We start from the raw sequence: 576716 nt of genomic DNA on the forward strand, positions 1-576716 counted from the left end.
TAAGTGATCAGGGGCTGGACTTTGAGAATTTGTAAGGAGGTACTATTGGTGTGAGGTTTGATATTGTAAGCAAGTATTGTTATGTTGCCAGAGTGTTGTGCTTTTGATGTGATGTTGGTTGGAACCCAAGCTGGAGGAGTGACATTGGATCAGACTTCATGGTTGTAACTCTTCCTTCTACTTAATAAATTTGTTTGCAGCTTTTCCCATTTTCTTGTCTTTATGTATGATGATTATATGTGTAAATGCTTTCGACTACATTTGCTTATAGTAGATAGATCTCTTGCTTTGATTGGTTTTGGTCCTCTCTTTATGATTGTAGGTACTTGTCGAGTAGATTAAGTTCGAGAAGGAACGATGAGAACCATACAAAGAAGACAAAGGGAAAGGGAAAGATAACAAGTAGGTCCCTTGTCTTATTTATCTTCTATAGAAAAAGGTTAAGCACTTTAATTCTATTGTTCTAGGTGTAGCTACCCACCTAGGGAAATTATGCTTATCCATAAATGCAAAATTCCACATAACAAGTAGTATCTTAAGTGCATTTTGGTCAAGTCTCTGGTCGATGTTGGATACCAAACTCACTAACTCCACATATTTCCATTCCCAAACTAATGGCCAAACAGAAGTCGTCAACAGGATGATCATAGACATTATGTGCATGTACAACTCAAAGCATCCATGCACATGGGATAAAATCCTCCCCTATGTCCAGCATAGCATGTTCAACAAAGCTCTCGACAGCTCAACGGGCCACAAGGCCTTTTAGGTAGGATTGGGATTTCAGCCATTATGTCACATTGATGTGGCCATACCATTTGCAGTTACTCAGGAAGATTTGGCTCATGTCCAATCCAAAGTGAACAAGGCTAACAGCTTCATTGAGCACATTCAACCCATCCGCCTGCAGGTCCATTATACATTGGACAGAGAAAATGCTAAGTACAAGTAGCACCATGATCAACATCGAATGTCACATAAGTTCCATGTGCGCAACAAATTTTGGCTACATTTGGAGAAGGAGCGCCTCGCTGGACCCCATCGCAAGCTACAACTGCTCCTATATGAGCCATACACCCTCACCAAGGATGTAGGGGACAATGCCTTCAGGCTCAGCATTCCACCATTCCTTGGTCTTCACCCAATGTTCAATGTAGACAGCCTTCTGCCATACTTTCCACCATTGCTAGACACATCCGACAATGCAAAACAACTCACACCAATAGACTTAAACCTAGACTACATGGAAATGGCCACAACTGATCATATCATGGACACACGGATCAAGAATACACGCCAGCAGAAGATCAAACTATATCGGGTTGTCAAAGTTTGCCAACTCCTACACCAAGGCAAGTGGCTCACAAGGGACCAAGGTCAGTAGAAGTTTTCCCTTCTCATGGAGGCACTCAATGCAATGGGGACCATTGCTTCCTAAGGGGGGAGGCTTGAACCAAGTGGATATCGGTGGAAACCCTCCTATTCCACTTTGAGCCCCAACATTGTCTCTTTAATTTTTTCAATTTTCTTAATTGTAGCACAGTTAACTATTTTTGGTAATTTTTTGGGTCTTGAACTTCCAAAGCCGTTTTGAGGCCCTAAAGGATGTTTTTTGGGAAAACAGAGAAACCAAAATATTTTGCAATAGGTAAGCTTAAATATTTTTGGCCTCTTCTTCAAGATCTTCAAAACGAGGTATTATGATAGCCAAACGGATATCGTATGCCAAAGATATGACCTCAGGAAATTAATGTACCAATTTACGCAAACATGGCCCGCACTTTTGGCGCTTCATCTCATAGGGTTAGGTTTCTAGATGTTTAGGGTTTCCGATTGTTTCTCAACAATAAATAGGTCTTGTAACCTCATTGTAAAATAGTTCAAAGGCATGTAGCTGCCACATCTCTTCTCAGAGATAAGCTACCATCACCCAAGCTAGTTTATTTCCATTCTGTTTGAAAACACATTTTCGTATTTTGATATTAATGAATTGAAGTGTTATTTCTGTTTCATTTCTATATTTATGGTTATATCTGTAATTTGTTGAATTTATTTTTAAGTTTGGATTAGTGGTATCAGGGCAGTCTTCTCTTTCTCTGTTTTTCTTTGCATGAACCCAACGAGGTCAGGGTATAAAGAGTTAGGGCTTGATCTAGTTGAACCTTTGCAATACCAACCTCGCAAACACTAAAGGCCTCCCATGGCGGAAGAAAAGAAAGATGAGGGGCCAAGAAATCCTTTAAAAATATTCCTCGAAGAAGCCCTCGAGCGACAGAGGAATGCAATGACGGAAAACTTTTCCCAGATCCTTCAATGGCTACCCACACATGACGCATCTTCATCTAGCAACCACTCTGGAGGCACCACTCCTTTTAACGTACAATTTAACTTCGATATTCCCATATTTGAGAGCCAAATACATGCAGAAGCCATAGATAAATAATTGAATCTTTTGGGAGGATATTTTTCAGTTTATGACTTTTCCAATCAGGAAAACATTAATTTTGCACTTTTCAAAGTCACCCCACACATCAAGGACTGGTGGGAAACCTACTGTGAACAAAAGGACGAGATGGAATCCTCACTGTTTTCAGTCGCGCCCACTTGGGATTCTTTCTGAGACGCCATCAAGAAACAATATTACCCTGTCATGAGCTATGAAGATAAATACATAAAGTGGACCATGCTACGGTAGGGAAGGACCAAGATGTGTCTCATTTCACAAATATTTTCCATACCCTTCGCACTAAGTTCAGTATGAATGATTCTGAGTGTCGTTTGGTAATCAAGTACCATGGCTGTCTACACAAGTACATCCAAGATGAGATGGAGTTCTAGGACATCTCCTTGCTCGGCACAACATATCGATACGCTGTCAAGATTGAGCAGAATTTTAAATAGAAGAAGTGAGACTTTGGATCTGTGAATCCAAAGTAAGGAAAAGGCACCCCCAAACCACATATCAAAGGCCAAAGCCAAGGAGGGGAAGCCCAGGACAATCAACTAAAGTGCAAGCGAAGAACAACACCTGAAGACAAAGAAGGACATGGGAAAATGGTGTGAGTTCCATAAGAACTCCACTCACAACATGAGTTTCGGGCCAAGCAGTCACTGGTGGTCGAGTTGAAGGCTTTTGAATCAGATGCATGTTCTGAATTTGAGTCAGAACCAGACAAAGGGAATGACAAGGGGAAGCATATCATTGACGTGGAGCCCAATGCCACTGTACCCACCACTAAAAGCCAAAAGAATGAACCTGAAGATCCAAAGGAGAGGTAACACCTCTTCCACTCACAGATGTGGGTGAAACGTTCTCCACTTCAGCTCATTGTCGACAGTGGGAGCCAAAAGAACTTAATTTTAGTAGAGGTCATGATGCAGTTGGGCATACCGACGACAGCGCATCCGTAGTCATACACCACTGGGTGGTTTAGCCAAGGACGAGATCTTCATGTCATCCATTAGTGTCGTCTTCGCTATAGCATCAAGCCCTTCACAGATGAGGTATTGTGTGATGTTCCTCCTATTGAAGTTTTTGATGTATTATTAGGACAACCATTCTCGTAGAAGAGGCATGTTGTATATGATTCTAGACCTCGCTCTTTGATTATTACTTTGGGTAATAAATTTTACAGCATACCGGAGGTAGCCCCACCTAACGTCATCTCTTTGATCATTGCAAAGAAATGCAGTAAGATCATTTCCAAAAGAAGGAAATTTGTTTTCCTTATGATTCTCCCTTAGGGAAAGAAGAAGGTTGTGGTCACAACTTCTAGACAAGGCTCCTGCACATAGCAGTAGCAGATGGACAAGGTCGTGGAGGAGTATAGGGACATTTTCTGCTCGCCTATAGGGGTACCTATGCACTGTCGGGTCAAGTACTCCATCAATCTGACCCCGATCATGCCACGGCCCAATGGACTGATCTATCGAAGATCTTTTCTAGAGAATGATGATATCAAGAGGCAAATTCAGGAGTTATTGTATAAAGAGCACATCAGTCCAAGCTCATCACCCTCTGGGAGCTCAATTATATTGGTACAGAAGAAGGACAGGACCTGGAGACTCTATATTGACTATCAGGTGGTGAATAAGATCGTTGTCCAAAATAGGTACCCAATCCCATAGATTGATGACCTTCTTGACGAGCTCAAGGGGGGGAATATTTCAGCAAGATTGACTTGAATTTCGGTTATCACTAGGTGCCTATCGAACCCTTCGATGCGTGGAACACTACCTTCAAATCTAAGGAGGGCCTTTTCAAATGGTTGCTCATGCTTTTTGGGTTGACAAATTCCCCCACAACCTTCATGAGATTGATGGACGACATCTTTCAACCCTTCACCTATGCATTCATGGTGGTGTATTTAGATGACGTCTTTCTCTTCAACCAGAGTTGGGAAGAGCACCTCCACCATATTCAACCAGTCCTTCAAACCCTGTGATAATACAAGCTATGTGCATATTTCGAGAAATGCGATTTTTGCATGACACAGGTTCAATAACTTGGGTACATCATTGACGAGAACGGTGTGCACGTGGACCCAGCCAACATACAAGTCATTCTAGATTTGCCAACCCCAACAACTCTAACATAGCTCCGCAGCTTTCTGGGTCTTGCCAATTTTTGCCATAGGTTCATGTTGGGGTTCTCTCATATCACATGCCCTTTAATTCAAGTCACCAAGAGTAGAGCGAAATAAAATATTTTTTCATCTGAAACCCAACAGAAGGTGTTTACCGAGTTAAAGCATTGCCTTTGCTCTACACCAACACAACCATTTGAGATTAAGATAATTGCTTATGACTATGCTATTGGTGTAGTTCTTACTTAGGAGGGGCATCCAATGGATTACCACGGCGATACACTTTTAGAAATAGTCCAAAAGTATCCCCCTTATGATAAAGAAATGTATTTCATGGTGCAGGCATGTCGCCAATTGAAGCATTACATTTTGGGGAAGGAAACGGTTATCCACATAGACCACCAACCCAAGCAGTTCATACAGACACAAGGGAAGTTTCAGAATGGTCCCCATCTTAAATGGTCCACATACCTGCAACCATTCCATTTGAACATTAAGTACAAGAAGGGAAGCACCAACAATGTTGCAGACTGCCTCAGTTGACCACCAGTCATGGCACTGATCACCATGCAGGACTCCTGTGGGCATGAGACTTTGGGGTAGCCGCATCTTTACGAGAGTGATCAAGAATTTGGCAGCACACACCAGACCTTCCTTAAAGGTAAGCAAGTTCCTTTTCACCTCCAGGATGCACTGTTATGCCACTTGGGACACATCTATTTTCCTTCAACCGAGCGTGTCAAGACGATTTGGGAGGTGCACTATAGTCGAGTTGCACAACATTTCGAAGTAAAGAAAACAGTGGAAGTACTACAGAAGTATTTTTAATCGTCGAACCTTTGTCGGGATGTTAGGAGGTACATTAAATTCTACACTATTTTCACCATTTCCAAATCAACCATCAAGAAGCAAATCCTATATACTCATGTTCCTACTCCTAGTCAACCTTGGGAATCCATTTCCATGGATTACATGTTGGGCCTTCCTTCTACTAAGCACAGAAACGACTGCGTTTTCATGGTAATTGATAGATTCTCTAAGACAGCCATTATGGCTGCCTGCTATTGTCTCTAATCGAGACAGCAAATTCCTAAGTGAATTTTGGTCAAGTTTCTCATCGATGTTGGATAGTAAACTCACTAAGTCCATGGCTTTCCATCCCAAAAAATATTGCCAATGTGAATTCGTCAACAACTCAAAGCATCCATGCACATGGGATGAAATCCTCCCCTTGGTCCATCATAGCTACAATAGAGCTCTCCATACCTCAATGGGCCACAACCCCTTGTAGGTAGGGTTGGGATTTCATCCATTATGTCCCATTGATGTGGCCATACCATTTGCATCTACTCAGGAAGATTCGGCTCATGTCCACTCTGAAGCCAACAGGGTTAACATATTCATTGATCACATTCAACATATCTTCCATTAGGTCCATGATATATTGGACAGAGCCAATGCTAAGTACAAGCAGTGCCATGATCAGCATCAAGTGTTGCACAAGTTCCAGGTGGATGACATAGTTTGGCTAATTTGCAGAAGGAGCGCCTCGCTGGACCCCATTGCTAGCTTCATTTGCTTTGATATGAGAAATACACCATCACCGAGGCTATAGGAAATAATTCCTTTGAACTTAGCATTCCACCATTCCTTGGTTTGCACCCAGTGTTCAATGTAGACTGCCTTCGTCCATACTTTCCACCATTTCTTGACACATCCAAAATTGAAGAACAACTTACACCAACATAGCTAAACCCATATTGCATGGAACAGGCCACAACTAATCAAATCACGGACACATAGATCAAGAACACTCTCCAAGAGAAGATCCAACTATATCAAGTTGTCAAAGCTGGCCAACTCCTAAACCAAAGAAAATGGCTCACCAGGGACTAAGTTCAGTAGAAGCTTCCCCATCTCATGGAAGCACTCAACGCATTGGGGGCCATTGCTTCCTAAGGAGGAGGACTGATCCATATGGATATTGGTAGCCATTCTTATTTTCCACTTAGACCCCCAACACAGTATCTTTTAGTTTTTCAATTCCTTTAATTCTAGCACAATTTACTATTTTTGGCAGTTTTTCAGGTCTTGAACTTTTGGAGCCATTTGAGGCCCTAAATGACGCTTTTAGACAAAACTTAGAGACTGGAAAAGTCCCAAACACTTATCTTTTAAATTTTTTATGGCCAACTCATTGATATCTTCGAAACGATGTATTATGATAGCCAAACGGAGATTGTCTGCCAAAGTTACGACCTCGGGAAATTTATGTACTAATTTACCCAAACGGGGCCCACAGTTTTGGCGCTTCAACTCCTATGGTTAGGTTTTTAGATTCTTAGGGTTTTCCATTATTTCTCAATAATAAATATGCCTTAGAGCCTCATTGTAACACAGTTCAGAGGCATGTAGGTTGCCACATCTCTTCTTAGAGATAAGCTACCATCACCTGAGATGCTTTATTTCTATTCTATTTGTAAGCATATTTCAGTATTCTGATATTAATGAAATGAAGTGTTATTTCTGTTGCATATCTGTATTTATGGTTATATCTATTATTTGTTGTGTTCCTGTTTCTCTTTCTCTATTTTTCTTTGCATGTCCCCAATGAGGTCAACGTATAAAGAGTTAGGGCTCGATCTGGTTGAACCTTTGCAAGGCCAGCCTCACAAAGCATGACAGCCTCCCATGGAGAAAGAAACAAAAGATGAATGGGCATGATATCCTTTCAAAATATCACTCGAGGAAGCCCTCAAGTGACAGAGGAAGTTGATGATGAATAAATTTTTCTAGATTCTTCAATGGCTACCCACACGCGACGCATCTTCATCCAGCAGCCACTCTGGAGGTGCCACTCCTTTTAAGGTACAAGTTAACTTTGATATTCCCATATTTGAGTGCCAAATAGATGCAATCATAGATAAATGGTTGAATCTATTGGAAGGATGTTTTTCAGTTCATGACTTTTCAAATCGGGAAAAGATTACTTTTTCACTTCTCAAAGACACCCCGCATGTCAAGGACTGGTGGGAAACTTACTGTGAACAAAAGGGAATCCTCACTATTTTCAGTTGCACCCACTTGAGATCCTTTCTGAGACACCATCAAGGAACAATATTACCCTATCGGGAGCTATGAAGATAAATACATAAATTGGACCATGCTATAGCAAGGAAGGGACCAAGATGTGCCAGAGTTCACAAATATTTTCCATACCATCCGCACTAAGTTGGGTATCAAGGATTCTAAGCAGCACTTGGTACTCATGTACTGTGGTTTTCTACACAAGTACATCCAGGATGAGATGGAGTTCCTGCACATCTCCTCTCTTGGCATGGCATACCGATACATTGTCAAGATTGAGTAGAAATTTAAACAGAAGAAGTGATACTTTGGATATGCGAATTTGAAGCAAGGAAAAGGTGCCCCCAAACCATAGAGCAAAGGCCAAAGCTAAGGCGGGGCAGCCCAAGACAATCCACCAAAGCTGCAAGAAAATAACAACATCACAAAGGCAAACAAGGACATGGGAAAATGGTGTGAGTTCCCTAAGAGCTCCACTCACAACACAAGTGAGTCTCAGGCCAAGTAGCATTGGTGGCCAAGCTGAAGGCTTCTGAATCAGACACATGTTCTAATTCTGACTCAGAACTCAACAAGGTAAATGAAAAAGGGAAGCATATCATTGACGTAGAGCCCAATTACACCGTGGTCACAACCAAAATCCATAAGAATGCACCTGAAGATCCAAAGGAGGGGGAACTCCTCTTCCACTCACAAATGTCGGTGAAAGTTTCTCCATTGCAAATCATTATTAACAGTGGGATCGAAAAGAACCTCATTTCAGCAAAGGTCATGAAGTGGTTGGGCTTGTCGATGACAACACATCCATAGTCGTACACCATCAAGTGGCTTCACCAAGGACAAGATCTTTGCGTCATCCAGTAGTTTCGCCTTTCTACAGCATCAATCCCTTCACAAATGAGGTACTATGTGATGTTTCTCCTCTTGATTTTGTGATTTATTATTAGGAAAATCATCCTTTTGGAAGTGACATGTTGTATATGATCCTAGACCTCACTCTGTGATTATTACTTTGGGAAATAAGTTGTAAAGGATATCAGAGGTAGCCCCGCCTAACGTCATCTATTTGATCACTACAAAGCAATGTAATAAGATCATTTCGCATACAAAAAAACAAAATTCCTTATGATTCACCCTTAGGGCAAGAATAAGGTTGTGGCCATGGCTTCTAGAGAGAGCTCCTACACATAGCAGAAGCAGATGAAAAAGGTCATGGAGGAGTCTAGGGACATTTTCACCTCACCTACAAGGGTACCTATGCATTGTCAGGTCAAGAAATCCATTGACCTGACCACGGGCACATCGCTACCCAATGGACTGATCTATCGACGCTTTGTTATGTAGAACAATGACATCAAGAGGTAGATTCAGGATCTGTTGTATAAATGGCACACCAGTCCAAGCTCGTCACCTTGTAGGATCCCGATTGTATTACTGCAAAAGAAGGACAGGTCCTGGAGACTTTGTATTAACTATCGGGTGTTGAACAAGATCACTGTCCGGAATAGGTACCCAATCCCATGGATTGATGACCTTTTGGACCAGCTCAAGGGGACCAAATATTTGAGCAAGATTGACTTGAAGTCTGGTTATCACTGGGTGCTTATTGAACCCTTCGATGTGTGGAAGACTGCCTTCAAATCAAAAGAGGGCCTTTTCAAATGATTGGTCATGCATTTTGGGTTAACAAATTCCCCTATAACCTTCATGAGATTGATGGACGACATCTTGCGACACTTCACCAATGCATTTTTGGTGGAGTATTTAGATGACATCTTGATCTTTAGCCAGAGTTGGGAAGAGCACCTCCACCATATTCGATAGGTCCTTCAGACCCTGCGACAACACAAGTTGTGTGCCAATTTGGATAAATGCATTTTCGGCGTGACCCAAGTTCAATATCTTGGGTACATAATTGATGAGAATGGTGTGCATGTTAACCCAACCAAGATACAAGTCATTCGTGATTAGCCAACCCCAACAACTCTAACAGAACTCCACATCTTTCTGGGTCTTTCCAATTTCTACCACAGGTTCATGTTGGGGTTCTCTCATATCACCTCACCTTTAATTGAAGTCACCAAGGACAGAGCAAAAGAAATTTTTTTTTGGCCTGAAACCCAACAGAAGGCATTTTCTGAGTTGAAGCATTTCCTCTGCTCTACACCAATGCTCACATTACCAAACCTGCAGCAATCATTTGAGATTGAGACAGACGCCTCCGAGTATGCTATTGGTGTAGTTCTTACTCAGCAAGGGCATCTAGTGGCTTACCACAATGAGACATTTTTAGACACATTTCGAAAGTATCCCACTTATGACAAAAAAATGTATTCCATTGTGCAGGATTTTTTTCAATGGAAGCATTACATTCTAGGGAAGGAAACGGTCATCCACATAGACCACCAACCCCTGCAGTTCATACGGACACAAGGGAAGGTACATAATGATTGCCATAAAAAATAGTCCACATACCTACAACAATTCCATTTGAACATTAATTACAAGAAGGACAGCACCAATAATGTTGCAGAATGCCTTAGCCGACCACGATTCATGGCGCTTATCACTATGCTCGACTCTTGTGGGCATGAGACTTTGGGGTGGCCGTATCTTTATGAGAGCAATCCAAAATTCGGAAACACATACCATACACTCCTGGAAAGTAAGAAAGTTCCAAATTTTCACCTCCAGGATGCACTATTATGCTAGTTAGGACACATCTTTGTTCCTACAAGATATCATGCCAAGATGATTTGGGAGGCTCATTACAGTCAGGTCGCTGGACATTTCGGAGAAGAGAAAACAGTGGCAATATTGAATTATTTTTATTGGCTGAACCTTTGTTGGGATGTTGGGAGGTACATTAAATCATGCACTTCCTACGCCATTGCAAAACCAACCATCAAGAGTCAAGGCCTATATACTCCTCTACCTACTCCTAGTTGACCTTGGGCATCCATCTCCATGGATTACATGTCATGCCTTCCTTCTACTAAGCACAGCAACAGCTGTGTTTTCCTGGTCATTGACAGATTCTCTAAGATGGCCATTATAGTGGCCTTCAAGAACAGTATCACAACATAGGCAATTGCTAAGCTCTTCTTTGAGCGAGTGTGGGTACACTTTTGGATCCCACAGTCCATTGTCTCTGATCAGGGAAACAGATTTCTAAGTGCATTTTGGTTAAGTCTTTTGTCGATGTTGGATACCAAACTCACTAAGTCCATGACTTTCCATCCCCAAACAAAATTCATCAATAGGATGATCATACACATTCTTCCCATGTACAACTTGAAGCATCCACGCACATGGGATGAAAGTCTCACCTATTTCTAGCACAGCTGCAACAGATCTCTCCATAGATCAACGGGCCACAGCCCCTTTCAGGTAAGGCTAGGACTTCAGCCATTATGCCCCATTGATGTGGTCATACCATTTGTAGCTACTCAGGTAGATTCAACTCATGTCCATTCCGAAGTCGACAGGGATAACAGCTTCATTGAGCACATTCAACACATTCTCTAGCAAGTCCATGATATATTGGACAAATCTAATGCTAAGTACAAACAACGTCATGATTAGCATCGGGTATCGCACAAGTTCTAGGTGGGTGACAAAGATTGGCTACATTTGCAGAAGGAGTGCCTTGTTGGACCCCATCGCAAGCTTCGCCCACTCTAATATGGGCCATACACCATCACCAAGGTTGTAGGGGACAATGCCTTCGAGCTCAACATTCCATCGTTCCTTGTTCTGCACCCGGTGTTCAATGTAGACCTCCTTCGACCATACTTTCCACCATTGCTGGACACATCCAACATTGCAAAACAACTCACATCAACAGAGCTAAACTCAGACTGCATGGAACAGGACACAAGTGATCAAATCATGGACATGCAGATCAAGAACACTCACTAGGAGAAGATCCAACTATATCAGGTTGTCAAAGCTGGCCAACATTTGCACCAAGGTAAGTGGCTCACAGGGACCAAGTTTAGCAGAAGTTTCCCCATCTCGTAGAGGCACTCAACGCAATGGGGACCATTGCTTCCTAAGGGGGGAGGACTGATCCAAGTGGATATTGGTGGAAACCCTCCTATTCCACTTATAACCCCAACATTGTTGCTTCCATTTCTTCAGTTTCCTTAATTTTAGCATAGTTTATTATTTTTGGCATTTTTTTGCATCCTAAACTTCTGGAGCTGTTTTGAGGTCCTAAACGACATTTTTATAGAAATTGCAAAGATCAAAAGACTCCTAAATGGACCACGATATTTTTTTTTGGCCTACTATTTGATATCTTTGAAAAGATGTATTATGATAGCCAAACAGAGATCGTATTCCAAAGTTATGACCCCAGGAAATTGATGTACCAATTTACCTAAACGGGGCCCACAATTTTGGCGCTTCATCTCCTAGGGCTAGTTTTATGGATGTTTAGGATTTTCCATTGTTTTTCAATAATAAATAGGCCTTGGAGCCTCATTGTAACACATTTCATAGGCATGTAGCTGCCACATCTCTTCTCATAGATAAGCTACTATCGCTTGAGCTAGTTTATTTCCATTATGTTTGTAAGCATATTTTAGTATTCTGATATTAATGAGATGAAGTGTTATTTATGCCACATTTCTATATTTATGGTTATATCTATAATTTGTTTCTTTCTTGTTTAAGTTCGGATCATTGAAAATATCTCAATCTATGGTCTACAACGATTAATGGCCTCATATCTATTTTTGGTTATAAACTATGCAAGCCTTAGTGAGTTCGCCCAATTATCGTACAAGAAGGAGAAATTGACTAGTGAGTGTGATTGTTGAAATAGAGCACAAAATATCCTAACTATAAATACCCTACAAAATTAGCGGGGTTCCAAATTGGGTCAAGGTGGTGATGAGTGCCAGTATTGCAGCAAGGATGCTGCAACTCCTAGGCTACCAGCTTTACTTATCAACCCGGGGTTCGTACAAACTTTGAGGTGACAGTGCTATATGTGCAAGTAGAAGTGAAGGTCATGCCTATTGTCACTGTTCATCTGGAAAGAGACCCCAGGGGTTCCAAGCCAGACTTCTATAGAGTTAGAAGAAGCTTGATTCTTTGATGGAAGAAGAGCAAATCTATTCTAAGAGAGCTACTCTACTGCAGTAATGAAGAAAACAACATGTAATGCTAAATCACACCATATCCTAATTAACCATTTAAACAGTTATTCTAAGAAGAATTTCTAAATCAACGTTATCATAATGCTGCTATCTAAGTTATAGAAGTAAAGAGCATCAAACCAAAGTAATGTGTAAGTAAGGAAACTAAACTAAATCTATTTTCACTCTTTTTTGTTTTTCTTGGGTAAAATCAAGCATGCAATTTAAGTGTTCTTGTAGACGTGACAGGTGGATGGAAGGTGGTTGAGGATGGCTAGAAGGTCTATGGAGTGGTAGCATTTAAATGATACGCAGAACAAAGTTCAGGAAGGAGTCAAGCGGAAGATAAATCAAAGATCGAAATCAACGAAAGGAAGACGTAATGAAGCAGCAGTGCACAAGAATTGTTGGATCAGTCGGGAGTAGTATTAACAAGAGATTAGCAGTGGAGATCTTATCACAGGAGATTACGTGAATAGATGGATGAACAGGATTAACGGGAGATGAATGGCGGAGATCTTATCACAGGGGATTAAGTGAATAGATGGATGGATCGATCAATGAATAGGGTTAACAGAAGATGAATGGTGGAGATCTTATCGCATGGGATTAAGTGAATATATGGATGGATCGATCAACGAACAGGATTAATGAAACATGAGCGGCAAAGATCTTATCGCAGAGATTAAGTGAATAGATGGATGGACCACATCAAGTCACGTGTCGGCAGAAGGGGGGAAATGTGTGAAATGATGGAGCGGTCTTCGTAGGTGGTAAGCAGTTTCTCACATGCCCTCAAAGTTGTAAGTGAAATTCCTATATTTTACGCGATTAACCTAAGTGAATGACACATAGCACGAGAAAACCACTTTTCTTGCATGCTCTCGATCGGATATCGGTCGTGCAAGAATTCGCATGAGATTGTGCGATAGCCGTTGGATCATGTGGGATTAATCAACGGTGGAGATCGGCCAAGCTAGTTGGTGAGCGGGTGACGAGATGGAGTGGTCTTCATAGGTGATAAGCAGTATCTCACGCGCCCTAAGAGCTGTAAGCTTTATTTCTAAATTTCACGTGGTTAGCCTAAGTGAGTGACACGTAGCACGGAAAACCACTTTTCTCGCGTGCTCTCGGTCGAATATCGGTTTTGCAGGAGTTCACACGAGATTGCGTGATAGTCGTTGGATCATACGGGATTAATCAACAATGGAGATCGGCCAAGCCAGTTGGCGAGAGGGTGATGCTATAGCCGTTGGATCAAGCAAAACATATCGACAATGGAGATTTGGAGCGCCTAAAGTCAAATGTTGAAATGAATATACGACACGCGGTTGACGGCGATTAGTCAAGTTTGTTGTGGATCGGACGGTAAGGAAATCTACGGGTATAACCTGATTAAGACAAGATTTATTAACTTCCACATATATTATGCATGAAGAAAGTGCTGAAGGAAATGAGAATATGAGTGAGATCTTATTACAGAAAGAGAATGATGGAAAAATATGACGATAAAATGAACCAATTACTAAATCAAGACGAAAAACTCCCAAAGCTCATGCAAGAACTAGAAATCTGTGTTTTTGGGGTTGCTGAAGAGTCTCTCCCTCAAGTCATGGTCCCATAGGGAGGAGGTGAGGCCGAGACACTTGCTGACAACCTTATGGTGATCTTTTTCTCCTTGCTAACCTGCTAATTGAAAGAAGGCACAATATAAGCAAACTAAAACATAACCAATCTATGTTACACTGTTGTAATGGAAATGCAACTACTTAAGCAAATGAACGTTTAAACCATGAATCTATGCGCTACACTGTTGTAATGGAAATGCAGCTATTTAAGAAAATGAATTATTAAATCATGAATCTATGCTAGCATACATGTATAATAAAGAGGAGCCTTAGCTGCTAGGGTTGGGCCCTAACCCAAGAGCTTCAGCCCTCTGAGTTAACTCAGTGTTGGCTCAAAACAAAACTCATTCTTATTATCAAAACAATGGATTACATCAAAAACTGTCACAAGTCTTGTAGCTCGAAAATAGAGTAAAGTTTTACAATCAAAAATACGAATCCTACTAAGGTCCTAGGCCTCTCTACTTATATGGCTGAAGTCTCCAACAAATTCCTTAAAATTAGGGAGGTTCGGCTCCCAAACTCGAGATAAACTAGTGCTTTGACTTTCACTTGCTCGGTTGCCTTCTAGTCCTCATGATTTGGTTGTTTACACTCTGAGCTGATGGAAGAATATTCGAATGGGGGGGTAGTAAGTGAGGAGGATTTACCTCCTATAACTACTCTCCCTTGTCCCATTCAAGTTTTGACCAAGGTCTTTGCCAAAATTCCTTACTTTTATCATTTAATCCTGCATTAAATGCACATTAGACCACAAAGCAAAATATCCAACTCTAACTCATCTCATAAACTTAATATAATAAAAAGTATGCAATAAGTTGTGAGAATAGTTGGTTTGACTAAGGTAGGAGGTGAATTAAGGCCCATATAATTACCCAATGATGAAGCCCATCAGGTAGAACAGAATATTGTGCTGGTATAACTCACACGGTAGGTTATTTTCTTCATTGGTACATGCATAGTAGGATTTCAGGAATAAACTCAAGGGGGGATTTCATCCTGTTTTTAGGGAATAATGGCATTCATTTGAAACATGAGGTATTTCCCCTATAAATACATGTTGTACATAGGAAAAGGAGATTTGTAGCTAAGCACAAATTCTACTAATATCCCAAGCTAGATCTTATTTACTTGTCCACCTATTTGTAGTAGGGTATTCCTCAAATGTAGCTTTAGAATTTGTAGGAATTTCATCCTCTTAAGTTGCAACATGGCTTTCTTCAAGTGGAATTGCAAAATTTTCATCATTAAGTAGAGTTGCAACAACTTCTACTTCAGTTGGTGCCCTCACTACAACACTCCAAACATGGCCTATCCTATGCAATGCATGTTTGAACAAGATTTATGAGGCCATGGTGTGAAAGGCATATATAGGGTGGTTGGACTTTTGAAAAAGGTTTTTCATCGTTTGAATCATTATCTATAGAAAGAAATACATGTTGATCAACTTTTCATGCCTTAGGTGATCCAACAACCTCAAATTTTTCAAGTAAACTACCTCATGGTGACCATCGCATGTAAAATTTCTTGGTACTACCATGGTTACATATCTTCGAGGTGTTGAAAGTGAATTTTAATCAAACACAATTCATTTTCTAACTAAACCTTCTCATAGCTCAAGAAATCATTCCACAATATTTGGTTTTTTCCTCCTCCTACAGTAACATCACTACCCAATTTGTGGTAGTTATGGTTACTTTTTCCATGATGTTTTCATCCACCTTCACCACTATCCCTCCTACCAAAAACCTGTTATCTTAGAAATTTAAAGTGAATTCCAATGCTACATTATCATCATACCCCTGTAGCTAGTGGACATACTCAATCTATATTCCATCCTATAAAATAGCCCAAATGTGGTCATATTCCTATAACAACAAAGTCTTTATGGGCTCCCTTCGATTCAATGAGCCTCCCATATTTTCTCTCTGATTTGACTTCAAACATTCGACAGCTACAAGGTGGAATGAATTGTTCACTAGGGAGTTGGCAATTTCCAATTATGGAAAGGGAATGATTATCCTATGGTGCAATTATTTCATAGGTCAATGGCAGTGATATTCAATGTATGTGATCAAATCAATGGTCAAGTCAAGTTATGCCAATTGAATTCCTTTCATCATCAATCAAGAAACATACCATTCTAACTTGTTGTGAGTGGTCAGTTCCCTCTATGTTGGCAGAAAATTTGTTATGTATCATACCTTTATTGTGTTTTCATGTTAGAAGCACAATGATATCTAAAATCCTCGCTATCGCGAGAGTTGTAGCATGTTTCTAGAGGTGAAAGACTCCAATGTTGCAGCACTTCAATGGTCAAGCTAGAGTTGTAACTTCATCTTATCATGGTGTCATAGTTGGTGTTATTGCTACCAAAATCAATTAGAGAAATTTCATGAGTAGAGTTGCAACATCAATCGAATCACATCAATGGAGTTGCAACAACCAAGTTGTAGCAGTTGCAACATCCTCCTTTGCATATCATGTAAAACAATTTATTAGTAATTTAGAAAATATAAATAGTCAATGAGTTTCACGAGTAGAAGGATCATGACATAACCATCATGAAATCGTGAATTTCCTTTCTATTCACGATTCATTATTTGATTTCACTTTATTTTCTCTCTCTCTCTCTCTTTTGTTTTAAACACTCATGTACTAGCCTAGGATGGTTTTCACATAACATGCAGGTTATGTCCCTAAGGGTTTTCATACATGGGATTTATTATATTTTTTCTTCCTTTAAAAAAAATAATAATAATAGTCATGGGATGGAATAATGAATCATCCAGTAGGGGTTTCTCATGTATGTACAATCTTTAAGTCATTTTTAGGCCATTGATCACTGATTCTCCTCAAGAATGCTTCCCTTGATAGCGGTGTATGATATAATCAAAGCTTGTGGATATTTTCCATTAAAGGAACTATGCCTTCATCGATGGTACAAATTTTGATGGCCCCATTATTATACATAGTGTCAATATCATAAGGTTTAAGCCATATAATGTAGAACTTCCCTCTGAAATCCTTAAACTTGGAATTAAATAAAAAGGCCTAGTCTCCACCTTTGAATTTTTTTCTTCTTGATGAACTTGTCATGCCACTGAGATGTATGATGTTGTATCACTATTGTCTAGTGTAATGAATCCTAGCAAAGTTCATCCAACTTGTTAACCTGTAGGATTCTATCTTTTTAAGCTTCACACAAGTACATTCAAGGTTGTATTATTGTTCTAAGTGTTTGGATTTTTTTCTCTATCGATGAAATAACTCTCTTTCCATATACCAATTCATACAAAGTACAACTAGTAGGTGTTCTTCATGTTGTCTTGTAGGCCCATAGGGCTTCAGGGAATTGGTATTCCCAATACTTGAGGTGTAATCTAAAAATATTTGTTATAATGGCCTCAAGGATCTTGTTTGTCATTTATACCTACCCATTGGCCTATAGATGGTATGGTATTGTAACCTTGTGCTTGATATTGTAAGTATACATAATATACTTGATGAGATTTAAAGTAAAAAATAAATATCCCATCAGTGATGATCTCCCTTGGTATCTCAAATCTTGTGAACATCTCTTCATGAAGAAAATATGCCACTACTTTCTTAATTGCATCTAATATTTCCTTCGTTTCCATCCATTTCGTAACATAGTCTATACATACTAGGATGTAAGAGTTACAATGATAAGAAGGATTCATTGGTCCAAAAAATTCAAGGGTTGATTGTCAAATGGTTATAGTACTAGTTTTGGTTGTAACAACATCTCATTTGATTGTACCAATCTCTCCATGTGCTAACAATTGTCACATCTCTTTACATATTTATTGGCATTGTAGAATATGGTGGGTCAGTATTACCCTTGGTAAAGTACTTTGTATCCAAACCTTTTATTTTCATATTGACCTCCACATGGGCCACCATGGAATGCTTTTAATATTTTGTATATCTCATCCTCTTGTACACACCATTAGATGATAAGAATTAGACTTGTGTAGAAGAGGCATATGTTGATCAAGGAGAATCTCTAGCTTTGTATGATGATACTTTGTCACTCTTTTGGAGATAGGTGATGTGGAAGTTTATTTACAACCAAGTGGTTAGAAATATCTACAAACCATGGTGAGTTAGTAGATACTGCAATGACAAGCTCATCAAGAAAGAATATTCTATAGCTGGCTCATTCTCATTTTTTATATGTTTAGAAAGAAAGTCTACCACTACATATCCAGCTATTGGTTCACATCTTACAAACTTTCCATTTCATCATTCTTCTCTTGTATCTCACTCCCTAAATCTTCCAACTTCTTGATGTGATATGGATTACTGCAGTCTCTCACTTCTTCATATATTTTCCTTTTGTTGACGAGATGAGAGGGATATTGCTCCTAGATTATGTCTTAGATATTCAAATGCCTCTCTAGGAAGTGGTTTGGTAAATATATTTGCAATATGTTATTTAGATGCAATGTATTCCAAATTAAATTATATTCATCTACCTATTCTCTGAGGGAATGGTATTTGATAGGAATATATTTTGTCTTTGAATGCATAATAAGGTTCTTTGAGATATTAATTTCACTTGTATTATCATAGATAATTGATATTGTTTGGTCATAGTCTATCATGATGTCTTTTAGAGTCTTCTTCATCTAGAACCCTGAATGAAACATGCTACTACTACAATGCATTCGAATCCAAGTGTGTATAGAGAGATTGAAGTTTGTTTCTTGCTCAACCATGAAACTAGACAATTTGCCATAAAAAATTATCCTCTACTAGTGATTTTATTGCCATCAACGCTTCCTGTCCAATCTAAATTTGTATATGTTATCAAGGTTAATTTTTCGTTTCCTGAGAACCATAGGCCAAATTCCATAGTCTCCTTCAAATGTCTAAAAATTATTTTTACTTCTTACATATGTATCTCCTTTGGTGCAGATTGAAATATTGCAACCAATCCGACAACTTGCATGATATTAGGTCTTGATGTTGTGAAATATAATAATATTCTAATCAATGCCCTATATAAAATTTTATTTTCATATGGAAATTCATCATATTTTCTTAATTTTCATCTTGTGAGCATGGGAGTGTTGACAAGTGCATAGTATTCCATTCCAAATCTCTTCAACATTTCCCTAACATATTTGGTTGGGAAGATGAATATACCTCTACTTTATTGAATAACCTACAATATTAGGAAGAATGACAATTCTTCCATCATGGAAATTTCAAAATATTTTTTCATTTCTGTTGCAAACCTTAGATTCATTGTGTTAGCGCCACTTCAAAAAATGATATCATCCACATAGACAACAATGATGAAATCATTTTCATTATAAAATTTCATGGAAAGGTTTTTATTTATAGTTCCCCTTTTGAATCCTTGTTGTAAATATTTGTCATTTCTATATTACCTAGCCTTGGGAGATTACATTATTCCACATAGAGATTTCTTCAATATGCATACAAAATTTTCATTTTTTTATATCCATTTAGGAAGGGTGAAATGACAACCATTTGATAGAATTTGAACTTTATAAAACATGCAAATGCTAATAACACTATGATTGCTTCAAGTTTCGCAATTGGTCCATTTTTTTCAAATTCAACACCTTCCACTTCTGCATATCCCTTGCAAACCAATCTAGTGGGTAATTTCTCGCTAGCTATCCATCCTCATCTATTTTTTCCCTAAAGACCCACTTGATACCAATTACATTCTTATGTTTTAGTCTAGGCATAAGTTCCCATGACTCAATTTTCTCAATTTTATTTAGCTCTTCCTCCATAGCATTGATTCAATTCCCATCTTCAATGGCTTATGCAAAATTCTTGGGTTATATTTTGGATATAACAAGGAAAAGTTTGCATGCTTTGGTGTGCTTGTCAATCTCCTTATAGTCTGAACCCATAAGTATTTATTTCCAAATATTTTATTTTATGGATGATTCTTTTGAACATATCTGGATGGATTCTTTGGATGTTGAAGTTTTATCTCCTCTCCCTCTTCCTCTTGTTCTTTCATTTCATCATCTTCTTCTTCTTCTTCTTCCTTTACACGCTCTCTATTGATTATTTCTTGAATCTTCATTTTCTTGTTTGTTTCCTTTTTGGGGTAATTCTTTATCTATTATTACATCAATTTTTTAATACCTTGCATATTATTTTTTGTAACATTTGTAGCCCTTTATTCTAGATGAACAACCAAGAAATATTCCTTCATTTGCTCCAGAATCGGACTTCCTTAAATTACCTTCAATTATCTTCATGTATCACTTGCTTCCAAATACTTTGAAATGTTTGATTGAGGCAAGTATACCTTACCATAATTTATAAGGAGAGTTCTTGTTCTTTACTCTAATGTGAGCTCTATTTAGGATGTAAACTATTATTAATTTCTTCTCCACACAAAAAATTCTGAAAGGTTTGCTTCATTAAGCATTGTCCTTTCCATCTCTTGCACAATGTTTTTCTTTCTTCCAACAATACCATTGTGCTAAGGAGTCCTTGTTATTGAAAATTTTCTTCTAGTCCCATGTTTTTCACAAAATTCATTAAATTCATCAAAGGAAAACTCTTCTCTGCTATTATATATCAAACATTCTCAACTAGGGATTTGAAATTTTTGAACTTGTAAAATGCTTCAAAATTCTTTTTAAGGAAAGTAGCCTATGTCATTCTTGTATATTCATCAATTATAAGCATAAAGTATCTCTCACTACTTAGTGTTTGTGTTCTTGCAAACCCGCAAAGGTTTGTATGAACAAGTTGCAATGGATTTTTTGATGAATACTCTTTTATCTTGAAGTTGGCTTTGGTATGCTTCTCATGCTGACAAGGTTTGCAAGTAATATCACTTGGCTTTCAAAAATATTTGGCATGTCTCTTACTGCTTCTATTTTTTTGAGTTTTAATAGATGGTGAAAATTGATATGACCCATCCTTCTATGCCATAACCAACTTTCATCTAGTTTCCCCATACAACATTCTTCTTTAGCTTCATCTAGGATGTATACATTGTTTGAGGTCCTAGTTTCATTTTCCACAACTCGCCTTAATCCCACTTTCCTTATTTCACATCCTTTAGAATGAAATTTTAGATCATATCCTTGATCATAAATTTGAGTAACACTCAAAATATTGTATTTTATACCCTCAACATACAGAACATTTTGAGTTTTAATATTCAATTATCAAAGCTAATTGTCCCATTTCCCATTATTATGGTTGGTGCTTTATTTCCAAAAGTGACACTTCCTCCTTTGTCTTCCTTTATAGAGAGAAATTTTCTCTTACTTCCTATCATATGTCTTGAACACCCACTATCAATATACCATTGACTTCCTTGGTTTTGAGCATATAGAGTAATTTATCCACATTCTTCTTCTTTTTTTGTTTCCTTTTCGAAAGTTTTGTGAATTCTTATTTCTTGTTTTTCTTAGGAATCCTTATTGAGCTACTTCTATAATCAAAAGTTGTGTGCCCATATTTATTTCACTTAAAATCAATATGATCCAATAGGGGATCAAATGAGTTGTATCTTATAATACCACCTTCATAAGGAATTCTATATTTGTAGTTTACATAGCCATTCATTGAGGTCTTTTAATATCATTTGCTTATATTTCTCGCATAGTCATTTTTTCTACAATTTATTGCCTTATGGCCAAAGTTATTACATGCAAATCAATACACAAAGAATAAATTTTGATGCTTGGATGTGAAAGGCCTTGTTGAAGAAATAGTTCTTCTTAACACTTTTTGACTATCTTTGTGAGAAAACTAAAATCTTTGTTGATCGTTTACTCTATTTCTGGTGTTGCTTGTATTATTTATAGGGTCATGTATCTATTTCTCCTTAACTTAATTTCTAATTAATTTTGTATTGTTGATAGATAATTTTGAGAATTCATGTCTTTGTTGATCCTCACCTTCTTCCTTGGTGTTTTTCTTTCATTGTTTATAGAACGTTTGAGCACATCAACATAGCTTTTAGGTTATTATTTACTTTCTTTGTGCTCTATTCTCCCTTGAAAGCTTCATGATTTTATTTATAGCGAAGACTTGTTTTTATAAAAGGATACATTTGAAAGTGGATAATGTTATCTAATGTTTCAAAAATTTTACAAAAGTTAAATTTTTATTCAAATGAGAATCTGCTTTCTCTAGTTCCTTTATCAAGGAACAACCTCTACTTCTAGCTTCTCTTAGTTTCCCTCCTTATCTTTCAGTTTACTTATCAAGATTTCTTATATTCTCTTTGCCTTTTCTAGTTGTGTGTTTAGGAGGATGATTGTTGCTTCATCAGAGTCATGGTATTTATTTTCAAATTTCTGCAATAGTTCCTTCTTCTTTTTAATCATTCTTCTGAATCTATCTATTTCTTCTAAGGCACCAACAAATCATGCTTCAAGATTTACTTCCCCCTCAATATATTCTTCCTCTCAATCTATTTTCTCTTTGTGGTTGACTTTATTTCATTGATTAACATTATGATCATCCATGGACATGAATATTAATTCTTCTTTCTCATTATCAAATGCATGTCCATCACTCTCTTTTGATGAGCTACTATCTTCTTTGGAAATAATTTTTTTCTTCTTGAGAGATATTCTATTTTTATATTTATCAGATTTTCTTCTATTTTTATGTTTTTTCTCATCATCATTGTCCTCCAATTTTGCATATGAAAAGTTTAGTAGAAAAATTATCTATTCTACCACAATTAAAACATTTGAATGGTGATTTCATGGGATATCGAAGAAATTATTGAAATATTTTAACACTAAAATCACTTGAAAAAATAACACTTTGAGATCCTTTAGATTCATGTGCTACAACTTAATCACCTTGCAACCAAGGAATTTATTAAAATTGTCAATATCTTTAGGGGACTTAGCCATCAAGCACTAGAAATAAACACTAATAACCAAGTGTTATGACTCAAGGTTTACTGGGTAATAGGATATCAAAATTATTGTGAAATTTTGAAGTGTGATGATATGTTGATATGCCAATGAGTTCTTAGCCCTTAGGTGCTACTCCTTAGAACTCTCCTAAACAATGTTATGACTAGAGGCTTCCATTTCTCAAAAAATCAAAAAATCCATGCTCCCACACCTCTTTATAAAAATCCAATATGGCGATAATCTTTAAGCCCTTAGAGTAGAAACTAAGCATCCTGAGACTAGGTGTTGTGACCAAGAGAAATTTATGCTAGAATAATATAAATTCCTCATGCTTTCACTTTTTTATATGATGTGTTATGGAAATATGTGAAGGGAACTTAGCCCTCAGGTGCTACACCTTAGCACCCATATGACTTGGGGATGTGACTAGAGGCTTCTACATATTAGAATATTAGAAAAACCAAGAATTTGTGCCTTTTGATAAAGTGTCGATATGGTGATATACCAAGGGCACTTATCCCTTGGATGTTATACCTTAGCACCTCCATAACTAGGGGAATGAATGAAGGTTTATCTATATTGGGATATTAGTGAATCTTTAGAACACAACCTTTGTAAAGGTCTCAATATGTCGACGGTCTAGTAGATAGAACAACAAATGACAAGAACTTCTATATTTTTTAACTAACGAAGGAAGTCCAAAAATTTTGGATTTGTGATGCTTTCATGCTATAACGAAATTTGGAGGTTCTTCAATTATTTGTAAATACTTCGCCTCATATTTATTTATGCACTTCAAAAATTTTATCATACCTTAGAATCCTTAGTCCTTGCTTTTGATAGTTCCTTCACATCGCACTATCCTTTATTATAATCAACATCTTATCCTTACCTTATATTTCCTCACCACCATTCCTTATTCATTCTTCCCTTCATTTTCTAGTATAACTAGTAATATTGATAGAGTTGTTACATAGTATTTTGTCACACTTCTCGTCCTGTATCCTGAAGCGTCAAAATGAAGAAATTTTTCAGTGGATTAAACATGAAACATGTACAAAATCATCCCTCAAGAAGAGAATAAAAGTTTCCCTAAGAGAGTTCTGAAGAATCTTACCTAAAAACCTAGTTTTCAGGATCAGCGCTTGTTGCACCACTGGTGACCCGTGTTGGTGGTTTGTTGCAACATACTAACCTAGTGCTGCCAGTGCAAATTATTATAGGAAAACCTGCATTGAAACTCTTCTGGCAGTTTTTCCTAAAGTGGAGGATAAGCTTCTCTTACTAGAACCCTCGAGAATGGCGAGCTGGTTATAGGTGAATAAGGATATGGTTGAGTTCTCCCATTTTGAGTCATTGATCATACCTTTATGGATCTTCCCCTTAATATGTGAAACATCTCCCTCCTTTTATGGATCCTTAACTCCCTCTCCTTCACTATAAATTAAATCCCTTCTATCCACAACTGGTTGGTCATTTCTTGGTTGCATTCCTATGTTGAAACTATGCCTAAATGATGCCCATCTTACTAAGGAGGAGTGCTTGAAGGTCTTGGCTTGGACTTGGAAACTCATCCAAAGGAGGCTTCCAACATCAAGGCTCATATGGTTGTATGCTTCCCTCATTTTATATTAATAAATACATCATGTGTTTACTTTCCATAAGTGTATAAATCATTATTCATTTAGTATGATTCCTTGATACATCATATAGTTTATGTTAGAATGAATTATGTTATGCATGCTCTTTTCTCTTTTGTTTGATATTCCTTGCAAGTACTCATCCACAAGGGCGTAAAGAGGATTGAACTTCAAAGCAAGAAGATTGAGGATGACATCAACGGGTGTTTAGCATCAGAGTGAGGTAGGTCTTCTATCTTATTTTTTGTTTTCTTATATAAACTGGGAAAGCATGCACATGTTTGTCTAGTTTCTTGCTAAATTCTCTTATAGGACTAGAGAGATCACTTATGTCCACAGAAGGGATTTTCTGCACAATAAAATGGTGACTCCACTGGGAATTCTATAGCCCTTTAAACCTCCTTTTTGTGTTTGGTATATTGTATCAGTTTGGCCAACCGCTTAGTGATTTGTCATTTAGATTTTTGTATGGTTCCCCATTTTGAGTAGTCAGTCTTTTAAAGTGTTAGGTCTAGACTTCTCTTTGAAATTATTTGTATTTTTCGAAGAATTTCTCGTCCAACGAGTTTTATCTCGGAATAGTCACGCTGCCAGCACAAGTTTTTCAATAATAGTAGCATGGAAAGCCATGTCATCATGGGTTTTGATTATCACACTCACGTTGATCCTTGAAACTTGAGAAATTTTAGGGTTCCTGTTGGGAAGTTCTAGTGTGTCTTGACCTCTGAGGTATTCTCCTGCTCTGTGTGCTTTGGATTTTTCAGTGTTTTCACTGATTTTCTTATTGACTTGTAAAATTCATCCTATTGCTTTGAAGTAGTAAAAGTGAAGTCCGATTGAGTCCTTAAGATTTTAATTCAATTGGATTTATTAATTATTGCTTGTTTGTGTAAAAGGGATATTTATTTTTTTGTTGATTAAGCATTGTTTCTTCTTTTGGAAATCATAAATAAACAACATTTTCTTGTTGTTTGTTGTTTTAGCTTTTATCTCAAGATTTACTATTCAAGATTGCATTAGGTTAATTTGCATTGAAAAGTCATTTTTTGGTTTATAATTGGGAATATATCATATTTCTTGATTCTGAAAGCTGAAAGAAGTGCATTATCATTCATTCAAAAATAAAAGTGAAAAGATTCATGTAGGTGCATTTGAATTGAATTTCATTTTACTTTGTTGATTGCATTGAAGTAGTAAAGGTGAAAGCTCTAGTTAGGAGAATTTTTTTGTTGCATACTTGATTATTTCATTAGTATGCGAACCTATTCCTTAAGTTAGATAGCTTTCACTAAAATGAAAAGAATCATTTTTTCATGCTATTTGCATCATAGGTGTTCAGGTGACATCAATCTTTGAGCCTTAAAACTAAAAATCAATTGAATATCAACTTAAAATTTACCTCAATTAAACTAAGGATCATTTTTAATTAACGAAAAACATTTAGAGTTCTAGCCTAGAGACGTGTTTCGGCATCGTTAAATGTAGGATTTGTCGTTATTTTCCAGTGTTGTATCTCGTGAGTGAAATATTGTTCCACGTACGGAAGTATATAGGATCGTTCTCCAATGCTTTTGGGTATATCAGAGGTGCTCCATGCATGGTAAGCATATGGGAATTCTCTCATCGAATGATTATGCATTAGATAACACTACTGCGAAATGAACTCCCACATACCGTCGTGTATATTTTAGGAGCCCCCTATAGATTGCTATCCAGCCACAGGTAACCTAGTTTGTCGCCTTGTATACCATGATACACCGAACACAGCATTCAGGGAGATTGGTTGCCATACGTTAAGTCCTTGGTTTCGCCAAGGTGTATATTGCAGTTCATGGTTTCTTTGTAAACCCTCATGCCTAGTTTTACCCCTTTTTTATTTATTTCTTTTTTGATAATAAAATCAATCGACCACAGAATCACCAATTACCTGTGAAACGAAAACCTCCTTTTGTCCTCAAACATTAATGTTTAATTGTAAAATTGGATTTAAGCCCAAATAATTCACCAACACACATTTTTGATTCATTTTCTGAAAAGACATCATGGCAAAACCACCAAGAGTCCCAAACGAGACCCTGGATATCTATGGAAATACTAATGCACCCAATTCACCTAGAGTTGTAAGTTCCAATATTGTTGAGCCTAAATCCCTTGAAAACCAAGGAGTTGAACTTGGTCTTGTCCTAAGCATCCAACCCCTTGCTTCCCAACCACCTCCAGAGTTGGTAGGCTCATCCCAGGACTCTCCTCTGGCTAGTCCTCAACCTATTTCAGATTTCTTGCTTTTTCCTCCTAATCCACTCTTTGAATCAGATTCTTTTGTGTATTTATCACCTCCACATTCATATAGTCCATTTGATACTCCCAACATACCTTTGAGTCCTTCTCCTAGAACGAATTGGGTTCCCAAACAAGAGTTTTTTTCCAATCATAGCAACAGAAGGTGATACAACACCTCAAGGTATTCCAGTGGAAACTTCTGGAACTCACATTCCCAGTATGGAGATTGATACTTTTTTCACATTTTCCTCCTAAAGGATTTCCTTATGTTTTCGCTCCCTACATGACAATGGGGCCAAGTAAACCTCCTACTTATAGTATGCCCTTGGTTCCGTCGGGTTATAACTCTCTCGGTGATGCTTTTTCAAATAATTTTGGTGCAAGTTCACTATTTCACAATCCCATTTGGTCCTCTGGTGTCACTCCTAATACTAGCTCGTTTGTCCCAAACATGTCGGTAACTATACATACCCCTACCCAACCTAAAATGTCAGTAAGTGAAACACATGTTCCTCTTAATATTTATACTCTTCTTACTATAACGACAGTAACTACAGTCCCCAATGTGAGTGGACAGAATACAAATTCATTTGTCCCAATGTCTCGGGGGCAATTCCCTCCACCCTACATGCCTCCTACTTTTAGTGGAAGTTATACACCCCCTCTGGGGGTGAGACAACCCATTGGTTTTGTTTCTAACCCAGATGGAACTTCAATTCCATCTGTATCAGGAAACATCATAGGGACCCCTTTACAAGGTCATCAAGTTTCGTTGACTCAACCTTCCTACCAGCAGCCTTATACTTGTACAGGCTCTCAACAGTTCCAAACTCCTTATCATCAGGCAGGTCCTTAAATGTAGTATTTCCTTAAATGTAGTATTGCAGTATGCTTATGGGACTAGTAATCCTCCTCTACAGCCACATATTCCTATTCAACCACAAAAGCGACCCTACCCGCAGCCACAGCCATGGGTTTCCTACACGCTGTTGTAGTGTCCTATCTAGGGTGCTAGATTAGGCTATATTTATTATCGACCAGGATCAATAAACTTCGAGGCATGCGTCTACAATCTATAGACATAAAGGATTCCTAACTAAGTGTTTGTGATGATAAGTTACAGAACTTCTTTACGGAAGGTTGAGGTATGCTCCCTATCACCTGGACACTCAGGTCACTCAATTCATCTACCTATTCTAAAAACACTGTGTATTACTTAAACCAAGATTTCAATCCCCTTACGAGGATACTGTGCATAAAACCCCTGTTCAGTGAACACTCAGCATTCAATGTTTATCATTCATGAAAGATTGAAATATACTAGAATCACAAGCACACTAAAAATTCAAATATATGAGAAACAAGGTTCATGAAGATGCTCTTAAAAATACCGAAAGACCAGATCCCTTACAGGATACAATTCAACGATCTCTGCGATGAATCCTTCAAGCTACCATCATAAACATTACTCATACGAATTTCTAATTAAATCAATGAAAGCATAAACTGAATTCTAATCACTGTGCATGCTATTGAATATTCAGAAGTTGCAAATGAAATAAAATGACAGTATACCCGTTCCACACAGGGCCCGTCCATGTTTCAAAGGTATACTGGATTTTGCTCAAGCAACTATAGAATCAACGCAACGATGAAATCGTGACTGCAACCGTGTTTTTGGTATTAAGTTCAAAAGCTCTGTTTTCAAAACGATACAATGATAACCACACTGACCACACATAACTGTGTTTACATATGTTTTTACAATGTTTACATTTCGGAATGAATGTACATCCGTGATGTGGCTGTTGCCGCTTTTGCTATGGCATAGTTTTTAAGTTGTTTCTATTCTGAACCAATTTCAAAAAAAGGAATAAAACTAAATCGGTTTAGAACCCTATGTTGTTGCTGCTTTTGTCGCCAACATGCTATGCTTTTACCGTCATTGACCGTGCCTCCAGGAGCGTTGGCTCTGTTGTAGGATAGGTGTTCGTCCATGCTTGTACATTCTACTTTTCATCCCTACCCTTTGCTTTAGCCTAGCTGTCATGCCATATGTCAAACAATAAACCAATTACAGGATGTTGCAACTTCCTGTAGTCTTTTTATCAAAAATCCTTAATTCTTTAACATAAAACTCATAAATCAATTCTAATGTATTTAACAACTACAATACTGTTAACTAATCAATTTCAAGGGGTCTAAGAGATGTATGAAGGAAAAAGGTAGGCAAACGATGTGTTTGAAGAGGAAAAAGGAGGTGAAGGAATGGTACCAACATCTCTCCCCGACTTAATGAATTAGCATGACCTCATGCTAACCCTGATGTGCTTCCTCTGAACTTTGTCCCTACCTGTACCTCTGTTGCCCTCAACAATGTATCGACATTCTTCTTCACCTGGGAATCTTTCTGACCATGGAGCTCATGCTTTAAACTTTTGTACTTTTCCTTGAGGATCTTCTTTTGATTGTACCATTTAGTGGCCCATTTACAAATATCTGTTTGTTCAGCTTCAAGTTCCTTAATTTGTTCCCTTAACTTTTCATTCTTCTGTTGAGTCTCTTTACTCTGTGCTCTGAGCATTTCATTTTCTTTCTTGATAACTTTTTCCAGCATATTAGCCTCCATTAGTTCTTCCTTTAACTTCTCAATTTGCTTCTCCAGTTTCTTCCGTTTCTTTATGGCAGGCGGTGAATCTTTTTCTTGCCTGTTATTGCTTTCAACCTCCATCTCAGCTCCTGGTCCAGGTTGTGAGTGGGCACTACTTTCAATATCCATCGGCATAGGTGCATTTGATTCAGGTTGGTCTTCTTGTAGCTGGGCCTTTGATGTTCTCCTGGTTCTTCTTGAATAGGTGGTAAAAATTTTATCTTGTTCTGCTTTCCGAGCATCCTCTTTTCTCATTTTCCTCGTCCTTATACTGCTAACAGGTGGAGGTACCTTGCTTGCTTTGTGTATAGGAATCTCTTCATCGATATCATTCATGAATCCTGAGTTTTCCTGTGGTTCTTCCTTGTCCTCTTCGTCTTTAATTTGGTTAGCAGCCAAGAACTCCTTCCACGATTTCCCTCTTCTCTGCAATTCATACTCAATAAGAATTTTAATTAACCCAAAGTGATATAAGCTCTTGTCTTTGTTACCTTTCTGCTTTTGGATGGTCTTTGACATTTTGGTAAGGCTTTGCAAGAGGAAGTATGGCAGACTGATAACACACTGCCCTTTCAAATGTAACAGTAACTTGATATGGTACAAGTAAACAATATTGTAGCGGCCTTCACAAGTTACAAACTTTTGGATGATATAGACCATCTCGTCCCAGGGATGCACCAGCCAACTTCTTGGGACGCCTTTCTTCCAATTAACGGACGAAACCCTGGATCTGGACATAAATTGAGTCCATGATTTCTCTTTAAATTGCTTTGTCTTGAAGTACTTCTCCCCTTCTGGGCTGATCCCTAGGGCTTGAGCTATGGTCTCTTCCAAAACTCTGAATGAAAAATTACCTATCAGAGCTTTCTCTCCGTTGAATGTAAAAGTGAACTGTTTGGTGACCTCTTCATTACTTCCACGAAATTTCTCTAAAAAGGGCAGCCACTGTATTTCTTTAAGAATTGAAATGCAATCTTCGTGATATTGGGAACTATCGAATACGCTTGATTCGACCCTATTGGTCATTGTGGCCGAGAGTTGTGCTCTAACTCTTCTTTGTTTATGTTTTACAACTTCAACAAAGAAGTTTTGATTTGTTACCTTTTATCTTCCGCCCCAATGCTGCTGACCTGGTGGCGTCCTCGACTCTTTAACACTAGCTCCTTTAGTAACCCAACGATGCTCGATTGACTATCTTGTAATAGAGGTCGAACCCAATTAACTACATTTTCCTTTCGTGGCGCTTGCTACTTTCAGTCTTTATTGTTGAAGTCACAGGAGTCGAATGCTAACATAGAACAACTGAAAACGATAATGAAATAACCGGCTTAACTCAATTCATAACATATTCATCTTTTGAAACAAAGGAATGGCTGTACTGGTCGTATGGATGCCATCATAGAAACGCTAGAAGCATATATATGAAGTACTGGGATATAATTCCGGGTAGTCGTCTGCATCATTTGGCTTTGTCGGGTGTTTAAATCATAATTCGGTCGTTTCAAACATAATGAACAAGCCCGCATGACATTTGGTTTCCAAACAATTCACCACGTGTCCTGCTTCTGTTGGTACCCGACCAAATAGAAATGTTGGGATGGTTGTAGGGTCTAATTGATTGGTAACAGAGATTGAAAAGGGTGATATGAGAGGGGATTAACAAAATCGTATAAGTATGAGAGGGGTTGGAGTATTGGAAGATGATAGGGATTAACAATAGGATAACGAGTGATAGGTATGGAGGTGTCTCTGAAATTGATCGTAGCAGTCACAGTTATTAAATTTAACATTAAAAATTAATCTAAGAATTTAAATGTTAAGAATAAGGAATACATTACACTTTTGTTGGTTGTTCAAGCATTGGATTGGCATGCTGGGTAGGACTAGTCTCTTTTGACTATTCTTTGTTGTTCATAACAGGTCCCCTGAGATAGATTCGAATACAACAAGTCCCTCTCAGATCTTGAAGATGTTCATGTAGCTTCTTTGAAATCCGGAGAGAGAATTATATGTATACAGGTTCCTTGATCTTTGGTATTTGATGAAGTCTTATTGCCCAGCAACCTGTGGATCCTTGTAGAAATTTGATGAAGCTTTGTTGAAGTAATCCTGAAGTAACAGTCTCTTAACAGGTCCCTTTTATGTGTCTTAAATAGGTCCCATTACTGCTGGTGTTGGTAACATGGTCTTCTGGACAGAGCAGGTCCCCCTGCATAATGTTTATAACCAGGTCCCTCTGAGATAAAACAATGAAAAAACAACTTCTTTGTTGAAATCTAGAATGCTGAAACAAACTTCTTTGGAAATTTACAATGAGGAGATGAGATAATAAATCTTTAAGAATTTACAATGGAGAGATAAGAGAACAAAATGCTGATGCTTCTCTCCCCCACTAAAGTGTTGACTTGTCCTCAAGTCATTATTCAGTTGATAAATGAAACAAGGAACAAAAGAAAAGGAATTCTTACCCGCCAACGAATTGGTTTTCAAGTAAGAATTCGGGGTTAGAGTGTGCCAGAGTCTGGTTTTCACATCTAACCCATTGTTATTATTTTTTGTTGTGTTTGTTTTTTTTTTTTTTTTTAGATTTTGTTTTTTTTTTTTTTTTTTTTTTTTTTTTTTGAATTTCTAAATTGAAATGAAATGAACTAAGGCAGGGATACTGCAGCTGAAGGCTGCAGTATCTCAACCTCTCTTTGTTGAGATACTGTTTGGAGAAAGTTTTGCTTGTTGATGGGCTTAGTGTAAAGTTTCAGGCGATGACCGTTGACAGTAAAGGAATGACCTTGTCCATCAATAGTTTTGAGCTTGACTGAACCATTGTTGTAAGCCTGAATAATTTGGTATGGGCCCATCCAATGGGTGGTAAACTTGGCTTTATGATCTCTGAATTTAGAGTCAAAAAGTAAAGCCCAGTCGCCTTCCTTGAACTGCTTCTTCTTGATATGTACGTCATGCCACTACTTCCTTTGTTTTTGCATGAGGATTGTGGTTTCCTCTGCTTGCTGCCTCATCTCATCCAGCTGGTTCAATTGCTGAATTCTTTCTTGTTGTGCTTGGTCCAGGTCAATTTGCAAATCTGCAGCCAGTTTAGAAGTATGTATTTGAAACTCAATAGGAAGCATTACCTCTTTGCCATACACCAATTGATATGGTGTAAATCTTGTAGTATTCTTCCACGTAATTCTGTAAGCCCAGAGTGCATCTTTGAGCTTCTCTTCCCAATTCTTTCTGTTCATTGCCACAGTTTTAGTGATGATCCCTTCCAAAGTTTTGTTTGTGGATTCCACCTGCCCATTGGCCTGTGGATGGTAAGGTGTACTTCTTCTGTGCTTGATTTGGTATTTGTTTGTGATGTCCTTCACTAACTTTGAAGTAAATTGAGTACCCTGATCAGTCACTATTTCCCTTGGTACTCCATACCTTACAAAAATCTCTTCAAAAAGGAAATTTAACACTGTTTGTTCGGTGGCTCTAACTAGTGCTTTTTCTTCAGCCCACTTTGTGATGTAATCAGTACATATTAAGATGTACTTTTTACCATTGGAGGTTGGGTTAATGGGTCCTATGAAGTCTAGAGCCCATTTTTCAAATGGCTCTAGGTGAACTTGGGGCTGAAGGGGCATCTCGTATGTAGCTGTTGGCCTGCCCATTCGTTGGCAGTTGTCACAACTCTTCACGTACTTCTTGGAATCCTTAAAAATGGATGGCCAGTAGTATCCAAGACTAAGAACTTTGAATGTTGTTCGCTTAGCTGCAAAATGCCCACCACACGGTTCATCATGGCAAGATTTTAAAATATCAATTATCTCATCATTTCTTACACATCTTCTAATAATCATATCATAACCAGTGTAAAATAAATCGCCATTAATCCATGAGTATCGAGCACTTTGTTTGACTAGTCTCTTCTTTTCCTTTGGAGTAAAGTATGGAGGTGTCCTTCCTGTAGACAAATAATTGGCCAAGTCGGCATACCAAGGATTCACTATGGAAATTGCAAATAAATTTTCATCTGGGAAAGAATCTTCGACCGGAACAACCTCACCTGGATTTTGCAGTCTAGAAAGAAAATCTGCCACCTGATTCTCTTTACTTGGTCTATCTAACACTGTGATGTTAAATTCCTGTAACAATAATAACCATCTGGTAACTCTGCCACTAGTTATTGGTTTATTCATTAAATGTCTAATGGCAGAATGATCAGTATGTACAAAGACTTCATAACCAGTTATATAATGTCGGAATTTATTCACAGCATATATGATGGCAAGTGTTTCCTTTTTTGTGACTGTGTAGTTTGACTCTGCAGGTGTTAGATTTTTTCTAATGAAATAAATGGAATAATTACAAGATTCATCTTTTTGGCCTAATGAGGCACCCACTGCAGTGTCAGATGCATCTGTAAAGATATGAAATGGTAGGCTCCAGTTAGGCCCTCTTAAGACTGGTGTGGTTGATAACTTCTTTTTGAGTGCTTCAAATGCTTGTTGGCAGTTCTTATTCCAGTTGAAAAGTACATCTTTTGTTAGAAGCTTAAACAAAGGTAAATCTATTTTACTAAAATGTTCAATAAACCTCCTGTAATAGCTTGCATACCCAAGGAAACTTCTTACCTCTCTTTGATTCTTTGGAATTGGTAAATCAACAATGATCTGGATTTTTGCTGGTCAACTTTGATGCCTTGAAAAGAAATATAGTGGCCTAATACTATCCCTTCGTTTAACATCATAAAGCACTTTTCATTGCTCAGGGACAGATTAGCTTCAATACATCTTTTCAAAACTCTTTCAAGGTTCTCTAATGCATGTTCAAATGAATTGTCGTACACTGAAAAATCATCCATGTAAACTTCAACACAATCATGAACTAAATCAGCGAAAATAGCTAAGACAGCTCTCTGAAATGTAGCTGGAGCATTGCAAAGTCCAAATGGCAAAACATTATAAGCATAAGTGCCCCAAGGACAGGTGAATGTGGTTTTGTCCTGATCTTCTGAGGCTATCCTGATCTGGTTGTAGCCACTGAAACCATCAAGAAAAGAAAATGATGATTTCCCAGCTAAGGTGTCTAACACTTGGTCAATAAATGGTAGTGGAAAATAATCTTTGAGCATTGCTTTGTTCAATTGTCTGTAATCAACACGAATGCGCCACTTACCATTTTTCTTGGGCACTATAACCAATGGGGATACCCACTGACTGTCAGAAATAGGATATATAAAATTGACTCTCAACAGTTTTTGCAATTCTTCTCTGACAATATCCTGGAGCATGGGGTTCATTCTTCTTTGCGGTTGCCTCACTGGTTTGATAGTACTATCTGTATAAATATGGTGAGTGGATGTGTCAGGGTGAATCCCATGCATATCGATGTAGTCCCAAGCAAATGCTTTCTGGTATTTTCTCAATAGTCGAATCAATTTTTCTTGCTGAGATGAGTCTAGGTGATTGCCTATGTTCAGAGTTTTCCCTGGACTAATCTCTGTGATCTAACTCTGTGTGTTTGTGATGGATTGAACTGGAAAAATATCATGAAATGTGGTTTGCAAAGATTGAATGGTGCATGTTTCTTGAAAATTTTGGGCTAAAAGTACATCTGCAGCATGATATTGGTCGTTTCTCAAATTTTCGGAAATATCAGGTTGAGAAAGGAACAATTCTACCAAATCATTATTATTTTGTTCTTGGAAATCATAGATTTGGTCAATGCTAAAAACAGATTGTACTTCTTCTTTATCATTGTATTTATCATCAAGCCATAAATTGTGTGTTACTGTTGGTGATTGTGCCGATGGATAAAGAGTGAGTTGTTTCCTTTCAGTCCCTCTTGAAATGATCATGTTGCCCGATCGGCATCCTATGAATGCATCAGCAGTCGCTAACCATGGTCTACCAAGGATGATAGGGTGCCCTCCTAGATTTTATTTGGGTTGAAGAACTAAGAAGTCCACTGGGTACTCCCAAGAGTCTAGTGAAACAATTATGTCCTCCAAAATCCCTTCAGGAATCACTTTAGACCTATCAACTAGTTCTAGAACAATCGTTGTGTGTTGAAAATTTATGAGCTGGAGTGTTCTCATGGTTTCAAGAGTCATGACATTTATTGCGGCCCCAAGATCTATTAAAGTGTTTGGAATCTGTATGTTGTTAATGATTGTAGTAACTCTGGGGATACCAGGATCAACATACTTATCCATTGAGATGGTATTTGTCATAAGGCCAGCTAAATGTCCTATAACATGAATAGTTTGTGGATCAATCCTTTTCCTAGTGGGCTTCTTAAGACACATTTCTTTGATTGCTTTAGTGTATATGGGAATGTCTTTTATGGCTTGGAGTAGCGGAATTTTTATATAGACATTCTTGAGCTCATCTAAAACATCAAAATGTGGTATAGACATTGGAAGTTTCATTTGGACCAATCGGTCTGGAAAAGGTGGATGCAATGGTTGCATCTGCTTATCTTTGGTATCATCGTTTGGTTTTCTTTGATTTGTCATTTCATTTTCATTTTCTGTGTTTTCTTCTTGTTTATCTGTTATTGGAGAATCTTTGTGGAGTACCCTACCAGACCTCAAGTTGATATTTTGCAAGGGTAGTGTGGGATATGAGGTTCCCTCTTCTACATTGTAGGCTGGCCTCTCTGCTCTGTTATTTGGATTTGGGACAGTTTGAGCAGGAATTTGAGTAGGTCTGGGAGGTTGTGAGTTAGATGGAAATTGCATTTGTGGTGGATTTATTGGTGGAGGAGCAGGCAGTGCTTTTTGAGTAGGTTGAGGTTGCTAAACAACTTGCTGCTGAGGATACTGCTGATATGGTTGAGGATGTGATGAATATGGTTGATGATATTGTTGATATGGCTGTGAATATGGTTGGTATGATTGAGGATATGTATGATAGGATTGAGAGTATTGTTGAGATGGTCTCCATTGTTGCTGTGGGTGATTTTGATGCTGCCATGGCATGGGTACATTCCATGAATTCTGAGCATACATTTGATCATTTACAGGAAATTGCAAATTTTGATTTGGAAACATACCTTGAGGTGCTGGCCTTGGCTGCCATGGTCTCTTTGTGCCCATGTAATACACGTTTTCCATCTCTGCATTAGCTTCCATATTATAGTTCTGCAAAACCTTAACTTTAGGACAATTAAATATATCATGATGTTCAGTACAGAAGGCACAAACTTGGATGTTTTCTAATGGGCAGTCTTTTAAGGCATGTTTCTTCCGGCATTTTGGGCAGAAGATAGCCATTATCTGATCTTCATATTCTTGTTTCTTCTTAGCCTTTAGAGTGTCAATTTGGTTCCCTAAGGTGCTTAACAGATCTGTTTTAAATTCTTCTAACAGATTCCCTATTTCATCCCTTGTGACACTTGCTGAAGCAGATTTTGTGGCTTTGGATGACAGGGTTCTTTTTCCAATTTTAGCTTTGCTCCTTGAATACTTTTCGCATAACTCAGCGATTTCTTCAAAATGTAAGGTAGAAATGTCACCTTTGCCCATCAAATTAAGATCATCCATGTATTCCTCTCGGATGCCTTTCAAAAATATTGTGCGGATCAGATCAAGAGGCATAGTTCGGTGTTTGGATTTTTGTAAGTTGTAGACAAACCATTCTAAGTATTCCTCTAAGGTTTCATCCTCTTGTTGGCTCATTCTAAAGATATCATCTTTGGAATCTTTGGATCTACAATAAGGTTGATATTTCCTTAGAAATATTCTTCTCATTCCATCCCAATCAATTATCGCATGCTCACCAAGCCTCATGAACCATCTCAAGGTTGATTCCTTTAATGTCGCTGGGAAGAGTCTAAGCATATGGGCATCATCTGTGTAACCATATGTTCGATATACAATGTCAAACTCGAACAAGAATGAGTCTGGGTCTTCCGAAGCCATACCATAAAAGTTGGGTAGCACGGATGGAGGTATGTTTTTCATTTTGATCTCATCATCTTCTTGTGGTTCATGTATAGGAAACTTAAAGGTTGACTCTTCTTCATCTCTTTGTCCTTGATTTGGTACTGATCCATCTCCTTCCTCAACCATTCTAATAGGTTTCTCTGTGTCAGTGTCACTTGTTTTAAAGAGGAGATTAAAGACAGATTGTTCGGTCACTGTGCTACTTTCTCCTTGTGTGGAGGATCTAAGAAAGTGTTTCTTCTATGATTTATGTGCTAATAAAGTTTGCCTTTCGATGAGAGTAAGTCTTTTTCCTGACTTTTGTTTATCCTCTAATGCTTGTATGGTGACTTCCTCAGCTGGTGTTGTATTTCCTAAAGATTCTGCTCCTGATGATGGGTTAGTTTTTGGATGGGGGGTTTTTATGAATCTACCTTGATTGTCTCTAAATCTAGGCATAAATGAACATGATTTCTAAATCTATGTTTTTTCTCGCTTTTGTTTATTGAATTTTTTTCTTTTTAAATCCTTTAAGTATGCCTCCTCAGCAACGGCGCCAAAATGTAGTGTCCTATCTAGGGTGCTAGATTAGGCTATATTTATTATCGACCAGGATTAGTAAACTTCGAGGCATGCGTCTACAATCTATAGACATAAAGGATTCCTAACTAAGTGTTTGTGATGATAAGTTACAGAACTTCTTTACGGAAGGTTGAGGTATGCTCCCTATCACCTGGACACTCAGGTCACTCAATTCATCTACCTATTCTAAAAACACTGTGTATTACTTAAACCAAGATTTCAATCCCCTTACGAGGATACTGTGCATAAAACCCCTGTTCAGTGAACACTCAGCATTCAATGTTTATCATTCATGAAAGATTGAAATATACTAGAATCACAAGCACACTTAAAATTCAAATATATGAGAAACAGGGTTCATGAAGATGCTCTTAAAAATACCGAAAGACCAGATCCCTTACAGGATACAATTCAACGATATCTGCGATGAATCCTTCAAGCTACCATCATAAACATTACTCATACGAATTTCTAATTAAATCAATGAAAGCATAAACTGAATTCTAATCACTGTGCATGCTATTGAATATTCAGAAGTTGCAAATGAAATAAAATGACAGTATACCCGTTCCACGCAGGGCCCGTCCGCGTTTCAAAGGTATACTGGACTGTGCTCAAGCAACTATAGAATCAACGCAACGATGAAATCGTGACTGCAACCGTGTTTTTGGTATTAAGTTCAAAAGCTCTGTTTTCAAAACGATACAATGATAACCACACTGACCACACATAACTGTGTTTACATATGTTTTTACAATGTTTACATTTCGGAATGAATGTACATCCGTGATGCGGCTGTTGCCGCTTTTGCTATGGCATAGTTTTTAAGTTGTTTCTATTCTGAACCAATTTCAAAAAAGGAATAAAACTAAATCGGTTTAGAACCCTATGCTGTTGCTGCTTTTGTCGCCAACATGCTATGCTTTGACCGTCATTGACCGTGCCTCCAGGAGCGTTGGTTCTGCTGTAGGATAGGTGTTCGTCCATGCTCGTACATTCTACTATTCAACCCTACCCTTTGCTTTAGCCTAGCTATCATGCCATATGTCAAACAATAAACCAATTACAGGATGTTGCAACTTCCTGTAGTCTTTTTATCAAAAATCCTTAATTCTTTAACATAAAACTCATAAATCAATTCTAATGTATTTAACAACTATAATACTATTAACTAATCAATTTCAAGGGGTCTAAGAGATGTATGAAGGAAAAAGGTAGGCAAACGATGTGTTTGAAGAGGAAAAAGAAGGTCAAGGAATGGTACCAACAGCAGCCACAGCCGCAAGTTTCCTACCTACAAACACAGCCACAGGTATCTTACCCATAGCCACAGCCACAGGGTTCTTACCAATCCCAACAGAGACCTTACCAGCAACCATGGAAACAAGTTCCTATTCAACCACAGTAAGGACCTTACTCACATTCGCAGCAACAAATTCCCTACCAATTCCAATAGGGATCTTACAAACAATCATTGCCACAGTCACAACAAATGCAATAGGGACCTTACCAATAGCAGTATGGTCAATTTTCTTTGCAAAATCCATACGTCCAATATGGTCACCAGACTCAGTACTCTTTATGGTCAACCTCCTTATGGTCAACCTCCATATAGCCAAATTCCATATGGTCAACCTCCATATGGTCAACCCCCATATGGTTGACCACCTTATGGACAAACTCCACCGCAGTGGGGGCAGATCCAAACTCAAAAAGGTTGGAATACTCAGTTTGGTAAATACCAGAGACCCTATACTCCATACAACCCACAACTGCCATTTTTGGCAACGTTAGAATTGTCAGATGTGTTAAGGCTTACGAATGACCCAATACTTCACTCACTGTATTGGCCTCCGGTACTAACCAAAATACCTAGTGATTTCCCAAAATTCGAAGGTAAATCTAGAGAATACCCCTAAGCACATGTTATGACTTATCACCTTTGGTGTTCCTCTAACTCTTGGGTTGATGATTCTATCTGATTACATATTTTCCAGTGCACTCTAATGGGCATTGCTGCCAAATGGTACATAGAGCTACCTCGTGGTGCTTTCCAATATTTCAATACTTTGGCCATGGATTTCCTCACTCATTTCCAATTGTCTTTCTGGTATGAGACTGGAACTCATCTCTTAACGTCTTTTCAACAGACGACTTCTACTCACATCTTTGATCATATCCATGAATGGAGGCACGGGTGTTACCTCATCAAATTCGATATCCCAGATCATCTTTTGACTGAATGGTTTACTAAATCATCCATCCCTCCTATTTCTAAATACATAGACATAGGTGGTTGTGTGATTGAGGAACAAGCCATCGCCCATGCCCAGTATTTGAATTTGGTTTATTCACAATCTAGCACATTATATGAACTCTTACCTAGTGCCCAGCGATCTTCGACTGGCCCTGCATCTTCCAAACCTGCATATTCACCACCTATTGATGGTGTCATTATATTTGTGGCTTAGCGGTCTAGTAGTACTTTGGCTACTCCTTCCAAACCTAAATCTACTCTGGGCACTGCAATTTCCAATATTGTTGATAATCCTAAGAATCCTCGTGAAACCTCTAAGGTAAATGTTTTCCAGTCTACCATAACAGATAAATCTTCGAAATGCAAGAAGAAGGGTAAAATAAAACCTAAACAATATACCCCTAACCAGGATTCCCAGGAAATCCTAAATATCATTTCCTTGTTTCTGATTGAGATCATTACACTAAGGATTTCCCCTGACATGCCGAAGCAAGTCATATTTTGAAAGGCACTACAGGGATGTTAGTTGTGCTAAAGGAACATTTCCCGTCTCAGTAGACATAATTGGAAAACCAAACCCATGCTCAAACCATTGAAAGCTCTCAAGTGTTCATGTGTAGCTCATAACAGATTTTCATAGCCACAAGATCAAAAGATTATTCACCTCCTGAGAAACTTGTGGTGGAGAAAGATACCAATGATGTACCCTCTTCCTCCACTTTACCCAATTCTAGTCCTCTCCATATTGAGAAACCTCTCACTGATTCAATAATCCAACCACTCCCTAAAGGTGTTCTTTGTAAATATTCTTATAATCTGAATGCACGAGCTGCCCAACACTACAGTATTGTAGAAGATTTGGCTCAAGCACCCTCGGTGATGTTGGCCTTGGAAGTCCTTCACACGTGTCCATCACAATGGAAGGCTTTACTATCCGTTGTTGGAGGAATTGATCCCACAGATTCCAGTTTGATTACTTTTGATCTTGAAAACCATGTTCCTCACTTGCCACCTCAACTTGATTTTCTCATACAAGTTGTTGTTATGGGAAAGACTATCCACCAGACTGTTGTTGATGAAGGATCCTCCACATGCATCATGTCCATATCATGTTGGAAATCCATTAGTTCCCCCCCTCTCAACCATTTTCCGAACACTTTATAATATTTCAATGGTCAATGTTTCCGCCCATATGGTATTCTCAAATCCTTACCCATTCAATTGGAGGGAAATATGGTCAATTTAGAAGTTGAGGTTGTTGACACTAATCTCAATTACAACCTTTTACTTGGTCAGAGTTAGACTCATGCAATGTTTTCTATGGTCTCATCTCTTTTCCGTGTAATTTGTTTTCCCCACCAAGGGAAAATTGTCACTGTTGATCAATTGGATTTATTTTCTTTTGATTCTTCAAAAGATAATGTGCCTTATGTTGGGAAAGCCAACATTCCTTACGAAAGTGTCGAAGAAGGTATTTTCAAAGACCTTACCTTAATGGGAACTTTTTCCCTTCCTCCTCCCTCCAATGTTCCCTCAATTAACATGATCTCATCTAATTATGACCCATGGATCATCCCTAGTCTTAAATAGATCGATAATTTTGGCGACGCCATGTTGCTTAGCCCAATTGAGAATCCTTATCAAACTATCCTTTTGGCTTCCAAAGCTGCATCTACAACTCATGATCGATTGAGATTTTCCCTAGACTTATATCTACAAACTCCTTGGCTTGGTTCTTCTGATTTCGAAGATCCTTTGAATGAGATGTTCCTTACTAACAAAAGCATCGTTGAAGTCATGTCTCTTGAAGAAACCCCTTGGAATGATATTCATCATCGTTCCTTTTTTCTTCCTAGCCCTAGATCAATTCCTACTTGTCTAGGTAATTTACTTTCCCCTGAAATGACTACTCCATTTCAAACACCTATATTGGTTCATGAGGTGTTGCCTTAAGGAAATTTAGGGAAATTTTAGGCAACTGTGCCCATCGACATCTCGGTTAAACCTGGGATTTTTGATAACATTCACATAGGTGCTTCTTGTTCTCCTTATGAGATTAAGAGCTACACAACCCTTTTCAAATAATTTCATGATGTCTTCATCTGGTCATACGAAGAGATGTCTGGCATTGATCCTAGTATTGTGGTACATGAGATTCCCACCTATCTGAATGCAAAACCTGTGTAACAATGTCTTCATTTGGTGCACCCAAGGAAGGCAGATACCATTAAGGGTGAAGTTGAAAAACTTCTCAAAGCTGGCTTTATTTATCCTATCCCATTGACAGATTGGGTTTCCAACATCGTTCTATTAACTAAGAAATAGAGAACCATACAAGTCTTTGTTGATTATCGAGATATCAATCGAGTATGTCCTAAATATAATTACCCTACTCCCTTTATCGACAATACTATCAATGAATTTGCTGGGACTGAAATTTTCTCCTTCATGGATGGATTCTATGGATATAATTAGATTAATATCCTTCCTACCGATCAACACAAGACTGCCTTTATCTATCCTTGGGGGACTTTCTCCTACAAAAAACTTCCTTTTGGCCTGAAAAATGTTGGTGCAACCTTCCAATGGGCCATGTCTTATGCCTTACATGATATTAAAAATATCGTTCATAGATATCTTGACGATTTACCCGCACACTCGCTTAAACGTCAAGACCATCCGCACCTTCGGGTGATTTTTCTTCACTATCGACACTCTAATATCTGGTTGAATCCTCATAAGTGTTTATTTTGCATTGAATCTAGTCGTCCATTAGGTTTTGTAGTCTCCAAAGAAGGCATCTGCATTGATCCTCTCAATTTTGAGGCCATTGTCAATTTTCCACCTCCATCTTCCTTACATCAACTTCATATTTTGCAGGGAAAGGAAATCTTTCTTCGTCGTTTCATCCCAAATTATGTTGAGCTTTCCAAGGGTTTTACTCACCTTTTGAAAAAAGGAGACCCATTCATTTTGGATGACATTTCTCAGAAGTCATTTGATGCTTTAATGTATGCACACATTAGCGCACCTTTGTTGCATCCTACGAATTACCATTGCGATTATCTCTTGTACTTGGCCTCCACGGACAATACCATTGGTATGGTGTTAGTTCAGGATGATTATGACTTAAATGAGCATGTTATATACTACTTGATTCATAACCTTTTTGATGTTGAGACTCGATATTCTCATGTAGAAAATATGGCATTGGCAGCAGTTCATGTTGTCCAACGTTTTCATCACTATATTCTCTTACGCAAAATTGTAGTGATTTTTTATTGCAACCCCATGACCTATATTCTGTCTCGTCAGTTTCTTGGGGGAAAATACTCCAAATGGATTTTCATCCTACAAGAGTTTGACTTAGAATTCACCAAAGCTAAGTTGAAGGATTCACTTGTTTTTGCTGAATTAATTTGTGACCTTCCCTCTACAAACACAACTATTGTATATGATGAGCTAATTCCTGATGAATCTCTCATCCTTATTAACACCCACGATCCATGGTATGGATATATCATCATATTTGTCCAAACTCATACCATTCGATCAGAATTATCTCGCTATGAGCAGCGCCGAATCCGGTACCAGTCCCAACCCTATCACATTATTGGGGACACCTTATACCGCCTTGGCGTGGATTCAGTCCATCAACTATGTCTGACACATGAGGAAGCTGAGAAATATTTGAATGACTACCACTCTAGAGCCTGTGGCGGTCATATGTCAAGATATGCTACCTCTCAAAAGATCATTCTTGCTAGTTATGTTTGGCCCTCTATCTTCAAAGATTGCATCCTTGTAGTCCAAAAATGTCATGCTTGTCGGATTTACAATTGGAAATAGTGAACCCCAGCTGCTCCTTTACACCCAGTTATCATTGTTGGCCCATTTTCTAAATGGAGCATTGATTTTATGATTTTAACCCTCTCTCCGCTAGGGGGCATGGATACATCATCATTTTTGTTTATTATTTCACAAAATGGGTCGAGGCGATGCCTACCTACAATTATAACGGTGAAAATGCGGCTTTGTTTTTATTCACCCATGTCATAGATTGGTCTAGTGTACCGCAAGCCATAGTCACCGACCATGGCTCCCATTTCTAAAATCACATGATGACAAAACTCACTACTCAGTTGGGCTTACATCACGATAGCTCAACTCTGTATTATCCACATGTCAATGGCCAAGTTGAAGTTGTTAACAAATTTTTGGTCGCAATGGTTCAATGAACCATTGGGATGCACAAAAAGAACTAGAATCTCATGCTTTCTTTGGCATTATGGGCATATCAAAGCGCTATAAAAATGACAACTGAATTCACACCTTTTTAGTTCGCTTATGGTATGGAAGCCACCCTACCTATCGAATGTGAAATCTCATCTTTAAAAATAGTTGTTGAATTACTCCCTTGTACTTAACCTGAGGAAGAATAGTTACTTTATTTAGAACGTATTGATGAGACTCGTTGAATTGCTGCATTGATAATTGAATCTCATAAAAAACAAGTTAAAACTCAGTATGACAAAATTGTGACCCCTTGTGCATATGCATAAGGTGACTTAGTCATGTTATATGATCAAGCTAATGACAAATTAAGAGCCGGGAAATTCGAACCTATGTGGGATGGACCCTATATAGTTAAACGTGTACTACAAAAGGGTGCATATGAGTTTGTTGACTATAATGGAAATCATTTGTTTGAGCCCCGTAATGGGCTCTACCTCAAAAAATATTGTGCCTAGATTTTGCATAGATACCTTGTACATTAGTGTGTGTTTCATTAGTGCGTAGTTTTTGGTGTGAATGTTTGCAATTTTGCGAACATGTTTTCCCTACTTACTGTGTGTTCCACTTGGTTTGCACATGTCGATGAACCTGCTTCCTCATATCATTTTCGCTGATGGAACTTGTCATAGTACATGGAATCTCTCTTTCGCTGCGTGGGCACTCTATGCTCCCAATGATGAGTTAGTGAGTTTACAGGACATATATCTAGGTTGTACAACTAACAATATTGCCGAATATAGTGTGGTTGTTGAACTATTGTCGGAAGCTATTTCTCTTGGTATTAGGGCGTTAGTTGTTAAACTAGACTCAAAACTCATTGTATTATAGTTAAACGGGCATTATTCGTTAGAAACCCTAATATTTTAAGGATGCACTTACATGTTCATCTCTTGGAAAGAAATTTTTATTACATTATCTATCAACATATTCCAAGACATCTAAATGCATTAACAAACACATTGGCAAATCATGTTTTAGATATACATCTGCGACGCATGTAAAAAGAAAACCATCGCATAGTAGGAAGAGTAGATAAAACAGGTAAAACATGTATGTATATGTGTGTGTGTGTGTGTGTGTGTGTATTTATATATATATATATATATATATATATATATATATATATATATATATATAGAGAGAGAGAGAGAGAGAGAGAGAGAGTTTTCAAAATGTACGTTACATCAAAATATCAAAATCATTGTTCTTAGACACATGGCTTCTCGAGCCTACGTAAGTGCAAAAAATGAAAAATAGAGATATGGCTATCCACCGACATGGTGCTCATTGTAGCATGAAATATATCTAATAACTTGGTTCAATAACCAATGCGGTCTGATTGACACTCCTACGGTATGCCTCTGATACCACAATGGCACCTCATCAATAGACGCATACTTTGGAATCCCTCTTGTCAAGGCTTCCAGGTTGCGTTCCACCTCTACTATCGTATCAGCACCCTCCTCATAGGGTGCATCCTTGATCTGCCAAGCCACCCTCCTGGCTATCAAAGAAACCCCTAGAGGTCTCTCTGGTCCAACATCTACAAAAATCATAAGTCTAAAATCTCAGTTCACATAAAACAAAAACATCAAAAAACTTGGAAAAACTTAAAAAATAGTTTTTTTACCTTATTCAGTCCACTATGTGCAAGGTGGAAGTGGGAGGCCGAGATCTCCCCAGAAATATGTACCTGCATAAGCCCAAATCATCTAGCATGATGTGTTTTTGTTGCATTCATCCAAAGAACATTGGGGGAAAAGACATCTGTTGACCATCTCCATGGCAAGGCATCAACTCACCCCAACTTAGGAGTCGTGGATCCCTCGGGCCTAGAGCCTCCTCCTCTTTCCATTGATAGATAAATAATGGTACATGTTCTAGGAAGAACATCACCAAGATCATTCCATAGCCGAATTTTTTCAATCTCCATATCTTGAATTTTGTGAGTTGGTCTTTCATATTGAACAACAACCCTTCGCACCAGTTAAATACTATGGGAGTAACATAGTCTATTTCATATGGGAAGTGAGAAATAGTTGCTTCATGCAGGGCCTGTGCTCCAACTATTTGAGCCATAGTATGAAGAATCATTCTCTGCGGGAGGTTTGTGATAGTTTTTATATCTATTTTCCCAATCTCTATTTTTTGAGAGCCTAGGAAATGTCTCACTATCAACATATTCCTACTGTCTCCCCTAGTATGAGAACCAGACAACTGAATTCGTTTTCCCCTTCTACACAAACCTATAATAAAATAGATGTCTGCAATATCTATCTCGAGTTCTTGGTCTCGTATGATAAATAGTTAGTGGTCTACATCCCACCATCCAACCAGATGTTGCAGTAATTCCAATTGGGTCCTAATCCCAAGGATACAGAAGAATTTCAGTAGTCCACATGTCCGAAGCGCTGCTATGCAATTTGGATATTGGGTTGCTTCATGGTCTTTTGCTTCATGACATATTTCCTTCCATTCAATAACCATTTTTTCAGTGAATAACCTATGAAACATCCATCCACAGAGATTTTATTAGCTTCTATGTAAGAAAACTTGAAAATAAATCATTAATCTTGGAGGTTTTTGAAAAACATTTATACCACGATGTCAACGCGTCTATTTCAATTTTTTTTGCGCTTGCAGCATGATGGCATCATGGGTCTGATGGGTAAAACCTGTGCTAATCTCCCTCGACATATAAAAAAAAAATGAGCCCTCCTTACCACTTACTCTATGGATGAAATCATTTAAAAACACAATCAAAATGCAAAGGAAGTACATATCTCTTACCTGCAACAAACGGATCATTGAACAATGTCCTGGATTTGTCACACTGCTCGCCTGAAGATCGGGAATTTGGGTAAAAAGTTCTCTCCAAATTACCAAATGACCATTGGTAAAAAAAAAATTACTTTCTAAGTTTATATAAGAAATTAAAATATTTTTACCATTTGGGTCACATTTTTACTTATATTTTAATATTTTTCTCAAAACCGGTAATGTGTGTTTACTTGTGTAGCGATAGGTCATGGATAAATGGTGATGATGATTGATTTTGACTGAACTAGCTAGTTTTATTTTATCATTTTTTCGGACTGGTAAAAAAGAAACAAAAAAGGAACCCCCTTGGAGTCATCTTTCAGCTCTTTTATGACTCTCGAAATCTAAAAAGATAGTTGAGTACTTGTTGTTTCAAACTCGTTAAAGTAAATGAAATGACATATACTCAGTATAAGTTTAACCCTTTTCCAAACTGAGTAGACTATTGTACAAAAAGGGAATACCTTGGTCACACGTGGCTAAGAGGTTCTCTTGAATATTTTTTCTACCTTTTCAGATTCTAGAGACTATCTACGAAAAAGGACCTCTAGAGTTTCCTTGTTTCCTCCTTTTTAAACCCTCTAAACATGAAAAATATGTCGAGTTACCCTTCTGTCAGACTCATAAAACTTAAATGACGTAGGACTTGTCACCATGACGAGACCGAGTTACTCCTTCTAAGGGCTCGTTAAACTTAATAGGATGGATTCTTCCAAAGTATGAACTTATATGACAAGCATATGCTACCCTCTTCAGTCGTGTGATAAAAAATAATGAGGTACTCACTAGAAATAGTGGGGAAAATTGGAAATAAACATGTCTTGTATTTTGTATAATGGAAGCATGTCGCTCTTGAACATGGCACTTATTTGTCTGTCGTGTCGGGTCTAGGTTATCCTCACTTCATCACTTGCCTTCTTGGGTTTTGGGAATCCATTTTCCTCTCATCTGATTATATCCTCTTGTCATCATGACCTCTGATCCTATGATGAGTCAAATGCTTCCAAACTCCAGATTCATGTCTCTAATATGTTCAAGAGAAGTTCCACCTAAAATTTTAACCGCTTGTACACTGTTTGACCTTTTTGCAACAATATTGAATCACTCTTACCTACTCTACCACATCCTTTGTTTTTTGTTGATGATATGGAAAACATTATGGCCCTCCTTCGACGGATCACTTCCTATCGACTCCAACTCATTATCCAGGAGGATGATCTAGAAAATCCCTTTTAGTACCTTGGAGCTTGCATGTTCAATGGAAAGTTCTTTGTATTCAACGATAGGTTCACATCACTGGCCTTCGATCAAATGATTCTACAGGTGTTCAACTTCAACTTCATTGTTAACACTTGTGGATTGTGTTGGTGTACCTTGAGAACCATTGTCATTATTGGTCATTTCTCTTGTTCCTGTTAACGGTTCACATCATTGACTAGTAATTAGGTGGTTTTCTATCATGTTCGACTCTGACATGTCTATTCACATGGTAGGATCCATACTTTAGTTAGATCGAGAGAGAGATGAAGACCCTGGAATTAGGGGAATTTTGAGGTCTAAAATGGACCTCCTAAGGATATTATAAAATAATAGTGGAATTAATAAAATAAGATTACATTACATCATCAAATTTTAGAGGGAAAAAAGAAAAAAAAATTTTTTTAACTCGTATTTTCAACTTATCTCCCCATGGGTTTACTCAAATTTCGAGTGGCAACACTCGTTGGATGCATAATTTGATTCATCATCCAAGGAATACCCATGTTGCATACTTTCAATAGACCCTACTACATGAAAAATGAGAAAAACGTGAAAAACATAATTGCAAGCATGTTTTTTCATGTATTTCTCATTTTTTGTGTAGTAGGGTCCATCAAAACTATGCAAAATGGGTACTCATTGGATGAGGAATTAAATTTTTCACCCAATGAGTACTCCTGCTCAAAATTTTAGTAAAACCTTAAGGCAATAAGTTGAAAATACGAGCTGAAAAATTTATTTTATTATTTTATTATTTTTTAATCTTTTTACTTTTTTACTCCAAAAATGGTTAATCATCCCCCATGGTTGACATCATCATATTGAATCCTATTGGTTCTTATAAAGTCTATTTTGGTTGTACATTTTTCTTAGGAGGCCCATTTTAGACCTCAAAATTCCCCTGTTGGTTTCGTCTAATAAATCCAAGTTGCATGGAGTTATTATCTATTCATGATTGTACACATGATTCCTTATATACGGATGGTTTCATCCGTGCCATGGGTCCATACATACAATCCCTTCTATTCGGATGGATGCATCCACGTCATGGATCCATACATATGACCTCTTCTATTCGTATGGTTGCATCCATGTCGTGGATTCATGTATTGTTAGATGCATATTCATATATGTATTATCACGCGTATTTACATCAAATATGTCAAATATATTGTATCATGCATGATTTTTAGGTCTCCTAAAAGTTTTTCTTTGGGTCCTTGCCTTGACTTGTAAAGAATTTCAACCATCACTCCTTGTTCTACCTTCATGCTTTAGGGGGCATCTGTTACACAGTATTTTGTCACACTTCTTATCCTATATCCCGAAGCATCAAAATGATGAAAGGTTTTAATGGATTCACCATGAAACATATATAGATGCATCCCTAAAGAAGAGAAGAAAAGTTGCCCTGAGAGAGTTCTGAAGAAGCTTGCCTAAAAACCTAGTTTTTAGGATCAGTGCTTGTTGCACCACTGGTGACCCGTGCTGGTGGTTTGTTGCAGCATATTGACCTCGCACTTCCTGTGCATATTTTTATAGGAAAACCTGTGTTGAACCTCTTCTAATAGCTTTTCCTAAAGTGGAGGAGAAGCTTCTCTTACTAGAAGCCTCAAGAACGACGAGTTGGTTACAGGTCAATAAGGATATGGTCGATTTGTCCCATTTTGAGTCTTTGATCCTACCTCTAGGATCTTCCCCTTAATATGGGGAACCTATCCCTCCTTTTATGGATCCTTAACTCCCTCTCCTTCCCTGTAAATGAAATCCCTTCTATCCACAATTGGTTGGTCATTTCTTGGTTGCATTCCTATGTTGAAACTATGCCTAAATGATGCCCATCTTACTAAGGAGGAGGAATGCTTGAAGTTCTTGGCTTGGACTTGGAAACTCATCCAAAGGAGGCTTCCAACATCAACACTCATATGGTTGTATGCTTCCCTCGTTTTATATTAATAAATACATCATGTGTTTACTTTCCATAAGTGTATAAATCATTATTCATTTAGGATGATATTCCTTGATCTGTCATATAGTTTATGTTTGAATGAATTATGTTATGTATGCTCTTGTCTCTTTTGTTTGATCTTACTTGCAGGTACTCATCCACAATGGCATAAAGAGGATTGAATTTGGAAGCGAGAAGATTGAGGACGAAATCAATAGGCGTTTAACATCAGAGTGAGATAGATCATCTATCTTATTTTTTATTTTCTGATATAGACTAGGAAAGTTTGCACATGTTTGTCTCATTTGTTGCTAGATCCTCTTATAGGACTAGAGAGGTCACTTTTTTCCATAGAAGGGATTGTCTACACAACAGGAGTTGACATATAGAAAGGGTCTTCCCTGATTTTAACATCAATGAAAACACATTATTCAACAAATTATTGGAGAGAGAAAGTAGAAATTATAGTTGAATCTATGTAGTGTTAGAGCGCGTTATATGAATTGTGAAGAATTGGATGTCAAGGTGTCTTTCAGAGCTTATAATTTGTCTATTTATGTAAACATTATCGTATTTTTCTATGATTTTCTCCATCTATATTTTTATCTTTAAGGAAATGGATTATGGAGATTAATCAATAATGTCAAAAGAGATAAAAATAAAAAATAAAGGATGCCCATATCGGGAAGAAAAATTTCAAAGGATGTTCATATAAAACCTATGGATGACACCCTATTAGCAAGTGAATTCACACATCCCGAATAATAAAGATAAAATTATCCCATACTATTCTAATTAGATGATTTTTAGGGTGAGATTAATGAAGGTAAAGAAAAATTATCCTTCAATGCAACCATTTGGATTCAAGTATATATCAATAGGGTACTCCACTCCAATATGACATCCCTCCCTTCAAAATACTTTGGGGTAACTATATCCAAAGGATCCTTCGTGCATATAAAGTGGGAAGAAGTCCTCAAAATCCAAATGAGATTGGAGAACCATACCTTCAAAAACCTTTCCATACGAGGAAGAGAAATGTCAGTCTTATAAATGCAGTCCTCTAATAAATTCTTATGTATTTCTTTTTATCATTTAAGGCTCATGTCAAAATTCTTATGGAATTGGAATAGCTTTAAAGAAACATTTTGATTAATGGTGTTGTAAAACGTAAAAATACACCCTATTAGCATGAAATAACATTTGTGAATGTTCGATGTTTCTATGCACAAGGTTTACCAAAAAGATTTTCCCTACAAGTTGCAAGTAGTCCAAAAGGAAATAATGAGGAATTTGATAAAAACCCTATGAGTGACACATATTGATATAGTTTTTCATAAGATCTATATAAAATACCATAATAGAAACCATAAAAGAGAAACAAAAGATATGGAACTATATAACGCATGCAATAATCAAATAACTCAAAGGAGACTTTTATTACTTAGTCAATTAGTGAGAATATCTACTTGAGTGTGGCTCAAAGGACCTCCTCCTTGGGAGGGTTCGTAGATAGTCCTTACTGCAACATTGTGTTTCCCTCTCTGCAAAGGGTAGAATGATCCAAAATCAAATAGAAGAAAAGAATGGAGAGCTTCTAATGGAGAAGGATTGAGAGTTATAGGATTATAGGTTCGACGATGAAAGTGCATCATGAGAAATGAGGAGGAAAACCTCTCTATTTATAATAAAATGATAGCTAGATTTGGTGAGGCCAAATATAATAAAATATTTGTTGCATTAAATGAAAATCTAACTAATTTGGTATTTTATTATTACTTGTGAGAGGAAAAGGTTAAAAGTAATGGTCAATGACCTTTATTTATGTAACTAACTAAAAAATAATGATTTATTGAGTTAATAAATGAAGACTAGGTAAAATAGTTACAAATAATTAATAAATAATAAGTTAATTAAATTAATTCTAGGCGCGATGGTTAAATAAACTAGAAACAATTTTTTTTCAAGGAAATATCTAGGAATATGCACCAAAAGGGATCACATCCCTCCAGCTTATTAGCAGAGCCTAACGCCGAGGGCATCGAGGAGAATTGACCCCATGACCTCCCATTAGCAACATTCTTTAGCGACGGGAACTCAACCAATTGAGCTAACCCTTTGGGCTAACAATATTTCTTATCAAAAATTGAACCTCGATGGGGGATATAACAACCATTTTTCCCAACCACCCAAGATAACCCTAATTGAAAATTGGAAACAATTTATAAATAATGATTCAATAAATTATTTCTATGAGAATGTTTACAAGATTAAGGATAATCAATAAATAAATGATTTATTGAAATATTCTTATGAAAATGAATATGTGAGTGAAAAAATATATTAAATTATTTTCACCAAAGTGGGTAACATTATGAGAATAACTTAAAATTAGTGAATTTATGGGTTATTCTCACGTAAGTAGGTTAATCAATGTAAATGACTTAGGAAAAGTGGTTCCTTAGGTGAAAGTGGGTTTTAATGTGTAAAAACCATGCTAACACGTTGTATTTCTATCCACCTAATGATTTTGGCTAGGTGATCTATTTTTGTGTGATAATAGATTGCCACCTAATGTATGAATGTTAGGAGCACATCATATGGTCACAATACAGTGTAGTTTTCTTTCACTAGACACGGGAGGTGGTCATGGAGAGAGAGAGAGGTAGAGTCATTGCTACAATGATCTAAACCACAATAGGAGGAGGTGGTTACCATTCATCGAACAAGAGTCTCCAAGTGGGTGTACATAATCTCAATGAGGCAGGGGAGGCATACCCATACCCATCAAGATAAATTAGAATAAATAATAATTATGTGACAACAAAGTAGGTATGAGAAAAAGAAAATATAATACATCAATGTGTTGGCATCAATGGGATAGAAAGTGCTACCATGAAATAATAATACCTTATACATGTGCCTAGGACAAGAGGGTCAAGATGGGTACAATAATTATTGCTTATTTTGGTATATAGGACCAATGGGAGGGGGTGATCTCAACAAGAGAAGAACTATTGAATAGGAAGGGGATTTGAAGATTTAAACAAGACAACTGAAGGGAGAGATTCATGTTATTGCCTTTGAAAATGGTTGAAATTGAGCTCGTAAAATCTACTACATTGCATCTAAGGTTGGATAATGAATTGTTGGAGGTTGGGTATGTTGGGGACTACCTGAAGGAAGGACCCTTGATGAGGTTTGAGAACATCTCACATATGCCCGATGAATGTTGGTATAATCTACTGAAGCACTAGACCATCAAGTGTATGATTCTCAACTATGCAATAATGAGTTGAAGTAAAGCATGCAAGAAAAAACCAAGTCAAAGGGAATTGAGGTCTCCCTCTACTTGATTCAAAGAACCCACCAATAAGGAAAATGGATCCAAGGTATGTAATCCTCTTTGTAACTCCCCTGGAAAACATGTGTTGAAGCCAACAAAGGAAGTCCCACCAAAGTTGAGGCAATGAGGATTCCTAAACAAAGGAACAAGGTACATAGTATAATGTGGTTGGCAGAGACTGACATTGATATGGGGAAAGAATGGTCTGATGGGTCAATTTATGACTCCCCTTATTAGAGAATAACAAGAAAGGTTGACCTAGCAACGACTGAAAAAAATCCATAGGGAATGATCAATTACTCTAATAGAGGATTTTCAAAGACATATCAATAAACGAAGGGGAAATATTGAAGTCAAATATCCGTAATGCAAGACAATTAAGACACATAAATGGGATCAAATATTGTGACTGTTGGGAATCATGATTTTCGTTAAACCAAAACCCACAGGTGTTAATTGGAAATCGCATCACCAGAGATAAGGATCCATGAGAGGCGGTTAGTCCATGTCACAAAACACACTGAGAGTGTTGTTTTATCCAATGTCTGACAACCCCCCCCCCAACACGAGCTGTGTGTGTATTGAACTTGTGACATACACTCTGATACCAGTTGTTGGGAATCATGATTGTCGTTAAACCGAGAGCCACATGTTTTAGTCAACGATTTCATCGCCAGAGATAAGGATCCATGAGAGGCAGTTAGTCCATGTCACAAAACACACGAGGAGCATTGGTTTATCCAATTTCCAACAGTAGCAAGACTCAAATTGGTTCTAAACAGACTCCATAAGACATAATGATGACTCACCTCTAATGCTTTGAACAAGGGTGACTCATTGATGTTGTCATTGACCGAACCAAGTACAAGTGGTACAATTCCCTATTGGAGTAAAGTAAGAGGCTATAAAAAAGGGGAGTTTGGATGGACATGGGTTTTCATCATGAAAATGAGAAATTAAAGTTGTGTTGGCTTTGGTATGAAGATAAACCAAACTCCCAATCCAAAGGGGATTGAATGGAATGGGCACCAAAATACAAAAGGCGAAATGGTGCTGGAATTCTCATGTGGGGAAGGATATAACAGCTGATAATGGAAAATTCAATATGGATGGGATGATCCACTTGTCAAATATTATGGGTACCTAAGGTATTTCCATTGAATGTGAAATGCAATGAACGGAGTGATGTTGATAATATGCAAAATTCCACAGGGTAATGGGTCCAAAGGAGACCACATGAACATGGATAAAATTGGTTTAATCATGATGAACTTCCACGCATGAGTCAATAGGTACAAATATAAGGTGATGTCAAAGTAAGAGAGACAAATGTGAAGAAATTTGATTTGAAAATAAGGGGACTTGATACCTCATGGAAAAAATGGCTTTTGGGCGAAGTTTCGAATCAGAGAAAACTAAGGAAGACACATTTGAGGGCTCGAAAAGAGATTTCCAATAGTTTTGATAATTTTTCAAAAGGATCTAGGATGAGATCATAATTCCCAAGTGAAAATTTGTGGATTTTTCTATTTAAGGGTTTTCCCCTCCAATTTCAAGTCATTTTTACATTGGCTTGTGCCTTGGAGAATAAGATGAGGCCATAAATATTAGCGAGCTTGTTGCAAAAAACTTTACTAGTGGATTTTGGAACTAGAACTTTCAAGTAAGTCTCCTTACCCTACTTGTCAAAGGATGATTCGTAAAAGGCCAAAGTGGTGAAAGGAAATTATCATCATGCTTCTTGAAAGTATGCTTCCTAGTGAAAAATCAAGGCAATAAAGGATGGGGGGTTGAACTATTAGAGAATGGCTAGAGTCATCCCATCCCACCCACCCATCAAGTCAAACATGGGGACCAGAGGGGAAATGGGGCATCACATAGAGTAGAATAGGTCAATATATGTTATTAATCATCTATTATATCTAATTTTTTGTAAATGGATCACCAAAGACAGTAGTAGGATAGAAAACCAAATTAAAGAGAGGATAATCAACCTTACCAAGACCTTTGGGGCCCATGCCAAGAGTGGATAATGATCAAATGAAAAACTAGCTAGAGGGGCCATCATGCTTGTAAGCATGAGATGTTTCCCCCTTGCAAATGATGATGGAGGTAAATTGATTGAGTATGTAAAGGTGGGAATGATGCCCCCTGATGGATGTGTATGTAGCATTCTAAGGGCATGCCCAAAATGGTGGGTATAAATATGCACTAGGGGTGAAAATTTGGAAATAAGGTGGTATTTTTGGCATGGGATCCTCTTCATTTGAGGAGGATTAAATAGGGGGGCAAGTGTGCCCCTAGGTTTTATCATGTTATGGACATGCAAAATATAGCTATAGTAGTGTAATCCAAACACTTTCTTGATGACAATGCTACATGATGGTATAAATAATCTGATTAGTCATATTTATACATTTTGTGTTGTCATCGTCTTATTTATGTTGGTTATCTTCTACTGGAAAGAAGGGATAGATGTAGTGGTATAATGTCAATGATGGAGTTCCAATTTATCTTGGTATTGCATGTATGAGTCAAAGGGACCAAATTTATGGGTTCGCAGAGTGTTATAATCATACCATGTAGTGGCTTAGGATAGAGTGAACAAATGCTCATCTAGACAAGGTAGGGGTTGACAACAAAAGTGTCCAAGGTATAGGGTTGTTGAGATAAGAAGAAGGAATGATTAATGGATCATCCCCAAGGTGATCTAGGGTGATATGGGACTCTAGAAGTTCTTATATATGGGGAAGAATGATGGTACAAGATTCAACACAACAAGAATAAATATGAGGGTGTGGGAGAATTTCTCCTTTTGGATCCTAAAAAAAATTTGTCCCCTTACCCAAGCATTTTTCAACGATGTAAATGCCACAAGGTGGATGTGGTCCAAATTTTTATGTTCAAAGTAAGGGGTTATTAAACTTATATACTTGGCCATGAAAGAATTATTTTGATTCTATAACATATTGGTCTGAGGGAACTATTTTCTAGGGTAATATATAGGAGTGATGATGCATTTCATCCCATGGATAGTGTGGTGTGGTCAGGGACTCAATAATTTCCTCATTGGGTTGGAAGATTGGGATGTGAGATCGCAAAGGACCACATGACATAAATGATAAAGAATGATCTTTTATAGGGTAATAAATATGAGTGATTATGCATTTCATCACATGGATAGTGTGGTGTGGTTAAGGACTCAACAATCTCCTCATTGGAGTGGAAGACTGGGATGTGAGATTGCAAAGGACCACATGACATAGATGATGAATAATGATCCAAATCATCATCATGGGAGACATGGTTCACATGTTCGACATATAACTACATAGACTAAGACTAGTGGACTGAAGTTCCACCAATATTGAGACTGAAGTGACATCGAACATAGAGGTGTTCAAATGTACACTATCAGATGCTCCCAGGGGGTCTAAAAATGTTGATCCCAGGGATGATGATAAGTATAGGATATGTAGAGTAGTATTTTCTATCTCCACATTAGGGGGACCAATCTCTATAATTGGTGGATTGTTTCCCTGCCCTAGCATAAAAGAGGAGTCAAGGGTCACAAGTAGTGGAGTAGAGATTCCATTATGAGTAGCATGAATTCGCGAAGGAAAATGACAGTATCATGAAAATGGTGAAGATGAGGAAAGTGATGTGAGTAATTTCTATACATTTTACACAAAGCACATGAGTGGTTTGTGAATAAGGTATTTTTCTTCATAGATGACTCAGTGAGAGCAACTTGCACTTCAATGACCATTGCGTCTGGATAAAGTTCATCCAAGTTTATGAAACCTTTTAACTCAAGGATTAAGGCATAGTTATTTATGGCATGGTCGTGAATATCACGTAAAGAGAAAGGAGGTAGAGGTTTTGGTGCAAAATTTTGGGTGGCCACAGTTGAAGTTTCCTTCTTAGAACCCCCATTCTTATTTCCCTTCCCCCCTTTCTAGTTGCTTACATAGCAAGAACATACATCAGCTGAGGTTGTTGTGGAATTGAAGCATTGAAAGGGGTCGTCGAAATAGGTTGGATGGGGGTTAAACCTATAGAAGGTTTTAGGTGGATTGGAGGGGTTGGCAATGGAGGATCTAGCTACTAATGTAATTAACATATAATATATGGGTGCCAACATTGATGCTATAATGTCAAACTATATTATATGATGTAAAGTTTATTTTTATTAATAAAAATTCTAGATCCAAAGAAAGGGGATAACCAATAAATTATGATACCTTGGGAGGTGAAAACTTGACTTAAGAGAAAAAAAATATAACTTGTTGAATAGTTCCCTTTGATGTGATGTTTAGTCTTCCCAAGAATCTAAATGGTTGGCAAGATGAAGGGCCAAGGTGTGATTATAAAAATAAGAGGGAGGAGCAATCAAGGGGATTCTTATTCTTGGTTCTTAAGCTTCTAAATTTTTCTCTCTTCTATTACTTTTCCACACATCTCTCTCTCTCTCACTCGTAAATTCGAATTGGCATGCGAATTGGTGATAAATTATGTAACAGAAAATGAATGTGTTGCAATGCTTTTTCTTTGGACTAAATGGCTTTGAGAACTATGAATGGCCTTGGTTGTGTGTGGCACATAGAACACTGAAAAGGGGAGGGCTGAGGGACTACAAATATTAGAGAAGGACCCCCTTGTGTTGTGCATGCATGCATGGTATTTTTGTGAATGTGAGACTGTTCAAAGATGGAAAGGTTGATCACTGAGTTTTCCTATGTGTGTTTGAAGGAGAATGGCCTTCACTTCTAGTGTTAAAATTTGGTCTGAATCTGAGTGTGTGAAATACCCCTAAGTTAAGTTCTCCTCAAGGCATCAATATATGGCACGAGGGTGGATAGTTGTGAGAAAAATTGCAACACAATTGAGCCTATGGTGGGGTGGAAAATGGATCCCCAACTTCAATTTCTAGTATTTTTTTTGTTGCAATAAATAAATATATATTTCTATGTTAATGATATTTATGGCATAGAAGGTTTAGTTCACGGTTATTTAATTTCTCTTCTCAACAGGTTTATATGTACATGCATTCACCCTTCAAAAAATTTATCATGGTCGTAGTTGTTATACTATTTGGTTGTAGATTTTTATATGTATTAAATTTTGTAACAGCATTGGTTGAGGAAGATAGGCTTCCTAAATTCTTCTTTAAACAGGTCATGTTGGAATTTATGCTATAAATTTTATTATGGGAGGTTACAAAAGCTAAAACTTGGAACATAGCGAGGGGAAATCCCACTGATCATCTAATCCAAATTTCAAATGTTGGGTCAAACTATTACAGGAAATATGATCATAGGAATGCAAGATTTCTGGATGCTCCTAAATGTTGAAGAATGTAACTAGGTTCGGTCTTCATAATTGTACTTGAATTCAAATTGTAATATATTTGTAAAAAGAAAGCAAAAGAATTTTATTATTAAATTGAATTGACTTGTTAAAGAATGGCTTTCATGCTTGGGTCAAATGTATCGGTTAAGCCTCCATTTTGGGCTTTGGGTTATTGTTAAAGTCAATTTGTGAATACTCCTCCATCCATCAAAGTATCCTTGTTGTTGAAAGAATCCTCATCAAGTCAGTTACCCTCAAAATATCACATGTAGGCTCAATATAAAGACACAACTCTTCATATATTCATGTCGGCTCATTTCAAGATGGCAACATCTATATATACAAGGATGAGGACTTCGCATAACCTACAAAGAAAGAAACTCACATAAAATCTCAGAGATATGTAAGTATTACTATTATATGAGCTCGAGTTAATACAGAGATGATCTTGCTCGACAGATTCAGTGAACAGTTTCTATGCTACCATATTTTCAGTGATATTATAGTGACCAACATCTCAGTGATTTATCTCGGTGATATTACAGTGACCACATCACATGAATTTATCTCGGTGCTACCACAGAGAATGGCTTGATGTTATCATAGTGATGAAGATTTGATTCTCCAGTATATCAATGTTATCACAATCTCAATGCTAGTGCTATCATAGTGGTATGGTTTTTATGCTAAAGGATAAACTTCGATGTGGACATATTTCAATGAGTAAGTTCAGAGATCATTGCTATCACAATGATACAAGTTCGGTGCCATTACAAGGATCAAAATGTGAAGAAGAATGACTGCTACATGAACTATTGAACTGAAGAATGACAAGTTTGACTTGATGGATGGAGGGTGTCTTGAGTCTGAGTTGAAAGGGTCTTGGTCATCTCATCTTGAATCTATTGAAGGAAGTACTTTGACCGGGTTTTCCACTAGAGTGGGGTTTTGCACTGGCAGCATGCCTACATCCTGTGTTCTCTTATATTTTTTGCTTGGAATTAATCTTGATGATAAAAAAATATAATTAAAAAAGATATAATAATAATAATGAAAACATCAAAAGTTAATTTAATAATAAGAGAAATCATTTAACTGCCACTCTTTGGAATTCTCAACACTAAAATCATGCATCAAACAAACCATGTTTGAATTTCTACTAGAACTATTCCTCTGAAAGGTTCAAAAAGTGGAAACTTGGACCATAGTGAGAGGAAATTCCATTGATCATTTGGTCCAACTTTCAGATCTTGGGTCGTGATATTTTAGGAGGTATGATCATAAGAATTCAATCTTCCTAGATGCTACTAAAATCATGCATCAAATAGGTCGTGTCAGCATTACTACTATAACTTTTCATCTAGGAGGTTCCAGAAGCTAAAACTTTGACCACACTGAGGGGAATTGCCACTAATCATCTAGTTCAATTTTAAGAACTTGGACTGATATAATTTAGGAGATATGCCCTGAGGAATTTTCTATATTAGTTTGCATGCAAACTGTTTGGAGAAGTGCCTAAATGGTTTGTTGAATCATTGCATACAAACTATTTGATGGAATGCCCCAATGAAAATTTTATTTTGTGGATGGTGATAGTATTGTTGTATGATAATAATATTGTAGATGATTGATGTTTATTGGCATACAAAACATTTAAGAAATGTCTTAAAGGTGTTTTATTACAATTTGCATACAAACTATTTGATTAAACACCTCAAATACATAAATAAAAAGTTGCATGGTTGAGTGGTATATTACAAGTGGAATCAGAGTAATGTTTCTTATTTGATTTCATACAAAATGTTTGACAAAATTTCTACAAGGAAATCACTACTTAATTGTTTTTATACAAAGTATTTGAAGAAATGTTTACATGTTACTAAAGTGTTTGGAAAAATGTACGAGAGATGAAAATCAATTTTTCGCAAGGGTGATTAGGATAAATTTAGTAGGGGTATGTAACGTAGTGGTATCAAAGCTTATTGTCAAGCTAGTAAAAAGGGAAAAAAAATGGTACCCTATAAGCTATGAAATTCATTGAGGGAATTGGGTATGTAGCAAAGTGGTTTTAGAATTGATTATTAAGCTCATGAAGAACACAAAATTTGATACCCAGTATTCTTAATTGATCATTACAGAACAAAGTATGTTACAAAGTGGTATTAGAGCATGGTTTAACATTAGACCCAAGTTCTCAAGAATAGATGAAATGGGACCTCTAATACTATGTTACAAAGTGGTATTAAAGCTAAGGTTCAACATTGAACCTAGATGGGCTCAAGTATAGGAAAGAATTTAAGTTTAAATTAATATCTACGCATGCATGTGTATTTATTTGAATGTATTTTGTTGTATATACGAATACATTGATGTTACTTGAAAACTAACTTGAGTTTGATGTAGCAAGATAAAAACGCAAAATGTTGACTAGATTACCTAGAGTAGCCCAACATAATTGCAAAAGTTTATGGCCAACTGATGCAACCATAAATATGAGGAGGAATCTCTTAACTTATCTCTTGCTAGTTTTAATACTTTTATTTAATGTTTTGAGAAGTTTTCATATGATCAAGAATGATAGCATATAAATGATAAAAATGAAAGAGATGAAATAGTTCAAAGATGCAGATCCATTGAATAGATATTAAATAATGATATGTTAAATGCATGAAGATATTCTAGGTGCATACATTAATCGATTTTCATGCATAAATACCTTAAGTAGTTTGTCGTCATAACATGATTAGATGAATAATAATGATTAAAGGTGAACATGTAACCAGGAACAAGTTGGCAGCATGATTGTGAAGCCAATGAAGATGCTGCATGTATGCATGTATAATAAACGCCATGGAAGATAAGGTGTTTATGAGAAAATGGTACAAGTGGAACCTATGCATGTTGATATGGATATTGTGACATTGTTTTGAGTGCACTCCTTAGGTTTCTTTATGTAAGGTTGAAGCCCTAGAGAGAGGAGAGTAGGGAAACTTGTTTATGTGTGAGGCCACTAAATTGTGTTGTCTAAGCTTGTGTGGTCAGTGGAAGGCTCAATGGAAGATTGAATCACTTTGGTGCTTGTTTTATAGTTGATAAACTACTCGGAAAGGGAATTCTTGGTCATTTTGGTGCTTGCTAACTAGTTGATAAACCACCTAGGCAATGGAAATCATACCCCTATGGTGCTTGCTATGAAATATAGTTGATAAACCACCTAGATAGTGGGCTCCATATTCTGAGTTTTTAACCAATCGTTTGGTGTGAATTCCTAATGAGCTTGGAAGCCTGCCTTACAGAGTTGCATTAGAGGGAATATGTGGATAAAGGATTGTAATGATAAAACTCTAAGTCGTTGTGCTTTAAATGTTAAAATACACAAATGTATTAAAATACTATTTTATTGATACGATGAATAGTACAAGAATATGAATGTTATAATGAGGGCATGCTTAATATACCTAGGCAGGTGTCCCTTCATCACTGGGCATGTCTTTTAAACATGCCTTTTCATTTAACTAATGACTATTAAAATAATCATTATTTTGATTATTTATTATTTACATTTATTTGTATTTTTTTATTTTATATAAATTATATTCATAACATTTCCCCTCTCTTCAAGAGCTTTGTCCTCAAAGCTTAATTGCTAAAAAATTCTTCACTTGCCCACGTCATTTCGGCATGTGTAAATCATCAACAATACTATCTTGGAATCAGGGTTTTTCTTTTTACTCTTCAATTTTTCTAAAACTAATTAATATTTTTTAATTAATTAATTAATTTTAATATAATAATAATTAATTAATTAATTATAATATAATAATAATTAATTAGTTATTTGATAAAATATATAGTTATAATTACATAATTTTAAATTTTATATAATTATTAAACTTTATAGTTATGAATTATATAACTACAACACAACCAACAAATGAGAGAGAGAAGGGATGTCCACAAACATGGGACAGGATGACTGGTCGTGATGGTTGAGTAGGAAGAAAGAACAGTGATGGTGGTGAGGGATCAAACCATGATGGACGGCGAGGGGACTTGTAGGCATTGCGAATCGGAGGATGTCGAGGAGTATGGCGATGGGAATGTTGACCAACGAAACAAGGAGAATATGGAAGGGAAATTGTAGTTGTCGATGAATTTGGACTAGAACAGGGACACGAATGGAGCAAGAAAAGGGAATAAGGAGAGAATAGTGAAGGGATGGAGTGGATGGATATCAAAGGTCAATGGTCATGGGGAAATCAAAACAAGCGACAAGAGGTAGGTCACAAGAGTTCATTCCTTTGCCATTGAATGAAATGAACAATGCAGGACCCATATTGCAAAGATCCTCGATTCAGTGGATACAAATGAAGGTGGTGTCGTGGTCGATCTTATTGACTACATTTTCCACTAACTCAATGATGGCTCCAAACGTTTATTTATGGCCAGTAGCATTAGTGTTGGTCAATTGAGGATGTATGTACACATGTTTTGCCTCTAACTTTAGTGTACTTGCTCGCTGATTTTTGTGGACCCTCTTTTCTACCTCCATTCTAAAAGATGATGTTGTAAGCTTGGTTGTATGGCCAGCACTATAAATCTACTATTGAAAGTCGACTTCGTTCCAACTTAGTATTATTGATCCCTTAACATTACTTATTATATTTGTATCATGTTTGTTAGAACTTTTTTTAGCCTGATGGCTCTGATTGTGTGAATTGAGTCTTAGCTCCATCCAATGTTCATTAGCTTCACAAGCAATCTTTGATGTGACGCTAAATCCCTATGGCCTGTAGATTGCCTTTATGTCCTCAATATCTGACATAACATTCGAATATGAAGAATTTCCTTGGAATTTTTATGTGGCATGAGATGAATTAATATAAGATAACCTAATGGTTGGTCAGGGAATGTTCTGGGGGTTTTCATTGTAGTAGATGTATAGTTTGAAGTAAATGCATAGTTTGCACCTATAACATTAGATGTAGTTGCATTTGTTGAGGAATTTCCGTAAGACAATTGAACATTATCAATAGCACTATTCTTTGGCTTATTAACAGTAAATAAATTGTTCACTTGTTTGTCTTGAATCATTTCACAGCTTGAAGGAATAGTTTTACCTTAGCCCTCAGTGATAAATATCTATACTTTTGTACACAATAACTTTCTTCGGACAAGAATGACAATTCACAACTCCTAGCTTCAAAATTATAATCAACTACCTCAATATTATTAGCCAACATATGACTTGAGTGATTGAAAGTATCTGCGGATGGTTCAACATGTTAGAAAATTATATATTACGGAGCAATGGAACACACAAAATATTGTAGAAATATAAACGCAGAAAACACATAAAACAAGAGAGACACAGATATACATGGTTCACCCAGTTTGGGCTACGTCCATGGAGAAACAATCAGTCCTTCTTTTATTATATTATCCAGCAAACTAAAGAGATACAACCTACAGCAGATCCACTGTAACACCCTCTTCGCTCTCAATCTCCTCTCTCTTCTTCACTCAGAATACAGATATACATAGACACAATACAATTCCCTCATATATAGTGAGGGGTTGCCTTCTAGGGCAAAAAACCCTAAATTAAACATAACTTCTACCGTCAGATCATCCACCTAATGAATGGCCCAGATTGATTAGAAATTACTAGACTTTTACAAGGCAATTTTACATCTATTTTTAGCTTCGGGGGCGCTGCCCCCGAACCCCCACCGGGGGATCGCTGGCCCCCACACCACCCCCCCCCCCCGCGTGGAGGGGTGTACAGTCTTCCTAGGGTATACATCCGACTGAAACCTTTGAATACAGAAGATAATCAAGCTCCACACCCAACAATCTCCCACTTGGAGACTGATTATAGCAACTCCACCACTGCTTCATTTGTTAGACAATGACTCCACTTTGAACCTGGTTGTTTCTCATCTTCTTCATCATACTTGAAGACCAATTGAAAATGATCAGATTCTCAGTTTCTCCCTATTTACAACTTTTGTTAACATATCTGCAGGATTTTGGCTAGTGTGTATCTTTTCCAGCTTCAACTGTCCATCTTACAATGCTAACTGTATGAAATGGTACTTGAGTTGTACATGTTTAGTCTTCGAATGGAATGCAGAGTTCTTTGTAAGATGTATGGCACTCTGGCTGTCACTGTATAACCTGCCCAACTCCTGCTACTTACCCAATTCATTTAGAAACCTTTGTAACAAAATCATTTCTTTACTAGCCTCTGTAGCAGCAACATACTCTACTTTTGTTGTTGAAAGTGCAACAACACTTTGGATTTTTGAAACCCAGCTGACAGTTGTTCCACCTACAGTAAATACATATCCTATAGTGCTCCTCCTGTTATCTCTGTCACCTGTCATATCTGCATCAACATATCCCTGTAGAGCAATGTTTGAACCACCAAAGAATAATGCTTGATTTGTGGTACCTCTCAAATACCTGAGAATCCACTTCACTGCCATCCAATGTTCTTTTACTGGATTGTTCATGTACCTGCTTACAACTCCCACTGCATGTCCAATATCAGGCCTTGTGTAGACCATTGCATACATTAAGCTTCCAACTGCTGATGCATATGGAACTTTAGACATATGAGCCATTTCTTCCTAAGTCTTGGGACACGCCTCCTTACTTAATTTGAAATGGCTAGCCAAAGGTATACCAACTAGTTTTGCATTCTGCATATTAAACCTTTTCAACACCTTTTCTATGTACTCACTTTGAGACAATGTTAATTTGCGATTCCTCCTGTCTCTAGTTATTCTCATACCAAGGATTTGTTTTGCAGCACCCAAATCCTTCATTGCAAATGAGTTTTCCAATTTTCTTTTGAGCACATTTATCTCCTTCATGTTAGAACCTACAACAAGCATGTCATCTACATACAATAACAATATAATATAACTACCACCAAAGCCTTCTGAGATAAACACAATGATCAGAGTGACACCTAGTATAACTTTGTTCAGACATAAACCTGTCAAATTTTAGATACCACTACCTTGGAGCCTGTTTTAAGCCATACAAGCTCTTCTTCAACCTACACACTAGTTTCTCCTTCCCTTTTACCTCATATCCTTGTGGCTACTGCATATATATCTCTTCCTCCAAATCCCCATGGAGAAAGTTTGTCTTTACATCTAACTGCTCAAGATGCAAATCTTCAGCTGCTACTAGACTTAAAATAGTTCTAATTGAAGTCATTTTAACAACAGGAGAAAATGTTTCATCAAAATCAATACCTTTCTTCTATGCAAACCCCTTCACCACAAGTCTAGCTTTGTACCTCTGTTTTCCTCCATCTTCTTCCTTCAGCCTGTAAACCCATTTATTCTGCAATGTTGTTTTACCTGCAGGCAACCTGACTAAGTCCCAAGTCTGGTTATGTGCTAAGGAGTCCATCTCTTCTTTCATGGCTTGCTCCCACTTCTTCCTGGTTTCTACCTGCACTACTTCTTCATAACATTTTGGTTCACCAGAATCAGTCAACAATACATAATATAATGAAGGAGAGTATCGTTCAGGGGGTCTACTTATCCTAGTAGATCTTCTAACACCACGTTCAGGTGTTTGAAGTGCTTGTTGTTGTTGTGGTTTTTGTTCTGGGTGTTTATCATTATGATTTTCAGGCACCATCACTTTTCCTATGATATCGTCAAGCACTGTGTATTCTTTGTTTTCTTTTTCTTATTTATTTTCCTGCAACTGATTCTTATACAAGACCTTTTCATTGAATATTACATCTCTGCTCCTAATGATATTGTGATTTTCATAATCATATATGCAATAACCAAAATCATTAACACCATATCCAATAAAGGTACATTTCTTTGATTTTGCCTCAAGCTTTGTTCTATTTTCTTTGTTAATGTGGACAAAAGCTTCACAACCAAAAGTCTTTAAAAAAGAGTAGTTTACCTTTTTACCTGTCCATGCCTCCTCTGGAATACCACCATCCAAGGAACTTGAAGGCCCTCTGTTTATTAGATAAACAGCAGTGTCTACAGCATCTGCCCAAAATTGTAAAGGCAATCCTGCATGCAATCTCATGCACCTTGCACGCTCCATGATTGTCCTATTCATCCTTTCTGACACACCATTTTCTTGTGGTGTTCCTGGAACTGTCTTCTCTCTTCTAATTCCATTCTCTAAACAGTACCTATCAAACTCTTTGCTACAGTATTCACCTCCATTATCTGATCTGAGACACTTCAACCTTTTCCCTATCTCATTTTCAACCAAAGCTTTCCATTTCTTGAAAGTATCAAATACATCAGATTTATTTCGAATATAATAAATCCAGGTTTTTCTAGTTGCATCATCAATAAAAGTAACATAATAATGAGAGCCACCAAGAGATGATACATGAGTAGGTCCCCATACATCTGTATGCACAAGCTCTAATTTTTCGATCTTCTTTTCTTTCCCAACTCTAAGGAATCTGACTCTCTTCTGTTTTTCATAAACACAATTCTCACAGAATTTTAAATCAACATGCTTCAAACCTGGCAACAAATTTCTTGAGTGAAGAATCTACATCCCCTTCTCACTCATGTGCCCGAGCCTATGATGCCACAATGTCGTATCTTCTCTTATAGAGGTTAAAGAATTAACAGAATTAGAAATACCATTGCATAAATACAATGTACCAACCTTTTCTCCTTTCGCTATTACCAAGGATCCTTTAGTGACCTTCCAGGTTTTATCTGTGAAGGTAGTTATGCAACCTTCACCTCCCAACTGCCCTGTTGAAATCAGATTTTTCTTCAGATCTGGAACATGCCTTACCTTCTTCAATAGCCATTGATTTCCATTTTGTTGTTTTATGAAAACTGTACCCATTCCAACGATTTTACAGGGTTTATCATCACCCAATCGAACTTGTCCAAAATCTCCTTGAACATAACCATGAAAATGTTTCATATCAGATGTGGCATGGAATGAGGCCCCTGAATCTACCACCCAAGCATCAATAATATTTTCTAATGAAAGAATCAAAGCATCTTGCAACACATCACCTGTTACATTCGCTTCATGATTAGTTTCTTGTTGCACATCTCCTTCTTTTCCCTTCTGAGACTTGCAGTCTTTCTTCAGGTGTCCTTTCTTCCTGCATTTCCAGCACACCATCCCCAATCTAGACTTGGATCTGCCTCTTCTTGACTTACTGCGATATCCTAGGCTCTTTCCTCTTTCCATTTTTCTTCCCCTAGTCTCTGCAGTCAAAGGATTACCTGATGTCTCACTGGAGCTTTTCCGTCGCATTTCCTCGCTAAGGAGTGCACCGACAACATCATCAAACTTTAAAGTACTAGATCCAAAGACAGAGCTACTAATGGCCATAACTAAACCATTCCAACTTTCTGGCAATGAGCACATAAATAACAGAGCCCTAACTTCATCATCAAAATTTACCCCTACAGAACTTAACTGACTTGTAACTGTATTAAAATCATTTAAATGATCTGCAACAGATCCACCTTTTGACATCTTCATATTAAATAAACGCTTCATAAGAAATACCTTATTTGAGGCCGAGGGTTTTTCATATAGTTTGGCCAATGTCGACATTAAACCTTGTGTTGTTGTTTCCTTAGAAATAATAATGCTACCAACGCCACTAGGCACAGTCGTATTGTTCCAAGTGCCTTTCTGTCCAGAATATCCCATTCTGTGTCTGTCATACTCGTCAGCTTCTTTGTCTTTCCGCTCAATGGTAGGTACAGATCTCTCTGATATAGATAATCTTCCATCTGCATCTTCCATAGCCGGTAGCTTTGGCCGTTGAATTTTTCAACCCTAAACCTACCATCTTCTGCCATTGCTCCGACTCGAACCAGGAACCCTTCTCTCCTGCGAGTTTATCAGCCAAATAGACCTTTGGCTCTGATACTAGTTGTTAGAAAATTATATATTATGGAGCAGTAGAACACATAAAATATTGCAAAAATATAAACACAAAAAATGCATAAAACAAGAGAGACACAGATATACGTGGTTCACCCAGTTTGGGCTACGTCCACGGAGAAACAGCCAGTCCTTATTTTATTATATTATCCAACAAACTGAAGAGATACAACCTACAGCAGATCTGTTGTAACACCCTCTTCGCTCTCAATCTCCTCTCTCTTCCTCACTCAGAATACAGATATACATAGACACAATACAATTCCCTCATATATAGTGAGGGGTTTCCTTCTAGGGAAAAAAACCCTAAATTAAACATAACTTCTACCGTCAGACCGTCCGCCTAATGAACGGCCCAAATTGACTAGAAATTACTAGACTTTTACAAGGCAATTTTACATCTATTTTTAGGTTTGGGGGTGCTGACCCCAAACCCCCGCCAGGGTACCACTAGCCCCCGGACCCCCCAGTCGGGGGGGATTAGCCCCCACGGAACCCCATGGGGGGGACAAGTCCCCCTCACACCCCCCGTGTGGATGGGTGTACAGTCTTCCTGGGGTATACATCCGGCTGAAACCTTTGAATACAAAAGATAATCAAGCTCCACACCCAACACGACACCAACTAGAATTTGCACCTTTTGTATATCGTGTTTATTAGACACATTTCCTACGTGATGTCTTTTGTTTGGAGATGTATCTAACTCCATCATTTCCTGGTTTACAATATTAATTTTATCATCTTTGACAATTTCCCAACTAGTAGACTCATCTTTATCATCTTCTTCAACAATTTCCTTGTTAGTAATCTCATCTTTATTTGACATATATTCACTTTGATTATCGGCCTTATTTAAGTCACCTTGAGGAGATCCTACTTCAAAATTTTCAACATCATTTTCTCAGTTAAAGCATTCTTTATTGTCAGTCTCTTTCATGTCAATGTCCTCTTCCATTATAGATGTTGCATATGCTTTAAAATGTTTTATTGATTTTTTGAGTATTTCTTTCATTTCCAGTAATAATTCTCTAGTCATAAGTTCTTATGTTCCCATGATTTCAGGATCTCTGAATTAATAGATAGATTGTGCGTTGGTTAATGTCCAGAGGATTGGATGGCTCGGATACCACTATAGTGACAAAACTCTGAGTTGTTGTGCTTTAACTGTTAAAATACACAAATTTATTAAAATAATATTTTATTGATAATATTAATAGTACAAGGATATGAATGTTACAGTGAGGGTCTGGTTAATATACCTAGGCAAGTGTCCCTTCATCACTGAGCATGTCTTTTAGACATGCCTTTTTATTTAACTTATGACTATTAAAATAATCATTATTTTGATTATTTATTATTTACATTTATTTGTATTTAATTTATTTTATATAAATTATATTCATAACAAGAATCAGTCAAGAGGGCTTGACTAGGTCAATATGAACTAGATGGACATTGAAATCACAACTATGAAAATGACTTAAGAAAGTATTTTTCCATTAACTAAAAATTGTGCTTGGTTGATATATTTTGTTTATGAAAATAATATGAATGTGTGAATGGTAAGAAAATAGAAACTGGTACTTGTGATGTTTTGGGTAATATAGTAAGGTTACCTAATGAATTCCATGTCACATGGAATGTTCATATGGAAAGTGTGCAAGAGTGATCTCTTGTTGTTAACTACCACATGAAAAAAGTAGTTTTCTTATGAGACTTGTCATGTGAATGATTGAAAACAAGAGAGTCTGAAAATTAAATTTAAAAATAAATGTGTATGAATAACATATAATATGTGAAAGTATAGAAAAGACATGACAATATGTATATGCACATATTTGGGTGCATGATTCAAGCCATTGTTTGAATGTGAAAATTGGATACATAGTGCAAATTCTCTTTATGAATATTTATTGAAACTTGTGTGTAAGCAGATGAAATGATAGAGTTGTTACTAATGTGCAAGGTTGAAATTATTTTAGGAGTTGTTGAATGTTTCAACATCAAGTATGCTAAGAAGTCAGTTGAACTCCTTGAAAAGATCTTAACTAAGAATGCATGTGATGGTAGTCAAGTAGGGGAAGTAGCAATAAAAGGAAAAAAGGTAAAGGAATTGGGTAAGAATTCCTTTCAGCTAAAATCTGATATCATTTATTTTTCAAATTAATGCATGTGTTACATGCATACCCAAGAAGGGGTATGGCTAATGCAGAAAATTGTCAACACAAAAATAATTAGTAAAATATTAATAATGTGTGCATGCATTGAGTTGCCATGTTGAGCAAAGATTAAATGATTGAATAATACCCTCATTATATAAAATATGTTTGGTAATGCATTGATGGAATGCATGAAAATGTGGGATGTATGAAGCAAATGTAGGGAATAATTGTGTTCATGATTCCATTAATATTGGCCCCGACAATTTCTAAGCTTGAGACAAGTGATTCTATCATATAATGTTGAGTTTGTTGGATGTAATTGAAGGATTGGTTTTTCCTAGTTAATGTGAAAATTGTATGGAATTGAGATATATGAAAGAAATTTTGTCATTAATACCTGGTGGGTTATGACAAAGGCAAGAAGCCTTTAATGTGTAAATATTGCTAGGATATTTGTGATGCATCCATGAGTTACTATGGCACAATTTGATCATGACACTTATATTACGAATCATTATGATACATATGCTTGGTGCATTGATTGCATGCATGTTTGTGTGAGACAATTGTTGAGCCTCGCAATTTCTTCTTTTTGACACTCTTTTTTGTTGAAAATAGCAACAAGAAATGCTAAAAATAGCACTGCTATAAATAGCATTTCGGGATACATTCCATTTTTATTTAGTCCCTAAACTAAAATTGAGAATTAAAATTCGAATTTGATCTTAGCAGTTGTTTGTAAAATAATTAATTAATTCATCTTGAGTTAATTAGTTGTAGAAAATCAAACATGAAGTCTATGTGAGGATATGCAACAGTTTCCCCTTTGATTGAGGAAGTTATCCCTTGATTAAAGGAGATCAGGATGAGTTGTACTTTGAGTTGTAATAAGTTAGCTCAGTTAACTAAGTTAAGTCCAGTTAGATTAGTTCCAACAATTTTTGGAACTGATTGTGAGTTTAGTTAGTTAATACATGCATGCATGTAACTGCTGCACTTCAGATAACTGAATATTCTCTCATAAATAACTCATGCATGTCAGTTCAGTCAGAGACCTAGTTGAGATCAGATGATGGGACAGTGTACTATCAGTTGCAGGAATATTCCATTGAGGATATCTCTTGCATGCAGAAGGAATTCATTACTTGGAGATTGTGCAGTTACTTCTGAGTTTGATGAGTGTGTAATGAGGCCAATTCACATAGGTGGTAGCATTGGAACCCAGGAGAAATTATGCAAGGAAATAGGAGGCTTCGAGGATTGGAGGAAGGCATATCTTGTGTCTATTCAGTCTGTGAGCTGCATTGAGGGATTGTACTGAGAGCTGGATAGCTTCTGAGCTAAATCTTTGTGTACTCCGGATTATTTTCCACTTGTATGATAATACAGATATCGGGGTTTTTAGCTGAGGCTTTCCCCGGAGTATTCTTCTGTGTTCATGTGTGATTGATTTCTCATTCTCTGTTATATGTGTTCTATTTGATCTTGCTCAAAATCGATTAAGCTTCTGCAAGTTTGTTTGTAGAAGTAGATCAAGTATTTTTATTTAGCATGTTGCATTATCAAGTGATCTACAATGGGAATTTCTGCATGGTATCAGAGAAAAGGTGATCAAAGCGAAGAACAGTATACAAAGAAGGGAGAAGTTCCAAGTTTGAAGTTCCTGATTATAGAATTCGAAGTCTTATCACATGTCGAATTTCACCAATGGTGTTCAACAGTTTAAGACTCGAGTATGCCCTTGATGGCAGCTCGAATTATATAACCTGGAAGGATCGCATGGAAGTGGTATTAGAGGACAATGATTTGAAGGACTTCATTGATCAAGAAGTCCCCAAGCCAGCAGCAGCTAATGCTACAGAATTGGCGGAATGGAAGAAATGTGTGGCTAGAGCAAGGAGAATCCTCCTGGAGGGAGTTTAAGACCACATTGTCTCAAACCTCCATGGGAAGGAGACATCATTTTCAATGTGGAAAACGTTGAAGGATCTATATCAGAACAACAACGATCAGAGGAAGCTAGCGCTGAAAGACAAGCTTCGAAAAATCAAGTGTGAAAAGGGCGACACGATCTCTACATATTTGAACAAGTTCACCACCTGTAGGGATAAGCTTGGAAGTGTAGGGATCACAACAGTCGATGATGACATGGTGAGTCTTGCTCTCCTCGGTCTTCCTAAGAGCTGGCATAGCTACCAAGACTCGGTAAATGGAAGAGAGAAACTGCCAGATTGGGAACGACTTTGGTCGAATCTGATGCAGGAGAAGATAAGAAGAAGCACCAGAGATGGATCTTCATCAAAGCAAGATGATGAAGAAAATCTAGCCTTAGCAAGTAAGGTGAGGAAAGGGAAAGGGAAGGTGTCCCATTCCAAATCCAGTTCTTCCCATGGTGGGAAGAAGTTTGACAAATCGAAATTGTGATGCTTTCATTATCATGAGGTGGGCCATTATGCTACGAATTGTCCACGGAATAAATCCAAGAAGGGATCCTTGAAGGGATTATATGGTGAGGCACTGGCCTCACAGTTAAAATTGGATTTATCTCTCATCGCATGCATGGTTTCATCCATGGTGGGATGTGTTTGGTACCTAGACAGTGGAGCCTCTTTCCGCATGTCCAGCGACAAGAATATTTTCAGTACCCTGGATGAGAAGGATCTCCAGATGCGAATCGAGATGGGCGATGATGGAAAGTACCATGATTCAGGTGAAGGTACGGTTGTGTTTCAGAGAGAGCATTGGGCTCCTCTCACCCTCACTGATGTAAAGTATGTACCAAGTCTGAAGAAGAATCTTGTGTCTGTCGCTATGCTAGAAGACAAAGGCTATGATGTAGTCTTTAGTAAAGGAAAGGTATTCCTGAGGCATATCGGCACAGGACAGACCAAGAGGATTTGGATTCGAGTTAAGAATCTCTACAAGCTAGAGGTAGATGACTGTGCCGCATTAAGTTCCAAAGCAGAGTTGGTGCAGAGCCAAGATGTTGGCAAGCTATGGCATAGAAGATTGGGCCACTTGCACCATGGGGCCTTGAAGATCATGCAGTAGATTTCTACCAAACTTCCCAAGGGAAAACTGGAGCAGACAGATACATGCAAAGGTTGTACCTTGGGTAAGTATGTGAAATCTTCCTTTCAGGATCAAGACAGTAGAGCTGGAGCAATCCTAGAGTGAGTTCACACAGATGTGTGTGGACCATTCTCTACAGCGTCCACCGCTAAACAAAGGTGCTATGTTATTTTTATTGATGATTTTTCTCGTAGATGTTGGATCTAATTTACGCAAAAGAAGGATCAATCCTTCTTAAGGTTTTGTGAGTTTAAAGCCATGGCAGAGAAAGAATCTGGAAAGAAAATAAAAGCCTTGTGTAGCGACAATGGTGGAGATTATGTCTCCCAATAGTTTAAGGAATTCTGTGCAGTAGAAGGAATTAAATGGGATTTGACAGAACCCCATAAACCATAGCAGAATGGGGTGGCCGAAAGGAAGAACAGATTGATTGTGGGAGCAGCTCGAGCGATGTTGCATGACCAAAACCTACCACTTCATTTGTGGGTTGAGGCATGCAATACAGCAGTATACTTGTAGAACAGAATCATGCACTGTACACTGGGGATGAAGACACCAGTGGAAGCCTTTTCATGGAAGCCACCAGATGTGAGTCACTTCAGGATCTTTGGATCACTGGTTTATTTCCATGTGACAAAAGATGCCTGGAAGAAGCTAGATCCAACAACTGAGTTGGGGATACTTGTGGGGTACATTGATACACCCCACAACTATCGGGTGTTCCTGCCTACCAGTCAGAGGACAGTGGTACGCAGAGATCTGAAGTTCGACGAGTAGAAAGCCATGCAAGTATCACTTGAGAGGGAGCTCAAGTTGCATGCAAAGGAGGAACTTTTAGTTCCTAAGGAGGAGAAGCCTCATACTGATGCAGAGCAGCCGCATGCGCAGGATCCCAGAGTGGAGACATCCACTCATGCTGCGTCTTCCAGAGATGGGTGGAAACGCTCAAGGGAAGCTGACAGGTTGATGTTGGATGCGCGAGAGAATGTGTGACAGCCATCTTCTCAGCGCAAATAGAGGAGGTCACCCGAGCGGTACACTGGTTACATGCCCCTGGTTAGGGAGTGTGTAGAGACCGAACCTTCTTCTTTCAAGGAAGCAGTGTAGCAACTAGTATGGGTTGATGCTATGGTAGAGGAATATGACTCTATCATTCAGAACAATGTGTGGGATGTTGTGCCAAGACCTCAGGACAAGTCAGTGGTGAGTTCCCGATGGCTTTACAAGGTAAAGTAGGCAGTTGATGGTAGTGTTGAGAAACATAAGGCAAGGTTTGTTGCCCGTGGTTTCTCACATGTTGAGGGGATCGAGTACGATGAGACCTTTACTCCTGTAGCAAGGTACTCATCTATCAAATTGATGTTGGCACTATCAGCTATCAGCTCAGATGGGTTGGAAGATCCATCAAATGGATGTGAAGACTGCATTCCTCAATGGGAAGATTGAGGAAGAGGTGTACATTGAGCAGCTGGAAGGTTTTGAGACCTTCGATCGTGATTCGAATGTGTGACAACTCTATGGGCTGAAGAAAGCACCTCATGCTTGATACACCAGGATCGACAGCTATTTCACCGGGTTGGGCTTCACCAAGAGTGAAGCAGATGCGAACCTTTACCACATCTTGGTAGAAGGCAAGCCATTGATCATTGTTCTTTATGTGGATGATCTGATTTTGACAGGTGATGGTCAGTTGATCAAGTCTTACAAGGAGGACCTTGCAAGAGAGTTCGAGATGAAAGACATGGGTCTTATGCACTACTTTCTAGGCTTGAAATTGTGGAAGAAATATGGGGAAGTATTTGTGTCTCAAGGCAAGTATGCCAATGAGATACTCAGGCAATTCCACATGGAGAAGTGCAAGCCCATGCAGACTCCTCTAGCTGGTAACTGGAGGAAGGAGGATGCTACTTCAGGTGAGGTAGTAGCTGCTATTGTTTATCGGCAACTTGTGTGATCATTGATGTATCTAGTGAACACATGACCAGACTTATGCTTTGCGGTGAACCATCTGAGTCAAGCTATGGTTCATCCTACCAAGTTGTTTTGGAAGGCAGCGAAGCATGTGCTGAGATACCTCAAAGGCACATCTCAGTATGGATTGTGGTATAGACGAACAAAGGGAGTGAAGCTTCAGGGCTTCACAGATGCAGATTAGGTAGGGATTCCATCAGACTGGAAGAGAACTTCTGGAGGAATCTTCAACCTTGGTTCAGCTGCAGGTTCCAGGTACAACAGGAAATAGAGGTCAGTTGTACTTAACTTAGCAAAGGTTGAATACATGGTTGCCAGTCAAGCAGCATGCAAGGCCATCTGGATGTGGAAGATTCTAGTGGGATTGTTTGGTTAGAGGATGGATCCAACTGTGATTTATTGTGATAATCAGAGTTGTATCAAACTCTCTGAGAATTCAGTATTTCATGATAGGTCCAAGCACATAGATATCTGATATCATCATCTTCGAGACTGTGTGGTGAAGAGGATCATGTTGTTGTTGTATGCTTCAACTGAGGAACGGGATGTAGATATTTTGACTAAGGCATTGTCAAAATGCAAGTTCGAGTTCCACAGAGACAGGATTTGGGTGACTGATAATCCCTTTCTTGTTGAGAGGGAGTGTTGAAAATAGCAACAAGAAATGCTAAAAATAGCACTGCTATAAATAGAATTTTGGGATACATTCCAATTTTAGTTAGTCCCTAAACTAAAATTGAGAATTAAAATTTGAATTTGATCTTAGCAAATTTTTGTAAAATAATTAATTGATTCATATTGAGTTAATTAGTTGTAGAAAATCAAACATGAAGTCGATGTGAGGACATGCAACTTGAGGGCATGCAACATGAAGTCGATGTTTTGTTGATAAGGATTAGGCGTATAGCTCTGAACAATTTATTGCTATGAACTCTATAAATATGCCTCTCGACAGAAATGAGAGGTGGGGAAGTAAGGACGCAATAGTGAGATTTAAAACTCTATTTCTAATTCTCTGTTTATAAAAGAATTGCTTCATTTCCTCAATGCATAGTTAAAGTGCTTGATCAATAACATATGACTGCCTGCTTCTTGTGGAGGGCCCCCTCGAGACAGTAAGGATTCTTGCTTTGTTTTTAACAGTTAGTTATTAGCCTTATATTCTTGTAGATTTATGTTTATTCAATCAAGTATTCATGTTTTCAATTTTCTTTCAGAGTTAAGTTAAAATCATTATGTTAATCATTCTTACTGTTTATATTTTGAATGCACATGGATAAAGCTTAACAGCAGAGATCTAGTTTCACAGAGAGTTTCATCTTAGACAGTAGATTAATTTGCATAATTAGTTGTTAAATTCAAGCATGTGTGATCTTTAATTCAAGTAAGTGTGAGTGTGTTTTAAGAAGTTCGTTTCATTTCATTTTTCATGCAAGTGTTATTTTCATGCATGCATATGTGTGATTTTATTTACAGATGAGATTTATTAAGTAAGAGAATATTTCATTTATGCAACAGAGTGTGAATTTCGTTTAAGCAAAGTTTGGATTGATTTTCATTTATGTAAGTGTCACATTGATTTCTATTTTAAAGTAAAGTGTGGAATCTTATAAGTAGAAATAGTTTTGTTTTAAAGCAGAGAGTGTGATCATCATTGTAGAGATAATCTTATTTTCTAGGAATAACTAATTTTCTCATGTTCATTTCAATAACTTAATTTAATGTAGAATTTATATTTCGGTAACTCAATTTAATTTAGAACTTGTGTGAATAACCAAAGACTTCTAGCACACATAGTGCATTTACACTTCATTGATTTATTAGCCCTGGTTGATAATTCTTGTAAGTAATTTAAGATCAATTAAATCGCTAAACAACAATCCATTGCATGATTGAATGTCATGAAAAGAAATAACTTCTATAATTTTGAGGAATTGTTTAGTGGAATGAGTGGCATAAATCCCTCATCTTGCAAAGCAATGTGGAAGCTAATTATTCATGAATTTAGAGATATGTATCTTTCAATTTTAACCCTTTGGTTGTTAGAATAAATGTTTGAATGCATTATGGAATGCCTGAAATGATTGTGATGAAAATAAATAACACAATGATAACTTCGTTTCTATTTATTTTTAAATCAATTTAAAGTGATTGAATTGTTATGTGTATATTAAATCTAAAATCACTTCAAGGTATCTTATAAATCTTGCAATGAAATCATTTTATGTATAAACACTTACAATTGTTTGGCTTATTGAAAGTAATGGTTGCAATTGAAATGGCCTTGGTTATGATAATGAAGGTTGAGTACTACCATATGTAAGAGCCAAACATCATGAGCAGAATCTCATATTTATGAAATATGATTACTATAAGAAGAAAGTTTGGAAAAGAAAAGAAATAGGAAGAATATTATTATGATTAATCTTGTGGAAATTGTTTGTTTGTGATCTAGGTGAGATGATGATCTATCCAGGACAGATAGATGATGGTTGTGAAGTTGAAAATCCTAAAGACAAGACCATTGTGGTGACACCAGAACCCTATGGAATATATTGGTCACCATTATTTATGTTATGAAAAATGTGTTGTGTTATTTAGAGCAGGCCAAAGGGATGCATTAGTTGAAGACTCGATCAGCATTGAGACTATTCTTGTGTGAGGAAACCTTTCCAAGGAATGGAACGCCCAAGGGACTAGGGACAAAGAGAAGGGAATGCCTGAATTTGGAAGGTGTGTGACTACAAGGAAGGGTAGATTTAAATGAATTTGTTTTCAAAGTTTCATGTACATACTCATTGAGATCATGAATGCAATGGGTGTTTCCAATAAAACAATGAACTGAAATTATTCCCCGTCGAAGCCTTGTGAAGCAACGTACAACCATGTGGGAATGTGCTAGAACGCTAAGATTTCTATAGGTTTCTTGAGTGTGAAAAATGAATGACAATGTTCAAAGTGGCAATTAAGGACATGGGAAATGTTGTTGATATGAAAGTGGCATATCCCTTCTGCATAGAATGGTTCTACAGATAGTAAAACACTAAGGATGGTGTTCCTTAAAGGAGGAGGGGATTTTGACACCCCTTTCATTACGCCAAATTTTGTAATGTAATTAACAACATATATTTTTTTCCATCATGGATGTTATGATGTCAAACTTCATTAATTAATAAAAATGTCAAAGCTGAAGAAAAGGGAAAATCAATAGATTATGATGCCTTGGGGAGGGGGGGAACTTGACTTAAGAGGGAAAAAATACCTTAGGTGAATATTTCCCTTTTATATAATGTTTATTCTTCCCAAGATGATGAAAGGTTGGGAAGATGAAGGGTCAAGATGTGATTATAAAAATAAGAGGGAGGAGTAACCAAAGGGGTTCTTCTTCCTGGTTCTTAAGCTTCTAGTTTTTCTCTCTTCTATTAGTCTCTCTTACATCTTTCTCTCCCACTCATAAATCTGAATTTGCATGAGAATTGGTGACAACTTGTGTAATAGGAAATGAATGTGATGCAGTGATTTTTCATTGGACTAGATGGCTCTAAGGACTGGGAATGGTCTAGTTGTGTGTGGCATATAGAGCATTGAAGAGGGAAGGGCCCAAGGACTACGGAGATCAAAGAGGGACCCCCTTGTGTTGTGCAGACCTACATGGTCTTTTTGCGAATGTGAATCTGGTCAAAGATGGAAAGGATTTTTATTGAGTTTTCATGTGTGTGTGAAGGAGAATGGCCTTCACTTCTGGTGTTAAAATATGGATTCAAAATATGTGTGTATGAAATATCTTTGAGTTAAGTTCTCCTCTCAAGGCATCAAGAACTGGCACAAGGGTGCCCAGTTGTGAGAAATTTTGCAGCACAATTGAGCCTGTGGTGGGGTGAAATGTGTCTCAACCTAGTTTAGTTTCCAGTATTTTTCTAGTTGCAATAGATAAATATTTATATTTGTGTGAATAATATCTCTACCATGATTGTTTAGTAACATGCATGATTATTTAATTTATCTTTTTAGCAAGTTTGTGTGTACATGCAATTACCCTTCAATGCATTTATCATGGCTATAATTTTTATACAATTTGGTTGTAGAATTTTATATGTATGAAATTTTGTAACAATACTAGTTGAGGAAGAAAGGCTCTTTAATTTCTTCTTTAAACCGGTTATGTTGGAATTTATGCTATAACTTTTCTTCTAGGAGATTCCAAAAGCTTAAAAATGGAACATAGTGAGGGGAAACATCATTGATCATCGAGCCCAAATTTTAGATCTCAGTCGCAACATTATAGGAAATATGATAAGAGGAAGTTGGGCTTCCTAGATGCTCCTAAAATCATGCACCAAATAGGTCATGTTGGTATTTCTACTATAAATTTTCTTCGGGGAGGTTCCAGAAGTTGAAACTTGGACCATAATGAGGGTAAATCCCACTAATCATCTGGTCCAAATTTTAAATCTTGGGCTACAATATTTTAGGATATATTATCGGAGGAATTCGAGCTTCTTAGATGCTCCTAAAATCATGCATCAAATAGGTCATGTTGGCATTTGTTCTATAAATTTTCATTTGGTAGATTTCAGAAGCTAAAACTTGGATCAGAGTGAGGAGAAATATCATTAGCCATCTGGTTCAGTTTTCAGAACTTGGACTACTATAATTTAGAAGATATGCCCTGAGGAAGTTCCTATCTTCGTTTGCATGCAAAGTGTTTGATGAAATGCCCCAATGAAAATTTTGTTATGCGGATGAGGATAGTATTGTTGTATGATAGTACTAGCATGGTTGATTTATGTCTATTTGTATGTAAACCATTTGAATAAATGTGTTAAAGGTGTTTTATTACAATTTGCATACAAACTAATTGAGAAAATACCACAAAGACAAATCAAAAGCTGCATGATTGAGTGGCATATTTCAATTAGTATGTTACAATTGGAATTAGAGCAACGTTTGTTATTTGATTTCATACAAAATGTTTAACAAAATGCCTACAAGAAAAGGACCACTTAATTTTGTGTATACAAAGTATTTGAAGAAATGTTTACTTGTAAAGTGTTTGATAAAATGTATGAGATGAAAATCAAATTTTTGCAAGTGTGATTAGGATAGATTTTGTAGGGGTATGTGACAAAGTGGTATCAGAACTTATTGTCAATCTAGTAAAAAGAAAAATAATTTGCTTGTAACCTGTCACCCTAGTAAGTCATTGAAGAAATTGGGTATGTGATAAAGTGGTATCAAAGGTTATTGTTAAGCTGATAAAGAAGAAAAAAAATTGATACCCCATATCCTTAATCGAGCATTATGGCATCAGGTATGTTACAACATCATTTCAACAAAGGGGGGGTGATTATATTGGTGAGTTTAAAGAAAATTCTAGTAATGATTTTGGGTGGATTCCCCTTACCACATATTACTTCACAAGGTAGGTGGAGGTAATTTCCACCTAAAGGGGCATTGATAGAATAGTCATGAACTTTTATTGAGGAGAGGATTATCACTAATAATGGTGTAAAAGCTTTCGTTTCTATAGAGTTGTCCAACTTTTGTTTTAGGTATGGGATTGTGATATCCCAAGCTTCCAACTACTACGAACAAGGTAGTGGTTTGGTAGAGTAAAACAACACAAATATCATTCCAAACTTGGGATGTTAAGTAGAAGTATGTTCTATGGGCTTCATAGGATTACAAGTACAAGCTACAGGAAAAAAAAACCATTTCAATTGGTATATGGGATGGAGGAAACATTGCCCATTCACTTGAAAATCACAAAATAGTAATTGTTGCAACACTTGACTTAAAATGAGGTAGTACAAGACATAGCGAACTAGTTGATGGAGCTTGATGAGAAGAGGAGGGATTTTCAACACATTGTACAACGCTGGGAGAGAGTAAAGGGAGCATTTTATAGGGATGTTCATCCAAGGGAATTTAAGAAAATAGATTTGGTTCTCACGTGGAACAAGAGAGATGAGAACCTATAAAACATGGGAAATTTGACGGTTTATGATTGGGACCTTACATAATTGAAGACATCATTGGTTTGAACTCATACCTAAATCATCTTGATGGAGAAAAGATTTATTTGATCATAAATGGCAAGTTTTCAAATTGTGCTTCTCAAATGTTGTAGTGTCATATAAGTACATTAAGGGATGAATAAACTCTCAAGAGCAAGTAGAGTAAGATTGTATCTTCATTTCATATTAGGAAATTTTATAATATTGGCTTGTGCATTTCTTTTTAGCCTTACATTTAATGATAGTTAGCTCAAACCTTGTTTTCAACCTTTCATTTCATATAGGTTATGATAGTTCGTCTAATGCTTCATATAAATAGATTAAAAAAACATTATAATATCTTTGAATTTCAATTTCCTATTATATGATCCTTGCATTTAGGGTGATCGTGGATATCAAATTGGTATCATGTAGTGCCAAGGTGAGATTCTCACCTTGTCACTTGATCTTATCACCTTCATGTTGAGTTTAATTAAGATTTTTAGGTCCGTGTGTACTCTCAAGAAGAATGCATGTCCCCATGTTGGAGCCTATTGTGATTCCATATACTCTAAAGCATCCAAGGACCTTTTAATGACACCTTTTAAGATGACACCCATGGACTTCTTATACAATATTGATAGATATTGGGACATTGTCATATTGTACATGTTACTTTGGTGATATCCTTAAGGTTTATGTGACCCTCGGCCGACCAAGGGGAAAGGTGGCATTCTTAGAGGATGAGTTGGTAGTGTCTTGCATCATACTCTTTTACTCATTTCAGATTATTGAATTCAGGGGTAATCTTGTATGATTGGTGGAGGTTTTTTTAGCAACATATTTGTTGGGAATCACGATTGTCGTTAGACCAAAATCCACAGGGGTTAGTCAACAATCGCACCCCCAGAGATAAGGATCCACAAGAGGTGGTTAGTCCATATCGCGAATCACACAGGGACTATTGGTTTATCCAATGTCCAACAATCTCCACCCCAACGCAAGTCAAGTGTGTATCAAACTCGTGACTTACGCTCTAATACCACTTGTTGAGAATCATGATTGTCGTTAGACCAAAACCACAGGTGTTAGTCAACGATCGCATCGCCAGAGATAAGGATCCACAAGAGGCAGTTAGTCCATGTCGTGAAACACACGGGGAGCGTTGGTTTATCCAATGTCCAACAATATCATGTATATTTATCTTATGATAGGTGTTACTCCATGGTTAATTATTGTTGGAGAAATATATTATTATCTTTCTCTTGTGCCCATGATATTCTAGTGATTACTCTCACAAGCTCATTGCATCACAGTTCAAATTGTATTCATATTTGTTGTGTCTTTTAGCTTGGTAGGGTAATTTCCTAGTAGTTTACCTAGACATCACTCCTCTTTCATTATCCATCCATCATTTTTCCTAGGTACCAATCATTATTTCATTACCTTTTCATTTTACATAGATATCATTCATATTCATCTATATTCCATCATTTTCCTAAAGGGTACACGGTTCATTTCATCCATTTCATATATTTGTCCTTCAAAACTAACCTCTCATTTATCATATTTCATTATTTCACATTTTTCATATATGAACAGGCCAAAGTGGTTTGGGGTATATTAAACAAACCCAAACTCAAGGTTGAAGTGTCATATTATTGGCCTATTTTATTATTAGGGTTTAAACCTTACATGAGATCCCATTTCCCATATCGTAATTTAAAACAAAAAACAAAAAAAAAACTAGAGAATGTAACTTAATGTCCATGGGGAAAATAACTTAAGGTTAGCACTCTCCTTCAACACACATGTTGAGACAATTTAACATTAAAAAATGGCATTTGTTAGCAGTTTTCCTCATGGGAAATTCATTGGGATTATTTATTCATGTTTAGACTCATAGATGTCATTTTTATTAAATATTTCATTAAATTGGCACATATGTCAATGAGGTGGTTGAGCTTGCATAGTTTTTTAGGGTTAGTTATACATGTGCCCTATCCACTTGTCCAGTTTCATAATCATCTTAACCACATTTCCACTTACCATCTTCTTGGAACTCTCTACTACGCAGTGCATTCCACTAGAAGGTCCACCTATGACTTGGATCAACTGCACCCTTGTTATTTTTGCGAAATTTTCACATGGTTTGTGATTTGCATGGGGGAGTGCCATTTGAATATTATTATTTGTTCCATTAACATTGTCTTACTATTTACAGAGTGCCACACCTCTTGGTGGACAATGTCCATTATTTGGACACTTTCATTATGATTTGATAGTTCTTGGAGGGTACACTTGTTGGAGATTATTACACACTATTTTTCAAGAATGGTTGCAATTACCTTGCACAATTCCCTAGGATGCACCTCTCTTAAATATTGTTTTATTATTGCTTGCTAAAGAGATTCCTAATCATATGTGTTAGCATCATATTACTCATGGAAGGAATAATATATTATTTGATTCCCAATTCAAGAGCATTTAAACTTCATCTAATTACTTGTTTGACTCATGAAGAATAATCACTAGGAGATTTTTAGAGGCTCCCCTCATTTGTGATGGTTGTTATTGAGTGGGCTAATGTAAAGCATCTCTTTCTATTTGAGCAAAAATTGTAGGCATTATTTTTTCTTTATTTCTTTTTTTATTGTGAGATGTTGCATTGTGGATGTATCTAGTTACAATTAAAGTTTTTGTATGCAAGTCAAATGAACTAAGATCAAGGTTATCTAAGAAAGAAGCTAGGTGTAAATTTCCTTCACACATATTATTTGATTTCATTTATAGTAGGTATTTATATTTTTGTTGCTTCAAAGAATAGTAAAGGTTATTGATACTTGGCCAAATAAATTACTTGGTTCAATTTTGAAATTAATACTTCTTAAGGCTATTTCCTTGCTTAGATTAAGATTAGATTTGCAAGCTATACAAACTTAATGATGCACTAGGGGGCGGCCCTTGAATCCTTGAATTTAAATAAAGTTAAGCTCTCCATATAAATTTAAACAGCCATATTAGTCGAAGGATTAATTAGGCACGAGTCCTCATGTCTCACCCATCTACATAACTTTCAATATTGCTATGTTTGAGTTATTTTCCTATAAATTGGTTACATAAAACCTCATGTTTTCCATCATAAGCTAGGTCAAATTAATTTTACATGCTATAGAAATTATTTTAAAATTATGTTTTATATCAAACGCATTTCCAACATTTAATATAATTTACAAATTATCTTTTCTAAATTGTATTAGAACATTAGATTTCACATTTTAGATTATGCATGAAGCTCATGTTAAAATTTCACGTTGAACTTATGCATTTGCTTCCATATTAAATGTAGAACTTTATTTTCCAAATTGCATTATTGAGCATTTGAATCTTCATTTCTAACTTTATTCGTTCAAATTTTGTATTATTAGCAAATTTAAAAAGCAAACCTTCACATATAAGGACTCAACACAAACTACCATATATTAGACTTAAAACTTAAAAATCTTAATACACGTAACTTCATTAGAAACACTTAAAACCAAACTCACAACCAAAACATGTCCATAAACACTTCATTGATACAACAAAACCATTGAACTTAGACTTGTCATATGAATACCTCTCGAGTTGGAGAAGAGTCAACCTAAAGCAAGAGGTAGAGCTACTAAGATGATAGTATCACCATATGCTCAATTCTTTATACTTTCCGGGTACTACATTTTTTTGTAACAAAGGTGAGTGATGCCAACAATGCTATGTGGGCCTATGTTGGTGTATGGGCAACCATGAAGAAACATTTAAACATAAAGATTACATAAGAACAAAATATTCTAAAGATCACATTTTATTAATTACAATAATAATGTAGCACATCCTCACTTACATAGATACAATACATGAGGCCATGTAATATAGCATTGAGATGCTCATAACAAGATTTCAAATGTTGCTAATGGACTAGACCATCTCCATATCAATTTCCATAATATCTCCATAAATCTCTTAGCTAATTTTAAGTGATCTCCATCCCTAACTTCTCCCATAGTCCTCATATGTAGACTTGTACAGTAAGTCTATTTTCATTAATATATTATAATGATTTCATTATATTATAAGTAAGAATTATTCCTTCATACTCCACGCTTAATGAATACTTATGATTCAATCTGGATGTCTTGTGTTGTGTTCATCTTTAGTCTTATGTGTTTGGCATCATCTTCAATCTTTTGTATCTTCATCTATATCTTCAATTGGCATTCTCTTTCTATCTCAATATGCAGTGTACCTTTCTTTTATAACTCTAAATCTAGAGTTAATCACACTGCAAAATCTTCATATCAAGGATTCCTTTAGCTTACCGTTCACCTTCCCTTTTTTTCTATGGACTACCCTTCAACCATTACATCATGATTAGGGTTTTCCTTGGCTTACCCTTAACCATTACAATTTCAAAGTGGTTTCGACTTATCACCAACCATCAAGTGGTTTCGACTTACCACAAACTATTCATTACATCAAGTGGTTTTGTATGACCACGAACTATCATGTGGTTTATGGCTAACCATGAACCTTCCTCTACATATTGGATTTTGGATCACCACAAACCATTACAAGAAGAATACCCGTGCTTCATTTGACTCAAGAAATGACTTAATAAACTAGCAACTTTTCCCATATACGTTTGAATTTTGAGGACTAACTCATGAACTTTTTATGGGAGATATTGTTGTACATTTGAAGACTTGACACTCTAAAATCATTTCACATAAAACTAACTTTTCACCATCCATTCACATCTATCAAAACACAATGTACTTGTATGTGACGCTTTGATATTTCTCTATTCCAAAACTTGTGATGACCATGATTTGTAAGACCACAAGCATTACAAGGATGTAGATTCTCACATTTAGCTTGTACATGTATTTTTGTACCATAATGATTGGATAGTTGTTCTTGCTTCTGGGCTTGAATTATTGATGGCTCACCTATTGTCAATGTCTCTATTTTCGCAAACTTGATAGTTACATTGCTTGTTTAATCTCCATAACCTAGACCTTTGATTTTTGGCCTCACACAATTTGTATGAGTTCTAAATAACTTGACCACTTATGCCTAAACCCTTACCATCAAAACCCATTTTAATCAAAAGTTTGGAACCAATTCCTTTTGTGTGCTTCTCAAAATAGCATAGTTCATCATCTTGAGTAAGAGATTCATCATCATTGATACAATATTCATCTTTAGAAATACACCAAGTTCATTATTTGACGCCTCAAAACAACAAAGAGATGTACATCCTCAACCAAATAACAAGTATTAGTAGAACTATCAATCTTCTTAATGAGGTCACTAATATCACAAATTGCATCACACTTTGATTTCTCTTTATTTAATTATTTCACTTTGTTTTCAAGTGCCAACATATTTTCTTTGGCCAGCTACAATGGTTCTATCAATTTGTCCTTTTGATCTAGAATTTTGAAAAAATCATATACCCATTCATTCATTAATGTTAATATTTTCTCTAATTTGTTGACGTTTTGTGTAGTGAAGCCAACAAATTGATGATAGATTTCATCATCTCATGATTTAAGTCATCTTACAGTCCAATGCTATACTTTAGTTCAAATTCAATAAGCTATCCTCATAACCTCACTAACAAACTATAAACTTTATATTAAATGCTTAACTCTAACTTATGAATTTTGATTTATCAAAACATTAAGATGGGTTTTTTTTACTTTGAACCAAGATAACTAGATACAACACTTGGTCATTAAGACCTTTGCAAACCCTTTCTTATATGATAACTAAATACTACACTTGGTCATTAAGCTATTGTTGACACCTAATCATAGGGATTGGGTGAACAACTATAATTAATGTAAATAAATAATAGAAAAAATGGAGAGTCACCAAGAGATGAACTGAACAGTCACTCCCTCTTGATTATAATAATGAACAACTTGAATGAATAACATGATTTGATCTGAGGAGTTACCTCCTGGTCTGACATGGTATCAGAGCTAGCACCATTTTTGTAAGTCCCTTCTGTCATTTCTTCATAAATTTGTCCTGCATTTTCCTGCCATTTTCCTGGTGGTCTGACCCTATCGCTTTGCCTCCACACTGGATTGAACACTGCCCAGAGTAATAACTTGTAAAGGAAATGAAGCATTTTGAAGCATTTTTCATACGTTGCTCCGGTGGTTTGCAGGTTGCGCCGAAGGATGCAATTGGTATGCGCTAATTCACTCTTGTAATGCATTGAACCCCTGAGTCCTTTGTATTGAACAGTGGTCGTCGTGTATGAGGGAAGCAATGTGAACCATCTCCAGCGCACAAGCTGTCGGTAGAGCAGCGTATTGGGCAACAGTTTTGAGACTGGCCCTCTCCTTACACTCGACACCAGGGGTAACCATGCTCGGTGGTATCACGTTGTTCTCTGCCAGGTAGAAGAACACCTCTGGTATTCTTCAAACAAATCTGTTTATATATATTTTTTATGAAATATGGTGAATGCCGTGAGCGTGGATGCATATGTTGCAACGCTAACCTCCAACAAGATATTTTGATATGGGTGATCTTCTTGAATTTCGTGATAGAACATATTTTAAGGAATTGGGTTTTGCACTTCTCAATGGATTAAGTAACAAAGGTTACACAATAGCACTCCTGGATGCCTGTGGTTCTTCTGTTGAACTCTGATGTATGCTTTAAGTTGCCACAATCACTACGGTCAGCCTTCTCCCACAGCCACACATACCTTGGGCTCTCATACATAGTCGTATTAAATTCTCTCCCATTTTTTTATGGTGGCTCCCACAAGTTAACTCTCTTCTAACATAGTATATTAGGTGATTTTAATAGGTAACAGTCCCACCATACATTGACGTCTATGTGTTTTAATACACCACTCCCACTCTTGTTTTAATACCCTACTGTGTTTTTTTTAATACATCACTTTTAATACATGCACTGGCCTCCATATAACTTAGTTCACCTCTCCTCTATATATACCTCTCCCATATATACCTCTGATATTTACATATCAGAATAATATTTTTACATTTTTATCTACACAGCAAGTGCAAATTTTTGCCAGCGAAAGTATTTTTTTTCCACAGTACACAGATTTTACAATGCATTCAATAATATATATTGTGGGAGTGGTTCTTAATGGGAAGGAGAATTATCCTGAATGGTCGCGGAAAATCAAACACACTTTCATTTTTAATGCACTGTGGAAAGGAGTGTGTGTTGGAGACGAAGACAAAGACCCAGAACAGCCTACCTCAAACAAGGAATTCGCCATTTGGGAAAATAAGAACAGCAAGGCCTATGCATTGATTGCAGCATTAGTGAGTGAAGAGGTGATTCGACATATTTCGTCATTTTCAAATGTTTTCTAAGCCTTACAAAGACTGAAGGAACTCTATGGCTCACACTCTGCACTTGAAGTTGTTCAACTCATGATTAAACTCTTCACCCTTGAATTACAAAATAATGATCCTCTTGCTCTTGCATCAGAAGTAAAATCTATAATGCATGATATCAAAGTCACTAATGTTGAACTAGATATTTCTCTGATAGCTTTTCTCAAGGCACTTTATCCCACTTGCTCAAATTATCTTGAGTCATTGCAAGCAAATGGAAACTTCAAAGATTACCTTTGACTCCCTTGTGAAAAAATTTGTTGAAAGAGAAAAAGCTTTTGGGGAGAAGACAGCCCCTGAGTCTTCTGAAGAGGTTGTGTGCCTTGCTCATAGAGAAATGAATATTGCTCAAGATTCTTCCAGAGGAAGAGGTGGTCGAAGAGGAAGAGGAAGAAATTTCAGAGGCAGGGGGGGCAGACACTCAAAAGGAGAAAAGTCAGATTTGCACTACATACGCTGCAAAAGAGATGGATCACATGATGCATCCACATGCAAGTTACCTTGGAACAGAATTGAGCAGGAAAGAAATCAACCCAAATGTAAAACTAATGATAAAGACAAAGGTAAAGCACCTAAATCCACTCACTATGTTGTGGCACACTGTAATATTGGAGTAAATGAAGGCTTTATTTAATGCTTCACTTGCTTCTTGGAAAAATGATTGGTTGCTTGATTCAGGAGCAACTTGCTACATGACTTTTAGAAGAGATTTTTTTGAAGAATTTACTGACAATGTTGATGGAGCAGTATACATTGCAGAGAAATCAAAACTCAATCCATCAGGGCTTGGCACAATCAGGCTTAAATTGCCTATTCTTCCAGACTTTCTTCTGCATCATGTTCTATATCTCCCACCGCTGAGGAGAAACTTGTTGTCTTTGGTCCACATCCGCCAGCAAGGACACTCCATTCATATGTTTGATGGCAAGCTTGAGGTGAGAAAAGCATCAGACCACTCACTTGTCATGACGAGGATAGAAGAAGAAAGGCTTCTCAAGCTGCAGGGTACCTCTGCTCGTGCACAAAATTTCTCATACAATTCTCATTATGAAGAAGGTACATTTCCATCAAGTTTATTATGGCATGCTAGATTTGGACACTTGAACTATGACAGCCTCCGCTTGTTAAAAAAAATGGTGATACTGGTTTGCCTACAATTCCTAGGAAACTTGAGCAATGTGATGCTTGCATTCTAGGAAAGCATAGCAAACAGTGTTTTCATGATTCACATTCAAGAGCACATAGAAAACGTGAACTCATTCATTCAGATTTATGTGGTCCAATACTTGTTCCTTCTGCAAATGGAAATAAATATATGATAACATTTATTGATGACTACACCAGAATGTGTTGGGTTTATTTATTGAAGAACAAATCTGATGCTTTTCAAACATTCAAGAACTTTCATACATGGATTGAAAATGATGCACAATCTCATATTGGCTCTATTCGCACTGATAATGGAAAAGAATACACTTCAGATGAATTTGAAAACTATCTTCACCAACATGGGATCAAACATCAAACCACTATGCCTTATAATCCCCGACAGAACGAAGTAGCTAAAAGAATGAATAGGACAATCTTAAATATGGTACGCTCCATGATGTTTTTCAAAAATGTAAAATTGATGTTTCGGGCTGATGCAGTTCTATGTGTTGTATATGCAAAGAATAGATGTCCATCTAATGCTATTAGAAACAAGACTCCTTATGAAATGTGGTATGGGCACATACCTTCGGTAAAGCATCTCAGGGTCTTTGGTTCCACCTGTTCTACCTTGATACCAAAGGTACATAGAAACAAACTTGGTGCAAGAAGTCGTAAGTGTATCTTCCTAGGGTATTCAAACACCTCCAAAGCATACTGTCTCTATAATGAAGTCAATAAATAGTTTGTTGTATCTAGAGATGTAATCTTTCTTGAATCATCCAAAACTGACAATGTTGTTGAGCAGCAACTTGATCGCTTGGATAGATTCGCAAATGCAAAATCATTTCAAAAATTTGATAATTAGATTACACATTTTGAAGGGGGGATTCCTATACTAGATGAACCTGTGGAATCTTCTTCTGAAGCACTCTCTCACCCACATGAAACTCCAACAACGGATGATACTTTGAGTGATGTGATTGAGAAAATTGGGAGACTCAATCTTGATTCAGTCCCAACTCAATCAACGGAGCAGCCTGGACCATCTGATAAAGGTCCCCCAAAGTGGCTGACAAAGACACTTGAAAGTGTTCATCCTGATGAGGTTGGAAAGACAGGAACTAGAAATTCAAACCGACAAAATGGAGGTGATGTAGATGACTCTGATTCACTTATTGATATGAATATTTCTTATGATTGTGAATTGAATTTGTCTGCAGATTTTGAACCAACTTCCTTCAAAAAAGTTGCTTCTCATGATGAATGGAAAAAAGCGATGCAAAAGGAGTATGATGCCCTGATAAAGAATGGCACGTGGAAGCTGGTTGATCCTCCATTGGGAACCAAACCAATTCGCTGCAAGTGGGTCTACAAGAACAAGTATAACGTTGATGGCTCACTTGACAAGCACAAAGTTAGGCTTGTGGCAAAAGGTTTTGCACAAAAGGAAGGGGTCAATTATAAGAAGACTTTTGCCCCCATAGCAAAATGGACTACCATCTGGACACTCTTTGCCCTAGCAACGCAGTAACGTTTGGAAAGTCCATCAAATGGATGTAAAAACTGTTTTCTTCAATGGAGATCTAAAAGAGAATGTTTTTATGTCCCAGTCTGAAGGATTTGCTGTGAAATGACATGAACATAAAGTATGCAAACTTGTGAAATCCTTGTATGGCCTCAAACAAGCACCGTGAGCCTGGTATGAAAAACTCACTGAGCATCTTCTGAAACTCAATTTCAAACATTATGATTTTGATGATGCAACTTTGTTTGTCAAGAAGGTTGGCAAAACAGTTGTATATCTTGTGGTATATGTAGATGATCTTTTGATGACAGGGAACAATGAAAGCTACATTGCATCCATAAAGAAGGAATTGAGAAAAGGTTTTGAAATCACTAATTTGGGCTATGTTCATTACTATCTTGGTATTGAAGTAACTCAACAGCCGAAGTCCATATTCATTTCTCAAAAGAAGTACATTGGAGATCTGTTGAACAGGTTTGGCATGACTAAATGCAATCCTCTGACTACTCCAATGGAACAAAACTTAAAGCTCACATACATTGACGGAAAAGAATTTGAGGATGCAACAAAGTATAAACAGCTTGTAGGAAGTCTCAACTACCTAACTACTACCACACCAGACATTTCGTTTGTTGTTGGAATTCTCTCCAGGTTTATGCAAAAGCCTTGTGAGGGACATTGGTCTGCTGCAAAAAGAGTTCTAAAGTACTTGAGGGGAACTCAAGACTTTGGAATCAAATATACACAGGTGGGCGACTTCAACTTGATTGGATACTCTAATTCAGACTTCGATGGAGATAAAGAAACTAAGGTATCTACTTCAGGTTATGATATGAGTCTTGGATCAGGAGTTGTCTCTTGGAGATCACGCAAACAATCAGTTCCAGCAGATTCCACAATAGAGGCAAAATATGTGGCAGCAGCTGAGGCAACAAAAGAAATTGTGTGGCTCAGGAAAATTCTTGAAGATTTGCAGGTAAAACAAGTACAATCGACTCCACTCATGATTGACAATACCTCAGCAATAAAGTTGGCCAAGAACCCAAAATTCCATGATCGAACGAAGCACATCAATACTAAATATCATCTGATTCGACATCATGTTGAGGCCAAAACAATCCATCTCCACCATTGTTCCCCTAATGAGCAAATTGCAGACATCTTCACCAGAGCGCTTGGAAGAGAAAAGCGTGAAAGATTCAAAATGATGCTTGGACTCACCAACATCCTTTTTAGATTAAGGGGGGCAATGTTGACACCTAATCATAGGGATTGGGTGAACAATTGTAATTAATGTAAATAAATAATAGAAAAGATGGAGAGTCACCGGGAGATGAACAGAACAATCACTCCCTCTTGTATATAATAATGAACAACCTAAATGAATAACGTGATTTGATTTGAGGAGTTACCTCCTGATCTGACAGCGATCCTCGTAACTTCTCTAACAAACTATAAACTTTATATTAAATGCTTAACTCTAACTTATGAATTTTGATTTATCAAAACATTAAGTTGGGTTTTCTTACTTTGAACCAAGATAATTGGATACAACACTTGGTCATTAAAACATTTGCAAACCCTTTCTTATATGATAACTAAATATCACACTTGGTCATTAAGCTATCCTCATAACCTCTCTAACAAACTATAAACTTTATATTAAATTCTTAACTCTAACTTATGAATTTTGATTTATCAAAACATTAAGATAGATTTTTTTACTTCGAACCAAGATAACTAGATACAACACTTGGTCATTAAGAACTTTGCAAACCCTTTCTTATATGATAACTAGATACTACACTTTCTTATATGATAACTAGATACTACACTTGGTCATTAGGACCTTTACAAACCCTTTCTTATGTGTGTGAGAACTTAAAACCCAAGCTTTAATAGATTTTTTTTAAAGAAAATATGAAACTTAGATATCTGGACTCCACGTATATCACAATTAAAATAATTTTAATTTTTAAATACCCAATAATCTCATCCACTCACTGTTGCATTTCTTATCCAGTATGGAGAAATTTCACTAATTCTTCCTCCTAAACCTTATACAGGCACTTAGACCAAAACCAGCCATATCATCTGCCGGTATTCCGTAAGCTTCCATGACCAATCGATTAGACATCGAATGACAAAGTTTTCCAATACAAAAAGGTACAAGATACTTAATTCACTCCATGTGGCCATAAAACTAGTGAACTGTTAACAAGCTTAAATAATTCAAGCCATGGCCATAAAACTTCCAAATTAAGGCTTCAACATGTGTTTAATCTGCATTCCTTTTACAGCACACTAGCTAAACATGAAATCCTCAACAGCGAGATGAAATGATAGACATCTCAAGCGACGGAATTGACAGTCATGTGCACTAAGCTTAAGGAAAAGACTTCGAACCGTGGATTCCAAACTTCCAGTCCACCATCCACAAAACATCTACTGAGCAGTCCCAAATTAGCCGGCTACTAAAGAAAACCCATTCAAGCCATTGCTAAAAAGCTTCACATCTGACAAGAACTTCCAAAAGCATTAAAAAGGCAACATAGGGAAACTGAAAATGAAGAAGTATGCCGCAGATATTTTGCTAATCTAGGCTATCGAGGATCTGTAGCTCCTAAAGATGGTCATTCTGTTAACAGAAAAAATTGATGCTGCTCCGATCAACTCAGGATTTCTTGTCTATGCTGGCAGGCTCTTCAAATTCCACAAGGCTCAACATATGCCTACACAACTCCACGAAGCTACATGGCTCTGATTTGCTCCGCTCGCAGAACCTCGGCTCTAATTAGGTCAAAGAGACAGCAAATATGCTGTTAACTAGCAGAACGGGCAGAGGTCTTCCAGAGAAATTGCAGAGGCCATACGCTGTAATTCGTACTAGAGTTGTACACAGCCAAGCACAACAGAAATTGATCCGTACGATGTTGTGACTAAGAGTAAGAGCGTAACTGCAAACTGAGCATCTCAACTAAACAAGGCAGAAGTAAGTTTCGCTCTGTCAACTTTAATCTGATACGGAATGTTGGTATATGGGCATTAACGAAGAAACATTTACACTCAGAAAGATCACATACGAACAGCAAAATACTGTAAAGATTACATTTTATTAATTACGATAATACAATACATGAGACCTCGTAATATAGCATTGAGGTGCTCATAACAAGATTTCCAATAAGGTTAATTGATTTAACCATCTCCATAACAGTCTCCATAATATCTCCATGAATAGCTTCATAATCTCTTATTTCCATGAATATCTCCATAATCTCTTAGCTGATGTTATAGGATCTCCATCCCTAACTTCTATAGTCCTTTTCTGAAGAGTTCCAGAGTAAATCTACTTTCATTAATATATTATAATGATTTCATTATATCATAAGTATGACTTATTCCTTCCGTCTACTTTCATTAATATATTATAATGATTTCATTATATCGTAAGTATGAACTATTCCTTCCGCCTAAGCCTTTACATGAGCCTACATAAGCCACAGAAGTGAGACGTCCACTCTAGAGTACAAGTGTCATGCTCCAATGGCAATGCCATGCACAACAGTGACTCCAAGGTGATGACACTACACTAGACAAGTCCACATCATTACAAACCTCCATAAACTACATCTATCCTCCAAAGCAGTGTACTCCAGAAGGTCCACTACCACCTGCAAGAACCCCTAAGCGTCCCCGAGCCATCTTCGATTCTCCAAACAAGAAACCAAGCTACCACATACAAACTAGGACTTGAAACCCTCTTTGATGCACAATGCTTCACATCCCTTGCAGGGGGCTCTCCAAACAAGTGGCTCCTCCACGAGGCCTCAATGAAAGGCATCCACTAAAATTGCCAAGAGATCTCCAATGCCCAAGGGAATAACACCAAGTCTGCAATCCACTAAGGTCAAGCATCGACTACACAAGCTATCTTAACTATGCATATTTATCATGGATCATCTCTCATGCTACAATCCATCTCCAACCATTCAGGTGCTAAACATACACCATGTATCCCAAATCTCATGAAGTACCTCCAAACACAGTGTAATCACTTACACAAAAATCTAACATCACTGACTCTAGATAAACAAAAGCAGATTTTTTGTCCAAGATAGTTGTTAAACTGAGGACATGTAGCTTAGCCTAGAACTTTGAAGGTCATCTGAAACTCATTAAAGGTCAGAATCGCGAATCTACCTGTAACACAATATAATTTGACTAGGAGTTCATAGACCTCTTTGTAAAAGCTATACCTTCTACGTACATTAGTGTAGTTCATGTGCAACCTAAGATAGGGAATTCCTACAAATGTTTTATCGGTATCACAAAAAAATGTGTGGAGTTTCAGACTCACTGAACCAAGTTATCCACTCATTACATACATTTATATAATCCCTGTGCAACTGAGAATAAGGGAATTCTTCAATGAGATTGATAATAAAAAATTGGTCCCTCTACTCCAAGAAGCAATTTGGAGAAGCTTTCTACACCTTTTGAGGCAAGTAGCTTTCTGTTATGCACACAATTCTATTTAAATATACTATCAATAACTTGTGTAACATGTGAATGAACACAAGGCATTGTATTTAAAATAATCAAAACTAAACGTCAGATACAAAGACTTCATAATCATCAAAAGGGACTGCCAGATAACACTCTCACCATTGTTTTGCTATTGCTGATACCTCTCTATGCCTTCTAAAAAAATGTGTTACAGTTGTAAACGACTTAACTAATGAAATCATTGACAAGACCATATATTTCACATAGTCATAAATTTACGATCGACAAACTCACAGCCTAATCATTGGCAAACAATGAAATGGATAACAATGCAGCCAAACAACTTGCTCAAGAAAGCCTCGCTATTTCCTATCATTTTTATGCATGCCAAATTAAATGGTGTTGACGAAAAACTCAACCACTATAATGCTGGGGCTGATCACCACAAGATACTGAAATTTTCTTCCACTATAACATGGATCAAATATGTTTATCTGTATAAACTACAAAAAAGCACAAACAAATTCACTATAATAGAGAGATGAGAAGCCATCTGGAGAAGTCAGTATAACAGTGAAATAAACCTTCTTTTCATATACTTCCACCAGAAATCAATGAAAAGTTGAAAACCATTTCAGTGCACTTTGACTCCTCACAGTTGCAATCAATTAATGACACTTTGTTGATACATGCATTTAGCAAAGGAACATTCCAGTTTGTTAATCACAGGAATCTCCCCAATGACACTCATTTTTTTGTTAGAGTAATGCTTGCTCTTGATAGCATACATCCCAAATACAGAATATTTACAGTTTCTTTCTCATATTTCTACATTTCTATTACTAGGTCTTCAATATTAAATATATTATGGCAGCTTTAGGTTCTGTTTGTATTATCCTCGTCCTTGAGTTCAACTGACAACCCTCCTGTTTCACTCAGACACAGTAGTCTGCCCTCTAACTTTTTGGGGTCATCCTCGTCAGTTGGGTCTAGTTTAATCTCTTGCATTTCCTCAAAACAATTCCCAAGCATGTCACTCTTCCCTACATGTTCCAAAGCAGACTTTTCTACAAGTCCATGTGATGTCACAGATACGTTTTCTGAATTGTCAGGTAGGCCAAAAGCCCCATGTTCAGTATCACCAACTGTATAACGAAATTGAGCTACTTTTAAGCCATTCTGCTCAAGTTGTCTCTTATTAGCAATAAGATGCACTGCAGCTCCCATACCATCTTGAGCATCCTTGCAATTTGGCTGTGAATAAGCAAAGCCACGATATAACAGACATTTAAACATTGGAATTCCAATACATTTATAACCCAAGAAAACACTAGAGGTCTGGAAAAGAAGTCAATATTACCTGCAACTCTAAAGCCTTCTTAGCACTTTGAACAGAAAGTTCTGGCTCTCCAAAATTCAGCTGTGCCCTTGAAAGAGTCACCCATGCCTGCAAAAGAGTTTCCTATCATATCAGCAAATCATTTTCAAACACACCTGCAAATACAAGTAGCAGCTAACGCCATCAAAACAAGTTTATGCTTACAATAGGACTCTGCCAGCTCTAAATTATACAAAATATAGTAGGAGTTGCAAAATTGTTTAGATGGCATCTAAGAGTGGCCACACAGTAAACAATCAGGAAAAGAAGGTTGCCCTTCCAAGAATATATGGACCACTTGTGGTTCGAACATAGACTACATAATGACACCTTTTGGGATGCCATCAAATGCCATACAACCACTTCATTTAATTGAATAGCGTATTTTCATTATAATCCAATGAATTGACCAATAAACAATTCACTGGCTCTAACAGCATTACGATTCCTTTTCAGTTTTAGATGGCACATTAGAATGGCCTTCAATGCTCCAGTTAATTGACCAATAAACAATTTGAATTTAGTAATTTACTGCCTCTAATAGCATTACGATTCCTTTTCAATTTTAGTTGGGACATCAGAATGGCCTTTAAACCAAGATCTGTTGATTTTTCAAGCATCCTCTAAACTGATAACTACTTATAATTTCTTTTAGGTTAATCTTTTCTTGCATACATATTCATCATAAACCAATTACAGAAGATCTCAACAGTAAAACAAAATGCCAGTAGGATCATAAAGAGATAGACAAACAAGAACACAAAACATTTACCCTGGGAAAACCCACATGGGGGAAAAACCAAGTACCTTTCCTTAGAGAAATTCTTCAATTCAACAAGAGACACAACTAGATCGTCATTCACAAGGTCAAACTGCCCAACAAAGAGACTTGGTCAAACCTGGTCCAACAGCCTCCTAGTCAAGTAATAAGTCTGCCCACTGAACTTGATCTGGTTAGGTCTGCTATTGCCTTGATATGTCTCAGAAAATTTGATCTGTCACAGATAATAATCTTGGTCTACCTCACCTCGGTTTGCCTCAGAATCATCTTCTTCACTTGTCTCAAATTTAACTTCTTCTCTGCCACAGATCCGACTTCTTCTTGGCCTCAGATTCAACTTCGTCTTTTGCCTCAGAAAGTCTGAGTTGATTGCTTGAGAGGAGGATGAAATGACTGTATATATAGTCACCTTGTGATGCCAAGTGGGTGCCTCTCCACTAGGGGCAAATTGACTAGGAGGACAACCAACTTGGTTTCTTTTGGAACCAAATAATTCATTTTTCAAAACTTCAAACTTTTCTCTTTTAAAACAGACATGAAGAACATGTCGTATTTTTTCTCTTTTGACAATAGCATGAAGAACATGCTTTATAAGTTTATATTGATTACAAATACATCAAGGGCCAAAATATTAATTATAAAGACCAACCATAGCTACAAAAATCAACTCTCCCTCTTAGGTAGGGAGGTATTCATAATGACTATCTAGATTTTCTCATGTTGACAAAATTCTCTAAGAAAAAGTTACAACAATTCATCATCAGCATCATTCAATTACCATAATCTTGGTCAACAACTGTAACACATGGTAAATCATCAGCATCAAGAAGTTACCATAATTCCAATCAGTACCTCTAACCTAAGGTGTATCCTTACCATAATTCTGGTCAGTACTCCTTGTTATCTGCTAGGTTGTACCAAGCAGAATTTGAAGACCCCATGGCCCAATGTACAAGGCACTCATCAAAATTTTCAGAATTCCAGAAGTTAACAGGGAACCTGTTGACCCTTTCCCTCTCCTCTCTCTACTTTCTCGCTCTCAAATTCTACAACCCTGCAAGGAATTGTATTAAATGTCGCTAGTATGATGAACTGTTGTCACAGGGTTAGGCGACTTGGGACACGATCATCAAGTCCACTCTAGTGTGTTTTTTTCGCTTAACTAATTAATTGACCATCTCTCTCTCTCCCCCCCTCTCTCTCTCTCTCTCTAATTCCGCAACCCTGCAGGGAATTGTATTAAATGTTGCTAGTATGATGAACTTTTGTAACAGGCTTAGGCAACTTGGGACATGATCATCAAGTGAATCCACTCTAGAGTGTTTTTTTTCACTTAGTGAATTATTCTCGCTTTTCAGTAATGAATAACTAGATGAGTTTTTTCACTCACATGCCTCCAAAGCTAGAGTGTGACTTGATGATTAGGCCTCAGGTCCATCATAATGCCTAGAGTCGATATATATTACCATACTAGGACATATTCAAAGTGTCACAAAATTTGACTAGATTTTTATAGGATTTTTAAATTATTAAAAATTCCTGCAAAACGAGATTTTTAATTAATTTCTATATAAAATTGTAAATAAGTGGTCCTAGGAAATGTTTGGTGCATGTGAGTACTCGAAATTCATCCTCAGAGCCCCAGAATTATCATAAGACCCACTTTCGGGGTCAAAAAATGAATATTCCCCAAGAAAATCCACTTTATCTAATAAAAGTGGCAAAAAGGACAAAGAAATTCAAAAGTTAATAATATGAAACATATTAAAAAATATGTTTCAAAGTCAAAAGTCAAGTGGAGTGACATGGAGTTTAAAGGGCGACAAGGTGAATAACATGGCATCCCCATTGGAAAGTTTGTGGGCCAAGTTAACAGTCAGTCAATGGTGGCCCATATTGCCAAGAAAGCAGGTTGTATCTTTCTTTGAGTGCTCATCGAGGTGCTAGCAGTTAGTGGGGGCCAGCTCTAACACATGGGGCAGATCTTGTCCCCCACCTTTGCCTACATGTGATCCGTTCCAATGCAAACAGAAATACACTATCAGTTAGAGGCTCGAATTGCCTTGTCAGCAGATTGATGTGGCAAGTGAAGTTACATGCAGATTTGGGAATAAAAGATAAGGTTTGATACTTCAGTTAAAGTGTAGTGTATCTCCAGACTCCACTATATATTCCTCTTGTCTACATGAGAAGGCCTCCAGCTACACACAAGTTTACCTGAGATCACAGTGACCTACACTCAGCACTCATGCTGGCAGCCTTCTAGATCCTACGCAGAGACAAAGTTACACCTGTTGGGAGGACTGTTTGCGCATGGAACAGACTTGGAGAGTAGTACGAATTCAAGTCGGGATCTGTTCACCTTCAGCTCCACACAATTAGACATATGTATTGCTCACACTCATACGCTGCCACTGAAAAGAGGGATACGCAGGTCATCTACAGCAATCTTGTGCCACATGAAACTCATCTTCTTTGGGATCTTCACCAGCAATGCAACTTGGAAAATCAGTTCACATTGTGATTGTCATCATTTCACATTGGGATTTGCTCACATTCTTGTATAAAGAGACCCATTGGGCTCTATCATTTTCATGGTTGAAAGCTTATTATGTAATATCCAGAGGGAAGGTATTACATTCCAAAACTATCAAGGATTACCTCATTAAATGGAAAAAACTTCCAGAAGAATATTTTTCATGGGAAACTTTCATGGGAAACAGAAAAATTCTGACAACAATACCCATCATTACCCCTGCTTGAGGACAAAGCATCTTTAAACGAGGGTCAATGTTGTGAATAAATAAATGAATAAAAATAATAATTAAATAAATAATAAAATAATTCATTAATTCATTAATAAGCATTAATAAACAATTATTAGTTATGAAGGAAAAAAAGTTAAATGACATGACCATTCACCTTTGTGACCAGTCAATGCCTATTTAGGCAATCGTTACGAAGGCATGTAATCATCAACCATGCATTCTTCAATAATATATATATATATATATATATATATATTGCACTACTGTGTCTTCTGCAAATGTGTTCTTCTGTCACAGAGGGTGGCTGAGGGTCTGCTGATCTGGTTAGGTCTGACCGAGGGCACATGAAGCCCTGGTTTGGGTCAAAGTGAGCTACACAAAAGGACCGCAGTGCTAGAAGGTAAGGCCATGAAGTTGTTGACTGTAGGAAGAAGGGGCTCAGGTATTAAAATTTGGTCCGAGCCCTAACAGAGGGCTGGACTAAGGTTGGAAGGTAGGTCGAGGCCTACACCGAGTTAGCAATAGGAGGTCGAGGCTTGGGCAGATTTAAAAGTGAGATCAAGGGTTTGGTCATATAGTGTTAATTTTAGGTATGTTCTATGCTTAGAGCAATTTATTTCAATTTTCATAGTTAGCTCAATATCTTTTTATGATTAGCAATCACATCAGCGTTAAAGTAAACTGCAGATAGAATATAAACATAAATCGCAAAAGACAAGCCAAGACAAGAGGACACAAGATGTGGCGCTAGCTAGGGATTAACCCCAATGTGGGGAAACCCTTGATCAATTCTTCTTCTATGTTCTTCAATAGTTCAGCAGAGAGAGAGAGAGATAGTACATTTACATCAGAAATCAACAGTTTGACTTTCTAGATAAGAGAATAGATCATCTCTATATGAGATCAGTTGAAGACATGCTACTTCAACTGATTCTCCAAGGTGACTTCTTCACCTATCATTATGTTGCATCTCCTCCATGTGTTGCACCCATCATTACTATGCTGCATCTCATCATGCTTTACCAATCATGACTGTACCCATCATTTTACTACATCATGTACCTTTGTTGTCCTAATGTGCCTGCTGCACCATGCTTGCCACCATGTGCTTGTTGCACCTTGCTTAACATATTGTCCCTAGCATGCTTGGTGTTGCATGCTAGCTATCCCTTGCATGCTAGTTGTAACATTGCATGCTTGGTGTATTTGCCGCTAAGTACCATACAATCGTCCCAATGTTAGTTAGTTGTCCCTTGCACGCTGCTCTCCTTCGGAGACAGATGCTTTGGCTATTCCGGCAGTTCCCGGCAGTTCCGGCAATTCCGGCCGTTCTCGATAGTTCCGACAGTTCCTGGCGGTTCCGTTAGTTCCGACTGTTCCCGACAGTTCCAGCTTCTGCCCTCTGCGTCAGCTTTCCTGGCAGTTTTGGCTTCTGCCCTCTGCGTCATCTTTCCTGGCAATGCCAGCAATTCCCGGCAGTTTCAACAATTCTGCCTTCTCCCGGCAGTTCCGGCAGTTCCAACTTTTCCCGCCAGTTCTGGCAATTCCAGCAGTTCCCGATAGTTCCGACTTTTGCCCTCTGGATTAGGGCAGCGTTATCCCTTAGGATTTCTCCTCCTACTAAAACCCAGAGACAAGTAGAGAGGAAGAGATTCCAAGTGTGTTGAAATGACTTGAAGGCCACCTCTATTTATGCTAAAACGTTGAGCACAAGTGGGGTTTATTTGGTTGTTGGCCGACCTTGACGAATTGTCCCATAACACAAATAAATTCATATCTCCATGAATACTTATCGAAATCGGATGATCTTTAGATCAATCTTACACCTCTCGATGAGAGGGATCCAAGAAAAATATCAGCTTCCATTAATAAGATGACCCACATGGAGTTTGACCCTAGTTGCCAATTTTAACACTCCCTCCAACTAGGGATAACTCCATTCGTTGATCCATATGTCCGACTGTACTATCTCTGCCATCAATGCCCTGCACTGCTCTGCTTCGCTGAGCTATACTCTGCTTTGCTCTTCTCTACTATGCTCTGCTTTGCTCTGCTCTGCTATGCTCTACTGAACCATGAAGAAGAAGAATTGATCAAGAATGTCTCATACCATTCTCTACTAACCCGAAGTCAGTTTCATCTGAAGAGAGTGTGTCACATCACTCTTACTGGCCCAAAGTCAATTTTATTGATCCCAGATCAATATCACAAGAGAGTGTCTCAAACCACTCATACTAATCCCAGATCAGTTTCATTGATCCCCGATCAATGGAGGTCATCCTAGCATAGGGAGTACGATAGATACATCGATGCGTCCATTGATAGTACTACTATGGTCCCTAACCCCATTTCCCTGCTCATTGATCAGATGAGAGGTACTTCCCATGAGTCACAGATTACATGGGTAGGATGCCTCGACAGGAGAACTAATCATCCTGTCCACAAGAGAACGAATCATCCTGCCCCATAGTGGCCACGGGAGAACTAATCATCCTGTCCACAGGAGAACGAATCATCCTGCCCCATAGTGGCCACGGGAGAACTAATCATCCTGGCCCACAGGAGAACTAATCATCATGTTTCACAGTTGCCACGGGAGAACTAATCATCCCGGCCCACATGAGAACTAATCATCCTGTTCCACAGTTGCCATGGGAGAACTAATCATCCCAACCCACAAGAGAACTAATCATCATGTTCCACAGTTGTCACGGGGTATCACAGGGGAAAGTTGAACCTATCATCTTGTACATAGCGCACCACCAGGGGAGGGTGAGTCGCCCTGTGGTCGTATGTTGCTCCAGTAAGTACCCCAAGCCCCCCAGAGCTCCCAGAGCTCAATGCATGGAACATGTAGGACCCTTATAAGAAGGTCTCTCAATGACCCCAAGTCGTTCAGGAAAGTTACAGACTTGACCTTTCCTTGGGGCTTTGACAAAATGTCTGCGACCTGTACATCACTCTCAATGCGATGGCGCCTCCTCGCTCATCGACTTACCATATCCCAGATAAGGCAGTATCTGATGTCTATCTGCTGGAGCAATCATCGAATACAGGATTCCTCAATAATCGAATCCCCCCTCTAGTTGTCACAGAGAATCACAGTGGTATTCATCATGTGTACAAACAGCTCACTTAAGAGCTTCTGCAACCATGCAACTTCACACAAGATCATACTCGTAGCTATGTATTCAATCTTGGCGATGCTTATAGCAACCGACTTCTGCTTCCTGCCCATCCATGATATCGAAGCAGAATCCAAAGAAAACCAGCACTGAGAAGTGCTCTAATGATCCTCCACACTGCTTGCCCAATCAGCATTCGAATAATCATGCAGTTTCATATTTCCGACAGTGTATCTCAATCCATGAGAGATTGTGCCTCGAAGATATCTCAGAAGATTCTTGGCACCAATCCAGTGAGGCTCAACCAAATATGAGCTCACCATGCTAACTACAAAACATATGTCCGAACGGAAGTTCACCAAGAACATCAACGCGAATGAGTTTATGAAACTCAGAGGCATTTCCCAAATCTGGTCCAACAACACTACCATATAACTTCTTAAAGTTAAGATCCTCGAGGTAGTCACAGGCTTGCAGTTTATCATTCCACATCCGGAATCCAACTCTCTCTTACTTCTGCAAATGAGAGGGTCTGCACCTGTCAGAAATAGGTCGTCCTGATAAGGCGCTGGTATGAGAGGTTTATCATCCACAACCTTCAAACAATGGTTTGGAACGACAATCAATCCTCTCATACTACGCCCGAGGAGTTTTGCTCCAAGCCATAGAGGGCTTTCTTCCACCTGCATACGTGAGATTCCTGATCATCAATCTCAAACCCCTCGAGTTGTTCCAAACCTGTGGACCTGCTACATGAGGGGAATGGTCCCCTTGTAAGATTTTCCTTCGGTACATCTCAGACATGTACTTTCATGTTCTTTTTGAATTCAAGCATCCCTGTCACCATCTGACTCATAGACCTGTGGTGTTATGTGTCAATGAACATGGTCCCCAGTGGACTTCCTGCAACTTGATACAACCCTGAACTCAAAAACATCTTTGAAAATTCTATTTTCAAACACATACCTTTCCATCAATGAGTGCCACCTCGTAACCTTTGACTTCCATTGCTGAAATGGACACCAGGTTCTTCTTGCGATCGGGTACATAAAAGAGATTCTGTAAATAAATCGAGTTACCCTCATTCAATTGAGGGGTAACATTCCCCACACCCTTTCTGGGATAGGTGGCATCGGCTCTAAGTATAATCCCACGATATTTTCCATCTCTACCAACTTCGAGAGTGCACCCTTCTATCCGATGAAGTGCCTTGGAGCGCTACAATCAATAAGCCAGATTACCAAAGAATCTGAAGGAGAGGGTCAATACAAGATAACACTTCTTTATCTTATCAAAGAAAACATTTGATTCTCCATACCAGGGGTTCCTTGCTTTCTTTGAAGAGTCGTCCATTTCCTTGATGACCTGCATTACCTGTCATTCCTTTGATCATTGAAGATGTCCCTGGAATGATTGCTATCTTCATCAAGAGATGTGTCTCTGCCATTCGGACACTCCTTCGCATAATGGCCGAACTTATTGCAACCAAGGCATCTGCCTTTCCTTCCACCCTTAGATCCGGACTTCCAAATGAAGTGATCTTTAGGTAGGCCATTAGAAACTTCTGTTGTGCCATTCTGATAATATTCTCTAATTTGACTTCACCCTCAGTGAATTTGAAGAGGGATGAGGAATCCACTGACCCTTTTGTCCTTTCCCAACTGTCTTCGGTGATTGCTCTTTCACTCTTGCTTGGGCATTGCCTTCACCTTAGCTCTGATACCATGTTAATTTTAGGTATAGAATTAGAGCAATTTATTTCAATTTTCACAGTTAGCTCAATATCTTTTTATGATTAGCAATCACATCAGCATTAAAGTAAATTACAGATAGAACATAAACATAAATCGTAGAAGACAAGCCAAGACAAGAGGACACAAGATGTGGTGCTAGCCAGGGACAAACCCCAATGTGGGGAAACCCTTCATCAATTCTTCTATGTTCTTCAATAGTTCAGCACAGAGAGAGAGAGTGATAGTACATCTACATCAGAAGTCAACAGTTTGACTTTCTAGATAAGAGAATAGATCATCTCTACATGAGATCAGTTGAAGACATGCTACTTCAATTGATTCTCCAAGGTGACTCCTTCACCTATCATTGTGTTGCATCTCGTCCATCCGTTGCACCTCGCCATGTTGCACCATGCTGCACCCATCATTACTATGTTGCATCTCATCATGCTTTACCAATCATGATTGTACCCATCACTGTGCTGCATCATGTACCTTTTTTGTCCCAATGTGCTTGCTGCACCATGCTTGCCACAATGCGCTTGTTGCACCTTGGTTAACATACTGTCCCTAGCATGCTTGTTGTCCCTTGCATGCTAGCTATAACATTGCATTCTTGGTGTATTTGTTGCTAAGTACCATACAGTTGTCCCAATGTTAGTTAGTTGTCCCTTGCATGCTGCTCTCCTTCGGAGACAGATGCTTCGGCTGTTCCGGCAGTTCTCGACAGTTCCGGCAGTTCCAGCAGTTCCCACTGTTCCCAGCGGTTCCCGCAGTTCCGACTGTTCCCGGCAGTTCCGGCTTCTGCCCTCTGCGTCAGCTTTCCCGACAGTTCTGGCAATTCCAGCTTCTTCCCTCTGCATCACCTTTCCTGGTTGTTCTGGTAGTTCCGGCTTTTGCCGGCAATTCCAGCTGTTTCGACTTCTGTCGGCTGTTCCGGCTTCTGCCGACAATTCCCAGCAGTTTCGGCTTTTCCCGGCATTCTCGGCAGTTTCGGCTATTCCCAGCAATTCCAGCTTCTGCCCTCTGGATTAGGGTAGCGTTATCCCTTAGGATTTCTCCTTCTACTAAAACCCAAAGACAAGTAGAGAGGAAGAGATCCCAAGTGTGTTGAAATGACTTGAAGGCCACCTCTATTTATACTAAAACGTTGAGCACAAGTGGGGTTTATTTGGTTGTTTGCCGACCTTGACGAATTGTCCCATAACACAAATAAATTCATATCTCCATGAACACTTATTGGAATCGAATGATCTTTAGATCAATCCTACACCTCTCGATGAGAAGGATCCAAGAAAAATATCAGCTTCCATTAATAAGATGACCCACATGGAGTTTGGCCCTAGTTGCCAATTTTAACATATAGGGGTAAAGGAGGCCTAGGAGAGGTTGTAACCCAGCACAACCTGGCTGAGGGCATGATCAAGGTCTCAAGGGCGCAGGCAGAGCTTGGCAAAGGAAGGTCGAAGGCTGTATCAGGCCTAGCCATGAGCTGATCAGCGGCTAATGAAGGGAAAATAAGCCTACCAAAGGACTCGCAGGCCTGAACAGTAAGAACAGCAGTTGGACATTGTCTAAAGGAATGAAAAATGTGCAAGAAGAACACTGTAGCAGCGAAAGAATGGGGCTACAAAAAGGACAGCAAGGCTTGTATGAGGACTATGGGCTAAAGGGACTAGTGCAAGTGAGTCAAGCTCTTGCTAGTTGAATTTTGTATTATACTTGTATGGTGGGCAGATGAGGCCTTGATGGACTAGGCCTTGTTGAGTTTTATAGAGGCAGGCTTCTATACTGATAATTACTTCAAATGGTTTAAATATTTTTCACATTCTTATCCATTATTCCATCATTAAGCAATTACACAAAAGACATCAACAACATAATATTTATGACAATAGGATCATGAATGTTGATTTTTAATGTACCTTGGACAAGTGGTTTCCAATGGGTTAGTCTCTACCTAGGCAAAAGTGTCCAAAATAATTATTTTCCTAAGTGTGACTTTATAAAGTGAAAGTGACTTTATAAGTGGTAAAGTCAATGTTAAATTATAAAGTGAAAAATGACTTTAAACATAAAGTACAATGTGGGTATTTTATTTAATGGGTGAGTTAAAAAATAGAAAGTGAGAATTAAATGCACATTTATTCTCATCCCTTGATCTAAATGAATCTGAGCCATTCGATCTTAGGGTTGCCCAAAAGTCATTTAGAGAAACAAAAGGGGGAAAAGAAAAGAGAGACTGCATTCATTCTTCATGAGCAGATTGGAGAAAGGAGGCTGAGAACTGGAGAAAAGTTCTAAAGGAGAAATTTGTTGCAGCAAGCTGAAGGAGTGATTTATGGGCAAAGATGGGCATAGAAGACAGCAGAAGGTACAGTACGAACAGCATTGAATGTTGTGAGCTGCACGCCGTTCGAGAGAATTTTTTGAAAAAAAATCCATACAGTGGTACAAAAGTCTGTATAGTCGTATCCGTACAGTACATATTTTTAGCTTCAAGTGGGCACAGAAATCGAGGCAAAGTGGGCATGGTTTTCAAGGAGTTTTGCGCTAAAGAGATGAGTTGTATTTTGTTGTTTTGTTTTTTCTGCAAATGTATTTTTCCTGAGATTGAAGGCTAAATAAATTTGAAGAGCTCTCTAACAGGTTTTCCCCGAAGAAAATTGAAGCGGTTTTGCCTGGGTCTAAGTTGAACAAAAATCTGTATAATTTTATGTGTGTTGCTAGGGTGGTTATGTCCATATTTATTTTCAGCATGTGTTGACAGTCCCATGTGTTTTAATCTGAAAATTTTCATTTCCAGAATTCTATATGTTGAATGTATGTTTATGCGAATGGGCATTTAACTGAATGGGAGTGATAAGGTGAAATTAAAACCGGTTTTGGGATTGCAGGAAACTTTTTTTTAGTCATCAAATTTCAACATGGTATCAAAGCTACACGCTGAAAATTGCAGTTTGAACAGCAGACAGTAGTTTGGGACAGCAAACAGTGGTTTGGACAACGAACTGAATTTTTTGACAACAAACTGATATTTTGGGACAGCAAAGTGAAATTTCACACAGACTGAACTTTTGTAACAACAAGATGTGCTAGAAAGTTCATTTCTCCATTTCTTGGTTTTGTAAATTTTGGACAGCAATCATGGCCATGTTCTTAAGGATAGAGGACAGACTGGATAGGATATCCAACTATGTTGTTTGGAATGACAGTGTTCAGACAGTGTTTGAGGAGGCAGCAGTTTGGGACATAATGCGGCAAGTGGTTGTACCTCCTACTGCTGCAGATGACCCTGCTGAATTCACAAAAAATAATGCAAAGGCAAAAAGGATTTTGATGGACAGTCTGAAGGATCATGTGGTTCCTCAAGTGAGAGGAAACACATATGCATATCAAATGTGGACAGCTCTAACCACTCCCTATCAGAGTACCAATGAGAGCAAGAAGATGGTACTCAAAGAACAATTGAAGAACATTAGGATGACAAAGGTTGAAAGTGTAGTTCATTATCTTGGCAGGGTCAAATAGGTAAGTGATGATTTGACTTCTATTGGTGAGGCAATTGAACCCACAGAATTAGTCATAATAGTTATAGCGAAACTTCCTAAGTCTTGGGAGGTCTTTCGAGATGTTGTTACCTCTAGGGAGAATCTTCCCAATTGGGACAAATTCTGAGATGATTGTGTGCAGCATGAGATATGAAAGACTGACAATGGTGGGGTGAAAATAGCAGATGAGGAGGATATAGCCTTGATAGCCAAGGGGAAGAACAAAGGGAAGGCCAAGAAAGGGGCCTCATCAAATGGGGCTACGTGAAAGGAGAAGAAGAAGAAGAAAGATACAAACATATCCAAAGTCAAATGTTGGGCATGTCAAAATATGGGGCACTATGTTGCTATGTGTCCTGAGAGGAAGAACAAGGGGAAGAAGGGTACTGCAACTTCAACAGGGGTGGAGCAGCTTGCTTCACAGTTTGACCAAGACTTTTCATTTATTACTTCCACATTTAGTAGGAGTACATCATCCGATGTGTGGTACATAGACAGCGGGGCTTACCACCATATGACAGGTTGTTAATTTTAGGTATGTTTTATGCTAGAGCAATTTATTTCAATTTTCACAATTAGCTCAATATCTTTTCCAGATTAGTAATCACATCAGCATTAAATTAAACTGCAGATAGAACATAAACATAAATCGCAAAAGACAAGCCAAGACAAGAGGACACAAGATGTGGCACTAGCCAGAGACAAACCCTAATGTGGGGAAACCCTTGATCAATTCTTCTTATATGTTCTTCAATAGTTCAGCAGCGAGAGAGATAGTACATTTACAACAGAAGTCAACTCTCTGACTTATCTAGATAAGAGCATAAAACATCTCTAAGAAGATAATACGTGAGATTAGTTGAAGACATGCTACTTCAACTGATTCTCCAAGGTGACTCCTTCACCTATCATTGCGCTGCATCTCGTCATCATGTTGCACCTCACCGTGCTGCACCATGCTGCACCCCCATCATCACAACGTTGGACCTTATGACCATGTTGTACACATCATACTGCTACACCTTATGTTGTATTGTTGTCCCAATGTTTGGCACTATTGTACCTTGTGCCACTGTTGCACCATGTTGTCACCCATGTGCTTGTTGCACCATAGTTGCTTTGTGTACTTGCTGCACCAAGTACCATACAATTGTCCCAATGTTAGCTTGTTGTCCCTTTCATGCTTTGTGTACTCGCTGCTAAGTACCATACAATTGTCCCAATGTGCTATCTAATTGCACCATCATGAACTTGTGGATCGTGTTGCTACAATATATCATACTACTGTAATATATCATACTGCTGCAATATATCTTATTGTTGTAATGTATCAAATTGTTGTAATATATCATACTACTAAACCTCACCATTGTACTATGATACACTTCATCTTTATACCCATCATCATGCTACAACATTCACCACAATGTTGTCACATTATATCATATCATGCAGCTGTTTGCGACATTGCTAGACAGCACTTAGGATAGTCTTCACAATGTGGTCATGGACTGGTTAGGGCAACTGACAGTCTTACCAGCCTTCACACATCCACTGCAACATCCCTACCAAGGCTACAGTTACCCTTCTTCAGCACTCCTACATCCCACGTTGGCTTTGTCATACCCCAGCATGCCTTATGCCCTCCTAACTTAGACCTGTAGGTGTGATAGGGACTGCGGCTTGCTGTGAATAGAACCCTTCTTTCTCTGCGGCTAGGAGCCTCATTTAGGGCAACGAAGGTGCTTCTCTTTGATGAGATAATTCTCCTCTAGGACAGCATCCATAGGGTTGGCTTCATTGACTGTAATAGGGCAGCGTAGGTGCCTCCTAGAAGACCTTTTTCCTTCTCCACGTCTAGGGCTCTTTATGGCAGCGTTAGGGCATCATTAGGGCAGCGTTGAACCCTATACTTGTTACAATATAAGAGCCTCCCTTTTTGGGCAGCAAAGATTCTTCTCCATGAATGTAGATGAGGGCAGTGTATAGATCTCTTTGTCTAGGGCTAGGGAAAACCTCCTAGATCAGCGTATTCTCTTAGGGATTCTTCCTTCCATTAAAACACAAATGAATGGAGAGGAAGAGATCACAAGATAGTTGTGAATGTATCCAAATGACTTTCAAGGCACCTCTACTTATACTAAAACGTTCAGCGCATGTGGGGTTTATTTGGTTATTGGCCGAGCTTGACGAATTGTCCCATAACACAAATAAATTCATATCTCCATGAATACTTATCGAAATCGGATGATCTTTAGATCAATCCAACACCTCTCGATGAGCGGGATCCAAGAAAAATATTAGTTTCTATTAATAAGATGACCCACATGGAGTTTGGCCCTAGTTGCCAATTTTAACACTCCCTCTCAACTAGGGAGAACTCCTTCCGCTAATTCATATGTCTAACTGTACTATCTCTGCCATTAGTGCCCTGCATTGCTCTGCTCTGTTGAACCATGAAGAAGAAGAAGAATTGATCGAGAATGTCTCATACCATTCTCTATTGACCTGAAGTCAATTTCAATGATTCCAGATCAATGGAGGTCATCCTAGCATACGGAGTATGATAGATACAACGATGCGTCCATCGACAGTACTACTATGGTCCCTAACCCCATTTCCCTACTAATTGATCAGATGAGAGGTACTTCCCATGAGTCCCAGACTGCATGGGTAGGATGCCTCGACAAGAGAACTAATCATCTTGTCCCTGAGTCACCTCGGGGTATCACAGGGGAAGGCTGAGCCATTCACCCTGGACACAGCACACCATTAGGGGAGGGTGAGTCGCCCTATGGTCGCGTGTTGCTCCAGTAATACCCCAAGCCCCCCAGAGCTCAATGCATGCAACATGCAGGACCCTTATAAGGTCACTCAACGACTCCAAGTCGTTCGAGAAAGTCACAAATTTGACCTTTCCCTAGGGCTTTCACAGAATGTCTGCGCCCTGTACATCAGTGTCAATGCGATGGAGCCTCCTCGCTCATCAACGTACCATATCCCAAATAAGGTAGTATCAGATGTCTATCTATTGGAGCAATCATCAAATACGGGATTCCTCAACAATCAAATCCCCCCTGGTTGACACAGAAGATCATGGTGGTATCCATCATGTGTACAAGCAGCTCACTGAAGAGCTTCCACAACCAGGCAGCTTCATATGAGATCATACTCGTAGCTATGTATTCGGTCTCGACGGGGCTTATAGCAACCAACTTCTGCTTCCTACTCATCCATGATATTTAAGCAAAACTCGACACTGAGAAGTGCTCTGGTGATCCTCCACACTGCTTGCCCAGTCAGCATTCGAATAATCATGCAGCTTTATATTTCTAGCAATGTATCTCAATCCATGAGAGATTGTGCCCCGAAGATATCTCAGAAGATTCTTGGCAACAATCCAGTGGGGCTCAATCATATATGAGCTCACCATGGTAACATATATCTGCACAAAAGTCCACCAAGAATCATTAATGCAAATGAGTTTATGAAACTCAGAGGCATTTCCCAAATCTGGTTCGGCATCACTACCATATAACTTCTGAAAGTTAAGATCCTCAAGGCAGTCATGGGCTTGCAGTTTACCATTCCACATCCGGAATCCAACTCCCTCTTACTTCTGCAAATGAGTGGGTCTGCACCTGTCAGAAATAGGTCGTCGTCAAATGGTGCCGATATCAGAGGTCTATCATCCACAACCTTAAAATAATGGTTTGGATTGACTTCACTCTTCATGAATCTCAGCTTCATCTGACAGTTATCAATCCTCTCATATCAAACCCGGGGTGTTTTGCTTCAAGCCATAAAGGGCTTTCTTCCACCTGCACACATGAGATTCCCGGTCATGAATCTCAAATCCCTCGGGTTGTTCCAAACTTGTGGACCTGCTACATGAGGGGAATGGTCCCCTTGTAAGATTTTCCTTCGGTACACCTCAGACGTGTACCTTTGTGCTTTTCTTGAATTCAGGCATCCCAGACACCATTTGACTCACATCAAGTATGTCCCCATAAGCAGACATCCGGTGTTATAGATGAGATATGTCAATTGAAATGATCCCCAATGGACCATCCTGCAACTTGATACAAATTTCCAACCATGAACCCATGAGAAAAAACATCTTTGAAAATTTCATTTTCAAACACATACCTTTCAATCAATGAATGCCACCCTGTATAGCCTTTGACTTCCATTGTCGAAATGGACACCAGGTTCTTCTTGTGATCAGGTACATAAAAGAGATTCTATAAATGAATCGACTTATCCTCGTTCAATTAAGGGGTAACATTCCCTACACCCTTTCCGAGATATGTGCCATCGGCTCCAAGTATAATCCCATGATTGTTTCCATCTCTTACCAAATTCGAGAGAGCACCCTTCTATCCGATGAAGTGCCTTGAAGCACTATAATCAATAAGTGAGATTCCCACAGAGTTTGACGGAGAGGGCCAATACAAGATAATGCTTCTTTATCTTATCAGAAACAACATTTGATTCTTCATACCTAGGGTTCCTTGCTTTCCTTGAAGAGTCAGTCGTTCCCTTGATGACCTGCATTACCTGTCATTCCTCCGATCATTCAAGATGTCCCTGGAATGATTGTTATCTTCATCAAGAGATGTGTCCCTGTCATTCGGACACTCCTTCGCATAATGGCTGAACTTATTGTAAGCAAGGCATCTGCTTATCCTTTCACCCTGAGATCCGGACTTCCCATTGACGTGATCTGCAGGTAGGCCATCAGAAGCTTCTGCTGTGCCATTCTGATAATATACTCTACTTCAACTTCACCCTTGGTGAATTTGAAGAGGGATGAGGAATCCATTGATCCTTTTGTCCTTTCCCAACTGTCTTCGGTGATTTCTCTTTCACTCTTGCTTGGGCTTTGTCTTCACCTCACCTATGATACCATGTTAATTTTAGGTATGTTCTATGCTAGAGCAATTTATTTCAATTTTCACAGTTAGTTCAATATCTTTTCCAGACTAGTAATCACATCATCATTAAAGTAAACTGCAAATAGAACATAAACATAAATCGCAACAGACAAGCCAAGACAAGAGGACACGAGATGTGGCACTAGCCAGGGACAAACCCCAATGTGGGGAAATCCTTGATCAATTATTCTTATATGTTCTTCAATAGTTCAGCAGAGAGAGAGAGATAGTACATTTACAATAGAAGTCAACACTTTAACTTATCTAGATAAGAGCATAGATCATCTCTAAGAAGATGATACGTGAGATCAGTTGAAGACATGTTGCTTCAACTAATTCTCCAAGGTGACTCATTCACCTATCATTGTGCTACATCTCGTCATCATGCTGCACCTCACCGTGCTACACCCATCATCACAATGCTGGACCTTTTGACCATGCTGCACACATCATATTGTTGCATTGATGTCCCAATCTTTGGCACTGTTGTACCTTGTGCCACTACTGCACCATGTTGCCACCCATGTGCTTGCTACACCATAGCTGCTTTGTGTACTTGCTGCACCAAGTACCATACAATTGTCCCACTGTTAGCTTGTTGTCCCTTTCATCCTTTGTGTACTTGCTGCTAAGTACCATACAGCTGTCCCAATGTGCTATCCTATTGCACCATCATGAACTTGCAGATCATGCTGCTACAATATATCATGCTGCTACAATATATCATACTGCCGTAATATATCATACTGCTACAATATATCTTACTGTTGTAATGTATCAAACTGCTGCTGTAACATATCATACTACTGTACCTCACCATTGTACTGTGATACACTTTCATCTTTATACCCATCATCATGCTACAGCATTCACCACAATGTTGTCACATTATATCATATCATGCAGCTGTTTGGGACATCACTGGACAGCATTTAGGACAGCCTTCACAATGTGGTCATGGATTGGTTAGGGCAACTGACAGTCCTACCAGCCTTCACACATCGGCTGCAACATCCCTACCAAGGCTACGGTTACCCTTCTTCAACACTCCTACATCCCACGTTGGCTTTGTCATACCCCAACATGCCTTACGCCCTCCTAACGTAGACTTATAGGTGTGATAGGGACTGCAGCTTGCTGTGAATAGAACCCTTCTTTCTCTGCGGCTAGGAGCCTACTTTAGGGCAGCAAAGCTGCTTCTATTTGATGAGATAATTCTCCTCTAGGACAGCGTCCATAGGGTTGGCTTCATTGACTGTAATAGGACAGCGTAGGTGCTTCTTAGAAGACCTTTTCCTTCTCCACGTCTAGGGCTCTTTATAGCAGCGTTAGGGCATCATTAGGGCAGCGTTGAACCCTATCCTTGCTGCAATATAAGAGCCTCCCTTTTTGGACAGGGAAGATTCTTCTCCATGAATGTAGATGAGGGCAGCATATAGATCTCTTTGTCTAGGGCTAGGGCAAACCTCCTAGATCAGCATATTCTCTTAGGGATTCTTCCTTCCATTAAAACCCAAACGAATGGAGAGGAAGAGATCACAAGAGAGTTGTGAGTGTGTCCAAATGACTTTCAAGGCACCTCTATTTATACTAAAACATTGAGCACATGTGGGGTTTATTTGGTTGCTAGCTGACCTTGACGAATTGTCCCATAACACAAATAAATTCATATCTCCATGAATACTTATCGGAATCAGATGATCTTTAGATCAATCTTACACCTCTCAATGAGAGGGATCCAAGAAAAATATCAGTTGTCATTAATAAGATGACCCACATGGAGTTTGGTCCTAGTTGCCAATTTTAACACAGGTGCACGGGAGTTCTTTTGAGAGCTTGCAGAGAAGGCACTTGTTATTGAGAATGTACTAGGAGATGACCGCACTGTGAGAGTTGTTGGTGTGGGGACTGTGACCTTTGAGAGGGAGTCTTTGCTTCCTTTGAAGGTCATGGATGTTTTTTATGTTTCGGGAATGAAGAAGAACTTGATTTAAGTGTCTGCTACATAGGAGAAGGGGTTTGACGTCACTTTCTCAGGAGGGCAGGTATTGATGCATCCCAAGGGAGCTTCCATCACTTCGACCAAAGTGATTAGAGTCCACTCTGGAAAACTATAAAGGTTCAATTTTCAGTCGACGGGAGCATTGGTGGGTAGCACATCTGGTAGCACTCACACTACTACCACCAGCAGTAGAGACTTGTGCGAGTTATGGCACCGGAGGATGGCGCATATGCATCATGGAGCTTCGAGAGTACTAAGGCAGATCACTACTGGAGTTCCTGATTTCAGTGTAGAGCATTATGAGGTCTGCAAAGGGTGTGCTTTGGGCAAGTACACCAAGTTCCCATTCCTGGCGAGCGACAACAGATCTACAGGTATACTAGACTTGATTCATACTGATGTTAGTGGTCGTATGTCTCATGTGTCTTTGGGTGGTTATGAGTATTATGTTATATTTATTGATGACTACTCTAGGAGGACTTGGATATATTTCCTGAAGACCAAGCGTGAGGTCTTCAGTGGCTTTAAAGATTTCAAAGCTCTTGTGGAAAAGTAGACAAGTAGGAAGATTCGAGTCTTGAGGTCAGACATTGGTGGTGAGTACACCGATGGTGGGTTTTCTGACTTCTGTGCACAGGATAGGAGGTAGTTCACGGTTCCTTACAACCCCCAGCAAAATGGGATGTCTGAAAGGAAGAACAGAGCTATTGTTGGGGCTGTTAGAGCGATGATTCATGATCAGGGGTTGCCTTTTTTTTTGTGGGTTGAGGCCTGCAATACTGTTGTTTATCTTCAGAACAAAAGTCCTCACAGAGTATTGGGGAATATGACTCCGGCGGAGGCTTTCACTGGAGAGAAGCCCCATGTGGCACATCTTCGTATCTTTAGATGTCTCACATATTCTTATAACCCCAAGGAGCAAAGGACGAAGTTAGAACCCATGGCAGAGAAGGGTATCTTTAAGCGTTACAATGAGACTTCGAAGGCCTATCAGATCTTCATTCCTTCTAAACAGAGAGTGGTGATTAGGAGGGATGTGAAGTTCGAGGAGAGGGCCTATCAAAGATCACGGGAGTATGATGAGAGAGAGTCACAGACTTTTCCTCAGCAGGGAGGTCAAGTACAGGGAGCAGGACCTCAAGGTTCTAGATCGACTGCTATAGGAGGTACTTCAGTGTCAGTGACATCTGGGGCACCAGTGGCGAGTTCACCCAACACTTATTTAGGGAATCTATTGGTACAGAGTTCACATGGCACTTCAGTTGACACAGGCACAAGTGCCAGCATAGGTTCTTCGAGGACAGGTGTTGGTACAGGCACACCAAGGTCAGTTGGCAGACCTTTGGGTTCACTAGACTAGAGGGCAGAGGATGAGGTTCCCTATGGGGAAGCTTCTTTAGGGAAGAAGAGGCCTAAGTGGCTTCAAGAGACCTTGAAGGAAGCGAAGTCCATTGGTCCTCCGAAGAGGGTGAACAGGGAGAGTGTGCCACCTGAGCGGTTTTGCAGTTATGTAGCCAAGGCTACCAACATTGTTGACTCTGAGCCTACTAGCTATGACGAGGCTGCCAGCCAGGAGGTATGGAGAGATGCTATGGTGAAGGAGTATGCCTCTATCATTAAGAACAATGTCTAGGAATTGGTGCCTAGGGTTGAGGGCAAGTCAGTTGTGATGGCAACATTAAGAAGTTCAAGGCGACGTTTATGGCTAGAGGGTTCTCACAGATAGAGGGAGTTGACTATGATGAGACCTTCGCTCCCGTAGCTCGGTACACTTCTATCTGGTCCCTTATTTCTATTGTTGCAAAAATGGGTTGGCAGATCCATCAGATGGATGTGAAGACCGCATTTCTGAATGGAGTTATAGAGGAGGAGGTGTATGTTGAGCAGCCACAGGGCTTTGAGGTACTTGGGTGGGAGACCCATGTATGCCAGTTGAGGCGAGCACTCTACGGACTTAAGCAAGCTCCGAGAGCTTGGTATTCGAGGATTGATACTTACTTGCAATAGATGAGTTTCACGAAGAGTGATGCAAATCCAAACCTATACTACATTGTTGTAGGGGATGATGCGCTCATTCTTGTGTTGTACGTTGATGACTTGTTCATCACTGGGGTAGAGAGACTGATTAGTGGTTGCAAGGAGGATCTTGCTATGGAGTTCGAGATGAAGGACATTGGGTTGATGCATTACATTTTGGGGCTTGAGGTGTGGCAGGAGGAGGGTCATATCTTTCTGGGGCAAGAGCAATATGATGTGGATGTGTTGAGCAGATTTCACATGGCAAACTGTAGACCCGTGTCTACACCTATGATCACCAACTGGAAGAAGCTTCATGCTTCAGATTCTAGTTTGGTAGATCCCACATTGTATAGGCAGCTTATTGGGTCCTTGATGTATCTGGTCAACACTAGGCCAGAGATATGATTTGCAGTGAACACAATTAGCCAATTCATGGTTGAGCCCAGGAAGGTGCACTGGGTAGTTGCAAAGCACATTCTTCACTCCATGCAGGGGACTGTTGATTATGGTCTGGACTATAGGAGGGGGGATGGAGTGAGGTTGGCAGGTTACATAGATTCAGATTGGGCAGGTTGTGCTTCTGACAGGAAAAGCACTTCAGAAGTTGCTTCGAATTGGGTTCAATAGTTGTGTCGTGGTTCAGTCGAAAGAAAAAGTCAGTTGTTTTGAGCTCTTCTAAGGCTGAGTATATCGCTGATAGTCAGGGTAGTTGTGAGGTCATTTGGCTTCGCAAGTTCTTGTATGGCCTATTTGATCAAGAGTTGAGATTGATAGTTATTCACTGTGATAATCAGAGTTGCATTAAACTCACAGAGAATCCAGTGTTTCATGAGAGGTCAAAACACATTGACATCAAATATCATTTCATCAGGGACTATGTTCAGAAGGGGGCAATGAAGCTAGAGTATATATCAACAGATGAGCAGGTGGCCGATGTTCTCACGAAGTCCTTTACAAGAGGCAAGCACGTCCATTTCAGGGAAAAAATGGGTGTGGTGAGAAACACTTTCCTCGGTAAAAGGGAGTGTTGATTTTTAATGTACCTTGGACAAGTGGTTTCCAATGGGTTAGTCTCTACCTAGGGAAAATTGTCCAAAATAATTATTTTCCTAAGTGTGACTTTATAAAGTGAAAGTGACTTTATGAATGGTAAAGTCAATGTTAAATTATAAAGTGAAAAGTGACTTTAGACATAAAATACAATGTGGGTAGTTTATTTAATGGGTGAGTTAAAAAATAGAAAGTGAGAATTAAATGTGCATTTCTTCTCATCCCTTGATCTAAATGAATCTGAACCATTAGATCTTAGGGTTGCCCAAAAGTCATTTAGAGAAACAAAAGGGGGAAAATAAAAGAGAGACTGCATTCATTCTTCATGAGGAGATTGGAGAAAGGAGGCTGAGAACTGGAGAAAAGTTCTAAAGGAGATATTTGTTGTAGCAAGCTGAAGGAGTGATTTCTGGGCAAAGTTGGGCATGGAAATCAAGGCATAGAAAACAGCAGAAGGTAACGTAAGAACAGCATTGAATGCTGTGAGCTGCACACCATTCGAGAGAAGTTTTTTGAAAAAAAATTGGGAAAAAAAAATCCATACAGTACATATTTTCAGCTTCAAGTGGGCACAGAGATCAAGGCAAAGTGGGCGTGGTTTTCAAGGAGGTTTGGGCTGAAAAGATAAGTTGTATTTTGCTGTTTTGTTTTGTTTGAAAACGTATTTTCCTTGAACTTGAAAGATAAATAAATTTGAAGAGCTCTCTAACAGGTTTTCCCTAGAGAAGATTGAAGGGGTTTTGCCTGGGTCTAAGTTAACCAAAAATCTGTGTATTTTTATGTGTGTTGCTGGTCTAGTTATGTCCATATTTATTTTCAGCATGTTCTGACAGTCCCATGTGTTTTAATCTGAAAAATTGATTTCCATAATTCTATATGTTGAATGTATGTTTATGGAAAGGGCATTTAACTGAATGGGAGTGGTAAGGTGAAATTAAAACAGGGTTGGGATTGCAAGAAACCTTTTTTTAGTCATCAAATTTCAACAATGAAGAGACAGCCACACAAAGAACACAAAAGTTTACCCCGAGAAAACCCACATGGGGGAAAACCCAACAACCTTTTCCTTAGAGAAATGATCCGAATTGGAACCATAAAGAACTGTCAAAGAACCATGTCTGTATCAGGTCGGGACAAACTGCTAAGAATTCAAAACAGCGATCAAAAACACCCCTGAACCAGTGGCAATGGCAGCCAGCATGGAACAACGAGGACCTCGGTCAAAACGCGCTGACCGAGGCCCATGGAGACTGCGTGGGAGGCCAAATTAGCCCCTAGGAGGCCCAGATTGGGAAACGAAGGTGGATTTTGATCGCGCATCGCTTGGCGAACAGGCTCGAAATGGAGTAGCCCCGAGCACTCGGTCGCGTGGGCAGCCGGAGAACCACGGGACAAAAGTTGAAAAGGCTAAAGGACAAGGCGAAACCCGCGCTCCGGAAACCAGCGGTATTGATCGGGGCGCCCTCAAACGGTAAGCGGTTTTGGATGGAAGCGGTGCGATCCCACTCAGCGATTGAAGCGTGGCAAGCGGAGGAGAGAGAAAACCACCGCTCATCGCGCGCTAACAGTCGAGCAAGTCAACCGCGCGAAATGAGCAGATGGCGTTGGATCTGGGGGGTCCAAATCTGACGGTTGATATTGCGCCCAATGACCAGATCGGATTTAACGAGGGAATGAGCCGCGATTTCGAAAGATTTGAGGTCCGTTTGACCGCCACGGTGGAGGAAGACTCATTCCACGACAAAACTGAAGAATCGAACCGACGAGGCAGGCTGGCGCGAGTTATAGGAGGACATGTGGCCACTCCCTGCGAGTTGATGATGATGCCGAGCCAGGGAACTCCAAGCGCAGCTGCAGAAGGTGATTCGACGAAGGCGGAAGAGGAACTGAACAGACATGGGAACGTATGGCCTTAAAGCCATGAGAAGAAGACAGAAAACACATAGAATGAGAGATAGAGAGACCAGAATCCCGAGAGGAGGACAAAAAACAGAGCAAAGAAGACAGTAAAGCAAAAGCAGAAGAAGGCAGAGGGTCGAGCTGACCAAAGGCAGCGTCGAGCACCAGAGAGCTTGAGAGATTCAAGCCATCCCAGAGAGGATCTGTCCGGACTGAGCACCGCATTGGGCTCTCTCCATTGTAGACCAGAAGGTCACAGAGCTGGTAGGCAAACAAAGTCTGTGCACTCCAGTGGCTTGGGAAATCCAAGAACCACCCTGCCAAGCAAATCTACTTCAGGTGACTCATATTGAGCTCCTGCATTGTAATTCTCTGCTTAAGACACAATAAAATAAGGCCACCACTGAAAGTTGGACCAGAGATGTAGCCCTGGAGAATAGGGTGAACTCCTTATTAATTTCTTGTGTTCTTGTGTTTGCTTACTGTGTTTCTCTGTTGTCCTTCCATTTAAGTGCTTGTGTGTTTGCAATCTGATCGTCCGTTGCTTAAATAACATAGACACACACACATCAGCACATGAGTCTATAATACCTTTAATCAATAAATCTTTAACTGATGTCACTCATAGGGTGATTATCAAATCAAGTGGTATCAAAGCTTTAGGCTGTAAGGTTAGACAAGCTTGTGTTGGTTTAGCTGTTGAATGCTCACTAGATCAAAGCTCAAATTAGAAGAAGCAGAGTTGGTGGAAACTAATCCTGATGTCAGAGGAAGGTTCTGTGGGGCTAGACCCTCAATTCATAGAAAGTTTCCTAGCTATGAAGTCTATGGTAGAAGAAATGTATAGGGACTTTAAAAAGCATAAGGATGAAGACTCCTCAGGTTCTAAACAAGATAAAGAATAAGATACTTCCATGACCACTCCAAAGGAAAAGGGAAAGAGGAAAGCTTTCTCACACCTCCTAATAGCCCTGTGCATAATAAGAAAGCATCTTTGATCAAGCTAGATGTTAAATTTGACTTGCCTATATATGATGGAGAGCTAAATGTTGAAAAGTCGGACAATTGGATTAGACAAATTGATGTGTATTGCAGGGTACAAAACATAGACTCAAACAAGAGTAAGATTCAGCTGGCAAGCCCATGCTTAGGAGGCACTACCTTAGTTTGGTGGAAAGGCAGAACCCAAGCTGATATGAAAAGACAAGGTAAGACTATCTCTATCTGGAGTGAATTTGTTTCTGCAATCAAAAAGCAGTTCTATCCATTGGCCTACATGCAACAAGCCATGATGAGTTGGCAAACTCTTCGACAGTTGAAAGGGCAAAGTGTGCAAGGGTATACTCAAGAATTTAGAAAGAGAGCATTGATGTTGGGTATCTCATTAGACTCACCAGAGACTCTTTTGAAGTATATTGGTGGTCTACACAGCTACACGAGACATACCATCCTCATGTTTAATCCCACTAGTATAGATGAGGTATCTGTACAAGCTACTCATCTAGAAGCTAGAGGAAAGAATGGAAATCCAGAAGTTGGGGGACCATCCCAACCCACTGTAAGCAAGAGCAAGGAGAAAAGAAAGCAGAAGTGGAAAGCAAGGAAGGCTAACACTGCACAGAAAAGCAAAGCTTCATGCACTCACTGTAAAAAGGATGGGCATGATGATGAGCATTATTGGATTCTGCATCCACAGCTGAGACCTAAGAAGTCCGAGGGCAAGAAGAAAAAGACTATTGCAGCTATTCAAAAAGATTTGGGGTCAGACTCAGGAGATGAAACAACTATTGCAGCGACAGGTATAAAAGGTGAGAATTCTGAAGCATCTACTAGTAATTCTGCTCAATCTGTTATTGATGAAGAAAATGAGAGAAAAAGACATGAGTTTTTCCATATTCGAGCTGTTTCCAAAAATCAAAAGATTGATACTTTGTTTGATAGTGGCTCACAAGTAAATCTAATTTCTGAAGCAAGTGTAAAGAAATTGGGATTAGCAACTACACCACATAAGAAACCATACCCATTAGGATGGTTGAATGATAAAGCACAACTACAAGTGACTAGACAGTGTAAACTCAAGTTTTCTTTTGGGTCAGCATTTGTAGATGAGGTTGAGTTAGACATAATTCCTTTGGATATATGTGGAATTGTTTTAGGAAGTCCTTACTTGTATGATAGAAAGGCTATTTTCTATAGAGTCGAAAACAAGTATCTACTTGTTAAAGATGGAATCGAATACTTTGTAAGAGCTCATAAGCTCAAGAATAATTATACTCTCATAAACTCAGGGCAGATGAAAATAATGATAAATTCATGCAAACAATTCTTATTGATGGTTGTAAAGGAAAAGAAACTTGATAAAACCAATGTATTTGAGGGCTGTAATGCTGAACAGCAAGCTGATATAGAAAAAGTTGTTTCAAAATATGATGTCTTATTTCAAGAACCTAAAGGTCTGCCACCCAAAAAGGGAATAGTACATGATATTATTTTGCAGCGAGATGTTCCATTGCCTAACATTGGAATGTATAGGTTGTCTGCTTTAGAGAATGCTGAAATCAAGAAGCAGGTGCAGGAGTTGCTCGAGAAAGGGTTCATCAGGCCTAGCACATCACCATGTGGGTCACCAATCATTTTAATGAGAAAGAAAGATGGCTCGTGGAGAATGTGCATAGACTATCGAGCACTGAATAAGATAACAATCAAAAACCATTATCCCCTTCCTCGCATAGATGATCTTTTAGATCAATTGAAGAAAGCTATTTATTTCACCAAGCTGGATTTGCACAGTGGATACCATCAGGTCAGGGTTGCAGAGCAAGATGCATGGAAGACTACTTTCAAAACAAAGCAGGGATGTATGAATGGCTGGTTATGCCTTTGCTTGACCAATGCTCCTGCTACTTTCATGAAATTAATGAATGATGTACTCAAACCTTTTCTTGATGATTTTGTTATTGTGTACCTGGATGACGTTTTGATTTTAGTAAAACGTGGGAAGAACATTTAAAAGCACGTTAAGCAGACATTAAATGTTTTGAAAAGAGAAAAACTTTATGTAAAACTCTCAAAATGTGAATTTGGCAAAACATCTCTAAACTACTTGGGTCAAATAGTAGGGGGAGGTGAATTGAAAATAGATCCCTCTAAAGTGGCAGTCATTGTGAACTGGCCTAAACCTAGGTCTGCTACAGAAGTGAGAAGCTTCTTAGGAACAGCACAATATTGGAGGAAGTTCATTTCTAACTTTTCCTCAATTGCAGCTCCCTTACATGCTTTAACAAGGTTGAATAAGGTGTTTTAGTGGGGAGGCAAACATCAGAAAGTCTTCGACACCTTGAAAGAAAAGATTAGTACAGCACTTGTACTAGCACTGCCCGATCTACAAAGACCATTTGAAATCCAAACTGATGCCAGTGACTATGCCATGGGAGCAGTGTTGACACAGCACGGTTAACCCATATGTTATCATTCTGAGACTTTTAATCCTGCAGTAGTTAACTATCCTACATATGATAAAGAATTGTATGCATTAGTTCAGAGTGTGAAAAAATGGAAACATTACTTAATGGGCAAAGAGACAGTAATACATATTGATCATCAACCACTTCAATATCTACAGATGAATAGGTTTTCTACAACAGTTTCATTTAGTCATCAGATATAAAAAGGGCACACATAACAAGGTTGCAAACATGTTATCTAGACCCATTATAAATGCATCTACCATACTTAAGCATAATTCTGTAGTACATGAAAGCTACATTGAACAATATGCTCAGGATATGGACTTTAAAGATGTATATGCAACTTTGAGTCAAAGCAAAAGAGTAGAAGAATTGGACTATCATATGAAGGACCGACTCTTATATCATTGTGGGAAACTCTGCATTCCACAAACTGAGAGAGTAAAGATAATTAGGGAAGCACACACTTCTCTAATATCAAGTCACTTTGGGGTAAGTAAAACAGTTGCACAGCTGCAAAGGTTTTGTTATTGGCCAAAAATGAATGAGACAGTTTCTAGATATGTAAGAGGGTGTGCTATGTGTGCTAAAAGCAAGCCCAGCAATAGAAAACTAGGCTTGTACACTCCATTGCCAGTTCCTTCTCACCCTTGGGAAAGTATTTCCATGGATTTTGTTGGAGCACTGCCTAAATCTAGGAAGGGTCATGATTATTAATATGTTATTGTGGATAGGTTCAGCAAAATGTGTATTTTGATACCTTGTAATAAACAGATTACAGCTGAACAGACTGCAAAATTGTTCTTTGAACATGTATGGGTTCATTTTGGATTACCCACTTCCATTGTATTTGATCGAGACACTCGATTTGTGGGGAAGTTTTGGTCGAGTCTGTGGGAACTGATGGACACCAAACTAAAGAAAAACACAGCTTTTCATCCACAAACAAATGGCCAAACAGAAGTAGTTAACCGGACAATGACCCAGTTACTGAGAGGATTGCGAAGTGGATTGAAATTGGACAAGTGAGAAAGCAATACCCTCACTTAGTCGATGCTTGAAAACCAACTTTTGGTGGTCCAAAAGCTTTTTCAGTGGGAAGGCCGTGATCCGAATTGGATCCATAAAGAACTGTCAAAGAACCATGATTGTATCAGGTCGGGACAAACTGCTAAGAATTCAAAACAGTGATCAAAAACACCCCTAAACCAGTGGCAATGGCAGCCAGCGTGGAACGACGAAGACCTCGGTCAAAGCGCGCTGACAGAGGCCCATGGAGACTGCGCAGGAGGCCGAATTAGCCCCTGAGAGGCCCAAATCGGGAAACGGAGATGGATTTTGATGCGCGATAGCGCTAATCACACATCGTTGGGCGAACAGGCTCGAAATGGAGTAGCCCCGAGCACTCGATCGCATGGGGAGCCAGAGAACCGTGGGACAAAAGGCAAAAAGGCTAAAGGACAAGGCGGGACCCACGCTCCGGAAACTGGTGATATTGATCGGGGCGCCCTCAAACGGTAAGCAATTTTGGATGGAAGCGAAGCAATCCCACTCAGCAATCGATGCGTGGCGAGCGGAGGAGAGAGAAAATCGCCACTCATCACGTGCTAACAGTCGAGCAAGTCAACCGCGTGAAATGAGTGGATGGCGTTGGATCTGGGGGGTCCAGATCTGACGGTTGATATTGCGCCCGATGACCAGACCAGATTTAATGAGGGAATGAGCCGCAATTTCGAAAGATTTGAGGTCCGTTTGACCGCCACGGTGGAGGAAGACTCGTTCCACGATGAAACTGAAGAATCGAACTAACGAGACAGGTTGGCGCGAGTTATAGGAGGACATGTGGCCACTCCCTGCGAGCTGATGATGACGTTGAGCCAAGGAACTCCAAGTGCAGCTGTAGAAGGTGATTCGACAGAGGCGGAAGAGGAACCGAACAGACACGGGAACATATGGCCTTAAAGCCATGAGAAGAAGACAGAAAACACATAGAACGAGAGACAAAGAGACCAGAATCCCGAGAGGAGGACAGAAAACAGAGCAAAGAAGACAGTAAAGAAAAAGCAGAAGAAGACAGAGGGCCGAGCTGACTAAAGGCAACGTCGAGCACCAGAGAGCTTGAGAGATTCAAGCCATCCCAGAGAGGATCTGTCCGGACTGAGCATCACATTGGGCTCTCTCCATTATAGACCAGAAGGTCACAGAGCTGGTAGGCAAACAGAGTCTGTGCACTCCTATGGCTTGGGGAATCCCAATAACCACCCTACCAAGCAAATTTGCTTCAGGTGACTCATATTGAGCTCCTGCATTGTAATTCTCTGCTTAAGACACAGTAAAATAAGGCCATCACTGAAAGCTGGACTGGAGATGTAGCCCTGGAGAATAGGGTGAACTCCTTATTAATTTCTTGTGTTCTTGTGTTTGCTTACTGTATTTCTCTGTTGTTTTTCCATTTAAGTGTCTGTGTGTTTGCAATCTGATCGATCTGTTGCTTAAATAACATAGATACACACACACCAGCACGAGTCTGTAATACCTTTAATCAATAAATCTTTAACTGATGTCACTCATAGGGTGATTATCAGATCAAGAAATCAGCAAGTTCAACAGAGATGCATCAATCAAATACAAGGTCAAATAGACCAACAATTTAGCTAGGTCAAACCTAGTCCAACCCTCCTAGTCAAGTCAAACAACTTGCCCAAGAAACTTGCTTTGTTATGCTCAGCTAGGGCAGAATTTCATCCTCCATCCATAGAACTTGGTCCTACAACTCTTGTGGTACTTCTTTTAGTACAAATTCATCCAGCACTTCTTCGTCTCCTCAGAGATTTGTTCCTCATAGTTTCGACCTTTCCACAGCGTATTTTCAGTCCTCCCATACAAACTGCTACCACAGAGAATTTGTCCTTCAACCCAAAAATTTGTCCACTATTTTGCCTCCTTCACATGGCTTGCCTTAGACCAGAGCTTTTCTTTCTTGCCTTAGACCAGACCTTCGCTTGCCTCAAACCAGACCTTCGCTTGCCTTAGATAGATCGAGATTCTTACTTGATGAGTGGTTGAATTGCCTCATATATATAGTCATCTTGAAGGTCCAATGGGTGCCTTTCTCTGACTGAGCCAACTTGACTAGGAGGGTCGACTTGGCCCCTTTTGGAGCCACTAAATTCAACTTTAAAAATTTGTTTTTTCATCTTTTTCAAAGGACATGAAGAAAATGTCTTTTTACATTTTTCTTTTGACAAAGATAGCATGGAGAACATGATTTATATAATACATCAATGATTACAATATTAAATATGATGATCAACCATAGCTACAAAATTCAACAGGGCTCAACGCCAAGTTATTGGTCAAAGGACTGACTATGTATATGAGCATTGTATCAGGGTTTGTATAAGGCCATGATCTCTGGTACAATAGCCCTAATGTTTTCTTATTGAAGAACTAATAAGGAACATGTTTTACGCCATAAAATATTGTGTATTATTATTGATTTCATCGCTACTATATTTTGTTATGCAAAATTGTTTTTGGTTAGGCATCTCTAGTGTGTTTGTGTTCTTAGTTAGGGCATAAACTAGATCTAGTTGCATAAAAATTCCAACACTCATAAGAAAATTTATTAGGTTTTAACTTTTCTCCCAAGGTTGGGTTCCCTAGGGTAAAAATTGTTGTCTCTATTGTGCGTGGTTGTCTTTATATGATATTTATTATTGCCACTACATTTACTATTGAGATTTTCTGAAGTGTAATTATTCAAAGATAGTAATGGAATAAACATTGGTTGGAAATCATTAGGAAGTAATTATCATATCAAAAAATCATATTCTACTATTCATCTTGTAGAAAATTCAACACCATATGGTGAAACCACCTACCAATAAAGGAGCAGTTATCAACCCTTTATATTCTTCCCGTCAAACCTAAATCAATGAGTCATTTTCAGACTTAAAGCCGCCATCTAGTTGATAAACCATTAAGCCATTAAGCCCCTAAAGAGCCCACACTCGCTTATGTTCAAAAGAAGAATAATATGAAATACATAGGTACATAAAGTTGGTTGCTAGGAGTATGAGAAGGCTATGATGTGACAAGAGGAAACATAAGGGATTTCCCTTGGGATAGAATAATCCCATGCCATGTGCCAAGTTATATCTCATCCAAATAGAGTGTACCCTAAGAATATTTCATGTAAGCCATAGTATATATTCACTGACTTCAGATTTCAGAAGGTTCATTAAACTTGTTCCTTCCATTCCATTCCTGCAAATTGTTCCATCTTCCTCATGTTTGCACCTAACTACCTCAAAATGTTCATGGAGCAACAGCAAACCATGGCAGTTTATGATTGTTATAATGTAGTTTTCAGGCTGGTTTTGAGGGGATTATAATGGTCATAGTGAACATAGAGGCTAATGAATGTTAAATCTTCCATTATTAGATAGTTGTGCTAGGGCTTGACTCTTCTAGCCCAATAGATTGCCTGAAGTTGCCATTGGTTGTCTTGGCAATGGAATTCTATTATTCTAGAGACTCCACTACTCTATCAGATCTTACAGAAGAATGGATGCATCCCAGACATTTATAGACAGAATAATAACCTAGCAAATGAAGAATCATGTGACAACATATCAACAGAAGCGATTGCCTGAGCCTGGTGGTTGATGAAAAAGGGATTCAGGGTTTGTTTAAGTGTTGACTGACGAACCTAAATGAGTTTGCCACATAGGGACTCATGGTAGATGTTTTTTCTTGGCTGAGTCATACATGAATATGTTGAAATTATGATGTTCTATGACGTTACAATCACTTAAATCCGAAACTTCTTTACGCTGCAGAATAAGTTAAGTAATTGTAGATAGAACATAAACCATATGCACAATGGAAGACAGCCAAGAATTCTATGAGACACAAAGAAGTCAGGTCAATGACCAGGGCAAACCCCACAAGGGGAAAACCCAACCAAATTCTTCTTCTATTAGAAATCAATTGTTCAGCAGAGATACAAAGTACAATGAGAGAATGAAGAAGTTCACCCAAATCTGAAGAAGATCTCTAATAGCAGTAGCTAATGCAAACACTGAATCACTTTGGCTCTCCAAGATCTACTCTTTCTCTTCGAGACTCGCTCTCTCACACAATCTTCCTCTAGACTCTCCAACTCTCTCTTTCTCATGTTAGAAATCTCCTTTCACAAACACAAGTAAGTGTATCAAGCAAGGATGAGAGGCACAAATATATAAGAAGAGCAAGGAGGTTGAATTCATGAGGGAGTAAATCATATGCCTTAAGGAGGAGTTACATACGCCAAAATACGAGTGTAACTTATGCCATAAAGGAGAGGAGTGTAACTTATGCATTTAGGAGAGTAGTGTAACTTATGCATTAAATGTTAAAATGTGTAACCAGGTTCGGTCTACATAATGTCTAATGTAATTGATGTAAAGAGAAAAAGGAATTTTATTATTATTTTGAAGCATGGGTTTCATGCTCAAGGTTATTTTATTTGTAGGTCAAGCACACATTGAGTGCTTCTAGGTTTTGTCATTGAGTCAAGAAATCAAAGATATCATGGTCATATGTAAAAGACCCTATTAAGGCATATTGTATCATGTCAAGAAATTTATGTGACTCATAAAAGCGTCAAAGTCCCTCCAAGACAAGTCAGCCTACAAGTCAAGGATAAGTCAGCCTACAAAGTGACAAGTCGGCCTCATGAAAGAGTTGTTCGACCTATATATAAGAGTGCGATCGACCTCATTTGGAAGGAAAAATACAAAAGTTCATTGAAGCAAGAAAGAAGTTCGATCACAAGGGAAAAGGAAGCCTTATAGTCAGTGAAGAAGAGGAGAAAAACTTAATTTTTAAGGATTGTTTTTGGGCTGAATTTTTCAGACGTGTGAGGAGACTAGGGCATCACTTGTTGCAGAGAATCACAGTCATACAAGGAGCCGAATCACAATCATACCAAGCGAAGGAGAAAGGAGGAAAGATTCACCATTATTTTGTCACATGTGCCAACTAGGGTTTTTGCAGTGGAAGACGAAAATTGCAGTCTAGAAGCAACAAGCCGAAATCTGAAGCATTGAAACAAGTTTGACTAGCATTGAATTTGTGGAAGAGAAGTTGATCAAAGAAGAGGTTTGACTTGGTCTTGGAGGGGTCTTGGTCTTGGGTCATAGGTCTTGCAATTCGTCATCCGAACATTTTATAAGAGAAGAACTCTTGTGGGTTTTCCTCTTAAGAGGAGAGGTTTTGGCACTAGTTAGTAGCCTACATTTTGTTTCCTCTTGTGTATTTGATCTTCATAGTTTGGTAGTTGTTTGATGATAAGAACATAATAATAATCAAGTGAAAGAAGCTAATAACAAATACATCAAGTTAAGTAAAAGAACATCACAAGAAATTATCAAAATAAGAGAAATCACCTAATCTAGTTGCCCCTAGATTTCTCAACATGGTATTAGAGCTAAGGTGACAACAACAACAACAAGAGGCAGCTGAAGATCACTCCAAATTGAAAAAGGATACACACGGGTCAAGCATCAAGGACATCAAATCATCAAGGATTACATCAAGCGTCAAGGAAGACCATTTATCACATCACAAGGATCACATCATCACAACTCTTGAAAGAAGGAAGAAGACCTCAAAGATCCCTATCTCCATTCAAAGAAGGATTCTACACTTGAAGCATTCTTGGGAAGCTTACACATTCTACAATCATCATCAAGAAAGCAATCATCATCTAGAAGGCATCTTCAATTATCATCATTATCAAGAAGGTATCTTCATTTGTCAGCATCAAAGTAGTAGCGGAAGTCATCATCATCAAGGAGGCCTCAAGTTAAGATATCATGATCAATGGAGGTATCCTCACTTGACAAGTGAGTATTCTACATTTTTATGTCTTAATCTACAATCCAAATGACTTCATTCTGCAAGGAGAACAATAAATTGGTTGGGAACTCGAACTACCTTACATGGAAGAAGAGAATTGATTTAATTCTCATGGAGAGTGAATTTATTGAATATGTAAAGGGCTCTATCACCAAACCATCTCAAGAGTAATCTCAAGCACTATCTACGTACATGAAAGGAGTAATAAGGGCATGAAGGATCCTAATAGAGTCACTTAAGGATTCTCTCATCCCTTATGTTGCAAAGTTAAAGACAACGAAGGAAATCTATGTCAAATTGGTAGAGTTGTTTTTTGTGAGCACTGCAGGAGAAATCATATCTTTGAAAACCGAACTATACAAGATGAAAATCTCAAAGGTAGAAGGGATAACCTCGTATTTCATGAAGGTATCTGAAATTAGAGACCAACTACAAGAACTTGGAGAAGTTACGTTTGATCGAGAGATGACCACCATTGTGCTCAATGCACTACCTGATGAATGGGGGGATTTTGAATCAAGCATCTATGGGAAGAAGTAAACCACTCCATTCAGCTATTTGTGGTCATTATGCAAAATTGAAGAATCTAGATTAAAAGCGAAGAACGATATTTGGTCAAACAAACAAACACAAGCATACACTACATTGACAAGCATAGGCCCAAATTATTGGAAAATGTAACTAGGTTCAGTCTTCATAATTGTATTTGAGTCATAATGAAATGTACTTATGAAAAAAGAATTTTATTATTATTATTTAGTTATTAAAGCATGGGTTTCATGCTTGGGTCATCATGTTTTAGGTCAAAGTCCCCATTGAGGACTTCTAGGATGTATTCTGAGTCATTAGAGTCATTGTCCATTTAAAGAGACCCTTCTTGGGCTTTTGAATCATGTAAAAAGAATTAATATTGAGTCAAATAAGCTATTTATCACCTCCACACCAAGTCAACCTCAAGGAGATCAAGTCGGCCTCAAACTAGGTAATTCGACCTCACCAGAAACCTATATAATGGAGCAGTGCCATTTCATTTGGAGCATTCACTCACTCTCACACAAGTTCAATATCCAAAAGAAAGAGATGGAAAAGTGCGAAGTAAGAAAGGAAGGCTAAAGGAATGTGAAGTTGAAGAAAGAAGAAGAAAAAGAGCAAATAGAAATTTTAGGCTATCTATCTCTCTCTTGTGTGGATTCTTCTAGGAGATCGAAGTCTTTCTTGTCAAGTCAAAGTTGTTGATGCTGCTGTTGCTTCTAGTTGTTGGGTCGAAGCTGCTACCGCAAGTTGTTGCTGCTAGGTCAAAGTTGCTATTGAAGAGTTATCATCTGCAAGAAGGAAGAAAGGGTTGACTTGGTGTGGAGGAATTCTGAGTCCAGGTCAAGAGTCTTGGATTATTTCAAGAAGTTATAAAGGAAGAGTTGTTGACTAGGTTTTCCCCTAGATAGGGGTTTTCCCCTAGTTGTCTGCATATATCTGATGTCTGTAATCTTTGTGCTATTGTTTTGGCAATTGCTTGATGAACTAAAAGATAAAAGAATCACAAGTAATTATCTATATAAGAAAATATTTCTGCCTTTCTGATTTTCTAACATGGTATCAAAGCTAAAGGTGAAGAAGGAAAAAGGTAGTTTGAGGATCTACTTAAAGGAGTCTAAGAAACATCAAAATATTGAGCAAGGGATCGTATAAGGAGATCTTATAAGGAAAGAAGCTTACTACGTTCAAGGACAATGACTAACACAATAAAGGGGGAGAACAAATTAGAAGGAGCATCAAATTACAGATCATGGAAGAAGAGAATTGACCTCATTCTTGAAAAGAACAAAGTCTTGGATTTGGTCAAAGGAAAAGTGAAGAAACCTATCGAAGGATCTAGTGATGTAGATAAAGTGAAGTTTAGAGAGTCAAAAATATTGGCTACACTAATGGTAGAAAGTATAAAGGACAATCTTCTCCCATACATTTCCAACATAGACTGTTGAAGACTCTAGGGCACATGTAGTTAATGAAATTCTTCTTGACATGATAAGTATTTGTGATGCATTTTTTAATTTTCTTATTAGCACAATCTTCTCTTTGATATTATTAGAGTGTGTGTTTCTTACGTCATCAAATATCTACCAAAAACAAAGAGACGAGAACACAAGATGTTGGCATTCTGCCAGGGCCAAAACCTCTCCCTCTTGGAGAGGAAAACCCGCACATAATTCTTCTTATAGATTCCAATTGACGAACACCAAGACCATGACACTTGACTTACTAGGCCACTCCAAGACCAAGACATCAATCCTCTTCTAATTGTTGAGATCATCATCATCATTGTTGTACCATGATTGCTTCTTCAGCTAGATCACTACTGCACCATGACTGCACCTTCTTCATCATTGTCTTGACTTTGTCTTCATTAGGAACGAGATCATGACTATGATATGACAACACCTTGATGAGATCCTTCACATCATACTTGAGCCAAGACTATGACTGTGTTAGATATGCTAAGACAGAGGTCTTCAAGACTTCAGGAAGGCCGAGATTTCATCTGAGATACTCATCTGAAAACCAGAGATATCCTCCTCCATACGAAATATTGAATTGTTGCCTTTATCTTGTACCATTGTACCTTGTTCGAGATCTTCCTGCACCCATCCGAGATAACAGAGACTTGTCCGAGTTTTTTTGTCCTTGTTGTGCCATCTGAAGTTGCAGAGGCTTGTGAACAGACCTCCGAAAATGTCATCTGAAACTGTGCTTCTGCAATTCATGTACCCATCCGAAATTCAGAGAGAAATCCGAGTTTTTGTCCCTGCACTTTTGCGCTAACCCTAACTGGGTATATATAGTGGTTATGTTTCCATATTAAGCCGACTTGACCAAGTGAATCGTTGTGTCTCTTATATGAGACAACATGACATTTATATATATATATATATAGATTTTTCGGCCAACTTGACTATTCTCTTCATCGTTTTGCAGGCAGACTTCTTCAAGAGGATTGTGCTTGTCTTGGAGAGTTGTTTTGGACACTAGGTTGACTCATATACATTACATATATGCTCAAGAAGAGCTCTTTACACATGTCTTTGACTTTCCTAGACCTATGGAATGAACAAGAAACTTATTCTTATAATTTACAAAAATTTATATTTCTTTTTCTTGACAAGTACAAAGATCAAAATTACATTTGTAAATACCGAACCTAGTTACACTTTCTTCAACATAGACCATGCTCAAGAAATGTATGAATCATTAGCAAAAATGTTCACTATCAAGAACATCGGTCAAGTAGAAAGTCTTAAGAATGAACTAAGGACCACAAAAATGACAAAAGATGACACTGTGACTTCCTTCTTTGTAAGGTTAGATAGAATTAGAGATGACCTTCAAGCCATAGATGAGATTGTACTAGAAAAAGAGCTAGTGATTACTGCATTATTGGGATTGCCACCTACATGGAGTGCTTTTGCTTTAGGACTCAACAGCTGGAAAGAAACTCCATCATTTGAACAATTATGGAATGCCTGCAGCCAAGAAGAGATGAGAATCTCTTTAGTAACCAACAATGAAGAAGAGAAAGTTTCAAATGCATACTCCACTTATCACAAGAAAGGAAACTTCAAGAAGTCAAAAGGGCCAAGAAGGAAGGTAGACATGTCCAAAATAGAATGCTACCAATGTCATAAAATGGGTCACTATAAAAGTGATTGTCCTGACAATCCGAAGAATAAGAAAAGGAACAAGGACCAAGCTAATGTTGTTGAAGAAGGATCTCCAAAGAAGAATAAAGCTGAAGAACTAGATATAAGGGACTTACACTACTAAGTCCTTTGCTCTAAGCTTTAGTTGTTTCACTTTTGATTTCTAGTATTTGTAGGTTTAACATATTTTGGAAAAACATTTTTGAATTGTTTTATAACATTACAAGTATCCCTCAAGCTTGGAGGGAGCCCTCACTAGCTTCCAAAGATAAGTATCTTATTCCTTGTATTACCTGTTCATTTTTTGTTTTCCTTACTTATCTAAGTTTGTTTGCATTAAATACTAATCACATTTATATTCATATTTTTCCTTGTTTAGGAAAGGCTTGTTGAATACTCAAGAATTATGGAAGAAGGCCTCACAAGACAAAGCATTGAAATTGCAAGGTTTGTTAATAAACAAAAGGTATTTCTTCGACTAGAAGTTTTAGTCTCTTCATGATAAAGGTATAATCATTCTTGATAAACTATTCTACATTACTAACATTATTGTGTCTAGCTCTCTTGAATCATAAAGATTCTTGATTGGGTGATTCATCATTAGATAAATCTACCCCCCTCATATCTTTGATTATTCTTGTGGAACCCTAAAAAGGTTCTTTGTAAAGCCCTAACTTAAGGGTATGTCGATGATAATGTGTGAAACCCTAGCCTACTTAGGGTTATTGATATAGTCTAAAGAAAATGTTTGATGCTTTAATGATGTCATGTTTGGGGCTTTGGTATGGTTATGAAAACCCTAACTTGTTAGGGTTGAATGGTGATGTCTGAAATCCCAAACCTTTGATGTATTGGTAAATTAGGCTTTGTGTTAGGTATTAAAACCCTAGATCGTTAGGGTTTGGTAGAGTGTATAAGAAAGACCCTTATTTTAGATAATATCATAAGAATGAAATCCTAGGTATATGTGTGTTTGTCTGATCGAAATCCTAGTCTGATCAAGTTTGTTATATGCCTAACTTTAATATATTGATATTTGTGTCTTTGGGTTTGATTAACACATGTTATGATATGTTAGTGCATGACGATGAAATCCTAGAGATGTGTGTTGACCTAATTGTTGATGGTCATAAGTCCTAGGGTTTGGAACTAAGCCCTAGTCGATGTTTGATACTCTGGGATGATAGTATTTGTGAATTCCAAGGTTTTGTAACTAAAACTTAGTAGAAACTCAGTTTTCTAATATATGATGACAGTGTGATAATCTGAGATTTATAAAAGATTGTTGAAATATAAAACTGAGTTGTGATTGGTTTTGATTGTTGAAGCTTAATGGCTCATATATGAAATCTAGGATCTTGCACTAAATCCTAGTGAAAGTCTAACATATGAGTGCTAAAGTTGTTAAATGCATTTGTTTGAAATGCTTCTAGGGTTTGCAATATATTGTAGTAAGGTATGTCATGCCTCTGGAAGAAATATTGAAGCCCTAGATATAATGAAGGTTGTTATCTTGATTGAGGTACTCAAAATCTTGATGATGAAATCTAGAGTTTATGACAAAACCCTAGCATGTAGTTGAAGTATAAAAGTATGTGTTTCTTGTTGTTTGTGAACCTAACTAAGTTTAGGTATTTGATGTATAAAGTCTAATGCTTCCATTATTTTATGATTCTAAAATAGTTAACTTCATGCTTCTATAGATTTGGTTGTACTTGCTATCTAAGTTATGCAGGTACATAATCTTCAAGATGGTGAAGATGTTCGTAAGTAAAGTTGATATGATAAGCATGATGAAGAACATTATATGAATGATGATGGTCATAAGAAAAATGGAAGTCATGAAAGATTCTTTGATGTCGTAGAAAAGAAATTGCGCTCCCTAAGTTAAGAGGGAGCTTGAATGAAAGGAATCTCCCTAGTTGAGAGGGAGGGCATATCATAGTCATGATGGACACCTTGAAAGAAGAAATTGGAGAATGCATTTTGAGGGGTTGTTGAGATAAGAAAAGTAGGATCTGAGTGTAGAATATGTTGTTGCATGTGACGTAAGAAAGGAAGATGTATGATTGAGAAATCTTCTGTCAAGATTCGTTTGAAAGTCTTACTGTGATAAATTGAGAAGCAACATCTAGTTGTTTGAAAGACCCTGAAGGTTTGTGTTTACTTATGTACATTTGAAAGTTTGTTACTAATTGGGGTTGTGTTTGTACAAGTAAATCTCTCTAGAAGTTTGATATCATGTTAGTTACACAAGAGAGATTTGTTACCGATCTATTTGATCAGGAAGGATTTGCTACCGATTGGAATAATCGGGAGAGTTAAGGCTTTGTGTGTAAGACACATTGCCTGGGAAGACATTTGGCCAGCACTTTGTGTTGATGTCTGGATCCCAAAGTAGGGAGGGTGGCATTGGTCGTAGAGCTCTATAAACGGATACGCACCTAGATACCTAGGTTGATGGTTAGCAAGTAAGCCTGACGGTACCTACAAGCATTGAAAACTTTAGTCCATCTTAGTCCTACTTGGATAGGTTGCCCTAGTCAAGAATCTAGTCTATGGCACGGTAAGTGCCTAAACTGTTGGAGGACCTTGGATAGATTGCCCTGGTCAAGAATCTAGTCCATGGAATTGTGGTGCCTAAACTCTTCATAGTTCATATGTTTTGAGATCTTCCATGTACTTGTACATGTAAGTATGAATACCTCCCTAGTTAAGAGGGGGTGTTGAAAAATGTAACTAGGTTCAGTGTCCATAATTGTATTTGAGTCACAATGAAATGTACTTATGAAAAAGAATTTTATTATTATTATTAAGGCTTATTAAAGCATGGGTTTCATGCTTGGGTCATCATGTTTTAGGTCAAAGTCCCCATTGAGGACTTTTAGGATTTATTTTGAGTCATTAGAGTCATTATCCATTTAAAGAGACCCTTCTTAAGCTTTTGAATCATGTAAAAAGAATTAATATTGAGTCAAATAAGCTATTTGTCACCTCCAAACCAAGTTGGCCTCAAGGAGATCAAGTCTGCCTCAAACTCGGTAATTTGACCTCACCAGAAACCTATATAATGGAGCAGTTCGATTTCATTTCAAGCATTCACTCATTCTCACACAAGTTCGATATCCAGAAGAAAGAGCTAGAAAATTGTGAAGTAAGAAAGGAAAGCTAAAGGAGTGCGAAGTTTAAGAAAGAAGAAGAAAAAGAGAAATTCGAAATTTTGGGCTATCTATCTCTCTCTCGTGTGTATTTATCTAGGATATTGAAGTCTTTCTTGTCAAGTCGAAGTTGTTGTTGTTGCTGTTGCTGTTGGGTCGAAGCTGCTACTGCAAGTTGTTGCTACTCGGTCGAAGTTGTTGTTGAAGGGTTATCATCTGCAAGAAGGAAGAACTGACTTGGTGTGGAGGAATTCTAAGTCTAGGTCAAGAGTCTTGGATTATCTCAAGAAGTTATAAAGGAAGAGTTGTTGACTGGGTTTTCCCCTAGATAAGGGTTTTCCCCTAGTTAGGGGTTTTGCCCTAGCTGCCCGCCTATATCTGGTGTATGTGATCTTTGTGCTATTGTTTTGGTAATTGCTTGATGAACTAAAAGATAAAAGAAGAACATAAAGATTAAAGAATCAAAAGTAATTATCTATATAAGAAAATATTTCTACCTTTCTGATTTTCTAACACAAATTTGGGAAATTTGAGCCTCGAAAGAAGTTTCACAAGAAAATTGATATGTCAAAGATCCAATGTTATGAGTATAACGAATATGGGCATTTCAAAAGGAATTGTCCTAAACTCAAGAAGGACTACAAGAAGACAAAGGAAAGAAATGAAGCTCGTGTCATCGAAGAAGTAGAAGAACCAGAAAAGAAGAAATCAAAGGAGGAGGAAGTAAAAGATCTTTATTATGACTGAGATAACCTCCTTCACTTAGTTCATTTCAGCATATAGAAGTTAGCAGTCATGATGGAAAGAATCACAAATATGATGGGTTGCACTATAGCATAGATAGAGATGACATCATCATAGAAGCATGGAAGGATAGCTGAAGTAAAAGTTTACATGGTTGAAGCAATCATCATGATAGAAAAGAAGTAGCTCATGGCATCTTCATTAGAAGCATATAAGGAAGTAGCAGTATATATGATTGGAAAAAGTCATCTAGCAAGATAAAAGATAAAGAAATCATCATACATCATCATCATTAGAAAGAAGCATTTGTGGAATGAGGATCATCAAGTTCCTCCATTGGAATCCTCATTAGAAGGTTCACCTTTACTTAGAAGAAGTGTCTCACAAAAAGTCTACATTCTGCTTTGTGTGGCATCCACTGGTTAGAAGGATGAAGGTATGGTGACAAAGATGTGCAACATGTCAAATTGAAGTATTTTCATCTTCAAGCAAGGAAAGGAAGTTGTTGGAATGAAGTCCAGATGACCACATGAAGTAAGAGGTATGTATATATTTGGTAATAAATAGATAAAGTCATGTCATCATATAATTGCAAATTGAATAGTTGAATGCTCTATCTCATGAGCATGATGAAAGAAGAAGAAAATCTTCCATTAGAATAATGCATAAAGGCATGTAGACAATGTGCATTGAACTCTTCTACACATTGACAAGATGAAATCAACATAATATGACCTCATGGAGAATATGAGGTAGTTGGCAAACTGTGGTTCCTATTGTTAGAAAATCGGGAAGGCAAAAAGATTTTCCCTTGTTGATAATTACTTATGATTTATTTGAATTATTATTATCTTTCTTATGTTCTTCTTTTATCTTACTTCATCAAGCAATTACCAAAACCAAAACATGAAGATCAAGAACACCAGATGTATGTACACAGCCAAGGCAGAACCCCTATATAGGGGAAAACCCAGTCAAAAACTCTTCCTTTAGTAGTTCAAAATAAGATAGACCAAGACCCTAGACCAATAGACCTTCCTCCTCCACCAAGTCAGCCCTCAAACTGTTCCTCCAACCTTTAAAGATCAACTACATCGACACTGCTTCAATATTGCATCAAAGATAGATTTTCGACCTACTGCATCAGAATTTTGGCCCAACTTCAAGATTGGAATTTCGGTCCTCCTGCAATGTCAGTTCCTTCGCACGTGTGAGACAAGAGAAAGCGAATTTCGATTTCCTTAGCAAGATAATGACCTCCTTCTCCTTCGCTGCCCTTTCCTTCTTCTTCCTTGGAGTTCGTATGTTTTACTTCTTCGAGCTACTTCTATTCGAACTTATTGAGTGATGTCTCCCAAATGAGTCAGGTTGCTTCTTATATATAGTCCTTCTAGGTGATCGAATTCTTACTTTGAGGCCGCTTGTCCTTCCTTGAGGCCAACTTGGTGGGGGAGCCCTAATTAGACCTATTTTACGTTAAAATAATTTTCTTTCTTAACAAACAATTCTCAAGAAGGGTTCTTTACATTGTGACATGGACAAGGACACTTGACATAAACCCAAGAAGTTTTCAATGGAGACTTTGACCTAAAAACAATTGACACAAGCATGAAACCCATGCTTGAATAAGTCAATTTATTTAATAATAAAAAATAAAAATAAAAATCTTTCTTTCGACAAATACATTTTAAATATAATTATGAAGGCCAACACCAGTTACATTTTTCAACACTCCCTCTTAACTAGGGAGGTATTCATAATTGCCTATATCTAAAGGTACATGGAAGATCTACAAAATGAACTACGAAGAGTTCTAGCACACGCAGTGCTGCGGACTAAATTCCTAACCAGGGTAATCTATCCGGGTGGAACTAAGATGGACTAAATCTTTCAGCCAATCTAGCTACCATTAGGTTTACTAACTAACCCCCAGCCCAGGGATCTAGGTGTGTATCCAAGGTCATAGCTCCAAGACCAATGCCACCCTCCCTCTTTGAGATCTAGACATCAAACACACATAGGCTGGCCAGATGTCCTCCCAAGCATCCGCCATTAGATGCTTCATCTCTCCCTAATAAACTAGATATATCCATTTGTCCAAGCATGCTTCCCAAGTGTTCATCCTTCTTCATGGAGAGATTTACCTGTTCAAACACAAACCCCAATCAACAATAAACTTTCAAATAAACATATACAAAAAAACTCAGACCTTCAAGATCCTCATTCATTCAGATGTTGCTTGTATCATCAAGTTATCCATATACAATTTTGTTGGAAGATTTTCTTCTTCTTCTTTTATTTCTCCAACAATACCAAATACATCCTCAGTACTTCTCAAGTCTTTTTCACGAACATTTACCTATAGTTCTTTTGCTTAATTCAAAGTATTCACTATCATAATGTGCCCTCCCTCTCAACTGGGGAGATATACCCTTTCTTCGATCCAAGCTCCCTCTTAACTTAGGGAGATCAACAGCTTCATAGTATCGGAGAAATTTCATTCTTTCTTACGTCATCATCATCATCTTGATAATAATCATTCATATAACTTAGTTTATCGAACATCTTCATCATCTTGAAGATTATATACCTGCAAAACTTTAATAGCAAGTACAACCAAATACATACATAGAGATGCATGAAGTTAACCATATCAAAATTATGTCAATACAATGGAAGTATCAAAACATTCAAACTTTAGACATCAAATGCCTAAACCTAGTTAGGGTCATGATTAGAAAGAGAGACATACTTCTTGCTAGGGTTATTGCCATAAACCCTTTGACTATAATATAAAGCAACTCAATCAACAAATTAGTCTCATTCTAACTAGAACCTCAATATTACTTTCAGAGATATGACAGGCTCTACTATGATTTACTACAAACCCTAGATTCCAACTTTGAGACTCAAAGCCTTAGATATCAGCAGTTAATAACAATCCTACCATGCATCTAAGGTTTCAACAATGTTAGACACTACCAGGGTTTGTTTGAAAACCCTAGATTTTATCATCAAAACTAAATCATATCATAAAACAATATTATCATATCCTAGAATATCAATTACTAGGGCTTTGTTACAAACCCTAGAATTCACAATTTATGAGCACCAATAATTAGGTCAGTATACTTGCAGATACATAACTAGGATTTCATGCACTAGCATTTCATATTCATACGTACTAGGTAAATCTAGGATACAAACATTAGTACATCAAAGTTAGATATACAACAATTTCATTCAGACTAGGGTTTCAGTCATACAAACGAATATACACCTAGGGTTTCAATCTTATGACCTTACTATAGTTATTACAAGGGTTTTGCTCATAAACCCTAATTCAGCAAACCTTAAAGATCTAGGGTTTCAATACATAACATAGACATTAACAACAAACCCTAAAGGGTTAGGGTTTTTATCATAACAATACCAAAACATCAAAAGAATAGGAATTCTAGATTTCATCAACAACCCTAAGTAGACTAGGGTTTCATAATCAATATTCGCACACCATTAGGTTAGGGTTTTACAGTGAACCCTTTTTAGGGTTCCACAAGAATAATAATATAATGAGGGTAGATTCAATCTAATGATTAATCACCCTAACAAGAATCTTTGTGATTCAAAACCCTAGACATAACAATGTCAGTAATGTAGAGCAAATTTAAAAAGAAGAATGACAGTAGCTTTTGCATGAAGAGAACTTTATAACAAAGCTTATAGTTTAAGACAGACCTTGAGTTGTTCCTTAACAAACCTTGTATGATTCTTGAAGGGCTTCCTTTGCAACATAACTTATCCTCTGAAGTCTCCTTCATAACTTTTGTGTATTTTGCAAGCTTTCCTATCCAAGGAAAATATAAGGAAAAGGTTATTAGCATACAATATAAACACATCTTGATAAGAGAGGGAAACCAAACATAAAAGATAAGACAAGGAGTAAAATACTTATCTTTGGTAAAATGGTGAGGGCTCCCTCCAATCTTGAGGGATACCTACAACTTTATCAAAATGAAAAATGATCTAACAAGACATGTTAGACCTATAAACTCTAGAAATCAAAACATAAAGGAAAATAATTCAAAACAAAAATTAAAGACTAAGAGGGTTATGTGAGAGAGAGAGAATGGACTTAGTAGTATAAGTCCTTGATTTCTAATTCTTCAGTCTTGTTCTTCTTAGGTGGATGTTCATCAGCAACATTCGCATGCCCCCTCTCTCTCTTCTTCATTCTTGAATTATCTAGACAATGGCTTTTGCAATGACCCATCTTGTGACAGTTGTAATATTCAATGATCCACTTTCTTCTTTAGTCCTTTGAACTTATTGAAGGTTCCCTTCTTCTTGTGACGAGCAGAATAGGCATTCAAGGTGTTTTCTTCTTCCTCCTTGTTTACTAAGGATATTTTGGCTTCTTCTTGACTACATGCATTCGACATTTGTTCAAATGTTGGAGTATCCTTGCAAGCTTTAAGTCCTAATGCAAAGGCACTCCAAGATTTTGGTAGTCTTAGAAGGGCAGCAATTACGAGCTCCTTTTTTGGGACAACTTCATCTATTGCTTGGAGTTCATCTCTGATTCTAGATATTCTTATAAAATATGATGTGTATCATCATTTGTCATCTTACCAGTTCTTAGTTCATTCTTGAGGCTTGCTAACTTGGAGAGAGCCTCATACACTTCTTGAGCAGAATTTATGTTGGATATGTATGGAATTAGGTTATCCTTAACTCCATCCACTATTAGGTTCATATCCACGATTTTGATTTCTCTAAACTTTGCTTTCTTTGCATCGCATGATTCATCATTAGGCTTCTTGACTTTTCCTTTAACATGATCCAAAACTTTGTTCTTTTCGAGAATGAGGTCTATCCTCTTCTTCCAAGCACTATAGTTGGAGGCTTCTTTTAGTTTGTTTTCTCCCTTCATTAAGTTTGTCATAGTTCCTGTAGATAGTAGGCTTGTCTCTTTATCCTTTTCCTTAATGACATTTGACCTGCCTTTTTCCTTCTTCTTCACCTTAGCTCTGATACCATGTTAGAAAAACAGAAAGGCAGAAATATTTTCCCTTGTTGATAATCACTTGTCATTTCTTGAATTATTATTATCTTTCTTATGTTCTTCTTTTATCTTAGTTCATAAAGCAATTACCAAAACCAAAAAACGAAGATCAAGGACACAAGATGTAGGCGCATAGCCAGGGAAAACCCTCGATATAAAGGAAAACCCAGTCAAGAACTCTTCCTTCAGTAAGTCAAAATGAGATAGACCAAGACCCTAGACCAATAGGCCTTCCACCTTCCTCCTCCACCAAGTCAACCCTCAAATTATTCTTCCAACCTTTAAAGATCAACTGCAACAATATTGCATCAACATTGCTTCAATACTGCATAAATATTGCGTCAAAGACAAATTTTTGACCTACTACATCAGAGTTTCGGCCTAGCTTTAAGACTACAATTTTGGTCCTCCTGTAGCTTCAGTTCCTTCGCACGTGTGAGACAAGAGAGAGAGAATTTTGATTTCCTTAGCAAGATAATGACCTTCTCCTTCACTAGCACTTTCCTTCTTCCTTGGAATTCCTAACTTTTATTGCTTCCACCTACTGTTATTCGAACTTGTCGAATGATGTCTCCCAAATGAGTCGAATTGTTGCTTATATATAGTCATTCTAGGTGATCGAAATCTTCCTTTGAGGCCAACTTGTCCTTCCTTGAGGCTGACTTGGTGGAGGAGGCCTAATTGACCTATTTTACATTAAAAATAATTTTCTTTCTTGACAAATAATTCTCAGGGAGGGTTCTTTACATTGTGACATGGGCAAGGACACTTGACATAAACCCTAGAAGTCTTCATTGGAGACTTTGACCTAAAACAATTGACCCAAGCATGAAACCCATGCTTTAATAAGTCAATTTATTTAATAATAAAATTTATTTTTCTTTCTTTTGACAAATACATTTTAAATATAATTATGAAGACTAGCACTAGCTACATTCTTCAACACCTGTGATAAAGGAACTATGAAAGATCCTGAAAAAGCAATATACAAAGAAAGGTGAAATAAGAGTTCGTGAGAAGATGCATCTGTTGTCAAAGATAAGTGAGAAGATGCATCTAATAACTAGACGGTTTAGCTATGACATCTCCATGGAGAAAGATATGAAGACCTTGATATGTTGGAAGAAGAAAAACTTGGTAATGTATATCTTGGAGATGGATTCATACAATATGTGAAAGGATGTTGATGTAGGAAGCGGATGGCATGACGAAAGGCCATCATAAAATGGTAATTTTGATTTGATGTTCATTTGATGTTTGAAAACATCTGGTTGAGTTGAAACGGGGCTACTAGAAGAAGGTTGTAGCGGATGTCATGACGAAAGGCCATCATAAAATGGTAATTTTGATTTGATGTTCATTTGATTTTTGAAAACATCTGGTTGAGTTGAAACGGGGCTATTGGAAGAAGGTTGTAGAAGTCACCTGCAACTAGTACTCATGAGATTGGATGGAAGATCCAGAAAGAAACATAACTTGGAAGAGGTAATTGCATGAAGAGAGCCAGATGATGACTAGAAGATCACTTTCCAATGAAGAGAAGGATGACATGACTATTGGTTCTAAACAATGTTTCGTTGAAGGGAAATAATGAAGAAGATAGTCGATGCCCTATAAAGAAGAAGAATGCTCCATGATGAAGAAGTTGAAGTTCATCAATGACATGATGCAAAAAGAAGGAGCCATACAAGCAGCTGATGGTATATCCACCGAAGAGATTTGTTGTTGATAACAAGTCCCTTGTTAAGAGGGAGCTTGGATATATTGATTTTATAGGAATGAGTAGATCCTCCATGGTTAAGAGGGAGAGATAGACACATCATTCTTGTCTTCATGTTATGAAGAAAGAATGGAGGATTGGATACGGATCTGAGATTGATTCTAACACTCTTTGAGGATGAGGTAGGGCATCCAATAGGCAAGAGTAGTCGAAGAGAAAATTCCATTAGGATGTGTTAATCCAAGATGGGAATGGCCCTAGAAGGACATACATTGTGAACATCTGAATGGGTATGTGCCTTGAGAGACAATGATGAAGGTGTCTATTTGTCAGTATCTCTCTAGCATTGTGCTCTATTCATGTGGAGAGATAGAGTTGTTAGTCAACGCCTTGCTATATGACAATGCTGGTTGATATGATAAGATGCATTGCTATAACCTGAATAAATAGATTATGAGATGGCTTACCAATCTGACTCTTCTTATGAGAATTCTTCAGTATGAGAATGTCCAAGTACCTTGTATGGATTATGAATACCTCCCTAGTTAAGAGGGAGTGTTGAAATGTGTAACTAGGTTCGATCTTTATAACGTTTAATGTAATCATGATTTTATCTAATTGATGTAAAGAGAAAAAGGAATTTTATTATTATTTTGAAGCATGGGATTCATGCTCAAGGTTATTTTATTTGTAGGTCAAGCACACATTGAGGGATGCTAGGCTTTGTCATTGAATCAAGAAATCAAGATGTCATGGTCATATGTAAAAGACCCTATTAGGGCATATTGTATCATGTCAAGAAATTTATTTAAGTCATAAAAACGTCAAAGTCCCTCCAAGACAAGTCAACCTAAGCTAAAGACAAGTCAGCCTACAAGTCAAGGATAAGTCGGCCTACGAAGTGACAAGTCAACCTCATGAAAGGGTTGTTTGACCTTGTTAAGATTAGGTATGTTCTATGCTAGAGCAATTTATTTAAATTTTCACAGTTAGCAATCACATCAGCATTATGATAAACTGCAGATAGAACATAAATATAAAACGCAGAAGACAAGCCAAGGCAAGAGGACACAAGATGTGGCGCAAGCCAAGGACAAACCCCACAATGTGTGGGGAAACCCTTTGATCAAATCTTCTTTTATCTTCAAAGTTCAGCAGAGAAGGAGAGAGAGAGAGAGAGTAATTTACAACAGAAGTCAATACTTTGACTTATCTAGATCTAGCATAGATCATATCGTATCATGATGAGATCAGTTGAAGACATTCTGCTTCAACTGATTCTCAAGGTGACTGCTCCACCTATCATCATGCTGCATCTCGTCCATTTGTTGCACCTTACTGTGTAGCACCATCATGCTGCCCATGATCATCATGTTGCTCACGCTGCCCATGATCTCATCATGCTTCATGCTACCCACACTGCCCATGATCTTGATCTCATTTATCATGATGTTGTCCGTTGCATCATTTATCACAGTTGCACCATTAAAATCAACACACACATATATACTTCACCATTTATGTCTGCGTATATCATGTATAGTATCCAAGCTACTGATGCGTATATCAGTACGTTACACATGACAACATATTGTTACCCTTACCTGCAGCTCCAGGAATTGACAACGGCTCCATGCCTTGACAACAGTTATCTCTGTGCATATGGACAGCGTATATATATTTCATTATTATGAAAATCGTTGAACAACGTGTATATATATATATGAACTGCGTCTATATGACAACGGATGGCATCACGTTGGCTATCTTCATGATGATTACGTATTCTCCATGCTGTGCGTATATACGATTGTCCCATTACAGTGTATGATGCATGTTCCCATTACAGCGAACTGTGGCTAAGTATCTATATTACACAAACTGCGTTTAGGGTTTCTCAACGTTTCACCATGAACAGCATATCAGATATTTCCATGAAAATGCATTGAGCTGTTTGTAGAGTATATGTACAGTGTGTAATATATATTGCCATGCTGCATATATATGTATCTATTGCTGCGTTATGTCATTGCCCGTGAATGCGTGTTATGATTGCGGCTCTTTAGGAGGAGATTCTCCTGTTGACTGCAGCTTAGGGCAATGTATCACAACAGCTTCCATTTACTGTGGCTCCCTTCTACTGCGGCTTCCATCTACCATGGCCGCAGAAATTTCTTCGGAAGTGCAGTTTATCTTAAGCTGTCCAATTAATTCGGATTCGACAGAATTTAAATGTCCGTCGATCGTTTCCAAGCGGCGCCGCGTAATTTCAATGCTGCTGTTGCTGCTGTCCATTCTCTCTGCAGGAACCGCGCAATACCAAACAATAGCCTGTAATTATAAGTGACTGAATCCCAGGATTTCTTCTATACAGCGTCGATTGCACCCCAATAAATGAATTATTGCGCCTTATCTGAAGAAACCAGCAAGGGTCGCCGGATCGAGTCCAGCGTCCTCCCTAAAAACCCTCAAAGAACTTGACTAAGAATATTATTTGAGTAAACCAACTTTGCAAGTCCGAATGCGAAAGTCTCTAAGTGTATCAGACAAGGCTGCTAACAACAGAAGGTTACCAGAACTACAAGGGCCCTATCCTTCCCCATTTTCTCGCTGGCCTGCAGTTGCACGTTTGCCGAAGAGTGATATTCTCTTGCCGTTGCATCACTGTTTATTCCTCGCTAAGTACGCAACGATAATGTACTTATTAGGCGTAAGTCATCCATCCATGGTATGTGACTTGCTCAGATAGTTGTAGCCAGTGGGATGTCCAGGAGAAAAGTGGTGTGTTTGGCTAATGCGTACATTTTTGTGGTGTCTCTCTCTTGCTCCAAAAACCCAAGACATGGAGAGGAGGAGATCACCTCAATAATGTATCTCTGCCAAATGACATCAAATCCTCTTTTATTTATACTAAAAATGTATAAGTGAATAGACATGACGTTTGGGCTTCTAGAGCCTACATAAGAGCTGGTCGGCTTGATAATAATTACATAAACAAAATAAATTCATATCTCCATAAATACTTATCGGAATCAGATGATCTTTGGATCAATCCTACACCTCTCGACGAGAGGGATCCAATAAAAATATCAGCTGCCATAAATAAGCCGACCCACATGGAGTTTGGCCCTAGTTGCCAATTTAACAGACCTATATATAAGAGTGCCATCGACCTCATTTAGAAGGACAAATACACAAATTCGTTGAAGCAAGAAAGAAGTTCGATCACAAGGGGCAAGGAAGCCTTATAGCCAATGAAGAAGAGGAGAACACAAAAGGGAGAAAAACCAAATTTTTAAGGACTTTATTTGGGCTGAATTTCTCACACGTGCGAGAAGACTAGGGCATCACTTGTTGCAGAAAATCACAGGCATACAAGGAGTTGAATCTAGTGTCAAAAGAAGTCATGATTGCAGGCCGAATTGTCAAGGGAGAAAAGGTTGACCAAGCGAAGGAGAAAGGAGGCAAGATTCACCATTATTTTGTCACATGTTCCAACTAGGGTTTCTACAATAGAAGCCGAAAATAGCAGTCTAGAAGTAGCAAGCCAAAACTCTGAAGAAAGGTTGCAATATGAAGCATTGAAACAAGTCTGACTAGCGTTGACTTTGTGGAAGAGAAGTTGATCAAAGCAAAGGTTTGACTTGGTCTTGGAGGGGTCTTAGTCTTGGGTCATAGGTCTTGGATTTCGTCATCTAAACATTCTATAAGAAGAGAAGAATTCTTGTGTTTCCTCTCAAGAGGAGAGGTTTTGGCCCTGGCTAGCAGATGACATTTTGTGTCATCTTGTCTCTTTGATCTTCATAGTTTGGTAGTTGTTTGATGATAAGAACATAATAATAATCAAGTGAAAGAAGAAGCTAATAACAAACACATCAAGTTAAGTAAAAAAACATCACAAGTAGTTATCAAAATAAGAGAAATCACCTAATCTAGTTGCCCCTAGATTTTTCAACATTAAAGAGGTGTAAGTGGAGTCCTTTTATGACGAGTCATTAAAGTGTGTAAGAGAGTGTAAAAGGTGCGTAAGAGCATTAAACAGAGAGAAGAATGAATCTATTAAGAGAGATAGAGAGTAGTATATGCATTAATTGAGGGGAGTTACATATGACATGATTGGGCCTCAAAATTGAGAGACTTGAATTTCTTTTTAATAATAATATCATAGAGGATAATGGTGATAATAATAATATTGATGATTAAGTTAAAAATTAAACAATTGAGATTGACTAAAGACAAGTTAAGTGATTTTTCCATCATATATATATGATTACGAATTGATGGAAGATGATTTACTATTTTTTCGAAAGTCATGGTTACAAAGATAGACATTACTTTCTATTTTTAAGAAGTCACTTTAGAAAGGTCAGAAATGAAATTTTATTCAAGGAAATTCATCCCATAGCTGTCAATTTTCAACAGAATATGTATTGGGTTGTGTTGAGATTAAAACTTGTTGAGAAAAAGGGTACCAAGGAAGTGTTTCCTAGTGCTTTTCGCCTTTGGCATAGGAAAACACGTGAGAAACCTTTTTAGTAAGTGACTTTATGAGTTATTAAAGTCACTTTATAAGGTTCAAAAGTAGAAAGTACTTTATTATATTAAAGTCACTTTATGAGGTTTAAAAGTACAAAGTACTTTATTATATTAAAGTCACTTTATGTTTTTAAAGTGGACTTTATGAGAAAAAAATACATGGCACTTTATATTATTAAAGTTACTTTATGTTTATAGAGTGACTTTATGTGGAAAAAGGTACAAGGTACAAAAACAACATTAAAGTGACTAGGGAGGCTCTTAATGAAGGGGGGAAATGAAAAGGGGGTCAATGGGAGATTAGATCTCCACCCTTGATCAAGGAGAGATGAGATATAATCTCAACCCTAGATCATAGAGTTAGTGTTGAAATTATGATGTTCTATGTTGTAACAATTACTAATTCCAAAAGCTTCTTTCTACAAACAATATTAGTTAAGAAATGGGAGATTAGATCTCCACCCTTGATCAAGGAGAGATAAGATCTAATCTCAACCCTAGATCATAGAGTTAGTGTTGAAATTATGATGTTCTATGTTGTAACAATTACTAATTCCAAAAGCTTCTTTCTGCAACAATATTAGTTAAGCAATTGGAGATAGAATGTAAACCAAATGCACAATTGAAGACAACCAAGAACAAAATGAGACGCAAAGAATTTAGGTCCAATGACCAAGGCAAAACCCACAAAGGGAAAACCCAACCAAATTCTTCCTCTATTAGATATCAATTGTTTAGCAGAGATACAGAGTACAATGAGAGATCAAGAGAATGAGTAAGTTCACCCAAATTTGAAAAATTTGTAGCATGACAATCATTGGTAGAAGCAGATGCAAACACTAAATCAACCTTCCCTTCAACTGAATTAACCTTAGCTGACCAAGTTCTGCTCTTACTCTCCAAGTCTTTCTCTCTCACAATCTTCTTCAAGTCTCTCCAACTCTCTCTCTCTCTCAAGATCAAATTCTTCTTTCACAATGCACAAGTGGTAAGAAGATGAGATGATATGAGATACATATATAGGAGGAGCAACGAATTCTTGTCATAGAAGAGGAGCAACACGCATGCGTTGAGGAAGTGTAACACATGCCATTTAGGGGAGTGTAACTCATGCCATTAAGGAGAGAAATGCATGCCTTAGTAACATGCCATTAAGGAGAGGTACGCATGTCGTAGTAACTTATGCCATTGAAGAGAGCACAAGAGGAATCTTTCCTCACATTCCTTTAATAAGTGTAAGAGAAATATGTCATGTCTTTAACGAGTGTGTAAGAGAGAGTGTAACGTATCATTAAGAAAGAGAGAGAGAGTTACATCGTGTTATGTGAGACATCAAGGAGAGGTGTGAAGTGATTGAGGTGATAAATGTAAGGTGACTCATAACTCCTTTTAATAATAATATCATAATATCGTATATTGTAAAAGATAATAACAATAATATTGACGATTAAGTCGAAATTGAACTATTAAGATTGATTAATGATAAGTTAAGTGATTTTCCATCAACCATACTTGATTCCCAATTGATGCAAGGTGATTTACTATTTTTGGAAAGTCATACTTGAGATGCTAGACATGACTTTATATTTTTTGAAAGTCACTCCAAAATTGTCAGAAATGAAATTTTATTTAAGGAAATTCATCCATGAGCTGCCAATTTTCTATTGAAGAATGTAGCTAGGTTCGGTCTTCATAAATGTATACAAGTCCCAATATAATGTATTTGCCAAAAGAAAGAAAATGAAATTTTATTATTATTAAAATTGAATTATTAAAGCATGGGTTTCATGCTTGGGTCAATTATTTTTAGGTCAAAGCCTCCATTGCAGGCTTCTAGGGTTTGTGTCAAGTGTCCTTATCCATGTCATAATGTAAAGAACCCTTCTTGGGAATTATTTGTCAAGAAAGAAATTTATTTTATATTAAAATTAGTCTTCTAGGCCTCCTCCACCAAGTCGGCCTCAAAACTAGACAAGTTGGCCTAAAACTGGGCAGCAGAATCACTATATAAAGGCAGCAACTCGACCTCATTTGTCACTCACACAACAAGTTTGATCTGCAGTTTTTGGGCTTAGAAAAAGTGTGAATTTCAAGAAAGAAGGAGAAGAAGGATAGCAAAGAAGAAGGTCTCTCTCAAGCATAAAAGGTCGAAATTTTCTCTCTCTTTCCCACACGTGTGAAGTTGTGCAACTGTTGAAAGAGGGTTGATATTCTGCAATAACTGGGAAGCTGAAATTCTACTGTTGGGGGTCAAAATTATGCAACCACGAAGTCTAATTACTGGATTGAAGTTGTTGGATAAGAAGAAACTACTATATCATCTTAGAAGGCTGACTTGGTGGAGGAGGAAAGGTCTATTGGTCTAGGGTCTTGGTCCATCTCAATTTGAAACACTGAAGGAAGAGTTATTTATTAGGTTTTCTGTTAAAATTTGGCAACTAGGGCCAAATTCCACTTTGGGCAGCTTCTTTGAAGAAGATAATTATTGCATCAAATTCCTCTTCTTGAGAGGATGAAAATCGACCTAAAGATCACCAAATTTGGGTAAGCAAACATATTTATTTGTTCAAAAGAAATTCTATAAGTCATAACCTTATCAAGGGGGGAAAATTAAAAATTTGAAATTTTTAAATTGCCTCCAAGTGTTAAGATCAACTTCACCTTCATAAGGACAAATCATCATGTCAAATTATATATAAAGGTCTCATTTCACATATCCAAAAAGATCTCCAATATACATCTGAGGCAGTGGTCCTCAAGGAGGACGACGGTTAGTTCTGTTTTGGGTTCATCTTCTGCAGCTAGGCTGAGATGCTTCACTTAGGGCAGCCGCAAGAGAAGGGAAGATAAGGTGTGGGCAATTTCTGGATTTTGGAGTGTTTTCTTGCTTCTTATAGGTTTGAGTTTGGAGCTGAGGCTACCACCTTGCATAAGGGTTGATCTAATTATAGTTTGGGCATGATCCCCATGGTGAATCTCTCTTAGAAGTTGGTCGCAATCTCTCTTGGTATTATTATTGTAATACCAATAATAATAATGATGGTGATTCCAATTTTAAAAATAATATTAACCGTCCTAATAATAAAGTAGTTAATTTATCCAGTTTTTCTTTCCCTCCTTCAGTCTTCGATCTTTTGGAGAGAGGATTAAATTCCGCCCTTGCTCCCAAAAAGATTCTGGTGGCTGATATTATGTGTGATGTTGAATTTGGGATTAAAGGCTTACCGGATAATATTAAAGATATTATCCGGCAAGACTGCGCTATTATTCTTAGAAAAGCAAAACCCCCTAAGAATAACATCAGCAAAGGTGAGTTCGAAGCCTTGAAATCCCTGAATAGGAACCAAGACATCGTCATTTTGAAAGTTGACAAAGGTGGGGCCGTTGTTATCCTTGATAAGGAATATTATCGGAAGAAGATGTTGGATCATCTGATCAACAGTGGAAGCTACAGAAAGCTTGACAAGAATCCCTTGAAAAAGATTTCTAAGACGGTCACTCTTGCTATTAAATCCAGCAGCACTGTTGGCTCCTTTAGCCATAAGCTGATTGAGAGTAGCCCTATCACTCCTAGGATCTATGGGCTTCCCAAAATCCATAAAGAAGGAGTCCCCCTTAGACCCATTGTCAACACCATTGGTGGGCCAACCTTCCTTTTAGCTAAGTATTTAGCCATGAAGCTGAAGCCCCTGGTGGGGCAGACAGAGTCCTTTGTCAAAGACTCCTCTTCTTTTGTTAAAGAGTTAAAGGATATGAAATTTGAACCAGGTGACAATCTTGTCAGTTTTGATGTTGTTTCCCTGTACACTAGCATCCCCATTAAGGAAGCCCTTGATGTCATCTTTTGTCTTACTGATCCCGACACGGCTAAATTGGTTGAGATCTGTCGCACTTCTACTTTTTCTGTTTTGAAGGTGTGTTCTATGAACAAACCTGTGGGGTGGCCATGGGTTCCCCCCCATCCCCTATCGTTGCTAACCTATTCATGGAAGATTTTGAATCCAAGGCTTTATCCTCAGCTCTATTTAAACCTAAGCTTTGGAAACCTGCACCATATCGCAGCATGGGCCCGATAAATTAGATCTCTTTTTCCAGCATCTCAATAATCAGTCAAATTCCATTAAGTTTACGATGGAGCATGAATTTGATGGTTGCCTTCCTTTTCTTGACGTCCTCATTTCTAGGAAAGTTGATAGATCTTTCTCCCATGAGGTGTATCGAAAAAAGACTCATACTGAGCAGTATCTTCATGCCAATTCCCACCATTTCCCTGCTCAGAAAATAGGTGTTCTCAGCACGTTAGCCACTCATGCTCTAAGAATTTCTGATGATGACCACTTTTGTAAACAAAAGTCCCATCTCCTTAATGTCTTTGTCCAGAATGGTTATAGTAGGTAGCAGGGTGTCAAAGCTTTCCTCAAAGCGAGTAAGGGTCCCAAGGTCAAGAAAGAACCCATTGATCGCAGTTCAGGAGTCCACCTCCCCTTCATCCAGGGGACCATAGAGAGAATTGCGAGAATCGTGAAAAAGCATAATATTCCCTCAACCTTTAGACCCCTCAGCACCATCAGAAGCTCCCTAAAATATGTCAAAGACAAGGTGAACCCTATGGACATGAAAGGTGTTTATATCATCCCTTGTTCCTGTGGAACCTCATACATTGGTGAAACTGGTCGTTCTATTAACCAGAGGATTAAGGAACACACTGCTGATATCAAGCACGGGAGGACCAAATCCTCGACTTTGGCCGAACATGCAGAGAAGACCAAGCATCATATATGCATTGAGGAGGCTAGGGTTATCGCTAAGATTCCTCACTTTCATCATTGTAAGTTTAGGGAAGCCATTGAAATTGAGAGGCCTTCCAGTAATATTAATAGGGATGATGGCTGGAAAATTAGTAGCTGCTGGATTCCCGCCCTTTTTTTCTTTTTTTCTCTTTTTTTTTTCTTTTTCTTTTTTTTCATCTAGGCCCTTTGTCCACTTTTTTCAGTATGATTTTTTAGGATAATATGAAATATGAATATTAACATTATGAGTATAATTAATATTATTATTAGTATTTAGTATTATTAAAATTTAATATCTACTATTAGTTTATAAAAAATAACATATTTATATATAATAATAATAGTAGTTTTATAAATTAAATAAAAATTATTATTAAGTAAACCCTAGCCAAATATAACCTTTGGGATAAATTAATAGAATAATATATTAATATATATTTAAATAAGATTAAAACCTTTTAGAAGTAAATTAAACAATATTATAACCGTAGTCTAATATAGCCGTTGAGGAATAGGTTGATATTAAAAAAAAATGTTTAAATAAAATAAATAAACGATTAATTAAATTTAGATATTAAACCATTAACAAATTAATTAAATTTATTTAAATAATATTAAACTTGTCCCTTTTCCTCCGTTGGTCAAATATAGCCGTTTTCTCCTAGCTGTTAGGTTGACCTGTCTTCCTATTTAACCTTCTTCCTTGATCTGTTTCTTCATCATGTCCTAAAGATGAACCACACTTGCTGGTTCGAAATGCATCGACCAAAATCTTCAATGTGGCTTCTTCCGAAAAATATTTTATACAGCTTGAGTCACCTTCAGTCAGGTCACTGGCCTTGAACACTCTACTCTGAAGACCCAGAAGCTACAGCTAGGATGTCGCAGTCTAGAATGCATGATCTGAAGGTTGTGTGGTTCGTATTTGCAGCCTAGATGAAGGTTAATGGGCAGCGTATAGTTGGAAGGTCTGGTTGATGGAAGTTGCAGTCAATAGAAGGGTGTTGTAGCAGACCGCACTTGTGCCCTAACCTGTGATCCGAATTACAGTGATGAAGCATGCAGAGGGTGCCAGAATTACAGTTTTGATCAAGCCCTTCTTTTTGTCTAAGGGTCATAAATTGGCAAGTCATTCTGACTTTAAATTATTGTACTCTCTAAACATTTGATATTGATAATAAGAAGAATTGTTCAAGGGTTTTCCTCATCTTGGGGTTTTTCCCTGGCTTGAGCCATATCCTTGTGTTCTCCTGTCTTGGCTTGTCTTCTGTATTTATGTTGAATGTTGTTTCATCAGTTACTGTCATAAGTTAATGATTAATGTGATTGTTAATGGATTAATGGAGTTAATTATGGGCTAATGAAGCAACTGTCCTAAGCAAAGAACATGTTAACTAAAAATTAACATGGGATCAGAGCTAAGGTGAGGACAAGCCCAAGCTGGAATAAAAGAGAAAGCAATCACCAAGGGAAGTTCAATGACAAGTTCTCATGATTTCTGCAATGGCATATGGGAAATTTCTGAAGTCTCATGTTTCTGGGCAAAGAGACTGAAGTTGAAGATTTGGGAACAAGTTTCTTTTAATTTATTTCCTTATGAGTTCTTGTTGGGCATTTATTGCCCTTTGTAGGTGACAGAAATATTTTTTTTGTGAATACTCCAAGTTATATGATATATCTGGCTGGTCATGATCTTTAACAATTCTTTATCAGAGTATTTTGGGTTACGGTTAGCATTACTGGGCACTCACACATGTCTAGAGTTATTGGTTTCTGTGCTGTGGCTCGGCCCTTTTGTTAGGGCACATTTCTGTGCATAAATTGAGCAAGTTTGACCTTATCTAAGGCATGTTTTAAGTTACAAGCAACATGACTCCATTTGTGGATGAAACCATGTAGCTCTATGGTGATTAAAGGATCGAACTCCCTTCTACCTAAGGTTCAGACCTTCTTATGATTTCTTCAATACCTGTGGCTTGGGATTCTGAGCATTCCGTACACATCCAAGACTCCATTGGACAGTTCGAAAATTTTCTTGTTACAGGTCTGAAGTATTTTTGATGATTGAAGTTGTTTTACTCCTTCCAAAGCGCATTAGAATTCTTGACCATCTGAAGTTGTGTGAAAGGATATTGTTCCAGCAAGATTCAGCCCCATCTTTAATAACTTCATTGTGTAATGCTCACAAAATGTATCTCCTTGCAAAGAAATTTGACATTAAAAATTCTTGACACTAAACTCTATAACAGACCTTTGCAGGGGAACTTCAACTGGTCAACAAATCTTTGGATGACTTTCTCAGGACAGAGCTTTAAGTGTCAAACCATTGGATGCCTTACATCAGAATTTCAGATCTCTTGTAGAATGATATTCACAGAAACTTGGTTGACTGTCCTTAGAACAGAACTGCGATCCTTCTTTATAACAGAACTTGGATGCCTTCTTTAAACAGAACTTTCGATGCCTTGGATGCCTTCTTTAAACAGAAATTTCAATGCCTTGGCTTGACGTGATAGTAATACAAGTTTCTGAGTGATGTGTCCAAGGCAAGGGACCGCTCTGTAATGACTCAAGTCTCCTATCTTTATCCAAAGAACAAAGTTCATAGGTTCTAAGATACTATTAAAAGGTATACTTCATGTTGCCAGATGTTACAGTGAGTATGTTGCTGTGAGATCCAAGTTGTTCTAAGGTGACAAATGCTACAATTGCTTGATCCACGCGTTACACAGTTTATATGATCCAGTGTCAAAGTTTTGTTATATGAAGTGCTCAAATTGCATAGAGTATATAGCATGTACAGCATAATATGTATGTGATGCAAGTGGTATGCATTTAATCCAAGCCATCTCCTAAGGTACGACAGTATATGATGTGAAGTATGTTGGAGTATGTATGTGAGTATGTTGTAGCATTATCCAAAGTTTCTATTGTATGGTTGATTTATATAACTATTGATGAGAATTTGTGTACACCCTTATAGTATGTATGCCATTAACAATGACATATTACATGGCAGACAGGATCCTTATATGGATATGGTACATTATATTACATGGCTGACAGGATCCTTATATGGATATGGCACATTATATTATATGACAGACAAGATCCTCAAATGGATATGACATATTATATGGCAGACAGGATTCTCATATGAATATGGCACATTATATTAACGTACACAAAATCCTCATATGACATATTATATTAATCGTATGGCAGACAGAATGTTCATATGATCTCATATTTCATAATGGCAGACTTACTATTCGCTTGGCATGGCAGACATGATACTCTTGTGTTAAAAGAATAGGCTAGTCATAGAAGGGCTAGGACTAAGAGGAAGTTGTCCAGATTTCAAAAGATAAGTATTATACATCTCTTTTATTGTCTTTTATCATCACTAATGTTTCTTGATGATGATGTGAAGTCCTTAATGATGATGGTGATGATATGAACCCATAGAATGATAAATGATACGTACTCCTTGTTGATAAGTACTCTTTTGATGTCATGAATAATGTGATTGGACTCTTTGATGGTACTTGATACTTACTCTTTGATGATGATAATCTGGACAATGATGAAGTAGATGATATAGTTGATCTATATACTCTATTCCTTGGATTTCTTGATTATATAAATGATGTGGATCTCCTGATGCTAACATAATCTCTTAATGTTGATATGAACTCGTGGATGATGATGAACTCTTTGATGTTATGGACTCCTTGATGTAAGCTTCTTGATGATGATATGAACGAAGTTAACTCCTTAATGATTTGGGTAAGGTCACTTTCCCAATATTTAGAGGGAGTAATGATCGAAAATGATGTTTTTTGATATCAATATAAGATTTTCAAAGCCAAGATGGAAATCATTGAAAGTCTGACAAGAAGGAGAAGTTGTTGATCCCTAGTTTTCTTGATAAACACCTATCACATGCCTCTAAGTCAAGTTATGGATGTGCTGCTCGTTGAGATATCAGTGTGATGCTACTATTTATGGTCAGAAATTCACTACCAGAATACAAGATTTCATGGATATTTTGATACTGGCTCGGTTGGCAGTTTGATGAGTAAAAGGAGTACATCTAGTGCTATATTTCTTGATTTTGTTGCTCTGGGAGCACTATTGAAGCTGAATGCATGGCTTATTATGAAGCCAGTTGGTTGTTGAAGCTCTTCAGTGAGCCATTTGAGCACGCGCTGGTAACCATCATTGTATATTGCGATATTTTTGAGAGGGATTCATTTTTCAGAGAATCCATGTTCCACGACAGCTCTAAGTATTGGGTACCGCTTTATTTTGATATGATACATTGGAGAGCTACCAAGCTCCATCATTATTGGTTGGATGAGCATATTACTGTCATCCATACAGAGCCTCTTGGTAAATTCTTCAAGGAGAGGTTGGGAGTCGTGGATAGACCCTACTATGAGGGTCTTTGTTGATCATTGAGCTCTAGGAGCTCCTGGGAGCTTGGGGTACTTCTTGAGCTATGAGTGACCATAGGGTGAGTGGTTCACCTTCCCCTATAGGTGCGCTATATACAGGGTGAGTGGTTCACCTTCCCTTGTGATACTCCATGATGATATATGAGAGCATAGGGTGAGTGGTTCACCTTCCCCTATAGTTGATGATATATGCATAGGATGAGTGGTTCACCTTCTCCTATGGCATGTGAGCAGGATGAGTGGTTCACCTTCTCCTGTGGACACCCTAGTCAGAGATGCTAATAGACATATGTTGGTTGTCACATGTGGACATGTCAGTGGGACGTGGTTCATCCTTTCCCCACATGTAGGATGCTCATTCCCTACGATCGATGGTTGACATGTCGGTGGGACGTGGCTCATCCTTTCCCCACGTGTAGGATCCTTCCTACCATTGATGATTGGCATGCATGTAGGACGTGGTTCATCCTTTCCCTACGTGTGATTGTGACATGTGTTTGTAGGATGTGGTTCATCCTTTCCCTACGTGTGGTTATGACATGTGTTTGTAGGATGTGGTTTCTCCTTTCCCTACGTGTGGTTGTGAGCAAGATGTGATATATTCTTTCCCTGCTGATGTTTTTGCATCATCCTACCCATGTAGTCAGGGACACATGGGAAGTACCTCTCATCTGGCCAATGAGTTGGGAAAAGTGGTTAGGACCATATCACTACCGATGGACGCATCGTGTACTACCGTACTCCCTATGACTAGGATGCATGGTGTTTCTTCAACTTGATCACTTGGGATCAAGTCCAAATGGAGTTCACCCCTTGACTATGTGGAATGACTTTTGTCAATGGAGAGCGGCTAGGTCTTGTGACTCACTCTCGATCGATTCTTCTTTATTATTCATATCAGTGTTCAGCAGAGATGAGATGAGACTCCGAGATGATTCATGGCATCAGGATGGCAAGTTGATCAATGATGATGGATGGATTGGCAGGTGGAATTCTCCCTAGTTGAGAGGGAGTGTTAAAATTTGGCAACTAGGGCCAAATTCCACTTTGGGTAGCTTCTTTGAAGAAGATAATTATTGCATTAAATTCCTCTTCTCGAGAGGATGAAAATCGACCTAAAGATCACCAAATTTGGATAAGAAAAAATATTTATTTGTTCAAAAGAAATTCTATAAGTCATAACCTTATCAAGGCGAGAAAAATTAAAATTTGAAATTTTGAATTTGCCTCCAAGTGTCAAGGTCGGCTTCACCTTCATAAGGACAAATCATCATGTCAAATTATATATAAAGGCATCCTCCATCCTCATTTCACATATCCAAAAAGATATCCAATGTATATCTGAGGTAGCCGTGCTCAAGGAGGACAAAGGTTAGTTCTATTTTGGGTTCATCTTCTGCAGCTAGGCTGAGATGCTTCACTTAAGGCAGTCGCAAGAGAAGGCAAGATAAGGTGTGGGCCATTTCTGGATTTTGGAGTGTTTTCTTGCTTCTTATAGGTCCGAGTTTGGAGCTGAGGCTGCCACCTTGCATAAGGGTTTATCTAATTATAGTTTGGGCATGATCCCCATGGTGAATCAAGCCCTTCTTTTGTCTAAGGGTCGTAAATTGGCAAGTCATTCTGACTTTAAATTATTGTACTCTCTGAACATTTGATATTGATAATAAGAAGAATTGTTCAAGGGTTTTCCCCATCTTAGGGGTTTTCCCCATCTTGGGGTTTTTCCCTGGCTTGAGCCATATCCTTGTGTTCTCATGTCTTGGCTTGTCTTCTGTATTTATGTTGAATGTTCTTTCATCAGTTACTATCATAAGTTAATGATTAATGTGATTGTTAATGGATTAATGGAGTTAATTATGGGCTAATGAAGCAACTTTCCTAAGCAAAGAACATGTTAACTAAAAATTAACATTTTCCCTATATAGGGGTTTTAGCCCTGGCTAAGTGCCTATATCTAGTGTCCCTGATCTTTGTGTTTTGGTTTTGGTAATTGCTTGATGAACTAAGATAAAAAGGAACATAAGAAAAATAACAACATTTCAAAATATCATAAGTTATTATCAACTAAAGAAAATCTTTCTGCCTTTCTAATTTTCTAACATGGTTTCAGAGCTAAGGTGAAGAAGGAAGAAAAAGGCAAATTAAAGGATCTAGTGAGGAAAAAGGAGATCAAGAAAAGGGACATTAAAAAGGGGATCACATAAGAAGACAAACCTACTATTTACAAGAACAATGACAAACTCAATGAAGAAAGAAAACAAATTAGAAGGGGCCTCCAACTACAGGGCCTAGAAAAAGACAATAGATCCCATTCTCGAAGTTGATGTCTAGCATATGACAGAACCCTAGTAAGAAGTTGATTTCTAGCATATGTGTCTCGTATCTAGGTTCAAGTATTTGATGTCAAAAGTTTGAATGTTTTGATGCTTCCATTATATTGACATAATTAACTTCATGCTTCTATATATTTGTATTTGGTTGTACTTGCTATGAAAAGTTTTGCGAGTACATAATCTTCAAGATGATGAATATGATCAGATGATATTAATTAGCGTGATGAAGGAAGTTATATAAATAATGATGATCAAGATAACCTTAATGTCGTAATAAAGGATGGAGGCATGAAAGGTTCTCTGATTTTATAGAAGAAGGAAGCAATTGATCTCCCTAAGTTGAGGGGGAGCTAGGATAGAAGAAAAGGTATATCTCCCTAGTTAGGAGTAAGGGCATTTTATGACAATGAATACCTTGAAGTAAGCAAAACTCCTATTGATGAATATCAAGTTGCAAACAAAAGACTTGAAAATATTTGAGAATGTATTTGGTGTTGCTGAAGCAATGAAAGAAGAAGAAAGCTTCCGACAAATTATATATGAATAACTTGATGATGAAAGGAGGATAAGGATTATTGAGGACCCCGAAGGTTTGTGTTTACTTGTATATATATTTGAAAGTTTATTGTTGATTGGGGTTTGTACAGGTAAATCTCTCCATGAAGAAGGATGAACACTTGAGAAGCATGCTTGGACAAATGGATATATCTAGTTTATTAGGGAGAGTTGAAGCATCTAATGGCGGAAGTTTGGGAAGACATTTGGTCGACATGTGCGTTGATGTCTAGATCCCGAAGAGGGAGGGTGGAGTTGGTCTTGGAGCTCTGACCTTAGATACGCACCTAGATCCTTGGGTTGATGGTTAGTTAGTAAACCTGATGGTACCTAGACTGGCTGAAAGCTTTAGTCCATCTTAGTCCCACTCAGATAGATAACCCTAGTCAGGTATCTAGTCTGTGGCACTGAGTGTGCCTGAACTCTTCGTAGTTCATTTTGGAGATCTTCCATGTACCTCTATATAGTTGTAATTATGAATACCTCCCTAGTTAAGAGGGAGTGTTGAAGAATGTAACTAGGTTCGGTCTTCATAAATGTATTTAAGTCACAATATAATGTATTTGTCAAAAGAAAGAAAATGAAATTTTATTATTATTAAAATTGACTTATTAAAGCATGGGTTTCATGCTTGGGTCAATTATTTTTAGGTCAAAACCTCCATTGCAAGCTTCTAGGGTTTGTGTCAAGTGTCCTTGTCCATGTCATAATGTAAAAAACCCTTCTTGGAAATCATTTATCAAGAAAGAAATTTATTTTATATCAAAATTAGTCTTCTAGGCCTCCTCCACCAAGTCAGCCTCAAAACTAGACAAGTGGGGCTAACACTGGGCCGCAAAATCACTATATAAAGGCAACAACTCAACCTAATTTGTCACTCACGCAACAAGTTTGATTTGCAATTTCAAGGCTTAGAAAAAGTGTGAATTTCAAGAAAGAAGGAGAAGAAGGATAACGAAGACAAAGAAGAGCTCTCTCAAGCATGAAAGGTCGAAATTTTCTCCCTCTTTCCCACACATGTGAAGTTGTGCAGCTGCTAAAAGAGGGTCGAAATTCTGCAGTCACTGGGAAGTTGAAATTATGTTGCTGGGGGTCGAAATTCTGCAACTAGTAAGTCAAATTAGTGGATTGAAGTTGTTGGATAAGAAGAAACTACTATATCATCATAGAAGGCTGACTTGGTGGAGGAGAAGAGGTCTACTGGTCTAGGCTCTTGGTCCATCTCAATTTGAATTACTAAAGGACGAGTTCTTGATTGGGTTTTCCCCAATATAGGGGTTTTAGCCCTGGCTAAGTGCCTATATATGGTGTCCCTGATCTTTGTGTTTTGGTTTGGTAATTGCTTGATGAACTAAGATAAAAAGGAACATAAGAAAAATAATAAGAATTCAAAGATATCACAAGTAATTATCAACTAGAGAAAATCTTTTTGCCTTTCTGATTTTCTAACATTTTCAACAGTTAGGGCATCACTTCATTGGAGAATACTAGAAAGGGAGAAAATGTGAAGGAGAACATTCATATTCTTCAAGTGTAGAGTTGGAGAAGGAGAGGAGGAGGTTGAGATAGCTTCAAGGAGAGGTTGAGATAGCTTCAAGAGATGGCTGAGATAGAAGGGAGGTTGAGATAGCTTCTACAAAAGGAGGTTCTTATATTCTTCATGTGCATTTGTTGAAGAAGTGAAGAGAGGAGGAAAAAAACAAGGAGGTTGAGACACATTTTCTCAAGGAGATAACGCATAGCAAGGAGATTAAAGTTGAGATAGTTGAGTATTGCAGGAAGGAGACCATTAGCGAGCACACATCCCAATGCTGGAACAGAGGCATGAATTCTAAGACGGTTAAAGCAAAGATTTCCAGAATGATTCTTTGAGGAGCACCAACATATTTGTTGTTGTAGCAGAGGCCTGAAAATCTAGGAGATCAATCATGCACTACACTCGAACTGAGGCTCATATACCAAGAAGGTACAGGTAGGAATCCTAGTGCGAGTTTCAAGGAGGTTCAACTCAGACAACGTGTTTTTCAAGGTTGTTACAATGGGATTTTCGAAGTAAGTTCTAGCTCAAAAATCAAGGAGTTTACAGTGGTCTGACAACATAGCTTTTGAGGTAGAAAAGGGGTTGCCAGTGGCACAAAACACAAGGGTTATCAGTGATTCTAAAGACACAAAATTTGAGGCTGAGTTTCTAAGTTTGTGGCCCGAGTTTCAAGGAAGAAATTCAAGGCAGAGAGGCAAAGTTTGAGGAACTGATAGGCTGAACAGTGGCATGCAATTCTGAAGCAATGATTGTTGAATTGTGCACAAATTCCAAGAAATTTTAGGATAACAATCGTATGTTCTATGTTTAGAGCACTTTTACTTCAATTTTCTTTATTAGCCCAATATCATATCCAGTATAGCAATCACATCAACATGATAGTAAAATGCAGATAGAACATAAACAATAACAATAGAAGACAAGCCAACACAAGAGGACACAAGATATGGCACCAACCAGGGAGAAACCCCAATGTGGGGAAACCCTTGATCAATTCTTCTTATAATTCTTCAAAAGTTCAGCAAAGAGAGAGAGTACAATATACAATATTCACTTGCCCAAACTGATTAGTCAAAACATAAGAAACATAAAGCCCTAACTAGAAAGTCAACGTTGGTCAACAGGGCTGAAATTGACCTCCAAAACATCTCGGTCAACCTTGGTCAACTCGACCTCCAACAGAAAGATAATGCAGCGCAAATAGTCTGAAAATATCCAATCAAAGCAGTGCGAAAATATCCAATCAAATCTGGTCAACAAAATTCAATGCAGCAACTTGAATTAGGGCAGTCAATGGAGGGGTCAAACTGCCTTGGTTTTTTTGTGCCCAGAATAGCAGCCTGCCCAAACAGAAGTCTCCCTCACAAAACTGAAGTCAAATAGGGTCAACGCTGGTCAAAGTCAGCCTCTTGAAATTTCGGCCCCTTGAAATATTGACCTCCTGAAATTTCGGTCTCCTGAAATTTCAGCCTCCTGAAATTTCAGTCAAATCTAGTCAACACAATAGCTAGAAAAGACAATGTTCCTTTCGCACGTGTGGAGAGAGAGACGCCCAGAAATCCATACCCAATCAAGATGAATGAGATGAGATGCCAAAATGAGGAGGATGCACCTTGTCTTTATATGCAACGTTGAAGGTTGGAGGAGGCTAATTTGATGGCTAGCCGACCTTGACAATTTGTCCATAATCAAAATATATTCATAACTTCATCTGTACACGTCAAAATGGGATGATCTTTAGATCAATCCGACACCTCCCGGAAAGAGGAATCTAAGAAAACATCATCTGCCTCATAAGAGTTGTCCAAAGTGATGTTTGGCCCTAGTTGCCAAATTTAACACTCCCTCTCAACTAAGGAGAACATCACCTACCAAACTTTCTGACAATCTGTACCATCCCTATCACTCCATTGCTCTGCTCTGTTGAACCATGAAGAAAGAAGAATTGATCGAGAATGTATCATACCATTCTCCACTAACCCAAAGTTAGTCTCCAACAACAAAGAGTGCATCGTACCACTCTTAACTGACCCGTAGTCAGTTTCCATTGATCCCAGATCAATATCAACATCCTAGCATAGGAAGTACGGTAGTACACAATGCATCCATCAGTAGTACTAAGGTCCCTATCCTCATTTCCCTACTCATTGGCCAGATGAGAGGTATTTCCCATGAGTCTCGGACTGCATGGGTAGTATGTGTCGGCAGGAGAAAGTGAACCATTCATCCTGCTCATATGCCATGGGGGAGGGTGAACCACTCAGCCTATGCATATGCCACCATGGGGTATCATAGGGGAAGGTGAACCATTCACCCTGTACACAGCGCACCACTAGGGTAGGGTGAGTCACCCCATGGTCACTCATCGGTCCCAATATGATGGAGCCTTATTGCTCACCGTTGCACCATATCCTAGATAAAGTGGTACCTGATATCAATATGCTTGGAGTGATCATGAAACATAGGATTCTCAAAAAGACAAATACCACTCTGGTTGTCACAGAAGATCACAGTGGTATCCAACACATGTCCAAACAGCTCACTAAAAAGCTTCCTCAATCAAAAAGCTTCACAGGAGGCCAAACTAGCAGCGATGTATTCAGCCTCAGCGGTGCTTAAAGCAACCGACTTCTGCATCCTGCTCATCCATGATATTGAAGTAGAACCTAGAGAGAAGCAACATCCTAATGTGCTTTTGTGATCCACCACACTGCCAGCTCAATCTACATCAGAGTAACCATGGAGCCTCACATTCCCGGCAGTGTATCTCAGTCCATAAGTGATTGTTGCCTCGGAGATATCTCAAGGGGTTCTTGGCAGCGATCCAATGTATATGATGAGGCTCGACCATAAACTGACCCAATGTGTTCACTGCACAAAACATATGTCGGGACAGGAGTTCACCAAGGATATCAGGGCCCCTATGAGTTGACGATAGTCAAAAGGATTTCCCAAATCGGGCTCGACAACACTTCCACATAACTTCTTGAAGTTAAGTTTCATCGGAGTAGTCACGGACTTGCAGTCCACCATCCCAAATCTTTCAAGTAGCTTCACAACATATTTTCCTTGAGAAAGGAAAATATCCCCTAGCTTTTGCCAGACCTCCAACCCTAGGAAGTAATGCATTAGTCCTAGGTCCTTCATATCAAATTTGGAAGCCAACTCTCTCTTACATTGATGAATAAGAGGGTTTGCACCTGTCAGAAAGAGATCATCCACGTAGAGTACCGCGATGAGAGGTTTATCATTCTCAACCTTAAAGTAAAGGTTCGGATCAGCTTCACTTCTTGTAAATCCCAGCTTCATCAGATAGTTATCGATCCTCTCATACCAAGCCCGGGGTGCTTGCTTCAACCCATAGAGGGCTTTCTTCAACCTACATACATGTGTCTAACGATCTTGAACTTCAAACCCCTCAGGTTGTTCCACATAGACTTCCTCCTTAAGTGAACCATGCAAGAAGGCAGTCTTGACATCCATTTGGTGTAGATTCCATCCTTGCGAGGTAGCAAGGGCTATAATCGAACAAATGGTGGTGTAGCGAGCAACAGGTGCAAATATCTCATCATAATCTACACCTTCCTTTTGAGAGAAGCCTCGAGCAACAAATTTGGCCTTGAACTTCTCAACACTTCCATCAGCACCATGCTTGATCTTGTAGAGCCATTTAGAGGTGACAACATATTTGTCCTAGGGTCTAGGGACCACATCCCAAATATCAGTCTTCATAATTGGCTTGTACTCTTCATTCATAGCATCCTTCCATACTTGTTGCTTCATAGCTTCTTCGAATGAGCAAGGTTCAGATTGAATAATGGTGCTAATAGCAGTTAATTACCCTTGGTACCTATTAGGCTTCTTGCTTTCACGAAATGTCCCCGTCGATGCAACATGTCTCTCGGCATCTTCGAGAGCTTCCCTCAGTCATGAGGGTCTCCTTTTGGAGGAGGATCAATGGGATCCATCGGTTCTTCAACATCAGGGATCGGCTAATCCTGCGAATCTCCCTAATTTCCTGCATCTGCTTCTTTGTCCTTCCTTGGAATAGGAAGGTTGCTAATCTTCCTTAGGGCAGCATCCTCATCAAAGGTGACATCATGACTCAACTCTACTTCTCTTTGACTAGGCACATAGATTCTATATGCCTTAGAAGTTTCACTGTGGCCCACAAAAGTTCCTTTCTTCCCAGATGCCTCCAATTTACTTCTCTTTTCTTTCAGGGCAGGAAAGTATACGGGACTACCAAGAATTCTAAAATGAGAAACATCGGGTTTCTTACCGGTGAAACTTCTTCGGGAGTTTTGGAGTCCAATGCTTGATGAGGGCATCGATTTTGAACATACATAGCAGTGTTGGCAGCTTCTCCCCATAGGAACTTTATAAGTCCTTGATAATGAAGCATGGCATGAGTGGCTCCTATAATGGAACAACTCTTCCTTTCAACGACACCATTTTGCTCAAGAGTATATGCAGTAGTAGTCTCCCTTTTAATGCCAGCTTCCTTGCAATAGTCATTGAATTCATTTGAATCATACTCGGTTCCATTATCGGTCCTCAATATCTTGATCTTCTTCCTTGTTTGATTTTCCACCAAGGCTTTGAAGGCACAGAACCATGAGAATATTTTGTCCTTCTTCTTCGAGAAATATATCCAAGTTTTGCGAGAGAAGTCATCCACAAAGACAGCATAATATAAATATCCTCCAAATGATGTCACAGGCAACATACCTGACAGATCAGAATGAACCAATTGCAAAATCTCTGTGGTCTTGCTATCACTTGAGGGGAATGGTCCCCTTGTATGTTTTCCCTCGACACGTCCCTGACATACACCTCCATGCTCTATTTTGAATTCAGGCATACCTGTAACCATCTTCCTTGCATCGGGTAGAGCCTTATGGTGAAGATGAGCAAACCTCTGGTGCCATAATTCGGATTGAAGAGATGTGTCGCAAGACATGGCTCCCAGTGGACTTCCTCCAACTTGATATAAACTATCAACTCTGAATCCAAGAGTAAATGCTTCTTTGAAATTTCTTTTCCACACACGTACCTTTCCATCGATGAATGCCACATTGAATCCTTTGTCTTCCATCGCCAAGACAGACACTAGATTCTTCCTTAGATCAGGTACACATAATACTTCTTGAAGATGAACGGTGTTACCTTGATTCAATTGAAGGGTAACATTCCCAACTCCCTTCATGGGATAGGTGGCATTGTCTCCAAGGATAATTTCCAAATTTGTATCCTTCTCGATCAAATTTGAAAGAGCTTCCTTGTACCTGGTGAAGTGCCTTGAGGCACCACTATCAATCAACCAATTTCCCAAAGTATCCAGAGGAGAGGCAGTGGAGAAGACAAATATAAGATAAAATACATTTTGCCTAGTATTTACAACATTAGACTCATCATAGCTAGAGTTTCTTTTTCTTTTAGAAGCCCAATCATTTCCAAGTTGAGTAGTGGAAGCATTCCTTTTCCCTTTGTTGTTGAACCTGCCATTCCTTTGATTGTTGTTGTTGCCCCTGGAATGATTGTGATCATCATCATGAGATGTGTCCCTTCTATTTGGACACTCCCTAGCATAGTGACCAAACTTGTTGCAAACGAAGCATCTTCCCTTCCTTCCATTTTTGAATCTCGGTCTTCCTTGACTTTGCTTCTTTGAACCTGCATTGTTCTTCCTCTTGGCATGAGCGGAGAATGCGGTAGGATTATTCCTATTCGAAGGCATCTCCAATTCCATCATCCTTGTTTCTTCTTGAGAACATCTAGTCAGCAATTCTTCAAAACCTGGAATTTTGTCGTTATTGAGAATAGTAGTGTTGAACACATGCCATTGAGGAGGAAGACCTCCAAGGGAAATGAGAGTGAGCTCCCTGTCAACAATAGCTTCACCAATCGAAAGAAGATCATTTTTTATCCCGATAATCCACATGAAGTAGGATTGAAAGATCATTCTTTATATCCTTCAACTTCTTCTTGAGGAAAAGAATTTGATTTGCATTGCTAGATTTGAACATGCCAACCAAGCTGTCATATATCTCCTTTGATGTATTTAAATCGAAGATGTAAGCAACTAAGTGCTTATGAATAGAATCCCTGATGATCTTCTTGGCTTTGACTTCACCCTTCTTGTACTTTGACTTAACAGCAACCAGTGCATTTGAAGGAGGTTCCGAAATCTTTCCCTGCACATAATCCATGACATTTTGCTCTTCTAAGGTCAAATCAAGAGACATCTTACATGCATGATAATCGGACTTATCATGAAGCTCATCATCAGACTTGAAGTAGGATGTGGAGGCCGTTGAGACTTGTTCTTGAATAGTGATTGCTCTTCACTCTTGCTTGGGCTTTGTCTTCACCTCAGCTCTGATTCCATGTTAATTTTAGGATAACAATGGTATGTTCTATGCTTAGAGCAATTTTACTTCAATTTTCTTTATTAGCCCAATATCATATCCAGTATAGCAATCATGTCAACATGATAGTAAAATGCAAATAGAACATAAACAATAACAGTAGAAGACAAGCCAACATAAGAGGACACAAGATATGGCACCAGCCAAGGACAAACCCCAATGTGGAGAAACCCTTGATCAATTATTCTTATAATTCTTCAAAAGTTCAGCAGAGAGAAAGAGTACAACTTACAATATTCACTTGCCCAAACTGATCAGTCAAAGCAGCAGAAACAGAAAGCCTTAACTAGAAAGTCAACGCTGGTCAACAGGGCTAAAATTGACCTCCAAAACAACTTGGTCAACTCGGCCTCCAACAGCAAGATAATGCAACCCAAAACAGTGCGAAAATAACCAATCAAATCTGGTCAACAAACATCAACGTAACAACCTAAATTAGGGTAGTCAACGCTAGTCAACGCTGGGATCAAAATGCCTCGGTTTTTTTTGTGCCAAGAACAACGGCCTGCCCAAACAGAAGTCTCTCTCACAAAACTGAAGTCAAACAGGGTCAACGCTGGTCAAAATAAGCCGCCTCCTGAAATTTTGTCAAATTTGGTCAACGCAACAGCTAGAAAAGACAGTGTTCGTTTCACATGTGTGGAGAGAGAGACACCTAGAAATTCGTACCCAATCAAGATGAGAGAGAGAAAGATGAATGAGATGAGATGCCAAAATGAGGAGGAGGCACCTTGTATTTATATGCAACATTGAAGGTTGGGGCAAGATAATTTGATGGTTGGCCGACCTTGACAATTGTCCACAATCAAAATAAATTCATAACTTCATTTGTACATGTCAGAATGGGATGATCTTTAGATCAATCCTACACCTCTCAGAAAGAGGAATCCAAGAAAAACATCAGTTGCTTCATAAGAGCTGTCCAAAGTGATGTTTGGCCCTAGTTGCCAAATTTAACATAGTGGCATGATTTCCTAGACATCAGCAATGAGAGATAAGTAACATGTGTAATTAATGATGTGTAACTCTGTGAAAAGAAAATAGTAAAAACTTCTTCTAGACTGGTTTTCCCTTGTGGGTTTTCCCAAGGTCAGAGATTGACCAAAAATAAGTGTCTCATTTAATGTGTGAATGCTTTCCTTAATCTTTTATCAGTGGTAAAGAGAAGCAAAACAAAAGTAGAGGTAGTCATGTTATGTTTCTTTTGAAATTTGCATTAAGTTTTATAAATCAGCTTGAAATGTGGGGTTGTGGGCATTAAACCATAAGCAAAGTAAACTGAAACTGGGAAGGGCTACATAAAACCAAAAATTTCTACATGGTATCAGAGCTGCTAGTGAACTTCGGTTCATAAACAGTGAAACTACAGCAAGCATACCTTCAATTAAAACAATGAACAACAAACCAAAACTTACCTTATATACCAAGGAATGGTGGTTGAGAGGGAGGTTGTTTTTACCTTTATGTTTTCACAGATTGAGAAGCAGCATTGGTTGAGAGGGTCATGACTACTGGACTGACTATGGAGGATAGGCTGAGTAGCGCTGAGAATTTTGGCCCGTGGAAGGAGAGAATGATGTTACTACTTCAGGAAGTTGAGGTGTGGGATATTGTAGAGAGTGCAGTGCAACCTCCCACTGATCCAATTCAGTTGGCAAACTTCAACAAGTGAAATGTGAAGGCAAGGAGAACCATTCTTGATTCTATTAAAACCACCTATTCCCTCATGTGATAAGGAAGAAGTTTAATAATGAGATGTGGGATTCCCTAATAACACTTCACCAGAGCTCCAATGAGAATAGGAAGACGGTGTTGCATCAGAAGTTAAGAAACACCAAGATGATCAAGATTAACATTGTGACCTCATACCTCACCAAGATCACATAGGTGAGAGATGAGTTGGCTGCAGTGGGAGAGATTATCCCTAAGGACCAGTTGGTTACGACGACATTGGATGGTTTTCCCAAGCAATGAGATGGATTCATAGATGGCATTGTTGCCAGAGAGCATTTTCCTTATTGGAGGAGGATGTGGGGTGATTTTATCCAAGAGGAGACCAGGAGGAATGCCAAGAATGACAATCAGCATGGTGAGATAGATGAGGAGGAGAATGTTTCCTTTGCAGCCAAGGGCAAGAAGAAGGCCAGGAAGGGGTCATCTAGTGGGGCCAAGCACCAGAAGGGAGAATAAGAGTCTGAGGAGGACATGAGCAAAGTGAGATGCTTTGCATGTAAGAAAATGGGTCACTGTGCCTTTCAATGTCCCGCCAAGAAGGAGAACAAGAAGGGCATTACAACATCAGCCGAGGTGGATGAGTTTTCCACTAAGTTCGATAGATTTTGCTTTAGTGGCCAGTCCAGCCACTAGTGATATAGAGCAGCAGGCTCCTGAGCAGGGAAGCACACCATACCTCACCAAGATCACATAGGTGAGAAATGAGTTGACTACAGTGAGAGAGATTATCCCTAAGGACCAATTGGTTAGGACGGCATTGGATAGTTTTCTGAAGCAGTGGGATGGCTTCATAGATGGCATTGTTGCCAGAGAGCATTTTCTTAATTGGAGGATGATGTGGGATGATTTTATCCAAGAGGAGACCAAGAGGAATGCCAAGAATGACAGTCAGCGTGGTGAGATAAATGACGGGGAGAATGTTTCCCTTTCAGCCAAGGGCAAGAAGAGGGCCAGGAAGAGGTCTTCTAGTGGGACCAAGCAGCAAAAGGGACAATAAAAGTCCGAGAAGGACATGAGCAAAGTGAGATGCTTTGCATGTAAGAAAATGGGTCACTATGCCTTTCAATGTCCCAACAAGGAGAAGAAGAAGGGCATTACGACATCAGTTGAGGTGGATGAGTTTTCCACCAAGTTTCATAGAGTATGCTTTAGTGGTCAGTCTAGCTACTAGTGATATAGAGCAGCAAGTTTCTGAGCAGGGGAGCACACCATAGGTATCAAGATATTCAGGAGTTGCACAAGGACCGAGAGGATCACCGACTTCTTGAGCGGTGAGAAACACCTTCCTCAGTAAGAGAGAGTGTTGAGAAAAGGGGTGCCGGGGAAGTGTTTCCTAGTGCTTTTTGCCTTTAGCCTAGAAAACACATGAGAAACCTTTTTAGTAAGTGACTTTATGAGTTACTAAAGTCATGTGACTTAAAATCACTTTATGAGGTTCAAAAGTACAAAGTACTTTGTTATATTAAAGTCATTTTATGTTTTTAAAGTGACTTTATGAGAAAAATTACATGGTACTTTATATTATTAAAGTTACTTATGTTTACAAAGTGACTATGTGGAAAAAGGTACAAGGTACAAAAACAACATTAAAGTGATTATGGAGGCTCTTAATGAAGGGGGGACATGAAAGGGGACCAATGGGAGATTAGATCTCCACCCTTGATCAAAAAGAGCTGAGATCTAATCTCAGCCCTAGATCATAGGGTTAGGGCTTCATTTCATTAGAGAAGGCTAAAAAGGGAGAAAACGCAAAGAAGAGCATCGATATTCTTCAAGTGTAGAGTTGGAGGAGAAGAGGAGAAGAAGAGGCTGAAGAAGAGGCTGAGATAGCTTCAAGGGAGACTGAGATAGCTTCAAGGAGTGGCTGAGATAGCTTCTACAAAAGGAGGCACTCATATACTTCATGTGCATTTGTTGAAGAAGAGAAGAGAGGAGGAAGAAAACAAGGAGGCTGAGACACATTTGCTCAAGGAGAGAATGCAAAACAAGGAGATTAAAGCTGAGATAGCTGAGTATTGCAGCAAGGAGACCAACAGCTGGCACACATCCCAAAGCTGGAACAGAGACATGAATTCTGAGAAGGTTCAGGCAGACATTTCCAGCATAATTCTTTGAGGAGCACCAGCGTGTTTGTTGCTGTAGCAGAGGCCCAAAAACCTAGGAGATCAAGCATACACTAGGCTGGGACTGAGGCACAGATACAAAGAAGGTACAGGTAGGATCCCAGTGCGAGTGTGAAGGACGTTCATCTCAGACAGCACGTTATTCAAGGCTGTTACAGTGGGAGAAGAGGAGGCGGAGATAGCTTCAAGATAGGATGAGATAGCTTCAAGAGATGGCTGAGATAGCTTCTACAAAAGGAGGCGCTCATATTCTTCATGTGCATTTGTTGAAGAAGTCAAGGGAGGAGGAAGAAAACGAGGATGAGACACATTTGCTCAAGGAGAGAATGCACAGCAAGGAGACTAAAGCTGAGATAGCTGAGTATTGCAGCAAGGATACCATCAGCTGGCACACATCCCAAAGCTGGAACAGAGGCATGAATTCTGAGAAAGTTCACGCAGACATTTCCAGCATGATTCTTTGAGGAGCACCAGCGTATTTGCTGCTGTAGCAGAGGCCCGAAAATCCAGGAGATCAAGTATGCACCAGGCTGGGACTGAGGCACAGATACCGAGAAGGTACAGGTAGGAATCTCAGTGCGAGTTTCAAGGAGCTTCTGCTCAGACAGCACATTTTTCAAGGCTGTTGCAGTGGGATTTTCAAGGCAAGTTCTGTCCCGAAAATCAAGCAGTTTAAAGTGGTCTGACAGTGCAGTTTTTGAGGCATAAAAGGGGCTGTCAGTGGCACAAAAAACAAGGGCTGTCAGTCAGTCTGCAAACACGAAATTCGAGGCTGAGTTTCTGGGTCTGTGGCCCGAGTTTCAAGGAAGAACTTCAAGGCAGAGAGGCAAAGTTTGAGGGCCTGATAGGCTGAACAGTGGCATGCATTTATGGAGCAATGATTGCTGAACAGTGGCACGATTTCCTAGACATCAGCAGGGAGAAATAATTGCCCTGTGTAATTAATGCTGTGTAATTAATTTCTCTGTGAAAAGCAAATAACAAAAACTCCTTCTATATTGGTTTTCCCCTTGTGGGATTTTCTAAGGTCAGAGATTGACCAAAAATAAGTGTCTCATTTAATCTGTGAATGTGTGCCTTAATATTTTATCAGCTGTAAAGAGAAAAGTGAAACAAAAGTAGAGGTAGTCCTGTTATATTTCTTTTGAAATTTGCATTAAGTTTTACATATCAGCTTGAAATATGGGGCTGTGGGCATTAAACCATATGCAAATTAAACTGAAACTAGGGAGGGCTACAGGAAACCAAAAATTCTACAAAACCCATTAGGCAGTCCTTTGCACTTCTCGCCTCATAGTTTGGCCAGAAAATGGTATCCATTGTGGATTCATATGGCTGGAAAGAAAATTGCTCCTCTGCAGCCAGTTAACACGGACAGCTTTTGAAAAAGCAAGTACCTTCATCTCTGTTTTTGTGTCACTGTTATTTAATTCTTGATTCTGTTTATAATGATTTTTTTGTGGAGGTGGTGAAATACTGTAGTTATATCTTACGTATATATAATCTGTTAGGTTTAAATGGAGAAAAGAATCCTAGCATGTTGTTCATGCTATTGAGAATTAGCTTAACTATTGCTCATGAAGAAAGGTATATACTGTTACAAATTAAATGTGATTGCAGATATATGAATGAATTGTGAAGATACTGCAGATAAATTTCAGACTTCTGTTTATAAATTACATTCTACATAGTTGCATAATGCATTACAAATTTTCTGGGGACTGTTGCAAGCCCCAGTGAGAATTACAGTCAAGAAGTTGGGCAGGGAATTAAGAAGTTCATTACCCCACTGGCCAAGTAAAGCTATCACTATGTTGAGACCTAGCCAAACAAGAGAAATCTAAACATGTGAAGTACCCCAGACAAAAGTTAAAACCATATTGGGATGTCAAAACCCTATCATTGAAAATTCCCTCCACGTGACTGATTTTCAAGGGTATGCACTTTAGGATCATTTAACATTACTCCTAAGCATTCATAATCTTCATAAAATGAGATGGGGTTGAAAACAACAATTAATGCAGTGCCCTCAAACATGCAACCTAAACAATGGGAACATTTCTATACATCATAAAGGAAGATAAACACTATCTCATTCTTGACAATAACATTAGAAAATGCCAAAAACTTTGAGAAAAGGAAGCTGCCAAATCTGTACAGATTTGCTTAAATCAAGCATATATCAGCAGAAAACATCCTAAAAGCAAGTCTACTCCCTCCAATATTCTTCCTTTCTCTAGTTTAATATTTATACCTCATAATTGGAGTGTGAAAAGATTATTTCAATTATCCTGATCTCACATATTTAAATCAAAAGAACCAGATTCCGAAAAATAAAAATCATAATAAATTTGCACTCTATCAAGATGGGTAACAAAATCTACACAGCTACTCACCTCTGGCCAAGAAGGTTGTAACTCTGTGGCACCTGTAAACAAGGAGAAATGGCCTTGTCAAAAATTTCAAGCAGCTGCAAAACACAAATGCCACATGACAGAGGACAAATTAGCACAGCCCAGTTACAACATGAAAACTGAAGTTACCACACCCCACCGACAAGAAAACTTTAAGAACATTACCACAAATGGGTGCAACATGGAAAGGAAAGAACTATGATACCTACAATTCAGTGTATAAGATATTACAGACAAAAGTTTTCTTGTAATCTTTTTGAAGAAACGTCATATGTAAACAGAAAATATTCATATCAGCAAAACAAAAGGCAGAAAGGGTATATATTAATATAATGGATCTTTATCCTCTCCCTCTGTGCTAAAGCAAAAATAAAATCAAAATGTGCTACTGCATCTAAAGACTTGGCACATCTGTAATAAGCACAGAAAATTTAGCTAACAACTGCCTATGTTCATCCCTCCACATGCTTCCAACCATTCTTTACAAACGGACAATCCCTTACTGTGCTATGACAAAACGAGGGAACCCAAAGACCGATCACCTTCATTGAAGATTGAATGGTTCTTAACAATTATTGAAGAATTGAATCCTTACAAAGAAGTGAAGACCAGAATGCTTTAAAGACAAAAGTATGCAGTCTTTGAGGTGTGTATACTTTTTTTAAGGGTCTGAATAGTTGTTAGGGTTCTTGCAAGCATATGACAAAATTCTAGGGTTCATGAATCTTACATTTTGATATCTAGGGTTTGTAAACCCTAGATGGCATTTGGATTAGAAAATCTTAGAAAAGATGAAAAACCCTAACCCTATTTTGGTTATTCCCTCTATAGAAAAACCCTAGCTCTTGACATCTAGGGTTTACAGTTAATCCAGGGCATATGGTAAACCCTAGCAAGAGTGGAATTGGATTTGACATCAAAAACCTAGGGCTGATATCTCCACTGAATGTAAAAACCTTGTCCACGGTAACGTCAAGGAATTTAGGCTTTGTATTTAAAAACCCTAGAAATTCACCCTCTTAGAAGGAAACCCTAGATTGACAGAATTGAAATCATGCTCTTGTTTTTGTATATTTTGCTTGGTTGTATTTGTCGGTGAATATTGCAAGTACATAATGAAGCAAGCAAGATGGAAAGATGGCTAAGCTAAAAGCAATTTTTGTGCTTGTTAATGCCTTCTTGAAATTAATGAACATGATGGAAGGAGGGAACTGTGAACACTGTTGATAATATCGGCGATATTCGAAAATATCGCGATATTTTCGGCAAAACGATATATCGCCGAGAAAATATCGCGATATTTTCTGTTTGAAAATATCGCGATATTTTCAAAATATCGGCAAATATCGGAAAATATCGACAAAATATCGCGATATTTTGAAAATATCGGCTATATTTAAAAATTTGAAAAAATTATTTTTTATGCTTGCCGATATTTGCCGATATTTTGCCGATATTGCCGATAAGATATTTTTTGGACCCTTGCCGATATTTTGCCGATACCGATATTTTCAACACTGACTGTGAAGACCCTGAAGGAATTAATGCTAACAAGTTCAATGATGATTAAATGAGTAAGCATGCATCGTTTCAGAGTCTTTGTTATTATAAAGCATGGCATCACAGATAGAAGCACATGATAGTAGAAAAACTTAGAATATACTTATTTGATTTGCTTTGTGAAAGATCATCTAGTTTAAAGAATGAGAAAATTGGAACCATATTGCACATTATTGTTCATCGAAGCATTTTCTAACATCATGTTAGGAGTCATTTTGTAAAAAGGGATCATAAAGATCCTATAAGAATCATCATTTTGGAAGATTCTTGGCAGTAGCATTATGACTAGTATATATTCCATCCAGTATGGAAACAATACTCTTGAAGGATGAAGGAATGCAGATGGTCAAAATTCTGTGGTACAAGAAGCAAGCTCATTCAAAAAGGATGGCTAGATGATTGTATGAAAAGCAAAGGTATGCATATTGTAGGTAACTCTTCAAAGAAAGGTTCATATCTATAAGAATCTTGCAGAAAAAGTTGAATAAAAAAAAGTGCTCGATAAAGTTTTTCCTATGGATGATGTCTGAAAGAAGAAATGTGACATGCTTTGGTATAGAGATCAAGACTCTCCCACAAGATTACATGGCATAAATATAACAATGTTGATCAACATCTAGTATATCCTCTAGAAGAAAAATGTAACTTGGTAATCAAGTTCGATCCTTGGGCACTCTGATGCATGAAGGAATATTTGTGTGGAGATGGACCATGAAGATGTTGATGCTTTAATAAGAAGGTCATCATGATGAGGTACGTCTAATATTAACAATTGTTATTGGTTATCTGTTTAACACATTGTTTTACTACCTAGAAGAATATTGCAGGATTATATGATGAAAATTGAGGCAAGCTCAACATATGATTTTGGCAATTATGAACCCAAGATGTGTTCATCTTGGGATTAAAAGGTAGCAGTGCAGGAAGATAACCTAAAGGTCAAGTTCGTACAACAACAAAGAAGATCACTTTCATGAGAAAATTATGGCAAGGCTCCATCTAATGCCTTCATTGATGATGACAAGATGAAAGTGATGTGCAAGATTGATGACCTGAACCCTGTCACAGGATCGAAGGAAGAAGATGGCTCCATGATACTCGGAAAGGAAGCAAGCTCAATACAATGAGATACGAAGGAAAGATGGAGCCATGCAGTTATGAAGAATTGGTAGCTGATACTATTATCGAAACAAGCTAGAGAACTAGTGGTTATGACTTCTCAAGTAGAAAAGGAAGTCGAGAAATCCCTCTATATTTGAGAGGGAGTAAAAGAGTCTCCTTGAATAGGAGCAAGGAACTATTCCCCAATCGAAAGGGAATAGAGATATCTTTTCTAGCTGAGAGGAAGTGATTTTGAACATCACATGTGCATTCTCTTCTTCATGTGTCATTTGACCAGTACTAACAGTTGTAAGTCTAAGTGAAAGCCTTGGAGAGAGAATGGTCGAGGATTGGATAAGCATATGTGAGGATAAAGCATCCAAGAAAGGAAAGGGACCGACACTCTTTGATGATGGAAGAGGTGTCCAAGATAGGAGTGGTCGAAGAGGACCATTATTCTTTGAGGATTTAGGTTTGGAAATCCAAGATAAGAATAGTCCTAAAAGGACACACCTTGTGAAAATCCGAATGGGGTATGTGCCTTGTAAGGGTAGTGCGGTATCACACGTAAGGCCTCCCAGCTTAATGCTCTTGAATGAAGTAGAGCTTGTCTAGTTATGCCTCAAAAGACAATGTTGGAATGAAGTAGAGCTTGTCTAGTTATGCCTCAAAAGACAATGTTGGTTATAATGTTGATGCTTACAAATGGCTTATCAATCCAACTCTTCTTATGAGAATATTTCAATTTGAAAATATCCTTGTACCAGGTGTACAATTATGAATACCTCCCTAGTTAAGACGAAGTGTTGGAAAATGTAACTAGTTTCAGTCTTCATAATTTGTACTATTATATGTAAAAAGAAAAAGAAAAGAAAATTATTATTATTTCTTTTTAGATAAGCATGTTCTGCGTGCTTCTAGGTTTTTGAGTCAAAGAGTCAAAGTCCTATTTTGCACCTATTGTAAAAGAAAAAGAAAAAGAAATTTTAGATGTAGTTTTTGGGACAGAAACCCCTCTAGATGCCAAGTCAGCCTACATGTCAAGTCGGCCTTGCCCCAATGGACATGTATGTTCGAACACTCGTGAATTGTATAAATAGAGGATGGATGGAGGTCAACTAGACACACACACTTGATGGTTTTGGTCTAAAATATCACAGAGAAGATGGAGAAAATAAAGAAGGTCGAAGTTTGGAAGAAGATCCGACTCGATACATCTTTTGTCTCCAGTTTCTTGTTGGTGAATCTGCTAGAAGGAAGAAAGTTTTGGCTTGGCATCTAGAGTCGGATTTTCTATGGTTATGGGTCTTGGATTTCTCATTTGATCTGATTCTATAAGAAGAGATTTTTCTGGGTTTTCCCCTTAAGGGGTTTTTCCTTGGCTTGGAGACTATATCTTGTGTTCTGTTGTCTTCTGTGATCTTCATGTATTATTGTAATTGCTTGATGAAAAAAGAAAACATAACAATATTAATTCTATCAAATTCAAAAGTAATTATCATGTAATGGAAATATGATAATATGATTAAAAACCTTTGAATTTCCAGCAAGGCTTAACACCATTCTTCCTGGCTTGTAATGTTTTTGCATATCTCTCTATTCTTGGAGTTGTCATCTTTGATGACATGAGACGATAAGAACTTCTTAGTGCTAAGCAAAATTTTCAAACCCAAAAATGATATAACCATCCTAACCCAATCAGTTGCAGAGCGTTGCACTTCCATGATGAATTGTCATCAAGAGACTTAATTGCGTAGATAACAATATTTTTCAAAGTATAAGTCAATTGCTTTTGTCCTCAATGATATTGTTGGGTCTCCAAAATGTCATCCACTTTCACCTTCATTTCCATCATTTTACCCTCATTCTGTAACTTTGTAACTCCATAACCGTACATTTAGTAACCATTTTCATAATCATATGGGTTTATTATTATTATTTTCCAAGTCATTGATTTTAAGTATTTTAAGTGAATTTGTGATTAATTATTAGGAAATTAACATATTTTCATATATATATATATATATATATAAGTGTTATGAGTTGTATGATATGGTAGGCCTACTTGAAGATTCTAGAAGGGTCCTACTTGGCATCCTAACTACAAATTCGAATTTCAAATACCAACTCATGAAGATCTGTAGAATATTTGAGGAAGATATGGATCATTAAGCTAAGCACATTCATACAAATTCGAATTTCAAATACCAACTCATAAGGATTTGTAGAATATTTGAGGAAGATATGGATCATTAAGCTAAGCACATTCAAAGGAGAAGCATCATGGAGGCTTTGATGTGTGTCCTTATCAAAACTATGAGATAATTTGGAGAGGATTTGTATCTTGTAATTTTAGGAGATTGGTATTTGTATCTCCAAGATGTGATAGTTGTTCAGTGTGCATAATGAGGCATGGAGAGCCCCCATCAACCACACTTTGCATATCTTTGTATATATTGGTAACATAGTATAGCTTTGTCATTTCATTTCCTTTCAGCAAGTGTGCTTTCAATTATGCAAGTGTGAGTGTGATTTCCTTCCAACAAGTGTGCTTTCAATCATGTAAGTGTGAATATGATTTCCTTTCACAAGTGTGATTTCAATTATGCAAGTGTAGTGTAATTTTCAATTCTGCAAGCATGGTGTGATTTCATTTATGCAAGTGTGATTTTCATTTATGCAAGCATGGTGTGATTTCCCTTATGCAAGTGTGATTTCAATTTCATTGGTTTGGGTTTAATTTTATTTATTTTTTTAGTTTCAATTGCATTAGATTAATCTAATCTGAAAGATAAACACCTAGTACATATAGTACAGGTATACCTCATCAGTTTACAAAACCTCGGGTTGACATATTAAATGACAGGGATTTAACTCACAATTAAATCACCCAACAAATATCAATACGTTGATTGGTTAAGATATTTGCTCTTACAATGTGGATGTCGATAAGGACTTGTTGTAATATGATTTTCCTTTATCATGCTTAAAGTGTTTTCTTGGTTTATTTCAAGTATATGATTTTATTCACACATTGATGATGTTTTTTTGGTTGTTGGATCTTCACTTGGAATTTCTATTGTTTGTACAGTAACATCCAGGGGTTGGATTTGTGTTTGTTCCCTTTTCTTCAATTTCGACATTTTTACCTAAAGATTTCAATGTTTCCTTCTAGATAAGTTGTCCTATTATGTTTTCCAATGACTACTTATCATTATTATGCTTCTTAATTTCCATAAGTAGATTTTGATTTTGGTTCCTAAGATGTGAAAGTACTTCAGCTTCATATTCATCGATTTTATCTTGAATGTTTTGATACTCAAGTTTCTCATTTTTTAATGTTCTAATTTCTTCTATCAACTTTTGATTAAGGATTTTCAAGCAAGAATTTTCTTCATCTTATTCTGATCAGTGTTGTTAAAATCGCGATAAAATCGCGATTTTTTCAAAAAATCGCGCTTTTTTCGGAAGACCGCATAAAACGCGCGTTTTATCCCAAAAAATCGCCGGATTTTTTTTTTAACGCTTTTTTCCGAAAAAATCGCCGAGGGCGCGGGCAGCGGGCTTTTAATAAGAAAAAATGAAATTTTTTAAGTCATTTCTGACTGTCGCCGCGCGGAGGAGGAGGAGAAGAGCTGAAGGGTTTGGGTCGACTTTGGGAGCGAATCCAAGTGTTTTTAGGAGAAATCCAAGACAAGATCACCAATTTGTCCATAAAAACGGTATGTAGATTAATTTTTTTTTGTTTTGCTTCTTTAAAAACTTTGTTTTTCATTGTTTTTAAAGAATTTTTTGTAATTTTTCATTGATTTGGGATGGGTAATTTGTTATGACTATGAGAACCAATTTTTTATTTTTATTTTTTTCATTTTTTTTAAACATTGTTTATGTTTTTTGAATTTTCATTGTTTTTTGGCATTTGCCATTGGCATTTGGTTGGGTAACTTGGGTTTGGAAATTGGGATTTTGGAAAAATTAACTTGTAATTTTGTAAATGCTAAATTGTAATTTGTATTATGTAATCCTAAATTCCTATTTCCTAATCCTTATTTTTCCATAGGTTTGCAAATTCAAAATTCAAAAACAAACATGCCAAGGAAATTGGATCCTTTCTGGGAATATGGTGAACCTAAAGCTCCGAATGATAGACAAAACTTGAATTGCAAGTTGTGTGGAAAGGAGATAAGCGGGGGGGTGTACAGGTTGAAGTACCACCTTGCAGGCTTGCACAAATCCCTGGACGTGATGTGGGGCCCTGTATAAATACAAATCCTGAACTTATCCAAAGAGCCATGAGAGCATTGGGAGAATTAGAGCAAACTAGAGAGGCCAAAGAAGAACTCAAAAGGCAACTAAGAAGGTCAGCTGAAGGAAGTGGACCAAGTGGCACTGGTTCTACTGCAGCGTCAGTCAATCCGGTAGCTGCATCATCATTTTTTGTTCCTCGAACCACACCTGGTTCACAACCAACTATCGGTTCAATGCTAAAAAGAACTGAAAAAGAACAAGTTGATAGGTTGATGGCAAAATTTCTCCTCTGGAGTGATATTCCTTTCAGCATTGTAAGGAATAATCCATTTTTCCAATCTGTTGTTGATGCTATTGCCAGTGTTGGCCCGGGGTACAAAATCCCTTCTCTTCATGATTTCAGAGGTCAGATTCTTCAAGAGGAAAAGCGTGACTGCACCCAAAGACTGGAGGATTTTAGGGCATCATGGGCACAAACAGGATGCACTGTTATGTCAGATGGTTGGACTGGTCACTGACCAAAAGGGGAGAACCCTTATAAACTTCTTGGTTAGTTGTCCCAAGGGGACTATGTTTATCAAATCTATTGATGCAACTCATCAAATCAAAGATGCAAGAACTTTATGTGATTTGCTGGATGTGTTTATTTTGGAGGTGGGTGCAGAAAATGTTGTCCAAGTCATAACGGACAATGCTGCAAATTATGTTGCTGCTGGTAGAATGCTTATGGACAGGCATCCTACTTTATTTTGGACACCTTGTGCTGCCCATTGTATTGATTTGATGTTAGAGGACATAGGGAAAATTCCCTTTGTCAAAGATATTGTTGACTCATCAAAAAGCATCACAAAATTTATATATAATCATACATCTGTGCTTAGCTTGATGAGAAGATTCACCAACAACAAAGAGTTGGTGCGCCCCGCCATTACACGGTTTGCGACGAGTTTCATATCTCTTCAATCCCTTTTGAATTCTGTTAAATTTGGACAACTAGGTCCAAACTCCATGTTCTGATGCTCAGATTAAGAGGCTAATATTTTTGTTGGATTCCTCTTTCTGAGAGGTGTAAAATCCATATAAAAATAGTCTTAATCCGATGAGCAGAACTTATATTGTGAATTTATTATTCTTAATAAATTATATGTGCAAGGTCAGCCAGTTTTGTAATGTAGGCTCACATGCCCAACAGATGTGTCACACACCCTCATTGATGGATATATATACAGGAAAAGTTGGAGAGAATTTTAACACAACTCAACTCACATCTTCCTCTCTCATCTTAGAGGGTACGCTACCTGGAGGACGAATTTCAGCCACACGTGGGAAGGACGAAGAGGACAGACCGTACGGATTTTCTGCTACCAGGGTTTCTGCTGCTAGGGTTTCGCAGAAAGTTTGACCAGCGTTGACTTTGGTCAACGCTTGGTCCAATCAAGCTGAAAATTGGTGGAAAGTTCGATTTTTGAAGGCCGTACTATCTGGCACAAAAATCGAGGTCAAAGGGTTGACCGTTTTGCTGCTGCGTTGACTTTTAGCTTGCTGCCCCTGCGTTGACTTTTCAGGACAGCGTTGACTTTTTGTAGAATTGACTTGGGTTGACTCATCTACTAGTTGGAGGGATCTTGTGACACATCTGGGCTGGCTGACCAAAGGAGACTTTGCTGGTTGAAGCATCCTGTTGACCACCGAAACGAACACACACATTTTTCTTGTTTCTGATTTGTCTTCTGTAAGATCTGCTTATATGTTCTATCTGCATTTTGCTTAACTACTAGTATGATTCCTGTGAGAAAAGTGAAATTGCTCTTAGCATAGAACATCTACAAAACTTTACATGGTATCAGAGCTGAGGTGAAAACAAACTCTATCTATAGCAATCATCATCGAAATAATCATGCCCTAATCGAAGTCAATGGATGCCTTTGTGTCGCTGTACATAGAGGATTATATACGCTATCAATGATATACGTTGTAACGGAAAGATATACAGCGCAGCTGTAGAGGATATGTTTAGGCAGTAAAGGAAGCCGCAGTCATAAGGACATGAGGCTGCAATCATGAAGAGTCAAGTCGTAGTGATGAAGAGGTATCTGCAGGCTTAAGGCTCTGGCCAAAGTGCGAAGAGGAGTATTTCTGTGTCTTTTGTTTATGATCTGATTGGCCAAGTAAGGAAGGAGGCTAGCTGAGCTTGTAAAGAGGAGTTCTGAGCATAAATGCAAGGGTTATTCTCTATGCACAGGCCGTTGAGTGATTTTGAGTTTTACAATGGGACAAAAGTCTGTTTTGAGAGGGCCGAGAGGCCCTGCAAGGAGTAGGAAGAAGGCCGCAGTACCCTTGACCATCAACGTAGGAATTAAAGAGGTTTGAAGGTTGTATAGTGGGCTGTAGTAGAAGCCACAGAAAGCCCTAACCAGGGCCGAAATTTCAGGGTCCTGTGCATTGGTCAAAATGTAGTTGTGGACAGAAATATGACGTCTATCACAGGTATGTGCTTGTCTTTTATAATGATGAATTTTCCAGATACTATGGTCCAGATTAGACAGTTTGCAATTCCGGTATAATGGGCTGTAAGAAGATGCTTGGTAAAGCTCCAAGTATAGTCCCTTGAGAAGGACAACAAGGGCTGTTAGAAGGTAGATGATTTGGAGTCTTAAAAATGGATATATGGAAGAGCTTAAGGGTAGTCAAGTGGGCTTATTATCAGACCCCATCTTCTGTACGTATGACAGTGAAATACGACAATATGACAGAGTTTTTGACAGTGATCTTCTGCACTCATTGTAGTGTCACTTACTCTTACAACAGTTATGCATAGCAGTGATATTGTTCTCTTGACAAATGGAGATGATATATGGAAGAGATATTTGTTCCTATGACAATAATGTTTGGACAGCGACTTTAGTGATATTTGGACAATGTTTCTTGATGTATGGAAGTGATTCTTGTATGACAGTGATTTATATGGCTGTGATGTGACAATGATATATAGGACAGCATGATGATGATGCATAGGCAGCATTATAAGATCATGAACATGAAGGGCTGCCTGATTTTGGAAATAATCATAAAGGTGTATGTAAGGGCTGAAGGAAAACATACAAGGGGACCTTTCCCCTCAAGTGTCACAAAGACATCTGAGATATTGCAACTGGTCCATTCTGATCTTTCTGGTATGTTGCCTGTAACATCCCTGGGGGGATGTTCTTACTATATGACATTTACTGATGACTTCTCTCGCAAAACCTGGATATACTTCTTGAAAAAGAAGGATGAGGCTTTCATGTGGTTCCGTACCTTCAAAGCCTTGGTGGAAAATATGACCGGAAAGAAGATCAAGATTTTGAGGACTGACAATGGCACTGAATATGAGTCAAATGAGTTCAAAGACTTCTGCAGAGAAGCTGGCATTAAGAGGGAGACTACCACTGCACTCTCTCCACGTGTTTGGGTTTTGTGGACAGAGAGATCTAGAGGAGAATCCGCAGTTCTAAAGAGCCCTCATACGCTGTCCCAAGAGGCCCTTACACGCTAAGAATAGGAGCCCTAAATCTGCAGTATATTGGGCCCTAAATCTCTGTTTTATTGGGTGCAGGTAAGGGCATTTCCAGTGAAGGAAGAGGGGACGTTTAGGTCACTCCTATGACTGTTTTGGAGTGAAAATTAACCAGCAGAAAGGCCTCAATAAAGGAGACAAAATTCTGGGTTGATTTGAATATTATGTGCGGGCTGGAAACTCTGTTTCAGTAGGCCGTGGGTACAGGAAGCCACCTGTGGTAGGCCGCAGGCCCTTACCCCACTGAAAAGGCATTGCGTGGGACTGTTTTGGGGCTAGATTGAGCCCTAATCAATAGCGTGGATGCAGAGGACTTATACAAGGGTAGCACGTAGTTTTTGAAGACTGTTTGGTGACTTGGTTAAGGGCTGTTGCAGCATATGGATGCCCTAACCAGTCACAATTAGGAGCAGCATCGAAAACAGATTGGAACAACAATTTATGCCTTGTGTTGGGTCAAGGAATTTGATCAGTTTTGGATCAGATGGTTGGGCAACCTGTGGGAGCAAATTTGGAGGCTTGATTGGGTGATCGTAAGCCTCAATTAGTGCAGATCTGACTGTGTTGTAGTGTTGCAACGTGATGATGCAAAGGCAGCATGGGTAGCATGCAGCGTGATGATGCATAGACAGCAAAGAAGATATGAATCTCCACTAGGAGTATATTACAATGAAAAGACCAGATCTGTCATTCTTGTTGATTTGGGGTAGCAATGTGATGCTGTATAATGAGAGCAACATTACAGTCATTGAGGTGCAGATCCATGATGATTGAGAATTGACTATGACGATATATTTGCACCTGTGGCTCGATATACCACCATCCGATCCATCATAACCCTTGCTGTTACGCAAGGATGGAGTCTTCATCAGATGGATGTCAAGACCGCTTTTCTGCTTGGTGCTATAAAGGAAGAGGTGTATGTAGAACAACCTCTGGGATTTGAAGTTCAAGATCGAGACACTTATGTCTGCAGGTTAAAGAAAGCCCTCTATGGGTTAAAGCAAGCACCCAGAGCTTGGTATGAGAGGATGGATGTTAGGATATTCCGACACATAGGATATAGTTAAGTTCAACTTGGTCTAGTTTAGAGTTAGGTATAGAGTTAGGTAAAGTGTGTTTCTTTACCGTTGTACATATTGTAACTTACAATCCGACGGTCACGATATGTAGTGATCCGACGGTTCACTCTCACCTCGGTATTATCGACACTTGATCCGTGGCTTGACACCCGATTGGTCCATGAGTTCTATTTAAAGCGCATGGAGGGTCATTGTTCGGGTAATCCGTGCATGAGAGAAGCTTATGTAAATTTTCATTCTTTGATTAATAAATTGTCTGTACCCACGTTGGGACAGGCCGTGGACTGTTTCCCTCCTTGCACTCTGAGGGTTTTAACCACGTCAAAAATACTGGTGTATTGATTTGAGATCTGGTTGTGAGCGGTGTCCTTTTGGTATTCTTTCTGAGGAACTTACCCTGTAAATTCCTACATGGTATCAGAGCTATTTGAGGGCCGCGTCCGTTGGTGATCCAAATCTGAAGCCGGTAGAACTGCATGCGGCTGTCGTTTCCTAGATCTGCGGTTTCTGACTGCTTTCGGGCCGAGAGGACTGCTCTGTTGCGTTCGGAGCATCTGTTTCAGTGAGGAACCCCTTTCGTTTCACGCGAAAAGGTTTCCGGTAGCCCTAGCTGCGTCATTTTTCAGATCGGGAGGTATACAGTGTTTTTTTTTGCAGTTTACTGTCATTTTCTCTCTGCTTATTTCGGTTTCGGTTTATTTAGCCTTTTTTTTTCCCGGATCTATACCTTTCATTTCTGCGTATGCTCTTTGCCCTGCGACTCTGTGCGATCTGGGCAAATCAGAAACAGAAAGAAAGGATTTTTCTCATGCGTATGCTCTTTTCCCTGCACCTTAGTGTGATCTTGGAAAATCAGAAACATTGAGAAAAATATTTAGTTTTTCGGTTAAAAGCTAACTTTGAGATTTTTTTTTAAAAAATTCTAGTTTTTTGGCTAAAGCTAACTTCGAGCCGTAAGGTTCGTTTTTCTTTGCATATTCGTGTTGGGTTTTGTGTTTTGTGTTTTGTAGGGGAAAAGAGCCTTCCCAAGGCAAGCACGCAAATCGAGGCCCCCCCCCTCTCTCTCTCTCTCTCTCTCTCTCTCAAATATTTTGTATAGATCAATTGGTTCAAAGACTTTTTAAGAGAGTAGAGGTCTTGGGTTCAAGTCTCCATTTTGTGGGGGCGGATTTTTTCATTCCCGCACATTCGCGCACTTTGCCGGCAACGTCAACAATTTTTTTTCAAAAAGCCATAACTTCTTCATCCGGAAGCCTTTTTCAGAGCCGTTTTTTTTAAAACCGCCTATTTTTTCGAGATCTATCCATTGGACCACTTACTTTCAGCATCTTCAGCTTCAGTTTTTTTTTCAAAAAATGGAAAGTCCATGCCAAGTCATTCTTGACAGCACTAACTACTTCCAATGGGTAGCCTACATGGGAGATTTACTTAGAAGTAAAGGTCTCTTCAGAATAGCCACAGACCAAGAGAAGAAACCCAAAGATGAAGACAAGGCCGAAAAATGGGAAAATAGACAAGATCAAGCACGTGGTTTGATAGGAATGTCTGTTTCTCCTGATCTTAGATTCCACATTGCAGAAATTGAAACTCCTCATGAAGCATTAGAAAAACTTGCTAAAGTTTTTGGGATTAAAAATGAAATTAGAGCCCATCAACTTGAGAATGAGTTGCTTACTTTGGATCCTAATAATTTTTCTTGCATTGAAGATTTCTTGTCCAAATTCAAGACCCTTAGATATCTCTTGGAAGGTGTTAAAGTTAAGAAAGAAGATGGTAACCTTATTTATTCCATCCTTACTAAGTTGGGACCAGCCTACTCTGTATTTGTTTCCACTTTCCATTCTACAAGGGAAGCTTTCATTTGTCAAGGCAAAGACTACAAACCCCCTTCCTTTGACTCCTTTTGTGATTCCTTAATAAGAGAACAAGAAAAACTCTTACACCTTGGTCTTCTTAATCTTGGAAACTCTTCCTCGAAAGCGTTAGCCGCCCAGCAGCAACCAAATTCAAAGAATCCTAAGAAGTCTTATCCTCAAAGGAATGGTCCTAAACCAACTCAGCCTCAAGATGAAAGATCATTTCAGCAAAATGACAAGACCAATAAAAACAAATGGAAGAAGACTGACAGACATTGTAACTTTTGTAATCGAGATGGCCACTTAGAATCTAAATGCTTTAAGAAGATGGAAGCCTTGGAAGCCGCAATGAAGAAACATAACATCCATCTGGAGCCTACTTCAACTTCAACTTCCGGAACGGCACTTTCTGCATGTCATCGTCAATCATCTCAGTCTGGTTATGCATTAAATGTATCTTCTTCTTCTTCTCATTCTCATGAGTGGCTCATTGATTCTGGAGCCTCTTGTCACATGGCCAAAAACCAAGCCATGTTTTCTTCTTTAAATGATTGTAACACCAAAAATATATATGTTGGTGATGATAGATCTCTTAATGTTGTAGGGACTGGAACTGTTCATCTAGACAATGGTCAGTTCAATGATGTATTATGTGTTCCAAACTTATCCTGCAACCTTCTATCTGTCTATCAGATAACTCATTCAGGTGAAGGTAAAATTGTTGAATTTTCACCTCATGATGTTGTAATCAAGGATCTAAAAGATCCTAAACAGATTCTAGCTACTGGTCTTGCTGATGATTCCAAAAGGTTGTATAAGTTTCACAACTTTGGGTCATCCCATCTTCCCTCAGTATTTGTTGCTCATAATGATGAAGTGAGCAAACTTTGGCATGAGCGGTTTGGTCACTTAAACTATCGCTCCCTTCAGCATCTATGTAAAGAAAATATGGTGACAGGTCTTCCTATGGTATCTTGCAAAGATGGTGTTTGTTCCGGATGTGTACTCGGAAAACATCATCGGGACAGTTTTGACAAACGTGCCTCTTGGCACGCCTCAGCCCCTTTACAGCTTGTGCACAGTGATTTATGTGGTCCTCTTCCTGTTGCTTCATTCTCTGGCTGCAAGTACTTCTTAACTTTCATTGATGATTTCTCTAGACGCACTTGGGTATACTTCTTAAAACTCAAGAGCGAAGTATTTAGCACTTTTTTGGCCTTCAAAGCATTTGTTGAAAAACAATCTGGACATCAAATTCTTAAGCTAAGAACTGATAATGGTGGAGAATATGTTAAAAACGCATTCATCAACTTTTGCACCGAAAATGGAATTCAAATGCAACATACTGTTCCATACACTCCACAACAAAATGGTGTAGCTGAAAGGAAAAATCGCACCTTAAAGGAAATGGCTAATTGTATGCTGCAATCTAAAGGACTCAGTCTTAGTTTTTGGGCCGAAGCAATTAATTGTGCAAATTATATAATCAATCGCACTCCTACTAAGGTTCTAGAGAATATCACTCCAGAAGAAGCTTGGAGTTCCATTAAACCAGATGTAAGTCACTTTCGTGTGTTTGGAAGTGAAGCATGGGCCCATATTCCAGATGAAAAGCATAAAGCTTTAGAACCTAAGAGTGAGAAATGTACTTTTGTTGGATATTCTGAAGATGTAAAAGGTTATAGACTTATTCCATTTAAGTCCAAAAATGTTATCATTAGAAGAGATGTAAAATTTGATGAAAATAAATCGGCCTGCGAGCCTAGTCCGGCGGATGTGCCACCTCTTCCTATCTCTTCTATCTTTGAAAACATTTCTTCTTCTGATGATGAAAGCGAGGATGATAATCCTCCCCCACCTTCTCAGGATCCTCAACTTCCAAGATGGGTCCGTGCTACTCGGGATGCAGCAGGTGATCTTGCCGGTGATCCTACAGATCAGCGACGTACACGTTCTCAGTTTGAAAGAGCCTCTTCTTTACTGGCTCAAGCTCCAGTAAATCATGATCCTGACACTTTTGCAGAAGCTTCAGGCCATCCACATTGGGAAGCAGCTATGAATGAAGAATATCATTCATTGATGACAAATGATACATGGGATCTTGTTCCTCTACCAAAGGGACGCAAACTTGTTAGATGCAAATGGGTTTACAGAACCAAGTATGGACCAGATGGGAAAGTTGATAAACATAAAGCTCGTCTAGTTGCTAAGGGCTTTTCACAGGTTGAAGGCATTGACTACACTGAAACCTTCTCCCCTGTTGCCAAAATGAACTCTATCCGCCTTGTTCTTTCCCTTGCTGCCTCTTTAAAATGGGAAGTCCATCAGATGGATGTTAAATCTGCCTTCTTGCATGGGGACTTGCAGGAAGAAATCTATATGGAACAACCCATTGGCTTCATACAAACAGACTCCAGCCTTGTTTGTCGACTTAAGAAATCCCTTTATGGTCTCAAGCAAGCTCCTCGGGCTTGGTATGCCAAAATGGATAGCTTTCTTTTAGAATCTGGCTTTTCTAGGTGTCATTCTGACAATACTGTCTACACCAAGAAAGTGGGCAACTCTCTTATCATCCTTGTTCTTTATGTTGATGATCTTATCCTTACTGGTAGTGATCCCAACCTTATAAACCATGTGAAGTCTAGCCTTAAAAAGAAATTTGAAATGACAGACTTAGGACACTTACACTATTTTCTCGGTCTTCAAGTCTTGCAATCCAAGGAGGGTATTTCCCTTTCCCAGTCCAAGTATGCTTGTGATATTCTTCGTCATTTTCACATGGAAGACTGTAAGCCAGCCCCTTCTCCCTTTCAGTCTGGAGTCAAACTTTCAGTCTCTTGTACTTCTCCTGAAGTTGATGCTACCTTATACCGTCAACTTGTAGGAAAACTCTTGTATTTAACCCATACTCGTCCTGATCTTTCCTTTGCTGTTGGCCTTGTTGCTCGTTTTATGCAAAACCCCCGTGAAAGTCATTGGAAAGCAGCTAAAAGAATACTTCGTTATGTTCGAGGTACAGTACAGTTTGGGATTCATTACAGTGCCAAAGCAGCTCCTCTGTTAGTTGGTTTCACTGATTCTGATTGGGCTGGTGACCCTGATGATCGGAAGTCTACTGCCGGTTATGTCTTCACTCTTGGTTCAGGACCTATTACATGGGCTTGTAAGAAACAGGCTGCCATTTCTCTTTCGTCAGCAGAAGCAGAGTATCGTGGTGCCGTGGAAGCTAGTAAGGAAGCCTTGTGGCTTCGTCAGATCCTATCAGAGTTTGGCTTTGAGCAGCAGCATCCAACCACACTTTGGTGTGATAATCAAAGTGCCATTCAGCTATGCAAAGATCCAGTCCAGCATCAGCGCAGCAAACACATTGAACTACACATGCACTTCATCAGAAAGCTCATTCATGACCATGTTCTTGAAGTGCAATATTGTCCAACAGATGATCAGGTTGCAGACATCTTCACAAAGGCTCTCACAGAGGCGAAGTTCACTAAACTTCGATATATGCTTGGAGTTCAGGAAGTTGTCACTAAGGGGGGATAGGCTCTAGTGCCTCCTTCCTTCTCCTATTGTGTCATATTTGTAAATCCTTCAATCCTATCCCAAGTTGTTCTTAAGGGGGGATGTTAGGATATTCCGACACATAGGATATAGTTAAGTTCAACTTGGTCTAGTTTAGAGTTAGGTATAGAGTTAGGTAAAGTGTGTTTCTTTACCGTTGTACATTTTGTAACTTACAATCCGACGGTCACGATATGTAGTGATCCGACGGTTCACTCTCACCTCGGTATTACCGACACTTGATCCGTGGCTTGACACCCGATTGGTCCATGAGTTCTATTTAAAGCGCATGGAGGGTCATTGTTCGGGTAATCCGTGCATGAGAGAAGCTTATGTAAATTTTCATTCTTTGATTAATAAATTGTCTGTACCCACGTTGGGACAGGCCGTGGACTGTTTCCCTCCTTGCACTCTGAGGGTTTTAACCACGTCAAAAATACTGGTGTATTGATTTGAGATCTGGTTGTGAGCGGTGTCCTTTTGGTATTCTTTCTGAGGAACTTACCCTGTAAATTCCTACAATGGATAGTTACTTGATGAAGCTGGGCTTCACTCGAAGCAATGCTGATCCAAACCTTTACTTTAAGGTTGTGGAAGGAAAGCCTCTCATTCTAGTGCTGTATGTGGACGACCTCTTCCTGACAGGTGGTGACCCTCTCATTCATCAATGTAAGAGGGAGCTTGCTGCTGAGTTCGAGATGAAAGACCTAGGACTGATGCACTATTTCCTAGGCCTAGAGGTCTGGCAGAGACCTGGAGAGATTTTCCTTTCTCAAGGAAAGTATATTGTGAAGCTTCTGGAAAGATTTGGGATGGTGGACTGTAAGTCCGTGTCGACACCAATGGAACTCAACTTTAAGAAGTTGAGTGGCAGCACTGCAGGGCCTATCTTGGCCAATCCTACTGAGTATCGTCAACTCATAGGAGCTTTGATGTTCTTAGTGAACACCCGTCCGGACATATGTTTTGCAGTGAATACTTTGAGCCAACAGATGGTTGAGCCTCATCATTTTCACTGGGTTGGTGCCAAGAATCTTTTGAGATATCTTCAGGGCACGATAAACCATGGGCTAAGATACACTGCCGGGAGTGTGATACTCCGGGATATACTGATGTCGATTGGGCTGGCAGTGTGGTGGATCGTAAGAGCACATCTAGATGCTGTTTCAATCTTGGTTCTGCTTCGATCTCATGGATGAGCAGGAAGCAGAAGTCGGTGGCTTTGAGCACCGCGGAGGCCGAATACATTGCTGCTAGTATGGCCTGTTGTGAAGCAGTTTGGTTGAGGAAGCTCTTTAGTGAGCTGTTCCAACATGTGCTAGATACCACTGTAATACTCTGTGATAATCAGAGTGGGATTCGTATGACTGAGAATCCTGTGTTCCACGACCGATCCAAGCATATTGATATCAGGTACCACTTTATCCGGGATATGGTACAGCGAGGCGCCGTAAGGCTCGATCATATAGGAACTGATGAGCAGGTCGCGGATATTCTCACTAAGCCCCTGGGGAAGGTCAAGTTCCTAACCTTCCGTGAGAGTCTTGGTGTCGTGGAAAGACCCTATGATGTGGGTCCTGTTGGACGATGAGCTCTGGGAGCTCTGGGGGGCTTTGGGGATAGCTTCTCGAAGCTATAAGCACTCATAATGCTTCTGCCCCACCCTTGTGATTATTGAGTTGGTTCGCCACTCATTTAATCTGTGCCCCGTATGCATCCTACCCATTAAGTTCAGGGCTCATGGGAAGTACCTCTCATTTGGCCAATGAGGTGTGGAAAAGCTAGAGACTATTAGCAAAGACTGATGGACGCATCAGAGATTGTCGTACTCTCTATCTAGGATGGCATGGTCCAACCTCTTGATCTGGGATCAAGATTTGTGAGGTCTGGGACCTCTGGACTGATTATGTCAGTCGGGGAATGATGTCTTTGTGACTGACCCACTTCTGTTCTGAAATAAAGAAGCCAGCAAAGCAAGTTTCGGCGGGATGACTCACGATGTTGATTGCACTAATAAATGGAGTTCTCCCTAGTTGAGAGGGAGTGTTAAATTTGGACAACTAGGTCCAAACTCCATGTTCTGATGCTCAGATTAAGAGGCTAATATTTTTGTTGGATTCCTCTTTCTGAGAGGTGTAAAATCCATATAAAAATAGTCTTAATCCGATGAGCAGAACTTATATTGTGAATTTATTATTCTTAATAAATTATATGTGCAAGGTCAGCCAGTTTTGTAATGTAGGCTCACATGCCCAACAGATGTGTCACACACCCTCATTGATGGATATATATACAGGAAAAGTTGGAGAGAATTTTAACACAACTCAACTCACATCTTCCTCTCTCATCTTAGAGGGTACGCTACCTGGAGGACGAATTTCAGCCACACGTGGGAAGGACGAAGAGGACAGACCGTACGGATTTTCTGCTGCTAGGGTTTCTGCTACTAGGGTTTCGCAGAAAGTTTGACCAGCGTTGACTTTGGTCAACGCTTGGTCCAATCAAGCTGAAAATTGGTGGAAAGTTCGATTTTTGAAGGCCGTACTATCTGGCACAAAAATCGAGGTCAAAGGGTTGACCGTTTTGCTGCTGCGTTGACTTTTAGCTTGCTGCCCCTGCGTTGACTTTTCAGGACAGCGTTGACTTTTTGTAGAATTGACTTGGGTTGACTCATCTACTAGTTGGAGGGATCTTGTGACACATCTGGGCTGGCTGACCAAAGGAGACTTTGCTGGTTGAAGCATCCTGTTGACCGCCGAAACGAACACACACATTTTTCTTGTTTCTGATTTGTCTTTTGTAAGATCTGCTTATATGTTCTATCTGCATTTTGCTTAACTACTTGTATGATTCCTGTGAGAAAAGTGAAATTGCTCTTAGCATAGAACATCTACAAAACTTTACAAATTCTATGTGGGATTTGAAGAGAATGTTTCTTTCAGAGGAGTGGCGTGCTTCGTCAATGAGCCGCAAACCAGAAGGAGAGGCGGTATGCAAACTAGTTTCATACCAGGAAGACTTCTGGGCGGGAGTGCAGGAGGTGTGCGCCGTTACTGAACCTTTGGTAAAGGTTCTTCAGTTGGTTGATGGTGAGAAGCCCGCAATGGGCTATTTGTATGAAGCCATGGACAGAGCCAAAGAAGCCATTCGGTCCTACTATGATGATAAGGGAGATGATGGGTTTCAGAAACAACTCCTTCTATGGGAAGTGATTGATGAGCGATGGAACAACACACTCCATCGTCCCATTCATGCTGCTGGGCTTTTCCTGAACCCTACATTTTCTTATGCATGTGGGTTTGATTTTGATGCTGAGGTCGTGGAAGGATTATTAACCTGTGTCGAGAAGATGGTGAGATCTCCAGAACAACGTATAGAGATCTCTAGACAAATTGAGACATATAAGATGTCAGGTGGCACATTTGGCTTTGAGATGGTTGTCACTGATAGGACGATTAAAATGCCAGGTATTTTTTAGTTTGTACTTTGTAACTTTGTTTCAAATTTCATTGTCTCTTCAAATTCCATTTTTTTCTTATGTTTATTTAAAATTTTATTTGTAATTTTGTTGTAGACGCATGGTGGAAGATGTATGGTGGCAGAGTACCCCTTTTGCAAAAGCTTGCCGTACGCATCCTCAGCCAAACATGCAGCTCCTCAGGATGTGAGCGCAATTGGAGTGTATTTGAAAAAATACACAACAAGAAGTGCAATAGGTTAACACTTAAACATTTAAAATATTGCAAATTTCCAAATAAATTTTTGAATTCATTAAAGTTTTAAACAATATTTTTTTTATAATATTAATTATTAATTATTATTTCATGAACTTTGTACAGGTTGGAGTCCCATAGACTTAATGACATGGTCTATGTCTACTACAATCTTCGATTGTGGGTGAGACAACTAGAGAGGACACCTGATACGGAAGCCATCTCATTGGATGGGATTGACACCACTGCTGAATGGAGGGTTGAGACCGAGAGGCCTCTCATGGATCCCACTGATGATTGGTTAGTGCAGGATGAGGGGGAGGAGGAGGGGGAGGAGGAGGAGCAGGAGGAGCAGGAGGAGGAGCAGGTGGAGGAGGAGGAGCAGGAGGAGGAGGTGACACCGCCTACCCGGGCTACCACTACCACCAGTAGAGGACGTGGTCTCCGTCTACCTCAGCCTCCTGTAGCTGCTACTACTAGTTCTTCAGCTTCTAGAGCACGTCAGACTCCACTGCCATTTCCACCAGCACAGGCACCAGCTTCTACATCTAGAGGGAAAGAGAAAGTTGTGCCATTTTCTCGCAAGAGGGGCAGAGGAAATCAATAGGATTAGACTTTCATTTTATTGTATATGACATTATGACATGATGAGATACATTATCATATTTTTTGTTGATATTTTGAGGCTGAGTTGGGACTCAGGACTTACTATTCAGGACATGATTCAATGTTATGTGTGATTTTAGCGCTAGAAATGATATTAAACATCTTATATATTAGTTTTTTTATCATATTTATGTGTCAATGTATTTATTTTATGTTGTAGATGGTTTAGATATTAAAAAAATTGAAAAAAAATGAAAAAAAATGAATATTTTTGTGCCAAACGCTTTTTTCCCGCTTTTTTCCGCTTTTTTCCCGCTTTTGCCGATTTTTTCCGCTTTATTCCCGGCGCCGATTTAATCCCGATCGCGCTTTTAACAACATTGATTCTGATAGACCTTTATTTAGTTCCTTTTTGAGATTTTCCCTTTCTCATTCGAAATTTTTTCTTTTACTACTTTGTAACCTTTATCTTCTTGAGTTGTGCAAGTACTTTTTGAGTATGGACCTTTAACCGGGAAATTTCCTCCTTTTTACTCCTGATAACTTCGTCAAATTCCTTTTGCATCCTTGATATTGAATTTTGATTTCCTTGAAGGACTACATTTGAGATATATTTTGTAATGTAGAAAGGGAATTTTGCCTTGTAATTTCTTCAGGAGTTAGGGTTTTAAATAAAGATTCTCCCTTGCATAAGTAATTTAATTCAACAAATAACCCAATAGTTTAATCCAGCAATTCAGCCAACCAACATAGTAGATTCATAATTCAAAATTCAGTTTAGTTACAAATTAATATTCACCAACGAACAGTGCTAAGTTTCTCAGCAGTGATCTAAATAGCACAATGTGACATTCACTTTATAAACAGAATAATGCAAATTTATTGTTTCAAACCTTCGTTCATCAATACACAATGGACTGCACAGCGGATCCCAACAATATTATGACACCAAAATATCAACCAAAGCTACCCGATTCAAAAAACCATGTTCTAACAGCTGCAGGAAGGGTGACCTCATTTGCCTCAAATCCAATCATGAATGATCCCGACCCTCACTAATTCGTTTGTTACAGGATCTGTAATCTCTCTAGATTCCACTATCCTACATATGTCCCAATTGGCTCCAATATCACTCTACGTTATGCTCTGATTGCTCACTGCGAAAACCAGACTGCTCCATGAATATTCTCGAGTGCCACAGGAAAGCGGGGACCTCAAGTAAACCTTTGATTGACCCTCACTTGAGGTTAGGACATCAGAACATGACTTTCATAGAAACACTTCAGGAATGTTTTGAACTTCGGTCTGCTCTCTCCATCACAGGATCTGAATTACAAAGTTGTGGCTGCAAGACTATACAAAAAGACGTTCTTCCACACATGTATTCGGATTACCTAGAATTGCTAGAAACTATCTTGCGGATCTCTCCTAGACTCAAGATTCAGGTTACCTTTGCCACCAAATTGTGCTTTGGCCTTCAAGAAGTATTCGGCCTTCCACTTATGTTATAGAAATATAATTAAAGAAACAAACAAACAAAAAAACCTTGTGGAGTTTCTTCAGATCTCAAAACTTTTGCTCTATCCAGAAGATGGAGTCTAACCCTAGATGCTCTCCACAAGACTATGATTCTGATCATACACTAATCTTAGAAGATTTCATCCAGATTTTAAAACTTTAGCTTGCTTTGCGACTAGACTATGTTGCTCCTTCGATGAGAGATACCTTGTGCCGAAACAAAAGAGACATAGGAAAAATAAAGAGAAATTAAGTTTATCAACAAGGGTGGAATCTTCACCACTAAAATTGATAGGAGGAAAGGGGTCTTAAAACCCTTAGAGCCTCAAGCTCAAAGAAAATTAGAGACAGTTGTTCCAATCCCATCATGATCTAAATGAACTCAACCCTCTTGTATTTATAGATTTCCTTGAGGGGATTCTCTCCTTAATTGTTCGAATAAAATGCACTCCAAACCCCAACTTTGGGTTTCTTTGCCGAGCTGCCCCAAAACTCGCCCACATATTGGGTATTTTGAGGTTTTTCCCTTTATCAAGGACTATAGCCTACAGGGATCGATAGGTTGCTTCGTCTCTTGAGCGATTAATTAACATTACATAATTAAGGTTTTCTAGTGTTACTGAATTTGACTCCAATGTAATGCCTCACAGTGTTATTTTCTTCTTTTTGTAGGAGAATGTCAAAAAACTTCTTCATATTTAAAATGAAGAATGCTAGTGTTTCCATCCAAAGTGAACCCAAAATTATGTCACCATCATCACTCCATAAAGATCTAACAAATAATTGAGATATAAATGTATAATCCGCAATGTTTAGTTGTAAATCAGTTATGTCATATTGTTTTGCATCCCAAAAGTCCAATATTTCATTTATATTTGACTCGAGAATCATTAACTGGTTAGCAAATTCAAGACTAACATAATTAATATTTCCATGGAAGCAATGGAAATAGTAATATCCTTCCCTGCTAGTGTTCCCTTGATTCTAAATAGCGTTGAAGCATAGTTTTTTGAAATTTTAGGAAATCTCAATTTTGCTTCATCAAAATGTTGTATAATTTCACTTAAACTTGATTCTTTATATTATTTTTATAATACCTTTTTTTCTATAACTTGGTATTTTAATGAGAATAATTTAATAATGCTTTCACTGGCCCTCTTTTATAACTAAATTGGAACTTGAAAACTTCTAAAAGTACATTTGTATATCTTTGTTATATATATAAACCCATGAATGACATCATATTAGACCATGTGCCCATACTTGGATGATATTAGAAAACCATTGGTTGTTGAAAATTGGCAGCTATGGGATAATTTCATTTCTGACCTTTCCGAAGTGACTTTCTAAAAATAGAAAGTCATGTCTATCTTTGCGACCATGACTTTCCAAAAATAGTAAATCACCTTGCATCAATTGGTAATCAAGTATGTTAATGGAAAATCCCTATTGATCATCAATCAACCCTAATAGTTCAATTTCAACTTAGCTATCAATATTATCATTATTATTATTATTATTATTAAAAAGAAATTCAAGTCTCTCAATCATGAGACTCAATCATGTCATATGTAACTCCCCTCAATTAATGCATGTGTTACTCTCTCTCTCTCTCTTAATGGATTCATTCCTCTCTCTCTCTTACGCACCTCTTACACTCTTTTACACACTTTAATGGCTCGTCACAAAAGATTCTTCTTACACCTCTTTAATGAATATGTTACTCTCTCGTAAAAGCATAAGTTACAAAAGCATGTGTACCTCCTTAATGGCATGAGTTACATTTCCTAAATGGGCATATGTTACTCTCCCTCTTGGCATGCGAGTTACTCCTCCTTTATGGCATGCACTCGTTGCTCCTCCTACATATATGTGCCTCATTCTATCTCCCCTTACTACTTGTGCATTGTGAAAGAAGAATTCGAACTTGAGAGGGAGTTGGAGAGAGTAGAAGAAGATTGTCAGGCATAGACTTGGAGAGTAAGAGCAAAACTTGTTAAGCCAAGGTTGATTCAGTGCTTCAGTGTTTTAGTGTTGATTCAGTGCTTCAGTGTTTTAGTGTGTGCATCTGTTGTTGCTACCAGTGATCTTCATGCTATAACTTGTTCAAATTTGGGTGAACTTACTGATTCTTTTGATCTCTCATTATACTCGGTATCTTTGTTGAATATTTGATTTCTAATAGAAGAAGAATTTGGTTGGGTTTTCCCCTTGTGGGTTTTGCCCTGGTTATTGGACCTAAATTCTCTGTGCCTACTTGTGTTCTTGGTTGTCTTCTATTTTGCATATGGTTTATATGGAGTATGTTCTATCTACAATTGCTTAATTAATACTGCAAAAGAAAGAAGTTTTGTAATAAGTGATTGTTACAACATAGAACATTAGAATTTCAACATGGTATTAGAGCTTTGGTGAAGACAAGCTCCATTTGCAGTTCTCTTTTTGCTGGAATATATCTTGTTTTCCGCTCCATTTGCAGCGCTCTTTTTGCTTAAATATCTCTTGTTGTTCCTTCTACTTATTGCTCATTTTCTATTGAAATTTTTTCTTCCCTTTTGCTGCTGAAATATCTCTTGTTGTCACTTTCTATTTGCTACTGAAATTTTGAGTAGATCAAGATGTCATCCTCCTAGATTAAGAATGAAGAGAAGTTGGTTGATGTTTTAAACCTCTTCCCTTGAAAGGTCAGATTGGATATTACCCTTGAGGAACATGATGTTCTAAAGTATGTTGAAGGAAAGGTAGCAGAACCAGCTAATAACTCCAATGCTTCTATCAAAGCCAGATACAAGAAAGGGGATGTCCAAGGCTAAAAAAATTATCCTTGACTCTCTTGGGGACCACCTCATCACATATGTCTCTAATTTGAAGAAAGCCAAAGAAATGTATGACAAGTTGATTAGAATGTATCAAGTGAACAACTCGAGTCAAATTCTTGTTTTGAAGAATCAAATAAAGGATGTTAAGATGAACAGAGGAGAAACCATTCAAGCATACTTCATGAGGATATCAAATATCAAAGATCAGTTGTCAACTTCTGGTGAAGTTGTTTCCGATAAAGAAATGGTACTAATTACACTTGGAGGTCTTCCTTCTTCTTGTGAAACTTTTGTTACTACCTGTTGAAGAAAGTGTAACTAGGTTCGGTCTTCATAATGACATGATCTTTGTATTTGATGTAATAAAAGGAAATAAATTATTTTTGTAATCTTGCTACATGGGTTTCATGAGCAAGAAGTGTCACTAGGTGAAAGACTTCTTCTTGATGTCTTTAGGATTTATTTAAATATCAAAGAGTCATGTCATGTGTATAGAAACTCTTCATGAGTTTATGTAAATATGTACAAGTCTTCAAAGTTGTCTAACAGCCCTCCAAGACCAAGATCAATGCCTCAAAACAAGCCTTCCGAAGTCTGCAAGCAAAGCAAGAGAGAAATGATCATGTCGGCTCAAAATAAATGAATTAAATACATAAATAAGTCATGTCGGCTTGGAACTATAGTCACAACGGTTCGTGGTTCACGTCGACTCAAATATATGATGCAAACTACTATAAATACCCTGTTAGGGTATCCGCAAATAGCAAGGACAGAACTCGCATAGAGGTGAAGCCGCAATCAAGGTATGGAGCCGCAGTCATGAGAAGGTGAAGCCGCAGTCATGAGGACATGAAGTCGCAGTCAAAGCATGGAGCCGCAGTCATGAAGAAGAGGAGTCGCAGTCATGAAGAGGGAAGCCGCAGTCATGGAGAGAGAAGTCGCAGTCAGATCCGCATTGAGGTAAGGTATGTCTAAGGGATCAAGCTGCCTCCTCGGATGGGTTAAGGAGCAGCAGGATCAAGGCTTGTCACCCTCTCGGCATACCTGTAGATTGAAGGAGCAGTCCTAACATCAGATCTAGGTGGCTCTCTTGCAGCAGTCTAGGTGTATGGGACAACAGTGGTAAATCTCCAAGTGATGTTGCAGCCTTGGCATGATGAGAACAGTAATCAAGAGTGACAAGAGTTACATTCTTGACCTAGTATACGGATCTGTCTATGTCACAGCAAGAATAGCGAATGCAATGATCTTGATGACATTATAATAATGATGAAATAAATCTTTGTAAGGACAGTGGTGCTAGATACACTTGTGAAAGTCAATGTACAGTCACAATGATATCACAGTACTTAGATCTGCCTTCTAGTGATCTCAATGTGAGCATATATCTCAGATGCAGTCTCAAATCTGAACAGAACTATGATCACTACAGTAAAGAGAATTGGTCTAGTCAAAGGTAAGAGATGAAGATCTTGATCTTACAGTGCAGTGAAGTGCAGTCAAGATCTCAAGGAAAGTGCAGCAAATCATATCAAGGTGCAGTCATTATGCATAATGCTCTCAACAATCTTGCAGCAGCAATGAAGATCTTGGAAGAGCAATAATGATGACATCAGCAATAAGGATGATCTTGACAGCGACAGAAAGGAGGATTGATATCTTGGTCTTGGAGAGGCAAAGTGTGTGTCAAGGTTCACGGTCTTAGTATTCGTCAATGGAATCTCTATAAGAAGAATTTACGCATGAGTTTTCCTCTCCAAGAGGGAGAGGTTTTGGCCCTGGCAGAAAGCCAAACATTTTTGTTCTTGTCTCTTTTGTTTTGATAGCAGTTTGATGAAGTTAACATTCACATGCTAATAATGAAGTAAACATCAAGCTAAGATAAAATTGTTTAAATACTTCACAAATTGTTATCATGTAACGAAGAATCAATGTAATTATGTGTGCCCTAGATTCTTCAACACTGCCATCAGTAATAATGACAAGTTTCCTACATTTGATGAGCTCTTGGGAAAGTGTAGTCAAGAAGAAACCAGAATGATTTCCAGGGGATAATTCCCAAGCATGAGAAGATAGAACCTACTGCATTTGTTGTACAAAGCAAGAAGAAGAAAGGAAGAAGAGGAATGCGTTGAGGAATGCATTATTCGAGAAAGTCTGCTCCCAATAGCTCTTCTCAATGGACCAAAGACTTATCAAAAGTCCAATGCTACAAGTGTTGCAAGCATGTCCACTATTCCCATGACTGTTCAGAAAAAAAAGGGCATCAAAATCCAACTTCAACAATCGTTCCAACAAATTTGATTACAGAAGAAGAAGAGAAGCTCCTTCTGCTCGCAGAGGAAACTATCGTTCCTCAAGGAACCAAAGGTATGATACTAATGCAAGTGAGACTCAATCCGAGTATTTTCTTATTTTTGCTCTTTCTAGTTAATCTCTTACAGATTCTTGTGATAGTTGGCTGGTTGATAGTGGTGCTTCAAGGCTCTTTACTGGTTACAAAGAAGTACTTTGTAATCTAGTTGAGAGGGAGATTGATTTGAAGACCATTCTTGGAGATAACTCTACATATCCCATAAAGGGATCTGGTTCCATTTCTTTCCATCTGGATCAAGGTAAAACTTTGACTCTTCAAGAAGTTGTATACGTACTTGGTTTAAAGAAGAATCTTGTGTCCATACCATCTTTAGAAGATAAAGGAATGAAAGTTGTTTTCACAAATGATAAATTTTTCACTTGGCCATCGAGATCCAACATTAGAGATGCCCTCACTCTGGGATCTAGATGTGAACGTGTTAATTTTAGATAACAATGGTATGTTCTATGCTTAAGAAAATTTACTCCAATGTTCATTTAGCAGTCCAATGACAAATTCCAATTATATCCGATAGCAATCACATTAACTTATAAACATTGACAGTAAATGCAGATAGAACATAAAATCATATGCATAAGACAAGCCAAGATAGGAGGACATAAGATGTGGCGCATGCCAAGAACAAACCCCAATGTGGGGAAACCCTTTGATCAAATGTTCTTATTATTCTTCAATAGTTCAACAGAGAGAGAGAGAGAGAGTACAAATATAAGCCCAAAACAGATCTGCTAAAATCAGCAAACAAATCAGCCCTAACCAGAAAGTCAACGATGGTCAAAGCTGCCCCAAAACATCCTCCAAACAGCAGTCCAACTCGGCCTTCAAATCAGCTCGAATTCTTCGGTCAAACCCAACCAAAGGAGAGAGAAAGTCTGCTGTAATTTTCTGTGGTCAAAACAAAAGTCAAACCTAAAGTCAACATTGGTCAAACCACTCCAAATGCCTCTATTTCTGTGCCAATAAATGCGGCCTAGGAAAAGTGAAATTATGGCCCAAAAACCGAGGTCAACGCAAGTCAAATACTCCACGGCCAACACTGGTCAACGCCCTTAAGTCAACAGTTTGTTCTGCCTAGAAACTCGACCTCCTGCCACACGTGCAAAGTGAAAGAAGAGTTGCCCAGCCACACGTGCGAAGAAGAGAGAGAGAAGCCTCCAATGATGTTTGACCCAATCAAGAGAAAGAGGAAGATGTGATGAGATGATGGTGTCCAAATGAGGAAAAGGTCTCTCTTGTTTATACACAATGTTGAGGGTGAAAAGACACATATGTTGGGCTTCATGAGCCTACATTTGACTGGAACCAACCTTGACAATTTGTCCATAGGAGAAATTAATTCATAATTCCATTTCTGCTTGTCAGAATGAGATGATCATTATATCAAAATTGTACCTATCTGAAAGAGGAATCTAATGCAATAACCATCTCCATCATATGAATTGTCCTAAGATGGAATTTGGCCCTAGTTTCCAATTTTAATAGAAGGTCTATACAAAATCAATGGAAGACCTATTTATGAATTAATACATGTCATCAATCATCAAAGTGAACTTTGGCACCGAAGGTTCGCTCACTTGCACTACAAAGCATTACCTCATGTGAGAAAGATGGTTTCCGGAATGTCAAAAATCATATTTGATCATGATGGTGTTTGCCAAGGATGCGCAAGCGGAAAGCAAGTGAAGGGACCATTCCCTTCAAGCAAAAGTAGAACCAATCAGGTATTGCATCTTGTACATTCTGATTTATGTGGACCAATGCCTATAACTTCTCTTGGTGGTTACTTGTATTATATTATCTTTGTGGATGATTTTTCTCGCAAAACATGGATTTATTTTCTGAAAAATAAAAGTCAAGTTTTTAACATGTTCAAAGATTACAAAGCTCTAGTAGAAAAACAAACTAGAAAGCAAATCAAAATTTTCAGATCTGACAATGGAGAGTTCACTTCTCGTGATTTCATTGACTTCTACAAAGAAGCTGGAATCAGAAAAGAGACCATTGTACCATATAAGCCATAACAAAATGGTGTGGTTGAGAGAAAGAATAGAACTATCATGGAAGCGGTCAAAGTTATGTTGCATGAATAGAAATTGCCAAATTTAGCATATGGCTCCTTGGAGAACATCACCCGTATGCAAACAGGCCGATCCAAATGTTGGTACACCGGTGTGACAGAGCTTCTGGAGGCTTCAGGAATCCAGATTCACCATCTCCCTCCTTTTCAGTACTCCTGGAATGCTCCAGGCCACCTCCTTCCAAATCAGCAAGAACTGAATAAAATCATTAAGGAGGATATTTACAGACGATACATTCAGACTACATGGACCAATCCTCCCAATAGGTTGCATCCAAAAATGGCGTTCTACATGGAGCATTGCCTAGAGATCAGGGATGGGCTCATCATCAGACCCCAATACACGTTCCAACATTGTATGCATGCCCTTAGAATCCCCCTCGAGCAGCGCAGAGTTGGGTCTCACAAACTCGAGTGGAGACAGATCACCACACCGATAAGGCAGATAGGATTTGCCAGCTCTGTCACTTACAGGAGATAGAGACAGAGACACTTCATCTTCGGATGCTCTGCTTACTACGAGATTCGAGGTCGTTTCCATTGTCTCTTCAGGTCTTCTCAGACTTTGACCAGCTTCCTCAGATATGTTGATCAGAGATGCCTTGCACTTTATCTCCAAGAGGCCTTCAGACTTCGAGCCTGTTTTCTTCAGCCCCCCACCAGATCGAACACCACGCAAAAGATCACGGACTTCTTTAGGGCACTACCATCAGCGCAGGGCACCAAAAGAACCATTGACCGACCCACAGACACTGAGACTAGATCAATGCGGTCCCGGGGGGCCGACCCACCAGACTGCACCAGCACTCCAAGATTGGATCCACCCCTGGGAGGCGCCCTAGAACCTCCAGGCGACAACAGCGACAACCCAGTATGCCCACAAGACAACAGAATTTAACAAGATTCTCTTAGTTTTCTTCTCTCGACCTCGGATGTTAGGAGTAGGAACTGGGCAAGAGACTCCCTCCCCCCTTTTTCCTTCTTCTTCTTCTCCTTCTCTGCTTCATCACAGTGCTTTGTTTCGAAGCTGAGAGCTTCTAGCTTCTACATTTACATTTACTTAGATTATAGATTTCTGCTTTTTAAAAGAGATGTTAAAGGGGGTCGTTTGGTCCACCGGCTTGGCATGATGTAATCATTGTAACCGACAGTCCCGTTGATTTATTATGGTCATTTGTTGGACATTAATAAAATTATCTTATCTTATCTTATGGGGAGAAGTTGTGAACACAATTGTCTATGTCCAAAATAGATCTCCTCATCGTGCCCTAAACAACAAGACTCCCAGAGCAATCTTCACTGACGAGAAGCCTGAAGTTTGGCACTTGAGAATCTTTGTTTGTCTTGTCTATTTCCATGTCCCAAAAGAGAAAAGGAACAAGTTGGAAGCTTTAGGTAAGAAGGGTACATTTGTTGGTTATTGCAAGAATTCTAAAACTTACAAAATATATGTACTTGGTCAAAGAGATATAGAATTTAGTAGGGATGTAACATTTGATGAAGATGCAACTCTTAGATAAGAAAGAGACACTCCTCTTCCTCCTTTTAATGTTGATACTAGATAGTCAAGATGATGTATTTGAAATACAAGATCCTGAAGCTAAAACTGATCTTGTTGATGAACCCATGGAGCCCATGGATCCTTTGGATCCTCCTCCATGTGATCCTCCTTCTAAAAGGAGACATTTATGGCTTCATGACACTCTTCAACATGGATAAAGAAGTTGTCCCCAAAGGAACCTTCAGAGAAAGCAAGAAAGTTTGTCGGTTCCAAGGATATGTTGTATCCATGAGCAAAATTATTCAAGTTGAATCGTACACTTTTGAAGAAGTTGTAAAGGCCCAAGTGTGGAAAGATGCAATGGCTGAAGAATATGAATCCATCATTCATAATGATGTATGGGAAGTGGTTCCAAGACCCCCAGGTAAATTTGTTGTCTCTTCTAAATGGTTGTATAAAATTAAACATGGTGTTGATGACAATATTGAATTTGTGGCTAGAGGTTTCTCTCGGAAAGAGGGAATAGACTATGATGAAATTTTTGCATCCTTTGCCCGCTACACCACCATCCGATCTATTGTAGCTCTAGCTGCTAGCCAAGGATGGTCTCTTCACCAAATGGATGTGAAAACTGCTTTTTTGCATGGCTTCCTTAAAGAAGAAGTATTTGTGGAGCAACCACAAGGCTTTGAAGTACATGATCCAAAAACTCATGTGTGTAAGCTGAAGAAAGCCCTCTATGGTTTGAAGCAAGCTCCAAGAGCTTGGTATGCTCACATAGATAGCTTCTTGATGAAGCTTGGTTTTACCAGAAGCAATGCAGATCCAAATCTTTACTTTAAGATAGTCCAAGGTATGCCTTTGATTTTGGTATTGTATGTTGATGATTTATTTTTGACCAATAGTGAACCTCTTACTCTACAGTGTAAGTGGGAGTTAGCTTTTGAATTTGAAATGAAAGATCTTCGTTTAATGCACTACTTTCTGGGCCTGGAGGTATGGCAGAAATCTGGTGAGATTTTCCTTTCTCAAGGAAAATATGTTGTTAAACTACTAGAAATATTTGGCATGACTGAGTGTAAATCCATGAATACTCCAATGGAGATGAACTTCAAGAGGCTATGTGGTGAAGCTACAGGTCCTAATTTGGAAAATCCTTTTGAGTATCATCAACTAATTTAGTAATTGGGGTACTAATGTTCTTAGTCAACACTAGAGCAGATATATGCTTTGGCATCATTCTTTGGAGTTGAAACGTTCTTCTTTGGTTCAGTTTTCTTTTCAATCTAACTTTGCGAAGATGTGCTGTTTGTACCTTCATCAATTTGAACCTTACTTGCTCTTTTTGTCAATTCTCTATTTGCCCTGTCCATAACCTGTAAATGATCTTTTTGCATATCCTTGAGCTTGCTAATCTCATTAAGTGATGCATCGAGTTCTTCTTGCTTTTGAGCAACTTCAATTTCATGCCTCTGACTAGATTCCTTTAATTGGCTCGGCGGGTCTTTCTTTTCAACTTTTGCTATGTCAATTTCCTGTTTCTTTTGATCGACTTCTTTCTTGAGTGTGTGATTTCCTGTCTCTATATTCTTCCATTTTAACTTTTCGACCTTTATGGTTTCTTCCAACTATACTCTAAGACTGCTAATGATTTTCTCAGATTCTTCATTCTTCTTATTGAGTCTTCCAGCACATCCTTTTACTATTTCCAATTTTTCTTCCAAAAATTTTTCCCTTTCCCTTTCACTCTTATGTTCCTTTATAACTCTAACCACTTCATTTTGAAATTCGATCTCGCTCATTTCCTCAACTTCTTCACTATCGTCATGGTTTGATTCCTTAATATCAGGATCTGCATGATTATCAACATCTATATCTTGACCTGCATGCTTCTTTGAGTAGAGGCTATGAAATCTTTCCCAAACAATTTTGGTCATTGAGCATTGACCAGCTTTTGCTTTTACGGGAACTGGAAAAACATTAAAAATGGCATTCATGGCTTTCGTATTGTTCCTTTTAGCTTCGTTGGTAATGTGTCTCCAGACACAACAGATTGCCATACATCATGAGCTTCCGAATGGACTACCATTCTAGATTCCCAAATCCAGTAATTGTCTTCATCAAATTTGGGAGTTGGTGCACAATACTGATTTTTTTCAGATGTTATAGTACCTGAAACTTCCTTTGAATGCTTGGCGGCTTTCTTCTTTGATTTTCCCATCTTTGTAATCTCTGATATGCCTTCCAGCAGTTAAGTTGTTACTAAAGGAACCAAGCTCTGATACTAATTGTTGGAAATACTGAGAGGGGGGTGAATCAATCAAGCGTTAGATAATCTTTAGTTACTATTATTGTTCTTCTTCAAATAATCATAAACAATAATCAACAATAAACAACACCATACAACAATGCAGAAAGATAAAATAGTGGACGCAGAGATTTTTAGGTGGAAAACCCCCTCCGGGTCAAAAACCATTGAACGCTTCTTAGTAATTGTCTTCTTCTCTCCTTTTAAAAAAATATAATTACATCAAGATTTTAGCTACAACTGAGGGAGGCGTCAACCCCCTAATTCACAAGCTACAACCTGTAGGATGCTACTACACCCTAATAACCTATTGCAACTAGAAGGATGCCCCAACGCCTTGTGAGTCAGGCCACAACCTGACGAGTGCCCCAACACTCTGTTTACCTACTGTTGTCGAAAGGATGCTTCACTGCCCTATAATTTATCATCCACAACTAAAAGGATGCCACAACACCTTGTGCGGGTTACGACCTGCCCTAGCACCACCCTGTCGTCCTGTTATTTATCAGCAACAACTGAATGGATGCCACAATGCCCTGTGCAGGCTACAACCTATCCAGAACCACCTTGCCACCCTGAAGTGTTCTTAGACCACAACCTGAAGGTGACTCCAATCACCTGCCTTGCACCACCCTACCACCCTAATCAATAGGCAGACCATGTTTCACAATTTTTAGACTGGATCCCCCTGTGCTTTGATTCAGTATAAGAAGATAGTAGAAAAGAGAATGTTGCTCTGCTCAAGTTGAATATCGTGTCAAAGTCCTGCAATTGTATTGTTGATCAATGCACAATACTAATCACACTGCACAATCCTGCTCAAACTGCACAACCCTGCTCAATCTGACCACTGCATTGTCCAACCACTGATCATTGCATAATGTTGTTCAAATGATCATTACCCGAGCTGTACCAAACCAATCAACCTACAATAGTCATTTTACCACACTGCTCATAATGTTGCAAATATCTGGCACTACTATCAAATAATGGCACAAACCCAGGTGCCTCAAGTCATCCCTATGACCTACCTTCAAAGCTCTCAAGCTAAGCCCAAGGAGGGCTGCCAGCATATGTGTAAACACTGCTGCTCAGATAGTCAATGCCCGGGAGCCATCATCACCCATTGTAGTCATGTATATCACTGTCCAATGAGGTTGTCATAAACCAACTGCAATACTGTTACATAATTGTTGTCATATCAATGCATCACATCAACTAGGCATGCTACAACATGCTTGACCAGACCCAATACTACTAGTTTACTAAGTCAAAGTCAAGACTAATTGTCAACTCTAAGTGTAAACTCACTGTTCCAATATATGAGTCAAGTCAATAGGTCATGTCAAAGTCATGTAATTGTCTCACTAATATGTCAAGTCAAAGTCAAGATATTATATCAATGTCAATGTGTCACTTGTTGTCCCATCACATGTGACTAACACCAAGAGATATAGTCACATCAATTGTTAACACTATATCTCATGTCACTATCAATTCATTAGATATATAATGATTGTCATAGGCATAGTTCTACTGCTTAAATGTTCAATGATTCAAATATTGTAGCTAACATGAGGTCACATGTTATGTGCACATCTACACTCAAGGAACTACTTTACTTCACTGTTGCACTTGTCTTACAAGGTCACTATGTCAAGTCAACTATTGTCACAACTTCCGATACATCAAGTCACCGTGTCAAGTCAATGTCAATATGTCAAGTTGTCATATACAGTTAATGTACATGTTACCATAGTCAATACAATCAGGTTACTATATTATTGTTACAATCCTTAATTCATCATAGTGAATGGCATAGTTCCACTACTAAATCATATGAACAATAGCATTGTTGCCATCACATCAAGTCAAGTCAAAGAGTTATGTCAAGTCATGTCAATGTTTTCACTATTACACTAGGACTGTCACAAAGATGTCTATATGTCAACAAAGTCTAGTCATCAAAAGTCATTATCATCATTACAGTCTCACTGTTTTGTATTGTTGCAGGGTCACATGAGGTAAGTGTTATGGCATAATGATTATTTGTTACTGTACTTTGGTTCAGAATTGCAATGAGAGGTTTGTCAACAAGATGCTAAATCAATCATTAGCTTAGTGCATTTGATTCATGAGGTTACTCACTGATATACAAAGATATTACTGCCACTGTCTTGAGGTGAAATTCAATGGCATATATTGATAATGGCACCTCTAACAAAGATGTCTTTACAAATGTCACTTTCAAATCTATATGTTTATAAGGTCACTTAAGCCACTTCTGTCTTTTTCTACAAGTGAGGGAAAATGATTTAACTGTTCCTAAATCAGGTCCTAAGATTGTCTTCAATCCCTTGCAACATGTCACATTACCAAGTGTTATCTTATTGAACGAATTAAACAGGTTGGCTTGGTCTCAAATATAAGATATTTTGTTTATGGGTTTCCATGGCACTATGATACCAACACTTGTTAATTTTGAACCTCTGAAATAATAACCTTGAGACTACAAGGATAACAGACTAAGTCGCAAAACATTTGAATGAAAGGAAACTGCCCACGGATCCAAGCCTTTCTCCAATGTATAAGTCCGAAAGGATCAAGAGCTTAGACTTCTTAAGAGTGCAGAGTGCCTTAGAAGACCAAATTTAATGTGTATCTAGTTACCTTATGCCATCATGGTCTTGAGAGTCATTCCACCACATAATATGGCATTAATTTCAGTTGGAATGATACCCTAAGAGGTTTGCAATCCTTGATTAGATTTCACCTAAAAGAGTTAATCCAAAGCCCAAAAACAAAAATAATTAAACCCAAAAGCCAACACAATTATAGTACCTTCGTTCTCCTATAATAGATCAATCCAAAGAAAACAAGATATATGTCCAACAATTTGATGGTTTACAAAGATGAGCCTTGAATGAGAGGTTGAATTCTTGAATAAGACCTAACAAAATTCCAAATGGATCCCTAGCCAGAACCAAACCCTTCCTTAGGTGCGTCCGTTGTCCCTTTCTTCACTGTTTTCCACAGAGACAAATATTTCAAAGAGAATTTCATAGAACGGATGAGTTAAGAATGTTATGGCATGATGGTTAGATTAGGTCTTATTTTATAGTGTTAGGTTAGGCTAATTAGGGGTTTTTTGAAGATAGACATTGGAGTAGATTAGGGAGTTAAACACCTTTCCTTTTATTTTAATAATTGTTATCTTATTTAATAACATTACTAATTAGTTACTTTTATCCCTAGGTTAACTTAATTGAGGAATTTTAGTCTTCGGAGTTATGATGAATGCTTCATATGGTACACTCGTGATGATGCCTACAAGGAACCCTTATGCCTAGTTTTTGGATGCCCACAACCAATGAAATTATGCCATGTCACCACCTCTTGGGGTTTTAGCCCAGAAATTGGGGTCACCAACTTCAAAAGTGAATATCTCTCAAACCAGGAGGCCTCTCGAGGCGTACCACATACCAACGCAAACATATTTCCAAGGAGAATCCAATGACATGGATCTCCAAGTCAAATTCAATATTTTGATCCTTCAAATACACCTTGACAAAGTCGGGATACACCCTTAGTCCAGGGAACCCAAACCCTAGGACTCGGGTTTTCAACCATCCATCAGTGTCGCTGCCAACTTGATGTAATCCAACAATTACTAAGAAGTGTTCATTAACCATTTGACATCAATGACTGGTGTTTTTAGTCAAAGACAAACCTAGTCAACTTCATGGGTTGACATCAAAGACAATGCCATCTAAAAGAGATAGCAGAGATCCTTGTATCAAAAAGAAATTCCTCCCTAGCTAAGAGGGAGAGTAGAAAATGTTGAGAATCCTAGGGCAAGCAGTTAGGGTGTTTATTAAATTGATTTCTCTACAATTCTTAACATTTTTTTGTGAGCCATATTAGAGCATTAGCGTTATTATTTAATTAAGTTCATCATCAAGACAAATGCCAATAAGAAGATCACAATGCAAACACAAAAACACCAAATGTAGGCTACTAGATAGGGCCAAAATCTCCCATAGAGAGGAAAACCCACAATAATCTCTTCTTATAGAATTTCAATGAAGACTTCCAAGACCTTGACCTTGACCCAAGACCAAACCTTCCAAGAGATGAGCCAGCCAAACCCCAAAACAAAACCTCTGCAAAATCTGGACTGAGGAAACCCTAGTTCCTCCAAGGAACTCGCACATGTGAGCAAGCAGAGACAGAAATCAACTTATTTTCCTCCTTTGATGTCCTCCACAGAAATTCGCTTCTCTTTCTCTTCTTCAGTGGATCAAATCACCTTATTTTCTTCACTTGGATCAGATATATATCTTAGTGGATGTGTGTATCAAATGAGAGGAGGCTTCTCTTTATATAGGCTTCCTTGAGGGAAGATTAGGCCTCTTTAGGCCAACTTGAGGAAGGTTGGTCGACCCATCTCTTCGAGGCTTCTAGACACAATGAACTACAATAATTATTTTTCTTTCTTGATACATGAGCACTCCAAGGGCTAGTACATCATGACCTTCACCTTTTGACTTGTGGGCAAGAAACCCATTTTAATAAAAATATTTTTCTTTTACAAAAATAATTTTCTTTTCTTTTCTTTTGACAAGAACATCATCAAGTCATGACTTAAGTACAATTATGAAGACTAACACTAGTTACATTTCAACACTCCCTCTTAATAGGGAGGTATTCATAATTGACCATAGATACAAGGACAGTACTTCCATTGAATCATTCTCATAACAAGAGTCGGATTGATAAGCCATCTTTAAGCATCAACATTATAATCAATATACAACCAGCATTATCAACATAGCAAGGCCTTGACTAACAAGCTCTATTTCTCAATGAATCAGAGCGCAATTTTGGGAGGTTTTACATGGGACACCACATTACCTCTCAAGGCACACACCCCATCCAGATGTTCACAAGATACGTCCTTCTAGGACCATTCCTGTCTTGGATTTACACATCCTCAAGGAATTTCCTCTTTGACCACTCTTACCTATTGGATGCCCTGTCAGATGCTTAAAGAGTGTCAGTCACCAAACTACTTCCTATATTGGATTCCACATCCTCAAGGAGTATCTGTCTCAGATGCTTACCCAATCCTCTAGACGCCATTCTCTCCTCATGGCCTTCACTAAGACTTATAGTTGTTAGTCCTAGTCTAGTGCATGACACATGAAGTAGAGAACCATATTCGTCACTCCCTCTCAACCAGGGAGGAGCTCCCTCTCAACTAGGGAGAAGTGTCCATCGTCAACTACTATGATAGTAGCTTTCAGGGCTCTATCATCATTATCACACGTGCAATCTTTCCTTGATCCTCACATAGCCTTCTATGTACGACATCATCATCACGACAAGGTTCACCATCACTCTCCACATCATCAGTCTACATCCATTGCATCTTCACGAACCAATCATCATAGAGCTCGAACATGGCTCCCTCTGAACATTCATTAAGTGATCTACTAGGACATGATCATCGCACCATCTGCGACCTGCTATCACATATGACATTGTGGTGTACATCAACTCCTCAGACCAAGTACCAAGGCAGCAACCCAATGGAGTTAGCATATCCTTCCTAAAGCGAATCTTCTTCATATAGCAGGATCATTCAAAATCTAACAGTATATCATATCTTCATCAACATCATGGTCTTCCTTCAATCTTGATTAGAGTCATCAACAAGTCTCAGACAATGATCTAGCCATGTTCCTTATTTTCCAAAATGAGGTCCATTGACCTACAATTGAATTAGCAAACTTCTAAGAACCCTGCTCTAAAACAGAGATTAGTGATACCATCGTGGTCTTTCTTCCTAAGATGAAAAAATAACTCCATGATGTCACAAAGGAGGATCCATAAATGATCCTTGTCATCGGCTTATAGCAAGATCTTGTTCTATCGGCTAGCTAATTGTTGTCTCAGGTTCATGACTCCTTCCATATGCAGCTACTAATTCTTATCTTCCAAGCATTCACAGTCCCACGATTAAATTACGCTTTAGAGTGTCCAAGGATCTTTATAGTTCCCTCCTATCATCATGCTTGTCAAAACAAAGGATCTGCTCATCCTTCTTCCTTTACTTCCTATACCTGCAACATTCATTGACAAGTACACCCAAGCAAAGTATATAATAACAAAAGCATGATATCAATCTAAGGTTACCATGAAGCTTAGAGGTTGTACTCCTAGGGTTTTCAAGTGCCAACCCTACACCAAAGGTTCCATATATAAAGTTTCAACCTTATCCATGCCTATTTGACATGAGCCCTAGATTGTACACAAACCCTAAAGACCAAGGTTTAGGGTTTCTATATGACTAGGGTTTTATCGATATCAACAAATTTAACAACAAACCCTAAAACCATACAATCGATCAACCCTGCAATATTTCATGTTAGACCCTTAATATATGAAGATGTCATACATACCTCAGAGTTACATACCTTTGTCATAGTGACCTGTTATTCCGAATGCCATGGTTGCTTCATCATTTTTCCTAAAGGTGTGCATTAACTCAAGATATTCTTTACAGCATTTATCTACTAATCTTTTCTTGCTTCAGGATCAGTATACTACAGTTCTTCTGCTTGTTCATTAGAGAATTCGTTTGCAATGATGTATCATTTATCCAAGAATTTCTTGAAGTTGACACTGGTTGTCAACAAAACTTATCTTGTTGTCAACTATTGATGTAACAATACTCCTTTCCCATCATGGAACAGACTTCTTTCCTTCACAATATTGTGGCCCTGCTTACAGCTTCTTGGACTGCTATTTTCTTCAATGCCAATACACTGCTATTCCTTTGTATCCACCTTAAAAAGCAAAGGTCCCACAAAACTGCTTGCAACAGGTGTGACAGTAATTCTTATACCCAAAAGTTGACTTACAATAACTGTCAACAAACACAATTATTTTGCACTAATCACTATCACAATGATGTGACATTACTACTGCAGCACTACTACTATAAATTATGAAATCAAACAAATGTACTTTTCCAATGTGATTCGGCTTCACTGACTTCTGTAGACTTCGGACCGTATATATAAATATATGCCAACTTTGTAATGGTATTATGTACAAGTCCTTCATAATTTTGAGGGTCTCATATCTCAGGGTTTTATACTATTTCCACAGGTCAGTAAATTAGCAAATTCTATCTTGATCAGTGGCTACAGTAGCTAAAATAGATGCATCTTCAGGATAGGCCTATGGCCTCTGCACAATTAGGTCTTGCAAATTTCAAAGACAGATGCACATGTCCCTTTTGATGAATAGAAGAGTATGCTTGTACCCAAGTCTAAAGGAGGTCTCGGCTCCTTCCTTCTAGCCTTCAGATTGGATCTGCATTAAGACTATACAAGTTGCAAGATGACCCTTCAAACAAGAAGCATGTCTAGGACTACTTTGAATGCACAGAAGTAGGGTATGGGTTTCGTTTTCAATGATACTTTGCGTCAGAACTTCAGTACTAGGACCTTTGCTCACAATAGTCCTTTAACGAATTCAACAATACCCTTAATCAATTTTGTCTCGGATCTCCTTATGAAGTGAGAATTTTGATTCCTTTATTGAATGTCTACAGTTATTAATATGACATATATGCCTAGAACAATACTCCAGAATTTCGCACTTTTAATAGAAGGCAAGGTGCCTTTCTAGAGTAATTGGAGTTGATAATAAAAAGGCCTTGAATGCCTTGCAGAATTCTAACGAATTTACTGGTCTATAGTGACTGTAATATACATACCAGAGATGCAAAGATGCTTAGATATTTTGGAGGTTTTGCAGACCTTGTGATGCCACGTTTGACCTTCGCTCTTATACCAGTGAGTGCGGCCTCCTTAGGGCTGCTTGACAAGCCTTTCACTCCTTTAGAAATAGCCTCCTTATGCCTTCAATATCATAGGATGGATCTCCGACCTAGTTATAGAGAATAGAGCTAATAAGTATGCCCAAAAATCTTCAATCTGCTTGTCAGAAGGTGGCGATAAGGGAGGACTATTATATTAGCCTTTAAGTTCTTATGATCAGGGCTAATAAATGCTCCAAATCAATTCACTCTTGCACTAAATACTGTGATCTTGTCTCTGCAGTTAGGGCTAGAATATGTGCCTAGAAATTTGCTCTAGTTGCCTCCATAAATTTGGTCTAGGATTATAGCCTTCCTTGAGAAGTGTTGAAGCCAAACTGATCTTCTTTCTGCCCACTGTTCAAAGCCCTAGCTCTGATTCCATGTTGAGAAATCCAAGGCAGACAATTAAGGTGTTTATTAAATTGATTTCTCTGCAATTCTTGACATTTTCTTGTGAGCTATATTAGAGCATTAGCATTATTATTTAATTATGTTCATCATCAAGACAAATGCCAATAAGAAGATCACAATGCAAACACAAAAACACCAGATGTAGGTTGTTAGCCAGGGCCAAATCCTCTCATAGAGAACCCACTAAAATTTCTTCTTATAGAATTTCAATGAAGACTTCCAAGACCCCGACCTTGACCCAAGACCAAACATTCCAAGAGATGAGCCAGCGAAACCCCAAACAAAACCTCTGCAAAATTTGGATTAAGGAAACCCTAGTTCGTTCAAGGAACTCGCACGTGTGAGTGCAGAGACAGAAATCAACTTCTTTTCCTCCTTCGCTGTCCTCCACGGAAATTCGCTTCTCTTTCTCTTCTTTGCTGGATCAGATCACCTTATTTTCTTCGCTTGGATCAGAGATATATCTTGATAGACGAGTGTATCAAATGAGAGGAGGCTTCTCTTTATATAGGCTTCCTTGAGGGTGGATTAGGCCTCTTTAGGCTGACTTAAGGAATGTCGTCGACCCATCTCTTGGAGGCTTCTAGACACGACGAATTACAGTAATTATTTTTCTTTCTTGATACATGAGCCCTTCTAGGGCTTGTACATCATGACCTTCACCTTTTGACTTGTCAACAAGACTCCTAGAGCACTCAATGGGTGATTTGACCTAGGACCACAACATGATAGGCAAGAAACCCACTTTAATAAAAATATTTTTCTTTTGCAAAAATAATTTTTTCTTCCTTTTCTTTTGACAAGTACATCAATAATTACATTTCCTTTTGACAAGTACATCATCAAGTCATGACTTAAGTCCAATTATGAACACCAACACTAGTTACATTTTAACAGAAAATTGGAAGCTATGGGATGAATTTCCATGAAAAAAAATCATTTCTGGCCTTTCTAAAGTCACTTTCTAAAAATAGAAAGTTGTGTCTATCCTTAACACCATGACTTTCCAAAAATAGTAAATCACCTTGCATCAATTGGTAATCAAGTATTGTTAATGGAAATTCCCTTTTAATCATCAATCAGTCCTAAGAGTTCAATTTCAACTTAATCATCAATATTATCATTAATATTAATATTATTATTGTTATGAATCATGATACTATTATATTATTATTAAAAAAAATTCAAGTTTCTCAATCATAAGACTAAATCATGTCATATGTAACTCCCCTCAATTAATGCATATGTTATTCTCTCTCTCTTAATGGATTCATTCCTCTCTCTCTTTAATGCTCTTACACACCTCTTACACTCTCTTACACACATTAATGACTCGTCATAAAAAGATTCCTCTTACACCTCTTTAATGCATATGTTACACTCTCTCTTAAAAGCATAAGTTACAAAGGCATGCATACCTCCTTAATGGCATGAGTTACATTTCCTAAATGGGCACATGTTACTCTCCCTCTTGGCATGCAAGTTACTCCTTTATGGCATGGATTTATTGCTCCTCCTATATATGTGTGCCTCATTCTTTCTCCCTTACTTGTGCATTGTGAAAGAAGAATTCAAACTTGAGAGAGAGTTGGAGAGAGTTGAAGAAAATTGTCAGAGAGAGACTTGGAGAGTAAGAGAAGAACTTGGGGAGCCAAGGTTGGTTCAGTGCTTCAGGTTTTATTTTAGTGTTGATTCAGTTGAAGGGAAGGTTGATTCAGTGTGTGCTGTTGTTGCTACCAATGATCTTCATGCTACAGCTTGTTCAAATTTGGGTGAACTTACTCATTCTTTTGATCCCTCATTGTTCTTTGTATCTCTGCTGAACATTTGATTTCTAATAGAAGAAGAATCTGGTTGGGTTTTCCCCTTATGGCTTTTGCCCTGGTCATTGGACCTAAATTCTCTATGCCTACTTGTGTTCTTGGTTGTCTTCTGTTTTGCATATGGTTTATATGGTGTAAGTTCTATCTACAATTGCTTAATTAATATTGCAAAAGAAAGAAGAATTGTAATAAGTGATTGTTACAGCATAGAACATCAGAATTTCAACAGTTGTTGGAAGATATTTGAAGGCTAGACATTGCTTACAGAATTGGCAACCCCTTGAAGGTTGGGCAGTCCAATGGAACCTTGCCTTTGCGCTTGCATGATGACTTGGAGTTGAAGCACTTTGGAGCCCACTTTCTCACATTTGAGAGAGCTTAGGAGTTGGTGCATGATAAGTTTGAAGGTTGCTTGAAGATTGTACATGGTTGGGAAGACCTTTGGAGACTGGATGTTATGCCAAAAGCCCCTTGTACCCCTTCATCTTTGGAAACGATCACCTTTTGATGTCTTTATGCCCCTAGATTTTGTACATGTGGCATTAAAATCCCATATTGTATTACTTTAGGATAACTAATTGTTGAAGAGGGCATTTTTGTCCCTCCATGGGCCAATTTAGGGGATTTTAGCTTAGAAAGTAATATTTTATTGTGAGGAAGTTAAGCATCTCCTCTATAGATAGACGTCCACTTCCTCTCATTTTGGCATGGAGTTTTGGGCGAGAAATCCCATAGATAGTCTGAATTTTCTGCAATTTTAATCTTGTAAATTGGTTATGGATATGTAAACTTCTTGGAGCAGAGTTTTGAATGTGGAATGTTCTCTTTTTGTGATGAATGGTGCTAGGGTTTTGATAGAATGTTTGGTTCATGAAGTAAGTTATCATACGTTAATGTTTATGCTATGAAGGATGAATGGTATCTTGGTTTTCGTGGTCAAAAGATTGAATTAGCAAGAGACCTTGGATTGGCTCTCCGTCTTTTCATTTATCTAAAGAATTGAGTATCCAAGGTTAACAAGGGTAGGAGAGCTTGATTAGCTCTCTTATTTTTTGCCTTAGATTCCTGGTAAACAAGGTGAAAGACATTGGTTCAGCTCACTCACCATTGTCTTGTGAATCTCGTACATGATCTCTCTTGGAAACTTTGCTCCTTGACTAACTCCATATGCCTAGAAATTCATTGATAAGCTAAGACATTGATCCTTCATTCTCCATCTCCGTATACCTTTTGTAAATCATTCAAACTATTTTGTTAAGGTTTCCTCTCCGAGACCATCCAGTAATCCCTTGATTGTGTGTTCAGGGAACCTATTTGACCCTCTATTGGTTGAGCCTAACCTTTAGATTGAAACATAGGAACCTTTAAACTCAAATCTTGGAACTACCATACCCTAACAATCCTATCCTAGGGAACAATCCTATCCTAGGGAGAACCGCCCTTAGGCCGAAGGAGAGCTGGTTAGAAGCAAGAAGAGGGTTGGTGAGGTGACAGTGGCCCTTCTAAGGTGCAAATGGTATCACACTTGAGCTTTTGGACTTCATCTTGAGAAGTGTGATATTTTGTTGTAATATGACCTAAAGTAAGGCATGCTTGAACGAAATTAAGTTGGTATATTGACATTCACAATCTCCTAGCTTCTCTAGATCTTGATGTTGTAGTTAATTTCTGCTTGCTTCATTAAAATTGAGTTCTTATATTCTAATTCAGCTTTCAAGTTTTATTGTAATTGATTGCAAGGTAAATTATTGTCTAGGATAAGATTATGTAATCATTCTCCATAAGAATTCCTCAAATTGGTTATCAAATAATTCAAATCTCAATGATAGTTATGAAGAACAAATCTCTATATAAAAATGATAAAATGTGGTATAAGGAGATCATAAAGGCATACGTGTGGCTGCCTGCAAGGCTTTCCATGTTTCACTGATCTCAAGCAAGACTTGTGCCTTTTGCTCATGTAATACTGCCCTTTCAGGAGTCAATGCAAGTGCTGCTTCCCATTTTCCAAGTGCTGCCACATATTTTCCTTCCTGAACAATAAAGAGATTGTATAAGTTGAATTTAAAAAGATTCCCAAAAAATGCAATACAAGAGTGAAGAAAAATGAAAATGGAAATCATAGACTGAACTACCATTCAATGCATTGCTCAACACCATGAAGCCAAAGTAATAAATTTTCTTCAGTTTTTCCTCAAAATCATACACTTATCACCCCATTCATTCTATAGGAAGTTGTCTTGGAGTTGGAACATACAAAATTAAAAAGCAGCAAATCAAATTGCAACATTTTGTGTTCCTTATACAAACAATGTTGTACCATGAACATATGAACGTATTTTTTCTAAAAGGCAGGCACTCTATTACATTGGCCATAGCATTTAAATGTGGATTCCTTGTCCAATTTAGTCGCATAACTACAATCAATTCACCATTTCAGACCAACATAACCCAACTCACTAGAACACAAACTAATATCAAATTCATTTAGGTAATTGCCTGTGTTTCCTAGTGTAAAAGAACTAGATTCAAACTGAAAATTCTAAAAATTGCTAGTGCCTAATGGACCACACCATTAAAACAAACCAAACAAACATATAATGTATATAACACATTGAACAAATAAGAATCCCTATTTCAGCTGGGATGCCCTAAACTTATCCTGAACTTAATAAGAGGAAGATTTCCAGGAACAAAGTACCAACCAAAAATGCTACAGGTCTGCCTCAACTACCTTATACATGCACTACTACTGTAATACATAAGTCATCAATGTGGTTGACTTGAATTATATAGTCGCAAGTAAACCTGTACGCATAAATTAATATTTTGTAACTGCTTGCACCATTACCTCCAATCTTAAATGACCCCAAGTGTAATTGCTCATTTGTTAACTTTGTCGTAAAACCATGCAATTTCTTAAGTCAATGTTAGTTTTCCGAACCCAGCACTTGGCATAAAACTTACTGAATAAACACACAGCTAGATTCCTAACAAAATATTCAGCAGAAGCACAATTACACAACCAATCTCAATCACATATGACACAGATTTCTTCCGAATTAAATCAGTTCATCATTAAAATGACTCAGAACCTACTTGGGCTCTCATCCTGAGATAATTGCCCAACTGAGGAATTACATATACAGAAATAAACCTGGAGTTATCCACCTAATCAAGCCCTAGATGTCCTTCGATCTTCCTCGGCTGATCTGGATCTGCCTCCCTTGCTGCTCCTTGCATGTTCCTCTGACTTAGCACATTGGAGTATATCACACTCTTCCTCCTCCCAAGGCTAGTTGCACTATATGGTGTGTTTATCTCTCTCTCCCTAGCCTTACATTATAACTTTACATTGAGCTAAGACCCTGATCTCAAAGTGATTGACAGCCGAGATTAAATCTCGCCTCACTTGAGATCAATGGCTAAGATTAGAACTTACTCAGTAAAGTAAATTACCTTATTTTTCCTAAGTTTCTATTAGCTCAATAAGCCAACATATTAATATGTGTTTTTTTCTAAGTTAAACTTAGGCTAGGTTACATTAGCAACTTGCTCACACTTGAGCAAGTGTTCGAAGGAGAATGTGGGCGACTTTTGCGTGCCTAGACACAAGGCCTGTGCAAATGTACCTGCCCAAGCTACAAACTTCAGCATTCAGTTCCTCTAGATTCTAGTTCTTCTGTGTAGATGGTTTTAATGACATCATCTTGAACAAGAGGACTCGTATCAACAATTTTAGAGTTTATTTCTTTTTTAGATTATATTATATTCAAACAAACCTTCTATAGCATTCAGAAGAGCATCAAGAAAAGTTAAAACCTAATCAACAACTTAGCAGTATCGTAAGACAATTTTTTTGGTATTCATTGAGAAGTTCTTATCTACAAGAATGTCAAATCTTCATCTGAAAATTATTGGTCATTTGTTTTGCGCAAACTAGTCCCAAAGTTAAATGTGTTCCCATTATAGGTATTCAATAAAGCACGTTGAATTTATAGGGTGGTACCTTCCTTGAATATCTTTACAACCATCATTCATAAAGCTTTGCCCCCAAGGGTTGCACATCATTACAAATGCTAGGAATTTGCAATAAGTAAATATTTTTTTCATCAAATGACGCTATTCAGCATTTATATTATGTCTTCATAGAGGGCATAACATTTCAGTTGATTCGCAATAATTTTCTTCCCCTTTACCACCTTGTGATATCAATAATAATATCTCATATTTGCAGTAGACTTCCTTTCAGCATTTTGTGGTTGAACCTCACAGAAGCATTGTATTGTGGTAACATATTAACTAAGTTCATGTTTAAAGCGTCAAAGCACTGGAAATCCTATACATTGAAATAAGAGAGACACTAGACAGACTGATGTTGAATTAACATTAAATGATATATAAAATTAACTTTAAGAACCATGACAGAAAACAAATTGCACAGATGACAAATGGAGAAATCAGATGGTCAAACAAAGGACCGACAACGAAGTGAATGAAATATAAGAAGAAAGGACAATAAAAGAGCAAGGAATGAGCTTACACCAAATGGGAGATGTGGATTGATGAACTAAAGAACAGGATTTACAATTAAATAATCCAAAAATAAAACTTAATAGCATTGGAATAAAGATAACTTTATTTATGTCCAACAAGTGACCACAAACAGGTCAAAGAATCTGCTAAGTAGCAGAAGTGTGAGTGTGACTCCTATAAAAGCATGTCTATCTACTTAGGCCAAAGACCTAGAATCGAAAATCTATCACCAAAAAACAAAACGAAACACAGTTGGGAGTCCCAAATAAGGGAGATCCTTCTCAAGAATCTGAGAGAAATGCCACGATTTGAGGCGCTTGGAGAATGTGACCAAGGCCTAGAGGAGCCATCATCTATTGATAAGGGAAGCTACTAACATCTAAATCTGTACTGACAATAGGTGGGTCTCTCCTAACATTCAAGGCCAAGTGCAGAAACCCCTAATCAGGTTCTGTCATGATGAATTAAAAGACCTAGAAGCACTGGAAGATTTGGGTACAACATGTGGCCTGAAAGAGGTCACTCTTTGCTAAGATCTCAAGGATCACTTCGAGATCTCACAAATCTAGAAACTAAGGTGTAACTGCTCTCTTCTTAACTCTTGGTGCCTTTGTCTATGAGAACCGGAAAGGAGGAGGTGGTCATCCTATTGTTGGAAAATTCAAAGTGGCAGCTTATTATAACAATTTTCCTTAACTTTAATATTTGCTTGTGAACTTAGTTAATCTTCTTTTGTTCTTTAGTTAGATCTTTTCATCAAACAAATATCAAGAACGAAACAATGATAATAGAGGACACAGAAATTAGGCTCTTAGCTAGGGCAAAACCCCTCCAAGGGGAAAACCCGAAAAACTCTTCTTTCTTATAGAATCTGCTTCAAATGAGACACAAAGACCCAATCCTATACCAAGTCAGCCCTTCCGACAAGCTTTTCCTTGATCTAGCACCAACCAGCTTCAAAATTGCAACTTCAACCACTGTTGCTACTGCAGAAACCCTAGTTTAGCTTCCTCTTAAGACCTTCCTGGAGCAAGACACTCCTCCCAAGATCGATGAGGTCAATATAGAGTATTCTTCCTCCCAGCAACAAGATACTGTACTTTGTCTTACTGCAACACAGTCCCGCAATTTCGGCCCTTCTTGGAAGCTGCAGAAACCCTAATCCTTCGCACATGTGAGAGTGGTTGAGCTCAAAAACAAGATTTCCATCCTTTCTTTCTTCTTCTAGACTTTTGCTCTCTTTTTCGTCTGGATCAAACTTGTTGGTGAGTGAGTGCCAAATGAGGTCAAATTGCTCCTTTATATAGCCTTTCCAAGGGGTCGAAAGCCCTCCTTTAGGTAACTTGAAGCTGCCAAAGCCGACTTGTGCTTTTGGAGTTTCCAGGACTTTCTAAACTCAAAATAAATTTGTTTTCCGATTACAATTTTCCTAAAAGGATCTTATAAGCATGATGTTGACTCCTTTGACTCATGATAATAAATCCTAAGACCTAACAAACCCTAGAAGCATGAAGACCTAGAATACCATTAAATAGAAGCATTAAACCCATGCTTTAATAATAATAACTTTTTCTTTTCTTCTTTTGTTTGTTACATAGGATACACATTGAAATGAATACAACAATTATGAAGATCAAAACTAGTTACATTTTCAACACCTATTACTGTTCAATGATGTGGGTCGTTTGAGAATAGATAATCAAAAGCCTAAAAGCCCACCTCGTGTATAAACCCAAACAATGGTATTGGCCTTGAATCTCTTAATAGATGGGGCAACGGAAAATGAAATTCTCCTTTATCTCAATATCCTACAAGTGGCAAAACCAACAAGCATCCTCCACTTTTACGATATGGTGATTGGCTTCCACCCAAAGTTAATGAGAACCAACTCAAAATTGGTCGAGAGGGATCCTAAGTGCATGTAGCCAGTGGCTAAGTGTATAGACTGGTGTGACAATGAAGCCATCTCTCATCTCCATGAAATGCTCTACATAGAAGGTCACTTTCGGTTTCAACTCACAAGATGGATCCACTCAAGTGACCTGAATGTCTTGTACGTAAATGTCCTCTCTAATGATTTGTTCAAATCCTACTTCTTCAGTAGGAGATGGCCATGGGCATTTGGAAGTACCTAAACAGGGAGCCTATCCATCAAGATGCCTATAGACAATAATAGGCATGTAAGGTTAGCAAGCCAACAATGGACTCCTCACGAGGACCAATAGAAGGAACGGAAATGGCCTCCAACGAACGATATGCAATATAAGGGTATCAATCACTACCGCAGCCAAACCAGTCAAGTTCTATGACTCAATAAAGTAGTCAAATCAATCCAAAAATGGCCATGACTCAGACACAATGAATTGTAAACTTGGGATGGATGATGTTATGAGGGGCAATCCTCCTGCAACAAATGATGCAACGAAACAAGAGAACCTAAACAATCTCTGTCTTGACCCAATCCTCCTCTAACAAAAACTAGTACCTGTTAACCCCAGTAGCGTCAATTCCTACTAAAGGGTTAAGATCCAGTGAGACTCAGCCACAATGGTTTATTACAAAATGCTTCATGGCACAATCATCGATCAGAGGACCTTTCATATTCAGTTTTATCAGCTTCCAAAAAACAGTAAACTACTATTTTGGACAGTTCTGCTCTCTGATATTCAGACCATCAGGGACCCACACATCAAACTTGACTAAATATTTTTTAATCCTGGTGAAAAATTGAGTCCAATGGGACAGTTTTCACTCAAATTGAGAATGACACATTTTCCTCTGCTTTTTTGCTTTTTTCTTTTTTGTCATTATGGGGTAGTATGTCAAATCACCAAAATGTGTATTTACATGATTTTTTGTTTTTTTGGGAAGACTACGTTTATTAGGCATGACTATAATTAGTAATTGTATGTGTATTTGGCAGGTGCAAGTACTAGCCGTGATTCCTAACTACTAACTAAACGGTAGTCTGAGTTCCTTTGCATGGAAAACTGAAGAGTTGAGTAGAATCTTTGTCATGGGTTTGTGTCTTACGCCGACATTTGGTGTGGATTTGAATCTTGTCTCCGGGAAAATTTTCATGGATTATGACTTTAAAGTAGTAAGTTGTAAAGTGATTAATTTATTATACCCTCATTTAATTATTTTAATCACACGAAAAGGTATCAAATTTTTAAAATGAGAGAGAAGGAGCTTTTACTAAATATCTTCATAAGTAAAGCTAGAGAAAAGCAAGATTTTTCCAATTCATGGAGACAGGAAAAACAGCAAGTTGTTAATGTTTCCATTCAATGAATGTGTTAAAAAAGCAAATTTACTGCTCTTGCCAAAACAATTGATCTAAGATGCCCATTTGACCTCATTCCTTGAGGATGTCATTATCCTTTGGGCAATATAATTCTTGTGAGTGGAGGAGATAAGCACACAGCTGAAAGAGGACACAGGTACAGGACATGGTTTTAATCAGTATTATCCACAGAAAATCTGTGCTAGAATACAAACATGTGTCAATTCATGGGGTTAGAAACTCTGTTATTCAAACTCTCTTCCAATCTTTTAACAGGTACAGACTGATATCATGTTAAAATTGGCAACTAGGGCCAATCTCCATGTGGGTCATCTTATTTATGGCAGCTGATATTTTTCTTGAATCCCTTTCATCGAGAGGTGTAGGATCGATCTAAAGATCATCCAATTCCGATAAGTATTCATGGAGCTATGAATTTATTTGCTTTATAAGACAATTCATCAAGGTCGGCCAACAACCAAATAAACCCCACATGTGCTCAAACGTTTTAGTATAAATAGAGATGGCCTTCAAGTCATTTCAACACACTTGGGATCTCTTCCTCTCTCTACTTGTCTTTGGGTTTTAGTAGGAGGAGAGATCCTAAGGAATAACGTTGCCCTGATCCAGAGGGCGGAAAGCCGAAAATGCCGGAACTGCCGAAACTGTTGGAAAATTCGGAACTGCCAAAAAAGCCTGAAAAGCTGGAACTACCGAAAAAGTCAGAACTGCCAAAAAAGACAAAAATGTCGGAAAAGCTAGAACTGCTAGAAAAGCCAGAAAAGCCGAAAAAGCCAGAACTGCCGAGACTGCCAGGAACAACAGGAACTACCGAGAACAGCGGGAACTGCCGAAACAGCCGGAGCATCTATCTCCGAAGGAGAGCAGCATGCAAGGGACAGCTAACTAACATTGGGACAGTTGTATGGTACTTAGCAACAAATACACCAAGCATGCAATGTTACAGCTAGCATGCTAGGGACAACTAGCATGCTAGCATGCAACAACAAGCATGCTAACAACAAGCAAGCAAGATGCAGTCAGCAAATAGGTCAGTATGGCAACATGGTGCAGCAATGGCACATAATGCAGTACAGTGATGGGTACAGTCATGATTAATGAAGCATGATGAGATGCAACATAGTGATGATGGGTGCAACATGGTGCAGCACGGTGAGGTGCAGCATGATGACGAAATGCAGCACAATGATAGGTGAAGGAGTCACCTTGGAGAATCAGTTGAAGCAGCATGTCTTCAACTGATCTCATGTATCATCTTTTTAGAGATGATCTATGCTCTTATCTAGATAAGTCAAAGTGTTGACTTCTATTGAAAACGTACCATCTCTCTCTCTCTCTGTTGAACTGTTGAAGAACATATAAGAAGAATTGATCAAGGGTTTCCCCACATCGGGGTTTGTCCCTGGCTAGCGCCACATCTTGTATCCTCTTGTCTTGGCTTGTCTTCTGCCATTTATTTTATGTTCTATCTGCAATTTACTTTAATGTTGATGTGATTGCTAATCTGGAAAAGATATGGAGCTAACTGTGAAAATTGAAATAAATTGCTCTAAGCATAGAACATACCTAAAATTAACATGGTCCGAAGTTGAGGTGAAGACAATGCCCAAGCAAGAGTGAAAGAGCAATCACCGAAGACAGTTGGGAAAGGACAAAAGGATTAGTGGATTCCTCATCCCTCTTCAAATTCACCAAGGGTGAAATCGAAGCAGAGAATATTATCAGAATGGCGCAGCAGAATATGGCCTACCTAAAGATCACTTCATTGGAAGACCAAATATCAGGGTGGAAGGAAAGGCAGATAACTAGTTCGGCCATTATGCGAAGGAGTGTTCGAATGGCAAGGACACATCACTTGATGATGATAACAATCATTCTAGGGACATCTTCAATGATCAAAGGAATGATAGGTAATGCAAGTCATCAAGGAAATGGTCGACTCTTCATAGAAAGCAAGGAACCCCAGGTATGAAGAATCAAATGTTGTTTTTGATAAGATAAAGAAGCATTATCTTGTATTGGCCCTCTCCTTCACATTCTTTGGGAATATGGCTTATAGATTGTAGAGCTTCAAGGCACTTCATCGGATAGATGGGTGCACTCTCTAATTTGGTAGAGATGGAAACAATCGTGGGATTATACTTGGAGCCGATGCCACCTATCCCGGAAAGGGTGTAGGGAATGTTAACTCTCAATTGAATAAGGGTAACTCGATTCATTTACAAAATCTCTTTTATGTACCTGATCGCAAGAAGAACCTGGTGTCCATCTCAGAAATGGAAGTCAAAGGTTTCAGGGTGGCATTCATCGATGGAAAGGTACGTGTTAAAAAATATAATTTTCAAAGATGCTTTTTCTCATGGGTTCAGGGTTGGCAATTTATATCAAGTTGCAAGATGGTCCATTGGGGATCATGTCAATTGACATATCGCATCTATAACACTGGAGGTCTACCTATGGGGCCCTCCCTGATGGGAGTCAAATGGTGATATGGATGTTTGAAATCAAGTAGAGCATGAAGGTTCATGTCTGAGATGTACCAAAGCAAAATCCTATAAGGGGACCATTCCCCTCATGCAACAGGTCCACAGATTTGGAACAACCCGAGGAGTTTGAGATTCATGATCGGGAATCTCATGTATACAGGTGGAAGAAAGTCCTCTATGGCTTGAAGCAAAACACCCCGGGCATAGTATGAGAGGATTGATAGTTGTCTGATGAAGTTGATATTCACTAGGAGTGAAACCGATCCAAACCATTACCCGAAGGTTGTGGATGATAGACCTCTCATACCGACACCTTATGAGGACGACCTATTTCTGACAGGTGCAGACCCTCTCATTTGCAGAAGTAAGAGGGAGTTGGATTTTGGATGTGGAATGATAAACTACAAGAATGTTACTACCTCGAGGATCTTAACTTTTAGAAGTTATATGGTAGTGATGTCGGACCAGATTTGGGAAATGCCTCTAAGTTTCATAAACTCATTCGCGTTGATGTTCTTGGTGAACTTCTGTTTGGACATATGTTTTGCAGTTAACATGGTGAGCTCATATTTGGTTGAGACTCACTGGATTGGTGCCAAGAATCTTCTGAGATATCTTCGGGGCACAATCTCTCATGGATTGAGATACACTGCCGGAAATATGAAACTGCATGATTATTCGAATGCTGACTGGGCAGCCAGTGTGGAGGATCATTAGAGCACTTCTCAGTGGTGGTTCTCTTTGTATTCTGCTTCGATACCATGGATAAGCAGGAAGCAGAAGTCAGTTGCTATAAGCACCGCCGAGACCAAATACATAGCCACGAGTATGATCTCGTGTGAACGTGCATGGTTGTAAAAGCTCTTAAGTGAGCTATTTGTACACGTGATGAATATCACTGTGATTCTCTATGACAACCAGAGGGGGGATTCGATTATTGAGGAATCTCGTATTCGATGATTGCTCCAGCAGATAGACATCAGATACTGCCTTATCTACAATATGGTAAGTCGATGAGCGAGAAGTCTCCATCGCATTGAGACTGATGTACAGGTCACAAACATTTTGTTAAAGCCCCAGGAAAAGGTCAAATCTGTGACTTTCCCGAACGACTTGGAATCGTTGAGAGATCTTCTTATAAGGGTCCTACATGTTGCATGCATTGAGCTCTGGGACCTCTGGGGGGCTTGGGGTACTTACTGGAGCAACATACGACCACAGGGCGACTCACCCTCCCCTGGTGGTGCGCTATGAACAGGATGATTAGTTCTCCCGTGGCAACTGTGGAACAGAATGATTAGTTCTCCTGTGGGCCGGGATGATTAGTTCTCTCATGGCAACTGTGGAACACGATGATTAGTTATCCTGTGGGCCAGGATGATTTGTTCTCCATGGCGACTATGGAACAGGATGATTAGTTCTCCTGTGGGTCAGGATGATTTGTTCTCCGTGGCGACTGTGTAACAGGATGATTAGTTCTCCTGTGGGTCGGGATGATTAGTTCTCCGTGGCATCCACTGACAGGATGATTCGTTCTCCTCTGGACAAGATGATTAGTTCTCCTGTCGAGGCATCATACCCATGCAGTGTGGGACTCATGGGAAGTACCTCTCATCTGATCAATGAGCAGGGAAATGAGGATAGGGACCATAGTAGTACTATCAATGGATGCATCGTTGTATCTACCGTACTCCCTATGCTAGGATGACCTCCATTGATCTAGGATCAGTGAAACTGATCTGGGATCAGTATGAGTGGGTTGAGACACTCTCTTGTGACATTGATCTGGGATCAGTATGTGTGGTTTAAGACACTCTCTTGTGACATTGATATGGGATCAATGAAACTGATCTAGGATCAATATGAGTGGTTTGAGACACTCTCTTGTGACATTGATCTGGGATCAATGAAATTGACCTGGTCAGTAAGAGTGATGTGACACACTCTCTTCAGATGAAACTGACTTCGGGTCAGTAGAGAATGGTATGAGACATTCTCAATCAATTCTTCTTCTTCATGGTTCAGCAAAGCAGAGCCAAGCAAGGCTCAGCGGATCAAAGCAGAACAGAGCAGTGCAGGGCACTAATGGCAGAGATAGTACAGTCGGACATATGGATCAACGGATGGAGTTCTCCCTAGTTGAGAGGGAGTGTTAAAATTGGCAACTAGGGCCAAACTCCATGTGGGTCATCTTATTTATGGCAGCTGATATTTTTCTTCGATCCCTCTCATCGAGAGGTGTAGGATTGATCTAAAGATCATCCGATTCCGATAAGTATTCATGGAGTTATGAATTTATTTGTGTTATAAGACAATTCGTCAAGGTCGTCCAGCAACGAAATAAACCCCACATGTGCTCAACGTTTTAGTATAAATATAGGTGGCCTTCAAGTCATTTCAACACACACTTGAGATCTCTTCCTCTCTCTACTTGTATTTGGGTTTTAGTAGGAGGAGAGATCCTAAGGAATAACGTTGCCCTGATCTAGAGGGCAAAAAGTTGAAACTGTCGGAAAAGCCGAAACTGCCGGAAAAGCCAGAACTACTGGAACTGCCGGAAAAGTTGGAAAAGCCGAACTGTCGGAACTACCAGAAAAGCCGAAACTACCAGAAAAGTTGAAAACGCTGGAAAAGCCAAAACTACCAGAAAAGCTGAAAAAGCCAAAAATATTGGAACTGCTGGAAAATCTGGAATTGCCAGAAAAGTCGGAACTGCCAGGACTACCGAGAACAACCAAAACTGTCGGAACTACCGGGAAGAGCCGGAACTGCCAAAACTGTCGAAACAGCGGGAGCATCTGTCTCCAAAGGAGAGCAGCATGCAAGGGGCAACTAACTAACATTGGGCCAATTGTATGGTACTTAGCAGCAAATACACCAAGCATGCAATGTTATAGCTAGCATGCAAGGGACAACTAGCATGCTAGGGACAACAAGCATGCTAGGGACAACAAGCAAGCAAGATTCAACCAGCAAATAGGTCATTATGGCAACATGGTGCAGCAATGGCACATAATGCAGTACAATGATGGGTACAGTTATGATTAATGAAGCATGATGAGATGCAACATAGTGATGATGTGTGCAACATGGTGCAGCACAACAAGCATGCTAGGGACAACAAGCAAGCAAGATTCAGCCAGCACATAGGTCAGTATGGCAACATGGTGCAGCAATGGCACATAATGCAGTACAGTGATGGGTACAGTTATGATTAATGAAGCATGATGAGATGCAACATATTGATGATGTGTGCAACATGGTGCAGCACGGTGAGGTGCAGCATAATGACGAAATGCAGCACAACGATAGGTGAAGGAGTCACCTTGGAGAATCAGTTGAAGCAGCATGTCTTCAACTGATCTCATGTATCATCTTTTTAGAGATGATCTATGCTCTTATCCAGATAAGTCAAAGTGTTGACTTCTTTTGTAAACGTACTATCTCCCTCTGTCTGCTGAACTATTGAAGAACATATAAGAAGAATTGATCAAGGGTTTCCCCACATTGGGGTTTGTCCCTGGCTAGCACCACATCTTGTATCCTCTTGTCTTGGCTTGTCTTCTGCGATTTATGTTTATGTTCTATCTGCAGTTTACTTTAATGCTGATGTGATTGCTAATCTGGAAAAGATATGGAGCTAACTGTGAAAATTGAAATAAATTGCTCTAAGCATAGAACATACCTAAAATTAACATATCATCATTGATTAAGCAAAACATCATCATAATCATTGTTCTCCCCTACTGAGCAGTGCATTGGATATGAAGAAAAATGATCTTGCAGGTCTACAACTGTTGCATACTGTGTTAAGAAATGAAAAGGATTGTGAATTCTATCATCACCTGGTTCAATCCATTAATATTAACATCCACCATTCAAAGGATCTCATGAGAATCTATATTTTGTTTTGAAGGCAATGAGTCCTATTATTTTCCTTGCTGCTGATACTCAGAAATTGAGGAAGATGTCTTTTTTCTTAGCCACTTTCCTCCTTGATGTTCAGACATATTTGCCAATTCAGCTCATCTGACGAAAGATAAGGAGTTGGCCAATAAAAATGCACAGCACAGCCTGATTGGGTATTTCTTGTTATCTGATGTATGCTAATGAAGTTATCAGATACTATGGATCACTGGTATTGACATGTCAATGACGGTAAAGGAAATCTAGTGCTTTCGCTCTATAAGGATGAATGCATACTTTTGCATAAAGGATAACTACCATATGTCTTGCCCAAATGTTGAAATCCCCAAATTGACTAAAACTAGACGTGAAAAGGAAAAGGAAAGGTTGAGTTTAACATTACAAAACAGGCAGACATGTGGATGGAGTCATTCCAAACCATCAATTGCTTTGTTGACCATGAGGAACATAAGTGATCCTATTCTAGAGACTTTGTAGTTGATATATACGAGGACACATCAGCAAAAAATCTGAACTGTTAGATGTTGGCTTGGTAATGCATAAGCACTGGGTTAGCCAGTTGGCCATGGCTTCCTAAGACAAATGATTTAAATCAAATTCCATACAAGACAATGGAGTGAATTGCCTATGAGAAAAATGGAGATAAGGCACTGATTGCTTGGTTGAAACTCAATATTTATTAATTGCTCCAAGACCACCTATTCTTGCCTAATAAACCTAAAAGTATGTAACTTTTTTTTAACTGAATAAATCGTGCCTGGAGCAGCACTCAGGCGTACATAATCCTGCCCAGGATTGGACCACGGAACCTGTGGGGAGCAAACCTCCCCACCCAACTGTTGGACCATAGCCATGGGACTTAAAAGTGTGTAACTTACTAATTTGAACGAGGTCGAGCTACACGATGATTTTATGATTTGAAGAAACAGCAAAAAAACTCATTTCCTTGGATGGAAAAGGCCATAAAACAGCAGAATGACACCTTAATCTAAATCTGCAGATTGAATTGGTCAAAACTGGGCAAAGCAAAGAACAGAGATATTTTTTTCATGATGAAAAAGGGGGCATGAAGAGGTAATTTGACCCATAAAGGCAAGAAACCAGCAGTTGAGTCAAGCATGAAATATAAAATACAAGAGAAGATATCTTGGATGAGGAAAACGCTAATTAAAATGTGAGAAAGATCTTCAGGCCAGCAGTTATAATGAAAACTTCAATTCAGCTAAAGACAAAGCATTTCTAAGTGGTGATGAAAAATGTAACTAGGTTCGGTCTTCATAAAATGTATTTGTCAAAAGAATTTTTATTATTGTTACAATGATTTATTAAAGCATGGGTTTCATGCTTGGGTCGTCATTTTATTACTCAAGTCCCCATTGTGGACTCCTAGGATTAATAAAGAGTCAATAGAGTCATTGTATATTTTATGAGACCCTTCTTGCGCTTCTGAACAATGTAAAAAGGTTTATTACTGAGTTAAATATGATTTATGTAACCTCCACACCAAGTCGGCCTAAAGAAGATCAAGTCAGCCTAAGGGACACCAATTCGACCTCACCTAGAGCCTATAAATAGAAGGAGATAGAATCATCTCATCTCAAGCAAGTTCAATATCTCTAGTGAAGCTAGAAAAAGTGCGAAGTGGATCAAGGTCAAAGAGAAAAGGAAAATCAAAGTTTTGGTGGTATTCTCTCTCTCTTTCGTGCCCTAGTTTGGGATATTGAAGTCTTTTTGTTGCTTCTGCGAGTTGCTGCATGTTGCTTCTACAAGTTGCTACATAGTCAAAGTTGTTGGGGTCAAGCTGCCACTGCAAGAGGGTCGAAGATCTGGAAGGGTTGACTTGGTGTGGAGGAAAGGTTTGGTCTATGTTGAAGAGTCTCAAACAAAACTATTGAAGGAAGAGAATTTTTTACTGGGTTTTCCCCTAGAGAGGGGTTTTACCCGAGCATAGTGCCTACATCTTGTGTCTTGTGTTTTTGTGATCTTCATACACTCATAATTTGGTAATTGTTTGATGAAAGATAAGATAATAAAGAAGTAAAAGAAGCCAACATAACTCACAAGTAATTATCAAGAAAAAGAAATCAAACCTTAACCTACTTGCATTGATTTCTCATCATGGTATCAGAGCTAAGGTCGAAGAGGATTGAAGATCACCTCATTGGCTTAAAGGAAATGATTTCTCCCTCTATGATAAGAATGGGACTCACATCTCCAGGAAGATGGATCAAGGAGATTGTCTACTACTTATTCAACAAGGTCATAAGTCAAGGGTTCTTAGTTGCACTTACAAGATCTCTCAATGATGATAATGCATGGATCATTGACAGTGGAGCATCAAGGCATATGACAAGGGGAAGTAAGCAACTTCAACTCTATCAAAAGGAACCATCCTCTCATGTTGTGGAATTGGGAGACAACAAAAGCTATGTTGTTAGAGGCTTGGGATCATCATCTTTGAAGTTGAAGAATGGTGCAAAACTACATCTCAACAACATACTATATGTTTCAAGTTTGAAAAAGGATTTGCTTTCAATTTCTTGCTTAGAAGATAAAGGGGATAGAGTTGCTTTTGTTGTTAGAAAGGTCTTGGTCTGGGGAAAAGATTCTAGCATTGATAAAGCTAGGGTCATTGGAGTTCGTGAAGGAAGTTTGTATAGAGTCATTTCACCACCTTCTCAAGCCCTAGTTCATATGGAAATATCTCCTATTGAGCTATGGCATCGAAGATATGGTCATCTTTGTTGGAATTTTTAAGTCTAACACGTTAGAAACCCTTCATGCACTTTACTGATTTATTCCTACCTACTTGTTCTGTTAATTAACAAGTTATTTACCATGTAAATATTGGAAATAAATACAAGTACATGCTCAACACATTACAGATCATCAACTGAAGGAAATAGAAACAAGCACACAAGTGACACCGTTGTTTTTGGACTAATGTCCCCGGAAAAACGCAATGCAGGAAAATCGGTGCAGCTATCTAAGGGTTTGATTTATTAAGCAGTTTCAGAATACAATTCGGGTGCCAAATCCGACTCACCCAACAGAGAAAAATCTCGGCAGTAGTACCTCTCTACTCGGAAGTAGATATTCCGACTAAAACTCCGGATAAACAATCTGGCAGCCCCACAGCTCCAATCTGCCCCACGAAACCCCAGTGTCAGCCTCTAGGGACTGCATCAGCCTCTCTCTGGCCCAGCGTCACTTTGTCTTGGCTTGCGTCAGCCCTCTAGCCCTCTGCGTCAGCCCTCTAGCCCTTTGCGTCACCCACGCTGGCCCTCTAAGGCACTACACAGCTCCTAGTTGCCTCTACTTGAGCCGTAGCTGGCTCTGCGTGAACCCTTGGCTTCTTCTGCGTCCCTCTCTCCAGCTACTATGTTGATCCTCCCTCTGTTATCTCTGCCTCTCTGCTTTTGTATTCACTACCCCTAAGCTACAAATCTGATCACTCTCTCAACTTTCTCAGCAAACCCAGCCCTAGAAAGTCGAAAACTTGATCTCTTGGTGTTCTCCAAGTGACCCTCAAGCCTCCTCTTATACTTTTCTCGTTGACAAATCAACGGCCGAAATTAAGTCCCTAATCAATGACTAAGATTAGATCTGGCTTGATCCATGACTTTTGGACCATTCTAACACAGTTTTATATTAATTCACATTAATATTTTATTTTCCCTAAGTTTAGACTTAGGAACTCCATTAAAAATATTAATTATTTTAATATCTCCCACACTGTTTAGAATCTGCCCAAACCCTTTCTGGGTATTGATGATCTCATGTGTCTTAGCCTCTCCACCAATTTTCGTGGCTAGAGCACATCCGAAGCTACCCCAAATCAACACTCCCTCTTAGCGAGAACTGTGCTCTAGCAATACTCCTCACTAAGTATCACTGTGATCATCAGGCATCGGTCCCTATGCTGATGCTAGGCCTGCTGCCCATCATCTGCATTATTGCATCCTATACTGCTACCCATGGCCCTGCCACTACCACTGTTGCATCTGTACTGCAACTCCCTCTGCATCTGTGCTGCTGCCCATGGCCCTGCCACTGCCACTGCTACATCTGCACTGCAACCCCTCTCATCATGTTGCATCGGGCTGCCCATAGCACTACCACTACTAAGTGTTGCACTGCAACTCAGTTACTGAGAAGTAAGTAACTGATCTTCCAACTCTGACATCTCCATCAGGCTAGAAACACTCTTGATGTTGAAGCTCCCTATGTCACTGACAACTGCTCCCTCTCTGACCTCTGCGTTGCTGCAACAACTCCATGCATCTCGCACCGTTGCACACCTCTCTGTGCCATCCTGCACGGTGCAACACTCTCGTGCCTCTCGCATTGTTGCAACCTGCTAGCCTCGCACTGTCCTGGGAATTCTACACTGTAGCTCCCTATGTCGCTCTATCAACATCCGTCTCTTCTGACATCACCAGTACTACTACTCCTCTTCGAGGCTCTCGTAGCAAGGTCTAATCCAAGAGGCTGGGTACCTCGAGATTCCTGCCCCTCATCGCCTGTAGTTCGCTTGACTACAGCTCGATGTCTCCCCACTTCTTCTGAAGTGGAACATGAGCACTCATGGCACAATCATCATCTATCTCCACTTCCTTCTCTGTCCTTGTTGGCGCTGCCTTGGTCTCGGAGGCCTCTCCCTTACTCTTCTTCCTTGGACACTGGGTCGCATAATGACCCCACTCCCCATAGTCGAAGCATTTGACCTTTGGAGAGGTCCTTCTTCCGTTTTTCCTGTTTTCCCTCAGATGTTAGGGCAACATCCTCCTCCTCCTCCTCCATCTTGATTCCGATCCCCTTGTTGTTGCTTCCCGCCTTGCTCAACCTTTTGATCTCTTCTTGGCGAAGAGCAGCCCACATTTCCTCCCAATCTGGAAGGGTCGCTCTGCCCGGTATGCTCTGGACAAACACCTCTCAGTCTTCTGAGACTGCGTTCAGGGTTATTCTCACCATCAATTTTGGATCCAGCGTTGCCCCTATGGAAGTCAGTTGATCACGAATCTCCTTCAAACGAACGAGGAATCGGTGGATCTATTCTCCCTTCTGCATCTGGTATGATAGCAGTTGATTTTCTAGTAGCATCTTCCTCTGCACAGAAGTATGTTGATACAACTTGGTCAGGGCCTCCCACATCTCCTGTGCCGTGTTCTTCTCGACAATATGTGGTACTATATGATCCTTGACCCCGTCAAGGATGATACTCTTAGCCCTTGCCATTGCATCCTTGTACCTGTCGTTATCAGCCAGATCAACTAAGATAACTATCGTCCTCAAGGCGAAGTGCTTGACACGATTCCTATCTAGTACGAAAAAAGATTCTGGCCTTCCAGACTACGAAGTTTGAGGCTCCGTTCAGTCTGCCCTAGTCTCTTACTCCGTGTAGTGCCATTTCACTGCTCCTCTACTTCCCTCCTGGAAGTTCTCGATATGACTCCTCTGAGCCTCGATTTCCCTCCTAGAAACCCTTCTGCCAATGTCGAGATGCCCCTCTCCAATCGTCTGTGCAACTGCAACACTGATCTAGATTCCTTGGCTAGAAATCCACCTCGGCAGCAACTCCCTCTACCTTGGCCTTGCCCTGTTAGGTATTGTTCTGACTACAGTACCCCACCAGCTCCACTCTACAACTTACCCACAGCCTCCTAAACCCCAACAAACTGAAGGTTAGAGCTCCTAGGCTCTGCGCAATCCTGGCACCAGCAAATCAACTTCCTCAGCCAACTGCGTCAACCCTCCTAGCCTTTGTGTGAGCCTGTCTTTGCCTCCCTCAGCCTCTACGCAGCCTCTTCTTGGCTCGATCTTGATGACGCAAACACTGTCACCCCTTCCTTGCTGCTACTCTGCTAGGAACAGCTTCTGTCACTCGGGACAGCTGTTTTCTGCTGTTGCTGATGCTGCTCTGCTCGGCCGATGTCCTCAGTTCTCCTGTGATCTGCAACCACACTCTGAAACCATGTTGGAATTTCTAACTCTGACACATTCGAAACCCTTCATGCACTTTACTGATTTATCCTACCTACTTGTTCTGTTAATTAACAAGTTATTTACCATGTAAATACTAGAAATAAATACAAGTACATGCTCAACACATTACAGATCATCAACTGAAGGAAATAGAAACAAGCACACAAGTGACATCGTTGTTTTTGTACTAATGTCCTCGGAAAAACCCAATGCAGGAAAACCGGTGCAGCTATCAGAGGGTTTGATTTATTAAGCAGTTTCAGAATAAAATCTGGGTGCCAAATCCGACTCAGCCAACAGAGAAAAAACTCGGCAGTAGTACCTCTCTACTCGGAAGCAGATATTTCGGCTGAAATTCCGGATAAACACTATGGCAGCTCCACAGCTCTAATCTGCCCCATGAAACCCCAGCGCCAGCCTCTAAGGACTGTGTCAGCCTCTCTCTGGCCCAACGTTAGCCCAGCGTCACTCTGGCTTGGCCTGCGTCAGCCTCTGGAGGCACTGTGTCAGTCAGCCTCTGGAGGAACTGCATCAGCCCTCTCGCCCTCTGCATCACCCACGCTAGCCCTCTGAGGCACTACGCAGCTCCTGGCTAGCTCTGCATGAACCCTTGGCTGCTTCTGCGTCCCTCTCTCCGGCTAGTGCATTGATCCTCCTGGTGTTATCTCTGCCTCTCTGCTTCTGTATTCACTGCCCTTAGCTGCAACTTTGATCACTCTCTCAACTTTCTCAGCAAACCCAGCCCCAAAAAGCCGAAATCTTGATCTCTTGGTGTGTTCTCCAAGTGACCCATAAGCCTCCTCTTATACTTTTCTCGTTGACAAATCAACGGCCAAAATTAAGTCCCTAATCAACAGCTAAGATTAGATCTGGCTTGATCCATGACTTTTGGACCATTCTAACACAGTTTTATATTAATTCACATTAATATTTTATTTTCCCTAAGTTTAGACTTAGAGACTCCATTAAAATATTAATTATTTTAATATCTCCCAAACTGTTTAGAATCTGCCAACCCTTTCTGCGTATTGGAGATCTCATGTGCCTTAGCCTCTCCACCAATTTTCGTGGCTAGAGCACATCCGATGCTACCCCAAATCAACAATCTTCACTACAAAATCATTCCTACTCTTAAACATCTAGTTCATGGCATCCCCAATATCAAAGAAGATCGTGAAGGAGTTTGCAAGGGATGCTCTTTGGGAAAATATACAAGAAAACCATTTTCAAATAGTGAAACATGGTCTAAAGAAATATTAGACCTCGTACATTTTGATGTGTGTGGGCCCATGTCTGACAAATCACTTGGAGGTCATCTTTACTATGTAACATTTATTGATGATCACTCTAGAAAGACATGGCTCTATCTTCTCAAGAAAAAGGATGAAGTATTTGAGAAATTCAAGGAGTTTAGATGTGAAGTGGAAACCCTAACTGAAAGAAAGATAAAAACTTTGAGATCTAACAATGGTGGGGAATACACTTCTAAAGAATTAATTGCATATTGTAAAGAAGCAGGAATTAAGAGGGAGCTTATTGTTCCCTACTATCCCAAAAAAAATGGAGTGGTCGAAAGAAAGAATAGGACAATTGAAGAAGGTGTACGAACAATGCTACTTGATCAAGATTTGCCAAAGTTTCTATGGGGAGAAGCAACAATGACAACCATATATATTCAAAATAGAAGTCCTCATAGAATTCTCGATAATATGACACTCGAGGAAGCATTCACAGGAAAGAAGCCAAGTGTGGACCATCTTTGAATCTTTGGGAGTCCTGCATATATCCATGTTCCAAAGGACAAACGAAAGAAGTTGGATTCTACAAGCATCAAAGGGATCTTTGTTGGCTATAGTCTCTCCTCAAAGGCATATAGAATCTACATCAAGGAAGGGAGACGCATTGAAGTAAGCAGGGATGTTATATTTGATGAGAATCAAGCCTACGAAAAGTCTAAGGATATAACTATTGATTCCAATGACGAATATCTACCCATATTTGAAGAAGAAGAAGTACGACCCAACAACCCTTCTACTATTCAAGGGGAAGAAGAAGGACCAAGTGACCCTATTTAAGGTGTGGTCATACCGAGCACAAGGAAGAGGCCAAATTGATTAAAAGTCACACTTGAAGATATTGTGAAGGGCATGGAGCTGCGAAAGGAACCTTCAAGGAAAGCGAAAGGCCGAAGAGATATTCTAGATATGTTGCATATATGACAAAACTAATTGAAGCAAAACCATCTAAATTTGAAGAAGTATGGAAGAAAGCTATGCAATAAGAATATCAATCCATCATGAAGAATGAGGTTTGGGAAATTGTCCCTAGACCTAGTGACAAATCGGTTGTTACCACGAAATGGATTTACAAGATCAAACATGTTGTTGATGGAAGCATAGCTAAATACAATGTCAGATCTGTTGCAAGGGGTTTCTCTCAAAAGGAAGGCATAGATTATGAAGAAACCTTTGCACCCACTGCAAGGTATACCACCATTAGATATTTGGTTTCATTGGCTGCTACAATGGGATGGAACATCCAATCAAATGGACATGAAGACATATTTCTGAATGGGACCATCGATGGGGAAGTATACATTGAGCAACCGAAGGCTTTGAAGAAAATAGCAGGGACACTTATGTCTATAGACTCAAGAAGGCCCTATATGGTTTGAAGCAAGCTCCTAGGGCATAGTATGCAAGAATAGATGCATACCTTCTTAGAATTGAATTCATGAAGAGTTTCATTGATCCAAATCACTACATCAAGGTTGTGAATAATGAGCCAGTCATTATTCTATTGTATGTGGATGATCTATTCATCACAGGTGTGGAGAGAAGAATGCAACAAGATGTTGGCAGCTGAATTTGAGACGAAGGATCTAGGACTGATGCACTATTACCTAGGTCTGGAAGTATGGCAAAATCTTGGGGAGATATATTTGGGGCAAGGAAAGTACATCATCAAGTTGTTGCAGAAATTTGGAATGATGGATTCCAAGCCCATGTCTACTCCTATGATCACCAATCTCAAGAAGTTGAGGAGCTCTTACTCAAGTCTCGTGGACCCTAACTCCTATTGTTAGTTGGCAAGTTCTCTAATGTATCCGATAAATACTAGGCCCGATATATGCTTTGTTGAGAACATCCTTAGTCAATTTCAGTTGGAGCCTCGTCATGATCACTGGATAGTTGCTAAAGCATATATTGAGATATCTTCATGGTACGATACATCACTGCCTAAAGTACAATAGCACGGAAGTCAAGTTGATTGGCTTCACATATTCTGATTGGGGTGGCAGTGAGACCGATGGAAGAAGCACTACCGGAGGATGCTTTAGTTTGGGATCGACCATGATCTCATGGATGAGTAGAAAGCAAGATTGTTGCTTTGAGTAGTGCTAAAGCAAAGTACGTGACTGCATGTGAAGTAGGAAAGGATGTTGTGGGTTTGAGGAAGCTTCAGACATATTTGTTCGAGAAGCCTCTAGATCCTACTATGATTATTGTGATAATCAAAGCTATATCAAGATGTTTGGAGATCCCGTGTTTCATTCTAGGACGAAGCATATAAACAATAAGTTCCACTATATTAGGAACTTGGTGCAGGATGGGATCATGAAGCTACAGTATGTCCCGACAGATAATCAGGTAGTTGATATACTAACCAAGTCTCTTCCTAATAAGAAGTTTGAGTATCTTAGAAGCATGCTTGGTTTAGTTGATATTGATGATTTGGTTAATAATGATAAAAGTTTGGAAGAGATTTGTTGAAGCCTTGTGTGTAAGACACATTCCCTGGAAGGACATATGGTCGGCACTGTGAGTTGATGTCTAGTTCCCGAAGTAGGAAGGGTGGCATTGGTCTTGGAGCTCTGACCTCGGATACGCACCTAGATCCCTAGGTTGATGGTTAGCAAGTAAACCTGATGGTACCTAGAAAGGTTGAAAGCTTTAGTCCATCTTAGTCCCACTTGGATAGATTGCCCTGGTCAAGAATCTAGTATGTGGCATTGTGGTGCCTAAATTGTTGAGATACCGTTGGATAGAGTTCCCTGGTCAGGAATCTAGTCCATGGTATTGCAGTGCCTAAACTCTTCATAGTTCATATAGTTTGAGATCTTCTGTATGAATACCTCCCTAGTTAAGAGGGAGTGTTGAAAAATGTAACTAGGTTCGGTCTTCATAAAATGTATTTGTTAAAAGAATTTGGGTTTCATGCTTAGGTCATCATTTTATTAGTCAAAGTCCCCATTGTGGACTTTTAGGTTTAATAAAGAGTCAATAGAGTCATTGTATATTTTATGAGACGCTTCTTGGGCTTTCGAACAATGTAGAAAGGTTTATTATTGAGTCAAATATGATTTATGTAACCTCTACACAAAGTTGGCCTAAAAGAGATCAAGTCGGCCTAAGGGACACCAATTCGACCTCACCTGGGGCCTATAAATAGAAGGAGATCGAATTCATTTGGAGCATCTTATCGCAAGCAAGTTTGATATCTTTAGTGAAGCTGGAAAAAGTGCGAAGTGGGTCAAGGAAGGCAAAAGAAGTGCGAGTTGGGTCAAGTCAAAGAGAAAAGGAAAATCAATGTTTTGGTGGTATTCTCTCTCTCTTTCGTGCCCTAGTTTGGGAGACCGAAGTTTTTTTGTTGCTAATGCCAGTTATCGCATGGTCGAAGTCGTTGGGGTGAAGTTGTTGCTGCAAGAGAGTCGAAGATCTAGAAGGATTGACTTGGTGTGGTGGAAAGGTTTGGTATATGTTGAAGAGTCTCAAAGAAAACTATTGAAGGAAGAGAATTTTTTACTGGGTTTTCCCCTAGAGAGGGGTTTTGCTCTGGCATAGTGCCTACATCTTGTGTCTTGTGTTTTTGTGATCTTCATACACACATAATTAGGTAATTGCTTGATGAAAGATGAGATAATAAAGAAGTAAAAGAAGCCAACACAACTCACAAGTAATTATCAAGAAAGAGAAATCAAACCCTAATCTACTTGCATTGATTTCTCAACAAGTGGAAGGGGGACAAAGGCTAGTTGTGCCTACAAATCTTTAGGCCTTTTCAATCTCTCCTTGCTTTGAGCCATTTGATCAACCAATTTGAGGGAGGAAATGTTTCTTCCATATATGCCTATTGAAACATGACAAAAGGTTGGAAAATTCATCTTTTCTAGATGCTTTAGTAGCAGTAAATATCTCACTTTTTCATAATCTAGTTTCTCAAACCACTACGTCCACCACAAACGAAAGAACTCATGGTAGCCTGTCACCTTGGACTCATTATCACACAACCAACTTCTTGGATAATTTGTGATTTTATTAAATTATGTTTGATTCAAACTCTTTGAATATATTGGAGTCCACTAAATAATATTTTATGAAATGCACTAGTGCATTTGTTTTAATTTTATTTCACTTGAAGAACGCATCGTTTTTTGCTTCATCTTTAATTTCATTATTGCTATTATATTTAGCAATGTCGCTGAAATCAGCATTAGGATAAAATTGGCAAGGGTCTGAAAAAACGACAAATTTGGGAAAATCGAGAAAATATCAATAATCATTGGCAAAATAAAAAAAAAAAAAAACAAAACAAAATTATTCATTTTTTTTAGCATCTAAAACATCCATAACATCAAAATAATGCAATGCCACATAAATATGAAGAGAAAACTAATATAGGAGATGTATAAGATTAAGATGTCTAGTGCTATATCACACATCAACACTAAATCATGTCCTAAATCCTACGTCTTGACTCAGCGTCAAAATATCAACAAAAAATATAATAAATATATCTCATCGTCCCGAGTCATCTATAATGAAACTAAAACATAAACTAGTGATTTCCTCTGCCCCTTTTACGCGCAAAGGTAATGGATTTTTCTCTAGAGGAAGAAAGCCCTAGGGCTGGCAATGGACTCTAATATCCCCCTTTGCTCTCCAAACCCTTCTCACTATTTGCAAAATGAGAGAAAAAAATTTAAAAAAAAAATTATTTAAATACAATGTTATCAAAACTGAATCATTCATCGAACCGGTAGAGCCCAAAAATGTGAATCAGATTGAAACCAAAAAAAAACTAGACCAAAAAGTTGGTCGACTAAAGATAACATACATATACAAATTTTGAAAAGAAAAACATATACATCCATGTGCATGAATCCAAACCATGCACATATATGCAAAGTTTCTCATATATATAGCAAGGGTGCATATAACCAAAATAGCACCAACTGCAATGCATCTAAACCAAACATACATCAACAGAGAGGCTCTAGACAGCCTCTAGAGTCCTAAATATATCACGCTACAACAAATACCTACATATCATCAAAATCATTGCCTTTTTTGGGATCTGCATCATCAATATCACCCACTAAGTATTAAAATAAGATTAAAAAAGCTTAACACGTTAAATTATAAACCGATATTTTGTTTAAGTGATGGGTACATTTTTACTAGGGCCATGATAGAGGAATTCAACAATCAACGCCACCAACATCGAGGTACACAGATGGCTTGGTACTCCTCATTGAATGTTAATTCCATAACCTCATACATGACAGGCTCCAATGGAAACGTTACAATCACCCCAATCCTAAAACACTGAAATTGTAACTCTGTTGGACTTTGAGTGGGATAAAAAATTCTACTTTCTCCATATGAAATCTGGAACCACTCTCAAACATCCTAAAACAATTAATGGTAATGTTAAATGTAACTAAAAGGCATCCTTCTACTTTAAGAATTTAACATTACCATTCATTACATAGCATTAGGAGGGCCCTATGCTTGAATATTAGGCTGCCTCACTCATAAATTATTGCTTTTAAGAAATGGCTTAAATCACACCTTGTTTGTGACCCGTCAATTTGTTCTATCGGCCCTCATTTTTTTCGTATGGTTTACAATAAAATCATGATTTTTTCACCCTTGAAAAAATTGCCAATTCCAAAAAAATCGTGATTCCCTGATCTTTTTTCGCCATAAAATCACAATGTTTGCAACACCGATATTTAGAAAACCGTTATCAACCATTCTAAATTTATTTCACAACTAACTCACTCACTTTTGATTGCTCATTCGCAAATCAAAAGTGAAATTGTATTGTTTGCTAATAAAATTGAAGTTTTACATGGGAACATTAAGTTGATAACAGAGCGCATTATCAACAGACACCCCCCAAGACCTGAAAACACTAGTCTGAATAGAAAGACTTTCAATCGTGATAGGGTTGACTGTCCAAAAGTGTCATGCAGGTTTGTGGAAGCAGATTTGTGTTATAATGGTCCCCAAGCCTCAAAACCATATAAAACAACAAGCATGATAATGTTGCATAAAAGCTCCATATCTTCGACTAAATGTCCTAAAAGTGGTGCTAAAAACATTATCACTCCAAAAGGGCTAGGGAACCATATCCCTTGTTGATACGAGGCTAGAGAGCTAATCTTCTTGAAAATATGTAGCTGCAGTCGATATTTGAAGCCTACAAGTCAAAGGAAAAATAGTTATTATTCTTGTTGTTCAAGTTGGCCCCAGTTTGACAGGTTGGCCCCACCTCATGAAGGGGTTGACCGTTTGGTAAAAACCCACTTGATCGGACATGTATATATTGACATTTGACCCTACTCATTTGGACATCACATCAACAATTCAGATCAGTTCAAGGAGTCATTTGTTCACACATGCGAAGGAGGAGAGAAAGATAAGTTTGACCAGCTTTGGATATGTTTGACCAGCATTGACTTGGAGTTTTTGGGGCTACTTTGACCAAATCTTTGACTGGCTGATTGGACTGAACCTGAAGGAATATTTGACTGAAGTTTGACCGATTTTCTGGCAGAAATTCCTGTGTCGACCTAACTATTTTGACCAAGTTGACCACAAGTCAACTAAGGCAGATTGACCTCAATTACAGGGACAAAATTCGGCCTCTTTGACCACAGTTGACCAGGAGCAGCAGAGGCCGAAATTCGGCATGTTGACCAGATTTGGCTTGATGATCTGAAGTTTGGCTTTCTCTCTCCTTTGACCAAATTTGACTTGGAAAAGTGGTGTGGTTATTTTGACTATGTTTGACTGGAAATTCAGGTGTACAAATTGATTGAATTGGACAATTTCTCCTAAGAAAAGGTTGTTGGATTTTCCCCTAGTTTGGGGTTTTCCCAGGGTAAATTTTGTGTCTCTTGTGCATCCTTATTTCACTGTGACCTCTGCTACCCTATTGTATTTATGGTTGAAATTTTCTAAAGTGTAATTGCTTGATGATCTGAAATACGCTAAGATAAATTGTATCAATGGAAGTAATTATCCGGCAGAAAATTGTGTGTCTTAATTGCACTTAAAAATCATCATGGAATCAGAGCTTTGGTGGATGAAATGGCATTGAGATCACTCTTAAGAGGCCTACTTCTGCAATCTGATTATTGTCCAGATCTATGACCATGGGTTCCTAAGACGGATAACAAGTTGGAAGGTGCTACAAACTTCAGGGCTTGGAAGACAAGGATTGATCTTATTCTTGCAGAAAATGATGTCTTGGATTATGTGAAGGGCAAAGTGACTGAACCTCAAGACAATGAAGGAAAGGCAAGATTCAAGAAGAATGAGATCACAGCCATGAGGATCATTGTTGAGTCCATCAGAGATCACTTGATCCCATATGTTTCACATTTGGAAACTCCAAAGGCTATGTATGATGCTCTAGTAGGATTGTACTCCATCAATAACATTGGTCAGAAAATGAGTTTGAAGAATCAACTTCGTGATGTTCAAATGACAAAGGATGATATTGTGGCTTCTTATTTCATTAGGATCGCCCAACTAAGATATCAACTTAAAGCAATTGATGAACCAATTTCTGATAGAGAGTTTGTAACTACGGGACTCAATGGTTTGCCTTTTTCATGGGATTCATTGCAGCAAGCATTTGTGGAAGAAAGGATGTTCTAAGTTTTGATGAATTATGGACCTCTTACACTCAAGAGGAATCAAGACTAGTCTCAAGAGGGAGGATTCAAAGACCTCAAGATGTTGATCAAGCATTTGCATCTCAATCTATGAATGGCAGAGAAAGAAGGAATTTTGGAAGGTTTCAAAGGAATGCAGAAAGAAGACCTCCTCCCTCTCAAGGAAGGAAGGATATGTCAAAAGTTCAATGTTTTCGTTGTCAAAAGTGCAGCCACTATCATGACAAATGTCTTAAAAGGAACAATAATAGGAAGAAAAGGGGCAAGCAACATGCCTCAACTGCAGATCTTAACGATGGCCTAGCATATATGAAGAAGCCAAAGAATGATGATGATAACTTTTTCATTTATTTTGCTCTTACAGGTTAACAATGATGTTTGGTTGGTAGATAGAGGTGCTTCCAAGCATATGACAGGAAATCGTGAAAGCCTCACGGAGTTGGTCGAAAGGAAGACTACACAAAAGGTCGAGCTTGGTCACGATGGCAAATATGCAGTCAAAGGCATTGGTTCAACATCATTTTAGTTGGAATCAGGAGGTAACATTTTCTTAAATGTACATTATGTGTACCTGGTTTGAAAAAGAATTTGGTCTCTACTTCATGCTTGGAAGATAAAGGATATAGACTCTAGAGTTACTTTTGTTGATGGTCAAGTTCTAGTATGGAAGAAAGGCTCTAGCATATATTTTGTGAAACTAATTGGTGTTTGAGAAGGAGGCTTGTATAGACTCCTGAGACAATCAGTGATACATAACGACATTGATCATTGTGAATTATGGCACCGAAGATATGCTCACATTCACTATAAAGCCTTGCCTAGAATGAAAGAAATTGTTACAGGTTTGCCAGAAATCAAGGTTGAACATGAAGGAGTTTGCAAAGGATGTGCACTTGGGAAGAATACCAAAGGACCATTTCCAAGCAATGATAGTAGGTCCAAAGGACTTTTAGATCTTATACATTCTGATGTGTGTGGACCCATGTCTGTGAAATCCTTGGGTGGTTTTCTGTACTATGTAACTTTCATTGATGATTTCTCCCGAAAGACATGGATTTATTTCTTGAAGACCAAGGATGAAGTCTTCGACAAGTTTCAAGAATTCAAGGCTCTGGTGGAAAATTTTACAAGGAGGATCAAAATTCTGAGGTCTGATAATGGTGGAGAATATACCTCCAAGGAACTTATTGCCTTTCGCAGGGATGCTGGAATTAAGAGGGAGTTGATAGTCCCCTACAACCCTCAACAGAATGGGATTGTTGAGAGGAAGAACAGAACCATTATGGAAGTTGTTAAAGCTATGATTCATGATCAAGACCTACCTATGTTTTTATGGGGAGAAGCCTCCAGGGCAATTTTTTATGCCCAAGGGCCAAAACAGAGGTCCTCACCAGGTATTGGGGAATAAGACTCTTGAAGAAGTCTTCAAAGGTGAGAAGCCAAAAGTTGTACATTTGAGGATTCAAAGGTGAGAAGCCAAAAGTTGTACATTTGAGGATTCAAAGGTGAGAAGCCAAAAGTTGGACATTTGAGGATCTTTGGTTGTCTTATCTACATTCAAGTGCCCAAGGAGACGAGGACCAAGATGGAACCTTTTGGGAAGAAGGGAACATTTGTTGGATACATCGAGACAATGAAGGCTTACAGAATTTATGTTCCAGGACAACGAACAATTGAGATTAGCAGGGATGTTACTTTTGATGAAGATCACACTTGGATATTGATGATGAGGGGCAAGAAGCTCCCAAGAATGTGGGTTTAGGACCTATGGATCATCCTCAAGATCAACAAGAAGAGCCTAAAGGACCAAATGAACTTGTGGACCCACCAAGGGTCATTGTACTAGAAACCAGGAAGAGTCTAGCATGGGTTGAAAGAAAATTGCGAGAAACAGAGGCACATGCAACTCCCCGTGGGACTTTTAAGGAATCCAAACGTGTTAAGAAATTCTCAGGATATGCAGCATTGATGAGTAAGATAATTGAGTCTGAGCCATCCAACTATGAAGAAGCAACAGGTTAGCAAGTTTGGAAAGATGTTATGTTAGAAGAGTACCAGTCTATTATGAAGAATGATGTATGGGAAATCGTGTTGAAGCCTAAAGGAAAGTCAGTTGGTGACTTCCAAGTGGATATACAAGATCAAGCATGCAGTTGATGGCAGCATAGACAAGTACAAAGCAAGATTCGTGGCTAGAGGATTCTCCCAGAAAGAGGGAGAGGATTATGAAGACACATTTGCTCCAGTTGCCAAGTACACTTCCATTAGATCTATTATTGCTATTGCTTCTATTGCAGGTTGGAAATTACATCAAATGGATGTCAAAACCGCTTTCCTCAATGGAGTGATTGAGGAGGAAGTGTACATAGAACAACCTCAAGGGTTTGAGGTTCATGAGAGGGAGACTCATGTTTGCAAATTGAAGAAAGCTTTGTACAGACTCAAGTAAGCACCTCGGGCTTGGTACTCTCAGATTGATGGATATTTGATGAGTCTTGGTTTTAAAAGTGATGTTGATCCAAACCTATACTTCAAAATTGTTAAAGATGAGCTTGTGATTTTGCTACTATATGTTGATGACTTGTTTCTGACAGGAGCAAAGGACCTCATTGTCCAGTGTAAGAGGGAGCTGATTTCTAAATTCGAAATGAAGGATCTTGGTTTAATGCATTATTACTTAGGATTAGAAGTGTGGCAAAAGCCAGGTGAAATTTTCCTTGGTCAAGGAAATTATAGTGTTAAGATCCTTCAAAGATTTGGGATGATGGACCAAATAATAAAATATCCATGGATACTCCCACGGTGACTATTTTGAAGAAGCTGCGAGACTCTGATTCTAACTTGGTTAACCCCTCTATGTATCGTCAGCTGATTGGCTCATTAGACAATATGATTAACACCAAACTTGATATTTTCTATGTAGTGAACACTCCGAGACAGTTCTTGCTGGAACCCAAGGATGTACATTGGATTGCAGCGAAACATATATTGAGATATATGCGTGGCACTATTGGCTATGGATTAAGATATGTATCAAATGGTGAACTATAGCTATATGGATTCACTAACTCAGATTGGGCTGGAAATACTGAAGATTGAAAGAACGCTTTAGGATGTTGTTTCAGATTGGGTTCTGATATGATATCTTGGATGAGCAGGAAGCAAACGTTTATTGCACTTAGTACTGTTGAAGCTGTGTATATGGTTGCTTGTTTGGCGAGTTGTGAAGCGGTGTGGCTTCGGAAGTTTGATCTTGTGCTAAAACCAACTGTGATATATTGTGACAATCAAAGTTGTATGAAGCTTCCTGAGAACCCAATTTTCCATGACAGGTCGAAGCACATCGAGATCAAGTACCACTACATCCGGAGCATTATTCAAAAAGGAGCGGTGAGGCTCCAACACATCTCTACTAATGAGCAAGTTGTTGATATTCTTACAAATCCTTTGCCCCGAATGAAGTTCATTTACTTCAAGGATAGGCTTGGAGTGGTTGAGAATCTCTCCCTTGGTGAAAGGGAGTGTTGATGTTGTAGCATCTATGGGCTTGGATTGCTCCCTTAGGTCATGGGGTTTGACTAGGAAACCATGGTTTATGGTTGGGGAGATTGGCCCTATAAGCATCAAAGCCTGGATTGCTCCCTTGGTCATCGAGTTTGACCTAGAAGCCGAGTTTGATTTGGGAGATTGGCTCAGTAAACATCAGAGCCTAGATTGCTCCCTTGGCCATGGGGTTTGACCAGGAAACCATGGAGTTTGGTTCGAGAGATTGGCTCAGTAAACATCAAGGCCTGGATTCTTCCCCTAGTCATGGAATTTTTCACCATATTTCCATGGGGTTTGGCAAGTGGGTTGAGCTTGTGCCTCATAGCATCAGGCAGGAATTTATCATTCATGACATGTGATGACATGTGGGAATGGTAAATGGGCCCAAGTTCACCTTGAGTCAGGTGGGGTTCCTGACATGTCTCCAAGTGACGACTTGTTGAGTTGGTGACCCTAGGACTAGTGGGTAACTAGTTCCTCTATTGGATGTTGATGCAAGGATACTTTCAATCTTTCAATATTTTCTTGGAATGGAGAAATTTTATTCATCATATGTACATCTGTGGAAGTCAAGGAGAAATACCTCCCTGGCTAGGAGGAATTGTTGAAAATATGTAGTTGTAGTCAGTGTTTGAAGCCTACAAGACAAAGGAAAAATAATTGTAATTCTTGCTATTCAAGACAGCCCCACCTCATGAAGGGGTTTGACCCTTTGGTCAAAACCCACTTGATTGGACATGAATATATTGACATTTGACCCTCCTCATTTGGACATCATGTCAACAATTCAGATTAGTTCAAGGAGTCTTATGTTCACATGTGCAAAGGAGGAGAGAAAGAGAAGTTTGACCAACATTGACTTGGAGTTTTCTAGGATACTTAGACCAAATCTTTGACTAGATAATTGGATCGAATCTGAAGGAATCTTTGACTAATGTTTAATCGAATTTCTGGGCATAAATTCCTACGTTGACTGAACTATTTTGACCAGCGTTGACCATAGGTCAATTGAGGCAGATTGATTGAAGTCGCAGAGCCAAAATTCAACCTCTTTGACCGCACTTGACCAGAAGCAGTAGAGGCCAAAATTCAGCATGTTGAACATATTTGACTTGATGATCTAATGTTTGACTTTCTCTCTCCTTTGACCAGATTTGACTTGGAAAAGTTGTATGGTTATTTTGACTATGTTTGACTGAAAATTCAAATGCACAAATTGATTGAATTGGATAATTTCTCTTAAGAAAGGTTGTTGGTTTTTTCCCCTGGTTTGGGGTTTTCCCAAGGCAAATTTTGTGTCCCTTGTGCATCTTTATTTTACTCTGATCTCTACTGCCCTATTGTATTTATGGTTGAAATTTTCTGAACTGTAATTTCTTAATGATCTGAAATGTGCTAAGAAGATAAATTGCATCATTGGAATTAATTATCTGGAAGAAAAATTGTGCTTGTCTTAATTGCATTTAAAAATCAACAAGTTTCAAACTAAATCAAGACCCAAAAGCCTAAAAACCCAAGTGTAAGTAGTGATTATCTTAATCTCCTCACCGTAAAAGTAGAAATAAAAGTCTCACTGGATGTTCTTCAAGCCATTGAAGATAACAACCTTGGTTGTACCAAGGTTGATTGTCAATTGTCGAAGATCACAAAACCTGGATAAGGCATCTAGCTATCTCCAAAGACCCTCCAAAGGAGAAGTCAGGAGTGTCGAATTTTTGTAGCTATTGTCGGTCTTCATAATTAATATTTTACCCTTGATGTATTTGTAATAAATATAAAGCATGTTCTTCATGCTATTGTCAAAAGAAGAAAATGTATGACATGTTCTTCATGTTAGTTTTTGAAAAGAGAAAAATTGAATTTTTGAAAATTAAATTTTTGGCTCCAAAATAGCCAAGTTGGCCCCAATATAGACGCACCCATTCGAATAGCCAATCTAGAATCTACTATATATACGAGGCATTCGACCTCCCTCCATGTGCACAATTTGGATCTTTTGTTCAAGCAAGTAATTTGGACCTCTTGAGGCAGCAAGATGAGACGAGTCTGAGGCGAACATAAAGGATTTCTCTTAGGCGAAGAAGGAGTTGATCTAAGGTAGAAAAGAAGTCAATCTGAGGCAGAGAAGGAGTTACCTCTGAAGCGGAGTTTGGTTTATCTCAAGGATGAATCTAAGGACAAATTTCTGAGATGATGAAGGCCGAATTTCTGAAATGATGCAGACCGAATCTCAAAGGCATGTTGCAAGACCGAATTTTAGAGGCATGTTGCAAGGTTGAATTTTCAAAGGAAAGTACAAGACCGGATTTTTGAATGGGAAAACTTATGACTTGAGGAAGAGGCAGTGGGTCAGGTTTGACCAAGCATTCTTCATGACTAGATGATCTAGGTATGTCTCTTGTTGAACTAAAGAATTTCTCTAAGGAAAAGGATGTTGGGTTTTCCCCCATGTGGGTTTTCCTAGGGTAAATACTTATGTACTTGTGTGGTTGTCTCTTTATGATCTTATTGGCATTTTGTTCTATTGTTGATATCTTCTATGTAATTGCTTTATGATAAATAAGAATGCATAAAAGAATTAACCTAAGTAGAAATCATAAGAAGTAATTATCAATTTAGAGGATACTTTGAAAAATCAACAAGGAGGACCACATTATCAATGTAAGAGTGGGATGGAGATGAAGACATGGTAAAGAAGGCAGCCATCCTCAAGCCAAGTATGCTCCTTTAGAAATGACTCCAACTCACCTATGTATAATGCCAAACAAAGTGGGTGAGAGAGGGCATCCTTACTTCACCCACATGATATTCTTGATAAAATTTGACAAACCATGCGTTGTGTGGAGGAAAACCAATACAAACTTATAGAGACGCATAATAGCAGAGTGAGGAGAGTCTCCAAGATGCCAATGTCTTTGGGTCTATGGAACAAGGCCACCCTCAAAACAATCACACATAAGCATTGATCTAAATGTAATTTATAAAACCTAAGGCATTGCCAAAGAAATAAAACATATTGAGTGGGTAGAAGCAATGATAGGGGTTCAAACGTAGATAACAAGGCAAGCTAAACTTAGTTCAACATTAATGTTCATAATGCAACTACACAACAACTAGGTCAATGTTGCTTGTTGGATCAAGAATATCATTCAACAAGTAAATATGTGGATTGCATTCTTGGTTCAACAAGCTAATAGGTGGAAAGAGAATTCAAGTTGGGTGAAACAAGCTCTATGGGAATATACATATGTTCACCTTCACTAACTAATAAGATAAGCAAAGGTACAAGTTGTTGTGATTGGGTCATATTATTTTCCCATTATGTTTCTCTAGTGATGATGACATTCAAGTCAAGAATCTTATCCCCTGCCCATTCAATGATACAACCTCAACTATTTGGTAGGAAGCAACAAGATAAAGAGTCACTAAGTGTTGAAAATGTAGTGAGTAAAGGTCTTATGGCTTGTGCCTTAGCCAATGAAGACCTCAATTTGTCTTTCTCTCAGTATGAGTGTGAGCCCATGAGCTAGACTTCAATTAGGATGAGTTTATTTCCAATTTACTGGAACAATCATCAAGATGACATGTGTAGAGTCGAAGCTTCTCTTAAGTGGAGTCTTCATTAGTTTGACTACAAAACGAGGTGGCAGTTACAAGTTCAATTAGAGAGAGTTAGTATTCAGTCTTGATTGAAGGGAGAACGAGTTAATACTCCAAAGTGTTGATTGGAGAGAGAATCAATTGGACTCTCAGTTACCTCGTCAATCAAAACTCGAGTTTCTAAGTTGAGATAGGCCCCTTGCATGCTTGAATTAGGTCTATAGAGAGGAGGACAAAGGCACAGGAAATCATAAGTTTTGTACACAAGGTTTGTAAGACAAGACAATTCACGAGTTTGTGACATCATCCTTGATGGTGGAGAGCGCAGGCAGCTTGTGTCCTAAGAGATAGGAGATCACAAGTGCGCAAAGATTAGGAGATTGATTATGTGCAGATTTGAGGATGCTTGCATAATAAGAAATAGGATCCACAAGTGCACTAAAAAATGAGGGACTTGTGGAGATATGTAAAAGAGAATAGGAGCCACAAGTGCACTAGGAAACAGGAGCTCCTTTTGCTCAAGGAAATAGGAGAAGTGCAAAAGGGAATAGGGGTTCCAATGCACAAGGAAGGAGGTGCACGATCAAGCAAGAGGTAGGGTAATTCAAGGAAGCAACAGGGATATAGTTACTTGCTATAGGGTCGAGATCAACCAATGATCAAGGCAAGTCAATATCAATTGTATCAGCTGATATTAGTGAAAAGAAGCAAAATGCTTTCTCAAAGACAGATTGCTTTGTAATAGATCTAATTGCTCAAGAACAATCAATAAAATACCACAACAAAGAAGGTAGGTTTTCCCTTTCGGGTTTCCTAGGTAAACAAGCATGTCAATTCGTGTGATTGTGTTTTTTTTATCTCTAGTGTTTATTTCGTTGCTTATAAATTGTTAAGAAACTTTGTATCTTGGTGAAAGTAAATTCGGTTTTAGTTTTCAGTAATTCATCTAAGTAGTTGTAGAGTTTCAAGAGAAAATTAACATGGTATCAAAGCAAAGTTTAGCATAAATACCAACACAAAATTGTTCAATAAGTGAAAAGCGCAGTTTAAGCAATAGGCTTGAGCTAGAATTTTGAAGAGTAGTCTTTGGATTGCAGGATGTTGTTCCAAGGACTAAGGGCAAATCACTATTTAGAGGGAGCCTCTAAGTTCTGCGCATGGAGAGAGTGGATCTCAATGGTGTTGGAAGATAATGGGGTGCTAGAATTTGCGAAGAATCAAATAGTCCCACCTCAAGATGCCCAACAGTTGATCCAGCATAACAAGAATGACACCAAGGCCTAGAGGATCATTCTTGAGGGGGTCAAAGACCATATTATCCCTCATCTCCATGGGAAGAAGACAACATACAAGACGTGGAAAGTCATCTTAGATTTGTATCAGGGATCCAGTGATGCCAGGAAACTTGCTATGAAGGACAAGCTAAGAAATATTTGGATGAGCAAAGGAGAGCACATCATTATGTAACTTTCCAAGTTCACCAAGGTTCCAGATGAGCTAGCTGGAGTGGGTGAGACTGTAGCAGGCATTGACCTTGTGAGTCTTTTGCTACTAGGACTTCATAAGTTTTGGGAGAATTTCTAGGATGTAGTCAGTGGCAGAGAGAATATTCCAAGCTAGGAAAGGCTATGGAGTGACTGCGTCCAAGAAGAAATCTGGAGAATGACGAGAGTTGGAAGATCAGTGAAGATAGAGGACAAAGAGAAGTTTGCCTTGGTAGGCAAAGGTAGCAAAGCGAAGGGCAACAAGGGCCAAGGAAAGGCCTAGTCCAGTCAAAAGGGCGAGTAGAAGAAGAAAGATTTGAGCAAGATCAAATTCTTCCATTGCCACCAGTTCGGACACTATGCCACTAAGTGTCCTAATCGGAAGAAGGGGTCCAGTAAGGACCATGCGGCTGCATCAACTGAGGTAGATGCATTTTCTTCTCAGTTCTAGAAAGACTTCTCACTGATAGCTTGCATGGCAAGCTCAGTAGGCAGTGGCGCCTAGTATATTTATTTTGGAGCATCCTTCCACATGACCGAGAACAAGGAGTATTTCAACTAGCTGAAGGAGAAGAACATGCAGTTTCAAATTGAGCTAGGGGATGATGGCAAGTACTTGACTAGGGGAGTAGATACTGTTAGTTTTGAGAGGGAGTCTAGTAGCTATCTCCATATCACGGATGTCCTCTATGTTCCAGGCCTTAAGAAGAATCTTGTTTATGTTGCTACCCTAGAGGACAAGGGTTATAATGTCATTTACAATAGAGGTAAGGCCTGCCTCAAGCACTTAACATCTGGAGTAGTGAAGCAAATTGGTGTGAGGATGAAGAATCTCTACAAGTTGCAGGTTGAGACATGTACAGCCTTGAGCAGCAAGGCAGGATGTGTGTAGAGCAGAGACGTGGGTGAACTTTGGCACAAACGCCTGGGGCATTTACATAATGGTGTGTTGAAGATCCTTCATTAGATAGTCACATGACTACCACAGTGCGCATTTGACCAGCATGATGTGTGCAAGGGATGCACAATTGGCGCTGGTACATTTAAACGTATGTGGTCCCTTCTCTTCTCCATCTCTCATGAGACACAGGTACTATGTAACTTTCATAGATAATTACTCTCGGAAAACATGGATCTTCTTTATGAAGAAGAAGGAGGAGGTCTTATCCAAGTTCATGGAGTTTAAGGCCTTGGTAGAAAACCAGACCGGGAAGAAGATCAAACATTGAGGAGTGACAATGGTGGGGAATATGTCTCCAATGCCTTCAAGGACGTGTGTGACAAGGAGGGCAAGGAGAGAACCACCTAACCCTCAACCGAATGGGATGGCTGAGAGGAAGAACCTGTTGAAAAATGTGAAACTAGGTTCGCTCTTCATAAATATGAAATGTACTTTTGATTCTTACATATTGTAAAATGAAAGAAAATTATTATTATTATTTTGGAGCATGGGTTTCATGCTCAAGGTCTTTTATTTTATAGGTCAAGAACCCATTGAGTGCTTTTAGGGTTTTGTCCTAGGTCAAGAAGTCAAAAGAGTCGTTGTCATAAGTTGAGGACCCCATCAGGCACATTGTAACTTGAAAAGAAAAAAAATTGTCATTAAAAGTGTCAAAATACCCTTCAAGGCCTAATCGGCCTATTTGAGGAGCCATGTCCACATTGAAAAGCCTATATAAAGGAGGGAACTCGACCTCCTTGAGACATATACATCACTCACTCATTCAAGCAAAGGCAAAGAGCAAGAAGGCAAGCGAAGAAGGAAGAGGACGAAGAAAGATTGTTTTTGGGCTAATTCTCTCTCACACGTGCAAAGAAAAAAAGCTAGGGTTTGCAGCTTCAAGGTTGAAATTCTCTATCTGCTGGAACAGGATCAAATCTGTTGGAAGAAGGGTTTACTACGTCACCTACGAGCCCTAGACAAGGAAGCAAGGAAAGCGAAGTTGTTGGGAGGCCTTGGAAGGATAATTTCTCTCACACGTGTGGATGCAGTTGCAGTTGCAAGGGGCCAAAAATTTCATAGCTGCAGTAGAGGTCAAAATTCTGAAGCTGGGGGTCGAAGTAGTGTTGCTAGAAGAGATTTGACTGGGTTTGACTTGGACAATGGAAGCACATCATACAAAAAGGTTGGACTTGGTCTTGTAGGGTTTTGGTCTTGGTCTAGAGATCTTGGAATTCGTCAATTGAAGAATATCTAAGAAGAGAAGATATTTTGCGGGTTTTCCTCTCAAGTGGAGAGGTTTTGGCCCTGGCTTGCAGCCTATATTTTGTGTTCTTAAGTACTATTGTTCTTCTTGTTTTGGTAGTTGTTTGATGATACTCGAACATAATAATAAGTGAAGAAGCTAATAAGTAAAAAAAGATAAAAAGTCATCACAAGCAATTATCATAAAAAGAAAAATCATCTTAACTATTGCCCTTTAGATTTCTCAACATGGTATCAGAGCTAAGGTTGGCAAAGGGCATTATGAAGATCTCTACTACATTGAAGAAGTTTCTAAAGAAGTGTTCAAAGGTGGCAAGTCATCTCAAGAAAGGAATCAAAGAAGTATGGAATCTCCTATTTACTCCAAAGAAGGAAGTGACCAAGACAAAGGACGAAGGACTCTTCTCAACACTCACTGGCACACTTCAAGATAAGAGTATTTGGGTGATCAATAGTAGCACGTAAACACACGTGACCAGTCATCACAAGCAACTAAAATCAATGTCAAAAGGAAAGTCTTCTTACTCCGTAGGGCTTGGTGATAATAAGAGCTATCATGTGAGAAGAATTGGATCAACCTCAATAGAGCCGGAGAATGGAGGCAATATTCATCTCAACAACATTCTCTTTGTTCCAGGTTTGCATAAGAACTTACTCTCCATATCAAGTCTAGAAGATAAGGGTGATAGAGTGGCTTTCATTGATGGAAAGGTTGTAGTATGGGGTTAAAACCAATGTTCCACCAAGGTTCTAGGACGAGGGGGCGAGGATACGCGGGAGCGGCCTATGCAAAAGCTCCCCACCAATTTTTATGAAACGTGGGGGGACGTCAGGGCCTTAAAAACTTATAAATATAAAATATAATTTATAAATTGAGTCCACTATGACAATTGGGTTTGAATTGAAAACCTGCAAAGCATGATGATTGATATGACTATCATTATCTAATATCATATAAATTTAAAATTCTAATTTATAATCATACATCATACATTATGATTAAAGTTTAAACCATATTGATATTTCACTTCCTACTATGAACATTGAATATTGAACTATGAATATTGACATAAAATTATAAAAGTCAAGTCTGATACATCAAGAGTCAAAATTTTATAGAATTATAAAAGACTAAAGTCAAGTTTGATACATCAAGTGTCAAAATTTTAGAGTCAGAATAACATAAGAACATCAACATATCAAAAGATAAACGAGCATAATTTTGCTGAAGCCTCAAGGTAATGCCCCGCTAGTCTCTACATCCCGCTGCTGCATGAATAAATCAGGATCAACCATATCACCATCTGAATCTGAATCACTAGCATTCTCAAACATGCTAAGTGGCACACCAACCAACCCCATTTGTCTCTCATCAAGTCTCTCCTCCATATCTACCTGTGCATCATCCTCTGGATCAACATCCCATCGTGTTGCTGGTCCCTTCAAATACTCAGGTGTCTTCCTATGCTCAAGACGTAGGGCACTGTGCACAACAACTAACTTCTTCGCTCTTTTAGAGGTAAGCTTGTTCCTCTTGAAAGAGTGGATAAAGCTATATGTGGACCAATTCCTCTCTGTTGCAGAGGAACTAGCAATTTGAGACAACAAACGCATAGCTAGATCTTTGGGCTCTAGAGCACCATCCCCATACATCCTCCACCAACCAATCAGGTCATCTTGGGCTAGATCTATGCGATTTGCCCGAGCACCACATGTGTTGAAGGGGCCACTAATAGATGCAAACTGAACAAACAGTCTTCGAAATCTTGCCCCCTCCTCCTCATTGTACATCATTGCAATTGCATCTAGGAAGCCATTCTTTACCTCGGGATCATTAAGAGGAACTCATTCTTTACCCCAAAGTTATAAAACGAATGTTAAATTTTAATTTATGATTATAAACAAAAATTCATTTAAAAAAATCGGACCCCTCGACCCCCCACGACCCCTTTTTCGTAAACGACCCCTCAGCGAAAGGAAACAACCCCCTACACGTCCCCCTGCATACCCTGTTTTTTGGGAGCGTGGGGAAACGACCCCTTCTCGTCGCCAAGTCCCTGGAGTGCGGGGGAGCTAGGAAACTAGACCCCTCGGGGGTGGGGGGGGGGTCCCCGTGGAACACTGGTAAAAGCTCATGCATAGAAAATGCTAGAGTGATTGGGATTCGTGAAGGAAGACTTTACAGGTTGTTATCTCCTCTTGCTCAAGCTTTAGTTCACATTGAAATCAGCCCATGTGAACTTTGGCATAGAAGATTCGATCATCTCCATTTCAAAATCCTTCCAACTCTAAATTCAATAGTAGATGGAATCCCTGAACTGAAAGAAGATCACGAATTAGAATGCAAGGGATGTGCATTAGCTAAGAACACCAAGAGACCATTTGGAAGCAGTGTTTTAGGGTCAAAATAATCTTGGATCTTATTCATTCCGATGTTTGTGGTCCTATGACTCCTAAATCACTTGGAGGTCATCTATATTATGTCACATTTATAGATGATCATTCAAGGAAAACTTGGGTTTACCTAATGAAATCCAAGGATGAAGTATTTACCAAATTTCAAGAATTCAAAGCTAAAGTAGAGAACCTTACAGAAAGAAGAATCAAGATATTAAGATCTGATAATGGAGGAGAATACACATCTAAGAAAATCATAGCTTTTTGTAAGGAGTATAGGATTAAGAGGGAGTTGATAGTCCCATATAATCCTGAACAAAATGGAGTTGCAAAACGAAAGAATCAATCCATTGAAGAAAGTGTAAAAGCAATGCTACATGATCAAGATTTACCGAAATTTTTGTGGGGTGAAGCTACAAAGACAGTTGTATACATACAAAATCGAAGTCCCCACGGGTCACTAGATAATAAGACTCCCAAAGAAGTGTTCACTAGAAAGAAACCAACCGTAGATCATCTCTGAATTTTTTGGTTGTCCTATCTATATTCATATACCTAAGGACAAAAGGAAGAATTTGGATCCATCTGGCATGAAGGGAACGTTTGTGGGCTACAATAACTCTTCTAAGGCCTATAGGATCTACATAAAGGAAGGACACCGAATAGAAGTTAGTCGAGATGTGATATTTGACAAAAGTATTGCATTCAAGAAATCAAAGGATCTCCCTATGGGCTCTGATGAAGAAGAACTTCCGGTATTTGAAGAAGAAGTTACTAAAGAAGAAGAATCAAACCATGAAGATGAAGGTTCCTGTGAACCTATACAACCTACAATAATCCTGAAACTAGAAAAAGAACTAACTGGTTGAAGTCTACACTTCTAGATGCAGAAGGTCATGGAGCAGCTCAAGGTACATTCTAGGAAAGCAAAAAGCCCAAACAATATTCTGGGTATGCAGCATACATGACAAAACTAATAGAAGCGGAGCCATCCACTTTTGAAAAAGCAGTCAATCACCAAGAATGGAAGGGTGCCATGAATGAAGAATATCAATCTATAATGAAGAATGGAGTTTGGGAGATCGTACCTAGGCCTGGAGACAAATATGTGGTAACTTTGTAAATGGCTCTACAAGATCAAACATGCAGCAAATGTAAGTATTGATAAATAAAGGCAAGATTTGTGGCTAGGGGCTTCTCTCAACAGGAAGGCATTGACTATGAAGAGACATTTGCTCCAACAGCAAGATATACAACTATTTATTCATTGGTCTCTTTGGCAGCATCGATGGGATGGAACATCCACCAAATGGATGTCAAGACTGCATTCCTAAATGGAACAATTGATAAAGAAGTTTATATAGAACAACCCTTGGGATTTGAAGTTGAAGACAGAAAAGCATATGTCTGCAGATTGAAGGCATTATATGGCCTCAAGCAAGCACCAAGGGCATGGTATGCTAGGATGGATGCATACCTACAGAGATTAGGCTTCACAAAAAGTTTTGTTGATCCAAACCTTTATATTAAGGTTGTGAAGGGAGAGTCGGTAATCATTCTTCTATATGTGGATGATATTCTCTTGATAGGTGTGGAAGGTCGAATTGAAGAATGTAAAAAGCAACTAGTAGCAAAATTTGACATGAAGGATCTAGGGTTGATGCACTACTATTTGGGACTGGAAGTCTGGCAAGGACCTGATGAGATCTATCTAGGTCAAGGAAAGTACGTGATAAAAATGTTAAAGAGGTTTGACATGACGAATTGTAAACAAATGACAACCTCAATGATCACAAACTTAAAAATACTAAGGAGTTCTAAATCAAGCCATGTGGATCCTTCCAAGTATAGACAATTAATTGGCTCATTGATGTACTTGGTGAATACTCGACCAAAGATATGTTTTGCAGTAAATGTTCTCAGTCAATTCCAAGTGGAGCCGAGGCATGATCATTGGATAAAAGCAAAACATATATTGAGATATCTGCAAGGAACCATCCACTACTACCTGAAATATGATAGAAGGAATGATGTCCACTTGATTGGATATACAGATTCCGACTGGGGAGGCAGTGAGCAAGATGGAAGGAGCACTACAGGAGGATGTTTTAGTTTGGGATCCTCCATGATCTCATGGATGAGCAGAAAGCAAGAAACAATTGCTTTGAGTAGTGTTGAGGCTGAGTATATTGCAGCCTATGAAGTAAGCAGAGAAGTTGTTTGGTTAAGGAAGCTGTTATCCGACCTATTTGAAGGACCAATGGACCCTATAGTGATACATTACGATAACACTAGTTGTATAAGATTGTCTGAAGACCCAATATTCCATGGAAAGGTAAAGCATATCAACAACAGGTATCACTACATTCAGAAGCTAGTACAAGATGGTGTGTTGCAGCTACAATACATCTCCACCGATGAGCATGGAGCTGACATATTGACAAAATCTTTTCCTAATAAGAAGCTTGTGTATTTGAGAGACAAGCTTGGTTTGGTTGATGTATCTTCCCTGGTTGAGGGGGAGAGATAGGCACATCATTCTTGTATTCACTTGGGAAGACAGAATGGAGGATTGGATAAGCATCTAACATCCGATACTCTTTGAGGATGAGGTACGGCATCCAAGATAAGACTAGTCGTGGACCGATATTCTTTGAGAACTAGCTATCCAAGATAAGAATAGTCCAAGGAAGGTCATACTCTATGAACACCCGTGTAGGGTATGTACCTTGAGAGACAATGACGATGGTGTCTATAAATAATTGGTCTCGCCAACATTGTGCTCTGATCTTGTGGAGAGATAGAGTTGCTAGTCAAGGCCTTGTTATATGACAATGTTGGTTGATATGATGCTAAACAGATGGGTTGCCAATCCGACTCTTCATATGAGATCTCTTCAGATTGAGAATGTCCATGTACCATTTATGAATACCTCCCTAGTGTTGAAAAATGTGTAACTAGGTTCAGTCGTCATAAATATGAAATGCAGTTTTGATTCTTATATATTGTAAATGAAAGAAAATTATTATTATTATTTTTTGAGCATGGGTTTCATGCTCAAGGCCTTTTATTTTTAGGTCAAGCACCCATTGAGTGCTTCTAAGGTTTTGTCCTAGGTCAAGAAGTCAAAAGAGTCATTGTCATAAGTTGAAGAGCCCATCGGGGACATTGTAACTTGTAAAGAAAATTATTTTTGTCATTAAAAGTGTCAAAATACCCTTCAATGCCAAGTCGACCTATTTTTAGGAGTCGTGTCCACCTTGAGAAGCCTATATAAAGGAGGGAACACGACCTCCTTGAGACATATACATCACTCACTCATTCAAGCAAAGGAGAAGATCAAGAAGGCAAGCAAAGAAGGAAGAGGACAAAGAAATATTGTTTTTGGGATAATTCTCTCTCACACGTGCGAAGAAGAAAAGCTAGGGTTTGCAGCTTCAAGGTTGAAATTCTATATCTGCTAGAAGAGGATCAAATCTGTTGGAAGAAAGGTCTACTAGGTCGCCTACTGGCCCTAGACAAGGAAGCAAGGCAAGCAATGTTGTTGGGAGGCTTTGGAAGGCTAATTTCACTCACAAGTGTGGATGCAATAGCAATTGCAGGGGGTCGAAAATTTCAGACCTGCAGTAAAGACCGAAATTCTCAAGTGGGGGTCGAAGTAGTGTTGTTGGATGAGATTTGACTAGGTTTGACTTGGAAAAGGGAAGCACATCATTTAGAAAGGTTGGACTTGGTCTTGGAGGGTATTGGTCTTGGTCTAGAGGTCTTGGAATTCGTCAATTGAAGAATCTATAAGAAGAGAAGAGACTTTGCGGGTTTTCCTCTCAAGTGGAGAGGTTTTCGCCTTGGCTTGCAGCCTACATTCTGTGTTCTTGTGTACTATTGTTCTTCTTGTTTTGGTAGTTGTTCGATGATACTCGAACATAATAATAAGGGAAGAAGCTAATAAGAAAAGATAAAAAGTCATCACAAGCAATTATCATAAAAAGAGAAATCATCTTAACTATTGCCCTTTAGATTTCTCAATAGAACCGCAACATAGTTGGAGCAGCCAAGGCCATGTTGCATGACTAGGGGCTACCCATGTTCTTATGGGCAGAGGCGTGCAACACTGCAGTGTTTTTGCAAAACGGGTGTGCACACAAAGTGCTTGGACGAGTTACACTAGAGGAGGCTTTCACAAGCAAGAAGCCTAATGTTTCTCACTTCCGCATCTTTGGGACAAAATTACTACCATGTGTACAAAGAGACTAGGAAGAGGTAGGAGTCCACAGCTAAAAAGAGAATTTTCGTGGGTTACAGTGAGACATCTCAAGCGTATAAGGTGTATATACCATCACTTAAGAAGACAGTTACCAAGCGGGACATGAGGCTTGAGGGGGATAGAGCTCTGAGGGAATCCTTGGAGCGAGAGCATGTTGGAGTACCTGAGAAGGAGCTACTCGCTCTTGAGCAGGAGCCTCAGTCAGTGTCACAAATTAAGCTTAGCCAAGTGGCAAGCGGACCGCATAACAAGATAACTAGGCGCCATTGCAAGATGAGGAGAGACCAAGATGAGTGGAGGCAACCACTCAGTCAGTTACTCCCAGCACAGTGAGGAAGGGAGCCAAGTGGGTCGAGAGGTTGATTCAGGAGACCCAGGAGTGAGTTGAGACTCCTAGCTCTATGTTCAAGCAGAGAAAGAAGCCACAGAGGTACACCAGATATATGGCTTTGATAATTGAGTTATTGGACACAGAACCTTCTTGTTATGAGGAAGCAGCCTCTCAGTAAGTTTGGCAGGATGCCATGGGGGAGGAATATTCCTCCATCATGAAGAACGATGTCTACGAAATTGTGCCACACCCAGAGGGAAAATAAGTAGTAGGCTCACGCTGGGTGAAGAAGGTGAAGCATGGAGCAGATGGGGGTGTGGAGAAGTACAAGGTCAGGTTTGTGGCCAAGGGATTCTCACAGGTTGAGGGCATCTACTATGAGGAGACGTTTGCCCACTGGCTCGTTATTCATCCATCAGGACAATTTTGGCACTAGCAGCTCAGATGGGATGGAAGGTCCACCAGATGGATGTGAAGACAGCATTCCTCAACGGAGTGGTTGAGGAGGAGATTTATATGGAGAAGTCAGAGGGCTTTGAGACTTTCATCGGAGACACTCATGTCTACTTGTTGAAGAGAGCTCTATATGGGCTCAAGCAAGCTCCAAGAGCATGGTACCTTCAGGGATTGGGCTTTACTAAGAGTGAGGTGGATGCCAACCTGTACTACATCACGGTTGCAGCACTTCCACTCATTCTAGTGCTCTATGTTGACAATCTTATATTGACTAGAGCAGACAACTTGATCCAGGATTGCAAGGAAAACCTTGCAAGGGAGTTTGAGATGAAGGATATAGGGCTTGTGCAGCCAAAAATCAATAAAATACCACAACAAAGAAAACAAGTTTTCCCTTTTGGGTTTCCTGGGTAAAGAAGCGTGCAAATTTGCGTGCATGTGTTTTTTTATCTCTGGTGGTTTTTCTATTGCTTGTAAATTGTTAAGAAACTTTGTATGTTGGTGAAAGTAAATTTGGTTCCAATTTTTAATTGACTTGTTTTCAGTAATTCATCTAAGTAGTTGTAGAGTTTCAAGAAAAAATTAGCATATGGTAGCGAATGTTTCTAGTAGTCTGGTATTGAATTGATGGTGGCAACAAGACTGGAATTCCCTCTGTGAGGTAATGAAACAATGAGGGCTCTTTCTCTTGTGGCAGCCGAGGTCGAGGTGTTATTCTAGAGGTTGTTGGTGCATAAACAAGCAAAGGGTTGCGAGGGTTAGGAGGAGTAAAACAAATGCATCTCAGGCAGTCAACAAAACCGAATCTGAGGCGGCTAAGTGACCAAGAGAGCCAGAACTGTAGTTGGCTATAAGGTCAAATCAATAGTATAGGGACAGTAAAGTCTGCTAATGCAATTAGCATTAGATTGTGAAACTAAACCACTGTGAGTTATTGGAAGGATTATGAATTTGTAACCTATTATTGAATTGGCTTCATTTGCATGAGTTGTTGGTGGAATCAATTATTTGTTTACATTGTTTGTGCATTCAATATTATCGTTGTTTGTAAAATTGAAGGAATATTGTAATACTAGTTAGAATAGAAATGTTTTCACGTGCTCTTTTCAACCCAAGGGTAATTTTCCCAACGGGCATAATACAAAATGAAAAATCACTTGACACATAAGCCAACTTAGAATTATATTATAAGATTCTTAAAGTAAAAGGGTGTACCTTTTTACTTAATTTTGTATATTATTATTAGTTGTTCTGAGATGTTTGAGAGGCATTCCAACCTCATAAAACCTCATGAAGAAAATAGAATTTCATGTCCCATACAAAATTCAATAAACGTAACACCTTTTAGGTTTCCAGCATTTCAACATGAGATAAGCATGGAAGACTTGACTAGAAGTCACATTGCAAAAGTAAGACTTGCTCAATGTGCAAGTCAAGCTCTGAAATAAAATAGATTGAATTTTTTGCCAAGAGACATGCATCTGAACTAATGTCTAACTGAAATGAAGAGGAGTGAACTCAACGACGCTATAATGAACTAAAATGAAAGCCTATTGAAGTGAATTAATGATGAATTTAAGTGAAAGTCAACCTCTTAAGTAGGGCACACTCCTCTCCAAGTCAAAAATATATCAAATAAACTCATGAATGGAGAGGAAGTGTCTTTGATGGTGCCACAAATTTTCCAGGAATTTGGTAGCTTCAAGGTCAAGCAACTCCAAAAATAGCATATGCACATGCGTGAATTGAGAGTTAATTGCACTATACTACACTCAAATAAATTGATAAAGACATCTCCAAGAATAGGGATTCTAAGTAGAGAACACTCCTAGAGAAAAATAGATCAAGTGGAACCCACCACAAAAACCCTAACTTCCCCTTCAAAATTCTTAGAATAACTTGAAACTCGATGCCAATGTTGTATCGCATAAAGGGCACTCAAAATATAACAAAATTTTAAAAATATCAAGGCTAAAAATCAATGTTGCACTAATCGTTATTGGGATAATATCAGCGCGAGGAAAAAATCGTTTGGTACAAAAATATTCATTTTTTTAAAAAAAAATTAATATCTAAATCATCTACAACATAAAATAAATACATTGACACATAAATATGATAAAAGAACTAATATATAAGATGTTTAATATCATTTCTAGTGCTAAAATCACACATAACAGTGAATCATGTCCTGAATAGTAAGTCCTAACTCCTGAGTCCCAACTCAGCCTCAAAATATCAACAAAAAATATAATAATGTATCTCATATCATGAGTCATAATGTCATATACAATGAAATGAACCAAATAACTAATACTATTGATTTCCTCTGCCCCTCTTGCGAGAAAATGTTATAGCTTTCCCTTTCCCTCTAGATGTAGATGTTGGTGCTGGTGGAGTTGGTAGTGGAGTTTGTTGTGCTCTAGAAGCTGAAGAACTAGAAGTAGGAGCTATAGGAGGTAGACCACGTCCTCTACTGGTGGCAGGGGTAGCCCAGACAGGTGGTGTCACCTCTTCCTGTTGCTCCAAATCCTCCTCCTCCTCCTCCTCCTCCCCCTCCACTACATCCTGCACTAACCAATCATCAGCAAACTCCATGAGAGGCCTCTCGGCCTCAACCCTCCATGCAGCAGTGGTGTCAATCCCATCCAATGAGATGGCCTCCATATCAGGTGTCCTCTCAAGTTGCCTCACCCACAATCGAAGATTGTAGTAGATGTAGACCATGTCATTAATTCGCTACGACTCCAACCTGTACAAAGATCATGAAAAAATAATTAATAATTATAAAAAAAATATTGTTTAACGAATTCAAAAATTTATTTGGAAATTTGCAATATTTTAAACTTTTAAGTGTTAACCTGTTGCACTTCTTGTTGTGTATTTTTTCAAATACACTCCAGTTGCACTCACATCCTAAGGCGCTACATGTTTGGCTGAGGATTCGAATGGCAAGCTTTTGCAAAAGGGTTACCCTGGCACCATACATTCTCCACCATGCGTCTACAACAAAATTACAAATAAAATTTTAAATAAACATAAGAAAAAAATGGAATTTGAAGAGACAATGAAATTTGAAACAAAGTTACAAACTAAAAAATACCTGGCATTTTAATCGTCCTATCACAGCCATGTCAAAGCCAAATGTGCCACCTGCCATCCTATATGTCTCAATTTCTTTAGAGATCTCTATACGTTCTGCTGGAGATCGCACCATCTTCTGGACACAGGATAAGAATCCATCCATGATCTCAGCATCAAATACAAACCCACATGCGTAAGAAAATGTGGGGTTCAAGAAAACTCCTGCAGCATGAATGGGACGATGGAGTGTGTTGTTCCATCGCTCATCAATCACTCCCCATAGGAGGAGTTGTCTCTGAAACCCCTCATCTCCCTTATCATCATAGTAGGCCCGAATGGCTTCTTTGGCCCTGTCCATGGCCTCATACAAATAGCCCATTGCGGGCTTCTCACCATCAGCTAACCGAAGAACCTTTACGAAAGGTTCAGTAACGGCGCACACCCCCTGCACTCCCGCCTAGAAGTCTTCCTAGTATGAAACTAGTCTGCATACGGCCTCTCCCTCTGGTTTGCGGCTCATTGGCAAAGCACGTCACTCCTCTGAAAGAAACATTCTCTTCACATCCCACATAGAATTCAAGAGGGATTGAAGAGATATGAAACTGGTGGCAAACCGTGTAATGGCGGGGCGCACTAACTCTTTGTTGTTGGTGACTCTTGTCATCAAGCTAAGCACAAATGTATGGTTATATATAAATTTTGTAATGCTTTTGGATGACTCAACAATATCTTTAACAAACGGAATTTTCCCTATGTCCTCCAACATCAAATCAATACAGTGTGCAACACAAGGTGTCTAAAATAAAGTAGGATGCCTGTCCATAAGCATCCTGCCAGCAGCAACATAATTTGCAGCATTGTCCGTTATGACTTGGACCACATTTTCTGCACCCACCTCCAAAATAAACACATCTAACAAATCACATAAAGTTCTTGCATCTTTGATTTGTGCAGATGCATCAACAGATTTGATAAACATAGTCCCTTTGGGATAACTAACCAAGAAGTTTATAAGGGTTCTCCCCTTTTGGTCAGTCCAACCATCTGACATCACAGTGCATCCTATTTGTGCCCATGATGCCCTACAATCCTCCAATCTTTTGGTGCAGTCAAGTTTTTCATTTTGAAGAATTCGGCCTCTCATGTCATGATAAGAAGGGTTTTGTACCCTAGGCCAACAGTTGCAATAGCATCAATAGCAGGTTGGAAAAATGGATTATTCCTTACAATGTTGAAAGGAATATCACTCCAAAGGAGAAATTTTGCCAGCAACTTGTCAGCTTGTTCTTTCTCAGTTTTTTCTAGCATTGCACTGATAAATGGTTGTGAACCAAGTGTGGTTTGAGGAACAAAAAATGATGAGGCAACTATCGGATTGGTTGATGCTGCAGTAGAACCAGTGGCACTTGCTTGTTCAGCTGACTTTTTTAGTTGCCTCTTCATTTCTTCTTTGGCCTCTCTATTGTGGTCTAAAGTTTCCAATGCTTTCATGGCTCTTTGGATGAGTTCAGGATTTGTATTTTTGCAAGGCCCTACATCAAATCCAGGGATTTTTGCAAGGTGATACTTCAATCTGTACACCCCCGGACATATGGTGCCCACACAAGTTGCAAGTCAAGTTTAGTCTATCATTCGGAGCATTAAGTTCACCAAATTCCCAGAAAGGGTCCAATTTCCTTAGCATGTTTGATTTTGAACTTTGAAGTTGAAAACTTGAATGGTGTTTCAGTGAACCTATGGGAAAATAAGGATTACAATTTAGTATTTACAAGTTACAAACTTACAATTTAGTATTTTACTATTTACATTGTACAAAAACTAAAAAAAAAAATTACATACAATTTAAGAAACCCCATTCCAAACCCAACCAAAAAAACTAAAAAAACAATACATTGGACAAATGTCAAAAACCCCATTCCAAACCCAACCAAAAAACTAAAAAAAAAAAATTACATTAGACAAATGTCAAAAACCCCATTCCAAACCCAACCAAAAACATTGACAAAAAACAAAAACAAAGTTACAAAACAATGAAAACAAAAAACATTGGTGCCCATACCGTTATTACGGAGATAATCGGTCTCCTCCTTAGCACACTCTTTGAATTTCTCCTCCACGTAGTTGATTTAGCTCCAAAATGGCAAAATCTCCAAGCCTCCAACACTCCAAGTCTCCAAACCCCACCGCGGGCTCTGCTGTCCAAATGAAATGAAAAAAAAATCGTGTTTTTCCCTTTTAACACGCGTTGCCCGAGCCTCCCACGATTTTTTGGTAAAAATCGCGATTTTTCGAAAAAATCGGGCAAAAAAAAAAATGATTACTAAGCGCGATTTTCTCTTTTCATTGAAATTATCGCGATTATACGATAATATCGCGATTTTAACAACACTGCTAAAAATAGACCAAACTTCCAATGTCTTTGATCACCACTAAATTTTACCCACATGTTGTACTCAATACTAGGTATACTAAAATGTGATATCTCCAAAACTCTAGAAGTTCTATTTTTAGACCAAGGCTTGTCAAGCTTTGACCAAGACATTGACTATATTAGAATGCCACAAACATAGAACCATGTCAACCATCTCTCAAAAAAGGGTATCCAACTCTACAATCAAATTTCAAAAGAGAATTTTTTTTTTTAAATAGAAATTTTAAGATTGCAAATATTGAAAATATGAAAGTGTCATTTCGAGAACCATCAATTAGGTGCCCAAGACTGTCTTCAGCTACTAAAAAGAACAAATTTCTAAATCTAGAATTTTTTTAAAAATAGCCAATTAAAGAATCTATCATCATCCTCATATGCATACTAGAAACATTGGATGTCAATCATATGGATGAGGTGACTTGCCAAAATTAGATGTAGAAGAACTGTTGAAAATAGCATTGCATATGTTGAAAACATGTCCATCTGTGAACTCAAATGAGTATGATATGTCCTCTGAATACACCTACTATGAAAACCACCTACTAAGAAATTGTCCAAGCCTCAACCCTTGAGCAACACAAGATCTATGACCATGTACTATTACTGACTTTAGCACTCATGAACTGACCATGCCGAATGATACGCTGAAAAATGGTAAGTTCATCTCAATCAAGATGTATTCACAAATTGTCGATGTCGATATCTACCAATGTATCCATGAACTATCAATGTCAAATGAAGAACTTTTGACAAGTCCCTCCCATGATGTATCCATGAACCATCAACTAGATTGCCAAGATAAATTTTGTAGAAATGTATTATGAGTGATAACAGGTTTCTCTAACGTCACTCTATTCTTCCTAATCAATTCTAACCCCCGCCCCCAAAGCCCCCCAAACCTTAAGGTGGGTATCTCCTCACCCTTGTGCCCTCTCAAGGCAAGTTATTTTAACTTTGCTAGTTCTTTTAGAATTGTCGCCCTTCTTGCTTGTTTGCCCTTACCCCCTACACCAAAGACAAGTTGTTCTTCTTCCCTTCCTTTTTGTACTCTCCTCAGGGAATGTCCCCCTTGGTGAAAGACACTCATATCATGTTCATTTCTCTCACATTGCATAGATACACATCCAACAAATTTCTTGTTGAATGGTTGCTTGTGGTATGTTGAGATTATGTTAGCCAAAGGAGGCAAGATATTTCAAGTTGTTCTTGTTCCTTTCCTTTCCCTACTCTCCTCGGGGAATGACCTCCTTGGTGAAAGACATTCACATCATGTTCATTCGTCTCACACTGCATAGATCCAACAAATTTCTTGTTGAATGGTTGCTTGTGGTATGTTGAGATTATGTTAGCCAATGGAGGTAGGATGGTTGGTTCAATGACGAGCCAAGCTGAATAAAGCTCCTCAAGAACTGGTTTGGGTCTCTTGTTGCTAGCTTGGATCAAATTGACACCTTTCAAACTGTTGAGAAATCACTAGGGAACCAATTAGGGTTGATTTCTCTTTACTTTGATAATTGCTTGTGATTATGTGTTGGCTTCTTATTACTTTTATTATGTTATGTTCATCAAACAATTACCAAAACCATAAACCATGAAGATCACAAAAGGCAATGAACACAAGATATAGGCTCCAAGCCAAGGCAAAACCCCTCCAAGGGGAAAACCCAGTAAATTTTTCTCTTCTTATAGAATCATATCAAAGTGAGAATTCCAAGACCCAAACACCAAGACCAAGACTTCCCACAAGACCCAAGTCAACCCTCCTTTCAAGCTTCTCCAACAAGTCAAAGTCACATTTAGTCAACGCCTTCAAAACTCAAACAAATTGCAGATTTTTGGCACCTGCAACAGAATTTTGGCACCTGCAACAGAATTTTGGCCCCTGCAACTAGGTCTGCAATTCTGGCCCCTACAACTAGGTCTGCAACTTTGGCCCCTACAACTACTTCATAATTTCAAAAGTGTGAGAGAATTAGGGCATATTTATTCCTCCTATGACCTTCATTCTCTCTCCTTTGACTTTTTCTTTTTCTTCTTGACTTTTTCACTAGTTTTCTCTTTCTTCTTGGCACAGAAATCGAACTTGCTTGTGATGCTCCAAATGAGGGCGAGTTTCATTGTATTTATACACATCCAGGAGGTCGAATGGGTCACTTCCAGGGCCAACTTGGTCTTGTGGGGGCAAAATTGACAATTTTAACTGAAATACAAATACTTTTCCACTTTCTTTTCAAAGTCCAACTAGGACTTGACTCTAGTACAATAATTTGACTCGTGACAAATATTTTTTTGACTCAATAAACCCTAGAAGCATGAAGAACATGCTTTACCTATTTAACAAATCGACATGAGCATGAACCCACGCTTGAAAAATAACTTTATTTTTCTTTCTTTTTGTGTTTACATAAAATATATAATTACATAAGTAACAATTATGAAAACCGAACCTAGTTACAATTTTCAACACTCCCTCTTAACTAGGGAGGTATTCATAATAACACAGCGAGGTACAAGGATACTCTCAAATTGAAATATTCTCATAAGAAGAGTCGGATTGATAAGCCATCATAAGCATTAACATCATGACCAACATTGTCAACATAGCAATATAGCAAAGCCTTGACTAACAAGCTCTATCCCTCCACTAGATTAAAGCGCAATGCTAGGAGGCATACAAATGGACACCACCATAGCCTCTTAAGGCACATAACCCATCAGGATATTCACCAGGGTATGTCCTTTTATATTGGACTTTCAATCCTCAAAGAATATCGGTCCTCTTTGACCACTCCTATCTTGGATACCCCATCTAATCCTCAAAGAGTGTCAATTTGTTGGGTCCCTATAATACTAGTGATTACCCCATTACTATTGTAGTTATACCCCTTATTTATATTGTTGTGCCCCTATTACCCCCATATTGTTATTTCTGTGCCCCATAGAATCCCTCTATTGTTATTTTTGTGGCTTTATATTATTATTGTTAGGTCGGCTGGATTACATGGAGACTCCTTAGACTCCTATATATAGAAAGGAGGTTTTGTCATTTGTATCATCCAAGAATTGTTCATTTATGTAATGTAAAGGAGGTTTCCCCCTCGAAGAGGCTGAATTCTAAGTCGTGGATCTCTCTTTTCTATCTTTTTGTGAGCTGGTTTCATAACATTTGGTATCAGAGCCAGGTTCTAGGGTTTCGCTGCTCCAAATAGGTCATCGTGGAATTTTCGCTATAACTTTTTTTCTGTAACGTTTCAGAAGTCGCAAAAAAAACCCATTTGAGAAGAATTGGCGCTGAACTTTGGGTCCGAATTTCAGAGCTTTTAGCGCGATATTTTCGGAGATATGATCTGAGGAATTTGGCCTTTTTGCAGACTCCTGAATTACATTCAAAACAGGTGACCTGGGGAAAATCGTCATAACTCTCTCTCTGAGGATCGGATTGAAATTTCGTAAAAAGGTGCAGAAAGAGGACGGACTGTAGTTTCTTGTGGGTGAGTTTCAGATTCAAAGGTTGAAACAGTGACTCGTGGCACGTCGTACAAGTTCGCTCTACTGAACCAGTCTAAAAGCAAGTCACTGTGGGAGATTTCACATAACTCTTCCTTGGAGAATCCAATTTGGCTCAGACTTGTGGCATTGGAAAGAGGACGCAGAAGGCTACTACAGATAGCAATTTCAGAACTGGATGATCCGAAATTACAGAGATACATCAGATTCAATATCAGGCTTCTATAAAGTGAAAAAAGGTGTGTAGTTTTTTTTTTTAATTTTTGTGTAAGCTTGGTTTAACGGAATTCAAAGGGCATAGTAAAGCATTATTATCGGTAACTGATGCCCCGAGGAAAGAAAATGCAAACACCTAGTAAGGAACCTGAAAGCTCTAGCATGACTCATGAAGAAGAGGAAGAAATGCTACATGATATATCAAAATTACAAGAACAAGTGCAACAAATGTCACGCTCACAAAAGCTAACAGAAGCTAAGATAAGTGGTGTGGAATCTAAGATAAATGGCGTGGAATCTAAGGTAAATGGCGTGGAATCTAAGATAAAGGGCATGGAAGCTAAGATGGATGGCATGGAAGCTAAGGTGAATGGCATGGACGCTAAAATTGATGGCATGGATGATAAGATGGATGAATTGAAGAAATTGCTACAAGAAAGGGTCACTAATGGTGAAAAGGTAGTAAAGGAAACTCATGATGAGAACAAAAGAAATGTTAATCATGATTCCATAGACTCTAATGTTGGATCGAAGACTCACCATGTTCCAAAAATCGATATGAGGAAGTTTGATGGCAAGGATCCCGCCACATGGATATTACAGATGGAGCAATTCTTCGATCTCAATAATGTGCAAAACCCACAAAAGGTACGTACGGCAACTTTATATTTGGAACCAAATCAGTTTGTATGGTATCAATGGCTTTGTTCTCGTAAACAATTTATCACTTGGGCAATTTTTACGGAAGAATTGATAGCACATTATGAGGATACAAAAAGCAACACTTTTTTTAGCCAATTGATAAGTCTCAAACAAAAGGGTTCAATAATGGAGCACATTGAGGAGTTCCAAAAATTGAACATAAGGGTAAAAGATATTCCAGAGGAGCATAGGATTGATGTGTTCATAGGGTCTTTAAAGGATAATATCCAACATGATGTGCGCCTTTGGGAACCTGATTCATTAGAGAAGGCATTCAGGTTAGCAAGAAAAATGGAAAGCAAAATTATGGCAACTAGGAAGCATACCGTTCACAACTATAAAGACAGAAGTGTTGTTGCCCATAGTCTTCCACAACCTACAAGGTTGACACCACAACAATTGGAAGAAAAAAGAGCAAAAGGGCTTTGTTACAATTGTGATAGCAAATACACAAAAGGTCATAAGTGTGCTGAGAAGAAATTATTCTACATAGATTGTGAAGAGGAAGAAGAAAAGGAGCAAGAAAGGTCAAAAGAAGAGGATATATTCCAGGAACAAAGCCTAGATGAAGAACAAATAAATCCGACCATATCTTGTAATGCATTGGCGGGAATTACCACTCCTCAAACCATCAAGATAGAAGGACAAATCAAGAAAAAAAAGGTAATAGTGTTGATTGATTCAGGAAGCACCCACAATTTTATTCATTGTAGGGTAGCAAAAGAATTGAATTGCTTCCTATATCCAGCACCAGAGTGTCAAGTGATGATTGCAAATGGAGGAACAATAAATTGCTCTGGAAAGTGCCATAATATCAAGCTATCCATGGGAGAATATGTATTGACTAGCCCAATGCTTTCCATTCCAATGGGAGGTGCTGATGTTGTACTAGGAGTCCAATGGCTACAATCCTTGGGTACAATAGCTTTTAATTTTCAAGAACTTTTCATCAAATTTTCTTCGGAAGGAAAGGAAGTTGAATTAAGGGGTATTGCAGGGAAACCAGGAAAGATAATCAGCTCTAATGGTATGACAAAGCTTCTAAAAAAGGAGCAAAGAGGTGTAATTGCACAATTATGTTCGCTAGATGTTTCCACATTGGAATCATCTATTTCTCCAGATCTCCAAAAAGTCTTGGACAATCATTCCAAGGTATTTGAGACTCCCAAAGGTCTCCCACCTATGCGTGATCATGATCATGCTATTCATCTGATTCCAGGAAGTGTTCCTCCAAACATCAGGCCGTACAGATATCCCTATGTCCAAAAAAGTGAAATTGAACGTATGGTTGCAGAAATGCTAGAGGCTGGTATAATTCAACCGAGTCAAAGTTCTTTCTCAGCTCCAGTAGTATTGGTGCACAAGAAGGATGGATCATGGCGCATGTGTCCAGATTATAGGGAGCTCAACAAGCTCACTATTAAAGATAAGTTCCCCATTCCTGTTATTGATGAATTACTGGATGAATTGCATGGATCAATTTACTTCACCAAGTTGGATCTTCGTTCGGGATATCATCAAATCAGAATGAAGATTGAAGACATTCCAAAAACGGCATTTAGAACTCATGAGGGTCATTATGAATTTTTGGTCATGCCTTTTGGCCTTACCAATGCACCTTCAACATTTCAAGGTTTGATGAATTCAATTTTCAAACCATTCCTTAGAAAATTTGTGTTAGTATTTTTTGATGATATACTAATCTACAGCAAGTCTTGGAAGGATCATGTTGAACATGTTGACAGGGTGCTACAACTATTGGAGGAGAAACAATTATATGCAAAAAGATCCAAATGTTTCTTTGGAGTCCAGGAGGTGGAATATTTGGGTCATATTGTATCTCATGAAGGAGTTAAGGTAGACCCTAGCAAAATTAAAGCCATTAAGGAATGGAAAATCCCCACATCCATAAAGCATCTGCGAGGATTTCTTGGGTTGACAGGGTATTATCGCAAGTTTGTTAAGAATTATGGGAGAATAGCAGCACCTCTAACAACATTATTGAAGAAAGATTCATTTTCATGGACTCCGGAAGCAACAAAGGCCTTTGAAAATCTTAAAGAGGCAATGTGCCAAGCACCGGTCTTAGCTACACCGGACTTCACAAAAACCTTTATTGTGGAATGTGATGCTTCAGGAAATGGAATTGGTGCTGTTCTAATGCAAGATGAAAGACCCATTGCTTTTGAAAGTCGTCCAATCAAGGGAAAGTTTTTAAGCAAAGCTATTTATGAGAAGGAAATGTTGGCAATACTCCATGCACTTAAGAAATGGCGACCCTACCTAATGGGAAGACACTTCAAGGTAAAAACGGATCATGATAGCCTTAAATACTTTTTAGAACAAAGATTATCCTCTGAAGAGCAACAAAAGTGGGTCACAAAGATGTTGGGTTATGACTTTGAAATCATCTACAAAAAAGGGAAGCAAAATGTGGTGGCAGATGCACTCTCAAGAAAGGATGAGGATGTGGAAGCATTGTTGTGTGCCATTTCTATTATCCAACCAGATTGGATAAACGAAGCAAGGGAGGAATGGAAGAATGACGAAGAAGTGTGGGCACTTATTCGAAAGCTACAACAAGATTCCAGTACTTCTGATACATTTAGCTGGAAAAATGATTCGTTATGGTACAAAGATCGCTTATACCTCTGTAAGAATTCCCAGCTAAAACAAAAGATTCTTATGGAATTGCACACTTCTCCCTTAGGAGGGCACTCAGGATTTTTAAAAACTTACCACAGGGTTAAGAAGGAATTTTTTTGGGATGGCCTTAAATCAGATATTCAAAAGTTTGTGGCAGAATGTTTGGTTTGCCAGCAAAATAAAGTTGAAACAATTAAGACACCGGGTCTATTACAACCTTTATCCATTCCAAGCCAACGTTGGGAGGAGGTTTCAATGGATTTTATCACAGGTTTACCCAAGTCTGAGGGAAAGAGTGTCATCATGGTGGTAGTTGACAGACTTACCAAGTATGCACACTTTTGTGCATTATCACATCCATTTAAAGCCAGTACAGTTTCTACTGCATTTATGGAAACAGTTCAAAAGCTACATGGAAACCCAAAGATTATTGTAAGTGACAGAGATCCCATTTTCACTGGAAATTTTTGGACAGAATTATTTTCTTGTCTTGGTACTCAGTTAGCTCATAGCTCATCTTATCATCCTCAATCTGATGGGCAAACTGAGATAGTAAACAAATGTTTGGAAGGATATCTTCGTTGCTTTGTATCTGATAAACAGACACAATGGGTCAAATGGTTGCCTCTGGCTGAATGGTGGTATAACACTTCCTTCCATACAGCAACAAAAATGACCCCATTTATGGCACTTTATGGGTATCAACCACCATCCATCACATCATATTTAAGAGAAAATTCTAAGGTTCAGGCAGTGGAACATCACATCGAACATCAACAACAAGTCCTCCAACTCTTAAAGGATAACCTCGTGTTGGCACAAAATAGAATGAAACAACAGGCAGATCAACATCGCAGTGAAAGAAGTTTTGATGTAGGTGATTGGGTATTCCTACGGCTACAACCATATAAGCAAATGTCCCTAAAGCAAGCTAAGAAGGATAATAAATTATCACCAAAGTATTATGGTCCATACAAGGTGTTGCAAAAGATTGGTACTATGGCATACAAATTGGAGCTTCCTGCAGCTTCTCGATTGCACCCAGTTTTCCATGTTTCATGTTTAAAGAAGGTTATAGGTGACAAGCTCCCAATTCAAACAATATTGCCAGAACTTGATGAGGAAGGAAAAATTATATTGGAACCAGAAGCAGTCACAGAAACAAGAACTCGACAGCTACGAAATCGATCAATTTCAGAGTATCTTATCAAGTGGAAGAACTTATCCGCTGAAGATTCCACATGGGAGGATGAGAATTTTATGCAGAAGTATCCAGAACTACTCAAGCGTTGAGGACAACACTTTTTTGAAGGAGAGGGGCATGTTGGGTCCCTATAATACTAGTGATTACCCCATTACTATTGTAGTTATACCCCTTATTTATATTGTTGTGCCCCTATTACCCCCATATTGTTATTTCTGTGCCCCATAGAATCCCTCTATTGTTATTTTTGTGGCTTTATATTATTATTGTTAGGTCGGCTGGATTACATGGAGACTCCTTAGACTCCTATATATAGAAAGGAGGTTTTGTCATTTGTATCATCCAAGAATTGTTCATTTATGTAATGTAAAGGAGGTTGCCCCCTCGAAGAGGCTGAATTCTAAGTCGTGGATCTCTCTTTTCTATCTTTTTGTGAGCTGGTTTCATAACACAATTCACATGACTACTTCCTATCTTCGATCCAAATCCTTAAGGAGTATCAATCCCATATGCTTATTCAATCCTCCATTCTCCCTGCCAATGCCTTCACTAAGACTTACGGCTATTAATCAGGGTCTAGTGCATGACACATGGAGAATACAATGTCCCTCATCACTCCCTCTTAATCAGGGTGGTAATCCTCATTCCCTCTCAACCAGGGAGACTTAACCATAAGCTTCATGTTGTCTTGTTCATCAACTACATGTTCTTGTCGTGGAGATCTTTGTGGTAGTTACAGGGCTCCTTCTTCTTGTATCATCATATCGTTCCTGAGCTTCAACCTTCCTGGATGTTGTGGAGCCAAACTTCTTCATAATCTATCTTCGTGACAAGGTTCTCACCATCAACCTTACTTATCACTTTCCATCAACGATCATTTGTAGTATCTTCGTCATTGTCAAACCAATCGATGTAGAGTTTAATTATAGCTTATTTTCTTCAACTGGGAAAGTGATCTTCTTCTAGATCAACATCGAATCCATCATGACCAACTAGTTATCTCGTATCTGCTACCTTTTTTGCCTTTGTAGTGTACATATTTCTGCCATATATTCTTCTAAGTCATTACCATGTTGTTCATCCAATCCATATGTTCATCAATTTGAGTTAGATCAAACAGTTGTATATACTTCTGCAATATGTTCTTCCAGGTAGCTCAGTCATATCTTTAAACAAAATCTTCAATATTAGAGTTACCAAATCATGATGGCCCTCTTGTCAAGATGTCAAATTTTGCTTTATGATGTCAACATCCCTCTGCATGTCCTATCTTCATATAATACTAGTGTTCTTCTTCACGTTGCTTATCAATCAATGTGTTTCCTGAATGCTTCAATATTGTATCTAGCAGAGTCTTCACAACTCCCTCTGAAATTGTCATTCCTATCTTACGTTCTTCAAGAGACCATATTGGATGTTGATCAATATCATGCTTATCTATCATGTTGCTTCTTCTTTTCATATACCCATCTAGATGACTCCCTTTTGAACAAACTACTTCTTTTTCTTGAAGATAATGTCTATGATGAGACTCCTTTCTTAAGATGAGAGGTGCCTTAATTATACCTTCATGTTGTAACTCGACTATCTTCTAGCTTCTTCGATGCTTGCTTTCTTCTAGTGGAATGTACTTTTGTCATGTCACAATAGTTTTTCATATGATGAAGAACCTTCTTCTAACAACTATTGTCATGGATCTTGGTGATCCCTTCCTGCTAAATGACTGCTTCTATAACATGATGCCAAGTAGTAGTTGCATGAATTGTGAAGTGTTATATAGCCCAAATCCTTTTATCCTTGTTTTGCTAGATGACTACTTCCAATGAGATGCAACTGACTATGTAGACTCTAATCCTTTCAATGCTATATGCTTCTTTCCATGATGCCATAACTCTTCTACAAAAGTAACTATTGCACAAGCTACTCTAACTACCATCTTCTAATAAAAAGAAAAGAACAAACTACTAATAAACCTAGTAGAGTGGAGATCTTCAATAGTAGAGATCTTTATGATCTTCATTCTTTAGCTTCTTTTCTGGTTCTTCATTTTCTTCGGTAATGTGAGCTTCACTCCTTTCCTTCCTTTTATTGTTCTTCTTGTTTTGAGGATCCTTAGGACAATCTCTTTTAAAGTGTCCATATTCATTGCATCCAAAGCATTGTACTTTGGACATATCTTGTCTTCCACATGGTTGATTGTTGTTGTTTCTATTGTGCCTTTGACGAGGTTCAAACCTTCCAAATCTTCCATTCTTCTTCTTCGATCTAGTAATAAAAGCTTGAGACCTTTCATTGGGTTCAGTGTCATCTTTGGCCTTCAATCTTGTTTCTTCTATAACACATAAAGACCACAGCTCATCGAAGCTTGGAGTGTCCTTTCTAGAATATATGCTTGACACAAAACTGCTCCATTCTGAAGGTAAAGCATTGAGTATACAAGTAGTCAATTTAGAATCTGAAACAACTTCTCCAAGTCCTTGTAGTTGATCCCTTAATTGTGAAACCTTCATAAGATATGAAACCAAGTCTTCATCTTTTGATAACCTTGTCTTGTATAGTCGATTTCTTAAAGATATTTTCTAACCTGAGGTACTGACCAAATATAGTTTTACCAACTTGTCATAGATTGCTTTAGATGTACCCAAATCTATAATGAATAGAATAAGATGATGCATGATGGATTCAATGAGAATCCCTTGAGCCCTAACTTCTCTTTTAGTATACTTGGCCCATTCTTGTAACTTTTTCAAGAACATAGTCCATGACTTCATTTTCTACAAGTATCAAGTCTATTCTTCTCTTCCATGCTTGAAAGTTTGATGACCCATCGAGCTTGTTGCCTTCTTTACAAAATGAAGTCATTTGATTTGAAGATTGAGACATAGAGAATAATATAGTACTTACTTGTCAAATGAGTGTCCTTTGATGATGTCTTCAAATATCTTGATGCTCCCAAGACTTTCCAAGAGACTTCAAAGATGTCCTAGAATGATGACTTCTAGGATGGTTGCTTCAAAGATGAGTGATGATGCTTCCAAGAATGTAGATGATGTTCCCAGGATTCTTGATGCTCCTTAAGTGATATCTTCTTATAGAGATGTCTTCCAAAATGAGTGATCATTTAAGAGCTTCCAAGAAAGAGATTGATAAGATAATAATCTTCTTCAAAAGATGATGAGTAACCAAGAGCCTTCAATGTAAGGGAGAGAGATTTATAGTTGATATAGTAGTCTTCCTTCAAGATGAATGATGAGTCTTTCTCCTTCCTTTTGTCCTCCAAAGTAGCTTTGATGAATCTCTTCCACTTATGCCAACAAGAGTGATCTTCAAGATGCCTTTTCCTTACCACAACTCTGATACCATGTTGAGAAATCACTAGGGCAGCAATAAGGGTTGATTTCTCTTTACTTGATAATTGCTTGTGATTATGTGTTGGCTTCAATGTTGCAAGAAGCGGGGACATTTTTTGGAAGTGGGAACATGGAAGCGTCATTTCCCAAAAATCTAGGTAGCGAAGCGTCTCAGAAGTGTCTACTATATATATATATAGTTTCATTTATATTAAAAAAAACAGCAATTGCATAAATAAAGATAGATATGGCATGCATGATTCCATTGTACATCAATGATTAATTATTCGAGCATCAACCATCTAGATTCTAGCAGTGATGCGGGGGAGCGGCCCCCCCCCCTTCGAACCCGCTCCCGAAGCGCGCTCCGGGCGGGAGCGGCTCGGGAGCGGGTCGGGAGCGCGCTCCCCAAATCGCTCCCGGACGGGAGCGATTTTCGGGAGCGCGCTCCCGTAAAAAAATTTGCGCTCCCTGGTCTGTGAGGGAGCGCTTCAGGGAGCGATCGCTCCCGCGCTCCCGGAGCGCTTTTTAATGCCCGGGAGCGATCGGGGAGCGATCGCTCCCTGATCGCTCCCGGGCATTAAAAAACGCTCCGGGAGCGAATTTTAAAATTCCGGGAGCGATTCGGCGGAAAAAATTCCGCGGACCCGAAAAAAAACAAAAAATTAAACTAATTTTTTTGAGTTTATAAGCCCAATGGGCCAAAACAAAATCATTTCAATGAGATTGAGCTTGAGTTTGAGAGCAAAGGAGCAAGGAGCAAGAGCTGAGGAGCAAGGAGCCAGAGCTGAGGAGCGAGGAGCAAGTGCCAAGGAGCGAGGAGCAAGCTTGCAGAGGTAAGTAACTTAATCATTTAGTTAGTTTAGCTGGTTAGGTAGTTAATTTGGTTAGTTTCATTTACCTGTTTGAGTTTAAAGATCATTAATTTAAATTAAATTAATAAATTAAATGAATTAATCCCAATAAACTAAATTAATTTGCAGATTCAAGACTCAAACCCTACAAACATCAAACACGATGGACCTGAGCATTTTTATTGGCATTTTCCTCTTCCTGGTCCCCTTTCTGGTTATTATGGTGGTGGAGAGTAGGAAACGGAGGGGGCCTGAAACTGAAGAGGTGGATGAAGAAGCCGGAGGAAGTCAAATAGGTGAAAACCCCAGTGAGGAGGATGTGGAGGGTGAACATGAGGGTCAAAAAACTAAACAAGACCAAACTCCATTGTGGAAATATGTTCAGAGGCCTGAAACAGGGAGAGGGGGTGGAACCACTAAATTTCATTGCCCCCATTGCAACACTGATTTCACAGGCTCATACACCCGTTTGAGAAGACACCTTTGCGGGAAAAGGGCATGGGATGGAGAGAAACAAATAGGAATCAGAACTTGCGACGCGGTGTCAACAGCAAATAGAGCCAAATACATAAAGGAAGAGGAGGACGCCCAATACAAAGCAAAAAGATCAAGGGGTTTCTTTGAAAGCTCACAAAGAACTCCTTCAGCATCCTCCCAAGGCAGTGGATATGGACATGGAGGCTCAGGGTCATCATCTTTACGCCGTAGAACCATATCAGATTTCCTTGATGAGGGGTGTAGGAATGATGTGGATTCAAAAATTTACAGGTTCCTCTATGCAAATGGTATACCATTCAATGTTCTACGCTCACCTTATTGGCACGAAATGGTTTCTGCCATAAATGATGCCCCTAAAGGATACAAGAGCCCTGGGTATGACAAGGCAAGAACAGTTGGCCTTGATCATGAAAAAGCAAAAATATCACATTCTTTGAATAAAATGACAAGTTCTTGGACTGACAATGGGGTGTCCATTGTATCTGATGGATGGACAAATGTAAAAGGCAAGCCATTGATAAGTGTTCTTGCTGTGTCCCGAAGTGGTCCCATTTTTCTAGCTGCACATGATTACTCAGACAAGTTCAAGACCGCTATCAACATTGCAGAAGCATTGCTTGAAACAATTGAGCGTATTGGCCCATACAATGTCATCCAAGTCATCACTGATAATGCTCCTAATTGTAAGGCAGCGGGAGCAATTATTGAGGATAGATACCCGAACATATTTTGGTCTGGATGTTTGGTTCACACATTGAACCTTCTGTTGCATGATATTGTCAAAAACAAAAATGAACAATACCAATGGATTGGGGATTTGTACAAGAGAGGAAAAAAAATGATAAAATTTATTACAAATCATAGCAATACCCATGGCCTTTTCCGCAGTCACTCGAGATTGGAGTTGCTGAAGATTGCGAGGACTAGATTTGGTAGCTATTACCTCACCTTCAGGCGCCTTTTGAAGGTAAGAGAGGGTTTAGCTAGCATGGTATCAAGTCCAAATTGGCAGGTGTTAAAGGAAAGGGCTACAAATGTAGCTGACATTGCAGGTTTTGAAACGGTGGAGGAGGCCGCTCTTGATGGGCAGTTTTGGACAGCTGTGAGACAGGTATTGGATTTCACCAAGCCAATTTATAACATGATTCGGTTTGCAGATACAGACAAACCAGTGATTGGCGAGGTGTATGAGCAAATGGATACCATGTTGGGGGAAATAAAAGACATTGTTAATAACAGAGATCCCGACTTGTACAATCTGATTCACGATTGTGTGTGTGAACGGTGGAAAAGGCTTAACCTTCCACTACATTGCTTGGCGTATATCCTTACGCCAAAATACTACTCAGATTCTTGGTTGGGCAAACCTGCAGCAGGGGGTGGTGTTAGGACCAAACCCCATTTAGATCGAGAGGTAACTAAAGGATATCTGGATGCATTAGAAAAGTTGGTGCCTGACAGGGAGGAATGTGCAGCTGTGCGCCTTGAAATAGGCAGATACTTCACTGGCAGTGGTTTGTATGGTAACTTCCATGCAATGGACGACAAAGATAAATTTGATTCTCTCACATGGTGGGAAACATATGGCGGCGACGGACTTTTGCGAAAATTGGCATTGAAAGTTCTTGCACAGGTTGTAAATTCTTCTTCTGCAGAGAGGTGTTGGAGCACCTACAGTTATATACATAATGTGAAAAGAAACAGGCTCAACGAAAACCGAGCAGAAAGCTTGGTTTATGTGCACTACAATTTGAGGTTGTTGAGCCATTACTGTGATCGGGCTAATGAAGATCCCACATATAAAATTTGGGACAATCACCCTGAGGACGACAATTTAGAGGATGGCATTGTACATATGGAAGAACTAGAAGATGAGCTTGTACAGGATGAAGCTGAAGCAGCTGCAGCAGCCATGCCACCTCCACCTCCACCATCCAGTAGCAGTTCTCGGGGCCCGAGTCTTGTTCCATTGCTGTCGCCACCTCCATCGACACCCTCGCGTGGAGGCTCTAGTTCTAGTCGTCGGTCTGGGCGGGAGACTCCTAGAAGACCTCCAAGACCTACTTATACTCCTGGAGACTCTCGTGGCAAGGGCCACTTGTAGATTTACATTTTACTTGTCTTTTTTAGTTTCTATTAGACTTGTCACTTTAGTTTTCATAACTGTTCAGTGTTGAGTTTTGAGTCCTTGACTCTTGACTCTTGACTCTTTCATATCATTATGACATTATGATATTTTTTGTAAACATTATATCACTGTGACAATGAAAATTTGAAGTTTGAAGTTGGGCCTTGGCAATTATAACTCATTGGTAATGATTGTGAATTATGAATATGATGCTTTGTGAAAGACTAAAGTTGTTTCATTTCATCTCATTATTCATGTTTCATTTTATAAATTTTTAACATTTCATATCATGTTAACAGTTAGAAGTTAGGACTTAGAAATATCTTCGATATTACTTCTTGTAATGGTTAAACTTGGCTTACAAGTACAACTTGTTACTTTGGTGATCAATGATGATAAATGTTATTGAATTGAATGTTATTTTAATTTATTATTTTACTAAGGTTGATGACGATTATAATTTCTAGATGATTGATGTGATATGGTTCAATGATCAATTTATGTTTTTTTATGTTTTTTATGTCTATTTCATCATTCTACATGTTTTTGTTGACATATATGTATCAAAAATTAAAAAATATAAAAAATATATATATTTTTAAAAAATCGCTCCGGGATTCGCTCCCAAACCGGGAGCTTCTGAAAATGGTCGCTCCCGCTCCCGCTCCCAAGTAACACTGGATTCTAGCAATTACAAACATACATCAAATTTTTAAGCATATCATAAAAACATAAAACATTTAGAAGATAAAATCATCAAACATTCAAGTAACTTATATAGCAAGTGAACAACTATCAACATGAGTCGTGTCCAAAATTCAAATAATAATGTTTACAAAATAGACCACTTGGCCACCACCAAGACTCAAGTACACACTGAACTAGGAAGGGTAAGACAGGAAAGTTCAAATTCACAACAAGACTACAAATCTAATATATGACAAAAGTAGTAAACTATGAATATATCTATTAATCTCTCCTTCCACCACAAACAGTACGTGAGCCTCCACGTGGTGGCAATGAAGAAGATAGTTGCTTTGGAAGTTGTGGCAGTGGAACTGATGAAGATGAATCCCCTATTGTTGGTGTTGAAGCATGGAACCTAGGAACCAAGGGACCGGATGGGGGTGGCATCCCAACTCGATCATCATCATCCTAGATAAGAACATCTTCCAATTGCTTAAATCACAACACTCCATCCTCCAAATTGGACTCCTCTAGATTTTTCTCCCAAACCTTAAGGTCTTTATTAGTCTTTGCATCATCACAATAATGGGACAACAATCGCAAGTTGTAGTGAACATAAACCAAGCTCTCTGCCCGGTTTAAATTTAATGTGTTCCTTTTAACAGTGGATGAAAGAATAAGAGCTCCAACACCTCTCTACAAAAGACATGTTTACCACCAGTGATAGCACCCGCAATGCCAAAGTTTGTAGAAGTGGAGTTGTACCTCCATGCATGTTCCACCACACAAGAGAAGATAAATTCTCCTGATCCCTAATTGCATGCATGCTCCCAACTGGACCAGTGCTAAGCGTATTGTGGCTCAAATGTTTATGTAGCATGGCAGATGTTGTAGCTTTTCTTTCCCTAGGGACCCAGTGAAAAGGCTACAAATTTTCTTTTGAAATTACCAAGTTTGTTTCCCAGATAATACTCGGGAATATGCAAATTGTCATGGGCAAAATGGTTATTATACAAGCTACAGGGTTGTTTTTAATAATAATTATAATTTAAAATTTAAATATAAAATTATAAATTTTATTAAAAAGTTATTGGTTTCATAGCCCGATCTTTATGTTTATTTTAACACCAAAGTTCACCAATGGTCGAAATTCATCGAAAGTCCACATGGGTGTAACCTCAACTCAACATCAAGCATCGAAGCCAAGCGCCAAACCAAGGAAGGACCCACAAAGGGCATAGAATTCACAGCGTGTTGATTAGGTTCATTTGCACCTAGGTGTATAAAGTGGGTTGGACGCTTTTCTGGAAACCATGTGGAAATATAAAATAAAAGTGTTGCAAGACTAGCTCGGTGAATCAAGCCAGCGCATCAGCTGCCGAGACCAAGAGCTTACAAGAGGGGTATTATGTTTGCACCATGCGTCGATTAACTATCGCTTCACTGCCAGGTATCAAACTCCCGCAGCATTGTTACATTTGTAGTAATGATGGTCACATGCGTCATTCAGGTAACACCAGCAAACATCATTAAATCTCATGCATCCAAGGTAAATCAATGGTCACCAAGCAATCTCGGAAATGCAATAACCAGGAGTTTAATTTCTGTTTCATTCTCTGAATCAGAAAAGTCAACAGGTTATTTAGTGTGTATGTTCTAAGAGTTTTGACACCATATAAGTAGATCTACGGTCAACAATAATTACGGACCCCCTGGGACAAAAATTGCTCAACAAAGGAAGAGGGTCCACAATGGGTTGTTTTGTGGAAACCATGTTTTACATGTGGCAGCTCCATATGAATTGCGGCACCCCCCAGTCCAAAACCACTTACTGCTAGTATACCCCCCGCCCTGCAATTCAGCTCATAGTTTTGGTTCCGATTCACTCTTCTGGCATGCAATTTTCATCCCCGTCACCTCAGTATCATCCATTTGGATTTTATCGTTACACTTTCTTTCTATACCTAACCTTGCACATCAGAGGGTTGAACCTGGAACAACCTACGGGAATCTGAGATTATCTCTTGATTGGTATGGGTAATTGGAATAGTCTTTTCTACATGAGCAAGAAAACATACTCTTAACAGAGGTGAATCTGTCAATAGTTGCTCAGGTGCAGTTGGAATGGGATCGGCTACATTCGGCATTGACTTCCTTTTAAAGGAAAACAGAGTTGAAAAGAGAGGAAGACAAGTAGTTTGCACTGCAATTTCCCAAATGATGACAAAATATATGCAGAGATCTTCATTAATAAGCTAGATGAATACAGAGTTCTTTCAAAAGCAACCCTAGTATTCAGTGAGCTCATACCTATTGTATGTCTGGGTTTGATATAACCATGAATTAGATCAAGTGTGCGTTTGCTTCATCGGTGGCATAAAAATCCAAACTGATGGACATTGCTGCGGTACTTTCTCCATTCAAACCAATGGCAATGCAACTTCTTCAGTGTCTGTTTCAACCAGGACTGAGTTTCAATCAAATTACCTCAGTTCTGAAGAGATCGCAGCCAAAGTTTTTCCTGTTTTTGGAAGCTTTGCAGAAACAAATACACAAAATGGCCTTAAAGAGCAATCAATTTTGTTCTACTGCAAGGGACAAACATTGTGCTTACCCTGCAGTGGCAACAGATTTAGCATTCCAGGTTAAGTCAAAGCAAGTCGGACAAGAAAATCTCCAGTGGCTAAATTGAAGGCAGGATTTCACAGTGAAGATGGTAGATTATTGTTAAAATCCACACCACCATCATGTTGATTATCAACTTTCTCCAACCAGCAATGCAGAAAAGGAGTGGTTATTGATGGCTTTGAGAGATCGGAGAATATGTGCTTCCATTGAAGACAAGGTAACATCAAAAATGGTCAGCAAAGGCAAGAAAGAAGACAGGGGAAGGTGTGAATGTAAAATATATATGTTGTTTTGGCCCATGGGTTAAAAAGCACTCAGTGTGGAATTTTGTCAAAGATTTTTGCCCTCAAATTCAGCCTATTGCAAACTTCATCATTGAGATAAAATAATTTTTCTCTGCACATTCTCAGGAATAATGTTGTGTTAACCATGTCAATGATGGGTTGATGATCACTCTGTATGTTGGGATTATGATGCCTCTTGTTTCCTTCGTCTCGACTGAAACATTTCCCAAGAAGCATTTCAATGAAAGCTTGGCTGGAGATTGAGTGCACGCAGCAAAAAAGATGGGATGGGGATCCAAATACACTCAAACTATAATTTTTTTGCCATCTTATATGCGTACCCTGATTTTAGCGATAAGAATGAGAGCATTTTTACAGAATTTAGGGAAATCGATGACTAATGCCAATAGCTAGTATTTAAATCAAAAGAAGATATTAAGGCAGTGAAGGTTCAGTTACTCTTTGATTTGAACAAAATGATGGGTTTCTGCTTAAAAAAGATAATCAACATCAAGAAGGGCATATTTCTTTGTCATCATTTACTGAAATCGCAAACAACAGATTTTTTTGTCATGAACAAATACTAAGTTATGTTCTTGACAAAGTCTTTGTGGAGCAGACTTCTACATTCACATACCCTGATGTATATAATACTAAGCTCAGGTATAATGGAAACTATAAAGTTGCCAGAGATGGAAATTACAAAGTTTGCCATTAAAAAGCATGAAACACCAGTTGAACAATTCAATTCCTGGGGTCAAAGGGAAGTAATTTTTCATAATCTTCATGATCCCCTAATAGTTTATCCTAAATCATGAGGATTATGAGCAGATTTCTCAAGCTGAATGTTAAAGTAGTTCTCCTTTGTGTGATGACTATGGAAAAGGGGATATTACAGATTCCAAGAAATGGACAATTTGGTTTCATTTTGAGCAAAGTAACCAACAGATTGCAGGTTTTTGTATACAGGGTGCAGATTGGAATGATGACTCCATGCCCAAACTATTATGATGACTCCAATTTGTCTTAGTACTGGAGGGAGTTGGTTGAAAATGGACTTATTAGAAAGATCTCAACGTTGTAATAGGAGAGAAACTCAATGGATGGTTCCTGAGGGCGATTTCAAGAATCCAGTGAAGCAGTGATTGAACAAGTGATAGTTTATTTCAAAAGGATAAACTACTTGCTAAAGTGAAAGATGATTATGAGACTATGCGTAAAGGATATCTCAGAATATCTGGCAAATGAAGGATCATATTCCAGATTGCTAGGCAATTAGTTAAAAATCAGCACTTGGCAATAATCAAGTATATCAAGGATTTGAAAGCAAAAGATCAGCTATACCATATCTCAAGCATCTAAACAAGCAGTCAAATGACCAAGTTACTGAGTACTTTCCAGGTTTCCAAAAGAAAGCTAGATATATGAGAAACAAATCCCATTTCTTTAGGCAATCTAAAACAAGTGGTGCATTTGCCAAAGAGCAGAATCAATGGTCAAACTTTGCTGGCCGTTTCTAGATCTGAAGGAGATTTTGAGAGAATTTTCAGGCTTATAGTTATGCAGATAGTTCAAACAGGTAGCAAATCAAGATAGCAGTTCCAGATTTGGTGGCAGAATGTCCAGCAGTTGTTGATTTTGTTAGATTTGAAGGAAACTAAATATGTGGACACAGTTGGCAGTTGGAAGACAAGTGGCAAAGCATCAACAGATTAAAGATTACTCCAAATCCGAAATATTTGACTCGATAAGTCTTCAACATTCGAGGTACTTTGAAGTAATTCCAGCATTTTAAGAATATCTGGCAGCCTTGCATCCAAATTAGATATGTGGTAGGTTAGCTCCACATCCAAATTTTCAGGGATTCAAACAGTGATTGTAGGCAGCATTTGGACATCCACATCAACAAGTGGCAGGTAATTAACAACAGAAGACAAATCCCAGATTCAAAGGGATGAATTAGCAGTCCAAGGGACACATGGGACAGTCAATGACAAATGGCAGTTTTTGAGCACTTTTATTCCAAAGGATTTAATATGTCCAAAGCATTCGAGACACATTGCAATATCAGATTTAGTATCTATTTGATTTTATTTTCAAAAAGTTTATAACCAATTAGATATTATTTTTAAATTTATTATTTGGATTGTATCCCTGAAAGCTTGCAATGGCTTCAGAATTGTAAACTTCTATACATGCTTTCATTTTTATTGTAGAAGGATTGGCTTTTGATGCCAAACCCCTGAGTTTTTTTTGTAAAGTCTCCTGCGACAGAATTTTTAATCAAAGGTTCCTGGCTTGGGCCTCTGACAGAATTTGTCTCATGTATGTCTACTCCTGTGATACATATCTTTTTTCTGCATATATTTAAGGTTGTATAGGACACTGGGCAAGGCTAGGTTGAGTATCAACCTCCCTGACAGCCTACCGTAGTGTTATGTTCTTTACTGAGTAGATCATGGTGACAATGTGTCACTGTTGATCCCTCTAAATCAATAAATTGTTGCTTCTATACAAATTCTTAAATGTACTATTGTTTGTTGTAGAGATCCTTTTACACGATTTTGTTCTTAGTTAGATAATTAGACATCTAGGAAGGATATTTAATTGTTTAATTTCTCCTCCATTCCTCCATCAAAACCTTTCAAGATATGTTTTTCTGTCATAGCTAAAGTTGGCACTTTGATCAGGCCTCTGCAAGAGAGGGCTTTGTTTGTGAGCAGGGATTTGTGACTCATTAGCAACCACCTATACAACAAATCCTAGATCTGGCCATTGTGCTTCATAGGTTGTTGTCCAGTGACAGTGAATAACATTAAAAAGCCTCGTAACACTTGAGGGATCCCCCTCTAATTCGAGGGCCAACTTGAACCTAAAGATTGGTCAAGTTGGTTTCTCGGCGCAGTTTCGCAACCAAGAACTACCTTCAAGAAACAAATACAACAGCAGACTCCTCATGAGGGCCTAATTTATCCAATGATTTCATATAATCAGATAGAACCTCTGGATCTAGGTGTGGTTTTCTCCTGCTCTCCCCCCCCAGGTGTTGGTGTTGAAAGCCATGATGGATGATAGTATTTAGGTGTCAAAACATATGCTAAGGCATGCAATGGAATGTTTAGCATATCCCATCATTTTTCCACCTCTGCACGAATATAATTGTACAAGGTGATATCTCTAGGCTCAACAATGTCTTTAATCTACCCCAACATGTTATCCATTTGCTCATACACCTCCCCAATTATTGGTCGATCTGAATCTGCAAACTTGATCATGTAATAAATTGGTTTGGTGAATTGCAAAACATATTTAATCTGTGACCAAAAGTAACTGTCAAGAATAGTGTCCTTGGCTACATTAGCACCATCTCTATCAGTGTTAATGTCATCCCATGATTCAGAGGTCACCATATTAGTTAAAGTTTGTCTCACCTTCACTAGCCACCTAAAGGTGAGGTAATAACTTGCAAATCTTGTTTTTGTTGGTTTAAGCAACTAGAACTTGGAGTAAGTTCCATAAAAGTAGTTTACCCTTGTATGCCATGTGATAAATTTAATGAGTTGCTTCCCTCTCTTATAAAGCTCATTAATCCATCCACATTCTTTATGCTTCATAATATCATGCATCAAAAGGTTCAATGTGTGCACCAAGCACCTAAACCAAAAAATGTGTGGATGAGTACACTCAATAATTTTTCATGCTACCTTACAATTTGTTGCATTATCAGTGATCACTTGAACCACATTATTAGGACCAACACCTTTGATTGATTGCAATAGAAGATCTAAAATGTTTTTGGAAGTTGCACTGGTGGAGGAGTCATGACATGCAATAAACATTGCACCACTAGCAAAAACACCAAGAACATTTATCAAATGTTGGTTTCTAACATTTGTCCACCCATCTGATACAATGGATACCCCACAATCCACCCACTCATTTGTAAAACGTGTTAAAGCTCTTTGAACCTTTGCTTTTTCTCTTTTTAATAACACAGCTCTAGCTTTCTCATAGTTAGGGCTCTTGTATCCTTTAGGGGCATTATTGATGCCCTTAACCATATCATGTCAATAGGGAGAGTGAAGCACATTGAATGGTACACCGTAAACACAAAGAAATCGGACTATATTTTCATCCACATCATCCCTCCCAGCAACATTAAGGAAATCCCCTATTGTTCTTCTACTTCCAGAGGTTGTAGAAGTACTATGAGGAGATGAGCCACCAAATCTAGAGGTTGCACTTGATTCAGAATGAGTTTTTTGTTTCATATTTTTCAGTTGTGCACCTTCCTCTATTTGGATGTATTTTCTTCTTTGTTCAGTTGAAACCTTAGGGAAAATTGCTATTCCCATGGCACCCTTTTTGTCATCACTTTCCAACACCCCACAAAGATGCCTCCTCACACAGGTATATGAACCACTATATGGTTTTCCTCCATGACAACCATGAGGGCACAAAACCTTGTAGCTTCCACCACCTTTTCCACCTTCAAATTTGGTCACATAATTCCACAAGGGTGTCAATACAGCTTTCCCCTCTTGCATTCAGTGTCCTCTTCATCCCCTTCCTCTTCAAACCCTTCCTCCTCATCATACATTGGGTCACTCATATGGGGACCACTATCCTCTTGTTCTTCTTCCCTTCTATTCTTACCCGCCCTTACCATTATGAAAACCAAAAGTGGAATGATACATAGAAGCCAAAAGAACACCATTTTGGAATATTAATATAGATGGACAACCTCCAATGAAATGAGCAAGAAGAAAGAATGGGAAAGAGTAGGAGTGGGAGGAGAAAAAATACAAACAATAATGACAGAAAAATGAATAAGTTTGGGGTTTGCACTTACCTTTTTAGCTCTTGTAGATGGAAGCCCTTTTTTAATCTTCCAAATGTTGATTTAGGTTAGCATCGGATGTGCTCAAGCCATGAAAATTGGTGGAGAGGCTAAAGCACATGAAATCTCCAAGACCCAGAAATGGTTTGGGGAAATTCTACCCGGTGAGAAAGGTATTAAAATAATTAATATTTTTAATGGGTTCCTAAGCCTAAACTTAGGAAAATAAAAAAATTAATGGGTATTAATATAAGATTGAGTTAGAAGGTTCTAAATAACATGGATCAAGCCAAATCTAATCTTAGCTGTTGATTAGAGATTTAATCTCAGTCGTTGAAGACTCAACAGAAAAAGTATAAGAGGAGGCTTGAGGGTTAATCAGAGATACACCAAATTGATCAGTCAGTTTGATTTTCTAGAGCGGGGTTTCCTAAGAGAAATCGAACCAGTGATCAAAGTCGCAGCAAGGGGCAGTGAGTGCATAGCAACGAGGCAGAGATAGTGTCGGAAGACCAGCACAGAGGCAGCGATAGCATCGGAAGACCAGCGCAGAGGCATAGATAGCGTCGGAAGACCAGCGCAGAGGCAGAGATAGTGTCGGAAGACCAACGCAGAGGCAAAGAGACAGACGCAGAGCCAGCAAGTGTCACGCAGAGGCCAACAGTGACTGTGCAAAGGGCTAGAGGTCATGCGTGAGTGACGCAGAGGACCAAAAAGGCTGCACAGAGCATTAAAGGGTTGACGTAGAGGGTCTCAAGCTGATGCAGTGCCTCAGAGAGGCGTTGGAGAGTTTTCGTGGCGCAGACTTGCCGAATATCTGCTTCGGAAGAGAGGTATTACTGCCAAATTGATTTCTCTGTCAGGTGAGCCAATTTGGCACCTAGTTGTACTCAAGAAACGCTGCTTAATAATAAAATGCTCAGAACTGCTGCACGGGTTTTCCCAAGTTGGGTTTTTCTGAGGAAGATTGTCCAAAAATAATAGTGTCCCTTCTGTGTTTGTATATTTCTTTCAGTTGATGATCTATAGATGGTTGAGACTGTATTGTGTTTATTTCAGTATTTATATGGTTAAATAACTTGTTCAGTAATTAAACAAATAGGTGAAATAAACCAGATAGTGCATGAAAATTTCTAACAGGTTAGACTTAGAAATTTCAACATGTTATCAGAGCATTGCAAATCACAGGAAAGTTGAAGGCACCAGCTGAATCAGAGAATTTGCAACAGAAATAGCTGTCTCGAGAGACAGAAGTTGTTCCTAAGCAGAAAGCAGCAGAGGAGGAGCGGCACAGAAGAGCCTGCATCATCATTTCGAGCCAGAGAGAGGCCAACGCAGAGGCAGAGGAAGGCAGAAGAGGCTCACGAGGAGCCACATCATCATACTCAGCCAGGTAGGAGTGACGCAATTGGCCAGAAGAGCAATTGAACCTTGTCAGGATTGCGCAGAGCCAAGAGGCTTAGTTTCTTCAGTTGTTGGGGCATAAGAAGTTGTGGGCAAATTGTGGAGTGTGAAGTTGTTGGGGTGTTGTTGCTGTCGAGACAAAACAGTACCTAACGGGACAAAACCAAGGTAGAGAGAGTAGCTACCTAGGCAGGTTTCTAGCCAAGAAATCCAGATCAGTGTTGCAGGGGCAAAGGGGATCGGAGAGGTACGACTCGACTATTGGCAGAAGGATTTCCAGGAGGGAAATCAAGACTCAAAGGGAGTCTAGAAGAGAACTTCCAGGAGGGAAGTAGAGACTCAGAGGGAGTCAAAGAGAGAACTTCCAAGAGGGAAGTAAAGACTCACAGGAGTCGAAAAGAAGAGCAGATATGGCCATGACGCACTGAGGGATCAAGACAGGCTGGACGGGGTGTCCAACTTTGTTATCTGAAAGGCCAGGATCCTGTCTGTTCTAGATAGACATTGCATCAAGGCCTTTGCCTTGAGAACCGTGGCTATCCCAGTCGACCCAGCTGATAACAAAAAGTATGAGGATGCGATGGCCAAGGCAAAGTGCATAATCCTTGATGGGGTCAAGGATCATGTAGTTCAGCATATTGCCGAGAAGAATACGGCAAAGGAGATGTGGGACACCTTGACGACATTGTATCAAGGCACTTCCATGCAGAGGAAGATGCTACTAGAGAATCAGTTGTGGTCGTATCAAATGCAGAAGGGGGAGCAGATAGATCACTTCCTCAGCAGGTTGCAGGAGATTCGGGACCAACTGACTTCCATAGGGGCCACGTCGGATCAGGAGTTAATGGTGAGGACTACCCTGAACGCAGTCTCCGAGGAGTGGGAGACATTTGTCCAAAGCATTTTAGGCAGAGTGAATCTTCCAGATTGGGAAGAACTGTGGGCAGTTCTTCGCCAAGAAGAGATCAGACGGCTGACCAAGGCGGGAAGTAGTGGCAAAGGAGCCCCGGTCAAGAAAGAGGAGGAAGAGGATGCGGCTCTGGCATCTACAGGGCAGCAAGGGAAGAGGAAGAAAAAGGACCTCTCCAAGATTAAGTGCTTCAACTGTTGGGAGCTGGGCTATTATGCAACCTAGTGTCCTAAGATGAAGAATAAGGGAGAGGCGTCTGACTCCAAGGCAGCGCCAGCTAAAACAGAAAAGGAGGTAGAGGATGATGAAGATTGTGCCATGAGTGCTCATGTACCTCTAGAAAAGAGGTGGGGTGACATCGAGTTGTAGTCAGGAGGGCTGCATGAGATGTAGTGTAGGATACTTGAAGTACCCAAACTCTTGGATCATATCCGGCTACAACAGCCCCGAAGTGACAGTGGTAGGATGGCGGATGTCGGTAGCAGCGGATGCGGATGAAGCGGCAAAGAGTGCTAGAGTGCGGTAGTCCCTAGCAGCACAAAGAGGGTTGCAGCAATGCAAGAGGCACAGAGGAGGTTGCAGCAGTGCAGGAAGGCACAGAGGTGTTTGCAACAATGCGAGAGGCACAGAATTGTTGCAGCAGCATAGAGGCAACAGAGAGGGCACAGGATAGCAGCAAAGAGAGCTTCAGCATCACGAGGGCTTCTAGCCTAACAAGGATGTCAGTAGTTGAATAGATTAGTTACCATCATCTCGGTAACTGAGTTACAGTGCAGCAGTAGCAGTGGTAGTGCTATGGGCAGCACGATGCAACATAATGAGAGAGGGCTGCAGTGCAGATGAGTGTTGGGAGGAAGGACTAGTAGCAGCGTGGATGCAGAGGGAGCTGTCGTACAAATGTAGCAGTGGCAGTGATAGAGCCATCGGCAACAGTGCTGAGGATGTTGGGCAGGAAGGCCAAGCATCAGCACAGGTACCGGTGCCGGATGATCAGGGTGATGCTCAATGGTGGAGTATTACTACAGCACATTACTCGCTAAGAGGGAGTGTTGATTGGGGTAGCATCGGATGTGCCCAAGCCATAAAAATTGGTGGAGAGGCTAAAGCACATGAGATCTTCAAGACCCAGAAGTGGTTTGGGGGAATTCTACCCGGTGAGAAAGCTATTAAAATAATTAATATTTTTAATGGGTTACTAAACTTACACTTAGGAAAATAAAAATATCAATGGGTATTAATATAAGACTGGGTTAGAAGGTTCTAAATGACATGGATCAAGCCAAATCTAATCTTAGCCGTTGATTAGAAATTTAATCTCGATCGTTGAAGACACAACAGAAAAAGTATAAGAGGAGGCTTGAGGGTCAGTTGGAGATACACCAGATTAATCAGTCAATTCGATTTTCTAGAGCAGGGTTTCCTAAGAGAAATCGAACCAATGATTAGAGTTGCAGCGAGGGGCAGTGAGGGAATAGCAGAGAGGCAGAGATAGTGTCAGAAGACCAGCGCAGAGGCAGAGAGGCAAACGCAGAGTGTTGGCATTATGATTCAAGTGTTGTCCTTGATGGCAACTCACTCAAATGACAGATCACAGTGCAGCAGGTCAATAGCAAAGAATTAATGATCAGACTACAAAGAATGAAGAAAAAGAGGTATACACAGGTTCACCTTGACAAATGTGCGTATACATGCGGTTTAACAGAACCAAAAGAGCATATAACATACACACGCACTTTCACAAGAAGGAAAGCGCATACATGTTGGAAAACTAAGTATTTGGTCCGAGGTATTTGGTCCATGGTATTGGTCCAAGGTATTTGGTCCGAAGTATTGACCCTAAGTATTTGGTCCAAGGTATTGGTCCTAAGTGGTTTTGGTCCATGGTATTGAGAAAGGCCTAAAATTATATAAGGAGGAGAAGATCATTAGGCCAAGTGTGCAAGTATTGAATATCTGATGAAGTGTGAGATCCAGTATGCAGGTTATGGGTTTGTGATGCTTTCACTGATTTGAACTACGGATGCACCTATGTGGATGATGATGGATGATAGATCGGGATCTTAAAGCTTGGAATGTACTATCATTATGTGATTTGATCATGAATAGACTAGATCTGAATATTGACGCATGTTTTATCCTACAAATGTTATGATCTGGGTATGACTGAATTCTAAAATAGCTGTAAAGTTTTAAAGTTAGTATTTGCAGATCTGTACGCGAATTCTCTTTGGTAAAAGCGCGTATACATGTTGGTTCGGTTCATCAGAGTAGCGTATACATTATGAAATATGATATCTAAATTCGCAGATGGTTCTAGTGGTTGTTGCAGAGTTCTGGGTTCTACTATGTGTTCTGGTGACAGGTCTTCAATGATTCAGTAGTAGGTGATTCAAAGATTGATGATTGAGTATTTAATGATTGGTTAATGCAATGGTTGTATTGCAGTGGTGATTGATTTTGAGCTTCAATGTTGTTGATGGGTCCAGTGTGAAAATTGAATGAAACGTGGCATTCATATTATGGTGTTGTGTTCCAAGAGTATCCAATCTGAAAATTTATGAAACGTGATCCCTGGAGGAAGAGAGAAGGTCATAGCCTTCTGTAGGCCAAAGCCTACGTACTGGTAAACATATCGGCCAGTACAAGAGCCAGGGGGTTGGAGCTCCCTTCCAATAGTAGCTGGAAAACGAGTGAAGGTTGGAGCCTTCAGTATGTCGGCGCCTACGTACTAGTAAACAAATCGGCTAGTACAAGAGCTAGGGGGTTGTAGCTCCCTTCCAGTAATAGCTAGAGAACGAGAGAAGGTTGTAGCCTTCTGCAGGAGGATGCCTGCGTACTGGTATGAGTCTGCACCAGTACAAGATTGTAAACAAGGTTTCTTATATTAAAAAGAAGACTGCAGCAGGTGGTTTTTGTCCCGCATTGGGTTTCCACCTTAAATCTTGGTGTTCATGTGTGTTTCTTATGTGTGATGGTCTGTTCTATTTTTACTGCACCTGGTTACTGTTTATATGGTTAATGAAGTACTGATGCACTGATTAAAGATCAACATATGATGAATTAACTGAATCATAAGTTTGTTGGATATACGCTAGTTGCCTTAAATACAGTTGCGTGTACACGCAAGTTCCCTTCACTGAAGTAGCGTATATGAATCTGATTATGGAAATGAAAAAGTTATTGATTTGCTAATACTGATTCACCCCCCCCCCCTCTTAGTATTATTTCCAACAATTGGTATCAGAGCAGGTCCTTTGGTAGAAGCTTGATCGCTTGAAGGAGATCCGTAGAAACAATGGGAAAGAAGCTAAAGAAGAAAGCACCTCAGAAGAAGAACACAGCTCAAAGGAACGGTGACAGCAGGAGAGACAATTGGCCGTTAGATGGAAGCAAGGATTCAGATTCCAAATCACCTCAATGTAACAACCCGTTAATAAAATTTTGGAACTTAAACTTTATAATATATATCTATGTATTAAATTTTATAAAGTATATGGTTAGACCTTATAATATGAATTTATAAAATATATTAATTTATATCATATATAATTTAAATGTTATGAAATATATTAATTAACTTTATATCTTATATAATTTAAATATCAAGAAATATATTAATTGACTTTATACCATATATGAGTTAAAAGTTATAAAGTATATCATATAAAACTTTATAAAGCATTATAATGTTATAACATATAAAAAGGTATTAGTTAGATAATGTTATAACATATAAAAAGGTATTAGTTATAAAAGTTATAACATATAATAGTATTAGTTATAAATGTTATAACACATAAAAGAAATGTCATGAGCGTAACTACCAACCACCCTAAGAAAAGAACCTATATACGTGTACCAGTTCTTTATTAGAGTGGGTGAAACCGGCTAAGAAGTTATTGCAAAGCACCGAGGACAGGAAGAAGATGAGAGAGACATCAATGCGTGGGTGGGGTGGCTGCAAGTGGGAGGGCAGTCACCGCCATGCCCAGGGGTTAAATAGCAGGGTCCGAGCATGAAGAAAGGGGGGAGAAACCAGAGAAGGATAGACTCATCAGAGAAAAACCGGAAGAAGAGATTTTCAGTGGAATAGTTTTGATTGATCTGAGTTCTGGGCACGGAGGGACGGAGAGCCTCGGTGGAGAGCTTCTCTGGATTGAGCAACCAGTTGCTCTGTCTGGTCGGGTGGAATTGGCCGTCTCGAAATTGAATCAAATCAGCCAGCAGTTCAGAATTATCAGTTCTGCAGTGGAATCGGGAGTCTGCCAGCAGCTCAGGTAGGTACAGATTACAATTTATGCATTTCTGTTTTCAAATTCATGTAAGAGTTCATCTGTTTGCTGTAAATTGATAAATAGGGCACTACACATGGTATCAGAGCCCTGTTCAAACCTTCGGACCTCCCAACCCTACGCCCCTGTGCTAGCTACCTCTCTTGCAAGTGCTGGCAGCTCTTCAACCAGCGTTTGTTCGTTTCTGCTCTGACTGCCCATCTCCTGATAAACCAATCTAACTGCTCTCTGGAACTGCCTAATTCCACATTACCCTTGTCAGCAGCAGCAGCAACCTGTTGTTTTGCAGGTTTGTGACCAGCTTTTACAGTCGGTCTTGTTTTATCTTTGTCTTTGAACAACTTATGCTGAGTGGATAGGGTTGCTTCTTCTTCTTCTCCATTTTGAAGTCTCTGAGGCTCGTTTTTCTTGAATTTTTTTTTATTTTTAGAGAATGGATTCGTAGCCTTAGCGGACCTTTTTTTTGAGAATGTTTGCTGTCTTTGCGGACCATCTTCTTCGCCATCGCCAAAAGGCTACGACCTCTATGGACCAGTTTCGCAACCTGCTAATTGTTTCTATGTTTTACCCGCTGCTGAAAGCCTAGTACGCTCATACGCTCATCGTATTCAAAAGTATTTACGCTGCGACAATATTTGCCAGCTGCTGTAAGCCTAGTCCCCTCGTACGCACATCGTATACAAAAGTATTTACGCTGCGACGATGGCTGTTATTTACTGTTAACAAGATTAAAAATTGCAACACAGACAGAAGCAACATTCATATCAAATTTGCAACCTTCTAAAAAATTTGCGTCAGCATAATTTCTCCACGGAAAGGAATAGTAACGTTAGAACCGGAATGCCTCGAATGGCATCTGATTCTTGACATCTGTGTTTGTTATTTTGGGGGTTTACCGCTTATACGCACATGACCATGTGGTGAGTTCAAACACAGGACTTAAGTGGGAGTCAAACCGACAGCGGCGTCTCCTTTTCCGCGTTTTACGTGGCCCTTTGGCTAAGCAACAAGCCGCAGTCGTTTGCCAAATGGCCTTAATGTATAAAACCATGGCCTTTGTGCATTCATTCCAGACCAATATTAGTTTTAATTTTGTCATTTAAAGTGTTTAAGGTCCAAAACGCAGTTAGTCGAACTCGCTACCTCCTTTTTCCAGCGATATCAAACAACCATCAGAGTAGCCGAGTAGCCAGGACCCACCGCTGGGTAATTGTTTTATTTACCGCCTGCTAACCAATCCGCCACCGCACTAAAATATTATGTGTGGATGAGATGAGACATTATGTGTAAAAATATTTGAAAAATTCATTCGCAAAGTATAACAGAAGTGGTCACTTTACTAAAGGGAGGAAAGAGAATTCAGGAGTCTTGAAGCTGTACATTTCGTAAAAAGCTCACAAACATTTGACAATAGTGCTCAGTACAGTTGCGCATTACGGCCTCACGTATGCCAGCAAAAAAAAAATATATATATATAATAAAAATATAAAAATAATAAAGCATTACAAAATATGAGATTAGAATTTGGTATATAAGTGACAGCATGTAATGGCCAACTTAATCTAGTCAAGCGTAAGCTGTGAATTTTTTTGGCTATGCAAGCAGTGAAAATGTTTTTAGTGGTACTATTATTGGCTAAGGGACTGAGGAGCTGGACCCTTGGCGCTATCAGAAGTTTGGATATCACCCTGTTTATGGTTTCTTGTACTTTAGTTTCTTTTAGAAATTGAACATGCCAGGACCACTGAATTTCCTTTTCGAATTTAATAAATTCAAATGAATTCTTGGTTGATGTCAGTTGTCTGTTCAAGGGTTCCCTTGATTAGCAGTTCATGTGCTTATGCGCAAGTTTGCTTTTTACAATCTGTTAACCATGATACAATTCAGGCTTTTCATCCTCTCAAACTGTCATGAAGGTATGCAGGTTATTACATTTGTCTGCATTCTTCTTTTGTACAGGAAACGATGCACCAAGGTGTTAGAAATAGATGAGAAATCCATCTGTTCCTCCTAGCAGGAAATTCTATATCATGCAAGATATAATGTCTCTTTTGCATAGTTATTCTAAAAATTTAAAAACAGTTTGACGGTTGGTCATTTTAGTGCTAAAATGGCACCTTGATAAGGGAAGTGAATGAAACTTTAAATAGAATTTAATAATGAATGGAAAAGTGCACTGATGGAAAAGATCCAACATTTCTATTATATTCTACATCTAGACTTTTTGTCAAAACATCAATCCTATAAAGTAAAAATGAATTGTTAGTTAAAACGGTCAATTCTAAAACTAAACAAAAATCATGTGATAACTGGAATTATTGTTGAAACCAGAAATATTTCATCATGAAACAAGATCAGACATCTAAAAATTTCATTAGCATAGGTGCGGCAGCAGAATTATTTTTATACGTTAACCCAAATCTAGTACAAGCTACCCAAATAGGACTTAGATTTTGTGCGTAGGCTTAAAAAGAAATTCTGTCTCCTTACAAAAATTTGTCAAGTCTTTTAAATATCTTGCAAACAAAAATTAAACCGCCCTTAAAATATTTAAGGAATTGTTAGGCTGCAGTTTGAAAACAATATAATGTTTTGCTGTATGATACTCTGTAACGACTCTTAGAGAATTATTCTGTTTCAACTATTTTGGTCAGAATTACATTTGGAATGTTCATATTATGTTTAATCATATGACTTCATACTTGTATCAGCTATGTTACCAAAAACAAGGTATGCCAACCAGGATAAATCAGTCATATTAAGAGAAATGGAAATTCCCAGGTTTCACACAAAGTTTTATGTATATTCATGAGACATCAAGGTTTGCGGTATTATTAAAACTTGCGAGTAAGGTTGGCAAACCACCTTGCTTTACCTCTTTCAATGAATGTAGTTGTAGCAGATAATCCAGATTCTTGGGGTATACTCTTGTCCAGAAAATGGTCTGCCAAATTTAGGAGGTAATATTCAAATGGACTAGTCTAAATGCCAAAATTCCAGTTCAGTAAGGAGCCTTTGCCACCCTATAAAGGGAGATCGATATAAAGTCCTCAAGTTAAAGATGATTGTGATGCTTGGAATAAATTGGACTATAAAGATATATATATTTATAAATGATGGGTTTTATCCATGACTAAGTAATATATTCAAAAATATAAATATGTATGTCCGTCTTTAAAAATAATAGCTAGATTGAGGGGTGACGGGTATGTTACCAATGTACCTTGTGATCGGGACATCTAAACATTTCATTTTGTAGATGTTGTTAGGTAAATAAACTTTGGATGTCTTACCTTAGCGGCTAATAACCATACACTTCTGCATTATTCATTTTTAGAAAAACCCTGCATTAGGACAAGGAGGTCGCGTGGCCACCCTCCTTGACCTCGGTACCAGTAAGATCCGCCTAGCGGGTAAAAATAGCAAAACTATACCCGTTTTAAATGTGAAGTTGCAAGGAAATTGGTGTGTTAAAATTCGGTTATCCGCCCCATTTTATTTTTATATATATATATATACATTTTATTTTTTTGTTCAGGAACCATTACTATGGTAAAGACGTATGAGCGACGACGACGTGACCAGGCAGCATCATCACCATTAATGCCGCCACCGTCGCCATCGCCGCCGCCACCGTCGCCATCCCCCTCACCCTCGTCACCACCAAGGCAGCAGTCAACATCAAACGCTCAAGCGCCAGAGTTGGCTGTGATAATGAACTCTTTGCAGGCCTTGTTGGAAACATTAAAGGAATCAACTAAGGCTAAAAACAAAGAGGAATCTCAGCATGCAGCCACCAGTTCAGCGGAACCACATAATTTGGAGCCCAGAGGATCGAGAGAAGACATCTCTAGAGAGCTTCAGAAAATTAGACTCCCAGAATTTTCGGGAGGTCGAGCTGGTGAACGCGCTGAGGCATGGCTGGAAGGGATGAACCGGTGCTTTAGGTTAAGAGAATATTCGCCTTCAGCCAAGACAAAAATTGCCGTGTTTCAACTAAAGGAAAGTGCCCTGATTTGGTGGGGAAACCTGGAAAAGCAGCTACACCTTACATCAGACAACGTTCCTTGGGATCTGTTCGAGGAAAGGTTCCGAGCGAAGTATTTACCTCCATATTTTCAACAACAGCAAGCCAGAGCCTTTCATACACTAATTCAGGGAAGTAAAACGGTGGAAGAGTACGAAATAAGGTTTATGGAGCTGGTAAAATACATTCCCTACTTAGACTCTGATGAACGTCAAGCTGAACGTTTCATATTTGGGTTAAACCCCCGCATCAGAGCCTTGGTAAGTATGTGGAAACCGTCATCGGTAGCCGAGGCAGTCGAATGTAGCCGTTATGCAGAAGAGCACCTTGGAATCAAAAAGGATATAGGGCCAGCAGGGCCTTTGCAATCAGGACTCCCAGGGAAGGCTCCCCGGAACTTTTTCAGAGGAGGTAGCTCGAGGCCACCTTACAGTAGCAGGTATACCCCAGGTATGGGGACAAGAGTTCCCATGGCGGTAAACACTATAGCTGCAGAATCGTCCAGCACCAGACCATGGGCACCGCGAGGGACCACCAGTAGAGGAAGGGGTGCGAGAGGAACCAGCATGGGAGGACGCGGCTCGTCCTCTAGAAACTCACACCTTAATTCAAGAGGATCAGCGCAGCTCAATTGTTGGGGATGTGGGGGGCCGCATTTCCAGCGTAACTGCCCAGAAGCGTCATCGGACATATTGCAAAGCACTGGGAGGGAGCCGATATCAGCCAAGCGAAGTAATCATAGGATTCATGCAGTAGTCAACCACGACCAAGCAGCCCATCAATCCACTGTTGTGGAATCTTCAGGTATTATCAATGGTGTAAAACTCAAAATCTTATTTGATACTGGTGCCACAGATAGTTTCATTTCGTCATATGCATTAAACAAATGTGGGTTGGCAGCTCGTAGACAAAATGATTTCCACCAAGTGGAAATGGCCTCAGGAGAACTCCAAACCGTGGGCTTGAGTGTGGATCAATGCAAAATTGACCTGGGGGTCTGCTCGACTAAACTAAAAGTGTACGTTACCGCCCTAGGGACGTATGATCTTATCATAGGTATGGATTGGCTGGAAGCTCACCAAGCGTGGGTAGATTGTTATGGAAAAAGGATTCTGGGCTTAAATGATGAGGGCGAAGTAATCCAAATTCAAGGAGTTAAGAGAGAAATTTCTTTGCGCTACATTTCGGCAATGCAGGTGAAGCGTTGTTTAAGGAAGGGTTGTCAGGCTTATGCAATTCACGAAGTAAGCCAGGAAAAGGGGCCATCCTTAGAACAATATCCGGTGTTAGCCGAGTTCCCGGATGTGTTTCCAAAGGAACTACCAGGATTACCCCCGGTAAGAGAAGTGGATCTCACTATTGATTTAAAGCCAGGTACCCAACCGATCTCTAAAACGCCTTATAGAATGACAGCTCCAGAACTTCAGGAATTACAAATCCAGTTGAAAGAACTACTCGATATAGGGCTTATTCGACCCAGTACCTCACCTTGGGGCGCTCCTGTAATTTTTGTGAAGAAGAAAGATGGATCCTTAAGATTATGCATAGACTATCGGGACTTGAATCGCGCTACAGTAAAGAATCAATACCCTATGCCGCGGATCGATGATCTTTTCGATCAAATGAAAGGAGCCTCTGTCTTCTCAAAAATTGATCTTCGATCAGGATATCATCAGCTAAGGATTTCTGAAAATGATATCTCTAAGACAGCATTCCGGACACGTTTTGGGCACTATGAATTTACTGTGGTACCATTTGGGTTAACAAATGCGCCAGCCGTATTCATGAATCTTATGAACAGTGTTTTCCGTCAGTATCTTGATAAATTTGTACAAGTCTTTTTAGATGATATTCTCATCTATTCCAAGAATGAAGAAGAACATAAGGAGCATTTGCGGCTAGTATTGACCTGCCTTAGAGAACGTCAGTTATATGGAAAACTGTCCAAGTGTTCCTTCTTTCAGGAAAAGATTCATTATTTGGGTCACATCATATCAGGTGAAGGAATCTCAGTAGATCCTGAGAAGGTAAAAGCGATCATGGATTGGCCAATACCGAGAAATGCACATGAGATACGAAGCTTTATGGGCTTAGCTGGTTATTACCGGAGATTTGTGGAAGGGTTCTCCAAAATCGCGAAGCCAATCACAACCCTCCAGCGTAAAGGTGTTAAGTATGAATGGACCGAGGAATGTAATAATGCATTCTCTGAACTCAAAAGACTACTCACCAGCGCACCAATCCTAAGAGTCCCTGATATGGGCAAAGACTTTACAGTATGTACTGATGCATCCAAGCAAGGGCTGGGTGCAGTATTGATGCAGGATAGGGGAGTGATAGCTTATGCTTCCAGAAAGCTAAAACCTCATGAAGAACTCTATGCTACTCACGATCTAGAATTGGCCGCTGTGATGCTAGCTTTAAAGATCTGGAGACACTATTTGGTAGGACGAAAGTTTACACTTAAAAGCGACCATCAAAGTCTACAATATTTGTTCACCCAAAGAGACTTAAATGCCAGGCAAAGGCGATGGAGTGAATTCCTAAGTGAGTATGACTTCGGAATATCATATATTAAAGGAAAGGAAAATGTGGTAGCCGATGCCTTAAGCAGGAGACCCCGGATATTTTCTCTCATACCCATTAAGGTGGACTTAAGACAGCGAGTGCTGGATCGCCTTATAAAAGACAGCTGGTATTTAAAAGTAAGGGCAAGTCTTGAGGGGATTAAGGCGAAAGAATCTAAGTTCGAGGGTTATGAATTAGAAAGCGATGGGATCTTGCGATTCCATGGAAGGATGTACGTTCCTGATGATAAAGATCTCCGAGATACCATCCTCAGGGAAGCTCACAAAGCCGTATATTGTGCTCATCCTGGAGTAGGGAAAATGTATGCGGATACCAAGAAACTCTTCTTTTGGGCAGGCATGAAGCGGGATATCACTCAATTTGTTGCAAAATGTTTGGAATGTCAGCAGGTAAAGGCAGATCATTGTCACCCAGCGGGCCTCTTACAGCCCCACGACATTCCTATGTCTAAATGGGAGACCATTTCTATGGATTTTATCACCGGACTACCTCTTACTTCTCAAAGACACAATGCCATTCTGGTAGTGGTGGATAAATTAACAAAAAGCGCTCATTTTATTCCGGTAAAAGATACTTATGATGTTGCCGACGTGGCTCGAGTATTCATAAACGAAATTATCAGATATCATGGAGTACCTAAGAAGATTATATCCGATAGAGATTCGCGATTCACTTCCAGATTCTGGACGTGCATGCAGACAGCCTTAGGTACTCAGCTAAATTTAAGCACGGCTTACCATCCTGAAACTGATGGGCAGACTGAAAGAGTAAATCAAGTGCTTGAAGACATGTTGCGGATGTATGTAATGGATCAGCAATCCCACTGGGAAAAGTATTTACCCTTGGTTGAATTCGCTTACAACAACAGTTACCACAGTTCGATTGGGATGCCTCCATTTGAAGCTCTATATGGAAGACCGTGCAGAACACCGTTAAGTTGGGACAGGTTAGAAGATCGAGTGATTATAGGACCAGAATTAATCCATGAAATGGAAGCACAGGTCAGACAGATTAGACAGCGATTAAAGGAAGCACAGGATAGACAAAAGAGTTATGCTGATGCTCACCGATCTGATAGGAGGTATGAAGTAGGGGACCAGGTCTTCGTCCGCATCAAACCAAACAAAAGTACTATTCGATTCGGGAAAGGGACAAAGTTATCACCCCGATTTATAGGACCATTTAAAATCGTAGAAAGAGTTGGACCTGTTGCCTATCGTCTTGCCCTGCCATCCCACCTGCATAGAATTCATAATGTATTTCATGTTTCTGTATTAAGACATTATGTAGCTGATCTATCTCATAACATCCAGTGGAAAGAATTGCAGGTTTCGGACGAGGGAGTCATAACGGTCGAACCGTTACGTATACTGGAACGTAGAGTTCGGCAGCTGAGGAACCGTCTGGTGGACCAAGTTAAGGTCCAGTGGGACAAGTATAGTCCTGGGTCAGCGACTTGGGAGGATACAGAGGACATATGTCAGAGATACCCTAGTTTATGTCCATTTTGAAGAACTATACGCTATGTTTAGTATATATATTTACTTCACCTCTGTCAGAGAACCAAAAACATTTGAATGATTAGTGATAAACATGAAACTTTGCGGCATAATATATGTTTAATTCCTGCTAGTACATGGATACCAAAAATAATATAGGTTTAATTCCTGCTGGTACATGGATACCAAAACAATATATGTGATTGTATTACTCAATTATAAATGTTGAAGTAAAGATTAAGACCGTCAAATGAATTTACTTCTGGTAGAAATTGAACAATATAAATCTATTTTATTTTATGCATGTCAAAACGAGCAACTGAAATAAAAGACAGGAAGTGAATACACACTATAGAAAAGTTAGAATACATGTGTAAGAAAATAAACAAAATTCTGTTATATGTAGATAATACATAAGTTATTTCGAATATGCTGATGCACATCTTACAAATGCTGGGTAAGTATAAGATTGCAGGTAAACTTGCAGATAAACTACGGTTGCAGTATAACTGATCTAATTTTCGAGATGACCACGTGATGACAGAACTCAGATCAGTCAAAGCTCAAAGTGATTCTATGATAGGGTAGTAGCCCTGATACTACTGGAGGGGTGGAGGTGTTACCCACCGTTTATCCTCCGAAACCTGGAGTCATGGGAGGACTGTGCGAGTCACGCTCCCCTAGACGTGTGATGATGACTGCCGGATGCCTACTGGGAATCAGGTCGGTATAGTCGACGCTGTTACCTTTGTGTTATGAATGGTTAGGTCAGTAAATTGACGCCATGGCATACTCTAGTAGAGGACGGATAGGATGGGAGCAGAAGAGATTAGGAAGGATAGGATGAGTTTGTATAGCTTGGGGAGCTAGATAGGAAAAGGCATGTCCGTTAAAACCTTGAACCTAAAAGCTCTAACTTCGGGACGAAGTTTTCAGAAGGGGGAATGTATGTAACAACCCGTTAATAAAATTTTGGAACTTAAACTTTATAATATATATCTATGTATTAAATTTTATAAAGTATATGGTTAGACCTTATAATATGAATTTATAAAATATATTAATTTATATCATATATAATTTAAATGTTATGAAATATATTAATTAACTTTATATCTTATATAATTTAAATATCAAGAAATATATTAATTGACTTTATACCATATATGAGTTAAAAGTTATAAAGTATATCATATAAAACTTTATAAAGCATTATAATGTTATAACATATAAAAAGGTATTAGTTAGATAATGTTATAACATATAAAAAGGTATTAGTTATAAAAGTTATAACATATAATAGTATTAGTTATAAATGTTATAACACATAAAAGAAATGTCATGAGCGTAACTACCAACCACCCTAAGAAAAGAACCTATATACGTGTACCATTTCTTTATTAGAGTGGGTGAAACCGGCTAAGAAGTTATTGCAAAGCACCGAGGACAGGAAGAAGATGAGAGAGACATCAATGCGTGGGTGGGGTGGCTGCAAGTGGGAGGGCGGTCACCGCCATGCCCAGGGGTTAAATAGCAGGGTCCGAGCATGAAGAAAGGGGGGAGAAACCAGAGAAGGATAGACTCATCAGAGAAAAACCGGAAGAAGAGATTTTCAGTGGAATAGTTTTGATTGATCTGAGTTCTGGGCACGGAGGGACGGAGAGCCTCGGTGGAGAGCTTCTCTGGATTGAGCAACCAGTTGCTCTGTCTGGTCGGGTGGAATTGGCCGTCTCGAAATTGAATCAAATCAGCCAGCAGTTCAGAATTATCAGTTCTGCAGTGGAATCGGGAGTCTGCCAGCAGCTCAGGTAGGTACAGATTACAATTTATGCATTTCTGTTTTCAAATTCATGTAAGAGTTCATCTGTTTGCTGTAAATTGATAAATAGGGCACTACACTCAAGATGAACAAGAAAATGAAGCATCAGATAAAATCATAGATCAACAAGATCTATTTAACAAAAGGGAGTGTGCCCTCAAAGAAGAAGTTACCAGATTAAAAGCTCAGCTGGAGTGTGCCTTCAAAGTACGTCAAATGCTGCAGGATGAAGTGATATCATTAAAAAATAAGCAGAATGAAGAACTACCTCAAGCAGATAAAGAACAAGAAAATGAGATTCTCAAATTAAGGCAACAAGTGGAAGAAGGAAGAAAGGCTGAAGAAATCTTGAAGAAGCAACATCTGGAAAAGGAAGAACAACATCAGGTTGAGGTAAATATCTTAAAAAGTAAATTAGAAGAAAAAGATAAACTGTTACGATTTCAAGACAGTACTAAGATTTTGGATGATATTCTTAGTAGTCAAAGATCTCCTGCTATCAAAACTGGTCTTGGTTTTTATGAATCTGTTGAAGGTGAATCTAGCTCACAAGGTGAGGCAAGGAACTCTAATGAAAAACCTGAAATGCTCAACAAGGAGATAAGAGATCAACCCCATCAACAACCAAGGAAAGAAATCCTACAGAGAAAATCTTTTACTCCAAACTATGGAAGTGATAGTCGGTTATTTTCTCAGATGAATAATGTAGAGTGTTACGTATGTCATAATCTTGGACATGTTGCAGCGAGATACAAAAGTAGAATGGTTCAAGACCGTCGCACAGAAAGATCATCACGTTCTAGGTACTCTAAGGGATATTCTTTTCTTGCAATATGTTTGGTCACAAAGCCATTGACTGCTAAAGAAGGAATATGAAACATGTAAGATGTTATGCATGTAACAAGCTTGGACATATAGCAAAGGAATGCCATTTTGGGCACCATACCAAAAGGAGAAAACATCATCATAGTCGAAGATATGGAAGAAGAAAGAAGTACAGTCAGAAAGATGTGGTATAGCAGAGTATATAGACATAACAGACTCAGAGGGAGCTGAAAGTATGAAACTTCAATGTTCTAAAACTCATACGCAAGTTTCATGAAGACAAGTCACGTATATACGCGAGTTCGAAGTTGCACAGTCGCGTATATGTTAATTTGAGGAAAAGCAGTGGGACAGACTCAAGAAAAGGGGTCTGATATGGTTCAGTCAATTATCTGCTATGTTTGATGATGGTTACAATCTGCTGATGATGTGTGGAAATGTGTTGGTACCCATAAGATGTTATTTAGAAGTGTTTTTGATCCTCACAAATTAACTTGATATATATCTGATTGATGATGATGCCTTGATACTTCTTGCTGATATATGCATGATCAGATCTGACAGTGAACAGATGGAACAGGTTCAAGGGGAGCATATGCTTTGAATAATGCATTGTTGGCATTATGTTAGAAGATCTTGGTACTTGAAGATGCTTATATTGCTTAATCCACATAATTGTTTTGATTCAGGTGACTCTTTGGATGATGGAAATGTACAGGTTGTTGATCATGATGTTGTTGATGGTGCAGATCATATGGTGTATAATAGTTGCTGATGACTATCATGATCTTGTTTAGATCGGTTGTCTTTGTTATAAATGTCATGTATATCATTTGATGTAAAGGTCATTAAAAGACCTAATTTGTAACCCCACTATGCATGGGAAGGATGATGTAATAATTTCTATTTTCAGCCATGTATAAACATTTGGTATATCCCCACTTGGTTGGTGGACGAGTCAAAATTGGTGTATCCCCACTTGGTTGGGAGATTGATGTATGTATGAGTCATTGGTGATAGGAAAGTCATACTCACTTAGTTGAGTTGTAGAGTCATGTTATTCTTTTTTTCGAAAATCTTTTTGCAGACTTTGCTTGTGCTCAGGGGGAGCATGGACTCAATAATGGGAGCTAAATCAGTACACTTCAGCATATCAGAGAATTCAGCATATACTTAGGGGGAGCATGATCAGAATAATGTATGTCAAAGGGGAAGCATGACCATTTGCCCTTGATGTCAAAGGGGGAGAGTGACTTGGTGTTGTTGTTGCCATCAAGTCCAAAGGGGGAGATTGTTGGCATTATGATACAAGTGTTGTCCTTGATAGCAACTCACTCAGATGACAGATCACAGTGCAGCAAGTCAATAGCAAAGAATTAATGATGAGACTACAAAGAATGAAGAAAAAGAGGTATACGCAAGTTCACCTTGACAAATGTGCGTATACACGGGGTTTAACAAAACCAAAAGAGCGTATAATGTACACATGGACTTTCATAAGAGGGAAAGCGCGTACATGTTGGAAAACTAAGTTTTTGGTCCATTGTATTTTGATCCATGGTATTGGTCCAAGGTATTTGGTCCAAGGTATTGACCTTAGGTATTTGGTTCAAGGTATTGGTCATAAGTGGTTTTGGTCCATGGTATTGAGAAAGGCCTAAAACTATATAAGGAGGAGAAGATCATTAGGCCAAGTGTGCAAGTATTGAATATCTGATGAAGTGTGAGATCCAGTATGTAGGTTATGGGTTTGTGATGCTTTGCCTGATCTGAACTACGGATGCACCTATGTGGATGATGATGGATGATGGATCGAAATATTAAGGCTTGGAATGTACTATCATTATGTGGTTTGATCATGAATAGACTAGATCCGAATACTGACGCATGTTTTATCCTACAAATATTATGATCTGGGTATGACTGAATTATGAAATCGCTGTAAAGTTTTTAAGTTAGTATTTGCATATCTGTACGCGGGTTCTCTTTGGTAAAAGCGCGTATACACGTTGGTTCGGTTCATCAGAGTAGCGTATACATTATGAAATATGATATCTGAATTTGCAGATGGTTCTAGTGGTTGTTGCAGAGTTTTGGGTTCTGCTCTGTGTTCTGGTGACAGGTCTTCAGTGATTCAGTAGTGGGTGATTCAGAGATTGATGATTGAGTATTTAATGATTGGTTAATGCAATGGTTGTATTGCAGTGGTGATTGATTTTGAGCTTCAATGTTGTTGATGGGTCCAGTATGAAAATTGGATGAAACGTGGCCTTCAGATTATGGTGTTGTGTTCCAAAAGTATCCAATCTGAAAATTTATGAAATGTGGTCCGTGGAGGAAGAGAGAAGGTTGTAGCCTTCTGTAGGCCGGCGCCTACGTACTGGTAAACATATCGGCCAGTACAAGAGCCAGGGGGTTAGAGCTCCCTTCCAGTAGTAGCTGGAAAACGAGTGAAGGTTGGAGCCTTCAGTACGCCGGCGCTTACGTACTAGTAAACAGATCAGCTAGTACAAGAGCTAGGGGGTTGTAGCTCCCTTCCAGTAGTAGCTGGAGAACGAGAAAAGGTTGTAGCCTTCTGCAGGTGGGTGCCTGCGCACTGGTATGAGTCTGCACCAGTACAAGATTGTAAACAGGTTTTCTTATATTAAAAGGAAGACAGCAGCAGGTGGTTTTTGTCCCACATTGGGTTTCCACCTTAAATCTTGGTGTTCATGTGTGTTTCTTATGTGTGATGATCTGTTCTGTTTTTACTGCACCTGCTTACTGTTTATATGGTTAATGAAGTATTGATGCACTGATTAAAGATCAACATATGATGAATTAACTGAATAATAAGTTTGTTGGATATACACTAGTTGCCTTAAATACAGTTGCGTGTACACGCAAGTTCCCTTCACTGAAGTAGCGTATATGAATCTGATTATGGAAAAGAAAAAGTTATTGATTTGCTAATACTGATTCACCCCCCCCCTCAGTATTATTTTCAACACAGAGCCAGTAGGATCCACACAGAGGCACGCAGTGACTACACAGAGGGCCTGCGTGAGTGACGTAGAAGGCTAGAAAGGTTGCGCAGAGCATCAGAGGGCTGACGAATAGGGTTTCAGGCTAACGCAGAGATCGAGAGGGTTGACGCAGTGCCTCAAAGAGGCATTGGAGAGTTTTCATGGAGCAAACTTGCCGAATATCTACTTCTGAAGAGAGGTATTACTGCCAGATTGATTTCTTTGTCGGGTGAGCCAGTTTGGCACCTAGTTGTACTCAAGAAAAGTTGCTTAATAATAAAACCCTCAGAACTGATGCACCGGTTTTCCCAAGTTGGGTTTTTTCGGGGACAATTGTCCAAAAATAACGTTCTTCCTTGTGTGTTTGTCTATTTCTTTCAGTTGATGATCTATAATTGGTTGAGGTTGCATTGTGTTTATTTCAGTATTTATATGGTTAAATAACTTGTTCAATAATTAAACAAGTAGGTGAAATAAACCAGATAGTGCAGGAAAATTTCTAATGGGTTAGACATAGAAATTTCAACACCAAACTCCTCCTCCTTCACTGCTCTTAGCTCCTCCTTCACTCCTCTAAGCTCTCCTCAAGCCTCTCTTCTCCTCTCTTCTCCAAGCTCTCCAAAAATACAAGAGTGGGGAAATGAGGGGGAAATGCACTTTATCTCCATCTATTATTTCCCTAACTCACCTTAAAACCACCCCATGGGGGCTTCACTAGGGGACCAATATCATACCACATGCATTCATATTGGGGGATATATATTGAGAAAAAAATGATATAATATATTGAGCATATAATAGGGGGTAAAGGGTTTTTATATTGGTAGGTATAAAAAATGGAGCTCAAAGTTAATTGAAAAAATATAAAGGAGCATAAAAAATGATAAAGAAAAAATGGATACCTACAATATCTAGTGAAAGTGGAGGTTTTTAAATTGGAAAGGTGTATTGGGTTCGCATTGGTAGGGGTTCAATAATGTGATTTTTAGAGGTATTTTCCAATATGTAGTCAAATTAAGGGTATTGTTTAGTATGCCACGAACGCACGTGATATGTCAGAGGTTCATTGAGTGAAGCCCCCGTGACCCACCCCCAACTCAAGTTAAAGAAAAAATAAAAATAAAAATAAAAAAGACTTATGGGTCAGTCGCCGCAGAACCATATGTTGGGCCTCAAAACCACTTGGGATCCGCCTGGATCCATGCCCGATCTGCCGCTAATCCGTCGACAGAACCACGGATTGAGCCAGTGTGATTCTGAATTTCCAGGAACCCGCGCCAGCTCAATCCACGGTTCCAGATTTCTGAACTGCGGTTTCGCCAACGAATCTCCCACCGATTTGTACGAGACGCGGTTCCAGGTTTGGAACCTTTGGGGGGGCGTTTCGTGCAACATTGGTTGGCTTCTTATTACTTTTATTATGTTTTGTTCATCAAACAATTACCAAAACCATAAACCATGAAGATCACAAAAATACAATAATGCAAGATATAGGCTCCACGCCAGGGCAAAACCCCTCCAAGGGGAAACCCAGTTAATTCTTCTCTTCTTATAGAATCAAATCAAAGTGAGAATTCCAAGACCCAAACACCAAGACCAAGACCTCCCACAAGACCCAAGACAGTGCTCCTTTCAAGCTTCTCCAACAAGTCAAAGTCAATGATAGTCAATGCCTTCAAAACTCGGTCAAACTAAAAAATTTCAGCCCCTGCAACTAGATCTGCATTTTCGGCCCCTGCAATAGCTTTAGAAATTCACACGTGTGAGTGAATTAGGGCAGATTTCTTTCTCCTTTGACCTTCGCTCTCTTTCCTTTGACTTTTGCTCTTTCTTCTTGGCACAGAAATCAAACTTGCTTTTGATGCTCCAAATGAGGACGAGTTGCACTGTATTTATACACATCCAGGAGGTTGAATGGGTCACTTCCAGAGGCAAATTGGTCTTCTGGGGGCAAAATTGACATTGTTGACTCAAATAAAAATATTTTTCCACTTTCTTTTGAAAGTCCAAATGGGACTTGACTCTAGTACAATAATTTGACTCATGACAAATATTTTGTTGACTCAATAAACCCTAGAAACATGAAGAACATGTTTGACCTAATTAACAAACTAAGTTGAGAATAAAACCCATGCTTGAAAAATAAATTTAGTTTTCTTTCTTTTTGCTTTTACGTAAAATATATAATTACATAAGTACAATTATGAAGACCGAACCTAGTTACAATTTTCAACACAAACAGCCTTCAGCATGCTCTCTTGCGCTTCCATGTGGTATCATCAACACTCAGGTCCAGATCTCTCTCCTTACTTTGGACAGAGATTTGGGATTGAAGAGTAATCAGTTTCTTATTCTAAACAATCATCACATCAATGTTGTTAAATGTTTACGAGATATGGGGCTTAAGCATATCTATGAACAGGTGGAGGCAGATTGAGAGGGTGCATAAACACATTGCAACCACCTATTGAAGGATAAAACATTCCATCCATACTAAGTTGCAGGAAACGTGGGCAGGGGGTCCGTTTCCCTAGGGGAAACGAAACGAAACTCGTTTCCCCTTACCGTACGGCCTGGAAACGCGTTTCCGGGCGTACGGCCGGAAACGCGTTTCCATGCCGTACGTGCCACGTTTCCCCAAAAAAAACACTTGTTTTTTAATTTTTATTTTTTTTTAATTTGTTTTTAAATTTTTTTAGGGTTTCCAGGTAGTTCTAGAAACCTATTCTAAAGTTATAAAAGAGCAGCTTGGCTCATTCTCTCATCACATCATTCATGCTTTATGATTGCACATATATATAATAATAATTTTTAAATATTTTTAATATATATATATTATTATATATATTCGCGTTTCCCCGTTTCCAAAATTTGGGGAGGTCGCGTTTCGTTTCGCTTCCCGTTTCGGAAACTCGTTTCCGTTTCCCCGTTTCGTGCAACTTAGCATCCATATAAACTTTCCTTGGCCGGAACAGGTATGTACCAACTTGAGCTAAAGTAATTAAGGAGGCTAATTTTATACCAACAGAAAATAACTGAAATGAACAGAAAATAAATACGCAACCAAATCAGCAAAGAATCCTTATATAGAAGAACCATAGAAGTCCCATGCCGAAGTAATCACTAATCAGAGAGATTTTCTAGCTACAAAATGTAATAGGCAGGCCTTTGCTTGTAGAACAAAACATTCTCAACGCTAAAAACCAACCTTTGAGAAAACATTGCTTAAATCCTGTCACGGAAGGGGTGATCAGTATTCTAACACCCAACTAAGTCACCAGAAGGGCTGTGCAAACTATTTAACCTCTGCAAGCAGTACTGTAAAGATAAGATAATAGGATCTCAGGGATCTTGTTATGAGCGCAACATCAGCACCTGAGACAAACTAATTTAAAAAAGGTTTATTCAAACTGTGGCTGAGGCAAATCAATGGATCCGCACTTTGGAGTACACCCAGGTGATGAGTTGATGATCGATGCCTGAGACAAACTCCTTTGGAAACTGTTATTCCTCCTATGGCAGATACAAATCAATTGATCTGACCTTTGGAGTACACTCACTGAGTGGTTTGAATAAGACATTCCAAATTATGATTTTAACTCTTGAGAAGAGCAGCCAGAGACAGCAGCACGCTGCAAAGCACTGGAAGTCGCCATTGAACTTTACATTCTCTCTTAATGGTAACCAGCAGCCTACTCTTAAACATCCCAAGACCTTCAGATCTCTTTCTGAACGCTTCCAGGCTTCGGCTGGCTTGCTGCATATTTTCTATTTTCTGACAAAACACCTGTAGCGCAGATTTCCAGTGTCCTAAAAAGCTATTCTTCACACTGAAAAGGCATTTTGAATTTTCTGGAAGAATATTTGTACTAGAAGACAAAAGCATCTTGTGTTTTATCGATGATCAGTTGTCGAAACAAAACTATACTGCTGTCTTGAATTCCATAGACAAATGTTTTCTGAAGTTTTCTGATATTGTCAACCAGAGCTTAGTTGGTCAGCAAAACAGGGGCGTTGCGATTCCCCACCAAGGTTGAAGTCCCTTATAGACTTGTTCGCCCCTCGCGAGCCGTCTCGCCTTCATAAACAGACCCTATTATGATGTTGGGACTAGGTGCAAATCCTCGGCAGAATTGGTAGAATATATACCGCCCAGTCGGGGGCATCTTAGCTCAAGGGTAGCTTCAGTGAGTTGCGAGCCGTATCTACTTCATTGTAACTTCCCATGTTGGAAGATGCCACTTGTAAAAAATGCTTCCAGATATTGGCAATATTCCAAATTCACTTTTGAGCGCCAACTGCCAAATTTCAATATGAATTTTGAACCTTGCAATTTAGTATGGCTCCTTCTCTGCTGCAAGCCCTAGTATTGGGGTTTCACGGACTTTCAGAACGCATATGGGTATTTATAGCCAGGCAAAGGAGAACTGGCCATGGCCGCAGTGTCAGTAGGCCGAGGTGAAGTAAGAACCCAAAGGTAGACCGACCTTCGACCTCGGGTTTTTGTTTCTGAGAACTGGGAGATATGGTTTTAGTTTGTGTCAAATGGTGCATTTCATTGAATTTGAGGTCTATGAACATCAAATTTAAAATCCATTTACGGTTTCCTTTAGGGTTATCTTTTTCTGTGGGCCTGGAATGCTTCAATTTCATCAAACGATTTCTAAGAACGGAAATAACAAAATAAAAGTTGTATGCGAACCTCGGCTAAGCTGTTTCCTTGGGACTGGAGTAGCTCTGAAAAAGCCAAGCTGTTGCCAGATTCCTCAATTGGGTGTGTTTTAGCAGCAGGTGAGCGGGGTTCATCGTCAGGTTCGGATTGAAAAGGAAGATTTGCTGGGCAGGGCTGGAGAGTACGCGAGCGCTTGTTTTTCTTCCATACCATCCGCATCTTTGATTTTCAAACTATTGAAGAATTGTGAGTCTGTGGTTAGAATTGTGAATTAACCTGTTTTCTTCCTTGATGTGAGGCTCCCAGCTTCCAACAATCAATTCCGCAGCAACGATTCTGTGGAAAATACTCTACGGCTATCAAATATTTAAGGTTAAAGGCAATGTAATAATCAAGATTTATTTACCGCAAATTGTGGGACAGTTTGTTCTTTCAATTTTTATATTTTAAAAAAGTATAAAAGCCCCGTGATCCTAGGTATAGCAGTGTTACGTGGGAGCTAGATACCGAATTAATAGTGTTGTGATTCATTTGTCTTTTTCCTTTTTTTAAATAGGGAAACGGAATTTTGTTGAATAGATAGTTTTTTATTATCATGGGAATTATGTCATATAGGAATCGGTTAGCTAATGGAAAATTAGAAATAAGATTTTTAGAAATTGGAGAATTAGTTTAGAATTTATTGAAAAATAAAAACATTTAGCGTTTTCTCAAAAAATTGGTTAAAATTATAAAAAATTGACAAAATAATGGAGAGTCAACGCACTTTGCCTCGCGAGTGTTATAGACCCCTGGGAGGTAGGGACTACTAAATATATTAATCGGTTTAATGAATTTGTTAAGACTTGCAAAGTGAAAAGAGATATGATGTTCAAGTATAACCTTAATAAGTGAGAAATTATGCCTTTAATATGTTTTGTCACAAAAATTCAACAAGTAAAAATTGTCTCGTTCATGCGACTTCAAGTTGTGCATGTTTTTTCTTTCTTTGTTTGAGATGAATGATATCTATTATGGATCTTTGATGTAACATCATGGATGGACAAGTCATAGTGTGTTTATGTCTCTTTTTTGTTTTTAGGAAAGAAAAAACTAACAACTTTATATTAAATAAAAAGTTGTTTATATATAGCATACATATATCTTATGTAACATAATAGACCCCTTTACCCCTTATCTATATTGTAACCCAATCCCACAAAATGTTCCCACATCTTGTCCATTAAACAAGATATACACTATTTCTACATGATGTCCATGAGCACAAGAAAAAATAAACATAAATCCATACATTTTGTCACCGCTTGATGTCATTCTAGTTACCACAGTTGGTACCCCTCATCACAAAAAGTTCACAAAAAAAGACCATAAAACTAAGCAGAGCCCATATAAGCAATAGAGAGATTATGCCAATATGGATTTTCCCATAACTACATAAATTCATGGCATAAAACATAGTAGAATATCTCTCCAGACATTTGTAGATTCCCTCCTTTAATAATACATCAGCAACAGAAATATGTTCCCTATAAATATGAGAAAAAAGTTAATTCACAAAAACATCCCAACAACAATTTGATTATCTTCATACATTTAATGAACAAAGGAGTTTCGAATGAAGGCTGCATCATAACCCAGTGAATAAACACTTTTGAGACACCATATATAACCAAAGACTCGATGAATAGCCATTGTGCACAAAAAAAAATATCCCCAAAAGGCAATGATCTTCACACAGGTATTTGCGCCCACTCCATTGTTCCAAAGCAAAGTTATTTTATGTCTCTACCAAAATGTTATGTGAATGTTTTATTTCTAAAGCTTATGTGGTATTGAAGTAGATATAAATAACATATATTTAAGGAGGTTAAAGAATATCATGTAAATTAATTTAAAATGATAAATGCTTATTAAACTATTTTTATCAATATATTAAATGAAATCAAATTTTATTTTTAATTAAAAATGTTGTAAAAAGTTACACAAATTTGAGTATAATTAAAGGTATTATGATAATGAAGAAAAACAAGATAGGTTTATCAATCAACTTAATACATGCCTATCAAACAAATTAATGCAAATTATTATTTGAAATGATAGTACTTGTCAATGATTTAAAACAATTTAAAATTATAATCGTTGAAGTTGATATGGCGTTATGTGTTTTGAATGCATTAAGTTCTTATTGACGAGGCAATATGTATTGTCAACAATAAGGGGTATCCTCGATGCGAAGTCTCAATTAAACCTCACATTATTTGGGATAGGAGCCCCATCCAATATGTGGGTTCAGTTGCCACCATGTTCATTTTCCTCTTGGTGTTCAAATAATGAGATGTTAATGTGGGGATAAGAATGAGATGCTTGAAGAATGAGGATGAAAGCAACTTATGATTGATAACTTATGGAACAAGGTACGAGAATGTAACAACAAAACAATAAGAAGAAGCATGTCTCAAGAAAGAATCAGTAAGCTAAAACCACCTAAGACATACACAAATAGGAAAATACCTGAAGTTAATTGCAAATCAATTCAATATAGGTTACCAGCATTAGTGTGGAATGTGAGAACAAAGATTCAAAGCAAACATATGAGCAATAGTTATGAATTAGTTCATCAACATATAACCAATACGATAGCACACATGCACACGCAATAGAAGTAACAAATAGCCATTACAACCACCATGGAAGTGCATGGGAAACAATGCCAAAAGTGGAGAGCTTCTCATTGATTTGTTGCAAATATGAGTACATGTACAAAAAATCCATCAAAATCCAGTAGTGGAAAGTGTGTTGCTCATATCATCTCTAAGATGGACTCCTAGCCTCACCACAACTCAACCTAAAAGCTTCCAGGAGCAAGAGTGTTCAAAACTACCTAAGTACAAACAATAGTCTAAATGCTACCTGAACTCAAGTGCTAAAAGCCCCTCCACTAGAGGCATGAAGCTATATTTATACAAATGGGTGGGTGCCTCTTCACCTTCCCCGTGACTCTTTGACTTCCTAATGACTCTTCATATTTTATAATGACAATTTCAGATTTTACTAACTCTTACATGACCTTTAGCATTTGTTATTTTCATAAAAATGACGAAGAATATTTAGAACGTGCCAAAAGAGAACTTATGAGGGGAAATAGATATTATTGTCATAAACTTTAGTGTACTTGTTGTCAGTGCTATTGCAAAGTCATAAAAACTTGCATGGGGTGATGAATAGGGTCGTGACATCAACTTGTTGCAGTGAAGGTTCATTTGCATGTTGTTGCACTAATTGCTAAGAAGGTTGGTCCTTGACCAATACTAACACTACATCTTTGTCACCGTAAAACTATCATGCATGACCGTTTTTCTTCCCCTACTGTTAATATCAACCTCTTATTCACTGCTCCAATTGTCACACATGTCATCCTTATGATTTTTTCTTTTGTTACTAGTCTTATCTTTGTCCACGGAGAAGTGAATGAGAGGGATACCCCTAAAAAGTGTTGAAGAGATACAAACCCTTGGTGTATATATTGATACCAAATTCTCACAACAAATACAATTTAGGTTCGTATCAGAATCACATACATATGATCAAGGCATTGCAGACCGTGGATCTTGCAATAGCTAACATTTTGTAGCAGCCCTGGAATGGAATTGTAAACTCCTTGAATGGCACTAGGTTTAGCTTTGCAAAATATTTGTAGCACCAATGGACTTAAGAGCAACAACCACAATACCTGGACCTCCCCAAGCCATACACACCACTATAGAAAATATGATGTGCTTAACCAATTTTGGGAAGAAAGGCTTTGATTTAAAGTCTTTGTAATGTTTCTTGTAAGGATAGTGACTCTTTACACCTTTCAAAATTGTTAGCCCTTTATCAAAAATATACAAGTTTGATCTTCCAATGGCAATACCAATACCTTGCATTCCAAGATCTACGAGACCCAATATTCTACTCCTATTGGTAACTACAAACATGCCAGCCTATTTTGTAGGCCAATTGACATCATTCCTCCCTTATCAGTACTGCTATGTCAAAGACCAATTATAAGGTGTTGTTGTTGTACAAGCCTTTCGTAAAAGGCTACAAGAATCTCCCAAATTCTTGGTTGCAATATGCAACAATTGTACAACAAAAAAGAACAAAAAGTATGAAGTATAATTGAGCACTAAATCATCCCATTTATGATGGTGTGCCCAACGGTGAAGAGTAATGTGCATTATACCTTCCCACTCAAATGGAAGATCCACCTCTATTCAAAATGTAAGATGCAAGGAGAAACCATCATTAGTAGATTGATCCACACAACTTGGCCAAGGTTCACTTTCAGTGGATTGAGGAAATGTGTGATGACTACTTTCATTGGTGTAATCTTATTTTGATGAACATAAATTATTTGAGCCATATTTTTTCATCCATGTAGGTGTTTCTAACTATATCATTTGGTTAGGTCTTAGTACTGCAAGAAGATGTATCATAATTATTTCTTTGGGCAATTACTTTCACATTGTAGAAAACACTAACAAATGCACTAGACATTAAAATCATTATGCAGCACAGTATTAACCTCCAAGAAGCCTCTCTAAACAAGCCTTCACTCAAAAATAGCCTGGTTGGGAACTTAATGTCAGATTTGATTCAAGTTTTCCTCCCCATCCATTCTCCTTTTCACTGGGCATTCCTTCAGATGTACCTTGCTTTGTTTTCCTCAAAAGGCATGTCCAAACTTTCTGTGACTTCTCGAATGCTTTCTTTTGTTAGTGCTCAACCATGAGCAAATTCCAATTTTCCATAAGGCTTTGGATTTCCATGCTTGTGCATCACTGCTTGAATTGGCTCTGCAAGAACCACCAAAGATCACCCTAAATCTTCACTAATTTCAAGCTCACTAACCTTTAGTTTAGTGACCCCTCTTAATGTACTTTTGTACGCAAGAAGTAATTATCGAAGTGTTGAACAATGATAGTTGAATCAATCAAGTCACACTATCAATGTGAAATCGATGGCTTTGATCTTAGGTGGTCTAAAATTATAGCAGGTACTCCTAGATTACCCTTACTATTGTCAAAATCAATAGGGTTGTCCTCGTGAGGTATGGTTGAAAGTCTAATTTTACTAGTGTTAGCTCATTGCCTGAAGTAATCAAAATAAAATGTTGTTAAAATGCCCAGTTGCATCAAAAATTCTACAGTATAGTCAAGAGGCATGATCTGTGTTGTATATCCATTGAATCTCATTCCAAGAGAAGTTACAAAATCTTTCTCCACTTTCTACCAAGGGACATATAATTGGTTGTCTCAAATTTCTACCAATATTCGGTGGCTCTTCCCGATTTGTCATGACTTATACCAATTTTTTTTATTGGTAATAACACTTGTATCCATAATTGATATAACAGAGTTTCCCTTTGCCCTTTGACCATTTCATACCATGTAGCTCTATTAATATATATGTTCAAATATATGGTCACGCATTTTGTGAATCAAAAGGAAGGTTTGAACCCTTCTTTCGATCATTATGAGGAAGACGAAAAATCATTGCCCTCTATTGAGTGAATGTGTGATGCAATTAGATATTTGCATATTGAGAATGTAGATTATGATGAGGTTTAGTCGCGGATCGCGATGACATAAGGTAGATGGATTCCACTGTGATCTATGAGAGTGATCTGCAATAAGGGGTGGTCGTGCAATCGTAATTTACAGTGATGGAATGCAATATGGTAATGACAATGATTCGTCAACGTTGAAAAAATTAGTTCCACGAGGGGCAAGGATGTTGCCCTTAATTTCGTCGATGCAGTAAGGCAAGATAATGATGCGATTTGAGACGAAGGGGAGGTTGCAAGTCTCTATTTCAATATGTGATAAGTTGCAGATCATTGTGATTAATCATAATTTAATTTCTTAATTTGCAACTAAGTCGCAATTCATTTTTCATCTTCGCGCAATAACATTCGTTATGGGTGATGTAGCGCTAATCACTTAAGTCTTTGCAACATAGCCCTGTGAAAGGGCTTATTCTTAAAAAAAATCCTCTCAATCCAAGTAATTCCTTCGGCCATGTTTCAAAAACCACCTTGACAATACGCGTAGAATTTCATTTATGTCGTTTCCTTTCATGTGCAGAAGGGTCCTTTACCAACCTTTTAGATTGAATTTTTTTAGGTTTTTTGTCATGACAAGGAACTTGAGACTAAAACTTGTTAATCTTTAAATCAAGCCATTGGCATAGCCATTTTGTAAGGTTTCCAGTCACCTGATAATGTATTTCTCACCCTATTTGTAAACACATAATCATGATCCTCGATAATCGATGCAGGCACATTCTGAGGTTTTGATTGACCCAAACCACATGTTTCCTTATAATCATCATCAATGTTAGTTTCTCCAACATAACTTGAACACTCATTGTCTTGCTCAAAATAATCAAAATTTACATCATCATTAATGCCTCTTATGATGTCAGCCATTGTATCATTTGCTCCTACAATGGGTCCAGATGTATTGTGTAAACCAATATCACCTTTTTGAATATATTTCTAGCAATTCTTGTGTATGACCCAAACTTCTCATGTATGGTGTAAAACACAGAAGATCCAATGGCCTTTCAATTGTGGGAAACTTATTTGTTGCATTGGTTTCAAGTTGTCGAATATTTTTCATTCCAACTGGCTGGATAGATACATTTTTTGGTGAGCCACCACATGTTAATTTTATGTTGCAATTTTGAGTTATTATGGTTCACTTCTAAAATGGCCACATTGCGTAGACCATCAGCCCTAATATCAGGAGCATCTAAATCTTGAGCCATAATTTTCTTATCTATTCTATAGAAGGAACCAATTTTCTCAGACTTCTCTTGCAAATATACATTATCTATGTCAGGCCAAGAGGTGACTCCTCAAATGAGAATATGTTTATTCATTTGGGTTGTTCATAGTTATATACATGAGGGAGTGACTCTTGAGTTTCATCTCCTGATGACTCTTCATTTTCCCTTATTTATTGTTTACACTATTTACAATTGTTCACCCAATCCCTATGATTTGGTGTCAACATTCCCCCCCTTAATCTGAAGGGATGTTGGTGAGTCCAAGCATCGTTCTGAATCTTTCAAGCTTTTCTCTTCCAAGCACTTTGGTAAAGATGTCAACAATCTGCTCATTAGTGGAACAATGGCGAAGATGGATTGTTTTGGCCTCAACATGATGTCAAATCAAATGATATTTTGTATTGATGTGCTTCGTTTGATCATGGAACTTTGGGTACTTGGTCAACTTTATTGCAAAGGTGTTGTCAATCATGAGTGGAGTCGAATGTACTTGTTTTACCTGTAAATCTTCCAGAATTTTTCGGAGCCACACAATTTCTTTTGTTGCCTCAGTTGCTGCCACATATTCTGCCTCTATTGTGGAATCTGTTGGCACTGATTATTTGCGTGATCTCCAGGAGACAACTCCTAATCCAAGACTCATAGCATAACCAGAAGTAGATACCCCAGTTTCTTTGTCTCCATCGAAGTCTGAATCAGAGTATCCAATTAAGCTGAAGTCGCTCAACTATGTATACTTGAGTCCAAAGTCTTGAGTTCCCTTCATGTACTTTAGAACTCTTTTTGCAGCAGACCAATGTCCCTCACAAGGATTTTACATAAACCTGGAGAGGATTCCAACAACAAATGAAATGTATGGTCTGGTAGTATTCAAGTAGTTGAGACTTCCTACAAGCTGTCTATACTTTGTTGCATCCTCAAATTTTTTCCTTCAATGGATGTGAGTTTTAAGTTTTGTTCCATTGGATTAGTTAGAGGATTGCATTCAATCATGCCAAACTTGTTCAACAGATCTCCCATGTACTTCTTTTGAGAAAGGAATATGGACTTTGAATGTTGAGTTACTTCAATACTAAGATAGTAATGAACATAGCCTAAATCAGTCATTTCAAAACCTTTCCTCAATTCCTTCTTTATGGATGCAATGTAGCTCTCATTGTTCCCGATCATCAAAAGATTATCTACATATACCACAAGATATACAACTATTTTGCCAACTTTATTGACAAACAAATTTGCATCATCAAGATCATAATGTTTGAAATTGAGTTTCAGAAGATGCTCAGCTAATTTTTCATACGAGCCTCGTGGTGCTTGCTTGAGGCCATACAAGGATTTCACAAGTTTTTATACTTTATGTTCATGTCCTTTCATAACAAATCCTTCAGGATGGGACATAAAAACACTCTCTTTTAGATCTCCATTCACGAAAGCAGTTTTTACCTCCATTTGATTGACTTTCCAACCGTTCTGAGCTGCTAGGGCAAAGAGTGTCCAGATGGTAGCCCATTTTGCTGTGGGGGCAAAAGTCTCCTCATAATCGACCCCTTCCTTCTGTGCAAAACCTTTTGCCACAAGTTTGGCTTTGTGCTTATCAAGTGAGCCATCATCTTTATACTTGTTCTTATAGACCCACTTGCAGCCAATTGGTTTGGTTCCCAATGGAAGATCAACCAAATTCCAAGTGCCATTCTTTATCAAGGTATTATACTCCTTTTGCATCGCTTCTTTCCATTCATCATGAGAAGCGACTTCTTTGAAGGAAGTTGGTTCAAAATTTGTAGAAAAATTCAATTCAGAATCATAAGAAACATCCATATCAACATGTGAATCAAAGTCATCTACATCACCTCCATTTTACCAAGTTGAATTTCTTGTTCCTGTCTTTCCAACCTCATCAGGATGAACACTTTCAAGTGTCTTTGTCAACCACTTTCGGGGACCTTTCTGAGATAGTCCAGGCTACTTGGTCGATTGAGTTGGGACTAAATCAAGATTGAGTCTCCCAATTATGTCAATCACATCACTCAAAGTATCATTAGTGGTTGGAGCTTCATGCGGGGGAGATAGTGCTTCAGAAGAAGATTCCACAAGTTGATCCAGTATAGGAATCCCCCCTTCAAGATGTGGAATCTGATTATCGAATTCTTGAAATGATTTTTCATTTGTGAATCTATCCAAGTGATCAAGTTGCCGCTCAACAACATTGTTAACTTTGATGATTCAATAAATATTACATCTCTAGATACATCAAACTTTTTATTAACTTCATCATAGAGACAGTATGCTTTGGAGGTGTTTGAATACCCAAGAAGATACACTTACGACTCCTTGCACCAGGTTTGTTTCTATGTACCTTTGGTATCAAGGCATAACAGGTGGAACCAAAGACCCTCAGATGCTTTACCGAAGGAACGTGCCCATACCACATTTCATAAGGAGTCTTGTTTCTAATAGCATTAAATGGACATTTATTCTTTACATATACATCACATAGAACTGCATCAGCCTAAAACATCAATTTTACATTCTTGAAGAACATCATGGAACACGCCATATTTAAGATTGTCCTATTCATTCTTTCAGCTACTCCATTCTGTTGGGGATTATAAGGCACAGTTGTTTGATGTTTGATCCCATGTTGGCGAATATAGTTTTCAAATTCATTTGAAGTGTATTCTTTTCCATTATCAATACGACTAGAGCTAATATGAGATTGTGCATCATTTTCAATCCATGTATGAAAGTTCTTGAATGTTTGAAAAGCATCAGATTTGTCCTTCAATAAATAAACCCCAACACATTATGGTGTAGTCATCAATAAATGTCATCATATATTTATTTCCATTTGCAGAAGGAATAGGCATTGGAACACATAAATATGAATGAATGATTTCAAGTTTTCTATGTGCTCCAGAATGTGAATCATGAAAACATTGTTTTCTATGCTTTCTTAGAATGCAAGCATCACATTGCTTAAGTTTCCTGGGAATTTTAGGCAAACCAGTAACACCATTTTTCTTCAACAAGTAGAGGTTGTCATAGTTAAAGTGTTCAAATCTAGCATGCCATAATAAACTTTATGGAAATGTACCTTCCTCATAATGAGAATTGTATCAAAAATTTTGTGCACGAGCAAAGGTACCTTGCAGCTTGAGAAGCCTTTCTTCTTCTATCCCCATCATGACAAGTGAGTGATCATATGCTTTTCTCACCTCAACCTTTCCATCAAACATATGAATGGAGTGTCCTTACTGGTGGATGTGGACCAAGGACAACAAGTTTCTCCTCAACTGTGGGAGATATAAAACATCACGTAGAAGAAAGTCTGGAAGACCAGGCAATTTGAGCCTGATTGTGCCAAGCCTTGATGGCTTGAGTTTTGATTTGTCTGCAAAGTACACTGCTCCATCAACATTGTCAGTAAATTCTTCAAAAAATTCTCTTCTAAAAGTCACGTGGCAAGTTGCTCATGAATCAAGCAACCAATCATTTTTCCAAGAAGCAAGTGAAGCATTAAATAAGTCTTCATTTACTCCAATATTACAATGTGCCACAACATAGTTAGCGGATTCAAGTGCTTTACCTTTCTCTTAGTCATTAGTTTTACCTTTAGGTTGATTTCTTTCCTGCTCAATTCTATCCCAAGGCAACTTGCATGTGGATGCATCATGTGATCCATCTTTATTGCAACGTATGCAATGCAAATCTGACTTTTCTCCTTGAGAGTGTCTGCCCCCCCTGCCTCTGAAATTTCTTCTTCCTCTTCCTCTTCGACCACCTCTTCCTTTGGAAGAATCTTGAGCAAGATTCTTCTCTCTATGTGCAAGACACACAACCTCTTCAGAAGATTGAGGATCTGTCTTCTTCCCAAAAGATTTCTCTCTTTTAGCAAATTTATTCACAAGGGAGTCAAAGGTAATTTATTTGAGGTTTCCATTTGCTTGCAGTGACTCAAGATAATTTGAGTAAGTGGGATAAAGTGTCTTGATAAAAGCTATCAGAGGAATGTCCAGTTCAACATTAGTGACTTTGATATCATGCATAATAGATTTTATTTATGATGCAAGAGCAAGAGGATCATCATTTTGTAATTCAAGGTTGAACAATTTAATCATGAGTTGAAAAACTTCAAGTGTAGAGTGTGAGTCGTAAAGTTCCTTCAATTTTGTAAGGCTTCGAAAGCATTTGAAAATGGCGAAATATGGCGACTCACCTCTTCATTTACTGATGTTGCAATCAAGGCATAAGCCTTGTTGTTCTTATTTTCCCAAATGGTGAATTCCTTGTCTGAGGTAGGCTGTTGTGATTCTTTGTCTCCTCCAACACACACTCCTTTCCACAACTCATTAAAAATGAGAGTGTGTTTGGTTTTTTGAGACCACTCAGGATAATTCTCCTTCCCATTGAGAACCACTCCCACAATAGATATGAATGAATGCATTGTAAAATCTGTGTACTGTGGAAAAAAATACTTTTGCTGCAAAATTTTAATCCTAATAGTAAAAGAAAAGTTTATTATGATAGATAGAGGTATTATGTGGGGAAGGTGGTATTTGGGGAAGGTGTTATTGGAGGAAGGGTGTATATGGGGTAGGGGGTATATGGGGTGATACCATGCCAGACTGTAATGCGCCACTTAAATCTTATCCTGCAAATTATGTTAATGTTTACATTATTTAAAAATATTGAGAAATATTGGTCTAATATAAAATTCATTATTTCTATTATTCAAATTCCCAACTTACCTTCTCAAATTGAGGTAGGATATGGTCTCCTTCCATTATTTCAAATAATATATATATATATATATATATATATATATATATATATATTCATCTCACATTCCCCAATGTACCCTCACATTTACTAGGGAGAAGACATGGTCCTCTCCAACTCATTATCAATATATATATTCATCTCACATTTCCCAATGTACCCTCACACGTACTTGGGAGAAGACATAGTCCTCTCCATTTAAATGTACTTTCAGATTTACTTGGGAGAAGACATGGTCCTCTCCCATTAATTTCCCAATTTTATATTCATGTCACATTTCCAAATGTACTCCCAGCTTACTTGGGAGAAGAGAAGTCAATTGTAAGGATGGATGAGAAGTTAATGACATTAATGAGGGGTGGTTGAGATGGAGAAGAGAGGGAGGGAAAAAGGGAAGGGGGAAGGGAGAAAAGGGGATGTTGGGTCTTGCTTATGATTTTGGGGGTTGATTGTGATTTTAGGATTGTTGTGATTTTTGGAGACCTTAGGAACCTGTGGAGGTTTCTTGAGTTGTTGAGAGGAGGGAAATATTATTCATCTTGGTCTGGATAATTCATCTTGGTCTGGATAATTCATCTTGGACACACAAACTACATCTGGTTGGACTTGGGCTCGGAGGGCTAGGGAACCCGTGGAGGTTTCTTGGGCTAGGAATTATTTCCTAGTTGGCTGGGAGGTAAATCTAGTTGGGTTCGTCAAAAGGAGCGTTCAGCAAGCGCAACAAGACAAAGGCACCTCCACCAGCCACCAGTACAGGTATTCCTCCATAGATTACTCATTTAAATTTTATTAGAATGTAAATGGTAAAATTTTATTTGTTTAAAAGTCTTGTAAGTAAGTAAACTATTGCCTCTTATTGCATTTAAATTCTTCAAAAATAAATATGTTAGCAGAGCGTAGGATAAGGCTCTTATACATGGTATCAGAGCTTTGGTTCAAAATCTGGACCCAAAGCCCACTAAACCCCAAACACTGCTAGAAGGAGGGCTTGAACCTCCAACCCTACAGCCGTTAAGTTGTTGTGGTTAACAGCCTTTACCCATCAGCATCGCCACCATGGCCTTCTTTTCAACACATACAACACCTACCTGCAAATCCGCTGGATTTCCCACTACGGTAACTACACAGCTAGTGGCTCGTTGGCTTGGGAGCCTGACGTTTATTCTTGGTCTGTTGGTGTTCATTACAGGGATGAATATCAACATGTGGGCGGATTCTGTTCTATTATCTCTGCGCCGTGGGAACGAGCGCTACAAGATTCCCAGAGGAGGGTTGTTTGAATATGAGAGCTGCCCCAATTATTTCGGTGAGATGGTTGAATGGTTTGGATAGGCTCTCATGACTTGGTCCTTCGCAGGTCTTAGTTTTTTTTCTATATGGCTACCAACCTGAACACCCATCAAATGCTCTCTGTCCCTCCCTTCGTAGCTCTCTAGATCTCTATCTGCCAAGGAATCATAAAAGCATGTTGTCGTATTTGCGTTTTAGCTTTACATGGGAAACCAATAACCAGAGTTCAAATCCCAACAGGATTGCACTTGCCCACAAAAATTTGCCATCACTAGCGCCTAGATCATAGGGTGCTTGTTTTTGCAAAGAATTAACAGAATTGTAACATGTTCAAAATGGGCACATGCGTCGACATCTCTTGGAGGAGCTCTGGATTATAGACGTAACAACCCAAGTAGTTTGATTGAAGATTCAAGCATCATGGCCTCTAAGGCTGAACCAGGGGAGCTTTCCACTGATGAATCAGGCGGTATTTCACAAATCTTGCTTCCTTTTCTATATTTTATTTTGCAGGATTGTTGTTTTAAAACACCAAGGTTCTCAAATATTCTGCTTGCGCAGAATTAAATATTTTGGTCTTTTTCATTTGCAAACCTATCAGTTTGTGTTTATGTCCTTCAAAAAAAAAAATTGCGAGGCCCCCATCTTTAAAATATATGAAAAAAAAGTAGAGAGGCAATCACAATTTTAGTATTGATGATCGCTATAATTCTGAAGCACACCAGGGATTAAATGCGCAGATTTTTGAGTTTGTTTATAGCAGCATTGAGGTTGTTATTGAGTTTCCTAAGCACCATCAACTATACAATGACATGGTGCCAGCAATGAGGCCACTGCTAGTTTCGTTTCATTCGTTGTGTTTCTATTCCAATCAAGCGATATCTAAGTCTGGTTTGAACAATTTTAGGAGAAAAATACATCCAAAAAAAATATGCAATTTGGGTTGCTGTTTATTTCATATATTATTTCAGTGACATTTTGATGTTTTACTGTTGTCCTCAGTTGTATCAAAACTTATTCCTATGCTCTTAGCATATGGCATAAATCCCGAGCGTACTGAAACAAACCCATGGCAGAGGGGCAAAATAGTTAATGGAGCATATATCAAAGATGGCCATTGTTTGTGAGTCAGTCCTTTTATAAAGTTGTGTGGTTGATTTATTTCTCCTTTAACAATGTCTTATGCTTCTACCATGAAGAAATGCAACATGAATCATATGACGAAATGTTGCGTCAAGTTTTAATTTGAATCTGATATGCATCTTCACCAGAGAGTATTTTGTAATTTGAAACTCCACTGTCAGTGCAGGAATTGTTGTTGAATGTTCAATTCCCAATAAGCAGATCTGCACTCTTACAAACCTTAGGTAGGTTAAAATTGTTTAACCTATCAAATTTGCATGTAAGAATGCAAGATAACTGAAAACACTGAATGATGAGCTAAGAGCCTGCAGCACTCAACCTCACTCTGTCTGTTAACTGCAAAACAGAAAATTTCATACCACACTTTCTAATCACTGGCAAACTATAAAAAATGACGAATGATGATCATCCATTCTGTCTTCTCTTATAGATGAAGAAGGCAAGGGTTTTACAAAATAAAGCTTCAAAGTTTAGAAGCAAAACTCTAAACCCTAAATTTAACCCAGAGAAGTGTCCCCTTCTAGCATGAGTAAACGTCCTGGATTAGAGTGTCCTGTTCTAATTCTGGAAAATCCTCCGATGCATGGGGCATTTGCTTCAATTGTATCTGGAAAACTTCCTAAGGCTGGAAATGTTTTCATTGAAAGCTACTTCATTGCCTTAAATATAGGGCAAGGAATATCTTTTCACATACTGATTTCATCATCCCCAGACAGAGTGCTGGAAACAATATTTTCTTGGCTGGCTGCTTCTTTGTCACCTTTAGATTCAGGGGCAGCAACAAAATATGTCTCATCTATATTCAACTATGATCTGGACAATAAATTTGGGCCACTTGATGTCTTTTGGGCTAAGATGATAGCTTTTGGCACACTGGAAATTGTTACAGGTTGCTTGGATATGTCCTGCCTGTGTCCATGATGGTGATTGCAGGTGAAAGTTCACCCTTTTCCAAATCCAGGCACTCCTCATAAAAGTTATTGCTTCATCTTCAAACTTGAGCCTACAAATCTCCATATGAGTGCTGGAAACTGTCTCTTTTGGGCTGCTGGTTTTTCCATCTTCAATAGCTGATTTATTACCTTCAAATCTAGGCTTTGACACATCTTCAAAAAAATTGGTATTATCCATGGCTGCTTCTGCAATTTACAAGGGGTTGGATGTGTCAATTTCTTGATTTATAATGGCTTCTTGATCATTTTCAGACTCACGACTCTGCTCACCTTTCAATTCTGGGCTATTTTCTTCATCTTCCATCATAAGACTGCAGATCTTTTCTTCAATCACGACCTCATTGTCTTTAGGAGGACCAGGGTCCTCTTCTATACTGTTCTGGGAAGCATGCAATTCTGCAATTTCCTCAACTATAAGCTGCCATTTCAAGGCCACAGTCCCATTGCATAAAAATCCAACTTATGAGCACCTTTCAACTTAAAAGAATCCAAAAAAAATAAAAAAATAGTGAGACCATCTAGAGAAATGACCAGTGTAACGTGTCATCCACATTCAGATCTGGTTGGATGGACGTGCTGCATTTTGTGAAGTATCATGGCCTAGGCAACGACTTTATCTTGGTTGACAATCGAGATTCCATGGAGCCTAAAATATATTCAGAGCAGGCTATCAAATTGTGTGACCAAAATTTTAGAGTTGGGGCTGATGGGGTCATTTTTGCTATGCCTGGAGTTAATGACACCGACTACTCCATGCAAATATTCAATTCTGATGGCAGTGAGCCTGAGGTTAGTTATTGTTTTTAATATCTCTGAAATTTGTCAACAGAGAGTGTTCCCTGGAAAAGAGTAGTTTTCGTTCGAAATAAAGAAGGATTGATGGCCCTAAAGTTGATTAACATTTAGATGTATAGATTAGAGGTAGCATAGATTGCTACAGATATTGCTTTAGTGAAATCTGTCTGATTTGAAGAGGTCTGGCATGTTTATGCGAGGGTTTCATGTTTTAGTTTTGTTATGCATAACCATAGTATTTGACCGTCAACAACCATGTGGTTAAGATTGTTGAAATCGCTAAAAATTTGTATTCTAGTTCAACTATATTCCTCCCAGAAAGAAGCAGCAATCTATTTTAGTGTTGGTTAATGATAAATCTGAATTTAATTTATAATTATTTTAGTTATTGTGCCATCTGCTATCCCACTTTGACTTGGCAGTTCTTTAATTTTATTCCGGACTTTCAAATTTTACCTGCATTGTTGTCCATCCTTAAAGAGTTCTTAATTAACATCTTACATGGTCTCTTCTAAGTAAGGGCTTGGATCCTACAAGACAATAATGAGAATTGCGTGGTAGCTAGTCACATTAGCTCGGTAGCTTCTATCAGCCTATGTCATGAATATCAGCTTTGCTCAACTTCCAAACTTATTCCTTTGGGTGTTTATAGGATCGATTTTATCTTACCAATTATTCATTCATTAAAACTGATGATAATCACGTAATAGTCCCTTTTTTTTGGTATTCTTGTTATTGTTGATAGAAGCTTCTGATCAACAAAAGCAAGCAGCACTGTCCAGTATTGGATATTACAATGAAGTGGATATATCTCACATGCTATGAAAGCTATCCTTTGACTAAGAAGGTGTGACTGGGGGTATCTATTTTTCCAGAATCACTGAGGACTTGTGTGCAATAACAGCTTGCTGACCCACGAGGGGTGAACACGTACTTGAAGGGATTTGAAACTTGGTGGGGAAATGGCAATGACCCCACTTTACAAACCAATCAAGCCCTTGTTGACAACTTAACAGTCCAATTATGAGCATGAACTTTTTCTTTTATAGAACATGTTTGCATATTCCTCATAAAGCACCTGTTTTTTTCCATGAGAAAAAAAAATCGTTATATTTGCTATTCCAAGAGTGAAATCAAAATATATATCAACAAGCCTCATAGCTCCTTCTAAAGTCTGATAATGTTCTCAAAACCTACCATGTCCACTATTTATTTACACTCTTCCATACATCAAAATAAGTTTGTTAAAAAAAAAAAATTCCGCAAAATTATCATTCTCATCATTTATCCATGTATAATTTTCAATGTTCCTAACTAGCCTGGAGCAACCCTTCCCAATAATCACAGGATAGGCAAAATAATTTTAGTTGAGGCCACTTCTCCCGTGAACTATTGAATGACTAGAGTTCCTTTCTGTAAGGCAAGAACATTCTTTAAGAGAGAATCAACTTTTGTGTTAAAATCTTTGTAGATGTGCGAGATCAAACTGGGATTTTACCTCCATTGCTCTATGCATGATAGGGCCTAGAGCCAAGTTTGTAATATGATACTTTTCATTACACCAGTCCATTAGCAATTCCAAATTCCCCAACACCTGCAATTACCTTATACCTTGATTTGCAGCATTCAACAATATTCAAAGTGCAAAGAATTCAACTCTATTATTAGTGCCTTGCTCTGCACCATATTTGGAGGAAAAGTAATGATGATTGTAAAGAAAAAGTACCCCATCTCTGCACAACCATGATGTTCCTTGGCAGGCCCCATCAAAATAAAGCAAGTGCTTTGTATAATAGTCACATTGGGTTCTGCTGCAATTTGATTTTGGATCATTTGCTTTCATGTGGAGAATCCTCCTCTCCACTTCAAGAGAACCTTTCATAGAGATTGGGCCTTAAAGTTTAAAGCCCAATCTTAATAACTTGAGCTTGTGCTTTATGACATCTGTACCATAAAGTCCAGAGTCTGCATTTTATATTGTCCATTTAAAAATGTTCAGAATGGCAGAAAAGTGCCTAATCTAGATTAAGAAAATGGTCTAATCAAAATCATACTGGTTAAACTCAAAGGCTGTGCAGGGGAAATTAAAGCATATGATCAGACCAAGAAGTGGGCATGCTTCAAGAAGTGAAACAGATGTGAAATAATGAAAGAACTGTTGGTACTATTTTTTTTCTTTTTCTCTCAAAAGGTACATGCAAAATACATGCCTGTCATTCTAAAAATTGTGAGGCCTGCCACGAAGAGCAGAAGCTGAATTCTTCCATTATGGGGAACGTTTAGTTCCCACCTATTGAATTTCCTCAAATCTCATTGCCCAAGAACAACAACGAGTTAACTCATTGAAACCTAAAAGACCCAACAAACCCGAAACATTTGGAAAGCTCAAACGCTAAGGCAAATGAATCAGAAATGGTGACACCAAGCATGACAATCGTCTGGGGAGAAAACCAATCCAATAGGGCATTGGTGTTGACTGGGTTTCTTGGTTGTGGGTACCCTTCTAGCACCTTGGAACCAAAGAGAGTTCACTTTTCAAGGCATTCTAACAGAAGGGCGAACTCATCTGAAAGTAAAAGTCATGGCAACGAGACTAAGAAAGGAATCTTTCAACGAAGTATTTGGGACAAGGATTGATTTAGGATTTAAATCATTTTTTTTAGTGTAAGGTTATATTGCTTTCATGTATTCATATTTATATAAGTATTTGGGACAAGGTTTGATTTAGGATTTAAAATATTTTTTTAGTGTAAGGATATATTGCTTTCATTTATTCACATTTATATAAGTATGGCAGTGTTTGATTTTATATGTAATTTAAGAAATAATAAGTATGGCGGCGTTAGGTTTTATGTATGAGTTGATTTTAGAGGTTATTAAAAAGTAGTAAAGTTATATAAATTAAATGTCTAATACATCTTAATATATGTTGATAGCTATTAAAATATTGATGTGTCATTTAATTTATGTTGAGAATTTGTAAAGTTGTGTTTAATCTATGTTGAGAATTTGTAAGGCTGTGATAGAAGTGGAGGTGTGAAACACACTACATGAGTTTTGAAATAGAAAAATTGTTTAGAAATACTTGATTTCATTATCATCCAATGGTAATTTAAGTCCGCAACAATTTTGCCATCTTGTGGATATTCTTTTTCATATAATTAATTGTATGTAGTAATATGTATTACCTACTCATCATAAGGTCCAATTTTAGCCATTGTTTCCGTTCTTGCATAAGTCAAGGCATTTCCCTTGAACCATGGATCATTTGGAATAACCTACCTATTTTGTTTAATGACCCTCACTGTCTTGACTGAAGCCAATTGAAGACCCCATTAACATTTTTAGGCTTTTGGGATGATTCTTAAAAGCTTACATTGTCAGTTTGGAAAACATGCATTTTCTTCTTGCCGAACTTTGTTTAGGTCTATGGCAATGCCATGCAATGTTTTAACTAGCCTATATGGAAAGCTTTTCTTTTATCGTGGTTGGTAACAAAATGTGAAGTCAGGTAAGAGTTCCATCAGGTAATCTCAAGCCTCATCTAGGGGATACAACATGATAAAGATACAATGAAGAATATACTTGTGTACAAGAAATTCCTTGTGTAGGTTTCATACCTAGCCCTAGTGGTGTGATTCCTATATGATGGATTGTACAATCATGCCTTACGTTCCACATGTCAAGTGCAAGATGTGACCACATTCTTCATAGGATTTTTATTTTTTATTTTTTTTGAAATTGTTTCAAGAAGCATGCCCCAAGGTCAATGTTGCAATGCATAACATAGACTTCCTTTAGCTTAGGTAATAGGTTGCAGAGTTATCTATCAAAAATTTTCCCAAAATTTCACCTGATCTGACCCCTTTTCCTCAATGTGCGCAATAAGGATCATTAGCATCCATGTATAGCTTTACAATGGAGCCATTAATTTATACTCAAAATGTGTCCCAATCTAAAGAATGTAGTCAGTTCTATTCTACATATGAGCGTGGCGTTTAATTCTATTGATAGTAGATTATCATTATCCTTATTAAAAATAAAGTGGATTTTCCATTCAGATAGTAGGATTATCTTTCAGATGGTATATTTGTCATTCTTCATAGAGGAAGTCATAATAAAAAATCTCGAGTTTAAGAAGTAAACAATTATGAAGCATGGGAATTCAGATTAGGATGTGTTGAAATACCCTATATGTCACGTTAATGCTTATTCTATGGGTGGTGGAATCTTCTAGTGAAAACATAGATTGAATACCATGGACATGTGTAAGGCTTATTGTGATAATTGTTTTTAATGATCTTAAATTAAGTGAGAAGATCAATTCGTAGAGAAATTGGGATTTTAGAATGGGAGCTTATTTAGTCAACGAAAGACCAATGAAAATATTAGAATACACTTTTACCCTTATTCTAGTGTTGAATAAAATGACGTGAAAAATAATGTGTCTCTAGTTTTGGGTAAAAGGACCCTCAAATTTCTTCGCAATTTTTGTGGTCACTGGCCACTTGTGAAAGGAGTAGGCATCTTTAAAAATGAGGTGCCATTTAGAAGGGAAATACTAATAGCAGCAAGGCAAAGGCAATTATTCCATTCGTTTAATTATTTCTCATTTGTCTGGTAATATTGTGAGCTGCATTGTATATCATGAAATTGTTTGTACTAGTAAACAATGACTAAATATATAATAATTTTGAACCTTTGACATTTAGGGGACATTTCTCTCAATTTACAAAAAATAAAATATGAAAATCATGCTGGAAACAGTTCTGAAGTTTTGAGTCTTTTATTTTCAAGATTAACTAATTGGTTTGGAAGATGAAAAACCATCAAATTGGAAGAGTGGGACTTTTATATTAACTAAGGTTTTAAAGAAACTATATGCATGAAACTTATACTAAGCACCTTCTAGTGGAATTGATAGTGCACTAATTTGTTGCTTGCCATTATTTTGGTTTTGGTACCACCTTATAGCATATCTAGGTTCAAATGCTATTTTCCATGACAGACAGTTGAATCTATTTCAACTCTAATTGATTCGAGGAGTTCCACAAGGATGTCACATGAGCATTTATGATGCCCATTTTGACGTAGACAACTACCTATGTTAAGGTTTTAGTTTGCAGTTCTATGTTATTTATTTATGAACATTGTGCAATGTTGATGCATTTGGTTGAACATGTGAAACTAATTAGGTTTGATTTTGATAATGGAATTATTTGATGTATGACTTGCTTGGTGATGATTTATCTAGTACATGACTTATCAGAGCTATTTATGTTTCATGTATGGCTTAAGTGGATATGATTTATCTAATGAATGACATAGTGAAGTTATGATTGTTTCCAGTATGAACTACGAAATTGACACGTGGATATTAGACTTAATAATGTGATGATTATACGTCTTGTTGTTATATAAATGCATGAATGAGAGCTAACCCGCAGGGGGAAAGAACTATATGATAGCCGAGAGCTACTCTTCCATTGAGGGAAGGTTGAGACATCTCACGGGGAAGGTATAATGCACATTGTTCTATTACATTTGGTATCTATTGGATATGCACTCTTATGACATGAGTAAAATGCAAATGACAGGTGGCAAAGACTACCTGACTGGATTATTCGATGACAAGTCCAACCAGCTCTGTAGTGTGGTCCGTGTTAGGGTGTGGACCCTAGTTCTGAAGGAGGGGTGGAGGCATTTCCCACCGTGTATCCTCCGAAACCTGGAATCATGGGAGGGCAGTGGTGGACACGCTCCCCTAGACGTGTGATGACGATTTCCAGTTGCCTGCTGGGGAAGTTAGGTTGATGTATTCGACGCTTCCACCATGTCGGTTTTATCAGTGGTTAGTATGGCCATTGCCATTGATAAAGTTAGTATGGCCATTGCCATTGATAAAGAAGTAGAGGACGGATAGGGTGGGAACAGAAGTAGGTCCAGATGGATAGGAGGATATAGATCAATTGAAGACTCTTGATAGGAAGTAATGTCATTGTCTGACTTATCAAATTTTAATGCTATAACTCTCTCTGATTTGTTATGCTTTCAAACTCCTAGTGTCTTTTCATTCTAACTTCGGGACAAAGTTTTCTAAAGGAGGGGTGTATGTAATGCCCCACTTAAATCTTATCCTACAAATAATGTTAATGTTTACATTATCTGAAAATATTGAGAAATATTGGTCTAATATAAAATTCATGATTTCTATTATTCAAATTCCCAACTTACCTTCTCAAATTGAGGTAGGATATGGTCTCCTTCCATTATTTCAAATATATATATATATATATATATATATATATATATATATATATATATATATATATTCATCTCACATTCCCCAATGTACCCTCACATTTACTAGGGAGAAGACATGGTCCTCTCCAACTCATTATCAATATATATATTCATCTCACATTCCCCAATGTACCCTCACACTTACTTGGGAGAAGACATAGTCCTCTCCATTTAAATTATCAATATATATATATATATATATATATATATATATATATATTATTCATCTCACAATCCCAAATGTACTTTCAGATCTACTTGGGAGAAGACATGGTCCTCTCCCATTAATTTCTCAATTTTATATTCATGTCACATTTCCAAATGTACTCCCAGCTTTACTTGGGAGAAGAGAAGTCAACTGTAAGGATGGATGAGAAGTTAATGACATTAATGAGGGGTGGTTGAGATGGAGAAGAGAGGGAGGGTATAAAAAGGGAAGGGGGAAGGGAGAAAAGGGGATGTTGGGTCTTGCTTATGATTTTGGGGGTTGATTGTGATTTTAGGATTGTTGTGATTTTTGAAGACCTTAGAAACCTGTGGAGGTTTCTTGGGTTGTTGAGAGGAGGGAAATATTGTTCATCTTGGTCTGGATCATTCATCTTGGACACACACACTACATCTGGTTGGACTTGTGCTCGGAGGGCTAGGGAACCTGTGGAGGTTTCTTGGGCTAGGAATTATTTCCTAGATGGCTGGGAGGTAAATCTAGTTGGGTTCGTCAAAAGGAGCGTTCAGCAAGCGCAGCAGGACAAAGGCACCTCCACCAGCCACCGATACAGGTATTCCTCCATAGATTACTCATGTAAATTTTATTAGAATGTAAATGGTAAAATTTTATTTGTTTAAAAGTCTTGTAAGTAAGTAAACTATTGCCTCTTATTGCATTTAAATTCTTCAGAAATAAATATGTTAGCAGACCCTAGGATAAGGCTCTTACACAGACAATGTTATTATGATGGAGAGGCACACATGCTATGGGAGGAGGTCGGTATAATGAACTCAGCGAATTATGACAACAACGTATTATGATACCAAAAAGGAAATGCAATTGAAACAATACCAACAGTTGAAGCAGAGACAACATTATAATATAATTCCAAGACAGTGAAATTATGAAACAATATAATGTATATCGACGTTTTATGTATATGAGACTTGTATATGAAAACAGACAATGAAACGCGAAATCTGGACAATGTTATTATATCTCTACCAACTGTGTTAACTCTGTGGTAATGAAGAGGGAGGCCCACGGTTATGAAATAAGTGGTATCCCACGGTGCTATTGGAAGGACAATGTTCAACGTAATAAAAAATGTGTATTAACCGGACAATGTTAATGTATATAACCTGGACAACGTTGTTCCAAACACTAGAAGCTTATGGGGGAGCGGATTCACATATGCCAAGGGTCGAGTGGGAGCAATGTATATTAAAGGCATGTATTAAATAGACACCTCACATGTATTAAACACAAAAACAAAAATCAGGCGTATAGTGTGCGATGGTATGGAGCAGCAGCGTATGGAGGAGCAATACTATATGGCAATGTTCGAAATCGGGAAGGGAGGAGGCGGTGGGAGAAAACCTGTATTGACCGAGTGGTGGTATGCATATTATGAACCAGGATTTTGTTGTTGGAGGAGCGGATGCCGCACAATATGGGAAATCGCACCATGAGCCGACAGTGGTATGGGAGGGAGGTATAGTAACAATATGACCACGAATCGGGAGCTGGTTGGTGTTGTGGGATCACATTCGAGGGACTACATTGTGCATTTGTTGCGCAGTGGGGAGTCAACTTTTTTGGGACAATGTATGATGCTCAGTGGTTGCAACGTATGATGTAAAAAAAACTGGAACTGTATGGAATGTGGAATAAAATAATGTAACAACAGAGATATACCAGACAACACCTCCAGCTTCAATGCACCAGTGTTCAATCCTTCACAACTTTCACGTAGAGATTTGGTACGCTGGGGTTATGGATGGCAGGAAATGGCAGGAAATGAAAGACAAATTTATGAAAAAAATGTCAGAAGGGAGTTAAAGGGCAGACTGGAATGCCAAAAATGGAGCTGGCTCTGATACCATGTCAGGCCAGGAGGTAACTCCTCAAATGAGAATCTGTTGATTCATTTGGGTTGTTATATACATGAGGGAGTGACTCTTGAGTTTCATCTCTCGATGACTCTTCATTTTTCCTTATTTATTATTTACATTATTTACAATTGTTCACCCAATCCTTATGATTAGGTGTCAACAATCTATGTGCAATTTGCAACATTCCACACCATGCAATCCTTTCGATAATAACTCATTGCATCATAACAAACATACTCAAAGTCATCCAAAAATGATTTCTAATATGTGTGGTCTTGAGATTCAATCTTTTTCAAATCATAGAAGAGCGCATATTTTGAACTAGAAGGATCTTGTAGGTGATTAAAAAAAATCCCATATTCGTCAAAGCTTGCTAGTCCTTCCAAAATATCAACCAAAGTAACTGTGTAGTCCGTCTTTTCCACCTTGGAAGTGATTCTAATGGAAGAATACCATAGTACTACACCATCCAACACAAAGTTGTTTTTTCTTTCCTATATTCATATAACTCTCAATGGCACTCAGCACAAACTCTGCATTTCCTTGCTCTACGTTTTTGAAAACATAGTCTAGCAAGACTGCTTCTCTCTCATCACGGGATTGGCCTATCAACCTTGTCCTTCTACTCCATAATTCTCAATATTGGCAATCTCTTCTTGATGTTGTAAATCCTCGAACTTTTCCAGGAGAAGGTGTGAGGAGTTGTCAAATGATGATGAGGAGTTGAACTTGCATGGTTCATTTATATGAAACCCAACATTTCCTACATCACAACCATCAATTTTTAGAGCTTTCAAACATATTGAAATTATTTAAAGTAGATCTCTAAGTATGTACTACAAAACATGAGAGATTCCATTCAAAACCTCAAGGAAACGTAGAACTAAGTGCATCAAGCTATTAGAGTAGGGAGTGATTGCTTTGAGACCAATTGCAACTCCACCCAAACCCTAGACTTATAAGGACTTAGGTAAATTGAGGGTGAATGTGTACTATCAGGACAATGATTTATCGAGCACTAGATTTGGTGGGTTGTGTCAATGCCTCTAATGATCCTGACCATGAGTTTTGTACAAGACGAAGCATTGAAAGATAATGTACATGACTAGGCAGACAAAACCTCAAGGTGCATGATTCATTCATGAATAACATTCAGTGGTAATTAGGTCATTTTGGAAGATATGTCTAAGGCATGCAGCAAAAATATCTATTAAAACATTTAAAAGCAAGGGGGGCCAAAATTTAGGTGTACATGTTAAAAATTTTGGGGGGTGTTGTAGTGGTTACAACAATTGGTGAGTGGCTGGTAGAATCCAACATCTTTGCCTTTGTCCCTTCAAAATATAGAGTCTAAAAAATAATTGCGATGAAGTATTGAACTAATACTGTGGGTATCACTTTAAGTTACATGACCATTTACAAATTTCCCATTCATATATCCCATAATTAGATCATTTTTATCTTCTCACATCAAACTAAAAGTTCATGTGTGTAAGTCTTTTACAACAACACAGATAACATGGCAAAGGCTTTATTATGTTCATAACTTAAAGTGAGTTTCTGGTGTTTCTCTACTGCCAGCGAGCATCCATAGCCTCGACGAAGTCACTCAAGAAATCACAACCATTGCTTCATTACCAATGAGCATCCATAGCCCCAACAAAGTTTCTTGCTTCCCCTCTCTATGCAAGAAGCCTTTCTCATGCATTTACCCTTGTATTTGTTTTTTCTCTTTGCATGCACTTAGCATCATCTATTAAGGCATTCTTTGCGCCAGGGTAGATGAGGGATACTGATTTATTTTACGAGCAAGAGAGGTTGTTTCTTTTTTAACAAAGAATAAAGATTTTCTGACTTGGTTTGTCCTCATGTCATATCTCCACATCACATCTCCAACTGACAGGTGTACAATAGAAGCACAAAATCACATGTTCAAGATCATACTGGAAATGGAGTTGAAGTTATAGATATATGCCTCATGACTTGTCAAACTTCCCCACTGACATCAGCTCGTATTTCCCTCGTTAAAAGGTTAGACTCATGTAAAAGATATTTAGGATGTAGTTCAATGACAGGGTCTACAAGCAATTGACTCATGGAATAACCATCACAACCACATACAATCACTTATGGGATTTTAGCATTAGGGAAAATTGGGTAAAGAAACTCTTCTAGGGTTTTCTTTATGTATAGGCTTGAATGAGGGAAAGTAATGTAAGGAAGCAACACTAAATGGAATACTTAACTCAACAATGCCACGAAAGGAAGCAATGCTAGATGTAATGGGAAGGAAAGAAATGCTAAATGAAAGATATATGCAAAATGCAATGAGGCAACAAAAGCTACATGCAATAAAAGGAAAAGTAATGTGAGGCAAGGCTAAATGAAAACTAGAAGATCCATGCAATGCAATGAAAATAACTACTATATGGAAAGAAACAAAATGTAGTGCATGAAGATGATGCTAAATGCGAGATAAATGCACAATGCAATGAAGTAAACAAAAGCTATGTGTAATAAAAGGAAAAGTAATGTAGGAAAGCAAAGCTAAACGAAAGATAAATGAACAGTGTAATGCAACTATTTATGTACATATAAACTTGAATTACATGTGATGGAAAAAGAAATGCAAGAAATGAAACTAGCTACGAAAGCAAAATGCATGCATAATTATTCTTAAACTAATCCTAAACCTAATCTAACTTAAATAGAGACCGAGATCATGTGAAAATTGACTTCCAATGGAGCCATATCAGTCGTTCCCGACGTGTAAACACAAAGATATCAACAATTAAAACCAGTATGAAATATTGTGCAAAAATAAAGATATTTACCTTTATAACTTGCACAAGAACAAGAAGGTCTCACCTACTCGCATAAGAGTTTTCTAGAAAGGACTTTTCCATCCGACCAACAATTCTATAATGATAAAAATGATTAGCTTTAACACCTTGAAAAACTCTCAACGATGACTACCCATTCAATGTAATAGAGCTATATATAAAATCTTGTGGACAAACCCTAACCAGGTCAGATTCAAAGATTTCATCAAGATCTTTAGGTCCTGACATAACCACCAATGGGAACCAAAGTCCCTCAATCTCCTGACAATTCTCTAAAATAACCACCAATGGGAACCAAAGTCCCTCAATCTCCTGACAAGTCTCTAAACATTCAAATGTTGGAGAATCGAATCTCGGTAGCTTTGTCTGATCAACATATGTATGAAAATAGTCATCATCAAATGTATCAACAAAATCATGGTTAACAAAATGACAATTGTTAGAGCCACTGATTTGATTAGATGTTATCAGTTCGATCATTCAACACACAACATTATTCATTGATCAAGGATGGGGATGAATCAACTTGAGGGTTTACATGAATGGCCTGAATGGTGGAATGGTCTTATTCACATGCCAGGGATTGGAATTCAAAAGGAATATCAACAACATATTCATTATTTTCCTCTTCTAAATGTAGGACATCGCTATCTTGTACCTGATTACAATCTAGCTCAATAGAAAGAGATTCTGGAGAATTCAAAACAATTGTTGGTGTAGAAGATTCAACAAACAAATTAGGGTAAAAAGAATAGTGAGTAGAGGTTGAAAGAAGATGAAAAGGCTCTCGTGAAGACAACTCGATTTCCAGCTAATCTGATTTCAAATATTGATCTTGCACATTCATATTATCTTGAGGAATCAACAAATCAACACACAAGCTATGCTCTATAAAATCATTTGAACATTCACTATCATCCAAGACAATGCCTTGGTCGTGGTATGGAGGCAAAGGTAAGAGCATATCATGGGGAGATTCAACGTTGGTCTCTAATAAAGGACCAATGGGGTCAGCGTGAATTTCCTCAGTGTGAGAACATATAGATGGTTTACCAATTTCAATTTCATCTTGTCTAACTTTGCTCCTTTTGATGCGAAAATTCTTCATTACCTACATCACTAATGACATAAATTTCATTGTCAACACAAGAAATCATTTCATTTAGTAATGAAGGTGAAGGAGGATGAGAGATATAAGAGGTGACAGTTTCCTCCTCCATAGTTTGAGATTCTCCTTGTAGCGTATTTGAAAAAGAGACAAAAAATGGCATAACGAATGCAAGGATAAGATATTGTTGATTTGTAACTTGCAGATCACTAGAATCATTTGATAATCGATTGTCAATATTCATTTCAGATTTAAACTGTTCCACAAAAGGAAAACCAATTGTAAACATTTTACAAGTAAATAATTCAAATCCACATCCCTCTCAGGAAATGTATAACACAAATTATTAAATCTATATATAAAATCGTCCAATGAGTCACTTGGTTTCATTCTAAGCTTATTGGTCTTTTTCAAAAACTTTCTCATGACAATATCCCTCAAAAGCATATACAAACTCATTAATGAATTGTTAAACTGAATGGATAGATGCAGGTGGTAAAGTTTGACACTGGGCTTTGAAATGACCTTCAAATGTAAGAGTACAAAGCTTGCATATGACCACTTCATTAGACACATTATTCAAGATGCAACCTTCAAGGAATTGGCAAATATGTTCTGATGTAGAGGTTTCACTCTTGCCATCAAACTTATTTTTTCTGAAAATAGAAACATTATTTTGATAGGAGTTTCAGAATGTACTTATCCAAAAACACAACTCCAAACAAGAGGATCAGAAGGAGCCATTTTAAAATCGGAATTAAAGATGCAGGCTCCACATGGTCAGCATGTCATCTACCCTCCTTCTACTTCCAAATTTGTGGACGAGGCAAAATGTACCGATAACTGTAAGGGGGCCTCTTAGGTGTGAAGTCTCAGTTAGACCTCACACTGTTTTGGATAGGAGCCCCATGTGGTGTGTGGGCCTGACTGCCACCATATTCATTTTCCTCTTGGCGTTCAAATGACGAGATGTTAATGTGAGGATAGGAATGAGATACTTGAAGAATAAGGACAAAATCAACTCACAGTTTATAATTTGTGGAACAAGGTATGTGAATGAAATGACAAAACAATATGAAGAAGCATGCTTAAAGAAAGAATCAATGAGCTAAAACCATCTAAGACATACACAAATAGAAAAGTACCATAAATTAATTACAAATTAATTCATAATAGGTTACCAACATTAGCATGGAATGAGAGAGCAAAGATTCAAAGCAGATATATGAGTAATAGCCATGAATTAGTTCATCAACATATAACCAATATGAAAGCACACATGCACACACAATAATAGTATCAGATAACCATTACAACCACCATGAAAGTGCATGGGAATTAATGACAAGAGTGAAGAGCTTCTCATTGATTAGCTGCAAATCTGAGTACATGTACAATAAGTCCATCAAAACCCAGTAGTGGAAAGTGGGCTACTTATATCATCTCCAAGATGGACTCCTAGCCTCACCACAACTCAGCCTAACATATGCCAAAAGAAAGAGTGCTCAAAGCTACCTAAGTACAAACAACATTCTAAATGCTATTAGAACTCGAGTGCTAAAAGCCCCTCCACTAGAGGCATGAAGATATATTTATACAAATGGGTAGGTGCCTCTTCACCTTCCCCGTGACTCTTTGACTTCCTAACGACTCTTCATATTTTATAATGACTTTTTAGATTTCACTGACTCTTATATGACCTTTAGCCTTTATTATTTTCATAAATATAACAAAGAATATTTATAACGAGGCAAAAGAGAACTTATGAGGGCAAATAAATATTGATGTCAAAAACCATAGGATACTTGTTGTTGGTGTTGTTGTAAAGTCATAGAAACTTGCTGGGTTGATGAACAGGGTCGTGACATCAACCTATTGTAGTGAAGGTTCATTTGCCTATTGCTACACTAGTTGTTGAGAAGGTTTGTCCTTGCCCAACGCTAACACCACATCTTTGTCATTGTAAAACTATCATGCACAATCGTTTTTCCTCCCCTAGTGTTAAGATCAACCTATGCTTCACTACTCCAATTGTCACACATGCCATCCTTATGCTTTTTTCTTTTGTTTCTAGTTTCATATTTGTCCACGGAGAAGTGAATGAGAGGGATACCCCTGAAAGGTGTTGAAGAGATACAAACCCTTCGTGTATATATTGATACCAAATTCTCACAACAAATACAATTCAGGTTCATATCATAATCACATACATATGATCAAGGCATTGCAAACTCCTTGAATGGCACCAGATTCAGCTTTGCAGAAGATTTTAAGCACCGATGGACTTAAGAGCAATAACTAAAATACCTGGACTTCCCCAAGCAATACACACCACCAGACCAAATGTGATGTGCTTGACCAATTTTGGGAGGAAAGGCTTCGATTTAAAGTCTTTGTAATGTTCCTTGTAAGGATGTTGACTCTTTGAACCTTTAAAAATTGTTAGCCTTTTATAAAAAAATATACAAGTTTGATCTTCCAATGGCAATACCAATACCCTATATTCCAAGATCTGTAAGACCCTATACTCTACTCCTATGGGTTACTATAAACATGCTAGCCTGTTTTGTAGGCTAGTTGACATCATTCCTCCCTTATCAATTATACTATGTCAAAGACCAATTATAAGGTGTTGTTGTTGTAGAAGCCTTTTGTAAAGGGATACAAGAATCTCCCAAATTCTTGGTTGCAAGATGCAGCAAGAAAGAAAAGTGAAAAATTGAACTATAAGTGAGCACTAAATCATCCCATTTTTTATGTTGTGCCTAACCATGAAGAGTAATGTACACCATATCTCCCCACTCAAATGGAAGCCCCACTTCTATTCCAATTGTAAGATGCAAGGAGAAACCATCATTAGTAGATTGATCCACACAGCTTGGCCAATGTTCACTTTCAATGGAACGAGGAAATGTGTGATGACTACTTTCATTGGCTTAATTTGCTTCCAATGAACATAAATTATCATAGCCATATCTTTTCTCACCCATGTTTGTGTTTCTAACTATATAATTTGGTTAGCTCCCACTGCCGCAAGAACATATATCAAAATTCTTTCTTTGTACAATTACTTTCAGATTTTGGAAAACACTGACAAATGCACTAGCCATTAATATCATTATGCAAAACAATATTAACATCCAATAAGCCTCTCTAAACAAGCCTTCACTCAACAATAGCTTTGTTGGGAACTTAATGTCGGATTTGATCAAGGTTTCCTACCCATTCATTTTCCTTTTCAGGGCATTCCTTTAGGTTTACCTTGCTATGTTTTCCTCAAAATCCATGTCCATACTTCCCGTGACCTTCCGAATGCTTTCTTTTATTAGTGCTGGACGACGAGCAAATTCCAATTTTCCATAAGGCTTTGGATTTCCATGCTTGCGCAACACTACTTGAATTGGCTCTGCAAGAACCATCGAAGATCGTGTTAGAAATCTGCAGTTTCTAAATCTTAATGTGACCCGATTAAAGCATTAAAGCGTTAAAAGCGTTAAAAGCATTAAAGCATTAAAGCATTAAAGCGTTGAATTGGTATATGATGGACGTACCAGATTTAGTGTTAAATAATATAAAAAGGATTGGGTCCTCTCTCCCCCTGCCAAGAGTCGCATTCTTCTCCATCAAGAAGCGCATAAAGAAACAGGGCTAGAAAGAGAAACCGAATTCTGAGAAGAAGAATAGGAGTCAGAAGAAAGTAGATGGCAGCCATTACATCTTCCGCTGTTAATCAAGGTATGTCATCTTAAACAATAGATCATATTAAGTTTTGTTTGTGAAATATTCGGTATTGATGATCTTTGGGCTGTTAATTTGAATTGTTCATAATTAATCAGAAAGATTTACAGATCGCCCCAAATCTTGCCCCAGATATTCACCAATTTGAGGCTCAATAACCTTCAGTTTAGTGACCCCTCTTAATATACTTTTGTATGCAAGAAGTAATTATCCAAGTGCTGAACCATGAGAGTTGAATCAGTCAAGTCACATTGCCAGCGTGAAATCGATGGCTTTGAGTTGAGGTGGTCTAAAATTACAGCAGATACTCCTAGGTTACCCCTGCTATTATCAAATCAATAAGGTTGTCCTCGTGAGGTGTGGCTAAATCTGTGTTGTATATAAATCAAATCTCATTCCAAGAGAAGTTACGAAATCTTTTACCACTTTCTATTAAGGGAAACATGACTGATCGTGTCATATTGCTACCAATATTCGTTTGCTCTTTCTAATTTGTCATGACTTATTTGTTTTGACTGATATTAGCACTTGTAGCCATAACTGATATAGTGGAGTTTCCCTTTGCCCCTTGACCATTTCATACTTCGTAGTGTTATTAATATATGTCTAAATATATAGTCACATGTTTTGTGAATCGAAAGGAAGGTTTGAACCTTTCTTTCCATCATTATGAGGAAGATGAATGGTTGTTGTCTTGTATTGAGTGAATGTGCGATGGGATTAGGTTCTTACAGATTGAGAATGCAAATTGTAATGGGGCTTAGTTACAAATTGCAACGATAGGAGGCATATGGATTCCATTGTGATCTATGAGAGTGATCTGCGATTAGGGGTAGTCACACAATCACAATTTGCAGTTGCATAATGTGATATGGTAAGGACAATGATCCATTGATGACAGAAAAATTAGTTGCATGAGGGGCAATGATGTTGCCCTGAATTCTGTTGATGCGATAAGGCAGGACAGGATGTGACTTGTGATGAAGGGAAGTGGCAGGTCGTTATTTCAATATACGATAAGGCATAGATGGCTACGATGGATTGCTATCTACTTCCCTAGTATGCAATTAATCATAATTTAACTTCTTAATATGCGATTTTCGCAATTTGTCTGCCTTCTTCACGCTATAACATTGGCTTAATTGGGTGATGTAGCATTGACTCACTTGAGTCTTCGCGACATAGCCCTATGACAGGGTTTATTCCTAAACCAGGTCTTCTCGATCTAAGAAATGCCTTCAACCATTTTCCAACAACCACCCTCAGAGTGCGTAGAGAATTTCATTTATGTTGTTTCCTTTCATGTGTAGCAGGGTCCTTTGCCAACCTTTTAGATTAAATTTCTTTAAGTTTTTTTGTCATAACAGGAAACCCAAGACTGAAACTCGTTAATGTTTAATCTAAGCAATTGGCATCGCCATTCTGTAAGGTTTCCAGTCATTTGATAATGTATTTCTCACCCAATTTATAGACACATAATCATGATCCTCGATAACTGGTGCAGGCACATTATGAGGTTTTGATTGACCTGAACCACATGTTTCCTTATTATCATCATAAATGTCAATTTCTCCAACATAATTTGAACACTCAGTATCCTACTCAAAAGAATCAAATTTAAAATCGTCCTCAACGCCTCTTATGATGTCAATCATTGTATCACTTCTCCTACATTGGTTCCAGATGTATTGTGTAAACCAATATCACTTTTTCGAACAAATTTCTAGCAATTCTTGTGTATGACCCAAACTTCTCAATGGCCTCTCAACCGTGGGAAACTTAGTTGTTGCATCAGTTTCAAGTTGCTGAACATTTTTCATTCCAATTCGCTGGATAGATACATTTTTTGGTGAATCACTCCAAGTTAATTTTGTGTGGCAATTTTGAGTTATTATGGTTCACTTCCAAAATGACTATATTGCCTACAGAACCAGCCCTAGTATTAGAAGCATCTAAATCTTAAGCCAAAATCTGCTTATATTTTTTGCAAAAGGAACCGATTTTCTCATACTTCCCTTGTGACTATACATTATCTATATACAACATGTTGTTTGCAATATTCCACACCACACAATGCTTTCAATAATAATTAATATTCCACACCACACAATGCTTTCAATAATAACTCATTAGATCATAACAAACATGCTAAAAATCATCCACAAATGATTTCTAAGATGTGCAGTCTTGAGATTCAATCTTTTGAAAATCATAGAAGAGCCAATATTTTGAACTAGAAGGATTTTGCAAGTGATTAAAAAAAAATCCCATATTCATCAAAGCTTGCTAGTCCTCCCAAAATATCAATCAAAGCTTTGTAGTCTATCTTTTCCACCTTGGAAGAAAATTTAGTGGTAGAATAGCATAGTTCTGCACCATCTAGCACATCTTTTATCTTTTTTTTCCTATATTCATATAACTCACAATGGCACTTAGCACAGACTTTGCATTCCCTTGCTCTGCATTTTAGGAAACATAGTCTAGCAAGGCTGCTTCTCTGCCACCAAGGGATTGGCATGTCAACCTTGTCCTTCTGCTGCATAATTCTCAATATTGGTAATCCCCTTGTGATGTTGTAAATCCTTGGACTTTTCAAAGAGAAGGTGTGAGGATTTGTCGAATGATGATGAGACATTGAACTTGCATGGCTCATTTCTATGAAACCCAACGTTCCTACATCACAACCATCAATTTTTAGAGCTTTAAAACATATTGAAATTATTTAAAGTAGATCTTTGAGTATGTACCACAAAAATGTGAGAGGTTTCATTCAAATCCTCAAGGAAACACAGAACTAAGTACATCAAGTTATTAGAGCAGGGATTGCTTGCTTTGAAATCAATTGCAACTTCACCTAAACCCTAAACTTGTAAGGACATAGGTAAATTGAGGGTGAATGTGTATTATCATGACAATGATTTATCGAGGACTGGATTCTATGGGTTGTGTCAATGCCTCTAAACTATTGTGACCATGTGTTTTGTACTAGACAAAGCATAGAAAGATCATGTACATCACTGGGCAGGCATAACCTCATGGTGCATGATTCGTTCGTGAATAGCACTCAGTGGTAATTAGGTAATTTTGGAAGATATGACTATGGCATGCAACAAAAATATCTATTAAAAATTTGAAAAACAAGGGGGGACCCAAAATTTAGGTATATGGGCTAAACATTTTGGGGATGTTTTAGTGACTACAACAGTTCCAATGATTAAAAAAACACGTTTATATATTGACGAGTGAAAAAATTAACATCTTAAGATATTATTACTTGTAAGGTCATATGTATTTATTCTATAAAAAATCTTTAATATTTTGTAATCTTCTTATTAACTTCCAAATATAAAGAAAAAAGTGCATGGCTTTATATTAAATCTCTTAAACACATGTGTTTAGCATTGACTTCTATAAGATTATGTCTAGAATCTGATTTTACTTCTTCTACATACATATGGCTTTTATTATTTGTATTTATTATAAATATAAAATTCATGTTATCATTCCAAATAATGGAAGGCTTTAGAAAATGTTGTTTCTCGAGTTCAAAAAATGTTATTCAAAAATTTTAGAAACAATATTTAGTAATATATTAATAACAAAAGTTATATAGGAATGCTCTTGCTCTCCTTTCTATGTCACCTCGCACTAGGGTTCCAGAAACCTTGAATTCTTCTGTTGCATCCTCATCGTCACCGCCTCTTCTACTGGTGTTGCCTCCACAGAGTGTGCTAAGTTGATTTCCCTACGAATGAGGTTGCTAGGGGAGAGGGATTGACCCCCTTCTTCAAATCGATCCTCATAGGAGCTGCAAGGCCGGCTTTGACACCATCACCCGCAGATCTGGGAAGGAGCGCGCATGTAGAATCGCCAGCCCTAGGGGCATAATGGCAAGCAAGGATGAAAGTTCGTTGCCTGTCGAAAGCTAATAAGAATCCAAATGTGGTTATCCCCCACAATTGCTTGGAACAATCTCGTTAGTTTATGCAGGATCATGTAATTATATGCAAGTTTATGGGCATTTGGCCACGGGAAACGAACATCCTTTGTTAGATCAAGCTAAAATGGCAACCCAAAGCTCCTTTTGACCTGTGCCTTAGGTCCAAGGGATTCTTTACAGTAATATTTGAGGATCTTGAAAACATGAAACAAATTGTGGACAATGGCCCTTATTTCATGAACAACGTTGACCTATTCATGAGGCACTAGGAACCCTGTTACAACCTTGACAAGGAATTATTCCTTACTGCCCCGATCTGGGTTCATCTCTACTCCCTCCAAAGGACTTATGGGAGCTGGACATCCTAGAACTCATAGGTAATTCTATCGGTAACTTTGTTCAAGTCTCTAAAATTACACGGTGTAAACGATTCTCGTTGCATGCCTACATCTGTGTATACATGAATATCTCTCAGCCCCTCCCCGAGTCTGTCGAAATTGAATACCGGGACGAGATATGGTCCCAACCCTTGGACTATAAACATGTGTTGTTCAAATGCCATTTATGCCACGAACATGACAATCTCTTCCGGGATTTTCTGCAACAAGCTTAATTAGTGGCCCCGACACCCAGTCCAGTTGGATTGTAGGAAGTCCAGCATTGTCGACCCCCTCTACGGGGTCGTTAAAGCCCTTGCATGCTTCCACCAACCATCCAGTTGAACCCCAACTTGTGCCTGCAAGGCGTTCAACCTCGACTTCACAGCCCCCTCCATCCAACCCTCATAGCAATCGCTTTTCCACCCTCGCAGAGTCGTCAGCGTCGGAGGAGAACATACACCCTAAAGCCCCAAGAACAACCCGACAGGCGTGCTCAACTATGGAAGTAGAACAAAATATAGAAGCGACAAAGAGTAAACAACTGACCAAAAGGAAATCCCCATAAACCCAATCAAATACCAAGGAAATCCTCCAATTCCTAGCCCAGTTATGCCAAACTCTAAAACAAGATGTGAAATTGGAACAATTTCACTCAGATGAGAGAGTTTTAGTTGCTTTTCTTCGAAGTTGGTGAAGGATGGCACAACATACATACCCCACGATCAGTTGGACCAGTTCCATAAAATCTTCAAAGAATGGGAGAAACACATTGCTACGACAAAACCTCATAATCAACTTGCATTACTACCATGGGTCAAAGATCAACCCTCGCAGCGGCTAGATCTCACCTCGGGCTCTAGGAAAAGAGGTCGAAGATCAACGCGGGAAGTGATTTGAGAAGCAAGGGCAATCTTGGTGAACTTAGGAAAAACCAATGTCCTCACAAAATATTAGCAACCATCTCTCCCTCCCCCTTCCCAATGAAGCTAATCTCGTGGAACATTAGAGGCCTCAAATCCAAAGGGAAGTTGAGGTACCTCAAAAACAAAATTCAAAAAGAAAATTCATATATAATTGTTCTACAGGAAACTAAGGTGACTATGGATAGACTGCAAAAAATTGCTAGCAGGAGCTAGTCTTTGACAAAATGCATGGCATTGGATGCATGAGGTAGTGCGGGAGGACTGGGTATCCTCTAGGACCTCATATTTGTTTCCTTTAGCAAATGGGTAGCAATTCCCCACACTCTCTTAGGTCAGTTTGAATGTGTGGGCTTAGAGGAGAAGGTTTGGCTAACAGGGGTATACGGACCCATGGTGCCTAGTCAAAAAGATTGCTTCCTACAAAGCTTGATAAAAGGATTTAGTGGAGGATCCAAATTCGATAGTGGTTGGGGATTTCAATCTCATCAAAGGGCTTAGTGAGAAAAAGGGAGGCCTAAGAAGACTGGATCAGATGTTAGTGGCCTTTAAGGAAACCGCCCAAGATATGGGGTTGGAAAACATGGAATTCATTAACGGTTGTTTCAATTGGAATAACTGAAGAGGCGGCCCCGTCCAAATTGCCTCAAAACTGCACCGCTTCCTTCTCTCAGAGAATATTCTGCTTCAGGATTTGTTTTTCCAGGTGGAAATCCTTCTGTGCATGGGTTTGGACCACTAGTCAATTTTCATGGAGATAGATCTACGCATGGCCCCCCAGAATCAATCGTTCAGATTCGAGTCCTTTTGGCTAGAGAACCCTGATCTTGTGCCCAAAAAGGAAGAATGGTGGTGAACTTCCAGGGTCATGGGTCGAAAAATGATGGAAACCTTCCAGCTTAAGCTCAAAGATCTTAAAGGGAGACTGAAGGATTGGAACAAAACTAAGTTTGGCAACATCCATCGAGAGAAGCGTCACCTTAAGGAGCAAATGAGCACCCTTCAACAACAAATTATTCTAGATGGACGCTCTAAGGCCTGCATATCCCAGGAGGGGAAACTCCTGACAGAGTTAGAACAAAGAAGGAAGCAGGAGGAAATTCTATGGAAACAAAAGTCGCAGGTCCAATGGCTCAAGGAAGGAGAGCGAAACATGAAATTCTTTCATTGAACGTTGGTGCAACATCGTCACCATATTTACATCTTTTCCATCAATAGCCCTAATGGTCGACGACTGGTGCAACATGAAGAAATTTTAGAGGCCCTGAATGACCATTTTAATTCCCTACTCACAGAGTGAGACGTGGATAGAAGGGAAGCCATCCCTCAAATCTAGCAGCATATTCCATGCCTAATCACAAATGAGCAAAATGAAGCCCTCATGCGTGAAGTCTCCCTAGACGAAATCGAAGAGGTGGTGCGAGCGCTTCCGTCTAACAAGGCCCCCGACCTTGACGACTTTACCTCGGAGTTCTTCAAAGTTGGATGGAAATTTCTCGGGGAGGAGATCCAATAGCTTGTGGAATATTCCCGACGATCTCAATGGCTCTTGGTAGCAACTTTACTCACGCTCATCCCAAAAAATGGTGTTGCCTTAAGCCTAGTGGGTTTAGAACCATAGCTCTTTGTAATGTAATTTATAAAATCATCTCAGGTATCTTGGTCCGTCGGCTCAAACCCCTACTCCATGGTATTATTAACCCAAAGAAGAATGGTTTTGTGATAGGCAAGAAGATAATGGATGGAATTTTTGTCGTAAATGAAATGGTACACTCCCTCACATCCTCCCGAGTGCCAGGTATGATCATCAAACTAGATCTTTCTAAAGCTTTTGACCGTTTAAATTGGGATTTTTTGTTGTCAATTTTGGATGCATTTGGGTTTTCCCTAGCTTGGATCGGATGGATCAAATCCCTTATATCTACTCCATTCTACTCCATCCTTGTAAATGGAGCCTGTCTCGCCCCTTCAGGGGTTCCTTAGGCCTCAGACAGGGTGACCCCATCTCCACATTCTTATTCATTATTTCCACTGAAGGGTTGGGTCAGCTCATCAAGGTTGCTTCAAATTCTTAGGCCCTCTTGGGAATCCGCATCTCACAGGAAACCCCTCCGGCAACCCACCAACAGTTCATAGATGACAATATGTTATTTGGGAAGCCAACACTAAAAGAAGCTAGGCAATTTGGAAAAAATTTAGATACCTTTCAACTACCCTCTGGCACCTTGATAAATGGTGAAAAGTCATACGTCTTCTTCTTCAACAACCATCTTCAAGTTCAATCTCATCTAGCCAGAACAATGGGATTTACAATTGGTAAGCTCCCCAACACCCCTCAATGTTCCTCTAGTACATAACTCTTTGAAGACTTCCATCTAGAAGGAATCTCTCTCTCATATCGACAAGAAACTATCTAGATGGGCCTTTCGTGCTTTGAACTTAGCTGACAGGTTAGTGTTGTTGAAGGCAGTCCTTCAGGCTATCCCACTGTACCAGCTATCGGCTCTCTTGGCCACTAATAGGACTTGCCAAGAGTTGACAACCAAATTCCATCGTTTTTTATGGTCAGGGACCTAGGTTGGCCATAAATGGGCTTTGGTGGCTTGGGAGAAATTATGCAAACCTAAGATCCAGGGTGGACTGGGACTCAAATATCCAAAGGATCCTCAACGCAAAAGTGTGGTGGCAATGGATTCAAGGAGGACAAGAGCTATGGAAAAAGATCTGGGTAGCTAAATATGTAGTCGAGGGTTGGAAAAACCCTCTCCACCTTCATCTCGACCTCCCACCAGGTTCATCGATTTGGAACAAAGCTAAGGCTCAACAAGATTTTATCCGACAACATGGCTTCTAGGAAGTTCGGAATGGAAACACAACTAACTTCTAGGCTAAACGGTGGATGCAGTTCCCCATACTTGATCAAAATCTGGAGTTTTCAGGTCTTCAAGCATTCACCTCCCGGCTTGGTGCGACTAAGGTGCGGGACTTTTGGAGTAACCTTATGCAGGAGTCACAATGGCGTGAGTGGAAACCCCTTGAAAATTGGCCTCCTCATGACCCCTCCTTTGAACTGGAAGGCCCTTCTTTTGATTCTTCACCAGAGACCAACCCTGAACAATGGGGAACCTGACAAAGTAAGATGGGGGTATCAACAACAATGTGGATTTACTCTTAAGGAGGCTTATTCACTAAAATATTCAGCGAACAACCTAGAGCCAGACCCTCTTTGGAAAAGGATTTGGTATTCGTGCCTATGGCCCAAATTTTCCTTCTTCTTATGGCTAATAGGGAATGGTATGCTACTCACATGGGAAAAAATACAAAAGAAGGGCTTTGTTGGTCCATCCTACTGTCCTTTATGTTGTACGAAGGAGGAAATGACTAATCATCTACTGAACTTCTGCCCAAAGACTCTGGAAGTTTGGCAATTTCATGCTGAGGTTTTCGGTCTCTCTGACATATCTATAAAAATTTTGCGAGATTCTTTAGACACGGTTAGATGGATCCTATTTAAAAACCCAATAGTCAATTGTGCCTGGTACCTGTCGCAAGGATTTGTCTTATGGAATATCTGGAAAGGTAGGAACAGGGTAGTCTTCCACTCATAAGAGTTTTACTCAGCCAAGGCCTAGCATACCGCCCTTTGGAACCTTAAGGAAATGATTTCAATCTCGCCATGGTCAGAGGAGGACTGGAAGGCGGAAGGATGAGAGCATGTTATTTTGTTATCTTTCAGCGTCACAAGGGACTCCACATTCTCCCCCACTCATCGGTTGTAACCTTCCTGTGTCTTCTAAGAAAAGTTCACATGTCCGCCATTGGGATTTTCCAAACTCAACTTCGATAGGCTTCAAAGGGGAACCCATGCTTAGTTGGTTGTGGTGGGATCCTTCGTGATGACAAGGGACATGCAAGGAGATTCTATGTTGCCTCCTGTGGCCACACCACTAACAACGTGGCTGAGTATTTAACTGTGGACTGTGGCTTGCAGGTTGCAGTAGACATGTGTATCATGAAGCTCCAGGTCATCGACGATTACCAGATTGCTATATCCATGCTCCAACGCCTCATCAACGGTTCCCCCCTATCAAAGTTCATCAAGAGTTGCATCTGGAGCTTATAGGGGAACACATACTCTTAAGAATTTCCTCCTTCGATTACATAATAACAGAGCATATTGATCGGGAAGGGAATAAAGTAACAGGCAAATTAACAAATTGGGGATGCGAGCTTCAGGGCCAGGACGTCTCCCAAGCGTGGCCTCCCTCCATCCAAAACAAGCTTCTGGAGGACCTACGAGGAATTTTGGCGAAGGATAATTCTTGCCTGATGGGGGTGAGATCAGGGCAGCATGTGGAGGTCTCCTCCCATGTGTGAAAACAAGTGGATACAATGGGAGGGATGAGCCTCCTAGTCCATTCACATCTTTGCATGCACCAAGAGAGGTTCCGTCTTAATGTCAGTAGTTCATGTGAGAAATTATTCAGTGTTTGTGTGTGTGAATGATAGAGTGTTAAGGAAACACGCGATGAATGCACCAGGAATTCGTCTCTGCATTCGGATATGGTGTTGGGAGTTGTGGTGGCTGCCGGGGAGGAGGAGGAAGTGCCAGAGGTTAACGCTCGTTAGAAATAGATTTTGGTTTCTCATTGTCGAAATATACAGGGGTAGTGGGCTCGTTTGGTCCTTGAGGCTGGGAATCTTGGTTATTGGTGGCGGAAGGAAAGACTGGGCGTAGAAGAAAAACTCCTTATGGTCTGGGGGTAACCTGTTTTACCTTGTTCTTACAGGGTGGTGGAGCTCATCGGTAAGGAAACCTTGGAGTCGGAGGAGGAAACCCAAGTGCCCCTACTCTAATAGTGATTTTTGGTGCGACGAGGCCTGGTGGGTTCGCCTATGGTTTCTCGTTGTCGAATTTGTTAGGTGGTGGTTGATTTTGCACTCATCTCGGCACAAAAATAACTCCCCTATCCCTCGGTGGAGCTCCATCATTAGTGGTATTCTGGAAGGTGGAGGTGTCAGGATTATCTGGTGGGGGTGGTCCTTCGTGGGTAGAAGGAGCCATCTTGGTGAATTCATGTTATTCTGGGTGGTGCTGCTTGGGTCTTCTGTTTGCGGGGAGTGTTCTTTCAGGTGGAAAGTCTGGTGTTTGGTGCCTGTTCAAGGTATGCCTCTGCCGTGGGAAGCTATGAAACCGTTGATGTGAATGGGTTGCTCTTCCTCCCCTGTTGCCCTTGCTTCTGAAGGGGTAATAGACCAGGCTCTGGCGACAGTGACGCCTCGTCAGGGTAGCAAAACGAATGGGTGTGTGTGGAAAGGAAATGTAGGTGTTAGAGGAGGTCGCGGAGGTGGCAAGTGGGGGTGAGCAGAGGTGAAGGGTCACACCACTGTGGGCAGACTGCCAGGGGTGGCGACGGGGCGAAGGGTGGGTCTGCAACACTCGAGGCTCAAGAGGAGCAAGGTCTCCAACACTACTTCCTGGAGAACTGTTGCGCTCTCATTTCCAGTTTTATGGACATGGTGGATGTTGCAGAATGAGTTCGACGTGAGGAGCATGCAGTGCAGATGGCCTCTCTGGAGTGGTTGCACTACTTTCAAAGTCAACTTCGGGAAACACTGGTTGTGGTCTGGTGGGGGCAAAACCAACTCACGGAGAAAGTAGAAAAGTTGGAGACATGGATGGTGCACTGTAGAGCTTTAAAATTGCACCTTTCCTACACACTTTCCTAGAACTTTTTCCACTCACCTGGACCTCCTAAGCTATCAAAATAATTGCATATTGATTCTAAAAGAGCGTTTAAAGTGGTTTTCTAACTATGTTTTGTGTTTGCTGTTTGAACTAGATTTTGCTCATTAGCTGCGGAATCCAGCCACTTTCCGCAGCTGTTTTTGTTAAACTCTATGTTGCAAGTGTCACCAGGCAAAACAAGCCACATGGGCAAGTTAGAAATGACCTGGACATGGATTAGGTCCTATTGGTTCAGCCGAATTTGTCAAGGGAAGTTGCGGTCAACGGTGGTCAAATGGTGGTCCTACGCAAGAGTCCTACGGCAACTAGACTTTGTTTTCTAGCACGTGAAGGATTCTGAAGGATGCGTGGCCGTTCCTAACTCTCTGGGGTCTGTTGCCACCTATAGACTGACCCATGACGAGAATCTAACAGCCACAAGTTGGTAGATTTAATATTTTCGACAACCAGTACGCTAAATCCGTGGACACTATCTTTTATGTGTCCCCTATTCACGCAGTCCTACAAGAAAACAGTTGTGTAAACAGTTATGTAAACGTTGCTATAAATAACGCGTTTCTATAACACATAGTTAGTCTTTTTGTGAATGTAATTTTTGCTGTTCAATCCCACTGTGCCGTGACACTAGTTTTATTTCTGTAACCGTGTTATGAAATATATGAGAAGACTTTGTTTCTACATGAGCACGTGAACATAATCTTGGATTGATAGTCTGTTGACTGAGGCTGTGCAGAGGGCCCCTGTACGCTGAGGTTTTGTTTCTCTTGTTGCTGTAAAGTTTCTTACATTGTTTTCTTATTTCCATTTGCATATATTCCACCTGTGTATATTTCAATTGTCATGGTATTAACATTCCACTTCTGTTCATGATTTTACAGCTTTGTATAACACTGATCAGTGCATGTATGTTTCAGGAAAGAGTAGGCAGCCCAGACATCTGCATATAATTTTCACAATGACTAATGACATGGGATTAATTGTCTGTTGACTTTGTTTTTCCTAGTTTTTAATTCCAGTTTTGTTTTGTTGATTTTAGTTTTGTTTCCTTGCTTTATTAGTTAGCTTAGATATTAAATTGCTCATATCATTGTCAATTACCTCCGAAAGCCATAGCTGGACTATTGGCGAGGGATTGAAGTATGAATGTGTAATTTGATTTTAGTTTTCCTTTTCTGCAATTAGATATTAAATTGCTCATATCATTGTCAGTTACCTCCGAAAGCCATAGCTGGACTACTAGCGAGGGATTGAAGTATGAATGTGTAATTTGATTTTAGTTTTACTTTTCTGCAATTAGATATTAAATTGCTCATATCATTGTCAGTTACCTTCGAAAGCCATAGCTGGACTATTGGCGAGGGATTGAAGTACGAATGTGTAATTTGACTTTAGTTTTACTTTCCTGCAATTAGATATCAGATTGCTCATGACATTGTTGATTACGTCCGAAAGCCATAGATGGACTATTGGCGAGGGATTGACTTATGAATGTGTAATTTGATTTTAGTTTTATTTTCCTTGCAATTCTTGATTTCTTTGAGTCATTTTTCTGTATTTAGACATCAGCAGAGATGATAGTTTCATGATCAGTAGTTCATTATTTGCTTGTTTTAGATAGCAGCACATTTTCATTCTTGTCCAAGTAATACTTTCATCACTATTACGTTCTAAAACCTTTTGAAGTGTTAAGTTTGGGAACTATTATAGAGGACACAATCGCCTTAAAATCTATAACCATACTTGCCTTCTAGAGAATTAGGAATAGGAATTCCATTAACATTATAAAAACCCCCAAAACAAAATAAAAACTGAAAAACAACAAAAATATAAGAAATAAGCTATCTTGCACATATAGTGTGCCACACTTCATCAGTTTACGACTCCCGGATTGATAATTAATGTAGCAATTTAGCACACACTAAATTGACCAAACATTTTGGCGCCGTTGCCGGGGAAGTGTAACTAGGTAGCCAATCTCTTAAAAAAAAAGAGGGAAAAATTGATAACTTCTTGAAGTATGCTCTCCTCTTGCACCTAGTGTGATCTGGAGGATCAGAAAAGAGAGTTGTTAGTTTAATAATTTCTTGATTATGCTCTCTTCTTGCACCTAGTGTGACCTGGAAGATCAGAAAGAGAATTATTAGCCCGACTTTGAAAATAAAAAAAAAAAAAAATGACATGCATAGAGCAAGAGATTCTAGGGGAAGGTTTATAGCTAGGGCCAAAAGTTCGATTTTACAATTCCAGCTACTTCAAGGCATAGATAAGATACACCTCCATCATCTCCATCTCACACTCCCAGCCTTAGGATTCCTGGAATTCAAGGGGTAGCAGCTGAATTAGGAGACTCTCCCACACTATCCATCAAATCTGACCTAGGGAAAGAACCTTTCTTCACTTCTATGGGGGAACATATTGTAATTAAAGAAGTAGAATCACCTAAAGAAGAAGAGGGAGAAATTCATTCTCGTTCTCCATTAATAGAAGAACCATAGGACTCTGAAAACTCTGAGGAAACTATCATGATAGAGGAAGTAGTAAACGGATTTGGAGGAGGAGGTAGAGGTAGAGGTAGAGGAGGAGGAAACAATGGAGGAGGTAGAGGTAACAATGGGAGAAATAGGGACAGAGATAACTCATTTTGATTTCCTATAGCCGATGAGGAGACCCATACAACAATGAAAAATATTTCACCATCTGTCCTCCCAAACTTTTATGGGTTGCGAAGTGAGGATCCTGAAACATTTCTATTTGAGTTTGAAGTCTTGTGCCAGACTTATGATTATATGGAAGACTCTCAAAAACTCAAACTGTTTCCTTCAACATTGAAAGGAGTGGCTTTGAAATGGTTCATGGGATTAGTCACTCAATCTATTAGAACTTGGAATGATATGAAACAAACATTTTTGGATAGATACTTGGATTATTGTACGCCCACCAATAATAAGGATGAGGTATTCAAGATGATGCAAAAAGAAGATGAAAACTTGGAGGATTTACTTGAAATATTTCAATACAACTTAAAGAGAGAAAAAATGAGTAATCTAGACGAGGAAACCTTGAAAGCCCTTCTATTGAAAGCCATTAGAGATGAATGGATAGATATTTTAAACATGATTGGGAAGGGAGACATTTCTCAACTTCCACTCCATGATATAGCAGAATTATGTGTCCATCTCTCAAGGGGAAAATATAAAACTGGAAAAGGGCCTAGAGATCCTTCTCTTATTAGAGCAAACAAATCTGCAACTGGATCAGTAAGTAGGGTAGAGATTGGCAATATGCTTGATGAATTCAAAACTGATATTCTAGGGAGCCTTAGTGAACAACTAGACACCCTTAAAATACAAAACAAGCAGAAAGCAGAAGCCGAGGCCTTAGCCATCTTTTGTCCAAAATGTAGAAAGAAACATGCTTTAAGGGAATGTCCCTTGGATGGAAAAGTTGTAGAGACATGTGTGATTTTCTCAGAAAGCCATGAGACCAAGGATTGTCCTTCAATTCTTGGGCTCAAAGCTGTCTTTTAGGAAGATCCAAATTCAGTAGAATCCCTTTGTTTTGTTTCAAGAAGACCACGGTAGGGGCCACAAAAGCAAGGATTTAACAATCCTATGAACTTTCAGCTCCCACCAAATTGGAATTCTTGGCAACAACCTTGGCCCCAATCTCAAAATTCATACCAATCGTGGGCACAAGGTATGCAAAATCCTTCTGGGAGATTTTCTCAATTTTATCAATATCCTCCATCTTTCCAAAATCAACAAAATCTACAAATTCCAAATCAAAACCCACAACTTTCATTACCATTTCCACAACAACAACCTTCTCAACAAAATCCAAATTCTCAACTCTTGCTTCCTTTTCAACAAAAGACAAATCAACTACCAGCTTAGCCATTGCTAAATCCAAATAACAGAAATCCTCAGAATGCTTACATGGTAGAAGGACAACAATTTCCTACCTATATGATTGTTCCACTCAACGATGTACAACTCAGGTCTGGAAGGGTTTTAGAAAAACCTTCTATAGATGTTCAAGAGCAAGACACCTCTGAGGAGGATTCTCTTAAAGCCAATAAAGGTTCTAAAGAAGCATCTCTTCAGAACCCAACCAATCAAAAAGAAAAAGAAAAAGAGTCAACCCCCACAACTCCTATAGTTGAGAAACCTGCATCTTCATCCACACCTCCTTTCCCTGAAAGATTACAAATTGACAAAGGGGTGGAAAAACAAATCTTGTTGCCTGACTATGATTTCCTAGATGAATTAAAGAATGTCTGTATCAAGATTCTCTTGCTACAAGCCATTAGAGAGATTCCTATTATAGCAAAAACAATAAAGGAGTTGAGTCTTAAAAGACCAGGAAGGAAACCAAGAGATACAAGGAGAATTCACTTGGTAGGAAAAATTGTAGATATCATGATGGGAAAAATTACTATGCAGAAATATGTAGATCCAGGAAGTCCAATTGTCAAGACACATATAAATGGGATATAAATTCCAAATACTTTGATTGACTTAGGGGTTGCTATCAACATTATGAGTAGACAGACTATGGAACAGCTAAAACTTCATAATCTTCTTTTTACACCTACCTTACTGCAACTTGCAGATAGATCAATAATCAAACCAGATGGTGTATTAGAAGACATTTCAGTCTCCTTAGATTCTTGGGAATATCCAGTAGATTTCATGATTTTGACTCCCAAGAGTAATCTAGGAGGGCACCCACTCATCTTAGGAAGACCTTGGTTAGCCACAGCTGATGCTTTCATTAGTTGTAGATCTGGAGATATGTACATTTTTGATGGTAGTTCGACAAAGAAATTCAATTTGTATCCTCCAGCAAAAGCAATTATAGAAGTAGGAGACAATGAATGGGTCGATGATGATGATACTATACAACCTGTCTTTACCATTTCTGAAATCAGTGAAGATAGTCAGATTATGAACACATTAGAAAATTTTGAAACATCTTCAGAATATGACCACACACAATTTCATTTAGATTCTGACTTTGAGTATTTATCCTCTAGAAAAATGTCTCTTTACTCTATGGAAGAGTTTGGTAGTTCTACCATTGAGATTTTTCCATGTAAAACATTGAATATCAACAAAAACTTGGGAAAATCACAACAGGGAGAACTAACCAAAATCTTGCAAAAGCATTTTACTGCATTTGCATGGGAGTATACTGATATGAAAGGTATTGACCCTAAAAATTGCATCCGTTATATCTATATCGAGGAAAACAATAGACCAATCAGACAACCTCAAATAAGGATGAATCCAAATCTTAGGGCGATAGTGAAAGAAGAGCTCCAAAAACTACTCAATGTAAACTTCATTTATCCAATTTCAGATAGCCGATGGGTTTCTCATTTGGTTATAGTACCCAAAAAGAATGGTAAATGGAGGGTATGCATTGATTACAGGGAATTGAACAAAGCAACCTTGAAGGATCACTTTCCTTTGCCCTTTATCGATCAAGTATTAGATACATTAGCAGGCAAAAAGTACTTTTCATTTCTGGATGGTTTTAGTGGTTATAATCAAATTCAGGTAGCACCTGAGGATCATGACAAGACCACATTTACCTGTCCATGGGGAACTTTTGCTTACCGAGTGCTTCCTTTTGGATTATGTAATGCACCTGCAACATTCCGAAGAGCAGTACTAGGAATCTTTTATGATCTAATCCATGATTGTATAGAGGTTTATATGGATGATTTTACAGTTTATGGTAATTCGTTTGAAGAGGCATTAGAAAATTTGGAAAAAGTCCTTATAAGATGTAAAGAGACAAACCTTTCATTAAGCCATGAAAAATGTTTTGTGATGTTTATTGAAGGTATTGTTTTAGGACATCATATTTCAGAAGAAGGGATTAAAGTTGATAGATCAAAAGTTGAAGTCATCTCCAAATTGCCTATTCCAAATTGTCAAAAAGATGTTAGAAGTTTTCTAGGATTTACTAGATACTATATAAGACTTATAGAAAACTTCACTAAAATAACATCTCCACTCTTCAAACTGCTTACAAAAGACTGTGAATTCAAATGGGATCTTGATTGTCAATCAACATTTGGAACTTTGAAAACAAGAATATCTGAAGCGCCTATCTTGAGAGGACCAAATTGGAAACTCCCTTTCCATATTTCTACAGATGCTTCAGATACAGCTCTAGGAGCTGTGTTGGGTCAAAAGGATTTAGTTCCTTATTCCATTTACTATACCAGTAAAAATTTGACTCCCACTCAGTTGAAATATACTATAACTGAAAAAGAGTTCTTAGCTGTTGTTCATGCAATCAATAAGTTTAGACATTATATAACAGGCTATGAAACTTTTATTCATACTGATCATTCTGCAATTAGATATCTAACGAACAAACCTGTTACTAATGGCAGAGTTACAATATGGCTCTTACTTTTACAGGAATTCAATATTACTGTGTTGGATAGACCAGGGAAACAAAATACAGTAGCTGATTTCTTGTCTAGGATTTAGAATACTAAAGAGGATTCTCCTGTAGAGGATAAGTTTCCTGATGAATATTTATTTGCAGTAACTACTAAGACTCCTTGGTATGCAGATATAGCTAACTATTTGGTTACAGGGAAACTACCTCCACATTTATTTCCTAGTGAAAGAAGAAAGATTATTCAGGAGAGTTCAAAATATTCATGGATTTCTAACGAATTGTTTAAAACAGGGCCAGATCTTGTGATAAGAAGATGTGTTAGGGAAGATGAAATGCCTGATATCCTCAAAGCATGTCATGATGAACCATGTGGCGGACACTTTGCTGACAAAAGGAGAGCCTATAAAATTCTTTCTTTAGGATATTTTTGGCCATTCCTCTTCAAAGATGCAAAACAATATGTCAAAAGGTGTGACAACTGCCAAAGAGTAGGGAAACCTATCCTTTCAAATGAAATGTCGTTGCAACCACAGGTACTCATCAAACTCTTTGAAAAATGGGCTTTAGATTTCATTGGACCTATTAATCCACCATCTAAACAAAGAAAGTATATATTGGTATGTACTGATTATGTCACTAAATGGGTAGCAGCCAAAGCATTAGTTTCTGCTACCGAAAATTCAGTTGTTAGTTTTCTTTATGAGTATATTTTTACTCACTTTGGTGTTCCAAGAGAAATTGTGATAGATCAGGGAAGTCAATTCACATCCAACCTGGTGGAGAAGCTGATGGAAGAATACAAAATCAAGCACAGAAAATCTACTCCTTACCATCCACAAGCAAATGGCCAAGTGGAGTCTACAAACAAAGTTATTGAAGGCATCATCACCAAAACTGTTCATCTACACAGAAGAGACTGGGCAGAAAGGCTTCCTGAAGCCTTGTGGGCCTACAGAACCACATGGAGGAATACAACAGGACATTCTCCCTATGAACTTGTTTATGGGAAAGAAGTCCTGCTCCCCATTGAGTTCCAAGTCAAAACTTTTAAGATGGCAGTTCAGTTGGGAATGGATCTATCAGAAGCCCAAAAGCACAGAATGGAGCAGTTGAATGAGCTAGATGAGATCAGACAAGAGGCAATCCTAAGAATTGATCTAGTTCAGTATCAAAGAACTAAGTGGCATGACAAATACATCAAACAGAAAAAGTTTCAAGAAGGAGATTGGGCATCGCTATTTGATTCCAAGTTTAAAGATTTTAAAGGAAAATTTCAGACTCATTGGCTTGGGCCATATGAGATTGACAAAATCTTTAGCAATGGAGCGGTAAGAATCAAAACTATTGATGAACATCAAACTCCTCTTATTTTAAATGGCCACAGATTGGTGAAGAAGAATCCTTCTTCTCCACCAGCCTAGCCATTGTTCTTTTCTGTAAAAAAAATAAAATAAAATAAAATAAAAAAAATGTATAAGCCTGAAAACCAATCACTGATTGGCAATCTTATACAGAAAATACAGGGCGAAAATCAGGAACTCCTGACGCCCTATATTTTCCAAAAAAAAATTTCTCCCTCATTTCATAGTTTTGTGATACTCCACTTCATTTCATTACACTTCATTCCACTCCACTTCATTTCATTCCACTCCATTTCATTCCATTCCACCAATAAAAGTTTTTTTTTTTCATGACCATTTTCATTCAGTCAGTTATCATCTATCCATCTCCATTCAGTCATATGATTGTTGTGTCAGTTTCCGCAGCCAGAAGCAGTTTCCGCAGCCAGAAGTAGTTTCCGCAGCCATCACTCTGTTTTTCAAAACTGACAGTCAGATGTTAGTTAAATAATCATGAAATCAAATGCAGCTATGACCAAGAACCTATTTTGAAGATATGTGGCACCTAAAGAGCATCAACAAGGAGCAACTGATCAAAGGTTAATGGACGAAAAGTGGAAAAAATTCCAAGGTATGGGTAAGATTTATTTCAAATAGCATTTAAAAGCACATTTTACATAGTTTTGAAACCACGCCTCCATTATATGCAATGATTAGCGTTGATAGCTCCATAACCGTTCCACGACCTCTATATGATTCCTCCACAAGCCTTGCATTTATTTTTAAACGGCCTAATGATCAAGCCTCCAGTTTTAACTCGTGTTCGGCTGTACCTTGATACTCCACCTATAATTATGAGACGTGGTTGATTTGATCACGAATTTTCTCCGCTGCACAAATTCCGCAGCCATTTCTTGAGCATGTTTACATCTACTTCAGTTTAAAACTCTGCCGGGTTCATTTTACTTCCCTCTTATCCCATTCAAGCCGCGTTTGTATTTCTACCCTGTTCACATAAGCCTCTACTCCGCTGCATAAACTCACTTCCGCTACCTGTTCTCTGTTTTCCATTTACAGTCACTGGTTTTTTTCCATAAATCCTGTCCATCTTCCGCTAACCCATCCGTCTCACCTCCGTTCATCCAATACCACGCAGACGTGTTAAGACAGGAGAAAAAAAATGGGTCCTCTGTTGAGAGCAGAACCGGAAGGACCCAAATTTATGGAAGGATATCCACAAGTGAAAGGCATGTTGAGAAAGGCCTGGTGGTTACAATTTATTCAAAAATTCAAAGGCTACAACGAGGAAGTTACGAATACTTTTGCGAGGTCATTTGACGGCATAGAAGCGGAGATTGGAGACCTTAAATTCACAGTCACGAAGGCATCCATAGCAGCTGCAACCAAACTTCCACAGGAGGGAGAACGATGGTTCAAAAATAAGAGCTTTGATGAAAGAGTATGGAGGGTTATCCTACGAAATCCAGGTATGGATGTAAGCATCTTTAATAAAGGAATCCCTGTCTCTGCTTTACAAGAAAAATGGGCTAGTTTACTATTAATAATCCAGAAATTCACTACTTGTGAGGGAAGATTTGGGTCAATGTACATGTATCACACCCGGTTGCTGATGAATTTTCTAGAGAACCAAACTCTTAATTTGCCCTATTTTCTGCTAAATAGCCTAAAAAAAAATGTCCACCACAGTCCAAAAAAATCTGGGGGATGTAGAACCACACTTGTATCACCATGTCCTTGTGAAAATCTTGATAGAAAAACAATTAAAAGAAAAGAATGACACATGGGAGCAGTTTTTGATCAGAAATTTCTTTAAAGATCCACAAGAAACCCCTGAAAGCAGCACATCAAGGAGAAGCAGAAGAAAGAGAACAAGTGATCAAATTCAAGGTACTCCTACTAACATAGTTGAAGAAACTAGTAGAGAAGAAAGACTATCTGAAAGTAGGAAGGAAAAGACTGAGGGTAAGAAGCCAACAAAATCAAAAGGGAAAAGAAGTATTGAGGCTGTGCATCAAACCCCAGAACCTTTCTCAGAAGAAGACCATCAAGTACTGTCTGAAAGACTAGTTCACCTTAGGGAACAGTCAGCTGCAGCAAAGAAGAAAGGGAAAGAAAAACAGAGTGAAAAGAAAGAGGACACCAGCCCATAAACCTTAAGGAGAAGTTCTAGACTTAAGGGGAAGTTGAGAAAAATACAAACCAAAGGACCCCACTTTATTGATTTAGGAGGGGAAACACCAGAGCAGCCTTCAGCAATCCCCCTGACCGTGTTCCCCACCATACTCCTATCTCTCAGCCAGATTTTGACATGAGTCCTTCTCGGCCAGATTTTGAAATCAGCCCTCCTCAACAGGATTTTGGGGTCAGCCCAAGAAAGACCACACCTGAGATAGACCCAAACTAGCAAGAAATGTATGATTACATAGAGTCCTTGGAGAAAACAGCCGAAGACCCAGACACTTCATCTACCCAGCCTAATACAGCTCAAGAAGCTCAAATCCAATCACTAAAGCAGAAGATTTTTGAGTTGGAGGTCTTAAATAGACACATTAAAAATGAAAATGAAACATTGAAGGAAAAAAACAGATTGGATAAGATCATTCACGAAAACAAAATGTTGCATCTTGGGTTATGGCAGAGGAAAAACGGAAAATTAAAGAAAAAGAACAGAAAGTTGAACAGGGCTCTCATAAACCTCAAGTTCAGGTGCTTAATGAGGAAGCCTAGGATGTTGGCAATACCAAGGAAGAAGAAAAGAAGGCTGGATGTATTGGCAGAGGTCTCAAAACACATGAACTGAAAGGAGGATGAACAAAGTTTTGGTTGCATGGGGCCATGAAACACCTTCACAGTGGGGGTATGTAGAGCTTTGAAATTGCACCTCTCCTACACACTTTCCTAGAACTTTTTCCACTCACCTGGACCTCCTAAGCTATCAAAATCATTGCATATTGATTCTAAAAGAGCATTTAACGTGGTTTTCTAACTATGTTTTGTGTTTGCTGTTTGAACTAGATTTTGCTCATTAGCTGTGGAATCCAGTCACTTTCCGCAACTGATTCAACTTTCCGCAGCTGTTTTTGTTAAACTCTATGTTGCAGGTGTCACCAGGCAAAACAAGCCACATGGGCAAGTTAGAAATGACCTGGACATGGATCAGGTCCTATTGGTTCAACCGAATTCATCAAGGGAAGCTGTGGTCAACGGTGGTCAAACGGTGGTCCTACGCAAGAGTCCTATGGCAGCCAGACTCTATTTTCCAGCACGTGAAGGATTCTGAAGGATGCGTGGCCGTTCCTAACTCTCTGGGGTCTGTTGCCACCTGTAGACTGACCCATGACGAGAATCTAATAGCCACAAGTTGGTAGATTTAATATTTTCGACAACCAGTATGCTAAATCCGTGGACACTATCTTTTACGTGTCCCTTGTTCACGCAGTCCTACAAGAAAACATTTGTGTAAACATTTATGTAAACATTGCTATAAATAACGCGTTTCGATAACGCATAGTTAGTCTTTTTGTGAATATAATTTTTGCTGTTCAAGCCCACTGTGCTGTGACACTAGTTTTATTTTTGTAACCGTGTTATGAAATATATGAGAAGACTCTGTTTCTACATGAGCAGGTGAACATAATATTGGATTGATAGTTTGTTGATTGAGGCTGTGCAGAGGGCCCCAGTACGCTGAGGTTTTGTTTCTCTTGTTGCTGTAAAGTTTCTTACATTGTTTTCTTATTTCCATTAGCATATATTCCACCTGTGTATATTTCAATTGTCATGGTATTAACATTCCACTTCTGTTCATGATTTTACAGCTTTGTATAACACTGATCAGTGCATGTATTTTTCATGATAGAGTAGGCAGCTCGGGCATCTGCATATAATTTTCACAATGACTAATGACATGGGATTAATTCTCTGCTGACTTTTCTTTTCCTAGTTTTTAATTCCAGTTCTGTTTTGTTGATTTCAGTTTTGTTTCCTTGCTTTATTAGTTATCTTAGATATTAAATTGCTCATATCATTGTTAGTTACCTCCGAAAGCCATAGCTGGACTACCAGCGAGGGATTGAAGTATGAATGTGTAATTTGATTTTAGTTTTCCTTTTCTGCAATTAGATATTAAATTGGTCATATCATTGTCAGTTACCTCTGAAAGCCATAACTGGACGACTAGCGAGGGATTGAAGTATGAATGTGTAATTTGATTTTAGTTTTACTTTTCTGCAATTAGATATTAAATTGCTCATACCATTGTCAGTTACCTCCGAAAGCCATAGCTGGACTACTGGCGAGGGATTGAAGTATGAATGTGTAACTTGACTTTAGTTTTAATTTCTTGCAATTAGATATCAGATTGCTCATGACATTGTTGATTACCTCCGAAAGCCATAGCTGGACTACTGGTGAGGGATTGACTTATAAATGTGTAATTTGATTTTAGTTTTATTTTCCTTGCAATTTTTAATTTCTTTGAGTCATTTTTCTGTATTTAGACAGCAACAGAGATGATAGTTTCATGATCAGTAGTTCATTATTTGCTTGTTTTAGATAGCAGCACATTTTCATTCTTGTCCAAGTAATACTTTCATCACTAGTATGTTCTAAAACCTTTTGAAGTGTTAAGTTTGGGAACTATTATAGAGGACACAATCGCCTTAAAATCTATAACCATACTTGCCTTCTAGAGAATTAGGAATAGGAATTCCATTCACATTATAAAAACCCCCAAAACAAAATAAAAACTGAAAAACGACAAAAATATAAGAAATAGGCTATCTTGCACATATAGTGCGCCACACTTCATCAATTTACGACTCCCGGATTGATAATTAATGTAGCAATTTAGCACACGCTAAATTGACCAAACATGCACTACGAGGGACACGTTCAATGTGACTTTTGCTCTCCTCCACCTCCTGGAATGACCCCAGATAACCTTGCATCCATTACGTCAGATGAATATGATTTTTGGTGTTTTTTACGTTTTAGCTATGTTTTGGTTCCTCTGGCCCAACTGTTTATGGACGATGTCCTTAGCTACTTTTTGTATTTTTGTCATCTGGTGAACTTTTTGGTCAACAAGCCTTGTCGGGGTGAGACCACCTGTTTTGGGACGAACTGCATGTACTCCTTTTTCGACATTAATAGAATATTGACTTACAAAAAAAAATATTTAGTGATAATGGTGGTATTACTATATCAAAATAGTTATTAATAATATTAAAATTTCATCGTTAAAAAGGTCTTTGGAGTGATAAACTAATTATGAAGGATTGTTAGTTTTAAGGTTGATTTTTAGGTGTTATTTGCAATAATACTTGTTTTAGGTCACTATTCAAAAATGTTATTATTCTAATCATAGAAAAAATTGTTATGAGTCGCACCGTTTTTTAATTTGGGAGTTGATCTTGAGGTTTTGGTTGCAACAATACAAGACTTTGTTAAGGCTAACCTCAAAAATACAAAATGTAAAATGATCTTATTTGATAGCATTATTTTTTGTTATAGGTTTAATTTTAAGTATTTTTAGCGACTTTATAGTTTTTAAAGCAATGGATGCAAAAATATTATAACTTCAACCCCCTAAAAAGGGTGTCACTACTAGCACCAATCTTTGATTCGAGAACTGCTTTTGAAACTTTGACAAAAACATGGGTTGTTAGACTTGGAGCTCTCATTTTGAGGTCATAGTTTTTGTCATGTTAGTATTGTTTCACATATTTCTATCATAAATAGTGATGTTTTCATTAAATATCCTCAAAGTTGTTAATAACGAATTAAAGCAATAAAATTGTATGCGATGAGAAATTCAATGACATAGTTAGCCAAACACGAAGAATTTTACCTATCTTTCTAGGTCAACTTGTAAGTATAAATTAGGTTCTGTGCAAGGTTTCTAGATGGAAATTCTACTGGAAATTCCACAAAGATGTCAACATGTGTACCCACTATCTCAAAAAAGTTTTAGTTGTGAAGTTCTCTCTCTTGTTGTTAAATCATAACATCTACATGATTATTGTATTTGTATGGATTATGCTTGGGTGGTGAATATTTTAATGCAATGAAATATGTCCATCTTTACATTTTTTTATATTTTCCACGGCATAGTATCATTATATAGATTATGCAAATTAGTCAAATTGTCCACGTGAACCAATCAAATTTAACATAATTTGTAATTAAAAAAATTAGCGTCCCAATCTCGACCCTTGAGTTAATTTGTAATTAATTGTAATTAATTATGTTGATGGCATTGCATTACTTGTGTTAGCATGGATGATCCAGGAGGATCCCTAATGGCCCAAAAATCAAAGTCCTTGAATCTTTACAAAACCATGACCAAGTCGAAGAGCTCGTCACAAGGAATCCAACAATGTAAACGATGCCTCAATCTGAGTTTGTATGCGAATGTTATGCTCAATCAAAATTCCAATCAAACTTGGCAAAAGGACATATTTAGTTGGCGCCAGATAAATTTGGGGCATCACTAAATTAGCAGTTGACAACTAAATTTGGTAGAACTTGGATATGTCTCGCAAAATATTTAGTTGTGTTTAAGTTTGGTGGAACCACCAAATATGGTGACACTGTGTTAAACTTGGAGGCTATTGGTGGTCCAATATCATGGGATCACATGGCCCAATCAAATGATGCCACATGGCAGCCAAATGGGTCGCAACGAACCCCTTGGCTACATACATTAATATTTAATGACGGTTGACGGTAAAAAAGTTTATTTTTTCCGCTAGAAAAATTGTAATCTTTCATTACATGTTGAAAAATTACATATAGTATATGCTTATTAGCATATGCGATTATATCAATATGTCCATAGTATCTACAAACCCATTCCTGTGAATGGCCGTATCAAAAACCAAGAAATCATCACGCAGGATGATGTTGTATAGTGTTCATAAAAACATATTTACACCTCGTAGGGTGTTGAGCATAAATAAAAACTAGATATCTACATCATCATATATGGCCGATAAATCTACAAAAATATTTGGGTGCCATCCACTTGATGGTAGGTCTGATCTATGTAAGGCCTATGATAGTACTGGTACTATGTAGTGCCCCTCTGTTCGTGGATTATCCACTGTCCTCTTGGCAGGTGTGTGGCCTCCTTGGAAAGGCCGTCGGCACAGTAGTTATGTTCCCTATAAATCTGACGAACAAGGATGGTATTAAATAGAGATTTTAAATGCATCACTTCATCCATAATATTTAAAAGTGTGGGTGCATGACATCTAGTGTTCTTGTTGATCCAATTTATAATGATATTTGAGTCACCAAAGATCTGAATATCTCTGCAATCATGATTTAAAGCAAAGTGAATTAGATGTCGAAGAGTGATTAGTTCTACGAAATTGTTCGTTCCTTCGCCCAATCCCAACTTGACTTTGTAGTAATGCTGATCTGAAAGGTAGAGAATGAAGTCCCCCCCACATCCATGTTGTTGGGCTGCTCCATCGAAAAAGGCCCACGGAGAGGAGTAGTCTATAGGATCAGGAGCAGAGGGTCTGCGAGGTCGAGGTGGGGAGTATTCAGGGAGTTCAAGGTAGGAAGCAACGATTTTTGCAGTTATGTTCTGCCATCTGATCGTGCAATCCTCGAAAGTCAATTTATTTCTAGCCATCCATATTGCCCAGCAAATGATCAGGGGTAGGCATGGCAGATTTGACCCTGTGTGTGTGCTGTTCCAAGCTTCCCATGCTACTGTTATATTGTCTCCTTCCCATGCTCCTGTGTATCTGATCTCAGTAGTAATGACTCTCCAGATCTGTTTTGTAGTATTGCAGGTAAGGAACAGGTGCTCGTAGTTTTGGTGCTCTGTTTACATAGTATGCACCAATGTGGTCCATGCATGGATCTGTGAGTAAGCATATCCCCTATTGGTACTTTGTTTCGAAGGATGCACCAAAAAAAGTCTGGTCTGGGGTGGAGATTTTAATTGCCAGATGTGCTTCCACCATTTTTAGATGTTCTCAGGTTGCTTGTCTTGAAGCAGACACAGGTAGCCTTCCTTTGGGGTATAGTTTCCAGATTCTGCCATACACCACATCAGCTCGTCTGGTCCCTCCTTTATACGGATATGAGATTCACTTAGTGCATTTGTATATTCATTCCAGATGTGGTGCCAATGAGGAGGCAGGTTTAGTTGAGTGGCTGATTTCCATGCTTGTGTAAAAACAGAGGTATTCTCTTGATCCGCAATATGAGCAATAACCTTGATGTTATGTTGGTTAAGTAATAGAGTGAGCTCTCTTGGGAGGAAACATCTACCCCCTCCCCCAGTCCATGGGTTGAACCCAATGTGAGCACTGGTTCCTGCGTTTATTCTCCATGCAAGGTGACTTCGAATAAGAGGGAGCGAAGACAGTAAAGCTTTCCAAACCGAGGATATGCCTGTCCTATTCCAACCGGGCAATCTTATCCAATCCATTAATTAGAGGGGCCTGATGTATTTGTGATAGGAGATGGTTGTCTAGATATTATGCTTGGTAAGGAGAGTCCATCCCATTTTTGCAGCCAGAGCTTGAGCAAATGAAGGTAGATCTTTGAGGCCCCATCCTCCCCACTGTTTGGGCAAGGCAATTTTGTTCCAGCTTATCCATGCGAAGACTCTTTTGTCCTAACCTCCATTCCATAGATATCTGCAGCAAATTTGCTTGAGACGAGCCAGGATTCTTCTAGGGATCCATGCTAAAGCCATCCAGAATACCGGAGTAGCTTCCAGGACAGATTTGATAAGCACCAACCTGCCTACTCTGGATAAGAAATGATGGCTCCAGTGGGATATAATTTTCTCTAATTTGGTGATCAACCAAGTCTAGTCAGCTATCTTATGAATCAAGGGCTTGATCCAGAATCCTAAGTATTTGAATCCCTGGTCAAGAGGACGAGGATTATAATAGAAGTGATGCAGGGCAAAGGTGGATTCCTGAGCGGAAGTGAAAGCCTGTGTAATGGTAAATTTTGCATGGTTTGCCATCATACCAGTGGCCCTGTAAAAAGTGGCAAGGATATTTTCAAGGGCAACTGAATCACGAATACTTCCATTCAAGAAAATGAGGACATCATCCACAAACAGGAGATGAGTCAGGAAGCACTGATCATTTATCTTTAATCCAGATAATCTGCCATTCTGTTTTTCATGGTAGATTAGCCTGCTTAGGCATTCAATGACAATCAGGAAGAGGAGGGGGGATAGCGGGCATCCTTTCCTGAGCCCTCTTTCAGCATGGAAGAAAGGAGAGGCAGAGCCATTGATGAGGAGGTTGTAGGTGGGCGTTGATATGCAGGCCATGATCCATGTAGTAAAATGATGGGGGAAGCCCAGGTGAATAAGAAGCATTTTTATGTAAAGCCAACTCACCCAGTCAAAAGCTTTAGCCAAATTGATCTTGAGAATGATACCCTTTAGTTTTTTGGATTGAATGGAATGAATGGCTTCTTGTGTAGTACCGATGGCTTCATGTATCTGTTGGTCTTCGAGAAATGCAAACTGTTCAGGGAGGATATGTTGAGATAGGATAGGCCTGATATGATTTGAAATGATTTTGGTAATAATCTTGTAAAGGCAGTTGCAGAGAGAGATGGGCCAGAAATCATTGAAGGATGCAGCGGAGTCGGATTTGGGAATGAGAGCGATAAAGGTAGAGTTGATAGCATTGTACATTTTGCCAGTAGACCGACATTCCTCCACAACTTGAAGAAGGTCCTGGGTCAGAAAATCATAAAAAGCCAGGTAAAACTCGATAATCCATCCATCTGGGCCTAGGATTTTGTCTTTTTTAAACCACTTTAAGGTCCCTTCAAGTTCCTCCAGGGAAATCAGTGAATTAAGTCCAATAGTTGCCTCCTCCCCCACAAATCTAGGAAATAGACTGACCACTTTTATGATATCAGCCAGATTTGCTTCTTATGGGGATATAAACTGATTCTGAAAGTAAGAGGTGCCTAACCTAGATAGTTTGTTGAAATTGTCAGCTTGCTCTCCATCTGGAAGAGGCATTTTCCAAATAGTATTGGCTATCTTCCTTCCCTTTGCAAAGTTTTGGTAGAACTTTGTATTTTCATCTCCTGCCTGTAACCATATAGCCCTACTCTTCAGTCTCCATGATTCTTCTCTCTCCTTTAGAATCTTATCTTTCTGTTTTTCAAGCTCAATCAACTTTGCTTTCTCTTCTCCTAAGGTAAAGCCAAGATTTCTGTCATCTAATAAATTGATCAGCTAAGCTTCAATAGCTATAATCCACTGATCATCCTTGGCTTTTTTCTCCTTTTCCCATGCTATGGTTAAGTGTTTAAGTTGTGATAGGTTATGGCAGAAACCTTCAACCATCGATCTGTGATTGGATATAGGGTGGGAGGTCCAATAGTCCTTGACTAAAATTGTATATCCCGTGTCTTGTAACCAAACATGGTTAAATTTGAAAGGGGCCTTTGGCTTGGCATTAGGTCCAAGAATCTCCAGAAAGATAGGAGAGTGGTCTGATATTCCCCCAGAGCCAACCCAATGTCTATATTTAGAAAGAATTTGAAGCAGAGGAACTTTGACCAGGAATCGGTCAAGCCTTCTAGCCAGAGCTGCCTCCCCTACTCTTCTGTTTCTCCATGTGGGCAGAGGCTTGATCATGGGGACATCAATAAGATTATGCTGGTCCAGAATATCCTTGAAGAAATCAGACAAGGGGTCAACTTGGGCTTGTGACCCCCAGGATTCCCCATAACCTATGGAGAAGTTTAGATCACCCCCAATGATTACCTGATCCACTGATGTAATATTAGAGTGAAGAAAGAACTGCCAGAATTCTTCTCTCCACTAGCAGGGGCCATAAACATTGATGAATCTGATGGATAATCCAAGCTCAACTGAGAATAGATCCAGTCCAATAAATCCCACTCCTCCCCAAGTGGTAGATAAATTAATGGAGCGAGGGTTATATGCTATGGCTAAACCCTCATATCTACCTATGGCATCCAGAGCATGGAATTGCCAACTAGGTTTGATGGTGGATAGGGTTTGCTCAATAGATTCTGCATTGCCCAAGGTTTCCTGCAGCATTATAATATCAGTAGGCTCATTTTCAAATAACCTCCTCAAGGCTAGTTTTTTGGAGGCACTAGCCAGACCTCTACAGTTGAAGGAGAGGCATTTCATGGTGGAACCCCTCCCGGGGTGTTCAGTGCTCTAAGAACCCCTTCCATAGTGGACTGCTTGCCAGAGGCTACTTCAGCCCCGGCCTTCTGAATGGCTTTGGATAGGTAAGATTTTTTCCTCTAGATGATTGAGTAGTAGGTCTAGGGAAGGAGAGACCTAGTCTAGATTAGATGCAGGGATTCGGTATATTCCGAGAGCGAAGATTGTAAGAATAGGGCAATACTGGATGTGAGATGGCTGAGGCCCTGGGTGAGGATGGGGGCAGGGGCAAGGTAGGGGTGATGGAGGCAATGATGGGCGGAGGTAAGGAAATCTCACATGTGATAGCAGGTGACAGAGGAGTAAAAATATCAATTGATGAACATACAACATGTGACAAAGAAGTAAATTGAGAGGAAAGGGGGGAGAGTGGTGTTGTACCTGCTTTTCTTGCGACCTCTGCAGCAGCAGCAGCTCTTGCCCAAGTCAGTCGGGGCGAGGGCGGACTGTGGAGCTCCTCCACTATCTTTGAGGATTCACCATGATTAAGTTGTTTAGGGACCGGGGTGCTGTTCCGAGATGACGTAGCAGTAGCTTTTCCTTTTTGAGGTGCTGGTGAGCCGAGAGGTTCTGCTGTTTTCGTGAGCAAAGGGCATTCCTTGAATACATGCCCTACCTTGTGGCATCTCCTACAACGGAATGGAACTCCCTCATAATCCAAGATTTGAACTCTGGTATAATGCCTCCACTTGAGGGTGATCTTCTCTTCCAGGCCCTCCCTCGTGTCCAAGTGTACCAGGATTCTTACCAGCACTCGATTCTTTGTCTGCACATACATTTTATCATATTCCAGATAAGTGCCTAGGGCATTTCCGATCCTTATAAACATTGCTTCGGACCATAATTGAAGTGGAAGGCCAGGTAGTCACACCCATAATGGACCTGCTCCTTTCTTCTCCCGTTTCGGATCAAATAATGGAGACCAGCGCTTGAGAAGGATTGGTGCCATCTCAATATGCCAATATTTTGCGAGAATCAATTCAGTGCAGGCCACCTTGGAAAAATGCAACGTCAACCATCCTCTAGCTAGGCTCTGAACCTCTAGTAGTTCCTGAATCAAGCCCCCCCAAATTTCTTTTACCCTGTTGGTGAGCCTGGTCGTTGAGTATGCTCTTCCTCTAACATGCCCGACGAGAACCGTGTTAACCTTGTTCACCACCTCACCCATCGAGATATCTTCGCCGAATGTAATGGGGAGGTCCTTCACTGTAGCTTTCACGCACTTAACCTTTCTTTTTCCTGTTCTCGGCGTCGATGGGTGCTCTTTCAGTGGATCCAATCTTGCATCTGTCTGTGGAGTCGAAACTTTGGCCTTAATGACCGGGGAGTCAAAGTAGCCCGAGGGGAGGGAATTATGGTTTTATGAAGATTGGGGGATAGAACATGAAGGCGACGTAGGGTTGAGGGCTGGTAGTGGATCGAAAGCGGGAGATGGAGGTGAAACAATGGTGAGAAGGTTGAGGGTATCAGGAGATATAGGGGGACAATCGAGGCCCGATGTTTCCAGGGAGAGCGATTCGAAGCGGAGAGGTGATGAGGAAGATCCAGGCAGCGAAACAATCGGTGAGGAAACCATATATGAGAGCCTATTCAGAGCAAGGCATTCAATGTTAGGGTTAGGGCTACGACTATCGAAGATAGACCGACCCTCAAACGGGTCCAGGGAATAATCTAACGCCTCCTCCTCGATATCCATTCTGTCCATAGATAGAAACTGCCACCCAAACCGCCAGAGAGTCAATTGACCGCGAGCGCAGGGATAGGATGTCGATAGGTCAGGAGAATGGTAACAACTATCGCCAAGATCTAAATTACTGTGGTAAAAATATTTAATTCTGTCTTTGTGTAGGTGTAGTGATGCGCGTGCGCCACCTGTGGCCACGTCAGAGCCCAAATCATCATCTTCCACGGTAACAAATATATATATATATATATATAACGATGGTTCGTTAGTAACAATGTTTTAAATATAGCAATGTTAACCAGGAAAATAGTTTTAAAACTAGAATGCATTGTTATTTTATTAAACATGGTTTGCGAGGGCTTTGAACCCACGACCCCCAGTGAGACTGAATAATTTAACAACAACACACCAACCATCCTGACAGCTCTACAAGCTTTGTATAGTGTGGAACCCAACATATATTTAAATTGGCCCTTTTTCTTTGAAATAGAACACTGAGCCAAGAGAGTGTAGAGGAGGGCCATGGAACTGTGACAGAGGGGAAGTGTGAATGACGAAACCAGGAGACGAAACCTTGTGCAGGCGGCATACTGAGAGAATATTCCCTAAAATATTCTCCAAAATATTCCCTTTAGACTCTATTATGGAATCTTGAAGATTATGTGGGGGGTCTAGAGTTGACGATGACAAAATATAATTGAGTTTATACTCATTTTACTTAGAATTTCACAAGGATTTCACTGGTGCAATCAGATTGGGGATTTGAGCAACCCATTTTAAGGTCACTCTTTGAAATGGAGGTGTAATGATGTATTTTTTCATGTACTTTCCTTTCTTGTTTTTGAGATTGTTTCAAGTCATTTTGTCGCATTCACTCAAATAGCATGGAAACTGGATCAATCAATATCCTTGACACCTTGTCATCATCCCTTTGCAAAGCCTCGAGCATTACTTCTCCAAAAAGTTCAAGAATTATGGGTTTATCAGCTTAAACACTCATTTTTGGGCCCATCACACCTTGTCTTATATGCCACCTGCAATGGTTGCATGTTGCATGACTGGGCACTTGCACTAACCAACGCAGGTTGCCTTTACTACAGGTGTGATGTTTAAATAATTTCAGGAAAAATAAAAAATAATTATGAAACTTCTCTTTACAAAAGCTTCCAAAGTGGTTTTAACCATTTACTATTGATTGAGACCTCGAACTCCTATCCTAGAGGTCTTTTCTTTTATCCCCAGGTCTGATCCTCCCTCATATGTGTATCTAATTCCTAGATTTGCAAAACCAAAACTACCTTATTTACCTTATAAATTCACTGCCTCCCATAGAGTCTGGGTTGGATTTTGGAGATTACTAGTACTCTCATGTTGCCACTTCGAGCTTAAGGAATCGTCATCCATTAATGCATTAGGGTTGAGGTTGAAGGTTTGCTTTATGGCGAGGAAGGACGAGATAATTGGGGAGACATCTACAAAGTCAAGCATCTATAAATGGTTGTAACTCTCTCCTTCATTTATTAATACAAAAAGCACCCTATTTTCCTATACTTGTGTCATGTTGATGCTTATGTATTTTAATGCCTTTTGACTCATTGATTAGAGACATTAGTTTATGTCATGTGGATATTGTAGTTCTCTTGCTTATTTTAGTCATTTTGCAGGTTCCATTTATAACACTTAGAATTAGAGTTGGAGCTTACAAGCAAGGAGAAGGGGAGGGATTACTACAAATTCCAGGTAGGTCTTTCTTCCATATTCTAATTTCTTTAATAAAAACATAGATCCTTTTGCCCTCGTTGTTTCTAGATCAGGCCACGAGATCTAGGGAGTTCACTTTTGTCTGCAGAAGAGAATTTTCCACATAACAACTTGGCGACTTCGAGGTCCAAATGCCCAACAATATCAAGGCTACCTAAACTTTCAAAACAATCCTGGGACTGGACATCCTTGTATGGATTATCCTAATTATCAAAATAATCCATATCAAGGTGGGATGCAAATTCCCGTTGCCCAACCTATTCCATCCTATCCCGTATATCCCACACCAACAACTAACATTCCATCACAAGGTTATCAACAACCTCAAACTGACTTCAACAAACAATTTCATTTTATACCAACATTAGAATTACTATATTGGATCACCAATGGTCTGATCCAACATTATCCTTGGTGGCCGATTATTGCAACCAAGTTATCAAGTGACATTTCCAAATTCAATGGAAATCTCGACAAAGATCCGTCAGACCACATTATGACATATTATTTATGATGTTCATCTAACTCCTTAAATGATGACTCTATTCATTTGAGGTTCTTCTAAAGAACTCTTACTGGTTTGACAGCCAAGTGGTACATCGAGCTACCTAGAGCTTCATATAACAACTTTAGTGCATTGCCAACAACCTTTTTAACCCATTTCTAGTTACCCATTCGCTATGAAATGGGTACCGAGCTTTTGACCTCCTTAAAGAAGTCTGACTCTACTCATATTTATGATCATATACATGAGTGGATATGTCGTCGACAATTGGTTAAAACTTATATCCTTGATCATTTATTGGCGGAATGGTTCACTAAATCCTTTTTGCCTCCCATAACTGAAGATGTTTCCAAGGGTGGAGTTGTCACTGAAGAGCAAGTCATTTCCCATGCCCACTATCTTGATTTAATTTATACTTAGTTGGGTACACTCTATGAAAATATACCTAATTCTCTGAGACCATCCAATACTCTTCCACCTGCTCCCACTAAGGAATCACATGTCGTTGATGGTATGATTGGTTCCACTAGTCAATAGACATAGAGTAAACAATTTGGTTCACCTCCTTTTTTGGCTACTCAAAACCCATCCTTTGCTACTCATACGATTTCTTCCGAGATTAATGTCGTTCAATCTACAAAAGGCAATTCTCAACAACCTAGAAATAAGAAGAAAGGCAAAGGGTGGAAGAAGAAGAAGAAGCAAAATAAGCAGGTGGGAACTAAGTAATCATTGATATGAATGCAACTGATGTCAAGAAGCCTTCCAACAAGCCCCGCAAAGTTAAATCCCCTTGCATGCTTTGTAAGGGTGATCACCTTCTTAGAGATTGTCCTAGTATTCCACATGTGTTAGAAGTGTGGTCTGCAGGCTCGTATCATTCCTTGTCATCAGCCTCTGGAGATGATGTTGGTGACCAACCATCGACTAGTGATAATAAGGTCCATAGAAAGAAGGGTAAAGTTAAGTTTCCCTGTAAGTTATGTGAAGGGAATAATCCAATTCACCTTTTCCCTTGTTTGGATGAAGCCTCAAAACTATTGGAAACCCTTGTTGCTTCTCAATAACAGTTTCCAAATGGTTACCAAAATCTTTCCCCAAATCCTCCACTAGTTAATGAAGAGAGTGATCCCAATTAGCCTTTAGTCAATCCCACTCTCTCTTATTATGAATCCCACGAGTTCGTTCCCAACCAACCATTGATTGAGAAAGTGGTTGACCTAATTTGACCTTCAATCAATCATACTTTTCCTATAGAGAGTGATGTTTATATCACTCAGGTTCTTCTTGTTTCTTCTTATTCGATTGAACAAGGGGGCATTTCTCCTGTTGTCACGGAACCCCCTCCAAGTAATGAGGTCATTGCCTTTGTTTGGAATCAATTGATAGAGCATCATCTCTCTTCTTACATTCCCTTTCAAATCATAGTGAAGGCTTGTGATAAGAGCATACATCACACTACTGTTGACGAGGGTGCTTTTGTTAGTATTCTATCCTCAACTTCTTGGAAAGCTTTGGGTTACCCACAGCTTGTGTTCACTGCTCCAAATCTGTTAGCTTTTAACTAAAGAACCAATAAACCTTTAGGGATCCTTCCTCAGTTGCCCATTACCTTGGAAGGGAAAATTGTATGTATTGATGTTATGCTAGTCATGGGCCCCTTGGATTTCAATTTTCTCCTTGGGCGATACTATGTTTATGCCATGAACGTTATTGTGTCCACACTCTTTCGAGTGATGTGTTTCTCGCATGATGGAAAAATAGTGACTATTGATCAACTTTCATTCATCGGTCCTGATTTGACTGCCAACCATAAAAATTTCCTCAATGTACCAAATATGCAAGTGGTATCCCCTCGCCATAGGTCAATTATGTGGCAACCTGTCCCATGCTCACACCTACCAATGAAGAAGATCCTTTCACTATTTTCTTGACTTCTTTTAACTTGGATCCAGTGGATGATATAGTGAATCATTTATTGGGGGCATTGGAATCTGATCTTTTCATTGTATCTCTTGATATGTATCCCTTCTGGAGTGTTGTTCTTCCATTTGATGAGAACCTCTTGGAAGCCATGGACTCTTGGAGGTCATGATCAAATCTCAGAGCAGGGTTCCTTTTCTTGTGTCAAGCTTGTTAAAAAATGAAACAAGGTGTTAGAGCAGAGTTCCTTTTCTTTTGTCAAGCTCGTTAAAAAATGAAACAAGGACCCTTGAGCATAGTTTTTTTGTGTGTCAAGCTCGTTAGAAACGAAACAGATCTCCCTCCAATTCGAGTCTTTGACTAGATCTCATAAATGTTGAGTCGATTCTTTCACTTGATCTCGTAAATGAACCTTCGTTCCATCCTCCTATTAGTAATCAATAGTTTACTTAGGTGAATGAAATGAAGCTTCGGGGGCATGTCCTTAGAATTAAGTCATTATTTCAGGGACATGGAAAATTATCTCAAGCATAGGTTTCCTTTGGTTCAAGCTTGTGTAAAAATGAAACCACTTTCAAGCATAGTTTTTCTTTGTTTCAAGCTTGTGTAAAAATGAAACAACTTTCAAGCACACTTTTCTATGTTTCAAGCTTGTGTAAAAATGAAATCACTCACACATTATCCCTTGTGATTTCCACTTTTTATCAACCTATTTCTGCAAGATGAGCCTTGTTTTTCTCATTCCATCGTCACCATCTGCTTGGCCGATCCTATGGTTTCACTTGGTTTTTTTACCCTTGCCTGGGGAACCACTACAGTGAATGGTATTATTAGCTTACCTGTTAATCTCTACATGTTTTGAGCAATTCCGTCATGACCGAAATCATTTTCTACCCTCTATACCACTCGTTCCTCTAGGAGGAGTTCTCATTCAACTCTTTTCAGACTCCCAAAACATGAAAAGATTGTCAAGCACTTATCTTTTCAAACTTGTTAAAGTAAATGAAAATATGTCTACCTAGTATAAGTTTAACCCTTTTCCAGACTAGGATGGACTATTTACGAAAAAGGAATACTTTAGTCAAACATGACTAAAAGGTTCTCCTGAGTATCGTTTTATGCCTTTTCAGACTAAAGAGACTAAATTTACGAAAAGGGATCCTTTTGGAGTTTTCTTTTTCACCTCTTTTAAAAATCTGTAAATATGAAAAAGGAGTCGAGTTACACCTTCGTTGGACTCGTAAAACTATTAAACGACGATGGACTTGTTAAGCACGACGAGATTGAACCATTCATTCTCAGGGTTCGTTAAAAATACTCATAAGGATTCATCCAAAGGATGAAATTATATATTAAGCATATGTTATCCTCCTCAAGCTTGTCAAAAATAAAGAGGTATTGGCCAGAAATGGTTGGGAAATTGGGAAAATAGGGCATTTTACCTATTAATGGCAGTGAGTCGCTCTTGAACATGATACTCTTTCACTTCATCTTGGTGAGTGTTTTGGGTTGGGGAATCCGCTTGCCTCTCTGTTGATTACACCTTCATAATGAGTCTTTGAGTCAATGTTGGCAACTCCATTCATTGTCGCTAATATGTTCAAGAGAAAGTACACCCTCAGTTGACATTTGCTATAATACCTTAAGCCTTACTTCATGTCTGCCTCTCTTGAACCAGCTTTGCATCATTACATTCTGTCTCAAATATTGATACCCATTTTGTGTCGTTGATGGGGGATACATCAAGGCTCTCCTGCGATGGGTTACTTCATGTCGACATCAACACATTATCTAGGAAGTTGACTTAGAAACTCCCTTCAGTGCCTTGGAACTTGCATACCTCAGTGTCAAGTTTCCTTGCTTTAAGTGACAAGTTTTCATCATTGGCCTTTTACCGAAAGATTCAATGTGGTGTTTGACTTCACTTCATTCATTCACACCACATGGATTGTACTATAGTACGTTGAGAGCCATTATCATTATCGGTGGTTCCTCTCGCATCTATTAACGACTTACATAATTGGACGATAATCAGATGGTGTCTACCATGTTCGAATCCAACTCATTTATTCACATGGCTAGAATCGTATTATCGAGTGACGAGGTAGAAGACCTCAGATCTATTTCTATCCATCCATGCCGTGGTTTCAGGATTCATACAAGATTACAAAGTATGATGGCTATGATCATTCAAACAGTCATCCAAGCATGGGTCCACACTTTTTCGTTAGTGGACAAGACTTTGGTCATTGTACATATAATATTAGCTTATAGGTTGAGTATGGGTGTGCCTACCTCAGCGATGATATCTTACTTTGTACTTCAGGGGGCAATCTATTACATGTCATTTTGTCTCATTCACTCAAATGGCCTGGAAACTGGATCAATCAATATCCTTGACATCTTGTCATCATCCCTTTGCAAAGCCTCAAGCATTACTTCTTCAAAAAGTCCAAGTATTTTGGGTTTATCAACTTAAAAAACTAATTTTTTGGCGCATCGTACCCTGTCTTATATGCCAACTACAATGGTTGCATGTTGCATAACTGGGCACCTGCACTGACCAACGCAGATTACCTTTGTTGCAAGTGCGATGGTTCTAGAATTTCGGGAAAAATAAAAAATAATTACAAAACTTCTCTTTCCAGAAACTTCTAACAATGTAAACTTTGAAACGGGAACTGATACTGTTACCCGTTTCGTAGAGATAGCAAAAAAGTGACCTGATTTTGAAAAGGGGTGATGCAGAACGAACATGTTTTTTTCAGAGCATAGTTTTTGGAAGGAATGTCATGGGAAGGATAGTTTTATGTACATTACGTTTTAGAATGGTAGTGATTTTCATGCTGATTTTGAAAAGTGAGTATTCTGCATCACCACCTTTTTTTAAAAAACCTGTTTTTTGGCTTTAAATTTTCTAATGTATAAAATGTAAATAATTATTTTGTAAATTTGATCATTTTTGAAGTGGTCATTATATTCACATTTTCTTGTTTTTTATTTTAATTCTAACTTTTTTTTTGTGAGGTTTTTATTGTTTTGAATTTTTAAATTAGAAGATCGATATTTAGAATTTTCAATATTCTACATATTTATACATCCTTAATTAATTTTTTAATCCACATGAAATAATTGTTTCTAAAAAACAATATTTTTTAACAATGGACATAAAAATAACAATTTTTAACATAAATATAACTAAAAAAACTACATGTTTTGGTAATTTTTTGCTAGAATTGACATGTCAAAATCACAATTTTTATACGATAATTTTAACAAAAAATGGTTAAATAATAGTTTGTTTTTGTTTTTGTTTTTGTTTTTGTTTTTGTTTTGTTTTTTTTTTTTTTTTATTTATGAATTTCATGTCAAAAAAATAATAATAATCACTTTTTTTTTTCAAAAAATAATGATTAACTTAAAAATCAATGCGAAAATCACATATTACAAATATTGAACGGATAACAACCCTAATAGAGTGTTTATTCTTCTCATAAAATGTCAAATTCAAAACATTGCAAAGCTTGATTTACAAGCATAACTTAAATTTAATCAACAATGTCACGTAATCCAAACTCATCGTCCTCTAGAGTTTCATCATTGTCTTCTTCCACAATATTTTCTGCTTCCTTTTGCTCATTTTCCTCTTCTAATGGATCTTTGATGTCTGCAAATCTCCCAATGTATGTATTTCCAAACATTCCATGTAATGGTGGTTGGGGTTCTTTTGCTTTTTTTGCCACACGTGATTCACTGAAGTCCCCTTTCTTCAACCCAATTTCTTGCATTGCATCTAGAAGAAATTGAAGAGCATTAATTCTTTGCTGAATGAAATTGCACTATAGTGGATCTCTTTCAATTGCAATGCAATTTCTTCCTTTTTGAAGGCAACATGCTAGTGTTGTACCTAATTATCAAGCACAAAAGAAATAATGAACTAAATTTGTACAATGACATATTAATTAAAAAATAACATATTGAAATTCAATTACATATAATAAAACTTACATGAGCCAGAAAATAAATCCAAAACCCAATCTCCTTCATTTGAACAAATGTCTATAAGATAGTTAATCAATAATTGTGGTTTTTGATAGTGTTAACTATCTCTCCTTTTGCTTCTTTGTCTTCATATGTTAGTTTTCTCACAGCAACATCATAAGTCAGTATTTGGCTATGACTCTTTCTGTCTACCTGATTAAAAATCATAGACATATGGCTATCATCTTTTGCCCAACTATCAATATGAATGAACTCACAATCATTTATAAATTGTTGATCTTCATTGTTAAGAAGATTTGACTTTTGCCTGTAACATGAAATAGTAAAAGTTCAATTAACTTGTACATAAATGAATTTTTCAACATTAATCAAATATACATTTTAAACGTCTTACCATGTAAGCTGCATCCTTGAATTTGTTTTCCCCTTGAAGCTTGACAATATCATTGCCAATTGTGTGTCTGAATGAAATGTCACAAATCTCCATAATGGTGATGACGTGACTTCTACAAATCCCACAACCACTTTACTAAGAGCTTGATAAGTATAAGGGTCACTATCATAGTCAATGTTTGGAATATTGAAACCATGGGGAATATCTGCAATGACCACCGCGATCGCCCACGCCCACCCCACCCGCTCATTCGCTCCCTCACCCGCCCTCGCCCACGACCTCGCCCCTCCACCCGCCCTCACCCGCCCTCTCGCCGACCCCCTCACACACGCACCCACCCCCTCACCCGACCTCGTCGTCGCCCTCGCTCACCCCTTCACCGGCTCACCCGCCCTCGCCCATGCCCACACCCGCCCCGCCCCCTCAGCCGCCCTCGCCTGCACCCTCACCCGCCCTCGCCCATGTCCTCGCCTGCGCCACCCCCTCACCTGCCCTCGCTCACATCCTCGCCCACCCCAACCCCTCACCCGCCCTCATCCGCCCTTGCCCATGCCCACGCCCACCCTACCCCCTCACCCGTCCATGCCCACGGCTGGGGCATGCCACCTCAGCGGCCCGCCGGCTTGGCGATTCCAGGAATCACCCAGCCACCATCCGGGTAGGCGGGTGGGCCGCCCGGCTGGTGGCTGGGTGATTCTCGGAATCACCCAGCCACTAGCTGCCCGCCCGACTGGTGGCTTGGTGATTCCGGGAATCACCAAGCCACCAAGCAACTGCCCGGTTGGTGGCTGGGTGATTCTCGGAATCACCCAGCCACCAACTGCCCACCTAGCTGGTGGTTGGGTGATTCCGGGAATCACCCAGCCACTAGCCGGGTGCCCGGCTGGTGTCTGGGTGATTTCGAGAATCACCCAGCCACCAACCGTGCACCCGGCTGGTGGCTGGGTGATTTCGGGAATCACCCAACCACTAGCCGGGAGGCCGCCCGGTGGCTGGGTGATTCTGGGAATCACCCAGCCACCAACCGAGCGGGCGGCTGGGTGATTCCCGGAATCACCCAGCTATCAGGCGGCCGCCTAGCTGGTGGTTGGGTGATTCCCGAATCACCCAGCCACCGCCCGGCTGGTGCTGGGTGATTCCCGAAATCACCCAGCGGGCCGCTTGGTGGAATCACCCAGCCACCGCCCGGGAATCACCCAACCACTAGCCGGGCAGCCGCCTGGTGGCTGGGTGATTCCGGGAATCACCCAGCCACCAACCGAGCAGTGGCTAGGTGATTCCCAGAATCACCCAGCCACCAGCCAGCAAGGCCGTGCCACCACGGCGGCCCACCCGCCCGGCTGGTGGCTGGGTGATTCTTGGAATCACCTAGCCACCAGGCGGCCGCCCGACTGGTGGCTGGGTGATTCTTGGAATCACCCAGCCACCAGGCGGCCGCCCGACTGGTGGCTGGTGGCTGGGTGATTCCCGGAATTACCCAACCATTGCCCGGCTGGTGGCTGGGTGATTCCGGGAATCACCAAGCCACCGCCCGGCTAGTGGGTGGCTGGGTGATTCCCGCCGGGCGGGCGGGTGGTGGTTGGGCGATTCCGAGAATCACCCAGCCACTAGCTGGGCGGCCACCTGCTGGCTGGGTGATTCCCGGAATCACCCAGCCACTAGTCAAGCGGTGGCTGTGTGATTCTGGGATTCACCCAGCCACCAGCTGGGCGGCCGCCTGGTTAGTGGCTAATCACCTAGCCACAGCCACCCGCCCGGCTGGTGGCTAGGTGATTCCAGGAATGATTCCGGGAATCACCCAGTCTGCGGCCACTTAGTGGTTGGGTGATTCCAGGAATCACTAAGCCACCAGCTGGTCAGGCCGCACCACCCCGGCGGCCCGCCCGCTCGCACGACTAGTGGCTGGGTGATTCTCGGAATCACCCAGCCACCAGCCGCCCACTCGGCTGGTGGCTATGTGATTTCGGGAATCACCCAGCCACCATCCAGAATCATGCAGCCACCAGGCAGCTGCCCGGCTGGTGGCTGGGTGATTCCCGCCGGGCGGGCGGCTAGTGGCTAGGTGATTCTCGGAATCACCCAGTAAACAGCCGGGTGGGCGGGCGGGCCACCGGGGTGGCGCCATCCCAAGCCGCGCCACCCTGGCGGCCCGCTCGCCCACCCGGCTGGTTGCTGGGTGATTCCAAGAATCACCCAGCCACCAGTCGCCCGCCCGGCGGGAATCACCCAGCCATTAGCGGGCTGCCCGGCTGGTGGTTAGGCGATTCCGGGAATCGCCTAACCACCAGCCAGGCGGGCGGCTGGTGGCTTGGCGATTCCCGGAATTGTCCAGCCACCTACCGGGCTGGTGGGCGGGCCACCGGGTTGGCGCCATCCCAGGCCGCCCCATCCCGGCAGCCCGCCTGCCCACCCGGCTGGTGGCTAGGTGATTCCGGGAATCACTCAGCCACTAGGCGGCCGCCCCGCTTTTGGCTAGGTGATTCTCGGAATCACTCGGCGGGTGGGTGGCTGTGGCTCAGGAATCACCCAGCCACCAGCCGGGCGGCCACCTGGGTGATTCCGGGAATCACCCAGTCACCAAGCAGCCACTCGGCTAGTGGCTGGGTGATTCCCAGAATCACCCAGCCACCAGCCAGACGAGCGGGCGCGGGCAGCTGGTGGCTGGGCGATTCTCGAAATCGCCCAGCCACCAACCGGGCAGGTAGGCGGGCTGCCAGGGTGGCACGAATCACCTAGCCATCAGTCGGGCCGCCAGGTGGCGCGGCCTGGGCCTGCGCCACCCTGGTGGCCAGCCCGTCCACCCGGCTGGTGGCTGGGCAATTCCGGGAATCGCCCAGCCACCAGCCGCCTGCCTGGCTGGTGGCTGGGCGATTCCGGGAATCACCCAGCCACCACCCATGTGGGTGGGCGGGCCGCCGGGGTGGTGTAGCCTGGGCTGCGCCACCCCTGTGGCCCACCTGCCTGCCCGTCCGGCTGGTGGCTGGGCGATTCAGTGAATTGCCCAGCTACCAGCTGCCCGCCCGTGTGGTGGTTGGGCGATTCCAGGAATCGCCGAGCCACCAGCGGGTCTGCCACCGGGGTGGCGTGGCCTAGGCTGGCGCCACCCCAGCTGCCCGCCTGCCCGCCCGGCTGGTGGTTGGGCGATTCCGGGAATCGCCTAGCCACCAGCCGTGCCACCCCGGTGGCCTACCTGCCTACCCAGCTAGTGGCTAGGCGATTCCCGGAATTGCCCAGCCACCAGCCGGGTGGGTAGGCTGTCCGCCGGGGTGCCATGGCATGGGCTAGCGCCACCCCGACGGCCCGCCCGCCTGGCTGGTGGCTGGGTGATTCCCGGAATCATTTTTCTTTTGTATCTAGCATGTTATGGTTGAAAACATGTTGAATTTATACTTTGGAAAGAAAAATGATATCCTACCAAAAACATTAATGTGTTTTTTTCCTCATAAACAACTTTGTTTGGCACATAAAAATTTGGTTTTACTAGCATTTTTTAAAAAGTTTGAAAATTGACCCTAAATTTTTTTTATTTTTCCAGTATCATCACTTTCGTTTTGAAGCTATATTTTGCACGAAAATTTCGTAGTAAATTTTGTAGTCACTGCCATTTTTAAAACATGTTCAAAATTGACCCCTAAAAAATAAGATCATCGTTCCAGTATACACACTTTTCATTTTTAGCACTGTTTTTGATGTTTTTTCAGGGTTTTTTGGCCAGAGTTCCCGTTTTGAGTTTATAGTTCCCGTTTCAAAGTTTACATTGTTTTCTAAAGTGGTTTTAACCATCTACTATTTATTGAGATCTTGAACTCCTATCCTAGAGGTCTTATCTCTTATACCTAGAGCTTATCCTCCATCATATGTGGATCTAAGTCCTAGATTGGTAAAACCAAAACTATCCTATTTACCCTATAAATTCATTGCCTCCCATAGAGTCTGGGTTGGATTTTGGAGATTACTAGTGCCCTCATGCTACTACTTTGAGCTTAAGGAATCATCATCCATTGATGCATTAGGGTTGAGGTTGAAGGTTTGCTTTGTGGCAAGGAAGGGCAATATAATTTGGGGGACATCTACAAATTAAAGAATTTATAAATGGTTGTAACTCTCTCCTTCATTTATTAATACAAAAAGCACTCTATTTTCCTATACTTGTGTCATGTTGATGCTTATGTATTTCAATGCCTTTTGACTAATTGATTAGAGACATTAGTTTATGCTATGTGGATATTGTAGTTCTCTTGCTTGTTTTAGTCATTTTGCAGGTTCCATTTATAACACTTGGAGCTTACAAGCACGAAGAAGAGGAGGGTTTACTACATATTCTAGGTAGGTATTTCTTTTGTATTCTAATTTCTGTAAGGAAAACATAGACCTTTTTCCCCCTGTTATTTCTAGATTAGGCCACTAGATCTAGAGAGTTCACTTTTTTCCACACAAGAGATTTTTTCACATAACAAAAATGAATGAAGAGACCTCTCCACTTTGAAGCTGGGCCCAAAGACGTAGCCCACATTGGGTGAACTCCGTTATCAAATGTTGGTGCATTATCTTTATGACCCCCAGTGGGACTGAATGGTTTAACAACAACCCACCAACCATCTTGCCAACCCTACTGGATTTGCATAGTCTGCCACGCAACATATATTTAAATTGACCCTTTTTCATTCAAACAACACAGTGAGCAAGAGAGAGAAAAGGAGGGCCATGGAACTGTGATAGAGGAGAAGCATGAATGACAGAACCATGAGGCGGAGCCTTGCATGGGCGCACAAAATGAGAGAATATTCCCTTTAGATTCTACTGTGGAATCTTGAAGATTCTGTGGGGGATCCAGAGTTGATGTGGCAGAATATAGCTGAGTTTATACTCATTTTACTTAGAATTTCGTGTAGTCAGATAAGGGATTTGAGCAGCCCATTTTTAGGTCACTCTCATAAATTGAGGTATAAGGATGTATTTTTCCATGTACTTGCCTTTCTTGTTGTTGAGATGAATGAAGAGGCCTCTCCACTTTGAAGTTGGGCTCAAACACGTATCCCACATCAGGTGAACTTCATTACAAATGTTGGTGCATTGTCCTTATGATCTCTTTTATGCTTTGATTCTTATTTAAGTGTTTGCATTTATGGTTTTACATGCTCTTTTATGCAATTCTTCTAACATCATCGAAGAAAATATTCCGGATCATGTTGGTATCAGAGTGGGATTCTTTTTTATCTCAATTGCGAGTTTGGATGATAACCAGGGTGAAACTCAAAAAGGGTGAAGGAAAATCAAGTCTTTTGACCCTGATATTGGACATGCAACACGAAGAAGGAAAATGGAGAATGATAATGTTCACACGGAGAATTTCCATAAAGCCTTCTACAGGATGCCAGACATGTTAGATAAATTGTTTACAAATTATGAGAAGAGAGTAGCAAAGAAGGAAAAGAAGAAGAAATATAAAGCATAGGACAATGCTTTGGTAAATCAAGGAAATGGAGGAGACCCTCCTAAACCTCCATATCCATCTTCAAGTGAATCTTCTTCTTCTTCTTCATGTCATTCTCATCATTCAAATAGTCATCAAATAAATGCTTCTACAAAACCATTTTTTTAATTTAGATGTGAAGTTTTATTTACCCATGTTTAATGGAGAAGATAATGTAGAAAAGCTAAACAATTGGATTAGACAGATCAAAGTGTATTGTCGTATACAATAGATCGAAGAAGATGAAGCAAAGATCCAATTAGCATCTCTTCGGCTGGAAGGCAAAACTCTTGTATGGTGAGAGAGAAAATTCTAGAAAGGTAGTAAACATAATGGTAAACCTCTTTCTTCATGGTCTAAGTTTGTTTCTGCAGTAAGAGGGGAATTTTATCCATTAGGTCATCAACAAAAAGCCATGATGGAATGGAAAAACCTAAGACAAGGCAAAGGCCAGAATGTTCAAAGTTTTACAAAGGAGTTTAGGAAGCAAGCATTGGCATTAAATATTCGTTTAAACTCACTAGATACTTTTATGAAATATATTGGCACTTTGTATAGTTATCTTCAACATTCATTGTTGTTGTTTGATCCCACTACTCTTGATGAAGCCAGTGTGAAAGTATGGGAAAGCATGAACAAGACAACCATGCAAAGAAGACAATGACAAAAAAGAAAAAGGAAGAAAAGCTCTCTTGTGCTTATTGCAAGAAACAAGGGCGTGATGAGGAGCATTGTTGGAAACTACATCCAAAGTTAAAGCCTAAGAAGTGTGGTAGAAAAGGGAAGCATAAAACTATTGCAATAGTGCAACATGACCTAGGTTCTTATTCAAGTGATGAGATGAAGATCAAAACTATTGGGATTACAACTGTTGGACTAATGATGGGAAAAACATCAAAGAATGCATGGCTCGAATAACTTGAAGAGTTCAACCAGAGCATTCAAGCAGCGAATGTTGAACTGAGAAGACTACTGCAAGAACCAGATGAGGAGAAGCAGGGATTGCAGCTTCAGTTACAAGCCACAAAAGAGGCCTCGGAAAATTTGAAGTGTAGTGAAGGGTTATCAAAGACATCCTCACCCGTTTTAGAATCGACAACTGAAGTAAACAATGTAAGTGATTATTCGATTTCATGTTCTCATTATGATGTTGATTTTGGTGCTTTTGAAAAGCACACTACAACCATTGGTTCAAAGCTAATGAACAAGATGGGATATGAAGGAAAGGGCCTAGGAGTTAATGGCCAAGGCATTGTGAATTCCATCCAAGTGGTGGAACTACGTCAATATGCAGGATTGGGCTATGTCAGATAGGAAGTTGAAATACACTCCAAACCCACGGAAGGAGGAGAGTCTTTAAACAACAAGTCTGAATCAATGCATGATGTTGAGAGCACATCGCAATATTCCAGTGATAGTGAGTAATTCAAAGGAAGAACTAAGTCAAGTTTGCCTTTCCAAAGTCGCACCAAAGACAACCATTCAAGGAAGGTTATGTCGCACAGGAAGGAGACACAAAATAAGGTCAAGAAATTCTGGAGGAAGAAAAACCATTGCATCCATTGCAACAAGGGTGGACATAAGAAATCCACATGTTGAAAGATCTATCCAAAGCTACACCCAAAGAAGGATCGACAACATATGAAAGCATCTGTGAAGGAACCGACCGATGAAGCAGTTCAACGAGGAAGCCAACTACACGAATAAATCCCATTAGCCTAGTTAGGTAAGAGATGTGTAGCATTTTTAAGTAGTTGAGTATGGCCACCATTGTAAATCACATGTTTTTTATTTATTTTAAATATCCCATAGATGGGAAAAAACTTGTAAAAGGGATGAAGTATATAACGTCACTTGAATATGAAACATAGTGATATTCTTCCATTTAGTTGGATAACAAGGGATATGGGTTATGTTGTAAAACTTGACCATGAGTGTTTTATAAACTCTTGGCAAGTAAGGTCTTGCTTGGAATCTTGCAAGTTGTGAGACATGCCTTGGCAGCTACAAATTTGCATATGGATATAGGCGTTAGCTTCATCATTCTAGTTTCAAAGTACAAAGGTGAAGGAAAGGAAAGTCTGGCTTGTCAGAGACATTTGGTATGCAGATCAATAAATGGGGGAGTACATCAACTTGCGGTTCCTCTTTATACTTTTGTAGGACCAAAAGATTCTTTGTGGGGAGCAATGATCCAGGGGGATCCCTAATGGCCCAAGAATCAAAGTCCTCAAATCTCAGTGAAACTATGACTAATTCGAAGAGATCATTGCAAGGAATCCAACGACACAAATGATGCCTCCATCTGAGTTTGTATAAGAAAGTTATGCTCAGTCAAAGTTCCAGTCAAACTTGGCAAAATGACATAATTAGTTGGCACCAAATAAATTTAGGGCATCACCAAATTGGTTGTCTGGCCAAATTGGAAACTAAATTTTGCGGAGCTTGGATAAATATGGCCAAGTGTTTAGTTATGGTTAAGTTTGGTGGAACTGCCAAATATGATGACACCCCGCTCAACTTGGAGGTAGTCAGTGGTCCAATAGCATGGGGCCATGTGGCCTAATAAAATGGTGTCGCATGACACCCAGTTGGCAACCGAATGAGCAACAATCGACCCCTTGGCCACATTAATATTTAATGAAAGTTTGGTGGTAAAAATGTTATATATGTGTGTGTGTGTTAACGACGTAACGATGGTTCATCAGTAACAAAGTTTTAAATATAATAATGTTTATCGGGCAAACAATTTTAAAACTATATTGCATTGTTATTTTATTAAAAATAGTCTGCGGGGGTTTTGAACCTGCGACCCCCGACAGGACTGAACGGCTTAACAACAACGCGCCAACTGTCTCGCCAACTCGGCGAGCTTTGTATACTCTGCCACCCAACATATATTTAAATTGACCCTTTTTCATTCAAACGAAACAATGAGTCGAGAGTGGGTGGAGGAGGGTCGTGTAACCGTGAAGATGGAAACCATGAACGACAAAACCAAGAGGTAGAACCTTGTGTGGGCATGTAGGTTGCTAGAATATTCTCTAGAATATTCCCTTTAGATTATGTTGTGGAATCTTGAAGATTTTGTGGGGGGTCTAGAGTTGACAGTGGCAAAATATAGCTGAGTTTATACTCATTTTACTCAGAATTCCACAATGATTTCATTGGTGCATGGAGACCAAGGATTTGAGCAGCCCATTTTTAGATCACTCTAAAAAATGGAGGTATAATGATGTATTTTTCCATTTACTTACCTTTCTAGCTGTTGAGAAGATTGAAGAGGCTTCTCCACTTTGAAACTGAGCCCAAAGATGTAGTCCACATCGGGTGAAATCCATTATCAAACATTGGTGCATTGTATTTATGATCTGTTTTATGTGTTGCTTCTTCTTTAAGTGTTTGCATTTATAGTTTGACATGATCTCTGCTAATATCACTAAAGAAAAGACCCTGGATCAATGGATATGCCACTTTTACTACAAAAATGAAATGGATGAATCCATGAACAATGTATATGTAATATAAATGCTTGATTAATAAATATGTTGGCACCATTGACTAGGAACCAAGGAGCACTCATATGAGCTATGATATCGTGAGCGGGAAAATGATGAGGGAATTGCAAGGGTTGTCTTACCAAAGCCTTGCCATGAAATTCAAATTTAAACCTTAGCCCTTTCGACTTACCTAGGAACCAACTAATTATGAATGAGTTGGTAGTTTGAGCAGTCACCCTCATAAACATGGAAGTTGGCGTGGTAACTACGATATTGCTTCAAAATTTAATGGAAGGAATGGGATGAGTACATTCCTTGTATTTTGAAGTTGAACCATAGATTACCTTGGAGGCATATACAACAACAAATTATATTTCTTGTGAAAATATATGGAAGGGGGCAAAGACCAAGGAAATAAAAAGAGAGTGGGATATACATTTATGCATGAATTTCATTTATTCACACACAATGAGAGATACCCATAGAAGTTGAGACACGTGGGTGCTTAAGTAGTGAAATTCACAAGTAGAACATTGTGAATCTTGAGTGGAATGATTGCTAAATATTTTTGGGTGGTTACACTTTGTTTTGGGTGCCAAAATATGCCCAAAAAGGTTTCAATTGTGTATTGAAATGACGTTGGTATGTTTTGGGCTCTCTAAAAATGAATTCCACCTTTCAAATACTTGCAAAAGATCTCTAAACCCTAGTTGGGAAGAGTGGGTTCTAATTCAATATGAGTTGGTTGAGAAAACCAAACAAGAGGTGTATAAATCACCAAGTGATTGTAGAGCAGTGAAGGGATTACCTTATTAATTTTGTGAACCAAGTTTAGAGGCAGTTGGAGATCACAAATGCCCAGACTCAATTGGGAATGGAGATCCCTTACTTTAACATATTTGTGAAGGAGAGTTTCCTTCACCTGGCCTAATTACCAATCTATTATCAATTCCCCCCTTGTGGTATAATGCATATTTGATCCCATAGTTGGGTGGAAAAATCTCTTTCCTAGATTGGTTTCCAACTTGAAATTTAAGCAAAGTGTTTCTTCTATTTATTTGTTTATTATCGATTTGTTCTTAAAAAAATTTGTAGTGTTTAATTAAGTGATAATGAAAAATTGGCTATATGATTGTGGCATAGATATACATATTCATGCAAGGATCTAAAGTTATGTTTGAGTTTCATATATTTCAGTATCAATGTATATTATTAGAATTTTACAAGAGCTTTTGGAATCAAATTGATGTCTTATTCTGGTGCATACTTACTTAAATTTTGGCGGTGAGTAACCTTTGGTAAGTCTATGCATTTATTTACCCTTACCTATTTATGTGCTAAGGAATGCATAAATTATGGTGGGCAATAACTCCTAGTAAGTATACTCATTTACACATTAATCCTCTTTAATTTGGTAGAAAAGACTTGCTTAAGTTATGGTGGGTAGTAACTCAAAGTAAATAGTTTATTTGCATGAGTATAAAGAATGTTGAAGTTTCCCTCTTCTCGAGAAACTAATTTTAAACTTTAACTATATAAGTTCTTATATGTGTGAAGCAATGTTTGCATAAATTTTTAGGATTAGTAAATGTTGGTAAGAACCCTATTTTACTTAAGTGATTGTGGTGAGTTCTGTACTAATCCATTCTAGAAGTGAAATTTATTTCTAAGCATAAAGTGTATGAGAATGTTTATATGCATATGGTCACTTATATTCATGAATTTTACATATATAGTGTGGGTTTGATACCTTATTCGAAGTGGGTGAAAAGTTGGAATTTCACCCCATGTGCAATTGGGGAAATATTTTGGGATGTACTATGGGCGACTTGCGGAATTTCATCGATGAAGTTTTTGGTACCTTGGAATTTAGCACATCCATACACGTAAAATGAATTAATTTGAGCTATCCAATGACATGGTGGGATTGGATAGTCTTGGTGACTCAACACCCTACTTGGTGTGACAAGTGGATTGAGGAGCTAGATCATATGCCACGAGGTAGTTGGTTAGTAGTACTAACATGGCACTAAGGGTAAAAATATTGAAATGATCATATCTCAATGATCCAAAATCAAATTTTATTAAAATTATATTGTTTTTTTGTAAGCTTGGTAGGACTACATCTTCGTCATGTCCAACTTTTCACCCTGATTGAGGGGATACCACAAGATTTGAACCCAAGACTTCCAATTAAGTGAGACTTCATTTCCACGGCCATTGCCAATTGAGCTACCCCAAGCAGACATTAAAATTTATATTGTTGAAAATCTCTCAATGAGAATAAAGTGATGGTGATCTCATAAGAGAGTTTTGAGTTGGATAGGAAAAATGAGAATTTTGATACTCCTCAATATGGCATAGAGAGTATTGGGTATGTTAAAAGTGTTTCCAACCCACTAGAGTCTAACCTTAGGAATTGTTTTTAATGTCTCGCCACATTTTGGTGCCTCCCATAAATATACATACCACATTTTATTAATTTAAACCTTTTGTAGGAGCTCCAAAATTGGTACAAAGATAATATACTACATAAAACTTGAAAGCATTGCTCAATAGTAAGCAACTGACATTTCATATATACTCACCATCCCTTTTGGGTTGGATGGTAGAGACCCTTGATAAGCTAGACAATAGACAATAAACCATTCATGTCCTCATCTTCAAATCGAATGAGTCTTGAACCAATATTAACATCTAAGAAGAAAATCGTAGAACAAGCATCATTGATTAAAGTCAAGATTGAACTACATATAATTAAACTTTTGTACTTTGTAAAACCTCTAGATAAACACACAACTAACATTTCCCATAATTCATGTTTGCATAAATACCTTTGAATTAATGAAATAATTCCCCTTATAAAAAAATCAAAACTAAGTTTCATTTCTGATCACATCATCAAAAACACTTTAATGCTGAAAATGCTCTACTAGATGTGGATATTTCTATGCAAATGCATTTCAATGCAAATTTTGAATTTTAACTCAAACATGATATGTCCTAGATCTATTCCCTATACATTTTTAGACTTAGAGAAAATCTAAAATTTCAACTACAACCAAAAATACTTCACTTCATTTCAATTGAATTCAACAAGAAACCCAAGAAAATAAATACAAATCAAATCTACTTCAATTTCTTATGGCTCACTTTTCCAACAGATAACATATTTGGAATATCTTTATTACAACAAATTTTTATAGCAATAAGTGTGTTCCTTTGTCTTCAAGGTGTGTGTTAAATCACTTAACAAATTCACCAATATATGAAGTCAAATCAACTTGAACAAGTGTCAAAATATCCAAATACGAAGATAACACAAGCTAAAAAACAAATATGTAGGTACACAATATTTAGGTAGATGGATTATTTCATTTATATATAATAGATGAAGTACATGTACATACCAACAACTTATCATAAGTTGGTACAGATCAAGTTATCTAAACCCTAGATAAGGAAAACATAGTAAAAGAATAACCACAACCTCCTCTTATCTAGGAAAATATCCTAATCAAAGTTGAATTAATTTTCCAAAAATACTCCTCAACACATATACTTTCATTGCACAAGTGTGCAAGCTATCTCCTTTTTTCTCCAAAATAAGCACAACAAATAACACTAAGGTTTCAAAATGCCACAAAATCCCAATCTCCTTTTTCCACAAGAACTATAAGGAAAAATGCTTATTTTTCCCTTCAAAAGTGTATCACAAACCCTAACCTTTTTTCTTCCAATGGGTAAAATGATAATAGTTGAATATATCTTGAATTTCCTTCAAGAACCTAGCACCCAAGATAAGAGAGAGAAAATATGCATAAAGGAGAGCAATAGGAGAGAAGTTTTCCCTGTACTCATATATCTAACTTGAGTGCATGGGATTAAGAGATGAGAAGTACAAGCGATGAGTACAAGATCAAAATAATGAAAATTATTCTCTCCTCCCTTTATTTACATTAGAAATGATACAATTATAAATTAGATCAAGTCCACAACAAGAAACTTACTAAATTGGCCTACATGTGGAGCACTCTAACTTTAATTGAAACATGTCAGGCTCCAAGGTGAAGATGGCCAACAAACAAGGCTCCAAGGCTAAACATTCCTCAAATTTGTGTACAACACACCACTTCCGTAAGCCTCCAAAGCCTCAATGCTCCTTTCCAAGCCATGTGTACCTCCAGGTCCATGCAACCTACATGGTCAACCCTTAACACAAGTGTGCAACCAAGTGTTCACATGCCATCTGGGGCTCAATGCTCCTCCTTTGAGGTAACTTGTCTTTCAAACAAGTCATTGATGACAACTAAGCTGCTTTGATACAGCAAAGCTGCATCTTTACAAAATTCTCGTGTGTGGACCTGTGGGTTATGGGCTCACGTATATATCAAAGCATTATAATTGGTGGACTTCACAACAAACCCGACCAATCACCGTCGGTCCTTCTTTGAACGCATATGGCCGGAACCCAAATAAAATTAAACCCGTGTTGATAACATATCGGGTCCGCTCGACGCGTTAACCCGTGCGCACATTCGAGCGCGATTACTGTCCAATCAATCAACCAACGAACGGTCACGATTATCGGAACTCAACAAGGTTTTAAGCTCGTTGTATAAAACCTTATCGTGTCCATTTTTGGAATTAACGACCGCGCTTGTTTGCATGCGATATGCATCCGACCGCCTTTAAACGGACGGTACTATCACCTCTGAACCTTAAACTTGTTTTAATGATTTTCTCGGGTCCGTTTTTAGAATTAAACTTCAGTGCTTGTTACCATGCGATGACCGTTAGATCTGTTGGATCTGCTGGGTCTATTCGATCAGACGACTATGATGGTTCCTCCAGGTTCTCACGATTTTTGTCAGGGTTCTCCTGTTCTGCCAATATTATCCGTCGATCTAGATGATTTGACGGTTTTTGTTCTTTGCCGGTTTAACGGATCTCTCATTCGCTTATTGGTGGAATTACGTTACAACACATTTATCTCTACCATACTCATTTAAGGCGAAGTTCATAGGAACTTTGTCCTTTATACTCGCACACGCATATTTATTAACTTACAGTAAAGAACTAAACGTAAACCATACACATACACACAAAACTCAGATAACACAAATATGTCATATATATACAAAACTAGATTATAGGCTAAGGCCTCTCGGCCTTAGTCACAAATTGCCCTACGACTATATTGTGTACTCTCTATCTCTCCCTTTTCACACAACACAGACTCTCTTATATAGGAAATTACAAAAGCGTGGATCATCTAAGATCCACGATTTCCTCCCACAAATCGCTCAATCAAATCCCCTAAATCTCTCTATATGCATACATGGCAGATAATTACATTTAATCAAGTCTTCTAAAGACTTATCAATTCCATCAATTTAGCTCTGTTTTAAACAGAATTTGCCCCGATTTACAATGATTGTCCACGTTTCCTCTTTCACAGCTTTGGATTCTGATTTTAATGAAGGGTGCTCGGATGCTCCTGCATCAGACTCCCGAGGTACAAAAATTTATGACCTCCTGGTCATATGCTTCTCCTTCATCCCTTAGAAATTCTACCCACATCCTCTGTGGAATTTCCTTTATGATCTTTCTGTGAGCTGCAACAAAACCTTTGCAGTAACAAGTCCTCCCTGCTACACGATACCTCACCAAGCTTCTCTCCTCTGAGCTTAGTCTTTCGGCATCTCTCTGGTTCTCTCTTCTTTGGAATCAATTGAGCACTCCAGGCTCTAGGTTGCTGCAATCTTCTCACTTCTTCTGCCGCTTCCTGTTGGACAATATAAGACCATAAACTTTCCAATCTTCTTCATGACTGTACCTCCTTTTGCACCCAAAATATTCTTCTGCTCTGATACCAAAATGACGCAGCTAAGCTGCTTTGATACAACAAAGTTTCATATTTACAAAATTCTTGTGTGTGGACCTGTGGGTTATGGGCCCACGTATATATCAGAAGCATTATAATTGGCGGACTACACAACAAACCCGACCAATCACCGTCGGTCCTTCTTTGAATGCATATGGTCGGAACCCAAATAAAATTAAACCCGCGTTGATAACATATCGGGTCTGCCCAATGCGTTAACCCATGCGCACATTCGAGCGGGATTACCATCTGATAAATCAACCAACAAATGGTCATGATTATTGGAACTCAACGGGGTTTTAAGCCCATTGTATAAAACCTTATTGCGTCCGTTTTTGGAATTAACGATTGCGCTTGTTTGCACGCAATATGCGTCTGATCGCCTTTAAACGGACGATCCGATCACCTCCGAACCTTAAACTTGTTTTAATGATTTTCTTGGGTTCGTTTTTAGAATTAAAATTCAGCGCTTGTTACCACGCGATGACCGTTAGATCTGTTGGATCTACTGGGTCTGTTTGATCAGACGATTATGATGGTTGTTCCAAGTTATCACGATTTTTTTCAGGGTTCTCCCGTTCTGCCAATATTATCCATCAATCTAGATGATCCGATGGTTTCCGTTCTTTGCCGGTTTAACGGATCTCTCATTTGCTTATTGGTGGAATTACGTTACAACACATTTATCTTTGCCATACTCGTTTAAGGCGAAGTTCATGGGAACTTCGTCCTTTATACTCGCACACACATATTTATTAACTGACAGTAAAGAACTAAACGTAAACCATACACAGACACACAAAACTTAGATAACACGTATATGTATAATAACACGAATATTTCATATATATACAAAACTCGATTACAGGCTAAGGCCTCTCAGCCTTAGTCACAAATTGCCTTGCGAATACATTGTGTACTCTCTATCTCTCCCTTTTCACACAATGCAGACTCTCTTATATAGGAAATTATAAAATCGTGGATCATCTCAGATCCATGATTTCCTCCCACAAATCGCTCTATCAAATCCCCTAAATCTCTCTATACGCATACATGGCAGATAATTACATTTAATCAAGTCTTCTGAAGACTTATCAATTCCATCAATTTAGCTCTGTTTTAAACAAAATTTGCCTCAGTTTACAATGGTTGTCCACGTTTATTCTTTCACAGCTTTGGATTCCAATTTTAATGAAGGGTGCTCAGATGCTCCTGCATCAGTCACCCTGCACTCTTCATGTGCACATAATGAATAATGTTAACATGTTATTTAGGTTTCTAACACTCCAAGGGAGAATGCCAAACAAACATCCATAGAAGGTTTAACAAAAAATGAGCAAGCCATATCCCATGTGTATATCCATCACATCACAACTAAGGATCATTTTTACATCATTCACCCCATGTCACAAGAAGCACCACAAAACATGGTGTAAACACATTCATAGTAATTTAAAACCTAACCCTATAAATTCTCCTAAAGTTATCATTTTCCTTATCATTACTATCATATTTTACCACAGGTTGCCCAACACCATTCTTAATGCTAGTGTTATGCACAAGCCTTTTTTATTCATTTTTATCTAAGATTTGTCTCCAAACATTTTCACAAGACGATTAATGTTTGGGTATGATCCACAAGGTTCTTTACCAAGTAATTTAGAGGCATAAGATTTAAACTTAAAATCCAATAGAAAGTCAAAAGACTCAACAACTTCCTCATTACCACCAACAATTATTAGGCATATCTTTGGATAAACTTCCCTCTCTTATTTTAATGAAATATCAAAGATTTAGTTGTACACTTGAACCAACTTCATTCTCCATTTTTCTCATGACCTTCTTAAAGTTTCTTAGAATTTTCTCCAACCATCGTTTGAACTTCTCCATTATTTCCAAATCTCATTTTGGAGGGTTATCATCATCTTTTATTGCATTGTAATCCTCAATTTTTTTTTTTTTTTCACAACCAAAAATGTATATTCAATTTACGAAGTATTAAACCCCTTCCCATTTTAATCCACCATTTTCCCTCAAAATATTCTATTCTAATCCACCATTTTCCCTCAAAATATTCTATTCTCGTATATAATTAATTTAGGATACATTCTCCAAAAATTTTCAATTTTTTAAAAAGGTTTTGTCTAAACCCTTATTATGTTGGATTTTATTACCATATTTTTCCTTAAGTTAAACCTTTATTTTAGCGAGGGTTCAATTCTAAAGATCACATCAACATTTATAATCCAACTACCAAAAACCCTAAGAATATTAAGGAAGAACTTCCACGACATAAAATTGAGAGCCTAAATTTCTATTCATTTAAACTCATTAATGTTTTTCTATTATGTAAATGTCGTTATCAAGTGCCCAAGGAACTTTCCATGAAGTTCTCCCTTATGGGAAATTACTTTTTTTAAGGTTGATTGAACCACAGTCTTTTCCTAAAAGATTAGGAAAATATAAAAGCCTTGCACACAATATTATTTTTATCTTAATTTATTTATTCACACCTAATTATCCTTCAATCTAAGAGATGGTATAAATCAAAAGCATATATAAACATCTAACCTTTTTAATTATTTTTCTTTTCGAAATGCTACCTTCTCTTCAAAGGTCAAAGATAAAAATCTCATTTTAGAGGTTCCAAAGTGGCACATTTATCTAGATTTGTTCTCTCTTTCCGTATTTATATTTCTTTTATTATATGGAAAATTTTGCTAACCACCTACAAACCATGTAATTAATAAATATGAGAATATTTGTGAGGACCTAATCCAAGTCTTTTAACTAAACTAGATTTATCATTTAATTTAAACACAATAAGAAGGGAAATAACCTATTTGTAGTTAACATTTATTTGATTATAATATATAAGTAAAATTTATTTAACAACATAATAAACAAGTAAGAAATTTCATTTGTAACAATTTACATAAGTAATTAACAAATGGAAGAATACATGTTCCAGTGCTTGGTTGGGATGCTCCTCTTGGCAGTCCGACTGAATTGACCTCCCAACCAACTAGGAATGATCTCCTAGCCCAGGGAACCTACACAGATTTTCTAGCACTCCAAGCAGGTTCCCTAGCACTCCAAGCTCAAGTCAAACCAGTTGTAGTGTGTCAAAGTTAAAACCAACACTCTCTAATAGATCCAAATTTGAGTTCTCTCATATTTCTCTCCATTCTCTCCCTTATCATTCTCCACATTCCTCCCCAAAATAAAATCTTCCAATGCCAAAACAAAGAGCAACGATCTCCCCTCTTCTTCTCACCCTCCTCCCCTTTTATGTCTCTTTCTCCAATCCACCTCAACCACCTATTATTAATGTCATGACTACTCTTTCATCCTTTTAGTTTAATATCCTTGACTTTCCTTACCATATCTTATCCAAAGTAGATTTGAGAAGACACTTTGGGAATAGAATATGGATATTTAATTTAGAAATAAATTGGAGAATACCATATCTTATCCAAAATTAGATTTGAGAAGACACCTTGGGAATAGAAATATCATTATTTAATTTAGAAATAAATTGGAGAAGACCATATCTTATCCAAAAGTAGATTTGAGAAGTGTTAGGCCCCTATAATACTAGTGATTCCCACATTATTATTGTCATTGTATCCCTTATTGTTATTATTGTGCCCCTATTGTCCCCATATTTTTATTAGTATGTCCCATAGAAACCCACTATTGTTAATTTTTGTGCCCTTATGTTATTACTGTTATGTCGGCTTGATTATATTGTGACCCCTTAGACTCCTATATATAGAAGGGAGGTTTAGTCATTTGTATCATCCAAGAATTGTTTATTTGTGTAATGTAAAGGATGTTTCCCCCTCAAAGAGGTTGATTTCTAAGGCATTGATCTATCTTTTATATCTTTTTGGGAGCTGGTTTCCTAACATTTGGTATGAGAGCTTTGGATTCTAGGGTTTTGCTGCTTCAAACAGGTCATCGTGGAATTTTCGCTATAAGTTTTTTTCTGCGACGTTTCAAAAGCTAAAAAAAAAACCCTTTTGATCCGAAATCGATCTGAACTTGGGGTCCAAGTTTCAGAGCTTGTCTCGCTATATTTACGGAGATATGATCTGAGGAAGTTAGGGTTTTTGCAGACTCCCGAATTACATTCCAAACAGGTGACCTCGGTAAAATCATCATAACTTTTGTTTTGAGCATCAGATTGAAATTTCGTAAGAAGTTTTAGAAAGAGGACGAACTGTAGTTTTATGTGTATCAGTTTCAGGTACTAATGTCAAAACAGTGACACGTGGCACATCGTACAAGTTCGCTATACTGAAAGTTTATAATCAAGTCACCGTGGGAGATTTGGCATAACTCTTCCATGGAAAATCCAATCTTGATCAGACTTGCGGGGTTAGAAAGAGGACTCAAAGAACTACCACAGGACCAGATTTATATATTCAAGATCCGCAGTTACAGAGATACAACAGATTTAATATCGAGCTCTTACAAAGTGAAAAAAAAGGTGTGTAGTTTGTTTTAAATTTTGCATAAGGTTTGTTTGAAAAATTAGTTTGAAGGAATTCAAAGGGAATAGTGAAGAATTATTAGCATTAATTAATGCCTCGAAGAAAGAAAATGGAAACACCCAGTAAGCAACCTGAAATATCTAGCATGACTCGTGAAGAAGAGGAAGAAATGCAACATGATATATCAAAATTACAATACCAAGTACAACAAATTTCACTGTCACTAAAGGTAAATGAAGCCACGATGAATGGAGTGGAAGCTAATATGAATGGCATGCAAGCTAATATGGAAGCTAAGATGGATGGCGTGGAAGCTCAGATGAATGGCATGGACGATAAGATGGAAGAATTAAAGACAAATTTGAATAAGTTGCTACGAGAAATGGTCACTAATGGTGAAAAGGTAGTAAAGGAAACTCATGATGAGAACAAAAGAAATGTTAATCATGATTTCATAGACTCTAATGTTGGATTGAAGACCCAACATGTTCCAAAAATTGATATGAGGAAGTTTGATGGCAAGGATCCTGGAACATGGATACTACAGATGGAGCAATTTTTCGATCTCCATAATGTGAAAAACACACAAAAGGTACGTATTGCAACTTTATATTTGGAACCAAATCAGTTTGTATGGTATTGATGGCTTTGCTCCCGCAAACAAATTTTCACTTGGGCAATTTTTACGGAAGAAATGATAACACATTATGAGGATACAGAAAGCAACACCTTTTTTAGCCAATTGATAAATCTCAAACAAAAGGGTTCAATGATGGAGCACATTGAGGACTTCCAAAAATTGAACATAAGGGTAAAATATATTCCAGAGGAGCATAGGATTGATGTGTTCATAGGGACTTTAAAGGATAATATCTAACATGAGGTTAGTGTTTGGGAACCTGATTCATTGGAGAAGGCATTCAAGTTAGCAAGAAAAATGAAAAGAAGAATTATGGCAACCAGGAATCCTACCACTCACAACTATAAAGATGGAAGTGTTGTTGCCCCTAGCCTTCCACAACCTACAAGGTTGACACCACAACAATTGGAAGAAAAAAGAGCAAAAGGGCTTTGTTATAGTTGTGATGTCAAATACACTAAAGGTCATAAGTGTGCTGAGAAGAAATTATTCTACATAGATTGTGAAGAGGAGGAATAAAAGGAACAAAAAATGTCAAAAGAAGAGGATATACTCCAGAACAAACCCTAGATAAAGAAGAAATGAATCCGACCATATCTTGTAATGCATTGACTGGAATTACCGCTCCTCAAACTATCAAGATAGAAGGACATATCAAGAAGAAAAGGGTAATAGTGTTGATTGATTCGGGAAGTACCCATAATTTTATTCATTGTAACATAGCAAAGGAATTGAATTGCTTCCTATATCCAGCACCAGAGTGTCAAGTGATGGTTGCAAGTGGAGGAACCATAAATTTCTCTGGAAAGTGCCATAATATCAAGCTATACATGGGAGAATATGTATTGAATAGCCCAGTGCTTTCCATTCCAATGGGTGGTGCTGATGTTGTACTAGGAGTCCAATGGCTATGATCCTTGGGTACAATAGCTTTTAATTTTAAAGAAATTTTCATGAAATTTTGTGCGGAAGGAAAGGAAGTTGAATTAAGGGGTATTGCAGGGAAACTAGGAAAGATAATAAGCTCTAACGGTATGACAAAGATTCTAAAGAAGGAACAACGAGGTGTAATTGCACAATTATGTTTGCTAGAGGTTCCCACATCGAAATCATCTATTTCTCCAGATCTCCAAAAAGTCTTAGACAATCATTCCAAGGTATTTGAGACTCCCAAAGGTCTCCCACCTATTCGTGGTCATGATCATGCTATTCATTTGATCCCAGGAAGTGTTCCTCCAAACATCAGGCCATACATATATCCCTATGCCCAAAAGAGTGAAATTTAACGTATGATTGTGTAAATGCTAGAGGCTGGTATAATTCAACCTAGTCAATGTTCTTTCTCTGCTCCAGCAGTATTGGTGCACAAGAAGGATGGATCATGGCGCATGTGTCCGGATTATAGGGAGCTCAACAAGCTCACTATTAAAGATAAATTTTCCATTCCTGTCATTAATGAATTATTGAATGAATTGCATGGATCAATTTACTTCACCAAATTGGATCTTCGTTCAGGATATCATCAAATCAGAATGAAGGCTGAAGACATTCCGAAAACAACATTTAGAACTCATGAGGGTCATTATGAATTTTTGGTCATGCCTTTTGGCCTTACCAATGCTTCTCCTACATTTCAAGGTTTGATGAATTCCATTTTTAAACCCTTCCTTAGAAAATTTGTGTTAGTATTTTTTGATGATATACTAATCTAGAGCAAGTCTTGGAAGGATTATGTTGAACATGTTGATAGGGTGCTCAAACTATTGGAGGAGAAACAATTATATGCAAAAAGCTCCAAATGTTTCTCTGGAGTACAAGAGGTGGAATATCTGGGTCATATTGTATCTCATGAAGGTGTTAAGGTAGACCCTAGCAAAATTAAAGCCATTAAGGAATGGAAAATCCCCACATCCATAAAGCATTTTCGAGGATTTCTTGGGTTAATAAGGTATTATCGCAAGTTTGTTAAGAATTATGGGAGAATAGCAGCACCTCTAACAACATTATTGAAGGAAGATGCATTTTCATGGATTCCAGAAGCAACAAAGGCCTTCGAACATCTTAAAGAGGCAATGTGCCAAGCACTGGTCTTAACTACGCCGGACTTCACAAAAACCTTTATTGTGGAATGTGATGCTTCAGGAAATGGAATTGGTGCCGTTTTAATGCAAGATGAAAAACCCATTGCTTTCGAAAGTCGTCCAATCAAGGGAAAGTATTTACACAAAGCTATTTATGAGAAGGAAATGTTGGCAATACTACATGCACTTAAGAAATGGCGACCCTACCTAATGGGAAGACCCTTCAAGGTAAAAATGGATCATGATAGTATTAAATACTTTTTAGAACAAAGACTATCCTTTGAAGAGCAACAAAAATGGATCACAAAGATGTTGGGTTATGACTTTGAAATCATCTACAAAAAAAGGAAGCAAAATGTTGTGGCACACACACTCTCAAGAAAGGATGAGGATGTGGAAGCATTGTTGTGCACTATTTCTATTATCCAACTAGATTGGATAAATGAAGCAAGGGAGGAATGGAAGAATGACGAAGAAGTGTGGGCACTCATTCGAAAGATACAACAAGATCCCAGTACATCTGATACATTTAGCTGGACAAATGATTTGTTACGGTACAAAGATTGCTTATACCTATGTAAGAATTCCCAACTCAAACAAAAGATTCTTATGGAATTGCACACTTCTCCCTTAGGATGGCACTCAGGCTTTTTAAAAACTTAGCACAGGGTTAAGAAGGAATTTTTTTGGAATGGCCTTAAATTGGATATTCAAAAGTTTGTGGCGGAATGTTTGGTTTTCCAACAAAATAAAGTTGAAGCAATTAAGACCCCAGGTTTATTATAACCTTTGTCCATTCCAAGCCAACTTTGGGAGGAGGTTTCAATGGATTTTATCACAAGTTTACCCAAGTCCAAGGGAAAGAGTGTCATCATGGTGGTAGTTGGAAAACTTACCAAGTATGCACACTTTTGTGCATTATCACATCCATTTAAAGCCAGTACAGTTTCTACTGCATTTATGGAAATAATTCAAAATCTATATGGAAACCCAAAGATTATTGTAAGCGATAGAGATCCCATTTTCAGTGGAAATTTTTGGACAAAATTATTTTCTTGTCTCGGTGCTCAGTTAGCTCATAGATCATCTTATCATCCTCAATCTGATGGGCAAAGTGAGATAGTAAACAAATGTTTGGAAGGATATCTTCGTTGCTTTGTATCTGATAAATAGACACAATGGGTCAAATGGTTGCCTCTGGCTGAATGGTGGTATAACACTTCCTTCCATATTACAACAAAAATGACCCCATTTGTGGCACTTTATGGATATCATCCACCATTAATCACATCATATTTAAGAGAAAATTCTGAGGTTCAAGCACTGGAACATCACATTGAGCATCAATAACAAGTTCTCCAACTCTTAAAGGATAACCTCACATTGTCGCAGAATAGAATGAAACAACAGACATATCAACATCGCAGTGAAAGAAGTTTTGATGTAGGTGACTGGGTATTCCTACAGCTACAGCCATATAAAGAAATTTCCCTCAAGCAATCTAAGAAGGATAATAAATTATCACCAAAGTATTATGGTCCGTACAAGGTGTTGCAAAAGATTTGTACTATGGCATACAAATTGAAGCTTCCTACAACTTCCCAAGTGCACCTAGTCTTCCATGTTTCATGTTTAAAGAAGGTTATAGGTGACAAGCTCCTAGTTCAAACAATATTGCCAGAACTTGACGAGGAAGGAAAAATCATATTGGAACCAGAAGCAGTCACAGAAACAAGAACTCGACAACTATGAAATCGATCAATTTCAAAGTATCTCATCAAGTGGAAGAAATTATCGCTAAAGATTCCCCATGGGAGGATGAGAATTTTATACAAAAGCAACCAAAACTACTCAAACGTTGAGGCCAACGCTTTTTGGAAGGAGAGGGGCATGTTAGGCCCCTATAATACTAGTGATTCCCCCATTACTATTGTCATTGTGTCCCTTATTGTTAAATTATTGTCCCCCTATTGTCCCCATATTTGATCCAGGTGGATTTTGGTGGCCACCCACCTATCCCACTTGGACCCCCACAACTGTCTCTCTCAGTTTTTTAGTTTCCGTAATTGTAGCACAATTTACTATTTTTAGCAGTTTTTCGGGTCCTGAACTTCTCGAGCTGTTTCGAGGCCCTAAACAACGTTTTTTGGGGAAATTGGAAGAAAAATGGGTCCATGGACCAATGCTGCTCTCCCCAAAGTTGTAGTGCTCGGATAGATCTTTCTAGCGAGCTATTGTGCGCGTCAAACGAAGATAGGGTGCCAAAGTTACGAACCTAGGAAGTTGATGTACCAACTTATCCAAAATGGGGCCCACAATTTGGCGTTTCATCTTCTAGGGTTAGGTTTTGGGGTGTTAAGGGTTTTCCATTGTTTCTAAACAATAAATAGGCCTTCGAGCCTCATTGTAACATAGTTTGGAGACATGCTCATTTTGTAATTTTGTTAGTGTGGTTAGAATGTTAAATTTGGAAACTCTGATGTAGGATTCGCCGCCTTGGCCCTCTGCGCGCAGCCTCCTTTGGCGATCCGGATCCTCCCTTGCCTGATTTGAGTTGCGTTGGCTATGCTCGCTGCTCCAGGTTGAGCTCGATTGATTCGAGCAGATTATTGATCCAATGGAGCCTCCTCCTTTGGCCCCCTCTGAAGCCGAGGCTTTCATCAGCCTTCTGAGTTCTCTGCCCAAAAAGAAATCGACTGAGGCAGCGAAATTTGTCAAATGCCTGGAGGACATTCCTGAGATCTCGCTTCCTCCCGAGAAGCTGATCCAGGTTGCCCTCCCTCTTGCTGAGCGTGCATTAGTAGGACAGTTCACTGGGCTCTGGCCCTCCCCCAAATCCACAGAGAGTTGGGTCGCAAGGAACTGGGCGCCTCTCATCAAGAGCAGAGTTACCTCGTACTTCTTGGGGAAGGGTTTCTTCCTGTTTGAATTCGCCGAAAAAGAAGACAAGGAGCTGATATTCCGCAATGGCCCTTACTTCATGGGCCCTCAAGGGCTGTATCTGAACAAATGGACGCCTGATTTCGACCCAACTGTAGACGTTCCCTCAGCCGTCCCCGTGTGGGTTCGTTTGCCTAATCTGCCAATGCATTGCTGGAACTGGGAATCCCTCATGCACATCGGGAATACCCTAGGCAAATTCATTGACCGCGCCAACAACAAAGATCAATTTGACTGCGCTAGAATTTGTGTTGAAGTAGATCTGGAAATCGGTTTGCCAGAGGCGATAAAGATCAAAGTGGGCAGCTGGTCGCATATCCAAAAACTGGACTATGAGCAGCTCCCGTTTAAGTGCAGGAAATGCCACGTCTACAACCATTTTGCTAGAGATTGTCCGAAGAACAATGATGTAGAGAAGGGTAAGGAGGAAGGATGGACTCAGGTTAAAAGAGCCAAAAACAAACCTCCAAGAACCGGCAATAACAATACCAAAGTCCCTCAGGCCGGCTCAGGACTTCAAACCCCTCACATGGAGGATCAAAGGAACAAATTTAATCAGTTAAGTTCAGCAACAGAAAACTCCCAAGGAACAGAGACACCAAATGAAGGACCATCGCATAATGAGCCCCAACCGGAGTCAAAGCAAGCCGATAAAAATACAGTCATAACGGAAGAGATACCCTCAGAAGAGACTGAGGATGGGCAAAGCTCGGAGGACTCAGAAGAGGAAGGAGAAATAGCAAGCACACAGGCTTCGCCCAGACGGTCAATGAGAGGCCGGAAATCCGCTCGAGAAAAGAGAGAGCAGGAAACATACAAAGACAAAGTGCAAGGAAGTCAGCCCACCCTCGAGAAACTCCTGGCTAAGACTCCGAAGATGACTAGAAACCAGATCCAGAGCTCCAAAGGAGCTCCCCATTCCAAAAGCAAGTAATGAAGATCGTCTCCTGGAACTGCAGGGGTATGGGGAGCAAGATAAAAGAAGAAGCCATGAAAAGTCTGATAAGATCCGATTCTCCTGACATACTCCTCATCCAGGAGACTAAAATGGAGGATAAGGCCTTCCTCCATATAGGCAAAAATCTTTGGAAAAGAAGTGAAGGACAGGCAGTCTCAGCCCGGGGTGCCTCAGGAGGCCTGGGAACTCTATGGAACACAAACAAATTCATGAAGGTACATGAAATCGCCACCGCTCACTGGCTGTTCACAAAGCTGAAGCATGTGGGCTCAGATGAGATCCTTTGTCTTATTAACGTGTATGCTCCAGTCAACGCTGGAGAGAAGAAGGTCTGCTGGGAAACCATTAGAGGACTGGCAGATTCAGAAATTCTGGAAAACATCATTATTGTCGGAGATCTAAACCTTACCTTATCCTTGGCCGAAAAACGCGGAGGAAGCATTGTAAGGGATCCAGCGCGCGAATGGGTGGAGGACTTGCTTCAGGATTGGGACATTATCAACATCAAACCTTCATCAGGCAAATACACCTGGTCCAACAGAAGACTCGGCCCGGGTCACATTGCTGCAAGGTTAGATAGATTTTTTGTTCAAATTTCTTTTCTTCTTCTTGGTTTAGAATCTCGAATGCACATTCTTCCATGTAGTGTGTCTGATCACAGACCCATTAAGCTAGATCTAGTGGCTCATTTGGATCAAGGCCCCATCCCCTTTAAATTCAGCCCCTTGTGGGTCAAGGAACAGACCTTCATGCAGTTAGTAAAAGATACATGGAAGCAGCCTGTCAATGGCTCAACCTTTTACGTTTGGGAAGAAAAGCTCAGAAGAGTGAAGGCTGCTCTGAAAACATGGGCTAAGCTCCTACCCAATCCAGCAACAGAAAGGAAAAAGATCCAAAAATGCCTTGAGATCCATCAGATGAAGGCGGAAAATGAAGTAATCACAAAGGAAGTCTTGGATAAGGAAGCTGAGCTCCAGCAACAGCTTCTAAAAGCAAGCTTGGCCGAGGAAGAGTATTGGAGGGTCAAATCTCGTAGACTATGGCTCAAGGCAGGAGATAGGAATTCTGCTTTCTTTCATAAGCAATCTCAGGCTCGGAAAAACTTTAACTCAATTTCTGAAATTAAGGAAGGGGATAGCACCCACAGAGATGTCCAAAGCATAAAAAATGCCGCCTTCTGTCATTTCAAAAGCTTGTATAGTGAAAAAGAGGACCAGGGTCAGGTTTCATCCTTAATGGATGAGGTTCCGAATCTGATTTCGGCCAGAAAAAATCAATTATTGGAAGCAGAAGTCACTAATGAGGAAATTAAAGCCGCCCTCATTGACATGGAGCCCGACACGGCTCCGGGCCCAGATGGGTTCACCGCCAGATTCTTGCAGACTTGCTAGCAGATAGTGGAAAAAGATTTAGGCAGAATGGTTTGAAAATCCCAAGCCTGCCGGAAAATAGGAGGAGGTACCAACTCGGCTTTCTTAGCCCTTATCCCTAAGGAAAAAGGAGCCAACACTTTCTCAAGATTTCGCCCTATCTCCCTCTGCAATATAGGTTACAAGCTGATAACAAAAGTGATCGCCAACAGGTTGAAACCTATCCTTTCGTCCATCATTCCAGAGAACCAGGGAGGCTTCATCCAAGGCAGACAGATTGTGGACAACTTTATTCTGGTCTAGGAGGCGATACACTCAAGATTGACCCGAAAAGAGAAAGGCATGGTGGTCAAATTAGATCTTGAAAGTGCATTTGATAGAGTAAGGCACAGGTTTCTGTTGGATGTCATGCACAAATTTGGGTTTAGTCCCAAGTTCATCAATTGGATTAAGGCTAGTATAAAGGAACCTTGGATTGCCCCTTTGGTGAATGGAAAGGCTGCAAACTTTTTCAAGGCCTCCAGAGGGCTGAGGCAAGGGTGCCCTCTATCACCCTTGCTCTTCGTGATCCAAGCCTCCGTCCTTAGCTTCCTCTTGAACAAAAAGCAGGAGGATCAAGAAATAATGGGAATAAACATTGCAAGAGGCGTCAAAAGTATAAATCATGCCCTGTTCGCAGATGATACTCTACTCCTGGGCGCTGCCTCCCTGCCCTCAGCAAAAAATTTCAAAGAAGTGTTGGATGTCTTTTGTGAGGACTCAGGAAGTAACCTCAACAAAGGCAAATGTCAAATCTACTGTTGGAATATAAAGGCCAGAACGATTCAAGCTATTTCTAACTGTTTTGGTTTTGCAACCTCATGTGCCTGGTCATCCTTTAAGTACCTGGGGCTCCCTATCTTCCAAAAAAGAGCCCTCAGTAAAGACTGGTTGCCTCTGCTGGATAAAATCAAGTCAAAAATCTGTTCCTGGGGATACAACTGGCTCAATCTAGCAGGTAAAACAGTGCTAATAAAATCTGTTCTAAATAGTCTTCCTATCTATCAGTCTGTAGTGATGATGGCTCCTCTTGGCATTACAAGGAAAATTGAGGAGTATATCAGGAACTTTTTCTGGAAAGGAGGGAAAGCCAATGAAAAGAGAATACCCTTAATAAACTGGGATACAATCTCCCTGCCCAGAATGGAAGGGGGTCTGCAATTCAAGAACATTAACAATCAAAACATTGCCTTGGGTGCAAAGATGCTATGGAGGATAATTGCGACAAAGCCAGGCTGGGCTCAACTTGTATTGTGGAAGAAGTACTTTTGTGGACAGAGAACCCGCTGTCTTGATAATCCATCAACCATTTCTGGAACTATGATCCAAAAACTGTGTGATAGAGCCCTTGATTTAATCAAACAACACTTGCATTGGATCCCGGGGAACGGGAAACGTATCAAAATATGGGAAGACAACATTATGGGCAGCGACCCCATTGTGGAGGACTGCTCTCTGTCCCTGCTAAAAGACTGGATGGACAGCGCTGGAGTCAAAACGCTGTGGGATCTGTCACAGTGGGAAAACAATAATTGGCAGTGCTGGAGAAACATTGAGGTACCTCCGCATCTGACTAAAGACTTCTCCAATCTTCTAAATCATCTTAATGGCAAAGCACCTCTAAATAGCAATAAGGCAGATCAACGAGGTTGGGGATCGACCCCAGGCAAGTATACTGTCGCTCAGGGTTATAAGCAGCTCGTTCAGAAACCATATGCGCTGCCTGATCCAAGACCCTGGCAGGGAATTTGGTCTCACCCTACGATCCCCAAGATCGATGTGTTCTGTTGGCTTCTTGGCCACCATCGGATTCTGACGGAAGACAGACTGCGGAAAAGGGGATTCAGCGGCCCCTCGCGCTGCTCTCTATGTGGGAACAATGAGGAAACAACCGCCCACCTGATGCTGTCATGCAATTTCGCTATGGCTCTCTGGAAAGAAGCGCTAAGTCCTCTGAATGCCGAAGTCATCACGCCCACCCACTGCTCAGATCTCTTTGCTAACTGGGCTTACAGGTACCCTGGAGGCACTCAAAACCAGCAGATAAAAAGAGCCTGGATCGCGCTGCCAAAAATCATCTGTTGGCACATTTGGTTGGAACGAAACAGCAGGATATTTAATGACAAAAAGAGTGATCCTGCAATGATCTGGAGCAAAATCAAAAGTCATCTGAAGGACTGTATGGGAGACCAGTTGGACAGGGAAGGCCTCAACGATCAAGATGCAGCCTGGGGGAATTTGTTGGGCCTTCAATTCATTGACAAAATCAAGTCCCCCCCTCCCCTAAACCAATGGCAAATTTGCCTCAATACTGAAGATCTAGATGAATTATGCAAAATAAAGGCAAGGAAAACTCTGTTCTTTGACGGAGCCGCAAAGGGCAATCCCGACAATTCTGGAGCTGGTGGGGTCATTAAAAATGCAGATGGCAGAATCGAATCTAGATATGCCTGGGGAGTGGGCTTCAACTCCAGCATTCAAGCAGAAGCCTTGGCTCTCCTCCAGGGACTCAAGATGCTCACCTCCCTGGGCATCAAAGACGCAATAATCTTTGGAGACTCTCAGTCCATAATTAAGCTCATGGTGGATAAAACCACTCCTTCAGATGTAAGACTAGCAAGGCTCATCAACAGAATTAGAATTCTGATTAACACTTTCTAGAACCTGGAGTTCTTGCATGTTAAAAGAGAAAACAATAAAGAAGCTGATGCAGAAGCTAACAAAGCGGTGCTTCTCCCTCCTGGAACGCTTCTAAGAGATGGAGAGGAAAGCTAGGATTTCATTCCTTAAACCAGCCTGTTTAATATGTTTTACTGTCTTTTAATGAAGCAGTTTGTATGTATTAGCAGTATAGGAAAGATAGACAAAGTTGTAAGAACTGCATCTAGTAAAAAATGCAAGCTCAGTGGAGGTGAAATCAAATGGAGTCAGATAGAAGAGAAACCTGATCATTATGCATCTCTATGTAAACCGAATTGCGGCATTTCAGCCAAGAATTAATATAACAATCTACTCGTTTCTGTCCAAAAAAAAAAACACAGTTTGGAGACATGTAGCCACCACATCTCTTCTCAGAGATAAGCTACCATCGTTGTTGGCTTATATGGGCCCGACCCAGGTTCAGAAGAGTTATTTAGCCAAACAAATCCCGTAGCTACCGGCCCTTTCGGCAACAGCCTGCGGGGCACGGATTGAGGTCTCACTCGAGGTAGCAGGGGAGGGTGCTGGAACCAGTTTTCCACACCCTTGGGATGTTTTGATGTGGTCTGGAAGTTCCGCGCGCCGTTCTGTGGCCTCATGCCACTCTGCTTCCGCGTAGATCCAGAACAATGCAATTCCTTAATATTTATGATTACTGAGTTTGTTACAGATCAGATCCACTGTTTACAGTCTTTAAGCAAACATTTACTAGAGATAACCAATTCGCGCACCCAAAAAAGATACAGATTTGCATAAACTCAATATGTAAACATAAGCGCACAGATCAAACAAATATATCAACCATAAATGAACTAGATCCGCAATAAGTCAGATTCAACACAGTATTTCAGAACCAACTTATCTTTAATCAATTCTTTCACTAATACACCCAGATCTGCCCTGCGCACTCAGCTGCAGGGGTTTGCGCACACAGCTGCGGACTCAGCATGCCTCTACGCACGCAGCTGCAGAGCCTCTATCTACCCACCAACACCCTCGAATCAGACTTACAGACACTTCAAGACTTCTTTCTTCGAAAACCCATTACATTCCATATCCAAAAGTACATCCCAAAAAAACTGACTCCTAAATCTAGAGCCTTGCTCTATTTATACATTTCCATGGTCGGCGGACCATGGGTAGGCCGAATTATTTTACATTATCTTTGGAAGGACAACCATTTGACTTGACTCATTACAATTCGCACTCTGCACATCTCGCAGAGCCTTTACCATACCTTTCTCCAAAATTTCAAGCTTTAAGCCCCAAAACCATTACGCGGGGCCTCTGCTACCCAACAGTCCCCCAACACAATCATCGTGACTCGTCCCAAGTCACTCGGCTGGTGTGACAATTTTCGCGTGGAGGCTGGTTAGCAACTTCTGTGTTTCGCTTGTACTGGCAAAAAACTCTTCCACCATTCGTTGTACCTGCTCAACGCATGCCACCGACACATCAGTCTTTGTCTTAGCTACTTCCCCGGGTTCATATTCTGCTTGCATGTGTGCCACCTTGTGCTCGATGGCGGTGGAAACCGCGAATGCCTCATCAATCCATGGCTGGAGTCGTTCTTTAATCACTGCTTCCTTTTGTCGGGCAACATCAGCTTGTATTTTCAGGGCCTGGGCCTCCCTCATCTTGGCCAAGCGCTGCGTAATAGCAACTGTCTACGTGGTCCCTCTGGCATTATCGTAGGCTTGCTGGAGCTCCCTTGCCTCTGTTTCCAGTCGCTGTAGGGTTGGATCTTCCTGAAGTGAAGTGAGCGTACTAAGCGACTGAGTCAACAAGTCAGTGCATTCCTTCATAGAACGTGTGATTGTTTCCTGCACAGAGTTAATGATGCTTTTGCACTGCTCGGTGACCTCTGGTGGCATCGAAGGCTGTACCTGCAATTTCAGCTCTGCGATCTACAAATTGAGCTCCAACTGAATCCTCGTGGCCTCCTCCTTTGCGTCATGGAACCCACTAGCCAGCTTGTGGATTCGTATGCCAACAGGTAAGTCGGCCGCAATCTCCAGCTCAGGGGCACACGAACATGCTTCCCCTACAAGTTGCTCCAATTGTTGACTCTGGGCGACGACTTCGTCCCGCTGGAGGCTCAACTGTTCGATATTAATTCTCTGTTTGCTGAGTACCTATTTTGAGTGTCCTTCCCTGGCGTAGAGCTCCATTGCGGCACTGTCCTGGAGCTGGTACAAACTTTCACGCGGGAGGGTAGCCAAATTTAGGCCCAGCCCCGTGAGTCGTCCGACCACAGCTCTGTCCTCCGCATTTTCTGTTATCAATGCTCCTGCTGGAATCACGATAGTATGAGCCATTTGGGCCTTCAGCAGCTGCTCAGTGGCTGACATACCCGTAACCTCATGAGTAGCGGTGGTTCCTGTCTGTGCTGCCCGTATCCCAAGTTCCTGCAGCCACGCGCGAAGCTCCCCCAACACAATCTGTTGCTCCAACATGGCCTCGTCGATTGCGTCTCGAGTGAATTTTTGCATTGTGTCCCCTATGTCACCTAGGTCACCCTTGGTCAAGGTGGTCAGTTCTTTGTCCCATTTAGACACCTTGGCCTTCTTTCGCGGCTTCGCCCATTCTGTCGACGGTGGCCATTTTAAGGGCGCACCCGTGGTGGTTGATGGTGTTCCTTCCGCCCCTGTCTCCATGGCCGTCTCTGTGGGCACCTTCTAACAGCTTTCGTCCTCTACAGCTGCTCCAGCTGGTGCTTTTTCTGTCGAAGTCTACGCTACCTCCCGGGCCGCTCGAACTTCCGCAGCATGCTATTCGTTCCGCTTCTATTGTGTGGCGCACTTAGCTCCAACCTTTTGTTTCTTTATGGCGGCCTCATCGCACCCCACCACATCTGGTCTGTGCCATGCCAGTGGCCAAGTATCTAATACCAAATCGATAACTTCATCAATGACAAGGAAAGGAAGTTTAGTCCATGTCTGGTCGGGGTCCTTGTGCGCCTGGATGTAGACAAAGTGCATCTCGGCTTTGAACTCGACTATGTGCTTCACACTGTCATAGATTTCGTTGGACAACTAGGGTTGCTGGGAGACCCAGTGTCGAACGTCTGCGTCCATCAATATCCAAAAAATCTTTATGCCCACGATTCTTTTAGCATCCAGCGATGCAAATTTGGTGGATTCTGGCCAATCCTAGTCCAAAGAGGGAAACTGACTGTCTGCAAGTAGGTCAGTGGTAACTAGCACAATGGACAATAACAACCATGTATAGTGGAAGGTCTTTCCCTCCTCTTGGACCTCCCTACAGTTGGTGAGGAATTCTTCACACAGGAACTGGGCCCAATTGAACCGTTCTCCAGCTACGCATTCCTCAGCTAACGCAATGACGATCGCTGGAACCTCGGTGTCGTGACATTTTCGCATCACTTTCCCTACCAAAAACCGGGTAGCAACGCAGACTGCTTTGTCCGAGATTCTATCAATAACGTACCCTCGCTTCCCTTTCTCTAGCTTATACTTCTTTTTCAGGGTTTTTGTCATCGCCATATCGCCACTTTTATCGACAATTTCCCTGGGGTCTCTCCCTTTGCAGGGAAGCAGTGATATTCTATGAATGAGTTCGGCCGTGATGGGGATGGGTTTACCGAGCCATAAGTATCCATCATGTACGAGACAGAGCAACTGTATGATGACCAAGATTGTAATAGGGGGCCGGAGAAAGTGGGGAATGGACAGGAGACAAAGCAACCCAACTTTCTCCACCTTTCGCAGCCATTCCTTTGGCTAAAGTGTCGTAACCGTCCCTTGCGCGCTCTGCTCCATTAGTTCACTGGTCACCAAATGGAAATTTTTTTCTATATTTGCGAGGCCCCAGTCTTCAAATTTCATCGTCGAAATCCGGCCAGTCACCGTGCTTTCAACTGGAATCCCTTTCGAAAGAGACAAGGTGATGAGTATATTGTCAACGTCATCCAGATTGGTAGGGACCTTAGCCTTCCCTTTGCTTGGAGGAACATACTTGGGACGTCGCACTGGCTGGATAGTTTCCTCGTCGGGATTTATTTCTTCGATATATGTCAGGGATCCCGCTTCCTCCTCGTCGCTTTCAATTGTAACAATTTTGCCCTTTTCTTCCATGGTGAGCTTGCTAAAGTGCGGATTTCGCAGCGACCGCCTTACTGGTACTGGTATCTGGGGGTCCTTTTGGTTCGTGGCGTCCTAGGTGATTTAGGGAGTTCGGCTACTTGCAGTGTGGGATTTTGTGGAATTTCCATGGTAGGGTTTATTGACCTGAGGAAGGACTCTCAGTATTCCTTTGGCAGTGCCTGAAACCACAGGCTTTCCTCCAATACTTTTTCATTCATCTTGCTCCTCTCGGCTTGAACACAGGGCATGCTAGTCTTCGAATGATCAAACTGTGTGGTGTGCCCCTTTTCTTGCTTGTTATATATGATTTAAAATTCAAAGTCAGCCGGTTGCCCTCTTCGTGGCTCATTAATGTGATTTTGGCGGTTATCCTTACGCCTTAATTGCCTGTTGCCCGCTCCTCTGTGTCTTAAATGGGACATCTTATCATGAAAAATACTTGCAACGGTTGCCTTCCATCCCATCCCAGCGGAAGCGCAACGCTTGGTACGTGGATGCGTCCAATGCCTTTGACTGTCCGTGTGCACCGCGGTCAACTTGCGTAGCTTTCCTGTAGCCTTTTTTATAGTCCGGTGCCCTCTTCCAACTGCGTGGAGCACTGGGAATGGGCCTCCTACGGATAGTCAGGTGGTCGCACTGTCGTGCGAGCCTTCCGCTGCCCTACTAGCCCGGGCTGCGGGCACCCTTCACGCTCCTTTGAGTTTGATAGTGTATCGTGGTCTGTGTTCCCTTGTGCCCTAGGGTGCAGTCGCAACCATGCTAGCAAGGTCGTGGCTTGTCCTAGTAGTGTAGGAGAGTTGGCCGTGTCTAGTCCCTTCAATAGCTCTTGTGCGCGACCCATGTGGTTGACTTCTAATTTTATTTTATCAATTTCTTCATCCAGCCTCGCACTTTGCTTTCGTAGCCGGGCCCCTGTTTCCTCTAACTCGTGAAGTCTCATTTTGCCGTGCCGAATGGCTTCCCATAACTACTGAATCCCATCACGCAGGTCTTCATGTTCAAGTTGGACCGTAGGGGTAATAGCCCATCCGTCCGTGGATAGAGTTCGCTTGGCATACCCCACTCTTTGTATTGTCGTATCGGCCCAACGAACCCTTGCCACGCACAGATTCAGCTGGGTCGAGGGTTGCACAACATGCAATCATACCTTGTGTTGTAGATGGATGACCCCCCCACTCTAGCGTGGCTGCCGCGCACATCTTCCAATCCGTACGTGGACCCGCCGTCTCCGTCTCAGCTTCCTTTGTTCACACCACCTTAGTGTGCGAGACCATGCTGCTTCTAGGCCACGATTAAGGTGCCCGGGTTGATGATCTGCCCTTCACTGGTTGCGCCGTTATCCGCTGGCCATTGCCTTACTTTAGTGTTTACGTGCCGCAGTGATCTAGTTATCATATTACAATTAAGTGTGGTGACTTCTTGCAATCTATTCTTCCATCTCTCAATCTCCTCGTCTGAATTCGATGTGCACGAACTATCGCGCTCCCATGAGAATTTTTCATCAGCTTAGGGATTCACCCGACCTTGGTCTTGCGCTGTTATTTGGTAGATGCAGTCTAGTTCATCGTCACTTTCTTCATCGCGCACCGGCTCGGTGTAGCGCTCCTTCAACTGGGTCCAGCGGGACTGTGACACGAAGTGCCTTTTTCTCGAAGGTCATTTTCCATCTTTTTAAGTTGATAACCCCGTTCATGTCCGTGGCCCAATCTATTCCTAGCAATGCAGGGTATGGATTACTATCATCAACAATTTCGATTACCTCAAAATTGGTCTGTGTACTTACTCCTTCAATGTCCACTGTCACCCCTTGCAGTCGTCCCATTAGTAATATCTTTTGCTGATTGGCCATCCGTAATTGAATAGGAGACCACTGTAGTGCAGGCCTACCCATGCGTTCCCATGTTTGTTTAGGTAATACATTCGCGTCCGACCCTAGATCCAGAATGACCTGGTCCATCTTGTATTTCCTGATTTGCATCATTAGTCGCATCTCCCGCCCGGTAAGCAAAGCATGTTTCCCTAGTTTCCGGATTACACGTGGTTCCCCTGATCCTGCGCATCTAGTAATCAGCTCTTCGAGTCCTTTAACCGCCCGATTATCACGTAACAACTTCATACATGTCTCTAAAAAGGTGGTAAGCATGGAGGGATCCATTCTCGGCTCAATTGGATCCCTATCACCTGGGGTAGAGACCGTCGTGAAGCTCTCCGGAGCTTCTCTAATCATCCCTTTCACTTGTTCAGGTTCCTTTGTCAGAGCACCACGACCCTTCTCATCTTCCCCAGACTGTTTCCTCGCATCTCCTTCGGTAGTTGCGCCGCTTCCTAATACCATGTTTACATTGGGGTACTCTTCACGAGGTTACGATCTCATCATCTAGACATTTTGAGTTGAAGTGGGCTGCAATACCCCTTTTTCGCGCATTTGGGCGATAAGCGTTGGACAATCTACCATTTCATGGTCAAATTGCTCACAGTACGGACAAGATATCCTCATTGGATTCGTGCAGTTGCGAGCGTAGTGCCCTGGTCCTCCGCAGTTATAACAGATCAGCTGTCCACGGCCTCGCCCGGGCCCCATTCCTCTTCCCCGCCCGCATCCTTGAAATCCCCTGCGTGGCCCGACAACTAGGTCGAAACCTCGTGCTTCAGTCTGCACTCGATAGGCCGGGGTTCTTTCCATCATTAAATCGTAACTTTGACAAGTTCGCTCATCGTGACCCACTGATCTACAAAAGTTGCAATACAACTGCTGCGGGGTCTGGGTATACTTCTATAATAGGTGGCAGTTGTCTGTTGCATGCTTTCCTCCCACTTGAAAAATTGCACACCAGAGCGCGGGTGCCGCACTTGGCCCTGCTTGTACCTCCAGCTTCAATGGCATTGGGCCCCCTCCCGCCAGATAGTTCGTGAAGACGGGCAGTGGTCCTTGTCGTGTCCTTGGCTCTTGCACTTAATGCACCCTCCTTCTGTACGCACCTCTGGTCGGGGCGCCCTTTCTTGCTTCAAGCTTTGCATTTCTAAGCACAGGTTTTGTAGTTGCGTGTGGATTTGCTGAACTCCCAACCTTGGATCCTGTATTGGAGTTTCATGCAACCTCATTGCTGTCTCTAGTGCTTCGGCTTGGGTTGAGATCTTTTGCTATGATAGCGTCGTCCTCAGAGGTGGTGTCAAGGATGCCACAAACCATGCGCAATGCTATGCATCTGTCAACATCATGTTAACCTCACGGATTGTGCTTTTCAATCTCTGATCCAAATCCCAAGGGGTTTCACCCGGTAGCATCACGATCTCCTTGAATCCAATGACTAACTACGTCTCTGATTTCGACCGACTAAACTCCCTGGTCAATGCATCCTGGATCGCCATTATTCCTACATTCGGATGATCGCTTGAGTACTTTATATACCACGTCAACGCTCGGTCCTGCAGTGGCTAACCAGAGTAGCCTTTTTGATGTTATCATCCGTTATGCCTTGGGCTTCCCATACAGCCCTTACCACAAACTAGAACTGACCTGGCTCCTCATTTCCTACACCCTTAAATACTGGCAACTTGACTGCGCTCACCATCCCAACCCTCGATGGTGGCGGAGGTGGAGGTGGAGTCGGTGAAGATGGATTTGATGTAGGTGAAGTAGGTGATGGTTTGGTCAGTGGTGGTAATAGCGGAATGTGTTGCCCAATCAACCGGATTGCGCTTCTCGGAGTGAACCCTGCGAGTTCTTCCTCGCTTTCTCGTGAAATGGAAATCAGAGGGTTGTTCTCTAATCCTTCTATTCCTCGGTAACCTCTTCCGCTCCGCACTACGCCAAACATCAATAAACGTGCACTATCTGTTTTTCACACAACAACATCTTAATCCAAGTATTCAATGATTTGATATACTTACCCCGCAGTCCTTGGAGAAAGAACCTTTCTGCTTCATTATAACTCACAGTTGTGTCTAGTGCAAACTCAGTGATAAGCCCTCCTATTACGTGATCCAACCAGTGCTCTACTATGCGTGCGATTTTGTCTTCAGATGCTTCTAACCTCCGCACCAATTCTGGAGTCCACCCAATGGGTCGATCTAATCTGCACCTTCCCACGCTGTCAGCTAACCTCGCGATCCACTCATATAACTCTGTCGAGAATGACACGAAGAATATCTTGTGAATGTCTGTGTATATGTAACGATCCAACCATTATTCTTCTGATATCCACAGATTTCTATTTTCTTGAACCACGAACTCATGAAGCTTCTAATCTAGCCAATCTTCAAGCTCTTTATTCGTAGGGTTCTAGCATTCTGACATAAGACATCCTTTAGGCAGATCCCGGTCCCGGCAACAGAACCATTTGTTTTCTTATATGGGCCTGACCCAGGTTTGGAAGAGTTATTTAGCCAAACAAATCTTGCAGCTATCGGCCCTTTCGGCAATAGCTCGTGGGGCACAGCCTGAGGTCTCACCCGAGGTAGCAGAGGAGGGTTCTGGAACCAGGTTTCCACACCCTTGGGATGTATTGATGTGGTCTGGAAGGTCCGCGCGCCGTTCTGTGGCCTCGCGCCACTCTGCTTTCGCGTAGATCCGGAACAATGCAATTCCTTAATATATATGATTACTGAGTTTGTTACAGATCAAATCTACTATTTACGGTCTTTAAGCAAACATTTACTAGAGATAACCAATTCGCGCACCCAGAAAAGATACAGATTTGTATAAACTCAAACATAAGCGCACAAATCAAACAGATATATCAACCATACATTAACTAGATCCACAATAATTCAAATTCAACATAGTATTTTAGAACCAACTTATCTTTAATCAATTCTTTCGCTAATACACCCAGATTTGCCCTGCGCACTCAGCTGCAGGGGTTTGCGCACACTGCTGCGGACTCTACCAGGCCTATGTGCACCCTTGCTGTTGATGGGACCCCTTGGCAACAAGACGAGCCTTACTCAATGGAGCCATCTGCCTTGCGTTTGGTCTTATAGACCCATTTGCAGCCAACGATATTGAAGCCAGGTCTTGGGTGGAAGCGGGTTAACTATAACTACTACTTTTGTTGGGTCTACCATAAGTATTTCTCCGCATAGTTGCAGAGCCTCTATCTACCCACCAACACCCTCGACTTGGACTTACAGACACTTAAAGACTTCTTTCTTCAAAAACCCATTACATTCCAGATCCAAAAGTACATCTCAAAAAAACTGACTCCTAACTCTGGAGCCTTGCTCTATTTATACATTTCCATGGTTCGCGGACCATGGGCAGGCCGAATTATTTTACATTATCTTTGGGCGGACAACCCTTTGACTTGACTCATTACAATTCGCGCTCTGCGCATCTCGCGGGGCCTTTACCATAACTTTCCCCAAAATTTCGGGCTTTAAGCCCCAAAACCGTTATGCGGGGCCTCTGCTACCCAACAATCGCCCTAGCTGGTTTATTTCCATTGCTGTTTGTAAGCATATTTCAGTATTTTACATTAATGAAATGAAGTATTATTTCCGCTGCATCTCCATGTTTATGGTTATCTTTGTAATTTGTTGTGTTCCTGTTTAAATCCAGATCAATATTTTTATTAGTATGCCCCATAGAAACCCACTATTTTTATTTTAGTGCCCTTATGTTATTACTGTTATGTCAACTTGATTATATTGTGACCCCTTAGACTCCTATATATAGAAGAGAGGTTTAGTCATTTGTATCATCCAAGAATTGTTGATTTGTGTAATGTAAAGGAGGTTGCCCCCTCGATGAGGCTGGTTTCTAAGGCGTTGATCTATCTTTTCTATCTTTTTGTGAGCTGGTTTCCTAACAAGAAGACACATTGGGAATAGAAATATGAATATTTAATTTAGAAATAAACTAGAGAATACCATGTCTTATCCAAAAGTAAATTTGAGAAGACATCTTGGGGATTGAATAATAACAAATAATAAAAGCCATATCAGTAAAATAAAATTACAGTTTCACAAGTGTAGGTATATACCAATATTACTTAACAATTATAAGTTAATATTTTCAGGTTAATTAGACACTAATCAAAATTAACATGATAGGATCAAGTAAGGTATTACAAGGTTATTTCTCCTCTTATAAAATGCTTACCCTAATGTAAATAGATTTTGGAAATGTCTAGTTCTCCGAGAGATGTTTATTCTTCCTCTTTTAAATCCCTTTCCCTAATATGTTTAGGAAAATGTGTAGTTATCTTGGAGAATATTATTCTTCCTCCTTAAAAAGCCTCCTTCTAATTTAAACATGTTTAGAAAACATATAATTTTTTTGGGTTGTACTAATATAAAATTTATAATGTTGTAAGTATTTTATATATGTCATATTTGTGTTAACAATAAAGATATTGATCATTTTAATTAATAAAACTATAAAACTATATCAAATCTTAAAAATAACCTTTCATGTAATATAAGTTTTTAAAATAGGGAACATGTAAACTTCTTGTTGTTAGAAATCCACACACCCCCGGGTTAGGTCTATGATCTATCTAGAAAACACAAAACCAATGAAGGTACCAAACTTCAAACTTTTGCACAATGGAAATTACCCTACCAATAAGATCAATGACAATACACAATAATTATGCCCAAAAAATGTTCCTTATAATTTCATTAGAAAGAAAACTCAAAGAGATCTCTTACTAGCAATAGTGGCCCTTTACAATCCCAATACCATGTCAAATATACAAGTTTGTTCTTTGACCAAATACCTAGGGGAGAGGCCAAATCCCTTAGCTACTCTTCTGCCCAAAATACAACACCTACAACTCACTTAAATAATTTGTTGTAGCAACCTAGGGTATTACCATTGCACTTTAGAATATTGAAACAAAAATCAACTTACCTGGGCATGATCCTTTAGCTCATGGTCTTCTTGTTGTAGCTTTCTTGGGCCCTCTTCCAGCTCATTTAGGCCTTTGGCCCCTTTACTAGCCTATTGTTTGCTCCTTTACCCTTCATCCAACCCTGCTTGCTGCTACAAGAGCCTTAATCAACTATTTTTTTTTCCTTGGACTCCCTGTTTTTACCTTACATAGGCCAGTGGATGCCTCCCTAAGCCCAACGAGCTGCTACAACATCCTTGTGGCCTGCCTCATGTGGCCCTCCTTTTTCACACCAAAACTACGAAAAAATCGACCTTTTCCACATATATATCCTTCTTTAGTTGTGGCTCCTTTTGTAGCATTGGCTAAGTCACTTTAGCGACTCCACAAGAAGGTTGGTCCTTATTCTTCTTGTCCTTTGTATTTCCAAGGGGTGTGCCTCTTGGTCTTGCTGGTCGACCTAAGTCGACTTGACACTTTAATATGCCAATAATTAAATTTAAAAATTAAATTCTTTTCCTTGGGTGCAAAACCCCAACAAACAAACTAGAAAGCCGCAAGGGATTTTCCAATTGGAAATACATTTCGAGTTACCAAAAATCAACACTTGAGATAATCATAACATGGTTAAAATCCAACTAATAATGTGGCATGACTATGTACAAGGAATTTATGAATATGATGACCATACAAGTATTCATATGAAGAAGATCAACATTACTTTAGATAGAAGGTTGATGTTAATTGAAGCACATAACCATATCTTTAGATAAAAGCGTATAATCAAAATAACAATTGATGGTTGATTAGCAATTTTTTAAAGTAATAGAAATTTCCTTCTTTCAAAAATTAGTGCATTAGAAAGTGATCAAAATTTGTATATTATGTCATGTAATAAAAGATAATACTATTAAACTTAATACATAAAAAAACAAAAAAACAAGGGTAATAGCTGCAATGTAGCATAGTCCCTGCCTCTACTGCTAATTAATTGTTTAAAGGTTGTTCGGAGTGCAAAAAAACTATGCACAATGAAATCTCTCCGCACAGTGAAAGCTCTCCACACAATGAAATCTCTTCACACAATGCTCTTCGCACAATGAAAGCTCTCCTTACAATGAAATTTCTCTACACAATGCTCTTCGCATAGTGAAATCTCTCCTCACAATGATCTTCGCACAAGATTCAATGATAGTTTAAATACTCATGAATATATAGCTCCACAAGTTCTCCTTCACATTTCCATTTCGTAAGCATTCTCTACATTAGCCATTTCATAAGCCTCGATAGGAACTGTTCTTTGCATTGCTCTCCACTACAACAACCTGCAATATATAAAATATTAGTATATAGTAGGTAATAAGTTAAGTATGTTGTACTAAATAGTAAATAAATTATAACTTAATTGTTTTTGCAATAAGTTAATTCATGGATCATGTAGCAACTTCACTAGATAGAGGTGATATTTTGAAAAAAAATCATAGTACTCCATAAAATACGCAGCTAGAGAGAAACTGAACCATTGTGCGGAGCTCCGCACTTTGCATTAAATTCTTTTCTCCACAACTATCGCCCATAACATGGCCTTGAGATATTGTACCGACACATCCATTATTGTCCATTGTTTAAGGTCATTACTCCCCTTGAAAGAAAGTTCAAAGTCTAGATCGGTGGCTCTATTCTCGCCTTTCTTAGCATTTTGTAGCAGGTGCGTGGATTTCTTGGTTTCAAAATTCAAACTCAATTCAATTTTGTTTATTTATTTGCCTATGATATCTAACGATATTTGTGTGCTTTCAAATGTGGATAATGAAGGCAAAGTATTAAGAGTTAGGATTGTGATAGTAACCTTGAACAGTATTTCCTATGCCTTTTCCTCTTTGGTAGCTATGTATCAATCTAGTTGGAATGTTGGGTCTACTAAATCAATGGGTGAAGCTGTTAATGCCTCTGCCTTTGTTACTAATTCAAATGGATCTGCTTTAATGGGTACTAGTCCTTGCTTTCAATCAAATGGATCAATTGGTTCAACTAGCATGCTGATAGTATTGCTCCTACCTATGACTATGCTTTTGATGCTACTGAACCTTTAAATACTCCTTATTTGTTGTCATCAACCCCGTATTTTTCGGTACAAATAAGGTAGTGTTATAAGGGTGAGTTGCATATTGTTAAGGGGTAGAGATGGAAGATGGTTAAAAACTTTCTATCTAAATGTAATTAGTAGTCATGTAAGAAAGTAGTTACTTTAGGCATATGATAAGCACTCCTAATCGATGTACGAAGCAGCATGGATGACCTATTGTCACTATATCCATACACTTTTATGGGAAAATGACTATCTCATATACCCAACTAAGTTCCATACTATTCTTATTGTTTCTTGACTTTACGGGTAGGGAAGGAATGAGCGAGATCACAAGAGGGGGAGGGGAGCCTTCTTTACTTTTCTGGTCATTAAGAGTATCCTTGCTTGCTACTTGGTTTTCCCCACACCTTATAACATTTATTAGGAAGTGGCCTCATAGCCGATAATTTACATTTATCTCCTTTCGTCAATAGCTAGGAGGTAAATAAAGTCCCCGGGTTGCACAACATGCGTAAGTGCCCTCGTGATTTGCCAATGCCTGAACCGTAACTTGGCGTTACAAATTTTAAGATGTTTAATGTGCAAAATTATAGCACAGAGAACGATGTCTTCACTGAACCAATATATCACTATGTTTATGTCATGAAACAAAACAAATGTTATATCTAAATATTATGATGAAGCCTCTACTTGATTGTATTTCCTATGAAAATAATTCAAATCACGACATTGACGATCTATCTGATTATGATTTTAGACATAATAATTCCTCAAATTCTTGATTTCTTTCCTCCAACTTTTGTATACACTTCTTTAAATGAATCACATAATCTTTTGTGTGTTCGAGCACTGTAGCTTTGCTCTCATTCTATCTCGCACAACAATTAACAATGATCAATTATACCCACAAACCAGTCTATTAGGGTAACACGATTTCAAGAAGGGAAAAAAGAATTTTGTTACCAAAAAATACATTACCTAGGGATTTAGGGGCACTAAAGCGCGTAAATTAGAGAATACATCACTCACATGTGCTCACCTCTTGTGTTCAACTACAACATGGTGAATAACAAGCTTGTCGTAATTATTACTGGGAATGACCATGCTCCAGTTGCCAGAAGAACTCTTCCTTGTATTTCCTGTTGAAAAAACAGAAAGATGATCCTTCTTCCTCTCTAACTTCGACAAGAATTTGGTGTTCACGGTGGAGACACTCCATCTCTTTGGTAAAGAAGTGGAAGAAATCACTCAGATAGTTGCCAACTCTTTGAGTAAATTATTGGTCCCCTATGACTACATGGTTGAGAGACTTGATCTCAATCCCCAAAACAGTCGACTCGAAATTGATTGTAACAATGGAGGGGCACTTTTCGTTTCTACCATGAGTGAGGTAACATTGGATCAACTATTAATGTTGTTCCCAAGAACGATAATATGCTATACAAAACCTCCGTCAGAATAAGAAAAACCTCAGAGAAGCACTAAACAAACCAAACCAACCATAAACACACCATATAGTTGAAAGAGTTGTGATCACCTAGTATCTATTATAATATAAGTGTAATGAAAATAACTTGCCCCTCCATCAAGTCATAAAACAAATAATAAAAATATCCTGGGGTATGCATGGACGAACATGTGCTTGACTCACCCATGAAATACTTAGGGCCTTATAGGGTTTAATTACTATAACTAATATTCTATATGGGAAACGTAATTGGCATCATTGCTTAACCTAACTAGGCATCTAATGTCATTCACGTCACTTAACATCCTTAACATGCTTAACGAATCCACGTAACTATCTCCTTGAAAATAAAACCTCAATAACTGCTTTAGAACGTAAATAGGCAACTAATGTCGTTTGGAAATGAGAAGAAAGAGAGCACAAGGAAAGCTAGCACAAAAGCCAACGTGAAGGTTAGTGGGGTCCAGAGAAGGAAATCAAATCAGTTAAAGGCAAAGGAAAGAAAACCATCGGGTTAAATGCAACGTGCACTTATCTTCATAGGAAATCAATGAATGGAAAATAGTTTTACCCATATGTTTTTGTCCCTTCCATATATAAGTAACTCTTTTCTATAATAATAAGAAATAGGGTTGCTACTATTACATATATACTCGATTCAAAGCCTATTATTATTCAAGGTATGTCACCTCATTCTAATAGTAGATATTGTTATGCCTTGGTTTGTCGTGTCTGCCGCTTTTGTTACTTGACTTGACCCCCTTGTCTCCACACCAAGATTGACTCTCCTTTCAATCTATTCCAACCATTCATGTACCCTTCCCTAAATAATAATAAGCACCCATTCCCTAAGTTGAAGTTTGTCATGAGGTCTCCCACTTTATAAGTAAGAATGATATAAACTAGGATATGGAGGAAGGTGATATAGATAGCCAAGGCACTTGACTTTTTTGGTATGCAATCGCTGAGTTGAGTGTAACTTGTCGGGGCACATGGATACTGATGAGGGTGGTGCATGAACCATTCCTTGGTGGGTTGTTGTGCTTGGTTATGTTTTAGGGCCTGGTGATGTGAACCAAGTTGTATTTTGTGTCACATCCATTGGTCTTTTCATTGCTAGTGTGGTTTGTCATTAGATGAAGCCATAATTACCCCTTCCTATCTCTAAAGAATGGAAACGTGAACATAAAATTTATTGCATCATCTAGATTGAATGTCAAGAGACGAAGTATCGAGTACTAATCAGAAAAACCCCAATTTCAACCCCAACCACAATTGTCCTTTGAGTTGGCTGCTGTTATTTGATCCCTCGGTGAGGGTTTCTTGAGAATCTAGCAGATGAAGCTAGAAATGCAGAGGGATAATGAATGACTGAGGATGGAGATGGAGATGAAATAGACGAAAATGATTCTTGAATCACAACAACACATGACCAGGGCCTTGTCTTCGAAAAAGAGGGCTCCTTGGTCTTTTGTTATAAGATGGTTTTGTTTGGTAAGTAGCTGAGAGGGTTTCAAAGGAACTAACCATGGCAGCTTTGGGAGGCTTGGCCATAGGGTTAAATGTTGTGTTCGGGGTATTCTCGTTGGTGTTACTTGCTAAAATCAAATATTTATTTTGATGGAAATGTTGAAGCCCTTGGAACATGAGGAGGATCACTAGTGTTGCCACTAAAGTTACAAGAGCTTTCAACTTCTCTCGTGAAGATGGATTGGTGGGTTCTTTTGGTTCTCACTTGATACGAGAAGGAGTAGATCCAGAGTCTTTAGCAAAGTTGTTCCTTATTAGTAACTCATACCTTAGCAACAATGTCCTATTGCTATTAGTAACATATTCCAACAATACACGTGAAATGTGTTGCCCAACTGAAATAGGAATTTAGATTTCGAGTGGAGTCTGTTTAAATAGAAGTATTTTCTTGTAGAAACCATTCCAGATAGCCTCAAAGGAACCTGAATTGATAAAAACCTAAAACAATAAATTAGGAACCATAAAGGATAGCTAGTAAACAAAATATTTTCGTAGTAGAATTATACTCAAATTTTGATATTAGTATCAACATGGAAGGTGGTTAGATGTGCGGAGATGCAGAGAACGGGTATACAAAAAAAGGGTATGCGAAGGTGGTTCTTATGCAACACTTCCACACAATTATAATTAGTTCTTTGACACTTAAGTGATAAAATTGGAACACATTATAAAACTAGCATTTGCATCGAGAGGTGCAAAGAAATGCTGATAGGAGAAGTGGGGAATATGGAAGTAAGTAAAACTGACATTTAAGCAAAATTCCATCAAATAAAGTTAATTTGCATTTCCAACTCCAACATCTAAAAAATGTTGACCAATTTGCTTAAAACTAAGATCCATCTCTTTTCACATTCTACATATGCTTGAAATCCATGAATGTGGTACAAACTTCAAATATCTTTATGAAAGAATGCCAATGACTTCATGTAACCACCAGAGCCATAACTCCATTCCTTGGACCTGGATCAAACAATCTTCATCCACCAAAGCTTGAATAGGTTTCAAATATGCAAAGTATGGCATGCTCTTGCCTAAAAAGACCTAAAAACTATATATAGTTGAAATATTATTAGGTTCAGGCACTTTAAACACAACATTTGGTAAAGTTCAAAGCTTCTCATATAAGAAATTCAGAGATTTGATCCATAAATAGTTCCTGTATACGGAATGGTTTCCCATTAAAATAATCCATATCATAATTTTTTGGTGGAAAGCTTATAGGAAAAGGGTCTACCCTAAAAAATATACTCTGCAACATAGGCAAAGCTATGCCTTTTGAGGAACTGGAATCCATTGAAAGATCAGGATCTCATCAGTAACAAAGCTCAACATTACAACCAAACCATAAAATACCCAACTCAAAGCTTAACGTTATATGCCTCAATACATCCAAAGCATAAAATACTTAACTCAAATCTTAACATTATATGCCTCTTAATGTGAGACATGGGACTCAAAAAATTCCAAAAAGGAGGTTGCATGTTGGGGTGTCTATCTTTTTAGATAACATACCATACCATGTCAATTTGGAGCACAAGAGAAGAAACCAATTGTTTTGGACAATCCATGGAATTGTATGGAATTACAAGGTGAAAAGCAACACCAAAATTGTTTTAGAAGTTCTCCATGGAAGGTTTTCACACAAAAACTGAAGAAATAGCCTAAAAATCATTAATATTATCAACAAAATAAAAATTTCAAGCCTATTGAAAATAATAAACATTTTCCCCTTAGATTTTGTCAAATGTCCATTTAATTTTGTGCATTTTTCTGAAGATTAATGACATGTTCAAAGCCACTGATGATGGAAATACATTCCCAATTAATGGAACTTTCAAACCCATAGGTAGTGAAACACATTCCATGAGAGATTTTTGCAGGAGCATAGAGAAAAAATGACAACATTTTGATATACTATCTAGATTATTTATAAGAAAGTTTATCGAGAAAGTTTACAATGTTATGGGAGGGATTGTTTTTATACTCTTGAACTTAATGTAATGTTTTAAAAGCCATCCTAGGTGGGTTAACCGGGTTTTGAATATGGGCAAGCCTTCATTTTTATTATTATCAATGAACATTTTCAATGTGGGACATCAAAGCTCAACATGGATCCATTATTGATTAACAATTGTTCTCCCATGAGAGACATATGCCATTTGGCCTAACCCAATGGGCTAACCTCTCAATATATTGTATCTGTCTCTTTTTTGTAAAAAGGTAATAGCAAAATCAATTAATAAGTAAATTCTATGACTCTAAGATGTGGATGCATGGTTGATCTTGAGTTATTCACTCATCTTCAAGCGTTTTGTGACATATGACTTAAAATGACAAGGTTAAAGAGATATATTATTTGATTGATAGAGATATCATCAAAATGTTTTGAAATGTTTGTACCTTGAGCTAAGTTATGAATTTATGAGATATCAAATTTGTAAGTTGTTGTATATTTCATAGGCATAATTGTTTTTAATCTCACATTTTTGTCTAAATGGTGGTTTTTGCAATTTTAGGTAAATTTTCAAACTTGTCTTTCATTAGAATTTCAAAACTACAATTCCACTAACCCAAAGTTGCGTTTTCATCTATTCATAACTACATTCTAAGGGGTTTGGGGGGTTATAAATTGACCCAGATGATCAAGAATCACGAAAATATTCACCGAGAGTTAACTGGCATTTAAATTTTGCATTGATAAAATATCCACCCTATTTCAAACACAACCCTATTTAAAATTTATTAAATTGATTTAATGAAACTTTGATATCACTTTGTAACTCACTTGGACATCCTTGTATCCTTGTTTTAATTATAAACTTTTCACTTATTTCCCTTTCATTTCTTAATTTCTTAAAAGGATAAAATTTTAAGAATTTGAAATTAACCTTTTGAATATTTTTCCTTCATTTGCTTCCCATCTCTTTTATATATAGTTAATTTTAATTTTAATTTAAAGTGAAAAACTATATAAAAAGAGAAGAGACTAGATGAAAAAAAATAGGGAATGGATGGGAAATAATGTAGCTTCTCTTTTAATTATTTCCTTAATTTGATTTTAATGAAAGAGAATGATTAGAAAAATAATGTAACACAAAAGCAAAGTGGTTTTAGTTTTTTTTAGTTAGTGTCAAATATTTAATATACGTTTTTTATTTGTTTAAATTAGAATTAGAATTAGTATTGTATTAATCTAGATTAAAATTAGATTAATACAATTCTAATTCTAATTCTAATTTAAACAAATAAAAAACGTATATTAAATATTTGACACTAACTAAAAAATAAAAAATAAAACTAAAACCAATTTGCTTTTGTGTTACGTTATTAAAGGATAAAATATTCAAAAGGTTAATTTCAAATTCTTAAAATTTTGTCCTTTTAAGAAATTAAGAAATGAAAGGGAAATAAGTGAAAAGTTGGCTAAGAGCTCGTCTTCCTCGGACGTAAGGAAACAGGTTAACGGCCCAAGACCCAGAGGCATCTGGCAGGAGTGAAAGCCTGCTCCCTTACGGACCACCAGCGGGTTATTACAGGTGGCGTGGTTTTCCTTGATAACGGTGATGAGTCAAACCAACATTCGCGGATAGCAGCCAGAGATGGCTGTCCTCACTGTTGGTTTGACACCTGAGTTTGATAGGTTTTGCCACCTTCAGAAAAAAAAAGAAGTGAAAAGTTTCTAATTAAAACAAGGATACAAGGATGTTCAAGTGAGTTACAAAGTGATATCAAAGTGTCATTAAATCAATTTAAGAAAATTTAAATAGGGTTATGTTTGAAATAGGGTGGATAATTTATCAATGCAAAATTTAAATGTTAGTTAAATCTCGGTGAATATTTTCGTGATTCTTGATGATCTGGGTCAATTTATAAACCCCACAAACCCCTTAGAATGTGGTTATGAATAGATGAAAACACAACTTTGGGGTAGTGGAATTGTAGTTTTGAAATTCTAATGAAAGATAAGTTTGGAAAATGACCTAAAATTGCAAAAACCACCATTCGGACAAAAATGTGAGATTAAAAACAATTATGCATATGAAATAGACAACAACTTAAAAATTTGATATATCAGAAATTCATAACTTAGCTCAAGGTGTAAACATTTCAAAACATTTTTGACAATATCTCTATCAATCAAATAACATATCTATGTAACCTTGTAATTTTAAGTATTTTAAATACTATTAAATCAATTTTAAACCTTAGTAAATGTTAATTATCATCAACATCAATAATATATGTAGTTTAATACAATTCTAATTCATAACTTAGCTCAAGGTGTAAACATTTCAAAACATTTTGACGATATCTTTATCAATCAAATAACATATCTCTTTAACCTTGTCATTTTAAGTCATATGTCACAAAACACTTGAATATGAGTGAATAACTCAAAATCAACCATGCATCCACGTCTTAGAGTCATAGAATTTACTTATTAATTGATTTTGCTATTACCTTTTTACAATAAAAGAGACAAATGCAATTTATTGAGAGGTTAAAGTCCATTGTACCTATCCCATTGGGTTAGGCCAAATGGTGTATGTCTCTCATCCGAAAGCATTTGTTAATCAATAATGGATCCATGTTGAAGTTCAATGTCCCACATTGAAAAATGTTCATTGATAAAAAAAATGAAGGCTTGACCATATTCAAAACTTGGTTAACCCACCTATCATGGCTTTCAAAATATTGCATTAAGTTCAAAAGTATAAAAATAATCCCTCCCATAACATTGTAAACCTTCTCAATAAAAAAATTATTGAATAAAAAAGGAAAGAAAAAAGAATGGAGTGTTTTTGTTTCTTCTGCATTTCAGAATCTCAATTGAATACACTGTATTTTAGAGCTCATTATTTATTTATTTGGTTCACAAGATATTGTTTTACTATTTAATATGCGGATGTACGGAAGGATTTGTAAGTATTGACTGTGGAGCTAAAACAAACCATACTGACATAAAAAATATAACATGGGTTAGTGACGTTGATCACATAAAGGTCAGTGTGGCAACGAAGAATGCCACTGAAGAATCCTATGATTCTTATTTGACTACTCTACGCTCTTTCAAAGGGCTCTTGTTAAGTCTTGTTGTCAGCCTTGGAAAGAGCGTAGAGTAGTCACATTTGTTGGAATCCACTGAAATTTCCAATAGCAAACCATCGTCTTGTTATAAGCATTACTCTTTTGGAAAACCAACATCATGGGATCAAAAAATCGCCAGATAAAGAGAGCATTCTCCATCAAGCTATGGCCTCTAAGTGAGAGCACTCGCTTGATGCTGGTAGAATGCATGACTGATAATCTCTTTTTAGTTTCATTATTTTCCATAAAATATGGCCTCCTGAGCATAGAAAAAGCTGCGAAAAATGCGAAGAGAATCGAAGAGACAACATTTATTGCTGCAAATGACCATGAAGCCAAGGAACCCAGTTCAGATGATAGTTTCGTAGCGAAATATTATGTAAGAAAAGCTAGTAGACTTGTGCTAGAGGCCCTTAAGTGAGGACCCACAAGCCAGAAACAAGAAAATGAGAAGGAACTAAGGCTCGAAATCTGTTAAAGTGAAGGAGACCATTTTTGACATATCAAGAGGTGATCAAGGGTTTGTTGATGGAACCCTTGTTGAGAAGTTCCCGAGGCCATTAGTAGAAGAAGAGAATAATTATACCAATATATGTTTAAGCAACCAAAGCTTTGGTCTTCATGTTTCTCATGTTGCACAAAGAGTCTTGATTGAATTTAAAAATACGACAATATGTTTCCCTAAAAGTTTGGTCTTTTTATTTTTATTTTTTTATGTTGATAGAGCTGATTCAAATGTTTCAGAGACTACAAACATCTGGAGTGAATAAGGAAAGAAAAAATTAGGATTCCCTGAATTGATGAGGATTTAGCAATACTTTAAACAACATTGATGCCTTTGATCAAATTACAGAATATGCACTTGTCCAATTTCATCCCTTTCTCTATTAATTCTAGATAGTGATGGTTCAACATGTCTTTCAATATCTCTGTGTCATTTACTTAGTGCAAGCTTTGGGTATATATGTTAAAGAAAGTAAACATTCTAATGGCTACTTTTATCTGGAGTGGATGTAAGGAGAAGAAGAAATTTCATCTCACTAAACTGGATAATATAACTTTCCCCAAAAAAATGGGGGGCTGGAGCTTAATGAACCTTCGTATTTTCGGCTTGGCGCTTCTCTGCAAATCATTTTGGAGAGCAGTCTTTGGGGAAAGTTTATGGTGTCAAGCTATCAGAATGAAATATATGGGGAATGAAGATATTCAATTTTGGTACAGGAACAATTTTATGTGGCCCTCCCAAGGATCGACGATCTGGAGAAGTTTTCAAAAGATCCTCCCATTCTTCAAAAGGAACATAATCTGGAAACTGCATACAGGAAACAACATTCTTATTGGATCTAATGCAATCATGGGGGTTGAGATGGAATCCCCGATTCCTCCACCACTTCTCGCGCTCCTCCACCAAAAAGGACTCTTCTACTGGGCACAAGTAATAGAAGAATGGAAGGATGCTATTCCTCTATGGAAATCGAATAGAAAGCTGGGATTGCGGGGAACAATGGCTGCCCAATGGGACAAAATTATCTGGACTATGAAAAACGCCGGGATATACAAAACTGAGGACAGAGACAGGATGTTTGGCAGGTTAAGAGAGGTCAGCCAAATGTGTTAGTCAGAGATATATATCTTTCCTTGATAGAATAGAGTAGAGAAAGCACTAAGAAACTCTTTCCATACTCCTTTTGGAAGACTGTCCGTCCTCTAAAAATAATTTTGTTTTCATGGCTTGTTTATAATAACAAAAATCTCACTTGGACTAATTTACAGAAAAGAAGATGGCAGGGACCTGCCATATGCATAATCTGCCTTTCTAATACTGAAGATAACATGCATATTTTCTTAAGTTGTCCACTATCTCAGATTTTATGGAAGAGGATGGCATTGTATTTTGGTTTTCCTAGAGCTTTCACCCTTTCATAACAGAAGCATACGAATGGTGGGCTACACAGAAAACAGTTTGGCGTCCCATTCCATTAATTGTAAACTGGTTCATATGGAAGTGGAGAAATAAAAAGATATTTCAGAACAAAAAGGAGGACTTTGGGCATATATTTGATAAGATAATCCCCTACTATTATTCGATTCTCCCAAACTTCCCTCAACAGATGATACAACAAAAATCAGCCATTGATTCCCATCAGCTACTTTTTCCACGGGCACACTTCGATGGAGCAGCAAAAGATGGCAAGTGTGCATGTGGAGTTTACATCGGTATATCAAGGGAGCAACAATACTACACGTTTTGGAATGGTGGCAAATGATCAAATAACAAAGCCGAGGCCATGGCCCTACATGGCCTGCTTATCTTCTGCTCTTTTATGGACATCGACCCCATCAACATCTATGGGGATTCCAAAATAATCATAGAACTCGTGAAGGGGAACCAAAATATAAAAAACGACAGCCTTTCTGGATGGCTAGGCAAGATAAAATCCCTATGGAAGCCTTCACAGTTCCCTATCACACATATAAAGCGGGGACAAAATGAGCAAGCGGATAAACTATCTAAAAAGGGCATGCAGTCTCCAGATGATAAGTGGCAACTATGTATCTCTGTAGATCATTCTACATTCGTTATACAACCTTTTTCTATGCCGGGCATTTAAAAGGACAAAATCTGGTATGCTTCTGGTTCCTTTATTATGGAAAAAAGTCTTTAATAGGGTCAGGCAATGCAATTACTTTTATACAGATGTAATTTTCCATGTTTTGATAAGATCTATATACAGATCTCATATTTTCAAAATGGATGTAATACTCTAAATACTTACCGATTTGGATATTATGCCGGGGATATAGCCATCACATATATATATAGATCTTTTTTGGAATATAATGGAAGAACTATTTAGCGTTTTCTTCTTGAAAAAAAATATATGTTAAAGACACTGGTGAAAAACTAATATTCTTACACTCGAGTAAAATAATAATATCCCGGAGGTCCACCTTTAGAAATTGCAATTATACCTATAACAAGCATATTTTATTTTTGGATTGACTACAATAATAATAAGCCAAACAATTGCCATTATTCTGCATATACCTTTTATGGGGAGAAGTTATGTTGGAATAGAAATCTATTGAACAAAGTTTCCTCACCGACTTCATTCTTCAAACCCATCGTAGCGTCTTTTTATTTATATATCCCAGGAATTATACCAGTCAATTGCGTTCAGTAACTCCTCCCTGGAATTTTTCTTTAAAATATTAAATGATTTTAAAAGACTTTAAAATAAATTTACTATTAATTTTAAAAAATATCATATAATTAAAAAAAAACCTTGATCAAAGTCTTATTGTCATTTAATTCTACATTTCTAAGTCTTATTGTCATTTAATTCCACATTTCATGGTTTTTTATGGAAAGCCACGTGGTGGGCATGTGATTTCATGATTTTCCACTGTGCTCAGCCACCTGCTTGACATGCCTCAAGCCGCAAACTCAGAAACAATGACATAATATCACAAAAATGTGGAGATTCATTGTCATGGCTGAGAACTACATATTACAATAAATCAAAATGAACCTGAACACCATGGTTCCCTAGTCCACTAAGACTGGTTGAGAACAACTGCATAATACAATGAAACAATCTCATTCCATGGCACACAAAACCTTGGAGGTAGATACTTGTTACAACGTGGTGCCTGTATTATGGTCTCAACCTCCTTACGATGGAGGAGACCACATTTCTCATAAAATTTGGCATATTATGAGGCAAACACTCGGTAATTAGGTTCTGCCAACAACACTACTCTCAACCTTGTTATTTTGGTAGTTACATCTCTTGTTGTAGATCCTCTATAGTTAGTAGCCGTGGAAGAAGGTAAGGTATAGGAGAAATCAGTAGCATAGAGAGAGGTGTTTTGGAACAATTTGTAATCGATTCATAACCTAACTTTGGTATTAAGTCCTTAGCTTGTAAAGATTCTGATTTTTTTTATCGTGCTTGTGACCTTTATGTTCGAGTTTCTCTATAATAAGCACAAATCGCAAAGACAAGGACAGAGGCACTACCAACAAGTAAAGTTGCAACAGAAGCAAGGGTGGTTAGAGTAGATACAGGGACAAATGCATCTTATAATAAATATCCAGACCCAAAAGAAGCATCCAAGTTGCACCAGATGTACCAAAACCCAACCCTGAGGATTGTAGAAACAATCTCAAAGCAAAAGATAAAGAGTCCCAAGGAAACAACAAACAAACTCATGGCTTCGCCAGCAGATACCTAGCAGTGAAATTTCCTAGAATGGCAAAGATCCACATCAGTGTGCCCTGCTCGCCAATGTTGACATTCATTTCCTCGATGAGCTTCCTGACCATTTGAAGAAGTAAGCATTTATTGATTTCTATTCTCTATATATTTCTGGTTTGTAATGCGGTACCTCGAGTTTTTTGTTTGATATATCTCTATGCTGACGCTATTATGTCTTCTGGGAAGTTGGATTCACCTCTCAATGCCGGCATAGATTGATGGAAACAAAGTTGCAAGCCGACGGTGCCAAGTTTCGATCACTAGTCAATAACTGACATCGCTTCCTTAAATTCAGCAACCACCTTCTCAAACCCATACCAAGATTCCTCTGCTTGGATCTCTAATACCTTCCTCTGGCTCTCTTCATGCTTTAGGGCTTGATTGCACCTCTGCAACACCAATTCAAGATCCTTGGACTGCCTGCAATGGGATTCGAGATTGGTTTGCAGATTTGATATGTCTTTGATCAGACCCACCTTCTCACTCGTCTTTCTGGTCTTGGAACTGGTGCTGCAACTTCTTGTGAGCCTCTTCTAGGAGCCCAAATTGCTCCTTCATTTAAGTTGCTCCTGATCAGTATTATGTTCCTGTTCAACCTTCAACAGATGCCCAGATTTACTCTTGAGCTCTTCTAAAGCACTCTCTATGCAGAAGCCCGCTCTGCGCTCTCCTGCGCAAGACTTCGCTCGCACTTTGTAAACTTCATCTTGAAAACCTCAGAATGGGTTTTGTTGTTAGAAAAAACAGAAATTGTGGCTTCTCGAGATCTTTAAGCCACTGCATTGCCTTCGTCTTCTCTTTAGCCACAACCTTGGCATCGTTGTTGCAGAAATCCCCTTCTCGGCTTCGTATGAATCGCTTGTATTAGAAATCCTCTGCTCGACTTCGTAACATCAACGTGTAACATTGAGTCCACCTTGAACCATCAGATCACACTCAATATTTGACACGTGTTCGAAAATCATATTTGTTTTAGGCCGACGAATGAGGAGGAATCTCACCATAAAAATCTTTAAAGAGTTTAGACTTCTGTGATCCATATTTGATTGTGAGAATGATTTTAGAAAAATCACAGCGCAGAAACCCTCAGGAGGACCTAATTGTGGAACCCAAAGGGTTCGTGCTTGGGTTTTGTGGCAACCGTGGGATTTCTCTCCTAAATTAATAATTTACTCCATATTTGAAGATAATATTATCGTCACAGAGAAAAGCTTTTCCGCTTTTCCCACTAAACAGAGCAATTTGGGCAGCAGTGAGAGCAGCGAGCAGCAAACAGTGAGCAGTATGAGCAGTGAACAGTGAGCAGAGCAATTTGGGCAGCAGTAAGAGCAGCGAGCAGCAAACAGTGAGCAGTGTGAAAGCAGGGAGTTTTTACGCAGCGGAAGTATTGAGCAGCAAGCAAGCAACAACAAATGCATTCAAACATGACAAAGGAACCAGAAATTTCAGAACATGTGGAGACAAATGCTTTAGGACAAGTGAAAATTGCATCATCCGCCAAAGCTGGGAAGTGGGTTTGGGTCAATGCCAAACAATATCGGGGCATTTTAAAACGAAGAATAGCTCGTCTAAAATGGGAGCAAACAAGGAAGAAACTCGCTCGCAAAAAGCACCCAAACAAGTCTCCTCCACAAGCACGTGGCAACAAGAATCCCAAAGGAAAAACCATTGATGATTTTGCCTTATATAGTCCCACATCCACACCTCTCACCTGGTCATCTGATCTTTATGTGAATGAATTGTTAAATGCAAAACAAAGGTTGGAGGTTTTAGAAGCTAAAGGGCAAGAAAGAGATCATAAAATTCATATAATAACGGCTGAGAACAAGGCGTTAGCAGAAAGTAATAAAATTTTAGAAGAACAAGTGGCATTGCTACAGGAAGCTCTCCTGATAGGGAAGACAGAATGGCAACGCATGAAGGCGGATGTGAAAAATGTAAAGAAATCTGTAGTGGAAAGTACAGAGGTGGTGAATGTGAAATCATCCCAGGATAAAGGGAAAATGATTGTCCAAATAAACAACCATGAAGAGAACGCAAGAGAAGAAATGAAAGAAGATTCCACCAAAGTTTCCAAAACTTGGGCTCAAGTTATTAGTAATTCTGCTAATAAGGTTGACAACATGCAAGATAGTGAAGGCAAGGAAAGACAAAATAGGGCAGCAAACATAATTATTAAAGGGGTGAAAGACTATGGAAAAAATGAATGTACTCTTGACCTTGCAAGAGACTTCTTGAAAGACAAGTTGCTATGGCAAGGACAAATATACCAAGCATGGAGGGTGGGTAAGTTTAACAGGGAGAGAGCGAGGCCCATAAAAGTCATTATGCCTAGCTCACGTGATAAATATATTATTCTAAGCAAGAAGCATCTCTTGAGGGGTTCTCATTTTTTCCTAGAAGAAGATTTAACTATAAAACAACAGGAGGAAAGAAGAGAGGAAATTTTAAAGGTTAGGGCAGCAAGAGATGAAGGAAAGAGAGCATGGATTTATAAAGGCAAAGCTGTGATAGCGCAATTTGGACCTCCTTCCAAAACAGAGCAGCAAGATGGTAATAAAGAAGAGGCAACAAACTCTTCAACGGGAAATCAGAAAGCAAGGTCAGTACGGGAAAACAGGGACAAAGACTCAAATGTGAGTCTTGCACGTCAAAATAAATAGCAATCAAGTCATACCCAGGTTTCCTTGAGATTAGTTTGTTGGAACTGCAGAGGTTACCCATGGAGACGAGGACCTGGGTTAGGGCCTATTGCGGAAAATAGAGACATAATTTGCCTCATAGAAACACATGAGCATGAAGGGTGCAAGACACCTTTGTTTGAAGGATACTGGAAGATGGCAGTGTGGAACAAGGCAGCAAGGAATGGCAAAGGGCACGGGGGTATCATGGTTTTAGTAAGGGAGAAAGAAGGTCATCTCATTCAGTTAGAAAAAGAAGACTCAAATAAGCAATTCATTTGGTTCAAAATATCAGAAAATGGAAACTACATCAGAATTGCAGCATGCTATTTTGCGCCACAGGTCTCAAAAATCTACAAAGGTAGAGGGCTTGACCACAAAGATCCATTTGCAGCTTTAAAAGCGGATATTGCAACATATTCTCAGCTAGGTGAAGTCCTTATAGTGGGTGATTTCAGTGCTAGGACTGCAAGTGAGCAAGCTAGCATTCTTTGCTGTAAAGATGATTGTGACCCTATTTGGCTTACAGAAGAAAGCAATCATCAGTGGGAAAGAATTTCAGAGGACAAGGGCTGCAATATCTTTGGTGAACAATTGCTTACTCTATGTGGGGCCTTTGATTTAGTCATTTGTAATGGCTTGACTAGATGGGCAAAGTCCGGTAATTTCACGTGCAATACTTACAATGGAGCAAGTGTGGTAGATTATGTAATTTGCTCGCATGGTTTGTGTGAGAAAATGGACGAAGTTCTGGTTGGAGATCAGCTGTGGGATTTGAAATCAGATCACAAGCCAATTTATTTATGTTTCTCTTGGATTGGAAAGAAACAATTAGAGTCAAAAATTTAGTGTGTCCAACAAAATCTTCCACAGGGCAGAATTCTTTTGACCCCAGAAAATTGTAATACCTTCAAAATGACGTTAGAGAGGCTCTTTGAGAAGGAGAAAATTACAATTCACAGCTTTCATAGTCATGAATTAACACATTTAATTCAATGCGCACTTGCAAAGTGCAAAAGAACAAAAATTAAGAAGTCTGAAACAAATTGCTTTCCGGTTAATGCTTGGTTTGACGAGGAATGCAAAAAGGCAAGGAGAATGTGGAAAGAGTCAAACAAGGACAACATAAAGCTCAAATCTTACAAGCATTTATTAAGCAAGAAAAAGGCTGATTTCATGGTTTCAAGGAGGGAAGAACTAATCTTCCTTGGGAAAAATAATCCCAAATTATTTTGGAAGGAGCTCCAACCGAAAAAAATACAAATTGGAAATAATATTACAGCTTCTAAATGGTTTGACTATGCAAGACAACTCTATGAGCAGGTTCCCAAGGTTGACCCTCCCCCCTTGGTCAACACGGATACTAAACTCTTCACGGTACAAGAGGTAGAGATGGGTATCAAGAAGTTGGGTGTTGGAAAAGCAAAAGACTTAGCTGAACTCCAAGCAGAATATCTAAAGTGGGGCTCAAAGATCCTTGCACCTCACATTACAAAAATCTTCAACAACATCATACAACAAGGGCTCCCCACAGATTGGACAACTAGTCTGGCAATACCTCTTTTCAAGAGCAGTGACATCAATAATCCCTCCAATTATAGGACCATCATGATAAACCCTTTGTTTGCAAAGCTATTTGGAAGCATGCTAGAAAACAAAATTAGCAAGTGGGCAGAAGAAAGAAATAAGCGTGCTAAAGGGCAAGCAGGTTTTAGACCTAAGCATTCAACAGTTGATCATTGCATAACTTTAAGGCACATCATTGAAAAAGTTTGGGAGAATAAGGAAGAAGTCTTTTGTTGCTTTGTTGATTTCAAAAAATCATTTGACTCGGTTCCTAGGGATAAACTTTGGCAAAGAATGGAGGAACTTGGGGTTCCTAAACATTTGAGAGCAGCTGTGCATAGGCTGTATGAAGAGGTGAAAGTCAAAATTAGAACTTCGACAGGCATTTCTGAAAGTTTTAGAAGCGATATCGGGGTCAAGCAAGGTTGCCCACTGTCTCCTACCCTTTTTGGTTTATATATCGACAAGCTTGAGGAGTGGTTAAATTCGCAAGGGGGTGATGGTATCTATTTGTGCAAGTTTGTTATAAGGCTTCTTTTGTATGCAGATGACCTTATTCTGATTGCTAAATCGACGCTTGGTTTGTAAGAGCACTTACTATCCCTTGAGCATTTTTGTAGAAGTGTGGGGATGCAAGTCAATATCAGCAAAACGAAAGTAGTGGTCTTCTCTAAGAAAAGAAAACATAACCAACATAAGTTCTACTTTGAAGGCAACATTCTGGAAGAAGTTGCAGAATACAAATACCTCGGAGTTGACTTCAACAAAAATCTAAGCTAGAATGGTTGTAGAAAGAAAAGAACTTTGGGGGGTTGGAAAGCATTTTATGCTTTTCAAAATAGGTGTAGAGAGGCAGAGTTATGGGACTGGAAGACCACTCAAACTCTTTTTGGGCTTCTAGTGATTCTATATGGTTGTGAACTGTGGGCTAGCAGTACTTCTGACATGCAGTGGAGACAAATTGAGAAAATTCAGAAGCGTTTGATTACAAACAAATTTAAGATTAAAAGTGCAGTGCCTTATGATATCTTGTTAAGTGAAACAGGGGCTGCTCCTATTGAAGCAATTGCTATGGTGCAAGTCATAAGTTATTTAAAAAAAATTGAGCAAATGGAAGATGGTAGATGGCCTAAGGTTGTCTTTAATGATAGATTGTGCAAGAGCAAAAAAACTTGGATGCAACAAAATAACAAATGGTTTAGTAAATGGGATATTTGCTTGAACGCGTGCCCCATAAACATCAAAGAGATAAAAGCTTTTGTTATGGAAAAGTTCCACAAACGTACTTGGGAGAAGGAGCTAGGAAGAAAGAAAAATTACTATATTGAAGTGTTTAATCCCACTCATAATCATCAACCAAAAGCATACATAGAGGCCAATATCTCTTGGAGAGCCAAAATTCTTATTGCTCAGTTAAGGACTAATTCTCATCAACTCCGTTGTGAAACAGGGCGCTGGAAAAGGCCAAAGGAAGTGTGGGAGGAAAGGGTATGCATTTTTTGTTCTTCCGGAAAAGTGGAAACAGAAAAACATTTCATTTTAGAATGCGAGGCCTTCAAAGACAACAGGGAAAGTTATGTAGATACGCTGGCAGCTAACTCTTGGGATAATCTATTTAACGAGGGGTTTGTCGAGAAGACGAGAGCATTTATTGTGAAGCTTCGCAAAAAAAGGGCCGAATACATCAAGCAGATGAAAAAGCAATATGTCCCATAGGTTATCTTTAGCCTCGTGGACGTGAAAATAATTTCTTTCTTTCTTTCTTCTTTCTTTGTTGACGCGTTTCGAACCAACTAGTGTGGTTCATCGTGATCGTATTGGCTTAATTATAGAATAATTTTTTTTAAAAATACAATATGTTTATTAAAAACCTATAAGAAAAATGAAAACTCCATATTAATGGTTAACGTCATGGTTTTCAATGAAGTCCTTATTATACCTATCGGTGTATAATGTATTGAGTTTTACAGTGATTGGCTATTAGTTTCCCTTTGACCAAAAAAATTTAAAGTTCATCTAAAGTTAAAAATTATCAATAAATATTTATTATTTTTTTTCACTTACTGGTTCACGGATACCCGGGTCAGTGGGTAGCCGCTACATCCAGGGTTTTTAAACACTGAGTGGACGCCACCCGAAGGGCATCAACACCCCTCGACCTATTTACTGACCTAACCCCAAGAGCTTTCGGGATTCGACCCTGTGACCTCCCATTGGTGAGGCACTTGATTTGACCGATTGAGTAACTCTTGGGGCTTTTTATTATTTTTAAATAAAATTTAAATTCATTTATCTCAAACACTATTGGTTCAAAGCTTATACCTCTTATTTTGTAATGATGACAGACAAACGCTGATTTCAATGTACTATATCATTAATTTGTATTGTACAACCAAACCAACAAATTCCACTTTGTACCCTCATCTACTACAAAAAAAAATAAAAAAAAATATCCAATAGTTATAATGCAATATGGCAAATATTGATATTATTGTAGTTCAATCTCCATAGTCATAGTTGCAGACATTGATATAGCTCCCGTAATCTCCATACTCATGGTTTCTTAGAAGGATCGTGACAATCAGAAGCCATTCAAATAATCAAGTAACGTGTGGTGGTAGTGGTTATCCATGCTGAGCTAAGGTACTGTGACGTGACAATTGCTTATCGAGAAGGTATTGGAGGAATGGAAAGCCCTATTTCCAACCCTATTGCATAGTAAATGTGGTCTGACATGGGGCCGATATAACACGATATAACAGGCCGCGCCGTGATGAGAGAGAAAAAAATAGCGCGGTGATCGGAGAGAAAAAAAATAGCAGCGTGTTATATCGTGTTATATCGGCCCCATGTTAGACGCATTTACTATGCAATAAGATTGGAAATAAGACTTTCCTCAGAGGAATAATTAACACATAAACCTCATACCATTGTGTAAGTTTTATTGTTATATAACGTGGCTGTTTAATACAATTTAATGTTGCTTTGGGAGAGAGCTAGTGGGCCTCAGCTCATTTAATAATCAACCAAATTAATCCGGTAAATCTACATAAATAGATATGTACTAATTATTTATGGTAAAAGAATACATGTTATAAGTGTTATGTATTTTTTTCCTTATGTAATATTAAATTATTTGTTATGCCCATCAAATCTAAATCTTCAATCTAATTAATGTTGTTACTCATCAAATATATATATATATATAAAATAATATATTATTTATTTTTAAATTTAAAATTACATTTAAATTAATTAAGTTAATAGTTTTTATATTCTTGCATGATATCATTTATATACAAGTGTAAAATAAAACAACTATTAAAGGATCCATTTATTTCTCAGAATTTCCCTTGGCTAAACATCGAATCCCAAGATTTGTCTCGTTAAGTAGCCTTGACTGCTGTCACTGAATTTTATCACTAGCTAAAGTAGGTCCATTGATCGGAGCTCAACCTATATATGATTTGGAATGCTCAATTCGTGAAACAAAGGCCGTTTTTTCCTTCTCTCATGAGTTCGAACGCTGGACCTCTGCCCTAGCCTCTAAAGCATGAGAACACCAAATCCAAAAATATAATTAGTCTTGCGGTTGCATGGGGCCGAGTCTATTTTACATAGCATTGTGTTCCAAGAATAGGTTTGGTTTTTTTGCATTTGGTTAATAATGGTTTTATGTCTAAGGTTTGAGAGTGAATTTTGAATTGTTTTTACTATTATAGAAGCGTTGACAACAACACGAGGGGGCGAGAACTCCGCTATCTGTCATGTGGAACTAGTAACCTCATTGATGATTGTTGGCGCTGCTATCTTAAGTAAGAGTGCAACAGAAAATGCCGAGAAGCCACGAAACACAAAAACACGCCTACTATTCAATTGCCCCATTTACCATAGGCAATTTTGTCCATTGTCTCGAGTACTTTCATAGAAAGGTGCTTTGCAGTGAATCAAATACTCTGTTTTTCCTGGGATTGGAATCCATGAATGTGGCTGAAGGTGGTGACGAATTTAATAGGAAATATATAGATAATGTTGGATGAGATCATAGTAATAATAACAATCTGTATGACCAGACTCTATGAGTTTTTATATAGAGCTTTTAAGGTGCGGGAGAAGTTTTTTTTGCAAAGTGAAAGCATTGTATAAGGAAATTTTGCACAATGAAATATAATAATATTAATTGGAGATTTGTTCGGTCACAGTCATTTTGCAAAATGAAACATAATAATATTAATTGGATTTATCTTAAATAGGGATCTAACATGAGCTTAGAGGGATTCAATTTCTTCAAGTGTAAATTTTTTTATGAGTTGATATTATTTAAATGTTTTGTATAGTTATTTAATTTTTATATTTTTAAATTTTAATTTTAATTTTGGTCTACATGAACAAAATTTCAAGTTTGATGACAAAGAAACAAAATTACACATCATACTGCGCTGTAAATGAGCCTCTCCACTCAATCATGATTCGATAATTTAATTTTAAAACAATAACTAACTATATATATATATATATATATATATATATATATTAATTGCCATTTAATCGCATAATAAAAAATATAGTAAATTTACATGACACACTATCAAAAATAAAAAATATTTTATTAGTTTCATAAAACAATTAAATGTTAATATGTGGAGTAAAGGAGAATAAAGAACATATAAAGGTAAATTTACATGATACACTCTCAAAAATAAAAAAAATATTTTATTAGCTTCATAAAACAATTAAATGTTAATATGTCGAGTAAAGGAGAATAAAGAACATCCAGCAGATCCAGGTGACTACTTGCAAAAAGCACGTTATGCAGCCACCCATGCTAGCACACCATAGTGCATTAATGGCCTGGGCTAGGTGGCAATCCCATTCTGTTTCCCATGCATATAATATTCAATGTGAAGGCAAGGGTGGCGAAAGGACAACTCCTGAGCATTTTCACCTCACTTGAGACAGCCTCGGGTGTTAATTTGCAGGAGAACATTCATTCTTGTATTTGCTACGCTTTGCAAGTTGTTAACCTCAGCCACATTTGCTGGTTTTTGTTGTAGATCTTTGTCGCCCTCACAAACAATGGCCACCTTGCTCTGTTGCTCTGCTGGGCCATTGTTGGCTTCTATTGCATTTTCTCTTGGAATGACATTGCCAATCGCTATCAACGATCATCGTTACACTTGCAGGCCTCTACTGTCAGTCTTCGCTGCACTCGTTGGGCAACGGAAGCAAAGGAAAGCAGAATGGTGGACATAAATTCTACGTCGCGGGCAGCGATGGTTGGAAAAACAGGTCGTGTTAGGCATGGTGGGCATTGATGTGGTCGCGGTCGGCGTCCCCTGACTTGGCATGCTTTTGGAATGGAGCAATATGATGAAGACATGCCTTAACACATTAGGCTTAGGTTCCTGACCGCTACTATGGAAGCTTAAGAATATTGGTAATGGAAATTGGATTGTAAAAATTTGTTGGATAGCTTAAGAATATTGGTAATGGAAATTGGATTGTAAAAATTTGTTGGATGGTTTTTGATGGAGTTGAATTTATTTTTACTATTAAAAATATGATTTAAATATGATTTTTATAATTTTTTTAAGATATTTTTGTCTTGATTCTAGTCACTTTTGATTATCCAAACAATTCCGGTAGACAACTCCAATAGTATTTCCTTAAAAAAGTTAGTAACACTTAGAATAATCTCTGATTTCTATCAGTTTTTGGGAGTCATTTAGAATAAAGTTATAATAAAATAAAATTTGTGAAGTGCTATAAATAATTGAAACAAAATGGTAGCTCAAATGAAATTTAAAGTTATGTATATTATTTAAATCTTCATGGTTTATTAAGCCCTTATGCCTTACAAAATCACAATATTGCATGTACAAAATTCTTTGCTTCTCCTTACATGCAATGTAAGGGAAGACACTTTTCATTTATATTTTTCCATATTTTTTTATTGCTATTTTGAACTGAAAGCATGGAGATTGTCTCTTGAATGTATTATTGTTTTTTAGGTGATAATTGGTTTGGGTCATAAAATTTCAAATTTTGGTCTAGATACTACTATAGCTTCATCCAATAATAAATGTGCAACATAATGTTTGTTTGTTTGTTTGTTTTTTTCAATAATGCCACATTGAAGACATGGAGAAATAAGGCAAGCTACTTCACATTTCTCAGATTTAAGATTTTCTATTGTTATGGAAACATCTAATCTGTAAGAAGAATGAGATTCATTTGGATTTATTTTTATAAATATTTATGTTATATTGCAAATTCTATTTCCCCTCATATTCCTATTTCAATACATACTTATTAAACATAAAAAAAAACATGAGAAACATGAGAAACATAAAAGACATATGAGAAACATCAAAGCAATTAAAAGCTACCCCATTGATGGTCAAGGGATAACAATAACCTTACCCCACCAATATTTTTCATTTTGGCCATTCAGGCAATTCGATTGCAACTTATGCGCAAAATGGGTTTTCTCATATGAGGAATTGGAGGTCTTTCGGAAAATGCAAGAAACAATTGTTTCGAGAAAGGAACCAAGCCGAAGAATGGAGGCGTGGAGGAATGGTGGTACTGAGTAATGGAGGCGGCACTATGACAGGGAGACGAAACTCCAAATCCCATCAGGTCGTGGGAAGCCCGTTAATGGGCAAGTAGGCTGGGATCCGATGGCCATGACAGTCGATCCAGACCGTTGGATCCCATCGATGCAATGGTTGTTCGATTGTATAAGTTACAGTAGTCGATCCATCAAATAAGTCATTTTATTATTAGAAATAGGTGCAAAGAAACTTAAATAGGAATTAAATAGGAATTGTGGAAGGAAGAAACTTAAATGGGAATTGTTGAAGGAAATAATTAAGTGAAATATGTATAATGAAATGAAATGTAATTGGAATTTGAATTTCTATGTATTTTGTAATGAATATATAACGGGATTAAATTTAAGAAGAAATACTGTAGAATAATGACAATTTTTGTAGGCACAAGGTGAATAGTAGAGGAGTTCAATTTTTTTGAAGTTTTTTTAAAATGAGATGAAATAAATTCTAAAAATAGGAATTATAAGGTATCTACCTGCTAAATATATCATTAGCATTAGGGAGAAATAGCTTTTATCAATAAATTATTGTGAAGATGATAAAAAATCAGATTAAGAATAAAATTGTTGTATCAATGAATATTGTGAAAGTACTGGTGAACCACTTTATGATTAGGACAACTATTTTCAATGAAATCAAAGCAAAATATTATACTTTTTGGAAATATGTGTCTATTAAATCATAAAAGAGATGCCACAATTGCTTTTTACTTTGAAGTATATGTTTATGGATTAACTTGATAGTATTTTTTTTTTGTTGTTTTTATTTTTTAATATGAATTTTTTGATATATATATATATATATATATATATATATATTTAATGTAAATATATTTGGAGATAAGATTTAATTTATTTTCATAAGTTAATAATATTATTATTTTTTATCGACTTTTAAATACATAATTATTTTTATTAAATATTTAAAAGAAGTAAAAAAAATAAATTACAAATGATTAGATATTTAAACATCAATGTTAAAATAACTCAGACATGTATGTACACCTTAATTAATGTTTTGTATCTTTTTACTCCTTTTTATTTAAAGACTTCATTTTATTTTCCATTTTGATTACAAAACATGTATGTAACACATTTCATCTATGTATTTTGATTTCTTTAAATGAAATGCAATTACAAATAAGTAATTGACTTTTCATAATCATTATAAACCATGAATATAACAATTATTAACAATTAAAGATGACAACAATCAACAACTTTAAGGATTTAAAACTTTGTTGACCTAACCCTTGATGCAAATTAGAGAAGGAAAATTGTTCTTCCTTTACCAAAAAGATTATAATGCTAGATTATGTGAATCCAAAATTACATCTTCATTGCAAGTCAATAATAAAGATCAAGATTGGAAACACTCATGTGCTAGTTAATTTTTTATTTTATTTTTGGTAGTGTTTGTTCCTTAACTAACTGTTGCAATATCCATCCCTCTATCTTGTTTATTCAGAATAAAATCCAATTGGAAAGTATATTGCATCAACATGTGTAGGGTGTTCCTAAGTTTTTCTTCAAAGAGGAACTCATGAAAGGAAATCAATATTTAAGATAGTCATTCTAAATTTTGTGTACAGAATGGGTCTATTGAGCTTAGGCCAACCAAAACTAAAGATGAACAATCTGTAATTTTTTTTTTGTAAATTCCTGCAAATGATTTCTATTATAATGAAAACAGATTGCATTAATATCTATTACAAACAAGTCTTGGCTTACCAAAATACAACTATTCAGGTGACAAAAGATTGTACAAAATAGAGTTTCACTATCCCTACTTGCCAACAAAAAAAAACCTGTAAACACTTTCTATCACTGTTTAAAACGATTGAGGCCACCTTATATACCATAAAGCGTTAGATGATAGATGTCTAAACTCCAAGAAAGAGAGATAAGGAAACTATGAAATTAATGCAACCAGAGAAAATAGCAGAAAAACCATGTCGTGAACAATCTTTATTTTCATAAAAAGGTTCCAGAGAAAAACATTGTTGATTATTATTTGTTTCAGAATTTACTTTATAAATCAATATGAAGAAGGGTATATATAGAAAAAAATTGAATATTTTTATTTAGTTTTTGGGAGTCATTTAGAATAAAGTTATAATAAAATAAAATTTGTGAGGTGCTATAAATAATTGAAACAAAATGGTAGCTCAAATGAAATTTAAAGTTATGTATATTATTTAAATCTTTATGGTTTATTAAGCCCTTATACCTTACTTATGATATCACAATATTGCATGTACAAAATTCTTTGCTTCTCCTTGCCTGCAATGCAAGCGAAGACACTTTTAATTTATATTTTTCCATATTTTATTTATTTATTTATTGCTAACTTCAACTGAAAGCATGGAGATTGTCTCTCGAAAGTATGGTTGTTTTTTAGGTGATAATTGGTTTGGGCTCATAAAATCTCAATTTTTGGGCTAGATACTACCATAACTTCATCCAATAATAAATGTGCAACAATGTTTGTTTGTTTGTTTGTTTTTTTTCAATAATGCGACATTGTAGACATGGAGAAATAAGGCATGCTACTTCACATTTCTCAGGCTTGAGATTTTCTATTATTATGGAAACATCTAGTCTGTAGGAAGGACAAGATTCATTTGGATTTATTTTCATGAATATTTATGTTATATTGCAAGATCTATTTCCCCTCATAATTATATTTCAATACATACTTATTAAACATAAAAGAAACATGAGAAACATAAAAGACATATGAGAAACATATCAAAGCAATTAAAAGCTACCTCCATTGATGGTCAAGGGATGACAATAACCTTACCCAACCAATATTTTTCATTTTATCATTATATCATGTTAAAAATATTCTCTTTATTTTATCTTGATATCATCATAAAACTGTTTAAAAAAAGAATATAGGGTTTTTAGCTTTTCTCACAACAAAGGTGATTTTGCATAGAATTAAATAAAAAATAATAAATAGCTATATAGAATTTTGGATATCACTAGATAGAACAATTAATCATACCAACAATGCTAAATTTTCATTTTTTGTTCCACTAACCATATAGTTCCATTATTTAAGAGAAATGCATACAATGGGAATTTGCATTATTCAAGAGAAGTAGACATTTACAAAAGGTTTACATTATTTAAGAGATACATATATAGTAAATTTACATTATTCAAGAGAATTATATACATAGGAATATCTAGGATAACTATTAATTTCCCATGGAGGACCTCAAAGTCAGTCATGACTAAGAATAATGCCTAATTTTATACTGTTGACACCTAATCTTCATGATTAGGGAATTTGTAAAATAAATAAATCAGGAATGTGAACAGTCATCGGAAGATGAACTGAACAATCACTCCTAATGTATAAAACAATAACATACCTATGGAATAAACACACCAATCAGTTTTTCTACCCTTGGAGAGTTACTACCTGGCCTGACATGGTATCAGAGCCAACTCCCTATTTACCCTTTATGTCTTTGTAACTCTTTCTATAATTCTATCTGCCTACCTACGTTCTGTCTTTGCGCTGTTCCTGACACTCAGAATCCTAAATCATTCTGTATCCCTGCACCACTGGGCTCTGTCCATTAACGCATCAGTATCTTAACGCATCTGTAGTTTTCTCATCCGAATAGACCGGTGTTTAGATGCTTTCACCTATGTCGGCCACGTGGGTATACCAAAGCCTTATGTTCCAGGAGATTGACCGCAGTTGGTATGAAAACGCATAGAATTTTCCCTATTATGTCCTCTGGCATGTTGCTGTTATTTGCAAATGCAATAGTTATGTACAAGGTACATCTGCCGGGTATGTTTACCAGTCCGTTGGCTATGGTCCAGTAGACCAGTTGGAGTTTACCACAACTGGCCAGGCTCAATTCCCGGTGTGTAAGCTCTTGCACCTGTTTCGCTTTGTAGACCATTTGGTGCGAGGTGCTTCGGTCGTTCATTGTGATATAGACCAAGGAAAGTCTCCGTGCCAAACTTCGCAAAAATTGCAAAGAACAGATCTTCGCTTTGTAGACCATCGGCGTCGAAAGCAGGGTCCGAACCTGCCCAGATCTTCGCTTTGTAAAATAAAGGGTCCGAACCTGCCCACTGTGGAGCACGAACCCACGACCACCTTGTGATAACGCCTGGTCTGACTGTATCTTCAACTATCCAGTCCAGATCCCTGAAATTCGGAGCCTTTCATGACAAGTTGTTGATGATCAGATCCTTATTAGTAATTTTTCAAAGACAAGTTCCATATTAGTAATGTTGTTGTGAAGTAGGGAACGCCATGTATCATGTTTTTGTTTGCAAATAACATCTGGCGCCGTCTGTGGGAAGCCCTTGAGAGTGAACATTGCTGAGGACAGATAACAAAACTGCGTATGGTAACAAAACTGCGTTTGGTAGTCCACAATGTCCGTGGATACGTGTTAAGTTCAAATAGTATTGCGCAGTTTATATATATCATTCAAAGCGTTTATATAGCATTCAAAGTATTGCGCAGTTTTCAAAACGTTTTATATATCAAAGCATTTGTGGTATAGTGTTGCACAGTTGAGTTCATAGTGTTGCGCGGTTGAGTTCATAGTGTTGCGCAGTTTATATAAGCAATTTCTATAAGCAGTTTATATCATTCAAAGGTTTTATATATCATTCAAAACATAGTAGTATTGCACAATTTTTTACCATGAAGAAAATATAGTGCATGAGGCTATAACGTAAGGAAGTTTTCTTTTCAGCAGAAGTATTTTTTTTTTTACAGAATGCATTCAATCATCTCTATGGTAGGAATAGTTCTCACTGGCAAGGAGAACTATCCTGAATGGTCCCGGATGATAAAACACACCCTCATCTTCAATGAGTTGTGGAAGGGAGTGTGTGTCGGAGAAGGAGACAATGACCCAGTACAGCCTACATCAGACAAAGAGCTCGTCATTTGGGATAACAAGAACAACAAAGCATATGCATTAATCGCAGCATCTGTAAATGAAGAAGTAAGTCGCCATATTTCATCATATTCAACTGCCTTTGAAGCTTTACAAAAGCTCAAAGAACTCTATGACTCACATTCTGCACTTGAAGTTGTTCAGCTCATGATTAAACTCTTCACTCTTGAACTGAAAAATAATGATCCTCTTGCTCTTGCATCTGAAGTAAAATCCATAATGCATGATATCAAATCCACTAAGGTTGAGCTGGATATCCCTCTTATTGCTTTTCTCAAGGCACTCTATCCTACCTACTCCAATTATCTTGAGTCTTTACAAGAAAATGGAAATCTTAAAGATATAACCTTTGACTCTCTTGTGAAAAAGTTTGCTAAAAGAGAGAAAGCCTTTGGAAAGAAGATAGTCCCTGAATCTTCTGAAGAGACTGTTTGCCTTTCTCATAAAGAAAAGCATCCTGCTCAAGATTCTACAAGAGGAAGAGGTGGACGAAGAGGAAGAGGAAGATACTTCAGAGGCAGGGGGGGCAGACATTCTCAAGGAGAAAAAGCAGATTTGCATTGCATTCGCTGCAAACGAAATGGATCACATGATGCTTCTACATGCAAGCTACCATGGGACAAAATTGAGCAGAAAAGAAACCAGCAGAAAGGTAAAACTGATGATACAGACAAAGGTAAAGTGCCTGAATCCGCTCACTATATTGAGGCACAATTTAACATTGGAGTAAATGAAGATTTCTTTAATGCTTCACTTGCTTCTTCGAAAAATGATTGGTTGCTTGACTCAGGAGCAACCTGTCATATGACTCATAGGAAAGATTTTTTTGAAGATTTCACTGACAATGTTGATGGAGCAGTATACTTTGCAGATCAGTAAAAAATCAAGCCATCAGGGCTTGGCACAATCAGGCTTAAACTGCCTGGTCTTCCAGACTTTCTTCTGGATCATGTTCTATATCTCCCACAACTCAAGAGAAACTTGCTGTCCTTGGTCCACATCCGCCAGCAAGGTCACTCCATTCATATGTTTGATGGCAAGCTTGAGGTAAGAAAAGCATCTGACCACTCACTTGTCATGAGGGGAATAGAAGAAGAAAGACTTCTCAAACTGCAAGGAACCTCTGCTCATGCACAACATTTCTCATATATTTCTCATCATGAAGAAGGTACACTTCCATCAAGTTTATTATGGCATGCTAGATTTGGACATTTAAACTATGACAGTCTCCGCTTATTGAAGAAAAATGGTCTTGCTGGTTTGCCTACAATTCCTAGCAAACATAAGCAATGTGATGCTTGCATTCTAGGAAAGCATAGCAAACAGTCTTTTCATGATTCACATTCAAGAGCACATAGGAAGCTTGAACTCATTCATTCAGATTTATGTGGTCCAATGCCTGTTCCTTCTGCAAATGGAAATAAATATATCATGACATTTATTGATGATTACACCAGAATGTGTTGGGTTTATTTATTGAAGAACAAATCTGATGCTTTTCAAACATTCAAGAATTTTCATAAATGGATTGAAAATGATGCACAATCTCATATTGGGTCTATTCGCACTGATAATGGAAAAGAATATACATTCAATGAATTTGAAAACTATCTTCGCCAACATGGGATCAAACATCAAACAACTGTACCTTATAATCCCCAACAGAATGGTGTAGCTGAAAGAATGAATAGAACAATCTTGAATATGGTACGATCCATGCTTTTCTTCAAAAATGTAAAGATAATGTTTTGGGCTGATGCTGTTCTATGTGCTACATATATAAAGAATAGATGTCCATCTAATGCTATAAGAAACAAGACTCCTTATGAATTGTGGTATGGACATGTTCCTTTGGTAAAACATCTCAGGATCTTTGGTTCCACCTGTTATGCTTTGATACCAAAGGTACATAGAAACAAACTTGGTGCTAGAAGTCGTAAGTGTATCTTCCTGGGGTATTCAAACACCTCTAAAGCATACCGCCTCTATGATGAAGTAAATAAAAAGTTTGTTGTATCTAGAGATGTCATTTTTCTTGAATCATCCAAATCTGAGAATGTTGTTGAGCGGCAACTTGATCACTTGGATAGATTCGCAAAAACGAAATCATTTCAAGAATTTGATAATCAGATTCCACATCTTGAAGGGGGGATTCCTATACTAGAACAACATGTGGAATCTTCTTCTGAAGAACAATCTCCCCCGCATGAAACTCCAACAATGGATGATGCTTTAAGTGATGTAATTGATAGAATTCGGAGACTCAATCTTGATTCAGTCCCAACTCAATCAACAGAGCAGCCTGGACCATCTCAGAAAGGTCCCCCAAAGTGGCTGACAAAGACACTTGAAAGTGTTCATACTGATGAAATTGGAAAAACAGGAACCAAAAATTCAAACCGACAAAATGGAGGTGATGTAGATGACTCTAATTCACCTGTTGATATGGATGTTACTTATGATTGTGAATTGAACTTGTCTACAGATTTTGAACCAACTTCCTTCAAAGAAGCTGCTTCTCATGATGAATGGAAAGAAGCAATGCAAAAGGAGTATGATGCTCTCATAAAGAATGGCACTTGGAAGCTGGTTGATCCTCCATTTGGAACCAAACCAATTGGCTGCAAGTGGGTCTACAAGAACAAGTACAAAGCTGATGGCTCACTTGACAAGCACAAAGCTAGGCTTGTGGCAAAAGGCTTTGCACAAAAGGAAGGGGTCAATTATGAGGAAACTTTTGCCCCCACAGCAAAATGGGCCACCATCCGGACACTCTTTGCACTAGCTGCTTAGAACGGTTGGAAAGTCCATCAAATGGATGTAAAAACTGCATTCTTGAATGGAGATCTAAAAGAGAATGTTTTTATGTCCCAGCCTGAAGGATTTGCTGTGAAAGGACATGAACATAAAGTATGCAAACTTGTGAAGTCCTTGTATGGCCTCAAACAAGCACTGCGAGCCTGGTATGAAAAACTAACTGAGCATCTTCTGAAACTCAACTTCAATCATTTTGATCTTGATTATGCAACTTTATTTGTCAAGAAAGTTGGCAAAACAGTTGTGTATCTTGTGGTATATGTAGATGATCTTTTAATGACAGGGAACAATGAAAGCTACATTGCATCCATAAAGAAGGAATTAGGGAAAAGTTTTGAAATGACTGATTTGGGCTATGTTCATTACTATCTTGGCATTGAAGTAACCCAACATCCAAAATCCATATTTCTTTCTCAAAAGAAATACATTGGAGATTTGTTAAATAGATTTGGCATGACAGAGTGCAACCCTCTTTCTACTCCAATGGAACAAAAATTAAAGCTCACATATATTGAAGGAAAGGAATTTGAGGATGCAACAAAGTATAGACAGCTTGTAGGAAGTCTCATCTACCTCACTACTACCAGACCAGACATTTCATTTACTGTTGGAATCCTCTCCAGGTTCATGCAAAAGCCTTGTGAGGGACATTGGTCTGTTGCAAAAAGAGTTCTAAGGTACTTGAAGGGAACTCAAGACCTTGGAATCAAGTATACACAAGTGGACGACTTCAGCTTGATTGGATACTCTGATTCAGACTTTGATGGAGACAAAGAAACTGGGGTATCTACTTTAGGATATGCTATGAGTCTTAGATCAGGAGCTGTCTCCTGGAGATCACGCAAACAATCAGTTCCAGAAGATTCCACAACTGAAGCAGAATATGTGGCAGCCGCTGAAGCAACGAAAGAAATTGTGTGGCTCAGGAAAATTCTTGAAGATTTGCAGGTAAAACAAGTACAATCAAATCCACTCATGATTGATAACACCTCTGCAATAAAGTTGGCCAAGAATCCAAAGTTCCATGATCGAACAAAGCATATCAATACTAAATATCATCTGATTCGACATCATGTTGAGGCCAAAACAATCCATCTCCGTCATTGTTCCAAAAATGAGCAAATTGCAGACATCTTCACCAAAGCACTTGGAAAGGAAAAGCTTGAACGATTCAGAATGATGCTTGGACTCACCAACATCCCTTCAGATTAAGGGGGGGAATGTTGACACCTAATCTTCATGATTGGGGAATTTGTAAAATAAATAAATCAGGAATGTGAACAGTCATCGGAAGATGAACTGAACAATCACTCCTAATGTATAAAACAATTACATACCTATGGAATAAACACACCAATCAGTTTTTCTACCCTTGGAGAGTTACTACCTGGCCTGACATATACATCTACACGAGAATGAAAGCCCTCTTAATGATCCCCACATTGTCTGACAAAATTATCAAACTCTTAATGTCTGTCTCAAAGAATTTTTTCCTTTTTGTTAATTTACAAAACAAAACATACATATTGTCTAATTCCTAGGGTGGGTGAAAATACCAAGGAGATCCACCTAACTCAACACAAGCATCCAATAAAGCTCCTTAATCTAATTTTATAGAGGAATCAAACCTTTATGCAAGACCTCAACATATATCTATAGTTGCCTAACTAATTGCCTTACCTCATCCATCTTTCCCGATTTAAGGCAGAGCTAGTATTATTAGCCAACATCTTGTCTAGAAAAATGTACAACTTCTTAATCTTAGAATGCAGACAATCCAGTTCATGGAGAAGTGATCCAGGTGGATGTTGGTGGCCACCCACCTATCCCACTTGGACCCCCACAAATGTCTCTTTCAATTTTTCAATTTCCGTAATTGTAGCACAATTTACTATTTTTAGTAGTTTTTTGGGTCCTGAACTTCTGGAGCTATTTTGAGGCCCTAAACGGCGTTTTTTGGGAAATCTGGGAGCAACATGGGTCCATGGACTGATGTTTCTCTTCCCAAAGTTGTAGTGCTCGGATAGATCTTTCTAACGAGCTATTGTACACGTCAAACAAATATCGGGTGCGAAAGTTACGACCCCAGGAAGTTGATGTACCAACTTACTCAAAACGGGGCCCACAATTTGGTGTTTCGTCTTCTAGGGTTAGGTTTTGGGATGTTAAGGGTTTTCCATTGTTTCTCAACTATAAATAGGCCTTCGAGCCTCATTGTAACACAGTTCAAAGGCATGTAGCCACCACATCTCTTCTCAGAGATAAGCTACCATCATCCTAGCTAGTTTATTTCCATTACTGTTTGTAAGCATATTTCAGTATTTTAAATTAATGAAATGAAGTATTATTTCCGCTGCATATCTGTGTTTATGGTTATCTCTGTAATTTGTTGCGTTCCTGTTTGAATCCGGATCAGTGGTATCACAACGGTCTACTTTTTCTCTATTTTTCTTTGCATGTGCCCAACGAGGTCAGGGTATAAGGAGTTAGGGCTTGAACTGGTCGAACCCTTGCAATACTAGCCTCAAAAATCCCGGCAACCTCCCATGGCGGATGAAAAGAAAGACGAGGGGGCAGGAGATCCTATCAAAATCTTGCTCGAAGAAGCTCTCGAGTGACAAAGGAACGCGATGATGGACAACTTTGCCCAGATCCTTCAGCAGCCACCCAGAGGCGACGCATTGGCTTCCAACAGCTACTCTGGAAATGCCACACCCTTTAAGGTACGAGGTAATTTTGAAATCCCCATCTTCGAGGGTCAAATAGACGCAGATGCCACAGATAAATGGTTAAATATGCTAGAAGGGTATTTTTCTGTTCATGAATTTTCGAGTCGGGAAAAGATTATTTTCGCTCTTCTCAAAGCAGCCCCCCACGTAAAGGACTAGTGAGAAACCTACTATGAGCAGAAGGATGAAAGCACGGGCTCACTATTTTCAACCGCACCCACTTGGAATTCATTCCGGGATGCCATCAAGGAGCAGTACTACCCTGTCAAAAGCTATGAGGACAAATACATAAAGTGGACCACGCTGCAGCAGGGAAGGGACCAAGATGTGTCGAAGTTCACAAACATTTTTCATACCCTTCGCACATAGTTGGGTATCAAGGATTCTGAGCTACATTTGGTACTCAAATACCACGGCTGCCTACACAAGTACATCTAGGAAGAGATGGAGTTCCTGAACATCTCCTCGCTCAACACGATGTATCAATACACTATCAAAATCGAGCAAAAGTTCAAACAGAAGAAGCAAGACTTTGGATCTGCAAATCCGAAGACCAAAGGACAAAGCCAAGGCGGGGTGACCCAAGACAACCCGTTGAAGCCGCAAGAAAAGAACAACACCATGAAGTCAAAGAAGGACACGGGAAAGTGGTGTGAGTTCCATAAGAGCCCCACTCACAACACAAGTGAGTGTCGGACCAAGTAGTTGCTGGTGGCAGAGTTGAAGGCTTCAGAATCAGATGCATGTTCCGACCCTGAGTCAGAACCTGACAAGGGGAATGGCAAAGGGAAGTAGATCATTGATGCGGAGCCCAACGTCACTATTGCCACCGCCAAGATCCAGAAGAATGAGCCCGAAGATCTAGAGGAGGGGGAGCGTCTTTTCCACTCACAGATGTGGGTGAAGGGTTCACCGCTGCAATTCATTGTTGACAGTGGCAGCCAAAAGAACCTCATTTCAGCAGAGGTCGTGAAGTGGTTGGGCCTACCAACTACACCACACCCCTTCACCAAGGACGAGATCTCTGAGTTTGCCAGTAGTGCTGCCTTCCCTACAACATCAAACCCTTCACAGACGAGGTATTGTGTGATGTTGCACCTCTAGATGTTTGTGATGTACTATTTGGCCAACCATACTTGTGGAGGCGACATGTTGTGTATGAGTCAAGGCCTCGCGCTGTTATTATTACTTTGGGTAATTCATTATATAGGATACCGGAGGTAGCCCCACCTACTACCACCTCTTTGATCTTTGCTAAGAAATGCAGCAAGATCGTCTCCCAGACTAGGAAATTCATTTTTTGTCTGGTTCGCTCCCAAAGTAAGGGGAAGATCGTCGCCACATCCATGACCCCCGCGAAGGGTTCCTCCACGCAGCAATAGTAGTAGAGGGATACGATCATGAAAGAACACAGGAACAACTTCTCCTCACCCACAGGGGCACCACACAAGTTTCAGGTGGGCGACAAAGTTTGGTTACATATGCAGAAAGAACGCCTTACAAGAGCCCATCAGAAGCTCAGACCACTCCGACATGGTCCTTACAGCATTACCAAGGCTGTGGGAAACAATGCTTTGGAGCACAACATTCCTCCATTCCTTCGCCTACACCAAGTGTTCAATGTGTATTGCCCTCGACCATGCTTCCCACCATTACTGGACACATCAGAGATTGTAGAACAGCTCACCAGGGACCAAGTTCAGCAGATGGAGGAACTCAACGCAATGGGGACCATTGCTTCCTAAGGGGGGAGGAATGATCTAGGTGGATGTTGGTGGCCACCCACCTATCCCACTTGGACCCCCACAACTATCTCTTTCAGTTTTTCAGTTTCCGTAATTGTAGCACAATTTACTATTTTTAGCAGTTTTTCGGGTCCTGAACTTCCGGAGCCGTTTTGAGGCCCTAAACGACATTTTTTTGGAAATATGGGAGAAACATGGGTCCATGGACTAATTTTTCTCTTCCCAAAGTGGTAGTGCTCGGATAGATATTTCTAATGAGCTATTTTATGCGTCAAATGAAGATCGGGTGCCAAAGTTACAACCCTAGGAAGTTGATGTACCAACTTACCCAAAACGGGGCCCACAATTTGGTGTTTCATCTTCTAGGGTTAGGTTTGGGATGTTAAGGGTTTTCCATTGTTTCTCAACAATAAATAGGCCTTTGAGCCTCATTGTAACACAGTTCAGAGGCATGTAGCCACCACATCTCTTCTTAGAGATAAGCTACCATCACCCTAGCTAGTTTATTTCCATTGCTGTTTCTAAGCATATTTCAGTATTTTACATTAAAGAAATGAAGTATTATTTCCACTGCATCTATGTGTTTATGGTTATCTCTATAATTTGATGCGTTCTTGTTTAAATCTGGATCAAGAAGAGCAAAGGAGGAAGCCCTAGCCTTCTTCTTATCAATTTCTTCCTTCACTTTGCTTTGCTTTTTGAGAATTGAAGATGCCTAAGAAGGGTAACTATTGGTAAGAGGTAGGCTCGGTAGAGGCCTTTTGGGTTAGACCAGTAGGGAAACAACTACTACCCCACAAGAAAAAATAATGGCCATCTTTGCTCCATACATGGCAGGTAACAACGAATTGGCCTTGGACCCATTGAGAGATACTGGTGAGGTTAACTTCTCCTCCATTCTTCTAAGCAAGAGTTGCAATTTTCCAGCTTGGATCTCTGCTTCCCTTATCTATCAAGCTCTTTGTCCTTCTTCTTCATGGCTTCAATGCATTCATCGAGAATGCTTTTTTCCCTCATCAAGTTTTTGCCATCACACTCTCCTTATTATAGAAGCTGTAATACCCCTAATAATAATAATAATAATAATAATAAAATAATATAATATTAAAATATAATAAATAATAAACAATAAACAATAAAGAAAAGATAATAATAGTAAATAATAAAGAACATATAATAATAATAAATAAATAATAAATAATAAAGAAAAGATAATAATAGTAAATAATAAAGATAAAATAATAATTAATAATTAGTGTATATTGAAGAGAAAATAATAATAATAAGCAAATAAAATAGTAAATAAGACACTGGAGTTCTAAATAACTACATATAAAAGTAAACTATTAAAATAGTAAGAGTAAATAAAGTTAACAAAAAGTAAAAAGAATAAAATAAGAAAGAGTTAAATTAAGAGGAATATTAAATTAAGTAAAACTTAAAATAAAGAAATAAAAGTTGCACGTTGACAATGGGCATACAACCTCCAGATGTCCCCAAGGAGAAGAATCAAAGCTCAATAAAGGAAAGAAAACAGCTGTTTATGCTCAGAAGTCCAAGCAAGTCAAGCAAGAACACTCAGGACCTATTTTTTGTCTTAGATGTAAATCCGAGACACATGTTACAGAAAGATATCCAAATATTTCCATCAGAGATACAGCCCAGCAACACCAACTAGAATAATCTTCTCTATATTCTTTTAGTACTACATCAGAAGAAGAATTGCAGGTCTATATGGGACAATACTTTGAATTAGACTCATCAGAATGCCCATGCTCAGATTCAGATGAGTGTGCTTGTCATGTTTTATATGAAGATGATTCTGAATATTATACCAGTTCCAGTGAAGAAGAAAAGCCTAAGCCTCCAAAAGAAAAAGTTCTCATGGCATCTACAGAAGAAGAGGCAGAATTGAAGATTTTATCTCAAATAAGGGCAATGGAGGAAGGAGATATGAAGAATCGCCTCATTGAAGCATTTACTGATCAGCTCGAAACCAAAGCTTCCAAAGAATCAGGTAAGAAGCCTTTATTTATTAATGCATATTACGAAAGAAATACTAAATCATTCCAAATGCATCATCAAAAGCCAGGAAAAGTAAGGTCATTAACTCTGGGAGAAGTAAGTGGTGAAATTCACCATCTTAAAAGAGAGATCTCTGCAATTAAAACTCAAATTGCAGAAATACAAAAAGGAAAACAATCACAGAAAAGAAAGAAGAACAAGATGATTCTTGGAATCCTACTGCATATCATCAAGAAATGCAAGTTGCAGAAGGAATGCAAGATCCACATTTTGGATTTAAAGATATGAGGTTGTTCACAATCACCTATCAGCAACACCATGTTAAGGTAAACATTTGCATCCAGGATTTTTTTTTTCAAATGATTGCATTATTAGATTCTGGTGCAGATATTAATATCCTTAATATCAAGAATATTCCAGCCAAATATTGGGTTGCAGCTGAAAGGGAAGTAGTAGGCCTTGGAAATAAAAAGCTCAAATATGAAATCCCCAGAGCTTCATTATGTTTTAATACTCATTGTGTATATATGAAGTTTGCCATTGCAGACATTCCTGTCGACTGTACATTAAGAAATGTCTTTCTAGCTGGAGTAGAGCCTCATGGCTTAGCCAGGCTAAAAGGAGGAAGAGCCGACTACTTCATCTCCGTTCCTACTTCAAAAGGCAGAAGAAAGAAAATTGAACTCCCTTAGGTTTCAAGTCCAAGGATTTCAACAATGGTCCAAGCCATGCAAAAATTGGATAAGGCAGAATCTCAATTAGCAGATCTCAAAGATATTAAAGGCACACTAAGGGTTGAAGAACAACTAAAAATGCCCCAAATCAAAAGAAAAATCCAAGAGCTGAAAGAAAAATTGGAGGAAACATGCTGCTCAGAAGAGCCAAATGCCTTCTGGCATAGGAAGCATCATACTATCAAGTTGCTGTACAAAGAGGGATACACTGGAAAACCCTGCAAGAGTAGAGATATCCCAATGAGCAAAGAATATAGAGATCTTTGCCAAAAAGAAATCCAACAGTTGCTTGACAGAGGTCTAATTAGAGAATCTAATAGCCCCTAGAATTGCTATGGATTCTATGTGAATAAAAGAGTTGAACAAATTAGAGGGATTCCTAGACTTGTTATAAATTATAAACCTCTAAATTCAGTTCTAGCTGATGACACCTATCCGATTCCGCACAAGGGAGATTTGATCAGAAGGATTGCAGGCGCCAAGGTATTTTCAAAATTTGATCTAGAGGCAGAATTTTGGCAAGTTGCCATTGATGAAGAAGATAAATTCAAGACTGCTTTCAGTATTCCAGCAGGGCATTATGAATGGAACGTAATGCCATTCGGCCTCAAGAATGCTCCTTCAAAGTTCCAGAAAGTAATGGATGATATCTTCAAGCAATACTTTGATTGGCTAATTGTTTATATTGATGATGTTTTAATTTTTCCAAGAATATTGACAACCATTTCAAACATGTAAATATCTTCTTGAAATTAGTTCAAAAGAATGGATTGGTGCTGAGCAAGAAAAAGATAGAAGTGTTCCAGACTTCTATAAAATTCTTAGGACACACAATTTGCAACGGGAAAATTGCCCTGCAACAACATGCCATCGAATTTGCAGATAAGTTCCCAGATGAGCTTAAAGACAAAACACAACTGCAAAGATTTCTAGGTTGCCTAAATTATGTCAGCAATTTCTACCAAGATTGTGCCAGTGACAGGCAGCTGCTCAATAAACGACTTGGAAAGAACCCCCTTGAATGGTCAGATCTCCACACCAGAGCAGTCCGAGAAATCAAAGCCAAGGTAAAATATTTACCTATTTTATATGTAGCCGATGATCAAGCTTTTAAAATAGTGGAATCTGATGCAAGCAATGTTGGATGGGGAGGAATCTTGAAACAAAGAATTGGAAAAGAAGAACAGGTTGTTCAATTTGCTTCGGGAGTCTGGAGTCCAGCGGAGCAAAACTATTCTGTCATTGAAAGAGAGGTAAAAGCAACATGGAATTGTATTAGCAAATTTGAAGTTTATCTGATAAACAAGTCTTTTATTCTTAAAACAGATGCCTCAGCTATGCAGAAAGTTTTATCTAAAGATATCAAGAAAGCTGGAGAAGCAAAGTTTTCCAGATGGCAGGCACTCTTTGCAAATTTTGACTTCACAGTGGAGCATATCAAAGGGAAAGATAACAGCCTTCCTGACTTCCTTAGCCGGGAGTATATTGAACAAAAGGAAGATCATGTTATGATTATTGTCACAAAATGGGACAATAACAAGAGATAAGAAGTTTTGAAAAGTGTGTCAGATGAGTTAGAATGGGAGACATACAAGAGAAACTGGAAACCGACATGGCAGCTCCGTAATACAAAAGTGTTGGATGCTAATCTACAACCTCATACAGATCTCCAGTACTATGTACCAAAAAGAAAAGTATACCCAAAAGGAAGAAAATGGATACATGACATGATCTATGATAAAGCTAGAAGAAATGCCGAAGTGGCCAGAGTAGCATTAGAACAAAGCTTTCATGATATTGCTACTATCTGGTATCATGGAGGAAGAGATACAGGGATATATGAAAGACATGTCTGTATCTATAGGACCAGAGACTTATGGAGGGATCCTGGTCATGGCAAAGTTCACCCAGCAGCCCGATGGCCCAGAAATTATCCTCATATCATGTTTCCTGACACTGTTTATGATCTTGCAAATTACAAGAAACTCTGGTGGCAATTCATAAATATTGATGATCAAACGGAGACTCATTACACCAGAATCAAGTTCAGCACAGTCGGCCACTACCAAGGTTATCAACAATGTGAATGATTTAGAGACTGGTGGAAAGATTATGAGATAAATAGAATAGCCATGGATCCCACTGAACATGAAAAATATTGTAAAAACATGGGTAAAACTTGTATCATGAAATGTAACAAAGATTGTAATCATCCTATGTATCATACTGTAAAAGATATGGCTAGTACTGAATGGACAACTTATCAAACCTCTCCATATAATAATTCTCTTGAAGAATATATGAGAGAGCACATGGAATGGCTCATCCTTAATAAAGTACAACATCAAATCGTGCTGGGGAAGCCCATCATTGTCCAACGAATTTACACCAAAGCATGGGACACAATGCAATACAAAAGAGACCGATTTCCGGATCTCAAGATATTTTGATGAGAACCAGTCACAAGGGCTAAATTGTGACCAGTTTTCCCGTGGGCTTTACTGTTCAAAAGCCTCCACAGTGTAATATTCTCCATTGAATTCTTTTCTCGTGGGCTTTAGTACAAAAGCATCCACTGTGTAGAAGAGTCATGATGTCCATCAGATTTACTTTTAGTACAAGAATCTACTTTACAGATGATATCTTAGCGTTACCTGAAAGCAATTATTCGATCCATCTTTTAGACCCGAATCTTTGTTTGGACGTCGCTTTGGTAAAAGCTGAAAAGCAATGATTCCTTTAGCTTTAAGTCTTTTCTTTAGCCCGACCAGCAATAATGTTTGTCCCCCCTCTCTTCCTATATAAAGAGGGTAAGGCTCATTTGATCGGCATTGGAGTATTGAGAGTCTAAGAGTCTTGAGTCTTGTGAAGTTTTGAGTCGAGTGTATTTCCTGCTCTGCATCTGCGGACCCAAGGGTCTGATCTGCTTGCACCACGAAAGATTCACTCAAGTCCTTACGTGGTTTGGCAGCCTGCGCATCAGTGTGCTCGGCACTGGTGAGAACCTAAAGTGGCTGAACCATTAGTAAGAGTCTTCCAGATTGTAGATGTTGGCCATAGATTTCTGAGGTAGAGTCTGTCTATCGCTAGGTAGCCTCCGGTGTTACTTGTTCTTTATGAACAGTATATAGTCCAGTAAAAGTGACGACAGTTAATCTCTGTAAAGAAATTCTCTCTCTGTAATATTTTAAGTTTTTGAAATAAAATGAGTACACCATATTTCCACAATTGAATATCTCTGTGCTTTCAAAAGTCTGCTGTGATAGTAGTTCTGTTGAGCTTTCGTCCGAAGTTCGCAGGAAGTTCGCCAAAGGATCGAAGGGACACCAAGGCTGTTGTGAGGCGTGGAAGCCGTTGTGTAAGCTGAAAGAGTGTGAAATATTTGAGTAGGTTCACCACTGGTTCACCAGGAGTTGGCCATCAACACTAACGAAGAGGCACAACAAGTTGCAATTCAATGGACGAGGAGGATGATGAAATTCATCCATTCCTTCATCCATGCTCTTGGGAGAAAAGTGTTATGAGACAAAGGATTCCCTGACAACAGTATGTTGATTGAGAGCTCGAGGGTAGACCACTGTAAAAAGAGCTTACAGTTGGGTGGAGAGTTGTACCCAAAACTTTGTTGCGGTTAGCGAAATTCAATAACGTTCAACTCTAAAATCATAAGTAAAGAATATCATCACTACATGTAAGTCGTCTCTACCTATGTTTTCTAAAAAATTCTATGCAAATTAGTTAAATAGTTTGTGAGTTGATTTTTAATCACATAAATTGATGTAATTATTTGTATATTTTAAATCGAGGTTGTTACATATAGTATCTAAGCAAGATTCAATTCTGTGTAACCTCTAGAGAAAAATACATAAATTTATTCATAATTTTGTTTGTTGTGAAATTAAGAGCAACCCAATTTTGAGTTTTGGCAATTACCTATTCATGAAAATAACATTACTAGTTTTATTATTTGTTAATCTTCTTTTCATAACCCAAAGAAAAAATAAAATTGTTTGAGAAAATACTTAATTAGGGTGATCATAAATACTCTAAAAATATTATGTTTTTTATTTAAAAAAATAAAGAGTCTAATCCATACTCCCATATTCATCTAAATATTTGTGGGAATATCGAACTTTATTTATTTAATAAATAAAATAAATTAATTAAAAATTCGAACTAATGCTTATTTGACAATTTGAAAGATTTTAGAGATTCACAAAAATTAGCGCATATACATATTTAAAAAAGGGACACTGCATCGCAGCTAGTCCCTGCCTTGAGGGGGAGTGGGACTTGAAATAACATGCAGGGGAATACATGGATATTTGAAATAGAGAAATTTGAACCCTGCAACAAAAGGAAGAGCATAAAAATCTAACAATTTATGAAGTCAAATAATCCTCAAAGAATAGGACTGATAAAAACAAATCATCTTGAATCTATACAGTGCAAATCACTGAATTTATTTATCAAATCTATGTATAATTGATATCCAGTTCGAAACTCGCAATTATTTATGCCATATGGATTGTGAAAGTTGTTGAGCATGGTAAAGAATGGAACTAGAGCTCCATAACCTCTTATTGATGCCAACACTCGTGAAATTGAATATTTATTGATTAATTGTGTTTCAAAGGGACAAAATAAGCTGCAAGATGTGCAGGCCATTTCTAAACTAGATCACACATCAATTAAAAGCATACACATTTGTAAATGAACACCCTATATCATGTGTGCCAAACACTGTTAGCAAATGGAATAACTGCACAACAAAAGAAGCTAGATTTCAATAAATTATGTACAAATACAAGAATTTGGTCAATGGATTTGGCCTCATAACCTCCTTGGCCATTATGGCTTTGCAATAGCAATCAAACAATCAAACAATTTGAGATAATCCTTGGGGCCCGAGTAATATATATAACAAAGATGGTTATCTTTTGTATAAAAAAGTGGTTGTGGCCATGCCATATAATGAATTTCTCCTGTTGATCTTAAAAAGCATAGGCATAGGTGATAGAAGTAGAGGTTACAGGGGCAGGTGTAGATACGTAGGTAGCAGAATAAAGCCAGTTGATCTAGTTGCTTATTCAGTTGCTCCTATTCCAAAGTTACCACCTTGCCTTAAAGGCCACCTAGCAGCGAAGGTCAAGACAAAAGATTTGAGTGACCGAGTAGTTCCAGATCCAATTGCCTGAATGAAAGCAGCATCTGAGCAAGCATCTCTTCCATCTTGAGAGTTATCATTAGCATACCCATCATCCCATCATCCATAAGTGGAAAATGCGTAGGTCACTAGAGAGGCATCAGTAAAAGGAGAGAAGCCAGTGGCACCCTTTCCAGTTCTAGGTCAAGAGCTAGAAGCACCAGATAGTTTCAATAGTTGTTATCCTGTTGATCAGGTTTAAGCAATTGAAGTTGATCTGCCACCATCAACACTTGAAGCAGATCCACTTCTAGTCCCAAATTGGGATGTAGTTACATATTCATAAGATCTAAAGAGATAAAGCTATTGAATAATAATAAAAGAAAAGCAGAGGCACGATAGTGAAGATTGAAGTTCAGGCATAAGAAATAAACCTCATCCATCCACACACACACACACACACACACACACACATATTTCTTCTTTAGCCGAGTAACCCAGTTAACCAAACAAAATATTTAGGAAGCTACGCTATTGAATGCTCCAACTCTATGATTCAAGCTCCTTGAACTACTCGATAGCTCATTCCCTCAATTGCAGGAACGAACTATGCATCTGAGAAAGCCCTCAGGATAGACTAAAGCTTTCCTACTAATGTAAATGAAATCATCTCCGAGATATCTGGTCTGGATTTTTTCGGGGGAATTACCCTCCTAATATATCCACATTCAATTTCTATTCAAACTACGGGATAATGGACAAAACAACTAACAAAATATTAAGCGAAGCGTTAAGATAAGCTTCTCGGAAGCACCATTCCATTCCTTTCCTTTCCTTGCTTGGGTTGTGCAAAGACGGTAAGGAGTGCTGGTTCTAAATCATGACAATAATAAGGAGCAAATCGAGTAGTTGCATATTCAGATCCAGTTCAATTAGAAATTAATCTAGAGACATATCCCATGAGAAGAGTTTAAGCACCTGTTGGCTAACCTACACTAAAAGCAAGGAAAAAGGCAGGGGAGGCAAAAGAAATTTGTTTCCCAATAAGAGATTCAGATTCATTTGTTCCTGTTCCAAAGACAATAGGTTACGAGATATTTGCTACATAAAATAGTCCCATGCTAAACAGATCTAAGAGAGAGCCACACTTAAGTGGGAGCCATGCATACATAGAGAATTCACCCAAAGCATAGATATAAACAACGATGGATGAAGCACCATTAGCAACAAAGGAAGCAACAGAGGTTATGGTAGCTAAGTCATAAGCATATATAGCAGCAGATCCGATTTCAAATCCAATTATTCTATCATATTTAGTGCTCAAAGCGGATTGACTAGCATCTATTCCAGATCCATAGGCATCATCAAAGGTTGCAGGGAAATAGATGAGAGCATTAATTTAGCTAATTTGAAAGCCATCATTAGGACCGGTTCCAGGTGCTTTCAAAATTATTTCCTATTGGTGGTGCCTATTCTTTCTTTCCTAGAGATATTGCTATATAGAGATATAGCTATATAGCCAATTGGTATAATGCCTACTAACATGTTGAGTTAGCAAAAAAATTGCTTTGCAATAATTAAAAAACTTTAACTTAGATGAATTAATTCCTACTGAGGGCTTCTGTATTACCATTTGAATTTACATATTTACTCATATAAAAATTCTATTCTTTCATGGAATTAGTTTTCTTTTGTGATTCCAAAGTCCTATATAAGTACTTGCTGCTTGATGAAACATGGATTGAGACATAGCAACATTTATTCTCTTTACAACCATAGATAGCGAAATGAGCTGCACTGCAAGCAAACTATAGGTATGGATTGGGGATCTGCTTATTTCTGCAATGTAGTTAAAAATTTATGAAATAGGTTGCATATTCAACTATAAATGAGTGAGTTTGTAGCTTCCTGACAAGGAAGATCTAGACTCTCTTTGACATGTGATAAAGACGATCTAGAGTCTCTCTGACAAGTATCAACACATCGTATAAAAGACAAAAATCACTGTCTCAAATATGATCCAAGAGAAAAGACTCTAGCACACCAATGTGATCCCAACAAAAAGTCAAATAAAGAGGACACCCTTCTATTAACCCCAACAGTGCTTTAGATGAAATCTGAAAAGTTGTTGGTTGTATGGAAGTGACAAATAACCAACTAATAGTCTTGTGATGGTAGTCAAGAGTGATTCCAAAATGTCAATGTCACATAGACTACAAAACAAAGGCTCTGCCAGAACTGTGTCAAACACTTTATGAAAGTCCACCAAGCAACAAAGGACTTTTGAAGAGTGATGAATGTATGGTAAATTGAATTTTTGTTGATTAATCATAGAGAGTTAAAGGTATTTCCAACGTCAACCAATGTATATGAAAAAATAACTTAATGGGAAATTGGTCTAATGATGAGGTGGACGGAGAGTCAACTCAGCTCAGAACTCACTTTGACCTTCCAGTCAAAATTTTCCAATAGACCTCAATAAATATTTTCCAATAGACCTGCCAATGACTCAGCATATATCAAAGTACAACAATGCAAAAAGGCACTATTCATTACCCATAAGTCTCTCCAACGACTAGTATGATTTTAGACCTTAAAGTTTGATTTCCAATGTCAAGATTGAAATTTGAAATCATATCATTAAATATGAATGCATAATGAATAAAATAGCCTGCATTGTTGAAAAACCTTACTACTAGTGCAAAACCCTTCTCAAAATTGCTAAGGGAAAATAGTGAAAAATGATCTCTAGACGACCAAAAACAGAATTTAGAAAGCCCCCAATGACTCAAACTAGTAAATTCAGATAAGTAAAGTTCTCAGTAATCCCCTTTGAATTGTTTACATCAAATGATAAAACTAAATTGAGATATTCTGACAGACAAAATCATTGATGGCATGGTTTGGCATTAGATAGACAAAGGCATTATTACTAATTTAGGTCCATCAGAAACAATTATTTTTCTCGACACTACATTTAACACAGTGAAATCATTATAGAACCTTATCATGATATTCCAGAACTAGTCAGTGCCATATGGACAAGGCCTGATTTCTCTTCAAGGCATGGAAAATTGAGTATGGGTTTTGGATCAATAAGCACCGAGTTTCAAAGCATTTATTGTAACTCTCCAGAGAGTAGCAACGAATTCTCTGTAACTCTTTGCATAATGTTTTTGAAAAAGGGTTGTAATTATTCATTCTTCCCCTTATTTTCTAATAATTTTTTATTAGATCCTTATCAGGAAGGTGATTTGAAAAGTGTGCCAGATTATCTGGATCACTACAAATGAAATCATACATGGATAAACGATAACAATGGAAAAATCACGAGTGGTCGTTATGGACCTCCAATGACAACTAGGGTGCCTAAAAGGCATGAACTTACGCTTATATAAACATAAAAACAACAAAGTTTAACTGTTCAAGTTCAAAATTCAACTACGGGCCTCCAGTGGACAATATGAAAATACTTTGCTAGGTCCAGATTCTAGTATTGATGATCACAGTAATCAGTCTGGCCTGGCAACCCTCGCTACCTTCAATGCACTGAAATCAAGTCGCCTAGTTCAATTTACGTTAAAAAGGAAGAATCATAGATCATACCCGTAAAAACAAGCCTTAATATGATCAATAACAAATGAAAATCAAGCCCTGTACAAATATTGTTTTATCAAAAAAATGAAACCCTGCATGCGTTGAAACTCAACAAGTTACTCTGAATGCATGGGCATTTCAAATTCGCAAAATACCAAACAATAAGTATAAAATTGTAAAGGAATATATCTAAAAGCAAAACGAAAAATCTCTACCTTGAAAGCTTTGGGGTTCTACCATTCCCTCTGGAACATATGATTTTAGCAAACAACAACACAACTAGAAATTTCCCCTTGATCCCCACAGAAAGGAGACGTACCAAGCACAAGAGGTTTTGGATCTTTGGCATGTACAAGCACTTAGATAGGTCGATTAGGTTTACCTTTTGGCCATATGGCTTTGTCTAGTCTCCTGCGAATAGTGATGGCACATTGGTGCAGATTCCATAATTTAAACTTAGATCTTTTGCTCAAGTTTTTTATGATATTTTTTAATCTGATCTATACATTCAATAAACAAATTTTGTCATATGTAAGAATGTTTGAATGTATGAGAATGTTAAAAAATAAAAATAATAAAGTAAATTAAAAATAGAGGTTTCCATGCCAAGGGAATGCTTCCCAGGTGTCGGAGGTATGGATTCACAAGTTCCAATGTGTGTTCATCTGGAAACACCTTCTTCTATCGACAGTTACAAAATTCTGAATTGACAGCTACAAAATTATGAATTGACAGTTACAAAGTTATGAATTGTCTTAGACTTCATGGCAGGTAGAATCTTGAGCACAGTAATAGTTAAAACTGCATCCACACATAATGCAAAAATACATAATGCAGAATTTCCCTCGCCATTGGCACCCTAGGCAATTTGACCTCCTCCTCTGTCCACGAGATTTCTCCTTGAATGTGAATTGGGATTTCTCTCTAATAAGCTTCTGCAACTTCCTTCACATCCTTCCTAACCTGAGCATATGAGATACACCTGCATCCTGCCTAACCTGAGCATATGAGATACACCTGCTCCCTCAATGCCCATGCCTTCCTCTGCTGCCACCAATGATTCTTTCCTTGGATAAATAAAAAAAGAATATGAGATACACCTGATCCCTCAATGCCCATGCCTTCCCCTACCGCTGCCAATGATTCTTTCCTTGGATAAAGAAAAAAAGCTTCTAGAAGCTTCGAAAGGAGATGAACAGACTAGACTAGGACTCAAGGATGAAGCGACCCAACTAGAAATGCTCAGGGACGAAGGGGCCCAACTAGAAATGCAGGGTAAACTAGGAAGACCACGACAACACGTAATCCTTGGGCGTTTCTTTAATGTCCACCTTCGCAGGTTCCACACCCTTGTTTTCCTCATGGAAATAGTCATATGACGCTCGAATGGAAGAGTGATCTTCTCTGGCTCTTCAAGGAAGTGCAATAGCTTGATTGGTGTGGAACAAAAGATTGATTCTTCTCGGCGACCAACGTATGTATGCCAATGTCAAACCGAATGTTAATTCTTCGACTGATTGAACAAGGATAAGGCTTTTATGATTGAGCTAGCGGAAGCGATAAGACCTTAAAATGTGGATTGAACAGAACCAAAATTAGAAACCAAACTAGAGGTTTGCTGCCAGCGCCTCCTTCTCCTTACGTTTTTCCACAATTGAAATGGAGGCGTTAATCACAGAGTGTTGGCGATGGGTAGAAGCATAAGGTCTTTACTCTTAGGTAACTTCTGTATTTTTTCTTCATGATTTATTTTCCCTTGTATGGCTCTCCGATGCTATGAAGCTTTTAATGTTCATGTTCATGTTGCAGATTTCCTTCAGGAATTGTCTTTCTATTCCAGCTCTCTAAAAAAATCTAATCTAGCTCTCGTTTCACCAGTGAATGTGCCAGAAATCCCATTTTATAACCATTTTAGTGCATTGTAGTCCCACTTGAACCCTTCGATAGAATTCTTCCATCTGGGTTTCGAACTGGCATTTCTCTTCCATCTGCGTTTCGAACTGGCATTTCTCTTTAGGCAAGTATATGCCGTATTGATGTAAGAGTGGGTAGGCTGGGAATATGGTTTCGCAAAGTGGTTGGCTGCTCCCACTTGGTTTACGTCCTTTCTCAGGTAGGATAAAATAGAGGGGCATAGGGTACTAGGTAGAATCCACAACAATAGGAAGAGTAGGTGGTCCATCATGACAACACTTACACAAATAAGAGGCAAAGGCAGTTTACCCTACAACGAATGTAGAGGCAAGCCGAGGCAAATTCAGTTTACCCTACAACGAAAGCAGAGGCAAGCCGGCTTCTAGTCCTATAATAAGATTTGTTTCTTCTGTACCTACTTCCAAATGCAATGCGCGATAAATTTTGTCGTTCCCACTAGGTGCCCCGTAGATCGAACGGTCATGCATTCAATGGATACCTGGTTACATGTAAACGCAAAAGAGTGTATAACACCTAGAAGCTGTGGCAGGCAGTGGTGGCAGGCGTACAAGTTGTGGCAAACAACAGTGGCAGGGCTATAAGCAACAATGATGGTTCCTCTATTATACGATGTAATCCATGGAAATATATTTGATTATCATAAAATGTTTGATATTTAATGTTGGCATTAGTTCGAATGTTAGAAACTTATATATTACGAAGCAATGAAACACATAAAATATTGCAGAAATATAAACACAGAAAACACGTAAAACAAGAGAGACACAGATATATGTGGTTCACCCAGTTTGGGCTATGTGCACGGAGAAACAACCAGTCCTTCCTTTTATATTATTCAACAAACTAAAGAGATACAACCTACAACAGATCCGCTGTAACACCCTCTTCGCTCTCAATCTCCTCTCTCTTTCTCACTCAGAAAACAGATCTACATAGACGCAATACAATTCCCTCATATATAGTGAGGGCTTGCCTTCTAGGGCAAAAAACCATAAATTAAACATAACTTCTACCGTCAGATCTCCGCCTAATGAACGGCCTAGATTGACTAGAAATTACTATACTTTTACAAGGCAATTTTACATCTATTCTTAGCTCCGGGGGCGCTGCCCCCGAAACCCCTCGCTAGGGGGGGCCTCCCCAAAGGTCGCAGCCACCCCCCTGGACCCCCCCTGCAACAAATATTTTACGGGCGGCGTTGCCGCCCCATTTCGAACCGGGGTCCAATGCGGCGATACCTTTGAATACAGAAGATAATCAGTCTTCACACCCAACATCGAAGTGAAATTTCCAAATGCAAAATGCGAAGCGAAAAGATGATATAACTTATGCTTTTAGCCTCCCTGCCTTGGGAAGAGGCCAAATAAGATGATCAAACCCATTAACTTGAAAAAGTTTGGCTATTAGGGATTGTAGCAGGTTATTCATAATAGTAATAAGGTTAAATAAATGCTAATAGCCACCATTTCGATTACAATAGTCCCTGCCTTGCATATGACAGGGACTAATAAAGTTTTTCTAATCCGTATTTTCTTGTGCACTTTTGCACCACCCTTCCACCACTCATTTTCTCTTTCTACTTTTTATTTTAATATATAGTTTTTTTTAACCTTTTAATATACCCATTAATAAATATACTTAAAACAAAATCTCCAAACATTACATGCAAAGCGTTTTAATCCAAATACATTTTGTGTTTTTATACATGGAGTAAAATAACTTAAATATCTCCAAAAACTAAAAAAAAACCTTCCAATCACTGTATAAATAACCACCTTAGCTCCTACGCTTTGCATTTAATATGTTATTTATTTATTTTAAGGCTACATAACTTAGGGCTTACAGGTAGCACAAAGCCCATGGGGTTTTGAACCTAGGCCTCTGCCATGTGATTTTTATGTGTGATTGTATTACCGGAATGCCACAACTCGAGTTCCGTCACTTCATATATATATATGATTGTATTGCCAACACCCCATAAGTTTTTCAGATTTTTTAAAATATATAAATAAAATTTCACATACTCCAAAAAAAAGAAAAAAAGAAAAAGAAAAAGCAATCGACTTCAAGTTCTTATTGAAATACGACTTCAAATTTAACTTGAAGTTCATATTTGATTGAAGTACATCAAATTTTATTAAAATGATTATGAAGACCACAATATTGCATGGGTTCTAGGATGAATTTACTATAGATGAACTCTGGTCAATATATTAATTTGGGTTTTTATGTTCGTGCTCATTGATGATTATAAATAAGAATTTATAATATGCTAAAAGGAAATCAATAATATTATGGAAATCAATAATATAACATATATAGCTTTATCATTCATCTATACTTTATTCCCCTGGGTCCATGATATAATTTATGTGGCCTTGATTTACCATTAACTAACTGGTATGGCCTAAGGTATCACATATAATATACATACCACTTCCATTGTTTATTATAACAATTCACATGTTAAATTTTTTTAGGGCTATATTGTTCTTTGCTTTGATAATTGCATTTCTTAATTAACACATTAAGTTCACCCCTTAACATCATGACATTATTCAGATTTACATCATTATTCATCAACATATGCAACTATGTAGAAAGAACAATATCATCATCATCATCAATGCAACGAAACATAAAGGAACAATAGAAGAAAAACATGCACACATAGAGACACCAAGATTGGTCAGAGACTAGGACAAAACCCAATATGGGGAAACCGTTGCAAATTATTCTTCTTATAGATTGTCATCAAATGATTAAGCAAAAGAGAGTACAATGATCCATATCTTCACAACAACTAGAACATCCATGAAATGAACCTAAACATGATTGTATTCAAAACCCTGATTCTGAGGACTGTAATGTATTGTCACTGTCTATAGCCTACTTTTGAACACTGTTGTCACAAAGTGGAATCTTCAGAGCACCGAAGTTTCATATTTTAGTCTTGGATGCATGGACGAGGAGTTGTCCGAGCGACTATGGCAGTTTTGGATGTTCCTTGGTGAACTGTATGAGTGCGATTGGGAAAAATACACTCAGATCTGCCTCAAACCCCTAGACACATCCTTCAGGCTACTGTGTGAGTGTCTGAAGCTTCTTAGACGCACCCTTGACCACTCTGTGTATGCGTTTTGGGACCAGACTTCCCTATCTGCTTCAGAAACCCTAGACGCTCCCTTCAGGCTACTGTGCGAACGTCCAAGGCTTCCCAGATGCACCCTTGACCACTTTGTGTGTGCATTCAGGGCCGAGAATGCTTAGTTACGAGCCAATGACCGAGAAATAGAAACCCTGGATTCTTGCGAGCTTAAACCATGTAGTTTCGGACCCTTGTGCGAACTTTCTCCGTCAAACCTGTGCAAACCAAAAATAGAAGAGAAGAGAAGATGGCTTGATCAATGTGTCCAAATGATATTGAGGTCTCTTCTATTTATAGGCTTCCATGAGGGTCCACTTGATGTTGAGGCTGACCTATCCAATTGTACATATGCATAGGGCCGACCTAATCCAATATACATGAATGGGAACATAAATTCAAAAACCAACTTCTACTTGTCCAAATGAGGTGATCTTTAGGTCGATTTTGGTCCTCTTGAAAATAGGAATTCAATAAAATCATTATCTCCATCATGTGAGTTGTCCAAAGTGGAATTTGATCACAACTGCATAATTTTGACACTCCCTCTCAACTAGGGATAATTCCACCTGCCAATATCTGACCATCAATCAATATGACTTCCTATCATCATAAGTCCCATCTCAAGTATCTCATCATCTTGAATCATCAATGTACATCTCTTGCTTATTCCTGCTTATATATTGATTGTTCCTACTCATATGATGAATATTATCGAATCTAAAAGAAGAAGAATTTGTTACCAGAGGGGAGATTAAGCTACCACCATCTATTCATCGGGCTACAATCCAGAATATTTGTCAGTGGGATATTACCCAAAATATCTGTCAGCGGGATACTACCCAAAATATTTTTCAACAGGCTACTACCCGAAATATTTGTCAACAGGATACTACGCGAAATATCTGTCAACAAGCTACTACACAGAATATCAATCAGCAGGCTACTACCTGAAATTTCTGTCAATGGGCTACTACCTGAAATATTAGTCATCGGGCTACTACCTGGAATATCTATTAGTGGGCTACTACCCAGAATATCAATCAACAAGATACTACCCAGAATATCTGTCGACAGGCTACTACCCATATGATCATAGAAAAGCATATCATCAGGGAACATATATCAACTTGGAACCACATCAGGGAGCTATTACTCAACCCAGAATCTCATGGGGGAGCTACTACTACGATCCCATATCGAGCAATAGGTTATATAGCAGAGCTACTACTCAACCCATATTATTGCCTACCAATCTTCCCAGCAATGAACCTTAATAGTCATGTGGTAGAACACCTACATCGTAATACTAGCATGGGCAAGATACTCGACTTACCAAAGGTAAGGATCTCACGCCCCCAGGCCTCCTCAACCGTTGGCCAGTCGGGGAGGGATAATCCCAACAAGCCCAACTTGTGGGTATGATTCCAACTCGCGTATACTTTGCAAATACAAAGATAAGGTGAGCTACTACTCCAACCCTAAGGGTAACAGATAGGGGTGATACCCTATTTTCCAAAGTTCCCTCAACCCCACGAACCCTCTATCTCAATTCCATACCCTGGGAGATCAAATAGGGGAGGAAAAGCTTGGCTCAGTGTCCTTGATCAATGTTGTTCTCATCATACTCATATAATCGTGCTTGTATCAGGTAATCATCATGTATCAGTAGCAGTTGTATCCTGTTCATACATGACATCAAATCAAATATCATGTTAGAACATAAATAATCATATAAATCACAAAAGGATACCATAATCATCCTCCCTCTCAAGGAGGTGTCAAACAAAAGCCAAGGCTTGTCTCATACAACTACACTGTCTCAATATATGAAAGTATCTCAGTCCAAATTATATATATGGGATTATCTTCCTCTCTATGTCATCATAATGTATCCATGTCATATTTAGAAGTTTCTCAAACATCTCTTCAAACTCTTCTTCATCCTACTTCATAGCTAGCCATGCTAGCAACATTGTACTCAACCTCGGTCGTGCTATGAACCTCTCATCATGGAAAATCTCATACTAAGGCAACACTCATATGTGCTCATTTCATCAATAACGATCCCAATCAACATCAACATATCCATACAGTCATATATCATAGGAAGAATATCTCAGACCAAGAATAGATCATCTCATGCAAATATATCGAAGGATGCTTGGCGGCAACTCAATGTGTATGAAGCAACTCAATCATGAATCGACTCAGGTTATATGCATATCATGTATATACATAGACAAATGTTCAAAATGCTTCAATCAACTGTCATTTTCCAATTTAATCAGAGTGTCCAAATATTTGCATTTCCTCTTTCCAATACTTCTTCAATAACTTCGTAATATAGATTATCTTTTCCCAATTTTAGAAATCGATTAATCATGCCATGATTTATTATTTCGAGCTTCAGAAGCCATCTCCCTCTTACTTAGATCATCAGAGACTCATCACCTTTCAAGAATAGATGATCAACATATAAAACCAAAACCAAAGTCATACCTCGGAACATTTTTGAAGTAGAGGTTTGGATCAACACATCATCCTAGCTTCACGAGATAACTGTTATGTACATAAATTATGTAAAAAAAATAAAAATAGATAATATATAATAATCATAATAATATAAATATAATAATAAGTAATAAGTAAATTAACTAATGGTTCGTTAGTTAATAATGAAAAGGCATGTTTTGAGACATGTTTGTTCGTGAAAGGGTACTTACCTAGCTATATATACAGTACTCTCATTCTCATTTGTAATCATCATATATTCATTCTTTTATACAATATATAATTTACAATTACTATTCTAGGATGAATGTCTTTGTCTACGAAGTATTTTAAATATTTCCGCTGCGTGTACGAATTTTGGTCATTACAATGGTATCAGAGCTACATTTGATCCGACCTTTGGCCATCAACTTTCGTCAACATTGTTGTCGTCAAATTGAAGTGTTTTGCTACCAAGTCTTGGAGATTCTCCATTCCACCGGATTCGCCGTCAGGCCTTTGGCCATTAAAAGAAAAAAGAAGAAAAAGAAAGTCAATATATATAGAAAGTAAAAGAAGTCAAAAATAGATAAAAAAAGAAAGGTATAAAAAAAAGACAAAGCATATCTCAATACAAAATTAATATATATATATATATATATATATATATATATAAAGGCTATAAAAAATCAAATAAAAAGATTTATTTTTTTATTAAAATAAATACATAAAAAAAATTAAAAAAATTACCTAAAAAGAAAATTCAAAAGAATTAAAAAAATAAAAAAAAATTTAAAAAATATTAAAAAGGAAAAAAAAAATAATAAAAATAAATAAATACATAAAAAATTTACTTTACTGCCGTCCCTCCTATACACAAAATCTAGACAACCCTAACACGATGCGTCCAACAATCTATAGTCGTAGTCAGCTTTCTCCACTATTGTAGTTATAATCGACATTCTCCACCACGCAGGTTGCAAATTCCCAAGCAATCCGCCATCAACTCCAGTTCCGCCGTTGTGCTGTGCCACTCCGCTGTCGTGCTGCTGCTATCGTGCCGCTACCATCTCGCCAACCCATGTCCTTGCTGCCCAATAAACCCTCTATACTCGACCACACTCAACAGATATTGTGCCTGTCACCATCCCTGCCAAACCTTGCTCTGTATCCTTCGCATTCTTGTCGTGCCCATACCCATAAACTGCCTGCCATATACTACCACACAATCAGCGATTGACACAAAGTAAATTATCTCAACAACCTGAACATATCGGGTCTCTGAATGTGGTGTCCCAAAGTCAAAAGGCACGACGTCAGAGGGGGCTCAACATTGAAAATACGAATCATAAAAATCACATTGCACAATTTATATCATAGTTACAATATAATTAAATTAATATATATATAGATAGCAGTTGTCTATAATGAGGTTTTTTGGAAGTCTTTCCGGTGGGTTTTTCCGGTCAAAATCCGGCAGTAATTTATTGGAATCACATGTTTGATAGCTAGTTTCTGCACAATCAAAGCGTCCCAGGGGTTTTTCAGGGTGCTGAATCCAAATATGCAGTTGAAAAACCATTTTAACTGCAACAAATCAAGATTTAACCTCAATTTCTTCCGCCGGATTCCGTCACCGGAATCTCCAAAAAATCGCATTATAGACAACTCCATATATATATATATATATATATATATAAATTATTATAATTATTATTTAATTAATTAATAAAATAAAATAAAATAGCTAAGAAAATATTTATATATTAAAAAAAAGAAGCGAGAGATTAGAGAAAACAAATTTATTTTAAAAAAAGGTATATTAAGAGGGACAATCAAAGAAAAAAGGGGTTATCATTAAACCCTAAGCTTTTCGACGAACACAAAAAGAAGTCCATTTTTTGAAGAACATATCAGTGTCACTGACAAAAAATTATCGATAAACACAATGGAGCCTAATTCAAAAATGGAGGAATATAAAGGTTTTTTCAATTACAGATCACAAAGTAATTGCATTAAAAGGAAGTATCCAAGGAAGATAAATTAATATCTCTATCAGCACAAGCAACGATAACAATTACATCAACGTTAAGTTGGAAAATCAACTATTAATTCTAGAGCCAACCATTGGTGTAAGGAAAAATATTTTTGACCAAAAAGAGTATAACATTAGTCATTTATAAGTGATAGTAAGTCATTATGAGTACATATCTCAATTTCATGTTGTAAAGATGGATATTGACATCATACTCGATCAACCTTGGTTTGAGGATTTGGGTACATTCATGTTAAACTTAGAGAAACAAGTTTTGGTGTTTCCTTATAAAGGGAAGATGGTTACGTTTCGAGACATAACAAGTCAATCAAAATCAATGAAATATTCATTAGAAGATGTTAAGTATATCTCATATTTGATGTTTCAAGAGAACGAAAAGACTATATCAAAGAAGCAAAAAGGGCTGGAAGAAGTCATCTACAACAAAGACAAGAAAATTTCGTGCCTAAGAGATCACCAAGAAAAACTACTCGAACAAGTCAGGAAAGCTAAAGCACCAAATAAGGAACTCAAGGAGCATTTATTAGAACAACAAGAAGAAAATTTATGTTTAAAGAGCCTTAACCAAACATTAATAGAACAAATCAAGTGTTTAAAATACGAGAAGCATGAAGGCAAAAATAAATTTGAACCCGAGAATGAGGAATGCTTACGTCTCAAAAATCATAATCAAAATCTACTCAAACAGATTAGAAAACTTAAGGACAAAATAAATCATTGACGAATAGATTCAAAGAACTTGTCATGAAGGAAGCATCAAAATCTCCAGATGTAGGAGTCCAAGTTGTAGAAACAAACATCAATACCACTAAACTCGCAGTTTAGGCAAATCCAAAGCCTATTGAAGTAAAAATGTACTCAGAGGTTGTTGTTCAAACAAAGGACACCCCAAATAAAGATTCAGTAGTTAAGTCAACAAAAACAATGCCTGATGGAAATCAGGAAGCTTCCATAAAAACGTTTAAGAGAGTTCAAACAAGAAAAATTCCTTATCTACATCCGAATCACAAGAGTAGACACCTTAATCAATCTAAAAGTTTGTATCACTTAGAACATAAACAACAAACTTATGTTACGAAGAATACTGAAGTGAGCTCAATTCAATGTACTGATAACAATTCTTTACAAAGTTTCAGTGATCAGAAGATTCCTTAGAAGGTTAATCTAGGATGGTCTAATCCATTCTCAGTACGACAATTTTATATATCACTCTAAGGATCATATCAACTTGTATTGACAAGAATGACTATTCTGAAACGAGAAGACATTCGTAGCAGAAAAAGAGATCAAGCAGAAGACATTTGTAGCAGAAAAAGAGTTCAAGTCCTTTCATTAACAAGCTTTGAGGACAAAGCTTTTTGAAGGAGAAAGCAATGTTATGAACATAAATTATGTAAAAATAAATAAAAATAGATAATAGATAATAATCATAATAATATAAATATAATAATAAATAATAAGTAAATTAACAAATGGTTAGTTAGTTAATAATGAAAATGCATGTCTTAGAGGCATGCTTGTTCGTGAAAGGTTACTTACCTGGCTATATATACATGACCCTCATTCTCATTTGTAATCATCCTATATTCATTCTTTTATACAATATACAATTTACAATTACTATCCTATGATGGATGTCTTTGTATACGAAGTATTTTAAATATTTCCTCTGCGTGTACGAATTTTGGTCTTTACAATAACAGTCAATACAGACATATCTGGATTGGGGAGCTTGCTTCATGCAATTCTCTTTGCAAACATAACACTTTACCAAACAAACTTGCTCAACTTTTCATAAATCAATGTAGATCATAATTAATATCAAAATCATCAATATCACAGTATCAAGTTCTTTAGACTAGGTGACAGGTAGAGCTCATATCAAGTCTTGACTTCATCTATTATCACGCAATATCAAACTTCATTAAGTCATTCTCATGATCATAATATAATTCATTTCTGTTATTAGATGCAAACGCATATACCAAGGATAGATCATGCAGGTTCCAAGCATACAATTGTCAATGCTTCAACCAATGTGCTAAGAATGAGAAGGCCAATAGAAAACCATGATCAAATACCAATGTAAGTCATATCATAATTCCCAACACTGCTCATCTATATCAATCGGCCAAATCATGTCAAACCCTTCTAATAAAAACTTCAAACATAATGACATATCTGTATCCCAGCCACCTACAAACACAAGTTCAATATACATATTCATATTATAGTAAACATTCAAACTTCCCCGCTCTCAGATCTTTCTATTATCTGCTACACATCTGTAGAATTGACATCCTCCAGGTGCACATCTGATTTCATGCACAAAACTTCAATTTTTTGTGATCTGCAGGTATAGTCGCACCCATAGGCCTTCCTCTGTGTGACTAGGACTCACAGTCGCACTCATAAAGATGTTATGCGAGCGATTGTGGTCGGACCATTCCAAAACTTATCTTTAGTGCGTTGGTCGCACCCTTGAGCTGGCATCCGAGCGACTGGGAGGATATAGTCACAACTGTAGCCTTTCTTTGGTGCGACTGAGGATTTGAGTGGGATAAAAAAATCTTACCTTAGTTCAAACCTTTATTGTAGATCAACAATGTCAGATACCCATAAATCATACTTCAATATTACATCATATACATATAATGCAAATGGTAATATGAGTAAGAACCTTGATGAGATATTCTCCCTCTGAATGGGAATCCACTTCATTCATCTTCTTTCATGTCATCAACATGTCTATACTAAAGTCATGCAACAACAAATCTGTTAGATCATAAAATCAAACATATATCCATCATAACATTTCTACACGAGCATATCCAGGACACTGATGGATGCCTTCTTCACTAGGTTCTGATATCTATTCTACTCTTTGCTGACGACGTGGTCCTCTTCTCCTCATCCCCAGAAGGATTACAGAGGCAGTTGGATGCCTTAGCTCTGTTTTGTGACCATCGACAATTGACGGTCAACCTGGATAAAACCAAGGTTATGATCTTCAATGGGGTGAAGAAAACCTCAGACCTTCACTTTCTATTCAGAGGGGAGGAGATTGAGATCACCAGCATGTATACTTACTTGGGGGTGAAATTCTCAGGTCCCCACTTCAGTTTGCGACCAACGCTTCAGCCTCAGATCAACAAAGGATATGGATCCTTAGCCCTTCTCGAGAGACAGTGCTTTCGACATCACTTCCAGGACATCTCGTCCAAGATGAGCCACATGGACACCTTGATTCGTCCGACTGTTCTATATGGCTCAGATATTTTGGGATCGTCTTTACTTGAGTCAGACTAGGCTTCAACTGAGAGAGTCCAAATTCTTCTTCTCCGACGCATCATTAGGTGCAAACTGACAGTGCCACACCACATCATCCTTATAGAGTTTGGAGCTCAGCCCTTTCGTCTCGAGATGGCCTTCAGATTGGTTTCATTCTTACATCGTGTCCAAGGCTTGGCATACTCGATAAAGAGTAGGGACCGTTATCCTTACTTGGCATATTTCTCTTCTGAGACTATTGCCCGTTCTACTCCCTCAGGCTGAGCCAGATGTTGGTTTATAGGAGTTTCAAACCTCTTAGAGTCAGTGGGAATTCAGTTGGATCGTCTCCCTCCTTTATGATATTCCTTAGATGATCTTGGTCACCTTTTATCTACTAGACAATAACTAAACAAGATCATTAGGGAGGACATCTATAGGTAGTTCGTCCAGGTCACCTGGGTCAATCCTACAGGAGGGTTGCGCCCAAAGATGGCCTTCTACACTGAGCACTTCTTGGAGTTGAGAGATGGTCTCATTGTTCGACCCCAGTATACATTTCACCTATGGATGCATGCTCTTCGCATTCCTCTAGGCCAGTTTAGAGTAGGTTCTTATACACTTCGGATAGAGAGAGACCACCAGGTGGATAGACTAAATAGACTCTGCCAGATATGTCATTTACAGGAAGTGGAGACCGAGGTGCACTTCATCCTTGGATGCCCTATCTACTACGATATCAGAGGAAGGTTTCATTGCTTGTTCAGAGATTCTCAGACACTTGCCGACTTTTTCATGTACCTCGATCAGAGATGTTTGGCCCTATATATGCAGGAGGCTCTTAGGTTCCAAGTGCATATTCTTTAGCCTCCCATCAGACCAGACCCCACATAGAGGATCATGACATTTTTCAGGGTACTACCTTCAGATAGGGGCACCAAGAGATCGATTGATACCATTACATATCCAGACTCCAGATTAGTGAGGATCTGTGGGACCTCACCCTGCCACACAAGATCTCAGTAGCAGTTCTGTCTCAGGAGACAGACTAGGTCCTCCAGCATTCAACAACGTGTGAACCCCCCCATGATACGATTTAGTGGACAATCTGCACTTGCCATCGACTCTTCATCAAGCCAACATACTTTGTTGAGTTTCTTCAGTGTTATTCATTCAACATTAGATGTTAGGAGAGATGGGTCTGATCCTCAGACCTATTAGCTCCTCGATCTTCTCTGCTAGGGCTAGATGTTAATTTACTTCATGCATTATATCTTTGATTTACTTCACGCATTATATCTTTTATAGGAGACCGTTTGGTTCTCCCGCTTTGTATATACATCAGTGTACTCAATAATCCCTTTGACCTATTTTGTGGTCATTAGTAGGACAATTAGTTTTACTGTATGCCATAGTTACTCACATATCAAGACATGACCGTAGTTAGTAAAAATATCTAGAGTATCAACCTCATAGTTTTTTTTCCACTGGAAAAATCGTAATTTTATTCATACTGAGTAAAATTACATGTTGTAGATGCTGTATCAAAACTTGTCCCGTTGTTAACAGGATCTAAAAATAATTGACTGTCTATCTATGCTTTCCTACCTTTCTTTTTTTCCACTTTCCGCCAACCTTCATTGTTGGGCGTGGCTGTTACAATAGTCATTTGTGCTTCGTTTGTGGCAGCCAAGATTTCTTTTTCAGAATCTGAGCTTGTTGTAGAGTATGCTCGCTTGCTGCCTCCAATTTCTTGCCCTGGGGTGTGTTTCTCACATTGCTGCTGTGGGTTGGTTGTCTTTGGATCTATTGCGTATTCAATCTGATTTTCATCATTCTGTAAATTGTGTGGAAAGCTTTCTTTGCTGAGTTCTGGATTATTTCCTCCATATTCTGTTTCTTGAAATATATTGGTGGTTTCTGTGTTCTTTCCTTCTTCTATGTCATCTACCCATTTGGCTGAAAACTGCCATCCTTTCAGCTTTGGTGGCTGTCTTCTTTTCCTATCTTTTTTGTTTTGTGGGCACACACTCTGAAGATGACCAGTTTGATGGCATATGCGCCATTGGAAGGCAGTGTTTTCGTAATCAAGTGGTTGTGCCCATTGCTTTTCATTGTGGAGTAAGAGAATGTGATCTAGTAAACCTTGACTGAGATCAACCTCCACACAAATCCTGGCAAAAGTATAGATATCCTTAGATAGACGCTCGTTGTCTGCTTTTAAGAATTTCCCCAAGGCGTTTCCGATGATTTCTAACACTTTGAAGTGCTAAAAGTGCAGAGGTAAGTTATATAATTTTACCCATACTGGCATTTTGGAAACCACCATGGTGTTTGGGTCAAAATCCGGGAACCAAGATGTCATAAAAAGGCCAACATTACCCCAGAACCATGGTCCCTTGTTCAATGCAAATTCCTTGTCCTTTACTGTGTCGAATTTGACAATAAAAAATCCTTTTGAACAGAGATGGAGATCGCAGTTTTCTGTCCATATGGAGTAAATCCATTGACGAAGGGCTTCCGGTTTGGGCCAAAAACCATTAAACCTGCATATCACTGCTTTAGTTAAATAATCAGCATGTATTTCATTTACCTCAGGTATGGCAATTGTTAATGCAGGGTTCTGTGTTGTCTACTCGACAATGTAGGCCCTAGGGGTTGTAGTTTGCTATTCTAGTTTTTGCTTGAGATTCCATCTTCCCTTTTACTACATCATTGAAGGAAGCAAGTCCTTTTGAGCTTGTGCCGGAACAGCCTCTGCGGAGTATTGTGCTAAGATAGATCGTTGAGTCATTGCCTATATCATATTCTTTTAGCTTGCGCTCCTCCTGCAATACTTTCCCTGTGTAGAGCAATAGTTGTTTGCAGGGTGGGATTCTAGTCCTTTCTTGTATCCTCTGTTTGAGTGTTTTTGTCACCTCCCATTTCCCTATCTTGATGCATATTGTGTTCCCTCCCATGGATCTAATAAAGAGAGTACCTTTTCTTCCTTCGAGCATATCAGAAGTAGAAGCTTCAGGTTCCAATGTTGGGATGTTTTCCTGATCTAGCACAATCATCGTGTCTCTCTGTTGCTAGATCCCATCTATGATTTGAGGTTGTGATCCAGAGCTGAGAGGAGACTTTTTGTTATCAGGCATCCAGATCTGGGTTTGGTGTGGAATGATTTGTTTGTTGAGCATCAAATCCATTTGGTCAGTGGCAGATTTGAGGTTTTTAGCTCCATTCTGTTCTTCTTCTGCACATTTGACATGTAGCTCAGGCCAGAGGGGTATCTTGGCAGTTGCATGCCCTCAAATTTCTGTTTCGTGTTGCGATCCATGGCCAAAAGGAGGTTGTTGGTGAATGTGCCTCCCGATCTGGTTTTGGAACCAGCTGTGTGGACTATTGTGTGCCAGATCTGTTGGATCCTTGGCAGATCTATGATTGAAGTGCCCTTTCGTCATGAGAGGGGTCAATCCAAGTCCTTTCAGAAATCATTCAAGATCTGCGTTAGCGAAAGCAGGGTCCCGACGCCACCCTCCAATTTGCTCAGCTCGAGCCAGTGTTAAAGCACTACAGACGAATATAGACTGCCGGCAACCAATGTGGGTTGTTACAGCGCTGGATTCGATTGCCATGATCGCCTTTGTTCTGAACCCTCATTATGGAAATCTAGTGACCGGATACCTCAGATCTGGTGGAAAGAAACTCCATTCCGTCAAGATGCACCCTAGATCCGTCTCCGTTTTCTTTAGCCGTTCTAGATCCAGCTCAGATCTGCTGCTCTTTTGATTTTCGATCGCTTCATCCTGCATTGCAGTGGCTCATGGATCCAAAACCCACTTAGAGCTGTGCCTACGTTTGCCTTCGCTTGATCCATCCGGTGATGCTATACCCCTTCTATCCTCTGCGGTGCCGATCAGGGTAATCTCTGCGGTCTCTGTCACTGCCATTTCCTCTCGGCCCATCTCTTTTTTGTTCCATGATGGCACTGCTGCGTTTCGAACCAACGTTGAACTCGCCGAGATAGAAGCCATTGAAGCAACTCGCAACCACGAATACTTGTAAGTTATATTCAAAGGCGTCTCAATAGGCTATCCATTGCTTCTAAACTTTCATTCTTAATATAAACCATTCAAACTTTCATCTGTATCAACCTCATAGTTATACCTCTATCATCAAGGTTTCCATGCTTATAATTATCAATATGATCAAGTAAGGTAATTAAATAGAACTTTATCAAAACAACAAGAGTTTAAACTCTTTTTTTCCATACTTTCATCATGTTCATTACAAGCATTATAAAGAGTCAATGAGCTATCCTACTATGCGAAATCCATCATGAATTATAATTGAAAAGTATGAAGAGTATCATCTTCAGGGTGCTAACCTTCTTTATGAGATCAAGATATCCAATAGATAGATGTTAGCCAAACATCAAGTATACCATAAAGATCAAAGATCAACATTTCAAGAAGATCAAAAGTTCAATACCAGGTGCACCATTTCATCATAGGAAACATAAATCCAAATCATTTTCATGAGTCATATACATTCTCATCATACCTTAGGGCTTACCTAGCCATTCAATGTAACATGCCATGCATACCTTGTGGTATTCAAATACCTGTGCACCTTCTCATTAGACATAGGAAGATTGTAGCACTTTGTCACATTTTCATATAGTGCCTCTTTACCTTTTCCAACTCTAGCCATCTTTCCTGCATTTCAAATGATCCTCAAGAAGGATCCACTTATCACATCTCATCATGGAGGTTAGAAACATCTATATACTCAAATACACATGCAAGAATCATACAAGTCTAAACAAAAGTAAGAAGCATCATAGGTCAAGAAATACTTATCTTCAATGAGAGGTGATCCTCTCCATCCTTCAAGAGCCATCAATGTCCATTGTCCACATACCAATGTTGCCTTCAATTAACCAACCAGGCCTCCTAGGGACTATCCCATCTAGGGCTTCATCAAATCTTTCACAAGTGCTTGAGCATATTCACATTGACCATGCTAGGTTTCATATCTCATATCTATTCCATAAACTAGGGTTTATCTCAAAACCTTAACCTCATAAAACCCTAATAATCAAGATGCCTAAGGTTTTCTTCAAACCCTAGAATTATTTTAGGTCTCCACCATCCTCTTCTTGCTTTCATCAATGGTGTCATCATCGGGGTGATCTCCATGGATTTTCTTCAATCCAACTCTGATACTATGTTAAATTTTCATAGGGCTATATTGTTCTTTGCTTTGATAATTGCATTTCTTCATTAACACATTAAGTTCACCCCTTAATATTATGACATTATTCAGATTTACATCATTATTTATCAACATATGCAACTATGTAGAAAGAACAATATCATCATCATCATCAATGCAATGGAATATAAAGGAACAATAGAAGAAAAGCATGCACACATAGAGACACTAGGATTGGTCAGAGACCAGGGAAAAACCCACTGTGGGGAAAACCCTTGCAAATTATTCTTCTTATAAATTATCATCAAATGATTCAGCAAAAGAGAGTACAATGATCCACATCTTCATAAGAACTAGAACATCCATGAAATGAACCTAAACATGCTTGTATTCAAAATCCTGATTCTGAGGACTGTAATGTACTATCACTGTCTATAGTCTATTATTCAACACTGTTATCACTGAGCAAAATCTTCGGAGTACTGAAGTTTATCTTTTAGTCCCAGATGCATGGAGGAGGAGCTATGTGAACGACTGTGGCAGTCTTGGATGCTCCTTGGTGAACTGTATGTGTGCGATTGGGGACAAATACACTCGGATATGCCCCAAACCCCAAGACGCATCCTTCAGGCTACTGTGCGAGCGTCTGAGGCTTCTTAGATGCACCCTTGACCACTCTGTGCATGCGTCTGGGGGCCAGTCTACCTGATTTGCTTCAGAAACCCTAGACGCTTCCTTCAGGCTACTGTGCGAGTGTCTGAGGCTTCCCAGACGCACCCTTGACCACTTTGTACATGCGTCTGGGGTTAAGAATGCTTAGTTACGAACCAACAACCGAGAAACATAAACCATAGATTCGTGCAAGCTTCAACCTTGTAGGTTCAAACCCTTGTGCGAACTTTCTTCGTTAGACCTGTGCGAACCAAGACAATAAAAGAGAAGAGAAGATGGATTTATCAATGCATCCAAATGAGCTTGAGGTCTCTTCTGTTTATAGGCTTCCATGAGGGTCCACTTGATGTTGAGGCCGACCTGTACAATTGTACATATGCATAGGGCCGACCTAATACAAGATACATGAGTGGGAACATAAATTCAAAAACCAACTTCTGCTTGTCCAAATGAGGTGATATTTAGGTCGATTTTGGTCCTCTTGAATAGAGGAATTCAATGCAATCATTATCTCCATCATGTGAACTGTCCAAAGTGGAATTTGACTGCAGTTTCATAATTTTAACATCACATAGCCATGCCGTCAATTCTAAATTATCAAGTAATGGTAAAAGGAATGGTTTTTATGTTATAAGCTTTCAATCTTTAATTTACATATTTGTTATTCATAAAAAGAGGATTTCTTGAACCTAAACGTGAATTTTTTTGCAAGTTCGGTATGAATTATGGTTCATTGAGAGTTTCATGAATTGGTGTAAGAACACTGGAACATGAGCTAGTGCATAATAAATTTCGACGGATTTGGTTAGTTTGAAAATACAAAAAAATTTCGATAGATTTGTTTATTGGAAAAGACAAGAAGGTTAGATTAGATATTTTAATAATTAGATAATTTTAAATAAATTATGATTGTTTATTTAAAATTGGATAGATTGTATTTAATTAAGGTAATTTATTTAATTTTGAGTGGGTTATATATATATAATTGGAATGTTGTGGGATGAAAATAAAAATAAAAAAATCCTTCCCTTATTGTCAGGATTAACTGTGTTAAGAAGGGATCAAACTTCGTTAGTTGTCAATTCTCTATCCCTTTCCTTTAAAATTCCCTCCTACGTGTTTGGATGAACATGTCCAAGGAGTGACACCGAAAATAGCATTGTTGTCCAACTGATTTTGTGTTGGATTTAAGGGTTTGGGGTACAATGCGTTATCGAAGAATTAACCAGTCTTGTTTTGAATCTGTGTATTTTTGAGATCCTTAATTCTTTAATATTTGGGGAAAAATCATTTTTTTTGTATAACGATTAGGTTGCCCATTAATTGTTCACAATTTTTTTTTGTCTGGGGAATTGGAGAAGTTCCAAGCAAGAAAGATACTTGAGAAAGATAACTTGTTATACTAAGATCTGATTTAACTTTGAATTTGGTAATTTGGTTGGTTGAGATAAAGGAATTTAAAGAAACATGTAAATTATTGCTCGATATTATGATGATCTCGTAAATCATTTTTGACCTATGATAATAATGTTGAAGGTCCAAATTTCATTCAGAAGGTGCTCCCTTACATATAGTATATTACCCATAAAATCTATTTCCAGGAATTACATCACATCTTAATTTTCTAGGAGAGAATTTCAGAGAATAAGTTTAAATCTCTGAATCTCAATACATTTTCATTCATAAAATTTCTGAAGTCTTTTATCAAAGATCTTATTGAACTATTTTATGTAAAGTATGTTGACAAAGCGGAATTTTTGTATGACATACAACCATTATTTTTTATGACATAGTTCTACAATGCCTTGGTAATGGTAATATGCCCTATAATTGTAGGTAGTAATATGGAAAGGGCTTCTCGTTAGTTATGTAAATTCATTTGGTGTATCAATTAGATGTATGCTTTTTATAATTATGTATTTTATTTTAATATTATAAAATCATATATTTTTATTAGGTTAAGATAGTTTTTAATAACCAATGAATTTTATAGATTTTAAGTTAATAAATAATTAATAATATTGGTAAATAAGAAGGTAAGATATAAATATTATTATTATTGGTAGTTGTTTTGGTTTTTGATAATAAATAAAATAAAATAAAAATTGGAATAAAAAATTAAAATTTGAAAATTTGGATTTATGGTGAATATTGAAAATATGGATAGCTTAGGGTTAAATTTTATTTAAAGATGCAACCTCTTGATGAAAAGAATAATGGTAAAAAGATAAGGCCATTAGATATAGAATAGGATAGAGACATTATATGCTCAACTTGCTGAGACAACTTGAAGGAGTTAAAAGGCTATAGCTACTCCTGCAAGATGTAAAGAAAAAAAATAGGAACAAGCATCTAAGCTATCTTATCCTTTATATACTTTTCTAGTTATAAATATAGCGGTCTAGATTCCACAATTCTTTTTTTTTTTTAAGTTTACTATCCATTCAAATAAATATTAAGAAAACTAAAGGTTGGTGACCTACACATTTTGATTATATACATGTCAAACATATGTTTTGAATATATATGTGGCATTTATCTTTAATGACTTATTTTTATATTTCAAGTAAGATTTTAATGAGTTTAATGTGTAAAATTAAATTAAATGATAATTTTAGAAAATTAGTTTAGGGAAGATAATAAAAATAGATTAATCAATAATTTTAGTGAACTATTATTCTAGGAAGTTGAAGTGTTTATTTAACCTTGTTGAGGGAGTATTTAAACAACAAATATTTAAGGAATTAGATTAAATAGGGATTTTAAAAATTTGTTTTCTCAGTTGAGATGACCCTTTACGCAACACCCTCCTCCCACATCTACCCAAGCAACCGTCCAAGTGGGGTAAACATGTGACAAGAGGCCACTATTATATGATTTGACCTCCTAAGTCTCGTTAAGGAAGTGGAATAGACGGAAACACACCATACAGACCTTGAACATCAGCATTAGAACCCTCATGAACCCTCCCAACCTTTCTGCCAACCAACCCCTGGGTCCCACTGATATTTTGGACCACTTGACCCCCAGACACTCCCATGCTATAGGCCTGCCAGTGTCCAGGAGGCTCTTGAAGCTCCCATGCTATAGGCCTGCTAGTGTCATGTTGTGCTATTCAACAACCCCCCATTTATTTATATATAAATCTCTTAGGAAATTATTATATAAATAATGGTGACCCTTTAAGTTTTTTTTTTAAATCATAGAAAAATAAAACATTTTGGTGTTTTAAAAAGGACAAATTTGAGTTTATTAGAATAAAAATCCAAATTTCATTGGCCTGAACAACTCAAATGAGCCTGCCTTAAACAAGTCCCAAAATTATCGCATTTTGCAAGTCCTAAAGAACACCCCTCATTTTATCCTTTTAAAACAAAGCTATGTGATAAAGAACATTGCATATCGCAAATCCCAATGCATATTATTCCCCGAGAACAAAAAATATACTTAAGCTTTAAAAACCTTAAGTATTGTTAACACAATCGCTCTATATCAGAGCTTACCCGCATCGCAAAACTTATAACAAGTGCCATTTAGAAGCCTCGAGGACCACTCCGATTGCGATATACGATAAACCTTCCGAACCTGATATAACAATGAGATGCAATCTTATAAACATGTCGCGTCTGGATGAATAAAAAATTTGCAAAAGGCATGCCACTCCACTGCCACATCATTTCTCGCGATTTCGCAATCACAAAAGGATTTTGGTAATTTTCATTGTCCTACGCTCCACACCTCCGATTGCAATATTACGATCATCGCATCGTGAACTTCTGATACCCAAACCGCCGATATAATGTTATCGCAATCGCATATCAAGAAAACACATTGAGACATGTTTACGATTACCATTTGAAAGGTCTTTGCAATATGATCTATTAATGGAATAATAAATTATCACGTGAAGCCATGATTTCGGTTATTAAGGACTTGTAACGGTATTTATGATTTAAAGCCCCAAGGTGATTTGATGATCTGTATGTAGATATTTTAGATTTTTTGCATTTAAACTATATTCACCATCATTTCAAACCTTGTATGTTCAACACTCTCGCATTTCAAACCTGTTGTTCTTCATTCCTCCGTGTTTCCAATTGTAGGCTAATCCTGAAAAGCAGCAGTGTAATAGAGTGACAAAATCAAAGAAAGGAAAAAAAACCATGGCAGATTTGCAACCCACACCTCCTGTTTCTGAAGTAACAAAAATTCCCCTGCTTTTCTCGGAAACTACGTGCACAATAGATAGTGGATCATCCTCATGGGAATCTATGTATCAATTACTTGAAAGTGAAGGACCCAAGGTAATTTAGAGAGTGATAACAGTGGATGCTACTTCATCTTCTGAAGCATACAATAATGAAGTCGCCAACTCTTTTCTTCACAAGAACGCTGCTCGACCCAAGATCCTTCCTTATATCGATATGGTGAAATGGATAATTGAGAACATCAATATCGCCGATAGGACATTCTTGACTTCAAGAAAAATAGTCATCGGGTCTTTTACAACTCAATATTTAAAGAAAATGTACCATATACCCGACCCACAAAAGGTATATGGCAAAGCTTTCCTCGAACAATTTGCAAGCGAGAAAAAGGTGGAATCAGATCCAATTAGATGATGGAGATCCAAACCAAACAAACACAAACATGAAAGTTCCGGTATGTACTCTTTATCTTCTCTTACCTCTCCCTATTATTATGTCGCAACTATGATGTGTAGGCTATTCGGGTACCCTAATACAACTAAATTCTCAATTGAATGGGTTCCTCTTATTGAGGCATCATCAAATTCTTATATAATGGATTAGGGCACTATCCTTTCAAATAATATTTCCTCCCAAATATGAAAATACAGACAAAATCCGTATGTTACTACTAGAGTAGTTCCATCATTCTTTATGAGTGTGTATATCATGGATGTAGTCTGTTTCACTTCAGATTTCCCAATCATGGGATGGAAATGGACCATTCAAGACCCACTCCTATCCATGTATATCATAAAATCCAGTGGGACTTTAATTTCCACGTCCATTTTTATAAAATTTTCCACGGAGTCGTTCTGCCAATACACCAAGTCGTTTTTGATAAAAGAGCCCCAAGACTGTTTGAAGAGGCCAAAATTGGTTTCATACCTATAGGCAGGTGGTTTGGTGAAGAACTGTTTACCTATGTTAGAGTCTATGGAAGTCTGGAAGCTCCTCATGTTCTCCCATTATTTTTCCCTAATAAACCACTGGCCAGGGATATTTCCTATCAAACTGTAGGGGTTGAATTGACAAAAGCCCTAAAGGAAGCCAAGAAATGTTTATGGACTTCATTCCATATCCAATGTGGTGTATATGCTCTACATGATTTCAAGCATGCTTCACTTGAAACTGATAACATAAAATGTTTAAATCTTGCTACTGTACTTGACAAAAAGTTTGATCCAAATAAAGTAGCACAAAATGTTATTGCTCAAGTAAAAATTAGGCAATTCAGTCATGAAGATGATGACTATGATGAACTATTTGTGTTTGTCGATATATTTTCACAAGCACAACACTTGGCTACATTGAAACTTAATCCAGAAAAGTTAGCGCAAGTCAAAGAATATAGGGAAAAAAGACTGTAGACATCCCTTTGGATCTATTGAGGATTTCTCCACCGATTTCCCAAGAAGAGCAGAATTTAGAGTAGTATTCAAGACATAATTCATAACAGGACTCAGATAAGGTTTTTAAAGATATTGAAGCGGAAGATAAATCCACAGAAATCCATACTGATTTTAAAGATATTGAAGCGGAAGATAAATCCACAGAAATCCATACTGAGAAAACACCCTTCAATAATGAACTGGATGAAGCCTGGAAACAATTTGATCAGCAGTTAAAAGGACAACAAGGGGTAGAGAATAATGAGTTGGAGAAAACAATCAACACACCCCAGAACACTGGACAAGATCGTTTACTGATAGGGCTTATGATAAATCTGTCGGTATAGATAAAATTGAAATCATCTTGGCATTCCCTTCATCTGAAATTGTCCTTAAAGTGGAAGAAATCCCTCTCGACGTTTTTTTACAGTCCCAAACATCGAGCTGTGGTGAAAAGATAGAGGAAAAGGAGAAGAATGGAGTAATCATCAACAATCATTCCCGGTGATATACCAATGGACATAGTGTGGCAGGATACACAAATTTATCCTTCAGAGAATTTAGCAAATTTGTCATAGTTTGCAGGTGCTTATGCATCTGACATGATTGATAAAGCAGCGAAAGTTCGACAACTAATCAGGGAAAAGGAAGAAAGGACTCAAAAGTTGAAACAACAGTTGGTAGAGGAAAAACAAAGTATTGATCAACAAGTGAAGATACAATTGTCCCAACTCTAGCAGAGCTTTGATCAATTAAAGCTCCAACATTAGGCAGAGACCAGTTCTTAGGATACTCAAATCCGATAGCTTTAGTTTTCACTTGATTAGCTGAAGGACAATCCTAAAGTGGAAGAATTTATAAAGGAAGCATTAGAGCTAAACACCCTGTTATCGCAACGACAAGCGATATTCTGTCAAAAGTTATCAATCATCAATCCACAATGTGTCAAAAGTGATTCACTGATGAATCAATTATCGATCTGAGGGTGACTTTCAATTACATTGATGATAAAATATTAGGATTTATAACATGGAAGGATACACCAGAAGGAAAAGCAGAAGACCTTCCTAGAATATTCCTCTTTACTGATTGGGACATTCAGTTGAAATAGACAGAAAGACCAGTCTCTAGGGAAAACAATGCTGGCAATAAATTCATTGAAACTATCAATGATAACCTGCATAATGCCAACCTGATTCAAGAATTCCCACTTGGTAATCTTCCTGATATTAAAGTTCTGGAAAGGCAATGACAGGAAATTTCAAAAGTAAAGCACGAAGCAATTAAAAAGTTGACAAAACTTGACTAGGATATGTACTCGAAATATCTTGTGAAGCCACACAGTCAGTGGCTAATGCTCCACTGCCTTGTTGAGTCATCCACTCATATGCTTCTTGCGCTTTCAGATGCAGTGTACACAGGACAACTACACATGAGGACAGGTCAACTCCCCGAAGTTAAGTCAACGGTAGATATTTATGAGCTCAAACATCGAATGGAAGGATAGACACATGATCTGATTAAGAATATTAGTTTTGTTGTGCTAAGATCCTCCTCAGATTATAAACAAAATGTTATTCATGTGCTTAAGGATTCATGAGTTTTGCAAGTGAAAAATGAGTTTTTATGTTAATTTTATGAGCAATTTAACATAAAATAGAAATTGAACAACAACATATAAATGTACAAAACATCACCAAAAACACATCACAATAGGAACATGATGAAGGATTTCACCCCTCCTGGGCTACATCTCCTTGGTCCAACTTCCAATGGCTTAGGCCTCTCTATTATGCTCAAATGTGTAAAAATATGTGTTTACAATACTTAAATGCTTCTGAAACCTGCTCCAATGAGTCCAGAATGTCCAAAAATGGCTACCTAGCCTCTTTTTACACCCAATTTGGTTGAAAACTAGAGAAGTTATGACCTCTCCTAGTTTCTCCACTATTTGCTCTACAATTTGCCCAAAATCCCGTACCAAAATTTTCCCCCATTTTCCGCTAACGGGTCACCAAATCCACCGAAATCTGGGTGGATTTGTCGGACGGTTAATTTGTTGGTTGAGGCATAAAAATCGGAAAATAGAGTCATATGGGGGCTAGCCCCTGACGCTGGCCCCTTTTCCTCTGGTGGTCGCATAAAATGTTGGCGGCTTATAGTGACGTTCACGTGGGATACCCTCACGATTTTCCCCAGCAGTCAAGCTCCGACGATGAAATAACTTTTGGCGGCTTGCACATAAGGTGTCATATGGGGCGGTTAAGTCCACCCAACCCCCAAAACTATGCGGCATTAATCTTTAAATTTTTGGTGCGAATTATATGGTTAAGGCCGGTGCTAATTATATGGTTAAGACCCACATGTATGGTGCGATGGTGAACGATTGCGTTGTGTGTTGGGAGGTCGTGGGTTCGACCCCCACTACCTCCACTTGGACTATAACAACATTTTGGTGGCCTCCTAGGCTGACACGTGGCGACCTCCGGCTGGGCCACGTGTCAACCCATGGTTGGTCAACATTCCAACCAATAAAAAACCACAAAATTTTGACCAGTACAACGGTGCCACTTGGCACGATATAATTCACCGATAAATGCTTTGACCAAGTCAACATCCACCTCACCTGCCTAGTTAGCGCCACATCAGCAGTACAGACTGTTGACTGGGCTGTCCTTTTTTTTAAATTCGCTTGTTTGGGAAAGTGAACAGAACTTGTTTTTGGAGTCATACGGATTTCTTTTCGCGCGGAACGAGTTGCACCGATTTAGGATGACGAGCACTACACGGTCATCCAGGTTCAACACTAATCCAACAACTTTGAAATTAGAGCTATTTTTTTGAGCGCTTGATCATTCCTCCCCACTGGAAGCCTTTTGGACCCCAAAATATCACTTTCAGTTGTCCAGAAGGTGAGGGTACAGTTCCCTCACCTTTCCAATCTCTATCCATTTGGCCTTTGAAGGATTTGTTCCTTTGAGCCCCACTCAAAGGTAATCCACATTCCCTCGTTTTGAAGAACTTGTTCTTATGTCAAGAATGGTGTCTTGCTGTAGTTCATCAAGGTATTCAGGAGAAAAATCCTCTATGGAAGGAATTTGGATATTTTCTCCTTGATCTTCAATCAATGGAGGCTCATACAACCTTAAGTTCTCAACATTAACAACAACATAAATTTTCATATATGAAGGCAAATCCAACCTGAAGGCATTGTTACCAATCTTTTCCAAAATTTTGAATGGACCATATCTAATTGGTTTTAGATTTTTACCTTCTCCTTGGAGCCTCTCTTTGCTAATGTGAAGCCAAACTTCATCACCGACTTGGAACTTGTGATCTACACGATGCTTGTTGTGCCTTGCTTTGTACTTGCCTTGGCTCTTTTCAAGTTGTTCTTGAACTCTTTGGTGTACCAATTGGATTTGTTCAATGAACCTTTTTGCTTTGTCTATGTCACTATGACCATCAATAGCAACATCTTTGCCAAAAATGAAATCCAAAGGAGATTTAGGCAAGTATCCCAAACATGCCTCAAATGGCGATGTTTGAATTGAAGAGTGCTTGGCCCGGTTGTAAACATGTTGAATATAGTGCAAATGTTCATCCTGCAACTTAGGATGCTTGCTGCAATACCCACGAAGAAGATGTATCACTGTCCTATTCACCACCTCTGTTTGAGCATCTTTTTGCGGATGAAAATATGTACTCGTTTTCAATTTGGTGTCCATGAATTCCCACAAGCTTGACCAAAAATGCCCAACAAAGCGAGAATCTCGATTACTAACAGTGGATGTGGGAAATCCAAAATGCACCCATACATTCTGAAAAATAACTGAGTTGTTTGTTCAACTGTAAATTTCCTTTTACATGGCATCAAAATAGACATTTTGCTGAACCTATCCACAACTACATACAAATAATAATGACCTCTTTTTGACAATGGAAGACCTCCTACAAAATCCATAGAAACACTCTCCCACGGTCGTGAAGGAACCAAAAGTGGTGTGTACAATCCTAACTTCCTATTGGTAGGCTTAATGACTGTACATAATGGACATGCTTTAATAAAACATGACACACTTTCAAACATACGAGGCCAATAACAATACCTCTGTAGATGTGCCATCGTCTTACTTACAATGCAATGACCAACAATAAGAGAAGTATGTGCCTCTCTTAAGATCTTGACTCTTTCTCCTTATGGAATACAGATCTTGCCAACATGGTACAACAAGTTACCATGCAAATGATAATCCAATTCCTCTACTTGTTTACCTTGACTCAAGCTTGCGTAAACATCTCGAAAGTCATTATCTAATGCATATTTCTCAATATAAATTTCATGAAAAATAGAATTATGCTTGAGTAAAGTAGCTGCACTAACAATAGGCCTAGAAAGCATATCAACAACCTTATTGTAGATACCTTTCATATATCTGATTACTAAGTGGAATTGTTGAAGAAAACCCATCCATCGGAAGTGCCTTGATTGCTGCACTTTGATTAAGATTGCAAGTATTGTAATGGTTGATGATCAGTGTGAATGATTGTTTCCTTACCCATCAAGTAGTTTTTCCACTTTTTCACACTTTACACCAATACAATTCCTTGTCATATGTAGGATATTTAATCATTACACCAATGAAAGTTTTTGAATGAAAACATATAGGCTTACCATGTTGCATGAGGACTGCACCCATGGCGTAGTCACTAGCATCAGTTTGAATCTCAAATGATTGTCTCAAGTCTAGAAGTGCAAGTACTATAGCTGAATTGATCTTTTCCTTTAATGCATCAAAGGCCTTTTGCTTATTGCCTCCACACCGAAAAACCTTTTTTACAGTTGTCAATGCATGCAAAGGAGCTGCTATATAAGAAAAGTTAGCAATTAATGTCCTCCAATATTGGGCTGCTCCCAAAAAACTTCTTACCTCTATAACTATCTTGGGCCTTGGCCAACTCAAAATGACATCAACCTTGGAGGGATCTATTTTCAACTCTCTCCTCCAACAATATGACCCAAGTAAAGTAAAGAAGTTTTTCCAAACTCACACTTTGACATCTTAAGATACGATTGTTCTTTTTTTAAGACATCAAGTACTTTCCTCACATGCATGACATTTTCATGACGAGGTTTATTGAAAATTAATATTTCATCTAAGTAGACTATAAAAAACTCATCAAGAAATGGCCTTAACACATCATTCATCACACACATGAATTTAGCAGGAGCATTACATAAACCAAAAGGCATAACTAGCCATTCAAACAAACCTTGTTTTGTTTTGAATGATGTCTTCCAAATGTCTCCTTAAGTGATTCTAATTTGATGGTAGCCACTCCTTAAGTCCAACTTAGTAAAATACTTTGCATCTTTCAATTGTTCAAGTAAATCATCTATTCTAAGCAGTGGGTAACATTTCTTTACCGTAATTTTGTTCAATGCATAGAAGTCCACACACATGAGCCATGTTCCATCCTTCTTTAGCACCAGGACAATAGGTGAACCACATGGCAAGGAAGATGGCCTGATGATCCCTTTATCCAACAACTCTTGAATTTTCTTTTTAATTTCTGCACTTTCCATCACTGACATCCTATACATGCTAATGTTAGGAAGAGGACAATATTGCTGCAACTGTATCTCATGTTGGATTCCTCTCTTGGGAGGCAATACTTTTGGTTCCTGAAACATCTCATCATATTGGTTAACTACATCAACCAATTCAGATTTCAATTTTGAATCACAACCTTTAAAAGATTCATTATCAACATCATTCTTGGGTTTGATCATTAGAAGCACAAAATTCTTGCTTGAATTCACTAGTCTTTTCATCTGCCCCGCATTAACAAGTGAAAGATTTAGTTTCTTTCTATGAGCTCTCACAACATATTCTACTCCATATTTGAACAAATGGTATTTTTTTCATGTTTGTGGAAGATAGCTTTTCAGTCATAGAGGTACAACTTCCCAAAATTATACCACATATGTCTAATGGCACAACATCAAGCTCCACTTCATCTATGGAATTTGTAGTAATGGCGAATTTCAGTTTACACTTTCTAGTAACCTGCAATTGTGCATTGTCACACACCCATCCAAGTGGATATGGTTTATGATGTGGAATGGTTTCCAATTTTAAACTTTTGACAATGTTTTTAGAGATAAGATTGGCTTGAGAGCCACTGTTGAAAAGTGTATCAATTTTGCTATGTTTTAAGATCACTCTTATGTGAAAACATTCTATCCTCTTCTTTTCATTTGAAGTTTCATTTTGTGAATTTGAAGTAATAGTGCTAGCAATGGATTATTTTCCTGTCATACCCATGACTATAATTTTAGTTTCATCACTAGAATCAGATCCCAAATCCTGTTGAGTGGTTGCACTTGTCTTTTGTTTTCCCTTGTTGTTGAATTTATTTGGTTTCATTTTGGGATGAAGCTTCCAACAATGAGCATCATCGTGACCCTTTTTGGAACAATGTTTGGATGTTAATTTCTCTCCTTCCTTCTTGATAGATGCATTTTTCTTTCCCTTCCCTTTGAAACCATTTTCTTTTCCTTTACCCTTAAATGGATTTTTACTACCTTCTTTTGGAGTGTTTTTCCCTCCTGCCTCAAGATGAGTGGCTTGCACACACACATCATCTAGATTATTGGGATTAAACATTAAGATACTATGCCTAAGGTAATTGTGTAAACCCCCTATGTACTTCAGCAACGTGTCTTGTGATTGTAAATCTACATGTAACATTAGATACCTTTTTCTGAATTCTTGGGTGTAATATTGCACATTTTGACCTTTAAGTTGTCTAAAGTTCTGCCAATTCATGATGGATTTATGCATATAAGCTAGAGGATAGAATTGTCTTTTAATCGTAGCAATGAAACCAGACCAAGAAAATGAGATCTTACCATGTTTTTCTATCTCCTCTCGTGTCTTTGATTTCCACCATACTAGTGTTGCACCCTCCATTCTCAAGGAAGCTAATTGAATCTTTATGTCATCTTCTTGAAGGTTTTTAATTATGCAATAGACCTCCAACTGACGAATCCAATTATCAAGCTTCTCTGCATTCACTTCACCATTATACATGGGCAACTCAAATTTAACATCAAGTTTTAATAAGGGTGATTTACCTGTTCCTTTTGAGGTATGTTGTTGAGTATGAGTAAGGGTTGTGTTAGTGGAAGAGGGTGGAGATGTCCGTGAAGAAGAAGATGGAGAAGATGGTGGAGAGGGTGGAGGTTTACCTCCATTTCCATTACCTCCTCCTGAAGAACCTTCTCCTTTGGGGGGTTTGGAGCTTTCACCCTACAACCTGGTATTCCTCTCTTCATAAAGGACCTTCACCATCTCTGTCATATCAAAGAAAGCCTTCCTGAAGACCTTCTCATCTTCTATCATGTTTGTAGGTTCTCCTTCATGAGACATGCTCATTGGAGTCTCAACTGCAACTTGAGGATGAACTGGTGTTGGAGATTGTGAAAACCTTACCCTCCTTCCCCTTGACCCAACTTCAGGGCTTCCAACCAGCTTCCCTTCTCCTCTTTGAGTTTTAACCTTGTAAGCATGACATAAACTTGTAAATAGTTAAATCCTTCTTACACAAAGAAAATCTAGTGCTGTGATACCAAAATGATCTGATTAAGAATATTAGTTTTGCTGTGCTAAGATCCTCCTCACATTATAAACAAAATTCTATTCATATGCTTAAGGATTCATGTTAAGTTATGGTATGTTCTATGCTTATAACAGTTTACTTATTTTCCTTATTATATTCCACCGATTAGCAATCACATGTACATAAAGTAAAGTGCAGATAGAACATTAAACGATCGACAGAAAACAAGCCAAGACAAGAGACACAAGATGTGGCGGCTAGCCAGGGACAAACCCCACAATGTGTGGGGAAACCCTTTGATCAAATCTTCTTTTATCTTCAATAATTAAGCAGAGAGAAATAGTACAATAAATCTGATTCATATCAACAGTAGCAAACCCTAGATCAGTAGCATCAGCATTAGCGGCTTCATTATCAGACTGGGGAAGACCATATCTCACAAACCGACAGTCGGATTGACTTCATTCCACCACCAAAAGTTTCGGCTTCCAGAGGAGCTTCAGATGAACCTACAGCGCAGTTCAGATGAGAAGATCTTCTATGCCACGCAAGTCAATCTTTACTTCTGCAGTTGCAGCTTCAGTTTCAGCAGTTTCCAGCTTCAAACTAGGGCAGTCGATATCTTGCAAACCGTTCATCGGATTGACTTCATTCCACCACCAAAAGTTGCGGCTTTCAAAGGAGGTTCAGATGAACCTATAGCGCAGTTCCAAAGAGGAGATCTTCTAGGCCACGCAAGTCAATCTTTACTTCTGCAGTTGCAGCTTCAGTTTCAGCGGTTTCCGGCTTCAAACTAGGGCAGTCGATATCTTGCAAACTGTTCGTCGAATTGACTTTATTCCACCACCAAAAGTTGCGGCTTTCAAAGGAGGTTCAGATGAACCTACAACACAATTCCAAAGAGGAGATCTTCTAGGCCACGCAAGTCAATCTTTACTTCTACAGTTGCAGCTTCAAATTCAACAGCTTCCGACTTCACATGTGTGAGAGAGAGAGACCCATTTCAGCGCAGTAGAGAAGAGACTCATATCTGCGCAGTAGAGAGAGAGAGATGTGATGAGATGAGTGAGTCCAAATGAGGAAAAGTCCTCTTATATTTATACACAATGTTGGTGGGTGAATAGATGCGACTGTTGGGCTTCTGAGCCTACATGAGTTGTAGGTCGGCTTGATAATAATTCCATAATCAAAATAAATTCATATCTCCATGAATACTTATCGGAATTGGATGATCTTTATATCAATCCTACACCTCTCGACGAGAGGAATCTAATAAAAATATTATTAGCCATGAATAAGATGACCCACATGAAGTTTTGCCCTGGTTGCCAATTTTAACAATTCATGATTTTTGCAAGTGAAAAATGAGTTTTTATGTTAATTTTATGAGCAATTTAACATAAAATAAAAACTGAACAAAAGCATATAAATGTACAGAAAATCACCAAAAACACATCACAACAGGAACATGATGAAGGTGTTCATCCCTCCTGGGCTACATCTCCTTGGTCCAACTTCCGATGGCTTGGGCCTCTCTATTATGTTCAAATGTGTAAAAATATGTGTTTACAATGCTCAAATGCTTATGAAACCTGCTCCAATGAGTCCAAAATGTCCAAAAATTGCTACCTAGCCTCTTTCTACACCCAATTTGGTGGAAAACTGGAGAAGTTATGATCTCTCCTAGTTTCTCCACCATTCACTCTACAATTTGCCAAAAATCCGGCACCGAACCCCCATTTTCACCGCATTTTCCGTTAACGGGCCACCAAATCTGCTGAAATCTGGCCGGATTTGTTGGACGGTTAATTTGGCTGTTGAGGCCTAAAAATTGGAAAATAGGGTTATATGGGGGCCATGCGCCCAGGGGCTAGCCCTTGGCGCTGGCCCCTTTTCCTTTGGCAGTCGCATAAAATGATGGCGGCTTAGAGTGAAATTCACATGGGATACCTTGGTGGTCAAGCTCTGACGGTGACATAACTTCTGGAGGCTTGCACATAAAGTGTCACATGGGGTGGTTAAGTCATCCCACCCCCCAAAACTATGCGGCATTAGTCTTTAAATATTTGGCACAAATTATATGGTTAAGATCCACATGTATGGTGCGATGGTGAATGGTTATGTTGTGCGTTGGGAGGTCGCAGGTTCAACTCCCGCTGCCTCCACTCGGACTATAGAAACATTTTGGTGGCCCTCGGGTTGCCACGTGGTGGCCTCCAGCTGCGCCATGTGTCAGCCCGTGGTTGGCCATCATTCCAACCAATGAAAAACCACAAAATTTCGACCAATACAAAGTTGCCACTTGGCACGATATAATTCACCAAAAAATTCTTTGACCAATTCAATGTCCACCTCACCTGCCGAGTTAGCGCCACATTAACAATACACACTGCTAACTAGGTTGTCCTTTTTAAAAAAAATTCCCCTGTTTGGGAAAGTGAACAAAACTTGTTTCTGGAATCATACAGACTCTGTTTTGTGCGAAACGAGTTGCGCCAGATTTCGGATAATGAGCACTACATAGTCGTCGAGGTTCCACACCAATCTGACCACTTTGAAATTTGAGCTATTTTTTTGAGCACCTGATCAACAAATTTACATTCTTGAGCTTGTCATTTCAACAACTTCTATTTTTGTCTTATTATCTCTTATTTTAAGGAGAGTTGTTTCAAACTCCTCAACATTTTTTTTATGTATTTTTCTATTTTTACATTTTAGTTTTGTTATATAAACCCTTTCATGTCTACAAAGAAAGGGTCCCCAAATGTTATAAGGAAAGGCTTTGGAAGCTTGCACTTCTGTACTTTCAAGCTTATCTTAGTAGAATGACTAGATTAAGGTCCTAAAGTTTTGTAGAGAAGGTTTGAGATCTTGCACTTTTATATTCTTGAAACCATATTAATGAGAAAGACTAGACCAGAACTATTTCTTTCATGAGCAAAGTAACATAGATCGGGTACTTTTATCATTGTACTTCTATTTTGTTTATGAATTGATAGTCATTCCTCTTTATATTGTTTATTGTGTGTATCTTTTTTAACACAATTATGCATTAATTCATTTCTTAACATGCTATAAGTGTCATCTTTAGTACATATATAAACGATTTGTTAAGTTATTTGATTGCGATACGAGTTTCATCAATTATTTTGATTAACTATTTAAACAAAATAATTATCTTAAATGCTTTTCATTTATGCAAGTGTTTGATTAATCTTTATTATTATGCACTAAGGACAATTATTTTAGAACACATAAACATAAGAAACCCCGGGTAATAGATAGATTAACACATGTATTTCAGTTTATAATCACATCCATTTATCACCTAGATTTAGTTATAAGCACTCTAAATCCATTCTATCACATTTTATTGGGAAACAGGTCCCATTATATCCAGTCAAAGCCACTATTCCAAACAGAAAAGGGACGGTATTCAAGTCCCTGACCGGGTGGTTATACCCAATGTTGTTGCATCGATTTTCAAGGCATCAACATTTTTGGCACTAGAAGCAGGGCCTCCGACTATGAATGGTAAAAATAACTAAATCTAAATTAAAAAGCCATTACAAGAGTCACTCCCCCTCAAGATCAGCCCAAACTTCTAGATCTTAATCCAAAGCTCCTATTTCTAGCTCAGAAGTTGAGCAATCACCTCTTAAATGTCCTAGCACATTTCCTGAAGTAGCCTCTTCAGATTATAATCTAGAATCACCTGAAGTCCAGTCTTTAATAAAGAAATTAGGAGAAATTTCTATTTCGGCAGAAAAGCTTGTGCCATCTGAAGCTTCTGAAGGAAGTGTAACCTCTACTTTACAACCCACTCAGATTTTAACTCGTTCTCAAAGTGAGAAACTTAGGGTTCCTCCATTTGAGTTTCCTCTTCCTTCTTTCTGGAAAGTACTAAGAAATCTGAGTCACAAACATCCACTAGAGAGATTGTGTCAAACTCACCTCAACAAACTCCTTAATTCCCTCCTATCAATCATGTTAATTCCTCTTCTCCTCAGAGTAATGGTGCTAGTTCATCTAGCACCAATACACAACCTACCTCTTCTTCCACACAATCACCCTCAACATTCACCTCTTCCCAAATTCCAATAATGGCAAAATTACAACAAAATCCACCCCAACCACCGTGGGCCAATCCTGGAGCTGTGCAAATGCCAGCACCTCTCCATCCTCTACCTAAACATCCTGAAAGATGGCTACCAAAATTTAATCCTGATGATGGATCACCTACTGAAGATCATCTCCACAATTATATGTTAGCCATTAATCTTAATGGAGTAGTTGAAGAAGACTGTGTAGTAAGATTGTTTCCCTACACTCTTCAAGGATCAGCAGGTTCATGGTATTTTTCGTTACCACCAGGTCCTATTACTAATTGGGACATGTTTGAAGAACAATTCTTAGCTAAATTCGGTGATGAATGCACATATACATCCCTTATTAATGATCTTTCTAATTTAAAAGAAAAATCAGGTGAAAAGATCAAAGATTTTAATTCCATATTTAATAAATTGCTAAACAAAATCCCAGTTACATCAAGCCTTGGTGTTGATGTACAGATCGAATGGTACATTTCCTCTCTTCCTTCCAATATAACGATTTTTGTGGATAGAGCCAATAAGGCTACTTTAGTAGAAAACATGAAAGAAGCCCATCTGTAGAAAAGAGAATAATTGCATTAGAAAAGAAGACTGGCCAGGAAGGAAGAAAGACGAAAAAGGTTACATTTAAGGATGAATCAAAGAAGAAATCCCCCAAGGATCCCTTCGATCTTAAACCATGTCAAATGAGATGGTAGAAATTAAAAAACAGGTAGCCGAGTCCTCTTCCAAAAAACCTTTTATATCCTTCAAGAGAAATCAGACATGTAATCCTCAACCTCCAAATGCAATATCTAACACTTAGTTTGTTTTGGATGAAGATGGTGAAGAAACATCATTATTTGCTGATGAATCTGATGATGAAGAATTGGTTGAAGTGCATGGGATGTGTGATTTTGTCCTACCTACTCCTGATAATGAAGATGGTCAAGAAGCTTTACTTGTTATCACTAGGAGTAAAGGCCCTGCTAATTCTGTACAATCAACCCAAAAGAAAAATCCTTCAAACTTTGTTGCTAGAGATAAAGTTGTTAGTAAAAAGTCTCTTTCCAAATCTCCTCAACGAACCCTCCTCATCTAATCCTCCATCCTCATACAAAACCTTGGTAGTTGCAGATACTATGGAATATAACATAGTGGAGGACATGAAGAAAGCTAGAGAAAATATCTCTCTCCATGAGCTCAGTAAGCTTAAACAACAACAAAAGATTTTACTCAAAGAATTAAATGCAGTTCTTGCTTCTCCTCTTCCTATTGCTATTATATCCAAAGCTTCTAGAGGAATTGGTAAGCCTCCTAAAGATTCATCAAACAAGGTTGATTCCATCGATGCTATCTTAATTGGCGATAGATCTAACTCACACACTCCCCCTTTCCTCTTGACTTATGAAATCTTTAATAAAAATGTGCACAACTGCTTAATAGACTCAGGGGCCTCTTCAAACATAATGCCAAGATCAGTTTGCATGAAATTAAATGTCTCACCCCAAAAGTCTGTGTTTCACATTGTCCAACTAGATAGAAAAAAAGTTGACGTTTTATGGGAAATGAATTCAGCCAACATTAGACTTTCTCCTAATCTAAAAGTTTGTCAAGTAATTGACATACTAGTTGCTGATATTCCCAAATTTTATGGTTTAATTCTTAGCAGGGATTGGTATGAGAAACTTCATGGTTATTTTGCAACATATTGGTCTCATATGTGGCTCCCTTACAATGGAAAGCCAAATCAAATCAGAATTGACCAAGAAAAACATTTGAAGTATTTAGCGATTGATTTTGAAGATGAAAATGAACCAATAACTTTTAACAATGACATCATTGGAAACTACTTTGTTGAGTCATTTTTAGGAAATTTCAATGCACAGAAGTCACCTTTTTTGGATAACATTGTTACTTCTCAGATTGAGAACTTTTCACAAACAGATTCTTCCAAATGTATAAATCTTCTAGATAAACCATTAATTAAATATTTATTTTGGGCATTGTATTTTGATGGATCTAAATACGATGATGGTGTGGGAGCCGATTATTTATTAATTAGTCCAGAAGGAGAAAAAACAATGGTAGCATGTAGGTTGGAGTTTGAATGCACAAATAATACTGCTGAATATGAGGCATTGATCTAGGGTTTATATAAAGAAATAGGTCTTGATATCAAATATCTTCAAGTATTTGGAGATTCTGAAATTGTTATCAAACAAGTGAGAAACACCATTCATTGTCTCTCTGGACATTTAAAACATTATCAATCATTGGTTCAAACCCTTACTTCACATTTTTTAGCATTCAACATTTCTCCTATTCCTAGACTTCAAAATGCAAGTGCTGACCTTCTGGCTAATGTAGCATCCAAGCTTATACCATCAGAAGACTACAATCTAGATAGGTTTTCTATAGAATTAATTTTTCAACCATCAATTCCCGATAATGTCACCAATTGGCGAGTGTTTAATGATGATGAAGATATCCTAAGATTTTTAACATCTGAAGGATCATATGATGATCAGATAATTGATGAAAACAAACATGACAATCAGTTGAAACAAAAATCCAATGAAAATCCCATACCTAAATATGTGGTGAATCTTGAAGATATTTATGATCTAAAAGACATATTTAAGAAGGTTACTAATTCTAAACTCCAAAGTTCAACCTTAAGGTTTGAACTAGTAAACCTTGGAACTGATCTCAAACCCCAAAACATCAATTTAGGACTTGGTCTCTCACTTGATGAGAGATTAGCCTTCATTCATTTATTAAAAATGTATAAGGGTATATTTTCTTGGAGCTACAAAGATCTTAAAACATACGATACCTCCATCATACAACATACTATTCCGATGATATCAAACGACAAACCAGTACAACATAAATGAAGGAAAATTCACCCCAATCTAGAAAGCCAAATCAAGTCTGAGCTGAATAAACTCCTTAAAGCCAAGATTATATTTCCTGTTAGGCATTCAAAATGGATTTCAAACTTAGTACATGTCAGGAATAAAAATGGTGATATTCGTCTTTGCATATATTTTAGGAATCTGAATAAAGCTTGTCAGAAGGACAATTTCCCATTACCAACCATGGAACAAATACTGCAATTAGTAGCTGGTTCCAAACTAATGTCTTTCCTTGATGGTTTTTCAAGGTATAATCAAATCTTGGTCCACCCAGATGATAGGTTAAAGACTACATTCAAGACTAAATGGGGAACCTATGCCTACTAGAAAATGCCTTTTGGTTTAATAAACACAGGGGCAACCTTCCAAAGAGCCATGGACATAGCTTTCAAGGGTCTGATAAACAAAATTGTTGTTGTTTACTTGGATGACATAATTGTTTACTCCAAGAAGAGAAGCAACCATTTGCATGACTTGAAACAGATCTTTGAATGCTGCAAGAAGTATGGAATTTCATTAAATCCAAAGAAATCTTATTTCGCTCTAAATGAAGGAAAGCTTTTAGGGTTTATTGTATCCAAAAAAGGCATATGTATTGATCTTGATAGAATAAAAGAAATTTATGAAATTCCTTTTCCCCACAACAAAAAATCTATGTAGCCCTTTCTAGGACATATACACTTTGTTAAGAGATTTGTCCTTGACTTTTCCCAAATTGTTTTACCATTACAAACCATGATTAAGAAAAATTCAGTCTTTAAGTGGGGACATAACGAAAGGGAAGCTTTTGATTTAATCAAACAAGCCATTATAAATTCTCCCTCTTTAACTACTCCAAATTTTTCTAATCATTTCATTTTGTACACTTTCACTTCTCAAACATCTTATGTTGTTGTTCTAACACAACTTAATGATAAACAAATTGAAGCACCCATCTCTTTCTTTAGTTCTAATTTTCAAGGTGTTGAACTAAATTATTCAGAGGTGGAGAAGAAAGCTTTTCCTATTTTTAAATTTATAAAGAACTTCAGGCCTTTTCTCCTAAAAACACACACTAAAGTAATAGTCCCATTCTCAACAGTGAGACAATTTCTTATGCAAAGGGAATTAGGAGAAAAGAGAGAAAATTGGGTAACAACCCTACAAGAATATGATATTGACATTAAACTAGCTAAAGTTGTCAGAGGGAAAGGTTTTTGTAGATTGTTTACAGGAGCTTCCAATCTACCAGTCGATGAGGACTCAGGTAACAATGCACACATATCTGAGGTAAGCCTAAACGATTCTGAGTCCCAATATGGTGATCATATTTTCTATTTAAAAAATGGATATTCTCCCCTTGAACTCAATCACGAAAGGAAAAGGGATTTAATATTAAAATCCAATCAATATGAGATCATTGATGATATGTTATTCAAAAGAAATTATGATTATGTATTATTAAGATGCCTAGAAAAGGCTGAAGCACAAAAGGTTTTGCAGGAAATCCATGATGGACCCACTGGGACATTTTGGAGGAGATATTAGTGCACATAAAATTCTACATGCTAGGTACTATTGGTGAACTTTTTTCAAGGATGCCCATGAATATGTAAGGAAATGCAAAATATGCCAGATTGCTATTGGAAGACAACGAAAACGAGCCTTACCTCTACAACCGGTCAACATTGAACAACGTTTTGAACAATGGGGATTGCACATCATAGGTGAGATTGTTCCTCATTCTTCTATGTAGCATAAGTATATCCTTACAACTACATACTATTTTAGTAAGTGGGTGGAAGCAATTCCACTAAAGGTAGCCAATTCCGATGTCATCATTGAATTCATTGATCAGTTCATTATTGCTAGGTTTGGCTTACCAACTGCACTTATGTTTGATAATGCATCTTACCTTCTAGGAAATAATATGATTGGATTTTCTCTTAAGAGGGGTTTTAAACTTAAATACGCTGTTAACTACTATCCCCAAGGAAATGGTCTAACAAAATCAACCAATAAAAACCTCATAAGAATTATTAAAAGAACCATTGATCAGAGCCAAAAGAATTGGCACAAATCTTTGATATTTTCTCTATGGGCAGATCGAATAACCCAAAAGCCCTCAATAGGCTCCCTTCAATCTAGTAAATGGGAAAGATCCTATCATTACTTCAAACTTATCCCTTCCCTCATTAGTCCTAGTCCAATTTATAGAAGAAATACCTTCCTCTTCTTTCTAGTTAAGACTATCTCAAATCCTTAAATTATAAGAAGAAAGAGAAAAATTCAATCTTACATATGCTCGCCATCAGCAGATAGTCAAATCTTCTTTTGATGCAAGTTCTGGTACCCCAAAATCTTTTCAAATTGGAGATCTCGTCCTTAAATGAGACAAGGCACATGAGAAAAAATGAAAGCATACTAAATTCCAGAAAATGTGGCTTGGACCATTTCAAATTACTAAAAAAATAGACCCATCAACATTCATATTGCAAGATTTATCAGGAAAGAGAGATTTTTTCCTGCCAATGGGCTTGAAAAAAATCTTTTCTTAGAAGATGATATCTTCTACTGTAACATTATCACATTTACATTTTTAGTTCTATTAGAAAATAATGTTAAATAGCATACTTTTGGCTTTACATTAGAATCTCTTAAAACATTTTATGATCTTTCACCTTACAATTAGGAATTCTTAAGGAAGCAATCACAACATTGAAAATTAGATTAGATAAAGTATCATAAAACTTTGGAATTTTCTTTTTCCATTGAAGTTGTAAATTCTTTGAAACCTCAAACTTCATAAAATCCTTTTACTCTATTATCAGTCAAGAAATGTTATCTTTAACAAAGGAAAGACTATTTACAACTAAGCATTTCTAACTCTAAAATTGTCATCCAAAACTCTTAAGGAGTCAATGATTCTCCCCATCCATTAACTTTACTTGTTTTAGAGTGTAATTCAAAAATATATTAAACTTAAAAGATAAGGGGTTTCATCACGAGTCTGCTTACCATGATCACAGGGAAATGATAGAATGAAATTACCAATACTGAATATCAAACAAGGGTAATGGCTTATGATTATTTTAATCATAAGATAAGGGGTCTCATCACGAGCCAACTTGTGCAATTCAATTACAACCAATGAATGGCATTGTCACTTTCTGGTCACCAAACCAGGACAATGGCTTTTAGAAATTGCTAAATAATTATCAACAAAAAAGTAAACAAATAAAAAATGAAATATACATATACTTTTGAAATTATCTCTAAAGATTGCACTCTTAAATGGATGGGATTTTGAATCATTGATGGTTAAAAGGTAACCCTATCGAGGCTATGAAAGCTTACTGGCATCAGTGGATCTACCTATGACGAGTATATTAAAAGGCTAAGTTGTAGAAGCCCCCTACTTTATCTTTACAACCAATTAAGTATTGATATAGACAAAAAGTATTTTCATCTATAAGAGGATTTAAAAGGAATTATGATTAAGTGAGTTTTTATATTCAGAGTAATTTTACTTATTTAAATATTTCGAAAATAGTTTTCCTTTCCTGAATTATTTTTACTTAGTAAAGTTTTAGAAATTTCATTATTATAAATTAGAGATAATTGGTTCTTCCAGTGAATCACCAATTGTTGTGCTATTCAACATCCCCCATTTATTTATATATAAATATCTTAGGAAATTATTATATAAATAATGGGGACCCTTTAAGTTTTTTTTTTAAATCATAGAAAAATAAAACATTTTAGTGTTTTAAAAAGGAAAAACTTGAGTTTATTAGAATAAAAATCCAAATTTCATTGGCCCGAACAACTCAAATGAGCTTGCCTTTCAAAAATTCCTAAAGAGCACCCCTCATTTTATCCTTTTAAAACAAAGCTATGCGATAAATAACATTGCATATCGCATATCCCAATGCATATTATTCCCCGAAAACAAAAAACATACTTAAGCTTTAAAAACCTTAAGTATTGTTAACATAGCTGCTCTATATCGAAGCTTACCCACATCACAAAACTTATAGCAAGTTCCATTTAGAAGCCTCGAGGACCACTTCGATTGTGATATGTGATAAACCTTCCAGACCCGATATAATAGTGAGACACATCCCTATAAACATGTCGCATCTGGATGAATCACAAATTTGCAAAAGGCATGCCACTCCACTGCCACATCATTCCTCGCGATTTTACAATCACAAAAGTCTTTTGGTAATTTCCATTTTCCTTCATGCCAAACCTTTGATTGCGATATTATGATCAGTGCATTGCAGACTTCCGATACCCAAACCGTCGATATAATGGTATCACAATCGCATATAAGGAAAACACATTGAGACATGTTTACAATTACCGTTTGAAAGGTTTTTGTGATACGATCTATTAATGGAATAATAAATTATCATGTGAAGCCATAATTTTTGTTATTAAGGACTTGTAACGGTATTTATGATTTAAAGCCCCAAGGTGATTTGATGATATATATGTAGATATTTCAAATTTTTCACATTTAAACTATATTCACCATCATTTCAAACTTGCTTTTCTTCATTCCTCTGTGTTTCCAATTGCAGGCTAATCTCGAAAAGCAGCAGTGTAACAGAATGACCAAAGCAAAGAAAAGAAAGAAAACCATGGCAGCTTCACAACCCACACCCCCTGTTTCCAAAGTAACATAAATTCCCTCGCTTTTCTCGGAAACTACATGCACAATAGATAATTGATCATCCTCATGGGAATCTATGTATCAATTGCTTGAAAGTGAAGGACCCAAGGTAATTCAAAGAGTGGTAACAATGGATGCTACTTCATCTTCTGAAGCCTCCAACAATGAAATCGCTAGCTCTTTTCTTCACAGGATCGCTGCTTGACCCAAGATCATTCCTTCCACCGATACGATGAAATGGATAATTGAGAACATCAATATTTTCGATAGGACATTCTTGACTTCAAGAAAAACAATCATTGGGTCTTTTACAACTCAATATTTGAAGAAAATGTACCATATACCTGACCCACAAAAGGTATATGGAAAAGCTTTCCTTGAACAATTTGCAAGTGAGAAAAAAGTGGAATAAGATCCAATTAGATGATGGAGATCCAACCCAAACAAACACAAACATGAAAGTTTGGGTATGTACTCTTTATCTTCTCTTGCCTCTCCCTATTATTATGTCACAACTATGATGTGTAGGCTATTCAGGTACCCTAATACAACTAAATTCTCAGCTGAATGGGTTCTTCTTATTGAGACAACATCAAATTCCTATATAATGGATTGGGGCACTGTCCTTTCAAATAATATTGCCTCCCAAATCCGAGAATATAGACAAAATCAGTATGTTACTACTAGAGTAGTTCCACCATTCTTTATGAGCGCATATATCATGGATGCAGTCTATTTCACTTCAGATTTCCCAATCATGGGATGGAAATGGACCATTCAAGACCCCACTCCTATCCATGTATATCATAAAATCCTGTGGGAGTCTAATTTCCATGCCCATTTTTATAAAATTTTCCACGGAGTCATTCTACCAATACACCAAGCTGTTTTTGATAAAAGAGCCCCAAGATTGTCTGAAGAGGCCAAAATTGATTTCATACCTATAGGCAGGTGGTTTTGTGAAGAACTATTTACCTATGTTAGAGTCTATGGAAGTCTGGAAGCTCCTCATGTTCTCCCATTATATGTCCTTGATAAACTACTGGCCAGGGAGATTTCCTATCAAACTGTAGGGGATGGATTGAAAAAAACCCTAAAGGAAGCCAAGAAATCTTTATGGCCTTCATTCCCTATCCAATGTGGTGTATATTCTATACATGATTTCAAGCATGGTTTGCTTGAAATTGATAACATAAAATGTTTAAATATTGCTACTGTGCCTGTTAGACAGTTTGATCCAAAGAAAGTAGCATAGAATGTTATTGCTCAATTAAAAATCAGGAAATTCGGTCACGAAGATGATGACTATGATGACCGATTTTTTCTTGTTGAGATATTTTCGCAAGCACAACGCCTGGCTACATTGAAACTTAATCTAGAAAAGCTAGCGCAATTCAAAGAATACATGGAAAAAAGACTACAAAACATCCCTTTGGATTTGTCACTGTCCCTGTACTCCTCGTTCCTTGATCCTAGAGGACCTATACAGTGAACCCTACATGATTTCCCTTCATGAAGAAATTTCTATTGTGTCCCTCTTCATGAGCAGAACAATTCTCTTTTGCACCATTTCCACAAAATATTTTGTTTTTCCTAGTTTACAAGACCGACGCTAGTGAATTTTGTCCTCCTCGCGCCGATATGCAGGGATTAACACTGTCCCTAGCACCGACTGGAGTGACTGAGATTTGTTCCAGTCACGCTGATCCTCTTATGAAAAGTTTTTTAAATAAGGAGCTGAAGCTTCTAGCTCTAGAAGCTTCGTAATGGAAGTCTGGTAAATGGTTTGGATGGATGGAGTCAAGGATGTCATTTTGGTCCCCTTTCCCCTATAAGGATGGAACTACCTCAAGAGATAAGACCTTCCCCCATGAGAAGATGATCCATATCCCATCCATTCATGCTATATAAACCTCCATTTTTCCCAAGCACAAGCTAGTGTTGAAGTGTTAAAGTTAGTGTTGAAGTGTTAATGTTGGTGTGTTGGTGCTAATTAAGTTTGGAGTAAACAACAAACTATTCATAGTTGTGGCTCTCTAGATGTGTGAGGGAGAAGTGTGAATTTAGTTTACTGTGAAGCCTAAAGGGAAGAGCCTTAAAACTATCATTGTTGAGGCCATCATGGAATGCTAGCGGAAGTGTGTGGGAACATGGTTCTTTAGGAGGAGAAGAGGAATGTCAAGACAATGGTTGTAATCTCTTCTTGATTAAATATATATGCAACTATCGATTAATTTCCTACATGATGTGTCACATTACATGTTCATGGCTTAATGTTTATTGACTTGTTAAGTAGGCTGAATTACAATTTGTCTATTATCACGGTTGTTGTTTGCTAGTTGTAGTACTGGTTAGTTGTGCGGTTGTGCCTATCAATGCTAGTTGTCAGTTAGGTAGTCACTCCGGTCTCTGAGTTAAGAAAAAAAATCAGAATTTCTCCCATTTTAGTGCCAGTGTGTCTTGACCCTCAGACTCCCTTCTTCCGCCCAGAAGTGACTAGGATGATTTGTTTGCTTCATTTTCAATTGAATGAGTGAAAGAGTCTCGTTTGTTTTCTTATTTAGAGTGTATCTTTTTTCTTTCCAAGCATATATTACATTGCTTGGTTTGTCGAGTGAAGCATTTATGTGTTTGGTTTGTTCGATTTAGGGAAGAAGTTTCTTTTAGTTACATTTATCATGCTTTGGGTTTGATCAATGCTTGATTGTTCGGAAATGGGAAAGTTTTCATTCAAAGTGCTTTATGTGAAAGATTCATTTTTCATTTCATGAAAAGAATAACATCATTCTAGTTTACTTAAGTGAAAATATTGCATTAGTAGCATCATCGAGAAGCTAGAATTGCATCATCATAAGCATTGGAAATGAAATGAAACTTATTTTGTTGTTAAGGGAAGATTAAGTGCATTTAGGACATGTGTTAGTGAAATATTTCATTCTTTGATTGTTGCATTGATTGTGTGCTCTCTATCCCTCAATCACTGTTAAATTTCATAGAAGAAAGATTTATTTTCTCATATAGCTGCATATAGGAGTTTTGTCAGATGGTAGCGGTAGGGCTTTGTAATTGAAACCTAATTCAAGTTCAACTGTTAAGATTTATTGAATTAACCTAAGGAAGCATTGAAACTTAATGCTCACATTTAGTGGTATAGTCTAGAGACGTGTTCTGGCGTCTTTAAACCTAGCAGCTGTCATTCGCTTCTGCACTAGACAACGCTAGTATGGACTTGTGCTTCCTGTACCATCGTGTATATGAAGGGAGACCCCACTAGGTCTACAATCATTCATCCATAGGAAGCCGAGTTTGCCACATTGTAAACGTGATACATCGAACACAACATTCGATGAGATTTCATACCCGTACTTCTCGGTTCGCCGGGAGGTATTCTGCAGTTCACGGTTACCTGGTAATCCTTTTGCCTAGAATACCTTGAGTAGTAATTTTTGATCTTTACTGACTCTTTAAATTTGAAAATATCATCGAGGACTTGTTCTTTCAAGCTCGTTAATTCCGAAAGAGACTAGAGTCACCTTTCGTCCTTTTCTCGACTCTTAAAATATGAAAAGGCAAAGTTTTGTTTCATTGTCTTAAAATTAACCGCCCACAAAATATTCCTGGTTAAAGTTATCTTCCTTAGTGATTCTTTAGAGTCGATTCCAATGGCAACATTCCCAGAGTCTACCAGTCAAGGGTTCCCCTCAGATGGGAATCCTGGTCCTTTTCCTTCTTTTTGAAATGCTGGTGCTCCTTATATGGTAACGTTGTCCATCGCTGGGTTAACCATTGGTTTACCTGTCTGGTTATTTTCGACCTCGCTGGTCCCACGTGTCCTGAATTCTATCCACACGTCTCCTTCATTCGAATCACGTCACGATGATTCTAAGGTTGACCTCTCCCCTTCTTCCCCTATTTCTTCACCCTCCTCTTCTACTTCGCTTGGTGAAAGTTTGAAATCCAGTAACCAGGAGGCTAAGAATAAGAAGAAGAAGAAGGCAAAGAAGAAGAAATCAAATAAGCGAGAGGCCAATTGCGCAGCTATTACTCCAAATGCATCCCCTGTCGACAAACCTTCTGATCCTTCGTGGAAGGTAAAATTCCCTTGCAGGCTGTGTAAGGGTGACCATCTCCTTCGAGATTGTCCTAGCATTCCCAGAGTCTTAGAGGTATGGTCTCAAAACCTAAACCAACCATCCCCGTCGACCTCTGGAGATCATGTCGATGCTACACCTTCAGCTAATGATGGTAAGAAGAAGGGAAAGATTAGATTCCCCTGTAGGTTATGTGAAGGAAAGCATCTTCTTCACCTTTGTCCTCTTATGGATAAAGCTTCCAAAGTTTTGGAAAACCTTGCAGCCCCTCAAACCCAACTTCCTGTTGGTTATCAGAGGCTTTATTCTGACCCTCTCCCGGTTGGTAAATAGATTGACTTGGATTCATATCTTTCCCATCCTACCCTTCCTGAGCATGACTCTCTTATGTCTGTTCCCAACCAACCATTGGTCGAAAAGAGTGCCAACTTGGCTCTGCCTTCAGTTGTTCACTATGTTCCGGAAGAGAGTGGTGATCATACTTCTCATGTTCTTCTCATCTCCTCAGATTCTCATGAATTGAAGAGTGACCCTCCCATCCCAGTTGTTCAGGAGAATCCTTCTCCTATCCCTACGAAGCATGGGAGCAATCATATGATACCCCCACCAAGTAGTTCTGTCGTTTCTTTCGATTGGAGTCACTTGACTGCTTTCCATCTCCCATCTTATGTGCCTTTCCAGATCACAGTACAAGCCTATAATATGGTAGTACCTGGTACTGTATTAGATGAAGGTGCGTCTGTTAGCATCATGTCTTCTACTACTTGACAAGCTTTGGGTTCCCCATAGCTTGTGCTTGTCACCCAAAATTTGTTGGCTTTCAACAGAGAAACCAATCAGCCCTTAGGGATCCTTCCGAAGTTCCGTATTACTTTGGGAGGAAAGACCATCTATATAGACGTGATGGTAGTCCAAGGTCCATTAGATTTCAATCTCCTCCTTGGATGCGACTATGTTTATGTCATGGGAGCTCTTGTTTCTTCGTTTTTCCGTGTGGTTTGTTTTCCGCACGAAGGGATAATTGTGACTCTTGATCAATTATCGTTCATTAGTCACCAGACGCCTCCTTTGCAACCATTGTCCCCTATCGACTCTTGTTTGCAAGCAATACCTTTCCCGCCACAGGTCAATTATGTGGCTACTCATTCCATCTCCACATCTGCTGATAATCACACAGATGGTATTGTACATTATGTACAGGGGGCATTGGAAACTGATCTGTCTTTGGTACCAAATGACATGTATTGCTCCCAGAGCGTTGTTCTTCCATCTAGTGAAGACTTCTTGGGAGCCATGTTTTATTATGGGTCATAAACAAGGGTCATGAGGATAATTCTTTTTCTTGTGTCAATATTGTTAAAAAATGAAACAAGGATCATGAGGTTAGTTCCTAGTCATGTGTCAACCTCGTTAAAAAATGAAACAAAGGGTGTGAGCATAGTTCTTTGTCTTGTGTCAAGCTCATTAAAAAATGAAACAAGGGTCATGAGGATAGTTCCTAGTCTTGTGTCAACCTTGTCAAAAAATGAAACAAAGGGTGTGAGCATAGTTCCTTGTCTTGTGTAAAGCTCATTAAAAAATGAATCAAGGAGTCCGTGGATAGTTTCTTCCTATATCAACCTCGTTAAAAAAAGAAACAGATGTTCGAGGATAGTTCTTTTACTGCGTCAACCTCGTTAAAAAATGAAACAACTCCCTTTTCCAAATCGAGTCTTTTATTAAGATCTCGTAAGATCCCAGTCGAGTCTTTCCTGGATCTCAAAAGTGAACTTTCATTCCATTCACCTAGTTGAATGAAATGAAGCTTGGGGGGCATGTACCTCGAATCGAGTCATTATGTTGGGGGCATGCAAACTTATCTCAAGCATAGCTTTTCATTTCAAGCTTGAGTAAACATGAAACTAAATCTAAGCAGAGTTCTCCATGGTTCAAGCTTGTGTAAAAATAAACTCATGCTTTCACTTGGTTGTTTTTTCCTTTCTTGAGGAACTGCAACAATGAGTGGTTTTATTAGCCAACCTCTTGACTATTACATGTTTTGAGCAGTTCCTTCATAACCAGAACCAGTTTCTACCCCTTTATACCACTCGTTCCTCCAAGACGAGTCACCTTTAAGTTCTTTTCTAACTCGTAAAAAATGAAAATATTGCTGAGTATTTTTCCCTTTTTTGACTCGTAAAAGAGAATAAAATAGGGGGTCTGCTTTCAAGCTCTTTTCCGATTCTTTAAACACGAAAAGATAGTTGATCCCTTGTTGTTTTGAACTCGTAAAAGGCTGTGAAACGTCGTACACCTAGTATACGTTTACCCCTTTTTCGGGCTGGGACGCACTATTTACGAAAAAGGTACTCCTTGACTGAAATGGTCAAGCAGTTCTCTCAAGTATCATTTTCTACCTTTTTTGGGCTCGAGAGACAAAATGTACGAAAAGGGACCATGTGGAGTTTTCTTTTCCGTATCTTTTTCAAACTCTCTAAACATGAAAAAGATACTGAGTTACACCTTTGTCGGGCTCGTTAAAATATTAAACGACATCAGATTTGTCACCATGACGAACATGAGCTTCTCCTTCCTAGGGCTCATTAAACTTACTAGGTCGGATTCGTCTGAAGGATGAACTTACAGTGCAAGCATATGCTATCCCCTTCAATCTTGCAATTAAAAAATAATTGGGGTACTTGCTTGATCCAAGATCTTTTGCTTATAGATGTATTAAAGAATTACATGCATAAATTGTAGCTTAAACATAGAAATTTAATGTGCACGTGAGAGAAGAGGAGAAACACATAAAGCATGAAAGAAGACAAGAAACTTGATAATGAAGTTTGTCCGATTTGGACTACGTCTCCGGGCCCTGCTCGATCAATGGGGAGGCCTTCTTTCATTAAGTGGCATGAGAAAGAAGAGTACAAGCATCTATTACAAAAAAGGAGTCTTATACCTCCATTCTAAAAAATGGCTGAAAAACACAGACCTTTGTTGGAGAAACAAATAGCACCATTGCATTCATGGCGTCGAGAAATGCTGAAACCATATAAAATTTGTCAAAATCTAATAAAGTGAAAGTCTGGCCCCCCTTGGAGAAACTACTTAGATCCTGGTTCTGCCCCTCTCTCTACACTGCTCATGGTTCTACCACCTGCAAAATAACCTACCTCGAACTACATGCACACTCCTCCTCCCCTGGGTGCACTGATGAATTGAGTTTAATATTCCAAGGTGGGTGGACTTTTCCAAAATCCCGTTGGGCGGATTGGTTATAGATTCGTTTGTTGTGGAGGGGGTCGGGCGGTCAAACCCCGCCCCCTCCCATTTTACATAACAAAATCTTATTTTAAAAAGGGAGGTCGGGTTAGGCCCGCCCACCTCACCTGTCGCCTACTCCAAACCTGTTTACGTGGGCGGTTGAAGGTTGGGTCCGTTCCCCAAGGGTTGGCCCTCATTTACTTCGCATGCTCGATGTATCGTTCCGGCCCGCCCAATATTCACGAGGTATGCCAAGTATGGGGGGAGGGGCCGAGGGTAGTGGCCCGCCCCTCCAATATTACATGTGTTGATACAGATTGGGGTGGCAGAGTTGGTGGCTCGCCACCCCCTCTTTTTTAATAATTTTTGTTATAAAAAAAATATGCCCAATTTTGAAAATCCAGAATTTGGATCGAAGGAGACTTTTTAACAAGGTGACAATTTCGCTCGAAATTTGGCCAGAGTTGTCCGGATTCCGTTTGCTGGAAAACTTCCAAATTGTGTCTCCATTAAGCCTACCCTGTCAGCAAAAGTCAACCAAAACTTTCACTGCCTCTATCTTCCTCATCTGAACTCGGATTGGAGTGTCATTTGCACCATTGGAATCAGGGTGACGAGCACTTCAATCTGATGTCAAGTTAATCGACTTTCCGCCACTTTGAATTTTGAGCCTTTTCCATGCCACTGGTGTTTGGAGATCCACCTGGATCAATCCTCTCAATTGAGGAGATTTTGGACCACTAAAAGCTTTATTAGTCAATTGGTAAGTGAGGTAACTGTTCCCTCACAATGTTCTTCATCATCAATGCAGGGAAGAGGGTAACAGTTTTTCATTGTGATTTTGTTTCGTGCTCAGTAATCCATGCACATCCTCCATGTACCATCTTTCTTCGACACTATGACAATCGGTGAACCGCATGGAGAAGTGCTTGGTCTGATGACCCCTTGGTTCAATAGTTCCTGCACCTACTTTTTGATCTACTCCATCTCAATGGTCGGCATCCTGTACATGCCAATATTTGGTAAAGGAGCGTCATGCTACAAATGGATCTCATGTTGGATTTCCCTCTTCGGAGGTAATCCCCTTGGTTCTTGATGTTAGTGTCAGTCTTTGCAGCCTTCCTCCAGTGATCAAACATGCTCTTACAAAGTGATTTTAAGGTGTCAAGATCAAATTTTGTCATTTCAGTGAGTCTTCAAGTAAAATTTGGTCACTAGGTATTAGGTCTAGGGTTTGTTTTTACTCCTGTCAAAGTTGTCCAAATGTCGGTCCATGTCACCATTCAGCTAAGTGTACCATCATTCAGAGGGTTGTCATCATCATGTCAGGTTCCAATGGGTCATTTTACACCTTGTTCATGCTTCAGTTGTGCCTAGGTAAGGTTCATTTCCCTCTCCTAGGGTTTTGAAGGTAATTTCTCTTGGATGGTCAAATCATTAGAAAAACCTGTATCCTGATGTTCATACACCTTCCCCTATCCTTAATGTACCTTATTAAACACTTCCCATCACTGGTATCCCTCAAATTCCTCATTTTCGCTCAAACCCTAGTTTCTTGCTACAACTTGACAATTTTTTAGGCTAGGCCTGTGTTTTGCTCTTTTGGACCCCTTCCCCTCACTCAATATTTGACATTCCACTTTCCCCTACTTCCTAACATCCCTCCCTACTTCCAAAAGTTTTTCTCAAGAATTTAGAAGCCCTTTATCCCCTTCATTTCACTTCATTTCGACAAATCCCCTGTTCCACACATCGGGATAGGTCTTACTCCAATGATGTTTCTGAGCAATAAAAGATGGATTTGGGAAAACAGATAGAGGTTTTTATCAAAAATAGGCTAAGGAAGAAAAACCTCCTTCATTTTTTACACAGGTGTCATGGTTTTAGAGAAATTTCAAAAATACAGTTGCCTTGGGAGAATTGATGCACCTCTGAAGTGACCTTGGGAAAATCAAGTTTTCTCCTAGCTTGGTTGGCCAAATGACTTTCTTGATGAGTCCAATGATAACTAGACACAAATATATTTCCAATGAGCTATCATGAGCTCAATTTGGAGTTGAGGAAGACCTTCAAAAGTTGACTGCAACAGCACTCTGCCTTGAGGCAGCCTCATTTGGCACATTTTGACCAGTCTTGGGAGATTTGATTTTTGATAGGGAAAATGAACTCCAAATTGAAAAATTCCAGTTGGGTTGGAAAGTAGACTCAATAAAATTTCCAACGCACTATCCCGTGCACAATTTTGACACCAGGAAGGCCTCCAAAAGTCTCTTGTAAAAAGCACTACGCATTAGGTTTGGGGCGCGACGCATTGGGTTTGTGGCGTGACACATAGAACTGTAAGCCCAATTTCACCCATAAACTCTCTCAAATTTCCAAATTTTCTCAATCCTAGGGTGTGCAAGTAAGTCAAGCTTTCTTCCCTTACTAGTGAATGAGTTTTTTTTTTAAATTTATGGTGGTTTAGTGAGACAAAACTCAAACCCTACCTCCTTGCAATTTTTGCTCAAAAACAATTGCTTAGGGTTTGCACCTGTGTTTTTTGCTACTAACTCCACAAAATTTCTCACTCCCTCACTTTTTCATTCTCTCATTACATTTTATCAAACCATTCCCCCAATGCCCATATCCTTAAGTCTACTAATTCTAAAACCCTAATTGCTTTCCCACACCCTAGTCAAATATCCCCAAACCCTAATTACTGTCCCAAGAACCTAAGTACTATTCCCTAAACCCCCTATTTCCCAAAAAACTTGTCAACAACATTCCCAAAACCCCTCATACACTTTCCCCTTCACAGTCTCTCATATATTTTTAGCCTTGGTGGCAGAAAATTGAAAACACCATAAAGCTCCTACTACTCATCAAGAAAACTCACCCACTAGCAAACATGGAGTCTGATCCTTCATATGACCGTGATGAAGAGACATACACTGGAGCAAAGAAACAAGCAGCTAGAGGATCAACAAGCGATTATGGAGTTGCAAAACATACGAGAGAACCGCCAAGCTGCCAAAAGGAGGAAGGTGGAGCTCACATCACTGGAGCAAGAAATCAATGCCAACTGGGAATCTTGGCTTGAAAGAGCCAATATCCACTTAGAGAGGTTGTTGGAGAAGGCCAAAAAGGATAAGACATTGTTGAGACATATGGCATATCATTACATGGTGAGAAACAAAGTCTGCAAGGCGAGAATCAGGAGCTTAAAGGAAAAATTGAAAAGGGCATCAAAGAGGCGAAAGGAGCATGATAGACTTCAGATATTGCTGAGGCTTCCTTGGCCCAACACAATGCTTGATGGAGAAGACTCAGCCCAAATTTCAAAAAAATTGGGGCACTTTTTGCATTTTTGGAATTTTTGGCACAAAAAACAGGATTTTCTGCTCTATGCGCCGCGCCACCTGGCGCTCGCTTTTGATAGGAGCCTCCAAATGACAAAAACTCAAAATTTTTGGATTTGGCATGGAAAAATATGCTTTCCTACCAATGGCCAAGAAATTTGGACAGGTTTTGAGCCCTCAAAAAGGTCAAAAACACTCAAAAAATCACTGTACTGCCCCTATTTTGACACACAGGAAGAAGTGTTGGGAGAACTGAATTTTGGAGGGGCAAATGTAGGCCAAATTCAAAAATTCCACTTGGGTTCGAAAGTAGACAGGCAGACCTTTCCAACAAGCATACTTGGAGAAAATTTGGACACCGAGAAGGCCTCCATAAGTGGCTCCAAACAGGCGCTATGTATAGAGAAATCAGGCGCGACGCATAGAGGAAATTTGGCCTAGTTTGACCAAGAATGCTCTGTTTTTTGCCTAGTTTTTGATAGTTTGACTTTTTCTCTTTCTCAATGTTAAACTTGTGATGTAATTTCATGTAAATTGATGGATCTTGATGTAAATAGGTCAAATTTTCACTTATGGAGGTAGATTCATCTATCAAAAAGTTGTTTGAAACTAAATGAATCAGTTCCCTAGTTTCTAGAGGCATGCTGTTCCACTGCCTCATTTCAAGTTCTCAGTTTATAATTAGTTGGAAAAACTCCTAAACTTGTGAGCTCGACTCCTAGAGGCTAGGATGAGTTATGGTTTGTCTATATTATGTGGTTTTTCAGTTATTAGCATGGTTGGACTTTTGAGAAAGTAAGGAGCTTCATTGTACACTCATATCAGCATTTTGGCTAAGGAATTGAGACCAGGGTTTGCAACACTCTTTGGGATCCCTGTGGCATTTTTTTTTGGTACAGTACTTTCTTCTGTATTTTTGAATTTACTTATGTGTTATGTGTGACATTATCTATCTTGTTTCTTCCTAACTAAATCAAATAAGAGTGAAAGTAGAATCCATTGAAATTGCAGTGCTCTACTTGAGGTTTGCTTTAGTTTCTTGATGTTTTCAGTTGTTTGGAGAGGATCCATGGTTTCTCTTGCCCTCTTCAACTCCTCACCTGTCTATCCCTCCACCTCATTCGATTTGAAGTGCCAAAACCAGTTGCCTACCTTTCCCCGTTGAGATCTCTGCAAGACTGAGCCTCATTCACTGCACCCAAAATTTGCCTTTCCATTTGAGCCAACAAAAACATCATTTTATTCAATCAAACTCTTTTGCACACATACCTAGCCTAAGATCAATATTTATATCAGTCATCTCAAGCCCTCGTTGATCATATTTTTGCTGAGATTGACCAGGAGAGAGCCCTCTCCTGACCTGGTAGGGCTAGCTACTAGGTTAAGCGTGGTTTGATGTTGGTCCTGGATCCTACCTTTCTCATCCTGAGGTAGATTTAGGCTCTAACACCTGAAACATCTCATCATAGTTAGAAATTAATTCACATAATTCCTTTTTATGCACATGATCACAACCCTGGAAAGCATCAGATAATTCTGCATCTTTCCCCCTTACAACCATAAGCATGCAACCCTTACTGGAATTCACCAACCTCTTCATTTGTCATGCACTTACAAGGCTGGCATTAACTTTAGTTTGATGAGCCCTTACAATATATTCTACCCCATCTTTTGTGATTTTGTATTTGTTTTCATGACGGAAGAAGATTTATTTTCTATCATATAGATATGGAATCCCTAGCACCTTGCCACAGATATCCAATGGTATCACATCAAGTTCTACCTCATCCACTAACTTAGAAGCGAACAGAAATTTAACCTTGCATTGCTTTTACATTCGATTTTGCTTTATCATGTATCCATCCAAGTGGGTAAGGTTTTGGATGTGGTTGGTTTCTAAGCCTAGCTTCTTTACCAAGGACTCTGAAATTAGATTTGCTTGGGATCCGATATCAAATAAAGTTTCCACTTTTGTATGATTTATGATAATTCTAATATGAAATAGCTCAATTCTATTTCGTTCATTAGGAAGAGACTCATCTATTGAACTAGTGCCTTCATGTGATTCATAATTAACATGAGGTGTAAGAGTACCTTTTGTTCCTGCTGCTGTGACCAATGCTTCATCTCCGAAATCAAATCCAAGGTCTTGCTGCACAATTGCCACTGTCTTTTGCTTGCCTTTTCCTCCATATTTCTTTGGTCTCTTTTCCGGGTACAATTTCCAACAATGATCATCGTCATGTCCTTCCTTTTTGCAGTGAGTGCAATAAGGCCTTTCTCCTTCATCTTTCTTGGTTGATGCCGTCCTCTTATCCTTTCCTTTTCCTTTCACTTTGGGTTTTCCATTGGGAGGATTGAAAGGTGGTTCCTTGAAATGATCATCTCTTTCATTTTTTCCCCTGTTCTCAAGACGGATGGCTTTCACATTGACCAAGTCAATAGTAGTTGGTTCAAACAATAATAATGAATGTCTAAGGTAACTATGTATTGATCCAATATACTTAGTTACTACTTAAGGAGAGTCAAGTGCAATGCCCAAATTAAGTGCTTGTTTTCTAAACTCCTCTGTAAAGCTTTGAACATCCTGACCTCTGCCTTGCCTTAAGTATTGCAGGCTTTTTTCTGATAGCCCAAGGGATAAATTTGTTCCTTTAATGCAGAAATGAAACTAGGCCATGAGGAAAGAAGACTACCCACACTCTTACTGCTTCACAATTTTCTCTCCCAACAGGTGAGAGCTGTGCTACTCAGTCAAAGGGAGTCCAGCTGAATCTTTGCCTCGTCCTCTTCGATCTTCTGAATCCTGCAATAGATTTCAATCTGCCTAATCCAGTTATTAAGCTTTTCTGCATTACTTTCACCGTTAAACATGGGAAGATAAAATTTGACATCTAATTTAAAGAAATGTTTCTTAGATGCATCCCTTGAATTTCTATGATGATGGTGATGAGAGGGAGAAGAACTTTCACTCATGGAAGGAGAAGGAGGGGGTTCTTCTTCACCATTTCCATGCACTGAACCTTGTTCTTTTTCCTTTTTCCCTTCTGCTTTTTCTAGCCTTGAAAGAAACTTATCACCATTTTCTACCATTGCATAGAAGGTTTTGTGGAAATTGAGCTCCTCTTCATAATGAGCCTCTTCATCTACCATGTTTCTACTTCGATGTGCATGCCCCGCTTAGGGATCGAAAGACTTTAGTTTCCCTTTGTCTCTTTGGAGCCTGTTTCTTGTTAGCATACAAACATGCAATTCACATCTACAAAGACCTGCTCTAATACCACTTGATCCAAGATCTTTTCCTTATAGACGTATTAAAGAATTACATGCATAAATTGTAGCTTAAACATAAAAATTTAATGTGCACATGAGAGAAGAGGAGAAACACATAAAGCATGAAATAAGACAAGAAACTTGATAACGGAGTTCATCCGATTTGGACTACGTCTCCGGGCCCTGCTCGATCAATGGGGAGGCCTTCATTCATTAAGTGGCATGAGAAAGAAGACTACAAGCATCAGTTACAAAAAAGGAGTCTTATACCTCCATTCTGAAAAATTGTTGAAAAATGCAGACCTATGTTGGAGAAATGGACAACACCATTGCGTTTGTGGCATCGAGAAATGCTGAAACCATATAAAATTTGTCAAAATCTGACAAAGTGAAAATCTGGCCCCCTGGAGAAATTTCTCAGATCATGGTTCTGCCCCTCTCTCTGCACTGCTCGTGGTTCCACCACCTACAAAATAAACTTCCTTGAACTACGTGCACACTCCTCCTCCCCTCGGTGCACTAATGAACTAAGTTTAAATATTCCAAGCTGGGCAGACTTTTCCAAAATCCCGTTGGGCGGAGTGGTTATAGATCTGTTTGTTGTGGAGGGGGTTGGGTGGTCAAACCCCACCCCCTCCCATTTTACATAACAAAATATTATTTTAAAAAGGGAGGTCAGGCTGGGCCCTCCTTGGGCAGCCCACCCACCTCACCCGTCGCCTGCTCCAAACCTGTTTACGTGGGCGGTTGAAGGTTGGGTGCCCGGTGTATCGATTCTAGCCCGCCCAATATTCATGGGGTTTGCCAAGTATGGGGGGAGGGACCAGGGGTAGTGGCCCGCCCCTCCAATATTACATGTGTTGATATGGATTGGGGTGGCAGGGTTGGTGGCCCACCATCCCCTTTTTTTTAATAATTTTTGTTATAAAAAAACAATATGGCCGATTTTGAAAATCCAGAAATTGGACTGAAGGAGACTTTTTAACGAGGCGACAATTTCGCCCGGAATCTGACCGGAGTTGGCCATATTCTGTCCACCAGAAAACTTCCAAATTGTGTCTCCATTAAGCCTGCTCAGTGAACAAAAGTCAAGCAAAACTTTGATTGCCTCTATCTTCCTCATTTGGACTCGGATTGGAGTGTCGTTTGAATCGTTGGAATTAGGGCGACGAGCACTTCGATATGATGTCAAGTTAATTGACTTTCCACCACTTTGAATTTTAAGCCTTTTCCATGCCACTAGAGTCTGGAGATCCACCTAGATCACTGCTAGAAATGGTGGGGGAAAATTTGGAAATCTAATCAGTTGTGTCGGCATCTCACTCTTGAACATAACACTTTCTGCTTCGTGTCGAGTTGGGATATCCTCCTTTGTATCGTTGACCTCCCTCGGTTGGGCCATTCATTTTTTGCCTTCCATTTTATCTCTGCCACGTCATCATGACTATCGATCCTATGGATCCAAAAGCTGCCAAACTTCTAGTCGTGTCACCGATATGTTCAAGAGTTATCCTTCTACAGTTACACTTGCCTCTGATTCTCTGTATCATCCAAAATAATTTTGCATCCCTTTGTCTCATGTTGATGATGTGGGATACATTATGGCCCTCCTTCGACACGGTCGCTTCCTGTCGAATTCAACTCATTATCCAGGAAGTTGATCAAGAGACTCCCTTCCAGTACCTTAGAGCTTGCATGCCCTAATGGCGAGTTCTTCACACTCGACGACAAGTTCACATCATTGGCTTTCGATCAAGTGATTTCATGGGTGTTCGACTTCAGTTCCTCTATTCACATTCCGTGGATTGTGATGATAGTACCTTGAGGACCATTGTCATTATTGGTGGTTTCTCTCGCGCTTGTTAACAATTTACATCATTGACTGGTAATCAAGTGACTTTCTAGCATGTTTGATGTCAACACATCTATTCACATGTTAGAATTTGTACTTTGATCGGGTTGTGTTGGAGCACAAGACCCTGGGCTCAGATCACAAAAGTCCAGGTTGCGAAGTGATGTGACATGGTTATGTTGATATACATGTCTCTTTCAGATGGATGGCTGTGACCATACCATGAGTTATCATATGTGATCCTTCTCATTGTTGGATGGATACGACCATACCTTGGTTTCGATATGATCCTCTTTATAGGATGGTTGCGCCCATGCCTGGATCCATTTACATGATCATTCTCTGGATGGATGCATCCATACCATGATTCATGTATCATTTGATAGAGTTTTCAGTTATGTATATGTATCTGTACTTGCTTGCAGGTTTTCTGACGACAGACTCCGGTTCCCCGCACTGATTCATAAAGCATTTCATCCCTCACTCTAGTTCGACCTTCATGCTTTAGGGGGCATATGTTACACATCATTTTGTCACTGTCCCTGTACTCCCCATTCCTTGATCCTGGAGGACCTCTACAGTGAACCCTACATGCTTTCCCTTCATGAAGAAACTTCTATTGTGTCCCTCTTCATGAGAAGAACAATTCCCTTTTGCACCATTTCTCCGAAATCTTCTGTTTTTCCCAGTTTACAAGACTGACACTGATGAATTTTGTCCTCCTCGCGTCGAAATGCAGGGGTTAACACTATCCCTAGCACTGACTGGAGCGACTGAGCTTTGTTCTAGTCGCGCTAATCCTCTTATGGAAAGTTTTTTAAATAAGGAGCTGAAGCTTCCAGCTCTAGAAGCTTCGTAACAGAAGTCTAGTAAATGGTTTGGCTGGATGGAGTCGAGGATGTCAGTTTTGGCTCCTTTCCCTATAAAGATGGAACTACATCAAGAGATAAGACCTTCCCCCATGAGAAGAGGATCCATCTCCCATCTATTCATGCTATATAAACCTCCATTTTTCCCAAGCACAAGCTAGTGTTAAAGTGTTAATGTTGGTGTGCTAGTGCTAATTAAGTTTGGAGTAAACAACAAGCTATTCATAGTTGTAGCTCTCTAGTTGTGTGAGGGAGAAGTGTGAATTTGGTTTAGTGTGAATCCTAAAGGGAAGAGCCTTAAAACTATCATTGTTGAGGCCATCATGGAATGCTAGCAGAAGTGTGTGGGAACCTGGTTTTGTCGGAGGAGAACAACAACGTCAAGAAAATGGTTGTAATCTCTTCTTGATTCAATATATATGCAACTATCGATTGATTTCCTACATGATGTGTCATCTTACATGTTCATGGCTTAATGTTTCTTGACTTTTTAAGTAGGTTGAATTACAATTTGTCTATTATCACAGCGGTTGTTTGCTGTTGTTTACTTGTTTCAGGTGTTTGAAGAAGGAAACGAGAGATAGCTGGAGCGAGCAAGCAAGGTCATCACCAAACGGGATAAGTGTACTAAGAGGTAGGCCCTATTAATTGGTTCTAACCTAAGGAAATCTTCCATAGAATGTATCGGTTGTGGCTAGACCCATTATCGGGCTAGAGGAATTGTTTGTGTTCGTACTCATAATTTTACTTCACCACAATACTTAGCTAGAGAAAACAGTCAGCTCACCCCAGAACACTAGACATAGCTCGTTCACTGATAGGGCTTCTGATAAAGCTGTCAATATAGATAAAGTTGAAATCATCCTGACATTACCTTCACTCGAAATTGTCCTTAAAGTGGAAGAAATCTCTCGTCTTGACGTCTTTTACACTCCCAAACATCGGGCTGTGGTGAAAAGATAGCGGAAAAGGAGAAGAATGGAGCAATCATAAGCAATCATTCCTGGTGATATACCAATGGGCCTAGTGTGGAAGGATATACAAACCGATCCTTCAGAGAATCTAACAAAGTTGTCACAGTTTGTAGGTGCTTATGCATTTGCCATGATTGATAAAGCCGCAGAAGTTGGAAAATTGATCAGGGAAAAGGAAGAAAGGATTCAACAACTGGAACAACAGTTGGTAGAGGAAAAACAAAGCATTGATCAACAAGTGAAGATACAATTGTCCCAACTCCAATAGATCTTTGATCAATTAAAGCTCCAACATCAGGTAGAGATCAGTACTAAGGATATTCAAATCCGCCAGCTCCATATTTCACTTGATCAACTTAAGGACAATCCTAAAGTGGAAGACTTTATAAAGGAAGCATTGGAGCTAAACACCCTGTTATCGCAACAATACATGATATTCTTTCAAAATTTATCAATCATAAGTCCACTATGTGTCAAAAGTGATTAACTGATGAATCAATCATGCCAACTGAGGGTGAGTTTCAATGACATTGATGATAAAATCTCAGGATTTATAACATGGCAGGATACACCAAAAGGAAAAGAAGCAGACCTTCCCAGAATAGAGGAGTCTCACAAGGAAATCCTCTTTACTAATTGGGACATTCAGTTGAAACAAGCAGAAAGAGCAGTCTCCAGGGAAAACGATGTTGCCAATAACATCATTGAAACTATCAATGATAACCTGCATAATGCCAACCTGATTCAAGAATGCCCACCTGGTAATCTTCCTGATATTAAAGTTTTGGAAAGGCAATGGCAGGAAATTTCAAAAGAAAAGGAAGAAGCAATTAAAATGTTGACAAAAATTGACTGGGAGATGTACTAGAAATATATTGTGAAGCCACACAGTCAGTGGCTAATGCTCCGCTGCCTTGCTGACTCATCCACTTATATGCTTCATGCGCTTCAGATGTACTGTACACATGACAACTACACATGAGGACAGGTCATCCCCCTGAAGTTAAGCCAATGTTAGATATTTACGAGCTCAAACAACGAATGGAACGATAGACACATATACATTTACGAGCTCGTCATTTCAACAACTTCTATTTATGTCTTATTGTCTCTTACTTCAAAGAAATTTGTTTCAACCTTCTCAACACTTTTTATGTATTTTTCTATTCTACAAAGAAAGAGTCCCCAAATTTTATAAGCAAAGGCTTTGGAATCTTGCACTTCTATACTTTCAAGCTTATCTTAGTAGAATGACTGGATCAGAGTCCTAAAGTTTTGTAGAGAAGACTTTGAATGCTTGCACTTTTGTATTCTTGAAACCATCTTAATGAGAAAGACTGGACCATAACTATTTCTTTCATGAGTAGAGTAACATACATCAGGTACTTTTATCATTGTATTTATGTTTTGTTTATGAATTGATAGTCATTCCTCTTTATATTTCTTATTGTATGCATCTTTTCTAACACGGTTCTGTATTAATTCATTTCTGAACATGTTAGAATTTTCATCTTTAATACATATATAATCAATTTGTTAAGTTATTTGATTGTGATATGAGTTTCATCAATTATTTTGATTAACTATTTAATCAAAATAATTATCTTAAATTCTTTTCATTTCTGCAAGTGTTTGATTAATCTTTATTATCATGCACTAAGGACAATTATTTTAGATCGCATAAACATAAGTAACCCCGGGTAATAGATAGATTAATACATGTATTTCAGTTTATAATCACTTCCATTTATCACCTAGATTCGTTATAAGCACTCTACATCCATTCTATCACATTTTATTGGGAAACTGGTCCCATTATATCCAGTCAGAGCCACTATTCCAAACGAAAAAGGGATGGTATTCAAGTCCCCGACTGGGTGGTTATCCCCAATGTTGTTGCAACGATTTTCGAGGCATGAACACGTCCAAGGACTATTTTTCTCAATGTTGTGCCAGCATCCCTGAGATTTGAGCCACTTTTTCAGACCCAGAGCCTAGGTCACTACTCATAATTGAATGACACCTTCAGAACAGTATGCTAATAGGGCAATGACAGTAAAAATGCAATTACTTGGTTAAGACCTTGACTGGACCCCTACTAGCCATGACATGCATTTCATCAAACTTATCACAAATATGTAACCTACAAGTGTAAATAACAGATCTGAGCATAACAGTCTCATACTTAGCTGAGAAGTGCTAAGAGGCATTGATGCCTCAACACATTAATTGCCATTTCATCCATTAGGTCATAGATACATTGTTAATTCATTTACAAGTAAAAAAATGATGAGAGCCATACATAGCTACTATCATAAAACACATACATAACCAGCATAATAGCAACAAAAATACCAATGAAATCACAACCATATGATCCACATATAAATCAGTGTAATACTCAGAAATACAATGCGAAATAACCTCATATTGATGATGCAAAAAATCCAAACCCGGGATGGGACTTCCACGTTCCACCTGACCATAGAATGGCTGAGCGAAATCTCTCTTCAACCATTCACCCTTGTGCCATATTCCAAGCATGAATGTGGGATCTCATAGAACACATCAATCCAAAACCATCGAGGGCTTCTAGAGGCCCTCCACTTCAACCCATCAAAATAGTGATTCCACCTCACAGTCGAACATCACAAAACCATCATCAGATTGGTCTCTATCCAGGGCTCCAGAGCGTTTGTTCCAACCAAGGCTCCATGACTAGTAACTCAACCCACAACTTTTATCGGGCTCCAAAGCGTTTGTCCAACCAAGGCTCGAGGACAAGTAACTCAACCCACCAAGGGATCTAGAGCATTTGTCCAACCAAGGCTACGAGACCAATAACTCAACCCAAGCTGTTACAAGGCTCCAGAGCATTTGTCCAACCAAGGCTCCATGAACTAGTAACTTAACCCAAGCTATGGAAACATGAGAGCCAACCAAAACATAACAAGGAAATAAACCCAAAATCTCCATGGTTATCTAGGAAATGGCAAGGCTAGGCAATCCACCGTCAATCTCGACCATCCTCCATTCCAATGACAGATCATAACTAACAAACCACATGCATATGCCATGCATGCCAAAACTAGTGAAGAAAACATACATGCAACTTGGTACTTTCAAGAAAAACCCGTTGTAGCTGTTGATCATGATGTCCTCTTGCTCCAAAATCCCAAGTATGCCACACCCTCCAAGAGTGCTCTAAGAAAAATCTAAGTATCTAAGAGTAGGAGAGAGCTCCAAAACTGAACTGAAAAAAGGTTACCAATTGATCCTCAGAAGCCTTTTTATGAATGAGGCCTCTATTTTCTTCATTTTCCATTATTTTCCTTCAATTTTCTGCTCACATGCAACTTGTGACCTTTTACCTTTTTTTTCTCCTAATTTCCATTATTTTCGTGAATAAATGTGCCAAAAATTCCATTTTTTCTTTCCAAAGCCTTAGTCATTGCCTTTGCCAATTTCCTTAACCATTAATAACCAAATGAATACCCAAACTATGATGTCTTGCCCAACATTCAACTTGGAATAAATGTCCCATCAAATGTGGTTATTATTTTGTCTTTATTAACTTGTATTACATGAAATTTTCACCAGGGCTGTTACAGAACCCTCCCCCTTGGGGAAACACCGTCCTCGGTGTTTAACAACACCTATAACCACAAAACTATTGTAAGCAAAAGATATTGCCGATGGAGCTTTATAACTTAGCTCGTTGTAGTATTTACAATGATCATCTTGCTGAGAAGCAAACCAACATGAAAACATAACAAACATATCATCATAATGACATGACACCCATACCGCTTATTGGATACTTATAACATAGCTCATGGCAGTATTGACATCCATATACATATGTAAATATACGAAAATCACCAAAACATGTACCAAAACATATACCAAAACACCACACCAAAACTACTTTGCCTCAACTGGTAAACAAGGAAGGATACATAGCCTACATCTAATCCGCCATTTGCCATGTAGCTTCATTGGGCCTAAAGTGCTTCCATTTCACCTTAACCTGCTCGATTTCTCGGTTTCGGAGCATGAACAACTTTTTCTGCAATATACATTGAGTTTTCGGCTAGAATTCTCCATCTAGTTCCACTTGCAATACAAACCAATCAATCACATGATCAACATATTTAACATACTTCTTAAGCAATGAAACATGGAAAACATCATGAAATTTCACTGTTGGAGGCAGTGTAAGTGGATAGGCTACTGGCCCAATCCTCTCAACAATACTAAAGTGTCCACAAAATTGTGGTGCCATCTTGGCACATGATCCAATCCATAAGAATTAGGGGAATTTTGAGGTCTAAAATGGGCCTCCTAAGAAAAATGTATAACCAAAATAACTTTATAAGAACCAATAGGATTCAAGATGACGATGTCAACCATGGGGGATTATTCACCATTTTTGGAGTAAAAATGTAAAAAGATTAAAAAATAATAAAATAATAAAACTACTTTTCAACTTATCTCCCTAAGGTTTTACTTAAATTTTGAGCGGGAGTACTCGTTGGATGCAAAATTTAATTCCTCATCCAAGGAGTACCCATGTTGCATACTTTTGATGGACTTTGCTACGCCAAAAATGAGAAATACATGAAAAACGTGATTGCAATCATGTTTTTCATGTATTTATCATTTTTCAGGTAGTAGGGTCCATCAAAAGTATGCAACATGGGTACTCCTTGAATGAGGAATCAAATTATACGTCCAATGAGTTTTACCGCTCGAAATTTGAGTAAACCCATAGGGAGATAAATTGAAAATACGAGTTGTAAAAATAGTTTTTCTTTTTCCTCTAAAATTTGATGATGTAATCTAATCTTATTTTATTATTTCCACTATTATTCTATAATTTCCTTAGGAGGCCCATTTTAGACCTCAAAATTCTCCTAATGGAGCCCTTCTTTAGTTTGATGCACAAGTACACTTGTTCCCCAACCTAGAACTCCTTGAACAATCTATTTCGATCTACATAGCTATTATGCCTATCTTGTGTTGCCTTTAGATTCTTATTTATAACCTGCATCTCCTATTCCATGTCTGCCAACATGTCCGGTCCAATAAACACCCTGTTAACCAGATCACTCCAACTGATGGGAGTATTACAACTCCGCCCATACAAGGCCTCAAACAAACTCATCTTCAAAGATTCATGATACTGATTGTTGTAAGCAAACTCTACCAATGGAAGATAATCTTCCCACTTTCGCTACTGATGCATCACATACATCCTCAACATGTCCTCCAATATCCTGTTGACCCTCTTTGTCTACCCATCTGTCTACAGATGATAAGTTGTACTGAAGGCCAACTCTGTGTCCAAACCTCCAAACAACTCCTTCCAAAACTTGGAAGTGAACTTTGCATCCTTGTTTGATATGATCTTCTTCGGAATACCATGTAGTCTGAATACATCTCTTATGAATACCTATGCTACATCACTAGCTAAGAACGTAGAGTTCACTGGAATGAAGTGCGCAACCTTTGTTAACCTGTCCACAATAAACATGATGGAATCATGGTGTTTCACTGTCTTCAACAAACCTGTGATGAAATCCATGGAAATGACCTCCCATTTCCATTTTGGAATCAAAATCAACTATAACAGTCCACCTGAATCCTTACACTCTTCCTTCACACACTGAGAATAAAAACACCTAGCCACAAATTCTGCTACATCCCTCTTTAAGATCGACCAAAAGTAAAATGTCTTCACTGTGGTCAGTGTCTTCTGGTAGCTTGGGTGACCCAAATATGGTTTCACATGAAACTCTCTCGAGATCACCTTCTTGAGCTCAATTCTATCCGACACATATATCCTGTCCATGAATCTAACCAATCCATTTGCTGTAAGGCAATAGTCCACATCTTGTGCACCTGCACCTGTCCTTGTACCTGTACCACTACATGTACATGTACCACCACATGTACCTGTACCTATACTCAGCTACAACCTGTGCATAATCTCCATATACTTGACATCGTGTTGACCTGCCTACAAGATCTTATCCTGTAAGTCTGTCCCATAGGAGCTCATAACTGCTAAGTGATTTACCTGTATCCACCTGCTAAGAGCATCTGCCACCCTATTCTCTTTACTTTTGATATATCTGATCTCAAAATTGAACTCACTAATCATTGCCAACCATCGAGCTTGCCTACCATTCAGATTCGATTAGTCAAATAGGTACCACAAACCACTGTGATCACTCATCAATGTAAACCTCATCCCAGATGATAGTGTCTCCACATCTTCAACACATGTATAATTTCCGCCAAATCAAGATCATGTGTGGGGTAGTTCTGCTCATTCTCATTCAGTTTTCTCGACTCACAGCATAGCACCTGTCCATCCTGCATAAGGACTCCACCAAGTCCTTTCTTGCAAGCATCTATGCACACTACAAACTCTTTGTCCGAATCTGCAATCTTTAACATTGGTGCATGCATCAACAACTATTTAAGTTGCTCAAAACTAGCCTTACACTCCTTTGTCCACTCAAACTTCTTACCCTTTCTCTACAATGATGTGTTAGGATAAACAATCTGTGAGAAGTTCCTGATGAACCTTCTGTAATAACCTGCCAATCCCATGAAGGACCTCACCTCATCTACATTCCTAGGAGCTACCCACTCCATGATGACCCTTATCTTTTATGGATCTATTGCAATGCCCTCCTTGGAGACAACATGCCCCAAGTAATGTACCTCAATCTGAAATAAACTACACTTGTTGAGATTAGAATACAACTGATGTTCTCTCAACAACCTCAACACTGCTGCTAAATGCTTGACATGATCTTCCTCATTTTTAGAATATACCAACATATCATCAATGAACACAATAAAAAACATCCAAATACTGACACAACACACTATTAATCAGACACATAAATGTAGCTGGAGCATTAGTCAAACCGAATGGAACTACGACAAACTCATAATGCCCATACCTGGTCAAGAAAGTTGTCTTGTAAATTTCCTCCTCTTTGATGCATACCTGGTGGTATCCAGATCTCAAACCAATCTTCGAGAACATTGTTTCTCCCTTCAATTGATTGAACAAATCATCAATCCTCAGTAACGGGTACCTGTTCTTGATGGTCACTTTGTTCAACTGCCTGTAATTAATGCACAAAATGATAGTACCATCTTTCTTCTTCATGAACAAAACCGGTGCGCCCAATGGTGATACACTTGGCCTAATGTATCCCTTGTCCAGCATTTCCTTCAACTGTAGATTCAACTCTACCAACTCAGGGGTACTCATCATGTAAGGTGCCTTTGATGTCGAAGTTACCCCTGGCACCAACTAAATAGAAAATTCTACTTCTCTGTGAGGTGGAAACTCTAAAATATCCTCAGGAAATACATCCTGAAACTGCTATAGAAATGAGTACCTTCTCAAGACATATGCATCCTCAACTTCCTTACCCTTGTCACTAGAGATGTGCACTATGAATAACACACACCCCTTCCTATGACTGTGATTTGCCTGCATAGCTGTCACCATCCTAACTGATGTGGTTTTCTTCTTTCCCTACAAGACTCTTGGTTCTCTATTGTCATCCAAGCACTTAATGGCCTTGTCATACAATCCACCTTGGTTCTATGAAGGTACAATCGATCCATGCCAAAAAACATATTGTATGATCCCAACAGTAATACATTCAAATGTGCTACAGTAGGCATACCATTCAAATCAAATGCACAAGCTCTTACCCAATGATGAACTCACTTCTTTGTACCTGTAGGCAACTACACTAACCAAGATTTTTCATGCAATTCCTTACTCAAACCACACTTATCCACCAAATAAGGACTAACATAACTATAATTAGATCCTTGGTTAATAAAAATAGAAATAACTTGATCACAAAGCTTACCATCCATCTCAATGATAGATGCCTGATAGTTTTCTTGTTTGTTATCCAATGCTACATAAATATGAGGAACACTCTAATCAACATCCCCAACAGTTTTTGCCTCCTGCACACTATATATCTGAGGTTTATCACCCTGATACTGTGGGAAATCTCTCCTACGATGATCCCCTCCAAAAGTCCAACAAGACACAAGCTCCTTATTCTACTCCTCAGATCAACATCCTTGTCCTCTGTCAGATGTATTGAACCTCTTAGGTGGTGAAACATTCTCTTTATTACCTGAATCCTGTGGTCTTACTCGCTTCCTGTTTCACTTTCCCTTGTTCTTTGCATTACCTTTCTAGTGTGGCTTTGTCTCACACTTGCGCTTCGATTGTTCGTAGCAATGCTTTAGATTTCGGATAGCTTCCTCCAATGATCTAGGCTTATCGAACTCAATCCTATCTTTTAATGCCATTGGTAACCCACTAGTGAATCTCTGAATCTTGGCCTTCTCCTCCTTGAGGTAAGGCACATACCTCAGTAGCTCCAAGAATTTGCTAGTGTACTCATCATCTGTCATAGATCCCATATTTAGCTCATAGAATTATTTTTCCCTGTCATCAAAGTATCTCTCTGATAGATACTTCCTCTTGAATAGCCACTCAAATTCACTCCAAGTCAAGTCTTCCTCATGTATACCTCTGACATTCTTCACATCTTCCCACCAAATGTTTGCTTTACCTTTGAGACTGAATGTAGCTACTCTGGCTTTCATGTTCTCTGAATAGTCATGCAACCTGAAGAACTTCCTCATACTAAGAAACCATGCCTCTGCACCCTGCGATTTCTTCACCTTTCCATCAAATGTCGATGGCTTTACTTTCTTAAACTCATCTAGAAATATCCCTTATCACTCCTCCTGTATGGATGATAACAATATTGATCATCATGCATGTTAGAACCAAAACTAGAATGGTACATGTGTTTGTGACCTCTCCTATCTGGAGTGTCCAACAATCTTCCATCTCTCACTGAGTCATCTCTATCTGACATGTGACCACCATGCGACCTACTACCATATGACCCATTAGTTTTTTGTCCTGCTCATGGCTTATACGAAGTGGTTCCTGTCGTTGCAAATCTGACAAACTTTGAAGTATCACTGCATTTACCTTTGCTAGCTTCTCCCGTGCTTATATGATTATGTCATTATCCACCTTACAACTCCTTATTTATTACCTTAAGATTCTCAGTGTATTTGCCAAATCGGAAGAATTCCCAATACCATACTGCTCATTTGATTCATAGGGAGAGCCTTTGTAGCCTACCATCTTACTAGCCATTTGATATTCTTCTTGCAAGGTATATCATGTTAGCTAAACCAAATCACAATAGACCAACGTACCTTAATATAGCTTGGGGAGGATACCTTGTCCACAATATCAAAAAATCAGTGTGATACACGTATAACATAATCATGAAAACATATAGAAACATAACACATAAGCATATAACCATGCAACCATCATTCTAACTAGGGTCGATTCATTAATGCATGACCTTGTCAGCAACGTATACCACGACCTCATGCATGACAAAAACTACTACATCACTGTACACTTGATCACATGCAAACATTAACATGCATAAGCAATGCATAACGAACCACACATATGCATAAACACATGTAATAAAGCATAAATGAACAATACTTGTAACCAAACCTATAAGAATGATACATTTAACCAAGCATACAAGAATGTAACCAAACATACGAGAATGTAACCAAGCATACAAAATGATAAATGTAAGCAACATATAACAACATGTAACCAATCATATACTCACGACAATGCACTCCATAATGACAACATCAAATTCCACATGACGACATCACTGCAACCATGATCAACACCATGCAAATGAAACAAGCACATGGAATCCAAGCATAAGAGACACAAATGTAACTGATATGCATGCATGACCAACGCACACATCCCATCCAGTCCGAGGGGTGAACCATGCTTTGATACCAATCTGTGACACCCTCCTCCCACATCTACCCAAGCAACTAGCCAATTAGGGTAAACATGCTACGAGGGGCCACTATGATATGATTCAACCTCCTAAGTCACATTAAGGAAGTGGAATTGATGGAAACACACCATACAGACCTTGAACATCAACATTAGGACCCTTAGGAACCATCCCAACCTTTCTGCCAACCAACCCCTAGGTCCCATTGAGATTTTGGACCACTTGAACCCTGGACGCTCCCACACTATAGGCCCGCCAATGTCCAGGAGGCTCTGGACACTCCCATGCTACAAGCATGCCAGCGTCTAGGGACTATTTTGTTCAGTGTTGTGCTAATTTCCCCGGGATTTGAGCCACTTTTTCAGGCCCAGAGCCCACGTCACTGCCCATAATTGAATGACACCTTCAGAACAATAAGATAACAAGGAAATGATAGTACAAATGCAATTACTTGGCTAAGACTTTAACTAGACCCTACTAGCCATGATAGGAATTTCATTAAACATATCACTAATATGTAATCTACATGTGTAAATAACATATATAAGCATAGGGGTCTCATACTTAGCTGAGAATCACTAAGAGGCATTGATGCTTCAACACATTAACTTGCATTTCATCCATTAGGTCATAGATACATTGTTCGTTCATTTACAAGTAAAAACATGATGAGAGCCATACATAGCTACTATCATAAAACACATAGATAACCAACACAATAGCAGCAAAAATACCAATGAAATCACAACCATATGATCCACATATAAACCAGTATAATACTCATAGAAATACAATGATAAATAACCTCATATTGATGATGCAAAATCCAAACCCAAGATGGGACTTCCACGCTCCACCAAACCATAGAATGACTGAGCCAAATCTCTCTTCAGTCATTCACTCTCATGCCATATTCCAAGCATGAATGTGGGATCTCATAGAACACATCAATCCAAAACCATCCAGGGCTTCCAGAGGTCTTCCATCTCAAGCCATAAAAACAGTGATTCCACCTCACAGTCAGACATCACAAAACCATCATCAAATTGGTATCTATCCAAGCCTTCCACGGTTCCAGAGCGTTTGTTCCAACCAAGGCTCCAGGACTAGTAACTCAAACCATAACTTTTACTGGGCTCTAGAGCGTTTTTCCAACCAAGGATCAGGAACTAGTAAATCAACCCAAGATATGGAAACATGAGAACCAACCAAAACAAAACAAGGAAATAAACCCAGAATCTCCATGACTATCCATGAAATGGAAAGGCTAGGAAATCCATTTTCTGGCCATCCTCCATGCTAGTGACAGATCATAACCAACAAACCACATGCATATGCCATGAATGCCAAAACTAGTGAGGAAAACATACATGCAACTCGGTACTTGCAAGCAAAACCTATTGTAGTTGCTGATCCCAATGTCCTCTTGCGCCTTCTTGCTCTTCCTTTACCTTATTGCCCCAAAAATCCAAGTATGCCACACCATCCAAGAGTTCTCCAAGAAAACACTAAGTATCCAAGAGTATGAGAGAGAGAGAATGATGAGAGAGCTCCAAAACTGAATTGACAAAAGGTTACCAAGTGATCCTCAGAATCCTTTTTATGAATGAGGCCTATATTTTCTTCATTTTCCATTATTTTCCTTCAATTTTCTCCTCACATGCAACCTGTGATATTTCACCTCCCTTTTCTCCTAACTTCCATTATTTTCATAAATAAATGTGCCAAAAATGCCATTTTTCCTTTCCAAAACCTTAGCCATTGCCTTTGTCAATTACCTTAGCCATTAATAACCAAATGAACACCCACACTAGGATCCCTTGTCCAACATTCAACTTTAAATAAGTCATGTCCCATCAACCGTGGTTATTTTTTTGCCTTTATTAAGTTTTATTACATGGAAATTTTACCAGGGCTGTTACAATTTAATTATTTTGTTTAAAACCAATTTCAATTCCTCCAATTTAACATCACTTTCCAGGGGATTTCTTTTGGAATGGTTTTTTTTTTGGAACTTGTAGATACTATAGGGGTGGTAAATTAGTTTTAAGGAGATCATTGACATCCTTAGATTGAGAAAACATGATCTTGAGGCTTTTAACATCTGCTAGATTTTAGAGAAAAATAATTGAATAAATCAAGTTGGTGCGTGGAACAAAATTTGGTCAAATAGTTTGAATAGTGTCAATTGGATGAAGATCTTAGCTCTATTAGTTGGCATGAAAATATAACTTTCCAATCATAACATAAATAAATGAGGCCCTTGGATTAAAAAAAAAACACCAATGAGGCTTGTATGGATGAACATGGTTTCTAATGTGCATTCCTTAATGTAAGATTATATATCACATATTTTGGTCAAGACATCTTAGACTATATTTCACTTTAGAATAAGATGATAAGAAAAGATATATCAATAGACAACAATTCTAAGAAAGGAAGGAAAGTTTCTAAGGTTGATTTACAATATAGTAGGGTATATTTGATAAAGTTACCTTTATAATGAATATAACAAATGGTAGCTCTCGTAATGATGACCAACATAGAATGAAGAGATGAACAAAATGAAGAGGACTAAATAGCTATTTGAAGCAAGTGGAAGTATCACAATAAGGGTAAGAAATCAATAAGAGAACCTATTTTAGAATGTCATAACAAAATATTTTGGAATAGTTATAACTTGGTACTATAAAGGTACTCCCTGAATGAACAACATGGTGGAATATGTTGACACCTAATCCTCAACGGATGGGTGAACTGGAACGTGAACAGTCATCAAGAAGATGAACTGTTCCGTCTCCTTCTTGTATATAAACAATAGTTCTCTTAATGAAAAATCATCTCAGTTTTCTTCTGTTCATTGTGGAGTTACCCTGGCCTGACATGGTATCAGAGCACAGGTCCCAGAAATAGTTGTAACTCCTGCTGTCCTGAGAGCTGCTCAGTCCTGAGCGCTACTCTGACATTGATTCCCTGGCTCTGCCTCTGCCTGGCCTGACTGCACTATAAGCGTTTTCATTCAAGGCGGTATTGCGCTCTCTGACTGCCAGAGACTGCGCATTGTTTTTATGAACGTTTGCCTGAACACCTGGAACGTTTGTCTGACCTCTGCCTGGAACGCCTGGAACGTTTGTTTGACCTCTGCCTGGAACGTTTGTATGCCTGGAACGTTCTACCAATCCGCTCTGCGCCTCGGCTCTGGTCTTAGTGATCTCTGACTGGCTCGCATTCCATAACCCATGCCCACGGCATGGAGGTGAAGGAATTGCATGGTGGATGTTAATGAGCTCCGACTCGCTCGTATTCCAGAAACCATGCCCATGGAACTCCAGGGCTTTATCTCCGGCAAAAATCTCCCCCTCCGCTAATTCCAAATTTGGCTCAACACCATCTCACCCTCCTATCGATCATGCCTATTCCATCTTCAAGGAAGACCTGCACAAATACAAGGATTACGAGCCCGACCACCATTAATGATCGATTTTTCATCCAGGAGGCTATGCGTAGCTCCATCGCTGATTATCATATATGAAATCGAGGCCAAATTACTCTTGGTTCTTTTTTCTCACTAGCGTGAAGAAATCTGTCATTGTTGCAGTCTGTTCGTAGCCATCGGAGCTTTGGGCGACAGAAGAAAGTTTGTGGACGATCCGACTCCCACTACTGCCCGGAAAGGGCTTCAGATCCGCTGTGGGGCTCTCCGAAAGCGGGCCTCTGTTCGGGTTTACGAAAGCGAACGAGCTGTTCGTGGGGAGGTTGGCACAGCTCGGAATCGCCTTCTCCATCATCGGGGAGATCATAATGGGGAAGGGAGCGCTGGCGCAGCTCAACATTGAGACGGGAGTTCCCATAACTGACATCGAACCCCTGGTGTTGTTCAACGTTTTGTTCTTCTTGTTTGCGGCAGTGAATCCCGGAAACGGTAAATTCGTCACAGACATTGCCAGTAACGCTGGGTATTACAAAGACTGCAAGGGCGTTGGTATTATGTAGTAAATTTAAAAAAAAAAACTTCAGTATGGCGGTTTCTATATATCGTTGAGCAGTTTGTTAAATTCATGATATACGCAGTTTATATGATTCAAAGCGTTCAAAATATTGTGGTGTTTCCAGCATTACATATATATTTGATATATATTGAAGTGATCCTTGAGAGTTTTTTTTTTCTCAAAACATAGTAATATTGCAGTGATATAAGAAATGCTGATGCAAACGTTAGAAGAAAATAAAGTGCATAAGGCTGTGGCATAAGGATTTTTTTCTTTCCAGCAGAAGTTTTTTTATCAACAGAAGTTTTTTTTAGCAGAGATATTTTTTTACAGAATGCATTCAATCATTTCTATGGTAGGAATAGTTCTCACTGGCAAGGAGAACTATTCAGAATGGTCTCGGATGGTAAAACACACCCTCATCTACAATGAGTTGTGGAAAGGAGTGTGTGTCGGAGAAGAAGACAAAGACCCTGTGCAGCCTACATCAGACAAAGAACTCGCCATTTGGGAAAACAAGAACATCAAAGCCTATGCATTGATCGCAGCATCTGTAAATGAAGAAGTAAGTCATCATATTTCATCCTATTCCACTACCTTTGAAGCTTTACAAAAGCTGAAAGAACTCTATGATACACATTCTACACTTGAAGTTGTTCAGCTCATGATTAAACTCTTCACTCTTGAACTGAAAAATAATGATCCCCTTGCTCTTGCATCTGAAATAAAGTCTATAATGCATGATATTAAATCCACTAAAGTTGAGCTGAATATCTCTCTTATTGCCTTTCTCAAAGCACTCTATCCTACCTACTCCAATTATCTAGAGTCTTTACAATCAAATGGAAATCTTAAAGACATAACCTTTGAGTCTCTTGTGAAAAAGTTTGCTGAAAGAGAGAAAGCCTTTGGAAAGAAAACAGTCCCTGAATCTTCTGAAGAGACTGTTTGCCTTGCTCATAAAGAAAAGCATCCTGCTCAAGATTCTACAAGAGGAAGAGGTGGACGAAGAGGAAGAGGAAGATACTTCAGAGGCAGGGGGGGCAGACATTCTCAAGCAGAAAAGGCAGATCTGCATTGCATTCGCTGCAAACGAAATGGATCACATGATGCTTCTACATGCAAGCTACCATGGGACAAAATTGAGCAGAGAAGAAATCAGCAGAAAGGTAAAACTGATGACACAGACAAAGGTAAAGCACCTGAATCTGCTCACTATATTGAGGCACAATGTAACATTGGAGTAAATGAAGATTTGTTTAATGCTTCACTTGCTTCTTCGAAAAATGACTGGTTGCTTGATTCAGGAGCAACCTGTCATATGACTCATAGGAAAGATTTTTTTGAAGATTTCACTGACAATGTTGATGGAGCAGTATACTTTGCAGATCAGTCAAAAATCAAGCCATCAGGGCTTGGCACAATCAGGCTTAAACTGCCTGGTCTTCCAGACTTTCTTCTGGATCATGTTCTATATCTCCCACAACTCAAGAGAAACTTGCTGTCCCTGGTCCACATCCTCCAGCAAGGTCACTCCATTCATATGTTTGATGGCAAGCTTGAGGTAAGAAAGGCATCTGACCACTCACTTGTCATGAGGGGTATATAAGAAGAAAGACTTCTTAAACTGCAAGGAACCTCTGCTCATACACAACTCTCATCATGAAGAAGGTACACTTCCGTCAAGTTTATTATGGCATGCTAGATTTGGACATTTAAACTATGATAGTCTCCGCCTGTTGAAGAAAAATGGTGTTGCTGGTTTGCCTACAATTCCTAGAAAACATAAGCAATGTGATGCTTGCATTCTAGGAAAGCATAGCAAACAGTCTTTTCATGATTCACATTCAAGAGCACATAGGAAGCTTGAACTCATTCATTCAGATTTATGTGGTCCAATGCCTGTTCCTTCTGCAAATGGAAATAAATATATCATGACATTTATTGATGATTACACCAGAATGTGTTGGGTTTACTTATTGAAGAACAAATCTGATGCTTTTCATACATTCAAGAATTTTCATAAGTGGATTGAAAATGATGCACAATCTCATATTGGGTCTATTCGCACTGATAATGGAAAAGAATATACATCAAATGAATTTGAACACTATCTTCGCCAACATGGGATTAAACATCAAACAACTGTGCCTTATAATCCTCAACAAAATGGTGTAGCTGAAAGAATGAACAGAACAATTTTGAATATGGTACGATCCATGCTTTTCTTCAAAAATGTAAAGACAATGTTTTGGGCTGATGCTGTTCTATGTGCTGCATATATAAAGAATAGATGTCCATCTAATGCTATAAGAAACAAGACTCCTTATGAATTGTGGTATGGACATGTTCCTTCGGTAAAACATCTCAGGATCTTTGGTTCCACCTGTTATGCTTTAATACCAAAGGTACATAGAAACAAACTTGGTGCTAGAAGTCGTAAGTGTATCTTCCTGGGGTATTCAAACACATCTAAAGCATACCGTCTCTATGATGAAGTAAATAAAAAGTTTGTTTTATCTAGAGATGTCATTTTTCTTGAATCATCCAAATCTGACAGTGTTGTTGAGCGGCAACTTGATCGCTTGGATAGATTCACAAAACCGAAATCATTTCAAGAGTTTGATAATCAGATTCCACATCTTGAAGGGGGGATTCCTATACTAGGTCAACATGTGGAATCTCCTTCTGAAGAACAATCTCCCCTGCATGACACTCCAACAATGGATGATGCTTTAAGTGATGTAATTGATAGAATTGGGAGACTCAATCTTGATTCAGACCCAACTCAATCAACAGAGCAGCCTGGACCATCTCAGAAAGGTCCCCCAAAGTGGCTGACAAAGACACTTGAAAGTGTTCATCCTGATGAAATTGGAAAAACAGGAACCAGAAATACAAACCGACAAGATGGAGGTGATGTAGATAACTCTAATTCACCTGTTGATATGGATGTTACTTATGATTGTGAATTGAACTTGTCTACAGATTTTGAACCAACTTCCTTCAAAGAAGCTGCTTCTCATGATGAATGGAAAGAAGCGATGCAGAAGGAGTATGATGCCCTCATAAAGAATGGCACTTGGAAGCTGGTTGATCCTCCATTTGGAACCAAACCAATTGGCTGCAAGTGGGTCTACAAGAACAAATACAAAGCTGATGGCTCACTTGACAAGCACAAAGCTAGGCTTGTGGCAAAAGGTTTTGCACAGAAGGAAGGGGTCGATTATGAGGAAACTTTTGCCCCCACAGCAAAATGGGCAACCATCCGGACACTCTTTGCACTAGCTGCTCAGAACGGTTGGAAAGTCCATCAAATGGATGTAAAAACTGCATTCTTGAATGGAGATCTAAAAGAGAATGTTTTTATGTCCCAGCCTGAAGGATTTGCTGTGAAAGGACATGAACACAAAGTATGCAAACTTGTGAAGTCCTTGTATGGCCTCAAACAAGCACCACGAGCCTGGTATGAAAAACTAACTGAGCATCTTCTGAAACTCAACTTCAAACATTTTGATCTTGATGATGCAACTTTATTTGTCAAGAAAGTTGGCAAAACAGTTGTATATCTTGTGGTATATGTAGATGATCTTTTAATGACAGGGAAAAATGAAAGCTATATTGCATCCATAAAGAAAGAATTAGGAAAAAGTTTTGAAATGACTGATTTGGGCTATGTTCATTACTATCTTGGCATTGAAGTAACCCAACATCCAAAATCCATATTTCTTTCTCAAAAGAAATACATTGGAGATTTGTTAAACAGATTTGGCATGACAGAGTGCAATCCTCTTTCTACTCCAATGGAACAAAACTTGAAGCTCACATCTATTGAAGGAAAGGAATTTGAGGATGCAACAAAGTATAGACAGCTTATAGGAAGTCTCATCTACCTCACTACTACCAGACCAGACATTTCATTTGCCGTTGGAATCCTCTCCAGGTTTATGCAAAAAACCTTGTGAGGGACATTGGTCTGCTGCAAAAAGAGTTCTAAGGTACTTGAAGGGAACTCAAGACCTTGGAATCAAGTATACACAGGTGGACGACTTCAACTTGATTGGATACTCTGATTCAGACTTCGATGGAGACAAAGAAACTGGGGTATCTACTTCAGGATATGCTATGAGTCTTGGATCAGGAGCTGTCTCCTGGAGATCACGCAAACAATCAGTACCATCAGATTCCACAACAGAAGCAGAATACGTGGCAGCAGCTGAAGCAACGAAAGAAATTGTGTGGCTCAGGAAAATTCTTGAAGACTTGCAGGTAAAACAAACACAATCAACTCCACTCATGATTGATAACACCTCTGCAATAAAGTTGGCCAAGAACCCAAAGTTCCATGATCATACTAAGCACATCAATACTAAATATCATCTGATCCGACATCATGTTGAGGCCAAAACAATCCATCTCCGTCATTGTTCCACAAACGAGCAAATTGCAGACATCTTCACCAAAGCGCTTGGAAGAGAAAAGCTTGAAAGATTCAGAACGATGCTTGGACTCACCAACATCCCTTCAGATTAAGGGGGGGAATGTTGACACCTAATCCTCAACGGATGGGTGAACTGGAACGTGAACAGTCATCAAGAAGATGAACTGTTCCGTCTCCTTCTTGTATATAAACAATAGTTCTCTTAATGAAAAATCATCTCAGTTTTCTTCTGTTCATTGTGGAGTTACCCTGGCCTGACAGAATATGGTTGCGGAATCATAGAATTATTTCCATATAAGAACATGATGAGACTCACTATAAGATTTATTTAAGGATGATGCATATAAGCATGAAAACATTGACATTCAACTATTGAAGTTGAATAACTATGATAACAAAGGTCATTTTCAATGATATTGAAAATATGATGACATGAGCAAATCCATAATAAAATTGATCAATTAGAGGAAGATATGTTATGTGCCACATTGTAATGTTTTCCACATGAGACTAACTATACACATGAATTATGGACATTAAGATGTATGATTAGGCAATTGTGTTCCTTTGATGTCTTCAAATATGAAATGATTATTAATTGGTATTTTGATGAAAACGTGACCCAAAAAACGTTGATGAGATAGCCTAGATCCTAGATGGACACTAAATAATCTTATTTTGTAGTTGATATTAATTGTTTATACAAGAAAATGAAATTGATTTTTCTGATGAAACATGATAATAATGTTTATAGTGTATTATTTCTCTATATTTGATATGTATTGAGATGATTCTCATATTTATGATGTTATGGTATGAGGTTATATTGACATGTGGTTCATTTATTGTGTGATTTCATGATATATCTTCGATGCAAATATGTCAATGTTATGACTTATGATGATATTTCATGATGTGGAACATATGGTAATTGCATGCAAATTTTATGACATACATGAGCATGCAATTCATTATTATTCAGAATGTTGGGATTAACAATGATGTTATGATCCCAGGATGACATGCAAGAGTTGACATGCATATTATTTCATTATGATGTTATAACTAATGTATTGGTTGCATGATGAGATGTGGTGATTGACAAGAACTCCATAAATGGGTCGAGAGGGTCGGTTTATATGATGATCTCATGGGAGCCCATACCTGCAAGGGAGAATATGTAACACCATATGGGCTAGGGACAAACTCAATCAACACTACATATGTCAGTGATTCCTTTTTCTTATATAGCTCTTGATGGATAACTCTTGAGGGGCTATCGGACCATCTTGAGGAGGCCAAGTGCCTAATATTGGATTGGGATGCCAAATTCTGGTGGGGGTGAAAGGACTTCGATGCCTAGGGTTGTGTACCTTAATGAGTGTGGAGGGAGTGGGCCAACCTTGCGAGATGCCCAGAGTCATTGAGTATTGGGACCAGATGCTTGCCTTGGGGCAAATGAGGTCTAAGCCTTGGTGCAAGCCTTAGGGTCAGCCATAGGATATGGTATAGACCGATGAGGCTTATGCCTGACTCCGAAAGTGGGAAAACAACATACATTCCTTGGGATTTCCCAGGTGTTCTAGAGAGTTTCGATGTGTGATGGTTATACTAGTTCAACAGAGGGTGTAGGGCAAACGTGAAGTAATAAATAACTAAATAAAATAAAATGTTAAATGATTTAACTTAATTTTGGGACAAAGTTCCTTAAAGAGGGGGAGTATATAATGCCCCTAATAATAATAAATAAATAAAATAATATAATAAATAATAAACAATAAATAAAAGATAATAATAGTAAATAATAAAGAGAAAATAATAATAATAAATAAATAAAATAGTAAATAATAAATTGGAGTTCTAAATAATTATATATAAAAGTGAACTATAAAAATAGTAAAAATAAGTAAAGTTAACAAAAAGTATAAAGGAATAAAATAAGAAAGTTCTAAAATTAAGAGGAATATTAAATTAAGTAAAACTTAAAATAAAGAAATAAAAGTTGCATGTTGACACATGGAATGTGTGCATGCAAACTACTTTCCATTTTTTGGTCTATTTAATGGACGATGAGGAGGATGAGATTCATTCATTCTCTTGGGAGAAAAGTGTTATGAGACAAAGGATTCCCTAGCAGTAATACATTGATTAAGGATTTGGGGGTGGAAAACTATAAAAAGATAATGTGTAGCTGAGCCCACAATTGGGTGGAGAGTCATCCCCAAAACTTTGTTGCGGTTAGCGAAATTCAATAGCATTCAAATCTGAAATCACCAGTAATGAATATCGTCGCTACAGGTAAGTCATCTCTACCCGTGTTTTCTCGAAAATTCTATGCAAATTAGTTAAATAGTTTGTGTGTTGATTATTAAGCACATAAATTGATGTAATTATTTGCATATTTTAAATTAGGGTTGTTACAAAAGTAATGCAGGGTGAGCTACACCAACATCTAGTATCATTCCATGTTTTCAAAGCTCTCCTTGAGGGTATTACATACGTCTAGAAGCTTAACACTATCATCCATATAGTCAATACGCCCAAGGTATTTTTCATCCATGTTTCCTAGTATTTTGCTCAATTTTTTGAATAACATTAGAAGAAGTGTATATTTGCATCTATATTTGGACATATTCATTCGCTATATATCTTTCTAATCTAGATTGCTATAGAAGTAATGCTAAAGATGACAAGGTATCATTGTTGACAATGCAATGCATATAACCTAGGGGAATATATCTCCTTGGCTCTTTGCTATGGATTGTCTATGTATGCATGAACCATGATTCCAAGAAAGAGGACAAGTACTTATTTGTTGACTTATGTAAACATATTACAAACTTCTCATATCCTTGATTTTCTATTTAATTAAATTATATTAATCTCAATGCTTTATAATAGAATGAGCTACTTGACTCTATGTATCTAATGCCTTATTGATTCCATCAATGTTGTATAATAACTTAAAAAAAAAAATCAACTCCTAGTTTTATAATTAAATGCTTCAGTAAGATGTTAATTTCTTTTTTAAAAAACAATTAATTGACCCAAAAAGTTACATCTTGAAATTTTGTTTGTTCTCGTAATCATTTAGGTCTTATCAAGAAATGTGGAAACCCCTTCACTTTCCCATTTTTGACAAATAAGTATTATTAATTCCAATACAATTTAATAAAATATGCTAGTAATCAAATCCCATACAAATACCACCCATCGCTATTGAATTGATAACATGTCAAAGTAGAGTGATACATGAAATGTTGGCATAAAGGTTCTAGAGAGCAATGAAAGCACAATGTGTATCAAAAAGCGTAGTCAAAAGATTTATCCATTTTAATATTTAGTGTATAAAAAATTGCATAAAGTTTGAAATTTATTACATAATCCATATAGCACATATATGGTTACATATATTTAAAATTCTAAAGATTAATAAAATATTATTAATAATTGAAATTTATTTAAAATTAAACATCATTTATAATTATGTTATAATTTAATAATTAAGAACTTAAATATTATTTTTTTAAATTTATTTTTTAAAATAAAAATAAAACTTCAACTAAAATAATACTTATATTACAATAACAATTCAACCATTTATTAATTGTTAACATAATTTAGTAAAGCTAAAATAATAACATAACATAATAAATGATTATTCATACTCTTCAAAAGTTTAGCATCACATGATTGAACCTTCAACTCATATAGGATTTTATATAAGTAAAAATAGACTCAAACGGTAAATGTAAGGCAAAGTAAAAGTAAAAATATAAATAAAATTAGTCATTTAAACAAATTTGTGAATATGTTCTCATTTGTGTTTTTAATAAACTTTGATTAATAAATGCTTCATGCTACTAGAACTTTTATATGATATCACACGTATTTAACTTATAATTAAATTTATAGCAATTGTCTATAACGCGACTTTTTGAAAGTTTGTTCGGCGGGGTTTTTCCGATCGAAATCCGGCAAGAATTTATTGGAATCGCAAGTTTGATAGCTAATTTCTGCACAATGAAAGCGTCCCAGGGGTTTTCGAGAGTGCTGAATCCAAATATGCAGTTAAAAAACCATTTTAACTGCAACAAATCAAGATTTAACCTCAATGATTTAACCTCAATTTCTTCCGCCGGATTCCGTCACTGGAATCTCCAAAAAGTCGCATTATAGACAACTCCAAATTTATATAGATGATATCATGTTGTTTTATTTGTGTCGTTTGTCTTAAATAGTTAAGGAATTTTTTATTTTTTTTAACATTATGGAATGTGTAATAAATAATGCGGAATACATAGACACCCATAAAGGAAATGTTAAGGGCATATGCTTTTTACTTAAGTGGTGTCTTGAATTTGGCGACCTGCAGAGTAACAAGATTATTTTTCTTCAAAGATGCGGCCATTGGAAACCAGGGTAGCCAGGCATTTCATCTTTGGTTGGGATATGGAGAGTGAGGTGCATATCCATCATAGCCATCATATCCCGGCGGAGGGAAATCAAGAACGAGTCAACAGGCGCAACAAATATTTTAATTCCCTGTATCTATTCAGTGCAAAACATAAATGATGCCGCCTATCTCTTCAATTGAACACGCGAATTTGCCAAAAAAACTAGATTTTAATTGATTGGGAGCTGAGGAGAGGCAATTGTGTGTGGACATAGCATAGAGTTGTAAAGAATCCATAAATAGATGCAACGACAAATCCAACAATAGCTGCTGTTGAGATTCAGGAAGATTTTCCTTTAATCCCATCAAATTTCTTTGTGGAAGCATTTGAGTTAGTATTATTTGAATTGGATCCTGCTCTGTTCCCGTTAGGTGGTGTTGGGAGACCAGATTGCTTGGTGTAGAACCATTTGTAGAGGGAACGGGAGCGCTGGATCCATTTGAAGGTGGTGTTAGCAGAACTAATTGGAACAGGTACAGTTACAACTAGGTGAATTTTGCTACAGGAATGCAGTTATAGTATGTTGCAGGTGACCGTGGTCTCATTTACCATTCGTGTTGAGGTAAGATTTTCTGGGCACTGATCTGGAAATTACATTGTTCAGAAATTACGTTGGGAGGAGGGAAGTTTTCAGTATGTTTCATTCACAACGTTATCCGACGGGGTTTTGGCAATGGAGAACGAAGGTCAAAACAAAATATGCCAGCGGAGACTGTGACAAGCTCGAGTAAGGAGACTGTGTAACCCTGAGTTTCCGACATTCTCTTTCGTAGTTTGAAGCATGCCTTCCGAACCTATTTCTCGATGGAAACAAGGACTGAATGCTTGAATTCGTTGTTTTCATCAATATTTTCTAGACGTTCCCGCAGAAAGTTGCGATCCCTCAAATAATTTATGGGCACCGATTTGTTACTTTTCAGAAGAAAAGACGGTCTTTCTTGCATTTGAAGTGATTTTTCTTTAACTACAGGGGACATAAATTCCCTAAACTCTCCATCTTTGGCTTTAGATTCCTCTACAGCTCTGAAGTTTATTGTCTTGTGTTTTACCTTTTCAATCTTACATTTCCTTCTTCGAGTTCTTGCAAGCTTTCCTCGCTGTTCGAATGCATTTTACTGTTTTCGTACAAGATTAAGTTTTCTTTCAACGATCTCAGAACAAAGTCTTTCTCCTTCAACATAATTTCCAAGTTTGCATTTTTCACCTTCACCAATTATAAACTTCGCACCAGATCCTTGTTCTCTGCCTGCAGTTTCTCTAATTTATTATCCATTGAAAGCAATTTTTGTCGGAAAACCTCCATTCTCTCATATTTAGCCCTCATTTTCCTCTCAAAGGCATCCATTTCCATCAAGTGCCTTTGGTTAACATGGACAACATGTGAAAACTTACTGAGCCCTGGCCAGAATCCAGAGGTCTACTTAGCATCAAATGGTAGAATAAGTTGTAAGCTTTTAACAACGATTCTATATGCGATGCGGAATAAAAACTTAAAGAATTGTAAAACGGGAATGAAGATTTAATGCCCAGTAAAAATAAATTACCTCCAGCTATTGATAACGCTCTTGCTACAGTCAAAACCTTTCTATTATGCTTCCACAGTCCACTTGCGCTCCAGCTTCAATCCAAGCAAAAAGAAAAGAATACAGAAAGTCTGAAGGCACTTCCAAGCTTTGTTGTCTCAGCTAGATGGTGTAAAAACTGAAGGGAATTGAGATACAAGCTTGGGGACCAAATAGATAAATTTATAGCCAAGCTTCCATCAAGCTTCTGATGGCTATGTGTCAGGTGTTCCACAGATCAAGGTAGAGAACTCCAGATGGAGTAATGTACCACTTCAGTAGCTCCCAACAATAAATTTATTAACTGCAGTTGATTTCCTTAATTTAAGGAAATTACTGCATTTGGTTTCCAGAAATTAAGGAAACACTGCAGTTTACTTCCATAATTGTAGGCAACAATTGTTAAAAAAATTAATGGAGCTTAACATTCTCCCACTTGGTCCATACTTCCAAACTTAATGTCTCAACTTAAAACCCATTGATAATCTGTATTAAGTAATAGATACATGAATCATGGTGATAAGTCCTCTAATGACGAGTATTGTCTTCCATGTATTACTATGTATTTATTCTTATTATAATTTATGTGGCAACAATTTCTTAATGAATAAACCTTATGTTTATTCTTGGTCCTTCTTAAATGAATTTTCTCAAATCAACTTAAAGTGCACATAAATATGAGAAAAAACATCACAATAAATAAGAATTTCATTAAAATAATATTGTCCATACAATGAGAAACTACATAATGGAACCAAGTCCCATATTCATTACATGATCCTTGAATTTAAATGGTGGCATGCCCTTAGTCAAAGGATCAACGATCATCAACTCAGTGTTGACGTGCTAAATGACCACTTTCTTTTCTTTAACACGTTCCCTTATAGCTAAATACTTAATGTCGATGTGTTTATTTCGACTCCCACTTTTGTTGTTTTTAGCCATAAAAACAACAACTAAATTATCACAATATATTCTCAATGGATTAGAGATAGAATCCATAATTCTAAGCCCATAAATGAAACTCTTAAGCCATACACCATGTAAAGTAGCCTCAAAACAGGAGACGAACTCGGCTTCCATAGTGGAAGTGGCAATCAAGGTCTGCTTGGCACTCCTCCATGATACAGCTCCACCGGCCATCATAAAAATGTAACCTGATGTTGATTTGCGTGAATCAACACATCCAGCAAAGTCAGAATCTGAGTAGCCAATTACTTCCAAGTTGTTCGTCCGTCTATACATGAGCATGTAGTCTTTGATTCCTTGAAGGTACCTCATTACTTTCTTTGCAGCTCTCCAGTGGTCTAAACCTGGATCACTCTGATATCGTCCCAACATTCCCACGACAAATGCAATGTCAGGTCTTGTGCAGACTTGAGCATACATTAAGCTTCCGACAGTAGAAGCATATGGAATGTTCTTCATTTGTTCCCTTTCAAGGTCGTTCTTCGGGTATTGGTTCAAATTGAACCTATCACCCTTCACAATGGGAGCTACACTTGGTGAACAATCCTTCATCCGAAATCTCTCTAAAATTTTATTGATATAGGTTTCCTGTGACAGACCCAAGATGCCTCGAAATCTGTCTCTATGGATCTTAATGCCAATGACATAAGATGCCTCACCCATATCCTTCATATCAAAATTTTTAGAGAGGAATTGTCACCTCATGTAGCAAACCCTTATCATTGGTTGCTAGCAAAATGTCATCCACATATAAAACAAGAAAACAAATTTTACTCCCACTAACTTTTAGGTATATACATTGATCCATAATGTTTTTTACAAAAACAAAAGAAGAAATTACATTATGGAATTTCAAATACCATTGGCGGGATGCTTGTTTTAAACCATATAATGACTTCTTGAGCTTGCAAACCAATTGCTCACCATCACTAGAGGGGAATCCTTCAGGTTGTTTCATGTAAACCTTCTCCTCTAGATCTCCATTAAGAAAAGTTGTTTTCACATCCATTTGTTGCAACTCCAAGTCAAAATGGGCTACTAAGGCCATAATAACACGCAATGAATCTTTCTTAGATACAGGAGAAAAATTCTTGCCTTGTATCTCTCAATGTTGCCCAATGAGTCTTTCTTTGTCCTAAAGACCCATTTACATCCAATGGCTTTTGCACCATTAGGCAACTCAACAAGATCCCAGACTTCGTTACTCTTTATGGAATTCATCTCTTCCTTCATGGCATTGTACCATAGCCCTGATTCTTTGCAACTCATGGCTTGTGAAAATGACTCGGGATCAATTTCGGCTCCAGTGTTGTAGTCAGATTCTTGTAGATACACAACATAATCATTAGGAATTGTTGATCTCTTTGGTCTAGTAGATCTTCTTAATGTTGTACCATCATCTTCCTGAGAAGTATGTGGTTCAACTTCTTGTTCAAAAATTCTTGGCAACTCTTGAACTCCTTGATCTACTGGAATATCGTCAGCAGCTTGTGGAACTTCAACAATTTGTTGTTCAACACCAGTTTGTACTTGAGGGGTGCTATGAACAATAACCAATCTATCACTTGAAGTGGAAGGTTGAGATTTGAATGATCATTCTCAGAAACTATGTTTCTGATTTGATCGCTCCCACTGATCAAGTCATTTTCAAGAAACTTTGCATTTCTTGATTCCACAATCCTAGTGTTGTGAGATGGACAATAAAATCTATAACCTTTAGACCTTTCAGCATATCCAATGAAATACCCACTAATGGTCCTTGGGTCCAGCTTCTTCTCTTGTGGATTATAAATTCTCACTTCAGACGGGCATCCCCAAGCGCGCATATGTCGCAAACTCGGTTTCCAACCATTCCATAATTCAAATGGCGTTTTAGGAACCGCCTTGGTTGGAACTCGGTTTAATATATACACTGCCGTCTTAAGTGCTTCAGTCCACAATGATTTAGGAAGATTGGAGCTGCTAAGCATACTCCGCACCATGTCCAATAATGTTCGATTTCTTCTTTCTGCTACATCATTCTGGTCGGGTGAACCAGACATGGTGTATTGGGCAACAATCCCATGCTCTTGAAGAAATTTAGCAAATGGCCGAGGTGCTTGTCCATCTTCTGTGTATCTACCATAATATTCTCCACCTCTATCTGATCTCACGATCTTAATTTGCTTGCCGCATTGTTTCTCTACTTCAGCCTTAAAGATTTTAAAGGCATCTAATGCTTCACTCTTTTTATGAAGCATGTAGAGATACATATATCATGAGTAATCATCTATAAAGAAGATGAAGTATCTCTGACCATGTGAGTCCATGTCTGGACTACATATATCAGTATGTATGATCTCTAATATGTCCGAACTCCTATTGGCACCTTTCTTTGATTTGTTGGTCTGCTTTCCCTTTATGCAGTCCACACAAGTCTCAAAATCAGTAAAATCCAGAGTATTAAGTACCCCTTCATTTACCAATCTTTTAATTCTTTCTATGGAGATATGACCTAGTCTCCGGTGCCATAATTTAGAGGAATCTTCATTAATAACACATCTTTTATTGCCAGTGTGAACATGCATTGAATCATAAGTGACATTGTTTTGTAAATTAATGCAGTAAAGACCATTAAACAAAATACAATTCCCAACATAATCAGATTTATAGAATAGACTGAAAGATTTTTCTGAAAAGTTTAAGGAATATCCAAAAGGTACAAGCCTTGAAACTGAAATCAAGTTTCTAGAAAAACTTGGAACATAGAAGGTCTTTTCTAATTCTAAAACAAAGCCACTACTTAAAGTTAAATAACATGTTCCTATAGCTTCCACATGTGAGCCCATCTTGTTTCCTGATAAGATGCTTTGCTCACTTCCCACTGGCTTCCTTAGGTTTTGCAAACCCTGCAAGGAATTTGAAATGTGAATTGTTGATCCAGAATCAATCCACCATGTGTTAATATTAACGTTAACCATATTAGATTCATAAGAAACAAATGAGATTAAATTACCTTTGTCCGCAAGCCATTTCTGAAATTTGGCGCATTCCTTCTTCATGTGTCCCTTCTTTTTACAGAAAAAACACTTGGAATCCTTCTTGATATCGGCTTGGGGAGGTACTTTACCTTTCCCTTTCCGATTGGCTTGAGATTTGCCCTTTCCACGCGTTGCCAGCATTGCACTCTCTCCCAGTTCCATCACCAGTCTCTCTTCCTCTTGAACACACATGGTCATGAGTTCATTAATTGATCATTTATCCTTATGTGTGTTGTATGAGATTTTGAAAGGTCCATATTGGTGCGGGTGGGTGTTCATGATGTAGTGCACTAGGAAGGACTCCGATATATCAATCTCGAGTTTCTTCAATTGAGCCACAGTGTCCCTCATCTGCATGATGTGCTCGCGCACACCTTTCACACTGGTGAGCCTTAGGGATGAGAACTTCATGATTAGGGTGCTTGCTAGTGCCTTGTCTGAAGTGACGAATTGATCATCAATGGCCTTCAACAAATCTCGGACTTTTTCATGCTGATCAACGGAACCACGAATACCAGCTAAAATTTTAGTCTTAATGAACATCATGCTTAGACGATTGGATCGCTCCCATCGTTCATAAAGCGTGATGTCCGCTGCAGTGCTGGTATTAGTGAGTGCCGGTGGTTCATCTTTCCTAATAGCATAATTTATGTCCATCCACCCCAAATTAAGGAGAATCCTCTCCTTCCAAATCTTATAGTTATCTCCCTTAAGTTCGGGAATGTCACAACAAATTTCAGAGAAATTTGCAGGTTGTACAACTGCATTAAAATTAAAAATCACATGT

The 576716-nt window shown here is 38.6% G+C and overlaps 2 protein-coding genes and 1 pseudogene across 4 annotated transcripts; 1 reads left to right on the forward strand and 2 right to left on the reverse strand.

The window, feature by feature from the left end:
- Positions 1-98039: 98039 nt before the first annotated feature.
- Positions 98040-324400, reverse strand: LOC149188413 (Tetratricopeptide repeat (TPR)-like superfamily protein). 3 transcript variants are annotated; one of them, XM_089411659.1, is made up of 6 exons: positions 324021-324400; positions 224288-224426; positions 178365-178396; positions 136534-136602; positions 98832-98918; positions 98040-98725 (listed from the first exon to the last, which is right to left on the reverse strand). In XM_089411659.1, exons 1-6 carry the CDS (start codon positions 324207-324209, stop codon positions 98348-98350), a joined length of 894 nt encoding a protein of 297 aa, XP_089267785.1. In that variant the 5' UTR covers positions 324210-324400; the 3' UTR covers positions 98040-98347. The 3 variants fall into 3 exon arrangements, with proteins under 3 accessions (XP_089267785.1, XP_089267784.1, XP_089267786.1); XM_089411658.1 differs by having other exon boundaries at positions 136510-136602; XM_089411660.1 differs by lacking the exon at positions 136534-136602 and having other exon boundaries at positions 324021-324394.
- LOC149188414 (uncharacterized) lies at positions 309110-314652 on the forward strand. Its single transcript, XM_089413001.1, has 2 exons — positions 309110-310385; positions 313499-314652. Exons 1-2 carry the CDS (start codon positions 309158-309160, stop codon positions 313549-313551), a joined length of 1281 nt encoding a protein of 426 aa, XP_089269127.1. The 5' UTR covers positions 309110-309157; the 3' UTR covers positions 313552-314652.
- Positions 324401-471758: 147358 nt separating the features above from the next.
- On the reverse strand, positions 471759-568481 carry LOC149188415 (protein BPS1, chloroplastic-like; annotated as a pseudogene).
- Positions 568482-576716: the final 8235 nt, after the last annotated feature.

Source organism: Pinus tabuliformis, chromosome 3_1 (assembly GCF_031772625.1).
Source record: "Pinus tabuliformis cultivar Carrire ecotype Pingquan chromosome 3_1, CPIR1, whole genome shotgun sequence".
Classification (NCBI taxonomy): Eukaryota; Viridiplantae; Streptophyta; class Pinopsida; order Pinales; family Pinaceae; genus Pinus; species Pinus tabuliformis.

What these genes read in the sequence shown, in the direction of transcription:
- LOC149188414 (XM_089413001.1), top strand. Translation starts at nt 309,158, where the DNA reads ATGCCGCCACCGTCGCCATCGCCGCCGCCACCGTCGCCATCCCCCTCA. An exon ending in CACTGTTGTGGAATCTTCAG is followed by an intron (nt 310,386 to 313,498) that starts GTATTATCAATG and finishes AAAGAATTGCAG; the next exon opens with GTTTCGGACGAGGGAGTCAT.
- LOC149188413 (XM_089411658.1), bottom strand. Translation starts at nt 324,209, where the DNA reads ATGCGGATGGTATGGAAGAAAAACAAGCGCTCGCGTACTCTCCAGCCC. An exon ending in AGCCTTGCAGGCAGCCACAC is followed by an intron (nt 178,397 to 224,287) that starts GTATGCCTTTAT and finishes CCTTGTTTACAG; the next exon opens with GTGCCACAGAGTTACAACCT. An exon ending in GTGGCAATCCCAATAATGCA is followed by an intron (nt 98,919 to 136,509) that starts GTAATCACTAGC and finishes ACTCTTTTGCAG; the next exon opens with GCATGGGTGACTCTTTCAAG.